At 40.3% G+C, this 576,716-nt stretch overlaps 5 protein-coding genes and 1 long non-coding RNA gene across 10 annotated transcripts; 1 reads left to right on the top strand and 5 right to left on the bottom strand.

Moving 5' to 3' along the window:
• Positions 1-69,985: 69,985 nt before the first annotated feature.
• LOC115591145 (zinc finger protein 862-like) lies at positions 69,986-70,867 on the bottom strand. The gene is made up of 3 exons (XM_030432869.1): positions 70,645-70,867; positions 70,371-70,509; positions 69,986-70,255 (listed from the first exon to the last, which is right to left on the bottom strand). The coding sequence occupies exons 2-3, from the start codon at positions 70,482-70,484 to the stop codon at positions 69,986-69,988; spliced, it is 384 nt and encodes a 127-aa protein (XP_030288729.1). The 5' UTR covers positions 70,485-70,509; positions 70,645-70,867.
• LOC115591120 (zinc finger protein 862-like) lies at positions 70,641-73,885 on the bottom strand. Its single transcript, XM_030432807.1, has 7 exons — positions 73,302-73,885; positions 73,004-73,193; positions 72,373-72,544; positions 72,075-72,245; positions 71,661-71,915; positions 70,970-70,989; positions 70,641-70,803 (listed from the first exon to the last, which is right to left on the bottom strand). The coding sequence occupies exons 1-7, from the start codon at positions 73,858-73,860 to the stop codon at positions 70,641-70,643; spliced, it is 1,530 nt and encodes a 509-aa protein (XP_030288667.1). The 5' UTR covers positions 73,861-73,885.
• Positions 73,886-78,710: 4,825 nt separating this feature from the next.
• LOC115579171 (CMRF35-like molecule 1) lies at positions 78,711-83,690 on the bottom strand. The gene is made up of 6 exons (XM_030412707.1): positions 83,595-83,690; positions 83,017-83,349; positions 82,730-82,906; positions 82,130-82,225; positions 82,006-82,028; positions 78,711-81,040 (listed from the first exon to the last, which is right to left on the bottom strand). Exons 1-6 carry the CDS (start codon positions 83,662-83,664, stop codon positions 80,726-80,728), a joined length of 1,014 nt encoding a protein of 337 aa, XP_030268567.1. The 5' UTR covers positions 83,665-83,690; the 3' UTR covers positions 78,711-80,725.
• A 21,925-nt stretch (positions 83,691-105,615) lies between these two features.
• Positions 105,616-482,941, bottom strand: LOC115581576 (zeta-sarcoglycan). Of its 5 annotated transcripts, none has more exons than XM_030416802.1 (9): positions 481,946-482,941; positions 322,824-322,895; positions 269,066-269,275; positions 217,214-217,315; positions 177,181-177,268; positions 151,763-151,885; positions 149,018-149,090; positions 125,665-125,788; positions 105,616-108,422 (listed from the first exon to the last, which is right to left on the bottom strand). In XM_030416802.1, exons 1-9 carry the CDS (start codon positions 481,982-481,984, stop codon positions 108,216-108,218), a joined length of 1,038 nt encoding a protein of 345 aa, XP_030272662.1. In that variant the 5' UTR covers positions 481,985-482,941; the 3' UTR covers positions 105,616-108,215. The 5 variants fall into 5 exon arrangements, with proteins under 5 accessions (XP_030272662.1, XP_030272645.1, XP_030272653.1 ...); XM_030416785.1 differs by lacking the exon at positions 481,946-482,941 and adding an exon at positions 392,315-392,640; XM_030416793.1 differs by lacking the exon at positions 481,946-482,941 and adding an exon at positions 325,612-325,739.
• On the bottom strand, positions 304,459-306,432 carry LOC115581597 (uncharacterized). The gene is made up of 2 exons (XR_003984048.1): positions 306,381-306,432; positions 304,459-305,184 (listed from the first exon to the last, which is right to left on the bottom strand). It is a non-coding gene; the product is annotated as an uncharacterized LOC115581597 (long non-coding RNA).
• A 6,171-nt stretch (positions 482,942-489,112) lies between the features above and the next one.
• On the top strand, positions 489,113-575,199 carry tusc3 (tumor suppressor candidate 3). The gene is made up of 10 exons (XM_030428401.1): positions 489,113-489,268; positions 526,588-526,757; positions 532,792-532,909; positions 537,834-537,974; positions 540,136-540,276; positions 540,716-540,805; positions 554,199-554,262; positions 562,449-562,523; positions 571,880-571,970; positions 573,286-575,199. The coding sequence occupies exons 1-10, from the start codon at positions 489,164-489,166 to the stop codon at positions 573,299-573,301; spliced, it is 1,011 nt and encodes a 336-aa protein (XP_030284261.1). The 5' UTR covers positions 489,113-489,163; the 3' UTR covers positions 573,302-575,199.
• Positions 575,200-576,716: the final 1,517 nt, after the last annotated feature.

Genomic DNA, 576,716 nt, shown 5'->3' with positions numbered 1-576,716 from the left:
ACTTGGACTGAATGAATAGTGCAATGTGGCATAAAACAGAACAATAAACGTGCCTATGTGGTAGTAAATCAGTTGGCGGTTATCTAGATAGTGCTTATGGGAGATTTAAAATTCCTAAATTTAAACAGATCAAACAAAGGATTGATTAGACAGTTGGTTGTTTTTCACTTGGGAGAGGACAATGCATTTTCATGATTGTATGGGTTCCGTTATAAGCCAATCATTCTGCTGCTGTCTGGCAGTATAGATGTATCCGCTGCCGTACCACCAGACTTAGGAGCAGCTTCTTATCTCAGACTTTGAGAGTTCTCAATTTATCCTCACAGCTCTGATTCTAATTCTCCAAATCTGACCAAGGAACTACATCCCTTTAAAGACAAAATTATAATATAATAAATAATGATTCTATAAGAAATGAAACCCAGTTATACTGACCACATTAGGATACATATACTGCATATTCTCAACAGCTACCTTATGTAAAACAAAAACTGCAACGTCATCTGCTATTCAACCACTGGAGAATGCCAACAACTTGTGTTATGAACACGTTTCAGGTTTTATCAAGAGTTGAGCAGAGAGGGGACCTGAAAAGATTATCTGCCATGTTTTGATATCTGACAACACACTGAAAGGAGCCGGTGCAGATTATCAGAGCCAGCTGTTAATGAGATTGCATGTTTTCATGCCTCAGTCTCCTGGACAATTCTGAACTACCTCAGGTTACTTATTCAGGTTTATCCTATTTTGACAGAAAGCATGTCTGGTTTACTTCAATAGAAGCAGAAAATACTGAATAATGAAATTGCCATTTGCCTGCAATTGTTGGTTTTCTTTGTTTGGCAGGTTTATAGATGCTGCTTTCTTCAAATGACTTGCTATTTCGAGATCACTGACACGTGTTGGGGCTGGAACTTGACTGACAATACACTCCCCACCTAAAGGCTGCACGTTGTTGCTTTGAATAATAGTGTGCATGTTTGCATGAGGACGGCCACTTTGCACAGAATTGTTACATGTCGGCGTCTGGAAACCCAATTATCTTGCTCCAGGCACTGATCTCTTGGATGAACTGCCTTGCTGAGAGGCTCTGTGCCCTAGCTGACACTTTTATTATAAGCCTTTTCTTCTCCTCGCACAGCTCCACTTGCTTCAAGGGAATCTCGCTGACCCTAACTTGACTTTTTACGTCTATCCAATGCAGGACTCTCACATATCCCTCTCCATCTCCTGCCTGCGTCTTGATAGAGTATAATTCTTGTGCCAGTATTACTGTGCGTTTTAATCATAATAGATGACATAGAATGTAACTCTACAAATGGAAGGGGGGTTGAGAATTAAGATGGAGCCAAAATTATGTGAAAGTGAAGCAAGAAAGTGTTCTCCTTTTGCTCATCCCCAAGTGCACTTGTTTTGGAAAAGTAATTTAAATTTTTGAGGCAGAAATGTAATGGGAATTCAAATGTGAGTGAATGATAAAGTGCAGCTGGGAATTGTCCTCACACAGGAGTCAAAGCTAATATGTTTTTTTCAGTTAAATGTGCTGTTTTTTTGCTTTCCACTTCAACTTTATATAATTAACAGGAGGATTTCTGGTCATCCAAGACTGACATGGCGTTTACCTTCCATGACTGGCCGAGTCAGATAAAGATAAAATCAAGTCAAATGTTTAGTTACTCCGCGTCTTCTTAAAATTCAGACCACATCACTGGTCACAGCGGTGGAAAACATAATGTAGATAAACAACACTAAATTTAGCATAATCATTTTCATATTCACACCCTGAGAATATAGTCTTTCTTTTATGTGCACAGTGCACATATGGCTGGAGAATACTCAAGCAGTTGGCGTATAGAGCAGATGAGTCTCCACAGTATAAATAAAAGACATGAGGAAACAGCCTCGTTATCATTAGGACTTTATATTTCGCCGTGTTCTATCCTTATTCCTTCAGCCTAAACTATCTATTTAGCTTCTTTTTGACTACACACATGTATTTGTTCACTTGTTTAGAAACAGAATAGATTAAGACCAGACAAAAAAACTCAGTGTCGTTATGAGAACAAACTTTGCTGGATGGCATCAAGAAGTATCACCTATTTCCTTTCACTGAACTGATGCCTGTGCACATCGCTGACACTAGAGACAGACATAAACCAGGTAAACAGCATAGAGGTCGGCTACAGTTCATTCAGCTTCGTTGTTCAGAGATACAAAGCATTAAGTGACTTGAAGAGGTTTTTAACAGCCAGAGGAAATTGATTCACATAGACTGAAGGGGAGAGATAGTCAAAAACATCACTAAGATAGTTCCTGCACATAACTGCTTTAAAACCCAACAAAAATAATCTATGTAATATAATGACCTTGTGCTATGACCTAACAGAAATTCCACACAAATGGGACACAAACTCATGATTTCTTTACACTGAGGAAACATAAAGAGTTGCTCCATTGAAATCTATCTATGTGATAAAGAATGACAGGATATTCATTCTACAGATCAGACCAGCAATTTTGTTGACTACTTTTAGCTGCCTCTATAATGAGGTCTGATATAACCTTTAGTTAGTTTTAAAATCAACGTAACGAATCCTAAAGAGTTAATACAGTTGCCATGGTTACTTGCAGTCAAATGTTATTCATGAGCGCCCTCTTATATAAGTGGTAAATCTGTGGCTCATAAATATGTTTAAGAAGTTCTGATGTGCAGTTTTAATGACTACCAGACAGGAGTTTTTATTGGCTATAGCTCTTCTTCCTATGCCTTAACAGAAAATAACAGTTTATGTAGGTATACTGTAACAAATCTTGCTCAAACTATTGGTATCTTGAGTGCGGCTTATTTCAAATTTGATACAAAAATCAATAGCTTGACTTTCAACTGTGTCTGGTTGTAGCAGCTTTTAAATGTGAATATCTCAACTGTCACAGTAATTTAAGTTACCAGCTATTGGAATTATTCAAAACACACAATATTTAAGTTCTGCCACTTGGGAGTCTTTATCAAAACAAAACAAAAGACATTTGGGAGAGCCGAGCCGAGCCGCGCCGAGCGGGAGAAATAGCCACTGCAGCTGCTCAGAGCCAGCCGACTGTGGAGGAAAGAGTCAGGTGAAGAGCCGACCTTCTGGAGGAATACACCCAGGGTAAAAATTTGTTTTACCAAGTTTATCAAGCTGACTGCAGCAGTGACCCATGCAGGTGACCTCCATTGTCAGGTGTTTATGTCCTGTAATGTTGACTGCTGACTGGAGGTGGAGGTGAAACATAAATTACTACATGAACAACAGAGGAGAGGGTAAAAGCAATGAGGGAACTGGAGTATCTGGTGAGTGCTGAAATTACCAGGAGTTGGCCTGAATTTAAACACATGGATACATCCTTGGCCAGCTATAACATATAAGAGCCTGACAATGGTCTATTGCTTCTGTATTTTCTGATAACGTACAACAGAAAATGTATGATTTTGTTGAGCAAATTCATAACATTTCCAAAAAGACAGCTGTCAGTTATTGTGACACATGTGTCAATTCTCCTCCACCTTTTTCTTGAACCATGACAGTAACAAGCATCTGGGTGTAGAGTTTGATACTAAGAGGGGAATTCCCAAACCTTGCGAGGACATTTTGTGCCTATAAAAAGGCACCATGGGAAGGCACACACACCGAACCACACACACACACAAGCACACACACACACACACACACACTTGCACCTAATCTATCTCAGTCTCTTAATTGTTTTTTACTCCCTCCCGTACTCGCTCTCCTTCCAATCACTCTCTCACGCTCTCCAACACTACATCTACTTTAGACAATTAGTGCTGACTGCAGCGCTGTTTAAGAGCAGTCCAGCAAAACTCTGTTAGCTTGCACACACACAGGCAGGCAAGCACACACACATATGCAGTGGGTGTTTGGTGGGGTGCTGTGGGGGGCACAAAAGCATCAGCTAACTGCCAACCACCCCCAGGGAGCCACAGAAAACTCCACCTTCCTTTCTGGACATTATGTGTAGGTAATTGCCACAGAGTGCAGGCAGTCTACGCCCCCGCCCCCACACACATTTTCCTCTCTTTCTCTTACCTCCTCATCCTCATCTATATGTTCCTTTTTACCCTCTGTGGTCCATCTCTATGGAATTAGATTTGTGCCAAAAGAAACAAGCAAAACTTCTTAAATGTCAAACAAAAACAGGAATTTGAGAGAACATAAATCTCATTTCAAAAATAAAACTTAGAACTTGCAATCAAATAATTTGTCAAATAGTGTAAAATATTGGTCTTTTACTCTTCTAATAATGCATTATTTTGTTTACGGTTCCCTCTGCTGGTCTCTCTCCGCTCAGGCTTTTGCGCTGACTCTCAGCTTTGCGCTGTCTCTGCAGCTCTGTCTTGTTTGCGCTCCCTGACTTTTTGTTTGCAGTTTTGGCACAAACCTCTCGGGTAGGCGGGCCTTTTCAGCAGAGCGTCCCCATTGGCTAATCAGATTTTGACTGACACAGCTCAGAACCTATGTGTAGGTAGCTAGCACACTAAGCCACCCCGGCTTTAAAACGGAGAGAAGAAGAAGATGACGACGACAATGAAGAACAACAGTAACAACCCACAACAAGAAAAACAAGTGAAATGTAAGTAGTTATGACATACATATATTGTTCTTCATTGTCGTTGTCGTCCTCGTCATCTCTTCTTCTCTCCGTTTTAAAGCCGGGGTCATTTAGTGCGCTAGCTATCTACACATAGGTACTGAGTGGTGTCAGTCATAATCTAATTAGCCAATGGGGATGCTCTGCTGAAAAGGCCCGCCTAACCGAGAGGTTTGTGCCAAAACTGCAAACAAAAAGTCAGGGAGCGCAAACGAGACAGAGCTGCAGAGAGACCGCAAAGCTGAGAGTCAGTGCAAAAGTCTGAGCGGAGAGAGACCAGCCGTGGGAACCGTAAACAAAATAATGCATTATTAGAAGAGTAAAAGACCAATATTTTACACTTTTTGACAAATTATTTGATTGCAAGTTCTAAGTTTTATTTTTGAAATGAGATTTATGTTCTCTCAAATTCCTGTTTTTGTTTGACATTTAAGAAGTTTTGCTTGTTTCTTTTGGCACAAATCTAATTCCATACATCTCTCCTTCATCTCTTTGCCCCTTTTCCTTTACACCATCTCACTTCTCCCCCCTCTTCTCCCTTCTCTCTCAGCTCCCCATTCATCTTCCCTCCCTCTTAATCTGTGTTCTCGCTGTACCCCAGCTCCTTTAAACGTATCTGCTCTGTTTTTCCTTTTGCTCACTTATCCTTCTTCTCACTTATTCCTTGCTTTTCTTCGTCTGAGTTCTACACTGTCCTGGTTCGCTGTCTCCATCTCTAGCAGTATATAATTTCAAGGGCCATTATTGAGCCAACCTACAGGGCTAATAGTCTCTGATTACAGTGATTGGTTGTCACTAAATTTTATGTATTGCTCACTCTTTCTGTGCCCGACTATGTCTAATTTAGACCATTCAGCAAATTAGAATGAATGAACACTTTATGGAATTGACTCCCAAAACGGACTTTGGTCTGTGGTTTGTCTTCTTTTTCATCTTTCTCGAGCCCTCCATCAAACAGTTGATAAATTATATATTTTACCACCCATTTTGTGGTGCTCTTTTTTCGTACAAGCCTCTGTCGGTGACAATGGGTGATTATGCTTTCATGTGACTGTTTTTTCACATGGTGTATGTTTTCACTCCCTGTGTAGCACTTTGTTAAGGCAGCTTATCAAGATTTTGACACTGAATCAAATGACATGTTATAAGACATGCTATTTATTAAGATAAAGAATTATCTCACAACTATACTGTACAGTTTCCCCTCAGCTCTACAGAGCATTTTAGAGTTTTTCAGCTCATTGTTTTTTTCCTTCATTGGTTCAGTCTTATTGCACAGCAATGCAATTTGTCTATTAATTCTCTTTAGAATTCGCTTCTGACAACGGATCTGTTAACTTCCACAAAGTTAGCAACTAGCTGGAGAACATTGTGGAACATTGAGCTGCTAAATGCCCAATTACATTACTTGTCGAAGTAAAGCTAATGCCAACCAATTATCACGGGGTGGAGTAGACTTAAGGTAGACCCAAATGCAGACTCACGAGAGGCAGGATAAGAAGGAACAAAAAAGCGAGCTTTAATTCCAAACAAAGCTAAACAAGTACAAAAACCAAGGAAACAAACGAAAAGAGCCCAAGGACCAAAAAACAAAGTAGCAACTAAAACAGCAAACAAAGTGCAAACGAAGAAAGGCAAAGTTCAAATCAAACCTAGAAAAAAAAAAACAGAAATCAAAATCTAAAACATATCAAAACAGGAGACTGGAGACACGAGAGGAAACACCAGGAACTCGAGGGGGAAATCACTCAAACACCAACAATGAACTGACAAAGAGTACATAGGGGAACAAAGGCTTAAATAGACTGACACACTGATGAGGGGATGAGGAACAGGTGGGGAGAGAGGAGGGAGGAGGACAGGTGAGATAATGAGGGAAAGACATGGAAGAAAAAGCATCAAGGAAACAATACTGACAGACAGAGGGAGACAAACAAGCAAGGAGGAAGGGGAAAAGGCAGAGGAGAGAACATGGAGGAAAGAGCACAGAGGAGAACACTGAAGTGAAAACAAAAAATGGACAAAATATCAAAACATAAGACACAAGACACAACACAAAGACATTGAATCATGAACCATGACACCAATCAGTGCTGGATGTGTTATCATAAAAGCTGTATGCAAACATATCAGCTGTTTAAGACCACAGTGGCAAAATACTGGCTGGGGCTGTTATTTACATCAACTACAGAGGGTACCAGGCCTTTATAAAAGACAAGCCTTTTTTTTTATTCCTTCTGTTTATCTAGTTTAGTAGTTCAAATTTCTATGTCATTGTTTTTTCGGCATAATGCTGATGGTGGGGCAGGTGGGGAAAAGACAGGCCTGCAATGGGAGAGGAGTGAGAGAGAGTCAGGCACCAGGTGTGTGCAAACATTTTCAAAATTCACCCAGTAAATTGAGGACTTATTTTGACTCAACCAGAGGTGGTTGAAAGAATAAACATGATTGTTTTGTTTCTATTTGAATTATGATGAGTTTGAATTAAGTGTGTTTGACACCGAAACAGCAATAAAACTCATCTTAGTGCAGATATAGAAAGAAACTTCAATTCAGACTGCGTGTGGTTGTATTGTTCGGGTTAGTAAGGAACATAGAAGTAAGAGTATTTCTTCTCTTGACAATTTGTGTTTTTATTTTGTCAATTTATTACACTAAAAGCTAACAGAGCCTGTGAAATTTAGCGGACTTGCCACTGAAATTTATCTCCCAGCTCACACTATCGGACTATTGTCTCTTGCCATTACAAAGTGGTATTATGGGACAGGAAGGGCCAGGGTAGCTGGTTAGCATAGTAGATATTATGTCACTGACACTGTTGTTTCTTCACACTTCATTTTTTGAATCTTTTGAACTGAAACCCAGGCCCTATCTTAAAGCTTGCTCCTTTAGATCTATGTGGTCTCACAGTTTACAAAAAGGCCTACAATCTCTCGATTATATTAACTACTCACTATCTACACTAAACACTGTATTTTCAATCTCTTTAACCCCCTAAAGCTTATGTTGTGTTAAACAGCTGATTGTGTATCATGTTCCTCAAGACAACTTCATCAAGGTGACATTGAGTTGAATGTGGCTCGGGGCCAATGTTAGAATTAGTGTTGTGTCCTGGATTTAATAATGTGTCCAAATAGTTAGTACAGGATCATTTATCTCAATAAAGACACTCCTCCAAAGCACCAAAGACATGCTCTTGCCCGGAGACATGAGAGGATATATTCTGTGTGTGAAATGTCAAATGACTATTGATATTTGATTAGATTGGTAATTTGGTTTTTAAATAACCAACGAGATGCAAAAGTTGGTTAAGTGGAACTTGGTGCTAAGTGGTTTGACACTGTCCAGGGAAAAAAGGGGAAATTTGATAAATGTGAGTGTGTGTGTGTGTGTGTGAGAGAAAGAGAGAGAGAGAGAGAGAGAGAGAGAGAGAGCACCTAAGTACTATGCGTGCTTGAAATGCCATGATATCCATAGGGAAGCCAGAACAAACGTCACTGTCCTACATTCAAGCACACACATACACACACACACACACACACACACACACACACACACACACACACACACTTCAGTCTATATCTGTACTTTGTGCTGAATCAGAACATCAGAGCCCTTTTCCAAAATATCCGACTGTCTGCTTGATGTGTTTCTATATAAAGAAACTGAAAATGAACTTTTTCCGCCAACAACTCGCACACAAACAGAGGCACACACAAACACAGTGTGACAAACACAGTGTGGAGGCAAACCTAATTATTCATAGCAGGCTGCAAACAGATTCACATGGAGAACACACAAACAGAGGGACATCACTTTGTGCTCACACAGAGGAACGTGTGTGTCTGTGTGTGTGTGCGGTGTCAGTGGCTGGTTGTGAAAAAAACGGCTCTAAATGAAAATATTGTACTTTGATTGCAAGTCCTGGAGTTTTTTGAATATCTCTTTCAAACACTCCAACGACAAAATGATTTCAAGCTCAGAAAGGTGGAGCATTTGAGGGGGCCTAGCAAATATTCATCACACACAGCTAACATTGATCACACTCAAGCAGCAGCTACATAAAGACCTTGTCAATTGTCAACCTTTGTATTTTGGGGCAAAAGCTGTCAATCATTGCAGACAGGCCCTTTGATTATTTCTCTACATCAATCAGCAGACTGTATATATTAACTACTTTCCCCCTGGCAAAAACAGCAAAGAGTTTAACCTTGATTGCAATATGAAAAGCAGGTTTTTCTCCTTGATCGCGTCCCTCATGAATGCTGTCCGTCACACCCCAGTTTTCAGCCGAGCTGTCAGACTTTTGACAGGGGCTTCTGAGGACTGACAGCTTGGGTCAACTCACAGACCACCCGACATGAAATACAGCATAAATGTAAATTCTTTCAGGACTTACTCATGCGTCATCTTTGTGTTTTCTTTGCTTTTTGTGAGGCTGTTGAATAGAGGTGTCTTGTGTAGAGATAAGAGGGAATCATTAAAAACACATTGAACAAGAAGCTGAATCAAATACAGAAAGGGTTCCTTTAAGGTTCTATTATCTCTGTCTCAACACTTTGCCTTCCAAACTTTCACAGGAGAGATTGAATCGGGAGGAGACAGAAGGACAAACACTTCATACTGCATGCACAAGGACGATGGCTTGGTGAGCCTGGGGTTCTTTAACAGTCACAAATCGCAGGTTTATGCAATAATTAAGGACTCAAAGGACATGGAGCACCTCAGAGTCTAACCCCACTTTGATGGTCTATCCATCCAGTTTGCTTGTTGTGTGTGTGTGTGTGTGTGTGTGTGTGCTATTTTCCTAACCACAGGGGCATTAGCTGTCCCACCTTTGAGCTAAAAGACTGTGACTCTCCATTTATTTTGTGCCTCTATGAGCCTTATCTTTAAGACAGCAAGGTGGAGTTTTAGTTCGACAAACATTTCTAGGAGGGAGGAGGTGTTCCACATGCAGAAATGGGCTCATTGGCTGAAGTTAAACCTCAATGGAATTTTTTCTGGCTATGTAACATAAAGCCACGGTGAGATAGGAAACATCAGAGGACGCATGTCTTTTGATGTGCAGCATATGAAGTCTGTGCTTCTCCGTAAGTATTACATATTACAAGGCAGACGGAGAACGTTTTTGCATGATTGAGAGAAGGTAAGTGTGGAACATTTGCAAGTGAAGCAGTGGGAAAGATAGAGTCAAAAGTGGAGCTTGAGTTAACATTATGCAAATTTCAGGCATCTGGATCAAATGTTCACAAATGAAGTGTCTGTTTGATTGACGTCTCCTTATATAGCATGCACATCCAACTTTCATCTGTTTCCTCAGAAAAAAAAGACATAATTGAGGAGAAACGGATCCTCTCAAGGTTTGCCAGACTTTCCCTTATTGCTGATGGATATTTTTGTAGAGTCTAACTGATGTCGCTGCGTTGGTGTTCCTGCAACATCAAAATTAATGATGAATGATGCTCCAGGACCATCATTTTAACTTACAAAAATGCAAAAACGTCCACAAATGGAGCACGGTGTTGTGGCTGAATGGGTGAAGTATATGACTGAGGAAAGTGGGGTTTGTATTTGGATTAGAACATTTTTTTTCGGCAACAACAAGACTTGGTTAGGTTTAGGAAAACATAGTTTGATTTGAAATAGTTTCACAATGTTGAACAAGTTAGAAAAGATAACTTCCCTATGTGCGGATCTGTCTGGTAACATATCTACTTCGAATGACTTCTGATTAAGAACACACTTGAGAGAATTTTATTTTTTTAATTGATACGTTGTTCATCCCTTTATTTTTGTTTGTTCACAGTGTAATTACAGTCTTCCCACATTAATTGGTCAAACCTGCCCCATTTAGTCATGATATTATAAGCCCTGTTCATTTGGAAGAAGAAATCAGTTGTCAACCAACTCACTGAATTGTGTTCTTTCATTTTCTAGAGGCAAAAGAAGTCATAGGATACATATACACTATATTGCCAAAAGTATTCGCTCACCTGCCTTGACTCGCATATGAATTTAAGTGACATCCCATTCCTAATCCAAAGGGTTTAATATGACGTTTGGTCCACCTTTGCAGCCGTAACAGCTTCAACTCTTCTGGGAAGGCCTTCCACAAGGTTTAGGAGTGTGTTTATGGGAATTTTTGACCATTCTTCCAGAAGAGCATTTGTGAGGTCACACACTGATGTTGGATGGGAAGGCCTGGCTCTCAGTCTCCGCTCTAATTCATCCCAAAGGTGTTCTATCGGGTTGAGGTCAGGACTCTGTGCAGGCCAGTCAAGTTCATCCTCAAAAACTCTCTCATCCATGTCTTTATGGACCTTGCTTTGTGCACTGGTGCACAGTCATGTTGGAACAAGAAGGGGCCATCCCCAAACTGTTCCCCAACACTTTGCATTGCACTTACTGATGTATGGCTTGGATGCAGCTGCTCGGTCATGGAAACCCATTACATGAAGCTCTCTACACACTGTTCTTGAGCTAATCTGAAGGCCACATGAAGTTTGGAGGTCAGTAACAACTGACTCTGCAGAAAGTTGGTGACCTCTGCGCACTATGCGCCTCAGCATCCGCTGACTCTGCTCCGTCATTTTACGTGGCCTACCACTTTGTGGCTGAGTTACTGTCTTTCCCAATCACTTCCACTTTGTTATAATACCACTGACAGTTGACTGTGGAATATTTAGGAGCGAGGAAATTTCACGACTGGACTTGTTGTACAGGTGGCATTCTATCACTGTACCATGCTGGCATTCACTGAGCTCCTGAGAGCGACCCATTCTGCATGCCTAGGTGCTTGCTTTTATACACCTGTTGCCATGGAAGTAATTAAAACGCCTGATTTTAATTATTTGGATAGGTAAGTGAATAATTTTGGAAATATAGTGTATGTTGGAGTGGGTTTAAGTGTGTTACTCCATGCATCTCCCAGAGAGTTCAGTACACCTCGCACCACAGTCTGGCACCAAAGCAAGATGCGGTGACATAATGACCCCTCCTTTTCAGGCTCCTCGACATTAGTGAAGTGTAATTAGTGTAATAGTGTTGGTATAAGCATGTAAGAATTAAAGACAGAGCGTACCGAGGAGAACATTTCTACAGTAGCTGTAATGCTGGCCAATGTGATTCAGTAAATGGCAGAACATTCCAAACCCACTCCACATCTTCGATGGGTCAAGAATGAGTCGGGGCGTTGTACTTTTAAATGGAAGGGTCCATCTTGAGTGATTTTTATTTAGCTTTTATTGAAGTTAGTCCTCCACACAAAAATATGTTTTTCTTCTACTAACTTCACTTGGATGGTTGACCTTCGCTATGCAGAATGAAGTATGTGAAGAGTTTGTTGACACATTGTTCTGCTGAAGGACGATCGTTTCTCTGTGATCATGTCAAATCTGAGTTAGAGGTGTGCATGTACGAGCATGATTTCCCAAAAAATAGTTTGGAAAGCCATTTTTCTGGTTGAATATGCAGCACACATAAGTGGCGTGAGGACGGTTGAAGCCTCAGTGAGAAGGGATTTTATTTTTGTTACGTAGGAGAAAAAGTTAAGATTTTCAGTATTAAAGATTTAATATTCACCTTATTATTATCCAACCAGGTTTGTACAACAAAATGAAGGTTAAAACATTTGATGATGATAGCTACTCACAAAAATATATAAATTGATAAATAAATAATAAGACAAAAAAAAAAAAAAAACTATTTACGGTTTTCAGCTGAGATGCAGAGGATGAATTCAGGAGTCTCACAGCCTGAGCAAAGAAACAAACACTATTTGCTTATTCAGAAATTATGGAGGAGAAGATGCGCTTATTAAAAGTTGTGAACTTGTTAATTGAACTCATAGCAAACAACACAACTTATTATTCAAAGCAAAGTAATTCTAAAAACCTCAAAAAAGTCTAGAGGGGATCTTTAATAAACTGAAACAGGTAAAAGGTTCAGTGAAACCTATTATATTTATTGATTTTTATCACAATGTTTTATGCTTTTGCACAGTTGACAGAAGCAGCAACTGCATACAACAGCAACTCTGCTCAGCTGCTCTTCAGCTCTTCTATGTTTAGGACAGGGATATTCCATGAGGAAGAGTCTATCACAGCTGTAAGAGTGAGTGTAATCATCTGGAGAATCTATCATTTCTGTATTTGGCATGCTTTTTCTGTAGATGATTTACATGGTGCGTTGCAGTCCGCTCTGCTACAGTAAACAGTACGGCAGAAAGCTTGACTTTGTGTTTGTCCATCCTGATGAAGACAATAAGTCGCAGACAGTCACATTTGTTCAAGATGTGAAACAGTTCTATTATTTTCTGTCCGCTGGTGGCTTTGCTGAGGTAGAACTGCTTTGAGTCTATTTTCAGTGAAAGCACAATTCACTGGGTACAGTTGGGCCAGTTCACCTTTGTCCAGCTGCAGCAACAGCAGTGCTTCTCTATCTGACTGCCTCCTAAGGTAATGAGTGACGAGAGCTCTTATTACTGTGCGTTGTGCTCTGAGCCCATTATTTTCTGCCCTCATTTCCACTCACAAATAGCCCAGATGCCTGACGCATATGTCTGGTTGTTTTACCCTCCAATGCCATTAGGTGGCAACACTAACCCAGATATCGAGCTCCACCACCCAACCTCCCCCTGTCCTCCCTTCTCCCTTTCTGCCTGTTACTAACTTATGATTAATTCTTATTTTAGCAATATCCAATCCACTGCATTGGCCTGTTTAGAATAACAACACGTTTTTATCATTGCAGCATCTGCATCACATTAGAATGCACATTATTAAAATCAAACAGACTCTAAATTCAGCAACGGAAATAAAATATGTCAGGGACGACCAAGGTTTATATGACAGAACGAAACTACACATTTACAAATTGTTAGTATTCATAAATGTATCTATCAACATTTTTCTTTATGATTAGACAAAACATGTACTTGACTTTTGTGGCATCAGAAACAACATCTACGGAGATTAAGACTGAAGAATATAAAATACTGCTTCTGGCCTCTACTGATGACAATGCTTTAATGTTAAGTTGCATTCAACCAAATGTACCTTTCTTTGGAGCCACTTGCTAAGATATCTTGCCCTCTCAGTATAGCAGCAGGGCGTCTGTGGCACTGAAACTTTCTGTGAGCTGCAGTGTCAGCACTGCACTCCATCTATTAGGCATCTGTTGAGCACCACCGACGACTAGCATGCACCATATGAAAACTGCACTGAAGACGTCTAAATCGCACAGACGTCTAAATCAACATCTTTTGTTTCATTAGAATATGTATTTTAAGTGCTTATTTTTCACTGCCTGCAGCTGTAATCTCAGTATGAAAATTTGAGGAATATTTTGATTGACAACTCTTTAGTGAATTACGCCTGCACAGTCCCACGCGTGATTTGCAAACACTCACACCTGACAAACCAAATCTGCATTATTCAGAGTCACACGCAGACTGAATAAAAGGTAACTTTCACCTCAGACAGCTTTTAATCATTAGGCAGATTTAACGTCTTGTATGACATAAAACTAACCTGGATATGAAAAAGGGATGTGCTTTACCAAACTAGACATGTTCTTGTATTCCATGGCAATGATAGAAGCCATTAAAGTTAATATCAAAATGACTTAATGAGATAATTCAACAGGAAAGGCAACTGCAAAAAACTGAAATGAAAGCAATGTTGAATTGCACGCTTTATCTGTGTTGACAAGGCTTCAGTAGTTATTGCTGGTAGGATATTGGGGGGAGGGATGGGAGCTGGAGTCGACTGCCTGAATGGATCTACTCAGCGTCAGTGGCATGTAGAGATTGAGGGTTGACAAAGGTTTAGGGCAAAGGATTTGTAATTGTTTTGAAATGTTTCACATAGTCTGACTCGCAGGATGTATGCGTTCCAGTCAAAGTTTGATAACAGAATTCTCAAACTGACATTTCCAACTTCTAACCTCCAAACGTTTCAGGTGCATGATGCCAAAAGTGAAAAAAACAAACAAAAAAAAAATTAGCTGACTGTTGCAAAAGTTTTGTTTTGGATCAGACATAGATTTGTTTCTCCCCATTGACTATTGTACATATGTCTTTTCGAAATAAGGTCCCATGTGGCCACACCAGAAGGGACAGGACTCCTCTTTTTGCTATCTCTGTATTACCGTTTTTGAAATCCCCTTTGCTCCGGGAAACGGCGTCAACAACAACTCTGAGCTAGCAACCCACTCTCTGAAAGTGTCAAGTTTCCCAAACACTGCGCTAACGGTATGAACCTAAAAAAGCTGCCTGCTGTTACACCTTGTCTTTTGTGGAGATTTAGCCATTTTAATGCCGGGGCTCAGCTCCCCACATGCAAAACAAGTTCCGCCCCTGCATTACTTTGCAGGTACAACCTCACTGGGCTTCGTGCCTCCCAAGATGATTGGGATTGCTTTAAAGAAATACAAACAAGCTAGAGCGTTTTCTTTCCTCTATACCAGAATGAATATAAGTGCAGCCAGACCTGACAAGGTGCAGTGTAGGGATGTATGGATATGCGAGACTATGATTTACAGTTAATAGATAGCTGCTGAATCAGAGTCAAAAGTCCACTAAGACTTGTTTCAGAGGGCACAAGCTCCAATCTCAGTAAAAGACACGACACAATGTGGCTGTAAACCACTAGCTTGTTCGATCTTTAATATTTGATTAAACGCTTACTTTGAGCATCCTTTGCTGTGGTTTTCCTTAATATTCAAGATGCTCTTGGGGACTCCACACTACCCTGCTCTGCTCCAACTGTACCTACAAACACATGATCACCCCCCACAGGTGTGTTCATTTCATTTGCCTGATTAATCTTCTCAGGACTGTCTCTCCCGGCACAGTTCTCCCCAACTTTAATTTGAGCACAGGTCTAATCAGCCAGAATAACTGTAAACACCTGTGTGGCTGTGCAGGGCCTGTAAAACCACACTTAACCAGTGCAGACATGTGTTCAGTGATACAGTGAAACAGACTTTAGTCATTGAGACATAACAAGGAAAGCACAGGTGTGACTGGTGGCGCTATTCCATTTGAGTGTGTCCCATTAAGCCAGTGTTTTTCAACCCCAGTCCCTGTGGCCAACCGCCGTGCGTGTTTTAGAAATTTCCCTGCCCGACGCACCTGACTCAGATGAACAGATCTTTACCAGGGTTCAGCAGAGCTTGATGACAATGATTTGAATCAGGTGTGTTGGAGCAGGGAACCATCTGGAACATGCATGGCAGAGGGCCACAGGGACCAGGACTGAAATACACTGCATTAAGACGTACATTGAGCCAGGATGCACCACAACAGGGCCCAAGAACTAGAACACTTACATGGACTTCAGCCATTATTCATGTTATTATATACACCTGCACTTTAACTGCTATGCTGCTGTGACAATTGTGTCTGGTGTTGAGCTGTTTATACAACAGATACAAACTACACAGATGAACTCCAGCAACACACAAACAAAAAAACAATACGTTTGTGTGGACAAACACATACCAAATGTCGACAATCATAATTCAAATTGGATCCCGGTATTGAGCCATGTACCGCACATTATACGAAAAGTTGTGAAACAGGAACATGACAGGAATGACAGGAACTCATGTCATTTAAAAAGAATTAGAGTAGTCAAAGTTTTCCTGCCTTAGCAGGAGAAACAAAACCAGCATGAGCTGTAAATGTCTGTCAATCAATCACAAGTACACATCGCTACTGTGGTACACATCCAGTACTCTGCCCTGAGGACTAATCAGTCCAAAAAAAGTCAAAACACCTGTGAAGGTACATGGTGGCCTGGACTTTACTGGTATGTAAGTAAAGCATATGCTGCAATCCATTGCAAGTTGGAAGTTGACATAACTGAGTCACTACTCCCGACTTCCAATTTAAATGCGTCCCAGTGCATTTGCTTTGGAAAACAAGGACACCCACAGCAAGCGGATGTCTGTGAACTTCACAAGCAACTACAGCAGCTGATTTAACAGATTGAGGCACTTACAAAAAGACAGGACGAGTAGGTTCGCACTGCAAGTTTGCAAAGACCTTCATCAAGTGTAAATCAATTAAATCAAAATGGCAGCCAACATGAGGTTAAAAGTGAAGAAAAGATAAAAGGCAATTATTTACTTTGTGCGCCGCGATACTGCTGTGATGTCATCTGTGAAGTCAGACTTGGAATTCCGACTTGGATGACTGAGTTTCATTGCACTTTTTTGTGTCAGTGAGTTCTTTTTCTTTTCTTTTCTTTTCTTTTCATTTTGTATTTCAAATTCTTACAGTGGATTGCAGCAATATTATTAGTCGGTGCTGTCATTCGGGATTATCATAACGCATAATAACTTTTAGTTCTTTATAGAATGAAAAACCAAGCTCTTTGATCAGCAAGGAAATGATGCATCTCCTACTATGCGGCTTCCAAGGCTGAACGCTTGTAATAATAAGTCTTAAAAAAAGAGGTCGCCCCTGTTTGAAATGTTTCATCTAACATTCAGACTAAAGGGGAGAAAAAAAACACCACAGGATGTGCGGGGGAGGAACAGTGATGAGGAAGTTTTTGTCGTGTGAAAAGTGTACATGCATACTGTGTAAAGTCGTGCGTCGCCTCTCCATGCCTTTGCATGGTAGGACAGGTAAGATATATTTTCACTTACATGTACCAGCACTTTTGGCATCCATCATGTATGCCAAACCCCGGCAGGGTGGCTTTTAATGAAGCCCACGGGTTCAGTGTTGTTACTTAACAAGCGCGCTAAAAGGCACATATTGAACTGTGCTGTGGGGAGGCATTCATAATGCTGTGGTTTTCACACTGTCAATAATATGGTCAATACACTGAAGCCCTATTATCACATTGCTTCCCCGGCTGTTTAATTAATCACTGAGACAAAAGAGCAGCCATGACTCTAGAGGTATAGAGACTGCAGTATACAGTATCATAGGTGTTTTCAGCTGATGCTAACAGAAGATGTCTAATGCTAATTATGACTCTGTGCTATTCGATGTCCCAGAAAGACTTAGCAGTATGACAGTGAGCCAGCGAACACAATACGAGGCAGTGGTTGAAGAAGTATTCAGATTGTGCTGTCAGACAAATGTACAGGAGTAAAGAGTATGATATTTCCCTCTGAGAAGTGGTGATGTATAATTATGAAGTTGCATAGAATTTAAATTCCACCACTGATGTGTCCCTGAAAACTGAAGCAGCTAAATGGGATTCATCTGTAACCCATTTTATTGTCTATGCCAGTGTCTAATGTGACATGTCAAAATGTCTCCTATAAAAATTTAAACTTTTGTCATAGGAAATTAAATTACATTTACTTTGCACTACAGTAAATCACCATTTTCAATTTACAGTACATTGTTTTCTCACGCTGAAATGCGTAGGCTATTTTTAATCAATTAATATAATCAGCATTCAACTTTAAAACCAAAAAGAAGCTAGGAGGACAAAACTAAATATCTATTCTGATAATTGTCCAGGCCAAAAATTGGTGGATCCATACTATACAGTACATACATACATGTAAATATATCTCTCATTTACATTTTCCAAAGTAATATTTCTTTTAATATCTTCACGTTTACTTAATGTTTGACATGTTGGTGTCTTTGATAACATTTTTTTTTACAACCAAAGTGTTGTACAGGTCAACATAACATCAGTTGTTGGATCCCAGTACAAAGTCTCTTGTTGGAAATTTTTCAAAAAAAGCTGCAAAAAAAAGCTGCAAAATGTATCAGCAGGGACAGTGTGGTCAGTACTTTAGCCAGAACAGCTTTTTATACCACACACTTTGTTTTTGTGTGTGTGTGTGTGTGTGTGCATGTGTACTTCTCTCTCTCTCTCGGTTAACAATATTCATATGCAGTAAGCGTGTGCTTACGTGCACCTGTTACAGTGCAAAAAGATTGTTCTGTTTTTACACCTCTGGGGGCTGTTTTCATATAAACGGGCTCTTCTTACCTCACCAAACTCTGAGGCTGACAAAATGAGTGAACATGGTATTACTCTGTTTGCCTGTGTGACTGTGTGTGATGTAGTCTCATTATTGCACTTTTGAAAAGAAAAACAAACTTTGAGACAATTGTGTGCGGTGGTTATTAAACTGAAAACAATCCCCTTTATAAGAACTCCTTGCTCTTGTGTTTGCACTTGTATTGCAACCATGTGAAAGCTTTCATATGTATACATTTATATTGTGTGTGTGCATGTGTGCAATTTTGAACCACTGTTACAAAGAGTCTAAATTTGTCAGTTTCTGTGAGCTGTAGCACTGTATGTGTCAGAATAAAGACAGGTTTATTTGTTTTTAGTCAGTGGATGGGGCACCAATTATTTCCATTTTGCATTGCAAGTGTGTTCTTAAGTGAATAATTTATGCTTGTTGTTTGTACTTTAAGTGAATACATGCTCGTGTGCTGTCATGCGAGTGTGCGCGAACAGAGCACAGGGAACAAGAGAGACGAATAGAAAATGGGAGAGTGAGATGCAGAGGGATAAAATGACAAGTGCCAAATGTCTTCATTAAATTCTCATTTCTGGATTGTTTCATTCTGTCAGCCTCTCTAAACTTAAAGTCTCTGTATCTCTTTCTCTGTGTCAGCCTCTCTCATTTTCCCCATCTGTGTCTCCACTCACTTTCCCGACTGCTTCTGAACTTTGTGTCTTTGCATTATGTTGTGGTCACACTGAAATGCAGCCAGTGATATTTTTCCACATTTGTTTTATTTTGTCACTTCAATAAAATAACCAAGCGGAAAACACCTTAGAGTTTGGATTGGGCAAAAAAAAAAATCTTTCAGTTACCAAGCAACCAACCCAAGGATGTTGGTTTAGTATTCAAAAAATAGCGGTGGAAGGCTAAACCTAAACACTATCATCTGAATAAAATTACAGTCTGCATATTCCTGTCCCATGGGTGTCTATGCACATAGGATCTGCCCAACACGTTCTCACTTCCAACTCCTCAAATATGACGACTTGGTCAGTGGCCTTAAGATTTAACCTATGACGCTCCACTTGCTGTGATACTCTACCTGACGCTATAGCTTCAGTTTTGGACGTGAAGGGCTCCATGGTCAAGTAAGCAGTAAATGCATAGTTAACATAGTTCACACATCGTGCTATATTATGACTTATGGACTTCTGGTCACAGTTTGATTAGGTTTAAGCGCAAAAAAATATTTTGTTAGGATTAGGAAAAGATCATTATTTGGGGCAAATTAACTATTTTCAGTCTCATAACTTTGAGTGACGTGACTCATGTCATGTAGCGCAATTTGCAGTCGATGTAATTTGATTGTAATAAATTGAACATTTGTGTGTGGCTGATGTGAAGACACAACATTTTAGGTAATATTCTGTTATCAAATACTTAGTCAGAGCTTACAAAAAACATTTTAGAAAAATCTAAATACAAGTCAAAACTTGGAAATACTTAACCTCCAACATGACCTAAATGTGAAACTAATTTGGAAGATTATTACGGAAATCCTGGATAGAGGGAATGGGAGTGCCACTGCCAGTTCAGAGTTGTTATTCCAACTTACAAAGACCACCATTTTGGCAAACTTCCCTATTCAGAATAAGATGCAGCTGCCACCTGACTGGCATTTACGCTAACTAGGACTGATGTGACAAACACAGGAATCAACTTGTGGCCAATCCAAGAACAGACTGACACCAGACACATGTCGGCATTTTCAAGAAAAAGCAACTCAACAAAAGTCAAAACATATGTGGTATATTTCACAAAATCCCATAACCAATGCATGAGCAAATGATCCCTGGCCTCAGCCCTGAGGCTTATTTAGGTTGTGACAGGATTCTGCTGACAGGCTGACAGACAAAGTAAACAACAGTGATGAGACATGAACTCTTTGACTACCATAACAAACGGGCCGTGTTTCTCCAAAACAGAACTAGATTTATTAAATAGGAATGTATATTACTGATCCAGATCCACGCTAACTGAGTTATCAAGTCCGAGCAGACTGTCAGAGGCTGTCAGTCACTTTATATCTGCAGCAGCTAAAAGCATAGCTAAATAGGGAAAGGCAGGCTGAGAGGGAAAAGAAAGCTAATGGGAAATATTCTTACCTCCCACCCATAGATCCAATCCAAGCATGTATTTTAAGACTGAGCAAAAAATCTAAGCATATATTTAAGCAGTATGCCACCCAACCTTGTGTTGCACAGTGATTTAAGAAGAGCTAAGACGTATTATTGAAGAGCACACAGAATAAAACTGTGAAAGCTTGGCTATGAATGGCTTATTGCTCTTTAAAAGGCAGTAAAACACCACGGTTTGAAAACAGAGAGAACATAAATTTTGAATACATGTTTTATTTTTTAATGAGTGATATCAAAAATGGTCACCAGGCAATACAGTCTGACATTGCCAGGATGATTCCAGAAAATTTGCGTCCCGATTCTTTTTTGCCCTTTTCTCTCTCTATTTTTCTTTGCTTCTTCGAAAAAATGTGAAAAATAAAACATCACACTCTGAAATACACCAGCGGTGATGCTCATTCTCAATTATTTTCAACTTTTAAGTTTTCCTTTTGAACTTGTCTTTCCCTGCAAGGGTGTTAGGTGCTCCAACTCACTGAATATCACAGATATCTGAAAAGTGTCTGATATCTTTGTGTCTACAGTCCTCTGGTTCAAGTGAATAAAGAGGCCGAGGAGAGAACTAGAAGCAGGAGCAGTTTTGATGTCAGCAAACACTACCACCAGAAAGGAAAGTTGGTGTTGAAAAACTCTGGGTTATACTCTGTGGGAATGATTATCTCATCATAAAATAGCAGTTTTTTTAATTCTCACTTTATTTGCTTGTGGCAACAACAGTGTGGTTGAGGTTAGGGAAATATCATGGTTAAATACAGGATGTTGAACGCATGGCTAGTGTTGGTTACGGTTGGGAAACGATTGCGGTTAAGGTTAAAAAGAATAAAATAAACATTACAGGACACAAACTCTGACCTCCACATCCTTTCTAGTAAATCTTGAGAAATGCAATATGAATAGAATATGTATATGTATATGTGTATATATGTATATATATATATATATATATATATATATATATATATATATATAATAGGGGTGACAGAATAATATCACAGTATTACAAACAAAGAGATTCTCTACTTACACATGATTGTACCTCTTTTCACTTAGGTCACTCAGGTCTTCATAGGTGTTTTTGGGTAGAGTCGCCTGCCTGATATTGTAGGTTAATTAGTAAATGTAATGTGATTCAGAGTTAGACAAGGGGTGGTATTATTTAACTTAACGGCAGAGAGAATCCAAAGTATATCTATTGAAGTGCAATAGTCAGCGTGCCACAGGGCTTGTTTATCATACATTTACATTCAGCAGCAACAGAGCCAGCTGAGCTGCGTTGTAGTATTACATTCTACAAATAGCAATGTGACAAAACATTTTCCCACATCTAGTCTACAATTTAGGTAAATTAATCGGCTTCCAACCAAGCTTAACATTCACAGTTTCTCAATAGTAAACAATAGAAGGAAAATTAATAAAACACACACCGCTGTGAGTATTAGTTTCAGGTTGGACGATGATGCTGCCGGAGCGAGAGTGGATGTTGCATTTACAACTACAGGGAACTCAGTAACAATCGATCCTTGAGATTCATTGAAGAAAATTAGTCAGCACACACATAAAAGAGTTTTCCTGTTGTTTAGGGGACATTTTCATCACAAATAAAAGAAATACTTTGGGTCTTCACTTCCTCAGATGATGGGAGTGGATAAAGATGTCGATGTTGGTTCGTGCAGAAGACAGTAGAGAAATTTGGGTGTTTTCTCTGCCTTCCACATGTTTGTAGTGGCTTCTGAAATCAGTATTAGCAAGGAAAGCAGTAGTTACTGAATGAAACTTTAGTTCTATGAGTACGTTTTTAGCCCTTTAACTGAGCGTTATGGCAGGCACATTATTCTTTAATAGCTACATTTAACTTTAGAGCATTAAAACGCTTCTGTCTAAAGCGATTGACAATAATACATACACTGATGGTGTTGGCTGCCATGGAAGGTGCAGACTGGCACATCAGGAGCAGTTTGGGGTTCAGTATCTTGCCCAAGGACACTTTAACATGCAGACCAGGGGAATCGAACCAGCGACCTTCTGAAAACAAGATGCTGGCTATTCCCTTGAGCCACAGCCACCCTAGCTAAAACATTAATGACGGCAATGCGTAATTGCAAGATCCATTTTGCAGTGGCATGTATATACTCCATTGCAAATCCACACAACCCCAAATTGATATCAACTGTTTGTATGTGTGTGTGTCTGATTGGGTGAATTAGAGGCGAACTGCAAAGCACTGTGGAAAAAAAAAAACACAATAAAAAGTCAGTCCGTTTAAGCAGCTCCTGAGTGAGTGATTTCTGTTTTCTGAGTTATATTTGCATCTTATTTCCAGTTTTTGCTGCAGTATGCAGTAAACCCACACTCACCTACACACGCATACACACGTATTAATGCAGACGCAATGAACTCACCGAACTATTTCCAGGGATTTCTGGGTCCCTGCATTGAAACTGCATCATCCATTCTATTTTTTTTTCCATTTTATGCAAGTCAAATGCGAGTTGCTTATTAGATGTCGCCCCTTCTGCATAGACAAACAGACAAAAAGCAAACACCTACACGCGCAGTCTCGCTGACTGACAGAAGCATAGTGACAGACACACACAACCGCCTCTGTCAACGATCAATACACTAAATTAAACAGCATTCCAGGGGATTAGATGCTGCATGTAGGAAGAGGGGGAGATGAGTAGGGGGCACAAACACACACACACACGCAGCGATGATTTCAACACAACAAAAAACCCTTTGAACAATTTCTAACTCCTACTCTCTCCTGCTCACACAGACACACACACATCTGCATACATGTGTGCATAATTAACACCATCAGTATTTGGTCGATCTAAGACGGAAGGTGATGCAACAACCAGGAGACACTATAAGGTTTTAAACCACACAGCTTTTTCTTTTACAGCTGCAAGCAGCACACACACGCAAGCACAAACGCACACAACCACAAGCACACAAAGATGGAATAAGATGCCTGTCTCTACAGACAGACACGGCTCTGTACAGTTTTGCTTCCCCTGTCTTTCAGGGGCTAACACACACACACACACACACACACACACACACACACACACACACACCCTAATGGCCTAGTTTCAAACTGCTGAATTAAGGACTTTGGTGACTTATGGTCTCTTTGTGTTTTCTGAGAGACAGCTCTGGTGGGAGAACAGACAATCATCATTCTTCACCTGATCTAGCTGGTATTATTCTCCTGCTGCATGAAGACTGTGGAAGGCAGTGGATATGGCATCCTCTTCGATTCTGTTCGTTCTGAATGTATACTGGTGAGGGTCTGGAGGGATGAGATGTTGTCTGAGTGCTGAAGGACCACTTTCTCAAAGCACTTCATCAGAATGGGGGTAAGTGCCACAGAGCAATTATTTTAGCATTGAAAAAAGGATTAAGAGCATCGTGTCTATACGATTGCCAGTTCTGCTGTACAGTCTCTGCGAATCGTCTTGTGTATCTCCAGCTTTGTTGTTTGTTTGCATGTGCCTTGTATTCCTGCAAGCCTTGAGGTAGTGGATTTTAAGGGAGTGAGTGCTTTTAAGGGGTAAATGATGCCATTATGGCTGGTCGTTTCTCTGAAAATTATCCATGACAGGTTGGGCATGCTGTTTTCCTGAGAGTAATATTTCTAAGGCTTCCTTCTCTTGTAGTGCGCCTAAGTGCTTTATTCAGATATGGGTGGTTCCCTCTGTCCGTGTAGTTTGTTTGTGCAGTTGCTACAGGTAAATGAGGCACCAAGTCAAAATACATAAAGGAAGATTTTCACACATACCATCCAGGAAATGGACCAAACCTAAAAGACTTAAATTTCATACCATTTTAACAGATTTGCTTTTTAGACAGAGCCCACTGCTGCCCCAGCAGGTGATTTTGGATAGCATGTCAGAATCGAGGAAGCAAAAGAAGCATGGCATGTAGCACAACAGCACGAGTAACACGCATCCTGTCCTGCTGTCTCATCCAACTTTCACAGATGGTGATTCGGCTCTGCATCCGCCATTATAGTCGGCTTAAAGGCAGAACAACGATGCCGCTCCTATTCCATTTTCCGAATTCCTTTTATACACAATGATGAGGTGGAATAACAAGGCATCATACATGCCTTGAACAGGCTATGTAAAAGGGGCTAAAGAGAAGATGTGATTTCATCCTATCATTTTGCAAACCGGCAGCCATCCTCTTCTCCGTTTCCCCCGTTTGAGGCATATTCTTTGATAGAGGGCAGCCAGCAGCAAACGACCCTCTCAGCCTTTCAAATGACACTCTACAGTGTAACCCTGAAGGAGGCAGAGCCATCAAAGACTGTGACTGATGATGGGAAAGAGCTCTCTGTGATGGATCTGGATCAGGATCTGTTGTGACACACTGTGCAGGGCAGCTGACACAGGAATCCCATTTCTTGACACGCACACATATGTGACATACACCCGCTTGTATACATGGATACACGCAACGAGGATGACAGAATCGTTTCATCGCTCTCTCTGTATCTGGCTGCGCTTTTTCAAGTGTGTCTGCAAGTGTGTGTGTGTGTGTTTCTCTACACATATATGTGCACACCTGCAAGCTTGCATGTGTCTCCTGTGTCCAATCTCACGCCATCAGGTTGTAACACCATCACCCACTTTAGGTAACACAACTGTCAGCTTCACAATAAAAGCCCCCTTCTGCCTTTTTGATTTGTTTGGATACCGTCTGAGCCTGTTATATAAATCTCTCCTGGCGTTCTTTCTTTTCAGCCTCTGTCTTTTCACACCCGCCTGCAGGTATTTCTGAAGGAGTTTCCTCAAACAGAGAACAATGCTGAATGTATAGGGAATAACCACATCAGAAAGCTTTTGTTTCTGTTTCTTTAAGCAAAAGAAAACGAAAAAGGAAAAGGAAGTGAAAGTAAAAAAAAAAAACAACTTTGGGGGAGGTTTGCTTGATCTACCTTGTCATCTACATTGGGGAGGAGTGGAACAACCCAAGGGTAACCCCTTCTCTTAGGTGAGAAGAATTAAGCACACCTCCAGTTATAGCTGAAAATCAGTAAAACGTGTTTCAAGCTGAGCTTTCTGAATGTGTCAGATTTTTTTTATTTATTTATTTTTTAATTTTCAGTATGAATGTTTGGAATGTCACATGAATGTTTTACAAAATAAGGCTGGAAATGATTGCTCATTGGTAATGAATCCAGAACAGGGACCAAAACCAACAATGAATCAGCCCTATCCAAAAGTGTCCGTGTAGCCGAAGCCTGAACCAGCATATTCCTCTGTTGCCATAGACCTTGATTGTTGTCTTAAAATGAAACAATTACATTTAATTAAAACATCAGTGAGCCACACTTTTGCATGGTTTGATGTGTCCATTGATTACCATGAGCTGTTGTTTATGTTGAGTCATTCCCACAGACACTAGAATACAAAATGGTGCTGCTCTGCCACCCAGAATAGTCTCAAATAAATGTACTATTTACCCCTGTTTGTGTAAAATGCAGCAGCTTTCTTGAATTATTGACAAAATAAAGAAACAAACAACCATCTATAAATCCTTTAAGAGATGTATTTTTCCAGTTGAAAGCAGTGTATTTGGGGCCGAGTGCTGCAGACATGGTGATGAAGTCAGAAAGTATTGAGAGATGGATGGCCTTGGAATTTGTTAACAACAACAAGAAAGATAAATAATGCCAGCTTTATTTGGACAGCTGAACCTCAGAGTAAAAACATGGTTACGTATTTTCCAGATATTTCATTTCCCGCCTACTGTAATGTCACTGGCCCCTGTAAACACACACAGAAAAATAGAGAAGAAATTATATAAAGAGAAAAGTATTTCCTCTAAGTATTATGTGTACAGTTTAGTCACATCGTTCTCTCTTATAGTACTCTTCATGTTCAAAAGCAATCTTTTGAGAGTCGCATATCGGAAAACAAAACCACAAGGCTGCGACTACAAGCAGTTTTCATCATAGCTGGGTTTTTCACTGGGTTTCTGAAAATATTCTGTATGAATCTACATCTTAACTCACTGCATGTGTCATGCTGCCAACTCCCTGTGAAGTAGGTGTTCCAAATGAAACAGTGGGAGCTTCGATATGAGATGAAACATTAATGATCCCCTCGGGCAAAGAACATGATACAGGCAAAAAACTGAGCAAATGGAGGGCTGCAGTTAAAGCAACAAGTTATTACAACACCAGGGTGTATCGATAATCAATAAAGACTGATTGTATTTGTTAACAGATTCAAAGGTCGACGTGGACTGACTGATGTACAGTTTGCAGCGTATATGCAGGTTTGGAAAGTGAGCAATGGTGCTTCACATATGAGGGAGAATATGGACAGAAATGTGTCTACGTGCAAATGTTTCTATCATCATCGGGCCATGTGCTGCCTCCTTGGTGGCCTCAAACAGGGTAAACCACGTTAGCTGAAAATGTGTTCTCAGAAAAAATGGTTTGAAAAATACCTCTGTACAAAATACCATGCAATAGTGTTGTCAAAATATTTTCTTTTCCCATCATTACACAGGCAAAATGTCTCAGCTCACACTACTTCTTTTAGAGTCATAAAAATTCCTTTCATCAAATAGATTTGCAAAAGGACTGCACAGAGAATGATCTTAACCTTGGTCTTACAAATGAAGAATCAGTCCCAGACAAAGTGATGTAATTTACAGGTGGTGTGCAACAAAATCACAAATTAACAAAGCAACAAAGACGAGCACATTGCAATGCCCGTTTTTTGTGAGACAAGTCAGAGATCTGCAAAAAGCAGCAAAATGGATAATGACATGGAAATCACGTCTTTTCTTAACTGAAAATTAACATTTTGCTGCAACCTTTGACCCATGATATTCATTGCCTTTCTCAACCTCAGCCAGACTTGCTAACTGCTCGTGTATTATTCCACAAAAACCTAAAAGATGTATGTTGTGCACACAGTGTGCAATATCTGGGACACGATATAATTAAAACAGATCAGAACAACGTATTGAACTCTTATTAGTGATTACAGCTTGCACCCTAGTAAATCTTTCTACCTGTTCTCAGCAGCAGCACTTGTGCTGTTCTGACAAGCTGTCACTCTGAGTGCAACGTTGAAGTTCACGGAGTTCAGGAAGTAGTGAGATTTTATACTATAATTCAACCCCGCCTTAAAAAAAAAAAAAAAAACTTACGTGTTTACATGCTTCTCATTTGCAAAAGCAAATACATTTTGGGAAAAAAATGAATGCTGCTCAGATTTATATTAACAGAATCAGGAAACATTTTTATTGGACATATACTGTGTTGCTAGTTGCAAAACTTTGATACTGAACTGTGGTAAATGTTCATTAATAACATGTTTCATTCATGTCCTTTACAGTTTATGCGTAACAACTGATGGTTACAGTATATGGTTATGTTTTGGCATTCACAGCACCTGGTTAATTATGTTACTTTTTTACCTAGAATTATACCTTGAAAATCATTGTTATGCTATGCCTACATGTTTATTGGCTTCTGTTTCAGCCACTTAATCTGGACAATTTTGGACAATGCAACTTTGGTGAGTGTTTAGGGTCAAAGACTTTGCAGCCGGATGTCACACAGCACAAACTGGCTCTGATTTTGGTGAACCTGGATCGTTATTGCTGAGAAAATATCTGTTTTTTCCTCTGATGACGCAACTATCTGTGAAGTTCCTGAAAGCAACTTCTGCAACCAGTAGTGCAAGTTAGCTCTCTTATCCATGCAGCTAGCTGACTCTGTTATCAAAGGAGTTTTGGACCACTGGGAGGAGGACATTTTCAGGCCAGAGGTGGAGGAGGAAAAGGTGCCAGAAAGGGCAGAGCTGGCCAAGTGGGTCACAGAACTGGGCAGCCTTTACCGATGTCATGACAAAGACACTAAAGAGGACGTTTGCGGAGGAAGCTAAGCATTAAAAAAGAGAGTGTGACCGAGCAAGAGGTAGGACAAAAAGTACATTTCAGTCTAGATTTAAGTCATTTATGACAGCATCGCTAAAGAAAAGTAAGTAAGCAAGTAGGCTAATACTAGCAGGCTTTCTAGATTATGAGTTGTGATGCTGTACTTGCTTGATCTATGGATATGTGCTGTCATTAGTTTTTGACCCAGAACAGACAAGCCAAACACTATGTTAAAGGGGCACTTTGTAGTTTTGGAGAAGAAATTCAAACTTGAGTAAAAAAGCTGTTCTCAGAGGAAAATAAAGTCCCCAGAACACTGTTTGAAGCTAGAAAGGTGGTGGGGTCTGCCAAATATAAACAAAGTAAAACAGAATGAAACTATGTTGTCCTTAAAGGTCAGTTTGCTTGTTATTTAGCCGATATGTCATGAAAATATGAGATGAGTCAATGAAGATCTTTCTCTTCTGATTAAATTCTTACTTCAAGATAAGAGGAAGATTGCTGTCTTGGTTAATTATTGAAAAGTGAATTGAAGCTCTACTGGCTTGGAGGAGGTTTAAATTAATAAGTGCTTAAATCCTGTATATTCTCTGGATTAATATCAGAGAGGGTAGGGAAAAAACTGTTCTTTCATAGACACATCTAACCTAAGATAACAATATGTGTGAGATGCTCCAATTGTGCCATGGTAAGACAAGTTCTGCTGTTACAGCCATAGGACCTAATGTTTTCTTCCGAGGATTACCAAAGGATCCGGAACAGTAAAGGTTTTAGAATCAAGGCGCAATTAGTGTCAAGAAATAGAGATAAGTGTCCTCAGCCATTGCATGTATTAATTTCTGCTCACTCTGTTATGAGAAATTCTTTTAAATAAACCAAGGGCATTTTACTCTCTAATCATATTACAGTGACAAAACTATTTGGCTTTCAGAGTAGAAGCAATGCTCATGGATTCGCTTTTTGTGTCTTCAATCAGTTTCAAGTACATAGAGCAACTTTAAAGAGTTAGTGCCATTAAAAGCTCGCCATGACCCATGGACAAGGACTATGCAGCAATGTATCTTTACTATTTATTATACACATGTATTACACACTCAGTCTGTTTGTGGATTCAAATGCCAAAATGTGTGTTTCTGTCCTTATGCATGTCTGGCCTCTCGTCTGTTCCTTTGCAAATACAGCCGAAAGTAGCTTTTCGTGTGTCTGTGTTTACTCCTGAGCAAACGGCAAGTGTGTGTTTGTTTCCTAATCCTAATCTATACTGTGTGCAAACAATGTTTAGTGTGTGTGTGTGTATGTGTGTGTGTATATGTGTGTGTGTACAAGGTTCTAATTAAATCCAAATCCACTGCATTACTGTTGGGAGGGATTCTTCTCCGCAAAGGAGCCGCTTACACCTCCTCCTTCAATCCCTTTTAATTTGAAAGATATGTTTATCCATTTTTTGTCATAAATTTCACATGATAGATCCCTGGTGCTGGCACTGTATTTGAAAAGGATGCAGCAGGTCGACTATTCAGGAAGCCATCCTTGTGCATTTTGTTTCTCATACACCACCTGAGTCATAGTTGACAAAATGGAGAAGAGAGGTCCTTAACACAAGTGAGATTCATCACAACAACTGTCTTACTTCAAAGTCTCTGACCTGTACGCATGCAGTGTTGGGTATAGTTACTTTGGAAAGTAGTTAATTAGGTTACGTTACCATCAATTAAAAGTAATCAGTTACGTTACAGCGTTACCTATGAATAAAAGTAACGTGTTAGAGTACTCATGCGTTACCAAAAATTAAAAGCTGTTTGCAGCGCCTCGCACATGCTGCAACTTAACTGACACACACACAGCCTCCTTTAAATGCACCGAGAAGTCGTGATTTTTTGCGGTCGACAGAAGCTTTTCACCAACACAGAGTGTGCATTTTACTGGTATGTTGTTCTTGTCCTTTTCGCTGGCGAATTGAAAATAATGTGCGTACTTACACGATGCCTTTCCTTATCAGGAGAAATTCTTAAAATAACGGATTACTTTTTAAAAAAAATAACGAAGTTACTGATCGCTTGACGTTACGTTATACGGAAAAAGTAATTAGAGTACTCTAACGCGTTACAAAGTAACGCGTTACCCACAACACTGTACGCATGTCACAGACAGATATCATATGTACCTTTAAATAGGTTGCAACAGTGACATACAGGTCGACACACTAATTTAAAAAAGTATCAGCAATAACAGTTACAAGTACTGCGCATAAAATGTAACAATGAAGTGAACAAGTCATCGCAGTCAGCAGGAGACAATCTCCATGATGTTTCAGTACTGATCAAATTACATTTCCGGTTATTAGATAATAAGGAAATATAGTTACAGTAACTAATTAAGATGCTTTTTTTTTTTTTTTTAATACCGTCCACTAAAACCATCCCCCTGTGACTCCCTGAGTTGATAGTGCTTCTTTCATTCAAAAGATGTTACATCTGAACCATGAAAATAAGTCTTAATCATGACAAACTTCATTTTCAACACATTCCTTCAATGCTTTAGAAATAGACGACAGGAGTTGATTCGTTGCCAAAACTACGAAAGAGCTCCACATGAAACAAAAAATAAAAAATAAATAAATAAAATACACTCCGCTGACAGCAACGATACATTTTCTCAGGCAGTAACACAACTATGAAGCACCTGAGGACATTTTTGTTACAGTTCAGCTGACACACTTGTTCTACACTCCAACACCAGCAAAACAAGTTGTTTACATCTACCAAACTTTTCCGAAACTTTCCACAGTGGGTCGTCTAGACGTGAGGACAAAGGTCATTATTGTTATTAGTAGTTTGAACAGTACTAAAAGTAGCAGTTTTAGTATAGGCTTGCTTCCTGTAACTCATCTCCATCATACTTATAGATAGCACGGTGGTATACTGCTGCTTATTGAATTTCACCATCTGCCTACATCCCCCCCATGGCAATGTATTTGTGAACACTGTGGTCCTCTGCCATAATCCATCTTTAAAACTGTTCTCATCCATCTTATTTACAGGGTGATGCAATGTCTCTTCTAAAAAATAAAAATACCCATACGGAGAAGAGAAAACAAAAACTGTGAAGTAAAAATGCATCTCTAACTCAGAGCACTGTTGAAACTGTTGTGTTTTCTGGAGTACATCTCTTATTATTCATCTGCGCTACTGCTGTAATCTATCCTTGTTATGTCTGCCTGTGGTACTATGAAAAACAATATGCCAGATGCTCCCGCTCTCTGGTTCAGTACTGAAATGTAAACCTTAAGCATTGCAACCAAAAGGGAAAAATGTGAAAAAAAGAAAAGAAAAAAACCCAGCAAAGAAATAATTTAGAAAACAGACAAGTTCCAAACCTTAATAATAAAGATTTCAGTGGCAGCAGCAAATGGAAGAGTTATCCTTCATTCACACTATTGATTATTGCTTTTTTTTCCCCTTCAAGGTGACAAAGTAACTCTAGTTTGCTTTTCTTGTGATATAAGGAGAGAAAAGACAGCAACATGAAGTACAGGTCAAGGCTGCATTATCATTTCAATTGAAATACAGACGTGACTGGAAACACTGACCTGTCAGAGTCCGCACAATGCAAAAGTCAAGGTGATGGAAAGAAATGTGTTATCAAAAATGCCTCTGCATGTGAGGATAAAGAGAGAAACGCCTACCTGGGGCTTGGTGGAGTCTGTTTGCCTTGCTGCTATTGCACACTGACGGCAGCCTGTAGTAACGCTATGTCCTCCATAATTTGTACTCTTGCTTGCCTTTAAATGGACAAGGCTGCCACCGTTGACATACACAGAAAGAATCTCAGGGAAGCGGGCAGTGTTTTGTCTGACTATCCGCAGAGGGAAACATTTTCATTTCAAAGCAGATGAGGTCAAGGAATGACTGAAAGATCGAGGAAAGAGCACCAGATTCAGATGACGAGTGGCAGCACAGACTACCGTGATGCGAAGGTCATTGGTATATTTAGAAAATGTTATTACTTTTAATGACACCCTCATGTCAAAATGATTTAATAGGTCGATCGCCAATGACTACCAAAAAACAAAAATACTTACAGTATATGACTGTTGCCAGACAGGCATACTGGACCTTTTGTCATACAGTGTAAGTTGGATTCTGTTTAGAAAAATACTGTGATTGGGATTAAATCACTACATCGTCTGTAACTCTAGTTACAAATGTACATGCGTTATGTATTGTAAGTAACTGAGTTTTCATTGTGTTACATCCCCAGAATGGCCAGGGGATGAGGGGAGTAGCAAATTACATTGTAATCAGGGTAAGAACAGAAGTTCTTCAAAATGAAGAGTGATGTCTGCCTTCAACTGTAAAAATAGACAGAGTTAACCAGGACTAAAGCCAATCTCAAAAACCAAAATTTAAACATCCGCAGATCAAGAATACGTATACCAACAAAGAAATTTAAGCCCTCACTCATCAGAACTCCTGCTGCTTGGCCCACTGGCACCTGTCTGACTTTCTACTTGGGCCTTAAAACGACCAGGCCTAAATAGTGTGTGATCCATCACTCAGACACATCCACAGAGCTCTGGCTGTAACAGACATGATGTAACTTCACTGCATTGGTGAGATAAAACAACACATCATTGACTTCTGTTTTTTCACATTGGACACAACCAACAGTTTCCCGAATTTAAGTCTGTGCTTGTCAAACCAGAACACCAACCCCCAGCCTGAATTTTCGTTCTTCATACTACCCTTCCTTTGCTTCCTCTTTTACCGCAATAATATTAACTATTGACATAAGCCCAATCCTTTTTCCCAAGATTTGTTTTGGCCTAGGTGAAAGAGAGGGGCACAGCATGCAACAAAGGTCACAAGTTCAAAAACACTGAAAGATATTGCTATCTCTCTATAAAAGCGAGAAATCTCTGTCTGTGTGTGTGTGTGTGTGTGTGTGTGTTCCTCAAATATCTCTGCGGATCAGGATCAGACTGACCTGAGACTTTCAACATGGCTGCTGCGTGGTTCAGTGGTGTGCAAATAAGCATTTGCTTGGACTGCAATGATAATGTGAATAAATTATTTCATAAATGCTTTACAAATTCTGCAGGCATTGTCCACCGGAGCCACCACAGTCACGTGCGCACCAAAGCCAACAACTGCACACCGTGGCCACGTGCGCACCAGAGCCAATCACTGCAGAGCTCAAGCCCACGACATACCTTAAAAAACAAGCGGATTTATACCTGCAGCGGCACGAGCTGGACCGGGATTTTGCCGGCGGTTCGGTTCCGTTCTGTGCATCTAAACTGACTGTTGTGGATTAATGAGATTAAACAAGTCCAAGTCTGTTCGGGTCTGAGGAGATCCAGAGACGCGCGGACAACAAAGTGGGATCGGAATCTGTGGATGTTGGTGTACACGACCCACCGCCCGAGTCGACGGAGCGGACGCACTGGCATGTCCAAAACCGGATTTAGGGTAAATAATGTCCAACACGCTTTTTCGCGAACATTGCCGTTACGTTTGCTCTATGTCTGGTGCAGGAAGAAACAGTAAAAATGCGCTTTTGTCACAAGCGATTTATACCTGCAGCAGCGCGAGCTGGGCCGGGATTTTGCCGGTGGTTCGGTCCCGTTCTGTTCTGTGCATCTAAACTGACTTTTGTGGATTATAATAAGATTAAACAAGTCCAGACTGAGTCTGTTCGGGTCTGAGGAGATCCGGAGACGCGCGGTCGACAAAGTGGGATCTGAATCTGTGGATGTTCGTGTGTAGCTAGCTGCTAGCTGCTAACCGACCCACACGGCCCACCTCCCGAGTTGACGGAGCGGATGCACCGGCACGTCCAAAACTGGACCTAGGGTGTTGAGGAACAGGAAGATGTGGGAGGGACATCGGCAGATGATTGACAGCAGCAGTGATGTGTTGGAGAAGGCGACAGAGATAGCGAGTTTTGAGAATTGAGAGATTTGTGACATATAGCGTGTTTGGAGTGTATAGTTAGTGTGTTATGTAGTATTTGGTGTGGTGTGTTTAGTGAGTAGTGGAGTCGTGTTGTGAGGCAAACCAAGCAGGAGACGGCTGAATGTGGAACAGGCAGGAATGAGCTGAGGAGCCAGAGGCATTGCCTGCATTTAAATGTAAATAGTTACACATAACTTTGTAAATTTCAAAAACTTATGCACCAATTAAGTAAACAACAATTTATATTTGCATTATAACTAATGCAATTGGTTCATTAAACATGTTTGTGGTTTTCACGGTAAAAAAACTAACTTTTTCTACTCTGATTGTATGTTATTTTGTGATTTTAGGTCCATAGTGTTAATATAGTACCTTAAAATGAAAAAATAACTGTACAGTCACACAAGTGAGGTTGTGCTAAAAGTAATTACACCAAGTAAGGCAAGGTAAATAGTTTTTAAGGTGAAATATAATGGTATAATCAAAAGTAGTCAAAAACAGCCAATTATATCCCTGACGTCCCACCTTCAAACACAGCCTCATTTGGCCATCCATGAAAAAGCTACTTAACCTCCCACTTTTCTATTGGAATACATGCTTCCTACGGGCAATGCACTAGTTAAAATAAATAATGGATCTGTGAGGTTCATATGTCATGGTTTGGATTATAGGTTTGGTCATTTCCTGTTTCATTTTGTAGTTATCTCATATGTATTCTCATGTGTTTTGTTTTACTTTCCACTTCCTGTCTTTGTCTGTTTTCCCTCCCTTTTTCTGTATACCCCTGTGTACCATTAGTTAATCATTCCTGTGTATTTAAGCCTGTGTTTCCCCTCACTCTTTGTTAGTTTGTCTGTGTGTCCTGTGTTTGATCCTCAGTCCCCTGTTTCTTTTATTTTTTTCTGGTTTGTCCTCAGTTTTTGTATTTCTCTTTCTATTTTTCTTTGGACTTTTCTTTGCCTGTCCTTTGTTACTTCTTTTTTGTTTTTTGACCTTGACTACCAGCATTAAACATAACTTTATTACAGCATTACAGCATTACTTTTACCTGCCTGCCACTGAGTGTCTAGCATTTGGGGTACCTTTTTGAGTAAACTGTGACACAGTATGGGATATTGCTTATCACACACGTTTCAGCAATAATCAGCCGACACCCATCTACAGAACCCACTACTTTGTGTTTGAAATGACAAATGCACACAGGTGAGACTTAAGATAAGATAAGGTTTACCTTTATTGATCCCCCTTGAGAGAAATTTAAAGATAACACACAGTGTGAGAAACACAAGTTAGTAATCTACCACACATGGAAAAATGGAGATAAAATCGTTGAAAATGATTTTGTGATTAAAGCTTATCTTTGACAAGATTTGAAATGATAAACCAAAACGCAACAGAATGACACTTAAGCTGTGGTGACATTGGTTCAATTATATGTCCAAACATATACATATGCTGTATCCTTTTATGAGAAACAGAACAAAACGTGCACCTTCATGTGGATTTCATACTTCCCGATTTCGTTCATGCCCCTCAAATGGATTTTCTATGAACCGGTCAAAGCGGAGGGCCCCCTACAGTCTGAGATCAAGGGCTCAAGTATCTGTTGGCAGTTTACAAAGAGAAAAAAAAAACAGTACAACAATTAGTCATAGAGTAAGGAGCAGGAGGGCTGAACGGATCAAACTGGAGATGAGCAAAGGAGCACATGTAATCCTGCAACCTCTCCTCCTGTGAATGAGCCAGAGGAACCAGGATTATGAAGCAACTGGCTGCCTGAAGCAATGAATCACGCTGAGCACAAGTCACATGTACAGTGTGTAGCACAAGGCTCAATGAACTAAAGGTACTCACTGAGGTTTGAGTTTTTTTGTCTTATATTCAACATGACTGTCAGTGACATTTCTTTCTATCATGTGTTTTGTGCATTTTCAGGTATAAAACCTGTGTGGAATGGTCAAAAAAAGTTCAATTGAAAATACTGGAATGGCACTAAAAAGAAAATTCAACCAAGGATAAGGGATGTTTTTTTTCTCCAAAATAAATACTGATTTTGCTTCTCCTGCCCTGCTTCTACTGCGGACAAATATCCCAATGTGTTGCAACCACTTGCCTTCTGCCCAGAAAACACACTCTATAAAAAGAGTTTAGGCATGAAAAAACACAAGGTTTTTAGGACGTATAGAGTGCATAACCACTATTTTCCGATTGCAGCCGAGGACCCTTGTCAGATATCAGTCCAGTCTTTATCCGCCCTGCAGCTGATAAAAACACCACACTGTATTCTTTCAATGTTTTACAACCGTGATAAACAACAACTGCCAGTGCTGGTGCAGCATTCCACGTATTTATCAGATCATGTACTACATGGCCGGTGTCTGTATGGCAAGAGAGGGGCGGTGAAGGAGAAAGAAAAAGCATGGACAGAAAAATGAAGACAGCGAGAAAGAGAGATGCTAAGAGTGAGAAGAGGGTCTTATCATTCTCTTCCAGCAGCTGACTGTCAATCATCTTCACTGATAATGAGTTCAGGTGTATACGCACACAAAATACACGCATCCTCAATACAGAGAGTGTCAATAAGAAAATTGTGTTATACCATACTTGCTGTATCTCTGCATATTCCCTTGCTGATGCTAGGTTCTGTTTTCAGTTCTTCACTTTTCGGACTTTCAGCAAAACTCAGATGAGAAGTGTTTTCCCACCCTGCAGGGATAGGGAGAGCTTTAAAGAAAGGATGAGACGGTAATTTGTGGAAATTTAGTAATTTCATTTAATTTAATGACTGTGAACATGTCACATTCTAAAAATACAGTACACAGTTATTAATATAGGCCACTATTGTCAGAGTTGTTGCGTTAGGAAAATGAATTAACTTTGTGAAACATTGTCTATGATGAATTCTTAATTACTCGGGCCATCCTGTAAAATCGGCATATATTATACTTTGAGTCATAATCTTTCTGTGTAAGAAAACAATGAGTCAGTTTTTTTTCCATATAGGTTTTTTATTTGCATATAGTGTGGGGAAGTGAGATCTGATCACAAGTGGTGACTTGAGGTGCATATCGAGTCACATTTTATTGAAACTTAATTGGCGAAGTTTCAGGAGCAGGACCACACCTCAACAGCGCCAACTTCCGCATTTCTATAAATAACCACCTGACCCTCTCATCTGCTTCGCTCTCGTATTCTGCGCTCTCGCACCCAGAAACGAGATCACGCGACATCGCCTCGCCCGAGCACATCCAAACTTTTGTTCGAGCAACATCAGGCTCTACTCACCTCATCATGGACTTCGTATCACTATTCCCGTCGGACAATCTTTCAGACGAGATGAGGATCACCATTCATCTGAAGCCGACTACTCTCCCGTCACCTCCGTACCCGAGGACCCGATTCCAGTGGCCCGAACAGCCGGCTAGGACGCGAGCGGGTCCGAAGAGCACCAACTTCGTCTCATCCATGGTTCGTCTCCCGCCTGGTTCATCTCTCCTCAACATCCAAGATTATCATAGTTCGCCGGCGACTCTCCCGTGTCTCCCAGCCCACCTCCTTCCGCAGCAAAGAGAGGACGAGGAATTTCCGGAACAGAAAGTCACCGTCGCTGCAGTTCGCCACAGTTCGCCGACTCCTTCACCTCCAAGAAGCGAAGCCTCCCGCCATCGTTCCGCCAACACCGGCCGAACAACTCGCCGGTCACAACGTCTCCACGCTCCGGTTAGTTCCCCCGACCGGCTTTCATCTTCTACAGTCACCGATTGGACAGTAGCCGCTCCCCAGAAAACTTTAAACGACAAATGAATTCTGTTTAACCGAATGGACTATAAAGCCAAACTTTCTCCACACGCATGTGTGCTTCTTCCGTCAACACCAGCTCTCTTCCGGGTGACGTCATCATGCGCACGCAACACACCGCGACGTCGACGCTCCTGTTAAAAGGGACAGTACAATTAAATACTACAGCCCAAAGACAGCAGAAAGCTCATAGACAACAGAAAGTGCAGCAGCAAAAGTGGGGACAGAGATCCTCAGCCAGATCAAATGACTCTAGAGTTTCTGCTACCACCACTCGTCATCACTCCACTCCAAAGGGAGTGCCCAGATGGATTTCAGGACCCTCCAATCCCCATCAGGATTTTCATCATCGACACTAGCAACCTACAACATCTAGGGCAACGTCATGGTGCCCACTGCCATCCAGTTCTAGCCACCACAACAGCCAATCTTCGAAAAATAAATAAATAAACTCATGGCTGTTCGTTCCGTTAACACCAGATCGCTTCCAGGCGACGTCATCACGCACAGCCCTACAGGCAGTGACGTCTACGCTCTTGTTAAAGGGACAGTACAATCAAATGACAAAGCCCAAAGAAAACACAGAGCAGCAGCAAAAGCAGAGACAGAGATCCTCTGCCAGATCAAACAACTCCAGAGTTTCCGCCACCACTTCTCGCATCACTACACTCCAGAGGGAGCGCCCAGATAGATTCCAGGACCCTCCAACTTCTATCAGGATTATCATCATTAGCTACAGCAACCTACAACCTCAAGGGCAAACGCCACAGTGCCCACCGCCATCCAGTTCCGGCCATCACCGCAGCTAAACTTTGCGGTGGCTCCTGGCACGGGGATGCCAGTGCCCCCTACAGCCCACTGCTAACAACCACAGCAGCCTGTTTCAGCGGAGGCTCTTGGCACCGGGATGCCAGCGCCCTCTGCTTCCTGTGTCCAGCAACCACAGCAGCTCGCTTCAACCGGGGCTCCTGGCACCGAGATGCCAGCGCCCCCTGCTTCCTGTTTCCAGCAACCACAGCAGCTCGCTTCAACCAGGGCTCCTGGCACCGAGATGCCAGCGCTCTTTGCTTCCTGTGTCCAGCAACCACAGCAGCTCGCTTCAACTGGGGCCCCTGGCACTGAGACGCCAGTGCCCTCTGCTTCCTGTTTCCAGCAACCACAGCAGCTCGCTTCAACCGGGGCTCCGGTCTGTATATAAAAATTACTGTCAATTCTTGCACTACATCATGTAAATATGTACTTCGATGCTATTTTCTCCCCCTTTTTAATTATAGTGTCTATTCTGTTGTCTATTTTGCTATTGCGCTGTTCTCGTAATATTCTGCCGCGACAACACATTTCCCCGTCTGCGGGACATTAAAGGATTCTGATTCAGATTTTGACCCTGGCACCGAGATGCCAGCGCCCTCTGCTCCTGTTTCGAGCAACCACAGCAGCTCGCTTCAACCGGGGCTCCTGGCACCGAGATGCCAGCGCCGTCTGCTTCCTGTTTCCAGCAACCACAGCAGCTCGCTTCAACCGTTCCAGTCTGTATATTAAAAAATTACTGTCCATTCTTGCACTACATCATGTAAATATGTATATACGTCGATTCGATTCGATTTTCTTCTCCTTTTTAATTATAGTGTCTATTCTATTATCTATTTTGCTATTGCTCTATTCTCGTAATATTCTGCTGCTGCGAGAAACAAATTCCCCCGTCTGCGGGACATTTAAGGATTCTGATTCTGATTCTGATCCTGGCACCGAGATGCCAGAGCCCTCTGCTTCCTGTTTCCAGCAACCACAGCAGCTCGCTTCAACCGGGGCTCCTGGCACCGAGATGCCAGCGCCCCCCTGCTTCCCGTTTCAAGCAACCACAGCAGCTTGATCAACCGGGGCTCCCAGCACCGAGATGACAGCACCCCCTGCTTCCCATTTCAAGCAACCACAGCAGCTTGATCAACCGGGGCTCCCAGCACCGAGATGTCAGCACCCCCTGCTTCCCGTTTCAAGCAACCACAGCTGCTCGCTTCAACCAGGGCTCCTGGCACCGAGATGCCAGCGCCCTCTGGCGCCTATTTCCAGCAACCACAGCAGATTGCTTCAACCAGGGCTCCTGGCACCGGGATGCCAGCGCCCTCTGCTTCCTGTTTCTATCAACAACAGCACCTCGCTTCAACCAAGTCTCCTGGCACCAAGATGCCAGTGCCCTCTGCCGCCTAATTCCAGCAACCACAGCACCTCGCTTCAACCGGGGCTCCTGGCACTGGGTGCCAGCACCCTATGCCGGGATGCAGGGAGCTTCCATCTCCCAGCTCCATCAGTCCCAGCAGCTCATGTCGGCTGGGGTCGTCAGCACCCGTTCTTCCCCCTCAACAGGCAACCACTAATTTCACTTTATACACAGCTACCCACACTGGGCCGCACAAAAAAAACCAAACGAGAGCTTCAGCCTTCTCTCGCCTGTTGTCGGCAGCTCCACCAGCACCCATACCTCCAGAACAGATGTCATCTACCCCTTCTGTCATCTTCCCGTAATCAACGGCGTATATAAGAAAGGCAGGTCCGTCATGCACCAAGGAGGTTGTTCGATTTGCAACGGCTTCAACAGTACCGGATGCACCGTGTCCCAGTGCCGCTTCCTCCACGTTTACTCCTTTTGCAGCGGGGGCCACGCCCACCCCGAATGCCCGTACAACCTACCTCGCCAAAGCTAGTTTCTCATAAAGGACTTGAAGAAGGTCTTCACCCCGGACTCCACACAATCATCTATCTCTTTTGAAATCAAAAATCTTCAGTCGACCATAACCGAGCCAGATTCAGTTGACCGCACGCTCGCTAAGGAAGTTAAGGAAGGTCCAGGAACAGACCAGTGCTCTTAAAGTCCTCCCTATTCACCCCGACTTCTGCCGTTTCTTCAGCATCCATTGGCGTGGTATATATTACTTCACCGTTAGGCTCACCTTCGGTCGCAAAGCAGCCTAAACTCTTCGACACCCCACCTGAAGCCCTCAGCTGGATCCAGTCTAACAATTTCCCCCCACCACATCGCCACCCGCTTCCGGCCTGATTACCCTGACTTCTGTCTTCTCCAACCTCGGGGTCCCATCGTCGCAGAGAAAACAGAGGGCCCCTCCACATCCCTTGAGTTTCTCGGAATCATTCTTGACACTAACAAGTTTTAGACTTCATTCCCGGTCGGAAAGCTCAGCCGAACCTCACGCCCAGCGCCGCACCAAACGTCAGCTTCTGTCCCTTCCGTCCCATCACTCTTGACCTCCATCTCCCTGGATAGCTCGAGCCTTGCTGAAATCTGTCCGTGACTCAACCCTATCACCAATTGGAACGGAATCACTTTCTTTTACGATGACCAACCAACTAACCCACATGACATCCATCTGTACAGCGATGCTGCTCCTTAGGCCGGTTTTGGGGGTTTCTACAAAGGAAGATGGCTTGTGGCAGAATCGCCCCCGAAGCTCGCTAATGAATGCCAGAAGTTCAGAAGCTTGGCACCTCACACAGATACCTTCCCTACGCCAGTTGGGCGTCGACATTCAACTCGTAAATCCTGCGCTTATACCCCTGATAAGCGACTACCAGAGCTCCACCATCAACAGCCTATCACCCTCGACCCTCTCTTCCTACTGGACAGCTTGGAAAGCTTCCATTACTTTCACGACCAATACAACACAACCTTTCCGTCATTCGATCTCATCACCACGACTTCTTTCAGTACTTACGCCCATTCCTCATGACAAATCACGCACCACCAAGCTTACCTTAGCGGTATCAGCTTCTTTCCAAGACAATAACCGGCTGTTCGTTAACAGTTCGTTAAGCCCTCGCCGTCTTCCTCTTAATGCCAACTCGCCGTTAATCTGCCTCCACACAATCCGTTCCGGGTACGGCACTCCTCAAGTCGCCCAAACCCTGGAAGCCATGTTCTTGCTTGCCTTTTGGCTTCCTCAGATGCTCCGAATTCACCTCCTCAACCATTCACTTCGACTCAAGCCTTCATGCTTGCATTTCTGACTTGTCTCGCTTTTCAGACGACACTATGGTGTTCCACTTAAAGCAAACCAAAACCAATCAATTTGGTCCGCCTACACCCGTCTTCTTCTTCAAGGTCCAATCACCACTGAATCCCTTCGAAACCCTCGCAAATTTCTTGCAATTCCGTAAATCTCACAACAACGACAGATCCTCTTTTCATTTCCGAATCCAGCCAAGTGGCTACTCGATTCTGGTTCCACCATCACTTTCGCCGGGTGCTCTCATTGTCTGGTATTTTGCCCGACAACTACTCTGGGCACTCCTTCAGAATCGGAGCTGCCACTTCAGCCTCCCGTAATGGCTTCCCAGAACACTTCATACATCTCATAGGCCGCTGGTCCTCCCAAACGTACCACCGTTACATCTGTTCAGATCTCAAAGATCTCAGATCCGCTCAATATCTTCTCAAGTAATTGGAGGTTTTTGGGGGTCCGTCGCTGCCCGGGAGCGGCGGCGGATTCTCTGCAAGAATCCCCACAACGCACTCGAAGAACTCAAAAGAACCAAGATCTTCGACACTTCGTTCTCCTTTGTCACTAATAAATCCTTAAACGCATGTCGTTGATGGTGTGGTCCTTGCTAGTGAATTGAAGCTTAATTGGCGAAGTTTCAGGAGCAGGACCACACCTCAACAGCGCCAACTTCCGCATTTCTATAAATAACCACCTGACCCTCTCATCTGCTTCGCTCTCGTATTCTGCACCCCTCCCCCCCCCCCCATTTCTCTCTGTCTGTTTCTTCTTTCTCTCCTCTCCTTCGTAGGTCCATGAGAGGGTCCATCGCTGCCCGGGAGCGGCGGCGGATTCTCTGCAAGAATCCCCACAACGCACTCGAAGAACTCAAAAGAACCAAGATCTTCGACACTTCGTTTTCCTTTGTCACTAATAAATCCTTAAACGCATGTCGTTGATGGTGTGGTCCTTGCTAGTGAAATACCAGGTATAAACATGTTCAAAGTGAATAGTGTAAATGTGTGTCTGAATATTTTTGGATTTGTTCCAGTTCCAGTCCCATACGTCGATTTCCATTTCATTCATGTCCTCCAGAGAGATATTAGGCCACCGTAATTGAAAGGCTCTTCGTCGGTCCTCCGTCGCTGTGTCTCCTCCATCGAGAATTTTTCCTCTTACCTCGTTTTCTCCTGCCACCAGTTCTTTTTCCTTCTCTTCCACTCCTTTGCTGTCTCTCACCTTACGTAACTACCTCAAAAGACAGAGGGAGATGTGTGAATAAATCATGCATACAAGTGAACCTCACTATCAGCATGGGTCTGATTACATTTTACATTATTTAACACTCACTGACTCTCTTTGCGTACTGTGTGAATGTGTGGATATATGTGTGTGTGTATGTGTGTGTGTGTGTGTGTGTCAATCACAGCCTGGTTCCCTGATGCAGAGATTGCTTCCATAGATTTAGAAGATGGTGACATTACATCCTTTATAACAAGACCTGTTTTGCGTGTCCTGCATTACAAAGTAGGAAAGTTGTATTTATCTGCTAAATGAAAGTATTTTTTGCCAAATTATACCCTTTAATCATGGTGACACATCTTATCTCTGAGGTATGCAGTGGTTAACACTTCTCAAGTTTGGTTGATATCGTACAAAGCATTGTGTTTTCCCCATTGGCACTCAACAAAGACCCACCCTTCTCTGCCTCTGGTTGGTTAATGTTCATTGCCTTTGTTGCCTTGGTTGGTTTGGGTTAGGGTTAGTCAATTAGTGGCAGAGTAGGGGTGGGTCAAGTATTACCACTCAGCAGTCATCTTGAGCGGGATATATGTCACTCAACCGCCGTTGCTGGTGCCACAGACGTTTCTGTTCAAAATGCATTAAGCGGTATGTATCTGTCTTATATTGTCTCTCATTTACACAGAACATGGGTTGGGAAAACAATTCGATGGATACTAGCTAGACAGCTCTTATTGAATATCTGACACTAACAAGCCAGCTGTTTATATCTACTGATCTAGAAAGCCAGAAAGAAACAACTCGGATTCCATGAAAGATGGGAGGCTGTGTTTTTACTCGCTTTGCATGTTGCAAGAGTGAAATTTAATGGGTATATATTTACACACAAAAAACAGTAAAGGTTTATCAGAGGTAGAAAAAGTTTATTGGTCAAACCTTAAAAAAAGATGACTGCACTAAATTGAAATAGCTAAATAAATAATATATTTAGGGATAAATGTACAAACTGCTGTGCTGTGTGACCATAGAAATCACAATAACTCACCGGATTTAAACCAATGCTTTCACAGCCCCTGCTGACAGTGTTAGGGAATGTTAACAGAGGATTATGGGAGTTCGAAGTGTACCGACATTGGGGAAATTGGTGCGTGACGAGGCCAAATTCTCTGCTGCCGGTGTTTGTTTGTGCCATTTGCCAACACATATAAAAAGATACGCTGGCACACACGCTTAGGCACACGATATACACTGTAATTCTTTCTCACACACACACACACACATACACACACATTAACACAATGACACGTATAAATGTGTACAAAAATGCCCTCTCACACTGACAAAACACACACTCAAAGACAAACCCAAAGAGAGTCAACTTAGCAAGGTAAACATACGCACATCATTGCACATGCAACTTGAAATGCACATGCACCCACAGCCACACATACAAAAACTCATATACACACACACACTGTCTCTCCACAACCCCAAATCCTCTCAGGCTTGTTTAGAAAAACCCACTGCTTTCCAGTAAATCCTGAATAAGCTAATCCCAGAACATCAACAAATGCAATTTTCAGCTTAGCATAGAACACATGCAAACTGAAGGCAACCTGTCTTCACCCCTTAATATGAGAATGTTTGTGAGCCTGTGGACGTGTGGGTTTAATAACTCTGCAGTTGCAGTCAGGTAGAAATGAAGGAGTGTAGATGAGGAGGTGGATGGGGTTAAGGAGGTCATTCATGTCAGTTTCAGAACTTGGTTAACAACCTTGGTGGAGAAAAACACAGTGCCAAGTTTAAATGGCAAATGGTGTTCTCACTGTGTGTTAAAGGGTCCACACTTCTCAAGCAGGTGGATGCTGAGGTGTGAATACAAAGAACATTTCCTTTTGAGGAAAATATCAAGAGGTAGTGTTACAAAAAGCCTTAACAGCCAATAACTAGGGGCTGAATTAGAAACACCAACAGGTTGTTTTCAGATGATTTGCTCACTGACTGCACTCCATACAAAAGAATGATATATAATTTCGTCTGGGCCCTCTAGTTTAACCTTTGTTGGAAATACCAGACTAAGCCCCTGATTCGATGCACCTCCATGCCATTCATTTATTAATTATCATCACACATGAATTCCTTTTCAAACTACCAAGGATATACTGGATCCCCTCCCAGCACACAGTATATTCATGAGAGGGAAGCCTTGACTCGCTGCCAGTCATCACATAACATAACAGTCGCAATCCCATTCCCAAGTACGGGCTAATTAGAGTCTCTTGTCCACCTCTTTAGTGTGTGTGAGGTGAAGGCAGGAACAAAAAGCAAACTCTGTACAGGAAACAAAGTGTGCCTGCTGGCTGTGGAGAATGTGATGAGGTGCCAGTACATAATGTGCAGGATAAACAAACTCCTGCAGTGGCTGCTGGTATAATCAAAGGTATTTCAAAATGTGGCGAATAACCCCTGACTTCTCCTTCGACAATGCGTTCTCGCCAACAGTGCATCAACAGAAGAATGGCTCAGTACGACAGTGTTTTTGCATTTTTGTCCCCACAGTTTGGAGTCAGCATTTCAAAAACTGAATGAAAGCACATTTCATGTGGACTCGCTCGACGCTGCAGGTGAAAGGGAATTCTTTGTGTATTTGTGTTCCTCAACACGTGCATGTTCCAGTCGGTGAGATTGCATGTCTGCTCGGGTTACATCTGCGTGTGCGTTCTTACTTGCTGTGTGTGATAAACATTAATCATTAGCCTCACCATATGGTGTCCACGTTGATCAAATTCCCCAGACGGGCAGGGTGCCTACTCAGGAAAGAGGACACACACATCCGGGTGAGAGTGTGCATGTACAAACACACACACACACACACACACACACACACACACACATTCACAGGTGAACTCACACAATCCTAGAGCCCAACAGGACAACTCAATCTGTAACACAAATTCCCCGTGCTGCCACCTTTGGGTTAGAGTTTGTCTGCAGATCTGCTGTTTCTGTTGCCAACACTTGTGAACAAGAAAAGGAAACAAATCAGAGTTGATTATTCTTTTCCTCACCGAGAACACTGTTTTTTTTTTTTTTTTTCTGCAGCACTCTCTCTCAGGGACTGATGCTAATAAAACAAAACAGTTTTCACATCCATCTGCTGAAAGTGTTAATTTTCTCCATGGTAATTGAAAATGAGGCAGGGTTATGTGCATGATTTGCGACATCTAAACAGTTTGGAAGCCAATCCTGGTCCACTGTTCCTCATACTCAGGTGAAATGTGGAAACTTGAAGCCTCCAGCACACATACACAGACACATCTTGTGTCCAGCTGTTTAACTTGTGAAGGAACAGATATTCACATAATCAATTATTCTGTAATTTTTAATGTCATCTAGGAGTAGGTGCCATTTTAAGACTAGGGGTGGTTAATCAGCCCAATTTCCCGATTCGATTCGATTTCGATTTCGATTATTGAAGTCTCGATATGATTACAAATCGATTTTCGATTATTAACGCTTATCGATTCGATTTTCGATTATTAACGATTATTGATGTTCCATTTAACATCAGTCAGCTTCTGAATTATTTCACTTCTCTTTTGAGTAACACCTCACAGCACCTTCAATATTGTATAGTGTAACTGTAATATCAAAATTATTATTTTTTACTTTGTTTTAAATGTAGTCTTTCACTGTTAAAAGAAAGTTGCCAAGCCCAGCAGCCGGACTCATGTTAGAAGCATTGTACGTGACGAGAACCAGGTCGTGTTTCTCTATTCCCCACTCGTCTGCCATTGGTTTGAGAAACTCACACATATTTGTGCTTGTGTGGCTCATCCATAGCTCTCATCTGAAGTACGTAGGACATTAGCTTCCATTAACTGCTGACATAATGAGCTGTAACGGTCACGTATTAGACTGTAGCTCTGGATGTCCAGGCGTCGCACGTTATTGCTACCCTGTGAGCAGAGTTGAGGGACTCTCGCACGGAAAGCTTTGTCATCTTGTAAAGATTTGGAATCGATTCAAGCGTGAAAAAGCTCCGGGATGGAATAACATATCTTTGCTCCAGACTGTGGACCATGTAGCGGAAGCCAGTAAGAGGAGGAATCCGGTTTGTATTACAATTAAAAAAAATAAAATAAATAATAATAATGATATATATATATTTTTTAATCTATCTGTGGAAATTTAATAATCGACTTATAATCGTCAATATTATAATCGCAATTAATCAATAATCGATTTTTTTCACCACCCCTATTTAGGACACACATTAGATAATTGTTATATGTGCTTTAATAAATGTGTGGAGGGGAGCTTTAGGCAGGACCATATAATTAATAATATGATATGATATAAATGGTAGAATCTATGATATAATACATTTTGGTACCGGCCCTAATGCAATTTATAATACTACTATAAATGTGTGCTACTGTATGCTGAAGTTCCAAATTGACAAGTTTTCCTTTGTTGCACACAAATTTCTCTGAATTTACAGCAGCAGCGTGGCTCCGATTGTTCCATCAGGCACACAGATTATACAAACTTTACCTTCAAGGCAACCCTTTCACATATTCAGCATGGAACAAACACATAAAAAACAACAATAGATGCCAGTCACTCTTGTTCAGCCACATCACTGAGAGCCAAGCCACAAAGTTGCAGCAGTATGTGAAAACCTCCCTCCTATTTTGGACTCAACAGCATCACAAAATATGTCATCCGGGAACATCAACCACCACTGACACTGATGTCTCTAAAGCCAGCTTTTATGTGTGTGTGTCTTTTGGTGTGTGTACTATTTTACACTGTGCTGAATGAATATGAGTTGATAGTCGATACTTTACATTTTTGTTTTCTTATACCGAAAAAGCCTACTTCCTGTGATACTCATCCGTTAGTTTTCTGTTGTTTTTCTCTCATGCGGTCAATAATAGCTTTGTGTATATGTAATACCTGTAAGTGTGATAAAAGTGTATTTCATGTCAGAAGCTCTTTCTGTGTGTCTTATTCAAAAGGCTGAAAATAAACTTGCTTTTAACAACACGTTTGGCTGCACATGACGGCTGGCTCACATATCCTGTGTCGTTTGTTCAAGTCCTCAGAAAATAATCAATTCTCTGCTATTTGCTTTATCATAATAAACACTTTAAGTCTCAGTCAACTATTGTGTCCGTCCCGTAAAGCCGGGTTACAACAGGCCAGGTTCACAGGCGACAGCAGGTACAACAACTGAAAAAAAAGCTAGTGGTATCCTCCATGTAGCATACAGGTAATTATGTGAACAAATATGATCACTGCGCAGCTTGTCCGTCTGCCTGAACGTGTGGCTCAACAGACCAGCCTCAGTCAGATATGGCAGACATGGGTGTTAAATGCAAATCTGCATATTATTGTCTCTGACATATTCATAACCCAGCACTGCCTGATAACTAAATTAATTAGTTTGTATTTATTTGACAAGACGTTTGGTTCACAAGGGTGAGTTTGTCCTCCTAACTAGTTTGAAAATAATACATTGCTTCATTAAGTAAATTAGACTTATGGGGAAGAAGGTATATTTTGTGTTGTACGTGACTGAGCGACTCAGCTGTAGCTGTTTGTTATGGCTACTCTTGCATACAAAAAAGGTCAAAAATCATCAGAGTAATTTTTGAGGAGGAGGTCTACGACTCACTAAATAATAAGCACTCGCTGAGATGTTTCCAGTTTCAACAAAAAGGTTTTTAGTGGGGCGGCTTAACAGCATAATTCCAAAGAATCGTGCACTTTGTGATAAAAGCGTGAAATTTGGTACACTTATAGCCAAACACAGCCCAAAAAAAATTAGATATCGGGCCATCTCAAATTTTCAATATGGCAGCCAATTTTTCAAAATGGCCGCCATTGACTACTATTTCCATGTGAATTTTCTTTTGTGTGTTGATTATAATATAATATTGATCATACATTTAGCTACATTTATTTACCTCTTTGGAGTTTGTAAATGAATGATACAAATACATTTCAAGATGGCTGTTATTTTTCAAGATGGCCACCATGACTGGTTTGAAAATCGTTACTGCTTCAAAGTTGCATGGATTCCTGTGATATGAATGATATTAAGATCAAATCACACATTGTTATGATTAGGAATTCAGGTGGCAACTTTAGTATTTAGCCTATTTGGAAGCTCACAATGCAAGATAGGCCTAACTGACAATAGTAACTGTCCAAACATGGAGTCAATCGTGCAAGACTATCAGTGTTTGAAAGGCCTGCTAAAGTCAGGTGTGCCAAGAACAGGAGCACTAGCCAACAGTGCTTTCAGGCTCTTAAATTTGAACTGACACATCTCTGTCCAAACAAAAGGAACCTTAGGATTAAGCAGATTAGTCAAAGGGGGACGCAACAGTGGCAAAATTCTTGCAGAAACTCGGTAATAACCTGCCATGCCACGAAAATGTTTCAAGTCACGCCTGGAACTGGGCACACCAAAATTCACAATGGCCTCCACTTTGGCCTCAATGGGACAAACCTTTCCATGACCAACCACTTTTCCCAAATATGTTACGGTGGCCTGTCCAAATTCACACTTGGCTAAGTTCACGGTCAAATTGGCAACAGCTAGCCTGTCGAACACCTCTTCCAGCTGAGCTACATGCCGAGACCAGGCAGAACTGTAAATCACCACATCATCAAGATAGGCTTCACAATCTGCAACTATCTTCAATAATCCCAAAAGGCATGACAGTATACTGACAGAAATCGTCTGGTGTCACAAAGCAGAGATTTCACGAGCTCTGTCAGTTAGAGGGACTTGCCAGTAACCTTTTAGAAGGTCTAGCTTGGTAACGAAAACTGCAGATCCCACCCTGTCAATACAATCATCCAGTCGGGGAAGAGGGTAATAATCAGGCTTGGTAACAGAATTAACCTTGCGAAGGTCAGTGCAGAAACGAAGTGTATGATCTGACTTCTCAACAAGCAGGCATGGGGAGCTCCATGAGCTAGCACTAGGTTCAGCAATACCATGTTGTATCATATAATCTAATTCCTTACGAAAAAGCTGTCGCTTAACAGGATTCACTCTGTAAGGATGCTTAATAGGAGCAGCATCACCTACATCGATGCTGAAGAACGTTTGTGCGTGTCGGCACATCAGAGAACAGGGCAGGATGCTTATCAATCAACTCAGCGCTGTCAGAACGTTTTGGAGAATCCAAATAAGAAAGATGGACATCCAAGTAAGTCAAAATTTTTGAATTTGGCAACCTACCCAGAGAAAATTCTGGACTAACAGTAACTTCAAGATCCACTGGAACAACATCACAGTCATCACTGTTCAAGCACAACAACAATTTTCACATCTGAGATCATGGGCTTGTTCCCCTCGCAGTAAGGTTTCAACAGGTTCACATGGCATAAGTGCGCCTTTCGTTTACGATCTGGAGTCTTAACCAAGTAGTCACACTCACCAACCTGGTTGTCAATCATTTATGGTCCACTATATTGATCCCCTTCACAGTAACAGGGAGGTGCAGTCTAAGGTAGCTTTTTTGCACTTACACTGCTTAACACAACCCTTCTTACATTTCAAGGAGATAAGTTCATAGTTGGACTGGCCTGCATCAGGCAGGCATGTCCAAAATGGTTCATAATGACCCTCAGATGCCCTTGACCAGCCCCATCTACAAGTAGAAGGAAGCTCTGGTGCTGACACCAGCATCTGACCCCATACATGGCCTCCTTGATAGACTGCCCTCTTAACATGCTCCTTCAGGGCAGCCTTTGTTGGAAGGATTGACAGCACATTGTGCCTCTTTGCAAAACACTTCCTCCTAGCTTGGTCTATGTCTGTGGATGTGCTGCTTCGAACATAGAACAGGATTATAAACCTTTCAATAGTTGCCATTACCTCCTGTAGAATGTCATGTGGGGCAGAGGAAAATTCTAATAGAGCATTTGTAAGCTATGGAAAGACAGCCCACACAGCCCATGCAGTCGTTTTCCCATGCCCAGCGAAGCTTGATACTGTGTCACAGCCAGTCAAAGCATGAAACACTGGAAGAGCATGTACCTTCTCAGGCCTAGGTGCAGCTGAGATTTCATGGGCTGCTAGGTATTATAAACTCTTTCCAGTACCAAATGCCAACCAAAGCTCATTCTCTGCCTTTAGAGCTTGAGAGGCTGCCACAGCTAGAACCACAACATCAGTATCAACAGTTTGGATCTGATGACCATTTTGTACTGCATGGGCCACATGTCACAACATACGAGGGTCAGCTTCCTCATGGGTGCATGGAGAAATTGAGGACAGATCAGCAAGGGGTGGCTTGCTGAGGACAGTAGTCCACCATTTGAAACGTGGTATTAGCACGTTAGCACGTTAATTATTTATGTGGAACAGGGTGTTAATGGGAAAATAATAATAAGGGTTATTCTAAAATAAGTTTCATTCATCTATTTTCAAGCCTAAATAAAGCAGACATGGTTCTGCGGTAACTTCCTACTAAGTAGTCTTATATTAACAGCAATCCACCATTTGAAACGTGGTATTAGCACATTAGCAAGTTAACTATTTATGCGGGTGTCAATGGGGGACAAATAAGGGTTTTTCTCAAATAAGTTTTATTTATCTAGTTGTGAGCTAATTGTGATAACAAAACAAGTTTTAAAATAAGTTTTATTAATCTAGTTGTAAGCCTACCTAGGGCTGAGCATATGACAAATATGAACTCGAGGCATGTTGCAATTGTCAAGTCACGTCTGATCTTTCCAATGACTTGAAGGACTTGAAGGTGACATCAACATGTCTCTATTTTTGAGGCTTAGGTATTTGTGAAGTTTAAGGAAAAAGACTGATATTAAACAAAATTCTCTTTAGCTAATTTTAACTAGCACCACTTACATTTGTGTGTTATATCTGCACGTAAATGGTGCCCATCTTGAATTGTGAGGACAAAGGAAGATTCTGGGCTTATTACACATTGCAGATTTTATTTCTGCATGATAAAATGTATAATTATTTATGGAGATCGACCATTTGATATGCAATATACAAAACTTTATTACAATTACAATGTTCATGCTGATCATGGCAATTATCTTGAATTTTTATTGGTTTATATGTATTCTTCATGTATAAACTTCCTTAAGCTAGGTATGGTAAATAAATGTAACTAACAAGATCATCAACATCATATTTTATACTATGCAAATAAGAAAATTGATCTAAATACTGTTGTCAGTGGTGGCCATTTTTAAAATGGCCACCACGGCCGCCATGTTGAAAATTCACGATGGCCCGATATCCAGTTTTTTTCAGACTGCCTTTGGCCTTAACTGTACCAAATTTCATGCTTTTATCACAAAGTGCACGATTTTTCAGCTAAGCCGCCCCACTATTTGAATTTATTTACGTAAACAGAAATATTCTCCGGGTTGACTTAAAACAATGAGCAAATAAAAAACGTAATTTAGCGGTTGATAAACTGTTTCACTCCTCACTCCTTCAACACAAAAAGCAGACAAAAGGCCAAACCAGCTGTACTCTCTCTCTAATCGCAGGAGGAGAATGGCCTGACTACAATCATAATAAATAACAGTTCAATATACATCCTGAATAGTCATCACTATCATTAGCATTATTGTATACCATTACCATGTACTCATTATTTTCTAAATAATTAATACAAAGAATTAATAGGCTCCAACATTCCGGCCCCTAATTGTTGGCTTTAGCAAAACAATTACATAAATAAGATTCTAAAGGAGCCAAAATAAAACAATTACATATTAGAAATCAATTATGCTCTTGAAATTAAAAGTCCATTCAGTTATTGATGACTATCTGTCTCATCGAAGTTTATAATAATGTCAGAATATCTGAAACAGTCCATAGTGAAGGCTGGAAAATCATGGCCTCCCTCCATTCATCCTGCTGCCTCCATTAGAATACAGAGCTTATCTATTGGTCGTTGAATCACACTGATATTGGTTTTTGCTGTTTGCTTATCCAGGCTCATTGATTGATGGAACACTGGTTTTCTCCTGAACATTTCCTGTTTTAAAGTTCTGAATAAGAGTGAATTTATTTCATTCGGATGAATGTTTCTTTATGCAAATACTTAAGTTAATACATTGTTAAAGTAGGTAGGAAATAATGGATAATCTGATGATGTAGAAGATGTCACATATTCACTCTAGCTGATAAATTAGATTAAATATCAGAAAATTAATTAATGACCCTTAACTTTTTCATTTTGAAAAATGTTTGCTTTGCCTTCAGCTTTTCTTATTCTTTTAAAGGATAAAAAATATATTAAATGCTCACTGTTAGCAGGTTGTTTTTATGTACATATGTGCCGATGCATTTGTGTGATATTAAATGTATCTTTATCTAAATAAGTATGCATGCGTGTGTGTGCGTGTGTGTTGGGCTTGTGCGTGTGTGTGTGAGGTTGACCCGGCCAGTGCCCGGACCTAGTTAAACAGAAATAGCTACAAGAGCAATAACATCCCCGGCTAAGCAGCAAGGGATTCAATTCCCAAGTCATTTTACAAAAGCGTGGTGTGATTGAGTCGGCCTGCCCATTGAATTCAGTATTTAATTTCCTCAAGGTCTCAAGAGCCGTGTCTCTGTTTCCAATTTGTCCTCCTCATGAGATCAGGATGGGGGACTGAATGAAGGGCTTTCTCTTTCTTTTCTTCCTTTTTTTCGGCCCATCGTTTTGCTTCATCGTAAAATGCTGAATGCTCAGACTTGGATCGGAGGGGACAGGTTAATGAGTGCTCTTGGTGTAGCAACGCTTTCCATTACCATCATTTCTCCATCACTTCCTGCCTCTGCTGCAGCTTTTACCACCTTGGATCCCTTTTTCTCTTTGTCCTGTCATCTTGTGCTGTCACACATCTCTCACACCTTTCCAATGAATCCTGATCTGCATTTATTTTTATATTGTCAGTTATATTTATATCAAAACAATACATTTAACTGTCAGTTGAAAGAAACTTAACTACCAGCTATTTGAAAAACTGATTTGCTCGGTTTAATTTATGCAGATTTTTAGAGTCATTGGGTTTTGGACTGAAGATTGGACAATGTGGCAGAACATCATCAAAATCAAAGACAGTACTTCAGGCTCTGGTAAAATGCTATGAGTTAAAATGTTTAACAAGTTACTGCCAAACAAATAATCGTGTGAATAGATGGCAGATTAATGATCACTAGTTGCAGCCCCAGTGAGCTTATTACAGGTATAATATGTTTGGGGGGTCTGCAGAAACAAGACAACATTGACCTTTTAAGATGATATGGCAAAAATGCATCCAATGGTTGCTCATTCACACATGCAGCAATCTGTCTACCTTGGAAACAATGACTCTCCTTTCCCTCTGTTTTGGGGCCCTGGCTATTTAGCAGCAAAATGCAACTCTTTTTTTTTTACGTTTTAGAGCTGTCTGTAGACAATAGCTGCTTTCTGCAGCCAAAAATGCTAAGAGAGTGGTAAAAGTGAACCAAAACACCCATGATGCAGGCCAGAAAGCTACAAACAAATGATAATGATGTAATGCATTCTTTCTCTTAAATATTCACAGTGGCAGTTTCAAAAAGGCCAGTGGATTTCCCCTCACACATCAAAACAAAAAAGAAAGAATAAGTGTAGGAAGAAAGGTGAGAGGCAGGTCGTCTATAGGTAAAACTTGAAATGATTATGAAACGATAGCAGTGCGATACATATGTAAGACCAAACACATTAAAAGGAAACTGCACCTTTAACTAACCACAGAATTAAAGTGATTCATCCAAACACCTGCAGCAGAATAAAAACATTTTTAATCACTCAATGAAAAGACTTTCGAGAGCAAGGAGAAGTGTTAAAACCTGAACAAGCAAGATTTCCCATCTACGTAATTAACCAAAACAGAAGATTAGCGCTCATAAAATTACTCAAGCACATCAAGTGCATCTGAAGAAAGCACTGGTACATTTGCTCAAATGCATTGCCCAAAGTAGCTGTGACTACCAGGAACTGTATCCCATTTTCTGGTTCAGGAATGTTGTGGCTGCCAAAAACGTAATCTGGATTTGAAATTCAGAGCAACAAATCTGAATGATTTAACACATTTTCAAGAATTTTTTCATGTATAAAATACAAACATTCACTCATTTATTGTCCAGCAGAGACAAACAATGCTGGTGGACACAGCAGCTTGCATTTAAAAAGATCCAACAGAGTTTTTTAATGATAAGGACTCTTTCGACTGAAGTCTGTCTTACAGGATTAAAGAGGCACACGGATAAAGGCAAACATTTTCGTCTTTATTGGAGAGGATGTTCTCTGTGTGCCTCAGGTCGATAGTATTGACCAAAAACAAGATGACTGCTAATGAAGCAAAGATGAAAACACAAATGGCTATTCAATCACCAGAGGATGTACTTGAAATGCCTCACAAACCCTTTTACATAGCCAACAAAATTGATTTAAACTCCACAGGATATACCTTAAAGTCATTACGCATCCATATGCGTGCACACATAATTGGTATTCAATTGCAATAGGTAGTAAGTGAGTTTCAAGTGCCACGGAGCCAATTATAACTGCATTAAAGCCCATGAACAGAGGAACAAACAAACCCCATGGAAGGTGAGTAATTGAATAAGAAGAAACTGTTTTAATATCACCTTTATTCTGCTGCTGTGATACCTCAGACAAAGAGATGAAACTCCCACTAAAAGCAGGCACCCTGGGTGCTGTTTGCTTAACCAACAATCCCTATTTTGTCTTTTATGTGACCTCCCGGCGAGAGAAATGATGAAAGGGGGAAAAGTGAAGGTTGGTGTCACAATTTAACTTGTGACCCCTGGTGTGAGTCACAGGGCGAGCCCAGCACCGAGTCTGCGGTTTGGAAAATGAAAGCGGCAGTACAGTGGAAGAGTGGACAGGTAATTCAATTTTCCAACCAAAATGACATTTTACCGGAGGGGTCAATGGTTTTAACTAGCTAAATTAGAAGAACGCAACAAAGAATCAAAGCAAAAGGAAGCAGAACACGGCCCCCATGAGCCATGTTGTGTTGTGTCTATTTATTTCTGTTTACCTTTTCGTATTTCCAGCAGGGAAATATCAGTTTTAATACAAAAGAGCATATAGATCCAGAACAACATCCATTATGTAGTTGACTTATGCTGGATAAAAAGAAGTTCGGTGTGAATTTTATCATTCGTTGCACAGACTACAACCAGTGTGACTAGTAACTGAGTAGATTAATCCAACAAATGTCAGGACATTACAGGACTTATTAATTCATTAAATAAGAATTAATGACAGGATCTTATGTGGCTTTTAACTTGAAGATATGGGGTAGATGGATACTAAGTGCTTATTAATGAGGTCTTCATCTGGCATGAGAGGTATGGATTCAGTGTAATCAATAGAACTGAACACCATACTGCAGGCTTCGAAAGTACAAAATTACATTATATTTCTTTATTTTTATTTTCAATCAAGGGAGACTTCCTTTTTATAATGAGAGACTTTGGCGATTAGGCCCCATCGTGGCATCCTTTACATTTTAAGAGGGAAGTGAAGGAGAGGGAGGTGATGGAGCCCGGATAAGTGGCACATTGAAAGTCACTTACGTAAATGTTCTTACTTAACCTTCTCTCCTTATTACCTGCATTCAAAGCCTCTCACTTCTGTGCCAGCAAAATTTCCTCATCTGGCAGAGGACTGTGGGCCTGCAAAATGAGACCAGATGTAGTAGGACGCTGTGGCATTTGTGGCATGCTGCATTTTGCATTATGCCATATTACATCTTTAACCTATTAAACAGTATTGTGGTGTGGGTATCATAATGCAACAAGTGAGACAGGAGACACGAGGAACATGGAAAACAGTGAGGAGCGTGGAAGGAATAACTGTAACTGCTACTGGTGGTCTACTCTCGCTCTTCATAGATGCCTCCACATCGTCATTGCCACTAGCTTCTGATAACACTTATTGACATCATTTGATGGTGAAATTATACATTTTTATCACGCTGTACTCTAAAGCAACCTTGGATAAAATGTATGAAGGTAAATACACCTCATGCTGTTTGAGCAATGTAAATTCGCCCCAGGTAATTTCAGGCGAAGGTTTCTTTGGCAGTTGAGGTGTTATTGGAGTGTAACAACAGCTGTACATACAAACATCTACATGGAGAACATCAGGCAGGATTTCATTTGTCAAAGTCTGGTAATGTCTTGGCTGATGTCGAATGTACTGAATGTTATATGCAAATGCACCTGAAGTTATCATATTAAAGCCGCCTTTATGTTTCTCTGTTGTTGTTGCATTAGTCCTTTATCTCAGCACAGCTTGTATTGCAGGGGATAATTCATTACTGCAAACAACACATACAATTAAGAGGCAACAGTCCAAGTCATTAAAATGTAACTAACGCTCCATGAGTCTCACATCCGTTATTGATCAATCCGTTCACAGTCACAGCAGGGTGCTGACAACATTGGCTGTTCACACAGTTTTTCTCACTTTTAGCATTCACAGACGGCTACTGAGCTTATTAGTTTTAGGGTTTGTGTTTTTCTGCCTTTACACTCGAGTCGTCGAGATATATGAATAGAAATATATGTAAAAGACAAACATCATTCACAAACACTCCAGCACTGCCTTCTCTCTCGAGTGCATTTATTTGGTATCCAAGCTTTAGAGGAACCCCTGCTGTTTCCTCTGATATCTCAGTACTTTTCTGTCAGCATTTTTTTATTTATTTTTTTATATAGCAGCTTTTTTGGGAGTCATCACTTCAGAAACAGCCACAGATGAGCTGAAGAGGTAACTAGTGACTTGTAAAAAAAAGTTCTGTTCTGACAGTGATAAAGTAAAACGCACTCATTTAGTAATAACAGTTGGTAAGTGCAGACTTTCCCTTGTCAGTAATCACCAAGCACCTGAAAGTACATACTTATATATCATCTAAGGTCGGAAAAAAGTCCATCACCAGCAATTATCCCTCCACACTGGACAAATCTCTGTCTCAGCCACTCCGCCCCCATATCACTTGTTTCTGCACTTAGTAAATTCAGTAGGAGGGTAGGATCACAGAGTTTGAAGAGTGAAGAAGAGTATTAGACTAAGACATTTTTTAACATGTAACATTGTTATGACATAATGAGTTTTGTATGTAGTTTATGTTACGTCTAACAAATTGTTATAGACCTGGCATTTTCGACAGCGGTGTTGCACTCAGAAACAAAATGCCAATTTCACCATATTTTAACCATAGTTTATCTGATATGACATCTGACATGAACTGATGTGTCTGCACATGTTCATTTTGTGTCTTCAATTTTTATTAGATACGTGTCATTTTCAAAGACTTTTGTGACCCATGCCTTTTGGTAACTGTCCCTGAAGTTCACTACGTCAATGATTAAAAGGTCCCTAATTTTTTGTTTTATCAATATAGTGAACCAAAGTTGCCATTTTACAAAATGGTACTTCTGGCTCCAGCAAAAGGACGTTGTTTGACTTTGAACGCTTGCAGTATTGTCCATTGAAAATAAACCTATTTGCATGCCTTTGTCTTTTTGATCTGCTGTGCTGAACTCGCACCAATCCATCAATCCTAAACTTTGGAACAAACCAAAAAGTGACTTCTCTGCACCACAACAACCCTAGTTTTAGGCATTTCACAGAGGTCATGAGATCACACAATTCATTTGATGGTGGGTCAATGGCTCCAACACAGACACGAGTAACCTCAGGCTCTGAAACTCTCCCCATTTCTAATCCAGACACCTGAAAGCTTATGCAGTGCTGTGAGCAGCCATCTCTAGGTTATCATTATCTTGCTCCAGTGAAGGTGAGTAAGTGCCATATTATCATGAGAGAATGCTGCACAGGGGCAGCTGTCGCCTCGGCTTGAGTTGGAGGGAACCACATTCAGGCTTTGATAGCTGCTAATAATAGGGTTTTGGACTTCTAAAAAAAAAGACTGAGGGAGTGACACGTTTTCATGATGTCGATTCACAGATCCTGGCATTGTGCTAGTGCGTGCCAGAGAAACCCATTGTGTGGGATGTATAATTGGCTAATGGGTCCACGGAATCCGGGGTGGCAAGGGAAGGTAATTGGATGATATAACTTTGAAAGTAGCTGTAATTGGCTAACATCAGAAGTGCAACCCAGGGCGACAGGATTGTAATTGTTAGCTTTGACTTTAGAGGCATGGGCAGGGGGTAAAAACTAATTAGCTTAAGGCACTTTAGAACCGTAGGTGTGCTCGTAACCTGGTCAATTTGATTTCAGAATAGAGATTGGAAAGGTTTTTAATTGGCTAAAGTCCTATTCCATTGAAAGTACGCCACAACAGTATTGAGTATTCCTTTGTGATGAATGTAGATAGGAACCTTTCTGGCCCGCTATTACCTCTATAGTGTGTCTCATTAGACTCAGCACAGTTGGCAATTCCACACAATCTTAGCTTCAGAGGAGGGTTTGCCTGTAATTTGCCCTAATTCTGTTACATGCAAATGTTGACTAAAGTACACAAATGACAGTATTATAGCTCAATGAATGATAACAGTAAAGATCTTACTGTACTCTCACTGATTAAAGGGAAAGTGTATCTCCTAAAGTTGACTGTAGAAAAGTCAGGTAGTCTGGCTTTGTCTCTTTTGAAAGCAAAATGTGTTGAGAAATAAAATTAGTCAGTCCTGCAGGTTATGATCTACACAATAATTTATTTACTGAGATTTTTAAATTGGACAACGTAGTGGCATTAAAGGTGAAATATGGAATATGAGCTGAATGCCGCCATCTAGTGTCTCAAGATCGTAGTCGCGACAACAAAAAAGTAATTCCAGCGGTCGGGTTGCCAGGTTTGTCTCTATTTTGAGACCTATGTAAATCGATTAGCTAGCTAGAATATTCTTTATTATAGCCACTGACCGCAATGGTGAAAGTGAACCAGCAATACTGGACAGGGCAGGAGGATTGAGCCGCCTCCGTTTCCTCCGTTTACTGGGTGTGGAGGTCGATGGGTCACGATCAGTATTCTCATATCTAGGATCAACGTGATATAATGAAAATAAGTATAGCAGAGGAGTTTGACCGACAGGTAACGTTAGCTAAGTTAGCAAGCAAGTTAGCTTACCGATCCAGGAGAAAGTTCGCCATTTCCGCGTGTGTTTTGATGCCGTGGAAATCCTTTACCTGAGTCCATCGAGCGTATGCTTCACCGATATTTACTCTGGTTTTTGCTCTTCTCCGGTCACTCAGCTGCTGGGACAGATAACGCACCGTTCGCTGGGGCTCTGAAGAGCTTGCAGACTTGCAGCATTGCCGAGGTTGCGAAATTGGCAACCCGCAATGCCGGCTGCTATTTGGCTGGTACGATGTAAACAGGAAGTCGTTGTCGAACCTGTCAAAATTTCTTAAATTATTTATTTCAGACTAAATATAATTTTTCAAGGAAACGCATTACTTTTAATCTGCGCCCCTCTAAACGCCCCGTGGATGTATTATTTTTAAAAGAATATAGCTTTTAATAAGCATATTACATATTCAACCTTTAAGTCCAAAGAAACACATGTAGTCAGAGGTGCAGGTTGTACGCAGATCTGAACAGTATATTTATCTAAACCACTTTAAATGGAAAGTGAGCACACATTTACATCAATTTAAATGAAGAATAATGGAAGTGGTCACTGCCAACTGCGGTTGCATCACACATGCCTAAATATTGTTGCCTCGTCTACGCACTGTATTACGAAATGTAATTTTGTACTTACTGCTGCTATGTTGATGTGATGTTGTTGCTGTCTTGTCATGTCCTCGATTTTGGCCCTGTCTTAGCTAGGTCTCAATTGTAAAAGAGATTTTAATCTCAAAGTCACTTCCTAGTTAAGTAAAGGTAATTTATAAGGACTCGTAATGTTTCCCAAATGCCATTATTGCACTGGAAGACAGTGAATGTGCACAAAGGGTCAGGGTTAAAGTATGCAGTTGAACCAGGCAGTGTGGCGGATTGCTACAATGGATAGATTTAAATTTATAAATTGGGTTGTTAGGCTGCTCAGTCACACATGTGTTGGAATATTTAACAACTGTGAGGACAATATTATCATGAGCAAAAGCGCAGATAGCTGGAGCAACCTAAAAATGTTTTTTTTCTTGAAGTGACATTTTAATGTATTCTGTGAGCTTTATTTTCTTCAGTTCAATAATTTGAAACAATAGAATTGGCAGTCGCATACAGTTTGTAGTGTGGTTATATTTAGTCACCTTTTTTTAGCATAGTAGCATATTTTAGTAGCATCTCATGAGAGAAGGATGATAAGAACTGTCTGCCTTTGGGATTGCCATTGACATTGACACACTCACGCACACACACCTCTACACACTACTGTTATAAAATCCTCACTCTGTCTTCTCATGGAAAGATGGAAAAAACTCAGTAACATTCAGTAGCAGCCATGAGGTGGGGCTAAAGAACATTTTATACCTACAGATATAGATTATGGATGAATCCAATCAATATTACTAGTTATGAGGTAATAAAATACAGAATAATGTCCTGCAAATGTCAAATGATTTTCTTCACCAGTGCTGTGCCTGTGAGCTTTAGGCCTACATTTGATGCCACTACCAGAGCTCAACACAAACACTGCAATTTCTTATCCAATCTGTAATTATCTTAATGAAGCCAGCATAAGTGCGTCTCTCAGAATTCTGTATGTAGCTTTCAACTTCAGGAGATTTTTTCATCTTGTCACCAGTAATTTATATTACAAAACAGTCAGAATTAAAGAGAGGAAAATGTTCACAGAAACACTTGGATTTTAAGGTGCTTTCAAAAAATACATGCTGACTTAAGACTGTGAGTTAAGCAGTTCCACGTTGAAGAGCAACGAGGGCAAAGTCAAGATCGCCCTTGGATTACAGCTTGGATCTTGGAGCAGCTAATAGTCTCTGCGGTGAGCACTGTGGAATAGTTGAGGTTGCAAATTAACAGAGAAAATCTTCTCCCGGTATATCCCTTATATCTCGGAGGTCTTTGAGTCCCCATTCCTGGAGGCCTAAGTAGCTAATGAACTGACATGTCAATCACACATCAAACGCACCACTCAGGGAAAAGCAATATTTCATTTAGAGTGTAGAAAAATTGACCACCTGCCACCAGCGTGCAGCTGTTAGACTTTAGAGCTGACTTTGAACCACAGTGTCAGCAAGTCTACCAATGCGGTAAGAAATTATGGTATGAAGCGTTGAAAATTTGAGACTATCCTCCATCCATCATCTGAAAAGGTTTAAGGGGTGCAAAAGCCATTAAAGCCTGCACACACCCATACAAGAGGTGTCACGTATGTTGCCTGATTAGACCCTCTCTGTCTGGGCATGGACACAATGTACTTCATAGCCACCTCTCACACTCAACAGTTAATTCTGTTGCACTCATTAGTGCAGAAAGCTTAAAACTTTAGGATTTAAATTAGATCCAGTTACTCCCAGCACATACATGATATGATATGATGAAAATGTGGAACTACCTGTGTGCAGCCTTTTGTGTGTGTGTGTCTGCGCATTCTGATCTGAGTCCAGTACGCAGTAATACTGTTTGTCCACAAGCTGTCTCCATCTCTCTCTGTCCATCATTTGTCAGCTTTCCCATGTACTTCATACTACCTCTACGCTTTCTAAAAACTTTCTGCAAAGCCAGTGCGCTGAAAGTATTTGTGTGTGTGTGTGTGTGTGTGTGTGTGCGCGCGTGTGTGAGAGAGAGAGGGGGTGAGAGCGAGTTGGCTAATCCTTTTCACTTAGCAGCAGTGTCATTGACTGTCATTGACAACAGAGCAGATACCCCAGGCCACTGCACTCTTCCCCTGGTGGCTGATGTACACAACAACAGTAACAACAATAACAACGGCATCAAGCTGCTCCCGCTCTCTGAGCCTGACGAGAACAGCGACTGGAGGGCATTCCCGCTGCCAAGGTGACTTCTGCTGGCTTTGTGTGTGTGTGTGTGTGTGTGTGTGTGCGTGCTTGTGCGCTTTTGTGTGTGAGAGAGACAAATTGAATAGAGAAAATGTGGAATGAGAAAGTTACCTCAGCATTCTCCTGTCTCTTGATTTGATTCATTACCTATACATTTATGACGTGTTAATCCTCCATACATCAAGCCATCAGTATAAGAACCATGCATGTATTTTGATAACGGTTGCAGTTTGCCCATTGAGCTAAATGTGTCAAACTACTTGTGTAGTCACACCACAATTACCCATGACTAATGTAATGACTAACAACACAGAGAGCCTTTTATTCTCTAAGTGAATGCTGGTGCTGTTACTCAGTAGAAATATATGATGAATATGTGATATTCTTATAAAAGAAAATCCTTATTTTGTGTCAAACTTCTGCTGTCTAACTACTTTTGTCACCTCTTAAGGCAAGAACACACCGGCCCAACCGTTGGACGTCTGAAGCGTTTGGGGAGACTCAGACGAGGTCGGGAACAGTGTTGGTCAAGTTACTTGGAAATAGTAATTAGTTACTGATTACTGATTACTTCTCCAAGAAAGTAATCCAGTTACTTAACTGATTACTTATTTTCAAAAGTAATTAGTTACTTTACTAGTTACTTTACTAAGTTACTTTTCAAAAACATGATGCACAACCTGAATACGCTATAAAGCAATAGACCTTTCGTGGCAGCGGGAAATAAATGGACAACAGTCAGACATGAGATAAACAAACCCAGTGTGAGCCAATATTACAGTAGCACCAGCTCCCAAAGGGCTTTGCATCACTACCCGTCTCTTCTAGTAGGGCTGGGTATTGTTAAGAACCTCACGATTTGATTTTGATTCTTCAAGTCGCAATTCGATTGAATATCGATTCGATTCAATATTGATTTAAATGCTTCGATATCGATTCAGTAATAAGCAGTAATAAACAAATAATTCATTAGAGTACCTGTTGATAATTTTCTAATTCAAAAAAGTAATCTTAAATTGTAAATCTTTCCTCTAGGAACCTCTAGTTGAAATGTAAACAAAGGCACACGATGTGTTAAGTTATAAAATAGTGCAACCATAGTTAAGCTGAGAAAGTGCCATTGTTTCTGGGACTGCATGGTACATTTTTGTCTGACATAAACAGACATAACCGCGTTCCCTCCGCCCTCTGGCTAGACGCAAGGGGGTAAACGTTGACACTGAGCCCCCTCTCTCCCCGGAGGAGAGTGCTACTCGCGGGCGCACAGTGCAGCGGCCAGAGTGAGACCGGCTGTGCTGGGAGTTTCCTGTCTTCAAAAGAGCGGTGCGTCAGACATCGGCTACCCGCCGCAGCTCCGACGGTGTTTCCACGGCGCATCACCCTCTGACCCTCAAGCGAGATCGCGGGCGAGGCACTTCCAGCTGGCCGCTGCTTGCCTGAATCGATTCAAAGGATTTTCTGAATTGTTACTGGTTTTCCATACTGCTCGTTGCCAGTATGGAAAGTCCAGATTCAACAGCGACTGCTTTCTGGATCAATCTGTTTGGCCAAGGCCTGCCCCCACCGTATTTCTGATTTGCTAGTAGTCCTATCGTTAGTGTGATTGAGTGAAAGTTGTGCCTCTGTTAGATCCAGAGAACTGTCTGGGCAAACCCGGCGCCGGAATGCAATCAGCCCTGCATACGTCATTGTCACTCACAAGACAGTCTCACAAAAAATCATGGTTAAGTAACGCAGCCTGCTTGCGGGAAAGTAACAGTAATCTAATTACTGTTTTTGCAATTGTAATCCCTTACTTTACTCGTTACTTGAAAAGAGTAATCGGATTACATCAGTGCCCTGCCCATCAGTGGTCGGGAACAAATCTGTCTGGTGTGTTCCGCTGTGTCGGAAGCTTTCGGAGCCGCGCAGACATTGACGGCTCCGATTCAGCATGCGAAGTCTGAGGAGGTTGGCTGTCGGACGTCTGAGCCATTGGATTCTCTGATTGGCGGTATGCTAGCGAATCAGCGCAGTGTGTTGGAGGGGCGGAGGTGACAATAGTGACGGCTTCGTATCATAACGAGCCCGAGAGCACACAACGCGAGTGTCAGCCTAACCATAGTCATCTTTCGCATACGCCAAATATTTAGTCCACAAACATCTTCTCGGATTGGGTGAACAATACTGTGTGCGCTTTGTTTTTCTATGCACTCCGTTCCTCAATTTGTTCCGTCATTTCCCGTTTTCGTGTTTTGGATTACTGGCATGAGACTAGCGCCACCCACTATTAAGGAGGCTTATTGCATCTTGTGCAGGCGCAGAACGTACACGCTACAGTGGAGTAGGCAGCACGTTGAAGCGGTGTTTTCAATGCAACTTTTCTGCCGAACGGGTCAGACAAGAGGCAACAGAGTGGTCGGAGAGTGGTCGGATAAGGCAGTTGGACGTCTGGGCGGTGTGTAGGGGCCTTTATCTGACCATCCCCTATTACATGTAACGCAATACAACACTATCAGTAGAGACTGAATTATTATTACTAACTTTAGCTTCTACTTTGATCAAATTTAACTGACACAAAATGAACTGAATGCAATATAAGAATTGTATATTAACAAAATAAAACAGCAGTTGGTTGGGTTCCTAGAGTTAAGATGTATTTGATTAAGTAATGTCACGTTTCATATACATCATCATTTATTTGCCAAGTCCGAGTCCTTTGCGCATTGTTGAATTTTCCTTTTGTCAATACACTAACTTTTCTACAACTGCCAGGCTCTGACAGAAATACATATTGAGACTTCCGGTGAGGCGCGGCGCCAACATGGCTGCTTAGCTCTCGGCTCTGCTCTACTCGGCTCCCCTACCCCCATGTTATAGCCTTCATATGTCACTAAACCTTGCCAGATAGTTTTGGAGAGGGCGACCAATAAATATGTCACAAGACCCGAGGCAAAACCCTCCTCGTTCATCGAAACAATCCAAAAAGAGTACGGTGGAGAACAAGATGGAGGCGCAAGACCTGAGACCGACCACACCTGACAACACGGCGTCCGAGCTTGCTGGCATCAAAAACCTACTGCACGGGATTGCAGCTGATGTGAGTAGTATGAAAACAGGCCTGGAGAAGCTACAAACCACCGTGGAACAGCTGGGGGCGCGAGTGACGGAGGCTGAAACTAGGATCTCTGATCTCGAGGACGCTAGCAACAGCCGAGGGGCTAGCATAGACTCCGCCATATCAAACTTAAAAAAGCTCCAGGATAAAGTTACGTACTTAGAAGATGCAAGCAGGCGGAATAATGTGCGTGTGACAGGCATACCTGAAAACGCAGAAAAGCAGGATTTAAGAGGCTTCATGCTTCATTTGTTGGCTGAAGGACTGGAGCTAGACGTGGATGCGGGATTTGAACTGGAGCAGGTCCATCGCGTCGGCCCGATGCGAGACGACAGTCGCAGCCGTCATGTCCTGGCTCGGTTTCTGAGATTCAGCGCAAGAGAAGCAGTTCTTCGAGCGGCCCGCGAGAGGAGAGTCGAGTGGCAAGGCAACAGGATCTCCTTTTTTCAGGATCTTTCTCGGGATGTGCTTCAGCAACGTAGGAGGTTCGACATGGTGAAGAAACAGCTTCAAGAGCGCGGGATGTCATACTCCATGCTGTATCCCGCGACTCTGAAAGTCTCTGCAAACAACAGGTCCCACACCTTCACCTCGCCAGATGCAGCAGCTGCCTTCCTCACAACGCAGGGCTGAACACCGGAATATAGGACTGTGTGTCGGGTTGAAATTCATGAAGACTAATATAGGTATGTTGTTTAGTTATCCTCCTGGGTGTTCATTACAAAAAACTGGACTTGTGGCTGTTATTTCCACATCTGTCTCCAGAAAAGGATACAAGGTCCTTTTTTTTTCTTGTTTTTGTTTTTTTTGTTTTTGTTTTGAGTAGCCTATATACACATATATGGGCAGAGTGTCTATAATGAATGTGCCCTTTGTGGCCTGATGATTTTTTTTTTTTTTTTTTTTTTTTGTTTTTGTTGTTTTTTATTTGATTTATTTTATTTGATTTAATTTATTTGATTTAATTTACCTCCTGGAAGACATAAAATGTTCAGCTGTGGCTAATAGTTATTATGGGTCATATATGAAAATACATCTATGTGATAAAGGGTTAAAAGATTGGGGGGTGGGGTGGGGGGGAGCCAGGGCAGGCCAGGTGCCCCTTTCATGCGGATGCACTATCGTAGTTTAGTTAGAGTTGGAGAGCCTCAAGTTCTGCTTTCACTCACTGTTGTCTTTTTTATATGTTGCGTTAGGGTGTTTTTTGTAAGTGTGGAGTTTTATGTACGTTCAGTCTTTTCAAGAGGGAGAGTTCTAACAGGACAGGAGACCTATAGGTATTCTTTGGTAATCAGTGGGTACATAAGATTAAGTATTAGTTTCATTATACATCTAACAACAAATTATGGGGGAACTGGTTAGACTGACATCACTGAATGTTAAGGGTGCAAACTCAGCCATCAAAAGGAGGAAGATTCTCTTGTATCTTAAACAGAAAAATCCAGATCTGGTCTTCCTACAGGAGACTCATTTGGAGAAGAAGGATTCGTTATTACTGCAAAGGGACTGGATTGGGAGAGTCCTTTACAGTGCCGGGTCTTCTAGTCAGAGGGGGGTCGCCATTTTAATTCGGAAGAATTTTAACATCAAAATATTTAAACAACAATCAGATGAAGAAGGGAGATGGATAGCTTTGGATGCTGAACTTTTTGGCATTAGGTGTACTTTGATGAACATATATGCTCCAACAGCAGACCTGCCAGGTTTCTTTGTAGATATTAGCAATGCAATTACACAGTTTGGAAATTCATATATAGTATTAGGCGGGGACTTTAACAAAGTTAGGGATCCTAAGGTTGATAAAACGTACAAATGGGGTGTCACTCGGCCCTCACAGGCACAAAAAGCAATTGATACAATGGAGGAGGAGCTAGATTTAGTAGATGCTTGGAGATTTTTCCACCCTTCAGACAAAGAATTTACCTTTTATTCCCATCCACATATCTCTTATTCAAGAATAGATTATTTTCTGATTTCAAGATCATTGCTTTCTATCACTGAACATACAACAATAGGTACTATCTTAATATCTGATCATGCACCGGTGGGGATGGCACTGCGTTTAGGCCAGTTACCCAAGTGTCGGTCCACTAGGTGGCGATTTAACTCATCCCTGCTCAGAGATGAGCATTCAGTAGAATTTATTAAAAGCGAGATACTGGATTATTGGGTGAATAATGAAGGCTCAGTGTCAAATCCAGTGGTGGAGTGGGATGCTTTTAAAGCTGTGATTAGAGGCCGACTCATCCAGCATTGTTCATATTTGAAGAAGAGATCGGTTCAACGTCTCCAGGAACTGGAGGTTGACATTAAAAAAATGGAAAATGTGCATTCCACTCAATCTGACCATTCCATTCTTCTTGAACTAAATAAATTAAAAGTGGAATACAACTCTATATTACAAAAGAAAGTCGTATATACATTATTCAGAACTAAACAAAAATATTATGAACAAGGGGAGAGAACAGGGAGATTTCTTGCGCAGAGAGCAAAGCAGCAGTATGCTCAATCAATTATATCTGGGGTGCAGAATCATGGCGGTGACTTGAAAACAGACGACATGGACATAAATGCTATATTTGCCACGTCTATCAAAGTCTTTATAAATCAGACAACCCTAATACTCAAGATATTAGTTCTTTTCTATCCACTGTAAATTGCCCAACTCTATCACAGGAGGAACAGGACCGAATTGGAGCAGACATTACATTGGAAGAAGTTAAAAAGGCTATACAGGACCTTCAGGGTGGGAAATCTCCTGGGGAGGATGGCCTCCCAGCTGAATTTTATAAAGTTTTTTCAGATATTCTTGCCCCAAAACTCCATCGAGTTTATAAGGACGCCTTAGAGAAAGGCTCTCTTCCAGATAGTATGCAGATGGCTTTAATAACTTTAATACATAAAAAAGACAGAGACCCACCAGGGCTTGACGCCAAGCTTTTTTCCAAGTAGCACTGTGCTACCAAGCTGAAAAATTTAGTAGCACACAGCATTTTTTTAGTAGCACAATGAAATTTCAGCAATTTTGGTCAAAACGTCATTTTCAAACAAATAAGTACTTATTTAGCCTAATCCTAACCCTGTAGACTAAGTTTTAATGTTATAACTGGCTCTTTGCCTTTACAAAAACCAGGAAAGACAAACAATCCAAATTTTTGTGTGAAAATATAACATTTATTATAACCAACTAGGAAAGTTCATTAATTCATCAAACTGGAAGAATGTCCCTGCTCCAGCAGTCAACATAGTCTGGTCTCCTGACCTGCTTGGAGCTAAGCCACCTCTCTACTGCTTGACTTGGGTCATAGCTCTCCAGTGGGGGCCCCTCGAGGCTGATTCGCATCAGGTCCTCTGTCGTGGACACGGCCAGGCTGCTTCGTGTAGATGTCTTAATGCGGTTTTGGGCCGAAAACCCCCTCTCGCACTGGGCTGCAGATATGGGCAGCACAAGCATGATCATCACCAACTCCAAGATGTTCTAGGGGGAAAACAATTTCCATGTTTTACCCTCACCTCTCAATATTCAAAACACAACACATACAAAAAAACAAAACAAATGAAAAGTATTCAAGTAAGGCTGAGTTTTGACTTACTCTGTAGTCTGTCTTGTAGGGGTCTTTCGTGAGGAGCAGTTCCCAAAGGTCAGAGTAGCTTTTGTCTGGAAAATTCTCGCTGATTAGCATCTTCAGGCTTTGCCACTCCTCCATGATTGAGGGGATGTCACAACCAGCTCTGAGGAATGAAGGAGAGCAAGTGAGTTAGCATGCAACTTGTATGTCACAGCTGTCCAAGCAGTGCCTTCAAATAATAGATACAGATTTTTGGACCTTTAAAAACATGTCTGGGGTTTGTCACATGCATTCTTACCCTCTTAAAGGCTTTTCGAATCGTGTTGCCAGCTCTGCAATGCTGTCATTGCCAAAAGTCAGCAGACTGGCTTGATCCTTCGGCCAGGCATCTGGGTTCAGGGCTTTGGAGGAGTCCAGCGGGGTCCTGGCACCATCATCAGAGACCAAACTACCAAACCTAAAATAGAGGATTTGTGGCAATTAGGGATGCACATGGTTAACCGTTAACCGATAACAGGAACTTTGACCGATTAATACTATCGGTTAAATTTTCTCTTAGCTACTTGTCAATCAACTCATGGGAGCGTGTCTACGTGTGCCACACGTGCAACATGTGCCTTTACTTGCTTTCCGCCACAGCCCACTTCACAGCAAAAATGAAATGAGCAAAAAGGAGTTCTGTGTGGGACAATTTCGACCGCAAAGGAGATGAGGTTATTTGCTAATTTTCAATCGGGAAAATAAGTCCCGACAGGGCGAACCGGTCTGATCCGTCCTGAAGGGACTTATTTTCCCGATAATGACCGCCGTTCTATAGATTATCCTGCTTATTACACGGCTACTTGCCAACACGAAAAAAAACATCACACAGTATGTCTTTTTACAATTTATTTGTTACCGTTCAGGCGTTAACAGTGTTTTTCAGCAGAGAAATAGTTTGCCAAACCGACGCCGTTTCGCTTCTCCCTCTTCGCTGCTTTCCTCTTCTTCTTTTCTTGACCTTTGATGACAACTCAGCCTTTTGCCAAGACTCGAAATCACCGTATTTACCAAAAATATTAAAGTTAATGTGAAACTCATCCATACTAGTGGCATAGGAGTAGTTTTTTCCCGTATGAAGTAGACTACAGATCAGCTGACGTCGCTTAGCAACGAAGACGCTACAATTATGGTTGTGACAATAATAGCAGTATTTAATCCTCCCTCATCATCAAACCCTTTCAACCTTGATAATCTTCAACATGATCAAATTTAAATCCATACATCATAAAATACTGACTTAACTAAACACTGACTGACTTATCCTAAACTGACCTGGAATCTCATTTCAGAGACATTTCCCTCAGCCTGTCTTTTGAAAGCCTGGAGTCTGTCGAGGTAGCCACCTGGCTTGGGGCTGGTCTTAAGTGCCTGCACTCTTGCTACAGTTTTCCTTAACTCTGAGGTGGCTGTGGGGAGGATGAGACTGTTCCTCTGCAGTGTAAAGCTGAGCTGCGCTAACTCTCCAAAAAGATCGCAAAGGAAGTGGCAGAACACACAGAAGAGAGTACTTTCCATTTCCTTCTTTATCTGTTGAGTGATTGAGTAAATGAGTAAAGTGAAATTGTTAGCTGCCTATTGAAAATTAACTACACGTGAACTAAATATACTGACAACTTGGAGATGTTTTAGTTATAAATCTGTGCTTAGTTGTTAATTTATGCATTGTGGCTTACACAAGAGACTTACCTTTTTGGCCCGTCCTTGGACTTCCACAGAACATGACTGTGAGGCGGCGAGATGCTCCATATGCTGGAGTACCACAGAATATTGGTCTGGGTCACTGGCCAGGTCCTTCCCCTCTCCGTGATGGAGGAACACCTTCAGCGCCCGGTGGATGTGAGGGATCCACCGAGTTCCCTTAATAATAATAATAATAATAATAATAATAATAATAATAATTACCATTAGTAATGATGTCTTTTACATGGTAAAAATCTGAAGAATGTCCATAAAACAATATTTAAGATGTGTATTAATGCAACACCTTGACACTGCTGGGATTGTGGACATCCACTCCAAGTTCCTGTCCAAGAGCATAGAGCTCTCGTTTTGATTTTCCACTGTAGTGGTACGTTTTCCAGATGAGATGCAGGAGATCATAGACTATGGCCACCTTTGGTTCCTTCTTCTGTAGTGTGAGTATGGCAAGCTCTAATCTGTGTGAGAAGCAGACATCCAACACAAAACACTCAAACAAATGTGTTGACAATTAAAAATGTAGGCGTAGTCATGGTGGATGTGAACAGTGCAACTTATGGCTGTGTGAGTATTTAAAGTGTATTTATTTATTCATAGCATGTGTAGGTATATAGTATTTATTTAGTGTACAGTTTAGTATTTATTTAGTATACAGTTTAGGGTATAGTATTTATTTAGTGTACAGTTTAGTATTTATTTAGTATACAGTTCAGGGTATAGTATTTATTGAGTGTACAGTTTAGTATTTATTTAGTGTACAGTTTATTGTATAGTATTTATTTAGTGTACAGTTTAGTATTTATTTAGTGTACAGTTTATTGTATAGTATTTATTTAGTGTACAGTTTAGGGTATAGTATTTAGTGTACAGCTTAGTGTGTAGTCTTTATAGTGTAGTGTTATAGTATTTACACTCACCTGTGTGGCATACAATGGATTGGTATGATGTAGAGGCCTGCCTCTCGTTGAAGATGGGCTACCACCCCCCCTTGCCTGCCCATGTTTACAGAGGCCCCATCAGCACCAAAGGAGACAAGCTTTTTCATCCTGGATTCTCCATCCCCTTCACAGACAGCTGCAAAGGCAGCCTTGGTGGCATTGAGAACCCCTAATAGAGCAGAAAATCACATTGAATTAAAAAAACACACACACACACCAAATAACAGCTACAACTTCAATCAATTGTATTTATTAAAACACACTAACTGTGACTTACCAAGGGCATGGGCATGTCCGAGGGCCTGTTGTCCCACCAGGATGTTGACAGGTTTTCCAGCTTCCACAAGACGGATGTATACAATTTCACATTCTGTATTGGATACATCTGTGTCCCCGTCTATGAGGACGGCGAGGTAGTGTGCTGATTCGATCTTCTCTCTCAGCTCTTCTCTCATGACATCTGCGATCTGGCCGATCATCTCTGCACAGCGTTTGTCGTTGTTATAAGTTGGGTTAATGTCGACGCCATTTTTCTTGTGGAGGGCGAATAGTATGGGGAATTTGGTGAAAGCAATTTCTTCTTTCGCTGCATAGTATGCGATATTGAATTTCATTTTCAGCTGTTTTATTGTCTCTTCATCCGAGCTGGCCTGCTGGCGCCCCACAGCTTTCTCGAGGACTTTGTTCTGACATGAGATGAAGGCGTCCCTGCATTGCTCATGTTTGCGAGACATGGCGTGCTTCTTCACCGTGTCTCTCTTCAGCTGCGCATCTCCGGTCACAAATGCGTTTTTCCCCGCTAACTTTGGGTGAGCGAGGCACCATTTACATAGCATTTTCCCCTCTTTAAAGATCAGCCACTTGAACAAATTTTCCCACTGAGGGTTGTACTTGTACAGCTTTACAGCTACAGTGCCCCGGCTGCCTCCTGCATCACCCTCTCCCTTTCTCTCCGACGGACCCGGCTCATCCACCTCGTTTAACGCCCCGTCTTCTTCGTCCTCTTCTTCTTCTTTGTCTCTCTCGTTTCTGTCTTCCTTCTTCTCCTCTCTTGTTTTCTTAAAATAATAATCTGTGAGGGGGTTCATTTTCATGACACTCTTTCGCTTCTCCATTTTGGGTTTTGATTTTAGATTTCGCGCTGCAGTCTTGTGTGTGCGCGTGTGGTCTGTTATGGAAGCACTGCATTAGTTAGATCAAATTACGTAGCTACAATGCTGCGCTTGCATTGGTTAGATCTGATTACGTAGCTACAATGCTGCGTTTGCATTGGAGGAGACGATTCGGTTGCCAAAAAAAAAAAAAAGAATACTGCTCAGTGCTCACGTAAGCTGCAAAGCGGTGCATGTACTACAGGTCCTGTCGGAGTCGCACTGATGCGACTGAATGTCATTTTCTATTCGCACTGGAAATAATTAACTCGCAAATGCGAGCAAAACAGTCGCACTGTCGAGCCCTGCCCACAGCAATGTGGCAACTACCGCCCTGTATCACTGATCAATGCCGATGCCAAGTTGCTTGCCAAGATTTTAGCATCTAGGTTGGAGGTTTTTTTACCAAAACTCATTCACCCAGACCAGGTCAGTTTTATTAAGAATAGGACTTCATCTGATAATTTACGCAGGTTGCTTCACCTCATGTGGCAAGCTGGAAATGAAACAGACATAACAGTAGCTTTTTCGCTGGATGCTGAAAAAGCACTCCATTCAAGGTGGAGTGGGCGTTCCTTTTTCAGTCTTTGGAAAAATTTGGTATTGGTTCTTCTTTTATTAACTGGGTTAGATTATTATATTACAATCCCAAGGCATCTGTAGTAACAAATGGCAGGAGGTCTCCCCCTTTTCAGCTTCATAGAGGGACAAGGCAGGGTTGCCCCCTGTCCCCCTTAATATTTGCTCTGGTTCTTGAGCCTTTAGCAATTGCTATTAGGCAAAATAATGATATAATGGGCATTAAGGCTGGCAGCAAGGAGCACAAACTGCTTCTGTACGCGGATGCTATTTTGTTACTGTGCAGGCGCCCATCAACAACTATACCTCATATCCTCACTCTGATCGACTCATTTTCAGGTCTCTGGTTATAAAATAAATTGGTCAAAGTCTGAAGCGATGCCCCTGTCGAGAGTCTGTCCACCTAGCATCAGGCAGGGATGGCAGTTTTCATGGCAGCCATCTGGCCTGACATACTTGGGTATAAAGATCACTCCACGGCTGGAAAATATTATGACAATCAATCTTCTCCCTTTAATTCAGAAAATAGAGCTTATATTACAAAATTGGACAAAATTGGGACTGTCACTTCTTGGTAAAATTAACATTTTAAAGATGATAATAGTTCCCAAAATTAATTACATAAGTAATATGCTACCGTTAAGCATGCCACACAATGCGCTATTGAAATATAATGAGGCCATATATAGCTTTTTATGGGCGGGCAAAAAACCATATATAAACCAGACAAAACTGTATGCCGCTATTGAGGATGGAGGACTTGGCCTCCCCCACATAGCTTGGTATCACTATGCTATCTGTCTCAAACAATTATCGAAATTATACATGTCAGCTGACCAAGCACCTGTGTGGGTATCTATAGAGAAGGAACTCACATACCCCTACCCAACCCAGGCCTTTATTACTCAAACTAACGATGTGATCCCCTATGATAACCCAATCCTTGCCTTCTCACAAGAGACATGGCAAGCCTTGCATAAAATCATGGGCTTAAATTCTAATTTTACAAACAAAACATCTCTGTGGCACAATAAAAGCCTCAGGATAGGTAAAAAACCATTCTCATGGGCTGGTTGGGTTAAGTTGGGAATTGTTTATATTGGGGATTTATTTGATAGAGACCAGTTTCTTTCGTTTGAACAATTAAGAGGAAAGTACAAAATCTCAAACAAGGATTTTTGGAAATATCTTCAATTACGGAGTTGTATCTTGTCATACCTTAAAGAATTACCGCTTATATCTAGAACTGAAATACAAACCAGATTGGAACTGGAGGGGCACTTCAAAAGGAAAACATCTTGCTTTTACAACCTTCTAAGGGGGTCTCAGTCACCCAGTTATAAAGGCCTTAAAAGATGCTGGGAGAGGGATATAGGGGAAGAGATATCAGGTGAAACATGGGTGCAAATTATTGAATCATGGTTTAAAGTATCAAGGGAAATGCAGACCCGTTTGATTAGCTATAAAATTCTCAACAGAACTTATTGGACTCCATGTAAAATGGCACGGTTAGGACTTAGAAATTCAGACCTGTGTTGGAGATGTGATGCTTCTTGTGGTACTTTTGTTCATATGTTGTATTCATGTCCCAGGATAGAATTACTATGGTCTAAGATTATCTCCTTCATTAACACTGTGATGTCTTCTACTCTGGTACAAAGTCCGCTGCTTTGTCTATTAGGCGCGTTACCGAAGGGAAGTGGACTAACTGTCCACCAGATAGTATGGTGTAGAACAGCACTTATTACTGGATGCAGGATAGTGTTGCAACACTGGAAGTCTAAAGAAGTTATATTAGTGAAGGAATGGTTCGATGAAATGGCCAAGATTGCTTCCTACGAACGACTTTGTTATAGGTTGCAAGATAAGGAAGAGTTATACATGAAAATATGGGGCCCTTATATTGCAGCATCTTGACACAGTGGTGGGTTGCACCCTACCTATGAACTCCTTTCACCAGTTTGCATTTACATGCATTTGTTTAGGTGTAAGTATGTTTACTGTCTCTGTCGGACTCCCTCTGTGTCTTCAATTGTTTCTGTTTTGTTTGTGTAGATGCTCTGTTGGGGCTTGAATTTGACTACGTACGTGGGTATGTATGTATGTATGTATATGTTTTCTTGATGAAAGCCAATAAAAAGTGAAAAAAAAAAGAAATCCATATTGAGTCCTTTTCAAAATTTCTGGAGTTCCAGTCAGGCATTTTGTATGTAAATTGAAAATGAGCATCAAGCATGTAGACAGAAATGAACCTAATGTCTTTGAATCTTGCTCTGACATTATACTTCTAATAATCCACTGGACACTTTTCACCCATTTTGAGACTTCCTAAACTTGAAATGACCGCAGGGTCTTGTTTCAATACCTAAATGAGTTGTTTTTAGGGTTGTGATTGTGCCGATGATGACAAAAAGCATCACAGAATACATCAGGGAAGGTAGCTTGGCATATAAGGCAAGTGCTGAACCTGTCTCCCACAAACAACTTTTTTTTTTACCAAGACAGTAATGTTTAGTAAATCATGACCAAAATATTTGCCCAACCCTAAGTACTAAAAATACATTTTTGCCGAAGGTTAACATGCTGGACATTTTCCAGAGCCTTCGTCCAGATTCCCTGGCCTTCACAGATGGCATATGCTCAGTTTTTATGGAAATCATTTCGTCGTTGCATCATCACAGTTGTAATCAGGTCATGTGAAACAGGTGGTCATTTTATTTAAATATCAACAGATGGCAACAAATAGAAACATTTTGGACTAAACTAAAGGCAGCTTATCTTGCCAAAAGTGTTAGTACTCAGTTTTCATGTCCGGAGCATAAACAACAATAAGATAGCAGCTTTTCTGTAGAATTATGATCACGTCACTGGCTGTGACGCTGAAGGCTGCAACAGCTTAAACGGCCACGACAGCACAGCAGGAGCATTCTGCTCCTCACCGAAGAGTTTGATTTATCCTGTCCAATGAGTATAAATGTAAATCTTCGAAGTCAATATCCAACTCCTCATTGAGTTAAATTCGGTTTGTCGCAAAGCCTGGAAACCATTAGCGTATAGTGCAAATGATGATATTAAATGCTAAAAGGTCACTGTGATTGGAATCACAGTTATACTTATCACTCTGTAGGGGTAATGTCCACTTAGGTGAAAATATGACCTAGTCAGACCTAAAAAAATAATCAAGTAGATGTCCTCTATCCACCGAGAGCTCAGAGTGGCAAATGCAGAGCTGCTCTTCTCCCTGCCACTACAGAATCTCCCTAAAAATATTTACAAAAATGAATTAATATGCACCAAATTCGCTGAAAACGTGGTTGTGTTGCCATGTTCTGTCTCCCGTGAGTCCATGATCCCCCATGTAAGTTTGAGTCTCCTGTTCTAGTTCTTGTCATCTCTCGGCTCTTAAACTCTTTTCACCCAAGAAAAATACTCTCAAGTAAACTGAGCTGGGCATGCTCTTTGATACTTTATACTACTACTACGACTACTGGCTGCTACTCAGGGCCTGTTTGTTTAGCATCTATGAGAGATGTAGAGCATCCCCATGAGAACAGACAAGAAGGAAACACAGTTACACTTAAATTCGACCAACTGTGGAAGTAAACTATATAAGGAACCAGAAGTGTGGCAAACCCACAAACCAGTAGAGATCAGTATGATCAACGAAGTGTGTTTCTGGAAGCTAGTTGCACTTTCAGTATTACTGTTATTGTTTCCTGTCAGAGCGGCATCAATGTTCTCATCCAACCCTCTACAAGAAGTGTAGAATGAATGCAGGGAATTTACATTTAGGTCAAGTTGTGATTGACATGATTGTGTGAGATCAAAGTACCCAACTCAGATCAGCTCTCAGATTTAATAAATGTATGACCCAAATCAAACTTATACATACAATACAAATATATACAAACTTAGATATAGATATGCATATATAAAACAACTTAAATATTCTCTGAAAAGGTTTGATACATTTATTTGTGTGGCACCTGTCATACAGAGATTCATACTACAGTGTTTCACAAACAGAGATTATAAAACAAAACATGCGAAGAATCAATTTTAGTTCCACATGTTTAAGAACAAGGGTAATAGGTCACATAATCTAAGTTTCAGCTCTCAGAGGATGCAAAAATAACTGTATCATGTGAACAAATAATGAAATAAAAAAACAACAACTTAAGAAAGGGCCAACCCTGTATGAATAATAGTTCAAAGCAATACACAAACGTTTAGATGTATGTTAGAACACCTCTTAGATATTGAAAACAGAAGTACAAGTAGCTCACATATGAACAGTAATAGATCTGCATTTAGCCGCTCGGTGTGACTTGTGAAAGTAGGACAGTTGTGGGCTGCACAGTGGCTCTTCGGGGAAGCAGGTCTGAGTGGTCTGATATGGAAGACGCTCAATCGCTGATCTACTTGATGCATGGTAGCAAAGGCAGACAAACCACAGATACTGACCTGAACGTGTGGTGTCAAGCTTTGTGTGTGTGTGTGTGTGTGTGTGTGTGTGCATGTATTACTTGAGTTGTGGGGACAAAATGCAGGTCCCCAACACGCTAAATCAGTCATCTTTAAGGTTAACACTTGGTTTGAATTTAGGCTAAGATATGGTTAGGTTAGGGTTACGGAAAGGGTTAGGGTAATGCTACTAGTGGTTATGGTTAGGCCGAGACTCCAGCAAATGAATATAAGTCTTTGTTTCTCAAGTACATATAATATAATAACATCTTAGGTTATCGACTTGGGTTAAGGTTAGGGTTCGGATTAGGGTCCAGTTGAGACTAAGGGTTGGGCAGTGGTAAATAGTAGTTAGGCTCCAGGAAATAAGTCTATGTAATGTGTGTGTGTGTGTGTGTGTGTGTGTGTGTGTGTGTGTGTGTGTGTGGGCAAGAAAAAGCAGCAGAAGACACATTTAAAAAAGGAAGTAGACAGAAGGATGTGGTGCTGTGTATAATTCGCTGAGGATGTAAAGTACTAGAAGGGTAAGACTTGGAAAATAATATTCCAAGGACAAGTGCATGAGATATTTCATTTTATAAAATACTATAAACCCCTGTATTTTTCTTCCAGCTTCATACTACAGCCTGTATCACCAGCAGGGTTAGGGGCAGATTTCAGTTTGTTAACTGAAATCATGGACAGTAAGAATGACTCTCTGTCAGCATGCCTGCAGCTAACGTGATGCTAGTTTCACAATGCCATAGTGTCACAAAGCAAGCAATGGAAATAGCTGACGTCCTTTTAATCTAATGCCTTGCCTTTGTCTTGCCCAAAGATACTTTCACAGAGTTCTGGGCCTCAGATCTTTACAGTAGCAAGATTTTCAATAAGAAGCTGAACAATAAAATTAACCATAGAGGATGCAAAAACATCCTATGTCCTTTTAGGGTTTCCTTGATAGAACAGCTTACAAGACAACAGGACACAGGGTGAGAAAGAGGGCAGATAAAACGTCCGCAAGGTTGGACTCGAACCCCCAGACTGGTGAGGCAAGGACAAAGCTTCTGTACATGGGTTGCATGCTCTACCAACTGAGCTACTGGAGAACGCAGACAGAGCTTGTTCCTAAGGTTCTAGTTCACTTGCAGTTAAGCGATGTCCACTGTAAAAAAAAGTATAATCAGTCGGAGGAAACTAAAGACATGACAGCAAGAGACCATGTTCAAATCCCGCCGTTAGAGGCTTCAAATAAAGACTGTTATCAAACTCTATCACTGAATATGACCGTGTTCAAAAATGACATAACAAATGGCTCTGTTATATGTTCTTTTAGCTTTACTACACTGGTTATAATACTGTGTACTCATTCTCAGCACTGTCCTCTATCAGTGAGCGAGTGAGAGGGACTGTTCAGTTCATAGAGAAAGCCATTTTATATTACATTGCATCTCTACATTTTTGTTAAAATGAAATCAGTATGATCAAGTAAGTTCCTTTTCATCCATTTTGATCACAGCAGCCACATTCAACTTGCCTGTGGTAGCTGTGCCATGGAATAGAGACAGTCATGTTCATTGCTTTGATTTGATTCAGATTGCCCAGTGGGTTCAATTTGCTCTTTGGGTAGTTGAGCAACAGAGTACACCAAGTCACACTGCAGATCTGTGACTCTGCTCTCTGCACATGCCCTGCGTACAGCTGATAACTCAGTGTCTTGATGGTAGAAACAATTAGCATAGAGACTTTCTGCGTCTACAGAGTCGTAGAGGGTAGAGACCACCGCAGGTCGGCTCAGGTCGGTTTGTTGGTGTTCAAGTCTGATTTCGTCATATTCAACATCCTGCAAACATTTTTTTTTTTTTAAACAGAGAGAGAAAAATTTAAGTTGAGAGTTAAACAGAATAGAAATAAAGCAACAAGGGACATTAAAAAGATTTAAACATTATTATATTTCATTTTGAGCATGTTTTTCAAAATTTTGTTCAATAAGTTATTGTTTGCTATGGTTACATGAATTTTTTCATATTTTGAATTTTTTTACATGCATGATTTCACATAAATTACATTTTCATTATTTTTGTGTTTGATTATTGCTGTGTTCTGTTATTGCTCATGGTTTTATGCAAGTTTTTTATCATATGCACAAGTGTGGTTTTACTTTTTGCCACAAGATCACAACAGATTAATCCCAAATTACCTGCAGCGGCGAAACCTTGCTTTCATTAACAACCATTGTGTTCAGCCAGTAAAAGAGGACCACAAGTGTCACGGAAATGTAAAGAATTCAACTACTTGTACAATAAATATAAGGATAATTCAAATTCAATTTATGAATTCATTAATGCATTTTTAAATGCTATACTTTACTTACTTCACTTTTTAATTTGAGCTATTTATTGATGGATTAATATTGCACTTTTGAATTATATTTATATTCATATTTAAAATTCCCTCCAACAAAATATCAAATAATGAATTACTTTATAACTTTACTAAATCAATTTATAAACTACTCTATTAATGCCTATTTTCATTGCACAATTAGTAAAATGCCTTACTAGTATTTCTGTATTTTCAAACACTAGGTGTTCTTTGTGTTTATTTATCCTGAGCTTGGCATTGTGAGGTGTCCTAAACAGTATTAAAATAAGAAACATGACATGAACAGCAGAGTGTGAGATTTAATGGCTGAATGTCACACAAGATACGGGAATGTTTTTGTTAGGTCTTCATGTTTGTGGTTGAGAGCCAACAGAAACCAAAACCCCTCCACGTGGTTTCAGACCTAAATAAAAGGCAACTCACCTCTTGTGCGTCTTCTTCTACTTCTAAAACATACAGTAGAAACAATTTTTAGTAGGTCAAGTGGAGACTATTGATGTTGCAATAGTAAATATATGCAATGTGTGTGTTGGCTTGTGTGTCTTACTCAGATGTTTCTTTATCATCTTCCTCATGAGCATCAGTAGGACCATCAGTATGGTTAGTGTAACAGTGGCACCGGCAATCAAATGTGGCACACTTCCTGGCATGAAAAAGAGAAAGACAGATGAAAAACGTGACATCACACTCGGTTGTGCTGCTCACATCCTCTTAGCTATAAATGTGTCTTTTAGCAATCTGAAACTTGCTTTTCACAGGAACTGCAAAGATTGACCTCATTGATGCTCATAATTGTCAGCCCTGTTCTTACATTTGCTATGCACTACAACTTAAATTACAATATATCGTTGCTGTCCAGTCAAAACCACTTCATTCCAAAATGTCAACTTTTCATGAGCTAAGAAAATGTTTTACGCTTTGTGGCAACGCATGTTTCTGGTGAATTAATGACTTTGTAAGTGGTTTGTTTTGCTTATGAAATAGGAGAATTGTCTTAACTCATAGAAAATATTCCCTTCCTCCATTTTATTAAAAAAATTCAAAAACACCAAATTTGGAGGTACATGGTTTTGACTGGACAGCGACAAAAATACTTCAACATATCAGCAAGAACTAGTATTAAAGTCAAGCTGAGTGCACATCATACCAGCTCCTTGTGTTGCTGATGTAGTAGTTGTAGTAGAATGGATGGTGTATGACACAGATGTATCAGTAATAACATCTGAGCCATCTGAAGACATAGTCGAGCTGTTTGTATCAGCAAATGAGGGCGTCGAGCGAATGATGATTGTTATTGCCGTTGTCTTAAAACTGGAAGACTCAGCTGAGAATAACAGACACAGTATTTACTAGTCCATCAACTTTATGAATTGTTTTTACTTTTGGAAATGGAATTGTATTTTAAATTTTTTTTAATGAAGAGCATTCACTCACCATCTGTAACTTTAAGAATCACCTTTATGTATGAATCAGGGCCAGTCCTCTCAGCACCACAATAATATGTACCAGAGTCTGACTTTTGGAGATTAGTGAAGGTCACAAATAGACCTGCTTCACTGTTATTTAACTGTATTCGACCCTTAGAAATATACTTTCTATATGCTTCTTTGATGATAATGTGTTTGTCTTCTGTGCATGGACTCTTACAAAAGTACTTCACATTATAGTTTACATTAGTCCAACTGTCCCAGTCTGAGCATTTGATTTCCACACTTTCACCAACTCGTCCATTTATGTTGAGAGGCTTCATCTCCACAATACTTAGAGCTGCAAGTGGAAATAAGGGAAACGTCGTTTGTCATTGTCAAAATTTAATAAGTGTGTAATATAATGCATAACCGAATACACAAATTAAAAAAATATATATCCTTTTTAATTTGTAACGTCAAGAAATCCCTTTTTTCAAAAAGTACAAGACTAAATGACTTAAAGAAACCTTCTAACAGCTACAGCATTCATAAACAAGCTACAGTTGGTAAAAATCCAGATAATTTTTGAAATGACAGACTTACCTGAGAGAAGAGAGGAGTACATGTAGATTTTAATCATGGTTACAATGTGAGGCAAAGGACAAGAATGCATGTGTAGAATTATCAGGTCAATCCAGCCACAGTTTTTACAGTCTATGTAACTTCCCCTTCCTCTCAATCTTTAAAGGCTGAAGCTCCTCCTTTACTTTGAACACACACACATACAAACCTGCGCGCGCACACACACACACACACACGTTACTTTTGGGGACTTATTATTCAGGCTTATTCAGAAATTATTTCCTGGAAACCTAACCTTTACCCTAGCCTGAACCACTGACCCTGAAATAAGTTTTTTTCAAGTTGGGGACACATTAAACCACTAACTGGTCTTGAGTGGGAAATTTTCCCCCTATGCCAATGCCACACACACACACACACACACACACATACACACAGCATACGGCATCATGTGCAAGTCAATATTGGTGCATACAAAATGACAAATCAAACACATTATATGGGAAGTGATTATCTAATGTTATTTCGGACAGATAACAAAGCAAACCCTGATATATGATCAGAGACGACTGTGTGTGGGCGTGAACTTGACACTTAGAAACCACAATGGTACAACAACCTTGTGTGCTTGACCACATGCAACTGAAATCTGACACTGTAGCTTGTCTAGCATGCACCACCTTTATAAAAAGTTGCAGCTGTGAGTTTCTCCGTGGTATTTAATTCAAATCCAAAGCAAAATCGAGTTTTTTGCTGGAATTTTTAGAAATATTACAGGATTATTAGAGCAACACTAAACACAAGCAAGGAATAGAATGAAATTAATCTGATTACTTTGTCAAAAATATCACAAAGCCTGTTCCAACCTTAACATTCAATACAGAGACAGCGCTGAGATGGACGGGAAACTGTCTCTAATTCACTTTAACAGCAGGAGTCAATATACCAACTTCGGCCACATCAAGGAATACCTAAATCACTTCAAAACCCCTTTCACCATCATTGCAGTGTCGGAAACATGGATTAATGAAGACAAAGGCACAGATTTTTTCCTGGATGGATATAATCTTGTAAAAAGTATGTACATTCAATCGTTGATCAGTACAGATCAATACAGGAGGGTTGATAAAGGTCAGAGGCACGAATCAACAGACACTGTGCAGACACTGTGTTGAGGCGGCATGTGAGCATAACAAATACCATTTGTACCCAAACAATAAGTTGAACCTGAGAAAATTGTATGGTCCAAGGCCAATGCCAGTTGTACATAGCAGGATGTTGTTATAATGTGTATCAACAATGTGAGATAACTTAGGTACGAACACTGTGACACTACTGTGAGTTATCACAAGTTCTTCTGAGCTGTGAAGAACTCAACTAGCCCTGTAAATCGGCACACAACAGTAGACACACATGTAATCTGTATGTACTGTCTAGAGCTTGAATTCAGCTCTGTTTGCTACTGCTGTAATATGTTTTGTCAAAGGTCATAACAAAAGAAGTTGAAAAAAAAAAAAAAAAAAAAAAAGAGAAAAGAAAATGTAAAATGCAAATGACAAGAAAAGATCAGGATGAAGATTTTATCCTGTGGGTAATGGGGGCGGGACTTGATAAGCTTTGGCTTCTCCCGCTTTTCCCTTTCGGCCATGTGTATTGTATTATTTGAACAATGATGAAATGTGATGTTTATGAATTGACATGCCCGAAATAAACAACATAAATAAATAAATAAAACAATATGCTTTTAATGTTAAAATTTAATCAATTACTTGTCTGACTTTTTGGCCCCAAACGTCAGATGAGCCCCATAATTCCACTGTTTTGAATGATTTTTGTCCTACAGCATGAATTCAAATACATGTAATGAATCCACATTTATGAGTCTCTGCTTATATCCACAGACATCGACTCCTTTTAATGTTATGGAATAGACAGAGAATATTATTTATAGGATAAACATTCAGTGGCGATCATCAGATCAATATTTAATCAAATATTATAGAACAGTTGAGACCAATCATTGTAATCAGATGAATCAATCAGAGCCTGGTCACAGCGCTGGAGATTGGGGGAAGTGTGTCATATAATCCTCCAGGACTTGCTCTGTTAGGGCAAAACATTTGCTATATTTTAACGGACAAGTATAGATCAGATAGATTTTTGTGTTTTTGCGTTTAGTTTTTGCCAAAATTGGTATTGGGGTTATTAGCTGCGGCCAGAGAGGAAAATAAATGATGATTTTCAATTTAGTAAAACAAAACAATAGCTTAAGTCATTATTCAATGTTGAATTTTTCAGAATTCTCCATTCTGATCGTGGTTCAATAGCTCCTGCTCCAGTGATCATTAGAAGTTGTGACATAGCTTGAGAGAGTGTCGTAAACTTGGTTGTCATCCTTTGTAAGTGGAGCGAGGGATTGGTAGACTCCATCAGGAACAGCACTCTGTGAGGACACTCTCTGTAAAAACACATGTACACAACATACTGCATATACAAAGTGGCCACAACTCTTTGTTAAGAGAACCAAAATAGTTTTAAGTTAAGTAGCTGCACACCACATCATACATTTGGTGCAATAAAGCAATAAGTTTAGGTCATCTTTTAATCATTCAAGGGTTATTTCACATGGTAGTGTTTCAGTTGCAGCAGTGATCATTTAAAGCTATAACAAAGCTGTGTGAAGTGATGTACCCTGCTGGTGGCTTCGAGAGTGCTGTAGACACGTTCTTCATCCATCCTCAATGGGTGGAGCGATTGGTAGACTCCATCGGGACCTGCAGGGTTCTGTGGGGACTTAACATGTTTGACTTAGGTTAATTTACTTGTACCAAATAAAACCGGGTAAAAGAAAATAAATTGAAAGACAGTGCAACAGTTCAACATATCTACAAAGGCCCCACATTTTCAAAGTGACCTGAATTGGCAGTAAGGCTTGTAGCTGGTGTGATGCAAAGGGAGACAAAGGCCAAGGCTGATAGAGAATGAAAAGTAAGTAAGCACTGACACAGGCCTAAGTTGTTTCCTCCAAAGTGGTTCAGTGCGAGCCAGAGTGTGAAAGCATCAGCGTCAACAGGAACACATGTGACTTTTTTTTCCCTCTGCAGAATTCAACATATTAGTGAATACAAAAACTTTATGCTGGTTAGAAACCCCCTATTCCTCCAGCCAGACTGGACAATTCAACTGTAATTTTTAAAAACCTAAATTATTTAGTCATTGAAGTTGTGCAGTGTGAATCTATATGAAGTTATGTGAATTTACAGATTTTATTGATTGCTTTGACCTGTTTAAACAAACTGGGATCCACTCGGTTTTCATCATCACTGTCTCAGCAGAGCACAAGACACCTCTTGCAAATGTGTTAACCCTTTCTCATTGAATTGACACATTTTCCTCAACCTTTTGCAGAACAGTTAACACGGATGTCATTCAAGCAGTCCAAACTCCATTGTTTTAGCTATGGTAACCAAACAGAAACCATCTGTTCCTAACTATTAGAAACTACCTACATCAGTATGAAATCACTAAAGCACCTGTTTGACACTCCTTAACACAAATCTTCAATGAGCAATCAGTCTGCAGGCCTTAAAAAGTGCAGCGGCTGTGTTGTTCTTTGCCAACATGGATTGAAGAGGTCTAAGGCAGATGAGAGTGAGAAATAGGTGCAGAGGAATGTCAAGGTTGGATGGCATGCAAGAAGATGTTTCCCTTGGTTCATTGCAAGAGAGGATAATGAATGTGATGTGGATGAGGCCATGTGGCCCCATTGTCAAGACAGAAGAGCCTGAGAATCAATAGTGGCTATTTCACATACTGTACAGTAATAGATTGTTATACTTTACTGTAATATTTTATATCTTTAACTTCTTTTCTATGTTCTATGTTAAAACAGGTCAGTTGTTCAGGAAAAAGCTTGCTTTGAAGCTGCAGAAATGTTTTGTGGACTATGAGACTACCAGCTTTCTTATTTTCTTATATTTTGTGTAATATTTACAGTATTTCAGTTTTCAGCCACAGTTCGAAAAAAAGAATCAATGGAATCAAAAAATGCATCAAATAATTTCTGATTCTGGATTCAATTCTTTGCAAGAAGGCAAATTTGACAACAAATGGCACTGGCATGAAAGCTACGTAGAGTAATAGGTCACAATGACAAGCAATGGTGCACCGATTTGCACTGAGTGCTGTATTTTGTATTTTGTTGTCCACTGTGTAATGGTTGATTGGAAGAGCTCATACACTTGTTTGGAAGTTGTGTTGTTTGAAGCAAAATGAGCTTTTGTTGCATATTTTAAATGTTTTGGCACAGTTAGAGCCTTTTGCAAACAAAATGAGTCATTTTGACCATGAGTGCCACTGTTTCGGCCTGTGTGTTAACTGTTTTGAAAATGTGGACTTTGAGTTGACTGCTGCATCAAAGCAATCAATAAAAACTGTAATCTGGGTACAAAGGGTTGTGATTTTCAATATAACACAAACACGCCACACTGTGCTTCACATTTAACAGTTAATAATGATGATTTTGTTTACTTGTTTTACTTGAGACCTTCTCAGATGCGACCAGGCACCAGAAAAGTCTGTGCTATAATAAAAGTGCTGTGTCAGGTCACAATTTATGCAGTTATAATTCAAAACTTTTTTAAAGTCCCAGTGTTCTTGGGGACGTCCACTTTCTGTCAGGATGACAGTTATGTCTGTAGGGGCGTACATAGCTACATAGATTTTCTGAGCATCATCTTCTTTCATTATCTCACAGACGGGGAACAGTGGTGTTGTTGTGCACTACAGTTTTTCTCGATTGTTTACACACATTACACAAATTGAGAATTTTTTGTAAAGTGTATGACCGAAATCCACAAATCCACAAATGTGTATACCCCTTCTCCAAGCTATGAAAGATGCATGTGGATATATAGCAGTTGGTGCTTTTCGTGGCTGGATTCACCATGCTAGGTGATGTGTCTTTTGCTGCTTGGCCGGGAAAACATTGCTTGTGATGTGGATGAGGTGCTGTGGCCAGACCGAAACAGAGGAGATCATGCTGCACAGTTTGTTTGTTTTTTATTGTTTTTTTTACTGTAACTGTGTACAGTAAATTCTTCTGTTGTTTTGTAGGTAGACCGTATATTGTTGTATATGCACTTTGTGTTGGTTGAGATGTACACTGTGTACATTGTTTTTGTGGGAAAAATAAAATATATCTGTTACCATGTATTTGTGTGTTCTGAGTATAAAAACAATATTCTCAAATATTTTACATCACACGTATGTATGTACTGACTGTAGTAAGTGTAACTGAACAAAAAAGGCCTAAGTCATTATGATGAATGAAGAAGAAGCGTTTTCCATTCATCATAGCGTTTTACACCGAGCACATCAGTGTTCAACTGGTTCTTATAAATGTCTATTCATTTGATGGTTTGTGTGTGTCATTTGAAAACAAAATACCATTTTGAGAAGAAATAACATTGTTTTGAATGTAAAGTTTAATTTTGCAGGAGAATTGAGGGGTTTTGCCCATTGTGTGTGTGATTTTTGATTTGTGTGTAGAGTTCTGAGAGCATGAGGCATGCTTTCAGAAAATGTGTGTAAACAATCGAGAAAAACTGTAATATTAACTAATTTACATGAACAATTTTTATATTCTTTCACTAAACTGATGTTACTGCAAGGCCCTTGACTCATTCATATGATGCACTGCAACTTCAATTACCATTGCAGTATATATTTGTACATTCAAGTAATATATGCCGTATTTAAATTAAGCTGAGTGCACATCATACCAGCTCCTTGTGTTGCTGATGTAGTAGTTGTAGTAGAATGGATGGTGTATGTCACAGACATATCAGTAATAACATCTGAGCCATCTGAAGACATAGTCAAGCTGTTTGTAACAGCAAATGAGGGCGTCAAGTGAATGATGATCATTTCTGTCGTTGTCTTGGGACTAGAAGACTCGGCTGAGAATAACAGACACAGTATTACAGTTTTTATTGATTGCTTTGATGCAGCAGTCAACTCAAAGTCCACATTTTCAAAACAGTTAACACACAGGCCGAAACAGCGGCACTCATGGTCAAAATGACTCATTTTGTTTGCAAAAGGCTCTAACCGTGCCAAAACATTTAAAATATGCAACAAAAGCTAATTTTGCCTTCAATCAACACAACTTGCAAACAAGTGTATGAGCTCTTCCAATCAACCATTACACAGTGGACAACAAAATTCAAAATACAGCACTCAGTGCGAATCGGTGCACCATTGCTTATCATTACTCTATGTAGCTTTCATGCCAGTGCCATTTGTTGTCAAATTTGCCTTCTTGCAAATAATTGAATCCAGAATCAGAAATTCTTTGATGCATTTTTTGATTCCATTGATTCTTTTTTTCGAACTGTGGCTGAAAACTGAAATACTGTTAATATTGCACAAAATACATGGAAACCAAAATAAAATCTATCTAGTACTGTAGTATACTGAGTATGAGAAATAGCCACTATTGATACTCAGTCCCTTCTGTCTTGACGATGGGGCCACATGGCCTCATCCACATCACATTCATTATCCTCTCTTGCAATGAACCAAGGGAAACATCTTCTTGCATGCCATCCAACCTTGACATTCCTCTGCACCTATTTCTCACTCTCATCCGCCTTAGACCTCTTCAATCCATGTTGGCAAAAAACAGCACAGCCGCTGCACTTTTTAAGGCCTGCAGACTGATTGCTCATTGAAGATTTGTGTTTAGGAGTGTCAAACAGGTGCTTTAGTGATTTCATACTGATGTAGGTAGTTTCTAATAGTTAGGAACAGATGGTTTCTGTTTGGTTACCATAGCTAAAACAATGGAGTTTGGACTGCTTGAATGACATCCGTGTTAACTGTTCTGCAAAAGGGTGGGGAAAATGTGTCAATTCAATGAGAAAGGGTTAACACATTTGCAAGAGGTGTCTTGTGCTCTGCTGAGACAGTGATGATGAAAACCAAGTTGATTCCAGTTTGTTTAAACAGGTCAAAGCAATCAATAAAAACTGTAATTAGTCCATCAACTTTATAGATACTTTTGGAAAGGGAATTGTATTTTATTTAAAAAAATTTATGAAAAGCATTTACTCACCATCTGTAACTTTAAGATTCACCTTTATGAATAAATCAGGGCCAGTCCTCTCAGCTCCACAATAATATGTACCAGAGTCTAACATTTGGAGATTAGTGAAGGTCACAAATAAACCCTCTTAGTCCATGAGCCAGGGCCCCAAATTTGGGCCATCGGTATCATCTGGGGGGACAAAGTCTCATAGTGATTTTTGGCAAGGTATACACCCCTAGTAATAGAAAAATCACGATAGCAGTGCAGGGGTGGTAGCGAAATCTTTTTTCAGCTCATGAAGTTACTAACCCCCTAAAATAAATTCTGTTTTTGAAATCTGGTGTATATCTGGTTTAGGCTCATGGTAGGGATATTGTCAATATTCTATAATATGGTGCTTGGTATCGTTGGAAAGGGGACCTTTTAGGCTTTTATTTAAGCCCAGTGCTGAATCTGTCAAACACAAACACAGACGTCACATGACTTCTTTAAACCAGAAATAACACACATTTTCTCACAATTTCCGCCAAAACTGTATGCTATCTTTTATCCCTGTGGCATGAAAGAACACCAGGGACACAAAACTCAACAACTTCAATACTCAAGGCACTCTGATGATTCAGAAAATGTATAATATACCCATACTATTTATTTGTTAGAGCCCTAAATTAGACTTGTGCAGCCAGCACAGTCTTTAAAATAGAATGGAGCCAATAGAATGGACAAATACAATACCCTATTAGTCCAGGGCCAAATGGCCTATTTATTCATGTACAGCTGTAATAAAAAGTAATTGTTTCAGTAGTGCTGTCAACATAATACTTGTAAGTGGTTTAACAAAATGTTTCTATCATGTATTTTGAAATTCACACACTTTCAGTTAGAATGTCAGAAAGTAGCTCATGCACAGAATGTTGATGGATTTTGACAGTTTGACAAGGTTTTTCTCAGTTTTGTGAAAAGATCGTTGGTTGAGTTGAGTGGTTATAACAACACTACCAACTATGCCATCTTTAATCAACTTCCAATGAGTTCCACAGGTATTAAATTTAAGTACAAAATGCTTTTTCTCTTGTGCTTGCGAATTGATGGGGAATAGACAGAGGGAGATTATACCTATAGCTGTACCTGTAACAGTAGCTAATGTTAGCTTGGTGTTTTTTGAAGGCTAGCTATCTACCAGGCTTGCTAACTTGCAGGTTAAACAGTGTAACTGTGCGTTCAGACCAAAAGCGTGCAAAGAGGGAAATCCGCCCTGTCTGCCTTGTCCACACCTCAGTCCCTTATGTCGCTTTTGTCACCTTGTTCATTCTTGCTTCTAAATGTAAAGGGCCCGCATGCCACTCGTGTTAAACACCACCACAAAACTACTGCTATGGCACAGCCCATCCATTTACTGACATTGTTGATCACAGAAAGTTACTTGTTTGAAAGTTACTTGATAAAATCATTAACTAGCATGCTAGCATGCTACGTTGCAATGCTAGTATGCCACAATTTCTCTCCTTTCTTACAAACATATTACACAATTAAAAGCTCTCCAGGCAAACCAACAATTAGACGCATCGGCCGTCTTTAATTGATCCCTATTAGAGTTAAGATTCTCTGCCAGAGCCCAAGATTTTCCTCCACTATCCTTGGGCCGTGCCGGGCCCTTGATCAAGCATTTGTGTGTTGTTTTTTTAATAACTCAAAATAATGAGTGTATTTCCAGCTAGAAAAAGCGCATCTATCTCCTCCCTTCATTTTTGTATGTGTTTGTGTTGCTGCATGGTGTACACGTGAGTTGACCTCATGTTGAAAAACGTGGCTTGTCACATACGTGACATCACTCCCCGAGACGCAAGTGAGCAAAAATATATATTTTTACTAAGGAAAATGACAAAAATAATAGTAACGCACAGTGACTTGAATAAGTACTTTAATCTGATTACTGGTTTGGAAATATTAACGCTTTCGATTACTCGTTACTGAAAAAAGTGGTCCGCACAAAATTAGTTAATGTGTCTTTGTCGAGTGTGTTAAGTGCGGCACTTGTTGCATTATTCCTTCAGATAATTCTAAACAGATTAGTTCAAACAACTCAGAATTGTATTTGAGAATGTCAGTTATAACAGCCCACGTATTAACAAATTGTCAGGTTTAAATTGGGCTGGGCTCATAATTACAGTTAATGTGTCGGGCTGGGCCGGGCTTGGACACAACTACACAGGGTCGGGTCGGGCTTGATTTTGTGGGTCTAAGGTCTAATCCCTATACACGAACAGGGTCAAATTTCTCTGGGACCAACCTGACCGAGGGATGACAGCCGAACGACACATTCCCATTGGTTTTTGCATGGCTTTTCCACCTAGACGCATCATAGCTCATTACATAAAGTTGGAGGATATGAATCCTGGAAAACATTGCTTGACGCAGCCAAAGTGAGAAACTATGCCAGTATTACAGATGTTGCTAAAGACCTTGGAGAAGAAGAAGTCCCAAGAATAACAGAAAATGCCAGAGCCTCCTCACAATGAAAAGAGGGTTAGAGACTCTGAAAAGGAAAGCCACAGAAAACATTACAGATGAAGCTGGACAGAATAGCTTCTCACAGTAACTAAAAACAAAATCACAAGGGTGGTGATGTAAACATTACAGGTTAATGACCAATTGTGTTGAAAAAAGAAAGAAAAGGTTTGTTACTTGACAATACTTAAACCCAACCCATCATAAGCTTAACCTGATGTCACCTACATCCTCTTAGAAATGTCGAAGGTGTCCAACTGATGTAGCTAGCTAGCCTGCACTGTAGCAGTTACTGTTACACTGTTTAACCCATAGACATATACATAGACACCTCATTGGGCGCTGGACTGTATGTCGATGTCGCCGCCATATTGGAGGAGGCAGCTTCGCCCTGTGAACTAATACGAGTGAATGGAGTGAACTTTATAATGTGCTTTCTACGAAGTGCCATAAGTTAATGCCCCTCATTTACACATTCACACACGTTCGGATATATTCAGGAAACAGAGAGGAACCAAAAACAACGTCTGTAACGTTCTCTGATGATTATGAACGTTAACTACTCCGTATATGTTCAGTATACAGGTCGGCACCAAACCACAGGATGGATTTTGATGTTTTTATGAGTGTTTACAGCTGCTGATGTATGTAATGCTGTTACTGTGATGATACATGAGTTAAATATTTAATCTGTTTCTATAATAACCACATCCTGACATGTAAATCTGACATCTGTGTAAATAAAAAACACCAACATCGTTTTTATAAAGACAGTGATTTTTGATGATCTAAGTACTAACAATAACAATCATGGCGACAAAAAATTAACAAAGTCTGCAAATCAAGGTCAGAAACTGCAACAGCCGTGAGCCTTTCTTTCTTTTCCAGCAGTGAAAAGATATACTCCATGACAGAACATTATAACATATGATAATGTATGCAATAACATTTAATGGTAAAAAAAAATAAAAGTAAAGTTGCAGCAGGCTACTATTATAGATATGCACCATATATATTCAATTCAATTCAATTCAATCTTTATTAGGGACACATCTCATGAGAGGTCCATAGCACCAACAAACACAACATATATATATACAACAATATAGTTTTCATTATTATTATTAGTATAGTAGTACTATAGTACTATTTTTCTGCATATTCTTGACTTTTTTAATGGGAGCATCTGTAATGCTGCAATATCCCGTCGGGCATCAATAAAGTATTTCTGCGTCTGATTCATATATTATGCAGTCAGTTGTCCTTATTGAAACTTAAATGTAATGAAACAAGTTGACAGTATGGTAGGAAGATGTCACATTTACATGTCAGGATGTGGTTATTATAGACACAGATTAAATATTTAACTGTCATGTATCATCACAGTTACAGCGTTACATACATCAGCAGCTGTAAACACTCATAAAATATTATACAATGGTTTGGTGCCGACCTGTATACTAAACATATAAGGTGTAGTTCAGAGGAGGCTCGTCCATAGAGGCAGAGGAGGTTGGTCCTCCTCTATTTTTGAGAGGCAAGAGGAAGATCAATTTTTTTTTTTAAGAAAGAGTAACTGGTTGAAATAAATCATTACCAAATCTCAGTATCATTTATAAAATATTATATATCAGGGGTACTCAAATACAAACCTTAAAGGGCCACAAAGATTTTTTTTAATGACTCAAAGGTCCATGTATTGAGGTCGGCCAGGCCACATGTAATAATACTGTAATATTCAAAACAAAATGTCCTTTTCATTCTAAACAACAAAATACGAACTAAAATAAAATGTAATTTCCATTTTAACATAAATCAAAATACATAGTTGAATATTTACTCTTTTTGTTTGCCTTCAAACATTGTGTCCATCAGTTCATCATGCATTATTTTATTTCATTGTGACATAGATGTGACAAGAATCCTGCTTGCAGCTTGATATGACGATTTCAGTGCATTTATTTGTGTTGTGCTCATCTCTGAATTTTGAGGAAATGTCTCTTCAAAATTCCTATGCTTGGTCTCATAATGCCGTTTCAAACTGGAAATCTTCATCACAGCTTCTCCTGGCATATTGTAACGCCCCTTGTGGACTGTGGCGCAATGACTCTTGGGTATTCTGTTGATGTTGGTGTAATTATGATTCGTGAATGTGTTTGTGAATAAGATGATATGTAAGATGGTTGTGGGTTAATTCACGTCATTTGTTCTGTGATTAAATGATGTTGAGTTTTAACAAGGATGATACAAATTTTGGCACCGTGAGTGAAAGGGTGTTTGCCGGGACGAACTCCCCGTCCGTTACGCCACAGGTGATAATGTATGATGAGACTTGCTAAAACATGTTAAACAACATAAGTGTGTGTCACTGCTGCACTGTCAGATCCGTGGGTTCTGTCCTGGTCGGAGGGAGAATGAATAGAAATTTCAAGTTCCTACTTCTATGAGTTGCCGTTTCTCACTGTCCACTTTATTATAGCAGTTTACTTGGAACACGCCATTTCAATCTCTTGCCACCGGCAAAATGTGAATACGCGAGCTGCTCCGAAAACGAAAGTGAAAGTTAAAAGTTGCGATCGCAGCGGTGAGTGACCCAGCTGTCTTTGTAACGTTGGCATGGAGACAAGTCCCGGTGTACACGTGCTGACCCAAACAAAACACATGGTGAAGGAATAACAGTATGGGGGCCACAAACAGGAGGCCGGTGGGCCGGATGCAGCCCGGGGGCCGCCTATTGAGGACCGCTGTTATGTATATTATATCATAAAAAAAAAAAAAAAGTTTCTTCTTTGGAAGAAAATCCACTTAAAACGGTTGAACAGCGACAGCTGCAGACGGAGGAGACGGAGCAGTCTGTGAGAGGAGCAGGGAGCAGGAAGGTGGGGGCTAGAGGAGGACGGAGGGCTTCTGTCCTCCGTGGGAGGGATCTCCTTCCATTCACTCAATGCATTTAGGATTTTTTCATGCTGATCTATGATTGGCTAAGACACGTAAAATGACACGCTAAGGGAGGACGTCCTCCCTTACCAATCAGCAACCAGAATACAAGATTGACAGCAGGTTGGTCCAATAACAGTTTCTAAATTTCATTCTCACATTTATACAACCGTAAACAAAAAATACTTCTATGTATTTTACAGCTTTCACTGCCAGCCATGCTCGGACAAGAAATATGGAGTTTTCAGCGATATTGGAATCGGTTTCAAAGGAAATATAAGCACATTTCTGAAAGAAAAAAAACTGTTCGGAGAAATCAGAGAGAAGCAGTCAGAAAGATAATTCATAGTTTTCGTTTAGTTCGTCCTGCTGGAGGACATAACGTTAGCGGCACGACCGGGACACAATTCAGAGCAGCAACACAGTTGTTTTGGCTGATTGTGATGAGTGATGAGTGTGATGTCCTGTGCTGTCGTGAAGTATGTACATTGACTACTGCAGTAGCACAGTGGGTAGAGCAGTTGCCTGCCACACAGGTGACTGGGGATCAAATCCCAGAAGGGGTACACATTGGTATTTTTTTTGTCTTGTATATTAGCCAACTGTACATTATTATTTGGCCGGGGACACACCGGCCCATGTTAACCGATTGTGTCGTTCACACACCAACAGCCAACAACAACAGCCTTTTGCCATTTAATAAAATGTTTTTTAAAGAAGTCTTGTAAGTCATTGTTTTATTGCTTATTTTTCATTGAATATAAGAAAGTAGGGATAAGCAGTTGACTTGTATAAAATAACATGACACCGTGGACTGGTTTTCCTCCTGTCCTCCCAAATTTTTTCAGTCACCAGCCGCCACTGGTGTAGTTAACGTTTATAATCATCAGAGAACGTTACAGACGTTTTTGGTTCCTCTCTGTTTCCTTAATATATCTGTACTTGTGTGAATGTGTAAATGAGACACATTAACTTATAGCACTTTGTACAAGGAGCTTTCTGAAGTTCACTCCAATGACTTGTATTAGTTCACAGGGCGGAGCTGCCTCCTCCAATATGGCGGCGACATCGACATACAGTCCAGCGCTCAATGAGGTGTCTATGTATATATGTCTATGGTTTAACCTGCAAGCTAGCAAGCCTGCTAGAAAGCTAGCCTTCAAAAAAACACCAAGCTAACATTAGCTACTGTTACAGGTACAGCTATAGGTATAATCTCCCTCTGTCTATTCCCCATCAATTCACAAGCACAAGAGAAAAAGCATTTTGTACTTAAATTTAATACCTGTGGAACTCATTGGAAGTTGATTGAAGATGGCATAGTTGGTAGTGTTGTTATAACCACTCAACTCAACCAACGATCTTTTCACAAAACTGAGAAAAACCTTGTCAAACTGTCAAAATCCATCAACATTCCGTGCATGAGCTACTTTCTGACATTCTAACTGAAAGTGTGTGATTATCAAAATACATGATAGAAACATTTTGTTAAACCACTTACAAGTATTACGTTGACAGCACTACTGAAACAATTACTTTTTATTACAGCTGTACATGAATAAATAGGCCATTTGGCCCTGGACTAATAGGGTATTGTATTTGTCCATTCTATTGGCTCCATTCTATTTTAAAGACTGTGTTGGCTGCACAAGTCTAATTTAGGGCTCTAACAAATAAATAGTATGGGTATATTATACATTTTCTGAATCATCAGAGTGCCTTGAGTATTGAAGTTGTTGAGTTTGTCCCTGGTGTTCTTTCATGCCACAGGGATAAAAGATAGCATACAGTGTTGGCGGAAATTGTGAGAAAATGTGTGTTATTTCTGGTTTAAAGAAGTCATGTGACGTCTGTGTTTGTCAGACAGATTCAGTACTGGGCTTAAATAAAAGCCTAAAAGGTCCCCTTTCCAACGATACCAAGCACCATATTATAGAATATTGACAATATCCCTACCATGAGCCCAAACCAGATATACACCAGATTTCAAAAACGGAATTTATCTTAGGGGGTTAGTAACTTCATGAGCTGAAAAAAGTGATTTCGCTACCACCCCTGCACTGCTATCGTGATTTTTCTAGTACTAGGGGTGTATACCTTGCCAAAAAACAACGTTAGCATTTGTCCCCCTGATGATACCGGTCAACCCCCCTGGCTCATCGACTATCTGCAATGTTATACAACTGTATTTGACCATTAGAATTACTCTTTCCAATTGCTGCTTTGATGATGATGTCTTTGTCTTTTTTGCATGGACTCTTACAAAAGTACTTCACATTATAGTTTGCATTAGTCCAACTGTCCCAGTCTGAGCATTTGATTTCCAGACTTTCCCCAACACGTCCATTTATGTTGAGATGCTTCATCTCCACAATACTCAGAGCTGCAAGTGGAGATAAGGGACACATCGTTTGTCATTGTCATAATGTAATAAGTGTGTAATGTAATGCATGAACACACATTAAAGAAAGTATTGATCTTTCTTATTTTGTGACGACAAAAAATCCCTTTTTTCACAAAGTACGAGACTAAATGACTCAAAGAAACTTTCTAACAGCAACGGCATTTGTAAACAAGCTACAGTAGGTAAAAATGCAGAGAATTTAAAAATGACAGACTTACCTGAGAGAAGAGAGGAGTACATGTAGATTTGAGTCATAGTTACAATGTGAGGCAAAGGACAAGAATGCATGTGTAGAATTATCAGGTCAATCCAGCCACAGTCTTTACTTCTTAGCTTCCCCTTCCTCTCATTCTTTTAAAGGCTGAAGCTCCTCCTCTACTTTGAACACACATACACACACACACACACACACACCCACACACACACACACACACACCTACACACACACACACACACACACACACACACACACAAACGCACAAACACACAAACACTTATTAGATTATCAGATTATTAAAAACAGTAATAAGATTTAATTGTGGATAATAGTATTAGTTTTTTGCAGCTTTATACAGATTAACATACCGTATAATGTATTTATTAGCAGAGTGTATGCCTTCACTGGAACTAAAGCAAAAACAATGCCTTTGAGAGGTTTACATATCTTTCACTGTGCATTCATCAACATTTAAATGCACTTAAAGCTACCAGATTCTAAGTTTTCCCGGGCAACAAGTAAACTAAGTTCAGCTCTTGTTCAAAGGGTGGTGGCAACTGTATCAAAACCGTATAAACTACTTTCTTTTCGAATTAGTGCAAATAAGTCGATATGAAAAACAGTTGCTTGTAACGGGCAGTGCCTTAAGATCTTTTCCTCAAAAACTTTCCTGACCAGATTCTTTCAACTATTTCATGAATTCTAAACAATGTGATCCTCTAAAGCCTCTGTGTGGTCCAGATCCTACCAGAAACCTGGAATTAGCAAGACATCAAACTCCATTTTACCATTGCTATATCTGTCAACATGACATATTCAACATATCTGGTGTCTGACTGTCCATCCAATCACTGAGTGTTACATGTGGTACAGATTGTCAAATAAAGGCTTTGATTTGTAATTTTGGGCAACAAAATGAGACTTGACTTTAAATTTACATGAACAACATCATGTCTGTTTTGAGACTAGCTTTAAGACTGATGATTAAAGACTGCGCTTTGAGTTGCTATTCAACACCTGAATTCTTTTGGACCACGTGCAGAACATGTGTGTTATCTTTAGATACCCTGCTGATGGTGAAGCAGCAACACATAAAAATGGAGAAGTAACACAAAGAATGACTTCACTGACTGTGTGTTCTTTATTTTCTTAGTCAGTGGGTACGAACAGATTTTCTACACAGTTTAGAGAGTTTATGGACTGCACATCAGCAGTGAGTACAAGACCAGCGCTGTAACATCCTGGGGATATAGTAATAGATCACACAGATCACCAGGCCATTTTAAACTTTTATTTCCTCTCCACATCACCGAACTTCCTCAGGATCGCCACACTTCACACTCTACTGTCTTCATCTATGAGTTCAAGTTTCTGAAGCCATGACTAGATTTGATTTTTCATAACTGAAAATCAGATTTCCATCATTTTCAAGATCCAATCCAATCATGTTAGCAGTGTTATTTTGGATTTTTTGGCAATCATAAACAGATTTTTACCTTTTCCTGTTTGCAACAATCCTGTAGTCTTATTGCATGCTTGCTTACATCAAACATCAAACTTAAACACATAATTACCATGAGCCGAAGCGTGACTAAGGCAGAGCAGCTGATGGATGAAGAGGACATGGCAGATAGGCTTTTGTAAACCCCCTGAAGAGTTTTCACTTTTAAAGGAACATAAGCAGGCCTACAACCTTGATCACATCGGAGCAATATTTCCTTTCCCTTTATATATTAAGTCAGCTGCTTTCAGTATGCTATGGCTATGGCAGAAACTGATTGAAGCGGCCGTGACTGACGCCAGCCCTCACAACACCAACAGATAATTCAGTCCTCCCACCTCAACCCATTTCACAATTGTGCCTCTGGTTATGAAATGACCAAAAATGTGTTGGCCATTCATGGGGACAGGGCGCCTTATCTCACTTCCACCTCTCCACCGTCATTCCACCTCTTTCCATTTCATCCCCCTCTCTCCCCTCCTTTCTTCCGTCGTGCATTGTGATTAACCGAACCATTCTGCTCTCCTCGGTAATGTGTCTCAACCTGCGACGAGGAAATGAGGGAATATTATCTCTGTCCTCTGCCGGCTTTGACAGTGCTTGTCGTTCAAATACACACTTTCATCATCCACTGACAATGCAGGGACCTCCTCTTTGTATTTGTGTGTGTGCAAGTGCAGTAGTGTCTTAGATAAAGCAAGGTTTGTCGGGGCAGCTCAGATTTACTGCTGCCACTTGACACAGCGACACAGTAAGTTAACCACTGTCACAATATCATAGTAAAGTGGACAACATGTCTAGTAATAGATAGTAATGTTAATTTTTTTTTGTATATATTGTTGTTCACACTAAGAAAAGTGAAGGTGGTAAGGCACCTGAAGGCCATATTTTCTGATAAGGCCCAGTGGCCAGGTAAACCCCTGGTCAGCCAATCAGAGCTCTTTGCTTCCTTGTTTATCTGCTGATGTAATTTCATGAGCGCTAATTTTACCTTGCAAATGGAAAATAGATGAGAACTTAATTATAAGCCCCTAAAATCGTTGTGTTTCCATCTTAATCACCACCCCCCTGATCTTAATTGTTGATTGTTTAATCTCAGGGGAAGAAATCCATTTTATAGTGATGGTTGGGGAAGGCTCATCTTTTAGCTCTCACTTACTTGTTATGCCAAAGTCTGTCCCTGACTGAGTGATGCAGTTACATCATTGGTCCATTGATTTTTGGAGTTTTAGGCACGGGCAGTCCTTAGTTATTTCCTCAGGAGGCTTTTCAGCTTTGTGTAAGCTGGAGCGGGACATCACTGTGCATAAACAAAGTTTTACAACAAGTTATGTAATTATGTTAATAATGTCCTCAGGAGCACATTGACCCATATACCAGGGTTCGTCTTTGTCTCCTACACCTATATATTACTATTGTAATATCTGATGGCTGTCAACATTATAGCATAATGCTCTTCATATGAGAATATTTTATTCAAAATATTTGTTTTCTCCTCTTCAAGACACAGTGTGTCGGATTTAGTTTCATCTATAAGTGAAGTAGCAGATTACAACCAACTGAATACCCCTCACCTTAACCTCTTCTTCCAAACATGTAGTAGAAGCAAAGCCCTTATAGGCAAGCCTTGCCATTGGGCAGCTTTCTTGGCAACCTTGACAAGATTAAAATCCCCCTTTTCCCACAAGCTGCTACTGAGCATGCACATGGTTGTCAAGACACCAACTTCTTTTTTACAGCGTCGCCACATGATGTTGTCAGCTCATCCCACCAGAGGTTTAAACAAATGGCCACTAAAAATATGAAAGGCCTTCTTTAAAGCCATTGTTGTGTTTGGCCATAAACAGAAACATGGCGGATGCTGTGGAAGACGATCTGCTCCCTGGGTTGATATAAAAGGCTCATTTTAAGGTAACTAAAGTTCTTATTTCAAGGTAATTATACATTAATGTAAACATAATCATGATCACTTTTTTACTAATGCTCTCCATTGTGCTGTCTCTCCATCCAGCTGTCCTATTTCAAATCAGATTTTGTGCTCAGGCTCAATTTCCTACATGATGTTCCTCTCCTGACACGTCCATCTCCTCCATACTACTATCTGTTTCACTATCTTGTATTATTCACTGGGAAGCTCTCTAAACCCACAGCCTGTTACTCACATTGCAGGATTCCACTGACAATATGAAAGTGAAGATGTTGATGGTGGCTGCAATATGTTCCAATCAGAAGACTTGAGAGGTGAGTGTGGTGTCAAGGTTTTATCATATTGCTGTTCTTTAGCACAACCAGTCTGTTTCCATCCTTTTGTAACACCTGAGTTAGTATTTCATTGTTGAAAAGTGTTTTTTACGAAAAATCAAGAATATGCTTCATGTTATAAATACATATAACATGGAAAACTGATCATTTTGACAGGTAGCATTCATGTATACAAATATCTTAACAGGCCATAGAATAAGAAAAAGGCAGATAGACTTACTGATCTGATATGGCTGTAAAGGTTATCAATTGTAATGTTATTTCTCCCAAATTATTATGTATAATGTTTCTCTTGTAACAGATACTTTAGGTTAACATTACTAGGTTTTAGTTCTCTGAGGTTTCTGCTTCCACCTCATTACAATCAGACACCCGGTCTTATACCCAGCATGGTCTGAGTGATAGGAAATAACTAACTTTTACCAATAAAAACTCAGGACAATACTATAAATACACAGCAATCCTTTCATGAGTCATCCCACTTTTTCTGCCATGCAGCTGAATTCTCATTAGCTACCTCTTTACCGTAAACCTTCCTGCCACTCAAGTGGCTCTTAAGGGTTTGGAGCCTGAGTTTTTCTCCTGCATGTTAATAAATCATTACGGCCTTATTGTCCACCTTGCTAACTAAGAAATGAGGTTGCATTGTTGCAAACTCATAAAAGAGGCTGAGTCTCATTTGTTCAAGCTGACGTGATAGATGAGCTCTCTATGGATTTTGCAGTAAAAACCTTTAAGATATTATAAATGGATGCTGTGTTTCTTATCCAATTTGCCAATTCATTGGTTTCAAAATTTGCAAGATTGAATGTGCAAATTAGAGAGTCCATAGATTCAATTAGTATTCTTTGTACAATTAGTATTATATGTGAGTAGAAGAGACTGACTTTTGGTTGGAGACCTACAAAGTCTGCTGCAAAACCTGAGAAACTAAGGGTGGGTTTTGCTCCACGTCCTCAGACCCCTTTCTTTCTGTGTGGATTTTAAGTCGTGGATTATTGCTGAAATCATATCTGAGTGACTGGACTGCTATTTTTCAGTATCAGCTCAACTTAAACTTTTACCAATAGGATGAGAAAGTGTGTATTCTTACATTAATGTTGGGGTTCAGGATAAAAAAAAAAACCCCTACTCTCTGACGGATGGTTTTCTATCTATTTGTACTGGATTGAAATAACCCAGTATTGTATCAATACTATATAGACCTCAGACTGGGTGAATTTTGTATCAGTGATGAGAGGTCTGAGACTTCAGCAGTCCATGATGCTGATAATGAGGTTGATCAAGAAAATACCTGAATGAGATCAGGTCAGTGTCAGAATGAACGTGGCAGGCTCACACCAGAGTTTTATTTAGGCTTATTCTCTCATACCTTTTGTGTTTGGACCACAAGGTGACCCTGGTGAAAAGTGATCAAACAAAACAAACATTAATGTATTGTTTACTTTGTCACGCAGAATGTCTTTACACATACAGACTGTAGCTGTGCATATTCTGTCGTTTGATGAACATTGCTCTATATCAGTCAAACTTTTTCATGGGTGCACCTCAAAAGTAAACTGTACTAAACTCTTTCTGTATGTAGATGAAGAGATCACTTTCGGCAAACTGCAGGAACTTGGAAGAAAAATGAGTCTGAACACTGTAAAATAAAACAATGTGAAATTAAATAAGGACAAGTGCTGAGCACAGAGAAAGTCTGCATGCTACAGTAAAGGGGTTGAAATACAGCTGGCGCTCACTTTCATAAAGTTATCCCATTACTGTCGACAGGCTTCTGGGTCAATGGGCACATTTGAAATGACATTAAATAAAGTGCTGGCTCCTGTGTGCTGCGCAGTACCCTTATGGGAAAGTATATGCACAGTGTGTATTTTTGGACTGTCCCTTTGTGTGTGTGTGTGTGTGTGTGAGTGTTTATAAAGATGTTCCATTTCATGGCTGATTACTGATTTTGCAAAACTTCAACAATTCATTTCAAAACTTGTAAGAGGGGAAAATGTAAGAGGTGAGAGGAGATGGAGAAGGGAAGAAATGGCAGCATTCGTCACAGAAGTAAAAGGAGTAAAAGATAAGCAGAAACAGAAAAACAGGAGAATGAAAAGTGGCTAAATCAACATAAACAGTGTTCAAAAGAGAGATGGATTAATACTGATCTAAACTCTTCCCCTAGAAGAAAATGTATTAACTGTAATACCAAATATATCAATGCATGGACTGAATATAGAGAGTGGAGAAATATGATGAAGATCCAAAGTCACAAGGAAGGAGAAACAGTGACAGGAAGACAGCCGGAGGATTTGTGATGTTGTGAATCATCACGTTTTCTTTTTCTATCAGGGCAAGTCTGCTGCAGACAACATAACCAGAGGCTGAGCTGAAACCTCTCATTAAGAATGCCTTGATGAGAGTAAAGCAGCTGATTCAGAGAGCGATAAAATAGGGGAGTTTCATAACCCTTGTATAATCCAAACAAAACTCTTGTACCACTCCTTCAGACTATTTTTTATTTGGTAAATACTTATGTGTGCTTGTCTTTAGTCATCCACCTACTAAAGTCAAAAATGTTTTATCTCTCCTTTCTATGGCCAGGAGCGATCTGTTAGCCATGGCAATCAATGCATGCATTCTGGGGTCTTTAGGGCAGATTTTTGTTAAGGTTAATAGTTGTTGCTGGCAGCGTTGCGATTACGGGGCAGCGCATAGCGCTGATGTAGTTGGGTACATTTCACTGAAACTTATACAGCAAGCAGTCACAGAGAAGCAAAGAAACATCAGGGGCTAGTAGTCACTGATAACTGTATCAAAGGGAACTTGAGGGACTGTCATGTCTGTCTCTGTCAACCACCCTGTCACCCTGAAGTCATGTTTTTCGATATCACTATTTTGAAACATGCACACTCCTTTATTTACCACTTACCAAAAGGCCTTTGACATCATATGCCATCAAAGGGGGTAATACAACACTGAAATATGTCTAAAATGCAAGACTGTAATGAACAAATCAGCAATACCAATGTAACTAGCTAGATAGCTAGTTAGCTACTGAGATGTCAGAAAACTAGTAATGATTGTGACATGCCGTTAGAAATATTAAAGTGATAGTTACAAAGACTCAAAAGATTCTGTTTAAAAACAATATTATTTTATTTTGTATTTGATAGGTATTGTTATATACATGGCATAATTTGTGCTTTTTTATTATCAAGAATAAAACCATACGGAACACATCAGAAAAATTAAACTTTAAACCAGGATTGAATTGTTCTTTTTTTTCAGCTGGATATACTGAGAGTTCTACAAAACCAGGAGAGAAGGGGAGGAAAAAGACAGGAAACTAAATAGATAGATAGGTAGATTGATAAATACATAGATTTTTCCAGAGACACTTGCAGATGGTCCACTGAGGGTAGTGTGAACGTTCAGACTGTGATGTGCTTTTACCAACAGCAGCAAAGGCACCTGTGTATCACTTTGTTTTAAAAAAGAAAGTACGCCTCAGGGCCTTTATCCAGTTGAGTCCATACACATACAACCAAAATCCATTCATCATTTTCCGCCAGGGGGATTTCTGCCACACAAATTTGCTGTTTTCCTATTATTTCCAGCCATGGCAGAGGTTGGGCGCTAGGTTAGCCAGGTGGAGGCCCTTCACACTGATCCCCCCATCTGAGACTGATTGAATACATAAAAGATAACCCCCCAAATAATATTCTGGACTCTTTACTTTTCTGATTTAGGTTCTATGACCTTTGAAAGGGGGCATAGTGTGAAGTCGGGGGGACATTTTTTCCTGATATTTCACTTTAGGATGGCCAAAGAAGATTAAAGAGTGAAGGAATAACAAATAGGATGTCAAGACAACAACAGCTTTTGGTGAGTGATGGGTATGAGTGTTGAGCAGGCTGAGTAATGAATGAAATTAAAAGTACTGCAGCAAAGACGGAAGAATAAGGAGAGTGAGAGCAAACAGCAGAATCTTCTCTCAATGACACACATGACCGAGAAAAGCAAGAAGTGCACAAAGGTCACACAAAAAGAGTGAAAAAGAATAGTGATGGACAAGGAACACAAGATAACATGTATAATACTCCATAAATATGACCACATTTGGTCTGGCCATCGTCTGAATGTGGCCTCTGCCTGGTTGAAGGTTTGGCTCCGTGCCAAAATATGTTCAATCTGCAACAGCACCCACCTGAGCCCTCACTTATCCAAAAGACTTCACTTTCTGTCCTCTTCTTTTTCTTATTTCACTTTTTTCCTGTCTTTGACAAAACAAAGGATCATATGCCGAGAAAGAATGAATCCTAAAAAAAAAGAAAAAAAGGTGGACACCAAAAGATGTGAGAACAGATAGTGAGAGATGCTGCATCTGGTGCAGCTGTATCGGTTAGAAAGAGAGATTTAAAAAAAAGAAAACAAAAGAAAACAAAAAAAACAGTCCAGTGGAAGAAAGCAGACAAAACAATATTTTCTGTTTTTGAAACCAGACTGGTGGAAAGAGTGGATAGGCAGAATAACGTTGCCGTTACCAGTCTGGTGTAAGGAGATGCGCACACAGACCAAAATAACTGAAGGGTAGAGAAAAGATAAAGCTGCAAAATATAGACAGATACAGATTTTCAGAGATGTTGAAAGGAAAAACAACAATATACTAAGAGATAACAAGCAAAACATTTGATCTGAACTAAAATAAAATAAATGCAGACGTAGAAAATAAATTGTGGAAAAAGCTTGTGAATGCAAGGTGTTAGCACAATTATTTGCATTAGTTATCCTATGAAAAGTGGGGTCAGAGAGCATTTTCACTAACAGGTGTAGATTAATGTGGGTCACATGTCAACGTTTGGGTTGAGAGACTAAAGGGGGAGGAGGGGGAAGGCCTTTCTGGTATAGATTGGTCCGTTAGCTAGCCTAAGCTTCCCATTAGACTAAACCATTGTCTGATTTTACTTGCTAGCGACCCAAAGGGCAAAACCAGGGTGCACACTGATGTCTGTTAGCCAACTGACAGGTTAACCAGGAGTTCTTGTCTGTCTCCTTGCTGGCGAGCCTGCAGTCCATCACCGCATCTGTTTATCCTAACAAAAGCAGAAGTGCATCTTCCAGGACATTACGCTCATACAGTGAATACACAACCCACTTTTTATTGTAAATGCGTTTGCTGTTCTCAGGACATCCCAAAATTAAATCCTTGTGACTTTCAGAAACCATCATGGCAGCAATTCAACAATGGCAAAGACAGCCAACGAGAGCCTCAGAGTGAGACTGTCCTTCGATGTTCATGAGCGGCCATAGCGTCGCACCCACCAGCTAACTTTGTCAGGTTTTTGCTTCCCACCGAGTCATTCATCCTTTTGACTAGCATTGGCTACTGACCAATCCATATTAATTTGGTTGGTGAGCTGGCAATACCTTTTCACCAAGCTCCTGTCCATATTGAGTCTGTCCTTTAGCTGGCATTAGCTTCACACCAAGCCACAGTCCATGTTGATTTGGTCCGTTAGCAAGCACTAGCTTCCTGCCAGGCTGTAATCCATATGATACGATTGGTTAACAGACAAGAACTTCGTGCCATGCTACAATCCATGTTGATTTGGTCTGTTAGCTGGCATTAGCTTTCCACAGAGCCATAATCGAAGTTGATTCAGTATGTTGGCTAGCATTAGCTTCAAACTCTAGTAGTCCATATGTCCTGGGTGTCTGTCAATCTCCCACTTTCAGCTCCAGAGACAAAAGTTACTGGTGGTTTGGCAGGTAGAGCCTTTCTCAGCCGGGGAAAGGTAGAGTTTGCCGTTAGCGCAGGCACAAAGCTCGTACACAGTCTGTTTGGTGTAGGTGGTGCCTGCTGGTGCACCCTCCAGGGGGTCCACAGCACTGCCAAAGGGAATGTTACCCAGCCTGATGGTGTTGGCGTCTAGAAAGATCTGTGAACATAAAAGAGAGATGATTTAGAAAACTTTGATTTGAGATCAATGGATGGAGAACAGAAGAGAGAACAAATAAGAGGAAAGGCAAGAACAAAGATAATAAAACAATACAATTTGACAGAAGACATGAAATTGGATACACAGCGAGTGGATGCTAAAGCTGTAGGGGACTGAGCTCATATGGATTGTCTTGGCGCCTAAAATAACAGAAAAACAAAAGGGGAGAAAGTTGTGTCTCGGAAAAATTAGAAGAAACTGGGGTTGTGGATACAAAGAAAAAGAGAGCACACTGCCGTAGGGGATGAATATACACTCTGTGGTCGTCTGGGGTTGTCATCAAGAAAGATCTACAGAGACAATGAGGGAATTTCTATTTAGAACGGCTCTCCTTTGATGAAGAGGCAGAGTGGGAGTGAACAAGGCAGAGGGCAAGATAGGTGAGGAGAGAAGCAAGGGAGTCAGTGGGAGAGAAGTGAGGGGAAGACGAAGAGGCAGGGAATGACAGACACAAGGGAAAGCAGACAGAAGAAGATTCACCGCAAACAAGACTTACTTTTACACCACCTAATTCAATGCAATATCATATTTATTATCATGTTCTCAAGCAACTGAAAAATCTGCCAACCAACTGAACTCACTCAACAAAGCTCTTACAAAGATTTTGGATAATTTCCTAGAAACAAGAGGCTATATTTAAGAAGAAGGCGAAAAGAAGACCTCATCCTCGAGCTACAATCAAGCAGCTCATTAAGATAAAATGAGTACAAAGATAGAAATAACCCTATTTATAAGACTTTATCTGCACATACAAGTCAAGTTATCGCTTCGGTAATTTTGCAGTGTTCTGACTTCAATGTATGAGTGTACTTTTCACTGACTCGATGTCAGAATATTGGAGAAAACCTTCTTACATGATTTCTGAAGCAACCTTTACGGCACTTAAACAGAGTCAGAATCAGTTTGGGTGGAAGGAGGGCCAAAGAGTTTGCTTTTTTATGGCCAATATATTTAATAGATCATCTGCCCAGTCAAGTTTATCACAAAAGCACCTGCAATGGACAAACAAAAAAAACAAATGTCATCCACTGAAGAAGATACAAAAAGCTACACTCATTACCTTTATAAGACAACAAGACATATTGGAGGGTGCAAGGCTGGATAAACAATGAGTGTGCAAAGTGAGAAACTTGATAGACCACAGGCCTACAGTGTATCAGTGGTTGTAGAACTTATTGCAAATAAGTGTGAGGACTGATGCCCAATGTCAACCTAGGACATTAATGTGGTGAGAGTTACCTGATCTGTGTCAAATAATGTTCTTAAAACATTTATAATTTCATTTAATACTGTTCTTAACAGTTTCTGTTCTTAATTTGCGTTTACATTACCACCAAATTAAGATAACTTGATAAGTTGCAAACCTGGGGCTGGAGAGTATTCCGTTATGGTGACAGCGGTCAATGCTGGGTTAAATATAACTGTGTGTATTGTACTTGATAGGCAAACAAAGGCAACTTGTCAAAAAGGTAATTATATTCATTAAAATGGCAAGTTGGGTTATTGCAGTCATGGGAAGATGGAAAGCATTTAGACAAGAGCAAATATGAGAGAAGCTGAAGCAGAAACAGTAGTGAACTACTATTTAATGAAAATCATTGACAATGAGGGAGTGTCCTGTAAAACATGGACAACTAAATTAAAGAGAGAGATGAGGAAAGATATGGACAGAAACCCTCTGAGACGGAAGTGATTTTCTTGTTCTTCAAAGACAGGCAACTTCTGTTTTCCTCTCACTCCCAATCCTCTCTCCTCCTTACCCTATATTGCTAACCCCCCCAATCCCTCCTGACACTAACAGTACTTCTCCATGCATTCCTTCAGTCCACCCATCTCATCTTCAGACTGATACAAGCTCAGTATCAAGTGAGAATCATTACACAATCTTGCTTTCTATTGACTGCTCCGCCTGCTTATTTATTTACTCCTCAGTCCTCAGTGTTCAAGAAAGCATTGCTCTCTTACTCTTCCTCTCTCCTCTCACACATACACTCACACACCCCAAGGCCAGATGATAATCTCAGCAGACATCTGGATCCCCATTATTCATGCTCTTCATTTTAGAAACGAGGAGAGGATGTGAAAAAGTGTGTGGAAAATAGCTATGAGTGCAAAAGACTGAGGAGAAAAAGAGGGAGTCAGATGAAAGGATAAGAGAAGGACGACAGAGAGAAAATGTCAAATCAGAAGTGGTTGGAGGAGATGTAAAGAGAGGGAGATAAGAAGAACGGAAGAAAAAAAGGAGAAGAGAGGAATGAGGGATTTATATACCCCAACAGCGAGGAACCAATTAGTATAACTAATGATATCACATTGGCTGACGGGGCACATCTCCATCTGTATAAACAATATCTACACACACACACACACACACACACACACACACCCACACACACACACACACTTTCTCTCTCTCTTTCTGCATGATGGAGCAGAGCAGAGGTGTGCTCATGTTACCTTTAAATATATGTGCAGTTAAAAGAAGTCCACCTTATAGCCATTAACCTGGAGGCAGAGAGGCAGGTAACCAGAGCAGTGAGAATTGACTGAGGTATCCTTAAAGATGGTGTCATCCCTAATAGCTCAGAGGTTTAGACACAGTGAGACACTCAAACTCTACAGCTGTCCTGTAGTATTATTTTCAATTCTCATATCAAGAGGTTCTTGACAGTTTTAAATATATTAGTGACCAGAGATTATGCCAAGCAATTAATTGGCTGATTGATGGAAATTCACTGATATAGTTTTGATGGTTTTGATGATTTTCATTTTTATTACATATACTGACCAGAGGGGATTAACGTCACCAGTGTTGAAATCACTGATTCTCTCCTCAGGAAATTGTTTGGATCCCAGTTTTTTATATTCTCTTGTTTCCTGTTTTATTTTGAAATCATGCCCTCATGTGTCGGGTCTTGCTCTGAGTTTATCCTTCCAGTGTTTTTCCAATCCTTTTACTCCGGCAACTATCACCTTATGTCTTAATTGATAATTTTGGTGAATATAACAGTATTTTCAACTACTGGACTGACAAAATATTATGGTGTACACTACTAGCGTTGATTTATGTAGTTTTTCTAGAATTTCAATAAAGAGATGTTACGTGACAAGTCAGCACAACCAAGAGTCAGTTTAGTCAGCCACACTTTAGAATATGACAAAGTTGAACAATACTAGAATGTTCCTTTAAGCAAATTATAATATATTCGTCTGCCATACCCTTCAAATTAATGATTTCTTCCAGACAAAAAAAAAAGAGATAATCCTTCAGTCCCTATAGGAATATTAGAACGATTATGGAGCTGCTCACTGATAAGTATAAATCCCACACAGCTCTTGTAAGTATAAATATAAAACAGCCTGTGCGTTATGTTCATAACTGTCCAGTTCCTACAGAAGACTCAGACACAAGAAGGTTTAGTTGAGGTTCTTCTGTTATCAAAAAATAAATAGATTAAATTATCCAAATAAAAACAACAACAACAAACAAGAGCATGGTGAGCCTCCTTGAAACTACTTGGCATGGCTATCTCATTAGCCCACCGTGCACATTGCTTTTTTAATAAGGCAGACAGAAGTAATATTGACAACAAGACACTTACAGAGGTGCTAAAAAAGGAATATGTCTCACTTCTCACCCCCATGTGCTGGCCGAAGGAAAATACCACACTACAACTCTAAATGTCAAGGTATGCCCTTAACAGGTCCCTGGTGCACACCTGTCATCTTCCCTTTGGCTCCCCAATAAAAGCTGCCAGGGCTCAGTTACAGCCTTACAGAGGAAGGACTCAGTCACGGTTGGCAACATATCCCCAATCTAATTCCAACAGCCGGCTTGCCATAGCAACGGAAAACCTAAAATGAACTTGGGCATGGCAATGGGATGGGAACATGAGGCGAGGTGAGAGCATGTTTATGTGAGGCAATGCCAATGAAATTACAGGTTTCTCTTCCACAACGCTGCAAACATCACTGCAGAGGGAGGAGGGGAGAGAATAACAATGGCGGCGGAGAGTTGGGATGGAGACAAACATGGAGGGAGGGAGAGGATGCTGATTATGAGATTAAAAAGAGCAGCAGGAGGAGATGGTGATTTAGAAGGAGGTATGGAGTGAGTAGGAGATTGATAGAAAGGAGCTGAGCGATGACAGGAAGGCGGATGAAAAGCGATAGAAATGGATGGAAGCTCGGCAGCAGGCAGGGTGAAGTAAGGGAAAGTAGAGGAGAGGTGGATGGACTGAGGGAAGGGAAATAGAGGAAAGGGAGTAGAAGTCATTTGTTGTAGCTTAAGGTCGGATTAGTGCTGACATTCATCCCAAATTAAAGTGTCTGTGAGTATTAGGTCGGCCTGTTGTTATCGGCATGTGAGGGTCTCCACACTTGTGAGTATGTTTTCAAGAGTGACTCTGTGTGAAATGACATGCGACTTGTGAATATATCATTGTTTGAGAGGAAGTGCATTTGTGAAGAAGTGAATTGTATCTACACTTACCCAGCAGCACGCCTGCATTGCATCTGTGTGTGTGTGTGTGTGTATGGATGTGTGTGTATGATTCCCCTGTGACATGTCTTCTCCTCACTGTGTTAGGTATATTTGTGTTAGGTTTATTCATGTTACGTTTAGTAAAGCTCACTGACTTCCTTCCCAACTCTGATATATCATGTGGTGTTTTCTGTGGGAAGGCAGGCGACAAAAGATGTTTGCTTATATTTTAAAAATCAGTTTCCATCTTTCCTCATATTGTAACTTGTAGCACTATCAAACAGCATTGTTAGCTAGGAAGTGGTTTAATGCTAATTTAGCTGCCATCTCAAGGTTAGTAAAGGGTCATCAAATATGTAGTTTTACCTTGAAATATGGCCCGATGGATTTTCACTAGCCATAATCTTTCCATTTGCTGATTAATGAGGAAGCAATTTTCTATGTTTACATCACTGCTTCCCACCCCGAGCCTGACATCACAGAAAAATGACAGCTGTGTGAATAAGATCTGTTGTATCTGTTATGATGTGATACGATATACTTTATTGACCACATAGGGAAATTGGTCTTTGACCCAAATGCTGTGCACATAAATGCCTCCAAGTTACAGTAAAATAAACTACAGAAAACAAACCAGCACCAGCTGTGTCAGTCAAAACGATAAATTGCACATCACAAATACTGCACCCACCCCCTGGTAAAACACATTGCATATAGCATATGTGGCACACAACCCCATCACACCATTAAACCATTGCACAAGCCCATCAGCCTCAAGCAGCTTTGTTTAAAAGTTTGATAGAGGTAGGCACAAATGAATTTTTAAAACAACTGAGTTTACAGTCAGGGACTGTATCTTCTGCAACTGGACAAGAGCTCATATTCTGTGTTCCTTCTTCCTGACAATATAATTATTGCAAACTCAAAAATGATTGTTCTGAATGAATTGATGAAATGAGTCCCAAAAGACTTGGATGTGTTCATATTGTTTTGACCAATCCCTGCATACATATGATGAGGATATCTGTGTGTCTGCCTGTGTCATATATGTCTGTCTCTGTGTGTCAATAATACATTTGTATAAACATTGTACAGTTCTGGGTGGGTGGCTGGGTGTGTGCATACAGTATGAGGGTATGTGTGTCCAGGCCCATCCCTACCTCACATCAATTTAGCAAGCACGTGGCTCAAGGTGATGGGAAACATGCGGGGAGGGGCAATTATGGAGGGTCAAAACATTTTTCATGGATGATTTCCTTTGGCACAGCTGAGGAACAGGCGAAAACGAGATGTGAGAGAGGAGGGGAAGGAAGATGGCGATGAAAGGACAACCTTTTCCTGGGATGAAAGGAGGAGGGAGGTGGAGGAAAAAAGACAGCAGAGGAGATAAGAGGGTTAAAGTGACTTTGGGGGGAGATCAAGAGGAAGAACAAGTGTTGTGGAGTGTGTTGAGAAGTAGTTTAGCAGGGGAAAGGAGTGGATGAATGTGTTTAGGAGGAGCCCGGGAGGAGGAGGGAGTGTAGTCTGGGAGGACATGAGAGGAAGAGAGGTGAGCATGAAGGATAAAGGGGGAGCAGAAATGCAGGTGGAAAAGTAAAAATGGTGCAGTTTAATTTTCAGCATTTTCACTGCAACATTAGTATGGGGATCAACATTTTTGGCCATATTCTATTAGTTAAAAAATGATCCAGCAGACACTTTAGCTGTAGCCTTAACATCGATTTACCACTACACTAGATAATAAATGACAATCACACATGCTGCACATGAGTACCAGCTACTGCCAAGGGGAAGGAGGTTTAGAGAACCATGCGTCTGCAACTGACTTATATTTGGTAATCGACTATTTTACAGTTGTAGAGCTTCATTGTACTATAGATTAAGAGCAGTTTAAAATATGTGTATTTTTCTTCTCTGTTTCTTTTTATTTACTTGTTTTTATTAGATTATGTTTTACCCGATCATTTACATATGTGGACTGTTTAATTGCCAAGAAGCAACCTCGGCTGAAAAATAAAGCCATTGCAGAAATACCAGAAACAAGTTCCTCTGATTTCCACTTGAGAAAGGCTCCAGGTAATCACCATGGGCGTTTTTCCACCAACCATTTTGGTCATGCCGAGTCAAACCAAGCCACGCTGAATTTGCCCAGTTTTACTGAGCCACGCCTGCTGTGGACCTGCTCCGAAGTAGGGCCAAGCTGCACCTGTCCCAACTCCAAGCGGGCTGCGGTGACATCTTGCGACTGCGGCCAACCAGTTACAACAACCCATCTCCCCCTCAAACAAATGTGTGTTGCAAATCGATACTCAATCATGTCTGTGTAGGAAATCTGAAAGAAAGATGTTTTTAAAGGTCTGTGCATTCAGCTCTCAGTGCTTTCGTACCCTTTGACTGAATCTCTTTAGTTTCTCTCGTGCTGTTTGTACTTTCACACATCTGCTGTGTTTTATTGTTTCATCTTGTTTCGCTTTCAGCTGTTGGTGGAAACAATGCATTTACTGTAAGGTTTTTATTGTGAAGAGTTGTGGTGGAAATGCAATTCCCTGCCTTGCTGCGCCATCGCGCTGAATCAAACTGAGTACGGCCAAGACAGTAAGTTAGGTTGAATGAGGTAGCTACTACCAAAGTGATGTCTTCTGGTACCACCTAATTTGAGCTTTGACCGACTGGTTTCATCAGGCTGGCTCTGTCAACAATTTTTTGAGTCAATGGGGGAAGGCCAATCCAAATGTCCTACAATGTGGGGCAATAAAGTTTCACTAAGGGACTAAAGGACTAACCATTCTGGTTGGTTTGCCAGGATTGCCTGACAAAGAATTCAGCCTGCGTTGGGTCCTGTTGGGTCCAATCAAACTTTTGCACAAACTCTCAGCAGCTGATCTGGAAACAAAGTGAACTAACGGCATGTCAACTTTAAAGTCTCTGACTGAGAAGAAGGAGGAGTAGCAGAGTGATGGGAGAGAGGCGAGAGAAAGGTTGAAAGGACAATAGCAGTACAATATCACTGGTGCATGTACACACACACTAACACAGAGCATTCTGCACACATGGACCACAGACACACACACAGTTCAACCTCATTGTTCACCCAGCTTTTGCTCACCTTGCCTCCCATTCCCCTTTTCTTTCCCTCTCTTGCTCCTCCTGCACACAGACACACAGACACACATACACACACACACACACACACACACACTCACTCAACAACAATAGGTGTGAGGTTGTGAAGCTATCTGAGTGTATTACACAGACCATTAGGCATGTTGAATGGACAGACGCTGGAATGGGAGCTGACAATGGACTAAATGACAGAGGCTGGAGAGAGACAGAGAGAGAGAGAGAGAGAGAGAGAGAGAAGAGTAGTAACCCAGATATACCAGGGACATAAAGCGATATCAGTCTGCTCTACTGTACCATAGATACACACACACACACATACACACACACGCACCCACACACGCACGCACACACACACACACACACACACCACACACAACTGCAGACACAGACAAATCCATTCACGCAAACATGCACAGGTAAACAGGAATAAATTCTCTTACAGCAACGCTCTCATACACACCAACAACACACGGACAGAATAACACAAACACATTCTGTGACAGCTGTAACACAAATAAGAAAGACAGACCAACAAACAAAACTCCCACACACATTGAAAGACTGAGAGAGAGTTACATCAGACTGACAGCATCGCAAAGACACACACACACACACACACACACACACAGATCTGTGATGATTGCCGGGGCAGTGTGAAGTGAAGGCTAATGAATTTTCAGACATTAATCATGCCTTTTGAAAGATATCCACTCAATCCAGCTATTGGCAGGTATCTGTTAAACTGTTATCTCTCATTTATAAACACACACACACACACACACACACACACACACACACATTGATGGAGTCTCTCAAAGAATGACATGATCTAGACAACGAGAGAGGAAGGGACAGTGAACTGATTGAATATACAAGTGTATTTTCATGTGTCTGTGTTTTGTTGTTGTTATTGTTTGACTGGTGTATGCATTTGGCTAGACGCTTCATGTGTGTCTTAACATCAATTGTGTGATGAGGTGAGTCAGTGCTGAAGTGTTGTATATATTTGAGAGTCTGTATCTTTATTACAGTACTTATTTACTTGTGTTTCCCTATATATGTGTGTGCGTGTGTGTGTCTATTTTATAGGCCTCCACAGCAGCAGTGTGTACGACAGGGAGTTACCCCCTGCCAGCATTCTAATTCACTCGCCATTCTGCATTACCTGCAGGTAAAACAACAAGCAGCGAAAAAAGAAGACAAAAAGCGGGTCCCAGTGTATCAGCCCAATAACACCTCCAGGCAACGGCGTCTTAATAAACCCCAGCATTGTGTCAACAAACAATAACACTCCATGGTAACCTAACTTTGTTAAAAGTTTCTGTATTTAACCTCGTTTCACCTCCCAGCACTCAGCAGCACAGTGAAGTGAACTGTCATTATTACTTTTGTGCATAGCATGAACAAATAGATTTGAAAGCACAATGTGTGGCACTCAAGACTTCTTTAAATGTCCGAAAAGCATGTTTGAAGTAAACATGACACTTTTTCCAGATAAGTTATAGGTTTTCTTCTTGATGCTATTTGTATTTTCAGCTCGTGATTTACTATTATTTACTTGCCAGATTTGCAACAAAGGCATTCCCTCGCACCAAGTTTAACATGTTTCCCTATTCGAAGCAAACTCCTTACTTACTTCTTAATATGATGTCTGTTGTCTGCTTTACTGTGAGTTGGCATACGTATGACTGTCTCCCTGGTTTTGACCCGTGCTTGTGACATCTCTAAACAAAGTTACTGTGTACTTCTACCTCGTCTTGTGTTGGGCTTTTGGGTTCTTGCTTGTCCATTTCTGAGCTTGTAGCTTATCCCCGATGTATGAGCATGAGAAACTCTGCCCAACATGCAAAGTTTTCTGTAAGTGATGATAATTCGTGAAACGTGACTCTGACAACATTTACAATCTGCACATAAGTAAGTGCTCACCATTTGCCTTTGTGAAACAATATCAACATGGTCAATGTAGGTTTCTGCAAAACATTTATATGTTGAAACTTTACATTTATTTATGTTGCAACTTTACGTTTAGTTTAGGTTCAGTTTTCTGTCCTTATGGTGTGGTAGGTTTAGGCACAAAAAACACTTGATTAGGGTTTTGAAAATGTATTTTGTACATAAAATATCAGTTTTTGTTGTCACAAACATGGCTGGGGATGTCCCTTGGTCCACACCCAAGTTTATATCCACCACCATCCCCTCCACCCCAAAATACAAAAGTCAGGACATAAACATGTAATGTCAACGTGACACTTGTTGAAGTATCAATATGGTATGTAACTAATGACACTTTCTAATGTCAAAGTACCAGTGGTTTGCCAAAATATCAGCTGCCAGAATGTTATCCTAGTAAATGGGCTTTTAAGTGAAAAAACAACACCATAGAGGGTTAAATCACATAAAAAACATGTACAGTGGGAGAACACACATGATAAAAGTAAATAAAACCCTGAAATGTTTTTTTGACTGGATGCAGCACCTCTAGTCTCAACTACAACATTTCAACAACTACTCTCCAGCCCTTTACTGTCATCACAAAAGGGAATGAATCATGTCTGGCCTGTATAAAAACTCTACAAACTACTATACATACTAACTTATGACTAACATGTCTCCTATTCAAGTGCATTCAGACAGTAGTATTTGCTTAATGTGTTGTAGTATTGCTTCCTGGAGAGAACTTCTGTGCTGTCTGCTTCTCAACAAACAGCAAACAAAGATAAAAACATAACCATTCGGCACACTAATTGGTGCTCTAGTGTGTCCCAGTGCACTGGACCTTTCCACTTGACTGCAAATGTAGCCTGTAAGTGTAATACGGAGGAGCATATTTGACCAGTAACTCTATGACAGGGATTCTGTTTAATATTAAGGCCGTAATCCAACACATAGTCTGAACTGTCAGTGCAAATAAAAGTTCACTTCAGTGATTTAGTCAGCCAACTTACAAAATTCTCTGTTTTGCTTTATCTGACAACTGGCGGTGAAAGAAAACTCGACCGAACTCAGCAAATGTAGGTTCCATGTTTCAGTTTGTGAAGAGTCTATTCTCTGAGGAGTTGTCTGTTAAAATGAGTGGAGAGTGAGGTGAAACAACTCCTCCAAGATGAAGACAGAAAGAGGATGAGAGTAAGTGATGCACAAAAGTTGCCGAAAAGAATGTTGGGTGCATAAAGTGTGTGAGATGAGACGAACAGAGGAAGAGATTGGTGAAAAGTTTAAGGGGAAAGAATCAACAAATACAGATAACCCGAACATTACAAACAGGAGACAATGGACAATAAAGAAAGAGTGAATGAATGTAGGATAGAAAGAGGGATGGAAAGTGGGAAAGAGAGAGATAGAGAAAGGTAGTCTATAAAAAAAGCCAGGAGGACTGCAGGAATCCTGAGAGGATCTGTCAGCTCTCGTTGGCTTTGATTTTAATGGAAGCCAGCGCTCCCCTACCTCTAACCCATTTGGCCCTAATTCCAGCACTGCTTTCCAAACTTTTTAAACTTTAATGGCCCCTTCTTAAGTGCCAGCTGCTGACAACATTGATTTGGCTTTAAGCCTCGCTGTCCTGCACGCCTTTATTTTCTCCTGCAAAATCGACAGAAACATCTATTTTCTGCCATCCTCCCCCACCTCCTACTCATCCGATCCTCCCTCTATCCCCCTTTCATCCGCTCTTCTCCGTTCATTTGACGGTGTCAGCGGTCAGGGAAAGCTCGCATGAGAATGGATGAAAAGCAATGCTATTTGGATAAGCTGTTCTTTTCGGTGAAGTATGTAGGTATTTATTTGGCTGGGTTGGCAGACAGAGAGGTGATACGTCCCTTGCAGACTGTGGGTGAGATGTTTTCAGTGATGTGCTGAACATAAATGTAATGACATCGTGCTGCGGTGTGCTGCCTGACATTCAACGTCAAGAGAATGTAAGAAAAGTTGTAAAGGAAGGAGCAGTATTGTTCCATCTGCATTCTGTCATGTCTTTAACTTCAGATTTCCCAATAGTTAACAACTATAAAATACAAAAAAAATACAAAGATACTTTGTTCAGAAGGTTTATTGAAGTGTTGAAGGGTAGGTATTTTGCACTTCTTAGTGATCTATGCAGCATCAGGGTATTTTCTTAAGACTGGAATAAGTCAGAACACACACAACCCTGCTCGCTGTGTCAGTAAACGGGGCGGTCCAGCGGTTCTGAAGGGAGGAGGCACTAACATGCACAACACAGAGAGAAGGTGTGACATCACTTCATGATCAGGACGTCTTTACTCTACTATATCTTTACATAGTAACACGCTATTTCCTGACATCTAGTGAGGCCAAATGTTGTATATACTGGATTTTCCCTTGTTGAGAATCTAATTCCTCAATATGTTTAGTTCCTTTAATGAACATGGCAGTAATTTAAAAATCAACAGAAACCATCAGATGTCCTAGGCAATAAATACATGTTCTGCAAATCGGCGAAAACAGCAATAGCTTCACAGTTAACAGCAGGATGCAGCTGATCGACAAAGACAAGCATCACTGGACAGCCCCTGGCGGCCCCAGGATCATCGTCTTGGACAACAGTCACACCAGACACTATAAATAATCCACTTGAGCTGTAAAGGTAAGCAGGAGGATACTCTACGCTGTATGATGATCAATCAAGCAGGAAAATTTATTTTGGATCAGAGATACCTGCTGCAAAAATATTGTCTTTGAAAATGTGAACACAGCTCTCAAACAGCTTGATACAGGATGAAAAACGTTTGTTTAATAGATTTGATTGTATTGTGCTTTAGAAAAGATAAACTCTTCAGTGAAATGTGCTGTGAAGTGAAAGTGACTAGCAAACTAAACTAACTACAGTGGGTTCATTTCTCCTGCTATTCAAGTTATAGTCAAGACAAATCTTTATATATGTCTAGGTCAGCTGAGCTGGACGGGTCTGACGGAGGGGACAGCTGCAGGAGGGGATGCAAAGCTTCCTTGAACTGTCTGCAATGATTCACCCATGCGTTATATCAAGCAGTGAGAGGGTATCAAAATTATATGTACAAATTTATATGGAAATGTCACAGATTATTATAATAATTTTCATAAATGTCAGAAGAGTTGCTGTGGAGTTGGATCTGTCAGCTCAGTGGCAATCAAATGTGTGCCTCTGAGCTCAAGGATAAAACATGTCCTCACATAAAATGGACCCTTATAAAATGGATTGCCTGGCCGTGCTGGACATTGCGTCATTGGGTACCACTGTCATAAAATGGTTTACGGATATAGTGTGATCTCTAGAAGAGGGGCCAGAACAGGACATGCAGATAAATGGGTGGAAACAATACAATAGTTGTGATGTCCCACAGTATATCTGGCCGTTGTGGGGACTCTTTTGACTATACAACAGTTTATATTTATTAAACTGATTTATATGCCCTTCATGTTACTTGCCTTTTTACCTGTCTGACTGTCTCTGTCCTCCAGTCTTCATACAGGATGTTTAAAAATGTTCCCTCTGATGGTTGAACTGTGTAGTTTTCTAACTATAAGGCAAACATTTTCAGGACAGATGTACACAGTACATAATTATTGATACACCTTTATTCCCATGAATATGTATGGTCACAAAATAAAAAAATCAATGGCAAATTCATTAACATTGCACATATAACATTATGTCTAAAAATAGGCTCATTTAAGTCAAATGGTGCACAAGTTTTGAATAGTGAGGTAACCAACTTCAGTGACTAACAACTAAAGTTTTCTAAATTGAACTTAAGTGGTGTCAAACAAAGCAACATTATGTATTTGAGAATGCTTGTTTTTTTATTGGATGTTGCAGTTTGACAGAGCGCACACTCTTCGGTGTGTAGAAGCCAGTTTCACACAAGCTTTAATTGAATTTGACATTTTGCATATATATATATATATATATATATTTAACTTATGTTAACTTGACATGTATCAAAAGCTGACACAGTATGTCTCTGTCTGTGCCAACCTGTCTGTCAATTCGTCTTAAGCTTACCCTGCATGCAGACACACATTTCTTTTGCTCCTCTCTACAGGAAGGTCAGAGATCAGGGTCACTGCTGAGCTGATAGGGCTTCATTATAATCAAAAATAATAGGTACAGAGCTCTGTTGAAAGATGGACATAGAATTGTTTTATTATCATTATTTATTTATTCATTCACTTGTTTTTTCTTCTTTAAAACTACAAGTGGAACAATATTCTCCTTTATTTTCTCGTGGGAAGTAAGTGACTTCACTAGGCACACGATGTAAAATATCTACATCTACAAACATGTACTCTGATTAGAAGGAATAGGAAAGGTTAATAGGGAACTTCCCTATCTTGGCGAAGTTGCAAATCAGCCTACAGACCTCATAAGTGAGCTACGCGAGGCTAGTTTTTGTCATTCATCATAATTTTGAAGTGGATGACAAAGAGTGATAAGCGAATGCCTGGGTTAGTCAAAGATAATTTTCTACTCAAATGAAGAATTCTCTGTTGGGGGCTCTGCATTTCACATGCTATTTTATTTGTTATCAGTGTCTGAATGACTAAGACATGTGATCAGTAATTATTCTCAGCTAAACGGATCTTTTACCCTCAACCCTTTCCCTCCACTTCAACATGACACACGCTTTTTCCTTAGGACACTGTAATCATTTGGTAAATTCATTTCTGAACACATGCTGATTGGGCTTAAGATGCTGTACCTGAGTGGACAGTGTTTTTTTTCATATGTCTGACAAACTGCTGGTGCAGTAAACGATGACAAGGTTGGTCTGTCATTTTTTTCAAGCCAAAGGCCCCAAACCGCGATTCTTGTTGCACACTTCTTCTCGCTATTGTTCAGCATCAAAAGGGAGACATCTATTTATGCAGGGATGACAGTGAGAGAGAGACAGAGACAGATAATGGATAAACAAAGAACGGAAAGAGACAAAAGAATACATGAAACAGAGAGAGAGGGAGGGAGAGAGAGAGAAAGAGATGACAGAAAAGAAGGTAAAAATTATAATCCCCCTCCCTTTCCCTGGAAAGTGACAGCCCCAGTGATGTATAACCCAGGCAGTGGAAAGTTAATTAGATAGGCTGGGTTACTTAGAGATGAAGGACTGAGAGGCTGAGAAGGAGAGGAGGGAGGAGGAGGAGGTGGAGGAGGAGGAGAGGCATAGAAGAGGAAAGGAAAAAAGAAAACAAAAAACAAAAGGGAATAATTGTGGGAGGACGGTGAGTGAGACAGGAGCAGGGGAGAGATATGTGACTGCGAAAAGACAAGAGGTAATAAGGAAACTGCGAGAGTAGGATGGAAGGGGTTGAGGAGAGGTTTAAATAATAGGGGAAAGGGCCTTGTTAAAATAATGTTTTGCTTTTACACTCAATTCAACTGTAAAATTATACGGCCATAAAACTATGATAGATGCAAGCTCCATGGTGTAAGAAGGGTACCGCAGGTACAATCAACAATTAATTATTGCAACAGCCTCAGTCTCTCTCTGGCTCTCTCTTGTGCTTGGCTCAAGGACACTTTAACATGTCATTTGCACTGCTGAGCAGCTGATTGGATGTCTGCCCTCCGTCAGAGAAGTGCATGACATAGATCACGAGAACAGGATAAACACAAATGGCATTAGACCTGGACACACCTGCAACTAAAATGTCCCCAAAATGTTACACTGCAAGACCTATTCTCTGGAAACAAGCTAGCCCTGGGAGTTCACTACTCCTGGACCTCCTCCCACTGCTGCCACAGAGCCTGGAGGTGTCAGGGGCAAATCTCCCCGAAAAAGTAATCTGTTCCTTTAAATTATAAAGTTGCAGTAGCCATGAGCAGGAGTCTATACCAGCATGCACGAGGTTAGAGGCAGGTCTTAAATCAATCACAGGGCAAATACAAATACTTACACGACACAGAGAACTCTGTAGACAAAGAACACAACATCATCCCTCAAATTACAAAGCTGTGTGCTCAAATAGTGAATAAATTATCTCCTATATGGATCTTCAATTAATATTTGCTCTCTTTGTCGCTGCCTTTGTCAACAGGTTTTGACAAACTGCTTGGGGTGCAGTTACATTTTGATCTTAAACTGAAAAATGCTCAAAACCTTTAACCTCTTGACAGTCTTTTAAGTAAGTGTTGAGGAGGTTTTTCGTCAGACATTAAGGTTGATCATAAGGTGCCTTTTGTAAATCCTCATTTGGATAAACATGTTTTTTGTGCAGGGGATCAACATGGTGAATTCCTCACCTGCACGTCTCAAACTGGATCCCGACGGTGATCATTTAAAATCAGCTGGAAAAGTTTAAAACCAACTGACCAGGCTGCTGTTTTTCACATATGGAGAGTGTAACTGTCAAACAATGATGTGTAATACTTTTATTTAGTATAACTACCTACACTGTATGCCACTCTGCTTGGCTAAGCATATTAATGATACATTTGAAAACCCCACCATCTATTGTAAAGCTGACAATCTCCCTTATTAATTTGTTGCAAATATGCCAAAGCTGTCTCAAGAGTCTGATGACCTCTGTGTGCTTAATTCAACTCAGACTTTCTAGTGTCTGGTCACATCGATAACGCTTCCCTTTACTCAAAAGTAAGTCCATAAAGAAGATAAGGAAATAACAGAGCGATGAAGGGAGGAGAAAAGAGAAGCAGAAAGAGTAGAGAAGGAAATGAGAAACCAGTTTAGAAGAAGAGCATCAAACTTTCACTGTTCTTTTCTCAGACTTCTGTTATCTGTTTGTGGATGTGTGTGTTTGTGTGGGATTGCTCGTGTATGGGAATGTAAGAGTGTGTGTATCTGTAAAGAAGACAGTGTGAAAGTGTGCGTGTTTGTGTGTGTGTGTGTGTGTTTGTGTGTATGAGACTGACAATGACAGTGAGTGCGACGAACAAGAGGGGGCCATTCTTCTGTTAATTACTGAGTTAATGACACACTATGCTCCAGCGGACATGTAGCATGGCAGGCTCTTGCAAACACACACACACACACACACACACACGCACAAACATGGATAATGGCTAAGTCTGCTTCGGTGCTCACGCATTGTGGCAGACTGCTATGCAAAGAGCTTGACAGTGAGATAGCAGGCTAACAATGATACACACACAGACAAAAACACACACATAGCAGCGGCAGCTGACAGGGAACATCATCAGACCAGCTTTAATGAAGTCACTTCTCTCAAATAGAAGAGGGGAAGAAAGGAGGGATGATAAGAGGAGGGGAGAAAAGGAGGACAAGGTCGCCTGGATTGATGACGCTCATTAGCCTAATAAGGTACTTTAATGAAGCGGGCCCAACACTATAGAGTGCCACAGCACAGAGTCTAACACACACACACACTTGCATTCACACATGAACTTAGCTATTTCTGTCAGTTTCTCTATTCTGTCTATTTTTCTCACAAACATATAACCTCAACACACACACACACACACACACACACACACACACACACACACACCCACACACACACACACTACGTAACACAGACACAAACACTCGTACATACTGATGCTTCATCCTCAATTACGTTTTCCCATACACACACAAACAAAGCATCAGATGGAAACACACTCACCTCTCCTTCTGAGGACTGCAGGAGGAGGTCTTTCCTACAGGATGCTGTAAAGTCTCCCACTCCAGCATTGACCTCCACCCCTCTGGGGGCCTCCAGTGTCAGGGTCCGTGTTGGCGACTCAAGCCTGAGAATCATACAGACAATTAAGTCACAAACATGGAGTGGAATCACACATCTGCAAAGACACTTAGTGTGGACTGACAGGGCAGTTTGAGCCTGATTCTTCAGCTCTTATTAGACAATTACTTCGGGATCAATAATGAGTTGACTGTGAACAAGGTTTTCAATCCCCCGCATGCTTGATCTAAAGCAGCGGAAGGCCGTGGTTGTACTGGTAAAGCTGATTTAACAAATGGAAACTCAGCAATCACTAATTTCATGTTTAGGCGTGACTAAAGACCTCCATGGAGTACAAGTCCCTAGAGTTACATAAAGTTGAGCATGCCATGAATACATAGCAGAAAAAAGAAGAATAAAAAGATGTTTTGACATGCTTTTAACAAAGTGTTGGTCTTTTTGTTGAACTTGCTGAAATTGAACGTATTCATATATGCCCAAATAATCAGATTCCTAAGGTTCTTAGTGACACCTATTTCTGTGATCTGGGAATTAATATATTGAACTACATGTCTAAGTATAAATTAATGGGATCATATAATTTGTAAGATAGTTGGTTGTTGAGTTTCATTCCCATGCCGTTAAACACCAACTTTTTGGGTTGGCCAGAGCTGTGAACCCAAAGCGTCAGTATTCAACGATCTGTGAATGAGACTCTATCATTAACTATCTACTTATCACCTATGCTATAACTATTTATTGTATCACTGGTTGTGTGATATCAATTTCTATGTGTTGTATCGATCGTTCTATAAATGAAAGGGTGTCATGAACTAGATTTGTTGGCAGTGATCCATGCAATGAACTTGTCCCTGTAAAAAAAGCATAATAAACTGTGATGGCTGCAGTATAGGACTGTGGTAGTAGAGTATAGTTCTGAGGCGTGCTTTGTTGGTTTTTGATGAAGCCATTTTTTGATAATACACACGAGGGATCAGTTGCCACGGAGTGACCAAAGACATTTCTCCACTTTTTTGAAGAGATACTGAGTGTTGGTGTCATTTGGACTCATTTTACTTTGCAATAACTCTTTCATTTGTCTTTCAGAGAACATATGAGAACGAATATGAAGAATGAAGAATTGTTATACAGCACCGCTCTAAAGTGCTCTGGCCATGGTTGGTGTCACTCCCCTTGGAGCATGAAGGGTCAGTAGCAAAATCTGTGACTCAAAGTTGAAAACAATATGAAATGATTAAACAGCTTGGTGGTGTTAGATAAGCCCAGTGCTTCGCTCAAGGGCATGTTGGCAAGTGAAATTAAATAAAGAGCGCTTTCGGCAAAGCTGACAGAATTACAATTTATGAAGTAGGAGTATAACAAATTAAACAACACACAACAAAGATCAAGTAAGAAATAAAATTATTCGCTATAAGGGCACCTCTCCGGACAGACTCTGCTCAAGGATACTTCAGAAGGTTTGTTTCCAAATCCCCACTGAGAGGTTGAAAGAATAAAGCATTCAAGCCAAAGGGTAGATTAACTGAACTCATGACGTGCGTCCAGTCTGTGGCCAAACACCAGAGAGGCGTAAACAAGCATCAGTGCCTTGGCCAAAGGCACTTTGGCTGGGTGTGATCGTACCGAGCTTCCTTTGTTAATGTCCTTTCCTTCAGTAGAGTACTCTGGATGGAGAAAATGTAGCTTCTCCTCACAGGCCTTTTGGTGAGGAATAATTCTGTTTCAGAGTTGCAATCTGAAGAACTAAACATTAGCAGACAGGGAAAAGCTCTCAGCAGTGGTTTTTCATGTTAGGTTGCACACGAGTAATGAACACGCACTTTAAAAGATATTTCTGTTTCAACATTGCTTCTCTTCTGCTGCTTTCACTTTCAGGGTATTTAAGCTTTATTATTTGGCCATTTAGTCTTTGTGGTCCACACTGAGTAAAATACGCCTTTTTAGACAAAATAAAAAGACCAACTAACTGAGTTAATTTCGACTTATTTCAAGTGGAGATTCAATGGATTCAGGCTTTTTTTCTTCATTAAGTTGCAATATGCTGAAGTAGAACGGATCAGTGGAGTCAAGATAATGTAACTTGATTCAAGAAAATGCTTAACGCTGACTGGTTTGCATCAGAGTTCAGTCATCTCGTCCCACTAAATTGATACTCTTGTTTTAATGGAAATTGGAGTTTATGAGTCTGTATCAGACTAAATGACTTGCTATGTGCTGTGTGCTTTGTTCGGTGAAAAGGAAAACTACATTAGAGGAACCTGTCTGTGTTTTAATGTTTCCCTTGTTGTTTCAGTTTGATCAGGCTGTAACTGGCACGTACAAAGTCTTTCAATGGGCTTCATAAAGAAGAACTCCAGCCTTTTATCTTTAACTTTGCATTTTTTAAAGACCTCTGCAAATCAAACCATTTCTTCTGTCATCATGTCGGATTATGCTGTTTGTCAGCGCTAACCGTGGTATTTATTCTGGGTTGAAGGTAAAAGGACTGGAGATGTAGAGGAGTCATGAGGTGGATTAAAGGCGAGGGAGGGTTTGCTGCTGTGCAGTGCTGAGCATCCAAGTGATATAATAAGTGTTGGAAGCAAACACTTCACATTGAGCCTGACTTATTGATCTGTAAAAACCAGAGAACATGCCGCAGTGCACAGAGGTTAAGAAGAAGAGAAACAAAGAGAGAGACTGACAGACATCTAAATATACAGGTGGGTAGGAGATTATAAGAGAGTTTGAGGGATTGGCAATGAAAAAGAATCATATCCTAAAGTTTTGCATGTGCAATGGAGAGAGAGAGACAGAGAGACAGAAAGCTCGCTGGTCTAGTCAACAGCAGTGACATGAGGATCTTTGGCTGGTTTGACAGTCGAGGCAATTACAGTGACGTTGCTGCAGGCCTAAACCAGCCCTGATGGGCAGGCACACACATACATACTGACTATCTATCACTCTTTGTCTCTGGACCCTGTCTCTCCGTCTCAACACAGCACTCACTGTTTGCCATCGAGTCTGTTTTAACTCACCTGCTCGTTTCCTTCACCAACATGCCATCTATCCTTTTCTTCACTTCATTTCCCCATTTTTAAATTCACAATAATGAGATGAAGAGTAGCATATCTGCACATTTTCCATGTGTAAAACTCATACCCTCCAGGATGTCAACTCCTCAGCTACACAATTTGACCAACCAAACCTTTAAAAGATTTCATTTGGCATTAAATGGCATAATGTTCACACTCAAGGGACAAGCAGCATGAGGAGCTTGAGGGAAATGGAGGAGTGTCCAAGTGGGAAATAATCTAACTTGTATGATAATGTCTTCAATTCCTAAACTGCCATCAGGAGTTGGCAACAAAAAAAAAATCCCAGAAAAAGCTGCTGTGTGATGCATCATCATGAGTATGCCCAGGATGGATGGGCTTCACAATAAAATTGCCATGAACATCAATTAAGAGCTAAAAAATTGGGTTTGAGGTTTCATACAAGTTTCAACTTGATTAACTTTGGTTAATTTATGTGTTAGACGATAGTCTGGAGGCCAGTGTTAGTGCTGTGTGTTTTATTGCTGTTCTCTGACTGATGATGTTCTTAATTTATGAATGTGTCTAGAGCTCATGTACTTGAGATTTCAGCAATCTCATATGAGCTTTGGAATTACTAGTTAAATTGGGAATTTGAGGGAAATAATGACTTAAAAACATTATGATAAAGAATGGATGGCCATTTTTTTCAGAAATTTGCCCCAGCTCCCCGTCCCTCTCTTCATTAAAGAATCAATAATGATGACAAGCCTGTGATGGAAATTTCTGTTCATACTACAGCAGATATAAAATTCAGCCTCTGCTGTACTTTCTGTTAAGTTTTAACAAGCACATATTGTAAGGCTAACGCACATACATCTAAGATGTGAACAAAGTAAAAATAATTCTGGCTAAACATTTGTCATTTTGAATATGTTAGCATGCTGACTCAAAGCATCACTGTGTCAAATTACAGCCTAACTTCAACACAGCTTTGTTACCACCAAAGTACTTTGGTATAATACCCTTTGAACCTGTACGTAATCTGTGGCAAAAATAGCTAAATGCAGGATTTGTTTTTGTTCTAGTGTGCACGGCCGAGCTTTGGAAGGACTAAACAGGGTAGACTAGTGTTGACCATTGAGAAGCTGCTTCAGACTGTTGGTGACACTGATTGTCCCGACTGACCGATCACTGTGGTGCAGTGTTTTAACAGGACTTTTATATTATTTACATTTAAATACATGACTGTTGCTATAGGTGGGGTGCAGACCAAATATGTCATTGAAAGTCCCCTCTCTTCCTCTGTCTACACCCAAATGAGTTTAATTGTACTGACATGCTCTTTTTACTCTCTTTTACTCAATGGTTTCCCCAGTAAATACCAGTGTTTATCCAAATAAATTCATTAGAATCAGAAACAACATAAGTTGTGTAGGCTTTTTCAATGAATGTCCCCTAAAGCAATTTTTCTTAGCTATGCTGGTGGCATGCCTCAAGGGAAAGTTGAGTCTACCACTTCAGTCCAGATTGAAATATAAGGGTTTTGGAAAAATTGTCACAGAAATGTATACATTAAAAAGAAATTACATCCATGGTCCATAGAGAATGAATCATGGTTAACCTGGTGATGCCTTGACTTTTTCAATCTGGGTCACACTTGTGTTTTCAGAATGCCAGTATATTGACAGTCTCCATCATTCATAGCACTGAACAGAGGATTATATCATGTTACTATCGACCATTAAAGAAACACACATGATTCATCGCTGAAATAAACAGTCTGACAAATACTCTGCAGTCTAAGGCACTCACACAGAAATCCACATAAAGTTTCTGGTCAGGCTGCTGTGAGGTTGTGTTTTTTCATGGTGCAGATAGCAGGAGTCTGCAGCCAAGCCGTTATCTTTGTAATTCATTATTATTAGAGAAAACTGTCGTCTCACCCTCTCTGCTTGCATTTTTTACATTATTCCCTCCTTTCTCTCTCGCTCACTCACGCCAACAATCCCCCCCCCCCCCCCGGTCTGTCTCATAGATCTGTTTTGACCTTCAGTTGCGACAAGGCCATATTATACAGCGTCCATATTTGTCCAACCTGACAAGATAGGCAGGACAGAAATACATCAACACGGAATGGTTTTTATCTTAATTCATTTCTAGGGAAAAACAGAGGAACAAAGGAAGGGGATGATCTAACATATTCAAAAAGTAACAGAAGAATAAAGGACAAAGACAAATGTTCATACATTTTTAAGACACATGATATAGAAGAATTCTCAGAAATATTAACAGAGAGTTTTATCGAACTGTCAGCAGACATATTTGTATATTTCCATTTTAACATTTTTTATAGTGGTTTGATCCTCACCATCTACGATTTTGTCCCTTTTGCTACTCCCTGTATTCGGAGCTCATTTTTAGCAACATCTTGAATCTTTTAGGTTTGAGCACACAATTAAGTTAATTGTCAAAAAACATTGGGTGAACACTGCGGCTAATCACCTTTGTATGGAAAGGACTCACAGGAATATCACAAAAATGGTTAGGTTTAGGAAAATATCATTCCTTAAACAGCCAACAGCCTTATTGACTATTTCACAGGGGATTCGGAACTATTCAATTTAAGTAATGCTAATGAGTTTGTGTCATTACCTCAATCATGATCAAAGCATGGCAGAGAACAGTGATTTGGGGCATAATTCATTTAATCTGGAGCAATCAAATTACAACCTATAGGTAAACATATCATTTGTGTGTGAAGGCTCACTACTGGCTACAAGCTTGGTCATCATGCTTTAGGATGAAGCTACATTCTTTCAAGAGAAATTGTTTCATTTGGTGTATTTTTGAAAGCAGTGTGGGAAGTTATGCAGAAAATCTTGCTGAAAAATGTTCAAATTGGGTCTTTTTAGTGTGATTTATATTTCTCAGAAGACTTGGCTGACATTCATTCTGCCCTTTCCCTCTTCAGAACCACTGAAAGCCACACCACCTTATCGCCACCTTGCCATTTGGGACGCAAACCTTTAACCTTTTCACGCTAAATGCTCCATCATCTGCCTCAGTGCCCCTGCCACCTGCACGGTCCAACCCCATCCAGGAAACGCTAAAAATGTTTTAAATTTTAAAAAGTGGTGCTGAGTGATGCACTGAGACAAGAAAAAAGTGACAGCCTTTGACTTTAAGAGAGTTAAATCGAGACAATGCAGAGATGTGGCATTTCTAAAGCCTCCTGACTTTTGCAGTGAGACTGTGTCTGGGTGAGGGCGGGTGGTGCAGCGTGTTTAATTTGCCTCATGAATCCTGCAGGTGTAAAAAAAAAGAAAAAAAAAAGGTGAAAAGAGAAAGCCTTGGGCTGTTTTAAAAAGTTGTAAAAGTCCCCACTGAGTTACTGAGGTGGGACAGGAGAGAGTCAAGGTACATTAGAGATTTGTCTTTGTGGAAAGAATGGGTGTGTATATTTGTGTGTGTCAGAAAGAGCAAAAGACAGAAATATTTGTGTTTGTGTGGTTTTGCGTGTGCGTGTATGGATATGCATGTGAGTGTGTGTGTGTGTGTGTGCGTGTCCATGCAGGTGTTGGCTGGCTGGAGAGTAAATGTTGTACTTTAGCAACTCTGGGTCCTGAAATTTGAATTTCAATGAAGCTTGTGTGTGTGTGTGTGTGTGTGTGTGTCTGTGTGTGTCTGTGATTTTCATGATGTTCAATGTCCTGTAGATCTGTCCACCTTTACACAACGCACTGCTTGACAAATCCTTAAGTTACCCCAAAACGACTTTCAGAGGCTCTCGCTGTCTTCCTCGCTGTGAAATGTAGCTGAGGAAATGGCTAATGGCAGAGTGCGTAAGGAGAAAAAATGTCAAGCAATTTCATGCCTTTGTGCCTCTGATGGGGCACCAAGCTGATAATTTAATCAGTAGTGAAAGACTAGCTTCACTCCTCCGCAAATTCAGCCATTCCATCCATTGTTCATTGACTTGTTTTTGCTGGAAAAGAAACAAAGTTGGAGACAGAAATTTAAATAGCAAAAATAAAAGTAAGAGAAAATGGAAGGCAGAGAATGGATGGGTGAGAGGAAAACAAGATAAGAAAATTGTGTCCAGTACGATGGTGAATAACTTCACCTCCATCTGACCAGCAGGTCCAATCACAAAGTAACCAGTTTGATCTGTTGTCTGTCACTCTTACATCAATATAACAGCCTGTTTTGACAACAACTTTTGATTCCTTTATTGCTCAGTAAAGATGTGACAGAAAATAGCATTTCAAGGGTACATCGCTAGAAGCAAAGACGAGTTTTGATAATGTCATTTCTGACTGGCTGATTTAATACCTCTGTATAAGTATCAACAACCCTGAGACCACAAAAATGTAATGCTACACAAAAGGGAAATAAATGTGATAATTTGATAATCTCAAGGAAATGATGTCATGAGCTATTGACTGAAATGTACTGAATGCACAACATTAGGGGCAAAATAAATAACAACTAAAGTGTCTCAATACAACTCTGTCTGTGCAGTGAAGTCCATCCAAAGTCCATCTCTCTCTGAAAAACTTTTAACAACTGAAGCTGGAAACGTACTTTCCTTGTGTAACTGTCGCAGGATATCTACATCTTTTGAAGGCCATAAAATAATTTGCTCCTTGTGGAAAAGCATTACTTACCACTGAACTGTTTCAACACCAAAACTCAGAGTCGCTTTCTACTTTCAAAGAGAAGAAAAAACAGACTAGGCGTCCGAAAAAAAGAAAAAAAAATCAAAACAAAATCTTGTTTTTCTTGATGCTTAAACACATGAATAAACACAGACAAACAAAAAAAGGTATATATGTGTATTTTCTTTGCCACCAATTGTAGATGCGGGTCAGAAAAACAGCGGGACAATCTATGCTTCAGTTCATTAGCACTGTCTCAGTACTCCATACAGCAGAGCCCGAAAGAAAACAGAGCCAAGGAGCATTAGAGCTCCCTCACAAAGGCAATGAAAGGACTCCAGTGCATTTATTCTGTGCAGTGTGTGCATTGTCTTTACCGTTTTCCATTCATGCCTTCTGTAATATAGCAGCTTTTGTGATGATGTGATAAGGTGTTAGCAGTGCCTCCGAAAGCTGAAAAAAAGATACTCATTTGATAGAAATAATATTTCAGCGAACGCAAAAGTACGCTCTTGAACAATTTCAGTTGCAATCAATCCTGTTGGCAGCAAAGACACCTTAAGAGGCAGTTACAGAGCCTTGTTGCATTCCTTGTTATTTAATATGCCTTGCAAATGGTGATATCTTGTATTTCTCTAAAGATTGGATGAAACTTTAATGATCCCTGTGGGGAAGTCGGGTGTTTGCCGCAGAATAGAGAAGGATATAGATAAGGAAAGCACAAATATACGGTACTGGAGATCGTTTGATAAGTAATTGCCACAGCAGAACATACTGGGATTAGAAAGAAGAAGAATTTAAATGTACAGGTTAGAGGCATATCTGCAAATGTGCAACGTTAGCTGCTCACATTATTGGTTATACAGATGGAAGAACATATGTTGGGAAATGAGATTGTGAATGTCACTCTGCTCCCATAAAAACTGATAAAGTGCCCCTGGCAAAGGCACCGTTTCACTTTAATGTACAGGATCCACTGCTTTGCATCATTTTGTGCTGATAATATGAAAAAAAGTGGCACAAAGTTCAAACAAAAATTAAATAAAACATCTACACACTGCAAATAAACAATACAAGATACCTTACATTCAGTGATTGTAAAAAAAACATGCAACCGAGATTTGTGTTGGAAACTAATCTTAAGTCTGTTAAGAGTTTTACTTTTTGAAGGGTGAATCATGCACATGAATAAATCTGTGATTTTTAGGGACAAGTGAGCACTGGCCCAAGTCTAATTAATGAGGAGAAAGTGTGTTTGAAGAAAGTGAAACTTCATCTTCAACTTCTTTCAAGAGGCGCAGAGAGACGTGACTATATATGTGACCGTAATTTTTAATTCTGAGCTTTGACTTCGGTGAATATGAGTGGAAAGATGGATCATTCTTTTAGGTTTTATTCAGACCTGATCAAAGAAAGATACTACATGTGATGAAGAAATTAATGGTTGCAAAAAAAAATAAAGCCGGAGAGGACGGAGACTGTAGTCAAAAGAAAGTTCTCAGAAGCGTGAGAAGGAAGAAAAACAATAGACACATAGACGTAGGTAGATAACACAGTGTAGGTCATACCCTCCCCCTAGTGGACAGAAAGAGAAGGGAAGAGAAAGAGCATGGCGAAGTGAAAAGTTAGGAAGCAGAATCAGGGTGTGAAAAGAAAGCCTGAGCTCTCGTTCTCTGCCTCATTGCCTTAGTCATCGTATCAGTGCTTCCTCCTCCTCCTCCTCGCCTCGAGGCAGGATTCTCTCTATCTTTACTCTCTCACTCTGTAATCTCATTCCTACAAAAATATGACCTTTGACAAGGTAACTTGGATCATTGAGTTGTAGAGATTTCTTACATGAACTTATAGAATTTGCCCCCCAAAAATGGAATATAAATTGATCGCAACTAAAATGAGCCTTTTCACACATTCTAAAAATGAAGGAATAATATTGAAATAGGCAATGGAAAAGATTTAGTAGGTCAGTAATTTTACTAAATTTCTGTGGTTGTACTTGGGTACTACTCTAGTCTGTTAATACAAGTTACTGTTGAGATTACATTTGCCCTGAAGTGCAATTCAATCAAATTAAATTAACAAAACAGAAAACAACTCATCCAGGGTGTACCCTGGCCTTCGCCCATTGAGTAAAACTGGATTTGGCCCCAATAACCTCGCAACCCCTTAGGGGGGAAAAAAGCGGCAACATCCCCGCAACCCTTACGGATAAGCGGAAAGAAAACGGAACGGAATGGAAAAAAGAAAACAGAAAACAAAACAACAAATACGATAGCAAACAGCAAATTATAAAACATGACAACAACTTACAGCACAACAGCAAACTGGAAATCAAATTAACAAAAGAACAAACACAAATTGGAAACTGTGATGATGGACAGCAAGAGAAGTCCACAATGTCATAAAGCAAGTTGAAAAATGTCATTAATTCCAATATTGATCTTAAGCCAGTGTCCGAAATATGGATGTTTTCCAATGAATCATTGTTATTTTAATCATTTTCATAATGAATCCACTGATTATGATTTTGAGTTCATTCACATCACTAAAAGGTATCCTTTTTTGTTCCAAATTGGTCCAGCAGGTCACACAGGTGTCTTTAACTTATTCTGTGTCATTTGTTGTTTTTCTGAAGATTTAACTCAAAGCTTGTTTGATAAAAAAAACAAAACAAACAAACAAACATAATTACATAGAGTAAAGCAAATGGACAAAAAACTAATTCAGTAGTTACAATGCACACTATTGCTCAAACTACAGAATTTCCCAGAGACAGCAGGTTTATATAGGTATATATACATGGCTCTGATGAACAACACCATGCCTTAATCATTATTAGACACACTAGCAACACAGAATATTAGAAATGTATTACCAATAACAAGTTTTATAGCATATTTGTACATTTGTACAGCTACCGGTCAGATGGAATTTACAGTCTGACTTTTTTGAGCAGAAAGCTAAAAGCTGTCCTTTATCAGTGTGCTCTACTGCATATTCTCTATCTTTTCACTTTCCTGCCTTAAATTTATCCCACAGAGTCAGATTTTCCGCAGCACAATACCGCTGCTTGTTGCTTTGTGTGGATTAGAAGCGAGTGTGTGGATGCATACAAGGTGTTTGAATATCAGCGAGCGTATGTGAGTGTGTGTATTCATGTGTATGCGAGTTCAGCGTTTTCTAACATTATTTATCTGCTGCGATTTCTGTGTCTAGCCAAAACAGCCTCCAGCCATTTGTAATAGTCTTTATCCACAGTGGAACATTTGGCTCTGTCGCAAAATCTGATATTAACAGCCGTCTATCTTTGCAACCCACACACGGAAATGCACAAGAGCTGAGCTTACGCGTGTACACACACACGCACAGACTCACACACACACACTGAAACCGACACAAGGAACAGATGCATGGCAATATGGTGAGACTGTTGAATATTTAGTGGGCGTTGTTGTTTTCACATATTCCCCCTCAAGATGTGTACAACAGCATCCGGAGATAAACAGTAGTTGACAAACAATAACCAACAAAGATAAACAACAATCAACAAAGACAAACAATGACAGAACAACAATGTCTACAGTTTACTGTGGCGCTGCTCCATAGCTCTGTCAACTAATTAAATAAACAAAAAATCACTCTAATAAGAAGCAATGACTTGTGGGAGCAGTTCGTTACATAGAAGAGGAGAGAGGAGACGTCCACAATCACATGATGAGTGTTGCACTACAGCACACTGACCTCAACTAAAGTTAATACATTTTAGACCTCTGGCTGACGTCAATCCTCAGATCAAATTACACCTGAGAGGAACATGCATTAGGATCCCAAGGAAAATGTAACTTGTCTGTTGATTCTCATCCCAAGATCTTCCAGTACTAACCCCCTTGTTCCCACTAACATCTTCGCGACCTCATGTGTGCAGCACTGTTTTGTTCCGTCCTCCATGTGGCTACCTGCCTGGCTCCATCTGCTCTGCGCAGCTCGACACGGCTGCCGTCCGCTTCTGTCAAAAATAGACTCAGCATGTATTCTCCGCGAGGCAGAGCACAGAGCTGCTTCTGGAACAAGAAGTTCAAGAAGTTGGCACGTCAGCATTGCGTTACGGCTAACGCCGCCGTCAGAGCCGACCGCAGCCGTAATGCGACGCAGACGTGCCCAGTGGAATCAGCTGGTGGTTCAGTCAACACCATAATCCATTCAAGATCTTAACTCAAGATGCAAATCCTGATCTCCAAGCAAGTGGCCAACAGCAGCTACCTCATTACACTTTTCATACAGATCTTGTCCAGATCATACGCTTTAATATAAGGAGAACAGAACTTCCCTCAGGAGCAAGCACTTGGCAACAAAGGCGAGGAAAGAGACGATCTACCATCAGCAGGTGAGTTGTAGAATCAATGCACTGTGCTTTGTAATCCACCTTAATCACCTACATGTGACTTCCTTGTGTGTACAAAAAAGGTAGCATTTCCTGAAAAAAATGACTGATTGATTACAAACCAAAACTGAACTCTCTAACTAAAGTGCTCATTGGTAGTAGCTAAAAGACATTTGTTCATGATATGATATCATTTTAGTCCTTGCTGGTTTCTGATGTGCTTTGTCTAAGATACAGTCAGTTTCATCCTTGCAATGTTTCAAACTGAACTCGCTACAAACCGTTCCTGACAATCAGCTATTAAATTAAAACTGAGAAGCAGGCAGTACTGTAGATATTAAATTGTCGGGGGTATCTAAACTTATTTGGATTGGATGTGATAATTTGTACCCTAGTATTTTGTAGAAAAATCTAGACATCATATTGGGATGCTCAGGACATCCCCACAAGTCACATCATTATCATATCAGCTTGTCTCCCTAAAATTCAAAGCACTTAATATCCAATGTCCACAGCTGGGAAAAAGCACTGCTTCCATTTGTAGAGCATGACACTCTAACAAATACACAAAACACACACAGAAAGTCAGATACATTATGGATCGTTCCCATAACTGTGCTCGCTTGTTATTCGGCTTGCCTTCCCTCTCTCTCTTTGTTCTCACTGATTTCCCTGTGTGTCTAATCAATAAGAGACAGAACAGAGCAGGGCAGGGCTGATTGTCCTTGTTGTACCAAGGAAAAGAGAGGTGTTGGATGCCTCCAAAAACCAATTGCAGGACAGCAAATTATAGGAAAGTGTATGAGCTTTGGTTTACCTGATGTCTGACAATTTCAACGTGTGATAGAAAATCACGGTAGACAAATAGCACTCTCCAAATTTTCTTTAAAGACGGCACTGCCTGTGGTGATCACTGCTCAAAACATGAAAGCGGTGAAGAGGAGAGGCACAGACGAGACAAAAACAGGTATTTATTCTGTCAAACTTGCAATCAATCCCTGTATCATTTCAAGTTGACCCTAAGCATAAAAACACAGGCATTGTTCAAAAACTATCATTCAACTGAACTGTGATTCTTTAATGGGAAATCTAGTGTGAAGACAAGCTCTTCCCGAAGGCACAGTTCAAAGAGATTGTGGCTCATTCTAAATTTTAATGATTTCCAATTACTTTGACACAAACCCCGACTTTTTAATCAAAAAACAGCTAGGGGTGGGCTCACTCTCTGCATTTTTTCTTCTTCTTTTTAGCTAATTAGGTGGTGTACTTTGCTATCCCACACCAGGGTCCTCAATCCGGCTGCTCGCACAAAAACCCAGTTAAATCAGCTCCGTTCTGAGACTCTAAATTTTGCGTAGGAAGTGGGCCTAATTCAGATCACATTGTTTTTTCTACGAGGCATTTGAGGATTGTAACCTCAATTAAAATGTAAGTGTCAAGTGTACTTCTCTAAAACGAGGTTCAAGACACTGTGAGTTATTTGTTATACCTCTGACTTTGGGTCATTAAGTATTCAAGATAATGAGCATACCATGTGCTTAGAATCACTTATTTTTTTTTTACTCGTCTTTGTCTGTACCCACTGGTTTTTAGTCTGTTCAAGCGGAAATGCTGTGAAAATATTTTTCCACGACAAGGAAATTAAGTAATTAAAGCTATTTTCTGACCTCAATGTCAACCTAAGTTGTTTCAAAAACTTGTTCATAGTTGAGCAAACTGTTGGATGTGTGGGTGACGGAGGGGTGGGAGACAGGGGCCACAGGGTGAATCATTTCCCCAATCCCTACTTCAAGGACTCGTAAAATTTTACACTCTGTAATTGGGTTAAATTGCAAGTACCCCAAGGACTAAGGGCCATTAAGTCCCATTAGTGCTCTTGTCATTTATAACCGTACTACAGAGAAACACGTAAAACAACCTTTGGTCCCAACTTAAAATCATAAAACTACAGCTGCTCATTCATTACAAAACAGGGCAGGAAGAAGAAGACAATGTACAGCAAGCTTGAAGAAATGGATTGATCGAAGGCCAAATAAGAGCACAGTTCTCTCGGGAAGCTTTAATTTACACATAGAGGTCAGTCTTTTACTTGTTAGTATAGAGAGATAAATAGTAGGAATGAGGGCAGAGCAGATTGCCCTTTATTTTGTTTAAAGAAGTGGATCTCTCTCAGTGTTGGCTCCATTCTGACAATTCAGTCAGTTGCTGTTTACACAGGAGACACCAGGTGAATGAGATTAATCAATTCATTACCTGCCCACTAAGAAAAACCAGTAGCCTCCCTGAGGATAGGATTAAAACCCAGCAGATTAGACAACTGTAAAGGGTGAGGCAGAGAAAGTACAAATTCAACTTTGACTTTGTGAGGTTTTGAACTGCCTATGCAAAAAGTCTTGAGCACAGACGATAAGAAAAAGCAATGGGAAAAAACTAAAATCAAAGCCATAAAAATGAAATAAAAACACATTCTCATTAACAGTAACACCTTTGGGGAGCAGTCGTTGGGGAGAGGGAGGGTTAAACACCTCTCAGTCTTATAAATTACTCTCATTGCTCTGCATTGGGTGTTTTCCACTTGGGAAAGGATGGATGGATAGAGCAGTTCTCCCTAGCCAGTTATGGGGTTTGATCTAGTGTTTCTGAGGTAAATTGAGTTTAGGGACCATCAGCTGAAGCACTCAGGGTCCCTTTACCCCAATTTCACTTATAACAAAACTAAAACAGGTTTGCTATAAAGTACCCTGCATAATACAATGTGTAGTTGGCAGGTTAAACAAGTCAGTATTTAATTAGACAAATCTTTTTTATGACTTCCTGTGGTCTACATCTTATGCAATGGCTGTGATGGGGAAATATATATAACTATATAAATATATAAATCTTGTATTTATCACACATCGCCATTCTAGGAGGAAGAGATAGGTCTGAGTTTGAAAATGTCCCACGTAACTTTAGACATATTTGTAATAATAAGAATAATAAGAATGATTGTTATTGTTATTATAATAACATCAAAGAAATGTCCCTGTACTAATTTTTGACAATAAAATCTATAGTTCCATATCTTACTGTCCTTACTGTTAACCCGAGCCCACTTTTTATCTGACTATATTCTACCCTTTCTAGATAAAATCCTTTCCCATGCCCCTGAGTCTGACAGGGCTCTGTGTTCCTCTGCAGTCCTCTTTAACTTTCTCGGATGGAAGGATAGATACATGGAAATAGACCAAGGGCTAGGGGGAAGGGGCACAGAGCACAAATCCCTCTCCGATGCCCTTGCCTGTGTTAGGGCTGACTATCCCCCGGGAGCCTTCTCATGACCCCAGGACTTGGATAGAGGAGAAGAAGTCACAGTGGGAGGGATAAAAGGATGAAAGAGTGGACTGAAACGGGGAGATATTGACCGTGCAGCAGCTTGTTTCTCTCTGCTGTCGAGCCAAACATCAGATGAAGTTAGAGACCCGAGGTAACCCAATGTCCACTAGCATCAGTGTAGTGTTGCTGTGTCAGACTCCTCAAACTTTTTTGGTCAGTTAATTGATGATTGATTTTTGTGACGCTGTCAAAATATTGCTTCCCCTTGCAGTTGTATTTGGTAGCAGCACTGCCCCTAAGGAGCAGACCACTTGCCTGCTGGATTATGCTGAATTATGCATGCCATGGTCAAGGTGACTGCTATACTTTAACAGAAAACAGTAATGTGGACACACATGACTTGTTAACCCTTTGACCTTTACGTTTTCTTCTGATGACCTAAGCATACAGTATGAGCATTTGCATGAGATGACCTTCAGTCATTCCTGTGTTGTCAATATTAAAGTTACCAACTCAAACAGGAAGGAAAAAAGGATATACACCTAGTGAATGGTCTATATATCTTGGGGTGTTTTTTTTTGAGCCCATGTAGTCATATCCTTTATACACCCATGTGTTTCTCAAAGTGTTAAACCTTCAAAAAAGGATGAGTAAATCATTACATTTGATTGTATTTATGTTTGACACAACAAACAACTTCATTGGGAGAAATATACTGCTCAATCGCTCAATTCTCAGCAAATACAGTGCCAAAACACTTATAAAACGGAAGAACCTTGGGGATTAAAACATTGACAGAACTGAAATGTGATTTAAATTAAAGAATGCAGATTGCTGCTCCATCAAGGCTGGTTCGCTGCTCTAACTTTCCCTTTTGCTGTCAGTTTTTACTGAGCGATTTCAAGATTCATGTCACAAATTTTTCCGCAAACATTGTAAATTCTAAACCATAACACATTCTCATTCCCTTCCCAAATCTCAAGTGTATTTCAGTATGACAATTTTTTTCCCCCTCCTCTCAACACTCTCGCTCTTTTCTCAAAATGTGGGGACAAATAAAGACGTCTACCTGAACAAAAATGATAATGTCAAACAGCAACAAAGAAAGTTTTACTTTATCATCTCCATGGAATAGTCACATCCAAGTGAGAATTCGTCAGAAAATCAAATCTAAGGATATGAAACCATCAAACAAATAATAAAGGTAGACGTGTAAGCAATTTAAACAAAATAATACTGTCAATCAAGGAGAAAATACAAGAAACAACTGAAATCAAAGTTTATACATAATAAACATTGAGTCATAAAACACACACATACACACATACATAATAATGGAAGCACTCAACGATCACAGGTTAGGATGTCTCAAAGACAACTGCCATCATTTCTGACAGTGTCTTTATGGCTCACTTTGTCTCTGATTTAGTCACAACATGCTCTTGATCTTCACTGATGTCACTCAGGTCTGAGTGATAGTTCGACTAAGTCTGAGATCAGACCAACAATAACACAGCATGGAAAAACACTGGCAGCTCATTTATTTCATACAGACAACTGCTTTGGCACAGCTCAAGTTTTACAATCCTATTTCATATGAGTAGAAACTACTGTTCAGTGTATTTATATCAGCAGACCTTAAAAACTGAAGCTCGCCGTTTAGTTCTGATTCTTCACCAGTATGCTGAAGACTGTTGTGTTGTTTTGCTGCCTATTTTTTGTCTACGTGCAAAATGGTTAGCTGGTAATGAAGTACAGATGTCACTGATGTGAGATACATGGTCAAGTGAAGAAGAAATGTGGCCCACTTCATTTACTTGTTTACCAACCGCTATAATTACATTTTGGACCAAGACACTGGTTAACAGGGCAGTTTACCACATAATCTGTGGTGCTGAGTTTTGCAGATATCTGCTGTAAAGATTTCTGTCCTCTCTGCAATAAAATGAAAGTTGATTGCACTTAGCCTGTGGTGCTCAAATCACCCCAAAATAAAATAGATATTCATTAATCAATAGATAGATAAACTAACAGAATGATGATGTCTAGGTTTTTGCCAGTGCACAGTCATATCGTCCAAACCTAACTGAGACTGAAAATGAGGTAAAGTAATCTTCTTGGACAATCTGTGTCCTGTTTTTGCATTTTATATGTCTGGTAAATACTGTGCTCCTTGCATTTCCCATCTACCTAATGCTGCCCTCAAACTCTTGTGGTTTTTGTATTTAAAATGCTGCCTCAGCTGCATCTTGTGCTGATAATAAAAAGGTGTTTTGTTATCATAGTGACTTGCTTCTTCTATCAGTAAACGGTACAAGCTACAACAACAACAAAAAAAAAAAGAAGAAACTCATGGCTTATGGGCTTCACAACCATCCACCACCAACTTTTCTACAGCTACTTCCTCCATTTTCCCTCTGTTTGTTGTGGTTGTTGTCGGCTGCCTATGTATCGTCAATCCTTTTTTCATGTGATTTTGTCAGTGACTGTCATGAATGCCTCTCTAAGATGTTGAACTGCGCCGTTCAAAAAGATGCCAGGCACAGCACTTTTTTTTTTCTCCAAAGCGACTGCTTTCTGTCTGCCTCCCGGCCGCTATCCGTACGCTTTAAAGTGGAAAAGCAGTTTGAAAACGGTAGAATAGTGTGAACACGGCTTACAGTGGCATCACACCAGCGGCTTTGAAAAGGCACGGTGTAACGTTCCTGGAGTGTTCTCTGGAAAGTAGACTGCTGAGCATTTTATTTCTGTGCTGCTAGCATAACCCAGATTTAGCACCGTGTGTTGTGCATTCATGTCTCTTTAGCTTCAGTCACGTCTGCTATCCAGGACGAGACTCGTGAAGAATATTAAACGATACTGATAGAAATCTCAGCTGCACCCCACTGTGGTCACTGTGACTGACACATTACATGACTTCAAGACTGCTTATAGTTACATCTACTATGGCCCAGCCGCACAGAGGGAATGCAAATACAGATGCTGCCATATTTAATTAGGCGGCAGTTGGTAGTGCAGTACTCTTATTTTGATGGAGCTGAACAACAGAAATGTTTGATCCTTAAACTTGTCAAGATTTTGTTCCCCACATTGTTCATTTATGTCCAAAGTAAAAAATGAAGCCAAATGACTTACAACTGACAATAAAATGTGAAGAAACAACTTTATTTTTCATTATATTATTTATATAATGTAGTGTATATGTAAGATGCAGATTGACCAGTGCAGTATCTTTTGTGACAAGAATCTCTTGACCTGTACTTTATCATGTAATGTGTGTACCATCCTTCTCTCTTTGTTTCCCTCTTTTCCTCTCTCCCTCGCTCACTGTTAAACTGTAAGATAGATCATTAGCTTTAAATGGACTTCAATCCGCTCATTACATGTCCCATTTACCTTCACTGCATAACGCTCTACTTTTCATAACGAGACGGAAAAAGAGGGGGGAGATAGGGGCAGGAGGAAGGAATGCACATGTGGGAAGGTCTAGACAGAATGAGAACGAGAAAAGACGAAAAGCACGAATGTGAATCGGAGCGTTAGTCAGCGAGAGAGAGTTGGAAAGTAGAGAGATGGGGACAAAGATATCATGAAAAAAGAAGACGATACAACGACTGAACTAGAAAGTAGATATAAATCTGGGGTGAAAAAAGTGCACAAGAACTTGCTTTTTTCTTTTGATTGTGATACAACCCCTACTAGCAACGTGAAATATATATTCATATTGAATATACCTCAATTGAAAACTGAAAAAAAAAAAAAATCATTCTGATGATGACTACGCTTCAATTTCTTTCCCTACCATTTAACAGCTAATGACTGATGACAGAGAGGGGGAAGTATTTCAAGCATGTAATCGCCTTTTTATCAGTGTTATTTTTCTATGGTTTTCATTAACCCTGCAGTCTGTGATGCAGTGGAGACATCAGTGCAATGTGTGTGAGGGCTCCACTTTATGTGTGTCTCCTCCTGTTTGTGATATATTCACACTGTTGCACCGACAATGTCGTGTGTGAGGATAAGTGGTCTCACTGCATGCCATAAATTTGTGTTTTAATGTGCATTTTAATACATAAGCTCTTTGTGTGTGTAATTGTGGGCACCTAAATGACTGAGTTTTACCTAATGAGTGCTTGAAGTGTCGGTAGATTTATGCTATGTTTCACAGCTATGTTTAATTGTACATGAATGCATGTGTCTATAGATGTATGATGTTGACGTGGATGTATTTTCTGATGGTTGTTTATATTATTGTGAATATCAATTCTCTCTGTATTTTCATGTCGTTAAGAGGTGAACGTCTTGTTCGTGTCAACAGGGTCAATTCAGATGAAGCGATGCATGAAGTGGTTTTTAAACAGCCATAATTTGTTTCATTCCACTCCACAAATGTGTGGTTAATGTTAAAATCTGTTAAAATGATGAACAAGTAATAAAACAGGCTAATTTGGATTTGCTGTGTTGAATTTTTTAACAGTCACTGAGGTGCTTTTTCTTGTTCTCCTTAGGCCTTCACCACAGGTTTCATCGCCCTTGCTTATCTGCACTGACCCATCCATTGACCCAATGTTCTTACTCCTCCTACTCTCCGTATCTCTTCTTCCCAACCTAACCCCACGCCTCCCTCTATCATTTTGCGATTTCCTTCAACTCTTTCCAGTTCACCCCACTCCTCAGTGTGCCTCCCCCCTCTTGTCTCCTTTGATCCCTCAGCATGCTATTCGTTTTCCCTATACTACTCCCCTAGTACTCATTTTTGCCTTGCCGTCTTTTGTCTCTCTGTGTCCAAGTTACTTCATTTTCTCTCAGTTTTCTTTTTATGTCTGACACTTTTTTTTCTCTTTTCGATTTCTTCAAAGGTGATTGCTTGGAATTATGAAGTCAGAAGAGAAAGGGATTATTGGGAAAGAGAGAATTGGACATTTGACAAAGACCCCAGACGGTATTCAAACCCAGTGTTTGGAGATCCATTTTTTGACAATCTAGGATCACTGAGCAACCGTGGCACCCCTCTGTCTTCCCCTTTTGAACTCATTGAGCTAGCCAAATATTTAAAAAAAACAAAAAAAACATGGGGGATAAAAAGATAAAGATAATGTGAACTCAAGCAAACTGACAAAAAAGGCCTGTTTTGAAGTAGAGAGCCTAGACAAAGGGCCACTTGAATGAGCTAAATTTCAGCATCAACTCCAGCAAGCAATTTACTCACTGCAACAAAATGAAAAGGATATTAGCTTCACAAGACTCTATTAAGGTGTCTGTGAATGCTTTAGAGCAAAAGAAGCCACTGATGGTGCAGCTGCCAAGCTTTAATGCAAAATGATTCAATTATTGAATGAAGAAATTAAAGGCTTAAGAAGAGCATTAAGCCCCCAGCATTGTTTTACAATGCCTCAGATTTAAAAAATCGATCATGGCTAGCATGCCATGAGGTGTCGTCAGCCTACCAAACATTATCTGACCACATTCACTGCTTCATTTTTAAGAAATAATGCAACTTTTTGAGTTAAAGAAGTTTTTTTCTCTGCTAGAAATAAGGCCCTTGGATAAAACTGGGTCTGTCTATGCTACAGAAAATAGAGAAAAAGGGCAGGGGTGTAGTTTTACAGTTTGATTGGAGTTTGACGAGGTGTTCATAACTCAATACTAGAGACACAGAGAGTGCTGACTCTGTCTCAATCTAACTATACTCTTTGTGTCCATGGATGCATGTTTATAAAATGAGAAACAACAATCTGCAGCTGATACAACAGCCCTAAAATCCGGCAGATGACACATTTTGTGACAGATGACGCGTCTCATGTCATCCGTCAGATGTGGGGAGGCTGTGTGTGCCGGCTAAATGAAGAGAAGTTTACCATTACCCATTTGCATATATATCAAAACTATAGTGATACGAAGCTGGTTGAAAATTGGTAAAGTTCCGCTTTAACAAATGGCCCTAAAGTTTTGTTGGATTTCTTGGACTTCATATTTTACAATTGCCTCAATAGAAAGGGACATTAGCTATTTTGCACACCCTGAGTGCATTCATATTTTTGCTGTATGCTATTACCTGCTGCTGCAACAACTCAATCTCCCTGTAGGAGCCATTTCGATTTAATCTATTCGTCTAAACACCAACTTCCGTCCCCTCCTCCTGAACATTTCCCCCCTGTCACCCTTATCTGCCCCCTGTCTTCTTTTTCTTCTGTCTTCTGATTGTCCTCATCATCACCCTTACCTCAGCCTTGCTTCTTCTTTCTCTATCCAGTCAGTTATATCAGTTTCTGTCTTCTCTACTTTTTCTCTTGTACAGAGCATTCCACACATCATGGTTTCCACCATGCCTCATCTCTTCTTCCACCCCCCCCGTTTCTCTCTCCAACTCCATCTCATCCCCGTCATTCCTCTCTGCTTGTGTGCTCCTCCCTGGCCAAATGCCACTTCAGCTAAACACTGTCTGATAATCCCCGAATGAGGCTGAGACATTAGTATGGCATATGTGCCTTCAGTAGAGGGGATGAGGAGAAGACATTTAGCTCGTGTGGTCCATCACTATCAGTGCCATTTATACATTGGTGTTTTCACTGCAAGAAATGTGTGCAGCTTGATGTTAGATGACATCATGTGTGAGAGGAGACTCTCTACATGTTCCAACATGAGTTTGGCTGTGGCTTGCAGGAAGGGACAGATTAAATATCCTCAATTTTTCAGCACAAAGCATAGTCACACCGCTTTTTCCATTAATTACATCAACTGTCCGGCTGTGCACGCACTCCACAGGCACACCAAGCGGTTTTGTCCAAGTAGCTTTATCGCGGGTAGAGTACATTTCTAGGATTACAGCTTCCAACCATAAACAGGGGATCTCTGATTATAACTTCGGCATGTCTTGTACCTGGAAACCGCCCTTTAAGACTGAACAAACTCTGCTGTGAATAATGCAGAATGACACCGCAGTAATATTGCATGAAAACAGACATTTTTTCTCCTCCCTTCTTATCCAGACACTTTGTAGCTGACTAAAGTACTCTCAGCACTTTTCTGTAGCTGCAGTAACGTGCTGGTACTTCTCCCGAAAACCTACTCCCCAACTTCCCACAACAACCTGCTTGACTACACGAGGCTATCTACAATGTTCAGCTTGTATTGCAAAAATTTAGAGCATCACCCTCTGTGCTTCAACATGAAATCTTAAATAAAGAATAATAATTAAGTATAATATATGCTTTAATAAGCTAAGCTCTATCCTGTCCTCTACAGAACAGCCACATTTTACCACAGTGTTTCAAGATGGGTGAGGTGTCAAACACAGTGACCCCCCCAGAGACTCTGCCAACGTCCATCCTAATGCAGTAACAGGAGAATCAGCAGCCTGTGTGGCCACTTGACCACTTGGTCTGATGCAAACTGTCTCCTAATAGAATTCAAGTACATGCAAATGTAAATAGGAGAAACTTAGCAAACCTCCTGCACTACATGTGTTCAAGTGCATGTGTCAGTGGTAACAGCGTGACCCTTGCACACTGTAGCTCGGAGGGGACTTGTTCCCTAAGTTAGGCTTGTCTGGCTGCGTACATCTGTCTGCAGTGAACTGCACACTGTACCACAGGCCAAGCTAGTTAGCAAAGTCAGCAGCTTAAACTTTTACATAACACATTTTCCCCAAAATTGTTATTTGTGGTGTTACTATTTTAGTAATTATTCACAAGAACACACACATCATAAATATTCTACCACAACTAAAATATTAACAAAAAAGGGGAAGTTTTCGGGTGACAGAGGGCCAGGCTGCTAGTTCAATACACACACACACACACAGACACACACACACACACACACACAGACACACACACACCCACACACACGCACACACACACACACACACACACACACACCAACACCAAATAATTTAGAGGACTTACTTTAGGTCCTGAAAAGGCTCTGCCCTCACATGTGAAGTCTCTACAGAATGGCTGAACACCACGCCTTCGTTCCCTGTAGAGTGGATTAAAAGTAAGAACAGAACACACATTTTGGGTGAAAGCCTGCACGGTATTGCATCATACCTCTGTTCTTGGAGCTGACACTTAAAATGTATAACACAGTGCTCAGATCTTCCATGTGTCATACAAATTATGTTCAAAATCAACATTATTTCCAGTAGCCATATACATTTACTGTAAACATGTTGGGAGTAGTAGGAAAACGGGGACGATAGGGAGCTGGGTGGTGTAAATGTTCAAAGGCGATATCTTCAAGTCGCTTCAAGTAGTTGTGCTGATTCCTTATGTCTGTTTCTGAAATGTTCATAAAAATGTCACCCAGGTGGCATTACATTGCCCCCTACGGCATATGTTACTAATGCAAAATAGTGGCATGGAATTTAGTGCATAACTGTGCTATAGATAATGCTGTCTTTAACCCCCTGTATACAGCAAGCACTTCCGCTTTAGCCTGCAGCCCCGAACAGATGCTTGGGGAAAGTGCTGGTCATGGCTCTAGCTGAGACTGAATAAAGCATGATGGAAGGTCAGAATTGCTGCAAATTTTATACTGCGCAAGGCAACTTTTCCCATTGGCAGACCCAAAGATAACAAACAGCCAATTAAATCGTTGGAAACTGAAGCAGCACATGCCAAGTATGGGATGACCTGGGGGAGGACGAAGACTGTCTCTCCAAAAACAACCCAATCTTCAGAATAAATGTTAGCTTTGTACGTTTCTACAGAAACACAGATGCACAAAAACTTGCTAAGGGGAAGGAAAACATCATGGTTTGGCTTAAAATACCCTGTTTTAGGGATTGAAATTGTTTGGTTTCCTTTGAAAAACTGCAAGTGGCTGGGAATTTCCACAGGTTTCATTATAAATAAGGCTCAAAATATCCCCAAGTGTCGTTATCAACTAATATCTACTGGTGTGACCTTGGTGGCATGTAGTACCGCCACTGCCCCGTTCACCTCCTGATGGGACAGCCAGCTATTTAGTATTTGATATGAACACAACACAATTGTTTCTTCAAAAAAACCTCAAAGTTCTGTCATCAGTGGTGAAGACAGCAGTGTTTGATTTCTACTCTATACAGTAATGTTCTCACTTTGTCAACCCATAGGCCATGTTTGCGCCAGCTTCTGACTACTTTTGGTTTTATCTCTATAATTACAGTGGTCTGTGTTAGTCTCATGAGTACTCTGCTGTGCATACTAAAAATGTTCATCAGCTTGTCAACTTGTTGGGTGGCACTTGTCGTGGTTCATAATACCCATGAAGTGTTTTCAAAACAGAGCCAGGACATTGGAACCAGCATAATTCACTCTGGGTTTATATTTTCAGACATGGAAATCAAGCCGACTAGTATCACCTCACTTGCTGCCATGACACCGCCTGCCATTGGCTGATTCTCATAAACAGCATGCTCGCATGCAAACTGCCACATTAGCCATGCAGTCTTTGCTGTACATGTCTCGCTACTGCAGAGGGCAGCAATGTGTGAAGAGACTGTTCATCTTAAATTAAAAAATAACCCTGAAAAATTGACAGAAGTGTAGCATGACTCCACTGGATCTCAGTGCATGAGCTGAAGCGATTATGTTGCATTCTTTGCGCTGTTCAGCCACTCGTCTGTCACCTCCGTCAAACACTAACTGATGGTAACATTGCCTCAGAGTGCCTCTAACGAGCACATCAATTATCCAGGCCTGTGTGTGTGTGTGTGTGTATTTTTTTTTTTGTGTGTTTTACCTGGAAAGTTGAAATTGTGTGTTTGTGTAAATACACATTTTGTGTGTTTCTAAAAAATAAAATATTAGAGCTACTGACTTATTTATACAAGCAAATAGGATGTACACACACGCAGACACATGCACGCACACACTTCCACTTGATTTCCTCACTCTCATTTAATGAGAGAGGATGAATAAATGCGAGGGAGAAAAACAGTTCACCAAAGGATAATTTTCCCATCTCGCGTCTTCGTTTTTCTTCTTATTTCTTTGAAATTGCTTTGTCTTTTTTTCTTTGCAATTATACTCACCTGGCTTTGCTCAGGCCGCTCATTGATCAGTGTCTTTTTGCCCTTTCTTTGATACTGCCCTTTTAATTACAATTCAGGCAGAAACAAGTCGGGATAATGTCCGTGTTATAATTATAGTATGTCAGATATATGGACGCAAAATTAATTTCAGTTTAGGACAGCATTCTGGGTATCAGACAATGAAGCTGTCACACTTTGTCTTATGGAGCTCCTGACAAATTAATCTGGAATGAAAAAAAATGGGAATTATTAAACTTACTTAACACTGAAGGAGTCTTGTGGAGTTTTCATGTGGACAAAGTTATATTTACATGCAATATTCCTCACCAAAACACATGAGCTGTCATAAATATGTTGCATGTGTACTTGTAAAACATCTGCAATTATTTAAAATACATTATTTTAAATTCAGGATTGTTAATAAAATACAGTTATCTTTTTGCCCTTCACCTGTAGATAAGTGGAACAGTGTAATATAAAGGATAAACAAAACAAGAACCCATTCATACAAAACCTGCCTCACAGAGGCTACTAAAGGTTTAAAACTCCCACACAACCTGTAAAAACAGTGAAAAAAGCCATATTGGTGATTTTGTGTTAGCATACAGTATGTGTTATACTGTGTGTGTTGTACCTGTGACTCTGAGTTTCTCGGTGCCAATGCTGATCTCCTCTTCATCTGCAGAAAACAGAACTCTTTCTCCATCCGCACTCCTCACTTCAAACCTCTGACACTGAGCCTCGACCATTTCTGAACCTGAGAGATTTTGTGTGAGAGAAAGAGAGAAAGAGAGAGAGAGAGAGAGAGAGAGAGAGACGCACACATGGTTACAAATTTTATCAGAACCTAAAAACGTCACATCTGGTAGATGTTTTTAACTAGAGCACCTTACAGCTTCATCACTGTATGGAGGTTTAGCTTGAACCAACAGTTAGATGTGAACTCTCAACCCCGACATCTGAACGCTTTGTCTTGTGGCACCATTGCAAAATCAGCACAGATATTTGAACAAGTAAGATGATGCACGCTAACATATCAGCAGTAGGAACACATGTCAATATGAAAACTGTTGACAATGGGCTCTGTGGATAAGCCAACATATGTGACTGTGACTGTTTCTGGAAAGAGATGATACTGTGACAATGTTCAAACAAAGTGCTTCTTAACACTTCATGTGGCACAAAATCCATTTGCTTCCTACATGTCAAAGGAAAGATCTAAAAAACTTTTGCACAAAACATATTCTGCAGGGCTGCATACTGCTAGCAGCGAGTGTTAACTAATCCTTTTGTAAAATAGTGTGTGGGTATGGTGTGAGCATGTGCCCACATCATCACAGTAAAGATGAATTGTAAGCAGGGACCTCTCAGGTAAAATGTTACAAACACAAGAAAACAGTCAGACAGGACTGGCTTGTGTTTGGAGTTTGTAAAGTCCCTCTGTGACTATGCCTCCAGGACAAAAATATCCATTGCAGAGAAATGTAGAGTGTGACAAAGCAAATATGGAACATGTTGAAGACAATACCTTAGATAACTGAGACACTTTCTATCTCATGTGGAAATAAAAATTCCCCAAATTCTCTTGTTAACACATTTCCATTGTATTTACACACACAACAGACTGAACAATCTGTGTGTAGAAGAACAATAGACAGGGGAGAGAAAATTACTATTTTAAACCCCTTCCTGCTTGAAAAAAGTTGAGATGAGCATCTTACAGTGACTGATGCATCAGTGTTACATTTCCACAAGGTGATCAAGTGTTCAGGTACCCTGTACTGTACTCAGTGTTGGGGAGTAACGAATTACATGTAAAGACGTTACGTAATTTAATTACAAAATTTACGTAATTGTAATCCGTTACATTACTGGGAGAAAATATGTAATTAAATTACAGTTGCTTTTGGAAATTTCAATGATTACAACTTAAGTTACATATGAAAAATCGTATCCCTGTATTACAAAGGTGGCTCTCTTTTAACCCGGCGAGATCACCATGGTAACTTATGGTTAGCTCATAACCTGGTCCCGACCAGGTTCTGTTAAGACTTTCAGCTTAAAATCGGCTGTAAAAGCGCCGCTGTTTCACTATTTAACTCATTTACAGCTGGCGTCACCTTTACTTTGAAAGTCCAGTGGAGCTGGATCAGAGCGGAGCATTTGTACGGAGGGAGAGATTGCGCTGATCCGCTGCTGTTTACTTTCTCTCTGAGTGTCTCCGCCTACAGATGTTCAGCTGAGGGGATACGCTGCTCAGCTGTTGATCCGACACGCGTCAGGAGGTCATTTATTAGGCTATAGCCTATTTACTTTATATACAGTCAGTCACCACTGAAAGAAGTTGTGCGCTCGCAGCAGGACAGATAATTTAACTTAATGTGGCCATGAATAAATTATTTGTTTCGCCTGTTATGTGTTGCCCAAACGCAAATCTTGAGTAGGTCTTCTCTGTTTTCTCACATTTAAAAAGGTCTTTGTACAGAGACAACATGAGATTTGCTTGTAGCTACAGCACCTAAAAAAACCCACTGTAACCTATTTTCATACGCACACCCAGCCTCGCTTTCAATAAAACACACACTGGCATTTTATAATTGCGATCAGTGAAATATATGAAAACAATATAAAACACAGTTTAAAACAACAGTTGTTGTTGCTCTAAAGCGTCATATTTAAAAGCAGCTCAATGTAGAGCTGTCAGAAATTAAAATCAGCCTCCTCTTGTCATATTTGCAGCAACACTGTTGCTTCAGGCTGTGATCAGGCTTTTTTTGTATCCTCATACTCTCTCCATTAAAACAACCTGCTCCTCTTGGCTGAAATCAGCCCGTTGTCGCTCCATTTAGTGAGGAAGTGAGCCTCCTTCGCAGGTCAGGCCGAAGGTCAGACTCATAATATATGGTTAAACCTTTGAACTGAAAGGTTTATCACACTATAGGTCTTAAAATGTGAAAATGGTTAGCAGTTGAGAGATTTCATTCAAAATTAAGAAAAGTAATCAAAATGTAATCAAATGTAATTAGTTACATTAAGGTAATTGAAATAGTTACACTACTATTACATTTTCAACAGGGTAACTTGTAATTGTAACCAACTACATTTCAAAAGTAATCTTCCCAACACTGACTGTACTGTAAAAAAAGAAAATGGAGGATCTATGATTGGAACATCTTTTTTGCCCTATTTAAAGGTGCAGTGGTTGATTTTGGAGAAAGACAATTGATTGAGTTTCATTCCCAGTCCAACCCAAAGCGTTAATATTTGACTACCTGGGAATGAGATTCACAATCATCCATCTCGTTTCCAGTATCACCTACTGCAGCTACCTCAGAATTTGTTCGATCTTTCTCTGGAACTATTGTGCCATCCAACTAGAGCTATGTTTCATGTTGTCCTCACTGCAACTACAACGAGCACATGTTAAAACACAATTTCTGGTCAACTGGTTGGTATTCCCATCCTTTTAGTGGAGATATGTGGCTATTGACTGTCAATTATCTGATGGCAAGCATGTGTCACCTAGTATTCAAAGTTAATAGTGGCAACACACAAGATTTGGAAAATCTCAGTAGATTTGTTGTAGACCTTTTCAAGAGAAGGTCTGCAGAGAGGTCTGAAAAGTTGATCAATCTACTGACAAACTTGACAAATTACCAGCAGTGTTTTCAATGTCAGTTTGCCCTCAGTTCATTCCGTTCAACAATGTTTCCCTTCATTTTGTCATTTGGACTGTGATGTGCTGCTATTCCAACCCTGCTAAAGAAAAGCCTCTCTCCCTCTCTTACTTCACTGTCTGGGCTCCCAGGCTATTACAAGTGTCAATTAGAAACCCAGAGTGCCTTGTCAGTAATAATCAAACTTTATTAGCAGCCATCAATCTGGGATTAAGTTCTTTTTCTCATCTCTCCTTCTCTGTCTTTATCCTGTCTATCTCTCCCTCCTTAAGCCTCTCAGTCCTCAACCAACTACGTGAAAAAGCAATTGAGATTTGTGTTGTGAAAGGCTCACCCTAAAGCAAGGTGTGTGTATGTGTGGCACAAATGCATGCAAAGACTTAAGAGACTGAGCGGAGGTGGGGTGGGAGGGTTGACAGAAACGGGAGAAGTATGGTGAGAGGATGATGAAAGAACAGAGAAGGAGAGGTTCACGCTTGGGAAGGAGGGATAAAGAGGAGGTGAAGCTTCTGTCTCAGACATCTAGCTAGTCCTTTTTGGCTGTTCAGGTCTCCTCCTATAATATAGCTCGTAGTGTGGATTTCCAACATGGGTGCAGGTCAGCATATTGCCAAAGATTTGTGTTTTATTCGCAGAGAAATGTCTTCTTGTCTTCGTGTACGAAAGATTCTGAAACAGCATGAGATCGGCGGATTCAATTCAACAGTGAGAACTATACAAAACTTAAGAGAAGTTCTTGTATAACAGACACATTTCAAACAAACTGGAGAAGAGCAGTAGAATCAGACAATGATGTAATCTGTTGTCTGTTTACAGCTATTGAGAAAAACCTCAACCAGTGTCAGGCTCGTCTGAAAATAACACAGAGGTATGATGGTTTATTTTGTAATGATCCGGTCTTTAGCTATCGTGTCACGACTCAGTCTTTTTTTTGCACTGCAGCTGTAAAATGTAATTTCCTAATAATTCTGCCTTAAAACAAAGCAATACGGTGCTCTACATGAGTGCAGCAAAACATGAGACAAAGTAGACATAAGTTATTAGTCTCAAATGATCGCTTGGAGAAAAGCACTGCCACATTGAGAGTGGAGTGATGGCCGGTGAAAAAATCTCTGCCGAGCTTTTTTACTTCATGCATATTAACCGTGGTGGGGTGTTGCAACAGGGAATTAAAGGTTTGATGTGTTCACTTTCTTTTTTTATGCTGTGAAACTTCTTTAGAGTTGCGTTCTAATTGATGTGTCAGTCAGTAATCCTCTAAACTGCGAAATGGAAGAAAGGCTTAATATAGCAATAGTCACTTGTGAAATGTTTGTTCTGGATGTCTGTTAATACCGACAGTCGTCAAAAGAATAAAGCTAAAAAAGCATGGAATATCAAGACTCTCCGCAGCGACGCTAATAGAATTTAGAAGCTTTGAAATTACATAACATCATTGTGCTAAATGTCTCTTGTCACTGTACACATTAGACACCGTTGGGTGTTGAGAATGTGAGGGGCAGTTTGTCCAATAATACAATTTTGGTCCTTTTGTTTTGTCTTGTTAGTGATCTACAGGTAGTTAATTTTAATTCTGATGTGTAAATTAAGTGCTTTGGGTCAATTAATTTGTGCCTGTAAATGTCTCTCCTACTGGTTACAACAAAGTAATTCAGCTGTCACCAATAACAACAGGACTCCTCGTTAGGCAGACATGTTAATTGATGCACTGACTTAAATAATCACTTCCTGACAGGATCTCCTCTGTTGTCACGAGTGAATCCCTCAGCAGGAAACTTCAGTAATAATGAAGCTTTTGAAATAACCCACTGATGATGAGAGGTGCTGGAGAAATAACTATGACAAAGAGAAGCACTACAGTACACTGCATGTGACTGAGATCCTGAGTCAGATCTGAACTTTTCAACATCCTCACATCAGCTTCAGTCTGCTGAGCCACCAGGGTGCCTTACAACCATTTTAATGTTTTAACCATGCTGCTAGAGCCCTGTGTTTAGTTTATTACCACTTTAAAACACTGCATTCAATTTAGGATAATGCATGCATGCTCAACTAAGTTTTGCCTATTCATGCCAGCCTGCTGTTACATGTTAATTTCTGGCTGTCACACAGAATCCCTGACGGCAAATGTAGTTCCACTCACATCCCTGCTCAACTAATGGGAAATTGGTATATGAACAAAATCCTTTCAGTATCACAGTTAATCGTGAATGAAAACTTCTCTTTCCCATTGTTTGTCCCTCTTTTAACTTTGCCCATGAAATTTCATGTGGTGGTTGTGATATTTAAGTCCCCTTCCTTTCCCTTAAATATACAAAGGGCCCTCAGAGATCCCAAAGCCTCCAACAGCATTGTTTAGTTATCCAACTTGCTGTTTCTAATAATAATTAAGTAATTAATGGTTTGTTAGGAAGTGTAATGTGGTGTGAGAAACACCTATCGGATACGGGGCTCTAAAAAAAGGCACTTTGTTAAGAAGCTGTAATCAATGACTCTGTGTAAGGTCACCCATAGTCATAGCGAACAGAGGTCTCACCCAACTCTGCATTTTCCTTCAGTGCCTCAGAAGCTTATTGTTTTGGTGTCATAGGCCACATCTTTACTATGTGATTGAGTGTCACTGCTTCCATCCACTTTGTTTCAGATGCAGGTGAAATCGGTTTACATTTACATTTAAGGCATTTCGCAGACGCCTTTGTCCGAAGCAACTTACAATAATTTAAAGATACATTTCTACACTGATGTGGTGGCTGCTATGCAGGGTGCCACCCAGCACATCAGGAGCAATTTGGGACTCAGTATCTTGCCCAACGTTACTTTAACATGCAGACCGAGGGACTCGGACCAGTGACCTTCTGATAAGAAGACACTGGCTTTACCCCTGATCCACTGCATACTACCTGCCCATTAAGCAGCAAAACAACATTTTCCGTCACATATTTGCCTCAATTGGTGGAAGTCAAAGCACATCTTTTTTGAGAGCGAACATTCTCGACATACATGTATACTGGTCAGTCCTTCGATGAGTTGACGGAAAAAAAATGACTTGATACTCGACTTTGACTTGTGACTTGTAACTTGACCTGCTACATTGTAACTCAAAAGACTTGTCTGTTTCAGTTTTGTTTAATAGGTTTTTAGGTCTGGCTGTCAGTATTTCACAGTTTAAAGGTGATGAGGAGATGACTGAGAAGAAAATAAGCTTTTATAAAGTTATTTGTCTTCTGTGTGATTCATTGTGACACTTTTTGAACAGGTTAGATAAACTTGGAGCTTGCTTGAGACCCGGACCGTATGACTTGGGTCATGTGGGAATGTGTAAACAGTTGATCTGGTGCATTCACACAGCAAAGGTTCAGCTATTACACTCTTCTGCTGTTGGGGCTGTCAAAGCTCAAAGTTGTCAAAACAACAGGGTTTTTTATCACCAGTTCAAAGGCACATCAACAACACTCTGGACACTAAGGCCAGAGAAGGTGCTAAGTGACTGACTGTTACACTACAGAAGCATGAATCCCTAAACTAGCTGGCGCCTGATGGTCAATTTTATGCATTTATAGGTTCCTTTAATCACAACTTTAAATTAACTCTGCCTCTGTTAAAGAGGTCCTCCTCTTTTCCCTGCAACTCGAGTTATGAACAGGGTAAAAACAAAATAAATAATTTATTAAACTTTCCACATACTTCAATGGAATTCTTAGTTCTCCAATTTGTATTCTGTAATTAATGAGAGGACATTAAAATGGTCCCTGTGTAACTTTTTTTAACTGCTGCACATTAAAGCATTGAGGCCATAATAAAGTTATATGGGTTGGCTATCCTGGATTTTTAATTCAAGGCTTTAAATTAGGGCTTCTAGCAATGATGGGATATGACGCAAGAGGACACTGTAAAAGGATTGCGGGATAGGTACAAAGGAGTGTGTGGAAAAGCCAAGTAAACACTCTATGCATGGTTGATTTTCCCAAACGGGTCAAGATGAATTTTTAATTAAAGTCAGCTTCAATGTGCTTTATGATTATGCCTCCCTACCACCCTCACCTTCCTTTCCCTCAGTATCCTTCTCTCATGCTCTTGAAGATTAGAGATAGCAGGAGTGCGTGAAACAGTATGTGACATTCATGTAATTATTTGTTCTCCAAGTGTGTGTCTGGTCTTGAATAGTTTTTGCATATATCCCTGTCAAAGCACATTTGCATACATGAATGCTAATACATTCTCCAGCCAAGGGAACACTTCTAAAATTAGGTAATATTTGTCCCTTGGCTTGTAGAGAATGTCTGGTCTTGTTTAAATGACACTATAGTTTTTCTTAGGTCAAAATTCTGGCAATATGCTAAATGCAGCATTATGGCTCTGAAGTAAAAGATGAGGTTATATAACTCAAGCTTTAGTGTCCTTGCACTGGTTCAATGTGGATTTTATGACTGTTTTTAAGATTCCTCTGGCTGCTTTCAGTGCTTGGCTGGGTCTGGCCATTGGCTAAATCATTTTTCACCTTTTATGAATTAAAGTACAATGGATCTCCAAGCAGGACCCATTCAACAGCTCCACAGACTAGACTCTAAAGTTAGGGGGACTTCAGGCCTCTTCCGCAGGAGTATCAGCAAAATTGACTTTCTGGAGACATAATAGCTGACCTGAAAGGATCTGTCCGATAATAGAAGGTGTAAGGGAATCTCTACAACTTCACTTTTACCTCTACAAAATCATTTGTGCCGGTGACATACTACACTGAATGTCCTCTGGTTGTGCACATTGTGTTGCTTGCCCAGTGTGTCCACAAATTAAAAATTAAAAGGCAGTCTTTTTACACTGTGTGTATACATGTTATCAATTTGTTAACAGATTGAAGTGTGTGTCTTGTTGTGCAGAGGTGAGAGCGTGTATATTGTTCTTTAGAATGTAACCTCTGTGAAACGACAGCATTTATTTATTTCAATCTTCTATTGCTTTGTTTTCATTAACTCTTCATTCAAACTCTAGCTGTTGTTCTCTCTCTCTCTGCTGGTGAGGAGCTACCCTCTTTGAATGCTGTGTTCACTAACAGCAACCGACAAATCCTACATAGTATATAGCCTTTAATTAGCAGTCAGATAAACAGACTGGTGATACAGGATCCAGAGGTGCAACCTGGGGTGCAAGTACATTGATGTCTGTGCATTTGTCTCCTGAAAAAAAACAAAAGAACAACACTTAACTTTACTGACAGTGTTTTGGACATTTTTGTCAACTCAACACAAGCAGCAAACTCGCCCTAAGATTACATTGGCATTAAGCCTCCCGTTGGATATGCTCCAATGATCATCAACCCATGCATACACATGCAAACACACTTGCTAAATTTACTCTCCCTCTAAGAGATGTGACCACAAGGCAGGTTTCTTATTCATGTATGCAAACTATTGTATGTGTATGTGCATATCTGTGTGTTTATTAATGATCATGCAAACAAAGAGCAATGAACCGAAGCAAACAGGTCTGTGTGCTGTACAAGATGCAGGGATTGACAGATAACAAGAGGCAATGCTGCATCCCTCTTGCATATAGTTGTATAAAGTAGTAAAAATAAATAGTGATACAACAACACGGACAGTGTGAACAGCAGAGACCCATTTTATCTTTTGTTCTATATCTCCAGTTAAAAGTTACCAACAACACAAAACAACTTTCTCTGTCAGGTGAATCATTTTGGCTTTGACTGGATTTTACCCACTAAACTTCCTGATTAGTTATTCAAACATTGCAACGCTTATCGGTGGATTAAGATGAGCATTCTGTTGAGTGAGTCGGGCTGATATGCTTGTCAGTTCCCCTCCTGTCTAGAATGTCAAATTTAATGAATATTCAAAAGCCCAATGGGCTCTTTTGTGTGTTCTGCGAGGGGAAATGTTCCTGAGGGGGGATTTGTGCAAACCACATTACGCAACGCATGGCACATATGTGGAAATACTTAATCAAATGTTGAGTGAAATGTTTCTCCATTTTCTTTGTGAAAATAATAACGCTTCGTTCCCACGAAGGAAATTACTTGATGCATTTGGTTCCACATTATCATATAAGCCCTCGTGGTTCTGAGCAAGGAGATCGACTGCATCTGCAGTTGAATGGCCATCAGAGCTGGCTAGGAAACACTCGCTCCATGTCAGGAAGGACCGTGTCCAGAAGCAAACACTTAACATGCTCAAGATTAATTTATTTCTGTTCTCTCTTTTGAAAGCTCTCCCTTTTTGCTCGATGCACAAATGCACTTTGTGACCTTTTGTGTTAGTGTTTTACTTGTTATGGGCCCCTAGTTGTAAGTAAACTATAAAAAAAATAAATAAAGAGAAATATATATTGTAATAGCTTCCAACCTCGGATGGTTCAGACAATAAAAGTCAGCAACTTTTATCTACTTCAAATTTCAGTTCTATAGATGTGGATTTTGGTTAAACATAAGACCTTTCCTATTCATCATTTCCCTGCTGACTAATAATGGAGGTTTTTACACTTATAATCCTGTCTGTGGGAATGTTGTGATGTGGGAAAAAAATGTTTTTTCACTGTTAAAGGCACTCTATGTAACAATTCGTAATATTTGACATATATTAAGTTTTCATAGGCCATATGCGAGCAGATGGTAACATGATCCATAAAATGAGACCTACCCCATCTCACTAACTTGCCTATATAAGCATGTGAAGGATATATTTAAGTGTATTGTTGCTGGATGGTGGATTTCATTGTGAAAGAAATTGGGCCGTATTTTCTGTGTCATTCCAAAGGATGTAGTGAATCAAGACCACAATAGCAGTCGACAGAATGTTGTATTGTTGATGATCATCTGCCTTTTTTGCCTTTATTTGATACAGCATAGCACAAAACCGTGAACACACAAAGCAGTCGCCCTGCACAACTACAGTACTCAACGCAAGATGATCTTCTATAAATGCTGGTATTAGTTTTCTGAGCTCTAGGACTCATTATATACACCAGAGATCACTTGATGAGCCATACTGCAGTTCCCATCAAGTGTCTTTGCTGGCATTTGTTGTGAGTTAAGTTGGTAGGAAACAGTTGTGAGGCAGTAGGTAGTAGTGGTGTTGTGCTGAATTGCATCATACAAAGAAGTGTTTCTATGATTCTTTGCCCGCCAATGTAATAATGTCCACAAAAATAAACCACAAACTTCATAAAAATCTGCAGCATTTAATGTAATAAACCCACAAATGTAATACATTTTCCACAAACGTAATAGCTGTTGCCTACTACAAACGTAACACGTGATTTGCCACAAATGTAATAACTATTAAGTTTGCAGGGATTTCTTACGTTTGTGGAGACGTGAAAATCTTTATTGTAATAACTTACTAACCTACTAATACTACTGACCCCCCCTCGAAAACATTTGTTTGCACAGAAACATACTGCAAGAATTACCATACATTTCAATCTGGCTGCATGAGTTCTCATATTTCATCAGATCACAGAGACCACCCACAGTCCTTAGCCACCAAAACTGCTTAAATGAAACACTACAAACACAGTCAGGAGCCAACTCGGTGCAAAATTAGTTGACTGAAGTTTATAAAGCGCTCTATACTGTAAGTTAAGTGCTACATTGCACCAAAGTGAGAGAATACAAGAAGGAAAGAAGAAGGGAACAGAGAAAGCAACTGTGTTATTTTGACCCTCGGAAAGTAAACATCATGCAACACGGTCATGATGCAACAGTGGGAAACAAGCTGGTCACCACATCATTGTGCTTCTAACACTCAAAGAGAGAGGCAGGCCCTCTGCTGCACCACAGCACACCTTTAATCTCTTCAAGGTGTCTCTCAACAGAAACAGACAAAGATAAATGAGGACAAAGATGAGGAAGGGAGTAGAGGGAAATACTGGGGTGAAAGGAAGAAACTGCATTGCAAAGCACTTTTTAATCCAACTTTTGAATTTTGCCACAGGTGGGAGGGAGAGATTCATGCACCGAGGGACACAAATTATTTATTTAGAGTTGATTACAGTCATTAATATAGTAAGGGAGGAGAGAAAGAGACAGAGGGAGAGATAAATGAGTGCCGTTTGTCATCTGCATTAATCAACCTGATCTCTGGAGTGGGGCTGTGGGATGGAGGGAAGATGAAATGGTTGAAGGTGCAGATGAAAAGACAGGCGAAGATTTTACCAAGCAGCTACATATTTCTATGGAATTAAGAGCCTCAAACACAACCCAGCAACTACTGTATCCGTTAACACAATTAATGATATTGCTAGCCTGGGGCCTATACTTGAAATGAAAACAGGAAACCTTATTCAGTAAACTAAATTTGATTTCATTTAATTATCTTTCCCTTCCCTCCACACTCAGCAGAGGATCAACTGAAGATTCTTCATAGAATAGTTGATGAATTAAATAAGTCCATTTTTGTGCACCCCATGTATAATTTTTCAGTAACTCTGACACCATTCTTTTTCTCTTCCTTGTCTTTTTGATGTATTCTTCCTTTGTCTAGACAACAGTGGTGTGATGTACCCACAATGGTGAGTATGTTTGCATGCAGACTACTGTTGGGGTTCTGATCAGGTTTTTGGAGTAATCTCTGTATATGTTTGCTCAAGTAAACATCATATCCTGATGACTGAAACCAGCTACATCCTTGACTATAGTTTTGAGACTATTTTGTGACAGGGTGTTTTATAAAGGAGGGTATGAAAAGCAGAGTTTAAATATTTTTCAATATTAACTTAAGCAGACTGAAGTTTTATCAGACAACTTAGAAGTGATTAGATCAAATTAAGTAACTATCTGATCTACCAATTCACAATAAGGTAGGCAGGAACATTAAGAGAGAGATAAGATGTTCATGAGTACAGTGCAGGACAAATTTAATATCTGGTATAGCAGTGGTGGCAGAAGTATTCAGATGCTTTACTTACTTGAAAGCACTGATACTCGACTCCAAGTATAATCAGCAAAATGTACATAAAGTATCAAAAGTTGAAGTACTCATTGTTCAGTAAAATGGTCCCAGACAGTGTTTTTGGCTTTGTGACGATGTGTTTCCTGGCTAATCCAGGAGGATTTTCAAAAAGTTCATTTGGAGATTTTATTTTCAATGCATAAACAACCGCTTCGTCATTCAGCATATCAAGATTAATAATTAACACATCTGCAAATACATGCACTTAAGTGAATGTACTCTTTCTGACACTGCAGCACAGAATGAAGTGCAAGTCAGCTAAACATAAGCTAAAGAGAAGCTTTGGCACATGTCTGTCTATAGGAAGGGGTGCTCGCCATGCTGCTAAACTAAGAGGGAAATAGCCGCAGCCAGTGTCACATTGATACATTTGGAATGAGTTGCAGTTGTGTACTTTGCAGTGAACAAATATGAAAGACTACTAAAAGGTAGGGCTGCCCCCAAATAGTCGACCAAGCACTGGTCGACCAAAAACTCATTAGCCGACCAGAATTTCATTCAGTCAATTGGTCGCAGGAAAAAGAAAAAAAAAATTGGAGCCGTGTCTTGTCAAAATTAAGTCAAAATCTATGTGACTGGCGGTTGGCCTGTATATAAAAGGCTGGAGGGCTTTAAATTTGAAGGGTCAGATACAGGAAGTGGTGACACTCACTCACTGCTTTCACAACCATGTCGGGAAAGACGTCTAAAATATGGGATCATTTTGAAAAGAAGAAGGATGACCCCAAGAAGGTGACATGGAAACTTTGCAAGAAAAACTTCGCCTATCACTCCTCCACGACAAACATCATGTACCACCTTAAACATGTAAGTAGCCTAGCTACCTGCCCATGGTGACCCAAACGTTTGAAAGCAGAGATAAATACATTTTATTATTGTTATATGCGCTAGTATTAGACTATTCGTGTGTACTGGGGAAGCTAAATTATCCAGCTCACTGTGTTTTACTTATTGTGTAAATCCCTCTACAGGCGCATCCACTTTATTGCGGAGATGACACAGTGCCCTCCACCTCCACATATATAGGGTTTTCCCCAGAAATTTTTTGTGTAGTGGAGAAGAGAAAGACGCTCGTTATCGTTAGCCGGGGGGGGGGGGGGGGAGATGCTCCTCGCCGTCAGCCAGGGGACGGACAGACGGAGAATACCGCGGCAGCCCACAAACGCCCGCTATAAAGCAGCTAACTTTGAAAATGAGTATAGTGGCGCTGAGCTAGCAGTATAGCGGCGCAGCATCGCTGTTCCACCATCTGGGGAGAACCCTGATATATATATATATATATATATATATTAGGGCTGTCAAAGTTAACGCATTAATAAGGCGTTAACGCAACATCCTCTTAACGCCGTTAATTTTTTAAACGCGTGATTAACGCTCGGTATAGAAAAAAAAAGAAACGCGCATTGTTTGATTTACGGCCGTCGGTGGCATCCGTAGTCTTGATCCAGAGGGTGGCAGAAGAATAAGAAAGGGAATCAGAAGAAGTAGAAGCACGGTACGGGAAAAACACGGTGGACTGAAAAGCAAAAGTGAAAGTAGATGGAGAAAGGACTTACGAACGGCAAATTCACTTTCAAAACACTGCCAGATGGTTCGGTTCATAGGACAAAACTTATCTGCATGTACTGTCGACATGAAATGAGTTACCACTGAAGTACGTTGAGTCTCAATTATCATTTGCAAGCCAAACACATGGCAGATGCAGAGAGCCCACCGCTCCCCCTCGCCAAAAGCTGATATCACCATGTTTTGATCCCATTTAGGGTGAGGGGATATTTGAATATTATATTTTTTAGCCTTTTATTTTAAGTGCATGATTTGAAGTGTTGAATAAACATTTTCATAAAGCAAGCATATTTGCCCTTTCTTATGTTGTTAAAAGTATTAAGAACATGAAAAAAATACATTAAGGTACATTTAGAACAGACAAAAATGTCTCAAAAAAAATTGCGATTAATTTGCGATTAATCGTGAGTTACCATGGACAAAATGCGATTAATCGCGATTAAAAAATTAATCGTTTGACAGACCTAATATATATATATATATATATATATATATATATATATATATATATATGTATATATATGCGTTGATTAGTCAACTAATCGCTCTAAATGACCACCACTGGTCGACCAAGAAAATCCTTGGTCGGGGGCAGCCCTACTAAAAGGAAACTTAGCAAAAATGTTGCATCATGTTGCCAGATTGTTACAGTGACAAGCTAAGTTTAAGGTGATGCTAAACCTGAAAACAAACCTGAGTAGCGTCAGGGTGGGGGGATGCATGGTAACTGCATGGTTAAACTCATGAAACATGCTTTATCTAAGAGACTATGAACGTTTTTGAGTGAGTAGAGAGAACTATTTAAAGATTTTCTTTTTTATTATAGATTTGAGGGAATACACCTCAGCCAGCTACCTATATCACAAATACAGGTATTGACACATTTGAATGGGAAAATAAACCTTATTTGCTCAATTCATTGTTAACTTATGTGCTATGTGCAAAGGTGTGTCTTTGCAGTAACACAGTAATTCTTCGGAAAAAAGGCAACAATCTGATGAAAAATATCATACACTATATGTATGTGTCGGGCTCAAACAACAACGTGCAAAAGTAGCTTTGCCACCTGTCACTTTTGTCATCCATTACTTCCAACAAAAATTAAATATCGTAATGGATAAATGAATGGGAACAGCTGCTGGGCTTCAAACTTTTTTTTAAAGTTTTCAGGCCAGGTTTGGATCTAACCAAAAACTTGGAGCAGGGTCAAATGTTTCTTGCTTTCTTTCCCTGTGAATGTGTGTGCCTTTCAAACCTCTAGACAAACCTCAGGCCCAGACCCAAACTTATCACAAGACCTCAGAACAAGACATACAAAAATACCAAAAGTTTCCTATTTGCACGCACAGTAGACGATCTGGAGTTAGTCCCCCTGTTGAAGTTGAAGAACTTGTGGCCCTGGGTAGATCTGATTTTACAGCTTCCTTCTGACTTAACATGCCTGTGTGAACATAATTACATTAATATCCTGATGTCATGGCAAATGCAAGCTGCAAGAGACAATAATCTTGCATTTAAATATGAGTTAGTGAGCCTTAACTGAGACATTTTATTAATTGACCTTTTAAATTTGCAATAAAAGCCTAGTGCCAACTTACAGTACCTGCTTTTAGGCAGCGTGGTGCTTACAATAAATGGTTTTTGCAGAGAGTAGATGGCATTTGACTTAATTCATATCAATGTTCTTTGCACACTTTTATTACTCTGCAACACACATTTAGAAAGATTTATTCAACATCTTCCAGTATTTGCAGTTATTAAAAGTCCACCTGGATAACAGTGCCAGTTTAGTGCTTAAAATGTAAACATGGCAATAGTGCCTAAGGGGATGTAGTGGTGTTCAAATCTGGTCTGGAAATCTGGAAGGCAGCTTGGACAATTTAGACTTTTATTCATAATAGGCAGTGTTATAAAATGTTTGCTTTCCAAACATGCCTAAAGGAATACGGAGTCATTGCTCTGACCTTGTGGCAGATTTTTCAACCATGGAGCATTCTGCATTATTCATGTTTGAACACAGACAATGCAGACAAAGACAATGCTGTTCCACATTATTAGTGTGTCCCACAGAGCACTTTTTGTCAGCTTGCACCATTGCTGGTTGTAAAACAAGCAGTTTTTGATTGGATGGTTGCAAATTTATGAATTACATGGAATTACATTGATGGTTTTACTGTCAGCGTTTCTACCTGACAAGGTGATTTTGTGCAGATGTGCAGCTGGATTACTAAGACAAACTGAAGGTACACTGTTGCTTTATGGCAATCCTTGCAGTTAACATTGCACGCTCATAAACACACATAAAGTCTTCTTTATTGCGCGAAGACGACAGAGTTCTTTCTTGACTTATGTCACGGAGCAGCATTTTTCTGATGTTTTAATTTCCTTTTAATAAACACAGAAAAAAGCAGATGGTTATTGTTCACGGATGTATAACTCTTTCCAGTGCATTAACAGTAAAATAATGTTGTAGCTTTTACAATGCTCCGTTCAATACTTTAACCACAGATTAAACATTTCCCAGGTCCTATTATGTGATGAAGCTGCAGACTCTAGAAAAAATAAACTATCACATCAAAAATTACTGCAAAATTGAATCAGTGCCTCTCAGACAAGGTCTAAAGACAAAACAAATCTTTACAAGCTTTCTGAAGGATTTATTCATACATATTAAATTGCACTCTATTGTCATACTGTTACTTTGTCTATGACTTCAGCCTGATTCATCAAGTGTATGAAAAAGAGTAATGGAGTGTGTGAGATATCATTAAGGCACTTTCAGTGATGGACATTTGTGAGCCAGTTTAGTGTGTTTTGATTAGTGAGCTGCTTTATTAAAAGTAAAAAGAAAAACAGTAACCACCTTATTATAATAAAAAACCTTCACGGCCTATTCTAAACATGCTTTTGCCATATATGCTCCCAATACCAGGGGCAAGGAGAGCACTCTCATGCTTGAAGCACTATATATCTATCATTTCATTATTGTGTCCAACCACCAGCAACAGTATGAAGCCTATAGTTCACTGGTGCAGAAGGATGACTTTGTATGGTCCATTAAATCGGTCCCTAACGGCAAACAAAGCCACACGTATGAACAAGTCATGAAACAATATTTGCCATATTGCAGCCAAAATAGCATGCGGACAATTAGCCTTTATGCAATTAAAGTGCAATCATAAGGATAAATGGCAACAGCGGCAATAAATCCATGTCTTTATTGAGTCCTTGATGGCACTTTAAGTGTATTCCAGTTTGTTAATGCTTAGATCTATGTATTTTTAATTGCCTCATTAGAACCATTGATTTGATCATAGAGAGGAAGTATAAAATGAGGTAGACGTGCTGTCTGAACTTGGCTGATTGGATGAGGGGGGGGGGATAAAATTAGACTAGTCAGTATCTCTGTGTTTCTCCGCCAGCAAAATCAAGCCGGAGAGATCTCACTGTAGCTGAAAATGTGATCACTGCGAAATATGATTGTTATGTACATCATTTGTTTCTCAGAGGGGGATTTGAAACGATGTAGATTCATAATTAGACTGTGTGTAATGGAACAATTGAATTTTATGCAAGGCTTTGCAAGTGCTCACTACGCACACTAATCAGAAACCAATTTCAACTGACTTTCAGCTTTTAAACTGCTCAAGCAATGGCATGTTTCTGAAAATAAGTGAAAACATAATCAATTGTATGAGTTCTTATATGACTACACTTAAAACTGTAGATCAAGTCATTATAGTCATAAGAAGAACAACACATGACAGAGTTCGGCAACACCTTCTATTAGAGTATCAATCATTAACGTGTTGTTTATTAGCCTGCATATTAGTAGATTTTTGGCTCTTCATGAGTCATCATAAAGTACTTCTTAATTACTTATTCTGCGTGACAATATTCTACAACTCCTCAGCCATTATCTAAAGCCCTATGACCAAGTTGTCAGGCTTTTTCATAGCTGGATACAATTTGTTGCATTTCAAAATATGAATGAGCATAGGGATAGTGAAAAGGTGTGTATGCAGCTTTTTGCGGCTTTTTGCGCAATAGAGCATGTAGAATCGGTGCACACTTGGTGAGAGATATCACTCTGAATGGCTGTTCATGTGCGCCCTCTACAACTTTTTATCAGACATATTCTCGAATTAGAAGTGGCTGTATTAGCAAGAGCGGTGTCAAAAAAATGCAACTTAATAAGAGCGACTGTTTGTAAATCCACACAGAGGCACTTTCACTCAGGCAGGGGCAGAATGTACTGTGTTCTTTGCAGTAGGGGTGGGAGGAATAATCGATTCTCAGATGCATCGCGATGCGGACAATTCTGAATCAATTCATAAATGTCAAAAATCTGTTTTCTAAATGATAATTGACAACATAATGTTGATGGAACGCAAGGGGTGGAACTTTTAAGTGCGGAAATGCAGCGCCCGGACAGTCGATGGCGTGCACACAACAAAAAACACAAGACGGCTGTGCGCAACATTCAGCTGGCACCCTCTGCTTTGAAAGCAGGCATGTGGAAGCATTTTGGCCTCTGTGATGTTGAAGGGAAAAAGAAACCTGGACAAGAGCCACACAAGATGCAAGTTGTGTCAAACTAAACTAAAATATTTTGGAAACATGGCAAAAATGAGAAACGACATAACACGTTTCCACCCAGAGGAGGAAGAAAAACAGTTGGTTGTAGTTGCTTCCAACCAGAGGACGATCGGTCAAGCGATATCAAATTTTCCACCCAACTCGGAAAGGGCGAAGCGAATTACAAACTCTATTGCAACTTTTATTGCCAAGGACTTGCATCAGTATTCAGTCGTCGAGGAACGAGGGTTTTCAAGCTATGTTTGCGCACTTTGGAGCCGAGATACAACGTCTCATCTTGAAGATATTTAACTGACACAGCGATCCCAACACTCTACAACGAGACCAAAACTGAAGTCATGGAATATTAATATTAATCAATACGATTTAATTGCGGCCTTTTTCATATTTTTTTGTATGAGAGCTGCTTTTTGTATTGTTTAGCAGTGACATCAATATGCTCTAAACAGATAAGCAGGTAAACTCTGAGTCTTCAGTAGGTTTGCTGTACTGCTCTCCACAGAGTCTATCAGTTTTGACTTTCCTTTCTGCTGATGTTTAAGTGCCTAAGACTTTTTTGTATGAAAACTGTTTTTGAATGTTTGCTTTTAGGTCTGAGTTATTCAATGCTCAGGACATTGTTTATAGTGAGAAGTCTCGGACTCTTTATTATTTATTTGTGAACAAGGGCAGCTTTTTATGTTGTTAGTTTCTCAGAAAATGCTGAAGTCCACAAACATTATTTTTGTATTAGAGCTGCTCGTACAGGATTCTATATTTTTGAATGAGAGCTGTGATTTGGATACAGCAAATTGTTTAGGGTTTTTTTGCCTGAAGAATGATATTGCTCATTGCACATACCAGGAGGATATGATGGTTAGAAGTCTATTATTTTTTATGTTAGTGATTCAGAATATGCTGAAGCTGTAATAATTCACTACATGTATGCTACTACAGGCACACTTTTCTTTTCCTGTTGGTGCTTTGCAAAGCTGGGATGTTTGCTGGCAAATGTAACCTTCCAGTTGACCTGCCACATTTATTTCATTTGTTTTATTAATTAAATATATTGGAAGTAAATTAAGTCTGGATCATTAGAAATACTTTGATTTGAAAGTACTAAATAGTCACACAGTGAGAAAAAAAAAAATCCTGTATAGCAAAAAAAAGATGCATCAAGATGCATCGATAATCGTTTTATCATCGCATCGCAGCCCTCAGAACCATAATCGAATCGAAGCCTGAGGTGCCTAGAGATTCCCACTCTAGAAAGTCATATCTATTTGTGACACAGAAAAGCCTTTTCTTTAATGAAATATTAGAGAAGGTAATTCAGCTGTTGATTTTCTTTAATTTTCTTTTTTGGTCACCACAAAAGCAGGAAGTGATGAGCAAACTCTGAGTAGCAAACTCAGATTTAATATATATTTTCATCTTTTTAAATTATGCATGGAAATGTACACAACATTTTTTTTTGCATCGAGATGCATCCAGTTGCATCAAGCTGCATCGATAATCGGTTTAGAGTCGAATCGTTGATGAATCTCTGAATCGGAATCGAATTGAATCAAATCGTGAGGTGCCTAGAGATTCCCACCCCTACTTTGCAGTGCAGCTTTTTGGCGGAAACACAAGAGACATAGGCAAAGCAAGAATTGGCCTTTGTTGCGACCAGTTCTTTGATGTCAGTTTGGTGTTATCTGTTTCACCGGCCAATCAGTGCCACATAGCAAAGACAGCTGGTTAAGTCAGCTACAAATTGTCCCCTGGTCAAAATGGCGGTTTTAGATGGAGGAAAGAGAAAATTACTTCATCAATTTATTAGAGTAACTTAATGTGGCAGACATTAAAGAGAGATGTTGCTATGGGAATGATACACTGTCCTGTCTTGTTGCATTGGTGTGGCAGGTTTTTAGAATGTTACAGGCCACACATTGCAAGATTTAACTTATCTTGTGCCGATCTTTGGTCTGAACAGGGCTTCAAATAATGGCCAAATAACGTTGCCCAAACGGAAAAGTGTTGCTCAGAGTTTGACTTTCTCTTGAGAAATTCACCCCACGTTTACCACAAATAATTAACCATCTTTTACTCTTTGTGGTCTTGGCCGTTCAGTCCTTCTTATCTAACTGCTTTGATAATCCACTTTTTAAGATACATCAGCGGAACGCCTAAGAATCGAGGTGTTCCCACCTAGATAAAAGAGAACATAATTAGTCTAAGAGGGTAAAGATAATGAAGAGATAAATGTAAGCCTGAGTTAAGGATAAGGTAACAAGGTCAGCAGGGAATTCATTTGTTTAATAAAAGATTAGGTCCATGCATGATTAAAAAAAGGATGGGTGTGAAAGGTAAAAGTGACAAAACAGAATAGATGAAAAGAGGATGAGAAAGGTTGCAAAGAGCAACGGAAGAAGGGCAGGAAAAAGACGAAGGGAAATGTGTGAGGCTGTAGAATGTAGGATGGAAAAGTGAGAGAGGGAAAACTTTAGTGCTGAAAGTCACTTTTAAAGTTTGTTTTTATGGCGGGCACTGTAAGAATGAATGACCGTCCCACTGTCCTAAGCGCAGTCACAAACACACACTCTCACATTGCAAATTGAACTTTCGGAAACACACATGCAGATGCACCCACAGACGTTTGTCCTTACTCCTCCAACGATACATTTGGCTTCCGTCACAGCACTTAAAAAAAAGAAAAAAATTCCCTGATAAAATCACACACCCAGACACACACACACACACACACACACACACAAGGGTAATGAGTGCTACCAAATAACTCTCCCGCTTGGGGAGAAAAAGCATTCATTATCAGCAGCATGCACTTAGAAAAATGAAAAGTCAATAAGACAGCCGGAACATAAACACACAGCTCACACAGGCTGTAAGGACTACAAGCTTTGCCAAAAGGCAGACACACAGGTAAAGAGACTGGATATGGAAAGTAAATAGTAAATAATAGTGGAGCTGACCAGCTGAAGTCTTTAAATAGTCTGTTATTAGCACTGTGCATTTGCTTCCTTTACTAGAAGGCATTTGAGGCTTTTCTCTGTGGAGTTCTTGTACACAGCCACTGGTGTGTGCTGGGGCTCAGAATATGTGATCCCGCGACTTCGGGCAAGGATAAATAATAGTTCTGCTTAGTCCCTTATTCCAACTTTTTCCATTCATTCTGTTCATTCCTATCACCACGAATGTGATGTTTAAATGGCCACAAGCAGGATTTTGATGGCACCGATTCCACTGGGGCCAAAAGTACACTGTTTCTGATATCAGCCCCAAACACCTAGAGGTATTTTTTTTTTGGGTACTGCTCCTGTGATTAAAAGATTCATGACATTTTATTTCAGTATTTTACATTCCGGAGATTCTTTCCGCTACTTACAACGATGACAGTCCCACCGCCTGCTGTACTTTCATTCAGTGGAGGCCGTTGCGACAAAACTGCACTGCCTCTAATGCTGAGACATCATCACCTAGGCGGTTGAAAGGGTATGGCTTCAAAACTCCCAAGTTCACTCATCATCTTTATGGCGGGCTATTCAGAAGACAAAGATGACAGGTTCTCACTCACATTAACGAGCTGACTGCGACGGGGAGGATGGAAGAGGAAGAGTCGTGATGGGGGGGTGACGGAAGGAGAGAGAGAGGGAGAGAGAGCAATAAAAACTGAGATGGGAAGCCCAAGGCCAACACATGTACTCAAACCCTCTCTATCGAAAGATGGGCTCTCAGGTGGGACACAAGGAAAATGTAGAGGAGTGTGTGTATGTCCGTCTTGGGATATTCAGTCGAGTATGGCGAGGTTTGAGGACTCCTTAAACAAGTCATTTTTATCATGACAATGGAGAGCAGAAGTTCTGGCAAATCAGCTATTCCTGATTCCTGAGCGGTTTCCTAACATTACCCTGCAGGATTTCTGGTGATCAAAAGACAAAAGACTCAACGTTCATCGGTTACCTCTTGTTGCTGCCATGCATATGAAATGTCAAGCATCTAACAAACTAGACGCCCAAGCTGATATTTTGGTGAAATAATTCTATTACTTGACCTTCTAATAAACTTTAACATAGTATCAATTCAGCTGTTTATTCATTTTGTCTCCAGATACAGTGATTTACACACAGAATTGGAGTATTTCTCTTCTTCCTCCATTCTATTTTTGTGCAGCTCAAATTAGTACCTATTTTACCATCCAGTATGTAATAAGGTGTCAGTACACCTGTGACTCCGTATTCGATGTTAATGTTCTAGTCCAAACGACTGTAGGCATTTCACCTTTCATACCACTGACCGTGATGATCCTGTCGCTTTTGTACAAGCTAAAGCGAGCTGTTCCTCTGTGAGTCTCAGTGATGAATACTAATGAGGAGTTTACTGAGGTGGAACTTTTCTGCTGCCACTGTTAAAGGGTCTGGCGAGGAGAAGTTACCATTGTACTTTCAGGATTTCTGGGTATCCCCGTGAGGATACTGAAGAAAGAGAGAGGGGAAGAGTGTGTGTGTGTTTTTGTTAATGTGTGCTAAATATTTTGCTGAGTCAGCACAGAGGCAACAGGAGGCAGTGGCAGGAGGAGACCAGAGGATTTCCGGAGCCCAATAGAAGAAGCTCCTTGAGGGGATTCATTCTGTCCCATTGCATCCGATCAGCCAGCCACTGAGGTCTTTAGCGTGTTTATGTGTGTGTGTGTGTGTGTGTGTGTGTGTATGTGTGTGTTTGTATGTGACAAAGTGGATATTGATGGAACTTGTACTTGCTTGGCACATTTCCCTGTGTCTGGGGAATCTTAGCCCAAAGTTGTGGCTGCTGCGTGGGTGAGTGAAAATGTGAGACCGAAAGTAAGAGTTTTCGTGTAATTTGTGTTTCTGTGTGCGTGAGTGTGACAGACAGAGCATATCCGCATGATAATTCATCATTTATGTGCAAATGTAAGTTCAACAACAGCACAAGTAAGGTTACACAGCAGTCTTTTTGTCACTCTGTAGCAGTTTGACGAAGTTAGCTTCAGTAGGCTGTCTGGCCGTCTAGTTTTAAAACAGACTGATTTCACTGACTGCAAAGATAGACACACTCACTCAGACACGCATAAGCATTAAAGTGCTTTTCTTGGTGAGGAAAGCAGCTTTAGGGAGTTTTAACGGCAGGGGGTGAGCTGTCAGGGATCTCAAACCTTCAAAGTGTCAGAAAAGAAAATCTGTGCGTGCGCGTAGAAAGACACCAGACGTTCCTGGCCAGCCTGCAGGAGATTAATATCTATACGCTGCGCTCACATCAAAGAAAAAGACAGTGCAGAGGAGCCTTCTACCTGGAAATATCATTCACCTCACCTGTCACACTGTAAATGCTACTCAGCAATTATCCGGTCTCTGAAACTTCCTAAATTCTGATATCAGCACCAAATACTTAGTCAGGTCTATGAGTTGGTACTTGTTGTATTCAAGGGGTTAGATGGGAAGCAGATAAACAAATAATTCTGAATGTGCAAATGTTTTCAGGGATAAAGCAGCAAAAGGATGAGATACACTGAGAGGGAATGTGACACACCTCATGTTTAATTTAGGCAACTGTATTTTTCACTACCCGGGCACACACTTTTAACATTTAATTTTTTGAACTCGTCAAAACACAACTGTAACAATTTTTATAGGCACAGAAGTGATTAAGTTGAGATAAGTGGCAATGTCAACTTGTTCAGAGAAAAAAATATTTTTTTTATTTTTTTATTTCAAAAGTTAATTTCCAGGGGGCATAAATGAGGACTTCTCAATTAATTAGTATTTAGAGGTGTTTTAGCAGTGTTGAATTCTTGAATATTTCTAAATCTCTAATTTATGTGATTTCATTAGTCATAACAGCACAAACTTTGTGGATTTTTACTTTGTGGTTAACATTACAGTGCTTGGTATGCTTGAAGACACAAAGTCTGATATTATTAATACTATTTATTTTTGCTCATCATCACCAGTAAAGGTGTATGTAACGACGTGACAGTGTTCCCATATCATGGACACAACAGCAAAAATCCATCGTTTAAACAACTTACATCTCTAGAGTACAAATCCAATACATGACACTCACACTTACTGCTATCACTCTGCCAAACGACACACAGGCTATGAGAAGTCCAGAAGTGTTAATTAAAGTGCAGCGTGACTACTACTCATTGTGATACTTGGAGCCTAAAAAAATCATTGCGTCTCTTTGTGCTCCAATTCTAAGGAAATGCTCACAGGGCCTTTTAGTGTCGCCTGGTGGCTTGTGAATTGTGAAAGAAGAGACGATGTTAAATCCCAACAAGACAGGAACAAAAGTTCAGAGCTAACTTTATTTCATATTTAACCTGCTCTGAACTCCAGTTAAAGCCATCATAATCTTCTGTCCTGAGTCCTTTGTCTCAGCGACTTAATTCACTGAGGGGCACCAATAATACTGCCCATCACTTTTGCCAATGATGCTACATACACACACTGATAAGAACCAGTTAGGAAGCAAACATAGTTGTCTGCATCACTATTTCCAAAAAAATCTCTGTTTCTACCTATTCAGACATAAACACAGAGTTTCTAAATGTCTCCACTCGGGAAGGATTTTTCCAAAGGGTCTATTTTCAGAAACCTAAAATGCTGTTCATGCCAGTACAGAAGGCCAAAATACACAAATATCTGTGCTCGTGTGGACAGGGCCGGAGTCTCATAATCAGCTAGACCATAAAGACTGCTCTTTACTACCTCTACACTATAACCAGGCCAGCCATTACTTACTTACTTACTTACTCTTTCCAAATTCCTAAAATTTTACACCCACTTACAGTTATTGCTACTATTGCTACTATGATCATAAACATAAAAAATGTGCCCACTGATTGTGGGTACACTGTAGCTTATTTATTAAAAACTGTTTCATTCATGCTCTTAGACTTTTCTTAAGTTATCGAGTCCCATGAGAATATGTCAGAAAACATGACATATGTCCTCTAAATAACATCCTCTGTAGGACACTGGGCCCTCACTAATCAAATAAGAGCAGGGGAAAATGATTTACTTGAGAAAACAGCACGGCTGTCAGCCTCAGTGAGATACACTAATGGAAACAGATAGCATTTAGTTTGGTAAACAGAAGGAGGTAAATTCATTTAGGAATTCAAGCACAAACAAAACAATAAAACTGCCTGTCTTAGAGAAATGATCCGGTTTGAAGGTTTTTTTTTTTTCGAGAAAGGACATGTTTACCACCAATGTAGTCTGTGTGGTATTTGTGTGTCTTACCCACGGTTAGCTGACCAGTCAGTTGTCCCTGATCATTTCGAGCATTGACCGTCACATTTCTGTCTGACTGGAGGATCAACGGACTGTCCTGAAGAGGAGGAGAGAGGGAGAAAGATGATTAAGACAACAGCAATTTGTATTTCCTGCAAACCAATCAATGCATACGGATATACCTTCAGTTTCCATACTCACACACTGTTCATCTCCCCAGTAGCCCTTGCCCTCACCCTTGTAGCTACCAGTCAATACTGCATTAACCTGTATAACCAATACTGCCTAAGCCTGTATCAACCATCTCTGTTCACACTTGATTGCCTCTCTTCTGCCAGTCTGACACACTGCATTCAATTTGCATAATGAAAACAGCATATTGTCTGTGAGTGTGTCTGCTTGTTTTCTATAGTGTATCTCTGTGCGGGGATACTCGCAAAAAGGCAATTATTTTCAACTTAAATGAGCTAAATGCAACCATGACCCTGACCTCTGCTCCCCTCTTCAGAGTCTGATTAAGCCACACACTACACACATATTAGTTTACTTTCAGTTGATGTGTGTTGCAATGAATGCTAAACTCCGTGTCTGCCATTTTGATTAAGTTCTAAACTCTCACGCTCTCTCTAACTCCCCTGGCCCCCCATCTTTCTCCTTTTTTCTACTGTGTACATCAGTCTGAGAAATCATCCTGTTCTAAAACAACCCTTTCTTCTGTTCGCCTTTATTCATTATATCTCTGCACTTAACATAATTTCCTTTTTTATTCTCATTCCCTTCACTTCTCTCCCTTTCTCTCCTTTAAATTGCTTATTTGTTTTGGCGGCGTGAAATGAATAGCTCACAGGTGACCCAATTTCTCTGTTGATTTCCCCAAATTAATATCTTGCTGCATTCCTGTCTGAATTCCAAATGAGAACTGTGTTAAAATTGGAAAGTCGTTGATCCGTTGAAATGGAAAAATCCTCTTTTTCCCCCCTCTCTTTCCTTCCTCTTCATTCTCAATCTCCCTCTCTCACCCCTCTACCTCTCTGTTTTGCCATTTGATATGGATGGATATTCATTGTTTTGTGGTCTGCTTATGCGAAATTTCTAATATGTCACACCTGTCTGTGCTCTATTTTGGAGCGGCCAGAGACTCCCAGGATGAGCTGATCACGAAGACAAACAACCGCACAAGTGTGAGGGACAAATACAAAGTTATGGAACAGACAAACCAAAAAAGTGCATTCACAAAGCAGTTGCAAACAGGACTGTGCGACAACATGTGGGTATGCACCATAGAGATTCTTGATGTGAACAGTGGCGCACACACTTACATCCATATAAATGCTCAGGTGCAAGTTTATACACAACCCACCTCCGTGCATGTACACACAGACACATACCACCCAATCATACAGAGTCAGGTAGCAAATTTGCCAAACAACAAATGAGTTATCCACACTGTTTATTGTGCATTGCTTCTCTCATCTGTTTCCCAACGCATGTGTGCTGGATTAATTATTTTCAACGGGGCGTGTGATAGGCTTCACTATATTATCTTTCCACTCTGTTTAAGGCAATGGGCGCTTTGTAAAGCATGACAGATGTAATGTGCTTTGAATCATTCCAGCTCAATGGGCAGTGTGCATGAACAGGCCTGATCCCATTCACTTAGTGCAGGACTCTGTCAGTTAGAAGTGCGACCACAGATGGAAAATCTTATTCGATGAAGCACTCATATGCAAATGCATGGAAATACAGGCAATAAATAATTGCTGCATATTAAACAGCTGCTGATGTCTATTTACACAACAGCTGATTGAAGCCAAACAATCTGATCGGCCATGCTTATGTGAAACGTAGGAGCAGGTAACAATAATGGCTAGTCCTTACCGTTAGCCTACCAACAATAACCACCATTCACAGCACCAATTGAGAAATCAAATGGTTATAATTACTTTTGTTACCACTCAAATAATATAATGTATTCAGAGAGTCATCACACAAAACGGTTGAATGGGCAGTTGCTGCACTTGTTAACACTCACGTTGCCATGTGATATGCTGAATCCAGTCAGATGTTGCTCATATTTTTGGTAACTCGGTTGTAAAATAAATATTTCTCAAGTGAGCAGTCTTCAAAACTATTGTGGTTAACATAGTGATGTGGAGTGTTTTTATGACACATTCTTTGGGCCAATTAACAGACACTGTGAAGAAATCACATAGCTGGGTGCTATGTGAATAATTCATGAAGTTCACTCAGTTTGCAAAATGCACATTTATCCCAACAGAAATGCTTTTTTATCTCTCTATAAAAGCGAGTAACCTCTGTCTGTGTGTGTGTGTGTGTGTGTGTATTCCTCAAATATCTCTGCGGATCAGGATCAGACTGACCTGAGAGTTTCAACATGGCTGCTGCATGGTTCAAGGGTGTGCTATTTCGCATTTGTTTGGATTGCAATGATACCGTTAATAAATTATTTCATAAATGCTTTACAAATTCGAGCATTGTCCACCGGAGCCACCACAGTCACGTGCGCACCAGAGCCAATCACTGCACACCGTAGCCACTCGCGCACCAGAGCCAATCACTGCAGAGCCCACCGCGACCCCCCACCACAAGCAGACTTATACCTGCAGCGGCGTGAGCTGGACTGGGATTTTGCGGGCGGTTCGGTCCCGTTCTGTTCTGTGCATCTAAACTGACTGTTGTGGATTAATGAGACTAAAAGAGTCCGGATCGAGTCTGTTCGGGTCTGAGGAGATCCGGAGACGCGCGGTCAACAAAGTGGAATCAGATCTTTGGATGTTCGTGTGTAGCTAGCTGCTAGCCGCTAGCTGCTATCCGCTAGCTACACAGCCCACCTCCCGATTGAGGTGATGGACCGGACTCACCGGCACGTCCAAAACCGGACTTAGGGTAAATAATGTCCGCCACGCTTTTTCGCGAACATTGCCGTCACGTTTGCTTTGTGTCTGGTGCAGAAGAAACAGTAAAAACGGGCTTTTGTCAAGAAAGTGTCCAAGCAGCAAGTTTGGTTGTTGAGGAACAGGAAGTTGTGGGAGGGACGTAAGCAGATGAATGACAGGCAACGACGGTCGGTGTAGAGACAGCGATACTGAGAGTTGAGAGATTTGTGACATTTAGCGTGTTTGGAGTGTATAGTTAGTGTGTTATGTAGTGTTTGGTGTAGTGTGTTTCGTGTGTAGTGGAGTCGTTTTTTTGTTTAATGAGTCAAAACAATTAGGAGACTGCTGAATGAGCATTGCCTGCATTTGAATGTAAATAGTTACATGTAACTTCGTACATTTTTAAAATTTATGCACATATAATGCAAATATAAATTGTTGTTTATATTTTAAGTAATAAAAAATGGTTTGTAAACATATTTGTGGTTTTCACAGTAAAAAAATCTAACTTTTTCTACTCGAATTTTATGTTTTTTTTGTGATTTTAGGTCCATTGTGTTAATACAGTATGTCAAAATAAAAAAATAACTCTACAGTCACATGTGAGGTTGTGCTAAAAAAATAATGACACCAAGTAAATAGTTTTTAATAGTCAAAAACGGCCAATTATACCCTGGAATATCGGATTTCACAACAAACCTGACGTCCCACCTTCAAACACAGCCTCATTTGGCCATCCATGAAAAAGCTACTTAACCTCCCACTTTTCTATAGGAATACATTTTTCTTACGGGCACTGCACTAGTTTAGTTTAATTAAATGTGGTTATATTGCTAAAAATGTTACATAAACAACATTGTTAAGGCACTGATTAACCACAATATACTGCTGTGTCCCTCCATATACAATGGGTTGAGAACACACAGTAGGGGCTGGGTGAGGCTGCGGATATATATGATGTTAATTTTATGATCAAGCCATCCGGAATATTCTGTGGATCTAACTGCGATGAACACATTGTTTTATATAATCAATAGTCTAGAGAAGTAAATTTAGGTAAGGCAAACCTTCATTACCTGCTGGCCCTGGTTGAGAACCACTTCAGCTAGCTTTCAGTGACATTAAAGGTTCACTTCTCTCAATGACATTCATTCTTCAAAGCTCTGATCTCAAGGGTTTCATGATGTTTGATGATGGTTTGATGTGTTGTTATTTTAATGTTAGTTTGATGTTGTTATAGTTATAATGAGAAAGATTGGTGCACTACAGAATTGCAATCTTTCCATTTCTTAGATATCAATCCATTGGGTGATGCATACATCATCTTCACATTGTTTGATGTTAGAAAACTAATCTGTGCTTGTATTACAGAAAACTTTGGGAGGTTTATACTTACATGTATGGGCAAAGTTTGTACAATGTGTCTAGTTTTCTTGCTACTTGCATTGAGATTTACATATTCTGCTGACAATAGCATGTGTGCATTTGAAGACAGCAGCTGTCTTACATGGCAAGATGAACTCCTACAGATACATATTCACAAACTTGCCAGCAAATCTTGTTGTGGCTAATATTTAGCGACCTCACAATGATTACAGATGAGTCAACCTCAGATAAGACTCAACACCATGCAAAACCACATTTACACACAATAATTATTCAAGCACACTGATTAAACAACACAATATCAAAGTGCCCTACAGAATTTGCACTTATAACACATCACACATTTCTAGATCAGCTACCCTGTGTTATATGCATTATAATAATATAATTCAAGTCTACAGAGAGAAGTTTCCTAGAGCAGTCACAGGGAAAAAAAAGTGTGCAGCATCACATATTTAAAACATGTCATTTTGAAAGAAAACAAAGTTCAATAATGACAAAATGGTGTGCAAGAGTAAGCTACATATAAAGTAGACATGGTACATATATACACACACACACAGACACACACACACACACACACACACACACATATATATATATATATATATATATATATATATATATATATATATATATATATATATATATATATTATATATATATATATATATATAATACACACGGTATATAGGTAAGAGTTAGCGATGCAATTAGATGTGAAAGCTTGTGAAGGCATGTTTTTCTTACCATGTCCCTCAAGAAGAATAGCCATTACATTTAACCGCTAATGGGGGTCCAAATTATCATTACATGATATTTCGACACACATGATGAAAAATGAAAACCCCTAGAATGTTAATATTTTAGATTTTCATTGATTTAATATATCATGATATCATTGATATAATATTTCCATTTCATAAGAATGGAAGGGGTATCGAGACAACGACAAATGTGTCTGCAACTGTTCTGAAAGGCCACACACACATAGCCGGGGTAAAAAGCTGGCTGTAATATACATGAAACTATTACCTATGAGGGTAACAGCGTACACTTTTGGACCTTCTACATACATAACATGTGACAGAAATAGCTATATAGATCTCAAGAAAGAAGTTGAAACCTTGACTCTTTAACTCAGCTCAGCTGTAACCAATCACCACACAGAAAAATCAATTATAAAAGCACAGGTAGCATTGTCTCATATGAACCGTACATCATTTGTGATGTTTGCTTTATGCTCAGTTCACTTCCCTGTTTATCTCCCTCTGCCGCTCTCTGCATTGTCCCTCTGGCTTTTGTGTTTAGCGTCTCGCTCATAAATCTCCCCTCATCGTGTGAAATGTGCACAGCAGCACAAATAAAGGGACACACATAACACTCTCTCTTGTGAGCTGACACAACATACACCACAGCGCCATTAATTCAGTTAATAGTTTAATTTCACTTTGATTATAAATACAGGCGGAGGGATGCCAGCCTGAGGTAGCCCATGTAATTAGTCAGGTAATAATAAGCTGTGGCTCGTCATCACAGCCTCCAGCCACCAGTAAAGATGGGTCCTAATAACAGCTTTCAGCCTGCCTGTCGCACTGACGGTCTCACTCCTATAACTGACTGCCTGTCTGACTGTCAGCCTAAACATGTCTGGACTGAAGGTTCATGAGTGATGTGATTGGTTATTTGTGTTGAATCATTGCTCTAACAGCTTTCAGCTCTCCTGTCTGTCTCTGAGGGTCTGTCTCACTGCCTTCATACAGCATCCAGTTTAACAGCAATGTACTCAAGCCTCATGGTAGATACATTTGTTTGATCCATCTTTGCCATCAGCCTAATAACAGCTTTTAGCTCTCCTGACTTTATCTCTGTGATTGTCTGTCTCACTGACTGTCTTGAAAAAAAAATATTTGTCAATCAAATAAAAAAGCTTTCAGCTCTTCCATCTCTGTCTGTCTGATTCTCTTCCCGTCTATCTGACTGTCAAAAATCTTGGCATCTCTTCAGCTAGTCAACCTGTCTGTTGGCCACTCAGTCGGACTCTGTGGGTACAGTTACATTTCTGGCAATTGTATAGGACAAAGCAGTTCAGAAGTAAAGTATGTCTCCATGTACAGTTATGGCAGTTGTGGCGGTAAGTACTGCCAAACTTTTGTACCTCCAAACCAATAGAATGTATTCTAAGTTATGTAATAAACACATTTTTTTTAAATTCTCTCAGGCACCTGAGTTTTCGAAATGCTCCTTGTTTTCAGGTCTATTATTTTTGCTGTATGTCTGAAAAATAAAGATAAATAATAAATAAAGGTGTTTAAAAGTTCTCAGTGATTGATAATTCAACTCTTTGTTCAAGTTTTGAACCTGTAATAATTTTCTTTGGCCACTTGGAGGTAGTCTCTTAAGTCGATATGCCAAACTTGCTGGCTCGTTTATTCACACATCCAGAAGTTAGAAGACATAGAAGAGTCCTATGTTCACTCTCTATTCATAACTAGACAAAATGTATGTTAAGTTTTAAGACCTGTTTCATTGAGAACAACTGCCTGCTATGGTCAAAAACGACACTATGGAAGAGGTGAAAGTGAACTGAAATGGTAAAGATACAAAGCTATGTAATGAGCAGAGACTTGCTATAAACTTGCTCTGAGTCTCTGACTCAACAGAGACATTTAAAACTGAAACAAGGCTGAGAGAGACGGGATTCAAATCACAGTTTAAGAACAGAAGACAGTTGGACACTTATAGTTTGTCCATTCATCTGTATTTCTGCATCAATCTATGAAGAGCCCACTGTTATTTACTTAATTAGCCCGCCATTAGCTCGAAGAACACAACAGAGCGATAGTTATCAAAGATGTTGCAGAGAAAGTGGTAAATGGAATAAAAAAGTCAAGGCAGACAGAGGCAGTAAATTGTTGAGCTGTTTAAATGTATCAGTAAAGACAAGTACAAAGTATATAATCAAAGCTAAACTAGACTACCAATCACACAGTGTGTGATAAAGTGCCTGCAGTGTCACCCCATTCCTCTTTCAACTTTAATTCAGCTAATTAGCAGGGACTATTAAATAAGTGATGTGTTTGTTGGTGTGCGGTGCTAATTTGTTGTTTTCAGTCCCCACGGCCATGTAACAACAAAAAATAAACCAGGGTTGCTCATAAGCTTTCGCTCTGGGTACTTGGGTTTAATATGTTCAAGGGTCGTCACGTGCAGTCAGGGGCCTGACCATCGGTTTACCATGTCATCAGTGTCCTGTACAAGCTTTGTGTCAACAGCTCTGACATCAGTTTAACTAACATCTCAATCTGGCAGCTAGCAAGAGAATGGGCCAGTCAAGACATGTTTGATCAGTGTGTCTGCATATGTGTGTGTGTGTGTGTCTGTGTGTGTGTGTGTGTTAACTTGCAAGATTTAAAGCAAAAATGTTGGATTGAAGAAACATTAAACACCACTCATGGTGATGCTTGATTAATTTTCTGACTACAGTCCATTCATAGACTCTTTACAAAATCATTTGAAATGGATTTGTAGGGCACTGTTAAATTATGTAATTAATATCCTGATTTGAAAGTGAGCTAAACAGCAAAACTACAATTAGTAGTCCATGATCAAAATGTCCAACATTGCTGTCTCCAAAGAATCACAGTGAGAATAAAACCTTATCTAAAATTGAATTAATAATCTATTTGAGCAACTGCACTGGCTCCTATTAGCTTATCTCAAGGCTTCTGCTGGAAACTGTGGTCACAACTCTGCAACTGAGGGCGGCTCTGGCTAGTTGATGGAAAAAAAGAACGAGCTGAGACTGCTAATTTGGAAGCCCTTGTACATCAGGGGCCCCTCCAGGACTACAGGGTTAAAGATTTCGGGTGCCTGTTGGCTTCTCATCCTCTTGCCTAATTATGAGTCTGTCTCTCACATGTCCTTTTCTGGTTCTGGTGGGGCTCTGTTGAGTTCATTTGGGGGTGCATGATAGATAGAACAGACCTGATTTCACCTTGAATCAGGCAGCTCGGTTGTGATGAAGGAATGAAAAGAAAAATGGACAAAAAAAAGTATGATAAAGCTGAAGACATGTTCATCGCTTTTCTGATAAACTTGTGTACAGGCATATTCAAGGTCAATTCAGTAGTTGCAGTTTTCAGTTATATAGGAAGGTAAATGTAACACAAGTACATCAAGCACATAATAATTACATACATTGCTTTTTATATGGAAAACAGCACAGCAGGCTATTACTTCACCACAACAGTCATAGAAGCATGCAAATCAACAGGCAATAACCTAAAACAATAGAAACTATTAATCCATGCTTAAATATAAATTGCTTTCTTTTCACAAGCTTCAGGCAATCGCTTCATAATTTAAGATTCATAGCCTTGGACTGTAGCATGGGTAAAATCCTGCCAAAACCTGCTATCTCAAATGTTTTGTTTTATTGTAATTGACAGCACTTTTTACCGAAGGAAACAGCAGACCACTTAAAGTATACAATGTTAAGTTTTGATGGCGATTGATAGGATAAAATAATGCTGTAGTTCCTAATCCTGAAAAATGTACTGAGTCAAGATGCAGGTTATTGGCTCGACACTGACAAATCTTTTAATGGGTGTTCTAGCAGAGTTTTTTGGGGTTACAGGCTCCACCGTGCCACCAAGCCCCATTGCTCTTTCTGCCGTCGCGATTCCAAAAGAATCAAATGTTCTTTACCAGAGGGGGAGGAAGGTGAAAATGGATACAGAAAGATAGAATGGATGAGAGAGATAGATAGGGTGAGAGAGATGGATGGGCTGGGAGTGGTGGGCTTGGGGTAAAAAGAGGCTGAGTGAGGGGAAGGATGTGGGGGGAAAAGGGGGCACAAAAAGAGGGAAGAGAGTTGGAGGGCAGGGAAGGAGAAGTCGGGGTAAACAGGGACCTCCCGGCTTCAGGCTTGCAGGGCGATAAATCTTGAAACGAGGAGAGAGAAAAAAAAGGAGGGAGAGCAAGATAGAGATGGAAGGCAGAGGAGGGTAAACCGTAGAGCATTTGTTTTAGAGATAGACACACCAAATAGATCTATAAACAGAAGGCGCTACGTCAGCCCTCTTCTTGCTGCCTTTCCACGATAATGTATGGAGCTTAAGGGACCAGTCAAAAAAGTTACACAGCTCGAGGAAAAAATGCCAGCTGGAGAGAAAACCTGGCGGAGAGGGAGGCTAGATGAGCCACCATTGTGTGATAAATATTTACAGTATATAGTATGTAGCAGTGTTAATTTTGACAGCAAATTCTGATTTAGTCTTAGTCTTAGTCTTTTGAATAACACACCATTTAGTTTTAGTCATATGTTAGTCATCTGAAATCTTTTAGTCAACTAAATATCATAAGAGTTTTAGTCTTAGTCTAGTCTTAAGTCTTTTAGTCTTAGTCTAGTCTTAGTGAGTGGTAAATCTCTCTCTCTCTCTCAATTCATTTCAATTCAAATGGCTTTATTGGCATGAGGTAACACTGTACATATTGCCAAAGCAAGGGTTTGGACATAATAAATAATAAAAATAAAGGAAAACTATATTTACAACAAATTACTTCTAATCTATACTGTTGGTAATACTGTAACTATGATTGACTCAATCATAGTTACAATCAATTAATCTCAGTCAATAAGTAATTGATAACAATGAATCAATCAGTTTGTGTCAACTGAAAATGTCTCTTTCTCTCTCTCTCTCTCTCTCTCTCTCTCTCTCTGTAAATGTCGCTTCAATTTGGTGGTGTTTTTGCTCCACACGGTTTGCAGACGGCTGGTTGTCATATGTGAGGTGTGCCCAGATATCAATTCTTTGTTTTCGTCCTGGACCTAGCTCTCACAGTCTTCATCATCATATCTGACTTTTTATTTAGTTTTCATTTAGTTTTCGTCCGTGAAAAAGGTTTGTTGACGAATATTTTTCATCATAGTCTTCGTCAAAGAAATTAACACTGGTATGTAGTAATTTTAATACAAGTATACATCATATTTATTTTAACAACTTGTAATTCCAACACATTCTCAACTCAGGTAGTCAACCACTGACGCACCTCTGCATCTTAGACAGACGCACAAGGTACTGTTCCCCTTAGCGTCTATGTAGCACGTGGTTAACATAAGACAGTGGCTGTTTGGTTAGGTTTAGGTGCCAAAATAACCTAGTCAGGTTTAGAAAAGATCATGGTCCTACAATCTTTGTCTCCTAGGTGACGATTGTGTGTGACTCACCAGGCACACCTGACCTCAGTAAATCTTGCGATCTCCTCCGTATTCTATATAGGCTGCAGCAGCTGATGCTCTGATGGTCCCATATTGCTGCGGGTGGGTTTAAAATGTTAGTTGGTTTAAAGCCTGGTGCATCTTATACAGAGACTGAAGGGTTTATTTCTGAATAAATCTATGGTACATAAATGAGTTATTCAAATACATTTATCTGTGGTAAAAGGCTTACTATGCTGCTTGGAGTTACCACCCATGTATTTCAAAATCCACAAATCTGCAAAAACTATCCCTCAAGCAAGGTTTCCAAAAGACACCTTCCAACCTGAGGGCTTCAAGATAGAACACATCTGAGGGACTTATACATATTATTTCAGATTAGAGCTGGAATACATTTTCATATAATGGGTCTTAAGCTCACAATGCAAGGATAGCGTTAGTCCTGTTGTGGCATTAGTCAAATATTTTTGTGAGTTTCGGTAGAGGCCGAACAAAACCTTTCAAGATATGATAGGAAAAAGTAACCAAAAAAGGAGAGCGAATGAACTTTGCTATGAACTGCATACAACTTTCTTTACTTCTCGGCTGGTTGCCATTTCTCCTGCAGTGTCTGATTCATTCATTAAATGATATCAACAATATAATCTTAAATGTTTAGCAATTTTAAAATAATAATGTTTTTTCTAAAAATGATATTACCAGATAAATATATTGTATATTACAAAACTTGACATAAATCCACCCATCCATTTATGTTCCATATCCTCTCACTCCATGCACAGGAGAAGGCCGTTATATACTGTAACCTTGACAAGTCGGCACTCCATCACAAGGTTAAAGCATAACACACTCACATTGAAAACTGTTAATGGCAGCTATGGACCCGGAAGACACCCACACAAACACTGCGATAAGGAGTCACACTTCGCACAGAAGGGATCCAGCCAGCAGGTTCAAACCTTTAGCACCGTTTTGGTGCTTACCACAGTGCCACTCACCCACCATCCTGAAAAAACAAATTCAGCCCAGTCAAGTGAAAGAAGTTATTAGTGTGAAACCATATGATATTTAAAGGAGATATGGGGCCACATTTGTAATGAAAAAAAAATAGATATTATTGATGGGAAGTTAGGAGAATCTCATGCTGAGCTTGTGGCAACCAAAGCAAATATTTGAAGCCAAAACACAATCTTTTCCTCACCCTCAACAAGTCATTATTTTCCTCAGCCTATCCAAACCAAGTTATAACATATCTGTGGTTTACAGACATTTACATTGCTAACATTCATTCTGGTGATTTGGTTGAAGCATTAAACTAAAACAAAGTAACGTCATTTTTTTCCCAGGCAGCCAAGACCAGCTTCAGTGCTTGTCTAAGGGGACTTCTCAGGCTTTGTTCGCATCCTTTGCTAAGGCCCATAATTTCTGTTCACACAGAGCAAATCCAGCAATGAAAAATGTCAACACATGTATGTGACTCACTGTGTACACAGTAAATGTACACCACGAGCATTACGTAGCTATGTGTTCTTTGTCTTTTTTCAACCTGCATAGAGGCAAATTGTTATAATTTATGTTGTCATGGCAGTGAGTTGTTCACTCATGATTCTGCTCTGTGGGACAACAGTACAAAGCAGCATGTTTAATATATAAAATAAAACATATGTTTACACTGATACACGGTATACCACATTCACTGGTGTGCATAGCAGTCATACTTACTCCAGGTCATTATACTCTACTTGAACATACATCATTATTAAGTATGCTGCTTGTGCTCAAAACCCACCTTCGGGAAGTGGATACAGAAGTCTCATTAAGCGAACGCACACAGAGCAACCAAATTAACATGGACAAATGTCTGTGGCAACACATTTGTCTCTATAGAAGCACATTTTCCCTCAAGCCCTGTGTCCTGTGGCATGCTGGAGGAGAGGAGAAGAGACAAGATAAGTGGAGAGGACGGAGGAGGAGAGCAGAGCGGAGCAGATAAAGTTGCAATGCTCCATTTGCCATGAAATATTCCCCTGTGGTACAAATACTTGAGGTGAAAGAGGAATAAGTTAACTTGGAAGAAGTTTGTGTGTGTGTGTGTGTGTGTGTGTGTGTGAAGAGATAGATGAGAGATGGAGTTTGCATGTGGAAAGAGACTGCAATTACTGTAATGGCTGTATGTGTGTGTGAAGATTGCTGCCCTTGTTCATCTGTGTGTCTAAATGCACATGTGCTTTAGCATGTCTGTATTAGTGTGTGTGTATGTGTGTGTGTGTGTATTTACACCTGCCCAAGCGCTCATGTCTTACTGCTAATAGATTATTGATCAGAGTCAGTTTCTGAGACCTGCACTGGCTGACACACCCACACACACATGCATAGGCATGCGCACATGCAAGCACACAAACACAGACTTGCAGCCTACTGAATACTATAATTGAAAAGAACTTGTGACAACTACTCCCAAAACTCTGTTTTTCTTTACATTCTCTCTAACATGACTGGTACTCTGTTGCCATCAGTGGCACACTGGTTCTCAGGTGCTGCCAAGTCATGGTTTCCAGATAGCCATCTTTGGAATGATATCAGGTATTTCAAAATTCTTTTAGCATCTGATACCATTCCTTAGATATGTGTTATTGCTCTGGTAGCACTCTTTTCTCACTGTAGTTCCCTTGCCGTCTGAGTTCCATTCAATTCCCCAGGGGATCATACAAGATCCTTTTTCATTTGTACCAAACCCATGGGTATATGGGTGCTTGTGTGTACGTGTGTGTTTAAAGCCCAGTTTTTTCGATTAATGGCTACACAGACTCTTCTCTTTAACCCTGTCACCTCTACAAATTCAGGACTATCCATTCCATTGAAGCCACACAGATCAGATAGCTATCATAGCTTGTAGATGTACTTACATTACTGGTCTGTTACTAGCCTAAAGGCTGCCGGTTCCAACACTAATCTGGATGGTCGGGGTAAACCGAGGTTATCGGTTTCAAGAATGATCTAGAACACAAACAGTGTAAGTTGTTCTTCAAAGAAGTGAAACAACAATCTAGCTTTTAACACAAGCAGTTTTTGTTTTACCAGTTATTGATGTACAGAAGCTAGCGAGTATGACATAAGAACCTAAATGCATCAACATGAGTTGTGTTCCTAGGTGTCAATTAAATCTCTCTCTCTCTCCTCTCGACACTTACTCATGTGTCTTTTATCCAGCTCAACCTCACCAGCTTGTTATCCCATAGTCATAGCTGTTGAATAATGCATGCCAGGCCCTCTCTCTTCCCCCAAAGGAGCACTGTTGGAAGGGATGTGGCTGCTTCAAACTGAATACTCTGATTCACTGGGGGCTTCAGGCTGACGGGAGTTTTCATGTTCTTATTTTTCTATAAAGACCCAATCCTGTTAAATAGTACAAGAAAAAAAGTGCTGTGCAATTCTTTGTCTGCTAAGAAACACTTTGAAGAGCGAATTGGGCAGATTTTTCAAAACTTGTAGACGGACTAAAAGTTTTAGAGTGATCGTCTAACTGGATTCTTGAGACTCTATGCCATGCCAAGAACCAATCAAGTGTAACAATTAGCTCTTTTGGAGACAAATTGTGACATTTGTGTCACTCTTTGCATCTGACAATCAAGGAAGGAAAAATTATTATTATTATTTCTTTTTACCTCATCTCTAACATTCCTTACTAGGGCAACCTTTGTGTTTGCATTTGCTTTCTGAATTGAGGCTTTAATCACAGCTCCTCGAGGCTTTTTGGCTCATTTTTGAGTTCAATATGTCTTGAGGTTTGTTAGTGTCTCATTGCTGTGACAAGGATTTCCTGATGTTGGCATCTCTGCAGAGCTCTCAGCCATGTGATGAAATCCCCAGCCGAGTAGCTGCTCCCATAATTACTGGGAATGGTTTACAAGGGTGGGACATGAGAGAGATGAAGTGGATTCTCTTGATGGCAAAACACTGCATAAAATGGGACATGGGAATGGTTGATGATGAGATGAGAGTCTAAGAGGGACAACTGGGAATTTGTCTGAAGGATAAGACATAACGAATACAAGGGACGGAGAACGGTTCCAACCCATAAAGCTAAATTAACCTGTTGGAATACAATCTTTCTCCATAATATGCAGTGAACATGGTGTCATTATTCGCCTGCATGAAAAGATCGGTTGTGACTTAATTTATTCTCTGCATCGAACATCAGCAACCAAGGGACCTGAGAGATGAGAGAGATGACTTTGTCACCATCAGTCCACAATGACAGGTCATTATGAATGATGAAATGATATATGAGTGGATCTGAGTGCACATAGACACATCACAAAATTGCAGTAGTGGGGATTTTCAAGACTTTCATTTTATCTTAAAAGACGAGGTAAAACCTAATACATTCTTTAAATAGTACATGAAACGTAGAAGACAAAAAGGGGGCAAGAGACAGAAGATTGAGGATGGATATCAGGGATAGGACAAAAGAGTAGGCCGACTTAAAGCATGAAAAAGAATACATCTTGGAAATCACTTTCAATAAAAAGAAGAAATAAACTGATGGTATCTGAGCGGTGAATAGCACACTGCAGACCAGAGCTACATACAATAGTTCACTTACTTATTCTCTTCCACTTTCTCCAAAGAACAATGCAAAGACTTTAAAACAGATCACACATGACCTTTAACCTGTCTTGGGCTGCATTTTTTTGGGTCATCTGGGAGCAGTGGAAACAAGTTGTGAACAGAACACTGAAATCTTACCATTATTTTCTTTGGTACGGTGAACTTATCGGCAAACATTTGCTTAGTACACAATCTAGCAGTCTTGGAGCAAGATTATTATTCATTAGGAGTCACATGTCAGTCGAACATTTACTCTCCTTTTAGCTTTGGTCTGTACCAACTCCTGAGAGAAATACCTGGCTCATTAGCTGGTAAATGCTCCACTACATTCACCAGCTAGTCGCAAACTATGCAATGAGCAATGAGAGGGAACAGACCAATAAAGTTAAAACAAAAAAAAGTATAGAAAAAACAAAACAATGAGCTTTCGTGGTGGGTCAGCCAAATTTAGGCTGTAATTCTGTGTAGGTTTATTGCTATGAGAGTCCCCTCTCACACCGTCACATTGTTTTCACATTGCAATGTGATACACTGTTATAATAAAATATTGATTCTGGCTGCCTTAAGGGGGCTTGAAACATAAATATGACAATGGCAAATTAAAAAGACAAAAATAGGTCATACATCAAGTTGTTAACTGACACAAACATCCAGATGTATCACATATGTTACCGTAAGGAGCACAGACAAATAAACAATAACAATGAACTGCAAGTACTGAAGCAGATAGCTGTTCACTAACTACACTGTTTCTCCAGTGTCAAATTGCTTTAACATAATATTTGAGCAGAGACTTCTTTCAGGCAGTGCTGAACGTGAAGGCATATTAAAACAATTACTGAATAGAGTGCACTATGGTATTAGCGACTGGTGCCCAGTGTTGGAACAAGGAAGAAATGGCTGCATTGATAAAAAAGAAGTAGAAGAAGAGCAGAAATATTTCTCAAGATGAGGCTGTAAAAAAAATGTAATACACCGGCTTTACAAGAAGTAAAGAATGGGAAAAAGGTGGAACAAGAAAAAGATTGTGGACACCAGACTTTTCAAAGGATAAATCACACTTCTTTCATCTCTCTTTTCTGTCTTTTTCCCCTTGATCTCTCATTCAACTGTCTCCTCTTCAATTAATTTTCAACGCTCAGTGTTCCAGGCAACTGAAGACCCCCAGCTTATTTACATTCTTGTTATATCTGGCTTTGATCTCCATCTAGTGCCTTGTCCTTAACCTTAGTTCCCTCTGCTGTTACTTACTTTCTTGCACCTTCTTGTACATATGAGTGCTCCCTCTGAAAGATCTGCGTGGGACAGACATTCAGTCATTTTTATACGATGATATCAAACAACTCTCATCTCAAAGCAATGTCTGGATAGTGAATATTTGTACAAATTTTGTATCATTTAGTACTTCTGAATGTGCCTTTCTGTTTCTGTGAGTTCTAACTCCTCTGCAACAGGTTGCATTAGCTGTTGATAGTTGGACTTTCTGTTTGGATTCCTCATTTTCTTTCTCTCTGTTTCTCACTTTTTCTGTTCTCAGTTTTGGTTTGTGGTCCCTGTCTGTGTTTCATCCACACCTCTTTGATCTGGGTCTTAATCCTCCTGGATACCAAGCTGGTGTGAGTTCTGTCATTGTTTCTCTGTCTTGTTTTTTGCAACGTTTGTTGTTAATGAGGAACTGTAGCACCCACACCCAGAATGATATATCACTGAGTTTGCCTCTTATATGTGCTGTATGTTTATCCTCCTGCCAGGCCTGTGTTATAGAGATGGTTTTGATGTCCTAGTCATAAAGACCTCCTCCAGCATATGATGCTGGTTGCTATTTTATTGAACCGGATTCTTCACTCCATTGACTTTTATACCTGCAGCTTAATATCCGTGACATTTTGCAGTAATAGGTATCTTACTTTCAATTTCTCAAAATTAAAATTTGCATTCAATCACTTTATAGTTTTTTATTTTATAAATGTAAAGTTTTTGGTTGTATCTTGTACTTCTTTGTCTTAAGATGAATACACTTCTGTTCATTGTTCTAGGTTTTTCAAATGTATTTGTTCTGACAGAGGGTCCTGTATTGTGACTTGTGATTTGGAGCTACATGAATGAACTTGATTGACTTGGCTAAGTTTGGATATCCCAGATCTACCTGGTATCTAATTATTAATACCAAGACCAGTTATCAGTCAATTTAAATGCTTGCCCTCTGGTTTTGACAGGACACATCAGGGATTGTCATATTTATGGCTTTAAAGTTTGAAGGAGTCACTTTTTAGTCTCACGTGTGTTGTGATTTCAGAGGATGGTATTTTTTTGTTGCAGCTGGCAAGACCAGTGAGTAAGGCAACATCTTTCCAGTTTCATCTCTTGGCTTAGATCAAAGCACCACAAAGGCTTCCCATTGTTATTTTATTTTATTTTTTTCATTTTTATGATAGCTGTCTTTTCTGTTCTACAGTTGTGCCAGGCTACAACATTTTAAGTGAGTAAAGGATCTTCAGTTATCACCTCAGCTGTGCCAAGGCTGTCATCTGAGTCCAGTGCAGGGATTCTCTCAGTGGCAGATCTATTGTTATGTCACTGTGCCGTCCCTGGTGACTGTGGACCTCTATGTCAGGGCAACCATAGTCCTTCATAATTTTACCTAGAAGAATACCATGTGACATCAAGAGGGAACGCATGTCAGAATGCTGCTGCTGTTGGCGCTTTACAGGAAGGAGGGAGAGGCTTTGCAAGTGCTAGAGGCGTTTTCCTTATATAGTAACTCCGTTCAAAGGATGCCCTACCTTGACAACAAGTGTTAAACTCCAGTCTGCCAAATTGTATCTTCGATTACCAGCCATCCATTATGAAGGGAAACTCACCCACTTCACTTGAATATAAAACCAAGTTAACTTAATTTTACACACTCAAAACCACCTAATCAGCAAACACTCCTTAAACATGTCCCGTAAAAATATTAAAGGTGTTATACTGGAATTAATAATAAATATTCACTACCATGCTTTGTGTTTATAATGAAGCAAAGCAGCTGGCAGGAAGGAAGAGGAAGACTGTAGCCACTCGAGAGATTGGCTCAGCCTCGCTCAAAATCAGACATGTCTGCTTGGCCCATCCTTTCCCTGTCCACCGCTCAGCTCACTTTTATTTTACTCCTTTTTTAAATTCTTCTGATAAAAGTAAAAAACTGTTATGGTTGAATTATTCAAGGCTTTAGGGTAGATTTGTGTCCACTCCCATCTGAAAGACTACGAGCTAGGTGAGCTGCTCACACCGCCTCATCTGCCAGCTGTTAGTGCAAAAATAAATTGGCTAAAACCAAACACTCACGACACCGCAGTTCTACTGTTTTGGCAGATTCAGTGGAAGAAGCCACATGTAAGCCAGAGTGGCAGAGTGTGCTACTTAATCAACAAATCTGTGTGCTACTTAATCTCCCTGATGTCACACTACTTTCCTCAAATTATTCACCAGACCTGGAGCACTTAACCAGGAGGTGTTGTCCCTTAAATTTACCTCAGGAGTTCTGCTGCATTTATAATGCAGATTATAAATGAGCGAGGATGCTTAACCTGAGGCTGTTTTCAGAGGAATTGTAGCCTGTAATTTAAACAAGGGCTTGGCAAAATATGTCAACCACCTCCTGTCTCAGTTCTTAGTCTTTGTAATAAAAGATTGGACCACTGATTTTTAACAACTAAAAATGTCTTTTGTTTGTTTTGGCACTGTGGTGTGACCATGTGTTTGTTTTCTATTTGACTCAATACAATCAGCTCAAACCACAATCTAACCCTTATGAATGTTAATTCAGATTAATTACATGTTTATTTTTTTAATTACCACATGTTATTACATTAGGTTATAGTTATACTGAAAGAAGGGTTGATTAGTTTTTATGTACATTTTAATTCTTGCCTTGCAGTGAAACTGGCTCTCAGCAGCCATGTATCAGAACTAATACTGTCCCCAGCAGTGGCGGTTCTAGACTAGTTTTGATAGGGGGGCCAGGTTGGGGCCGGCTTTTTTGTAAGGGGGCACATACAACCCGGAAAAAAGGATAAATCCCTCATTTGGACAAAGCAGTGTTTACAATTTCAGCCATTTTGATTGGGTAGTAAACTGCTGAAACAATTTATTTCTGCTTTTCCCTTCAGAACAAAATAATTGCAAGAAATCTGTCATTGTGTTATTGATGCAGAATGCCTGTCAGGGGGGCCACAGGGGGGTCCAGACTCAGAGTTACGGGGGCACTGGCCCCTGTTGGCCCCCCCTAGAACCGCCCCTGGTCCCCAGCAAAAAACAAGCTTTTCAGTGCCAGTCTACAGGGTGAGCATTTTAAACTCAAAATACAGGTGTTATGTAGAATTTGTGAGTGTCAGTAGAGACAAGTATTGCAACTGTGAAAGCTCTCCTTTCCAGCTGAGTTCGCATAAGATGTAATGTTTCACCCGAGCAGCAGAAAATGGAACGTGCTTACTTTGCACTCACATTCATGTAACTGAAATGCTTCTGATCTACTTACTATTTTTTCTCTTACCGGCAATTCCTCTCATACACACACACGCACACACAGAGAGGAAGAGTACAATATGTAATTAAGGCTGAACCACATTGTACCAATGATCTGCACACTGGTAATTAAATCTAATCTGTGTGTGTCTCCTCACGGCACGCATGTGTGTCTCTGCCAGCATGTGCGTATGAGCCAGAGTGTGTGTTTAATGTCATAAGGCCAGAGCAGTGTAATGCCATACTCCCGTCCAGTTAATTAATTCAAATGTCCACCCTTAATTAATTTCACACAGTGGATTGTGACCGTTCCCCTGGAAACAACCTGTGAATACATAATGCCAGCGGGGACAAGGTGTGTGCCAGGGTGGTTGTAAATGCACTGTCGATGTGTATTCTGGGGTGTAAGTGAGTGACTTTTCAGCATGAGTGAGTCAGAATTCAAATTTCTTGTATGGATGTCAAACAAATATCTAAAGCTTATTTGTTTACACAATATTTATGTGTATTTGTGTTTAAGACAGAGACAGAATCCACTGAATCAACTGGCTAGGGAGTTCAACGAATTGGCACCAAGCAAACTCAACAAAGAAGAGTTAAAATATGGTATGAGCACCAATCCTAGTTGGAAGAATAATAAACAATTTGATTTAAGTGTTTTAACAAGGTCATATTATTTGGGGTTTTTACCTGTCCTTTATTGTTTTAAATGACATTTCTGTGCATGTAAAAGGTCTGCAAAATGAAAAAGCTCAAAGGGCTTTGCAAAAGGGAATTACTCTGTCCCACAGAAAACACTGCTTCTGCAATGCCTGAAACACCTGGTTTGGAGTGGAACCTTTGCATTTGTAAATTATGTGCTTCACCATGTAACAGGTGTTATATAAATATAGATTTGTATATATTTACTATATAATTTATATACACTCCAGTCAGTCATACAATTGCTACTGCTGTAGCAGCACTATTTTAGATCACACTTCCTTGCTCAGCATGACCCGCCCTACTCTGCCTCCGAGTGGCTACATCCTGCCCATTAAGTAATGCGCAACTCTCAGCGAAGATTGAACCAAGGCAAAATTTCTCCATCTTTAGCTAAAACAAGCGTTCAAGACACAGTGTGAAAAGTATATTAACCTATTCTACTAGGACCCCCACATAAAAGTATAAACCTGAAAGACTGAAACTAGCATTAATATGACCTCTTTAAGAAAAGTTGTAATATTATGAGAATTTATATGTCATATTTTGAAAAAGAAGTTGAAAACATTGAAGAGGAAGTCATAATTGTTTCAGATTGAGATTTGAATTTTTTTACTTGTAGGAAACAGCAGACAAGCAGTCTGTCAGCTCCTCAGTGACTGGGTTTTACAAAAAGGAACATATCAGAGATCTATTGTATGGTTAGTTTATGTATATTGTGAAAATGAAAATGAGCAGTGCCATGATGTATAATTTATGAACAGTTATTTCGAACTGTGACAAAAGTGCAGTCATGACATTTGAATGTCATTAAAGCTCAATAGGCATATGAAAATAATATGAAAAGCCTGTCATATACAGTTGAAACCAGAAGCTTACATACACTATATAAAAAGACACATATGCTTTTTTTTCTCACTGTCTGACATGAAATCAGACAATCACTTTTCCTGTTTTAGGTCCGTTAGAATTACCAAAATTATTTCTATTAGCTAAATGCCAGAATAATGAGAGAAGGATTTTTTTAGACAATTTTTTATTACTTTCTTCAAAGTCAGAAGTTTACATACAGTAAGATCACTATGCCTTTAAACAATTTGGGAAAGCCCAGATGATGATGTCATGTCTTTGGAAGATTCTGATTTTATTGTTTATTGACAACATTTGAGTTAATTAGAGACACACCTGTGGATTTTAACGCACACCTGAAACACACTGCTTCTTTGTGTAACATCATGGGAAAGTCAAAAGAAATCAGCCAAGATATCAGGAAGAAAATTGTGGACTTGCACAAGTCTGGTTCATCCTTGGGTGCAATTTCCAGATGCCTGAAGGTGCCACGTTCATCTGTTCAAACAATTATATGCAAGTATAAACACCATGGGAATGTCCAGCCATCATACCGCTCAGGAAGGAGACGGGTTCTGTGTCCCAGAGATGAACGTGCTTTGGTCAGAAATGTGCATATCAACCCAAGAACAAAAGCAAAAGACCTTGTGAAGATGCTGGCTGAAGCTGGTAAGAGTGTGTCATTATCCACAGTGAAACGAGTACTGTATTGACATGGGCTGAAAGGCCACTCTGCCAGGAAGAAGCCATTACTCCAAAAGAAACATTAAAAAACCAGATTACAGTTTGCAAATGCACACAGGGACAAAGACCTTAATTTTTGGAAACATGTCCTGTGGTCTGACGAAACTAAAATCGAACTGTTTGGCCATAATGACCATTGTTACGTTTGGAGGAAAAAGGGGGAAGCTTGCAAGCCTGAGAACACCATCCCAACTGTGAAATACAGGGGTGGCAGCATCATGTTGTGGAGTTGTTTTGCTGCAGGAGGGACTGGTGCACTTCACAAAATAGATGGCATCATGAGGAAAGAACATTATGTGGAAATACTGAAGCAACATCTCAAGACATCAGCCAGGAAGTTAAAGCTTGGGCGCAAATGGGTCTTTCAAATGGACAATGACCCGAAGCATACTGCCAAACTGGTTACAAAGTGGCTTAAGGATAACAAAGTCAGTGTTTTGCAGTAGCCATCACAAACCCCTGATCTCAATCCTATTGAAAATTTATGGGCAGAGCTGAAAAGGCATGTGCGAGCAAGGCGGCCTACAAACTTGGCTCAGTTACACCAGTTCTGTCAGGAGGAATGGGACAAAATTCCTGCCAACTATTGTGAGAAGCTTGTGGAAAGATATCCAAAACGTTTGACCCAAGTCATACAGTTTAAAGGCAATGGTACCAAATACTAATGAAATGTATGTAAACTTCTGACTTTGAAGAAAGTAATAAAAAATTGTCTAAAAAAATCCTTCTCTCATTATTCTGGCATTTAGCTAATAGAAATAATTTTGGTAATCCTAACGGACCTAAAACAGGAAAAGTGATTGTCTGATTTCATGTCAGACGGTGAGAAAAAAAAGCATATGTGTCTTTTTATATAGTGTATGTAAACTTCTGGCTTCAACTGTATATACCTGTCATCTGACACTCACCTTGCCTGATCTGATCTTTTCAGAGGTGGAGAAGTTGATAATACATTTGACAAACCCACCACTATGCTCTCATCCTTGTAGCCTCTTGTCTCCTGAAACTATAACAAACATACAACATACATGTTGATATTGTTCATGCAATTATAACTGATAACTGGCCTTATGTGTTGTCTCGGTTAATGTCAAGACACCTTCATGTTCAAGACCGGTGTCATTTAATGATAATGCTGGATAATACCCCCCCCCCAACACACACACATGCACACACACATGCACACACACACAATAAAAATGTACTCAGTGTCAAATAAATCTCAATAAGATTACTAGAAAAGGCTGTATGGTACAATACTAAGGCAGTAGGAGGGGTGTTCCCAAATTAGGGTTTTTCTAGCCAGCATAGTTAACATGAATCCCTTTAATGTTAGAGCATACATTCTGCACACCTAATTTGACATGATGATTACACTGAACAAATGCTTTAACACACTTCAGTAAATGTATAGTTCTGGCTGTGGAATGAAACGTCTCTCTCTTGACTGTCCTATTACCTAATATAGGCCCCTCATTTTTCCACTGATGCTATCATTGAAACTAGCTGTGGGCTAAAAGATAAATTTGTCTGTACAAAGCTATCTGCTCGCCTGATCATTATGCCAATTACTGCACAGAAACCAGGATTGGAGGGGGGTTATTCAAACTTCAATATACAAAGGAATTTTAGCTCTATATGCCTTAAAGCGAAGCGTCACAATCCTTTTTGCTTTAAATTGTGGTGGTCATATCAGAGTTGAAGCCATGGTTGTTACAGAAGGAGAGGACAAACACAGTGCTATGTAGCACAAAAAGTATAAAGTAACTTTGAGTTTTGGTAATAAAGTCTAAAAATAAAATTGCACTCAAGAAGAAACCCAGCCAACTATCAATGACCCTGAGTGTGTGTGGTTCACTGAATCAAATGTTAAATGGAGTGCTGGCACACAGCTGATGGCCTTGTGCTCAATGGTTACTACTGTCTCTATGCCAGCAATGCAGCATTTATGGATGTGGAGGGATATGCTCCACAGAGCCAGGATTAATTACGAGAAAGGGAAATTCACAACACTATCACCTGACACGTGTGACTGGATGACTGAATGTATGCCTGTATAGTGTCTTATTTATTTGCTATTTATTTATATCTCTTTTGTTTTTACCCTTTTATCGTTGCACTGATAGGAGAAGCACTCCTAAATTTTGTTGTATACTCGATGTACAATGACAATAAAGGCTTTCTATTCTATTCTATTCTATTCCAAATCATTCAATTGCAGGCCATTTTTTTTTTTTTTTTTTACAATTAATTTATTAAAGAAGGCATGTCATCCCATTGGGGTGGTGTAAGAACATAGGAGAAAAGGTCTTAAAAATAAATCATTACACCTTTTTTTCTCTGAGCGCAAGTTTGAATAATACAAGCTGAATAGCGCAAAGCAAACTCATTATTAAAGTGTTACGTAATAAATCATGTCTTTTCTCTGACATGAAATTCATCCTGACAGCCTCTGTGGTTGAGAAAACAACCCCAGTACAACATATTACCTCCTGTTCGAAAAGAGAGCTGTGTGCTACACTGAGGAAACTTCTACGCTACGCTGCATCAACAACAAGGGGAATGAAGGGGTTTAATTTACTCTAATGATATGTTCTCATCACATCTGCCGTGCTCGTCAATGCAAGTAGTTTGTTCAGATACAACAGGGAATTTATATTGCTGTTTTGATATTTCTATATCTAAGAAACCCTAAGAAATCCCTTTCAGACCCCACAAACACCTGCCAACATCTGGTTTGAATTTTCAGTGAGCAAAGATACAATAAACATTCATACCCAGTCCCATTTTTTTGGCTCCAGCTTCGATTGCCTGCAATTGAAACATGACACATGGGTAGACATGAAAAATGTGCCCCTATGTTATGATGCTCACTGAAGTTCTTGAGGTTGGGACGTAACAGTTTTCATTCTGTCTCCATTTAAGCAACGCTTGGACATTATTCTGTCCGTGTTGAGTTTAGAAGAGAGACTGAAGTAAAAGATAAACAAACCAAGCCACTGTTAACATTTTCCTCCATACAGCTTTCCACTGTTCCCTCTTTTTCATTTCGTTTAAGATGTAAAAGAAAAAAAACATAAGACAAAAAGGCAAACTTCACTAGCAATGGAAAAAGGATGAATTGCCTATTTTAGCAGGTTTGTCTGCAATAAAGTATGTAAAGTATGGAGACACATTAAGAGGTTCTCTGTTCGCCAGTGATTAAATACTTGGACGGTCTTAAGTATGGTGCCTGAAACTCTCAAAGGCTCCATGCAATTTAGTTTGATAAGGAAGCATCAAGGAAGTACATTTTGATGGAATTTTGGTGGAGCAACACCCATTATAATGACAGCATCATCAAGATGCTTTACATGGTGCCTCATGATGTGCCCTGTTTCTCCAGTCAAGTTTTGTGATGAGGGGATTTGTTGTGGCTTTTTGATGACGCGACCTCTGGGACAGAAGCTGGAGGGACGAATGGAATGATCTTTTGGAGCAAGGGATTAATATTCCTATTCATTTTGTCTCGTTTCGTCTGTCCCCTCCGGTGCCAATGTGACTTTCATTCTCCTGACATTCTGAAAAATGCTGTTAAATGTTAATGGAGACTATTTTTACATGGGTCATGACCATGTCTGGCACACACGTACATGCAGGACAGTCACACTGGACACATGGGGATTTGGGACATTTGTCCATGCAGGTAGACACATTTGCAGACAGACGCACACCCGCATACACACTCAACTACACACCATCCTAAGTTTTGTCTTAAATAAAAAGAAAATTAACTATGGCTATACTCCTGCTTCTGGAAAAATGATCAAATGATCAAATGATCCCCACTCCCCCTGGAGACACTAACCTCTTCAAACCTCTCTCAGTCAAATTGTTCTTTCTTCTTTCTTCTATTATCTTTAATTTAACTTCAGTGGCAGCATGTATGTCTTATTTGATATCTTTTTTAATGTTGTGGGGGACGGAAAAAAAGCCTAGACATCTGACAAGAACTCTGCTGGTGGAGCTCTCATTTGGTGACGTCGACATTTGTTATCACAGACAAGTCAAGTAATTCCTCTTTTTGCAGGCTGAAGGCAGGTGAAATCCTCATGTAACTAGTGCCACCCGCTACAGGTGACACGCTGTGTAATTCAAAAACACTTTACATTTGTTTGACTTTGGAGACGCCACACATTGGGTGTTCTGTTATGATGGACTGGTTTGTTGACTTTTTACTAAAATATAGTGAAAGAATGCAGCAGCTCACTTTGTTGTAAAGCATTTAAAGCTGGTGAATAAACGCTGGGTGAGATCATGTACTATGCACCATAAGTTAAGGAATACTTTTTTGTAAAAATGAATCCAAATTTTAAAATGTCAGCACTTTAGATATTTTATCAGGTGCAGCTATGTCATGTTCTGGCAAAAAAAAAAAAAAAAGCTACATGGGCATTACTCATGACAAGTGTGTCTTTCTAATAGAGTAATGGATCACTATAGAGCAAGCTAAATATTCCCCCCTACCTTGCATCATTTGTAATTAGCACAGTGGTGGAAAGACCCATTGGATTACAGTACAAGCATCAGTAAAGTACAGTGCATGTAAAATTCCCTAAACCTTCAAAGCATTGTGTGAAATGTGTTACTGTCAGTGCTCTATCCTTGTTTGGAACAAACATTATTGATAATATCAATCAGGAAAAAAGCCACCAAATGTACTAAACATGCACCAGTCATCTCAGTAGCACAACATTGTTGTTCTCTCTTAACTCACCACCCAAACTGACATATTGACAGTATCTAATATCACTTAAACTGCACTCGAGACAGACACCAGGAGAGACTTGCATTCGTCATATCACACCAGCTTAGGATAACATGCAATTTAAATCAAATGTTCCTGGCAGCTGGACTTCCTATTGAGTGTCTGAATGATTGTTTGGGATTCAGTTTGTTTCTACATGAAAGGCATCACTTTCAAAAAAGACAAAGACTGCTGGGGACATAAAAAACATGCCACTCTATCCAAGACATAAGAAAGAATACAACAAAAGCTATTATATTGAGAAGAAACTCGCATCATGCACCCCAGGTGACACGCAATTAAAATCAAATGTGCTTGACGGTTGGACTCTGTGGCATCCTTTTCTTCGTCGCAAACACAAGGCATGAATAGACAGTCAAACAAACAAAAAAAGATTTGCTATTATTCTTTAGAAGAAGTTGCAGGCGCAGGCCACCCCCAGTTACATGCCATTAAAGTCAAACAAAATCACACTGTTACAGTTCCACTTGCCACGGCGCAACAGTTCCACAGCAATGGTCCTGGAATTATAGCCTATACCAAGGTCTGCATCCGTTCAGTTACATTTACCCCGAATTGTTTACAATGCTGCAAAGTCAAAATCAATAGGGCCTGCCAAGACGGGAACAGCCTAATGTTCCATTAGAAGTCTCTGCTATTCAATTACTGCTCCAGAGTTGGAGAAGTTTCAGCTAGCTCAGGTCCCCAGAGGAGAAGCACAGACAGAGTATGAGGCAGAGAGAAGGAGTAATAAATCTAAAACTGACAAACAGCAAAAATAAAGTTATGGCGTCCTCCCACCTTCACCCACCCCCATATTCTTCAGTCTTCCTTGAAGCTGCAGTACAGGATATGGATGAGAGAACCGCTTCAATAATTGTTGCTTTAAACTTTTTCATTTTATTTCATGCTATCATTATTGTTTCTCACTTTTTTTGCAGCTTTAATTATCGTTTCACTGGGATTCATTTCTTCTTTCATACTAACAGCCCTCCCTCTCTTTACCTGAATGCATATATACTAGCTCCACTGTCTGTGGAGTTTTTTGTTTTTATTTTCTCCCCAGGAAGCAAACCCCTTATCCAGGTGGTCTGCACATAACTAGGCCTGTCCCTGGAGAGCCAGTAGCACTACGGGGGTGGGAGAGGAAGACCGACATAAAAGAAAGCAATAGAGAGAGGGAAAGAAATGTCACAGACAGGGGGTAGGGGAAGAAAAGGCCTAATAACAGGGAAAAGAGCCACATTAGAGGAAAAGTCAAATCATAAAGATAGAGGGGGACAGCAAGAGAGCAGTATAAATGAAGTTTTCTTTGTATCTCCTGTGGTGGCGATAGGTCGTCATGGGGTCCCTATGGGGACAATTACAGGGCCTGGTGGCAAGCGTCAGTGTTTGTGTGTGTATGTGGGCATGTGTGTGACAAAAGACAGGCCTTTGTGAGGCTAGACTCAGAAGGAACACTGCATCTACTGTGTGCCTCTTAAAATACACCAACACACCCTGAAATACCCTACAAAACAGGCCGCTCTGTAGATAATCCCACTGCCACTGGCTAACACTGACGCCATCTTACAAGTCAAGGCTTACTTTTACATACAGTGCATTATCTATACTCTGTAAATACCCCATATATACAAATCAAGAAAATAATCTCGCAAACATGCCTTCCCACCAGGTGGCATTCAGTTCTCCCTTCTTAATGAAAATCGTCATCAACCATCTGATTGCAAATCTTATCTGCTGATTCTCCTGTAATATTTACTCTACAGATGTTGCCTTGCTGAGACCAATGCCAGCATCATCTTTCTGACAAACGCTATATGTATATGTTCTATGAAGTTATTTAAAGATGGACAATATGTGTCTGGTTCCTACCAACGTGCAAAAATGTCCCGGATAGCGAGTCTGCACGGCAGTAGGCAGAGCTCAGCTGTCAAGTTTTCTCCTTTTTCATTTCATTAAATAACTGATTTAAACAAATCAGAAAAAGTCTGGCTCATGTCCCATCTGCAAGCATAGAGGAGGAGGGGTTAAAATGACCTATACTGCAGTCTGCCACCAGGGGGAAATTGAGATGTTTCAAGTGAAAAAGTCCTCTGATGGCCATAGTCGACCAAAAAGACAGCTGCTCGATAGAGTATCATCTTTTTTTTTTTTTTTAACTTTGTAGATGATTAGCCCTCATTTTCACAACTCTACTACATTGGTTCATCTGATTCAGACCTGCCTGCCTATTTATTAACCAGCCTGTAAGATCAATCAGTAAAGTATCTTTGGACATCTGTGTCTACATCTTTCTGTTGATGTCCGCCACATTTGTTACACTGTGTTCTGTCCACAATGTGAACCCTGGATTTTCCATAGTGAATGTGGCTGATCTGTGCTGTGCCATACACGTATTGTCAGAACGCATACAGTGTGCTGTGTGTGGTGTCTTCCAAGCGCTGGCTTGTGATGTTGCTCCCAGGGCTGGCAGTGATTTTGGCTGCTTACCAGCTTTATTCTGTGGCCACACAATCACTGCTCCAGGTCCTGTGTCGCTCACAGATTCCCTGGTGCCTCCAAATTCCTGACAAGTACTTTTCTGTGCTTCTCCAGTGTCTTCCCATTCCTGCCTGCTGCCTTGCAGTATTTCCTTGCCAGACTGCGTGTGCTGTACTACTACCTGTTATGTGTTTGCTTTATGCATGCCTTAAACATGCCTTCCCATATCCAAATATGATCATATTCATTTTTGCACTAGTTTCTTTTGTTGCTTGGTTTTACTTGGTAGATCTGACAAGTAAGCAGGGAAATGTTCAATGCCTTTTATGAACACTGTGCTGGTCTGTGAATAGTGCCAGATTTGCTGTGATTGTTAAAGTACACATTTTATGAAAAAATATGGTATTTTTTGTACATTCTTCACTTTTTTATTTATTTTTTAATTTTTGTATGTATCCATCAGCTATGCCTTCTGAAAAAAGAAAGAGAACAATCAATTCTTTTGATTAAAATCTGCAAGCAACTATACACACAGTTAGGATGCATCGCCAAAAGAAAAAATCTCTGAGCACAGTATCAGAACTTGCTTAACAAAACAAAGGTTTATATGCAGCAGTTTGTTATGCAAGTACCAGCAACATTGAGGTATTTGAACTCACTCTTAAACTGCACAGTAATATCTATTATGATAAAACAAAACAAAACACTGACAGAATAAAACCATTTAATATTTCCAGCAAATATGGAAATGAAGGCCACAAAGGAACATTATACTGACTCTAAAAAAATAAACACACCATCATTTGCAGTATATGTTAGACTGTTAAATCTGCTGTTATTCCACCAATTAGTTTCTCTTTGTCTCTATCTACCATCCCTCTTTGGTATTTATACATTTTCTTCCACCCTCCTACATTTCTTTGCTTCCCTCTGAATGTTTACTTCCTTCTAACCTCCTTCCCCTTTTCTCTTCAGTTATCTTTTTCCCTCCCACCCAGCCAATCTCATTTCTCAGTGTCGCTGTTAATGTGTGGTTTGTATGCAGTGTTCTGTATTTAGCTCTCTCTGGGAGTCACAATGTTCCTGTTACCTTACCCACAATGCACTGCTGTGGGATGGCCTTGATTATGCAAAATGTGTGTATATGAGGTTTTGTACAAGGAATAATACAGCTGTGTGGGAGGGGTGCCATCTTCATCTTCATCTCTATCTAAATGTCTGTACATCCTAAAATATATTTTCTCAAGAAACTTCAAGGCATACTATGTAAAATTTGTCAATTGCTGTTTGTGAACATTTTAACAGGTTAACAGTGGTTGGTTGTTAAGTCTCATTCATTTGGGCTGGCGAAAGCATCAATATTTGACAAGCTGCTTTAGGACACAACATCCAGCTATCTTCCCCAAGAATCACCAGTGCCTAGAAATGTCTAAAAAAAAGCACAAAATACTAAGAAAATAAAAAAAAAACAATATATGCAGTGGGCAGGGTGTCTGCAGATAAAGACACTACCACACACTTCTGATGGGTCATTAGTGATGATTTAGAGAGATTGTCTTGTAAAATCCTGCATAGTATATCTTTGAATCTTTTCTACAACTCTGAGTTTTCCAGTTTAAATAAGTGCAAAAAACAAAGGCAAGAAAATAAGTCAGGCCCAAAGTGCTGTGCATGCCCATAATGATGCCTCTAATGTGCATTAACATAATGTCAGCTGCCATTCCTCTTCTCACTGTTCATTCATATTTTTTGTCTCTCACTTCCTCCTCTCCCTCATCTGTATTTCTACTTCAATATCACTCTCCATGCTCAAGTGCTCTTATTTCATCCAGTTACCCAAAGCCCAAGGGATCCTCTGTAGTTTGTGTCCCTCTTTTTTTAGCAACGTCTCGGCTTATGACATTGTATCATTTCGATGGGGGGTTCTTGGTGTGTGTGGCCATGAAACTATCCTATATTTACTATACAGCAGGACATCTCGGCCCCTAAACTCTTGGAGCAAACACAGCAAGCTGTTTTGTTTTCTCCTGCGATATCATGCCTCAGTGTGTGTACATCACTGTATGTGTTGTTTGAATAAGGGTGTTGGATGACTTCAAATTAATGGCAAGCATATGTACTGTAATGTGTAAAAACATGACTTGCACTAATGTTAATGGGTTGCTTAAATGAAACCTAATAGTAAGGGATGAGCGGGGACAACGTTTTCTGTAGCTGTAAATATTCAACAAAATAATCCATATCCACATCTGTGTTTGGGTGGGTGGGGCTTAACTCAAATGTGGATGGCGCTCAACCAGAAATGTTTGACAGACAGTTGTTAATTCAACTCTGACAATGCTAAAGGTTGATCAGAAGTTGCTTCATCTAGTTTATAAAAATGGATCAAACTTTTATAAACTTAAATCTTAGTCAGATTCCTAATGAGGATTTTTCTCACAAGTGCATATAATTAGGGATGTCCGGATCAGTCTATTTTTACTCTGATCCGAGTCCTTTAATATTCAGTATCTGCTGATACCGAGTCCCGATCCGATACTTAGCCTTAACTAATATTTTCCTAGATAATACAGATGCATTAAGAAAAAAAGGACCTGCATCCAAACTCTTCCTTAATAGTTTTTTATTTTGTTGAAACAAAGTATATACTTTCATATGGCTCTTTCTTATTCTGCATATGCTAGTGCAACATTGGCCTACAGCCTTCCTTGTGTTAGCAGGTGAGTCTGTGATGCTGCACTGTGACAGCAGACCTTTGTGTACAGCCAGCTGAAGTTGGTGCGAGACGCAGCCCACACTTGGTACCTCCATATCATCCATTGCTATTTTTCATATTCCTTACATTACGCGTTGCTTGTCTATTTCACACACGTTCAGCATCTCCTCGATTGTCTTTTTTAAATGCTCTGCTGTATGAGTAACGGCACATTGTAACTCAAAAGTGGAATCAATGTAATGTAATGCTGAGATGGCAGGGCATACTGGGGGCTCAAAAACTCCAGGGGTCCGTTTCACAAAGCAGGTTCAACAAACTCTGAGTCTAACCCTGAACTCTGAGTTGATCTACTCTGAGATAGGAAACTCTGAGTTTTCGGTTCCAGAACAGCTGATTTGAGTTAGTTTGATCAACTCGGAGTAGTTTAACCTGGAGTTAAGCACGTGCACCACAAGTATAAAAAGACAGCATCAATGGAGCCCCGATTCGACAAGTCACCATGGCAACGGGGAAGAGGAGGGCTACGTTTTTCACCCCACTGGAATAGGAAATATTAATGCGCTCATATGGTGAGTTTGAGCACGTTTTTAGAAGGAAGTGTAACACCGCTGCAGCAGCAAAAGAGAGGGAGAAGGCATGGGAGAACATTGGTGCTCGGGTCAATGCGTAAGTTTAAATGTAGTCCTTTGCAATCACAATAATATTACAGCGGGAAACTGCTTGAGTGGTAGCCTATTCATTTATTTCATTTAGGAGCAACCCCGCTGGGGAGAAGCGCACTTGGCTGCAGCTTAAGATGGAACATAAAAACATTAGACCTCGGCATAATCTCATGGTGTTACCTCATTTTGATCATGTTTTACATTGTAAAGTAAATATTAAGTGGCTGTTTGACTGTACAGTTGTTTTATCCCCAACATAATGCTGTTTTCACACACATAAATGTCTTCTCATCTATATCATGTTCTGTTAAATAATTTAGCCTATTTAAACTAACAGACTTCTACTCAGCCAACAGAAAGAAAGCAGATGCCCGTATAACGGGTGGTGGCCCAGCACTGCCACCTCTAATGGAGGCAGAGGAGCTGAAAATGATAAAGATGGGTAGTAGCTGTTTCAGGGCGAGGCACACTTTTCTGACCGCTCTGCATACAGTTGTCTTGCTCAAGTGCTCTGCATCTCCGACGTTGTATAGAAAAACCTCCCATTTGCAAAAAAACGCAGCGCAACACACAATATCTGCTGGGATGTGAGAGCATGACTTCGGCTGGTAATGTTGGAAATGTAAGGACGGATTAGGTTGTGTATGTAAATGATGGACTGTGACGTGAAACGGTACCGCTCAAAAAAATAATTGTCAGGAAATGCAAGAACATCTATGCGCGGTCTGATAATCATCTCCCGACGAATATTTAATTCTCTGCGCAGTAATGCTGCACCTTCATCCACGGGATCATTATCAAAAGGACATGCCATGGTAGTGAAAATAGTCGCCACCTAATATAACTTTTAATGTAGGCCTACTGACTGATTTTTGCAATGATCAATGAGAACTATACTATGCCAAAACTCGCCTGCTGACTGAATGAATGAGGAAATCAAATACCGTGTGCGGCTGAAAGAGGGCGGAGACAGAGAGAAACTCGAGGTTTGTTGAGAAAAACCTGGTCCCGACCAGGTTAGGTTCATAGAGTATGTTACCATGGTAACTGACCGAGAGCTTAAGTTACCTCTCTCTGTGAAACAGGCTAGAGTTACCCCTCTTTCTCTGGTTTCAGTTACCTCCCTTTGTGAAATGGAAAACTCAGAGTTTCCCTCATTTCAGGGTTAACAGACTCAGAGTTTTCACTAAACCTGCTTTGTGAAACAGACCCCTGGTGACAAAGAAAACCCTGATCATCTACCATGGAGATGAGCTGGTTATCCAGCGGTTAATTCAATTACCTTCTCTGTAATATTTCTGGCCATGTCGCTGTCCCGAGGATATTTCTCTTTCCTTTTGAGAGCGTCCACCAGTGTTTGCTGCTTCGGTGCCTTTGCCTGTATTGCTTGAGTGAACTCGTTAACTTTGAGTGTTTTTGTTTTTTATATGCCGTATCAAATGTGTAGTATTAAATGCAACTCTATTGTTGCCCTCCGCATAGCCCCCCTGTGATGTGACATGTCGCCGTTGGACTGCTTTCACTTTCTAAATTAAAGTCCGTGTAAACCAAAATCAGCCATTTTCTTCTAAACACATTAAACGGGTCATAAATGTGTTTACTTAACACATGTAAAAGCCATTCGGCCATGTAGAATTTAATTTTGGAGTTAGGCTCACAAACAGTTTTTCAACATTTCTGTGTTCAGGATTTAATGGGCGGGTCAGAAATCATGCAAATCATGGCCGCGTTACGTAACGCGGCCATATGATTTGCATAAACCCAGCCCTTCTGCGGAAGTGGTATAAATACGTTCAACGCATCGGCTTCAGCGGTTCTCCCACTCACTCTCCAGTTTCGGATTGCATTGCTTACAATAGTTTGCAGCTAGCTAACCAGCCAACCAGTCAGCTAACCAGTCATGTCTCCTCCACATCTCTGCATATTTCCTGGATGCCACAGTGTGCAGGGTGACTGCGCTGTTAGCTTATTTAAGTTTCCTTCGGATGAAACCTAAGGAAACGGGGGAGTCCATTGACGCTGGTCAACTCTGTCCCGGCTTGCATCCTCTCCTGGGCCAAGGAGGAGATGTGACCGCTGCTGACCTCCACTGACACTCTCCGTCCTGCTGACGGCGGGTCCCACCGGCATGATGTGGCCGCGCCGCAGGCGACCCTCTCCGTCCCGCTGGCGGCGGGTCCCACCGGCGGTATGTGGAGGTAGTATCAGGGTCGCATTATTGGTGAGGCGTCCCAGTGTGAACGGATAATCCGGAGGCGCGGAGCGAGGGCGTGTCGGTCTGACAGTCTAACTGCACAGGTCCTTCACTCAACTAAATACAGAGAAATGTCCCACAAAGCAACGTTACATGACCGAACAAAAGTAACGTAGTAACTATAACTGTCTTTAGCAACTTATATGAGGAAAACAAATCCCACAGCTGTATGTGGAGAAGCGTCTGTCCTCCTGTCCGTCCCCTCCCTGTCCTCCCGACTCTTCCTCACATTTCTGCTCACAAAACAGCGTCTGTCACGCTTGTCACAAGAGTGTTTAACTCACCGAGTGTTTGACGAAAATAAATCACCGCGATCGCCAGCCCTCCTGACCGAGACTTAAGGAAACTGTCCCCCCAGAAAACAGCCTCCGTCCCCGCGAGTGACAGAGTCAGACAGCGTCCTGTTTACTGATGATGATTATGTATAATTATGTAATTTAGCGCGAAAAACTTCACTCCGTCACTTTCCAGGATGTTTAGTGGGTCAGGATCTCAATCACTACACGTTATAACAGCATCTATATGATTATAAACTGTCCGCGGGTTTAGATAGACAAGGGGAACACCTGGGGAACACCTGGGGAGACACCTACGTCATTAACATGACGTGTAGCCCCCGCCGCATGGGAGTGGTTCCAGCGCCTCTAACTGACACGCCCCCAGCGTTTCACAGCAGAAAGAAGTGCTTGTTTTTCCATGATTTAGAGACCTAATTTTATATACTTAACAATTTTTTTAATCTTTCAAATTTGGCTCAGTGGTCAATGATACATGTTTCTTTGGTGTGACAAACTCATAACACAATTTTTTTGCCGCTTTACACAGACTTTAACCAATTTCCACACTACAGACATTTTATCCACAGGTTTGCCAAAGTAACATTACGTGCATGTCTGCGTTCTGCCACAAACTGTGCTCTGACATAAAAAAATAAAAATAAATACGGCCTTGGGTCCACGTTCAAAATTGCTGACCCCCGATCAGTGGAAACATGCCCATATCTGATCCTGCAGATCGGATCAGGACATCCCTACATATAATGACACATTTTCCTCAAGGATACTAATAAAATGTACATTATCTGTTCCATGTAATTCAGTCAACAACTTGCTTGACCCTATTACTAGAGCTAATTTGAAATCCAAGGAGGTTTGTTTGATTTGTGGTCTGGATTGTTAGGCAGCAGCTTTGCAGCAAAGGATCTCTGTCCTGAACTGTGAATGTTGCTCTCTCCTTCTGTCTTTTGTCTCCCCATCTCTCCACAGTATGCCTCTTCACAAAACCAGCAGTAGACTGTTGTGTCCCCACAGAGCTTAGTGGATACTTCTGATTCAACATGCTCCCCCAGTGCAACCACACTGTAAAAGCGTACTGACTGACAATACCAAAATAAGAGCGTGCCTGCTGTTTTGAAAATGTGAGGGCGACCTGCTGTTTGCTTTTATGTAAGAAGATAAGCTCAGCCTCAAACACACACTCAAATGCACACAGATAGTTGCACATACACAAATATGCACTGGCTTTCTCACGAAAGTAAAAAAAAAAAGAAAAAAGTTTTGAGTGTAAAAATATCAATAGATACTCAGAGGTGCATGCAACCTTCGCACACACATTATCACACAGGCTTGTAAATGCAATAGTTGACAATCATACACAGCTACAGGACAGAGAAAGACACACAGACACACACAGACAGGCTCTTATCACAGAGTGTAAAGCTTCAAAGGAAACAAAACCACAGTGTATGCACTCTCCCATTTCTTTATCTGTTTGTGTTGGCTCTCATATTTTTGTTTATTGGTGACATAGAGAGATCTAGTACTACCCTGATTCAAAACGTTGAGATGCTGTATAAAACAAAAAAGAATGTGATCAATTGTGAATCCTTTTATGACGTATACTCATTTGAAAACAGCACAAAAACAGTATATTTAATGATTTACCTCATCAACTTCACTGATTTTGTATATACGTCTGCTCCTTTTGATTTTATTCACATTTTACACAGCACATCCTTTTTGTTTTTACATAAATACAAAAAGGATGTGTCGTGTGGTCATTTGTAAATGTTACTAGAATTTATCAAAACAGCACCTTTCTATCAGCATATTTAAAAAGACGGCATCTTTAATTAATGTCTGATGTCACGTTCTCTTACTGTAATTGATTCAAGCATTGGTTTTGAAGTGCACAAAAGTTTTTGAAGACGGCGTGTGGTGGTCTGACCCAACATGCATGCACACAATCCCACCAATATGTCACATTCTTATCAATTAAATTATTCTGAGGTTCAAAGTCATGCAGCAGTATATTACTCACTGCCATCTTGGAAGCAATACACTGGGATGTAGCTGATTCATGTTGAATCACGTTGATGTGAGCGTGATTCTGCATTCATGTCCCATGGGAAATAACCTTTATAGTGAGAGCTGCTTCCCACATGAAAATGCCATTAATGTCAGCTTTCAGATAATGAAGAGTAGCACAAGAGGACAGACTCCAATTTTTACCATCTCTCATCTAAAAATATGTTCTGTCATGTCTTGAAGAGGTCTCCATGACTGGAAATAGAGTCAATGATTTTCATACCATTAACTTTTTTTTCAATCATCACTGTGCTAATTTTAAGTGCAATTAAAGGACTGGTCATTAGATTTAAATTCATGTATTCAAATTGTATTGGTTTAGGGTTGAGTGTGGTGTATGCGGCACAGATTATAAAAACCTTTGAGAAACAAATTGTGATTCGTGATTTTAAGTTGTATGATAAAAAACAGAAAAACAACAACAATTCAAATTAAACTACATATTGTAATTGCATTTCCACAAAACTTAAAACAGATTAACGGCATGAGTAGGATTGTCAATCAAATCCTTCAAATCAGACTTTCAAAACTAAAGCAACACATTTTACTTTTATTTCCCCTTACAGTTGTACCATTATTTACTTGTGATTACTGAAGCTGACTTGTATCTTCAATGTGAAGAAAATAACAAAGCTGAAGTACCAAAAATCTGATTCATGAAGCACTTGAAAAGCACTTATCGTATTTCTGCTCTGCAGAAGTGGTCTTGATAGACATCAGGGTTATCATGCCGTGTATTTGCAAGAGTCTTGGTAAAACGACTGCTAAAGACCCTCTGTGACATTCCGGCCTTTTCCTTTCTGTCCAGTTAAAAAGAGACCCATCGAATGAAAGCATCAGTTTCAGAGAGTTGGAAGCAGATTTTTTCTCCCATCTATTCCACTCATAACCATGTCAACACAAGCATTCGTTGATACTCATTTCATCTCTTAAAACCCTCTTCTCTTCCTCTCGCCTCTCTTCCCTTCCCTTATTACTTAGTCGTTTTTTCCCCTTCATTCGTTCTACAACACTTCTCGGTCTCAATTCATTCAATCTCCTCAGCATCATTCTTCACTTTTGATCATCTCCCTCCACTCTTGCCATTATTTCCCTAATTCTTTTTGCTTTCTTTTGACTTCTTTATCTTTAGCTTCAACATCTCCCTGTTCTTTACTTTAGTATATTCTGGCATCCTCTGTCGGTCACATGTAGATATTAGTACATCCTTCACCTGAGCACCTCTATTCATCCTGGAAGTGTGACTTTTTTTTGTTTTTTCACTATTTCTTCTAGTTTTTTGTAGCTTTCTGTGTTTCCCTGCCTACAGCCATAAACCACATATTATGTACAGCATACCCTAATTATTATAGTACATAATATAATTTTTTTTTTCTTAATTGAAGTGGAATACTTCATGGGACAACTATTTAGATAGTTGATTAATCAGATTGAGATTGTTTTTATTATTTAAAAAAGGTAAATACCCTGATTCCAACATCTTTATTGTTAATATTTGGTAGTATTTGTTAATATTTTGTGGTTTCTTTACACCTAATTGCAACGCTAAGTGAATATCTTTTGGGTTGTTGAGTCATTTGAGGGTGTCATCTTGTGCTTTGGATAAATACAGGCATTTTTGAAAATCACTGTCAAGATTTTTTACGCATCAAACAATTGATCAATTAACCAAAAAATAATCGACATAATACCCAATGATAAAAATGAGTTAACCCCCATTATGATAAAAAAAATGTTTACATGACATGCATTCCATCGTGTTAAAACAATTTACAAGATTACGTCAAAACTAAGCAACTTCAATTGGGAGAATACATGGTCCTTGACAAGTTAAATAAACATCCATTTCAAACTTACCTAAAGCCCTCAACATAGTTGTCAAGCTCAAAGTGCTTTTGTGCACACCTCACAAAGATCATCTGCTGTGAACACCATGTACACGGGTGTGAATGGTATTTCAGTAGAAGAGGCAACTATCTCGACAGCATCAGCCCAAGCACAGGAAATGTCATAAACATCATTAGAATTACTAACAGAATAGAACTGCTATAAGTTATGTTGGATTTTGGTATAAGACACATTTACCTTCACAAATGTTTAGCTTTACAGTAATGAAGAACACCACAACCATGTGGAGCATTACATTTTTCATACATTTCCTGCCTATCAATTGTCCTATATCTTTCTATCCGGCTCTATCACACCATAAATCACCTGCTCCACACACACACAAGTGTGTGCGCACAAATGCACGCACGCACACACACACACACACACACACACACACACACACACACACACACACACACACAAACACTCACATGTGTCTGTGACAGCATGCCACTATTAAAGTCAATCCCCCTGCTTACTATTCATATACATGAACACGCACACACGTTTGAGCACACATACACACAGTGTCACAATGATTGCCCTATATAGAGTGACATAGTGTTCATGTTGCCTCAGCTGATGGGATCGATGATGGTACTGTGTGTGATGAATGGAGATATTGGAAAAGTGCTGGATCATATACAGTGCTATAATATGTCAAATGCATGACAAATAGACCCAGACTGCTGGGAACAGCATCTGATTTCTGTTCATTATAGGGGTGGAATGTACGGGCGTACACACAAATATACACACACACGTACATCCCGACCACATAAATAAACATAGGACTGATACCATACACTGCAAAAAACATCAAACTAATTGAACCTGAAAATATATTTGACTACATTTACACCAAAACACATGACAGCGCACATACTCACAATCCAAAAATGCATAAAGTTTTGTCCTATAACTCGTATACACACATACGCTCACACAGAGATGCGGTCTTACCCTGCGAGACTGGATCTCTTTGACGTATAAAGGCAATAAGAATTCGGACACTCCCTCCAATCGGACACCTTCCTTGGTCACCCGCAGATTCCCCATACCATCCTAAAAACACAGAGACATATGCAGAGAGATAGAGAGAGAGGTTCAGTGGTTATTCAGAGAGCATGTGACACGTCAATTTAAAATAACCTCAGTTCATTTGCACAAAGTTTCCTCATATCCACAGAGTTGGAGTATCCAGTTACTCTGCTTAGCCACACTCTGATGAGTGTTCTGTTAGTCATATGTATAAATAATGCAGGAATTTATCACTTAAAAAGTCCCATTATGTTTTACACAGCAATACACAGGAACAAAGCAGAGAACAATGGAAAGACACATTTGTTAAGCCAATGAATTATTCAAACAAGTAAAATGCGATAATTGGACTGGGGATCTGTTATAGAAGAAGTTACATCTGTTATGTTTGGTTAAATATCTTGAGTTACAATTTCCAAATCTACTGTTGTGTCTCTGTGTTTAATGCCCAGACATCCCTATCAACTAGGATATAAAGTTATGTTTTAGGCACAGAAGACTTATTTAGAAGATTTATTTAACATCAAAGAGTATCATACAATTACATCGCAAAAAAACAGAAAGTAATGAGTTACATAGGATGTACATGTTGTTCTTACTTTGTTGTTCTCATCCAGCAACAACAGATCTCAATAGTCTAAGTCTGTGCTACAATGACAAAGCTTCATAAAAGCCACAGTTTTGAGCTAACACAATTGTTGTTTTATATTTGTCAAAATGACAAGGTGCAAAAGTTTAGATCACGATTTAGCTTACAGACACAAAAACCCCAGGAACATATTTCAGCATGTCAAAAAGACAGATGAAAGAAACCCCTGGTGGGAAAACCCATCGAGGTATGGAAGAGAGTGGAGGGGGAGAGGGAAGGATTTTGGCTCTCTATGGGAAGCCTCTTCAAAGGTCAATACACTAAACTCATAAATTACACATTTTGAGCTAAAGCTAAATCCTGCTTATACCAGACTGATGACTTTAGACCTTTATCTTTACTTTGCAATGACACTAAACAGTTAACAAATAACATGTATTTCCTTTAAAGAGATTCTAGACATCCCATTCTCATGTGTAATAAAATTATCATATTGAGATTGCTGCATATACAAATACAGGCTCCATTACTTTTTGTTGTTGTTGTTTTTAAACACATTAAAGTTGTATGCTTTTCACAGCATCATTCCTGATTAGCTGACTGTCTCTTTGTGATACAAATTGCTTTGTGCCGATTTATGATGAGTCGTGCTGCATTTTACAGACTCTACACATGTGAATGCTTAAAAGATTGTTGGATGAGACTTACATGGTAAGATTCAATTCCTTTCACAGAGTCGTGCAGGTTGTTAGGACAGCATGGGGCTGTTACAGAGCGAAAAGGCAGCTACTGTATCATGTCAAATCAGTGCAGAGCAGAGTGACAGTAGGGGAGTAGAGTGGTGCCATAGCAGTTTGGTCACGTGCTTCAGAGTTTGGTGAGACTTCTGGGTATTATAGTAGTTTTATAAAACATGTGTCCATAGACACTGCTTTGTTTTTACAAGACAAACTGGTAAGAAATGAGCTGTTATCACCAACAGAATGTAGCTGGAAGTAGCCACGACAGTATTCAAGAAATAGGTAATTCAATTCTAAACAAATTCTAAATGTTCCACATGCAGTGTTTTAATATATAGTTTTATTCTTTGCACATTAGTGTCAGTGCCAGTGTTATTTCCTCATCTTAGTTCATTCTTGAAAAAAAATATCAATAGAAACAAGTGATGTGTATAAGAGGTTATTCTGAATCAACGTTCAACAGGGAAACATTTCCAGGCTCAAAAAGTTGTTGTCAGTTTAAAATAAAGCTCTTTTAGGGTTAAAATCCAAACCAAACAACGCGACTGAACCAATTCCTCCTTTTCATGTTCACAAATATTGATGAAACTGACCTTGAACACGGGAACTCTGTTCGGAGTGATGGAGCAAATTATCATTAATTGTTAGGTGCAACAAACCAACAAAGCCTTTCAAATCAAAAATGTACTCGACAGAGGGAGATGAGACAGTGGGGGAGTAAATTAGGACGATAGATAATAAGGAAAACAGGAGAGGAAATGGAAGTACAGCAGGGGGAAAAAAAAACTTAAAGAGGAATCAATCACAAAGAAACAGAAGATATGGAATCAGTGTTGTTTTTTCATGGACTTACTGGCTGCATTGTAGTAAAATGCTGTCATTGTCTACACTTGCCAGACTGTTCTATTGTTCTACTTGCCTCTACCCACCTAGTCATTATATCCCTATTAATAATGATAATTCTCAGTGTCATTACATGTTAGTATTTCATGAAAGTATCAGTAGTAACCCCCCAAATATTGTTGCAAAAGTAGGTCGAAGTAGGGCATACTTGATCAAAAATGTTGTTGTTTGATTCTATCGCCCAGTCTTCATATTTATGATGTGCTTTTGAGAAGATTTAGAAATGTGTGGGCATATATCGTACTGTGTCATATGACCTAAAAATATTGTGCTATTATATTAAGGCCATACCTCCCAGTCATAGGTTATGGCATTAACAACAACAAGCGACACAAACTCTTGCCTTTGCTGGTAAAGTCTTTTATATGACCCGTCTAACCTTGTGCTAACTTGTACAGTTGGCGCTCTTTATACGTCTGCAACACAGGGACGCTTCCAGATGTAATGCTGGAGGGGCACAGCAACAGACCAAGCTGCTGTATCTGATATGTAGTGACAACAGGCTCAATACACATGTCTCCTCAACTCTTCTGCCTCCCCTCTAAGAAATTTTACCAGAAAACATATCATCTCGAGTGAACAGTTTAACACGAGAAAACATAAACAAGTTTAATACCATTCTAAAAAAATGAGGTCCTGCATTTTCCTTCTAATCTCTGTAGATATTGCACTGCACTTCACAATATGATTAGTGATGATTACACTTTTGTTTTTCTCCCCCTTTTATTGGAGAAAAACAAAACTCCACCACGTATATAATATATACTTTTTCCAGGTTTTCCAGGAATTTCCAGGTTTCTCAAACAAACAAGTCAAACAAACGTCATCCTTCCCAGTTGGATCTGTAATTTTCAACAAAAGATCACACACACATACATTCTTACAAATGGGAGAATAGAAAAACGATAAGATTGTGTCTGATCAATAAGGTAAACCAGCCAGAGGTTTTCAGTGTTGTTCTTAGATCTATAGTCATTATGCTGAATATACAGTGGAGCATGGAGCTTATTCAATAAGCTATAACACAACAGGCCTGGGGAATCACAAACCTACTCTCTGGAAAACACACACACACACACACACACACACACACGAGCGCACACACACACACACACACACAGAAGGAGATTGAACACACGTACAGAATTAGCTCAGTTTGAACAAATTCACACTAACTACATCCCCTGCATTGCCTCTCTAATCCTCCCTCTCTCTCAGTCACACTCGCTGTCTCTCAATTCCAAAAACATGAGGACGATGATGTTAAAATTAATCAGGTAGTTTTATTCCACCTCACCGCTCCACTGTCCAAGCCTCATCCTGATTGAACATGACAGCTCTCCCTCTTTCTCTGAATCTCACAAACTGCCCATTTTTGTTTCATTTTCAATCCAGTATGCATCGTTGGCATGAATGGTACATGAACAATATTGCCAAAGCCCTGAATACAATGGGAATTCATCAACAAACAGAAGAAAATGAATAAATCTCTCCATTCATTCATTGTTTAGCCCCCTCTCTCTTACCCAAATCTGTTTGTGGAGGCTTTTCTTTGTCCGACTACTCTCCACTCTTCTCTTCGTCTGTATCTCTGGTTCGTTGTTATGTTAATGTTAAATGGTTTTGGAAAACAGATCATGGGTTGTTGTTCACCTTTTAGCAGGGCTTTTTGAGTTAAAAGCAGACTCAAGTAATCATGTGGAAAGGTATTTATAATTGAGCAAAAATTAGTCATAATCCTTTTAACCGTTGCTAATTAAAAGTTACAAACTGACCATCTCAACCCCATGGTAATTAAGGAAAAAAAAAACAAACAAAAAAACACCTTGAATTAAAGTGTATTTTAAGTGAAAATACTTTCAATTTGCAGATGTGGTAACAACAGCCTTTTTAACACTATCTAACTATACGTTATTCTGCAAAAGACTTGACAAAGACGTTGACACAGATGCCTCTGTAGTTTTATGGGGTTAAAACATGTCCGTCCGTCCATCCATCCATCCATTAGCTATACTGCCTGTCTTTTGGAGTGTCACTGTAGGCACTGATGCCAATCCCAGCTGACATGGGTCGAGAGTCGATGTACACCCTGGATATCCAACCAGTCAATCACAGGGCTGACATATGACAGAGGATCATTCCTACTCACATTCACACCTACAGGCATTTCAGAGATGCCAATTAACCTGATGTGCAAGTCTTTGGACTGTGGGAGGACACTGTAGCACCTGAACTGAACCAGTGTAGGCAACTAACCCAATGTCAGTGTTAAAATATTGTCTTGTCTGATGCTTAACCCGTATGTTGTGCTCCGGTCAAATCTGTCCGATTTAAAAGTTTTATCTCTGAAAAATTTACTTAATTTGATCAGACTGACCTAAGAGTCCATGACTTTGTCCACAAAGAGGATTTCAACACACAAAATACATTGCACACAATTTTGTGTATTTTATTCAACTTTTGTACACTCTTGGTGTTCCCGGTCAAAAATGACCAGTCATTAGAAATGAATGGTGGAGACTACAATTAGTGTAAAAAACTGATCTCAGGTACATCCTCATTTGTCATATGGACACACACGCATGCACACACACACACACACACACACACACACACACACACACACACACACACACACACACACACACACGTGCACACACACACACACACACACACACCTTGGTTCCCAGGCAACCACCACAGGAACCTTAGCCCAGTAGAGTCTCTCTCCCACGGGAACAACACCTGTTGTCCCCTCAGAAAGTTGCAGCATTGTTTCAATAACATTGAACTTTTCTCGCAGCTTTGGTAGCCTATATAAATGCTTTTTTGAGGCCTTGCTCACAGTTCATTGTGTGGCAGCACCATGGCACGTCGATATACCATAAGTGAGGCTATTGATTACATATGTGATCCCCACACTGGTGAGGAGGAGAGAGGCCAGGAAACTGACAGTGAGGATGGATTAGAGGAGGAAGTGTCAGAAGATGAAGACGACACAGAATATAATCCAGACCAATAATTAACTGATGGGGAGGAATCCAGTGATGAAGAGGATGGCCATGCTGAGGCTGCTGTCACATTCAGGTCAAAGAATGGGAACTTATCCTGGTCTTCATCCCCACCTGAGACCCACCTAACCCTTTGACCTAGTGTTACTTTATGTGACTGTATAAAAAAATGTAATGGTTTCAAAACAAATGTCCTTGCTAACTTAGACCTCAAGTAGTCTGTGATAAACAATATACTGTGTTTCATCTGATTATTTTTTATAGTCAAAATAATCCAGAAATTATGCTTTTTAGAACTCAAATTCAAGACGTATATGTGCAGATCAGTGAGGTATACAGGCCATAAATAACAAATAGAAGTTCTGAAGTTGATAAAAAGATCTAACACAACAAGCAGTGATAATGTATGTATTATTGCAGTTTTTATGATGAGTTTAAATGGACCGGTCATTTTTGACTGGGAACACAAAATTGTTTAGCATGAAGATGTAAATATCTACTTCATGTTTTAATTATATGAATAGAATCTGGTCCATTTTCATATCTAATTTGAAGGTATTTAATTATATTGCTCATGTTTTTGCTGAGAGAGCAGATACCTTGACAGTATTTCTACTTTTGTCTATGCTTCTTAATATCTTTTTAATTTTGATTTTGGTTCTTAAATCATAGACTTACTGTCTCGCTCTCCATATGGACTTCTCACTTTAAAATGTCGGCAGATGTTTTATCTAACTACACTCACTAACACCTCTGTACATGACTATAGCCTATTGGCCTTGAGGTCAGTCCCCATCTGTGCTCACATAAGGCTAGGGCTACTTGGTTTGTTGCTATGACGAGCTGTCTCACCTCATCTCATTTCCCTTGCACACTGAACAAACATCTAACATCCTGTCCTCAGTGGGAAAAAAAGCAATTTTTGCTCCTTTACCGCAGCAATGCATTGACTTGAGTCTCAGTTATGGACGATGGTGAATCTCCTATCTTCATTCAAACAGTACTCTAACATGGACTCATCACAAATGAGTTTGAACAAGCAACTGAAGTAAAAGATATTTAGAAAAGTAACAATGATTACCACCGAGCTCAATGATGCTTTCTACTGTTTCCTGTTTTCATGCAAGTTTGCATGGTAGAATATTCTTTTGGGGAATGCTTGTTGTATATCTGGGGAGTATTGTATTGTAAATTTTTTTGCAAACGATGTCACATGTACACTCTCACTTTATCAAAAAGTTCCAAAATGAAACTAGAGCAGAAGATATCCTCAAAGTCTGTCAAATTATTTATAAACATACTGTAAAAAGTTCCTTGTTAAACCTTTTTGAGCATCACAACCATCAGCCACGATCCTCCATTGACATTAATGTAGCCTTTGATTTAGAAATGTTCACTGTCATAGAGGTATAGAATGTACTTTTATACACTGGTGATCTGGCAGCTCTTATAAAATCCAGAGCCTTATTTGTCAAATTAGCGTGTGATGCCATTGCACCTCCACTAATATTTTGTGTTTGATATTTCTTCAGTCTCCAATGACATCTGTCTTATCTGGAATTCTGTTTTTGTCCCATCTTTGCGGGTGACTCCAAATTGTAAAATCATAGTTGGCCTATTTCCAAATGTCATCCCTGTCTGAATTCTTGAATCCTTCTTATGTAAGCAAGTAAAAGCATTTTATGCTGTTGATACTCTTTATATCCTTTCCTTTCTCCTACATAAATGAAGGCTCTCTCCCGGCTTTAACACTTAACCAACAATTTACTTATTTGTTTAGTTGATTCCTCGTACTTCAAAAGTACATCTGTATTGAACATGACCACTTTCTTTATTTTCATCTTTGAATCAACTTTTTATTCAAGAAATATTGTGTGCACCACTATACCCCTTTACAGCATTAAACATGTGAAAAAAAACTCCACCAGAAGGAGACCCATACAAACAACGTGCTTTTTGGGGCCTTTCATTTTGCGTTACATAGCAGTAAAAGATGAAATACAAAAAGTAGAATACAGGAAGGCCACACACAGAGACCATCTTTCTCTTCTCCTGGGTCTTCACTATTTTAGTTTGGCTCTGTTGGCAATGATGACTTGCGTTGGCAATACAGAAATACCAACAAATACAAATAATCAACATGGTGGCATGGGCATCAGTCAGTCTGGCAACATTTACAGCAACTAATCAGAGAACAAACTATCCCCTGCTTGGCTCTGTTGGTATGTCTGTTTCTCTTTCTGGAGGCTTTATTGGTTTAAAATGTACAAGTGTTTGTTTGCCAAAGAAAAATCAACAACTCCCAGCACAATGATAATGACTGTAGACGCAATAGTTCCCTTATCAAACAATAAACTGCATTCCCTTACTTATTCTCTTTTCTCCTCTTGAATCAACTTAAATGTGTGGGTTTACATGCAGCACATTTTTGCCCATCTTAACCCGTCCATGTCAGGTCCTCATCATGCAAAAACCATGTGTCCTTTTATGCAATATTTTTCCACAAGAACTGAATTGCAAAAAACGTCACAAAACACAATGTTAAAAAAGTGAGAAAAATTTCCCACATTTGTCTCTTTATCCAGATCTCCAACAAAAGTCAATGGCGTCTCTTCTGGGCCGAGACACAACTTCTATCCAGCATTTGAGGAAATCTGGTCAGTAGCTATTGTATTATCTTGCTAACAAATTACAAACAGATAGACATGGTTGGAAAACATCACCTCCCTGGGAGATGTAATAATAGGGTTCATCTATACCACTCATGGAAACTACAAGACTGGTGTACAAGGTGCTCAATATGGGCTTGCACAAAAGTGCAACAAAGAAAACACTCTAATTCTGCACAGTAACATAATGAATTCCCATTTAAAGTGGAATGGTCCATCATACACATATACAAAACACCCACAGAGTCCTGTTTTAGATACTGCATATAGCTGTAGAAGGAAATTATTGACCAGAACTAATTCCATATGGTCTCAATTATAGACAATGTTCCTTGTTTCTTCGTACTTTAAGAGGCGGTCATTTTCTTGATTCCTAATTTTTTCCTTATCATTGTATTCTGTGTAACTCAATCGCATCTTTTGGCACATTCTCAAAAGAACCCAAGGTTAAGTTTGAGAACGGTGAAAGGATAGAGGGTAAAAGAAATATGACCACAAATAAAAACACTTTCTGATGGTTCAAATGTACACACACTCTTTCTTGACAGTGCATTAGCTGCGTAATAAAGTATCCTGTTGTGAAATGGAAACACTCATGGAAAACCAGTTGCCTGGTAGCAATAACATGGCCTTTAATAATGAAAAGACCATTTTGTTGGTCAGAAAAGAGAGTATGATTCCAATTTCTCATTATGGAAAAAAATTGTTAGTGAACAGCATTTGGTGTGTAGCGGTCAAAGCACTGAAAGTGTATTCAAATATTCCGGCCAATTTCCCCTGTGCTGCAAACTGCAAAGTGGTGAGTGAAATACCATTTAAGCCATGCCCACTGTAAAATGAACACAGCTCAATCATATCTAGATCTCAGCTATGACAAAGGGGCGAGTTATGTATGTGCAAGGTGAACAGAGTGCGTGAGTTTATGAGCGTCCTTTTAAATGCAGTAGATGTGAAGATAATGATAGATTCTCTCATCATGGAGAGGTTAACTGGCAAACTGTCCCATTAGGTGAAAGCATACCATATGCAAGGTTATACATACAGAACATCCACACCAATCATGCACAGCATGGATGGCAGGTTGATCGCCATGACTTTTAGGTGTCCATACACACATGCACACACACACACACACACACACACACACACGATAAACCAATGTGTCCCTGTGGTGATGGATCGGCTGGGAAAGTATTTTGCAGGCACTTCTAATATTCAGGACTGTTGTAATTTTTCATACAACCTTTAATGTCAGCCAGAGAGGGAGAGAGAGAGGGAGAGAGAGAGAGACACACACAGAGAGAGTCACCTTTGCTTAGGGAAAACAGCTGAGTAAATGGCTGCAGGGGTGAACAAATTAGGAAACTCAGAAAGTGGTTTGGTCATCCTTTTGCCCTTTTGATTATTTGGAGATGGTATCTGAGGGTCCTGGTTGAAAAAAAATGACTCTGTGTAGCTTTTTTGGTGATGTTTCCTCAAGCTCATGCAGTAAACCTGGTCCCTGAGAACATCTTGGATTATAAACTGATGATTTAAATGCAATTAAAAACACTATCAGATAAAAAAAAAAGTAAAAAAAAAAAAGTTTTAACTTGGAAAGGGTCCATGTAACCCAACCACACCTGCTGACATTAAAATGATTTGACAAAACATGAAATAATTTCAGAATGACTTTTAATTACAGGATATTTTTTTAAATAAAAAGATGTTAACTTCCCTATCTAAGTTCTGTATAGTAAGCAACTCCTCTTGTTTCAGTTTCCTGAAGTCGTTTCTCCTCTCATCCAAGAGGCTTCTGCAGTTCCAACTAACTAGAAAGGAGTTGGCTGGCTTTTAAACTATGTGTGGGAGTGTCCTTTCAGAGTCGTTAAGGTCATGTGTGAACTCTCAGTTTCAGAGTCATTAGGGACACTTGTAGGTCGTTGACCCAACTGGCCTTCATGTGGGTTGCTAAGCCTTAGCAACCCACATGAAGGCCAGTTGAAACAAGTCCAGTTGTCCTATGATACAGCACTTACTGCCAATTTCCACTGGATACGTGTCCGCTGCGTTCCGTCTCCGCCACGCCAGCGGAGCTGATAGGTTTCACTTTTGTGTTAATCCCCACCAGGTTCGGTGTGTTGCGTATCTGCTCCGTCCCAGCTCCGGCAGTCCGGAGCCCTCCGGAGCAGATATGCAGGACTTCTATTTCTGGCGGATGCCGGAGCACGACGCAGCAATTCAGCCAAATTTAGCACCGAGCAGACAGGAAGTCAAGCATGGAAACAACAATATAACATCCAGTTACTTTTCAAAATAAAACACTCCGTGTTGACACCAACACACAAATCTCAAAAAAGAGACAAACATAATTTCTTCTGCTAATCCTTCAGTCAGGAACACTTTGTGGTGTTGTTTTTATAACACAGACCGACAACTGACGGCGAATGGCGGAGCAAAACCATATCGGAGCCGTAACGCAGTGGACACGTATTCAGTGGAAATTCAGGGTTGGATTTTCCATGACCTGGATGACTGAAAACCTACATTAACATAACTTACTTAAAAAAATGGTGATATGTTATGACACATACACTACATTAAAATGTTTGCTGCATCCCTTTTATTCCAGGCATATGTAGGTTGGCCGAGTGACTCCAAGTACCACATTCATGAAATTTCAGCCCCATACTGCAAGTCCCCCGAAACTACCACCTTATTGACAGCTTCACAGGATGCAGAAAGTCAAGCTACCTTAACAGCTCCCTCAGGGCAGTGTGCCAGCAGCCAGTGCATGCATAGCATCTTTTTCTTTATCTTTCTCCTCTCCTCTTTACCTCTCTGCTTCTTCCACTACACTTCTTATCTTTCGTCCTTCTACTTTCCTCAAATTGCACAACTTTCTCGATCTCCCAGTGCTCTGGCATGCCACTAACGCTGCCAGAGTTGGATTAAGGGAAGGATTCAGACCCCGTTTAACCATGTTTAAAATTGAAACAGGCCTGGTATGCTGTGGCATGTCAGGTAGCCAAAGTCATTTCCCGTACTGTGAGTTTGAGGTGGGTTTAAAAAGTCGATTTCTGAGCTCAGATTAAGCAAGAGTAAAGCTGTTAACCTAAATTCTCAAATACCGCCCAAGAAGAGAATCAGGTCTTGTATTAAAGTTCTGCCGGTTTTAGAGGTAGGTGTTGTTGATCTGTTACCATATGCTGTCTTAATTTATGTTGCTGCCTTTTGCTGATAATGCAAATGAGCTCTTGCTCCATCTGTTTAACACTAGAACACTCCCAGTAGTTCAGGAGGGAGAATTCCTTCACCTGGCTAGAAGGTCTTTTTTTGTAAAACATCAAGAGGAAGTTTTCAGTTATATTAAAAGCAATGTGGAAGCAAAGGAAAACTAATACATCTGTTAAAAAAAAAAAAAAAAAAAAAAAAAGTACTGATAGATTTAGCACTGTAGAATTCACACAATGCTGTACCTTGTCTAGAATGTTCCGTTATAGCAATGACACTTTCTGTGATGTTACATTATTTTTCTATTAGCACAAAACTGTCTAACACTGTTGACATTTGCTTGCATAGTTGGTGACCAGCACTAAACATATTTCTGAGTAAGCTTAACTCATTTTGAGTTGGTAAACACTGACTGTTTTCTAAATCTTTTCTTCATTCATTTTGAAATTTTGAACAGTAAAAGTGAGAACAGCAATATACATTTTTCCCATTTAACACATGCACACACAATACAACCTCTGTGCTTTCTCTTACATTATAACAATTTTTGTTTTTGTTAAACTCTCAAATGACCTGCCTCCCTGACTTACATTTGTGTTTGATAACCACATCTGAGGGATCATTGCGAAAATGTGTGTATATCAGCCACTATATCTTCCTATTATTGGTATTGGTGTCAGCCTCAAAATAGGTGTATCAGTAGGGCTCCAACAGCTAGTAAAGAGCAGCAGGTGCCGGTTACTCTGGTGAAATGCTACGGCATATGTTTGTGTAGCTACCTTTGAATTCTGGCCGCATTTTACGCAATTAATCACCACAGTGTGTGCTGGTTTGTTACAACGTGAGGAACATAACTTACATAGGGTATAAGTATAACTGATGAGTTCAGCTGAACATATGAGAGAGTTTGAGAGGTGTGGGCAGGGTGTCTTTGAGGCTGAAGAATAGAATGCTGGACTGATAATGCAGTGGAAAAAAAAAAAAAACACTGACAACATACTTAATGTGAGAGCTACTGATCTTCTACCTACACAGTACGTGGAAGAGAAAGTTTAGCACTCCAGGCTCCAGATCAATACTCAGCGTTTAAACTAATAGTGCTTACATTTACAGGAGTAGGGCTGCACGATTCTGGAAAAAATGTGAATCACGATTTTTTTGCTTATTGAGATGACAATTCTCTGGCACGTTTTCTTTTCAATAAATGTTTACTGCACTGATGAACTTTAACAAAACAAAACAAAAAATAATATTGCTTTGGCAGAGGCATAGTAGTAGTTCTATCATTGGAAGAGAAATGATTTTCAAAAAAGTAAAGAAAAAAAAAATTAGATACCAAGATGAGAGGGCATCCTTTAATCCCTGGCCAGGGCAACGCCTGTATGGTTTTCAGGGAAAAAAAGCTGTCTGTGAAGCACCGGCTTTTGATATAGGCGCTATAAAATGAACCGTCGGACATTTAAGGTGATTGTAGAGATTTGTGGTGTTGCCTGCGGTGCTGCAACGAGGGCTGCGTTTGGGGGCGCTTCCAAAAATCCGGGAGGAAAAATAGGAGCATTTGTCGATGATGCAGCTCGAGATTAAAAATGCTTCAGAATCGCTGTGTGTAGAAATGAGATCACGTGTATGTGTGAATTGAGATCGCAATTTTTTAACGATTTTTTGTGCAGCCCTATTCAGGAGGCTTTGCAGATATGAAGAGCTCGAAAAAGCAAATGTACCTGAGTTGGTGTCAAAATCATAATAGAGCAAAAGCCAGCAATATGGGCTATATGTCAATTGATATGCTACATCTTTTGTGTCTATATTTCATTTAGGATTTTTGAGTATTTTAGCCATAAAGTGTTCATCCAACTTCTGCCTACAACTGAAATGGCAGGAAAATATTATTTCATTGATATCTCTATTTGTAAGTGAAGTTTCAGTGGAAGTGATGAAGCTACAGGGGAGACACTACATGATGTGTCAGCTATCCCAGGAGGGTGGATATTAACCTTTCTAAAGTACTGGGCTGCGCTTTGTGTTTGACCGCAGCTATACACGAACAGACAGCCGTTAGTGTCCACAAAAACGGAGCACTCACTTGTCTCCAATGTGCGAGCTAGCAGCTGTGTCCCGAATCACCTCTGACTGACAAATGACAGCAGAGCATTTCCTGCTGCTTCGCCCGCTCCTCACAAACCACTCACCCACACAAATCGCACACAAAATCACAAAGGAACGACTTGACAAGTGCAGTTAACATCACCTTGCTTTCACCAACAGCTGTGTCCCAGTTCACCTCTGCAGCCTCCGAGATGGTCTGAGTGACAAATGACAGCAAAGGTCTAATGCCTCTTCACACATGCGTTGGTCTGCCTGCCTCACCGCTGCTGCACCCGCTCACATGTTGTCGTATAGGAAATGAAAATAAATCTGAAATGTTAGGTCAATGGGGAGAGTATGGAAGTAATCCTGCAAGGCTCAGTGGTTCGATCAGGGCTTTTTTGAAACTCACTTGTACAAATAATTGACAAACTTTGCAATGACTTTTAATATGTTTTAAACTCAAGGTTGTAGTAAGGCCACATACATATTGTTTTGTCAAGTCTAGGAATGATGTTATCGTATTTTTAACCGTTGATATTTTTACCAGTGGTCTATATAGTATAATAAAAGTCCTCGACATGTCTCATACTATATATCAACATGTCATGACACATTCAGGTTTAATGCTGATTAGGATGTCTAAATTTGATTTTATCATCTAATGCGTTTTTTAAATTAGTGATCTTAATCCCGACCGTTTTACTAACTTAGAACTAAGAATGTGGATGTCCTCTGTGTATTTGTGTTGTAACTGAATGTAAGAGTGACATGACGGCTTTCAGGATATAGTGACAGGTTTTGTGTCAGTACCTCTCCGTGTACTCGCTTCAGTGCTTCCTTTTCAGCCCCTATGAGCTGCGAAATATGCTCTAAGACACAGTCAGAAACAGGTTGAAATGCTGGCGTCTGATGGAGAAACATTTTTTATGCCTGCTGGATCAAACTGTGCCCAGAAATACTTTGAAAAGGGGGTAGGTTATCCTCCTTGAACTGCTTATATAAGTAATAAAGACACAATGTTTGAAAATTGGCAAAGTTGTGGATGGTAAGAATTAAAGCTAAACAACTACGATGTTAAAATGAATGAAGTTTAGAACAAGTTGTGAAGAGGAAGAGTGCACTTTTCAATTAGAGATAATCATACTGTGAGACAGATTTGAGTTGCACAAAAGCTGAAAGCTGCCAAAATGAAAAGAATAAGCTTACTATGTGTTAGTTTGTATTAAAAGTAATGCCCTGATATTTGAAGCACTCGAGTCGAGGAGTGTATTGACAGCTGACTGACAGTGTCATTGATTTCTACCATCGTTTCAGCAGCGCTGTTTTGTTACCAAGTTGTTGCGAATTCAAATTTGAGTCAGTTTTATTCCCATTGATTTAGTTTCATAGTAGACACTTGGGGGGGCGTGGTCACAGTCTGGCAGTCTGAGAGATATAATATGCTGAAGAAGTGGCAGAAGCACGAAACGCTAGATGCCACAGAGAGTCTTCTACAGTTTCAAGGGTATACATTATGAAAGCAACACACAACTCTCAACACTAATTCAGCCCACACATTCATATTCTGCATTAGCTAAACAGTCTGAGTGGGGACACTTTAAGTGGTGACAAGTGAGAGTGCTAATATTGACATGCTGATATCCACTACAGCTGCACTCACTTATTTGCCCTCCCGACACAAAGATCACATGGAATCCATAATGCATTTGTGTTGCTGAGATTGTCTGCGTTTAATCTCACTCACATGAAACATATTTTTTTTTTGTTATAGTTTCACAATATAAAATTTGACTCAGGTCAAATGTTTCCACCACACAAATGTCAACCTTCAAATAACAAGATGAAATTATGTGTCCAATGGACTATCACTGCAACGCATATTTAAATGTATACCACATGATCCTGTGCAAAAACAATACATCAGTGACAAAATAATGTATAAATACATTTTTATTGAACAATTACTTTCTTCCTTGAACAATATATTGGCTGTGAACCAGTCCTAGCAGCGAGACATCTCAAACTTTTATTCAACAATCTTGAGGACCTAAATTAACTACAGTAACAGGTTTCTGGCACTGCCTACAAATAGCCCCTAAGTGATACATAAACCATTTTCAAACTGTGCTGAGAGAGCAAGGGTCGTTCTTTCTTGATTGCTTACTTTTTTTCCTCCCCTTTCTTAAAACCAAACAACTGGATACTTATCTCCTCTTAGTCTTAGTCAAGGGTGCAATCTACAATGATGGGGTCAGGCAGGGGTGACGTCTACTCCCAGAATCTGATGCCATGACCTCAATCCCTCACCACAATCACCTGCAGAGACTAATAATATTTTCAGCAAAATTTTCCTGGGAGAAAATGCCTTCGGGCCAAAACTCTGAAGGGAATACTTTTCAGAGAGCCAAAATGAACAACAGTAGGGCTTATGGTTTGAGCACATCATATTGCAGTGCAAACTACAGGCCTGTCTATAGCAGAGTAAATTCTCATGGAAAATCTTTTCTTTCAGACACTGTGTCGACATAAACTGTCACTAAAACTCTCAGCGGTGCAGATGAGTCAACCCTGTACACTACTGTGGATCAAGCTGTTTCATCTCATCTTATCTGTATAAACAACAATGACAACAACAACAACAACCCCATACTGAAAATGAATAAGCCACCTGTGTACAAATTAACAAAGCAAATTACTTCAGAACACCTAATTGTGGTCCTGTGCACATTCCCATCAGTGTTAACTGAACTGAACTCTAACTAAACAAGTAGGGACCGTCCACTATATGAGTTGTAAGGGAATACTCATGTTAAATTACAGTAGTGATCTGACATAGGGCAACAGATAACATGTAAAGGCAGGAACACACCGGCCTAACCGTTGGACGTATGAAGCGTTTCGGGAGACTTGGACGAGGTCGGGAACAAATCTCTTTGGTGTGTTCAGCTGCGTAGGAATCTTTCGGATCCGCGTGGACGTTGTCTGCACCGATTCAGCATGCAAAGTCTGAGGAGGTTGGCTGTCGGCCATCTGAGCCATTGGATTCTCTAATTGGCTGTGTGCCAGCTGTATGACCATTCTGATTGGCGGTGTGCTAGCGAATCAGCGCGGTGTGTGGGAGGGGTGGAATACTGTGTGTGCTTTGTTTTTCTATGCACTCCGTTCCGTCATTCCCTGTTTTCATGTTTTGGAGTACTGGCACGAGACTATGTCCGTTCAGGACGGATTAATCTGTGTTTGTTTGGTAATGCCTCGCTGCATGTTTAGTATGCAGCTGTTTTTGTCTGAAATAGTTAAGTTTTGCTTTGATCGAAAGTAAAGAGAGTTGCGTGAATAAAGCTCTCGTCCAGCGTCTTTTTTATACACAACACCAGTGACGCCCGCTTATTGCATTTCACGCAAGCGCAGAACATACACGCTATTGTGGAGCTGGCAGCACGTCAAAGCAGTGTGTTCAATGCAACTTTTCTGCCGAACGGGTCAGATGAGAGGCAACAGAGTGATCGGATAAAGGCAGTTGGCTGTTGGTTTGAATCTGGGCGGTGTGTGGGGGCCTTAACAGCTAATGACATTTCTCTTTTACAAACAACAAAAGTATGGCTTACATCTAGCCCATTCTCATTTGCAATGTGTCAAAGCATAGTATAGTATAGAGCAAGAAAAGTCAGTGTCTGGGGGTGGCTGGGTGGAACAGTGACAAGGCGTGACAGTGACAGGAGACCAGGGTTCAATGTTGACCAAGTGTCAACACTGAATTGAATTTAAATTAAGATGCACAAGTCCACTTATACAAATTACGTAACGTAAGTAAGGTAAGTAACATGACCGAATGGCTGTTATTTTAACACAAAGCAGGGTGTTTTCCTAAATCTAACCAAGTAGTTTTGTTGCCTAAACTGAACCAAATCTTGCAGTTTGACAACATCAGTAACAGTCTAAAAGGCATATGTCCTAATAGGTCAGAAAGCTTTATTTTGAAAGACTAAGTCCGCGTGCCATGTATGAATGTCTACAATTCGCTTTCACGTCTATTTTTGCCCAGAACCATGCATGTTTCCCAGTAAAAATAGGCAAAACTCAGAATCCCTAGATGATGTGCCGCTACAGCCTGACTTGACCAACCTGTCACGCAGTAAGAGTGTCTAGTCTGTTACCGGACGTTGTGTGTAGTTTTGGTGCCTAACCACAGAGCCCTTCACATGCGACAAACATATAACAGATCCTGAAACTACAATTATAAACCAGTGAGCAAAGTTGTTCATAAAACATCTAATTTGCCACTTTGTACTGGTGTAAGAAGTATGTTCCCCTAGTGGCTAAATCCTCAGATGCAGACTTTCCTGAGTCTTTGGGAAATGGCAAAAGTTCTCCTTTCACTACTCTATATATAACCATAGTCCATTCGTCCCTTCCATTGGTGCTGAAAAAGACATCCCCTACTCGAGGCTAACACTGAATCATACCCTCTCATATAATCACTATTGTGCAAGTTGATTGCCAGACTTAAATCACTTTGTATTTAGCTTACGTGGCTTTACAGCCTTCAAATGGTGAGAGGCATTGCTAGCACACGTCCACCACAGAGCAGACTAAAATGCAACAAAATATATTGTTGAACCTTGAACTCACAACATAACTTTAATCAATTCAACCAAATTGTATTGCAACTGTAGTACTATAACAAGCGCTGCATTATCTGCCCACCACCTTGAATGCATCATTAGAATCTGATGTGTCATATGATACTTATATATCTAGATCCAGTCTGTCTGCATGGCTCATGCACACAACAGAAAAAATAAACCAGGTGACCCAGCATTCCTGCTACCCGTTATGAGACTGCTATAATGGGTTGTGGGTGACAGATCATCATCGCTGGATCCTGTGGCCACTAGCTCCCCTGTCTGCCAATCACTTGCCTCTGAAGAGAAGCCACACAGAGAGTATGTATTCTTCCACTGTTGGGATTGTGTCTGAGTGACAAGCATAACAAAAATACATCTGCTTTCATCCATAGGGTCTTTATTGATCCATTGTTGGCAAACAGACAGAAATAAAAGGAACAAAGTTAACTTTTTGGAGGTATCTGTGAAGCTTCAGAATTTTGAGTGACACACTAAGTGAACATGTCTGGCTTCATCCGTCATGTATTTCATTCCTGTCCCTGATTTCTGCACACTGTCACTGTTCTCCCTGATGTTATAGGTGATTGAAAATTAGATGAAAAAGTGTGTGTGTTTGTCAGACAAATATTTAGTAGAAATACATCATAAAACGCGAAGTAATGCTCCTGCTCTTAACTTAAAACCAATACATGATAACACAAATAAAATGTGACAGTGGCTTTCTTGAGGGAAAAGTGAGTCCTTATGTGGTTTAAAATCCCATGACAACTACTTGGTCACTTGTCTGTCTGGAACTGATATGACCTGAATACCAAACAGAGTGGAAAATATCATGACTGGCTACACTGCTGACGGACAAGTTAAGGTTGATGTTTTTGCATGCCTGTCCATGTTAATATTAGCATGCATAATTTTTCTATGCACATGTCCTTCATCTTGTGTTATGGACAGATAAAGCCCACCTAAAGTGACAACATTTTGTGGATGCCCTTGGTCAGGGATAAAGATGTGGTCAAGATGGCCGATCCTGTCCCCAAGAAATTGCCCTCATATACAAAATGCAACAATAATTATGTTTTGAAGAAAACATAATCCTGTAAACATATGTATATGTATGATACATGTTTGTAGTTAATACAGCATTGTAAAACCTTTGTATGGTTATGTTAAAGCACTTGAGGAAAGATCAAGTCCCGCTGAATACAGAAAAGTCAGCAATTAACTGAAACCCAAATTGTCAACTGGCATCAAACGAAAGAAAAGAAAAATAAATCTCCTTCTTCCCCTCACCTTGGAAGGGTATTCCGGTATTCAAAACCTGGGCATGGGCAACCTTATATGTATTGGTGTGTAAATGATTCATACTTAGTAAAAGTTTCTAAATTAGGTGAGTAGATCACGTCATTTTAAGTTAAGTCCACTAAAAGTCCTTGTTTTCACCACTGACAGGCTGAGGCTGTTATTCTAAGTGTCTGCCTCCTAATTCAACAGTCAAACTCTTTCTAGGCAGCAAGTCCATTTGTCACCACTGCAGAACAAGCTTTAAGATGTCATTACTGTTAGTATGTGTAATTTCAATCCAAGGTATTTAATTATGCTCTGGATTATCCTAAATTCATCATCGTTCTTCTTGTAATGGCACTAACTAGCAACAAAAGACGAATGATGAAATTGCCATTGACACTTTAAAAATCTAACGGTAATCCTACAGTGATTAGGAGATATATTTAAATAAAACTCCAGAATGAATTTAAGCTTTAGAGTGTATAACTTCAGATTAGATCTTCTGGCCAACATGTATTGTATCACAGGTTGGTCGGGCTGTCGTTTTTGAATGAGCAATTTTCAGATATCTGGTGCCAGCAAAAAAAGAAAAAAAAGAAATAAATAGGATGACCCCGAAAGCAAGTTAAGCCTTGGAACAAGATAAGCTAAGTAGTTTGACATGCAGTACAAATGGTTAACAATGCGAGGCAGACAAGCAGCCAAAATGGAATTTCTCTACGACGTGTAATCTCTCTAAGTGTAATAAAGGAGTGTGTGTGTGTGTGTGTGTGTGTGTGTGTGTGTGTGTGTGTGCTTGCATGTTGAGCACTGAGTGACATCAGGTGATGAGGTTATCAGATCCATGTCTATCCATCAGCGCAAGTGTATGTGGCAGCCCTATGTGCAGATAGGAAAAGTGTGTGTTTGTGTGTGTACCTGTCTGAATACAAAGTGTTTATGTGACTTATTCATGAGTCTCTTTTAGGTGATACGTATTTTGTGGTCGTGTGTTTGTTTTTACATGCGTGTATGCCTCTGGCCAATCCATCAGCACACTGTGTCCATGGTAGCATACACACAAATGGGTAAATGTGTTTGTCTGTGTGTGGAAGAGCTTTTGGCAATGCAAAGCACTGATGTGGTGTACTCTGCATGTGAACATAAGTGTCTCTGTGTGCACGTTTCCTATATGACTTGAATAATCACTTATCATCATAAGTGAGACTGAGTGAGATTGTGTGTGTGTGTGTGTGTGTGTGTGTGTGTGTGTGTACGCCTCTGGCCTACAACCCAAGAGTCTTGTTTGTATGCTGTCAGTCACCACAGACGGCCATTGGCTAAACAACACAAGAGAGAGGAATTGAGAATGATGGAGAATGAAGTGGTAGGAAGGAAGAAGAGATGAAAGAAAATGGGGAGATGCACACATGGGACAGAGAGGGAAGAAAAAATTAGACAAAGGAAGTTGGAGACAGATAGAGAGAGCTTCGGGGAGAGAGAAAGAAAGGGCAACAATGGCAGAGAGCAAACTGAAAGAGAGGGAGGGAGAGAGAGAGGAAGAGACGGGGGGTGGAGTTCTCAGGGGTGCACGCTCCTTACATTATGAAGGATGAGTCGGACTATTGAAGGCGCATGCACATACAAACACATATATAAGGTCACCTTGGTGCTATAAGCCTCTTTCCCCAAGGTCTACTTGTCTCTTTACACGAGGTGTGCTGCAGTGTAAAGCTGTCACAAAAGCTGGTACAAGTCAGCCAGTAACTGAGAAAATAGAGCACCAAACTCAAGGCTTGTGCACCTATATAGTAGTCATGAAGTTTAATTGATTTCAGAGAGATTGAAATGCTCTTGAGTGTTTTCACTTCAAAACAAAAACGTCAAAGAAATTCATGGACCAAAGTGCAGAGCAAAGAGCACATTACTATCATGTGTACCGACTGATCTGGATGGATTTCATACTGATACTCGATCAGTAGAAGAAGTAGTCAATTCAACCACATTGGTGAAGTATGCTTGAATTGCATACGTACATCACATGCTCTACGTAACATTTAACAAAAAGTTAATACAACCCTCACATTCAAAATGTTTTCTCATGGGCCCAGGTTGGCCTGCTTTAGCTGTAAAGACACCGCTGCCTCACAGCCAAGGACAGCCATGCCTTTGTGGCCCGGTAAGGTAGGAGGGCAAAGAAACCATGTGTCTATGCAAAAGACTAGAGAGAAAGCTCTGTCTTGTAGCTTTTGCCCAATTCTCTGTGGTCTGGTTTTACTACTGTGTTCCTGTTTGTACTTTCATATATCAGTCTCATATTGCAATTAAATGAGAGTTTTCAGCTGTGTTGCGCCCGTGTTAAGTTACTGCTGATGCAAACTGAATCTTTTGGGGTGTGGATGCTTCCCATCAAAAGCTTCCCACAGCCAAAGTGGTGGGATGCTCTCAGTATAAAGCAGTTATAGGAAATGCAATGTGTTTGTCACCAGAGTTAGCAGAGCTTCATTAGCTGTGTAATTCTTCAATAAAAACATCTCTAATCAACCAGATATGAACATATCTTGCACCATTCGGTCAGCGGATCTGTTTTAAACATTGGAGGGCTAAATAGTACAATCAGAAAGAGCCACCACTGTTTGTGACTAGCACACCTCCAACATGTCATCGAGACAAACCCTGCTGTGCTGTGCAGTAGAAAACCAGTGTACCAGAGCAGCTTGACTGCTAGTGGTCTAATGGCATGACTGCACCCCTCACTATGGAAAAAGCTGTAAAGCGTCTAGAAACTATAGCAATTTTAGGGCAGATGAAGATTTCAGTGCATTTTAGTACTTTTCTGAATCCAACTGGCACATGGTGCCTTAAATGGACCTGAAACATGCCTAAGCCTTGCACTTTATGAGCACAGGCGGCAGAGATGTTAAAGAATTCTTGACCAAGGCGATATCACTGCCAGGCCATTGCTAATGCAGTTGCTCTTCCCTCAGTTTCCATGTTATCTCGCATGCCAGTTGCTGGCTTTATATTTGAAGTTGATATCTGAGACAGACCAACATTGGACATGTTTTTGTACTTCATTCTACTTCATTTAACTGAGATGCTTTAAATATTTCTCTGTATCATCAAAAAACACAGAAAGGGCATGTCAGACATAATATTACCTCCCTCAACAGCACTGATGTTGTTCTCCACGCCCATTTGCTGACACAAAAAATCAATTACATTACTTGTCACAGAGAAAACAAAAGTCATCTCTTCACCAGTAGACACAGATGGCAATAAAATGAATACTGTAGAATGAGTAAATCTATTGGAACAAACAGTCTTGTGGACAAAGAACTTCCTCTGACAGATGGAAAACAATTGGAGGATGGTATTACATTTCTAGCTGTATTTATTTTGTCCCTCAGTGTGATTGTAAAACAAAACAGCGGCGGCATGTAATTTTGCTTATGGAGGCGGTGGGTGGTGTAATCCAGCCTTGAGTCTTTTCCAGTGACAATGAACCAACAAAACAACCAGGAAGACCTTTACAGCAATAATGAGTAGGTTGTTCATGGAGGAAGCGAGATATGCCACATTATCTCTCTACATCTCTCTCATTCACACACATGCAAGCTTACATACACATGCAGATTGAGCGCTGGCTGTAATCAGCATGCTTTGATCACAGGTATGAGTTTCGTCTGACCTGAACATGTTCAATTAACTTGCAGTAATCCCTCTAGACTGATGGAACTGGCTGAAGGCCAGTTGTCTATTATTGTAAATGGAGAGGTTACCATGGCTGTCTGTCTATATTTTTTTGATTGGTGATTGTGATAGTGTTTTCATCCAGCCAGTGTTATTTTATGTACTTATACATTACTTCTTAGCAAAGCTTTTCTGACTGGAGCATACAATTTTAGCTGGCAAATCAGGTACCATTCACAGCTGTTACAATACTAAAATATATATTTCCAGAGCCCCATCTCTGATTTACCAAACTGATAACTCCATTAACTGAAACAATAAAAATGACTGCAGCTGTCAATTCAAGGTAATAATGTTGACATAATAATAATGTCACCTCCCGATAAGTCTGACGACTGCAAACAAGTATGAAATAAATCGATCGAAACAGAATCGATGCATTACTGGTTAAAATGCATGCTGTGTAAAAATGTGTAGCCTTGCAGGCCCAGCAGAATGTGCTGCCAGACTGAGCAAGATGGCTTTTTTTTCCAATTCAGCTGCAGTGTCTTCCCTAAAAGGCACATAATACAGATTGATGACACCAAAGTTTATAAAGCAGCTCATGGCTTCAGCAGCATAACATCCCTCCTCTCCTACTTTTCCTGTCACTCTTCAGTGGCTACTGAAGAATGGTTGTGAAAATAAAATGATACCAAGAAGATTCATATTCAAACCCAACATAAAGAACTATGTGTGGCCAATGGAGATATCTTGTCTCTCATTTTGTCGGCTGAAAAAGGGCTTTTGCTTTCTTTTTTCCATGGGAATTCCTGCCCTTTGTATTTAAATGAGAATCTACTGCTTGTTTTCTGAGGGGATTCTCTCCAAGGTACTGATGGTATTCAACTGTGACTGCCCACACAGGAAGACAACAGGTGTCTGACATATAAATACCAAACAGACGGTGTCAATAACGCAGGTGTTCAGAACACCAGCCACCATCAAGGGACACAGAAAATGGCAATATGCTGTGCACCTGAACAGATAGAAAAGTATCCAACTCATGCAGAGCAACAGCTGATCCTTTACCAAACTTTTTTGTACAGTGTTTTGTTTCCGTAACACTTAGAGTACATGCAGTTAACTTGATGTATTTAAGATACTGTGCAATAGATGTGTCGATAACTGTCTTTTCTTTCATCCATATCTTATACCAAACTCTCCCTATGTAGTCAGTATCCCGGTCTGACATAAAAGAAAGTAAATACGATGCCAGCTGGTGTCAAGAGGGATCATCCTTCCTCACTTTTTCTCTCGCTCTGTATGAAATGGTATGAAATTGGATGGCAAGTAGCTCCCTGCTGGGTGTCAAAGGGGAATATTTTTATCATCTGTATCCGTCAAGTGTACATGCCTGGTCTTCAAGGTCCTTTCCAAATGGTGAATATGCTGCTTACCCTATATTGTATTGTTTTGCAGCAAAGTCAGACCAGTAGAGGTCACTTTAAAAGCAGGAACAGCTCAGAATCCTGTCACAATGGGGCTGGGATGATGGGACATGAAAAGCTAAGGCCCATGTCCACATAAGTTTTGTTTTTTTTTCTTTTGTTTTGTTTTAAGTTTTCAAGATTGAGGACTGAGTGTATACGCCCTTGACGTAAGTCATAGCATCCAGTCTGCAACTGTAACAAAGACAGGAGAAAACAGGGGTAGGTAAGTTTTACTACACAAGCAAGATAAGCAGGCCTCTTTTCCAAGACAGACCTAAAGAGAACCTGGTCTCCATATCACACAAATTTAGCAAGATCCTTTCTTTTTTTACAGTGTTACTAAGTCCAGTTATATGCAATAACTGGGCGACAGAAATGTGTCTGTCCGATGTGTATAACAAGGCTGAAGCCAAAACAGCCAGGCAGGTGTCACTTGAGGACACAGCTAACAAACCCCAAAAGAACAAAAGAAGATGAAAAGACTAGCTCCGTTTCCATTAGGTAATCAAGAATGGCTAATCTTTTCCCAATACAGGACAAAACAAGAGCAGATTGGTCCCCAATATCAGATCAAAAATGAAGACTACTCATTAGGCCAGTTTATATTTCCCATTTCCATTTCAAAGAAGGCCATTTGGCCTCATTAGCCTGATTTTTTGGGTACTGACTCTAAAGTGCTTTAAAAGTCTGCTGTACAAAGTTTGCATTGTAATGGTTAGAGCGATTGTCCTTCTGAAATGTACCATCTAGCCTCTGTGACAATGTAAAACTGAGATAAATTAGAGACACAGAGACAGGGAGATAAATTCCCCAGTTGGTGATATGAGCAGCTCCCCTCTAAACTTGTGTTGTACTTGTGTTACACAACAGATAGTTCCACCTAAGCCATTTGATTAGTGATAGACATGCTCCAATAACACTTCATTCACAGGTTGCTGTTTGCTGCTTGCTATGCCATGGTACACATTAGATACTATATGTGCTATAATATGTCCAAACCCATAAACTCAGGTTGCAAAATACTCTCTGCTGCAGTGTGATTAAGCTCACCCAAGATGAGTAACAGAAATGTCATTGTGACTCATTAAATGACTGCAATGCTCTAGTTATGTAAGGAACTGTGTGGAACACGTCCTATTAAATCAAAAATTTGATATGAAGGATTGGAGACTGGGTATTACCTGAAATGGAATAAATAAGAAGGTTGGAAGACTGATGTGTTTGAATATGGTCCATGGGGCATAACCTCCTTGTCTCTTTATTTCTCAGCGACTGTGATTGAACACAGCTTCGCAACAAATGAAGGGAATCCCCATTAGATAGCAATACACAATAAAATGTCAACCTCCTATACAAAAAGACAAAAGAAGAAGAGAAATTCCCAATGATAACACCATCTATCATTGTCTATCATCAGTATCTAGACATCTTTGTCTTCTGCATTTACACTGCTATTCTTTTTTCATACTCTTGTGTTGTGAAACATTAACGTGGGAAAAACCTTATAACAGGCTTTATTAAAAGATGAAGTTTGTGCTTTTCTGATTGTCAATAATTTTTGGGGATTCTCTATGTTAGTGGGCCTTGTTCTAAATTCTTCAACTGAATAATTTTTAACTAAAATTTGAATGCCTGTGCAGTAGCAGCAGGGGTCGGTAATGACATGAGCAAAGGACCAACGCACTTAAAGGTACCCCTTGTCGAGAAGGGTGGCTAAGTTGGAAGGGTGGTTCATTCACAGGACATTCATCCAGGAGACCAGAATTTGTATGCGAAGCAGGTGATGGTGACTGCATGCAAGGTGCTACATGTAAGATTTTTACAGCAAAACAGTTTTGACATCATAAAATCTTTGTATTACGTTGAAGAGATACAGTGGGGCAAAAAAGTATTTAGTCAGCCACCAATTGTGCAAGTTCTCCCACTTAAAAAGATGAGAGAGGCCTGTAATTTTCATCATAGGTACACTTCAACTATGAGAGACAGAATGGGGGGAAAGAATCCAGGAAATCACATTGTAGGTTTTTTAATGAATTAATTGGTAAATTCCTCGGTAAAATAAATATTTGGTCACCTACAAACAAGCAAGATTTCTGGCTCTCACAGACCTGTAATTTCTTTAAGAGGCTCCTCTGTCCTCCACTCGTTACCTTTATTGATGGCACCTGCTGGAACTCGTTATCAGTATAAAAGACCCCTGTCCACAACCTCAAACAGTCACACTCCAAACTCCACTATGGCCAAGACCAAAGAGCTGTCCAAGGACACCAGAAACAAAATTGTAGACCTGCACCAGCCTGGGAAGGCTGAATCTGCAATAGGTAAGCAGCTTGGTGTGAATAAATCAACTGTGGGAGCAATTATTAGAAAATGGAAGACATACAAGACCACTGATAATCTCCCTCGATCTGGGGCTCCACACAAGATCTCTCCCCGTGGGGTCAAAATGATCACAAGTACGGTGAGAAAAAATCCCAGAACCACACGGGGGGAACTAGTGAATGACCTGCAGAGAGCTGGGACCAAAGTAACAAAGGCTACCATCAGTAACACACTACGCCGCCAGGGACTCAAATCCTGCAGTGCCAGACGTGTCCCCCTGCTTAAGCCAGTACATGTCCAGGCCTGTCTGAAGTTTGCTAGAAAGCATTTGGATGATCCAGAAGAGGATTGGGAGAATGTCATATAGTCAGATGAAACCAAAATAGAACTTTTTGGTAAAAACTTAACTTGTCGTGTTTGGAGGAGAAAGAATGCTGAGTTACATCCAAAGAACACCATACCTACTGTGAAGCATGGGGGTGGAAACATCATGCTTTGGGGCTGTTTTTCTGCAAAGGGACCAGGACGACTGATCCGTGTAAAGTAAAGAATGAATGGGGCCATGTATCGTGAAATTTTGAGTGAAAACCTCCTTCCATCAGCAAGGGCATTGAAGATGAAACGTGGCTGGGTCTTTCAGCATGACAATGATCCCAAACACGAAGGAGTGGCTTCGTAAGAAGCATTTCAAGGTCCTGGAGTGGCCTAGCCAGTCTCCAGATCTCAACCCCATAGAAAATCTTTGGAGGGAGTTGAAAGTCCATGTTGCCCAGCGACAGCACCAAAACATCACTGCTCTAGAAGAGATCTGCATGGAGGAATGGGCCAAAATACCAGCAACAGTGTGTGAAAACCTTGTGAAGACTTACAGAAAACGTTTGACCTCTGTCATTGCCAACAAAGGGTATATAACAAAGTATTGATGAACTTTTGTTATTGACCAAATACTTATTTTCCACCATAATTTGCAAATAAATTCTTTAAAAATCAGACAAAGTGATTTTCTGGATTTTTTTTTTTCTCATTTTGTCTCTCATAGTTGAGGTATCTATCTATAAATACACGGAACCTCTGTCTGTCTGTGTGTGTATGTGTGTGTTCCTCAAATATCTCTGCGGATCAGGATCAGACTGACCTGAGAGTTTCAACATGGCTGCTGCGTGGTTCAATGGTGTGATATTTCACATTTGTTTGGACTGAATGATACCGTTAATAAATTATTTCATAAATGCTTTACAAATTCCACGAGCATTGTCCACCGGAGCCACTACAGTCACGCGCGCACCAGAGCCAATCACTGCAGAGCCCACCGCGACCCCCCACCTTAAGAAACAAGCAGATGTATACCTGCAGCGGCGCGAGCTGGACCGGGATTTTGCCGGAGGTTCGGTCCCATTCTGTTCTGTTCTGTGCATCTGAACTGACTGTTGTGGATTAATGAGATTAAACGAGTCCGGACCGAGTCTGTTCGGGTCTGAGGAGATCCGGAGACGCGCGGACAACAAAGTGGAATTGGAATCTGTGGATGTTCGTGTGTAGCTAGCACACGGCTAGCGGCTAGCTACATGGCCCACCTCCCGAGGCGACGGACCGGAAGCATCGGCACGTCCAAAACCGGACCTAGGGTAAATAATGTCCGCCACGCTTTTTCATGAACATCTCCGTCACGTTTGCTTTGTTTCTGGTGCATGAAGAAACGGTAAAAACGGGCTTTTGTCACGAAAGTGTCCAAGCAGCAAGTTTAGTTGTTGAGGAACAGGAAGTTGTGGGAGGGACCTAGGCGGATGATTGACATGCAACGACGGTTGGTGTGTGTGAAAGTTGAGAGATTTGTGACATTTAGCGTGTTTGGAGTGTGTAGTTAGTGAGTAGTGGAGTCGTTTTTTTGTTTAATGAGGAGAAGCTGAATGTGGAGCAGGCAGTGCAGCTCTTCATTCAGCTGGAAGGAGCACAGGCAGACCTGAGCTTTGCCTGCATTTAAATGTAAATAGTTACATATAACTTTGTAAATTTTTTAAATGTATGCACACATTTAGATAAACAACAATTTATATTTGCATTATAAGTTAAAAAAATGGATTGTTAAACATATTTGTAGTTAAAAAAATCTAACTTTTTCTACTCGGATTTCATGTTTTTTTGTGATTTTAGGTCCATTGTGTTAATACAGTATGTCAAAATAAAAAAAATAACTGTACAGTCACACGTGAGGTTGTGCTGAAAATAATGACACCAAGTAAATAGCTTTTAAGATGAAATATAATGGCAAAATCAAAAATAGTCAAAAACAGCCAATTATACCCTGGAATATCAGATTTCACAACAAACCTAAATATCCCTGACGCCCCACCTTCAAACACAGCCTCATTTGGCCATCCATGAAAAAGCTCCTTAACCTCCCACTTTTTTATAGGAATACACTTTTCTTACGGGCACTGCACTAGTACCTATGATGAAAATTACAGGCCTCTCTCATTTTTTTAAGTGGGAGAACTTGCACAATTGGTGGCTGACTAAATACTTTTTTGCCCCACTGTATTTACTGAGGTTAGCATGTTGACCAGCTATCAACAGCTCCTTTGCTAGCAGTGTCCATCTCTCAGTGCTCCAAGATTACCGTTCAGACCGTGAACTAACTGAGCAAACTAGCTAATGACAGCTACAATTAGGAGCAATTAGTCTTATGATATGCTGCCTCATATTTTGTTTTGAGTGGGTTAGGAATGAGATGAGATGAATTCTACAAGTGGCCAATTCTTGAATGTCTTACACATCTTTAAGGTAGTAGTTATTTTAATTAGTTTTGTTAGTTTCTGTATTGTTTCCGTGGGCAGGTGAGGCCAAACGGAACAGTGACATGGTAGACTGGAGGGTCTATTACGCGGTTTGATGTAATACTGGATTATTACAAAACATAAAATCCTGACAGGAAAAGCCTTAGGCACAAGTCTCTGCACAACCTCTTCATCCTTCTTTAACTCTCTATACATTCCCCTCTCTCATATTTCTCTATGCTATCTCATATTGTTTTGCCTTGCTTAAACACAATAATGTGAGAGACTGTTTGCAATAGCCCCAATTATCAAAACTAGGGAAGGGTAAACAGGAGGGATTTAAAATAATGAAAATTAAAAATTAAAGTGCCAACATTTGAAGTGCAGGTCAGTGTTTGTGTCTGCATGGGCAAGTGTCTGTAAGCTTACGTGTCTGGACTTGTTCGCCAAGAACTCTCAGGTTTGATCATAGTAATTGCAGAAAAGTAATGTTCATACACTTCTATTCAATGTTTCAATGAGTAATCAATGATGAGAGCACAAGGAACATAGGAATAAACTGAATAAAGTAGAGGGCAATACCACAAATACTACTCATCTCAATATGTAAATTTGTTTCAGTTTAGGTCAAAATATCTAATTTCATACCTTGTATTCATTGCTTGTTTTGTTTCATTTTATTCTTTTATTTTTTGGGGGGATGACATTTTTCCCAGTGATCTTTTAGCCTTTTTTTCAAAGAGCTTTTGATTCTCTCCACCTTGAACAAAACCTTAAAAAGGCTCTGCATTGTGATCAATTATCTATTAGATTTACACAGTGGCCCACACAGAACAACTTCCTTGTTAAAATTACTGTCACACAATGTGAGAAATGCATAAAAGCAATAACATGGTGCTGATCAGCTCTGTGTGTGTGTGTGTGTGTGTGTGTGTGTGTGTGCGCGCGCGTGCGTGTGTGTATGTGTGTTGTGAACAAAACAAAGGAAGCACAGAGGAAATTGCCTACAGAGTCAGTTGAAATCAAATGCTTTGTTATCTTCTCACCAGGTTTGTTCCATTGATACAATAGATGCAATCAGATCATCACTTTTTATAACTTTTTTCCTCTTCCCTCATCAGTTCAGCTTATATGTCTCTCTCTTTCATCTCCTCATCCACCAATTATCATTTGTTCTGTTCACTTTCCTGATTATCTATTTTTTTCTGTATCACATTCCGCTGCCTTTAGTCCTCTCTTTCCTGTCTTTCTCATCTACCCTTCAATCATGTCATCTCTTGGATTCTTCATTTTCTGCCCTCACTCCTGTCATCATGGTTCTATAATACTGCTCCTTTCTCAGTCACTAATTTTCCCCTCATACATCTCCCCATCGCCTATACCCCCTCAGCATTCAGTCTTCTCCTCCACCAGAAGAGGGCATATCGCATGGAAACACTCCCCTCTTTCTGCATAGAGAACAGGGGATGGGGAAAAAAACAGGAGAAGGACCAGGAAATCAAACTGATCTATTTTGATCCCCCCTGTTTTCAGGCAGGAAGTCTGGCAATCTCCCCCTTCACAAACACACACACACACCTACACACACACACATACACACACACACACACCTACACACACACACACACACACACACACACACAGGGTTTCCACAGAGGATGGGTAGCCTCCAAAGACAAGAATTTTAGTGAAGAGAAAAAGAAGAGGGATGAGCGATAAAAGACAAGACAAAGATTAAGCATGAAAGCAGAGGAGGGGAATCTGCCATAGGGGCCCTGGAAGGATGGAGGAAGTAGGGGAAGAAGAGAAAGAGGGAAGACAAGGGGAGGAAGGAGAGGAGGAGCAAAGAGAGGAAGAAAAGGGGGTGAGATGAGGCATGAAGAACACAATGGGAGGATAAAAGATTCAACAGACTGTGAAAGAATACAATATAATCAAACTCAATATAAAATGACCATGACTGAAGTAGATGCTGTTGTCTTACACAAGGATGGGAAAAACATCTTGGTCTCAGTTCTTCACAGTGTTTTTGTATATACTTTCATGTAAATATAAATTAAACAATGGTTGCCATCCCACGCATGGCAACAGCCCATTTTCTTTCCAGTGTGATATGCCAGAACAGTAATGTCAAGGCTGACCTCCATTGTGCAGAGCTAGATCAACTATTGTGTGCACTGTATTTACAATCGGTACAGTGTATCTTTACATCCACGTCACCAACATTCATGCCTTTAATTATATTCTGTCAGCCACCGCTTCTTGAGAACACAAAGGTTTCGTGAGGGGAAAAAACAAAGTCTTTATTGTTGTTGACTATGGGCACTATCTTAACGATCTGAAACGCAAGTATCAAACACAAAGTGCAAGTAGCTTTGTGGGCGGATCTCAGGCGCTGTTGCTATTATGCCGGCCTTATGTGGCCTTGTATGGGGATAAGAGAAATCCATCCAAATTAGCTTTGGTTATACGGGCGTGGGAGGAAATTGACACAATTGTTTCTAAGGCTGGCATCCCCAGGACATCGCACCGGGCCTCGGGAGCAGTGCGCACGGGCCGAGCAGTGCGCAACGGCCAGCTGATGAGGGAGCAGCGCAAACACCAAGGTGCAGAGGATCCAGACCCACTACACGCCGTGGCAGCATTGTCAGACCGGACCGCACTGTCCGGGATGCGGCAAGGTATTAATGCCCGTCTTGACCGGGTGGCGATGTTGCTGCGGCCTCTCAGGCGCATCGCCTCAAGTCTCCAAACGCACCACCTGCTCCTGTTGTTCCCCTTCCTCCTCCTCCCCCAACTCTATCTCCGTCCACCCGCTCCACTAGGAGCACATCGCGCATTGCCACTCCCAGACCCTCAGGGCTACGGTGGGCGCGTCGCATATCAGAGGAAAAAAGAATGAGTTCTTCTGTTTAAATCTTTTCAACTTTTTTTTGTATGGTTTGCAAAAACGGGAACTGCTTCCTCGTAGATGAGAGAAGCAAAGTGTATGCACGTTAAGCACACGCTACATTATGGCCAAGCATGCGCCCTTAAAATAGCATCTGAATAAGCGCCACTGACTTTAGACTAGGTTTGTTTCTGGTCTGGCGCAAGTGTTTTCTGAAACGGCAAAATAGCACCAGTGAACGTTTGCGCCGGAACACGCCTCCTCTTTTCGCTGAACCGCCCCCGGGAGCGCAAAGTCATTCCCTAATTTAAGGACGTGCGTCTGTGGAGGGAAAATTCCAATGTGCGGCGAATGCAAAATAGGAATTACAAAAGCGCCAGTGTACAAAGTCAATTGCGCTGAGTGCAAGATAGAGCCCTGTGTGTTCCCTCAATTTGTTTTGTCTTCTGAGATATTAAACTTTAGAGTTCCTCAATGAAAAATATGACCATAGGGTGTATATATCTCTGTCTTATTCTTGAAGGACCCTGCCAAAAATGCTAAACAAGCTTTGTTAACATGGATGAGAACTGAATAGGTGAGGGTATGTAAACAAAACCTGTCCTCTTATTTATCTTAAATGTGAATGAAACTCTTATGATGTCCCTTCAAAGCAAAGATATTAACTTCTAAACAAACGTTTTTTCTGTTTGTTTTTTTATTGACACATTAGATGACTGAGTCCAAGATTAATTTTAAATAAATTTCACTGATGCACTAAATATTTATTATAATAGAAGACCAACATCCAATATTAAATTTGAGAAGCTGATACAGTCACTTTTAGCATTCATGAAAAACAACTTAACATGACATTATTAACAGTTTAGACATTATGTCAGCATTATATTATATCATTTTCTGTCTTGAGACCATTTCTCTGAAATTACTTTTTGGAAAATGCAATGACCCACCCGGATGAAATATAACAAAAACAATACATTAATATATTCTTAAAACACGTAAAGGTAGCTGAACTTAGGACATCATCTCTGCGACATGAGGAGCGGAGACTGTGCTACACACACACACACCTCGGTGGGCCATTTGTGTGTCTGCCAGAGATACACTTGATGGACATGCACTTACTACATACAAGCATGAGCACATTTATATACACTTCTTTGTGTTGTCTTCGAAACGGCACAAGTTAGTGTTCATGCATCCACACGCTCACAAACCCATCAACCTAATGCCCTCCCTTCACACACATTTCAGAGCAGTGACGCGTGACTCAACACCAGTTGAGATCATCAGGCCTGAGACTGAACTGGACCGACAGGCCATCGCTCATAAACACCACTGCTCTGTGGGTTTCACAAATATCAGTGTACTGTGAATGCCTGACGTCAATGGGTGACTTTGTCTCCCGAGCCTGTTGCTGTAGTATCCATGATTTTATCAATTTAGTGAGGTTTCTCCTAATAATTTGTCTTTGCCTCTTCACCAAGCCATTTAAAAAACTGTGCAAGTTGTGTAAAAAATGCTGCTTTTATCATATCAAGGGATTGTATATCGCAGGTCCTGAGTTTTCCAGTTTCTCTCTTGGAAATGGTGAATACAGACCACTGCTACCTAAATAATTCCTCCCCATACAGGCGCAAATCATACTAACAAGTTGGCCATCAGCTGTAGTCTTTGTGGTGTGTTCAAGTGAAAGTTCTCAGCCAAGACACCTGTAACGTAAAGCAACGTAACGGTAGTCCTTCAGCGCAGTTAGTTCTTTAAATTCGGTTTGGTCACATAGATGTGATGTTGACATTATTGTCATTATATGCGACTGTATCCTGGTGTTATCTCTTGATGTATTTTTAATATAATCTGTTAAAATAATTGTATTCTTATTCAAAATCTCTCTGCTTTGCTGTGACTTCATGGATGTGGTCATAGTGAATTTGTAATCATTATTCCGAGATAAGTGATGGAAAAGGGCCATACCAATAAGAAAACCAAAGTCCTGACTTCTAGGGATGTGAATCTTTGGGTGTCTCACGATTCGATTCGATTCGATTCCGATTCTTAGGGTCACGATTCAATTCAAAATCGATTCTCGATTCAACCGATTCTCGATTAAAAAATTCTATCTATCTATGGTCACATTATGCTATATGAGAAATGAGAACTTCTCTCATGAAATGCGCAACAGCACAACTTTAATAGCGCAATCTGCTGCAGAATGAAAAAAGCAAGCCCTTAAAGAGTGTGTTTTGACTAGATGAATATGGGTTTTGAAAAAGTTGCTGTCTCTCTGCTTGGAAGGAAGGTGCTGGCTACACTGTGTGTGGATGTTATGACCTGCACCCTCTTTTTGTGCACTTCTGTTTGACAGTGTGCCTGCAGTGCATGGCTGCCCTTGTTTGCATAGTTAATAGCTGCTTTTATACTGGGCAGCAAGCCGTACACTTTTATCCAACCCCATTGCGATCTAAATCCGAGATGTCGATATGCCGAAATTGCGTGAGATGGGCGGAGCTGTGGATGACGTGCACTGTAGTGCGACCCACAGCCGGGGAGTTCTAAAACCAGGAAACAGCTGATCACAACAGTCAGTCCATCACTTCATCTGCAGACGTCAAGATGATCAACTGGACAGCCGCTGAGATCCAGGAGATGCTAGCGTCTTCTCGGTCTCTGTAGATGTCTTCGCTGTTAGCTTGTTGTTGTAGTGGTAAGCTAGGAACAGTCGCTACTTTCAAATTAAAAGCCCCCCGCTAAGAACCCAGTTCTAAACTCCAAGGGGGTGCAATGTAAAGCTATTATTTGGAAGACAAATTCGTTGTCTTTCTTTCCCCAAGCTTGCTGCAACGCTGTGTACGGTAGCCCGTGGGGGCGCACAGAGAGACGGGGGAACGTTAATAAAAAATCGATTTTTGAAGTTTATGAGTCGATTCAGAATTGTGGATGATTAGAATCACGATTCTTATGTGAGTTGATATTTTTGGCTATTACAGATTTTGGGGGTATATATGGGATAATTATGAACAAATATGATCTAGTCTACCTCAATAGCACAACAATACAGTAGAAATATACAGTTTTTGCTTTAATAACCTCCAAAGTCATCATAAAACTTCACTGAAAGCTATAATGATTGCTTTTAAGTAAACGTGTCCTTTAAAAATACAGCAGAAGCATCTCAAAGGTGCACTATTACTATGACTAACAGCACTACTATATATCTGTTTATATCTATAAGCTGGCTCCACACATTTTCTACAGTTGGCCTTCATGTATCACAGCATTACAGTTTGACACCAGCCAATGTAAATAGGAGCCATCCTCTTCTTTTCCTTGAATAAAATCACAGAGACTGGGACACAAAAGAAATAGATAAGTACAGAAGCTAGAAAGTGCTACAACTCTTTCTTTAATTTTAGTAATCTCCAAATCTCAATGTTCTAACAATGCCAACAACCACAGACACTACAAATGCAAAAATCACATGCAAGTATATCAGAGTACATTAAATAGAACAAACAAGGTTTCCAGACTATATGACAGAATGTTAATCACTGATGACAATCCTCCCTCCGAGCACTGTTTACATGTTTTGCTTTTATGGGCTTCAGGGTGAACAAATAATTAATTCTATCAGCCCATTTTTAGTAACAAGCTTTTCAGCCTGTAAGTAAAACCCTTAACACATTACAAAGAGAAGTAGACTAATAACTCAACATGAATAGTGACGGACTAATGAAATTGATGCAATGCCCTACGATTTAATCCAAACATGGAAAATATTATGATATAAATTTGTGCCGAAAGTCGAAAGAAACCAACAAAACTTAAATGTCAAACAAAAATAAGAATTTGAGAGAACATAAAACTAATTTCAAAAATAAAATGTATAACTTGCAATCAAATAATTTGTCAAATAGTGTAATGTATAGGGATGGGCATTTCAAGCAAAACTACTATTCGATAATCACAGGGAACTAATCGATTATTTTTCGAATAACGGCACCTAACGTCAGCCCATCACACGGCGTATCAAATGCTACACTGCCCCCATGCGGACGGCGCCAGTAAAACAAAGGAATATCTTTTTTCAGACATGATTTACTAATCGAATATTTATGATTTAACGACTATTCGAATAATCGAAAATCATTGCCCATCCCTAGTAATGTATTGGTGTTTTACTCTTCTAATAATGCATAATTTTGTTGAAACGACCCTGGCCATATGATGATCTATATCTATATATGTATATATTCATATATCTTCATGACTGTTACAATATGCATAGGTGTGATTGGCAAAGAACAAAAAAGCAGGAAAATATACAGTGCATCTACCATGTTGCAGTGACGAACGGATTTGCATGGTTTACGAGAGCCTCATTTTCAGGTCGGAAAAGCCAGATTTCCAGATTTATCCGGAAGAATCACACCCCCGAATATTTACATATCTGCCTCAGCACAGATCTTCAGGATCAGCTCAGGACATTTCTATTCTGTATTAGCACATCTGATCTGAAAACATTAAAGAGTGCTCTCTCTCGTCCATACCAATAAATCAGCCATACAGGCACAGATTCAAACCTGCATAACGTAATCTCCATATTACTTAATGTCTTAGTGAGTCAGAAGTTAGTCAGATCTTTGACATACACCTATTCTTTCCTGGTAGTATGCAGCCTTAACATGTCATTTGAAACTGGTTTCATGTCGAGAGCTTTGCATATAAAAACAATTACACCACACTATGCAGGCATCAGTGTTTCTGCTGTAATGCACATTGAATAAGTGTGTAACATGACATCTGGAAGGGCCCATACACTACTTTGACACTACTATTAGAGGACATGCAATTTTTATAGTATAGCAGCAATTCAGTGTACCAGATGACGGCTGTTACAGTGAATGAGAACTGATTTGTAACATTTAAGCTTGGTCCATCAATTCTGAATGAATGAATTATTTCATCCGTTAACTCCTAAATTCACATTAAAATTACACTACAGAACATATAATTATTTTATTTTTTTCTGCAACTGTATAACTTTCACATACTTTAATATCATATTCATGTTACACTCACCCCAGCCATCCTGTTATTCATATATTACTATACATATGACTGCACTGAATATGCTGTAGTGTTATAATTGTCTGCTTTGTTATTGTTGAGATCACCTCATTTGCTCTGTTCTTATTTATAACCTGGTCTTTTCCATTGCTCTATCTTATTTGCCGCTGCAGCTATCCAATTTCCCCACAGGGATCATTAGAGTTTCATCTCCTTTAGAAATCATTTAATGCACAATGGAACAGAGAATGCATCTTTTAACTCTTCGTGGAATAGGCTATGTAGGATCTGTAAAAGACTTGAGCTGACTGTAGGTTTCAGCGGGCTTACTCTCAAGCCGTAGAGACTTAATATATTTATAGTGTTTATGTACTGCATATTTTTTTTAAAAAACAAAAGAATAAAGAACAATGTTGTAATGGACTAGAGTTTAAAGAACTTACTCAAGACAACCAGGGTGCCAGAGTATACTGAGGAGGAAGTGGTGCTTGGGTGAATAGAGTGAGAGGGCAAGAAGAGCAGACAGTGCAGGTACATCATCAGATCTGAAGCAGACTTACAGTTGAATGCTTTGAATTAAGGATCATCCCGAAGTGGCTATTAGAAAATGAGCTTTAGTCAGTGGGTCAACACAGAGTGAATGTATCTGTCTGTTCAGGCATGCCTGGCCTTTACTGCAATTATAATCGACAGAGAGAGAATAGAGAAAATCACCTAATCCCTCTTTCTGTTCTCCAACGCTCCAATGATTACAAAATAAGCACATAAATGTGATATGTTTTACATATTTACCATACATGTTTTATGTATAAAGAAGAGAGATGTATGCAAACATGTTAAAATGTACTGTAAATGTGACTAACCATGCAAGATGCCCACATAGCAGGGATTGCGCTGGAGTAATTTAACTTTCTTTAAGGCTTTTTTTTTCTAATGAAGCTTATAAGAAAACCAACACACACACACACACACACACACACACACACACACACACACACACACACACACGCACACACACAAGTAAGCATGTCAGCATAAAAGCAACAGCATGGCGCCACATGCCTCAAGACATTCACGTAAACAAATCTTCCATTTGATTGTCTAAACACACACAGTATATAGTCTCTCACCCAGCGGGTACACACACACACACACACACACACACACACACACACACACACACACACACACACACACACACACACACTCCCTCCATTAAGATGAGTGTGTACATTATTTATCATTGTTTATATCTTTGATAGAGTGCCAGCGGAGATAACAAGGCTAAAACTGCTGACTGATGGATATTTTGCCTTCACATATATAGATACACTTACACGCTAGATGGAACACCCCATGCTAGACACACACACACATACACACACACACCCCAGTGTGAACTTTTATAGCTGTACAGGCAGGCATGGGGTCAAATGTTTGTCAGTGTTTGTGTGTGTGTGTTCCTTATTTATCAATTAGTTTGACCACTGGAAATAATAGGACTAAAATGCTGACAGATTCAGAGTTAGTTGTCAAATATACACCCAGACCTTTCTTGGTTATCTCACTCACACACCAACACATACACAGGCAAGCACGCATTCACGCACACACACACACACACACACACACACACACACACACAAATACCCTTGGGTCGATGCATAGACAGAGAAGAGAGACACAATCTCAGAGGGAACATGATTCTCAGGCAAAGTAAAGTACGAACTACGTTAAAATCCTTTTCTTTATCGGTCAAAGGTGTTAAACAATGGAATGTGCTAGAAGAAGATGTCAAAAAATCAGCAACACTAAGTGGCTTCAAAAAAAAGTATGTACATTCAATCGTTGATCAGTACAGATCAATACTAGAGGGTTGATAAAGGTCAGAGGCACGAATCAACAGACACTGTGCAGACACTGTGTTGAGACGGCATGTGAGCATAACAAATACCATTCTGTACCCAAACAATAAGTTGAACCTGAGAAAATTGTATGGTCCAAGGCCAATGCCAGTTGTACATGGCAGGATGTTGTTATAATGTGCATCAACAATGTGAGATAACTTAGGTACGAACACTGTGCCACTATTGTGAGTTATCACAAGTTCTTCTGAGCTGTGAAGGACTCAACCCTGTAAATCGGCACACAAGAGTCATTCGATTGAGATTCGTCTAATATTGTCCAACTACGTTCTTAACCAATCAATCAATCGATCAATCCACGATGGAGTTGCTGAGCTGGTCAATGAATGCCATCGACAGAGTGTTCTCAACACGGCGTGCGGGTTCTGGTGAACCGACATGCCCGGACGGGACCTTTATGTCCGGCTACGTTATGGATGGTTGGGGAAAGTGGAGAGTCATCTGCCTTGCCGCACTGGATGTGGAAGATGTCGAGGACGTGTACATGTTCACGTTCATGACAATTGGAACGATCGCTTTGGGATTTGGAATCTTTATGCAATATTGGAAAATGAGAAAGATCGCTACTGAGCAGACCAGTGCGAGGGCGGACAACGCCAATACTCGGAGTGCTGTGGTCGGGATACGCTCTGACATCTCAACAATCCGCGACTTCGTGATACAGATGCGAGTTGATGTAGCCACCAATCGGGAGGACATGGCGAAGCTAGCAGCCATAAAAGCTGCAGAGGAGACTGATGAATAACATGAAAATGCATTAAAGGGCTCTTACACCATCCCAACACCATCTCAACAAATAATAAATACACTGGACTTTTGCTCTCTCTCAATTGGATATTCTGACTTTGTGGCAAGCCTGGCTATAAGATGAGGCCATAAGATGAGACTGTTGTTCACTCATGATGGACTAATATGGACACATGTGCAGACACACATGTAATCTGTATGTACTGTCTAGAGCTTGAATTCAGCTCTGTATGCTACTGCTGTAATATGTTTTGTCAAAGGTCATAACAAAAGAAAAAAAGAGAAGAAAAGAAAAAAGTAAATTGCAAAAGACAAGAAAAGATCAGAATGAAGATTTTATACTGTGGGTAATGGGGGCGGGACTTGATAAGCTTTGGCTTCTCCCGCTTTTCCCTTTCGGCCATGTGTGTTGTATTATTTGAACAATGATGAAATGTGATGCTTATGAATTGACATGTCCGAAACAAACAACATAAATAAAAATAAATAAATAAATAAATAAATAAATAGACATACATATCAAAGTGATTTAATGTTACAGTTCTTGCCTCTCTCGGTGAGTTTTAACTGAAAATGTTGCTGACCTGAGAAAAAGCCATCTTTTTTTTGTGCAGACATATATTCAAAGTGGTAATCGCAGAGACACCTTTTCATTTTTTCCCTCCTGTTTTAAAGGTCTTTTGTCATCGAGGACATACTGTACATTCATTGCCATGGCATTTTTGTATGGAAGCAAATTTGTACCATAATTCAAATTAAAATGCATTAACAGAAATGCTTTTTCATTTTCAGAATGTAGCTGCATTTTTTGACTCATAAATAAAATTAGTAATAAATCATCCAAATTGCATTTTCATTTTTTTCTTCAAGACTGCTCATTTTGTAACTTAATTCAAATAATAAAGAAAAGGACATATAAGATTTAATATTCAAAAGATGGCCCAGCAAACAGGTACCAAAATTCAATTTGAAATGTCAAATTTGAAAATTAAAATGCATTAGCAGAAATGCTTTTTCATTTCAAAGTCAGAGCTGCATTTTTTGACTCATAAATAAAATTAGTAATCCCAAGCGGCGCAGGAGAGTGACGTCAGCGGCCTCTCTTCTTCTTCAGCCCCCAGTCTGACCGACTGTGCTACGCATCTACGTTAGGGGGCAACGGTGTGCTTATTCGACACTGGAGCAAGAGAAGGGACAAGAGGAGAGTGTGAAGGCTGTGTTGGTAGCATAGACTGTGGTACATGTTTTCAGAAACAGCGGGGAAATCACCAACATGCTCAGTTCTGTACTGCGGTCAAGCCAGCCATGGTTCGCGTTTGCTTGGTTAAATCAGCCGCACATTTTTTTTCCCAGTGCGAAAATGCTCTAACATTTACGGTGATCATAATGAAGCCGCTCTGAAGAGCTGCTGGCAGTGACTGTGGGGCAGACTGCAGTCTCACAGTCAGACCCATGAAACACACACGGTACTTTAGAGTCAGTATTGCCGGTAATAAACTGAAGGTACCAGCGCGAACTTTATAAAGCTCCTTCTACAAAGTGCTATAAGCTAATGTCTCTCTATCTCCCACACTCACGCACCTGCATGGGGTCACAAAATCACCGGCCGCTTTATGGCCTGGAGCCTCGCGCCGCCCCGTTGCCAGATGATTTTGTGTACTACACGCGGTATTTGGCTCAGTCATAGTTTTGCCAAGACTAAAGCTTTTGTGCATTAACTTCTACCAGTGTTTCCCCCCTAACTCTGCTTTTCTCTGCCTCCAACGACCTCCCGTGCCGTGACCGAGCCGAGACCCTGCTCCAGCTCCCAGCACCTCTGCGTGCTCCACCCGCCCGGTGCTCCTCCGAGTGCCAACACGACTTCCAGTTCTCCGGCGCCCCAAAGCGTGGCTTCCCCGTGCACACCCCCTCCTACTCTGACTTTGTCCGTGTTACAATAAACACTCCTTGCATCCAGCTACAGCCTCCTGTCCACTTCTGGGTCTCACCTGTGCTAAAGACACCTAACATTAACAGATCAAAACAGAGTAAACGGCAGCTATCCGGTATCAAGTCCACAGAGTGAGTGGCCGCGGTGTCCACTCCTACCTGCCCCAGCCAGCCCCCACACACCGGCCCGTCGCCTGCGCAGCTGCGCGGGAGGGGAAAGAAGAGACCCCGGCGCTGCTGCAGAGGAGCCGTGGACTGCGATGACTCTGAGCAGCATGTGAATTACAATATAATCTATTTCTCGCCTTTCCCCCGATGATCTGAATAAGTCGCTAAATTTGTTGCTAGTCGCTTTTTAGAAATAATGTCGCTTAGAGGGTCTGAAAAGTCGCTAAGTCTAGCGAGACAGTCGCCAAGTTGGCAACACTGAAGAAGAGAGGCCAGTGACGTCACTCTCCTGCGCCGCTTGGGATTGCGAATTCAAATAGAATTTTGGACCTTTTTTTGCGGGGGGCTGGTTTCAAAGCGAAAAAGCAGTTTTCTTTTTCTTTGTGTAACAAAATGAGCAGTCTTGAAGAAGAAAATGAAAATGCAATCTGGATGATTTATTACTAATTTTATTTATGAGTAAAAAATGCAGCTCTGACTTTGAAATGAAAAAGCATTTCTACTAATGCATTTTAATTTTCAAATTTGACATTTCAAATTGAATTTTGGTACCTATTTGCTGGGCCATCTTTTGAAAATTAAATCTTAAATGTCCTTTTCCTTATCATTTGAATTAAGTTACTTAATGAGCAGTCTTGAAGAAGAAAATGAAAATTCAATTTGGATGATTTATTACTAATTTTATTTATGAGTCAAAAAATGCAGCTACATTCTGCAAATTTTAATTTGAATTATGGTACAAATTTGCTTCCATATTTTTGGCTTATATTCCTCCGAGATCCTCTGTCAGTCACAGTGTGGGTGGTGCTGTGATGTCTTGTTTACATTTTAAGTTTGAGTGACATCCTTCGACTGTTCAGCCTGGTAGCTGGCCATAACTGCTAATATAATCTCATCACCTGCATTTCACCAGTGCATATAGAAATCATTTTATAAATGTTGTGCTTCTTTTATTTGACAGGAGCTGGAGATTAGGACAAGAAAGCAGGGGAGGGGGGGACTGTATGCAGATAGGGGCTACGGGATTCACTGACATAACATAATAGATTTCTAATTTCATGATTGATTTAACTATCATAGAATTAAAAGGAAAACCTTACTGAATCCCGTATGCCTTGTATTTGTTCAGTGGAGTGTGGTGTGGCTAACATTTGACAGTCTCTAACAAAAAATTGCATTGCAAAAAAGGTGATTATTACAGCCACAGCAGGATATGAATTGAGGAAGCTATAGATTGAAACAGTCGCTCGAGCTTTCAAAAAAATTACATTATATACATAAATCCAGTATGAGGCAAATGAAACCTCACTGAGCTCAGTGGCTTACAGTAATGTGTGGAAAAAGGTACTTTAAGTAGAAATTCATTGCTCCCACGAGTATCATAAACCCTACTGTCTGTTCTTATCGGAACATCAATTACTGTACCATATTATAATAATAATCATATAATAATTATGAACTACATGACCATTTAGCATTAACTTATAACTGTGGCTTGGTATATAATAGATTATCTGTTCCGGACAATGATATAGTCAACCCCATTAGGGGATGGTTGACATTTAATTGAAATATAAGCTGCTTAAGATATCTGTTACATGTTGAATCATGAATAGACTGACACTTCTTATCATCTGTTAACATATAACATATGGATTAGCCTATTATAACAGGATCAAGGCATAAAAAAGGGCTACTTAATGAACAGAGTTTGGTGTTTTGTTGTGTTTTACAGCTCTTTATCAGTGATAAAATACAACGTAACCACTGAATGGCTTAAATATGAAACATGTCTGTTGTCGTTTTATTTTCTGTGAGAGTGTGTGTGTGTGTGTGTGTGTGTGTGTGTGTGTGTATGTACTGACCATTCAAGTGATTAACATCAGGCGTGTCAGTGCTCTAAGTCTGATGGATGCGTCACATTAACCCCTCTCAACTGTTTGTGCATAGTTGTGTGTGTGCGTGTGCAGTTCTGTGCGTGTGGATATGTGTGTTTGTGCGATTGTGTATGTGATACAGGAGGACAGAGTATTTCACGCTGGATTCTCCCATTACCTGAGGTCAGCACTGTTACTGACAAAGTGAGAAAAATGTGTGTGTGTGTGTGTGTGTGTGTGTGTGTGTGAGCGATAATTTACACAGTGCAGGTGTGAACAGCCATAATGATGGTGGCTGGTCTAGACGACGAGCTGAGTACAGCAGGTTTGGGAGCTTATACTGCCTTCAACAGAACTCTCTCTTTCTCTCTCTCTCTCTCTCTCTCTCTCTCTCTCTAACACACACACTCCTGACATAGGTCATGTGGACAAGCATAACAAATAGACATAGACACTCACAAACATTATGACACTCATGGCCTTTAACCTCATGCAGTGTAGTGTTAACATGTTTGGTTTTATGAAATCTGTTATGAAACGATTCCCTTGTCACACAGTCAGTGAGTAATGATTGTAATTATTATACTCGGTAAACCATTTAATGATACTTATATTACACTACGAACATTTAAATTACAACAGCTTTTTCTGGCACTATTGTTCTCATATTAATCATTGACCTCACATTAAGTACAATGTGATGTAGAATACATAACTCCCTGTAGTGTACATTAATTTAACATATGTTATCAAAACGAGACAAAATGCCAAATTTGTATTGCATGGGCTATATAGTTTCCACATTTTTATTAACTTTTGTCTTTTATGGTACTGATGACAAGACTTTCAAGTAAAGTTGCAGAAGTCAGACTCTTTATCTACCTGTGTAGTTTCTCCTGGTTGTTGTGTTATGGTTCAAAAATAAAGTGTGATCATTTAAACATTAATGAAGCCATGTAGACATACAACTACAGAATCCACTCACACACCTAAGGTGTAAAGGGGGCCCTGAACTAGAAGATAGTGATAGTGATACTAAATGGTGATAGTACCTTGATGAACCCAGTGTTGCTAACACACACAAACACACGTCAAACTCCTCACTCTGCCCGTTTCTGCTACCCCATCATCCACTCACTTCCACTCCATAAGGCAGTGAAACAGACTCCTCTCCAAGTCCCCAAGGACCCCAGATGCAGAGGACAGTAGGGAGAAGCTCAGCTTAGATGATGGGACACGCTATTTAAACAGCACACCTACACACACACACACACACACTTGCTGCCACCACTCTCTCTCCCTCCCTTTTTCCTATCTGTCTTCTTCCTTGCATCATTTGCCATCCTCCCCGCTCGCCTCCCTCACTCCAATCTCTCTGTTTTCTGTCTCTTTACCATCTGATCTCAGATTAGTTTATGTGTAAAGAAACGTAAAGCTACACTGGGCAAGGTGTTTATGGAAAAATACACAGATCTCTTCGACATAAATCACAAGAGCAGCTGTGACAGCGAGGAGCACTCCATCGGCTAATTGAGATCATGTACCTTTGTACCTTATTTGCCTGAAGGAAATGACAAATTCAAATCAACTGCTAAACAGCAGTGACTAAATGGGGTCTTTCTCCTCGCTGTCTTCCTTTTCATCTCGTGTGGCATCATGAAACATCTTAGTATTCTTGTTTTACAGTTCAGTGAAAGACTTTTCTTTCCATCAGGAAACACTAAAATAATAACAATTGCACTGCCTTGACATTTTTATTTGGTAACCGTAGGTTGCAGAGTAAAACATTTAATTCACATTATTTGTTTAGGTGTTCTCATCCTCACTAGCTGTTTGTCTATTTATGTGTAGTACACTGAGAGTCATAGAAACCAGGGTCGAATTTGTTGTATGTGTAATGTCATTGGCCAAGAAAGCAGATTGTGATTCTTATTGTTATGTTTGTTGTTACATTGTTACGCTCAGTCATGTTATTTTGCAATGTACTCACATAAGAGGCATTGTGTTGTGTTGTGCAATTCATATACTCATAAAATAATATGATATGTACATATATATATATATATATATATATATATATATCTATATATCTATATATATATATATATATATACATATATATATATATCTATGTATATAGCATACTATATATAACTATATACTATATATATAGATATATATCTATATATATATCTATATATAGAGAGAGATATATAGAGAAAAAATCATGTGGAAGAGCAACATTAAACTGTTGTTTATTTGTATGGGCAGGGCTTCACCTGAACCCTTGTTCTAGTGACACTGACCCACAGTATATTGTCATGAACACTGTGTCTGTCTCTCATGCCTCAGTTTTATGAGCTACTCATAAGCTAGACTTGTTTTTGCCTGCTTTATTCCTGCTGTATTTCCCTGTTGTAATCTTATTTTATGCAGCCATAACACCATTCCTAATTAATGTTGGCTATTTTATTGATTTTCAAATTGTTGTTCATCAGCTTTAAATCACCCTGTAACTCTGATCTGAAAAGTACCACAAGAATAAAGTTTTATTGTATGCCCCTACTGGTTGGCAGCAAATCAGCATTTTAAAATAAAATGGCACGCTTCACACACAGCCAGTAAATGTTTATCATCACCATCTATGTGTAAGAATGCTGAAAGGAATTGCAGACAACTGGCAGTTTTATTGTTATTCTTTGACCATTAATCACGTTGATGTGGTATTTATAAGTTTGACGATGTCAAGGATTAAAAGTGCACAAAGTTGCTGCACAAAGTTAAACACTTGAGCGACAGAGACTATACTATTTACTATAAGCACAGAGGAATGCTTGGCACCCAGATTGCATTAGTGGAGACAGAATTCATTAAAGCTTAATACAATTCTGAATATTGATGAATCACATTTGTTGGATGACACCAGTGTGAAAGAGGGGTAGAATATGCATGCAGATATTGTATGAGGTCAGCACACTACAAACTATGTTATGAAGAGACAAAACATTATGGATTGAGCAGGTATTGATATGACACACACACACACACACACACACACACACACACACACACACACACACACACACACACACACCAGAGTGCCGTCCAGACCAGGAATTAGGCAGGCTGATTGGTGAGTGACAACTGAAATTGAATTTCTCTGCAGTGAAAGCCCAAAGGACTCAGGGAAGGACATACAAACACATGCACACACACACACACAATTGTCTGTATAGATGCACACAAGCATGAAAAGACACACACACACCCACATCAGCATGAACTATTGCTGAATAATTGCTGGCACACACCTATACTCTCTCTCTCTCTCTCTCTCTCTCTCCCTCTCTCTCTCTCTCTCTCTCTCTCTCTCTCTCTCCCTCTCCCTCACACAGACGTGCACACACACACACACACACACACACACACACACACACACACACACACACACACACACACACACACACACACACACATACGTAAACTTTTTCATACAAGTCCCTCCTCTCCAATTTATTGCCAAACCTGTCTCTTCAAAAGCAAATCTCTTTTTCTCCCCAAACCATCACATCATGCATCTGGCAACTCCAAATAAAACAGAAACGTTTGAGAAAGGCCTCCATTATATGGCAGATTGTTAGAAGTGATTTGAATGGTGTCAGTGAAAATGACAATCATGAGCCATAGAAGCAGCGCCTCCCTATAGCCAGGTCTAAAATTAGAAATTATGACGAAAGGAAGTACATCTCTGAATTTGTGTGTTTGTGTGTATGATAGTTCTTTATGTTGGACGCATAATAACAATGAGCTCTTTGGAGTTTTCAAATATGTAACTGCACAGATTTGAAACTGTGAAGGTGCAAAGTGTCAGAAAACCTGGCAACAATGGTAAACTGAAAAAATAAAAATAAAACTGACTTTGAACTTTATGCAATGTTGCACAAGAGTAACACCTCAGATTAAACAATGGTGTTGTTATTTACATGTTGTTATGCTTCCAGGATAAATTGTGTTTAGATAACCTTGCTAGCATCAGAGCACACAGGTGGAACTAATAAAAATGAATGTTAGCTCTGTTCCAGCACTTCAATGCTGCAATTAATAATGTTTTTAAGCTATAATGTTTCACGGGTCAAAAATGTCTGCTCTATACACGGTCCACACAACTAGCTGCACACCACATTGCCCCTTCCTGGTCCTGCATGCCCCTTGCAATATGTTTAAGAGCTTTAAAATGTCTCTTCAAGCGGTAACATAACAGCTACCTGCAAACCTCTCAGATACCAAAATAAACAAATCTAGCAGCTGTGTAATATTTTTGGAATTTGTCAATTAACATAAATGTTATGTTTGTTATGTTTTCCCACAACCAAAACCCCTAATCATGTAAACTGCTGATTGATAATGAACACAACTATTTCACGAATGTACCTCTGGTGGAAACCGCAGTAAATATGGAGAAACTACTATTCGCACTTGTGATCTTCAATTTTTTAAGTCCATTTTACAGCTTAATGCAGTCAAACATTCTCTGAAATGCTAATTTGGTCTCTATGTGACATTTTTGATGAAACTTCACCCACAAACCAAGTGGGTGTAACGAGAATGTGCTACACAGTCGTGTTACAAGTGCAAATGCCAGTGTTGGGTCACAGTGGGTTCAAAAGACAACAACATCAATTTAAACTGGCAATTGATACATTATTTAACTTTAACATAATGGCTTAGAATTATTAAATAATTATCAGTGTTTTGATTGGTTCCCAATTTCTGTCTGGCTTCAAAATCTATTGGGAAAATGAAGGCTGACTGGCAATCCAGTCAGACTGGCAGCATGGCACCATTTCTATCTGCTTTCTCATCCCTATTATAGACTAAATTAATTAACAAACTCATGTTTTTTTCCTGAGTTGTTGGTAGCTGCTACTCTGAGGAAATGGGAAACGATCCAGTTGTCTTTGCCAAAGCAGTGTCAATAATAACACCTCTACCAAGGTTGTCTGTTTCCACTTTAAGCCTAAATAACCACTTGCCTCCATTTATCATTTGACACAATAGTTATACTACTGTTGCCCTCTCCAACAGTATTCAGGTTTTATGTAGAGTTATAGTTTAATATTTTTTGCTAATATGTATAAATTAACTACAAGTCATGGTTGAGTATAGGATTGGTCTCCAAGGATTCAGTGTCTGCCAGACAGAATAATCATGAACATCATGGCTCCCTTCTAAAATTAAACCAACCACCATTATAAGTCACTGTCTCTGTTAATCTTAAGTGATCAAATGCAAAACAGCTCATCCTCTGAGCTCTAACAGTTATTGTGGATGTTTCTCCAGACTGCCTCTGTCAGGTCATCATCCACTGACAACGTCTCCGTCAGGCAGTGGCACAGACAGCTCTGTAGGTCTTGAAGGACTCTGGTGGCACAGGACAGGAGAAGGGGCGTGGGTGTTCAGATACTATAGTTACTGTAAACCACATGTAGACAGACACTTGCTCAACCATATCATCCCTATGCGTATTTTCATCACTCTCTTCTTCCACCACATGTCCTTTCTTCCTCCAGGCCTCAATAATAATCCAATTGTTCTCTGCCCGTCTCACTACTTTCGTTGTCTGGTTTTGTTTTCCCCTACCTTGCCAGTCATTCTGATCTCTACTCTGAGAGCAACCCTCTGTCAAACTCCTCTCAATTTATAGTTGGGCAGCTGAAGGGGTGCTGATGCAGGATAACACACAGGACATTAATCTGCACAATATTTACCACAAGATCAGTCTAAAAACAGGACTCAAAAGAGAGGTCATGTGTGATTCTGAAATGTTTTTATTTCAGCTTCACTGTGTTTCCTACAGTATTGTTGTCTCTGAAAATAAAACAAAAAGCAATGTCTCTACTAAACTTCTATACTTCTCTTCCTGCACTTCTATCTATTTTTAACTCCCTCCCTACCTTTAAAACTCCTCCTGTCCTCCCTGGTCTCTTATACCATTTCTGTTTTTCACAAAACAGTATACTGTAGCATATGAAATATCTACTGCTCTTTCATGCTGCATGCTGGCTGCCTTGCCTCAGGCGTATGTAGCTGTATTTCCCCCCACCTTTCTTATATTTGAAGTTGTTTATTGAAACAAAAGGCATGATGTGGGCAGGCTTTGGCAGAGGTTTGCAGGGATCAAATTCTACCTCATTTACATATACTATCACAGTGAAGTTCCTTAAGCCTCAAGGCAATATGGGATATTAGATGTATGGGGGCTGTTACCCCTTGATGACATGTTCAAAAAGTCTAGGTTGAAATAAGATGAGAGGCAAGTTTTTTACTAGCGATGAATACATATTTAGTGTTTGGTACGTTTAAACTGAATAAGTTTCCAGATCAAAGCAAACAGTATTTACTACAGTGGATTTTGCTGCTTGAGTAAGTCCAAATGTACTTATTTTGAATTTGAAAAGCACAAACGTATTGTGTATCAAAGGGCTTTCCAGAACAGTGCTTGCAAAGAATAGTGAAACATCAACAGCAGTTACAAAAAATAACGGAAATAAGGACATAGTTATAATCAAAATAAGAGCCGTACAAAATAAAAAGCAGGTCAGCCACATGAAATCCAATAAATAAAAACAGGTTTTAAGACGTGTTCTGAACATGATTTCACTGTTTCAAAAGAGGGCTAATCGATAGGGAAGTGTGGCCATCGCCAAGGCCATGTAACCATCAGTCTGAACAAAGACCAGCAAACTAAACAACACATACTGTATGTCCTCTGTCATTGTCTGCTACAACAACACAGACTGCATGTTACATTTTTTTTACAAAAATATATATCATATGACAGTCAAGATCATTTTATACCACATCTGCCATATTTTCTTTAACATAACCAAGCAGTAGTGGAGCATAATATTTTCAGTAGAAAACAGTCAGGGACTTCTTCACTCCAAAATTTTGAGGCTGTACATCTGATTTTTTTTATTTTTGGCTTTTGTGAGTGATTACATTGTTTTCCTGTCTGTGATCAATGTGCTGTAAAGACAGGAGCAGGATGTGAGAGGAGGAGGGGAGAATGTCATGTTGCTTGAGGTGTCTGAAAGCCACAGGTGGGGCACATCCTCCACATGGGAGGATACAGAAATGTAGATAAGATGACATTTTACTGTCCCATCTAAAGCATCAAAGGGTCTCTGTCCTGGGTAAGACAGGATACACCCAAACATCAAAGGGTCATCGTTATGAAATGAAAATGATTTATGTCTCTTGTAAATAATGGTAACCTCCTCTCTGTTTCTGTACTTAAGTGGTAACATTTTAGAGGACGGAAGAAAACGTTTTTGCCTTCCCTCAATGCTGCATGTTATTAAAGAGATCTGATTCATACGCTGAAGTCTGAAGTTCTTTGGAGACTTAGTGACTCTCAAACCTCACAAGGAGAATTTCCACTACACTTTATTGATAGAACAGCTGAAGATATAATAGGAAACAGGATGAGAGAGAGGGGGAGTGACATGCAGCAAAAGGCCAGGACTCGAACCTGGGGCCGCTTACAGCAAGGACAAAGCCTCTATATACACACACACATACACACAAACACACACACACACACACACACACTCAATCAATCACTCACACCCACTCACTAACACACCCCTGTTGAATCCCCTTTGATTTTTATCATCCCTCTGATGTTGCGTTACATTACAGCAAAACCTTTTAAACCACAGCTTTCTCACATAAACTCCCACATAAACACAACACCATATAACACCCTGGCATTTTAATGACACCAACACATGCGGCTCTTACCGGAGTGAAGTTCATGACTTTGAGGATCCAGATGGTCAGCGCCAGGTTGACAATCATGGTGACGAGGAGGAGGAGGATGAAGAAGTACAAGCATCTCTTCCTCCAGCCGTAGATTCCCACTGCTGGGTAAACCTGTGCGCCACACACCGAAGCCCCCCGCTGATGGAGCGGGTTGGGCTGTGCTGCAAGAATATACTGCTCCTGGGTCATCTGAGAGGGACACAAATATGAAAAGTACATAAGAATAAAAATCACTTATCTTTATGAAACATTCTTTTAATGTATTTATAACTGAGGGAGGAAATATCTCTCTGTACTCTGCACTGTAGAGCGCTTATTTACATGACAAAGTTTTGAACCCAACACAGAGGCTGTCTGTTACTATGTGAAACATACCAAAAATATGTGTATGTACTTTTATAACCCTTATATCTATGTGAGTAAAACAATGCCTTTTCAACAGCAATCTTGTACATGTCTGTAATCAGGGTAAACAGACAAGCTGTAACTATGGTAACAATTGCATAATAGGGAAACACAAACTCAACGTTTCATCTAGCATTAACTGCTTCGGGTTGGGATTTAAAATAACAGAATGCCTGTTGAGTTTGGGTCAGGCTCACTTCTTAGTCTCTCCAACAGAAAAATGCATCCCAACCTGAGATTTCGAGGTAATACCTGAAAGTTTTTATCATTAATTCATGAGACAGAGGCTGATGTCACTAAAAATGCTGCCATTTGTCAGCTGAAGTTTCTAGTTTCATCAATTTAACATTTATTTTATTTATTTTTTTTCACTTAGTATTTTCATTTTTAAGTGACAAGCTGCACCTCCTCAGCTCTGCACAAAAGCTCGACAAACATCTTCAGGAAGGGAGAGTGAATTTGGGGGGTTTGGTTCCTCGTTGTGGGGAGGATGGAAATAGGAAAAAAATAAAGAGATAAAAGAGAACAACATAGGAAGGGAGAGAGAAAGATAGAGGCCCAGCATGATAAAAATGAGATAGAGGTGGAGCGGTGAAGTGGAGAGATAGAATGGCATCAAGTAGTAAGAGATAGAAGGTAGCGAGGGAAAGAAAGAGAGAGAGAGGGGCCAGATAAGACAGCAGAGGAGGACAGAGTCCATTAGTTGTAGTGCAGCAGGAGAAGTCATTGGTGGCAAGAGATATGGACACTGGCTGCAAGGCACTACTATCTCTGTCCATCTCTGACTCTCTAACTCTCTCTCATTCTCTTTACACTGCTCTCTCTACCTCAAATCCCCCCTCTCTCTCTCCCCTCTCGCTCCCTAATTCACTTCCTATCTCACTTCGGCACCTCTTTCTCCCTTTATCAGTCTCTCGCTCACACACACATTATGTCTTTATTTGCTGAGGCTGCATGACCTTAACACCTCGCCGACTTGATTTCCTTCCCCCCTGCAATGCTTTTTCTCCATATAGTCTCACACGATGATACCAACAAGCCTTGATGCGAAACAAAAAATGCTGACTTTTGCTTTGCCTGCAGGAAAAAAGAAAATGCAGACTTGGCCTGTTAAAGTTTTCTTGGGTTTTTGGTCAAAAAGTCTGAGAAGCAAATATCAACCTGTAATTGTGTCGCCACATAGGTCCTGGTTCTCAGATGCAACAAAGTAAAGTTAGATGTTTTACTGTTGTTTGTTCAATGAGTTATTGATGTTGCAACAATAAATAAACATCTTCTTAATATACAAAACTGAAGTTATGTTCAAAGTTTCAGAATGTCTTATGGATATTGTGGGACTATATCATCTGACCACAGGTGTGCATATGTTTTCCAATTCTGATAAATGATTAAAAAAATGTACTGATGGTGATCAGTTTATAAGTCTCCAATCTTTTTGAAAAGCTTCACTTCCTCTCCTTACGTTAGCAACATCTCAAAGAAAATTGTAATAGACAAAATAAGGGTAACTATCTCATTTCCATGTGAAAAGCCTGGGATGATAAACCAACAACACCAGTCTGACCAGTTTTGCACTGCGCTGTAGTGCTACAAAAATCTGATGTGTTTTCCTTTACACTGGAGGAGCCATTTTCCACCTGAATTAACAGAAATATACGAGGTGACTGAACTGTGATAAGACAGAGCAAAAACACATCAAATTCAGGCGGAAGTGTACCCGAGACGTGATGAAGACCCAATCAACCAAAACGTCTCAGGAGGTGCACAGAAATGTGTTTGGCTGCATTAACAATGAAGTCTGAGTCTATAAGTAACAACAACTGAAATGTAGGCAGACCAATATATATTTGCTTCATATCGAGAACAACAAACACAGCATTTAACATCAGATTTAAAGGAGGCAATGAGAAGAAAAAAATAAATAAATACAAGAAAATAAATAAAAATTTGCAAATAATTAGCAAATTTCAATATTAAGCTAATTTTAATGAGTGCACAAAATATTCATGTAATTGTTGGTCTTAATGCAATCCATTTAATCTATACAAAGGGAAAGATGGATATGAGACTTGCAAGTGGAAAGGGCTTGATGTTTGTCAAGTGGGCTAATGAATTAATGATGATTTCCCTTTTAAATGTGAAGAAATGATCCTGCAAAAATCTCAGCTGGTTCATCTGTTTTGCTCTTTGAGTGCATCTGTTCAGCCGGTGCAGACACAATGCATACAATCAGTTGTGGGGTATTGCTGTGGAATAAGGCATTGGAATGGGCTGCTGATCATTTCATCTCAGTATTCAGCATCCACACAGAATCAGTGGCATAGTGTGCATTTCTGTTTGCTCTTGTGTTTGCTGTGTGTGTGGCACCCTAGAATGCATATACATATATGTATGTATATATATATATATATATATATATATATATATATATATATATATATATATATATATATATATATATATATATATATATATTGCATGTATCAATAGCAGGAATCAGTAGGTTCACACATACTGTACATCTATGCGTGTGTGTTTGTGTCAGTTTATGCATGATTGTTTCTCAAGGGCAAGAATGTGAATCAGCCAATAAACTAATAAAACCAATGGAATATAATATAACCATATAGTTTCTTGCCCCTCTTTCCAAATTAACAAGTGATATTGAGTTACATAACTTGGTGTCACTTCTGGATTGTGTGTGGTCAGTTTTTGTGACTTACTTGTCCTCTGGGTGATTAGCTGGAAGCTTCTGCACTTATGCTCCGCCACTGACTCGTTCATTGTCTCATGTGTATTTCTGTCTCACTTCAGTCACAGCCATGCAGTAATCAATCCAACTCCTTTTCTCCTCCCCCATAGTTACCAAATTCTGATAATGATGTTTGTCCTACTTTTTCACACAGCCTTCAGTCACTCCCTGCCCTTTGCAATTTGTTCCTTCCCTTGGCCTTCTCTCTTTTTTTTTATTTGTTGTTCCCTACATTCTTCTTTTCCTCCATCTTTTCCTGTAATATCACAAACTTACCGTTTGTTTCCTTCCCTCTTAAACCTGAGATAAACCATCTTTCTCTCTCTATTTTACACCACTTCCTCCTCATGCCTTCAACACTCACTTTATTTCTTTTTTCCTTTCTCCTCTCTGTTCTTGACCAATCCATTTAGTTCTCATCCTTTTCCCCCTCTTCTTCTGTCCTAACCTTATACCTCCCTCCCTCCCCCCCCTCCCTCTTCCAGTGCATTTCTTAGATTGAACTGACAACAGAGTCATCAATCAATCCAATGGTGCACCAAAGCCCGGAGGCCCTGCACAGCATGACCTTACTTTATTAACATCATAATGGCCTGACAGCCATAAAAACAACACTTACTGGAGCCACATCACCATGGTTACCATAACAGCATACCATCAAACACATCTACCAGTGATCTCAGCAGAGCCAATACAGAGTCAATTAGATATGGACAGCAGGATTTTTTTTTCTTTAATTTCTGATGACGTGGTAGCTCAAACAGGTAGTAGCTCCACAAAAGCTAAAATCTTACACGCTTCCAAATATTTTGCAACATTTTTTATTTATATACCTCCCACTAAATTATTGGTTCTAGGTAACACATAACATGTCAACATGATGAGGTGGTAAAAGGTTCAGGCTGTCTACACACACCTGTATTAAAAACCAAGATAAGAAGACACTAAAACACATCCCGACACTCTATACCCACATGACACCAGAGTGAAGCTCAGCTCCTTACTTTTAAAACTACGAGCAGATGAAGAGACGGGACAACAGAGACAACATAACAACAGAATGTAGAGAAAAATATGATCATGTTCCATATATGTGACTTATTAAAACGACTTTCATCTTTCAAGCAACTCCAATTCACACAAAAGAAGACTCTCCAAATTCATTAGAACAAACAGGCAATCTCAATTTTTCCCTGATATGACAAGCCACAGGGGTTCTTTGCAGTGGATAAGAGCTCATGGTTTGGTTCACACTTGAAGCTATATGACTCAGGATATCATTATAACGATGGCATATATTTGTCAATGGAAAACTTGATCATAAATTTTGTCTCAGTCTCCTGCCGTGATTGTACTTCCATGGATATTTCCCTTTCTGATGTAAAACGGAGCTTCTCAGCATGTCCGGTAGGAGACACTTCTGATGAAAAAGGAAACTCATGCAGAGTGTCATCCTCTCTCATTATGTACCTAAATGAATGTTAATGCAAGTGGGATGTGAAGTATGTGTCAAGTCAGATTTAGCTTGGTGGACGATGCAAATGAAGGCGAAGAGTGGGAGCAGATTTCGTGTGCTGCCTGATAATGTATGTGAAAGCTAGATAAATTGGCAGATGGGTGGATGTGGATGGATTCGCCATGGACACACAGGTGGATAATGAATGGTAGATGGACTGAGGGACTTGTAGACAGACAGTCAGACAGCTCAGGATCTGCTTTCATAGCTTGAATCCATATCAAAGTGTAATTAGTATGCGTGCATGGCCGACTGGTGCTGTTGCTATACGTGAAGTGCTGAGGGCGATCCAATGTATCTGTCAGCCCGCATCACACGGCTCGACTCTCCTCTCATCTGCTTATACGCAATCAATACCGCTGCTTCAATATCACTCTACTTCTGATGGCCTTGACATTCTCTCTCTGTTTCTCTTTCTTCTAGTCTTTTTAATGCAAGCTTCCAAGGAGAGCATACTTAGGCGAGTGTTTTTTTTTAAGAGGGAACATGATATTTACTGGAATTTCTTTGATGACCAGTACTGTTTATTCAAATGTACCTTCTCTATCATATAGTAGTAAATGCAGGTACTGCTAAGCTGTAATAATAGAATCCTATATTATCCTATTCATTCCTACGATTATGTGACACTACTTCAACATATTGAAAGATTAGAGAAGAGAAAAGAGGTTTGTTTTGTTAGGGCAGAGAGAATGCAGGCAACTATTGGAAAATTATTGTCAAAATGAAGTGAGAAATGACTAAACCGGGTGTTCCTGGTTATTAATAGCAACAGCATCGCTTCTTTTCTGGATGTTTTAAGTCCTCAATTCTAAACTTATTAACTGGTTAGAAAATAGTTTAGGCGAGAAAAAAAAAATACGCAGGCTCTTCTTTCTTAAGAATGTTATTGTGTTGAAATATTATTTCATGATCAAGAATTTTCTCAGCTAGTTCAAGTTATCTGGTATCTTTCCTCTATTTCCAGGCAACTATTGCTTTGTTTTTGTACTCATTACTAATGATTTACGACTTTGAGCTAATCATTATGTTGTGCAACCATTTAATTTAACTCTCTGTGTGTGATGACTAAAGGGCCCAATAATAAAGCAATAAATAAATAAAGATGATTTAAAAGTTCACAAAACCTCATCAGTTTATCATTGATCCTTGGCGATCTTTAAAGATTGGTGAGAAAGGCCGGTGAAATAATTTCAAGGGAATAATGTTTTACTTCTTTAGATACACTTCCACTGATTGTTTGCTATGTTTATTTAAGCAGGTTTCCCTCTTGAATTGGAAATCCTATCAATCAAACAGTGGTTACCGTAATATGTAATATGTAATTTTTTCAATTCGACATTTTTTAGGTCACCCTGCTGGCGTTAGCTACAAATGCTAACAACAAGTTTTTTGTAGAATAATATTTGATTAAAGTGGTATCTATGTGGATTTGATGTTTCTGTCCTTAACACAAAATTAGAATGTGCTAAAGATGCTAAAAGGACTAACTCTGGAGGAAGTGAGCTGATTGCTGAGTCTTATTCCCTGGTTGCCAAATACTAGAACTTTAGGTTGGTAGGTCTGGCTGCCCACCAACCTAAAGAGTATTTTGGCAAGAAAGGACGGAGATTCAATAATCAACTATCTCACAAATGGTAACTTTGAAAGTCAACAGTTGTGTTTGAGCATGATGGAGATCACTTTAAATTCACCGAAGCTACAGGTTGTGTTTCTGTCTGTTTGTGTTGTGTTTGATAAATTATGTCAATCTCATCTGTGTCTCACACTTTCCATAGACGTGTTCATGTTTTTGCCTCAGTCTGGCTTGCTTTTGCTTTTTGTATCCTTTGCTTTCACAAATATCTCCCAGATAATTACACAGTCCATCATCACTGTCACTTATCTACCCCTTTAAATACTGATTGTTTTCATTGTCTTTGCAAAGACATTTGTAATAATTTTCTAACAATAATTTGGGAAATTCCACAATCGATCTAATATGTTTTCACATTTCTACATGTTGCAGCAGGTTCTCTGGAACTACTAAATGGTAAAATACGCTAATAAATACAGTTGCAACACGGTTGGGCTGCAGGTGTGTGAGCAGAAACGCAACAAGGGATTTCACGTCAAATACATATGCATGCAACAAACTGCTGTTTTCATGCATGTACATGTGTTTGTCATGTGTGTGTGTGTGTTTGAGCCAGTGTGATAAAACACTAAGCCAACGGAATTGGGAGTGCTCTGTGTTGGCTGTAGGTTGTTGGTTTGGACAGGCTGCCATTCCTCTCTGTCACTGGGGGCACTCAGGTGTTCAGCCAGTGGATGGATCACACACACTCTCACACACACAGACACACACACCCACACACACACACACACATAACCACACATAGCATACCCAAACTGAGAAAACTCGCACGCACACAAAAAGTCCACATGAACAACAAGCACACACACGTATAGACGGACAAAATCACACTGCAGCTGCATGCACCAGCAAACACACAGGAACATGGGCATACAAACCATGCGTACACACTTGAACACACACAGACGCACACACACAAACACAGCTCCTGTGCAGTGAGGCGTTCACTATTCCAACAGATTTACGAGGTTCTGCTGCAGGCCTAGTGTAAAAAGAGAAGACTTAAAAGGACAACTCTTGCTCTCTCTCTTTCTCCCTCTCACTCACATACACACAAACAAAAGATAGAACTGAGCCAAAAGCACAACAGCTTTTGCCATACAAACAGTCTGTGACAGACAGAGGACAAAGGTATTACAGCATTAGAGAGAAGGACAGAAACTAAAAACGAAAGGAGTAGAAAAAGTACAGGAAGGTTCGATACTGTAATAGATCTGTAGCAGATGGTAAAGTTCAGTTTATGACCTGGAGAGGGAATCACAAATAACTCACAATATCATACTATCACGGAATGCTGCCCGTGATAACTGTGGTATCATGATACAGATGTTCTGTTCTTGATCTGCTAGATACATTGCCAAACAAACATCTATGATACATTGTGATGTATAACTGAAGAGGTAGTACATATTCGGTTATGTTATACTAGGTTATGAAGAATCTGACAACTGACATGAAAGAATGTACAATAAACTGCACAGTCTCATAGCCTATTGCCTCTTTTACACAAACACACACACTGACTGCAACATGTCCATGTCCATGTGTGCCTTGTGCTATTATTCCAACGCAGAATAGCCGTGAACTGGCTGATCTGTTAGAAGGCAGAACAGCTCTGAAGTTGCCTCAATAAAATCTGAGAAAGTTCAGCCTACTGTAAGTGAATGAAGTTTCCAGAAGTTTACATCACAAGGAGTCATGAAGAAGGGACTCCGGCGGGTAAAATTGTGAATATAATTATAAGATATAATATAAGTATTATTGTATCATTAAAAATGAAAAGGAAAAAAACATATCCAACATCTGGAGATAGCAGATATGTATTGTTCTGTCCTTTGTGCTCAAAGCAAACAACATAAGCCTTTGAATTTGGATAAGAAAATGATCGTATCTGTTTACTTGGTTATGGTCAGAGTTATACTGCATTCATATTTCAGGAAACTGAGTTGACTGTGGGTCAGAGGCACGGTAGGACCCTCGGTCTCCTTCTCCTTCTCCCCCATGATATTAGTTCCACACTGTGGCACCACACTCAAACCTTGTTTTAAGCTGTTCAAACAAACAAGCTGCACTGTGTTTGTTCTGAAGACTACAGTCTCCTTCATCAGTGTGTTCTCTGCTTCATATGATGTTGCTATTTGTTGTAGCTTTCCTTTGGTGCTAAAGTGGCGGCTTTCTACTACCATCTCTATTTATAGAGGCTCCGGAGTGAAAAGTTGTTCTCATTTATCTCTGTCTGGATTTATCTCCATCCAATGATGTCTTTCGTTTTTTCTGGACCCATGAGACTAATTAGTGTATGATGGAAATCGAGAGGGAAAATGAGAGAGAGGCCATGTGAGGAGCGATACAGTATAAAGAGAGGGAGGAAAAAAAGGTAAAGGAAAGGAAAAGAGATGCTGATGTTGTTTGATTGGCAGGTTCACTGCACACACTGGTCCCCAGCCTGGTCAGTAGGAAAGTTTCCCTACTATGGACCAGCTGTCATTGCATGGAGATATCCAGTCACATCCTGCCTTTAAGGATATCTGGCTAGGCGGGTATACTGGCTATCAGAGGAAAAAGTTGAGCAACAACACAGTAGAGCAGTGTTTTAGATTCAATTCATTATACAGCTAGGCAAGAAAAGTGCAATCCCACCTGGCAAATCTATGTGAGATTTGCGATATGATGTTCCAAAAATCAAAGCTAACTGAAAAGATACAAATGACGTCATACTTAATGATATCATTACACCTACAGCCTCACAATCTGAGTTTATACAGTCGGTTCTACAGTATCTGCTGTCACCTGCCTGTGAATTACTAGGCAATGACAGTTTTGTAATGCTAGCAGGAACAAAGTGAGACTGATAGCTGGACTCAGCAGCTGCACTACCTGGACGGGCTGTGGCTATGAATTCTACTTTAGCAGGCTTGACATTCATCATGCTTGTCTCTTGTTCATTTGTGTCTGGTAAAGACTCTGTGGTATTCCTACATGCTCAAGGAGGCATATTCATCATGACATGCCATGACATTTCTACTTCTTCTCTTGAGTATTCATGAGAATATTTTTTCTGGTATCTCTTTCTATTTCTGTAACCACCTCACAGTATAGTGCAAGGAAGAAAGCCGTTACATGGTGGCGTATTTAAAAAACAAAAAAAAAAAAACACTAAAACGACAATGTCACATCTGAAAAGTTGAAATATTCATTGTGGTTACTCAGATTGCTTCTAAGAGTATTTATTTGTAGCACTTGTTTTTTAACAGTCCCAGAGATAAATGCTGCACAAAATAGCTGGTGCTGGTTAAAAGCAGTATTTCAGCACCATGGACAGCTCCACAGTGTACCAGTGTTGAACAAGAAGCTCTCCATAGTGCTGAAGCAGCATCTTCTGTTCTAACATTGTGAGGACCTGGTTGTTAACACCTTCCTGAAAGATTACAAATGGACAGGCCTGTGCAACATAACTTGTTTATATGTGTCTTTAACACTCAGGGCTGTATTGCACTTAGACCTATGTTGTATAGCATCTTTGTTGTTAACCATGATCAAACCAAGACTCCTGTTGCCGCTGAATGCTCTATTATAAATACTGATGGCTCTCTAAATCTCTCCTCCTGTCTCCTTCCAGTCTGCCTCTCCTGTCTGCCTTGTAAGAGTGCCAGCATGAAGGGGGCAGTTAGAGTTGGCTGGCTACACCTGCTACACACACTTACCACACACTCAACCAAGCATGAGCCTCACCAGTGATACCAAAAATTCTTAGAATTCATTGGTGTTGTGTTTGGTTTAATGAGTACTTGTCATCCCCTTTCAGGTATGTGTGGATTCTCTCATTTGAGCCAGGTTTGCAACAAATGGACAATCATCTTGGATCTGACCCAGGGACCTCTCTCAATACAAACTTGGCTAAAAGAATATAATAAATGAAAGTGCAAACATAACTGAAAGGGGACACAAAGTATTTATTAAACTAAACAACATGAAACAATTAAAAATTTAAAACAGGCATGGTTGAGTAAAGGTGTGTTGGTCAAAGTAGAAGAAACTAACCTAAAAACCAAACTAGCCTAAGGTGTAGGCCAAGACGGAGGCTGCTGTGAGCAGACCTAGGGATCACTTTTCACTAGCCAATCATTTTTGACCACACCTTCTCTAGGTTTAGTCAACCACCCATTATGGCGCTCTTCATGTGGGTACTCCTAGAGGAAAGACAGCTAAAAAGTGCCAGGACAGAGTGTTACATTCTGTAACGATAAGCATAACACACATAGAAACGAACACCGCATACTGTTGTATTGGCACAATATCCACAGAGTGACAGAGTGACATATGTTCCCTACCCATGCAGTGCAGTGTGATTCTGCAATATAAAAGCACATTATGAGGTTGCCATTCACTGCTGCCTCAAACAGATGTAGAACCTTCCTTGGGTTAGCATTTCTTTCTCTTTCTGTTTCTCCCACTGTCATTATGTTTGTCTGTCTCGCTTGCCTTGATTTCTCTTTCAGCCTCATTCTTGTTCTTCCAATATTGTTGACTTCTTTTTCTCAGCCTCCCTCCCTGCCTTTCCCTCTATCTGGCATGCTGCCTCCCGCTGAGTCAGTATCTGTCAATCAAACAAGCGCCACTGCTTAACAGCGGCAACAACAACAGGCTTAAGCTCTGGTTTTTCCTCCTCCTGAAGAGATAGATGGAAGGAGTCATGGGAAGAGAGTTTGCCTTTTGCTCCTCTTTGAAACTCCCAACAAAAGCTGATGAGTGACTGTGCCGTTTCCAGGTGTGGTGTGTCGGGAAATACCACATGAAATTAGACAACATAAAGCTGGAGGTTCTACAGAATAGAGTGTCAATTGTGTATACTATATATTACAATCTTATTATTCTATATAACTAAATTATGCTCAATTTCACAAATTTCAAACATGCTGGATTCATTAAACAATCAGAAGTGTGCATGTTCATGTTTCACTGAGCATGTGATTAGTCACAATTACTGTAAATGGGAAAATAGGAAGTGTTAATGTCATTATCACTGTGAGACCTCAGTTATCACTGATTAGCATAATTTTACCTCCTATCAAAGGCCATAACACTCAATATCATGATGCTGAAGACAAGGTACAGCTTTGAAGGAACTAATAAAACAACTACACATACATAAATACATGCATAAATCGTTTTGAATAATGAGGCATGCCACCATTTCTGCTGTTCTGCATTCAAAACATGTAACCTGCTCGGCAGTTTCCTTTAGAAATCCACAAAATACAGGCCTTTTTATTTCAGTTATGCAACCCATTTCCAACCAGAAAAACATGTCAACTCATGTCTCCACTGCCGCATACAGTCAACTCTTGTATTGAAAAGCCTATTACAAAACATTTGGCGCATAGAGGAAATCACTCCGTAAAATAAAGCTGGTGATGTGGTGACAGTGTTTTAACTAGAGCTGTCCCAAACGATTATTTTCTCAAACGATTAAGAGCAGAGGCGCCCCCAGAACATTTTCATAGGGGGGGCCAGATGGGGCCAGTGAAAATCTTAGGGTGGCACACCAAAATGGTCCTTCTTGTGGCAACTCAGATTCAGCTCCAGTCTGTGGCTGTGTATTGCATTCCCCTTGACTCTTTTTCATTAAAAAGACAATATGCATCCAACACATTTACCTCAAGTTTGAGAAACATTTCAGAAAAACTCAAAAATGTTGTTGTTTCTTATTCTGCTTCTTGCACTGACTTCCCGTCAGACTGCACGCCTTTCAGCACATTAGCACCCCCACAGGTGGAGATTTAAATTACAGTTCCCTATTGAGCCAGCGCCTCAGTCAGTCAGGGAAACCGGTGGGAGCACTGGGGGGGCCATTGATTAAGAGTCATGCAGCGATCTGTTTACTGATGGCGATTATGTAACAATGTAATTAAGCGCGAAAAACGTAACTCTTTCACCTTCCATGATGTTTAGAGGGCCGGGTTCTCAATCACTACACATTATAAACGGTCAGCGGGTTTAGATCGACAGGGGGGACACCTGGGAAACCCCCCGACGTCATCATCATGACGTGTACCGTCACGTCTCTTTAGGAGCGGCAGCGCAGCTTTCTGTGTGAATTACATGCCGGTTTGCTTCGCACTGTGTGAATGACCAACGGCGGAGAATTGACGAACCGCCGCTGCGGTGTTAATGCAGCATCTCTGTGTGAGAGGGGCTATTCTCAGCCTCTGCAGGTACTACCACTTCCTGTTTGGGACGACGCGTTGACGCAAATTATTCATGTCGATGAATTTATGTTGTTGACTATGTCGACGCATCGTCCCCGCCCTAGTTTTAACGTCATCCTTGAGTTACACTTTGGGAACATGATGATTGGCAGAAAGTGAGAGTGAAAACAGAAGTTGTACTGAGTATTTTGTGCGTGTGGTTTGTTACAGTAGTGAAGATAAGCGCCATGACTTTGAGAAAAGGACAAGAAAATAAGTATTTCTCTCTCCCACTGTTTTGTTTCTTAGGGGGTAGAACAATGGTATAGTCGGGTCCGTGTGTGTGTTTACGTGTGTGTTTGCGGTAGTGACACTTAAGACGGGGAACTACAGGGAGGAATCACGAGGAGAGGGGGGAACAGACAATTTCCAAGGGCAGGCACGCTGTGAGAGATGTGATGGACGCCTGATGTAAGTGCGTCACATGCTTGTGAGTGTGTGTATGTGTGTGTGTGAGTGCAAGTGTGAGTAAATCTTAACTGGTGACAGAATCAGCACACAGGCTTTATGACCCTGCTCAGTGAGCTGGACTCCTCCATCATCACCACCACCCCCCAGCACACCCACACACACACACACACACACACACACACACCCACGTTGTATGAGCCTTATTTTCCCTATTTTCATGCCTTCTCTCTTTCACTGTAAGTTTGAAGTAAATTCATGTGTGCTGTCAACTTCACTTTGTCCTTATTTTTAACACCAAATAGAACATGAATAGTGGTTATTTTATCCAAATTTCCAAACTATTACTTAACACTGACAGTTAAAATAAGTATCTAGGCATCCTGGTGGTACTGGTAGTGGTCAAGAAAATCATATAAATGCAGTGTCCCAGTTAGTGAATCTTGTTGTATGTCATGGTCTTCTCCCTCTTCCAAAGTAGTCTTTCCAAAAAATTAAAAAATCAATAAATCACGATGGAAAATGCCTGCATGTGTTAAAAATTCTTGCAGCTGCATGCTATAAATGATCAGTCACTAAAAAACAAACAAACACTCTGGACATCGGCGCACATGCCATTGTTGCTGCTGGTTCATTTCATTGTCTTTTTGTGCTTTAAGTGATTTCTGCCCCAAACTCCTCTAATTATCCTCTTGTTTCATCTGAGCCCCTTCTAAAGAGTTTAAAGAAATTAAACCACTAAAAGCCAAGTTGGTGTGAAATGCGTTCAATATGATGCCAGGCTGTTGACACTAAAATTTACACAAAGGTTTAAAATGTTCATACTGACCTAAGGCACTATTAAAATCAATGCAAAATGTGAGTGGATCAATTGTGAGCCACAGTCACTTAGCAAACATATCAATCACCACAGTGTATGCTTGAGTTAAATCAGGAATCATCATCCATCGAACCTTTTAGTTCTACTTTATCTTTGTCTTTAGCATTATCTACTCCCCTCCCCTTCCTCACACTCACTTTCCCCATCCCCTCCTCCATCCTCCTATCTCTGTTGCCATCGCTCACTCTCCTTACATTTCTTTCTGACTTCCATCCTAATTGAGTTGTGCGCTGTCAGTCCAGCAGCCACTCTCAAAGCTCCCTTTCATGGCTTTGACCAAAGAGTGTATGTGTGAGTGATGTGTGTGATGTATGTCCAGCAGTCACTCATGTCCAAGTCCCCCTATGGAGCATTCATATCTCAGCCACCAAGCCCTGCACAATGTAATTGAATAAGCAGAGAGACTGGCAGACAAAGTGAGGGTTGAAAGAAAGAGAAAAATGCTGGGAGATACCAACATTAGTAACACAGGGACGCATTCAATTGACCGCATGTGACTAAAGGTATTTACACCTCCCACTCTTATTTCTTTATCTTTCTGTCATTGTAATCTTCAATATTCCACTAAAAAAATTCCCTGTTCTCTCTGAAATGATGTTGCTTTAGCTTTGCTGTCCTTGATCTACTCTTCAGAATAATCTGAACTCTTTTATATCCCAATGAAATATCATATACTACTTCTCATTACTCATTCTCTTTTTTGACCCAGTGTCATTCTCTTTTTGAGAACTCTTCTGTTTCTTCATTCTGCAGTTACAGATAAACACAGTGAATACAAAAGAAGTTTCAGAGATTGTCTCAGTCACTTAAGACACATTATTCATTTTTGTTTTCTCAGGGAAAGACCTACACACAGTATAAACTTCAATTTATGTCTAACTCATATAACCTTAAGAATGATTTCCATCATTTAAAGGTGATACATATATGAAATGGCAAGAATTTGATCCATATCTGCTGTATCAACTAGCTGCTGTTAGCAAGTAGCTCAGTTAACCATTGAGCTAAGTGGCCAAACCAGCTGACGGGAGTCTGCCTGGTCAGCAATCGGGGATCACATGGGAGTAACTGCAGTCAAAGCCGCTCAGCTCAGCTGGGCTCAGTAGCCCCCCAGTGATAACAGCTGGACACCAGACTGTGAAATCAGCTTCTGCCAGTTTGAAGACAGGGGATTAACTACAGAGGTGATTTACAGCAGCTCTGATCAGGACTATGACTTTGGGAAAGAGAAAACATAGAAGGATGGGGCATGGGCACATGAATTGGCAGAGGAGCATACAGTTGGGTGAGTTACGATGAGTTTACGAAGCAATTCAGCTCATTTTAGTTTAGTAACAGAAAGACAGTTTTATTTTTGCAATAAAAAATATTTTGAAATATTTTGTGACACTTTGTATGTTTATTTTGTTTACTTAGTTGTCTTATTTGTGGAGTTGTTGTTTTTACATCCCCCAGCTGAAACTACGGAGGCTATCAAGGAGGTTACAAGACAAGACAGATTGGGGCTAGTTGACTAGCATGCTAGCTCCAGGAGACATCTCTGCAGTATAGTATATAGAGCTCTTTGACATAAAGTCAACACTCTCATTTCTTTTCACTTTGTTGATAATGATAGTTCATTTCTTTAAAATGTTTTTTTTAAATTCAAACATCTTGCCTGTTTAAGCCTGTACATTTGTATACACATCCAGTGCTGCCTGCATTTTGTTGGTGCTTATTCCCACTTTGTTGATTCCTGACACTTTGCCTGTTACAAATCCAAGTCCTTGAACTTGCTGTTAACAGTGATTTGCTTTTTAAAAGGGTTTTTCTCTCTCCCTTGCCAATATGCAGGATTCTAATTTACGTTTCAATGTTTTTCGTCATTTTTTAATGCCAGTTCATATATATTTAATGACTAGTTCACATCAAAATTAGCCTCAAACCAAGCACAGTGTTTAGTTATGCTTTCCAAATAAATATATTTGCTTTTAGCAGAGTAATGTACCAAACAAAATCAAAATACTGAAACTACTACTAAAATGCAACATTTCCCTTTACATAAACTTTGACATAACATAACAACCTTTGAGCAAAAGCCAATAAAGTTTAAGTGTAAATGCAGAAGTATTTAAATACATACATCTTTTAGAATGTCTGTGTTGTTACTCTCTCCACATCTCTCATTTCAATTTTCCATCTGCTCAGTTGGTGTTGAGAAGCTGAAAAACTACCAAATCTTCTATGATTTCTCTCTTCCTTCCTTTGTTTATTTGTTGGATTGTTGTTGTCAATAAGGAGAACAAACCGTTTTGCTGTGGCAGTGCTAGTGTGAAGCTCTGAGGATGTGTTTCATTGTGTTTTGGGTTTTTCCCGACAACATGTGTTTACACAGTGTGTCTGACATACACTATACAGTCTCCTTCAAGAACACCCTGGCTGTATTGGCTTTCAGCCAGTTTGACTTAAAGCTTTTTGCACTGGATCCTGCATACTGACAGTACATGGCAAGAGTACATCAGGTTGGAAGGACATAGATGTTAAATGCACATACACACACACACACACACACACACACACACACACACACACACACACTGATGAATGGCATTGCTGAAAACTGATGCACTCATTACATGGGTTGCTAGTGTGTGCGTGTCAGCAAAGCAGTCAGAGCTGAGTTGCTAGTTTAAAAGCTGACGTGGGGCTATTGCCAGATGGATGGAAATAAATTAGCTAAAACAGAGGTCAGGAGAAGCCGAGTGTGGAGGGAGGCTCGTTTACTGTACCATCACCTTCAAATACAAAGTTTTACACATGTAACCCCTTTTTCCCTTAGTGCTTAAAATCTGCACTGAGGTCACATCCAAATAAAAATAAAACAGGTCCTAGGTTCTCAGCTAAAGATGATGAATTCGCTTGGGGTTCTTAATTAAGCAAGGGACTTTATCACTTGAGTAAAAACAATGGGAAAATAATTAGCGCGGTGGCCTCCACTGAAAACTTGCTATGCTTTGTGTTAGCAAACTTATGCAAGTCCTCAGAACTCAAATACAGTTTTTAGTCTTAAAGAATATTAAACAACAATATGTAAAGGTAAGACACAAATATTTATTTTGTTAAACCTTTTAAGATCTTTGGAATAATACCCTTCAAAAGGAGAAATGCTCTAGAAATAGATAAGAAAAATAAAAACAAACAAAACACTTCCTGTACATTTAAATCAAGACAGTAATGCCTGAAGCATCAAAATGTTTTTCTTTGTACCCTTTCAAATCAATAGCACAGTTGTTTCCTTCAACCAACCAATAATGAAAGGTGTATGTGTGTATGTCTGATCTTTTAATCAAAAACTTAACCCTTTTTGTTCTCTCACATCAATGAAATGAATTTAACTTGAGCTCAAACTTAACCTTTTTAAATGAAAATAAACCTATGAAATTAGATTTTTAGCTTGTTTGTAACTTAATCAAATAGTGGCTCTCTTTTTATAAACCATTCACTCATGAAATTATGAGATGTGTTCTTAATATTTTAACTGTATTCACACCTATTAAATGTTCAGAATATGAATTCAATAACACAAATGCATAGAAATATCAAACCAAAATGCATTGAGTACTCAAAACACAATAACAGTACCCACACCTGTACCATTGTATTTTTCAGTCCACATAGAAACAAAAACAAATGATAATGACCATGAAAAGTCTAACCCAAGCGCTTGGATAATTTCCCTAACCGTTGGGGCCCATTTGAAGCGTTGGTGCACATGAAGTATTATCCAGTTAGAACAAGTTAAACTCTGAAACCAGGACAGTTCACACAGTCTCGTGTCTCTATCCTGCCCTCGGCTCCCTTCCAATGTCAAGTACTCACGCAACCTCTCGTTGTAGATGCAATATGGCGTTGCAGCCAGCAAAGCCGTAGAGTGATGTTCAGACAGCCCCGCGCCGACTCCTGTAGCACCGGCTACCTGCGACACGTCCTCGTTCTCTGCTGTCACCTCGTCCGCCGTCCGCTCCGTCTGTACCGTCCGTACGTATGTCGCGTGGAGGCTTTCTCGTGTCCGTGTGGTGAAACAGTCTGATTCTCTGCCACCCAGCTAACTCGCAGCGCTCTGCTGGCTAATGTCGGAGCTAGTGACGGAGACCACGCTGTGGCAGCTCGGAAGAAACTTCACCGTCGTGTAAACTACACACACTCGACTGAGATAAGTGAAAAGAGTTTCTTTCTGACCAAATAAGTCTCTCTGGGCAGGGCAATATCTGGGCCAACATTGAGTTCAAGTCTCCAAAATACTGACTTTCTCTTTTCTCTGCCGAGGGAAAAAAAAAACCACCGCCCGCTCGACACTGTCCCAAGGAACTCTGGGATACTTCCTCCCGCGGAAATAAAAAAAATAGTTTTTATCAAACAGGAAAAACTTAACCTTTACCATTTTCAAAGACCATAGAATACTTTCAAACAACATAAGACATGAATTTCAGAGTTAATATATTAACAGTATTAATTTTAACATGACTATGGCAAAAATAGGAAGAACCAGAGGATTTTGGGAAATGAAGTCCTACTCTACTCCGTCTTCTTGAAGCAATATAAAAGGGATAACCTGCATATTTTTACATCACTAAAATTATAGAAACACAGTAAAATAAATGTTTTTACACATTTTTAGAGAGCCCTACACACTCCCCCCACCAAATATCAGCATGCCCCCATGCTGTCCTATACCACCACTCAATGAGAAACAAAATGTATATTACATACAGTAATTTGGGGTTAGAGCATTTTAAGTGCAAGGCAAGAGTTTTGGTAAACTCACACAAATGTTACATAAAGCTTGAGATGTACACCACCACACATGTGAGCTATTGTAACGATCAGGAAACAGGATACTACCCACGTACACTGAATGTACACTAGAACTTTTAGGGGCAGTCACAACTTCTTTGGTGGGTTCTCCTAAAGTATCATAGGTAAACCTTTCTGCAGGTTTTCTATCTCTCTCTGACCTTCTGAGTACACACGGGGACTCAAGACCTACATTTGTTACCTCTGGGGACACATCATTCTGAACTCTTTCCGTGTCTTCTACAGGTTCAGTATGATTTACTTCAACATCAGATACTGCCGGTAGGTCAACAGGAGACTCAGACTCTCTTGGTACATCAGTATGTTCAGACAATATCACTGACAAATCAGCAACTGGCTCAGTCTCCACTACTGATAGGTCAACACCTGACTCCATGTTTGGCTCATCACGCTCTAAAGACACCAACTCTTGAGCAGTTTGTTTCTCTATCTCAATCATGTTCACATCTTCAAAATAGCATCCAAACTCAGAATCTGAGTCTGAAGAACACCACTCTCTCTGCGGTTCATCAGATGCAAGGTCTACAACTTGAGCAGAGGTTTTACTCTTTTCTTTAGCCTTCCTTCGCCTCATAGCTCTTGGAGAACAAGCAGGCTTTGGAATGTCTCCAGCATTCAGTCTAACATCTTGTCCTAAGGGCAGGATGTGATTTCGATGCATCACCTTGATTGGTCCATTGCCATCCACAGGTCTTAGTCGATACACTGGGAGATCTGACATCTGGCTATCAACCAGGTAAGGATTCGCACTCCAGCGATCAGCCAACTTTTGCTTTCCTTTTAGTCCAAGATTACGGATTAGCACTCTATCTTCAGGATTCAAACAGTGATATCTCACCTTTTGATCATACCTGTCTTTGTTTCCTTGGTTCATCCTGTCAGCACTGCTCTGGGCCAACTGATATGCTGCATGAAGCTCCTTTTTCATCTTGGATACATACTTGGTATGTGAGGCCGTTGATGTACCATCTGAAGACACACCAAAACAAACATCCACGGGCAGTCTTGCTTCTCTTCCAAACATAAGAAAGTATGGGGAGAACCCAGTGGCTTCGTTTGGAGTACAGTTATAAGAGTGCACAAGGTGGGCTACATGCTGACTCCACTTCTGCTTTTGACTCGGATCCAAGGTGCCTAACATATCCAAAAGTGTCCGGTTAAACCTTTCTGGTTGTGGATCACCTTGGGGATGGTAAGGAGAAGTTCGAGATTTCTTTACACCCAACATTGTCAACATTTCTTTTACCAGCTGACTTTCAAAATCCCTCCCCTGATCCGAATGTATGCGGGCAGGAAGACCATAATGGATGAAGTACCTCTCCCACAATGTTTTTGCTACGGTTATGGCTTTCTGATCACGTGTCGGGAAAGCTTGTGCATACCGGGTAAAGTGATCTGTTACAACTAAAACATTACACACATTCCTGCTGTCAGGTTCAATGGATAAAAAATCAATGCATACAAGATCAAGGGGACCTGAACTGTGCATGTGAGACAGTGGTGCAGCTTTTTGTGGCAAGGTCTTCCTCTTTATGCACCGCTCACATGTCTTACAGTGAGATTCTACGTCCACTTTCATGCGCGGCCAGAAAAATCTGTCGCGAACTAGAGCATATGTCTTATCACAACCTAAATGTCCAGTCTGATCATGCAAGGAGTTCAGAACAAAACTGTGAAACTGTTTAGGAAGTACAAGCTGCTTTCTGATACGTCCATCAGACAACTTCAACGTTCGGTACAGGAGCTCTTGCTCAACTGACAACTTATCCCATTCTCTTTTGAAAAGTCTGAGGTCAGGATGATCTAACTGAATGCTATCTGCAGTTCTACGCTGCTGTACAGCAAACAACACCTCTCGCATGCAAGGATCATTTTTCTGAGCAGCTAGCAGTTCACTTGGACTGAACTTTGGCAATTGATCTGTCACTACAGCTGCGGTCTGACAAAACGCTTTGGGCAAAGCGGAGACATGAGCACCTATCTGCTGAATGACACAAGGATAAGAGAGATCGCTTGCTCCTTTCTCTGTTGAGGCAGACTGACAAAGTGCTCGCACTCCAGGAACAGGTATCTCATGCCATTCACCAGCATCAGACAAGCTTGGATGGGGACGCCTGGATAGCGAGTCTGCATCGATGTTATTTCGCCCTGGCCTATATTTAAGACTGAAGTTGTAAGTGGACAAAGCCGATAACCATCTGTGTCCGGTGGCATCGAGTTTTGCTGACGTCAGAATATAGGTCAAGGGATTGTTGTCAGTTCTCACTTCAAACTCGACACCATACAAGTAGTCATGTAGTCTGTCCACCACGGCCCACTTTAGAGCTAAGAACTCTAGTTTATGCGCGGGATAGTTTTTCTCAGAGGGTGACAGGCTTCGGCTAATGAACGCAACCGGTCGTAGTCCTTCCTCATATTGCTGATACAACACACCACCAAGACCATCTGTACTAGCATCAACATGCAAAACGTATGATCTCTGAGGGTCGGCAAAAGCTAATACGGGTGCCTGTGTCAACCGGGTCTTAAGCTCTTGGAAAACACTTTCACAGCGCTCACTCCACCTGGCCCCGAAAGGTTCTGAGGGTTTGAAAAAGGACTTGTGACTGTCTGGCTGCCCAGCTTTCACATTCTTTGCTCGGTAACTAGGTGGATACCCTTGGAGCAACTCATTGAGAGGTCGACACAGTTTGGAAAAATCTCTCACGAAACGGCGATAGTAGCCACAAAACCCTAAAAAGGATCTGAGCTCTGTCACTGTCTTGGGTCTGGGCCAGGAAACAACGGCCTCTATCTTAGATGGATCAGTGGCAATTCCGTCTTTTGACACTATGTGCCCCACGTAAGTGACTGATGTTCTGCCGAACTGGCACTTATCCAACGACAGTTTTAGACCCTCTTCTTTCAGTCTGTCAAGGACTTTTAACAACCTCTCTTCATGTTCCTCAATGGTTTTACCAAAAACGATCAAATCATCCAGATACACTAGAACCTCCAGAAAGTTCATATCTCCGATGGTTCTTTCCATCACTCTCTGGAAGGTTGCAGGTGCTCCCGAGATTCCTTGAGGCATGCGTTCGAATTGATAAAAGCCAAGGGGACATATAAAGGCTGTCTTTTCCTTGTCGGCCTCACTCATTGGGATCTGGTAGTATCCGCTCCTCAAGTCTAAGACACTGAACCATTTGCTTCCAGACAATGAGTGGAGCGCATCTTCAACTCTGGGAACGGTATACTGGTCTGGGATAGTTCGCTGGTTCAAAGTTCGATAATCGACACACATTCTTACTTTCCCAGTCTTCTTGCGAACCACCACGATCGGGGACGCGTAGGGACTTCGGGACTCGGAGATGATGCCGTTTGCTTGAAGTTCCTGCAGATGTTTGCGTACATCCTCCAGATCAGCAAGTGGCAAGCGCCGAGATCTTTCTCTGAAGGGTCTTGTGTCTGTTAATCTAATGTCATGTTTTGTGTTCTTAGAACAGCCCACGTCCCACTCATGACATGAAAAAACATCTTTCCTCTCCAACATTTTATGGCAGAGACGATTTCTAGCATCTTCGGGCATCGGAGAATTGCCAAAATCGAACGAGGAAACGGTGAGTGCGTTAGGTGATTCCTTTTCTGCCCTGGTGGCCACTTGTGGAACCATCGCAACTGGAAAAACATGAGCCAGTGGAGTTCCCCGCTTCAGAACAATCTCCTCGGCTGAAGTGTTTTTGAGAGTCACTGTGATGCGTTTGTTGTACACAACGGATGCTGGGTGTACTTCAGGTCTCACCTGGAGCTTCCCATCTGACGATTCCTTAGGTTGCTCTACAAGTGCTAACTTGTCATTAAATTCACCAGGGAACTTGGCTATGCCTGTAACATGTAACTGTTTTCCTGGTTGAAGAGTCAATGGCCTATGCTGCATAAACCACACAGTTCCATGCTTTTCAGTCTCCTCAAGGGAAACATCTGTATTTGCAAGCGACTGATAAGCGTCTCTGATCAATGGATGAATGTGTAACGTGCTCATGAATCTGTCACCTGCTTCCTGTTTACAGGAGTCAAACAACTGTCTCACTAGACTGGTGTTGGTGCCTACAAGAAGGGCTATGCTTTCATCTTTTACAGGGTCTGGACACACCAAGGCCAATGTGTCAACAGTCTGGGGCACGCCAGCCACGCTTTCAGTAAACTCAAGCCTGATTGGTAGGTAACCATCGTAAGGGTATTTGTGAGAACTTAACCCCCATATCTCAAGATTCTCGACAGGCTGAACTGCTAAATGTTTCAAGTAAGTGTTATAAAAGCTCCTGTACAAAATAGTGACTTGTGACCCACTATCTAACAACGCTTTTGCATACACTCCCTCTATCAACACAGGTACAACAGAGGTGGGTCCTACCAAGCCTTGTGGCAGGTTGGAAGTTACAGCAGGTGAACAGTTTGTGGAACGAATTTCCTTTGGAGCCCCGTGCCGTTCCTTCACCGAGCTCCGGCAGAGTTTCCCTGTTTCTTATGCATTCTCAGCAGCTTCTGATTTACTTTTCTCAAGTCCTCGTAACCTTGGCATTCCCTCCTTGTATGCCCATCTTCACCGCACTTATAGCAAAAGATGTCTGATGTAGGGTACTTAGAGGTCTTGATTTTAGGTGAGGTACTCTGAGCAGCAACCTCTGACACATGCATATTAGACCCCGTCTTGGACACATCAGGGCTAGACGTCACAGTAGCTACACTCAGTAGTCTAGACACCTGTGAAGACAGCTCTTTGACTTCTTGTTTCAGACTGTCTAATCCAGAAACTGCAGATGTATCAGGAACAGTTGAAGTGTTAACTTTAGCTCTTGTTTTCACACTCTCTCGACCACTTATCCAGTTCTCCTCTTCTCTCACTTCTTTCATCAGTTGAGAAAAAGAAGGAGGGTTCTGTAGAGTGTGGCTCATTCTAACACGTAACGCAACCATGTCAGTGGTCAAAGCTCCTCTAATCAGCTGCTCCATTCTTGCTCTGTTCATGCCTACAGACTCAATGCCACCTTTCAGTAAGGCTCGATGGAGTAGCTTATCCAACCGATACAGGAAGACAGATAGTTTTTCTCCCTCTTCTTGATAAGTATGCCTGAACCTAGCCATGAGATCTGGCCCACTCTCTGTAGTGCCATAGGCTGTCTCGAGTGCAACTAAATAGTCTGTGGCGGTAGCAGAAGGATTGCTAACCTTCAGAAACCTTACAATATCAGCAGCAGGTCCCTTCAAACTTTCAACAATGCGCTGCTTCTTCGCTGCATCACTACACTGCCACTCACTAATCATTTGAGTGGCCTGCTCCATCCAGGCATCGTATTCTTCTTCGCCTGGTGGAACAGGTTTCAAACCAGAAAACAATCTCAGCTTTCTGTAACCCAGACCATCAGCCGGCCCCTGACAACACTTGTCTACCAGCCTACCAATAGCATTCACTAAATCTGTGTTCAGATCTGATTTTGGAGGTGGTCCTTCAGGCACAATGGACCTGATGTCCTCCAGGGTTTTACCTTCTTGGTGTAGTAGGGCCAGCAACTTCGACTGAAAGTCTGCATCAGGACCCTGAACAACAAGACTCTGGACTAAGTGCACAGTCCAAGGCCCAGCTTCTCCCTCAATGCCTATTTCAGGGGGTACACTATCAGGGTCTATGTCAGTTCTAGTCTCCACTAGTATGAACAGCTTGATACCGGTGGTGTCTCCACGGCGTCCACAAATCTTAGTGCGCCCGAAAACCTTCACTGTGTCCAACACTTTCACAATGGTATCATCCACTACATCTATGGGTACATTACTCAATACAATGGCGTGGGATAAGCTGATATTCACTTCCCTGCTCCACTCCACAGCCTTATTGAGCTCCATGTTTGAAACAATGCAAGCACTCGACAATAAGATCACACAAAAAAAAACTCCACCGTTATCAGTAAACTCACTGTTAAACACACTGTCCCTTGCGTAGTAAAAAAAATACCCGATCCCAGCGGTGCCTCCAAAATGTAACCCCTTTTTCCCTTAGTGCTTAAAATCTGCACTGAGGTCACATCCAAATAAAAATAAAACAGGTCCTAGGTTCTCAGCTAAAGATGATGAATTCGCTTGGGGTTCTTAATTAAGCAAGGGACTTTATCACTTGAGTAAAAACAATGGAAAATAATTAGCGCGGTGCCTCCACTGAAAACTTGCTATGCTTTGTGTTAGCAAACTTATGCAAGTCCTCAGAACTCAAATACAGTTTTTAGTCTTAAAGAATATTAAACAACAATATGTAAAGGTAAGACACAAATATTTATTTTGTTAAACCTTTTAAGATCTTTGGAATAATACCCTTCAAAAGGAGAAATGCTCTAGAAATAGATAAGAAAAATAAAAACAAACAAAACACTTCCTGTACATTTAAATCAAGACAGTAATGCCTGAAGCATCAAAATGTTTTTCTTTGTACCCTTTCAAATCAATAGCACAGTTGTTTCCTTCAACCAACCAATAATGAAAGGTGTATGTGTGTATGTCTGATCTTTTAATCAAAAACTTAACCCTTTTTGTTCTCTCACATCAATGAAATGAATTTAACTTGAGCTCAAACTTAACCTTTTTAAATGAAAATAAACCTATGAAATTAGATTTTTAGCTTGTTTGTAACTTAATCAAATAGTGGCTCTCTTTTTATAAACCATTCACTCATGAAATTATGAGATGTGTTCTTAATATTTTAACTGTATTCACACCTATTAAATGTTCAGAATATGAATTCAATAACACAAATGCATAGAAATATCAAACCAAAATGCATTTGAGTACTCAAAACACAATAACAGTACCCACACCTGTACCATTGTATTTTTCAGTCCACATAGAAACAAAAACAAATGATAATGACCATGAAAAGTCTAACCCAAGCGCTTGGATAATTTCCCTAACCGTTGGGGCCCATTTGAAGCGTTGGTGCACATGAAGTATTATCCAGTTAGAACAAGTTAAACTCTGAAACCAGGACAGTTCACACAGTCTCGTGTCTCTATCCTGCCCTCGGCTCCCTTCCAATGTCAAGTACTCACGCAACCTCTCGTTGTAGATGCAATATGGCGTTGCAGCCAGCAAAGCCGTAGAGTGATGTTCAGACAGCCCCGCGCCGACTCCTGTAGCACCGGCTACCTGCGACACGTCCTCGTTCTCTGCTGTCACCTCGTCCGCCGTCCGCTCCGTCTGTACCGTCCGTACGTATGTCGCGTGGAGGCTTTCTCGTGTCCGTGTGGTGAAACAGTCTGATTCTCTGCCACCCAGCTAACTCGCAGCGCTCTGCTGGCTAATGTCGGAGCTAGTGACGGAGACCACGCTGTGGCAGCTCGGAAAACTTCACCGTCGTGTAAACTACACACACTCGACTGAGATAAGTGAAAAGAGTTTCTTTTCTGACCAAATAAGTCTCTCTGGGCAGGGCAATATCTGGGCCAACATTGAGTTCAAGTCTCCAAAATACTGACTTTCTCTTTTCTCTGCCGAGGGAAAAAAAAACCACCGCCCGCTCGACACTGTCCCAAGGAACTCTGGGATACTTCCTCCCGCGGAAATAAAAAAAACAGTTTTTATCAAACAGGAAAAACTTAACCTTTACCATTTTCAAAGACCATAGAATACTTTCAAACAACATAAGACATGAATTTCAGAGTTAATATATTAACAGTATTAATTTTAACATGACTATGGCAAAAATAGGAAGAACCAGAGGATTTTGGGAAATGAAGTCCTACTCTACTCCGTCTTCTTGAAGCAATATAAAAGGGATAACCTGCATATTTTTACATCACTAAAATTATAGAAACACAGTAAAATAAATGTTTTTACACATTTTTAGAGAGCCCTACACACATACGGACATAACAAGACACACACCTGACTAAACCAAATGATTCAGAAATAATTTCACTTAAATCAACATTAAATGTTGTGATCACTGATCATCACGTAATTGACTGATAGATACTGTAAATCTTTATATTCTATGTCAATATTTTGTGTTATATAGGAACAAAGGGCTACAGAAAGCAACTAATTGAACGTTTATACTGTACTGTATACAGTTTCGATTTGGCAAAGCTGAAAACACAAAGAACTCATTAACTCAATGTAATGGATATAGCTAAACCAGATTTATGTAAGATGTACATCCACTTTGCAGCTTTATGCATCTGCTACTCAGTAATTAGCTGTGCTGACTCTCATCAACAGCTGCCCTTAAATAGGAAAATACTTTACTGTTAAGATTTAAAATTAATCACTTATCACTTAGCTTCAAGGCTGCAATGACTTTGAACAACGGCAGTGCTCACTGTAGTAAGAGCTGCAACAAACAATTGTTTTCATAATCCATTAATCTGACAATTATTTTACGATTATTCAATTTATCCAAACATCAGACACCATCCATCAGTTTCCCAGTGCCTAAGTTGATGTTATTAAGTGCTTAGCTTGCCAGGCCAACAGTTAAAAACCCAGAGATACTCAGTTTACATTGATGTTAAGATAACAGAAATAATGTATTAAAACTGTTGCTCATAATAAAGCACACTGTGATTTATCCAAGCTGGTATTATGAGCAGTTGGCTCGTAGCACCAGGCCCAATAATTGACACAGAAATTAGTTTGTTTTGATATGAAACAAAACTTCACCTAAACTAAAGAAAATATTCCCAGATATACACACACACCACACACACACACACACACACCTACACACACACACACCTGCACACGCACACACCACACACACACACACACACACACACACACACACACACACACCTGTATTTAAAAACAACAAACAGATGCTTCTTTCCCAGCATGCAGCATTGACCTGTACCTGCTGTTACTGTGGTGATATGATTTATTAATCAGTCTGCTGTTTGATTGGCTTGATAAAGGACAAATCTAATGAGGTACTTTTAGATAAGAGAGGTGGAAGTGATCTATCACTAACGCCGCTTGCACAAACACATGTGCCCGCAGACATAAACACACACACACACATACAGTCACACATGCAACACTGAGTTAAAATTCACACACACACACACACACGCACACACACACACACACACACACACACACACACACACACACACACAGTCAATTCCCATCCAACCATGCTGACCCTGAACATGGCCAAGGTTTTCCTGTTTCAGCTGTGAGGTCGCAGCAGGCGCCACAGGTGTGTATCTACAACATGATCTGGCCCAGCCAGGGCAACAGTTTAGAATTACTAAACAGCAATCCCTGACTGAGGAAGACAGTGACCTGCATGGTATCAAAACAATGAAACCCATTCATGACTTTCTTTCAAGCACTGCAGCCTGATTCTCTGTAGTTCTGAGATTTCAATGAACGACATGCTTTCCCGAGTCACAGCCACAGTGATTGGAAAAACTGCAATCTGTGTTTACAACTTTGAGAAAATTGATAGTTCAGATAATCCAGTGGGCTTTTGAATGGTTTGTTTTGTATAAAAAGTAGGGTATTCTTCTTAACCAATAAGGGAACACGTTAGTCCATCAAAAAAAATTGAATCCACACATTTTTGAACTACGGTTCTCACACTGTCAATCTGCAGTGAGGATAGTCGATTGGAATGACATTGTGACAGGCATCTGTCCTGCACGAATTAACTGAATTCTGTTCAAAACTGTTCCACTGCACTGGAAGTGATTCATTTTACTCCACATTTGCAATTTTTAATATTAAAATCAAGAATACTTTAATCCCATGAGTGTCACTTTAAAGAATGGGAAAATACATAATCAGCTCATTTCATTTTAGCAGAATCTGAGCTCATTCTCATAATAAGATCATATCATCTTTATGTGATATTCTACAAAAAGTGTAATAATAATAATAATAATAATAATAATAATAATAATACTGAATTATCAATATTGTTTACTGGATTTGTACACTGAGATAATAAGAGATTATGCAGAGATTGCAGATGAAAAATCTTTTCAATTTCTATTTCATTTGAGTGTTTGATTACAAAGTTTCAGGTCAATAAGGGTCAATGGTGACTTTCAAACCACATTACATTCTCCCTCATTGCCTTTTCTACTTGCCTCTTTGTAGTCAATCCACTTCTCCCTCTTTGAGATCACCAAACAGCAAAAAGAAAAAAAAAACCTCCATGCCTCTCCTCATTCTGCTTTCTCTTACTTCTTTCTCACGTACATAGAAGACATTCTCTCTGCCTCACACACATGCATAATACATACAGATACATTCACACACACAGCGGTACATAGATACACAAGCATACAAAGTGAATCCCCGTGCTGCCCTTTGAGTATCAAAAAGCCTGGGAAAGATGCTGATTTCAGCGAATGGCTGTTGAATCTTAATGTTTTGGGGGTTTTCATCTCTCTTCTCCAGCGGCCAGAGAGACATGTTGGGATTTGACACAAATAAAAATAAAAACTAACCCATGACATGGTTTTGTTCAACTCTCAGCCTCCCACTGTGGTTTGTGAGTGTGAATACTTTCTTCTTTATTCTTTGTGCTAGCCATTGACCAGCAGCACAAGCCCAGTGTTATGTGTGTATGTGTGCATCTCTATATCTGTGTGTATGTGAATTTTGGATGCATGTTTGTACACGCGCATCTCTCTATGTGTGTTTACTGTGGGAGGTAAACATGTATGCGTGTGTGTGTGTGTGTGTGTGTGTGTGTGTGTGTGTGTGTGAGCATCAGGTCTGTCTGGACTTTATTGTCAGTTCTTTTAATCAAACTGGTCCCCAATTGAGGGGAGAAACAGAGGAGGAGGAAGAGAGAAGACGAGAACAGCAGAGGATAAATGAAAGGGCAGAAAGGACACAGATACAAGGAAGAAAGAAAAGGAGGAAGACAAGGAAAAGGGCAAAAGGAAGCTGTGACATGCTGGAAAGTGAAAGACAGACAGGTAAAGAAAGGGAGGGAGAAGGCAAGTGGCAGGTAGGGGGAGAACTGAAAGGGGGCAAAGGAAAAAGATATATGGAGATGACAATAGAGGCGAGGAGAGAAGAGGAGAGGAGAGGAGAGGAAATGAAAAGAAAGGAAAAGAAAGGAAAGGAAAGGGAAGGAAAGTTTCAAGTTAAAAAGCTGGAAGAGTAAACAAAATGGGGAAGAGACAAAAAACAAGATTGAGGACTGGAAAACAGAGTGCAGGATGAAAGATGAGTACAAACTTCAGCTCTGCTCCAGCACTGTCAGGGCAGAAACTGTGCATGTGTGTGTGTATATGTGTGTGTGTGTGTGTGTGTTGGGGGGGTGTGGGCGTGTGTGTGTGCGTGACTGCCATGTGATCTAAGGTCTTCAATGTCACTACACTGCCTGTGCTGTGATAGCAACCGATTCATCATCTGAGCATCTGGTGCCCTTGCAACAACACACACACACCTGCACACTCGCACACAATCACGCATGTACGCACAGACACACACACAAACATCAAGTACATCCTCAATTTGTTATTTTTGCCTCTTTCATGGCCTCTATCCTCGCAACCTTTTTCTTAATCTATGTTTTTTTGTATTTTCTTTCTCTTCTTGTCTTTTCTTTTATTCTCTAATTTTTTATGCTGTCCACACTCTTTTTCTACATCAAGCTCAACCTGTCCAAAATTGCCCATCCAGCCTTTCTCTTCATCTCACCTGCACACCTTCACCACGTAAATGTTGCACATTGGGAATAAGGAAAACCATTCAGCACGTTTGTTAAGCTGCTGAGAAATTAAATATGTTTTGTTGAGAAACATAGAATGTAAACATTATCAAGCAAGATGGCCAAACCGCAAGTGAGCACGATACCAGAAGTGGAATTCAGCAAAGTCCACACTCTTACAGACCACTAACAACAATGTGTGCTCAACTAAACAGAGCACTAACTGACACATGCACCAATCTATGAATGAACTGAGAGGGAGATCTGTAAAGACATTGACCTTAGTGAGTGAGAGGCTGAACTCACTGTAAGGACAAGTTCCACTGGCTTTGTTCTGATACCTCTACTGAGAAATCCACTGAAAGTGACAGGCTGATTACTAAGTGTCAGCCCTCAGATGATGTAGCCACTTGCAGGAGGGCAAAACTGCATTCAGCCATTAACCAGCACGGCCTGATCCTATTATGGAAAGCATTGCTTTTTTATGGTTATTATTTATCTATAAAGCAATACAACTACATGACCAATACATATAATGTGGATTTTGAAATGATCATGTTGCATGGAATTACCCATTGTGTTGTAGGAATGCGCTGCAACACTCCTAAATATATGTAATAGTGAACAGTGTCCTGTTTTGTTAAACAGGTGTGAAACTTATTTGTCTTATTTAAAGATAAATATGAACACTGCAATATAAATATAGCATCTTTGCCTTTTCAGACTTGTTGGTGCTAGAATAAATAGGTTTTTAAGTAGATTCTCTGCTGTGTGTAGGTCACTGTAGTGCAGACCAAACACTCATTATACAATTCTAAGCATTCTTAATAAATCAGGGGTCACCACCTTTTAATTAAAATTGCGCCCTTTCAAAACATTTAAGGCAAGTAAAACACTGGAGTGAACTTCTGAACCCGATGAAACAACCATATAACACTTTTCTCATTCCTGCAAAATGTTTCTTCTTGAATTATAAAATGTGTAGGAGATTAATAATTGAAATTCATCGGTCTGTGTGTGATCAAGGATGCAGCAACCCTACAATTTTAAAGACCTTTGAGCACCACCAATCGAAATGGAATAATTACATGCTCCCAATGTGCCATGTGGATGGATATAGCAGCCACCTGTGTCCTTGTACAACCTGGTTTAATAGAAACAAACAATTCTATGAACACCTATAACAGTACTGTCAGCTGTAGTATTGGTTACATGGTTTTTACCACATTTTATTTATTCTGTTGTTTCACCCACTGATGATGATGCAAGCATACAAACATGGACAGTACTGTTTATCACACCATGATAACTGCATTTTTGAATACAGTTTTATGAATATTGGTATTATAGTAATTATACTCACTTCATGTTCTAATGAAAACCGAATGTTACAACTTTAATCACAAATGAAAAATCCAGTAGGTAGGTACGCTATCACATTTTAACTACACCATTAATTAAATGTCATTCATTTTTGAGTTGCAGTGAAAGAAGAATTTGTTGTGGTAACTTTAATGTTTCTTTTGGAGTTTAATTGTCTTTGAATCATGGCAGAAAACACAGAACACCAGAGAAAAAAGACATTCCAAGACATTCTACCTATCAATGGAAAGGGAGATAGAGAAGACGTAGGCTGTCTTTCTTAAAACCGCAGTTGTAAAAAAGAATGAAACCTCCTCAAAGATATATTTAGAAGGGTCCCTTCAGCCGGCAAGACACTGAAGGGTTCAGCCTGCTGAACGTGTTTGACTGACAGCTGAGCCAGCAGGGGTGTGGAGGTACAACATAAAGAAACTTGCTCCAGTAAGTGTGGTATACAAGACAAGCAACAGACTGTGTAATCTAAGTAGTACTAAAGAAAAGACCAAGCCATTTTGAATCGTATTTGTGTCATCTTGACATTTGCAGACGAGTTAAAGGGATATTCCGGTGTAAGTTTAATCCATGGTCTAAAACACCGTGAAACTGTGTTAGACTCCCTCTCGAGAGATAAAGTTTGCAGACCGCTAGCTAACGTAGTTTTAGCATCCTCAGAAACAACCGCACGACAACATTACATTGCAGTAAATGGTAAGCAGTAATTGCAGTAAACCGACATCAAAAAGCCACAAATAATGCTCAGAACAGCACCAAACTTCAGCAACATTATGAAATAGGGTCCCAGCACATATTTTGAGGCATCAAACAATTGATATCATTGCCGGATTTGTCGGAAAATATAAACGAAACTCACCACCCGAGAAGCCTTCCTCATTGTGGGGAAGCCCTGTGAGTCGATTACCGAGTGCAGTAGAGTTCCGCAGCTCAATGATGATCATTACTGCGGGACTCTACTGCACTCGGTAGTGAGGATGCTAAAACTACGTTAGCTAGCGGTCTGCAAACTTGATCTCTCGAGAGGGAATCTAACACAGTTTCATGGTGTGTTAGACCATGGATTAAATTTACACCGGAATATCCCTTTAAGCTCTTCACCACCACAGACTGTGTTGACTTGCAAACTGGCCTGGAACATGACATCAGCTTACCCTCTTAATTCAGTTCAATGTGCCACGACACAGGATATGTGTCGTGCTTACAGTTTTGTCCTTTATGTGTGTGTCTGCCTGTCAGACTGTCAGTATGCAAATAAGTTGCCACGTCAATGTTAAAACAGTAGCAGTTACAGCTTTATGCAAAGACAGAGGAAAAGTGTGTACATGCAAATCTCCCTCTCCAACTATGAAGCTGGATACCTGCGTTGCACCCACATTTGCATAAATGCAGACAGGGGGCACAGATCAAAGCAACGTTTTCTGCTTTTTGTTTACATATTGGAATCATTTTCCCAGCATGCATTGCATCTGGGTTAAACTCCACATTCAGCTCTCCCTCTTCTTGTCTGAATATCAAGGGGACTTGCCAAGTGAGTTTTCTTCTTATAAATTAATCTTAAGATGAGTCACAGTGATTTTCTCTGATGAAAAGAACGATGAAGGTTATAAGTTCAGTTCCATTATAATTTAAGTCAGCAGGGGTCCTTGTTATGCACTCATTTATTAGGGATATCGATGTTAAAGTGTCTGACACTTAGAGAAATATTAGAAGAATTATAGAAATATTCGGGAAGTTTGGGAGCTAAATGTAGCATGACAAGCTCCATGAGATACCTTTACTGAAGGGACAGGTTTACTTAAAAGTTTGTAATATGCATGGCCTGGAAGCCTTCAGCCAAAAGGCTATAATCATCCAATTGGCTTAATTAACATGGGTAAGATTGCGGTAATGAAAATCATTGTCTCTGCCAGTCCCTGGGATCAGTGAAGTACCGAACTAATTCTGAAGAGCGTCTGAGCGTGCAAGGCAATACCAAACAGTTTGCATTCATTGTATGAATCCTTATCATCAGTCACTGTCAACAGAGCATCTCTCTCTGGTGATTAAAGTCCTCGATCTGGGATTTTTCTTGCGCTGGAAGACAGGACTTTATAATCCCCAATATTAACAAACATGGTCGCATGAAAGAGGTTCTGCTTAGACAATCTGTACATGAGACAGAGCTAAGCATTTTTTTTTTCTTGAGCAGTATGTTTAAACTTAACATAATACAAACAGCTACAGGGTTGTGTTGCAATATTGTAAATAAGCCCTGCTTAGATACTTGACTAAACAGAAATATCCTCATTTAAATGATCAAACAAAAAGGTTTCTTGGCTGTAACAAAGATAATGTCCAGTCCCACTGCCCCAGTGCCCTGCTCCACATACACTTTGTAATTAATAAGGCCAAACATGGTGCCATTTTAACAGTTTCTTTCTGCCTTTGAAAAAACACCCTTTCTTTAAAACCCAAATGAATTATCGGTTTGGAGGAATAATGGCTGTATTCCAAACAAAGTGATATGCTGGAGGATGTGTGAGCAGGTTATAGCTGGTCTCTGGTCAGATACAAGCATGGCAGAGGGACGATGCTTTGAAATATGTAAGAATATAAAATGAAAGCAGCGAGGGGAAGGGATGAGGGCTGGCTCAGGACAGAGATGTAGAATGCATGGCGCACACACACACGCAGAGCAGTCCAATGTTCCAGCTCATTTCAGCACAACATCATCCGACAACAGAGAGGCTTCAGAAGTGTCTGGTCTCACACTGGTTTCACAGACATGGGAGACAACATCAAAAAGCCAATTTTCTTGCAACTCTGGCCCAAAACACAAACTTTTCTCTCTATGAGGGAGGCAAAGAGGCAGTCAGGCCGTAATCAAAGCCATGACCTTCTACCAGGTCAGCAGAGACATGCACAGTCCATCAGCTTTTTTTTGTGTATGTAATTTGGTACACATCATTTTATGGGTGCTTTTATACAAATAAATTCCATAGGGGCCTATTTTCAGTGAGGGTGGCTCCAGTAGGGACAGCATCTGCACCTCTGGCTGTGTTGTTAAAGCTACAACATTTTGGGTGCAGGGTGAGTTTGCTTGCTTACTTTGATAGTGTGCATTTTGGACACTTCAATGCACCTGGCATATGTGTGGCTGTTTAGTTTAGCTGCACATCTCTTAGTCTTTTCATTCTGGCTAGCCAACAGTCAGTCATCCCCTCCCTATCTCCCAGTATTAGTCTAATTTTTGTACCTTCCTCTCATCTGTCAGTTCCCAAATTTCATCAAACTAGTTTATGAAAGTGGCAGCTCAGAATCAAAAACTAGCTTCAGACCCCTTTCTTCAGTTAAAGATGTCTGTCTGGTCTGGTCCAGTCTTAGCTTATTTTTGAGAAGTAGGAGTGGATTGTCCTTAGGGCTGCGTAGTTTCTTGGTTTTGAAGGTCAAATATAGTTTCTGCAACATTGTACTGTCAGTGAACAATTATTCTGTGGTATTAAGCTATTGTTCAAAAGCTAAAACATGTTAATGCCAACATCTTTGAGAAAGTTAGATGCCACTGCCTGCAAGTGCAGCCTCCAGCTGTTACTGCTTCAGTAAACTCGCAAAAACAAAATTTTTGGTAAACATACATTTATTTATGAACACATTTGTTTTGCATGTGAGGAGGTCGGCTCTAGCATCAACATGACTAAAAGAAAAAAAAAAGAGGTAATAGCATCTTGCTTGCTAGGGTTTTTACCCTTAGTGACCAGCTTGAAGTTAGGGTAACTTCAGGGTTGATAGCTTGGAGGTTGTTGTCATCTCCCCATAGAGACAGGTAGCACGGTAACACACTGATAGCAGAAGGGGAATGCCAACTGAAACTGTGGCCCATTGGCAGGCTTATACCAACAGTCTTCATCCAGTGAGTCAGACTTTCTACAATGCAACACTGACAGTCTGGCAGACAGTCAGCTGGTGTCAATCACACACAGTTCGCCCCTCTGGGCAGCTGAGACCAAGTGGAAGATTTTTCTTTCTATTTAATAACAATATTTACAATACATTTAAAATATATGAGTCCTAAAAGGATGAATAAATCCATTGAAAATCTAAAAAAAAAGCAGGTATTCCAACTGCAGTACTGCTTGGTCCATCCAGTGTTCAGATATTGTCACAGAAGCATCCAGTGTCCCCAAATTGAAATGTGATCTCTGATTTATTTGCCTCCTCTCCCTTTTCAGCCATGCCTCATCGCTTCCTGCCCTTCCATCTCTCATTAGAAAAACAGAGCCAAAGCCTGGCAAAGAGGAGAGGAGGTAGGGCTGCAGGGGTCGCAGCTGGTATCCTGGATGAGGACCTGGCACAAGACAAAAAAAAGCGGAGAAAAGAGGAGATTGAGAAAGAACGGAAAATAGGAGATGGACAGATGGAGGGCAGAGTGAAATAGAGGGCTGGAGGGAGGGAGAGAAAGGGATAATGATGATGAGACTTCAGCTGGGCAGAATAGAGCTATTGGATGGATAGAAGTGAAACTGATTGGGCTGAGAGAGTTACGGAGGGTGAAAAGAGGTTGTGAGAAAGAGGGATGGATAAAGGGATGGGCAGCAGATGGGTACACCCCTGGTACTCTCTGCTGACCACTCGTTTTTCATCAAAGAAGGATTCTTAGGCACAAAAGAGGTGCGGGGCTCGACAAAGTAAGGTGGAGGTGGCAGGAGGCAAGAATCTTGCACCTTCCTTTGTTGTTTGTCTCTTTCTTCATTTTGCTGGAACCATTCAGGGAAGCCATCCAAACCTCTGCTATTCCTCATCGTTTCTGTATTCTCCTTTCTCTAGAGTTCAGTGCTCAGTAAACAATTACCAGTCATTTAAAAAAAACAGAATGCAATCATTTGAAAATGAACTTTGTGAACATTATAAATAAAGCGTCCCGATGCCCATGAAGTAATCCTTTGTATTATGGTGAACCTCTCCCCATCTGAAATTTTGAGAATGCTCATTTCATACAGGGTGTATGATTGCATATTTGCAGTGCAATCGTGTTGTTAGATTTCTACTGAAAATTGGAAGACTTCTGAAAGTCTTCTTTAGCTTTGTTAATGTTCTCTTCACCAAACAAACTCCAGGCATTAGGAGAACACAAGCAGCCAATCACAACCTCCAACACACACACACACACACACACACACACACACAAAACACACCCACACCCAAGGACTTACGCACACCCTCTCCTATCAGATGTACATAGTTGGCAGTCTTCCTGGACATCTGTCTTTCGTGGTCAAAATGTGCCAGACTGGACCAGCTCAGCCCAGTCCAGGGTCAGCAACATACAATACATCACAAACCTCTCTCGATCTCTCTCTCTCTGTGCTGTATCAGCCCTTACTCTCCCTCCATCTGTCTTTCCCAGCCGCTGTCTCCTCCTTTCTGTATCTCTGACTACAAATGCAGCCAAGCTCAGGGTCAGCTGTGCGCTCTACATCTCTGCCTCGATCTCTCTGACTCGCTCCGTTCACGCTCCCAATCTTTACTCTTTAGTTTTTCTACCTTGCACGATCATCTCTTTCGGTTTGCCATGTGTTTCTTGCCCTCTTGTTCTTTTCCTCACTCTACCTGAATTGGCTTCCCTCTCCCGTTCGCTTGCTTTGCTCCATCACTCTCTCTCCCTCTCCTTCTGTTCTGTCTACTCGCCAGCAGAGCCCCAGGGTTAAAACATGCTGGCATCCACTAGTCTGGCAGGTGTGTGTGTGTGTGTGTGTGTGTATGAGTGTGTGTGTCATGTGGAGGAGGTTGCTTCATTACACGGCCAACATCCGTAATATATGTGTGTGCAATTCTTGTGTCAATTTCATATAAAATGTCACGAGAGGTGCGAGCTAAGCAGCTGCATACTCTGTGCATGGTAAGAAAACTGTTTGTGTGTGTGTGTGTGTGTGTTTGTGTGTGTGTGTGTGTGTGTATTGACATAATGTACAGCGCTGTTAATGTTTTTTCGAGTGACAAAAAAAGTCATAACGTAGCAAAGCAGAAGAAGACTGACAGCAAACATGGATGTAACCAATTAAGGTAATAAATTCTTTCAAAAGTTTTCCGAAATATTTTTATTGGGAAGGATAAGCATTCAGTGCCCAAACAGGGCAGGTGATCTTCTCACTTAATTTTGTTAGGCATGTGGTTTAATTCCTACTCAACTTTTACAAACTCTATCTGAACAATTGCTTGGGAACACAAAACTTCACAATTGAATCAGGAGAGAAGCACGGAGACGAGGCATGGGAAATCGTCACATCCTTTGGACTGTCATGGAAAATCCGACCCAAGTCCTTCACAAAGAAATCCACAGTCCAGCAATTTCAAAACAACTTAAACTAACTGTCCACAGGCAAGTATAGGTAAGTGAGCAAGACAGGGAAGGCCTCTTTTTCTGTCATGATAAAATCCACTCATATACTGTATGGCCAATAAAAAAGTGATTATGTAAACTGTACAGTACAAGATGCACAAGCCGCGTTCAATTCCTGGGTCTGCATGAGTGTGTTTGTGGGCTTAAGTAAATAAAAGAGGCTTAAACCCAGTACTATGTGCGTGGTCTGTATGAGCAGAACTCACGGTAGCCTGGAAAGGGCTACAGCCTACTAGTGGTAGAGCAAGGTAAATGTGTAATTGGCTGGTAGTTTTACTTCACTCACCAGCCAGAAAACACAACTGTAATATATCGGTTGTGGCAGGTAATTTTGAGCATTGTGACTGAAGAATAAAGTCCATTTGCTACCTTGGTTCATTGTATGTAAGCAACAATGTGAGTAAATGTGTGCCTCAGTGTTTTTATGACCATCAATGGCCCATTTGTACAACATTCACTTGCACTCTGTCACTCTTCAGCCTGCATCTGATACAAAACTATGTGGCTTATTTAGCTTATTCTTCCAGGTCTTTCTGGGCTCTGCTGGTTTTCTAGCAATGACAATCATAATGGATCACACACACTCTCACTGTCAAGGGGGCCATAAAAGTCCAGACACAATCAAACACATGTTAAACTACTTATTGGATAATGGATTAGCTGTATTATATTAGACTCTAAACAATATAATACAGCTGTTAACACTGTCAATCTCACTGCAGGTTTGTTATCAGAATGACTGCCTGCTAAAATGCCATTTTATGGGTTTATGGTCAAAGGCAGACACACACGCAACCGCACAGACGTTTAAAAGGAGATATAAAGATCACATCTTTTACAATCGCCATCCCGCCCTCTTCAACTGAAAACAGCTCTGTTGGTGCGGTTACTGGTGAAAAGCGATTTGGTTATGTCTTAAATGAAAACAACATAAAACCAAATCGTACAAACAGATGCACTTAATTAGACTTTGTACCCAGGTAGACAGACACACATGCAAGCACACACACACACACACACACACACACACACACTCACACACATATACAAAGATGCTTTGGGCACACACTTGCACTTCTGACACAGTCTCACACTCACTCACTCACTCACACACACACACACACACACACACACACACACACACACACACACACACACACACACACCGTGATTAAAGACCAAGGCCATCTGGCACTGTAAAGAGAGCGAGGGGAAAGCACCCTCATGGATGCTGATGCAAGCCTTGAGACATGTCCTTTATACCCTCCTTTCCTTCCTTAGTTCTTTGCTTCCTGTTTGCTCATTCGCATCCTCTATTCTTTGCCTCCTTCCTCCCTCTCCTCTGTATCTGTCTTCCCTTGCTCGTCCTTCACCAATTAAATGGCATATTAAAAACCAAATTGTCCATATTTCCTCATCTTTTGAAATGGATGTGGGAGAGAACCTGTGTACCCACCAGGTTCCTCTTTTCAGCCAGCAGCACTAACAGATGCTGGGAGAGATTGCTGGTAGCAGCTCCTGCTGTTGCTATGAGACTAATGAAAATGTGTGTGAACCAGAACAGTCTCTCACTAAAAGTTAGAGTATTATTCATACAAAACACTAAACACTGTTGGGATGTTACATTTAAAACAGGATGGAAGAGAAAGTCAAGGAAGAAAAGACAGGTTCCCAGTAGGAAAATATAAGGGTGCGTAAGAATCAGTCTTTGCAGGCTTCCCAAATATACTAATATTAATTGTTATATTCAGTAATTGTCAGCATTTCAATGCTTTCAGCATTCAATTCACTATGTTTGGTAGGTTCCTCCACATCTTCTCTAGAAGTGTTTTTTAAAGGTCTGTGAATAGCTTTTTGCATTGCATTACATTCATAAAAACTACTTCAACTTTGGACCTTGAGTGCTGTGTGAGGAAAATCAATGACTAGCTGTGCCAAACTATCTCTTTCTACATTTAAACAAGACCAAGCTGAGAAACTGTTTTTGTTTGGAATAAAAAGGGGTTGAAAGTCATCCCTCAACTCAGTTCCCAAGGCCCAAGGAGATGAATAAAAATACCAACTTAAAATGTTGAAAATTAATTGTATATAGAATAAAAAGACAGACATTTAACTCAAAATAAATGCAAATAAATAAGTTGACATAAAGCTGTCAGTTAATTAAGGAAGCCGTCTGCAGTCTACTCAGTCAGTCATAAAGTTTAACTTGCTCATACTGTAAATTATCTGTTTTTTGGTGCAGAAGTATTGGAATTTACCAGCACTCCATGAGCGTACATCTTTTTTGTTACTTTTGTTACATACCCTAACCCTTTCAAGGTAAAAAAATCTGTGTTAGAGAGAAATGTCTCCCTATAACCAAATGGCCTTGATCCACTGTTCACACCGCTCTACATGTTTTCGGAAGGAAAATACAGTTCGAAGGCCATCTCAATACACAGTTTGTTGCTGACAAAGGTGATATGCACATGATAACCTCCCAACCAAATGTTTTAGTAAAGCATCAACACAATGAATGAAGAGGTAAAGAAAGCAAAATACCCAGCCACCTATAAATGTATAGTAGCTTTATTCTGTCATCATAGAAGAGGGACACAGACATTGTTACCAAATGCTCAGCAGGCAGAGTGAGGGTGGAAAATAATACCTCCTCCTCCAAAATGACAAATGTGATAACATATGTGGAGAAATGTTGCACAATATGAGTGCCTCGCACTGCATAATAGCAAAGCAACTGAATGGCAGAACCTCTCTTTAGTTGACAGTACAAAGTGCAAATTGTTGAGAGATTCCTTTGGTGAGCCTTTTTTCTGACGTTGTTCTTACAAAACTGATGACATGAAACCACATAAAAAATGCAGGCTAGACAATCAATATATCAAGTTAAATGAAAAGAAAGGTAAACGAAAAATCTGTCATTATGCATTACTAGGAGAGAAAAATAAATATGAATTGAAAAATAAAGGGAATCCTAATTATTATTATGTATTTAGGACCTTTTTACGGAGCCCTGGAGGTGACATGGACGTTTTTTTTTTTATCTCGTGAGTGCGACTTACTATCTCGCACGCGCGTCTTACTGTATCTCGCACGCGCGACTTAGTATCGAGATTAATTCAAGCGCATTTTGACGTAATTTAACAGTGCAGTCCGTTAAATGCAGGCTTATTATCATGGATCGAGACCATCTCATTATTTTAATTGATTAATTAATTAATTAAAGTTAATAAAGTGTCTTATTCTTATTGTGTAACGTGTCCAGGTGTTTTAATAGCTATTTTAATGGCTATTATGCTAGCCATGATGGAGGAGTTGTAAAGGTAATAGTAGTTTGGTTATAATTAATTTAGGAAATAACGTTGCAGCAGTCACAACTGGCAATCAGGACAAACGATTAACAATGGATGCAGGTGCATATAGTATTATATTCATGTGAAAGTTGTGACAGAAAACCTACATTTACTAAAATACCTTCAATTTTCCACGACATTCTCACACAGACCACATTCTCTCGGCTTTCACAGTACACTAAACACGTTTGTTGTCTTCTGTTATTATATAAAACAGATATACTATTGCTCTTTATACCACGAGTGGGCGCTGTTATATAAGACAGGTCATAGTTAACACGCTGCACGTAGAGAGGTCAGAGTGCAACAACATGGCGACTATGTACGATACGACGCTGCTACTGAGAACAATGTTACAGTATAAGTTGTTGAAGTAAATGGCACTTGTTCATGATTCCAGCGTCCAATCATTGTTGAGTCAACACCACAACGTTCACTTCATTCAATCATTTGAGCCAGAGTGCCACTGCATCTTACTTACTATCTCGCACGTGCAAGTTACTATCTCGTGCATGCGACTTACCATCTCGCGCGCACGAGATACAGCAAGTCGCACGTGCGTGATAGTAACTGGCGTGTGCGAGATAGTAAGTCGCGCGCGCGAGATAGTAACTGGCGCGTGCGAGATAGTAAGTCGCACTCGCGAGATAAAAAAAAAACTATCCATGTCACCTCAAGGGCTCCGTACCTTTTCACTCAACTTTGAAGAATTATGTTAAGTTGTTCAAAATGATATGCATTAAATCATTATGAAGGCAGTGTCTCCTTGCCATATGTTCTCTTCCATATGGTCACTTCAGTATGTTAACAGTTTGGACGGAAACTCACTGTAAGCCAGAAAAAAAATAAAAGTGTGCAGTCTAAACAGTTGGAACTTGGGCGTGTTTTTTTAGCAAAATTCTTGCTCATAACCAGCTTGTCATATGTTGCATAAAAAGTTGCATTTATATTTTTAAAAAGTGCATGTTGTGTAGTCTCGCTAATTAGTACTCTGCATGCAACCTTTGCGTCTCCAGTCCATGTCACCTTCCCGTATTGATACTCTTACTAGTCATACCTTTCTCGCCTGAAGTGAAAACACCATTGCAGAATTAAACCAACCTATTCTTGACTAATCTAGGGTACACTGTATTTTAATTTGCTGAGCTATATGCTAATCACAAGAAATGTGAGGCTGAACACCTTCTTAAATGCAAACATAGGACCCTCCATCTGTCCCTGGGGCGCGAGAGGAGGAGGTAATTTACATGATTAATTACCTATACCTAACAGCTCCGGCAGTGTTCAAGGCCTACAGGGCTACTCACATAGCATGTTGATGTGTGCGCGTGTGTGTGCTTGTGTAGTTCTATTGCAGACGTCACAGTCTAGTCAGGTAATGATCTATAATTAATGACGCAGTCTGATTTTGCAGTCTTATCATTCTTAGGTATAGCAAAAGTCAATTGCAATTTAATTTGAACACACTGACTGAACTCCGCAACTAAAACCGTACATGACAAACTAGAAGGCAACACATAATTAACTTTGATACAAATGTTTCTGAAATGTGTTTTGTTTGGGGCACTTGTATTTCATTTCCTGTAAACCTCAAACCATGTATTTTACCAGGTATTTAAAGTAAAAGAAAAAGTAGCACAGCCTCAGCAGAGCAGCAATAATGCTGCAGTGTAGCTCTCTTGCTCTCTGTTTATCTAACTCTCTCACTTTGAAACTGACTGGAGACATATGGACTGGTTCATTACCTGTAATATGGCATAATAGCAGCTTCCACATGAGGCATATGTGTGTGGGCAAGTGCAGGTCTGGGCAGGCTTGTCTGTGTCCAAGAGCATACAGCTGTGTATGAACGTGTGTGTCAGTGCCCATGTGTGCATTAGAGTGTGTTTCCATGTTTTGTCCATCAACATGTCTTGTGTGTGTGTGTGTGTGTGTTTGCGTGTGTGTGCGTGTATGTGTATGTAACAGGCCGAGCCACAATGCCAGTGTTGTGATTAAGCAGCAATCAGAAGCTAACAAGCTTTAGATAGCAGACATCAACACACACACACACACACACACAAGAGAGAGCGAGAGAGAGAGAAAGCTCCCTGTCACTCATCCTCATTGAGATGAAATAACATGTATGCACGTACGCATTGGATTCAATCTCAGTGTCCACAAAGTCATGCGAAATAATGACCAAATGCACACACATATTGGAAATGAACAGCAGTGTCTAGTCACTGAATGGAAATCAATTCCAACTAATTCATTCACTGAGGACTGTTGGGAAAGCAGAAACACCTTGATCCATGTTTAGAAGCATTAGAACAGCGGCAATGATAATTTGAGGATGTTTGGAAATGACTCAACCTGCACCAATGCTGCCTTAAAATGACAGATTTACATATTCAATGACTAGAACAAAGATACTTTAAATCAAACACGTCTCTGGTGAAATCAATGCCCGCTTTGATTTAGTTTAGGGGTGTCATGATATATTGATTTGGATGATAACCTTGATGTTCAAGAAATGAAATATTAATACTGTGTTAATAATATACATCGTAAGTAATCTTGAATGTTGTTTAAATGGCCTCTAAAGGAGGTTGTCATTTCATTCCTTTCATACCACTATTTGACACTAAGACACATACTGTACCAATGTGGATGTTCAACCATGAGTCTTTCTGAATCCTCAGGGTCTTTTACATGAGGAGGACACTTGAGCACTTCTAAATACTTCAGAGCATATGTTGAAAGCACAACCTTCAAATTGCCTGCATATACACTATATTGCCAAAAGTATTGACTCACCTGCCTTGACTCGCATATGAATTTAAGTGACATCCCATTCTTAATCCATTGGGTTTAGTATGACGTTGATCCAACCTTTGCAGCTATTACAGCTTCAACTCTTCTGGGAAGGCCTTCCACAAGGTTTAGGAGTGTGTTTATGGGAATTTTTGACCATTCTTCCAGAAGCGCATTTGTAAGGTCACACACTGATGTTGGACGGGAAGGCCTGGCTCTCAGTCTCCGCTCTAATTCATCCCAAAGGTGTTCTATCGGGTTGAGGTCAGGACTCTGTGCGGGCCAGTCAAGTTCATCCACAAAAAACTATCTCATCCATGTCTTTATGGACCTTGCTTTGTGCACTGGTGCACAGTCATGTTGCAACAAGAAGGGGCCATCCCCAAACTGTTTCCACAAAGTTGGGATTATGGAATTGTCCAACATCTCTTGGTATGCTGAAGCATTCAGAGTTCCTTTCACTGGAACTAAGGGGCCAAGCCCAGCTCCTGAAAAACAACCCCACACCATAACGACAATTCAACCTCCTACTCATTGTGCCATTTTAACAACCAGCATGATAATCGCTCAAGGGCCAAACAACAAATACAATGTGCCGTTGTCCAGCCACCTTCGGAGCTCGCGCCATGCCTATTTTCTCAATAATAATAAGAATACATTTTATTTATAAGCGCCTTTCAGGTCACTCAAGGACACTTTACAAAACAAACAGCAGTCAAGCAGCAAAGTGAAGTATACAAATGAAGTATACATAAAACAGATAAAAACATTACAAATCATCAGGGAAAGCAATTTTTAAAAGGTGAGTCTTCAGTTGTGATTTAAAAGTAGTAATAGATGGGCACTGGCGCAAACTGAGGGGGAGAGCATTCCACAGTGTGGGGCCAGCCACACTGAAGGCCCTGTCACCCATAGAGCGTAGTCTAGAGGGGGGAATGGAGAGGAGACGGGAATCAGAGGAACGTAGTGAACGGGGTGGCAAATAGGGATGGAGAAGACGGCATAGATAGGGAGGTGCCAGGCCATGAAGACATTTAAAAACCAGAAGAAGCGTTTTAAAAGAGATACGGTATTGGACTGGGAGCCAATGCAGGTGCTGAAGGGTGGGGGTGATGTGTTCCCAGGACTGTGTGTGAGTTAGGACTCTGGCAGCTGAGTTTTGGACATACTGAAGTTTTTTTAGTCTTTGGTTGGGCAATCCGAGGAGAAGGCTATTGCAGTAATCCAGTCTGGATGTAACGAAGGCATGAAATCATACATGACTGCTACTGTAATCAAGTCATCTCTCATTGTTTCACTACAATAAAAAGGCAAAGGCAGAGAGAGACAGCGAAAGAGAGAGAGAGAGAGAGAGAGAGAGAATAAATAGGAGACTCAAGTTGTTGTGTGGGACTGAGCGCAGAGGAGATTGGAGCCATACATCATAGAAAATGCACAGGTAAGACAAAGCTAATGCTGTCCCGATTCTACAAGGAGATTTATAGTCATTCTCTCTCATCTCAGTCTAACAGAATATACAAACAGGGACACCAACCAATAACTTGGGCATGGTGAAAATTTGGAATTAAAAGTGTGAACAATAAAGACGACATCATTTAAAATACAAAAACCACTAAGATTTAACCAGTAGTAAAGAAGTGGTGTGTGTGGGCACGGCTCTGCCAGTGCATGTGGATTTAAGAGCATGCACTTAGGTGTGTTTATGTTTGCAAGTGTGCATTTTAGAAAACAGGGCGAGAAATGGTGCACCAATGATAGCGTGTAAATCAGTGTGTATGTGTGTTCTTTAAGAGGATGGTGAGTGCTTGGTACAGATTTCTCGAGCCCTGCCAACTGTTAAACCTTGTTTTTCTGCCAGTGCCTGCTGTCAACTCCACCTGTGCCATGAAAAGACACACACAGCTTTGCAGCTGTCTCACCTCAGTGCAAACGGAGGGGGAAAGGACATGCTTAAGGAGATGAGATTCTTAAAGGACGACCAAGTTGAGCAAGTATAAGCTACGTAAGAAGGTAACTTTGAAGATAAAGAGACTGGGTATAAAATTAGAGTGTAGCTAAATGAATTGTTGGATGGTAGCTATTAGGATGTTCAGGAGGACGGCAGAAACTTTTAGATTAAGGTCTTTGAAGCAAACTCTCCAAGCTTGTTAGTGTTGTTGAAAAGGACAAAATAACTCATTTAAATCACTAAATCCACACTGCCCTCTCTTATCTCCCTCTGTCCTGCTTTCTGTCTTTTTCACCATCTGCCTTAGTATATTTCTCTTTCCCTGTAAGGAGCCCAGATATGCAGATATGTTTGAGTAACCGTGAAACCATAGCAAAGAAAATGTACAAGTCTGAACATTTTTCAGCACTATCTTTCCTTACTTAGTGACCTTCTGTCTCATTCCATGCCTCTTTATTTCTCTTGCAACCACCGCAGCACCTCTATTTGTCCTTAAATATTTCACCTCTTATTATCATGTAGGTATGAATGAAGGTGGGCTGGCATTGAATACAAATATCCAGCAGAACAAGTCATTAAATGGCACTGAATCTTAAAAGGATACATTGTTGCTGTTGTCCAGGAGTCATTTTGAAACCATCATGTCACAATCTACTTCTAAAAATAATTGGTCAACTAAATTAGTCTATAATGAATTGTAGGGAGAATTACTCTTACATTGCCTCTGCCCGGCTTTGTGGCTTGTTAGTTTCTCCTGGCAGTCAACAGTTAACAAAATGTTTAAAAGCCAGGTCGTCCTCACTAAACAAATGACCACATAGCAGCTGAAGTAATCATTATGGCAACAAAGGAGGAAGTCAGATGAGGTGGCATAAAAATCGACGATCGAAGTTCACATCAAGGAGAGAGCGGGATGGATAGCCATGTCGAACAAAGGAGTATCATCCTGATGACTGCTGTTCCTGACCCGTTAGCAACCAAAACTCAATAGTGAGTTGTTGTTTTTTTACTTAGTAATGTAGTTAACTTACATAACTTAACAGAAATTATCCAAGTAAAGAACATAAGCTACACAAGTTAGTGAAATTACAGAAGTAATGATGATGAAAGTTCTCAGTCATCCAGGTCATGGTAATTCTAAGTGCTGTATCATAGGCAACTGGACTTGTTTCAGTTTTTTAAAGACCTTTCACCTCTCATCCAAGAGGCTTTTTCAGTTCTAACTGTAGGGGAGCTGCAGGCTTTTACACTATGTGTGGGAGTGTCCTTACAGAGACTTTAAGGACATGTGAGATGTGAATTTCAGAGTTTTACGGGCCACTTGTGGGTCGTTGACCCAACCGGTTTTCATGTGGGTTGTTAGGGCTAGGTGAGCCCAGGTGTGAATGGTTATTAAGCTGCCTGGGAAGGGAACTCAGTAATGCAATGTAGGTGGGTGATAAGTCACGTCTCAGGCCACCTCCTCTGTTCAAAGACGGCCGTTCCAGTTTGATATAGATGGATTCCTTTACTCCGCTTTCAAACCATCTGTCTTCTCTGGCCAAGATGTTCAAAGTGTTGCCCAAAAAAGGAATATTGTTTTTCCTTCAGATGTAAGTGGACAGCGGAGTCTTGACCTGAGGAGCAGTAAGGCATTTATTTCAACAGTGATTTTTTTTCTAAACCTAACCAAGCAGCTTTAGTGCCTAAACCTAAACTAAACCTGAGCACAACTTGTAGAAATGCTTAAATTGGCCTGAGCCATGGAAAGCTTTACTGGTCACAAAAATCACTTCAACTGTGTGTGCACAAGGTTTGATTGAAAACCCAAATACACATGTATCTATGGCTTATGGATTCATAGAAATACGATTTGAGAGATGTAACTTGCACCGCAAAAAACAAATGCTTAACTTCTGGCAAGTTAACAACATACCTTTGACTTACAGGGAAAGTACTGTCACCTCAGATGCTCTTGAAATTATTAAAAGTGCCTCAAGTCACTTTTTTAAATTAAAGAAAACAGGAAGATTCACCAGAACCTGCACAGGCAGAAACTACAATTTACTGTGTCCATCTGTGTGCATGTAACTACATATTTCTAGCATAAGTTGACTCTTAGCTCTTGTGTGTGTGTGTGCATTCCCTCTTACTGTCTGTGCTGTTTTCAGAAAACTGTCTAAAAACATAAAAATAAAAACGGCACTCTTAGAAGTATCCTCTGTGATTGGTTGTTGTAAGGAAACTGCAATCAGATTCATTACCATGATGACTCATTAGCTGAATCAGGACTGTAGACCAAACAAGCTACAACAAAAGGTTATATTAAGAACTGTTTGGGAAGAACAACATGGAGGGACACAACCAAGGGAGACCGAGAGAGAAATACCATATGTCTTTACATGTGGGTGGGTGGGTATGTGTGTGCATGTGTGTGTAAGTAGGTGAGAATCTGGAACAGACTTGATGAATAATAGGGTCCATTCCCTGGAGATGTTGAGTCAAGATGGCTGACTACAGCTGACCTGTTTTGGGGTTCACAAGAGTTTAACATGCCAGCAGAGAGAGTAAATCCCTTGGGAGAGGGAGGGAATAAGCACTGGCCTGTCTTTCATTGTAATGTTATGACTGTAAGCAAACAAACAAAAGATAAAAATGTGCATTTCATCTGTGTGAATGACTTTTCTGACCAATGCTTGACTGCTGTTGTGACACGAGTTTCCTTAGGTTTGATACAAAATAATATACAGCGGTGTTCTTTGGTGTGTTAAATCCACTATGTTTGCTACAGTATATGCTTCTCCACCACAAAGCTACACAGTATTATAGGGAATCTTTGTTAAAGGGATTATGTCTATTAGATATAAGTTAGTACACGCTGTACTTCACCTTGGTAACAAGAAGATTTCTGCAATTACTTTTGTCAAGACAACAGAAACAAAAAATAGATCATCACTGCTCACGGCAGGAGATCGTTAAATCATCGTTTTAAATGTTTCTTGGCAACAAGCAGCTATTAAAAGAAAACTCTGGGGACGTCTTAGGCTGTGTTGAAGACAGGAGTTTGACTAGAAGTTTACCACAGTATGATTCCATTTTTGTCTTTTATGTTGTATGTTGTGGAGAGGCCAAAGCCAAGAAATTATTATAGCTCAGCCAAATCTGAATTTGTGATTACAATGTAGGGAGTTAAAGATATTAGCTCAGTTTGAGTTTTCTTCTACCATTATTTGAAGGCACCTCATTGATTTTGATTATTCAGTTTTGTCTCCACTGGTGCGGTAAAACTGAAACAAAAGTTGCAGTTAAACACTTGCAAAACTTCTAACTTGTATTTGCAAAAAAGTAACCAAACTACAGAACAGTATCAGGAAACTTTGTAAACGGAAACAGACATCCAGCTGTGCTATGTACCCCACAGGACAACATGAAAACATCAAATTGAAAAAGAAGTGGTTCACTGAGTTAGAGGAAAGGAATCAATAGCCTAGGCAGGAAGGTAAGGAGGGAGACAGAAAGAAGAAAAGAGGTAGCCAAGACAGCTGGTATTTGGCCACATGCTTCTTTGTACTTGATGCTGACTGTCAACATTATGAAGATCTATGCACACACTTAATGTGGCAGCAGGAGGTAAAGACGAATGAGAAAAGTTTTGAAGCATCTTGAAGATTGCTTTTCAAAGTTGCATAAACTTTCAGACAAGTTTCTGGAGGGAAGACTTTTGAGTTGGATCTGATTTTCATTTGTGAACATGTTCAAAACACCAACTGGCAAAAAAGCTGAACCCATTTTTCAATACACTGGAAGAGGCATTGTGTGAGAAGGAAGTGGTTTGTCCCAAGATACCCCTGCTGAAGACTGCTTTCAACAGACTCCATGTTTGAATTCTGACTGAGTTTTTATGCTTCCTAAGCGATTTAAGAAAATAAAGTTGCTAGTGCACAAAGCAGGGACGCTCTCTAATATCTCCACAGCTTTCCTGTGATATCACACCTGAGTCACACTGCTGTTTCCATACCAACAGTGTGGATGTATTTATTCACAGTTTATTGATGAAAACACAACAAATACTTCCCCTTGGCTGGGAGTGCAGCGTAAAAATACCTAGGCGGATGCTTTGATCTACTTGGCTCAGGCAATAAGGGGATTGATTTGATGGTCTGTGTGGTTAAAGCAAAAAACAACAAATATACTAAATAGGATTGGAGACAAACACTTTACTTACCACAGTTTTGGTTGCTGTATGGAAACAGCTAACTGCACACACTTGCATATTTACACTTTCAAAGTAATGTTAAGAAGTAGCATATTTGCTCCACACATGGCAGAGTCAGGCAGTTAATCTGTCTGATGCTGGCAACTAGTAGAGAGGCGGGAAACAAGTGAAGGTGCAGAGAAATCTGAAAAACCCAGTCCAAGCAAGGAATCCAACTAAAGTAACCATGAGACTGAGCTGAGCTTTTAAACTTTTAGAGTTAGAAAATCATCAGCGATCTTTTCTGAATTACTGCAGTGGTACAGAAACCCTGTGTTTACAAAGTCTGGTTATTTACCTCCAAATCCACCTGACCTGATGTGGTACATGCTGCTATCAGATACTGTTACACATGGACACTCATAAACATTAAGAAATAAATGAATTTTTGATATTATTTAGCTTTGCCTAGGACTTTGTCACCTAGCCTACACTACCACAATTGACTTAAAATGTTTAAAATGCTTGGTTGCATGTTTTGAAATCAATTCCGCTGAATCATTGATTGTCTCAACCGACCTCAAACATAGTCCAGGTTCTGCAAACTGCATCCAAATGACTGCATCCAAAACAAAAACTTTAAGGTTAAACTTGCCTTACACTGTCAACAAATTGTTCCTCATACAAGTTGAGAAAATAAGGGTGGATCATGGCTGAAATATAAAGCTGACCATTGAAACACACAACATTTGATAGTTTTCTGACTTTAACACATGCACTTCTATGCTTTCTCCCTAATATACATAACTACACATTTCTTACATGCCCATTCAGTAAAGCATGTTGTTGTTAACATTAGCCATTGGCAGCTCCATATATATTTGTACTAACTTCTTGTTCATCTTAAGAGTTCATTAAACTTGAAGGCACATTGAGATTCTTGATAACATTAAACAGAGGTAAAATGACTTCACTTATTTAATTGAGGCAAATGGGGTCATCTATGCCTCAGCATCATTGTTTACTTCCTGAATCCTGTGACCTTCAGGGAAAATTGTAAGAGAAGGTGGCAGCCTTTGGAAAACTAGACTAATAATAGAGTAAATTAAAATAAGTAAAACAAGTTAGAGTGAAGAGCAACTGATTTCATATTGGTGTCATCTCAAAATTCAAAACATATTATAATTAAAAGACTCCAAAGGATCCATTAATACCATATTTATAGAGTTAGAGCTCATTGTTAAGCTGCATAGCCCAGATCTTTACTATTTACATTCACACTCATCACTCTCGAAGTGTTATGCTTGGTCCTAGCAGGCAGCTATATTCAGCATAAAAGCCCTAAAAAACAACTGTAAACTACCTGTTCAGCGCCAAATGGCAGAGAAACACAGCTAGAGACTGCTTTGTGAACTGATTGGGGCATTGAGCAGTTGACCAGAGAGAGAAAATATTAGCATTACATTCATCATGGGCCACAAACAAAGACTCTAAATGGACAATATTTGTACTCCGTCACTGCTGGATGTGTAATTGAGATGTTTTCCATATACTTAAAACCAGTTTAACCTTAACATGGCCATTTTTATTTTCCTCACAATTCAGCATAGCATACCTTAGGTGGGAGACTATAAAACAAATTGAGTCACTTTTAGACCAGCAATATTAGATTTTGTGGAATGAACTGACAATGATCCATTTCATCATTAACTTCAGAGGCTTTTCCATACTGACAGAGAAGAAGTCTCATGCAGGAAAATGGATGATGTAGACATCATCATGACACTACAGAGAAATCATATGTCAGATGTTTCCTTTTCAAGAGCTTTTCTTCAGTTGTGCTCTATTCATTTTAAAGATGAATAGACAATCTTTTTAATGACTAAGTACAATTAAGGAGAGCAGCAAGGTCAAAGAAAAGGAAAAGAACTGTAATGTTTTATTCACAACATTATACACAGAACTTAAAGACACTCACATTGTGTACCATCTTTGCATGGGCGAGAGAAAGCTAGACTCCTATCACCATGGTAACTGCTGGCTGCTGTAGTTGCCATCCTCCATCCTTCCTCTGGCTAATTTCACACTAACACTGTGCTTTTAGGGGCATTTAATTTACAACTGAATGTACATTCATCTCTGTCACCCAATGTCTTACTCTACTTATCAGAAGCAAACAAAAAATCCAAGTAATTATTCTTGTTTCATAAAATTAAACATCCATAGAAAGGAATCTCTCTACAATTTCAGTTGTTTTATTCTGTTTTAGGAAATCACACAGTCCTGCAGTGATTGCCCTTCACTGTGATGTGATTTATATTTGCCAATGCAGCCTTGAATTTGGTGAGTTGCATACCCATGTCCAGTTAACATCAGCATGATTTTGAAGGTCTGTACATTTTATTCTCACATCAAACAGCATCTGGGGTTGGCATAAAGCAATTGGCTTTGCCTGGTTAACTGACATCACCTCAAATAATATCTTGGCAATGAAGTTAGCAAATCTCATTGACTTCATCGTTCACTGACATCTATGGCCACCAGTGTGCAAAAACTGCATAGAGCAGCTGTAATATTCGCCTTATTATGAGAGAAGGTGACAGTTCTTTGAATGTTGCAGTTGAATACCTCCAGTTATAAAAGACATTTCCAGTACTTATACTGTCTGCCTTTTTTTCAAGAACTGATTCACATACAAAGGGTCACTTCTACCACAGCACATGAATAGAAAAGAATACATCGATACAAAGACAGAACACAGTTTTTTATTTACTACTCTCATCAGTCTAATTTTACACTAAATGTCCTATTAATCTGAAGCCCCCACTTCTTTGTTATTATCCATGGCTGTTCCTGCCGATGCCAGATGCTAATACTCCCCTCTACAAAGTGCTGATTACAGTCAGGCACTTCACAGGACATCTCATCAACCATAAATGGAGGCCCTATTTTTAGGCTAATTTCATGCTTTTTTGTTGCCTTTTTTGTATTATTTAATTGTAGCCCTTTTGTTCAGGCAGTTTCTGACAATGAGGTAACCCAGCTTGGGGCGCAGGGTAATTAGATGGGAAGGGAGGAGGAAGACAGCAGGGTAGAAAGAGATAGGAGGGTCGGGATGAAAACATGCAGAGCTGAGAAGAAGAATACAAATAAATCTAACCCATGTGGAGGAAATGTTCAACATTTAGCTGGAAAGAATGGAGTCAAATAACCAATAAACACTCATGCGGCACTCACACAATCATAGGGTGTAATAATTGGGCACAAGTTCAACATGTAGAAAGGTAACACACTCACACTCACACACATAAAATCCCACCTGTGTCTCTGGCCTCAATCCACCACACCTATTTGTCAGATGATTATTGAAACCCCCTCGGTGAGAGTTAATCTGGTCAGAGAGAGGAAGAAAGATGGAGGGAGAGAAAACGAGCAAGAGAGGATTAATGGCAACTCTCTATTGCTAACTTGCTCTTTATCTCCTTCTATTGTTGCTTTGAGTGGCACTCAAGACACGCAGACACATAACACACACATACATATACTAGCTAACAAACATCCACTCACATACACACCTGTCAAAGGAGACGATTCAGAAGGTAAGTGAGCCGGCTGCTGCCAAAATGGCTGCCTTTTGTTTACAAATCTCATTATCCTCTTCAGTTCACGGTGAGCACGATGAGTAATTACTCCACCAGTGTACAAGTCACATGGCTGGTGCAAAATTCACACTCTAGTAGGGTGGGTAATAGCTCTTGGTAAATACACACCACTTGCTTCATGACTAGGCCATCGCTCACAACAGAAAGTAATATGGGTGTTGGGATCCATAATATTCAACTGAATGCATACAGTATGCTAAGAATGTGACAGCCACCATTCACGTCACTTTGTGATAACATCTTGCAATTAAACAAACTTAACACAGCAACGTTTAAAGTACAAGACATAATGAATACATATTTGGAATAATAAGTTACCAGGAAAGCCCTTAATCATACACACACTGTTACATACATCTATAGTGGACATTCAGTACACTCTTCAACAGCTGGTTGGATATAATTTCCAGCACCTGAGAAGATTAATTTAAACTCAATTTTTTTTTTTTTTTTCCCAGCTGGCCTAAAGACTCAAACTAGAAACCTTGTACAGCCGTAACCCCATCCATTTATTGGTCATTTGTATTCTAATAAATCATATGTTTCAATATAGGTGGCTCCCAGCGGAAACTGACCTGCTAACACAGGCAGTGCTAATACCTTGCTTTACTCAGAACAATCAATTTGCACAGAGAATATGAAATAGGATGTATTCACACTAGTTCATCTCCTGTTTGCAGAGTGGTGACTCATAATGGACGTGGAGCCCTCAGTAAACATACGCCAGCTGATGGAAATGCTCTAGCTTTAACCCTAACCTTTACAGCAAAGCATAATAAAGTGTGCGTGTCAATTACACAGTATCTGTTCCAGAAATAAATTACAATGAGTGTACAGCTGTGTCAGAAACATTAACCAAAGGCATGTGTCAGTGTTAGTCAATGTGACAGAATGAATGACTGCCTTGAGGTGTAACAACAGGGTGTCACAGGTTGTGTGGTGCGGATAACAAAGACAATGTGACAGCTTGTGTGGGATGTGTGTGTGTCATCAGAAAAGTATATCAGCATATGTTAGAATAATATTTACAGCACAATCAGCTCATCTTTATGCTCCAGTAGAAGCATAAAAGGACTTTTCTCGATTGATGTTTCAGTGTATAATGTGATGATTTCCTAATATGCTGAAACTTATGCATACAGTATCTTAGTTACATCTAAGCATATGCAGTTTTCATGACTTTTTTTAACTTCCCACAGTTGCCGTGTGCCTGTAATAGGTGAGAAAGGGTTTGTCAAGCTTTGAAGACATCAAACCTGTGCGTCTGAAAGAACCACTCTCAAATTATGCCTTTTCAAGTGAGCTGGCAGTATCTCATACATTAGAAAAGATGTTTGATGATCCTGAAAACCAAACCAGATTATTGATTGCCAATTCTACACTCTGCTGTGTATTGAACATACATAAATGGTTAATGTGACGTTCCAATCTCATAACTGCCTTGACACAAACAAGAAGACTTAAACTTTGACAACTTCAGAGACACACAGAGAGAGCACACAAAACAGGTTTCATCTGGAGGTGGTGTGAGGAAAAGTGAAAAGCAAAAGAAATGATTGACAGAATAAAGAGGCCTCTCTGGATTTTGATTCGGGGCACTTTCTCTACTATCAGATGGAAATCTCACTTCTCTAAAGAATCCTTTTGAGGGGAACAAGGAACAGCTCTCGTCTCAAGCCATGTAGCATGCATTTTTAATTAGCACAGTAAAGTTTTAATGGAGTGAAGTGGTCAGGGAAAGTATGATTTACACACAGAGAAGTGAGCATGAACAAATTTGTTTGACCTTAACATCACTTTCATTTTGTCTGATCCAAAACATCAGTAAAGCAAAGTCTACGTAGATCCAAATTTGAATAGTATTTTAGCCACACTGGTGGAGCTGAACTTGTGTTGGCTGGGCTCCCACGGAATTTTGCACAAATAATCACAGTGAAAGAGGATGATGGTGATCTTTTACTGTAGCGCTACCAGCAGGTCAATATGTTTATGTCTCCAATACTTTGGTTTACAAACAAATACCTGCAAACTCATGGTATTTCTGTTAGCCCTGTCTAAACACTGGGTTGAGCTCTATTCAGAAAATGTTAGTAAGCTAACATGCTAAACAGCAGTGGTTGACATTGTGACCATCACATGCTGTACATTAGTATTAGCATAGTAATATAGGTACCATGCTAATGTTAGCATCATCAGCAACATCAGAGTTATGAAAGAGGCATTAGACTCTTAAGTCTTACATGAGCACAGAGCATTTATGTTTTGTGAGTCTTGTGTACAGCCTGTGTGTACAAATGTCAATGTTGTGGACTTTCTTTTATTTTGTCCTTCATGTTTGCTCTGTACACCTATGTACAACATACAGTCATACAGTTGCACAGGGATCAAATACATTGTCCCCGGTATATATTCATCCGGATAACAATGAAGGTTTCTACCAACTACCTGGTTAGTTCCTGGTGAACATTCTGCCTCTTTCACTTGATTCTGGTCCATTCTTGTTAGTTAGCAGTTCTGACTATGGTCCAAAGACCAAAACATTCACTACTATTTTATGTTTTTCTAGGCTTGACTCAAATGCTACAAAGATTTCAAGCTTCCACTGTTGCCACGGTAATCAACATCCAAATTATTGTTTGAAAATAAGAAAAGTTACTTCGGCTGCAACCAAAAAAGAGAGAAATGGATGTCCTCTGTGGCGTTTGAGAAGAACCCCCACACATAAAAACCAGTGAGGGAGTATTTCTGCTTTGCTTGCACAAATGTGCTCCTGCAAGCAAAAGGCTTTGACTAGCTTGAGCTCGACCCTCCATGCTGAACACTCTTGAAAAACACTCTTGCTTTTCAAGTTGACCTTTGCGACTTTGGAGGCAGGGTCAGTGGCTGATGTACTTGTAATGACCACAAGTTTGACAGCTTAAAACAAGAAAACTGTGAATATGTTCCAACCGCCGATAAATAAGTAAATGAAGACATAATTGTAAGAAGCCAAGTGGGGAAATGAACTGAGGTGAATTTGTGATCGACGACAGTGAATATAAGAGGCAGCTGAGGCAAGTGATAGAATCTACATGTCGTATTGTCAAGCTGTCAGGGGAAGTAATTAAAAAAGTGGCTGCCATCGATTCGGAGATGAGCTGGAAGGAAGGGAGCAGAAGAAGAGGAGAGAAAAGAGTGAAAGATGGTATGGAAGACCAAAGTGACCGAGTTGAAGGGCATTTTTATGCATAAATGTATCTGAAACATGCATTAATGCGCTACACATACTAAGTAAGTGTGTGTATTTTAATCTCATTATGTTTTGTATACAGTGTGTGTATGTGTGTGTGCATGAATCTATCTGTGTAAGGCTGTGTGTGTTTGTGTGTGTGTCTCTGCATGTTCCCCATGGGTGCATTCACCAACTCCCTATACTGGGTTGCATTATTGTATTGATTAATTGTCATTGATAACTTATTGCTGCAATGACTTGTTTTCTTGTTCTGTGTAGCGAGTGGAGATCTACTAGAAAATGAAATATGCCTTCAGTAATTGGTTTTAAATGGAAACGCTGACTTGGGGGGTTTGAGAAGTTTACTGCATTAGTGTCGAGGTTATTGTGTGTGCAGATGTTCCTGTGTGTCTGTGATTTGTGTGTGTGTGTGTGTGTGTGTGTGTCTGCACTTGTTTGTGTGCATGTGTGTATGTGTGTGTTCTGTATTTCTCCATCTTAGGTGGAGTTAAGACACTCATTAATTGCCTGAGGACTCCATTAACCAGGCTGATTACCCCTGCATCAAACTGACAGGTTACGAGCATGCACGTAACCCGTCAGCACACGCACACATTCACACACAAACGCACACAAACACACACCCACACATGGCAATCCAATGGGTAAAAATAACATCACAGAAAGCTGCTTGAGTTCTGATTGAAAGCCAAATTAAATGCACTGGGATTCAACCATATGCACTGCACCTGGTGGTTCATACAAAAAAGCTAAATTAGTTCTGGGAGCTGCCAGAACTTGATACAATCAAAAAGTTCAACCTTTCCCACATGCACCCATAAAATGCTGAGAATGTCATTAATATAATTATTGTCTACATATGGACAGTGCCAGCTCAACTGAAAAAGAAAGATGTGAGGTAGAATCAGTTCAACACTTCAGCTCTCAGAAACTCTGCCAATAATTCGATCAATGTTTGCACTGTCCATCAGGACTACCTGAATCTCCCTTGTCTGTGCTTTTCCTTCCCTCCCACCTCCTCACCCACTATTCCCCCTGAGCTGGACTTCAGGGGTTCCTTTTCACTCCCCTCCTGCACCTTCCTCGCCTTAAGGAGGACACTTCTCTGTTCACAAAAAGACAGAAATGCATTTGGGGTTGGAATGTTGAGACAGATTGGTAGACTATGGCAGAAAATGATGGAGAAGTACACACAGAAGCAGAGGAGGATGGAGGCAGGGTTCAGAGACAGAGCAGACAGATAGAACCTAATAGATTTAAAGAGTAAGACATAGAGTGTTCTGCCAGTGAGATAAAAAGGATTGTCCTGGTCTTACTTTTTAAGGGGAGTAGCAGCAATTGTATGTGTTAGTGATCCGGTCAGAGGATCTTATGTCGAACAAGAATGATTCACGTCTTGGTCATTTCTTAATCACCACCTCTGTAAGGCCTTGTCTGTCTAGTTCTTTGATTTACTTTTTTTCCCTTTTTACACTTCTATTGTGGCATTATAGTCCACTCAGTTTTCAAAGAACACCTCATAATGTCCAGCAAATGGGACTAATTTAGTAAATAGTAATTTCAAGACCCAAACGTGTCTTTTACTCAGCTTATACTCATGAGAAAAACGACCACATAGGTAGGTTCTGCAAGCAGCCTGTTAGGACCCATATTTACAGTTACTTATAGGCAGCAACCTCTAGTGGTTGGTGTAATAATCACGGCAGCAGTGGAGGTCTTCATATGAAAAAGGACGCCAGGACAGAAAAAGAACACAAGAGGATTGGTGTTTGTGTACTTCATGAAACCAAAATTCAACACTGACTTATTTTTAACTTACTTATATAGATCACAAACATAGCATATAATGGTCATACGTACTTTAAGTTACATACGTTTCACCCAAACCGTAATCTTTTCTGAAACCTAATCAAGTAGTTTTGTTGCCTAACCAATCTGTGAAAGTATGCCAAAGGTTACGGTACACCTGTCAGTGGAACGCTACAACTGTCATTATGACAGCTATAAAATTACAAATAATGAGAAACCAGACTTTTGTGACCTCAATGTAGCATTACTTTGAGGAACATCAGTGGGTCAGGTTATGTAACTAGTAGGTTTATGATTGTCTGAACATGTTGCTATTGAGAGTCACTGTGAGTAGCTCACTTGCACACAAGTGATTGACAGCAGATTGATCGGTCACCTAGCAGCAGGATGCTTTGGGATGAGAGCTACAAGGAACATGAGCAGAGAATGTGTCTCGCTATTCCTTTAAGAGTGCATGCACTGTGCACTCAGCTCACCTGCCCTCACCAACTACTGCTACAGCATATCTATCTCTGAATGTCCTCCACATTCTAGCTTTACTATTCACATTGTAGCTACTAAGGTACTTTGTGAATAGTGAATAGTGACGTACAAAAATGTATTGAAGTCTAGGAATAAATGAGTCAAACTCATTGTTCAGCCTTGAAGGAGCAACTGCCTTGACATGACTTTTTTATAGCTATCATTAATAATTTAATTATAAAACAGCATCTATTTTTCTGCTACTAACGTGATGTTGTTTATTCAATAGTCAATGGAAAGATATAAGCCCAGAATTGACTCACAAATAGCCTGCTGCCTGTTTTTGAGAGGTCTGTCAATTACGTCTGCCGAGAAGCAGAGGGTCTACAAAGCATCAAACTCTGCTCCCTCTATAAGAGAATGAGTCATGAGAAATTGTATCAGCAGGTGTATAAGCAGTTCACTAAAAAAGTGAAACTGTGATTAGGAAAGCATAAACAGAAGCCAGGTGGAACATCTTTCCCAACAGTGCCAGTCGATCCATTCATCCCTCTACCTTCAAAGTAAAGTGAATTCAGAGCAGCTGCAATTTCCTTCTATCTTTGTTTACCCATCTGTTTCTGAAAGAAAGACGAAGTGGAAGTCTTGGTTAGCTTCCTGACCCCCTCCTGCCCTTTGGAGGAAACCCTCCCTCAGTCTTCTACAGAGGAGAGAAAGAAGAAAATACCGAGAGCTGAAGATCATTAACTGAATGCTAATTAGCCATTAGATAGAGCCTGAAAAATGACAGCCAATCAGCCTGAAACCGCACCGACACTAGCTGCGCATGTGTGATGTGTGTGTGCTAACATTATATACATATACCATATTTATAAATACAGTTTATTATACTAAATAGAAACAGAGACACATGAATGAATACATGAATGAATGAATGAATGAATGAATGTTGTAGTGTGTATGACTGTGAGGATGACAGACACATGAGGAGTGTGACAATCATCAGGAGTGTTCGTGTGTGTGTGCGTGTGTGTGTGTGTGTGTGTCCATCTGCCAGCTACTAGCTCTGGATGGCCCATCAGGGATCAGCATCAATCATTCAGATACAGAGCCAGAACCGTCTGCCTGTCTGTCTGTCTGTCTGTCTGCCTGTCTCTTTCTCTCTTCCTCCAGTGATTCCCTCCTGTGCTGCCTCTCTTTCTCTCTCTCCACAGGAGTTCATCAACTACTAATAGGCAGTGTCAGCGCGACTGCCAGTGTGTGTGCGCCTGGTGGCACTGACCCAAGAGACCAACTCACCTGTGGAGCTATTAAGCACTAGCCTGCGCACTTTACATGTGAGTATCTCTGTGTGTGGCACATTTATGCCGTTGTACTCTATGTAGTCGTGGCTTCTGTTTCTTTGTTATATGTGTCTACAGAGCGGTGACAAAGCAAGAACTTTATGTTCATGTGAAGATCTTTGAAGTAAGCTTTTAGGTTATACTGGAATACATATCTTGATATTTTCTCATCAAAAACACATGATAAATGTTACGACTGCGTGACAAAGAAAATGACAACTAAAATCTAAAGGCCCCCACACACCGCCCAGATTCAAACCAACAGCTAACTGCCTTAATCCGACCACTCTGTTGCCCCTTGTCTGACCCGTTCGGCAGAAAAGTTGCATTGAACACACTGCTTCGACATGCTGCCAGCTCCACAGAAGTGTGTACATTCTGCGCTTGCGCGAGATGCAACAAGCGGGTGGCGCTACATGAAAACAGGAAATGACGGAACGGAGTGTATAGAAAAACAAAGCACACACAGTATTCCGCCCCTCCTACACACTGCGCTGATTCGCTAGCACACCGCCAATCAGAATGGTCATACAGCTAACACACAACCAATCAGAGAACCCAATGGCTCAGGCGGCCGACAGCCAACCTCCTCAGACTTTGCATGTTGAATCGGAGCAGACAACGTCCGCACGGCTCCAAAAGCTTCCAACGCAGCTGAACACACCAAACATATTTGTTCCCGAGCTCTTCCGAGTCTCCTCAAACGCTTCAGACGTCCAATGGTTGGGCCGATGTGTTCCTGCCTTAAGATGTTAGGGGTGGGAGAAATAATCGATTCTCAGATGCATCGCGACGCGGACGTGGACGATTCTGAATCAATTTACAAAAAAAGTCAAAAATCGACTTTCTAAATGTTAATTGACAATGTAATTTTGACGGAACGCAAGAGGCGGAACTCGTAATTGCGGAAGTGCAGCGAGTGCAGTTGATGGTGCGCACACAACAAAAAAAACATGAGATGGCTCAGCGCAACATTCAACCGGCAGTCTCGCTTTAACAACAAGCGTGTAGAAGCAGGGTTGTAGTTGCTTCCAGCTAGAGGACCATTGAGCAAGCGATATCAAATTTTCCACCCAACTCGTAAAGAGCTAAGCGAATTACAAACTCTACCGCAATTTTGATTGCCGAGGACTTACGTCTTTATTCAGTCGCGCTTTGTTGCGTACCGCTTGGATTTCAACACTTTGTGCAAAAAGATGTTGCACAATGTGTTGAAATGCAAGCAGCATAGAGTAGCATAGCATTGGGATATGCCCCCTATCACCCATAACAGCAGGATTTTGTGATCGGAGAAGTCTTATTCTTATCTTTGACTAAGAGCAGCTTTTTCTTTAAAGACACATAGTGAAGAAAAATTACACTGTTTACTTTTTTATTATCAATGACCAAAAGTAGTCATGTTTTAGTATGAGGGTTGATACATAGGTCCATGATGTGTTAAAATGCAAGCTGCATTGATTATTGCATTGAAAGCTTTTGTACTTTTATACAGGCTACAGTACACTGTTTTTCTCTCAGGGATATGCTCATCGCCTGTAACAGGAGGATTCTGTGTTCAAGTCATCTATTTGTGACAAAGAAAAGCCTTTTCTTCAATACAATATTAAAATAATTAAATATGAATTAAATATTAAGTTAATCTGTTGATTTTCTTTATTGATCACAAAAGTAGGAAGTGATTAGCAAACTCAGATTTGATTATTATTATCATCATCATCATCATCATCATCATTGTTATTATTATTGTTGTTATTATTATTATTATTATTATTATTATTATTATTGTTGTTGTTGTTGTTGTTGTTATTGTTATTTCAAATCATGCATGGAAATGTAAAAAAAAAAAATTGTTGCAACAAGATGCATCGATAATCGGTTTAGAATCGAATCGTTGACCTCTGAGTCGTGAGGTGCCAAGAGATTCCCACCCCTATAAGATGTACAGTCTCATATCATGATTACAATATCATATTTATATATCAGCCAGCCCTAAGACAGTGTAGCCTAATGATATATTTGTCTTAAGAGGCTTTTACAAGCTGACACATTTACAACAGCCTACATTCCTCGATCCTCAGGAAATGCCTTCTCATGGAAGGACCTGCTTATAAATCAATTCAAGAAAACTCAATTTAAATAAGGGCTGTATGATATTGTCAAAACAAAAACAATCCGTCATTATCTTGAAAAGGTATCTTCAGGACCACTTTTTGCCATGATGCCACATACACAGACTCTCAAAGTGAAAACATCATCAGCCAATATTGTCACAGCTGGTACTGAAAGGACAAATGTGAGATGAAAGGGTGGTCAGTTCTCCTTTCAAGAAAATGCAAGTGCAAATGGAAGCACAGGATTTCACCTTAAATGGTGACATTGAGGGTCATGGACAGGGAATCTACAGAATCAACCTTTAACTGTAAAATCCATTTATCCTTCGACCTACTTACATACATGTGCTTACCATACGAAGAAAAGGCTGATTACGATCAAATGCGAACATAACGCAGATGATTGCAGAATACATTTGTGTTTCTATAACCAATGATGATACAAAGCTGAACTTTTCTTTTCTTTAAATTTTTTTTTCTCTGACTAGTGCATTGCCCGTAGGAAGCATGTATTCCTATAGAAAAGTGGGAGGTTAAGTAGCTTTTTCATGGATGGCCAAATGAGGCTGTGTTTGAAGGTGGGATGTCAGGGATATAATTGGCTGTTTTTGACTACTTTTGATTATACCATTATATTTCACCTTAAAAACTATTTACCTTGCCTTACTTGGTGTAATTATTTTAGCACAACCTCACATGTGTGACTGTACTGTTATTTTTTCATTTTAAGGTACTATATTAACACTATGGACCTAAAATCACAAAATAACATAAAATCAGAGTAGAAAAAGTTAGTTTTTTTACTGTGAAAACCACAAATATGTTTAATGAACCAATTGCATTAGTTATAATGCAAATATAAATTGTTGTTTACTAAATTGGTGCATACGTTTTTGAAATTTACAAAATTATGTGTAACTATTTACATTTAAATGCAGGCAATGCCTCAGGCCCCTTAGCTCATTCCTGCCTGTTCCACATTCAGCCGTCTCCTCCTTGGTTTGCCTCACAACACGACTCCACTACTCACTAAACACACCAAACCAAATACTACATAACACACTAACTATACACTCCAAACACGCTATATGTCACAAATTTCTCAACTCTCAAAACTCGCTATCTCTGTCGCCGTCTCCAACACATCACTGCTGCTGTCAATCATCCGCCGATGTCCCTCCCACATTTTCCTGTTACTCAATAACCAAACTTGCTACTTGGACACTTTCGTGACAAAAGCACATTTGAAAAAGCGTGTTGGACATTATTTACCCTAAATCCAGTTTTGGACGTGCCAGTGCATCCGCTCTGTCAACTCGGGAGGTGGGCCGTGTGGGTCGGTTAGCGGCTAGCAGCTAGCTACACACGAACATCCACAGATTCCGATCCCACTTTGTTGACGTCTCCGGGTCTCCGGGTCTCCTCAGACCCGAACAGACTCAGTCTGGACTTGTTTAATCTCATTACAATCCACAACAGTCAGTTTAGATGAACAGAACAGAATGGGACTGAACTGCCGGCAAAATCCCAGTCCAGCTTGCAACGCTGCAGGTATAAATCCGCTTGTGACAAAAGCACATTTTTACTGTTTCTTCCTGCACCAGACACAAAGCAAACGTAACGGCAATGTTCGCGAAAAAGCGTGTTGGACATTATTTACCCTCGGGAGGGTGGGCCGTGTGGGTCGGTGAGCGGCTAGCAGCTAGCTACACACGAACATCCACAGATTCCGATTCCACTTTGTTGACCACGCGTCTCCGGATCTCCTCAGACCCGAACAGACTCGGTCTGGACTTGTTTAATCACATTGCAATCCACAACAGTCAGTTTAGATGAATAGAAAAGGAAAGGAATGGGACCGAACCGCCAGCAAAATCCCGGTCCAGCTCACGCCGCTGCAGGTATAAATTGTATACATTAATCTTTTGTCACTTTGTGACAAAAACACATTTTTACTGTTTCTTCCTGCACCAGACATAAAGAAAACGTAACGGCAATGTTCGCGAAAAAGCGTGTTGGACATTATTTACCCTAAATCCGGTTTTGGACGTGCCAGTGCGTCCGCTCTGTCGACTCGGGCGGTGGGCCGTGTAGCTAGCAGCTAGCACTAGCTACACACGAACATCCACAGATTCCGATCCCACTTTGTTGTCCGCGCGTCTCCGGATCTCCTCAGACCCGAACAGACTTGGACTTGTTTAATCTCATTAATCCACAACAGTCAGTTTAGATGCACAGAACGGAAGCGAACCACCGGCAAAATCCCGGTCCAGCTCGCGCCGCTGCAGGTATAAATCCGCTTGTTTTTTAAAGTATGTCGTGGGCTTGAGCTCTGCAGTGATTGGCTCTGGTGTGCACGTGGCCACGGTGTGCAGTGGTTGGCTCTGGTGCGCACATAACTGTGGTGGCTCCGGTGGACAATGCTTGCAGAATTTGTAAAGCATTTATGAAATAATTTATTCACGCTATCATTGCAGTCCAAGCAAATGCTTAGTTGCACACCACTGAACCACGCAGCAGCCATGTTGAAGGTCTCAGGTCAGTCTGATCCTGATCCGCAGAGATATTTGAGGAACACACACACACACACACACACACACACACACACACACACAGAGACAGACAGAGATTTCTTGCTTATAGAGAGATGTCAGTGTTTGTTTGGGCTCAAGTTTTTCTAATTAACTACAACCTATTTAAAACCAAATCACAAACCAAATTTTATTTTATTTTATTTTATTTTTATTTTTTAATTTTTTTTCTCTTCAAGATATTCAGTGTTTTTTTTTTGTCTTTATGCTTAGTGTCTTGTTTGTTTGTTTTGTTCTTTGTATACGATTTTGTTATATATGTTATCACTTTGTAACAGCAGAAAGCTGTGGTCATATTTTGTCATTAATGAATGATGAATGACTTGTTCTGTTGTCACAAATAAAAAAAAAAAAAAAAAGATAGTTTAAAAAATAAAAAACAAATCACCAGACCACAAATGCCTTTTTCTAAATCTGACTATAATAATTACTCATAACAACACATTCTTATTAATTTCATTGGGTGTAATTTGAAATGTTTTTTTAAGGAGAAAAACAACAATCCTCTGGTGAGTAGTCAAATCCACTGCAAGACACACCTTGATCCTTGCTCAATCATTGCATCGTCTGAAAGTGCAAAGGCAATCAAAACACGCACAGACTCCAAATGCAATGAAAGCAGATAGATTGCATTGAGGTCATTTAAGCTACCCCACAGCTGCTGTAACTGCAACCTCAGACTGGGGATTTGTTGGAGCAACACAACTGCTTTTTTCGATTTTATTATCTCTGGACCTCGGCCACTCACCTCCTCTGAAATGAGGTGTATGAAGACCTGTTTTGTTACGCGAGGTGTAAGACAAGTCACCCGTTATATGAATATGAAGAGCAGCGGCATCTCATATCTTGTCCTTCAAAAGCAAACAGGCTCCATTCCACCCTTGTTCATCCAGTGTTTTTAAAGCACAGTTTACAAAGCAGCACTTTGTTGAGATGACGTCTTGTATCCGTCAGACTATTGAGAACATAACAAGACATCAATGCCCAAAACCTTGTAAAGCCATTTGTTTGGAGGCCAGAAACAGTGGGAGAACACACTGTAACACAACATCAGTGTAGCTGATAGATACAAAGGAGAGGAGTCAAGGAAAGGCAGCGAGGGCAGTAGAGAAAGTTGAAAGAACTGCAATTGCCTCAAGGCAAGGCTGCAATTAGTAGGTTAAGTTCTTCATTTTTTAATTTTGAGACCTGGCTCTAATTAACACACACACACACACACACACAGACACACATAAAGTATTCACAGAAATTTGCTCTTTCTCCCTCTGATACTGTAACACACCAGCACACAGGAGCATCCTGCTGCACTGCTGTCTCATTAATACCATCTTCAACCGGATACTGTACATGCTGATCTAGCTAACTACAATACGTGCGCAATAGATGAATTAATGTTTTATCAATCCTTCTGTGTGTGTGTGTGTGCCTACATACATGCACGCTTGTGTGCGTGTGTGTATTGAGTGTGTGTGTAGCGACGAGTATTATGTTTTATTCATCGATGCACAAGAGGTGCTGAAGAGCAGTGACATTCCCTCAGTCCCCCAGTTACTGCAATCTATCTAACAACCATCCATGTGTGCCAGCATGGATAACCAATGCATTTCTTTCTTATGCATATTCTATATATAGGTAATGTGTGTGTGGGTGTGCATGCATCTGTGATTGCATAAGTAGGTGAGCTTTGAAAAAAATGGATGAGGAAACATTTAGAATAATGTGAACTGTGAATTTAATAATTCACATTAGCAAAAGAGCATTATGTTAAAACATTAATCCCTCTTTAACTGCTGTGTGTGTACATACATATATGCATGTGGTTTTGAATTACTGTGATTGTCAGGATGTGTTTAAGCCTTCTCAGTGAAGGTTTTAATATAAGGTCTCTGATTTAAGATACGGGCATATTTTCATTAAAATTAAGTTTCAGATTTAGGGTTAGTGACATTACTGTAGGTCCAAGCTTCAGATGGGTTCAATTTGTCAGCAATATCATGTGATTTTCTAGCAAGATTTTTGGGGAGGTTTTTGTTTCAGTATAAACTTTTTCGATTATATTTAATAATTCAAAGGAAAGAACATGAGCCACTGCTCTCATTAGCTGGCTGTAGTGGGTGGTCCAGGGCCCTTATCTATAGCATTGTGAGTTCAGTGAGAGAGCAATCGTCTACATATTGGGTGGATTTCAGGGATGGACAAATGTACTGGAAAAGCTCCAGTCAGTTTGTTAACACTGAAACCAAAGTTAAATGACTGGTAGTTGTGGTGATTTGAGTGGGCAGTTAAGATTTAGCATTTGATTAGTAAATTAAAAGAATGAAATGATTGCCCCAGCAAATGTGTGCGCATTCATGCATTATGTACACATGTGTATCACAGAACTGTGCCATGGATGACTGTGGAAAACTGAATATTCTCGAAAGATGCACAAGTCATTAAAACAAAGTAGTTCCTCTGAGAAATCCCCCGCCAATTCTGTACCCAAGCCAAATCCCCAAAATACTTCAAACACTTACCAACTTTTTCTCTGTCTCTTTATGGCGCTGTTTCAGGCAATAGAGAAAATGTTTTGGAATATATTTATGCTAATTCCCCACAGCTGGAGTCACAAGAATTAGGATCAATAGGAATATGTGAGAAACCTGATGGAGAACAAGCGGGCTCATCCTGATTTTAGGCACCACTGCCAACTATCTTGCTAAAGAATTGAACTGACAAAGCACTGTGCCAAAGGGTCGGAAGAGGAAGTTTAACTGTGTGGACCCATACTGATGAGGACTGGTCATGGGGTGATTTGTTCCAGTTTAACAAGGATAAAGCTGTTTGCCCTTCTTGTTAAAGCAACGGCTTCAGCATAAGAAGCTCTCTGCCCTCTACAACAACTTATATCAGGCAGTTGTGTGCACTAAAGCTGGGCGATATAATAATATAATATCATTATTATCAAGTGTTGTCTTTTCCTGGTTTTAAAGGTTGCATTACAGTAAGGTGGTGTAATTTCCTTAACCTTCAGGACTGTTCCACTTATTCTAATACTTACCTTAGCCTATAGTGATTACTGACAGTTAATCATCAAAAATGTCATTGAGTTAATATTTCAACAAAGTACCTACAGTAATCCATACAATGTGGTCACAATATCAATATTTGAGGTATTCAGTCAAAAATGTCATGATATTTGATTTTGTGCCCGCTACTAGCACATATAAAGTGCCTCTGAGGAGATTTAATATATCGAGATGTACATTGTCAGTGTCTCCCCATATGCATTCTGCTGGATTTTCAGTGCCGCTGGAAAGAAACCAAAAAACCCCATGATTTTTGTAGGTTTAATATCACGGACGAATGGGGAATTTAAGTTACACACAAAGCACTACAGCCTAAGTTATCTTGAAATCAATTATTATTGTCATTACTGCTATTTGTATAATTTCTACAAGTCACTGTTTAAGTTGAGTGACTTAGTCACAGCCGCGACTTTACTGAGGTTCACCCAGTCTTAGCAGCAGAAGGACAGTTAGCTCACCTCCCAGAGCCGCGCTGAATCGCTTGAAACTAGTGTTGTGACGTTCACGAACGAACTGATCTGAACGGCTCGTTAACATGAACGATGGGAACCGAGTCGCAGCAGGGAACCGTTCTTCTTTTTTTTTTCTTTCTTTTTTTTTTTTAATATCACTGTGTGCTCCTCCTTTGCTTCTCTCCCTGAGTGGGACAGAGAAGTTACATGGGGAGGAGCGCAGCTTATTATATATGCAAATGTAGCCTGACGCCAGCTGAGTTGTGCACGCTGCCTTTGCCCCTGCCCCCCTGCACTAAAAGCTGTTTTGCACGGAAATTCATTGTAGCCTGCTTTGTTTTTTAATATTTATTTGTAAGTGTTAAGGTCACTGTGTTGCATGAATAACAGGTCATGGTAGCTTTACACACATAAAAACAATTTGCACAAAGGGTAAATCCAAAATAGTGATGTCACTGTCAATGCAGAGTGATATGGCGCAACCTTGTGGAATATTTACAATAAATCCAGATCAGACTTTAAAATCTAGTCCACACATGTCAAATGAGGTTATAATCAATATTTCAGAATAATTCAAAATCAGATTTTGGTGGGATATCTAATTTTGTACTTTGTTCCAAATCTCACCCCATCATACCTCCCATTTCCGAGATAAAATTAGTTACAACCAGGCTGGCTTCTTAAAATTTAAAAAAATTAAAATCAGTCAAATGAGCCAGTTTTATGAATGGCTCTTTGAAAGGAACGGCTCACCAAGATCCGGATCCCCTGAAAGAGCCATAAATCCCATCTCTACTTGAAACTGGTTTAGGAACCGTCATTAAACTACTTAGCATAAATATATTAATACGAAGTAATTGCAGTACTAAGTCAGTTGCCCACTGACGTGTGAAACAGATTCTGTTTACATAAAAAAAATATGATAATAAAGAAATTAATGGCAAAAAAGTTCTCTAATGCTCAAGAGGTTAACATATTTTCAAGCAGCAATGTCAGCTTCTACACTTTTTTGCATCATGTCTTTCTGAAAATGATTTTTTTTTCAAAAATCTCACCAGCAGTCACCATTTAAAGGGTTATTTTTCAAAATGTTCTTCCGGGTAGGCCTGCTCCAGGTCCCCCTAGTGTTGCTAGATTACCGACTCAGCTCACCACTGATATAAAAAAAATCTAGGGGAAAGACTGCATTGTGCATTGTGATGAACATTTTCACAATATTACCTTAAGATCAAATGGCCCAGGCCCACACTGGTTATGAGTGGGGGTTTAAATCAGTTTCATCATTATTCAACATAATGTGGATTCTTTCAAGATATCTGCTGATATCACAAGGTCTGCCCTAATATAATTTAAATTCTAATCAAATCAATTCAATTCAATTCAGGTGCCTGCAATCAATGTGAAACCATATCATCAGCCCATTTAACACTATTAGCCACAGAAATAACTGCCACGTGTTCATTTCTGCTTTTGGGCGTTAAAGGATAAAACAACAACATAAATAACTGTAAATAATTGTAACTGGCAGTTTACTTTAAACTCCACAAAATACAAAATAAATGGCTTAGCAACACTTATCTAAAGCATAAACTGCAGATAAAAAAACTTTTTGTTGCCCTGGAATTTTCAAGAAGCTGCCTTAAAGCTAGGGTCTGTAATGTTGTTCAGAAACACATTTTGTTATACTGGGTGAAATGATCCTGCTATCCTGAGAGTAGTCAATACATTATGTATTCAGAAAAAGGAACGAAAATAATTGGACCTCTGTGGCAGCTGTAGGATGAGAAAAATCTGACCAATCCTTGCCGTCCGGCCCGTACAGCACGGATTGGTCAGATGCACAGATTGGTCAGATGCCTTCATGTCTCGTCTTCTGTCCCTCTCTCCTCCGCGTATGCACACGTTACGTTTCACTGATGCCGGAAATATTCAGCACACTCCTCTGCAGAAATGCGAGTTGCAGGAGAAGATGTTCATTTGGTTACAATGGCAGAGAAAATGCAGCCAGCGTTACTTGTAACAGCTCACCCCGCTAAAAAGGCAAGGAAAAGAAAGCCTGAGGCAGAAAAGGCTGCGATGAAAAAGGCTCTGGATAAAGAAAGAAGTCGGACCAAGTCAACATTAGTGCGGCGTTTGAGCGGTGGAGACAACTGGGGCATGTGAAGGGCTTGAAAAGTGATGCAGAGGTTGCTCTCTTTCTGTTGGACAGGTAATTGTTTGTTTTGTTTCAGGGGGATTTGTTATTTTCATGCAATATGTGAGGTTTGCCAACTACGTTTGTAGCTTGTATTAGACAGCTGGCCTCACGATGTGTGCTAGTGTCTACATGGAGTGTTTTATTTTGAAAAGTAATCGGATGTAGTTTGTTATTTTAGCGCTTGACTTCCTGTCTGCTTTCTGCTAAATACAGCTGAATTGCTGCGTCTTGCTCCGGCATCTCCTTCTCCCTGCAAATCCAAATATCGATAGTATCGATACCAAGGTGAGTATTGTTATCGGATCGATACTAGCGTGATGAGATCGATATGTTTGTTGTAGTTTCTCTTCTATAAATTCAGCAAATCACTCGTATTTCTTCACAGAGTTTGTGTGAGCGCAGCGCTCCTCTTCACTTCTCTCCCTCCGCTCACTCAGGTTCACTGTAACTAGAACTCAAAAGTATATACTTATAATGATATAGAGCCTACCTCAAACCTGAAGTTTGAATATGGCAGAATATAATAACCCCTTTGTGTATCTGTTGAAGGAACATCAGTATTTCTATTTAGGCTACATGCAGATAGGTTATAGATTTGATTAAGTAACATATAATTTTCTTATTTGGCTAAAATCTTTGTCTTGTGTTTTATCGTTTTCATAATCATGGTCAACTAGTTAAAGGAAAAAGTACTAAATCACTCAATGATCAGGAATTTTTAAGTAAAAAGTATCAGTATCGGTATTGGTATCAGCAATACTGGCCCTGTAATTACTTGGTATCAGATCGATCCAAAATTTGCCCACCCCTACTCCCCGAGTCCCACTAACAGATGCGTGTTCAAGTTTGTGGGGGCGTGACTTTGGACGGAGCACTGACGGGATGGGGAAGGGGGCTAGAACTTAGAGGAGATGCCACTTTCAAATCTTGCTAGCTCTCTTGCTAGCTCTCCAGGATTGTAGACCCTAGCTTTAAAGATGACGATTAAGCAATATTAACCGAGAGGGTGTGCTTTAACGTCTTTAATGACGTGAGGGTAATACTGCGATTATACAACTAATATCAACCAAAATAAAATGTATAATCACAATATATCCATGTTGATGGACAATTTGCTCTCAAATTTTAAAGGTTTTTGCAAGACTGTGACAGCCCTCCTGCTCATATGGCCCTCATATGTGTAATGGAACGTAGTTAACCACTACAGCAAATAATCCAACCTTTAGAAACGACCTAGCAACAGAAAGGATTTTCTAGTCCCAGATGAGTGAACTCTAAGCTGACGTTAATGTTTTATCACAGTCTCGGAATTTTCAACAGAAAATGCTTATTTTTATCACCAAAGTTATAACAAAGATGTTGTCTTTTATTCTTTTATATTTTTTATAAAACGTCATGCTGATTTGAGTATGTTCTAAATCAGATTGCTTGGTCGGAACTACTTGTTGTATAATATGGATTTGATATTTTCACTCTGCATTAATGTATAGGATCATTGATCTTTGATCAATACTTTGAGTGTATGCATTGGTTTTAAATAGCAGCTCGTGGTAGCAATATCAGATGTGATATGCAGTAGTGTCATCCATGACTTCAGAAAACGGCTATGAAACTTTCGGAGATCTTATATTCATTATGATGCAGTAATGTATTTTTCTGCCAACTGGTTTTGGACTGGTTTAGTAGCTGGTGTCTGCTCTACTTCTCTGATGGGACTGTTGGTTCATGCCATCTTCTGTCCTCACAGGACTGAAACGGAATCCCGCTCCCAGGAAAGATAGAAAATGCGCAAAGAAAAATTATTTAAAAAGCACCAGAGCTCTGCAAATAACATTAGATCCTGGCAATGTTTACTTTGCAACAAGACTGACAATCACTTGCAGCCAAATATTGGTACGAGTTGACCGATAGGCTAACTTTGTTTTCTCCAATCACTAATTAAGAAAGACATCTGCTGTTTTGGAGGTGATCTCTGGGTTTACGAGTCATGATGCTCAGTTGCAGAGAAACAGACAGGCGCTAATTATTTTCAGGGGCATTACGTTGCCCTAAAGTTTTAGACTGATTGAATCAGAAACGACTGGACAAAAAGGAGTGATTGCCTATCCGGTTATCAGCCCAGTTTACCATAAAGACTTGCTGATAGCTTCGAGTGACATTCGGAGAAATTGTCAGAAAAGTGTGAGATGCCAGTGCAGACAGTTTGTAAAGGAGACTGGCATATTTCAGAGAGTTTAAACAGCTTCACAGCATGAGCTCTACAAGTAAAGCTAATATTTTACGCCTCGTAAAATGCCTCGTAGTGCTTGTGTGTGTGTGTGTGTGTGTGTGTGTGAGAGAGAGAAACTGTGTGTGGCTTATCAAATTGGCAAAGGAGGAGTTGTAAACATGTAAACACTACATTTGTTTATACACGTATGTCAGTAGGAAAATAGTACCATGTGGGATATACAGTATCACTCAGTAGTGTATCTGTGAACAGTGGTTTCAAGGTTACATGGTAAATAGTTGTATTATGAATGGTTAGAAAGCATGTTATTACTAACATTCTATCTATTTGGATTGTTTGTTTTCATTGTATTTCCCCTTGGCCTTGGTCAAACTGAGAAGCCTTGGTTTACCTTCAGCACCACAGAACTGTTCTCCTTTAAATGCATGGACTGCATGTCAAAGCCAGTTTAAGTGAATTTAAATGCATGAACTATTTAAATGCATATAACTACTCAACCGTAAGTATGTATATGCACAATCTTGAAAATCCAGCTGGGGATTTTCAACTGTAAAATAAGTAAACTGGGTTGTATACAAAAGCTGTGAAATACACACAGGGGACACTGGAGGGAATGGAAAATATATAAAAATACAAAAAGAAAAATTGACCTACAGAGATATCAAAATAACAACTATGTTCATATGCATGACTGTCTTTTAAGTGCTCTTCTTTGAATAATGTTTTTTTATTATCAGATATCTGGAAAGTGTAATAAAGAAATTAATCAGGTAGATGTTCCAATAAAGGAAGAAAAAAATGAATGTTTTCTTGAAGACCTAGACCCTATTTAGACGACCCTATTTCAACGTATAGTGGTAGTTAAACGGCAGATAATCTGGGTGCAAAGTGCAGCGCGCAGTGCAAATTTAATGTTATAATTCTATTTATCTAAATAAATTGTATTCATTTAGTCTCTGAATTAGTCATGGGCGTGTTTTGGGCAGAACATAAACGAAATCATTCCGAGTCTCGTCTCCCATTCCCTTTAAGAGCCAGAATAATGAGATAGCTTCGAGACTATGAGTTATTTTTCTTAGAATCATCATTGGTGCAGATTCTAAGATGTCGGTTTACACCTGAAATAATAATAATCTTATAATGTTTCCTTATATCCTTGTTATCTCATTATTATGTCAATCAATGCTCCCTCTCAACAACAGACAGATACACACTTCAAAAGCATTATGTACTTATGAAATATTATAACATGACAAGCATAACATGTACTGTAAAGGGAGACTTACAAATCTCAATGTTTTATCCACTACCATTTGGAGTTCAAAACTGGATAATGTTGGTAAAGGAATTCATCTGAGAACCCAACGAGACCTACAAATGAAATGCCTCAGGTTAAAGACGAGTAAGGCTTCTGCTGCGGCCACAGTTGAGGTGAAAGCCTACAAATAAATAAAGTGAATCCTGTGTCTCTCTCACTCTGTCTCTTAATCCTGTTGCAGCCAAATGAACATGTTTTGACTTATAACTGACAGCACAATTTCAAAAACAAATTACATCTCAAATAAAAACACATCCATTCATTCCCCTCCCCCTCCTTCCCCTCTTTTCCCATCAGCATCTCAACAATTGTAAAATCAATAACTTAAGGAATGAGAGCATGGCTTGGCTGCTTTCACTGCTGTGTTAAACTTATGATAGAGATATGTTTACAGGTGTGTAAAAACCTGTTCATTGATCCGTCTGTGTGCTCTCTTTATCAATCAGCTGTAAGTGAAGTAGTAAACAGAAACTGAACAGCACTTTGAGCTAATCCTTTTCAAAGTTGAGGTAGGAGGAGTCATGTTTCTTGCTGGTTAGCATATAAATTATCTATTTCTGTGTGTGTGTGTGTGTGTGTGTGTGTGTGTGTGTGTGTGTGCATGCGTGTGTGCATGTGTACCTCACTTACAAGGCTGGGTATCCAGCCTCGGAGACATGATACATTAATCTATTGTGCACTGTGCATCCTTTCATTTTATCACCCAAAGGATCAAAATCCTCCTTTTTTTATGTTTATTCATCTTTGTAACGTTCCTCTGTGTTTATTGCTTTCATACACTGTACCCTGCTGCAATGTTTCACTATGATTTAACAGCCTTTAAATTCATCTTTCCTTATTTCCTTTCCTTTTATTAATCTTTCACCTTGGTTCTCCATTAATTCTTCCCTTCCTTTCCTTCTTTTGTCTAAATGAATGTGGGAGCTGTTTGTAGACCCTTTCTCCCTTTTAATAACGATAAGATGACATTTCTGACATTTCTTATTATGACAGTACAAATACTGGTAATGGTATAACAACTATAGTATGGTAAACACCATCATCTTAATCAATATAACAACAATGCATTATCAACTGACCTCTGTTACATTAAAATAAGATTGAGCGTTTAAACTGCTGCTATTATTTTGTCCACCACCTGTAAACGGCACAGTGGATTCATTAAGTACCATCCATGCCATATTGGCTGAGACCTACTGCTGCGGCTGAGATTCATTTTCACATTTTCATTCTGACAGTCACACTGTATCACATCATGTCGACACTTTGATAACAAATACATCTGTGTTTTGACATTGCCGTCCCACTGTGCGGTTGCGCCTGCTTAAACGGGACAAATGCTGCTCTGTCTAGATTTTGCTGGTAGGAGTGGAGGTTCAACAAACAACTCAATATGTTCCCAGCCTCTTTTACAGTTACAATCCTATTCTGCAAACTGCCTGCTGCAATGTTGTCATGTTGCATAATCACTAATAAACCCACTGTGGGCTGCAGTCTTTCTAGTTCTTTGTATAGATCTGTGATGTTAAAATGCGTTGAGATTTTGAGATTATAGTGAATTTTCCTTTACTTCATTCATTCTTTACTTTCATGGACCTTTTTTTTAAGTTATTTATTCAAACCAGGGGGACGTTATTTAGTTCTAATTGTTCTGGAGTATGTTTAAACCACAGGACATCATATCATCCCTTTGTTTCAGAAAGGATACAGGGGTAATGTACGGATCCCCTCTAAAGGTTCAGCAGGAATATGAACCATTTTAACCCTTGTAGTGTGAAATACAGTTTTACTGCTGCTGCTGTTACTTTTAAAGTCATTTTCTTTTTTTAATTTAACCTTTATTTATCCAGTAAAAATCCCGTTGAGATTAAGAACCTCTTTTTCAAGGGTATTCCTGGCCTAGAGGCACGATCCCCTAAATCTTGGTGTGGAGTTGCAGTGAAAGATAGACAGTACAGTCGCATGCTTTGCACCTTTGCAGCACAACGATTGAAAAGCCCTGACTTTTTTCTTCTGTGAGTGAAATCCCATGGGCTTTTTCAGTGGTCTAACTGGCAAACTTAATATAGACATATATCACAAGATTACAATGCTTATTGCAACTTGGCTGCCTACTACTTGAATGTAGGTGACATGAATCAAATCAGATAGTGCTCTTGGCGGGACACTAAGTGAAAGTAGGGTTGGGTAGGTTTCCGGTTTGATTTTATGAAATTAGCTCAGTGCCACTCCCTATGTATGTTTGGATCTACTAGAGTTGAGAGTTGAGCACGCAGCACTGATAAACCACTCTCACCAACAACCACAAGAAAACTGATCAAGGGTGCTATTTCTGCTGTCTTACAATACCTTAGTATGAAGCCTTGTTTTGATCCGCTTATTTTTGCCCTGTTAATACTACTGCATGGCATTGTTACTGCAAGCTCAACCCTTCCTGTCGATTTCAAAGTAACAGTATAGTTGAATGGTTGTTAAAACCTCATTGTGTCACAGCTGTCCTGTCTCCCAGTCATGAGCTCATGTTATGTTTCAGGCAGGATTGGTTGAGGCATGTTAAACACCCACCGGTTAAATTCGGTATTACTGTCTAATCTTGTAATTGGCTTAATATAGCACCATTTTGAAATGTTTTAAATTGGCCAAACCCTACTACAGAGTTGTGACTACAATCAGAATGAGGCAGCTACTGCAGGGCCCAAGTGGTTTAATTTTTCCTTTATTTTCTTGAATCCTTGAATCAAAACCATAATACGATTCAAACCGCGATTTTTTTGTGATCCGTTGGACCTGTAATTCTACATCACTCTGATACCATTCCAAGCAATGCACTGAGCCATGCAGTGTCTTGTCCAGTCAAACGCTTGGATTTTATAACGTCTCAGCATTTTCCCAACTTCTCTCATGTCGAAGAGTCATAATATTCACTCTGTGCCTCCAGCAAGTTAATAATGTATGCTCCGTTTTTGGCAGCCACTGCTGTAGCTTTCATGCACCGACTGATTTTAAATGTACAGTACATTAAATAGTACAATCATCTGCCCCAGTGATGCTCATGCGGTTTTGTCAGTGTCTGTCGCTGGTATCTTATCACATGATTCTATACATGTTAACCAATGTCTGCCATCAAATACAATTAAAAAAACACAAGACAGCAAATCCAAAATTGTATTTTGTGTCAGGATACTGACAATGTACAAGGAATAAGCTGTCAAAAACGTATCATTACAAGTCAAATACACACACACACACACACACACACACACACACATATATATATATATATATATATATATATATATATATATATATATGTATAGTTACGCATAAATATATAGTTATTTATGCAGGGAAAGTGACATTTCAATGTTTGAGCAGCATTTGTAATTTAGTTCATCACTTCATAGTGGCTTCAAAAGAACATTCTCTGGCATTTCAGTGTGTTAGCACATCACTTTATATTACTGTCACTATATCTAGAGAAATCCCTCAACACAGATCTTTGGTTCCGCAGATCCGTCTATCTGCACAACTATCCGTCCTGTTCAAACAGACAACCCATCCAGATGAACAATTCAATATTTTATCACAACGCTGTCATATCAAGAATGTACTGTTTTGTGAAATTCTACAGAGAACTCGATGCATAAAAAAGTCAGCAGCTGCCCATAATTGTCAGTCCTCATGAAAAATAGATTTCAACATTTCATCACTTTGTTGTTCTCTGTAAAGTCGATGTAGATTTATCTTACTTTTTAAATAGCTCCTGTGACATTCTCCATACAGTAGTCATCCAAAAAGATATACAGTAGTAATTCAAAGGCATTATTTACAGTCTATTGGTTCAAGTGAAGGATATACAGAATTTATACTTTATCGTCATGCAGATTACTTGAAATGTATTCACACAGGCTTCAACTTACATGCTTTCAGTATACAAATCTGTAAAACAGACATCATAAATAGCCTTTATACATATTACGTTACAGGTCAGATATCATCGCAGCATCGCCTGTGTATATTCAGATGCGAATGTCTTTACTGATGTAGAGACATAAAGAGAAACTAATAGAAGAAGTACTGCTAGTGATGTTATCTGCTGTAAGTAAACTTTTTTAAACAATTTTCTGACAGTAGGTACTGTAGTAGTTGGGGTGGAGGACAATGTTCCTGCTAAACAAATGTTGTGTGCGCTAAGTTCAGCATTCCAGTGTCAGGATCAGGCTTGGGGAGTAACGGACTACATGTAACGGCGTTACGTAATTAGGATACAAAAAACAGTAACTGTATTCCGTTACAGTTACAGAAAAAAAAGACGTAATTAGACGATTACAGATACATGTGGAAAAAATTAGGATTATTAGTTTGATTACAATTAAAATATATGATGATGAATGATGAATGAATGTGAATGAATTAATTAATCTAACACTTGCCAATGCGGCAATGCCATATGCACGCGCGCACACTTTACTACAGTTCACGACAAGTCAGTCACAACGACGCTCTGCTCTCAAGTGAAGCCAGGCGGCTCATTATGGCCTCGAGCGCTAGAGAAAAAAATGCTTTCACTGCGTGGAAATTTCGCCATTACTTTGTTTCTAAAGAAGTAAGGGGGAACAACATCACTGTACAGTGCAAGCTATGCCTCCCAGCTTTGCACACACTGTCATCGTCCAAGGACTCCACATCTAATTTAAAGAAACATTTAATGGTAAGCGAATCTGCGAATGTTAGCTAGCTACACAGAAATTATGTTAGCTAAAGTTAACATTAGTTAGCCTGCTAACCAGGCTCGGGCTGTCATTGTTACTACTACTGCTACTACTACTTCTACTAAGTACTACTACTGGGGTCTGTGGGTGGTGCTGCTGGTGACCGGGATGGTACGTGTTTAGGTTTTTTGGTAGTTTTGAAGTTTGAGCACGATAAATGTGAATACCGTAATATCATTTAGCTAAATGATCACAGAAGTTTTTATTTCTGATATAATTTAACATGCTGTAGTGCGAAGGCTCGTTTTGGTTCGCTCCCGTTTGCCCTGTTAAAATGAAGACATTACTTTGTTAATACAAACTCAACACTTCCTGTGTCCGTCTCAAATTAAAAGTCCTCTAGCATAAATAGCTTAGTAGGCTTTTATTGTAAATTTGCACGGACTTCATCGTGGAAAACTCGTTGACTAACGAGGGCCCCATAGGCACTTGAAATGTAGCTACTGCCACCTTGTGGGGCTTGTACGTTACAAAATTGCCTGCAGTGACTGAAATGGGTCACTAACACTTTAGATCACAACAAGGTATTAAAATAGCAAGATTAACGTTATATTAGGAAATTGTATGGGTAATTTTGGGGGACATATAGGTGACACACATCCTATATGTGGGGGTGTTTTACAACTGCTATTACTAGAAATAGTAGTTACAATAACACTAATAATACTTGTTACCATATTATTATTATTATTATTATTATTATTATTATTATTATTATTATCATTATTATTATTATTATTATTGTAATATGTGATGTATGGATATGGTTTATGGATATTTCTTCTTTCTTGTCTTTATTTGCATTTGTATTGAGGTAATCCAAAAGTAACTTAAAGTAATCAAGTTACATTACTTTAATATTGTGGTACTTGGATTACGTTACTGACTACATTTTTTAACAGGTAATTAGTAACTGTATTGGACTACATTTTTAAAGTAACCCTCCCAACCCTGGTCAGGATGACCTAGCTGACTTCATGGACAGGACAGTTTACTTTACTGTGCCACTCGCAGTGAACAACGAGCCTTTCCTGTTAGTGATATTATCATAAACATGAATGCATTTGGACTGTAAATAGAATTAAACAAATGAGTGTGGGGACCAAAAGCCAACCTCTGGAATAAAAGGAATGGGGTAAAATTATGTTTATTATCTGGACTGATATGTTATGTTACAGAATGACTCTTAGCCAGTGCACCATTTTTGGCTTGCGAACCAGAGTGTCTGAAAACCATGGCTGTATAGTGTATGGCTGTATTGAACCTTTGGAGGATTGTGGAGGATACACTGTGTCTTTGTTTGTTTGTTATCTGCTGGAAAACAAAGCACCACCAGTGCTAATATAATTTATGTAACAGCAGAGTGAGAGAAAGACAAGACAGGTGAAAGCACACACAGAGACAGACAGGCACTGACTCTGAGGCAGAGCAACGTCCCATTAAAATTAAGTCACAGAAGCAAAAAATTAAAAGAGAACAGAGAAACAAAACAGTGCCCCCAGAAATCAAACGATAAACATGATAATTTTTGTCGCCTTCTCCATTTCTAAAGCATCATTAATAAATCTCATTAATTGGGTTGTTCATCTTACGCTGTCTTTTGAGCTCTTTTTTACATAATCTGTTGCCATTCCAGTGTGTATTTAAGATCAAAAAGGGAACAAGGCACCAGCACACATTATGCATATACGCCCACACAAACTGCAACTCCAGCTTTGGCAGCTTGTTGTTCTGTAGGATGAAGCTTTAACACAACTTATGTAACAACAGAATATGTTGTCCTGCATCATGACTTACTTATTAAGTTCAAACTATGAACTCGTTCCAGCAGATTTTCCAAACATACTGTACACAAAGTTGTTGATGCAATGCAAGACAGTCTGGAAAATGTGTGAGTGTACACCAATTCTTTCATACAGACAAATAAACAGAAACAAACCACTGCACCTTATAGCTGCAAAGTGAGAATGTGTATGAATGTGAAGCAGCAGCAAAAACTACTTGAAAAAGAAGTTCACCCAGTTGACTTTCCCTGGATAACCTTAAAGTTTAACAAGCATCACCTACTCCAACCTCAAAGGAATATTTCAAGAATATCAATTTTACATCACCTTACACAAACAAGAAAAGGATCCAAGACAAACCAAGTGAAGACCAGCAACGGATTCAGTACTCCAGCTTTATCATTAAAGCTCTCAGACCTCATACCGCAGCCCCATAAAGTATCCTGGGCAATTACAGGGAGCTATTATTTCACGCCTATGCAGTGTAAAGTGGCAAGTGCTTCATCTAGACTTTTTGGGACCCCCTCCAGCTTTTCATTACAGCCTCTCTCGCCACTAATGGCTACCCTGGGAGCGTTTCCCAGCTGAAGTCAAAAGTTAAGGAATTGGGACAGTGAGCTCAACTTCTTTGGTTGACTCACTAGGCTGTGCCTGTAACAAGTGAATATGAACAAGAACATGTTGAGTTATATATTGTCCTCTGTGTTGAGTGATGATACATACATCAACAGGGCACATAAACTTCACCTCACTGATCCCAGACATGCTATAAACTGGGAATACTCTAGTCTGCTGGATCAACACTGGAAATACAATGTCATTTGCATGATTTAAATGTAAGGAATGACAGAGTAACTTAAACAGTCTGGATCAGTTTCAAGGTTACAAACTGGGTGAAGCTCACCTCATCACGCACACACACACACACACACGCGCACGCACGCTGTATGTTCCGTGAAGGTAGGACAAGGGCTGGGTCCAGGGGAGACATATTTAAGTCGACACACGGCACTCTCCGGTTATCTTTAGTGTTTAATTAGTGCATGATTGAGAGAAGAGGAAATTTCATTATCTGCAGTCAAAGTAATCAGTTGCAGTAGGAGCCATTTTCACCCTCACCCACATGCAAAGTCATGCATTCATATATTGCAAACACACACATATACAGTTTATTATGATATACTGTAAATCTATATGTAGAAAATGGCACAAACACACAGAGAGAGGGAGAGAGAGTGAGAGGAAGAGAGAGAGAGAGAGAGTTTTTTTATGATGTGCCCTCTTCCTCCTGGCACTTAGATTAAAATTTGATATCGTATGTGTGTGTGTGTGTGTGTGTGTGTGTGTGTGTGTGTGCATGTGTTTGTACTGTAAGCACGTGTGTGTGTGTCTCCTAATCAGTGTAGCCCCATAAACCTCTCAGTGTCTCAGTGGGTGTATTCTAACACCAGATGTGCTTCCCTCTTCCATATCCCATCAACCATTCTGTCCCTCCCCCAGTGAACTCTGGGATATTACCCGTCGATCCTTTGTTGAAATTTAATAAGTAGGACAGGGAGGAGGTTAATTATCATTTCTGAACGCATTTTGGCTTAGACGGTCTAGAGTTAATAAGGAGCTGTAAGTCTTTTGTGGGGGGGTTATTTCTTTTACATTGAAAGGGATGCCATTCCCCACATGCTCTAAATCATTCACAGCAGGAGATAAAAGTTGTTTCCCTCCTCAAGTTCTTAATATTCATTCACGATGGCAATAACTCTCTTGGCTTGAAAATTAAAATCAAGTGCTGTTAACAGTTGAGGCTTTTCTGGAATACAGTACAGCAAAAGTCTCTTGAATGTTTTCAATTAACTGCCAGTAAGACCCAGGTATGCATATGTAGAGAGGTCACAAATCAAAGGAAAACGTGACGGGTTTCGAGTGGTCACTGAGTGGTTGGATGAAAATGACATGGATCCCATGCTGCGGGCTAAGAGATTAAAATGACATGTCTGACAGTGCTCGCCACCATCTTCAACACCAAATGACATAATATATGTTGTGAAATTGATGTTGTTGCCTCTAGTAGAGTATAAAACACCTTTTGCTCAACAGATGTAAGCTATTCTTGAGGCACCAAATCTCCGACTCTAAATCACTGACTAGAATTCTAATCTGTAACTCACCTACATCCAAATTATTATCAAACACAAACTCCTTATCCTCAAACTTCTTACTTATAGAAAAACTACTACAGTACCACTCAAGATTTACTATTGCAAGCCACTGCTGTTCTTACAACAAATAGTGGTGGGAAAGACTGGTGGGCTAGAACTCACACAATTGCTTTAAAGTCCAAGGGATCAACAGACACAGTTTCCCATAAATCCTGTTACATATCCTCATACCCCATACGCTTCAGGATTTTCTGTGTCTTAAAACAGGAAAATAAATATTTACAATTCACCACCACCATCTGTCATCAACATCATCTTAGAAAACCCAGATGATATTTTTCCTTTTTTGTGCCTTAAAATATTCTATTTTTACCGTAAAAAAACCTTACAAGGAAGTATTATTACTTATTATTACCATTACTGTTACTTACCGTTACTAACTTTTATCCATGCACAAACACAAATGTCCGAAACAAGGAATGGTTATTTTAATTCTCATTGCACGGCAGTTGGCCTTTAATGCTGAATCTAGTGGACTGGCAGCTGTTCTATCACTTCATCAACTTCATCAACAGTCTGTCGTCTGGATTTCACTTACTTGAATAGATTTCATGACTGAAAATACCAAGCTGCAAAAATACAAATCGACACATAAAAAAATAATACTAAAAGAACCAGTAGTAATTCATGAATTCAGTTTCTTTACTTAGTCAGGATACTAGGGATGTGAATCTTTGGGTGTCTCACGAGGGTCACGTTTCGATTCAAAATCGATTCTCGATTCAACCGATTCTCGATTCAACTGATTCTCGATTCAAAAATTGATACAATGCATAGTGTCTTAAGGCAAATTATGGCATCAAAACAATACAGTTTGTATAAGATAATGTGATTTTTAAATAAACTGATTCCAATGATGTAACCACACAAAGTCAAACTTAAGACAAAAGGTAACATTTATTCATGCTAAACAAATAAAAACTTACTCACTGTACAAGAAATAACTTGCGTAAATAAAATTGCCTAAATAAAAGCTTAGGCCAGCTGCCCCTTTCTTCCAGAAGTAAGTCTCAACTCTCAGTGACTACAAGAATAAGTTCAAGGTATACTAAAAAAAACTTCTGTTCATAAACAAAATCAGACCTGCAAACTCCTCAGAGTAAAAAAGGTGACAGTGTCGTGGGGGTGGGGGGTATCTATCTATGGTCACATTATGATATATAACAAATGAGAACTTCTCTCATGAAATGCGCAACAGCACAACTTTAATAGTGCAATCTGCTGCAGAATGAAAAAAGCAAGCCCTTAAAGAGTGTGTTTTGACTAGATGAATATGGGTTTTGAAAAAGTTGCTGTCTCTCTGCTTGGAAGGAAAGTGCTGGCTACACTGTGTGTGGATGTTATGACCTGCACCCTCTTTTTGTGCACTTCTGTTTGACAGTGTGCCTGCAGTGCATGGCTGCCCTTGTTTGCATAGTTAATAGCTGCTTTTATACTGGGCAGCAAGCCGCCAATTTGACCATCCTTTTTGCGACTCGGTCCGCGGATTTAGACAGAAGCCGGTAAATTGGGGGTCTGTCCTGGTCTGCCAATTTGCCACCTCGGAGGGTACACTTTTATCCAACTCCATTGCGATCTAAATCCGAGACGTCGATTGCCGGAAATTGCGTGAGATGGGCGGAGGTGTGGATGACCTGCACTGTTGTGCGCCCCACAGCCGGGGAGTTTTAAAACCAGGAAACAGCTGATCACAGCAGTCAGGCCATCACTTCATCCGCGGACATCAAGATGAGCAACTGGACAGCTGCTGAGATCCGGCAGATGCTAGCGTCTCCTCGGTCTCTGTGTCTTCGCTGTTCGCTTCTTGCTGTAGCGGCAAGCTTTAAAATTAAAAGCCCCCCGCTAAGAACCCAGTTCTAAACTCCAATGGGGTGCAATGTAAAGCTCTTATTTTGAAGACAAATTCGTTCTCTTTCTGACAGAGAATGCAACGTACTTTACGTTCATCCTCCAGTCAGTCGCCTCACCTCAGCATCATCCACACGTCTTGAAAATGAGTTGTAGAGATTTTAGAAAAGTTGTTTTTATCAAATTCAAGGCTCCCTTCAGACGCGCACATGTTCGCAGCGGCAGTTCACTGATAATCTCTGGTACACGTCCATGTCCCGTCCATGTCTCCCACCCCCCCTTGCAGAAAAGCGACAAGTTTGCAGGTATATAAAATTGCCTAAATAAAAGCTTAGGCTAGCTGCCTTTTCCTCTTCACAGTAGAGTTGTGAAGCGTCTTTTTTTTTTTTTTTTTTTTTCCCCAAGCTTGCTGCAACGCTGTGTACGGAAGCCCGTGGGGGTGCACAGAGAGACGGGGGAACGTTAATAAAAAATCGATTTTTTAAGTTTATGAATCGATTCAGAATTGTGGATGATTAGAATCACGATTCTTATGTGAATCGATTTTTTCCCCCAACCCTACAGGATACTAAGGATTGGGAGTGTATCCAAGCATGCACTGAGTAGAAAATGCTAAGCCACCCAGGAGGTGTCACCTGGCACCTGTCACTGCAAACAGAAATGGACAGAAAAGGGCTTACACTCCTGGTTCACCTATAGGCAATTCATTTCCTTCAATCCACCTGACTTTCATGTCTTTGGACAGTGTGAGGAATCTCGATCACCCACAGGAAACCACGTGAACATGGACAGAATATAGAAACTCACTGAATCACAAGCCTTGTAGCTACAATGGGAAGTGAGCCACAAGAGCCAAATTATTTTGTTAGAAAGCCAAATGTGGAGCCACTAGTGCACAAAACAAGATTAGCGATGAAACAGTCAGTTAAATTTGCTCAATATCCCAAGGAGCCACATTTTTCGTTGAATTGGGATCTGAATGCACACAGACTTCAAACAGATGGCAGCTATAACATTCAAACTAGACTCCCACCACTGAATTACTGGTCTGGAAGGACATAAGACACTGTATGTTGCCCAGGGCTGAGCTAATCCAGAGCCATATGTACAAGCACAGATGAGATGATGGCAAAAAAACCTCACACTCTCTGGACACTTATTCTTCATCCCTCTCTCCTGTCATCCTTTTCTTGCTCTTTTAACCACCAGTGATGAAGAGGGCTAAGTACAGTCATCAGGGCAGACAGAGGAGAGATTTGAGGCCATACAGTCGGTCCCAGATCTCTATTTGCACATTAAACGCACACAGGAGCCCATTTATATTAAGGTAAACTGAGAAATATAGGGTGTGTACTGAGGATATGGTGTGGCACGACTGTATCTTTATGCATTTGTATATTTGCATCAACTAAAATATGTTTATTATCTACATTTTGTGTCATTGCACCGTATCTGCCCGTGTGTTGCTGTGCTTTTTCATCTCCCATTATGGTTCCTATGCTGCTCTGAGCCCGGTGTTTATTACAGCTGAAAACCAAGTGTAATGGATTACTGCACTACTGTCAACTGTTTGTCTGGAGTCATGTATGCATTACGTCCCAAGGCTCATAAGTTCAAACAAACATCCATTTACGTGGAAAGCGGAGGCACACTTTCGCACTGTTGTGGGCACCAGCAAGGGCTGTGAAACAGCATGGGACCCGTGGACAAGCATGAACCCACACACACAACAGGAAAAAATTAACAATTTACATCACACTTGTTTCCAATAATGGACACAATGTTGTTTAGGCATTCAGCCACACACGAACAAACTTTGATTCCAGGAATAATTAATATACACATGCAAACAGACACATTGAACGACAACTTACACAAGGTAAACACATCAAACAGACAAACAAAAACACACAACAGGGCTCACATATGTGTTACTCTTCTCAGACACACACGCTCACACATTCACACACACACCATCTGTGTTCAGCCCCTAACCAGCTCTTAAGTATCCGTGTCTTTCGAGGAGCACAACCCATTAGTTTCCGGAGAGACACAGCTTTAGTGTGTAAAAGTGTGATAGAGTGTGTGTGTTGTGAGAATGTGAATAAGCAAGAGAGAGCATTAGCACTGTGTTACAGCGATAATGGCATTGTGTTACGGCCATAACGGTGCCTCAGTTGCATACAGTCATGCTATGTGCCAGCCACTGTTGGAAACTGTATTTAGTTCTGGGACATGAGGGGAGAAGCCATTACCAAATCCCCTTAGTCAAATATGGACAAGAAGCAGCACAGCAGAATGGCAGAAAATGCCCCCAAGCCTCAATTTATTGTCTCTGACACATTTAGGAATTGGTCGAAAATAAGTTGAAGCTTAAAAAACAGCTCAGAGAAATAGACTGAAATAGAGCGAGTCCATATATTTAAGAATGTACCTTGTGGCTTTGGATTAAAATGTGTAATGCAAGTGTTGAATTGGATTTCAATGATTTCTGGCTCTGAGGTGCAAAGGCTCCCAGTGCCAAAATTAAAATGTTAAAGTCGTAGTTCCATTTTTTATTTTATTTCTTTATTTTTCTCATCTGTTGCAAGCATCATATTGTTGTTTACTGCACTTAGGCAGACATCTCTGTCTGATCAAAGAAAAAATGTTGTATAAATGTGCATGTTATCTGGTTGTGTTAAATAATTTATTTAGGTCTACTTCGTTTTCAACCTGTCAGTCATTCACTCCATTCTCACCTATCTAATGAGGTATAATGACAGCCATCCTGTCAAACTGACTCAAATGCCATCCTCTTCGGACCTGTTATCAAATGTCAGTGAACTTTAATCTCACTCTTTCTCTGCCCTCAGACTTCTTCCAGCTGTCTCCTGTTGAACTCTTGCTGAGTCTGTTTGGCTGTCCGGGCTTGCTGCCTCCAGACACTCGCACTTTTCCTCCTGACATATAGAAAACGTCTAAAAGTGATTTCTCTTTCCATTATGTTGACATATGGACCTCAGACAATAGCGATGACAAAAAATGACACACAAAACTAAATTCCACATTTTCCACCTCACAAACTCTTTGGGGGATTTGGAGGTATTTGGAGAACCACAGAAAAAGAAATATGATACTGTTTGACAAAGATAGAGGTAACAGATGACAAATGTGTCCCAAGACTGGGGCCAGGGCAAAACATATAGGCTGCACAAAGGATGGGGACCACAAAGCTAATATTTCTTACTCACTGTTCCTGCATTGGCCTGTCTGTTGTCGTTTATTTAAGTGTGTGTGGCTGTGTTGATATGACAGAGAGACAAAGTGAAAGAGAATGAAATGTTAAACCCACTTCCCAACCACTTTTTGTGCTATGTCCAAATATGGGTTGGATGGCTTAAGGTGACCTAAGCAAGTTAGTCTGTCTGGCAGTCTGGCTAAAAGGTATGGCACAAAAAAATAATATATCTCCTGCCTGCTTTTCGATGTATATATTGTAGTGAAGTAGTTACAAAATGTGATACTTGCTGAAGGTTGACCGTTAGCTGCACTCAGCTATGCATGTACACACAAATTCTGGAATCATCTGATCTTGTATTAAACTTTTCAGCCTTGACTGTCCACAGCGTAATTGCTCAAAATGTGGCAATTAGCTCTAAGGTTTAAAGTAAAAGTGAGCTGGAAAGTGCGTTGGTGCCCGTCCTTTGCCTCTCTGATCTCTTCAATCACTATGAGATGTGAGGGACAGCTTGTCATATTTTTCTTTCTTCCACTCTTTGATTATGTTTCACCTTTTTTTCCCACTCCCTTCATCTTTTCTCTGTTTAGACAGGTCTTATGTGGCGGGTTTAATCAACTGGAGCTGATTTAACCCTTTGATGCAAAACATGGGTCAAAAGTGACCCGGCAGAGTTTTAATTTTCTATATCTTTGCAATGAATTACTTTCATCATTCAGTATTCAAGGTATTCCTCAATTAGCTTGTTTTTGATCATCATACATCTTTATTTTATTTGTTCCTTTCTTACTTTTAGAATAAAAACCCCTTTTGTATCAGTACCCCTCTAATGCACAACATGGGTAAAAAAATGACCCATATTCATTTTCTATGCTATTTCATCGATTGCTGAGTGTTTCTATGATATTTCTTTGAAAAAAAAAATAATTGTAGCATTTATTATTCCAAGTATGCAGTAAATATCTTGTTTGTGTTTCACACAAATCATATTTTTTCTTTTTTCTTTCTTACTTTATGAACAAGCACAGCTTTTGTATTTCTACATCAACTTCACACACATGGGTCAGAAACGACCCACATAAGTTTGCTATATAATTTGGTGTAAACTGTGCTTGTGAAATTTGCTCCCTGTGTAAGTGTTGTCAATATTTTTCAATTGTTCTAACATCACCTTTGAAAATATTTGATGACAACTGTGAAAGATAACTGTACGTAACATGTTTACCTTGAGAGTGGGTACATTACTTGACAGAAAGTTAAAAGTAATTACTATGAGCTAGTTAGCGAGCTGTTGACATATTCTATTTTAGTTAGCTAATTATACCATAGTTAATTACTATTGTAGTTAGTACAGCTAACTAGATGAATTTTCAGACACTTTGAGTCGAAATCGCTTGAAAAAGCAGTTCTCATTCAAATACAACTTACTGCACTGTAAGTGGTAGAAACAGGCTCCAATCGCTCTGAAAACCTCAAATTGACAAGCAAAGACTTCTGACTGAAAGTAATGACTAAAATCATGTTTGCAATGCTACAGTTAGTTCATACACTTTGAGTGGAATCCAACTTGAAAAAGTAGTTTGGAGTGAAATATTACTTAATCTGTCACAAAGGGCAAAAACATGCGTCTTTCGTTCTGAAAAGCTAAAAATTGCAAGAAAAGGCTCCTGACTGAAACTAATGACAGAACAACTAATTCTGATGATGATGACCCAGAATATTTGCCACAGGGTCAAGCTGGAGTTGTGGGTGTGTCTGGGGATCCAGCTCTCCTACATGAAGACTCCTCTGATGATAAAGATGACTCGTCTGATGAGTCCTCAGAGGACGGGTCTTACTAGAATGAGAATCCCCCCACCCAGAGGAAAATTTTACTGCTCAAAGCTTGCTCCTTTATGGCTATGGAGCCGTAAAGGAGCTCAATGAGAGTTCTCATTTCAGTCTCGTTGTAGTTTTTTTTGGTCTCAAACATTTCTCATTTGTTTCTCCTAAAATTCCTTAGGAGCAATAGGTGAGACTTGAGACTTTGCCGCTTAAACCTTGCTCCTTTCCAGCACTGGGGAGACATTCTGAAACTTCATTGAGAGCTTGATGAGATCTCCTTTGAAACTTACAGGGAGCCCAAGTTGAGCTTTTCTGCACCTGTTTCTTAGGAGAAACAATTGAGAAACAGGAGAAATCAGCCACAGCCTCACTTTGGTCTCACATAGATCTCATAGTTGTCTAGGAGAAATGAATGAGACGCTACTGAGATCTCTTTTCCAATTTTCGTTTCCTCTGGGTACTCATGGCAGAACAAGAAGCCATAATATTCTGAGGAGCTGCCCAGGCCCAGGTGGCAATTCTCGCTCTAGTTATGTGTTAAGTTGTATTTTATTTTGTTAGGTCACATTTCACCAGTTTACAGTTCAGTTCAATAGCTGTGTTATCTGTTATCAGAGGTATGTGTCATGGTTGTGTTATTTAGTTCCTGTTTTATTTTGTAGTAGTTTTTCTCTTGTGTTCTGTTTCTTATTTACTTCCTGTCTTTGTCTTTGCTCACACCTGTCATTTTGTGCCACACCTGTGTCTTGTTGTATCAATTGTTGATCCCTGCCTCCTAGTGTCCTACCCACCAATCTGTGTTCTCCTCATTCCTCCCCTTTTTTGGATTTTTCCTGTACTCTTTTTTTATTTATATAACCAATGCTTTGTTCAAACTGTCTCGGCTTATGGTCTCTGCATTTGGGTCCACCCACTTCACCACCCCCAAAACCTGACAGTGTGTGTATGTGTTACAAAATGACAATGTTGCAAATATTATGTACAGTAAGTAAGTAAATAGGTGTTTGGCCCCACTCACTGATAAAGTAATTACTTGAAACAAATTATTATTATTATTATAGTATTAAGTCTTTTAATTATAAATCACACTTGGATGAATGGGTCATTTTTGACCCATGTGTGTAAATTTGATGTAGTAATATAAAAACAATTTTTGTGCATAAAGTATGACAGGAAAAATTGAAAAAATGATTAGTGGTAATCAAAAACATGATATTTAAAGCATACTTGGAATATTAAATCATGATATTAATTAATTTCAAAAGATAGAACAAAGAAAAACTCAGGCAGCATGAAATAACCTGGAAAATGAATGCGGGTCATTTTTGACCCATGTTGTGCATTAGAAGGGGTGCGCATATGTTGCGCATCAAAGGGTTAAATAACGTGTGTGTGTGTGTGTGTTTGGTTTGTGTTGTGTGTATGTGTGTGCTGCTTCATTAAAAGAAAGTGCGTGACTGAATATATATTACCTTGATGAAACTCGAATATGTGTAAGGCTGAGTGATTTGTGTGATTCCTAATTTGTCTGCATGTGTATGTCTGTAAGAGTATTTCATTAGAATGACAGGAATGTGTTTGAGTTTTTGTGCATTTGTATCTCTTGATGCATACGTATGCAGCATGCGTGTGCTTGTGTTGATTTGTAAGCACAGGCGTGTGAGGTGTATGTGCAAGATATTTTCAGCTCAGCTGTTTGTCTAGTTTCAATCTATATAACAGCAAAAACACCACTGGTATTCATGTGGGTGCCGCTTGACTTTCACCACCCATCCCAATACTGTTGCAGACCAAGTACCATGCCACAACGGGTCAGAGCGGTTTTGGCTGCACAAGGGGAACCGGCACAATATTAGGCAGGTGGTTTTAAAGTTGTGGCTGATCCGTTTATGTAGATCTTTGGTTTGCAGATGATCAAACAAAAGAAAGTATTGAAACCTAGCTCATTCAACATAGAATTCCAAAAATGTCCCAGGCAATATTACTGTTTTTAGAAGTTGCAAGAAATAACTGGATTTCAAGCTGCTGAAATCCAGTTTGAACTCAAAAGTTATATTGGTTAAGTAACGTAAGTACTTATTCTGCTGTTGTGTGTCACAGTTATAAAAAATATCTGAAGGCTACAAGTCCATCTACAGAGAACCTGATGTTCCTGTGAATGCCCTCCATAATATAATCAAGAAGTTTAAGACCCTTGGTACTGTAGTCAACCTCCCTAAAAGAGGCAAAAGTTAACCCAAGACTGTACTGACGGATTCAACAGTGAAGAAAGGACCTTGCACAGGCAAAACAGACTAAAGCTGACCTTCAGTCTCACTAAAAGGGGGCTCTAGAGGGTAGCACTCTATGTTTACTGGAAAAGTAAACTGTATTGGAAATTGTATTGTATTGTAAGAGAATAGCACTGTACCAACGGTCACATGGAGGAGGTTAACTGTTGTTTTGGGGTTGCTTTGCTGCCTCTGGTTGTTTGTGCCTTAAAAATGTGCTTGGCCTTGAAATCAAAGATTGCCAAGTCCCTTTTTGGCCCAAGTGTCACAATCTCCATCAAAGATCATGGCCGTGACCTTCAACTCAATACACACATCATCAAGCACCCAGGATGGTTCAAAAGAAAACACTTGACTGAGTGGCCAGCAGTGAGCACAAATGTAAATCTCATTGAAAACCTGTGGAGTCTGAAGAGATCTGAAAACAGCAGTTGAAAAAAAGCACTCTCAAATCTGAGAGAACTGGAGCAGCATTCCAAAGAAGAGTGGACCAAAGAGCCAGTAAAGACGTGTGGGAATCTCATCAAGGACCTGACAGCAACTATTTTTCCAAAAGTTGTGCTTCCAATTATTATATCTGTAACTGTAATATTATCAGTGAAAAAAAAATCATGGAGACAGAAACACAATTGTGAATTTTGCTTTAAATATGCAAGGCGGACAATGTATTCGGCCACTACTGCAGATTTCCATTGTGTTTTTTGTGATGAGTTCTTCGTAACAAGGATAAGGACCGATTTTTTTCATCCCTAAAAATTTTAGCAACTTTAGCAATCCACGACTTTCAAATGATTTCTCAGTCTACAGGGCAATGCACTTTTTTGATGCTCTGATCCTATACGTCTGTTAAATGTAAGGGTAAACAACAAATATAAAAGCCTTCTCCTGTCCTTAAGTGATGATAGTATAGCTGCGGGCACATTTTGTCCCAAAAAAATTAAAACAAATAAAAAGCGTACAATGAATAGGACAAAGTCTGTGGATTTGTGTCTGTACATGGAGTTGTACTGTAGTTCAATATACAAAAGAAGACAACAATTTTCCCTCAATGTCTCGTCAACAAAACAATCCCAACAAACAGAACATTTCCACAATCCTCCAATATGGAGAATGAGAAAGAAATGGAGACAAAAGGGGGGGGGGGGACTATTCTATTGAACTATTTTGACAATTAATGTCTTATCTTGTTCCAGCTTCTCAAAGGTGAGAATTTGCTGCATTCCCTCGTTTTACACAACAGTACCATGAATACCTCTGGGTTTTGGACTTATTTTAAAACACAAACAAGACATTTTTTGGCATCACCTTTTGTCTGTGTTCTGACATATTATAGACTAATAATAATCAAGAAAATACCTAGCAGAAAAAAATACAAGTTGCAGCCGTAAAGATATGAGTTTATTTTAACATCATATTAAGTCCGACAGTGCATCAGAGTTTTTCCAAGAAGGGAGATAGTTTTGGTCAGTAAACTGCCCAAGGTGCTATTATGACAAGTTAAATTTAAAAATATTAAAACACACTCACACTAAATAGCACTAATGAGAAAATAGAATTATTGGTCAAAGGCCAAATTGGTCAAATCTATATACAAAACAAGTTTTGCCACCAGTCTCCCAACAGAAGATTAAGTCATTCTCCAGTCCATTGGGTGGTAATTGACGCATGACAAGAAAGTTATAACAACAATATTTATCTCTGTATTACTGGATAAAAGGTTTGTGTCGTGACTCATCTATAACGAGTTAAAAGTCAAAACAAAAAAATGTTTCACTTGAAGTTTCTACAGTTAAGTCAGTCACATAGGTGAGGAGACACAAAATAGAGCAACACCCTCCTAACATTCGAATGTATAGCCTGAAACAGAGAACAGAGACAAGGGGGCTAACAAAATCTGAATATTTTGGAGAGGTGGAGAAAATTCAAGGAAGGAAAGAATTCAAAACCTGACATTAACCTCACCTAACCAGCAGGTTGCCACACAGGTATGATATGTTACTGTCATATTAAAAATGCTATCTGTAGACTCTCCTCATTCATAAATCACTGTAAAAATGACGATGAGTGACACATTAAAGCACAGGAAAACTGTTTACAGCTCTAGCCCTGAAGATCCTTGGTGGATTCTTTAAGGCTCATTTGGGAATTTTTGGGGAAGTAGAATTTTCCATTTTCTTTCAGTGCCTGTTCAGTGAAGAAAATCTGCAAACACCATATTAAAAGCTTCCAGCAATTAAGTAATACATTGACCACAATACATTAGCTATGTATATAGAGAAAGGAGTCAGGGAAAAGAAAAAAGTACATGGATTAGCCAGAGGGTGTAGAGAAATAGACGTTAATCCTCATTGATAGATTCAAACCTGCACATAATCTTCCATATTGTAAGGGCGAGTAGCCACAACTATGAGAGTAGTATCCTGTCACATGAACACACAACAATTAGATGATGAGAGAGCATGAATAAGAAAGGAAAGGATGAAAATGTCAAACAGGAGAAAAGCAACAGCAGTGAAAGTGGAAGTTAATTCTAGGAGATGGAGCTAAAGCCATATATTAGCCTTTCTAGTGGAAGGGTGAGTGAGCAGTGACAGGCGATGAATAGGAATCACAATAATTGTGCAATTGTGTTAGTACATATGAACTGAGAGATGCACTCGGAGCAAGGATGAGTAATAGGAGGAAAAAAGAGATGGCTGGTGACTGTGTCAGAGGTTTAGTTATACAAACACTAATCTGAAGCAGAGTCGCTTCAAGGGCAACCAAAATCTTATTTGTTCCATCAGTGTTGGTAAAAGCAACGGCAGTTAGATGGGTTCATCCCAATTCAGACAGAGCAAAAGCTGTAGATCTTAGGGTTTTTGACTGCTTACCTGAGAAAACAAGCAATTTGGAAAAATCACCTTGTGCCCTGGGAATTTGTGACATTTTACAGACACTATCCACTTTGAGCCATTTTACTATTTTTTTATACAGGCTAAAATGTGATGCAGAAAATTGCTGCCCTTTTGTCATCATCTTAAGAGAGGGACACAGAGAGAAGAGAGTGCTGAGATGAAACGCTTTATTTCTAGTGGAGTTGTTGGAATAACCAGCAAACAGGAGGTCAAAAGGAGCTGCGGCGCTATGAATTATTTTGAATGCAGCTCATTTTCTGCATCAAGAGCCAATTTCACATTAGGATGTAGAGGAAGACTTCAGGCGGAGTAGTTTGCAAGATGGTAAGTTGTTTTCAAATGCAAACAAAAGGTCGGAGGGGAGGGCAGGTTTTTAATAAAAGTAACCGTGTCGACATCGATCATAACTTCACAAACAGGAACTGTCCATTCAGAGATATGGGAAAAAAATCAAAAGGGGAAGCAAACGACATAAAGTGCCATTGTTGTGTGAAACAGATAAAACACAGCAAATGATTTAGGCAGCAGAAAAGAGATAGAGAGTTGTGTGTGTGTGTGTGTGTGTGTGTGTGTGTGTGTGTGTGTGTGTGTGTGTGTGTGTGTGTGTGGATGAGGTGTAGGGTGTGTAGAAGGAATTTGAGCAAGATGAGGGGATCAAATAAATAGCTGGAGAGAAGATTTCTGGTCAGCTGCTGTGATGAGATGCAGTCTAAAAGGGATTATAGGAAGTTTGACAACAAAGTGTGCATGAAGACCAGAGTGTAGGAAACGAACAGAGGCGTTTAATTGGACAGACAGACAGCAAGCCAGGCAGAGAGAAACACACATTCATCTTAACTATACACTCTCACACACACACACACACACACGCACATGGCACCTTAGAATGCAGCTAATACTGCTGTTCAAGCCATTTTTTCTCCATTCATTTAAAAAAGAAACACATTAAGCTGACATCTAGCTGACTTTTCAGTAAAAGACACTGACAGGGGCTGTGAAATCACTAAGCACATTAATTCAGAAAACTAAACATCTAACTTAAAGGCGTTGCAGCAGCATATTAAGTATCAGTCACACAAGCACATTGCTTTCCTACCTACCTACCGAAATACATCTAGTCTAAAGATTCTTGAATATAAATAGTGACTCAGACACTCCATCAATCTATGAATAAAAACAATGGATTCTTAATAATGAAAGGAGGACAAGGTGTTCTTTGTGATTTGAAGTGATCAATAGTGTTCTCTTTCAGCCGACTGATAAAAGCAAAGACAATTCATTCTATCAAGTGATTGCTGCTTGTTGTGACACCATTTATTTCTTTCTTTGCTTTTTTTTCCACCTGTTCCCCCTCTACCTTCATATCGTCCCTCCTGCTGTCCAACAGCTTTTTCCTCCTTGTCCTTCTCCTCTTTGTATTTCATGTCTCCCTCTCTTCCACCTTTCTTTTTCTCCACTTCCAGCTGGCATTCTGCCTCTGTCCTCTAGTGTTCAAGTTTGGATGGGATCATATTTTCACATTTGTCTTCTTTCTCTCTACACTACTCTACCCTGTTCATTACCCCTGGACCCCCAATTGTCTTATAAATCATTCTTAACAATGTTGCATTGCTATTGCGTTTGTTGACGGTAGAAAAAGCAGGTTTACCTAATGTTGACTATTGGCAACAGTAGAACAGTGGAAAATCCATCAGTGTTACTGTACAGTGATACCTACTGTATCGGCAGATATATTGAAGACTTTTGTCTAATTTTTGCTTTCTTTTTTGGGGCAAAGACATGCAGCGCTCCTCAATTGCCCTGCCCACCTCAGTTACCATTGCTAGGTCAAACTAGCTTGACAGTAAGAAACATGGCGATGCTAGCTGCAGCAGTGTTTGATAGAAAGGTCCTGGGGGTGTGTTAATGAAGGTTCTCAGTCATCCAGGTCATTGTAGTTCTTAGTGCTATATTTCTGAAGAACTCAAGAAGCCTCTCGGATGAGAGGTAAAAAGGTCTTCAAGATACTGAAACAAGTCCAGTTGCCCAGGACATAGCACAAGGAAAAAGAGAAGCCCAACATACTGCTGTGGTGGCCGGGGTTTGGCGTGATTATCCGTCAACATCGCTCTTGCACTGTTGGCTATGTCCTGTTTTCACCATCATGAACATCAGGAATTCATTTATGCAATTAATAAAATACCCTAAGTATTTATATGTAAACATAGCTATTCAGTAACAATGATTACTACCATTTTGCTAACACTGGTTGACCTAAAGTGTGACTGTATACAATGTGATATGTCCTTGAAGATCTTGGCATCAGTGGACTGTGACTGCACATGTAATGTTGCCTTTGAACAAACAAGGGGTCTGAAACAAGCATCTGATCTAATGATTTAACATTGGGTTCTGTGTTCTGGTTTAATTGAGTTATTCCACATAATTGCGTTCTCCATAAATATAACCTGAAGTAGAAATGTTCAAATTAAACACTGAAGCCACACAGTGCTATCTAATAAAAGAGCATCTGTTATGTCTTTGTATAAATGACCCGATCAGTCCTCTTGTTTATCAGGTGATCAGTTTGTTATTACAGTCAAATGATATTCCAGCAGGATACTGCAGACATCCTCCCTTTGGACTTCTTATCTCATAACTCCTCATTTCTGTCTGATTATGCCTCTAATATTTCTGCCTCTCTTTGTCTCATATGTTCTTACCTTTTTCTCCTTATTTGTGAACATCTTCCCTCCATCTTCCCCAGCCACACATTCTGGCAGAGCAGTGCAGGGTTCTTAGATGTTTTAAGCTCTTATATAAGACTGCAGCTCAACCTGACTCATGCATAGTGTATATGTACTCATGTGTGCAACAGCTGATTTGATTATAGACACTAAAGCAACAACCCAACAGTAAACTGTATAATTCTGTCCTTTCAAGAACTAGGCCAGAAGACTTAGGTTCATAATGTATGATTAATATCTGTGGCAGACATTTTTCAACAGTGATTCAATGGATGTGCAATATGAAATTGCCTTTCTATATAATAGTTTTCATTGGTACTTTGCCTGCCTTTTTCAGTGTTTCACAGGAACTAATACATAACTAGACATAATGTATAAGACGATATGCAGTTCCAGGTATTGGAGAAGGGAAACATCACTGTTGCCATATGTCTCCTTTCCATAAGAAGTACTTGTATTGTGCTTATTTTCTATATGGTGTGTACTGAATTGTACTTGCTATTTAGGTGTGATTAAATGATACACCCAGTCTGTTTGTTTTCAGTTATGGAAAATACTGCCAAATAGACAGGTTGCTAAGTGCCAAGTTGAATTTCAGTTATTTAAACTGCCCGATTGTCTACAACTTTATCTGAGAGATAACATGAAAAAACAACTCTGAAATTACGCTCGGAGAACAGTTGCATCCTTCATTGGAGTTAATGATTAGCTTAAAGTCATAATCGTGACTACTGATACTACCACCTAAAGAGCAGTTTTCCTGTTTCTAATCCAACCTGGCAGCACATAGAATTCAAAGGATCCACCAACGGTGTGGTGCCAGACACCACGGGATACAGACAGATTCTGTCTGTATCCTGCCAAGTCCGATCCACTTTCTCCATGGATTGGACTTGTTCTGCCACGTTCCCCAAATGCTCAATCAGACTGAGATCAGGGGAATTTGGAGGCCTGATTGACATCATATTCATTAAGCCATAAGGGAAGTGCAGTTGCAATGATATTACTTGGTCTGCAATGGTGTGTCGTGTCAAGAGGCATCCACATGAATGCTTGGACCCAACGTTTTCTAGCAGAGCATTCCATTGTCACAAGATGATCAATGTTATTCACTTAACCTTTTAGACTTTTAATGTTGTGGCTGCTCTGTGTATGTCCAAGATTGCCACTTAATGGAGAACTAACAGGGAAATAAAATTATGGCGAACGCTGTGTCTGCTTGATCTAAAGTCCCATTCAGAGCTACCTCAAATTATTGCCAAAAAAAGAGTTTGCCCTTTTTCATCCTTTGCAAAGACATCAGCGTAGAGTAGTGTTGTATATAAATACACACACTGTATAGATCACCAGATAGCATCTGGGATCAGTATTATACTGCACAACTCTTGTGGCCAAGACTGAGCATTGAAATGAGAACAGAAGAGAGATTGTCTGATTGAAAAAGTCAGTTCAGAGAATGTGGGCTATCTATTGCATAATATGCTGCAGTAAAACCTGAAAATGGTTCACTTGAGGCAAGGCTTAAAGACACGCTCACAAAAACAGAAAAAATTTGAAGTTATGGTGTAGTTACTGTCAGACGGGCTTGTTAGGTGACTGAAGTGGTGAAGTCTTTGTATAAGCTCTAACAAAATACACATGAAATGATACTAAGCAATAATTTAGTAAAGAGACACATCAAGAAAAGTGTATGCAAGTACATCTACACATTTATGTCATTTTATGTTAATTCCAGCGCTTTAGTGAATATTTGATGATAAGCTGTGTTAGAAGTCAGGAGTTTGCTGCCTGAGTGCAGCAGCAAGTGGGAGATCAAGTGAACACAGTAAGAAGGAATAATCATTCTGAACGCAGCTCACATCCACACAGATCATGACATGGCACGCATTAATGATTCAGAGGGAGAGGGATGAAAAGAGTAAAGCAGACAGATAGAGAGAAAAGATGCCAGGTGGGAGGGAAAGGAGGAGACAATGATGGGGTGAAAAGAGAAATTGGGGTATAGATGGAGAGAGTGGAGGCAAGGAAGAGAAAGAAGAATAAGCAGAGGGAGAAGGGCTGATGGGGAATAAAGTAGCAGAGGAAAAGAGGAAGCCTCAGAGAATTTTTTTTCGTCTTCTTAGCTCAGAGCCATTTTGGTTGGTTGTGCTATATTTTAGGAAAGCGTGACAAGACAGAATGTGAGAGCAGAGAAAATGCAGTTTGACATTACCAGCTCCGGCATTTAACACATAATTTTCCAATCGTTTCTGCCGCTGTGCCTCTTTTTCTTTTTTTCTTTTTTAGGAATTCGGAGCAATTGTGGTCATTTCTACTGTACGAGTGCTAAAATCAGTCAAAGCAGATAAAAGGCTGCTCAATAATAAAGTAAACTGAGGTGTGCCTACAGACAGACAGGCCGATAGACAGACAGACAAGACTGATAAACTAGCACTCATATCAAGTTCAGATTCATCAAATGCAGCTTGAAAATAATACAGTGGAAAAGGCTGAACCACACTGGCATACAGACAAGATGGCAAGGGCCTGCTGCCAGCCCTGTCTACCCAATTACACACACACACGCTACACTTACTCACATAGGCACAGACAAACACACACACTTCTGATGTTTGCCTAGTCTAGAGGGCACACAAGCACACACACTGGCACAGCATCAAGGTGGCATGGCAAGGCACCGCTAGTGGCCTTGTCAACTCAAGTAACCTCCCGCAGGAAACACACAGACACGCAGCCCCAAAAGCGCAAATCATATGCAAGACGGAGAAAGGAAGGAGATGCAGAGTACATTTTTGGGAAAAGATAGAGAGAGGAAGTAAAAGAGGAGGAATAAAGGAGACAAGAGAGACAGAGACAACAAAGCGTGATGCTGAACAAGGGAGAAGGACAGCAAAAAGATTGGTAGAGTGAGCAATAAAGCAACAGATGGACAAAGAGAGGAATATGGAGAGGGAGAAAGACAAGAAAGAGATTGGTGGAGTGAGCAACAGAGAGACAGAGCGAGAGAGAGAGAGAGAGAGAGAGAGAGAGAGAGAGAGAGATGGTGGACCAAAAGACCATCTGCTATTATTGGGAGACTCCAGGCAAACCTTTGTATGATGCCATGGATGTGTGTGTGTGTAGGTGGGTGAATCAGTCTCTCACTGTCTCTGCATGTAGATGTGTGGGTGTACTGTGTGCTAACAATCATATGTTTGCCACTGTCTCTCTATGAGACACAAACACAAACCATGAATCCGGGCAGGCTCTTGACATTAGGGCTGCTCAATTATGCCAGAAATCACAATCATGATTATTCTGGTCAATATTAAGACCAGGATTATTTAAAACAATTATTCACCGACTTTGGGAACACTGTGCATTTATCAAAATTGTTTTATTATCAGTGGATTTTCTTGAATACATATATCATAATTATATTACAATAATGTTTAAACAAAATGTATATATGTATCTAATATATGATGTGTTACACTGTCATCTTATTTGGCACATATAATGTGAGAAAGGACTGCTGAACTGTGAATGCTATTGCTGTTTCTAGTCCAAGAAACAATGCTGTAACAGCATCAAAAATGGAAGAAAAGGAAAAGGAAATGCTGTAAAGGAAAGGGATGCATTAGATTTATAACACAAGGAAATAAGACAGCATCACTGCGAAACAGAGGGTGGCACAATAATGATAATCTTGTTCACATAATTGTTGAAAGCGAAAATCGTAATTCAAAATGAAATCTAATTAATCATCTAGCCCTACGTGACATACATCAATACTTGTATGATCAACATTTCCATTTGCTTCTCTCTAAACTATTAGACTGTGTGACCTTGATAATAATGAGCCTGACCTGTCTGACCCAATCTGTTTATTTTGACTGGCCGGAACCATCCCTTTCTGAACAGTATTTTAGTGAAGGCCAGTAAATGGGCTCATAATGTCTGGTATGGTGCATGGTAGAGATGTACCCAAATGCTTCCTAACCCTCTCTGTATTTATCATTGGTGAGACTGTGAGACTAACACTTTTCATCCTACAACTTGTTTAAAAATGACCTGTACTTCTATGGAATTTCAAAAATAAAGCAATTATTGCAAGATTAATTCTATGACATGTGTTTGAGAACTAGAGATGACAGGAGACCTTCATTGCTTTACAACACAACAAAGGAACAGAGTGCTTTCCTCAAGGCACAAGCAGTGCTACAGTTTGGACGTTTGTAAATGGCAGATGGTTGCATGAGTGCAAGATGCTGATGACATGAGACGCCTCCTAAATAAAGCCAAAGATAAAAGCAGAAAGACATACATTCATGAGAAAAGCCAAAAGAATGCAACATGGTTCGTGGAAATATCTCCCCTTACAAGAGAACATTACACTTTTTTTATTTTACATTATTTTTTGTCTCACTTCAATCTGTGGTGTTTTTGTTGGAGAACAGACTGTTGCTGGTTTTCCGGAGACCTAATAACAAAACATGTTACATGTACTATTCTGTGAAGAATGTAACTTCAATAAAAAATGTATCTAGATTTATGTTCACTTTGTCAGATTGCAACACTAAAGCAAGAGCTGATTTCACACTGAACAGAAATAAATGGAAACCAATTGATGCCTGCAACAGTATTAAATTTGTGATTTGTAAAAAATGTTGACAGATGCAAAACTATTGGTATGGTTCCTTAAATTTAAAGGATAAGACAAGGAGAATTTAATGATAGATATAATGTTCATGCTGATGAGCTTAAAAGGCTTTAAAGTGCAAACAACCTTACTGCATCCGTAGTTCTAATGCTCTAAAGATGCCTCAGAAGTGGATGACTGTATGTTACTAGAGAAAAGAGCAATGTCATCAGAATAAATCAATGTTTTTCATAATCATCATTGATCACAGTGATATGTTTATATCTTAAAGCATCTGGCAACTTTAGGTCCCATCCCTCGTTTTTAACATCATTGCTTCTTTAAATCTTCCCTGGACAGTAATAGGAACACTGAACTATGACCTTCCCAATGAGGGGTCATTGATTTTAACCAGTGGACTTTAATTGCCACAGTCATTACTTAACCACTTGCCAGGTAGATATCCTGCCTCCATGCTCATTGAATATAATCAATACAGTATAATCAGAAATAGTCAACGTTGTCAAGTTGCATTCTTGTAGTTGGTAGGAGTCCACCGTGGGCTGCATCCACTCAAACACTCGAGGTCCCTGAAGAGCTCATAAACTATATTGACCACAGTCATTACTGAACATCTGAACACTTCAACAGAAACGCACAACTAACATGCTCCTGCTTAAAACAGTCAAATGTCTGAATATTAATTCAACACCTTGACACTCTGAAGTTAGTCTGCAGGTTCAACTGACCAACTTACCAGTAAAAAACGAAAGCTTCTCAAGCTTTAATGTGCAGTCATGTTCTAAAAATAGGTACCCAAAGTTCTCACATTAATGATATGGACAAGACCTTTAGTGTGCTAGAGTGCTAGATTGCTCTGTAAGCTCCATTGATCTGGCTTTATTGGCTATTGATCAGCAGTGCTGCACCCACACAACTGAATTGTTGAAGAAACCATAATGGCTTACGCGGGAGGATCTTAAGTCATGCCCAGGGGAACAACTTAAGGGAGACTTTATCAATAAGGAATGCTGTCTAACCAGCGATTAAGAAGTCACTGCAGACCATCAGACCGTTTTTTGTCCCCTGAAAAAGATGCCTTATGATGTGCTTTTTGACACCACTGAACGACAAAATAAGAAGCTGGACTGGAGTTTTTTTTCCTTTCCAAAAGCACACTGCAGTTCAAAACATCATCGTCATCAAAACATTTTAAATTGCCTGCCTTGCCTCCCTCTGTTATCAAATTCAGCTTGTAGTTTCTCAGTGTATAAGAACCAAAATGAGCACAGGCTTTTTTTTCTGATGGGTACCCACTTGGGGACAAAGGTATTAGCATGATTTAAAGTGTGCGGGTCTCAGGAGAGGATTAATTTACTCAATTCCATTCCCCAGGCTGAAAAAATAGAAAGTTTTAAGCACTCCAGTTCAAATGTAGAATGAGATTAAATTCCTTGTGATGGTGACTTATTTGGTTTTTGTTATTTTTTTCTATGATATGAAGCAAGGGGTACTTTTCCAAAGAGGAAAATAAAGTAAAATTCTCTTGATCTGACTGTGTGTCAAGGAATTTGTGTTAATGTCTGAGGTCTGTAGCACAATACAGTATTAGGACTCGGAAGAACATTAACATAACCAAATAAAAAGAAAACTGGTTGAATTTGTGGTCATGGGATGTTTATTACCAGATTACAGGAAGTATGTTGTTTTCATTGGTCATTCTCTAAAGTTTCAAGAAAAATTAATTTATTTGAAAGGAGTTGCAGAACAAAAACAGCAGAGTCGGTCCACAACCAGCACTACGACGCCAGTTCAAGTTGTTTTGCAGAGTCATTGTGAGTGATCATAAGTAACATTTCAACCCAGAACGTTTCGTACCAGGTATGGATGCTCCTGCAACTAATTTATCTGATGCTTATACACAAATTTAAAAATAAATGAAAAAAAACACAAAAAAAAAAAACACCAAGAAAACGGTCAGAATTGAGCACAGTTTAACTGATAAGATGAAACACTGTAAAAAAACAACAGTGTACATAACATCATCAGTTAACTGCCATTGTTGATGCCAGTAAGGGATGCATGTTGTTTTTAAAGCAAAACTATTTGACTACAAAGACATTGTGGTGAAAGTTATGTCAATACATAATTTAATGGGCTCATAAAAAAATAGGTTTGACTAACTAGTATTTCTGGCGCAGACCACTGAAAGTAGCAAGATTTAAGTGACTAGTCAAATAACCATTAATTAGTCTCAGAAGCTATTATTCAAGAAAATAAAAGGTCACGTCAGCTTTTTTTTGTCAGTGTTTCCACCATGGGCTAAAGACATGTGAAGAAAACTGTGTTTTTACACATCATGAACAATAACAAACAGATTTGCTGCTGCAGATTTCTGAAAATTGTGGCTGAAGTAAAATGCTGCAGTTACTTGAGCAGTCAGAGATCTTAAATCAAAAAGTTGCTGTTATGTTGGAAAGTAACCCCATATCAGAGACTTTTTGGTCCCCAGACATCACAAATGCTAGTATAAATGTAGGCTATGTACGTTTCAACAAAGCACTGACAGTGTTAACACTTGACTTTTTTATGTTGCAATTTTACTTTTTGGCTTAATTTTAAATGTTATCTTGTTACAACACTCAAAGTATATTGATGTTGTTGATACTATTGTCTCGGATATTTAAAAAAAATTAGAGGGTTAAAGCAGAAGCAGATCAAAACTAAAAAAGTTTTGAGACAGAAAGAGAGAAAAACAGGCATTATGAAACATCAGCATTAGGAAAGCAAAAGCAAAACAGAAGCCATCTTACAGAACAAAAACACCAACAACAATATAAAACCAGTCAATCAAGTATATTCAATTATGTGACATACATACTGCAGAATACCTCTAACCCTTGATTTCTTAAATGCACTGCAGATGCTGAAAACAAAGGCAGAAATTCTGTAACCATAGAAACAATGTTCAGTATTAACTGCACTTAACTGTGGTAAATGAAAACGTAGCTGAGAGACTGGAGAAAAACAACTTGTTTTAACCAAGTTTGCACTGTAACACACCAAAGAGACACTTCTAGGTCCCACATTATGGTTACTCTCTGTTTAGAGATTAAATCAGGTATAGACAGGTTAAGAATTTTAGAAGTGATTTTGCTGTCATAGAAAAGTAGATATTACAGAGGAGCTGCAAAATACACAAATATAAGTGTTCATTTAGAGACCAAGATCTCTTTTAGTACAGAAGGTCAGAAGCACTAATGCTGTATCTGACACCAGGTGAGATGACAGGTCAATTGAGCAATTGTCACTTTTGAATAATGTGCAACATTATTGATCCTGTCAGAGTCTGCTTCACAGCAGCAGCCCCACAGTGTAAGGAATCAGTTTTTGGTCAAACACGCTTCAGGATTGTGGAAAAGTCTGTAAGCAAATGATCTAAGTCTTAAGGAAAATATGGGGGCTTCATCAAGTTGCCTCTCTTTATCTGTTGGCTAAATCATAATCTAACATAATTTGCTAGCATTACACTTAGTTTTAGGTTTATGTGAAATTCCATAATGGCCCAATTTATCTCTAGTCCATCAGTCATGAGCCCAACTTGCCTTTAACAAAAGATTTGTTAATTTGACTCACAACTTCCCTGCCTTTTCACCATTTTGGAAACATTTTGCCTAGCCTTATGTATATGGTAAACTATGTGTTTTTTCTCTCTTTTACATTTGGCCAAATTTTTTAGATTTTCCTCACATTTTATTTATTATTGGCCCGTGCAAATTGTACCTCCAGCTCAAGGCTTAATCTCATAGCTTTTTCTCTCTTTTCAAATGTCACATATTGGATAATAAAACCTCTGACATGCTTTCATTGCTTCCCACACCAATGTAGGAGAGAACTGTAGAAGCACTGATGTGCATTTAAAAATGTAAAAAATGTGTTCTCTTAACCGCAGGGGGAAATTATTTTTGCAAGGCCACAATTCGATCTCCATCTAGGCAATTCCTAAGCATAAATTGAGTCACGCCAACATGATTAGAAAAAATGTAATCCCTAATTGATGCAGAAATAGTGACTTTAAGTTTGTATATAAGGACCTAACAAATTCTACTCAAAACTTGAGCTGAACAAATCATGTAGTCTCGAACAGTGGGATTAAATAGTCTCCATACTTCAATATGACATCAGACCTAGGTCAATGCAAAAATCATTAATAACATGGACTGATCTCTTGGAATGACAAGAAGGCCAGCTTCTGTCTAATTTATTATCTGGCACCTGATTAAAATCTCCACTAGCAACTATAGGATAATTGCCAACATCTGCCACTTCCTGCAGTCTCACTCCAAATTCGCAAAAGAAAGATGAATCATCTATATGAGGTGCACTGTATATTAGCCAGGATTAAAAGAAATCCCTGAATCTCAGGACGAATAATTAACAATCTGCCACAGGGATCTTTAAATAGTTTATCAGCCTTGAATATTGCAAGTGCCAATGTACTAAGATGACAACATCGTATTACTAGAATATGAAGAAACAAAAACGTGACCTTTCCATGTCATGCCAAATTCAGAGACATCATTAACAGTGAGGGTGGTCTAGATATACCACATCTAATGTTTTTGAGCTGACCTCTTGGCAAGCAACAACCCCTCCACAAGATTTTTCCTATAAAAGTTCAGTGAATCTCCATCTTCCTGGCCTCATGTTACCTTAAACTATTTTACAAAAAGAGAAGAATAGAAAATCTGCATTCAGAGTACATTTCAAGTCAGTTATACGTTAATACGAATCCTGTGCAGTTACAGGAAGGAAGTAAATAGCATTTCTTCTCCATGAGGATTTTCAGAACAGCAGGATAACCCACAGAACACCGGATTCCCCATTTGTGAAGCTCGATGTTGCACTCTTTGAACTTTTGATGCTTCATCTCCATCGCCTTCTTAAATATATGTATATATGATGCTCTTTCAAAAGAAGCCCCGTCTTTTTTGTGGCTGCATCCAAAATGTGTCGAGCAACATAGAACTCAAGACAAGAGGTAATTATAGCTCTTGGAGGGAGCTCTTTCTCCTATCTAGGTCCAACCATGAAGTGCGCAATCTTGATGGCCGAGCATCCATGGAAAGTACGGCACGTTGCCTCCTAGCAGGGCCTCTGGGAATCCCCTGAAGCACAAGTTGTTTCTTTAGCTTCTTCCCTCCCCTGTACTCAGAATATATCCAGGATTCACATATAGCATGTTCAGCATTATGTTACAAAAAATTTTTACAAAAAACTTTTAGATCAGCAGAAGGAAGGAAAGTGAAAAGCCCTTTGAGAAAGAAAAGGAATGAAACCTGAAAGACCCTGAAAATAACACAGTCAGATCAAACAGGTGAACAGTTGCTGGCAGAGACCTTTTTCTTTTGTCTAATAAAATAGAAACTTTCTGTTTTATCACCACAATCTGTCCTAGAATGTCAGTGCCAAGTAAATTTTTTACCGGCCAAATAATAAATTGCCTCTTTTTGTTGCATATACATCTGTTTCAGTACTTTTCATGGAGATAACAGTATTATATACAAATACATGCTTAGAAAAGAGGCCAAAGTATTATTTAGAAATAAAATGTGCAAATTGAAAACTTGAACAGTGCGAAACTTTGACAAAGGAAACACTCATTAATTAACTATCAGGCTCTGTAATAGACTTGTCAGTGGCGACTGTACCATAATAATATACATAATTTACACTGGATTTGATAGACCCATGGTTTTACACGTTTTGTGACGTGACAACTGTTCTCATATTAAGCCACTTGATTATCATACTGAAACCTAATTGAAAGAAGTCGTTTAGAAATTATGCACAACTTAAGTACAACTTCCCTCAGCTCATGAGTTAGAGGTGTCGTCACTGCAGCTGCGCTCGAATCACAGTCACTGCGCCAAACTTATAAAGAGCGGTGACGCGCACGCTACGTTGCTTCTGAGGAGAACTATTTTCTACAGCGGTGACGTCGGGGGAGCTACTTCAGTGCAACACAAAACAAATAGCCGGGTTAGCACTAACGTTTGCTACCGTCATAATTTATCACTTTACAGCTACTACAATGTTTTGCCATATCATGCATAATTTATTGCAAGAGCACGACCATCGGGACAAACATTTACCCGCCCCGTGGCATGTATCCCTCCAAAATTAAGTCGCCAGGGGAATATTTTTGTCGCATTTGGCGAGTGGCGACCGCTAGTCTACAGCCCTGGTCAGTACATTTGACTTCTCTGAATTTTTCATTCTTCCATGTGTTATGCATTCCCAGGGGATTGAGCTCTATCTTATTCAAAGACGGAAACAACTGAGCCAACAAGCTGTGAGCCAGACGAATCAACCACCCTCCTCAGAAAAAATGAATTGTCTATTCAAACCACAAGCATTGGCTTTTCATTATAGAAACCACCAACGATTCTCACTTAATTTCTGCATAAATGTGAACATGTGGATGATGTTCACTTATTCCAACTTGTCCATGTTGCCTGTAGCCAGACAGAGATTTAAACAGAGAAAGGTGAGGTATTATTAACTTGACAATGATAATCATGTTTTCACACACCTCATTCACACACAAATACAGTACAGATGTTAAGCTGTGGATGCAGAATCTCATCTTATCTTTCTGTTTTTCCACTGAACATATTGCTCTTCCAGTTTCTTTCGCTCTCGCTCTCTCCTGATCAGCCTGTAGGTCTACAAACTCACTTGTGTGTGTTTAACCTATAGAAATAAAATAGAGCACGCACACAAATGCACCACATTTTAATCTTGTTTCACAACATTGGCATGCTAGTGATAAGGTAGCGGGGCATAACATTCAGAACTCTGACACACAATGTCTTGGTAACGCCTCTGCAACGTTTAAAGCAGCATTCGCAAACCCTCATACATATGCATTCTCTGATTACCACTTCTGCTTTAGGTAAACATGCAGCCCCACAGACTTAGACTGACACACTGCAGATGCAGATACACTCATCCATACACAAAAAACCTTGATGAAAAGAGAGGAAGTCGGGCATACACCTTTGCACATGCATTTTTAAATGGTGTTGAAAAGCTGCTTCTGTAAAAAGATAAGTTGCCTAAATGCTGCACGGCTCAGTGTAGTGAATCATAGTGATAAATGTTGTCTGATGAAGCATAAATTCGGTCCTCTATGAATGAATGCCTAAACAAATTAATAAATAAATCAATAATTAATGGTCCTGGTAGAGGAAATATGTCTTGTCAACATTTAACAAGTGTTAAATCTCTAGAACACCCAACTGACAAGAACACCTTTCTCCTTTGCCCTCCAGCCTCTGAACTCAATGTTGATTAAGGTCTCACATCATCAAGGATGTTCATATCTGCTAAATATATCTTACAGGACACAGAATGTTTGGAGTAAGACATAACTGTGCAGACGTCTTCCACAAAAAATACTGCAATAAAATATTTTTAAAATAAATAATATAATTTCAGAAAATCTTACTTTGTCAGTGTCATCAGATTTATACAGCTGGCACATTGAACCTAACTTTATGATTTTGTACAAGCTGGATTTAAGACCAACTACAAATTGATTATTATTCACCTAATTCTTTGCCGCTTTAGATCTATGGTGCACTGTTTATGCAACTGTTTTTAACAAAAATCTGCAACACCTTTGTTTTTACTCCCCTTATTCACAAGTCAAAATAAAACCTTTCAAACTTTGTGCACACAAAAACATATTTCTACACAATTTTGAGGACAAATTTGTTGAAATCTGTTAGTAAGTGCTTCTCCTTTGCCAAAATAATCCATCCACCTGACAGGTGTTGCATATCACAACTTAAAAACATTCCATTAACAGGCAATGGCTCCGGGGAATATTCCAGTAGTCAGCAGGCCTATTGCATGCCCCTTCAAAAGATGCAACTGTGCCTGGCACAGTGATAATCCTGCACCTTTTAGAGTGGCCTTTTATTGTGACCAGTGCTAAGCACACCTGTACACTAATCATGCTGTATAATCAGCATCCTGACATGCTGCACCTATCAGGTGGATAGGATAATTTACAGATAGGAGAGGTCCTTACTAACGTGGATTTCAACAAATGTGTCCTCTAATTTTGGTAGAGTGATGGTGTGCACAGAACAAGTTCTAAATCTTTTATTTCAACTTGTAAGAATTGGGAGCAAAAACACAATTGTTATGTTTATACTTTGTTTTGTTTATAATAAAAAAAAAAAACATGCATTATGTTCAAATCTTACTTTCTTCGTGAATTAGAACATGACTGAACCTGACTGCATTTGGAAAAAAACATGCTACTTGCTATCACTCCATTACTCTTACATCCAGGCGAAGTGAGGGAAGCAAATAAGTGGTTGCAGGGGTACAAACTTTACTGCTCCTGCTTCATGCTCATCTGCACACAGTCTTTTTATTTTAAAGTTTTGCAAAGCCACACACACACATTTATAAACAAAGATATAATCTTCGACACACACAACTGCACCTAACTGCCCAAACATACAAACAAATAAAGCCACCTTCTGTTTCCCATACACACAAAGAGCCTACCCTCCATTCATAATCAGACAGAAACCACCATCATCCCCCGCTGTTATTTTCGAGTAAGTTTACAGGGCTCATAAACAGGTTTTATATAGTCAATATGGCTGACTGCGTCTGGTACACTGTGTCCTCTACTCACAACTCCAGATTGTCAATATGACAGTAAAAATCTTTGTAAACACCCTCTCCTCATACCAATCTGAATCAAGTTTAACTGCTGACTACACTTTAGGAGTTTCTATCCAAGGTTAGGGTTTGGCAATGGCAGATACACAAGCTATGTCTTTAAAAATGCAGCAGATTATTTTTAGAATAATCCATGTTTGGATTTAGGCATTCATGTTGTGAATTTGTTGACTAAAAGAAAAATATTAAAAATCTCCACCCTTACCCTTTAATGCATACTAACTTCATCTCTCTTTCTCCTCCCAGACTTGATCTTAAACAATAGCCCTGAATGGGAACTTTTAACTTATAATTGCTTCAGCTGCCCCATCCAGATACTGCTTCAGACCAAGACCCACACAAACACTAACACACGCACAGCTCCCCATGCTGGTCTTCGAGTGGTCCCTAAGGAGAATCCACTGTTAGCAGATAATTGGTTTCCAACCTTCACAAATCTACTGTTCCTTCCCTCCCATTCTCATCTCTCTGGTAGTCTGGCAGTTTTAGCCTCCTTCTTATATCTTATGCTGCATTTAATAGCAGATACGCTAACTGTATGCGTTGGGGGTTTGTACGTGTGTAAACAGAGACATAAAACATCACTTTACCACAGTTTACAGCTATATAAGCCTACAGGTTATTCAGTTTTACAACTTCAAAAGTATTTACCGGCTTTGGCATTAGTGCTCATTCAACATTAATGCTAATAAAGGAGAGCGACTTGAGGAAAAGAGAGTGAGAGCCTTGACGGTCCATCTGTTCTGCCCCTGTAGCCCTGGCCCATTTTTTGGCATGAAAGCAGGAAAGGGAACTTCAGCAGAGCTACGGTTCATTCTTAGTTCTTTAGACCCAAAAAAGTGCATTGTGTTAAACTGATACCAAAATACAAAGAGGTCAATGAACTCAGGTGCATGTATGATTGAACACACACACACAACTAGGAGTTACTCAGCGCTCTCATCAATTACTCAGTCACCTGCTACAGCAGGCAAAAGTGTCTGGCTTGCACCTCTAAATATGGCATCTAGCTTCAAACATCCCATATGGGTCAGTTACCATGACAACCACTGCATGCCTGTCCAAGCAGCCTAATATTTACTCAGCAGACACATGTTTGCTGTCTGCCTCTGCAGTGGGCAGTGATCCAGGCCAACCTGGTGTTTTCTATATAACAGTTTCAATCTATAATATATGAACTAAATCCTCTCCTTCGCAGTATTCAGGTTGACTTTCACCTATGTTGTCATTAAACCCCTTATTCTTCAGGTAATTTACATTAATCAGTTAAATACTTTTAATTCCATCAAACACATTTGATGTGGAGCTCAGTGGAGCACAATCTTATTATCCATCTATGCAGTACACTGCATCTTAGCTGTTGTATGCCTCCTTGAAAATTAAACAAACTACTGTGCTATGGAGGCTCCAAGATGCCATTTTGGATCTACAAAAACTGGTCAGTTGGCTGCTTGTGAGGTTCACTTCCAGATCTTTATTTAGGTGATTATTACTTTGAGTTTGGTGTTCAGTGATTCAGATTCATTCAGTGATTTATCTGTTACTTGATTAAGATGATGGAACAAGGTAAATATGGCAGCTGAAGAGAATAATCCCATATTTAGAACTTAAACGTGTAGGACCACCCCACCTATGTAAACACATTGTTACTGCGAGGAATATAATAAAAGAATGATGGCCTGATAAAGTATGCTACAAATGTCTAGTGTTGTGGTGGGGCCACTTTGGTACAAGAACCTATCCTATGGGTACAATTTACAGAACAGAAACTAACCTTGTTCATTCACAATGACAGCAGTAAATGTATGAGAAGGAAAAGACAAACATGTTTTTCTCACAATAGTGCTCAATTAAAAGTCAGTGCCTGCCTTTAATTGGTGAAACAGAGGAGGAAGAACCCACAGAAAAGTGAGGAGGAGGAAGGACTGAGGGAGAATAGTTGGATGAAGGAGATGGGTGGACACGATCCAAGAAGGTATGAAGATAAAACTGTCTCCTTTTATAAGCACTAGATGGTACTATAAAATCTTACCTTGTTCTAAACAGACATGAAAAATGATACACACACCCAAGCAGACCAGTACATAAGGCCTTACAATTTCTTCAAACCATGTTCAAACCGTTTGGAATGTCTAGACTGTTTGCCGCGGAATGCAACAGGGGAGGCTGTTATCTGCTTCTCTCTCTGCCCCAGTCCAACGCCCCCGCCACAACCCACCATGTCCCAAGTGTGTGTTGGCCTATTGGCACTGTAGCATGAAGCAACTGAGAGCAACACAGGCTCTCTGTGTCTAACATTAGCCCCTGTTGCCAGCTCACTCTCTCGTTTGGGACAGCTCACCATGCTGGGCATTGTCTGTTTAGCCAACTGCGGCACACACACGCTGTATACAGGGATTCACACATAGACTGCACTAGCTAAATGCTGGTATAGTAGCACAGAAACAGGCAACAATGCACAAACAAGAGTACGCAGGCAATAATGAACTGACACATTAATTGATGGAAGGATGATACCCGAGCATAGCTAATAAACAATCTCATTTCACATTGTTCAGCAGTACCCCAGAGGGAGAGAATGAATGACCCTGGTCCTTTCTCATCTGTTGATATTGCTGTACCTCAGGCTGGCCGCTAGTATACAGTATGGTTAACTGAGTGACTAAATGATTGAATGATTGAATAATTGAATGAATAAATCAGTAAATGAATTAATATATTCTGTCATCGGCAGTTTGAACATTGTGTTGCTAGCCTTTTGTCACATCTGTGACCAAGCAAACATTGAAGAGCATCTTTTGTCTACTCCCCGAATTATCTCACTGAATAATGCATGGATCTTGATGGAGATGCTCGATCTGGTGATTTTAAATTATGAGTGATACAGGGCTATTGAGTTTAATATGGGATTAGGCTTCATTGAATTAAACATGACTGTTGGGCCTTGGTGAAGGTGAGCGCTCTGAGTGCCATTCTAGTTTTAAGTGTATTTCTATCCTTTCTAGATCCTCTATCAAATCTATAAAATGTTGAGCATAAGTAGGGCTGCAACTAACCATTACTTGTATTAAGGAATAATCTGCAGATCATTTTCACAATCTATTTACTTTTTCATCTACAAAAGCGAATTAAAATTCCCTCTTTTGTCTAACCAGCAGACCAAACCCAAAGACCCATTTACTATCATACATGACAAAGAAAAGCAGCAAATCCTAACATTTAAGAAGCTAGAACAACCATCAGTCTTTGTTAAGTCTTTTTTGATCGACTGATCGTCTGATTGTCTAATTGTTGCAGCTCTGAGCCTAATATGACAACAAGACATTTTGTTCCATTCCATGAACTAAAAAAGATGCACTGAGCACAAGCCCAGCTCTGATGAAACTGAATATTAAACCACTCAGCAACTGTGGCTGTAATTGAAATCCGAATTGTAAAGCGACTGAAATTGACACACTGACAATGTACAGAAACACAAAAGACACACAAGAGTAAGATCAAGAATCAGCACTGAATTGCTATAGTTACAGTTGACTGTATTGGATTACTGTAGTCACCATCTCCATCAAAGGTGTGTGTGTGTGTGTGTGTGTGTGTGTGTGTGTGTGTGTGTGTGTGTGTGTGTGTGTGTGTGTGTGTGTGTGTGTGTGTGTGTGTGTGTTGGTATTGGTATTGGTATTTGCTTTGGTCCCAGGCAGGTTGGTGGGTTAAGAAAGATACTGCTATCTGGCTGAAACAAAGAAAGAGGAAGATGGAAGTGAGAATGGATAGAAGCAGAGGGAGAGAGAGAGGGAGAGATATCAATAGATTGAGTGAGAGAGAGGAGGAGGACGGAGAGGGAGGAAAGAGAGTAAGAAGAGGAACATCTAGTCATTAAGAAGCAGCTATACCAAGAAGCTTGGGGTCAGTAGGTCAACACTTAGCTGCAAGTGTCAAGCAGTAGGCCATCACCACCTGCACCTTCACGGTAATTGTTTTGTGGTGTGTGTGTGTGTGTGTGTGTGTGTGTGTGAGTGTGTGAGTGAGTGAGTGTAAAATGAGGCGATTTAGCTAACATTGCAATTCATCCCTCCGCCATATGTTTTAAAGACCTGCTCAGGATATTTAGCTAGTGCACATCCAGCAGTTGATAAACACATACTTAATCACCTCGATTTTGAAAGTAAGATCAGGAAGGATGGAGACGGGGGAATGGAAAAGAAGAATGAGAGCAGGAGAAGAAAGAGTGTGGGGGCTGTCAACAAACTGCCACAGAATTACAAAATGTAACTTGACAGTGAATAAAAGGAGGATATGGGATGGTGAGAGTCATAAATCAAAGAGGCAGAGGACAAGGTGAGAGGGAGACATGGACAGGAAAGAGGGGAAGAAGGGTGAGAGAAGCAGGGATGGACAAATTGAGAGAGAGAGAGAGAACGTTTTGACGCTTTTAGAGCCCACATTTAAGTCCATCATATGACAACTATTGATTTTCCATTGACTCTAATGGACATTAGGATCCCTATTCATCTATAGCCATTATACCATTAGCTACTGGACAACCTACACACACGCAGCATATAAACTTAACTCAATAAGGAGTGGAGTAACTTGAAACTTACTTTTTGTAAAAGGAAAAAAAAGAAGATTTTATGTTGTTTATTTAGTGTGTGTTTGGTGTGTGTGTGTGTGTGTGTGTGTGTGTGTGCATGCGTGCGTGTGTCTGGAATTGAATATGTCTATGCCGTATCTCTGTCAGTGTGTATGTATTCTGAGTATGTACTTGCAGCTACAAGGACAGCAAACACTCACACCCTCTATGCTTTTTCCTCTTTCCCTATCACACACACTTACACACACAAGCAAATTCATTCTGCTCTTGTCAAGTGTAATAGAAGACATGGGGGAAAGACAACAGGATAATAGGATTATTATTCTCTACTAATCTCCATGAGTCAGCACCACACAATTTGTGTATGTATGAGCGGTGTGTATCGGTCCTTGTTGTGTGTGTGTCTATGTTTAACCAGTGTTAGTGTCTGTTTCTGTACAACACCCGCCGGTTTATTTAGTAATTATATATTTTTTTCACCTTGAAATAACTGAAACATTAAACAGAGAGAAAATAAATAATGAGAGTGTTGTTTGGTGAATAATAAACACTTATAATAAGGTAATATGCGTCAACAGGACACTGCAATGACTGATAATTGCATGGTCATTTTTAATGAATGGGTAAATTCAGTAGAATTTAAAAAAATTGTGTGAGATTAAACAGAGATCTACAGTAGTTGTATCACATCTTTCTCAAGTATTTAGTTGTTAAATTATTGATGAACTGGACGTTTCAAATGGTCCCTGTGCCAAAGACATTATCAATTATGACTTTGTTTATTCTATTGCTTGGCTTCAAGTTGTCAAAAATCAGTGCCCACTAGATTCAATGAAAAGACAGATCTCTTTAGGCTAAGGGACTACTGATATCTTAATGACAAAGTACCATTTTAGTTGAGGAAATAATATATATGGTTTTGGCCAGGGAAACACTCAAGTCTGAACAAATTAGTCCTATTTTATCATGAAGAAACTCCAGCTAGGGGACTATTGAAGTCCTAATGAGTTGCACTATTTCATCTCGAGAAGACCCAAGATTTATTTGACCAATGGACTGCTGAACACAAATTAGCACTGTTGTGAGAAAACCCAGGTTTACTTTACCTAGGGACTATTGACTTCCTGATTAATCAGTCTCAATTTAATTGGACAAAGCCCCACTATCCATAATCTGAGGGACAATTGCACAAGGTCAAAAGAAGTAACTAATACTTGAAAGTGAGAAACAACTTGTGCTGGTGGAGAATGATATGTATGAGTCAGCATTTCAGAGTTGGCGTTAGAATGACTCACAATGGGTAATACTTTTATTAATAGAGCGGGTGTAGGAGGCGGCTGGTCACATACATATTCACACACATGCATATACAGTGATGCATACACGATTCAGAAATATCCAATTGCCATATCACGCTCAGTGTTATTAGTAATTCTGTATATTTCACATAACTGGGTACTTCTATGAATTCCCCTACTGCATACAGAAGAGCACTGAGAGAACACTGCAGTGGCCATGATAACCTATTTAAACACTGCAAAGAGGACGAGAAGAGACACTGAAATTGATGTACAGATGTAATTCCAAGAAGTGTGCAACAGTGCCAACAACCTGCCATGATGTACATGACACGAACACTGAATGCTGCTTCTACTTTTTCCTCAAGGACAAATTGACATTTAACCAGGACATACTGTACTTCACACTAATGTGCTATCGTCAAGGTTGGAAAAAATCATGGCTATGGGATCTTTCGAGCAGTGATGAATAGAGCAGAAGGTAAGAAGCCAAGGGTTGTTCATGGCATTAGCCTGGAGAGGACATAGAGAGGACATATGTTATACACCTCCGAGGAACTGTTAATCTGTCTGTCTGTGGACAAATTACATTTCATCCTTGTGGAGTGGGGCAAGGTACAGTTTGACATTTTTTTCAATACTAGTGCTGTAACACCAACTAAGGTACAATATCTTAGGAGATACAAACATGTGTTTTCATTAATATAAGGTCCTATTTGTAGGAGAAGTTCATTTTGAGTCTTATTTCCAACTCGTCAAAAACTGACACTTCGACCTGACTAATCGTGTTTCACTAGTTGGGAATGAGACTTAAAAATCAACTTTTCATATATAGGACCTACAACAACAACAAAAAATCTATAATACAGGGCTCATCAAAATTGCCTGGGGCAAGTAAAATGCCGCATCAGGCTTTTGACTGCGACTCAGCTGAAAAGCAGTTGCCAGTTTTCAATTCTGGGCTAGTGAATAATGATGGCTGTCAGCAGGGCAGAGAGGATATTATTAAGATTTGTATTTAGATGGTTCCATTCGGTTTTTAGATGCAAAGAATCTGAGACAGCCTGTGCTTTCAATCACTCACTCACTCACAGTTAACTAGTCTATTGTTGGGGAGAATGAAGAGGGTTTTTTATATGATTTTTCAATAGGAAAACCTTGTTCTGATTCATTAAAATAAAGATTAAACATGACAAATAACTGTAGTCTTTCTTGTTATTTGATAATCACTGATAAGTAAAACAATTTGAGTAGGGGTAGGTAAAATTGGGGATGTAGTTTTTGAATAACTTGCCTGACTTGGCATGTGAAAACAAAAAAAAAAGAAAGAAAATGTCACACCCTGAATTGCAGTGTTGAATTATTTAAAGCTAAAATCAAAGCAGCAAAAACTTTCTTGTAAATTGTTTTTTGAATTGTGTGTAAGTATACTGAGAGTAACTTAAAACAGGAGTCAAATTGCCTGTGTGTGTCCATATACTTGGCCAATAAAGCCAAGTCTGATCATGACATCATGGTATATAAAGTCAGAAGAGGGCCCCTTTAAATTTGATCAGCCAAATAATAATTATGAATCAGACCAGTCTTTCAATACCAGTTTTTGATATTCGAAATTTTTTGATAGTAATTGCTATGGGCACTTTTCTGTTGGACACCTAGTCCTGCTACCTACGTTTCCCTTTTGATGTTCATGAGAGCTCCCCAGATCTCTCTATAAATGCAAGGAATCTCTGTCTGTCTGTCTGTCTGTCTGTGTGTGTGTTCCTCAAATATCTCTGCGGATCAGGATCAGACTGACCTGAGAGTTTCAACATGGCTGCTGCGTGGTTCAATGGTGTGCGACTTTGCATTTGTTTGGACTGCAATGATACCGTTAATAAATGTTTTCATAAATGCTTTACAAATTCGCAAGCATTGTCCACCGGAGCCACCACAGACACGTGCACACCAGAGCCAATCACTGCAGAGCTCAAGCCACGACATACCTTACAAGCGGATTTATATCTGCAACTGCGCGAGCTGGACCGGGATTTTGCCGGCGGTTTGGTCACGTTCTGTTCTGTGCATCTAAACTGACTGTTGTGGATTAATGAGACTAAACGAGTCCGGAACGAGTCTGTTCGGGTCTGAGGAGATCCGGAGACACGCGGACAACAAAGTGAAATCGGAATCTGTGGATGTTTGTGTGTAGCTAGCTACTAGCTGCTAGCCCACCCACACGGCCCACCTCCCGAGTCGACGGACCGGACCCACCGGCACGTCCAAATACGGACTTATGGTAAATAATGTCCGCCACGCTTTTTCGCGAACATTGCCGTCACGTTTGCTTTGTGTCTGGTGCAGGAAGAAACGGAAAAAACAGGCTTTTGTCACGGAAGTGTCCAAGCAGCAAGTTTGGTTGTTGAGGAACAGGAAGATGTGTGAGGGACGCCAGCGGTGATACAGACAGCGACAGAGATGGCGAGTTTTGAGAGTTGAGAGATTTGTGACATACAGCGTGTTTGGAGTGTATAGTTAGTGTGTAATGTAGTGTTTGGTGTAGTGTGTTAAGTGTGTAGTGTAGTCGTTTTTTAGTGTTGTGAGTCAAATCCAGGAGGAGACGGCTGAATATGGAACAGGCAGGAATGAGCTGAGGAGCCTGAGGCATTGCCTGCATTTTAATGTAAATAGTTACATATAACTTTGTAAATTTCAAAAACTTATGCACAAATTTAGCAAACAACAATTTATATTTGCATTATAACTAATGCAATTGGTTCATTAAACTGTTTGTGGTTTTCACAGTAAAAAATCTAACTTTTTCCTACTCTGATTTTATGTTATTTTGTGATTTTAGGTCCATAGTGTTAATATGATATGTCAAAATGAAAAAAATAACTGTACAGTCACACATGTGAGGTTGTGCTGAAAATAATGACACCAAACAAGGCAAGGTAAATAGTTTTTAAGGTGAAATATAATGGTATAATCAAAAGTAGTCAAAAACAGCCAATTATATCCCTGACGTCTCTCCTTCAAACACAACCTCATTTGGCCATTCATGAAAAAGCTACTTAACCTCCCACTTTTCTATAGGAATACATGCTTCCTACAGGCAATGCACTAGTACACTTAACAAACCGTACAAACATTACATTTCCATCTGTGCCTTTCCTTCAGCAAATGAACAAATGTAGGACACACTCAGCAGCACATCAGTTTGCCTGTCTCTCTAGCTATTATTTGGGTATCTTGTCTATTATTCAGACCTTCTCGGTTTCATTCCTCTATCTCTCATCCTCTCTCACACTCTAGCTACAACCTCACTCACTGCTCTCTCTTTATTTTTCTCTCACACACACACACACATTCCATATCTCTTTGTCTTTTTTTTCTATCGCTCTCTCCCATTCTCTCTCTTGTGTGCTCGCCGTTATCTTCTGTAAAGTAGATAAGCATCGGTTTCCAGCAGCGGGATGAGGGGGAGAATAATACACAACATGTTCATGAGAGGTGGAGGGTAGCAGCCAAAGTCAAGGTCGAACTGCGTGTGGTGTCAGTGTGTGTGTGTATATGTGCTAGTGTGTGGTTTGATTTACTACCCCATCTCCCCTGTCTTTATCTGTATCCTTATCCAAACCTTGGCACCATTTCCTCAGAGAGTAGACACAATATAAAGTGTTCGCACACTCTCACAAACACACACAAACACACACATACACACTCGTCTGAGGCAGTGGTAGATCATGAGCTGGTGAATACAGCATGATGCAGAGCAGCCTGACTGACATGAATCACAGTCACTCTTTTCTTAGCTATTCCCTCTCGTTTATCTTCCTTCTTCCACTCCTGTCTTCCTGCTTATCGCTGGCCTCCTCCCGTTCCCTTCTTCCTCTTCTTCTGTCCTCCCCTTTACTATACTCTGCTTTCCTATTCCGTTATTCCTCTCATTTCCACTCCCAAACCCCCTTCCATATTCTTTCCTTTTGATGTTTATCTTTCATCACTCTCCCCCATCTTCTGTTAATTGATCCCTTCGCTTTTATGGTTCCCCTCGTCCTCAGTACTGACTAATAACTTCCTTTTACCCATTTAATAATTTTTCCAAGCACACTTTAATTAATTCAATATAATCTTACGTGTTGGATCGTTTTACTTAATAACCAAGCAAAGGAATCTGACATACCCTCTACCTCAGAAACCACCGGAGAAGAGTGAGGATGACATACCTAACATAAGACATGCTACAACTGCTGCCAGCATGTTAATACATGGCAATATTATATAGGCTATCCTACAAGTTAATGTTGTCAACTTAACAGATGCATGCAACAGAATTGTATGGAGTCCCTGCTCCATCAGTCTATCTCAGGGGTCTCAGACTGCCACTTCCAGCCCCCGCTTCCTCTCCATCCGCCACGCTACCTGATGTCAAAACTATAATATAATCCGAACCCTAATTTTTTCTTCAGACTTATTAAAGGAAATATACAGCAATGTCTTGAGTTAGCACCACTGCCGTTCATCAAAAATGCTGTCATATTCTCCATTTGTTAACAGTGGATCAATTTAAAATATTTCAAGGGGAAGTTTTAAGTAATGTAATTGGTGTAACTAGTCATATACAGATGTATACAAACTGCTGTTTGCACTTTTGTATAATTACATTGACAATGGAAATAAAAAAAAAATACATTTTCTGAAATATTGCCAACAGTCACCCCACGATAACCTCAATGTCAGACCCCTGGTCAATCTGCTTATGTCCTTATGACCCCCCTGCCTTATAAAGCGTCTATACAACCTAAATGACAACAGTATGCAAGTGACACAAAATAACTGAAATTGTATACAATACAAATAATAAAAAATTACATTTAGCTGCCGTTTTGACATTTTTTTAAAAGTCTGCCTTTACTCACAATTGTAGCAAAGGTTAAGAAAACACACACACACACACACACACAGAGGAACACTCGGGTCACTCAGGCTATGTAACAGCCACTTCTTCAGTAGCATCAACCACAGATTAAGAACACCTGTTGTGTGCTAACACAACCTGGAGATCACACACAAAGCCTGTGTGAAATGCATGCTGTTGACATCAAGAAATAGAAAACACAAATACTGTATATCTAGACTGCTGCATGAAAGCACAAAGCTTTACTGATATCCCCTGTGCGTTCACCTGTATGTGCACCTGTATGCTAACCCGTTTCAGTTAGATTAGCTGTGGCATCAAAGCAGACCTGCTCTATTCTCATTCACAACACATGCGACTTTGTCAGATAACTCACGTCAACATACGGGTTGGTTTTGTCCGTCCAAAATCATCAGTTTACCACCTGCACTACACCAGAATTTGTTAGCTAGCACTGGCAGGTTGCAACACTTGTTAAACCACATCTCAGGCTATACAGAAATTCATGCAGCCCTTATTGTAACGTTACGTCTTCAAAACTAATTAAACGAGCTAAAACATTAACTATTTGGACAAAATAATACAGAGAGAGGTCTTACCTTAAATGAGGTGTTGCTCTGTAGTCTGTTGAGTTCCTCCATGCTGAAGAAGCTTTCATCCATATATTGGTTGCACAGGCATGTATAGCTAGCTAATTTTGAAGCTATCCTCTGAAGTTGTCCCCAAACACTGCATTTTAACCCTCCTCTTCATTGCTGTTGCTTTACTAGTCGGTTTCTTTATTTTTCTTCTGCTTTAAAATAAACTGCAGCTTGCTTCCACCAAACGCAAATTCAGTTAGCAAACAGTCATCTGTAATCTATAGCATACAGTAAGGGTGGTAGCTAGCTAACTGTTCCAATTACTGCACCTGTTAGAGCACAAGAAGTATCATGTGGCTCTAATGATAAAGTCACCAACAGTCAGTGTTGTTAAAAAAAAGGCTACCCTGAATACTACATGCTGTGTCTGTGATCAAATATTCCAATGATAAAAGTGAAAGTCACCCATACAAGATGTACTTGAGTTAAAGTAAAAGTGTCTGATATTGAATGCACTCAAGTATCAAGTAAAAGTAATACTGTATATCTGATAATTGGAATAAATAAATGGCTCTCATACAGCATGCAGTCTGAAAAGTAACCAGTAATGACAGAAAGCTATCAAATACATGTAGCCGAGTGGAAGTATAAAGGAGCAGAAAATCTAAATACTGAAGTAAAGTACAAATACCTCAAAATTGTTTTTCCATCGCTGCCTACGTACATAAAACAAATGTTTATGATTTTTTAAAAACTAATAATAAAGTGATGGCTCCTAAATGTGTCTGTAGCATTCTCCTTTATCACCCGTGTTTGTTTAACTTAAGCCTCCAACCTTTAATAAGACAAATGGAGGTTTTTTTGGGTTGGGCCCATATGGTATAGATTACGTCTAGATACTGTGAGCATTCTGTTGCCCTACTTGTGCATGCACTGTAGGGTACATGCAGAGCAACTAGGTGCAGAAGAAGGCTTCAATCTTAGGAAGGTAGAGGTACTAGCTCTCCATTGCTTATGTTTCTTCACCTTCATGGAAAAAGAAGAGGAATCTGTTTTTTGCCCTCATCTCGTACAATGTGGTGAAACTGGTACTCTCCATTTAACCCAGCCTGAGGCAGCAATGGGCAGTGTGTACGCACCCAGGGACCAACTCTAGATATTACCTCACTGCCTAATGTGCCCTAATGTCCCTGATGTGCATGTTTTGACCAACCAGAGTATCCGGTGTAGGTATCCCACGCAAGAATAGTGGAGAACATGCAAACTCTACACAGGAAGGTCCATTAGGAAGAAGGAGATATCCAGCAACTGTAGTTAAAGGACGCACATAAACTCATGGTACACCATGGCTGTGGCTAATACAAAACTCAAGCAATATTTGCTTTGCATGGTAATCTGACCTTACCCAACTATTCTTTCATGTCAATATATCATTTCTGTTAAATTGCTTTATAAGAGTGATCAGGTGATTACTTTATAATAGTGGACCATTTGTCTTAAAATTATTGTTTGGATTTCCAACCAGCCAATCATATCACATTCACGAGGTCGCATTTGAGTGTGTTTGAACAGAAAGATTGAATGTAAAAGCTTTTGGTTAAAACTCAGCCACCCAACATTATCTCATGATTACTCGTCTTTTATTCCGACCATGGAAATTCCAATAAATGTCACTCATAAAGCATTAATCCCCTCAAGTGTTTTATCTTATAGGTACTTGACTAGACAAATATACCGCACTTGTGACAGCGAGACTTCAAACTCTTAATATTCAGACAAATGTATCTATAAATGTCAGCCAACTGAGAGCAAACTGTACTGTGTTCTCCCTCTTTGCACTTCTGGCTCTGTTGCTCTGTTCATTACTTCTACCCACCAGGTTGCTCCGTGAAAGTGCTCTATTTGGTTTTATAGGGAAATCAGTGTACCAACATCACAATAGGTGAAAACAGGGGAGACACTTTTTATCTCTTTGTTGCAGGTGTACATTGTGGAGTTGATGACCCAAATCCAAGTCCCCACCGTTTAGAGGCATTGTGGTGCTTTTTTCACTCGTGTGCGTGTGTTTGTCAGGTGAACACAGCGCTTTAAAATTGAGGGGGAGAAAATAACGTTTTACACAAAGAGAAAAAAAGAAAAAAAGGTAATGAGTGTGCACATGTGTTTTGTGGACGTGCGCATGTGACTACAAACATCTGTGCTTGTATGTGTCAGTGTACCACGACAAACCACGCCACAAACCTGTGCGTGTGTGGGCATCTGTGGTTTGTGGAAACCTCCCTGCGTGTTTTTGTACTTTCTTATGCAGCTGTGTGACTTTGACCACACACACACGCACACACACACATTATCGCGGAACTACTTATTCAGTGATAAAAGGCAAGCCAGAGGGAACCCAGTAATTGAACTCCAGTAAGCGAAGCTTGGAAGCACCGTGCCGTATCCAGCGTAATAAGAAAAAAGTTATTATTCACCTCAAAGACACACACGTACAAATACACACAAGCACACACACACACACACTCACATGTACACACATGCATACAAAAAGACACAAGAACAACAACATACCATTCACACAACAAAACTCACGGGCCCACAGTCTGTAAGTTAATACTTTCTCACTTGCCAAGTTTGAAGTATGATGAAGATCAGAGTATGGAGCTGTTGCATAAGCAAATAAACTTTGAAATTATTGACTTTCACAGGCTCTACCTCCTGCTGTTCCGCTGAATAAATCGCTGCTCTCTCTCGCTCTCTTCGGAGGTATTCATATGTTCGCAGGAAGGAATCTACAATGTGTTCAGCTATCTGTTGGGCTGCAGTACTGCAGTGCACCCACACTCAAACACACACACTGGTGGGAACACACACACACAAAGTAAAACAGTGTATAAGGGCTTGCTCAGGCTCAGCATGTATAGAATGTAAAGATACTTAAATTCGAAATGTGCTGTAATTATTGATTTCTGTTTATACAGATGGAACATTCGTCTGTTACTTCTCTCCTGAAGGTCCGGATGCTGCCTTCACATTCCCATGCAAATATCTGTACTGACGTATGAGCACACTTGAATGGCCCTACAACGTCCCGACAACTGGTTGAACATCTTCCATTAAAACATTTTTTGGACTCCAAGTCAATGGTTTTTGAGCTGTGACATTCTTATACTATAATGAAATGAGTTGGACTTTGTGTATTCTTCTTTGTTAGTTATTTTTGTTTTTTCAAATTTACTTTCAAGCACCTAACAACTACTCCCCTCAAGAAAGAAAAATCAATTTCAGTTCCAGTCTGGAACATCTCATCGCCTCAATTTACAGTGGAATGCGAAAAATATGTCTTTGTAGCAATTTAAGCAAGACTTCAGAAACGTCAAGAGAGGAAAGTGGACAAAGAGAAAAGTAAGTGAAGGAGGAGAAAGAAGAGAGGAAGTTTGTTTTTTAATCTACAGCCTCTCAGCTCTCCTGCCTTCCCATGAGACCCTGTCGCAACTGTGACAAAGCGCCAAACCCAAGTGTGCACACATGCAGACACATGCACTTTAACACACACTGACATGTAACATGCCAATCGGGCAGAAATATAATCTTCTTCCCAAAATGCAATCACCCATAGACCTATTTAATCTCAGTCCGACCTCACACACCGATACATAACAACTTCAGCTGTGATTATCTGTAGACTTATCCACCGTCTGATACAGAAACCTCCAAGATCTATTCCCTAAGATTGGTTGTCTCTGTGTGTGTGTGTTTGTGGGTGTGTGTGTGTGTGTGTGTGTGTGTGTGTGCGTCTGTGTTTGTGTCTGTGTCTGTGTTTTTGTGTGTGCGCCAGCAAAATAATAAAAGCGAGGCAGGTATCTGTCCACACTCCCTGCTGTGTATGTTGACTTTCATCATGGAAGGCATCACAAACCTTCATCGATGCACTGTGGGCTGTCCTTATGAATCAAAGCATACTGCATAAAAGGTCAACAAGTACAGGCCCCAACCCCCACCCCCACCACCACCACCCCTGTCTCCCTCTCTCCATCCATTATGAGTCATGTCTCATGTCTGTTGGTTGCAGGACATGTATAGTTTCCGTGGTGATTTATCAACATGGACTGTTAAACGGCTTTCTAATCACACCGGATACCTGAACTCGCTCCCTCTCTCTCTCTCTCACACACACACACACACATCCATGAACACACACAAATTCACACACATAATCATGCACACACCTATTCATTCAGGTCAGGGAGGATACAGATGGCATGGTCATATATCAGTAGAAAACAAAGACTCTAATTAATTGTGGGTGTGTGTATAAGTTTATGTGTGTGTTTATGAGAGTGAGAGAATATCACTGAGTGAAGGCACTCTTGATTAGGATTCAAAGGGTAACAGGTTCTCAATCAATATGCAGTGGGACACTTGATACGGAGGGAGCTGGAGGTGTGACATCACTTGTTGCTTAAATGTCAGCAAAAGCAGCATCAAACAATCTAATTATCGGCTATGATAATGGTGTTGTGAGGCTCATCATGAGCTTAAGGGCAGAACCAACATTGGTGTGAAAGTGCTGAAGCAGAATGTGTTCAAACAATCATCTCCAGTTCCAATTATATTAAAGACTTGTTCCACATCCATCCGCCTCATCTGATAACCAAGACAACAAGAACGTGACAGATAATCCGTAGCCTCTAGCTCCTTCCTGTCACATCAAGGATGTTAGGAGATTGGCTTACCACTGAGTTATAATTAAGTCAATATTAGATTGCAATTTGAAATCAATTCTTAATAATTTTCAGTGTTATTTATAGGATGCAAAGTATATTTAACATGTCTTGAAATGCAATATAAGACACTGTGTTTTGACGAGCAGCCAGCTGACTTTGAACAGGATGTTCAAAATGTTGGATTTCGAGGGGCTAATGTTACCAAGCCAGGGTACCAGCATGCAAACAATACAACGTTGTTTCCAGGGTAAATGTGTATTTGTGCTCTTTTGGCAGGGACTAGCTCTCTAACCAATCGCCATCACCCATCTCCAGTCACCGCTCTTTGCACAAGATTGTATTTTGACATCAAAAGCGTATTACCTGTTCTGAGGTCATGGTTAGGAACTCTAAGTTGAGCTGTTGAAAAAAAGTGAGACAAAACAAAAGTGATACAAAATTTAAGTAAATGCTTTTGGCTCTGGAATGTCTACAAAATGCTTTTAAAATGTATTTCAGCATATGTTTTACCTTACAAATTCATGAATACCCTATCAGTGGATGGTTTAAATGTACTCTGTTCATAATACCATTAGCAAATTAAAGTCCTAGCATGTACTGCACAACGTACAGGTTTCCAGGTGTTTCATTAATTACAGTAATAAATATCTGGGAGTATATTTAAGAGGTAATGATTCACACTGAGATTGGATGAGCACATTGGATGTTTTAAATGGAACACCTGGAATAAAATTACTCTTATAAGGGAGTTGATATGCTTTCTTTCATTAAAGTGTAAAAGGTCAAAGTCCAGGGGTTGATGTCCTTGAACACGAATCGCACAGAAACAATCTCCCTAATCACTGGGCCCCCCGACGTCTTGTAGCAGAACAGGGAAATCAAATCCCATTTAACACTAAAGATCTAATTTAATTCTATTCAGATTTAATTAAAAGTGCTTAAAATTATATTTTCCTCAATTTCAGCCTTATCCATCAACCCTTTGTGTTTGCCGGCCCTCTTGGGTGATCCCACAGGGTTCTTTCCTCTCTATTTTTCTGTGACATTTCAGAGCAATTAAAAATTTGGCTTTCCTCAGAATTTTTTACGACTTACTATATTCACATCAGAAAAAGCATTCCATTTAAAAGTGGAAAGTCATCTAAGCTGGAGTGAAATGACTGCATATACCTGAATAGATTCAAATGGAGACTGAACTGACTTGTTATTGACTATGAGTTAAAGATTGAAATTTCATATGTATAGATGTGGATGTGTCCATCAGTGACAACACCAGAGAAAGGCTACACAAGTTACAGTGTCCATAGCCAAATCAATAGAAGAGAGCTTAATGCTGACAGCACAAAATGACTGAAACATTAAGAAGGCCAGGCATAAAAATGGATGAGCTGAAAATGAAATCAATGTTTAGATTTTTGGATGGGTGGCTGGATGATTGGAGGGATTCGCAAGCTGAGAGACAAACTGACGGAAAGATTGAACAGGACATCGCTGATGTGGGAAACATAACAAGATTGAGCTCTTTGTAGAAACAGGGATTTGGAAGTATTTATTGTGCTTGGATACTGATGGAAAATGCTACCAGCAGCCTTTTACTTGCTTTTTTACCGGATATAGATAGGATACATGTTCTGGATAAAGCCGTGATATCACCCAGGAGCTGATGGAGACAAATAGAGATGGATTAAATGATGGAAATATTACAGCCACATGTTGATACTTTGCTTTAGGTCTACTGTCAGTTGATGCAACCGGCTGGAGAATCCTACACATTAATCCATCCTGTTGCTTAACCAAGATCTGTTCTGTTAACTGACATCTTGATTCCAGGGGATACAATGTGATATGTTTAACTAGTCATGGCTGTTTGATGTGATATGTATGCCTATGAATAGTGTCCTGTATCTGTACGATTCACCTTTCAGGAATGGGATTGGCCAAAAATATAAAATTGTATATATATACTACCAATCAAAAGTTTGGACACACCTTCTCATTTAATGTTTTTTCTTTATTTTCATAACTATTTACATTGAAGATTCTCACTGAAGGCATCAAAACTATATATGAACACATAACTCTAAATATGTTTCATATTTCAGATTCCTTAAAGTAGCCACCCTTTGCTTTGTTGACAGTGCTGCAAACCCTTGGCCTTCTCTCAGTGAGCTTCATGATGAAGTCCCCTGAAATAGTTTTCACTTCACAGGTGTGCCTTGTCAGGGTTCAATTGTGGAATTTCTTGCCTTCTTAATGGGGTTGGGACCGTCAGTTATGTTGTGCAGGTTGGTACACATCTGATGGCCCTGTTTGACAACTGTTAGAATTCATATTATGGCAAGCACCAATCAACTAAGTAAAGAGAAACGACAGTCCATCATTACTTGTCTGGAAAATTGCTAAAACTTTGAATGTGTCCCTAAGTGCAGTCACAAAAACCATCAAGCGCTACGACGAAACTGGCTCACATGAGGACCGCCCCAGGAAAGGAAGACCAAGAATCACCCCTGCTGCTGAGGATAAGTTCATCCAAGTCACCGGCCTCAGAAATCGCAAGTTAACAGCACCTCAGATTAGAGCCCAGATGAATGCCACACAGAGTTCTAGTAGCAGACACATACACCAACTGTTCAGAGGAGACTGTGCGAATCAGGCCTTTATGGTCAAATAGCTGCTAAAAAAACACTACTAAGGAAAAGCAACAAGCAGAGGAGATTTGTTCGGGCCAAGAAACACAAGGAATGGACATTAGACCAGTGGAAATCTGTGCTTTGGTCTGATGACTCCAAATTTGAGATCCTTGGTTCCACCCGCCTTGTCTTTGTGCGACGCAGAAAAGGTGAACGGATGGTCTCTATATGATTGGTTCCCACTGTGAAGCATGGAGAAGGAGGTGTGATGGTGTGGGGCTGCTTTGCTGGTGACACTTTTGGGGATTATTCAAAATTGAAGGCACACTGAACCAGCATGGCTACCACAGCATCCTGCAGCACATGCCATCCCACCCAGTTTGTGTTTAGTTGGACCATCATTTATTTTTCAACAGGACAATGACCCCAGACACACCTCCAGGCTGTGTAAGGGCTATTTGATAAAGAAGGAGAGTGATGGAGTGCTGCGCCAGATGACCTGGCCTCCACAGTCACCTGACCTAAACCCAGTCGAGATGGTTTGAGATCAGATGGACCACAGAGTGAAGGCAAAAGGGCCAACAAGTGCTCAGCATCTCTGGGAACTCCTTCAAGACTGTTGGAAAACCAATTCAGGTGACTACCTCATGAAGCTCATTGAGAGAATGCCAAGAGTGTACCAAGCAATAATCAAAGCAAAGGGTGGCTATTTTGAGGAATCTAAGATATAAAACATGTTTTGAGTTATTTCACACTTTTTGTTTACTACATAATCCCATATGTGTTCATTCATAGTTTTGATGCCTTCATTGAGAATCTACAATGTAAAAAGTCATGTAAATAAAGAAAAACCATTAAATGAGAAGGTGTGCTAAAACTTTTGACTGGTAGTGTATGTATATTGCATCATCTTGTATCATATTATTTTGTATCATACCATATCCTACCTTATCATGTCCTACTGTCTTGTACAATGTTGTATTGTATCCTATCGTGTTGTCTTGTAGCATATCCTACTACACCATATCTTTTCTTCTCTTATCAGATTGTAAAGTATTGTGAACTGAAATGTATCGTATAGTTCCATATCGTTCCATATCATACTGTATCGTCTGGTATCGTACACTGGCCTCCCAAAATTGTATCCTATAGAGTCAAATGATATAGAATAAGTGCTCCATCACAATAACAAGACAAAATATTTAATCGCATTGAGGCAAAAACAATGTACAAAACCGGTATTGCCGAAAAACAACTCAGTACCCTGGATAACTTCATTCGGGGTACAGTCTGTCTCGCACTTCCTCAAGTTCTCTCATCTCGTCAACTTGGTTTGACTTTCCCCAAAAGCTGCCACATGCTGATAGTGCAAAAAGCACAGGCTTAATTCTTCTTTTCCTTTGTTCTTTACCTCCTCCACTTCTAGGCACTCATCCTCAGTGAAAGAAGTCTTAAGTAGTCATCTGGATACAAAGACTGTGGTTTCCACAGTGTAGCTCTGAGGTGTGACTCGTCATGTAACGTGGAGTAGGTTATACTTACATGAAAAAGGAGCAGTAATAGTCAACACAATTTGGATGAGAACAGCACAGATTACAAAGATGAAGACAAATTCCTGAAATTGTGCTCATACTTTACACAAAAGGCTCTGTGTGGCTGTCCACAACGATCCACTCTACCATCATCCTTTGATCTCTCTTCATCTCAGCGAGCTGAGTCAGAGAGGATACATGAATCTGTAACCACGGTGTACACAGAACAAAGACTGTGTGTCAGCTGAGGTCATATCTTATCTAAATGGTAAATGGCTCCATTTATATTTCTATATGTAGCTTTTGCTCAACTCCCTTAGTGATAAATAGGAATGCATCACATTCACCCATTCACACATTAACCCACAATAGGATCATTAGGACCAAGTTGTGGTTTAGTGTCTTGCCCAAAGTCACTTCAAGATGAGGAGGACTTCGAAACTTGTGACCACAGCGAGGTCAAGCAGTTAAAGAATTTTGCAGCTTTAGCAAAGGAAAGCTTTAGTTGCCATCCATCAGCAAGTAGAACTGACTGGTGCTGTCAGCACTGAGAAAGTGCAGAAAAAAAGATAGTCCATATGGTCAGTTTCAAAAAGCAGTGCTCCAAGCAAAATAAAATGGACTGTAAAGTCACCTTCGAAAAGTACTTCTAAAAGAAGTCAAGTGCATAATGTGAAAAGTACTGTGTGTGTGCGTATCTTGACATCTCTTGCTGTGTCAGGGGCCTCTGCTCTGATCCCTCTCCTCCTCCTTCAAGGGAGTGAGGGATGGATCACTCCTTCTTCAAAGTCCCTCTTTCATCTCTACCCCATCACACCATCCTCTGGGGGGAGGGCGAGGGGGAGCGGCACAAGGAGACAGGACTGGCTTTTTATACATCCATCTCCTCCCTTGTTCCTCTCTTCCTCCTCCTCATTCCCCTTTCCTCTGCATGTTTCCGGGGCACTGTTAGCCCTCTTTGACCTAAAACCTTTTTTTTATTTTACTCTAGTTTTCTGTGTTCTTCCCACACTTACATACATTTACATTAACTGTGTTCTCCTGTCATTACTTCCCTGGTGCTTTTTCTTTAATTTCCCTCTCATTTCATCTAATAGTCTTGTATAGAATAGACGCAGCCCTGTGCTTCAGGGACAAAAGGTACAATGTCTTTTACTTATGCGCTGTATCATTTTCAACGTGGCTGGTCACCATAATTACTTTCATTATCCTCAGCAGCCATTTAGCATTCCTACCAGGAACTCATTGCTTTTCATTATTTATCGCCTTCAACAGTATTTTAAGCAACACCTATTTCATTCATCATGTTGTGGACCAGAAGACAATTTTGCATTTAAAAGACATCAATTAGCCGTCTATACTGTATGTACAGTACACCTGACGTCAAACACTGATACCTTAGGGCTGTCAATGAAAGTTGTAGTAGATGTCTATCCATAGCACAGTTATAGTCAATCAATGGGCTGCAGAATGTATCTAATAGACACAGAAATGTATCTTATAGACACAGAAATGTCTTCATTTAAATGATCTATTTTGAGCGTCATTTCAAACCTATTCTAATTCTAACCATATTTTTAAACATATGCAGCGTTAAGCCTCAGTTTATTTTTTTCAGCTCTTTCACCTCACTGTACAAGATGCAGTTTGGAGAATTCAAAGCTCCTACAGCATGTGCATGTGTTCGACAGTAAACGTATAGGACTGCTCCCTTTACGATGTCCTCGTAGATTCTTGTTGGTGGCACACAGCCTCCGTAGTTGTATATTTGTTTATTTTTTTCGCCTACAATTTAAGAAATCATCAAAATGACTTCACGGATTTGTGTTTCATGATATGTTGAAGTTGTAACCGTATTATAGCTGGCTGAAAGGAAGAGGAAAACTAGTCTAAGATATTCTGTTTTCAGCTAGTGAATGAGCTATGGACAGTACAATTGGCTGTCCTGTCGACCTATCTATGATGTTGACATAAGCACCTATACTATATGTTTTCATGAATTCCCACTCCGGATGAAATTACAAGTATTTTACACCACTTCTGTCTCAGGCCAAAAGAGACGCTAAAGGCACCTTGTTTCTAAAATGGCACAGTTTGGACAACAAAGTGTGGGTGGCAGGCTATTTTCTAGTGTCTCCTCACTTCACAATTGAGCTATATGCTTTCAGAGGCTCACTAACCCCCTGCCACACGCTCCTCCCTCCCTCACTTTCATGCATCTCTATCCCTGGGGGCAGACTAAATTTACTGCTTTTGGTTCCCAGGAGTTTGTGAAACACTGTTCCAACAGACTAACACAACCTCTGGGATGGTTAACACTCAACTCTGGGATTTACATCCTGCATGATCACTTTGCCACTTTATTCCACACAGACACAGACACACGCACGCACGCGCACACACACACACACACACACACAGACACGGCTGTGTGATGGTGCCAGTCTCATTGCTTTCCAAAGGGATTAGTGTGTTAAAGCCAGTATCCACTTGATAATGGTATATGCTTGTTTATGGGTATAGTCTTCTTAGTGTGTGTGTGTGTGTGTGTGTGTGTATCAGAGAGTGTGTGTGTGCCTTTGTGTCCCTTTTTATTTTGGCCACTGGTCAAAGAGGGCACTTCATTATCTGCAAGCTGCCTTTCATCCCATAGCAATCTCATTTAAATCTCTCTTTGACTCACTCCACTCCAATATATTGATATTTCTTCCTTTCTTAGACAAACTAACTGTAGCATTTTCTCTCTATATGGTTCTCATTCAAACCCAGTCCTGGTTTCCCCTTCAGTGTCTCCACTGTAGGCTGAACACGCAGAAGACCATTAGATTCAAAAGGGTGAGACATTGCTCTTTCTTTGAAATAATTAAAGAGTAAGTCACATATTAAGTCAAATATTTTCTAAGATATTCCAGGTCAGTCAAAGTTGAATCAGAGTTAATTCACTTCTCCATAACTTACATTACTCGGAGCACTCGGAACACTTTTTGGACAAATCACCTCCAACATCAAACTAATTAAAGGCACTAAAAGTTGAGCGATTGAGGAATCTTAATTTTTACGTTTTCAAACCCTAACTGAAAAATTCACCCTCTCCAGCAATCCTCTAGCGGAATCTATTCAGAAAGAACTATAAACTGTCAACGTTAATGTAGCATGAGCAGAGTTTTTTGCTGGAGAGCCATTTGTCAGAGAGAGAAATTATGTCATTTTCAGAGTTATATCTCAATGGGTGGAACCATAGAAGACACATTTGTGTCTGCCCAACTCACTTACATTCTGGAACAAAATACAATCGTAGAAGAGAGTTGCTGATATTGTACATATTCACATTCTTGCCACTAACCACCCAGAAATAGACTACTGGCTTTGGCCATGCACATTATCTTGGCTGTCCGTTTAACCTGGGTGGACCTCGAGAAGAAAATCTTAGGCTCGGATTGACAGGTGACTGACTGTCATTGATGGGACAATAATTAGTTCAAAGGAGCTATTGGATGTGCGGCAGCCTCTTCATCTTCGGCTGCAGAGTATTTGTGCTGGAGGTTACTCGGGAGCTGATGAAAGCTGTAAAACAAACAGACCAGACTTTTCATCCTACTCATCTTATATTCTGGCGTCCCCTTTGAGCATCTCTCAGTGGCTTCCAAAAACGACAGACTGGTTGCACAGGTCTTAAGTATATTGGGTGAATAGTGAATGTGAAAACCACTCCTCGCAAGCAATTGCATCTCAGTAATGGCCTCCCTCTGCAGTAGCACGCAGCTTCATTAAGCTGCACCGATGCTCACTTGTTTGCCAAATATACACACATAGAGCTTTTATTACTTCAGTCCAATGCCCCCCAAAAACGTGTCTTTCCCCAAAGATGTGTTGGTTTAGATGCTATGAAGTGTCTGACAGACGCAATTACTTGAGTTCCAGTTGTTAGATACGAGGGAAGCCTGTGGTAGGAACGGCTTCTCATTGTTAATACGGTATGCTAGGACACAGCTGTTGTTAATAAACATGTCTTCTCAGTTTACAAACTTATCCTCTAAACCTCCCAGGAAAAATGCCAGGATGAGGTGTACATGGCTGTGGTATTTGCTTTGTTTGAGACATTCAGACGCAGCCAAAAAACGCACAACAGCACAACGATGACAAACCTGTACATCGCCAAACCGGATACAAGAGTCAATGCTCTCTATGAAAGTAAAATTAAACATAATTCTGCAAGTGCAACACAAGGGACACAAGGGAAACAAATACCGAATACAAGGTGAATTGAAAGCCTACAACTAGCTGTGATTGAAATTGCTGGTAAAGGCTGTGCAGTGTCACAGACCCCACGCAGCCACAATAATCATGAGAGCACATTAAATGATCTGTTAGTCTCTTCATTAACAGAACAAGTCACAGCGTGCTTTTTTTTCTCCCTTTGGCAACAAATTGGCCACTAAAATCAAGCCATGAATATAGAGATTTCCCTTCCATTCAACAAAACAGGGCTGCATATAACAGATATTTTCATCATCGATGTATCCTCCAATTATTTTCAGAATCATTTATTTACTGTAGAATTAAACAAAAATGTGATAAATCCAATTTATCATCATAAATGAAAAAAGCAGCAGATCCTTACATTTGAGAAAGGGGAGTTTCCCAGCACGAGGGCAAAACTTCAAAATAAAATAGGAAATAAAAGAACCACAATAAGGACTTTTGGCATTTTTGCTTAAAAAAACTAGTCAAACGCTTAAGTGGTTATCATAATAATTGCCATTTAACATTCTTCCAGTTGACTACTCAAATAATCAACTAACTATCGCAGCACATTTTGATAAATTCATTGCACTTTATTCTGCAGAGATTCTGCCTTACCAACGTGCCTCTACATCAGTCAAAAAATACAAAGACTTGTTCACTGTTGCCTTTCCTTGTGTGTTTGACAGATGATATTGTCTCACACATAAAGCCAGATCTCATTGTAAATTGTCAAAACACACACACACACACGCTGTTGATGCAGAAGTCAACCAGATATTGTGTATTCTAACCAAGCTGTCACTTTCCAAGATTCCAGGTTTCCGCAGGACGTCACTGAAAAGCAAATCTCATTCATTCCTCGGAGCACCTTGCAATGGAGAAAGGCTGCCTTTTATGAAACCTGCCAATTTACCCTCACACTACCACAAGTTATTTTCATTTCCGCTATGATGTCTTGCCAAGGCACATAGTGTCTGTCTGCCTCTTTCATCGTCTAGGGTTGTGCTTTCCACAGGTATGCCAAAGCCAAGGGCCGTGCTTTAAATTCATTATCAGCTGTCTTAAAGATGAGAAGCCAATCTGTCTGAGAGGTGTCTGGAAGGCTTCGTAACGCCGTCATGACAGAATGAGCTGTAGTGAAATGCCAACACACTCCCGAGAGTGTGCTCTGTTTGTGTGTGTCTGTGTGTGTGTGTGTTTGAGTAAGAGACAAGAGACAGCGGTATGAATAAGAGGGCAAGTGCTTATTGTGTGACAGTGCCTGTGTGTCTGTTTGTAAGATGGGGTTTTAATGCCAATGTTATGGCTTTAGCAATGCAGAGGAAAGCAATATTTTGGCTGCCAATAGACAATAAAATTGAATAAAACGAGGTAGCTAAGCACTAGATTACAGCAATTGTACTTCCTGTTATATACACACACTCGTTAATATGCAGGCTGGAAATGAAAAAGGCCTCCCCATTATGCTTTGGGAAAGTGTTTGCATTTGGAAAAAACCAAACCATAATAAGTGATTTATTGGAAATTGGATGTTAGCCCTTTACCTCTCATAGGATGGAGGCTCACTCGCTACATGTAGTGAGTGTTTGTTACACTATAGAGTGGCTATAATGAGTAGTTCCATGTGATGTTTCGTGATCTGGACTTCTAGTGTGGGGTTTTGGTTGTTTTGCTGCTGTTTTTCGTGTTCGTGCTGGCTGTGGTTCTCTCTGATGGCCGGAGCCGCTCCCTCTCACACACCTGCAGCGTGTTTGTCAATTGGCACTGGCTCAAATACTCTGGTCTTCTCCACTCGCTGCCAGATTATTGTGATGTGGTACATGGCATGACAGCTGAAAGCATTTCCTTGTGTTGTCAAGCTTTTCTTGCAACTCAAGTATCATGTTTTTCTTCGGCTTCTTCAGTGGTCGCCACCTTAGAGTCCAGCTCTATGGAGCTCTGGAAAAGTAGAGGGATAACGAGAGGCTGTGTGTAGAGAGAAGATCGCAGCCCCTTTCATTGAGGTTGGCGTTGGACGTGAGCGGCCTCCTTGATGTTCCTCTGGCCTTGTGCTGACTCCTTGATTTAATCAACTGAAACCTGTGATGTGCTTTGAAATTATGCTTGTCTGCTACTTTTCCATATTGATCTCAGCAGGAAATTGTGCATTCAGTACGTTAGCATGATCAGTTTTAGTAACTCCATATGAATGCTAATGTTCATTAATGCAAAATATTGTATACTGGCCAAGCCCCACCAATGCTTTGTGTCAAATTTTACCCATTGCTCTTTTTATTTTCACTCACTTTTTCACTTCAGGCACAACCCCACCTTCCTTTCCCTGCTCACAGCTCACCTCCGCTTACCCTCCTTCTCTCGTTTTAACCTTCCATCGCTCTGCATGCAGTCACTCATTAGTCCTTCAGCGGGGTAGCAACAAGAGAAAGAGGCTGAGGGAGGGAGGCAGAAGGCAAAATGACAACTGGCTGACAAAATGACATTCGCCAGGGACAAAGGGAGAGAGAGATAGAGGAGGACTGAGATGAGTAGAGAATGACAGGCAGGGTGTAATAAGAGATTGACAGGGCACAGAGGGTGGAGAGGAACATTCGTTAAAACAGTAAGTGTTCGAGAGAAAGAGGGAGAGAAACAGAGGCAGAGTCTTGTCACCTAAGTAGTGTTGTATTTTGCTGTGTGTGCAGGGATACAAACAGCATTATGACACAGTAACAGCGTCCTGACAAAGGCCCTGCACAGCATGATAGCTGTGTGTCTGCTTCATACTGTGCCTGTGTGTGTGTGTGTGTGTGTGTGTGTGTGTGTGTGTCAGGCTAGTTGTGTGATCCTGCTTCTCTCGCTTACATGCCTATTCACTGAAAAGACACTTTTAGTATCATAATTGTAATTTTTTTTTTGTGGAAGACGCCAGCCTGCAGGGTGCTTCTGTTCGTGTGTGTGCATCACAGTGTGCATCCACTTTCTACAGTATATTTTGAGGGAGAAGGAGAGACTGTTACTATGGGAGGGATGGGGAATTATGAACCGCTGTAGTCTGATTACTAAAATTAGAAGTACAAATCCCGACACCTTTAAACCGTCACCCTGTTTTCCATTAGCCTATTTCTCTGAAATTTTAATTAAGTGAGTGTACATCAATGTGCCCGTAAAATGAGGAGGGTACGCTAAAATTAGAATCCAGAAGACTGTAATCAGATTAGACAAATTTATTATAATAAGATTAGTCAAGAAGACTAATCTTGCCAATAGAGCTGCAAAGAGGGAGGAGCTATTTTGGGTGCCCCTGGTTTCAGAAGTTAAAGTCCTATTCATTTTTCCCATAGACAATGTGACTCACAGTTCACTTGTGTGCACTTGTACAGATTGAACCAGTATGAAACTCTACCATTTAAAGGAGACCTAATCTGCTTTTTGTTTTTTGTTTTTTCCTTTCCCTTTGCGTTTTATAGGTTCTTGTGCTTGTAAAAGATCTTGAACGTTAAAGGAGAACTTCGGTCGATTTAAACATGCAGCTTCATTGCTCAAGCTACCCTTGACTTGCCAGTACCGAAGACGCGAGCAAATTTGGTCCAACCATTACAGAGCTCCGTGAACGAAGACTTAGCAAATAGTGTGTTTGTGCAAGGAGCTACTTACCTGTTTGTTGACATCCGTGTGTTCCGGTAGCTAGACCAAACTAGCATATCCATCGAGTGTGCACTTAACAGGCTTAACAGGCTATTGTAAGGCTCATGGCTCATGACAGGCTGTAACATGGACATGTACATTATGAACATAAACACGAAAATGCTGGATTACGTTTCCGTCTCCGCCAGTGAGGGAGTAAGTGCACGCTCGACGGATTGACTAGTTTGGTTTAGCTACCGGAAGACACGGATTTCAACAAACAGGCAAGTAGCTCCTTGCACAAACACACTGTTTTAACTACTTTTTTATTCAGTTTGAGTCTTACACGCTACAGTGCTGTGTTGTAAGGTGTCTGCTGATGTTGCATAACTTTTGGTGTGAGATGTGGAGCATGTTAAGACGCTTAAAACACAGTGTAAAGTTCTGACCCCATGCTGACCCAATTTGTTCGCGTCTTCGGTACTGGCAAGTCAAGGGTAGCTTGAGCAATGAAGCTGCATGTTTAAATCGACCGAAGTTCTCCTTTAAAAAGGTTAATGTCCACACCAATAGAAGCTCCTCTCTCCCACAGAAAACACTGCTCCTGAAACGCTTATAATCCCGCCTTTAATTCTGTGACTTTATGACATCACACTACGCCACCATGTCACACATTTGCATCATTTATGCCTGCATCATTGATTTAGCACAGCTGCTCTGTTGTTGCCAACAGTGCTGGGTCAGGCATGTTTGGGCTGACCAATCAGAGGAGACAGCAATTCATTTTTTTGTTAAAAATATTAACAATGAGTGAGAACATATCAAGACAGAATTCTGGTAATAATCAACAGCAACAATCATTTTGCTTTAACTGGCAATAGGCACATTTTCTGCTTCAACCTATCATTATGAAGTAAACATTGATTGCACAGTGTAATGAATATAGAATAATAAAACCATCAGCGTTTACACTGGGTCCCTTTAAACCTTGCTGTCACTATAAATTCTTGCCTGCAACGAGGCATGTGGTCACCCAGGAAAGGGAAGGTTAACAAATTGATTAATTGATCAGTTTCTACTAGAGACTAAATAAAAGAATACATTCACACTTTGTCCTGTGTCACTGTTATTTGCAACCCTGAGGAACACGGAAATGATCCAGTTGTCTCTAGAACTGCACAGCCAATCTCCAAGAGACAATAATACCACCTAGGAATGCTAAATTTGCCACTTTATAAAGTTTGAATCTAGCCAGAAAGAACCCCAAGGGTTCTTTTAAATGAACCCTCTGAAATGGTTCTATATAGAACCATTTGAGGGTGCCAAATACGTACCAAGCCATAGAACCCTTAAAGGTTCAATATAGAACCACTTGTTCTTTGTGTATATGGCAAAAGTATGACAAATCTCAAATGTCAAAATGGTCAATTGTGATTACCATGGTGACTATTGTGCCCTGCTGCGATGATGAAGAGCTATGAATTTGCTGTCGTTCAGATCCCTGCGGTTTATAGGATGACAATTGTTTGATGATCATTAAAGCCCCAGTACAGACTTTTCATTTAGTGTTGATTTTGGCGGCCCCGCTGGACGAAAGCGGTAGTGTTTTGCCGGAATGGAGACTGCATTTCCCATGAGCTCTGGCGCCCACTGTCGTGAAGACGTTTGTCTGGCCGGCGCGTGTAGATTTGTTTTGGAAACGTCGGAAAGACGACGGGACTTGCTTTGAAAACTTTTTTTTTTAGCAGCTACCTGCAGCGTGCATATGGACGAGGTAATGTGTCTATTTGTATTTCTACTTAATATAATATGCCGCCGGTGAAACAAAGTAATGCTGCTGTTGCACTGCAATTTCCCAGCTATATATATTACCCACGGTGCTACAGAGCTAGCGTTACAGCAAAGTCACAGTGATTGTGATGGATGTTTTGTTCTAAGTAAGAAACTGAATCATTTATAATGACAGGGGATATTACCGATGCATCGTTGCAGGTCGGCTGGGCTGATCACAGAGCTGAAATGGATGCGTGATCTAAGACGTTTGTTGTCGTTTTCACGAGTGTAGTATCTAGAGCTAATCTAGTGGTAACGTTAGCCAGCTTTGTTGTAACAACATAAATTCATGTATTGCTGTAAACTACGTCCTGCATTACATTTAATAAATGAAATAAAATGTACAAACCTGTCTAGGAGGAATCGGGCAAATTCTGGATCCGACCCTCCCTTCAAGCCCCGCAACTCTCTCCATCTCTGGAAGGAATCGCCAATGTTTATCCGTGTTTTAGCCCTAGCTCGATCGGATTCCCTCTTGGCCTTTCGTTGGTCTTCGGTTCGAATTCTTTTTCTTTTCTTTGTCTCATTATCAGCCATGACAAAAGTTTTAGCTCGGTTAGCACTGGCTAGCGTAGCAACAAAACAGCTATGCCGTATCCTGAATGTCGTCAGTTCCGGTCTGACTGCCGTAAATCGTTTCGTCAGTGGTCCGGCCCGACCAAGGCCTTTCAGAGGTATAGAATTAGACTACTTAGAAATAGCGTATCTTCACGCTGATGGGCTCATTTGCTGTTGTAGGTAACAGAGACACATCAGCAGAAACCAGAGACTTTTCTATATCCAGTTAAAAACTCCGTACAGGGGCTTTAAATAAAATTATTTGACCGTAACAGTATCTGGGAGAGACCTGTGTTTCGGTAAAACTGAGGACATTGTTGAAAGAAACAAAAATCTAATAGTCATACAGAAGAGAGAAAATCACTTTTCAAACATATTTTTAAGACATATTTAAATAGATGTGTGTGAGCCTGATGAAATAACAATCCTACGAAACGTGCAACACTGAAACATGTGCTTATTACCTTAACAGGACTGGTCTCATCATACAACATGTAGCACAGGTCAACATTAGATAAAAAAATATCATTATTGGATTGGGATTTATCCCTGGCAGTTTATTAAATGGTCTCTGAATACTGTACATTTAAAGTGAAACTCTCACCAAAAAGCAACCGAGGCTTTATTTGCGATTGAATATGAGTCAAACCTTCATGTAAAAGCATATTTACGACGAAAGAGGCACTTTTAAGATTTACCGTAGTTAAACTCATGTTAGCAGTAGCACCACTGTCATGGCAGACAAAAAGTGCCGATCCCCGAGTGCGACCTAACAGGCAGGAGAGTAATGGTGGACCGCTCCTCAAGCCTTCCTGGTAGGTCGCACTCGGGGATCGACACCTTTTGTCTGCATGACGGCGGCGCGCCGGAGGTGTCCAAAAAACTTCTTTTTAGTAAACTGTGTACTCAAACAATGTTCTCAATGCTTGCCCAAAAACGAAACTACGATAAATCTCAAAAGTGCCTCTATCGTCGTACATATGCTTTTACACGAAGGTTTGACTCATATTCAATCGCAAATAATGCCTTGGTTGCTTTTTGGCGAGAGTTTCTGCAAGGCCAAAACCTGCAACTTTATACTCATTATATCTTTGATCAGTGGACTGGACACCACCTGCTGCCTGCTCATGCTGAGCATGGAACCCCCAGCTGGGTTTTGTTCGGTAACCAGGAAGTGTTATTTTGTGCAATTCTACGATGAAAAGAGACAAAGAAGAAAAAAGGAAAATATGGAGCCTGAGGTGGGTGGATGTGCAAAAAATATGGTGTCAGTTCTGCAGTAAAATTCTGTTTTACACCATCAGAAACCAGACAGTGGCCCTACTTAAACTGCAAGACAGCCAACTGTGCCAGAAATCCATCCTATTGTCCAAAAGCCCGATTGTTGATCATCCATGTAATTAATCAGGCATTGTGATCAAAAGACAGCTAATCTGACAGAAGCGTGTCATGATTATGAAATTTCAGGGGCTAAAATCAGGCTTAATCTTTTCTTTTGGCTTAACAGTCATACATAAATCCACATCTGACTCACTGTCCTTTATTTTGTGTCTACTGCGCCACACATGATATCCTGGGAGTGTTTTTGTTTTTGAATGATGAATAAACACTTTACCCAGCTTGTGCTTAATACCTAGCATAACAATATGCTTTAATGAAGGCCACCTCTGTATTCATACTGAGGCCCGTGTTTAACCTATACCCATATAAAATGACACTTAATTGCCTTGTAAGGAAATTCCTTTTACCTCGTCCGCAAGGAGGTCAGAGGTCAGTTTCATTTCCAGAGCAGCTGGCAGCGAGTCAATGTCATACTTAAGGACATTTAGGAAAGCTGGACAGACGCTGCCCTGGGGACTTGAAGCTGTCTTCTGTGGTGAAGAGGCGATTCCTTCATAACTACACCAAGAGACATTTCTCTAAAGGTTTCATATCAGGGACCTTTGATTTGTGAATCAAAACAAATATCCTCCTTAGCCACTGCTAATGAAGCACCACTGCGGCTGCACTTTCAGCTCTTCAGAGCAATTCTCTGTTCTGGTGCATATGCTGTCTTGTATTTATCTTGTCCAACTGATATAAAAGCCCCAGTGCACTGAGCAATTACTATAATAATGAGGAGCTGTTTACAAATGTCGGGTTCACTCTATTGTTAAGGAATTTCAAGGTTACTTTTTTTTTTAAGGTAGCGATTGCCTCTCATATGCTCTCAAGGTTAGGAGGCATTTTTTTCCAGTTAGTAACCTGAATTTCCTTGACTTTCAATGAGCCTATGCAGTCATGCAACCAGACAATCGGAGATGGAATAATAAAGTTACTGATAACACATATTTAGATGCGACGGCAACACTCACTGAACAGAACATCCACACGTATACACCAGACTTGCGCGTCCTCTACTTTTACAAATGCAGGGTGTGTTACTAAAGGAGGGAGTGTACACCTCACTCTCTTTCACCCTAAGGTGGAGGGGACACACTTATTCATCCCTCCGCTTAGCTTCTCGTTCGCTAACATACACACAAACACATGCACACACACGGGGTAGCCACACTTAAGGCTTAAAATGGAGCGAGAGGAGAGTCGAGAGAGACCCTGTAATGTCAGGTTTCTTTGCTGAGAAGATGAAAGAGGGAAGATCAAACAAGCGGTGGTACGTGATACAGGAAATGTCACCCCTCCCCAGACACACATGCACCACACACACACATACACACACACACACACACACACACACACACACACACACACACAAAATAAGAAAACGATGATGGTGAATGTGTGGATCCACTAGAGAGCAAACATGTGCAAGTGCCAGCATGTTTGTATGTTTGTATGTGTGTGTGTATGTGTTCAAGTGTGTAGTTTACACACCAGGTATAATGCCATCCATGTTGTCTTTGGCGTAATTAATCGCCAGCAGCTCAGAGCTGAAAAACAGCTCAGCATCAGCAGTCTCATCATTTTTTAATGTACATATCAACCACCAGTCTGCGCTGGGACTCAAAACAAGGTCACAACAATATTGAAATGAGTTCCTTCATTATAGAGAACATCCATAATGAAAGTGAAGCACTGCAACCTTTAGAAATTTGACCCACTCTAATGCATAGTCCAAATAAAAACAGCTGTAGTTTATTTTTAGATTCGATATGATCCTAATCGGCCCACTTTGCCTTTCAAATCATGGATCGACACAGTAGAAGCCACTCTTGACGTCACATGTCTCTGCGCACCAACTCTTTGCTGCTACAGACGGGCTCAAGTGCGAGCAGTTTCACACAGATGTTGAACTGGTGTAAATGCAACCGTCGCAATACACAGTGCAATTATGTAAGCAGTCTGTGGAACTAGCCACAGGCCAACAGGGTCTGTCCCATGTGATTACAGCTGCTCATATAGCAGTGACATTAGCCCTCAAATAATCCCTGTCTGTGTTGTGACCAAAAACAATTTGTATTCCTTCTTGTGTTGCAGGTGCATTACCACCTACCTATTAGGCTGGAGTGCCGTTTCACCCATCATGAAATCACTCAAATGTTTGAATAATTCATAAACATATCATAAACACAAACTGCTCCCACCAGGGACAGAAGAACAAGAATATTTAAGATCTTTGAAATGCAGATATATCGGAACAGAATTATCCTCATTTTTATGTTACTGTTGCTCCTCGTCAGCTGAGAGTTGTCATCCCCTGCACATCGGATGGTGGTCCGATCCTACTGCACTTTGCCTGAATGGCCATCGCATTCTCTTAGTTAATAGCAGCCTAATTTATTGCGGCGTACCGAGCTGGCAATCTCTGTCATCTAAGGGATGTCATTGAACAATCACTAATTGGGATAAACAAATGAAAATTTCCCTTGTGATTTAGAAAATGGTTGCTGGGACACCTGGCATTTTGATTTGGCCCATGGAACCATAACTTGAGTAGGTAGCTTGGGGTAACCAAGACAGATTGCATTCAGATTTGTATCGCTGAGACACACACAGTTTGCGAACCTGTAAACCTAAGCGCACTCTCATCAGCATCTTATATACTGGATACTTTAGACGACAAGTGTAAATAGGTTCTGTGGATGTTCCTGATAAACAACGTGCAGCCCCTGTTGTTTGGCTAACACGACACAACCTTCCTTTTTAAATAAGTGTAGCACACCTGTCTCATTTAGTGAATATAATCCGCCCATCCTGTTGCTGCATCATACCCAAAGGCTTTGTTAAGTGAATGTCACCCGCCTACTTTATTTGATGAGTGGATCGCATCTGCTTTGTTTCTCAAATGTTACCCGCCTGCTTTGTTTGGCAAATGTCTGAATCTAGACGGGCCCGTCACCATGTAATGTCCACTGGGTAATCACAAGATCACACTCAGGAATCTGTGATGAATGGCCCGGGTTGGGAGTGGGGGCAGGAGGGGAGTCCGGGTGCTACATTTGAGCCCCCGTAATCCCCTTTAATCTGATTCTGCACATCAACATAACTACTAAGGTAACACACAGACATCACTCAACAGAATCCAGGCACTCTCTCAAGGTCAGAGACACTCACTGCTCAATATAGATCTTCTATTCGGTGTCTGTCAGTTGTGTGTGTGTGTGTGTGCCAATGGGTTGATGTGTGTGTGCACAAATTGGATTGGCCTGACAGGACTCCATTTACAGGGTCAAGCAAACCCATTCAGCATATTCAATTTGTTTTCCCTGCTGACAGAGAGAAAGAGAGAGAGAGAGAGAGAGAGAGAGAGAGAGAGAGAGAAATATGGCAGTCAAGAGCTGGAGAGTCTAGACTTTATCTTTCATCTGGTATCGCTGTGGTGTGGCCAAGAATTGGTTCCAGTAGAGTTTTCCAATTTGCCGTGAGACTTTTTCTTTGGAACTGCATTCTACTGAAGAAATAGACCCTTTTAAAAACAGTGTATTTTGTGGGTGATAACAGAGTAACAGTGACACGTATAAGAAACGTGGTATTGTAAAGTTTGACTCAAAATAAACTCCATTGACCTCCATTGTATTGGGTTGAAGTCAGAAATCTTGGAGACACAAATCTCAATGAAAACCAAAACCATGGTTACACATCAATAGGGATACAGTCACAGCCTCCAGCACCTCTGCCACCAGCCTGATCATTCCTCTGTGTCTCCACCACCAGATCCCCAGCCAACGCCACGGCGAGTCTCCGCTGCCACGCCTGCTGGACCACCTGGGCCTGAGACCCCTTCCACAACCACCTGTCTGTGTTTTAATAATAAATTCCCTTATTTTGTCCCATCCAGTGGACAAAATTTGAAAAAGGCCCCCTAGGGTCCCTTTGCAGTTAAAAAAACTTCATAAAGTACCCTCTTAGGTGCCCTTCCAGTGGACAAATCTTGATAAAGTGCCCTCTAGGGTGCCCCATCCAGTGGACGCAACGTGATAAAGTGTTTTTTTAGGGTGCCCCATCCAGTGGATGCAACGTCATAAAGTGTTTTTTTAGGGAGCCATTCCAGTGGACAAAATGTGAAGTACAGGTCAACATTTCCATTTTCTTGGTGTCACTATATGTCCTTGGATCCAAAGAGCACCTGTGCCTTTCAGTAATTGTATCTGTGAAGTACTCTCCTTAGCCAATCTACTGGCATTTGCTCTTTATACAGTAATAGGCTAATAAGAAGTAAGTTAATAAAATAAAACAAGTCCTACAGATACAAAGTGTCTGAGAGCAGAGGAGTAAGACATTACAAATGTGAAACTCAGCGGTACCCTTTCCCCGGCCGATGCTGATCCGTGCCATTTCAAAGTAGAGTCAGCAAAGTATGACAAATGAGCATTCAATGGCAGTGGAGTCACAGCGGTTTGAAAAGGTTGCACCGTCTCTTCTACCTCAAGTACAGGGATCCGCTCTGCTCGTCTCCTGCTTGTGAATTCTGTCATTGAAATACCAAAGCCCCAACCATCTTCCATGACGTCTGCCCCAGATGAACAGACTTGCTGATTCGTTCGCTCTGAATTAACAAGGCCTGTTTGCTGTGTAGCCATGCAAAGCATTAAATGCAAGCTGTGGATGCTGCTGGCTCATTTGTTCAAATCATCAGCAGGTTGTGATGACCTTTGATTCTGGAGCTACGCTGATCGGCAGCGTTAGACTTGCTCACCTGTGTTTGCACGTGGATGTGTGAGAGATAGGTTGCTGGTATTACTTACAGTTAATTACTCTGTGGGCTACAGCTTAGCTCACCAGCATCGGAGCACACATGCAGAAACACAATCTCAGTCTTTTATTACAAGAGTATAGAGTGTCAACTGCTTCTGCTCGACATGCCTAATGTGTTGAAGAGCTGGGCACAGCACACACAGTTTTAGTACTGTAATGTTAAAGCAACTCAAACATTCACTATAAGTCAGGGAAGATTTTCTCATGATTATCTATTTAAGAGGGGTGAATGTTGACAGTTCTTATTCACAGTTTGGCGTGTTATTGATAATATTAAATGTGACTGCATTCAGTTTTGGGCTACTTTCAGGGTCCTGGTGTCTGGCATGCTGGCTCACTGTCATAGCTTACTGGGACACCTGATGGAACAGTGCCACCCTTAACAAAATCTCTTTTCACTGTGCTTTATCTGCTCTGACAAGTCAAGATCTGCCTGCAGGAGATGGGGCACAAACCTCTGTAACAAATACAACTGGACACTTCCCTTTGTTCCAAAGTAGAATGGTGTGATGCAGAATTGTTCAGACTCAGTACAACCTTGTCCCCCCTCTGATGCAGGTGTATTTATCGCACCTGCATCATGGAGGTCAAGGACAAACTGCACATATGTAACTTTCTATGTGACTGATTCTGTGACCAGAAAAACCCCTTAGCTGCACCACTGATTATCTAGGCGGGTGAATACATGCACATGTTTTAGTACAAAGAGTTTGGTTATGAAACTGTCAAGTTTTTCTAAAGCTTTTAGTTATTTTCAATGTCCGTCACCGTGACAGATTCTGATGTATCAGGATTGGATAAGTCATTAAACGATTTTTCATGGCGGAGTGCTGGGGATGAAACAAATGTGCCTGAGGACAGAAAGCCGCTCTATAGTGGTACTACCTATCATCCTATCACAGTTAATGATCTTATATAGACTTCAACAGATTCATTAACTCGTTGCCATGCACCTTGCACACAGCTGATTAAAAAAAAGAAAAAAACACAAAAAACTGTTGTCCACAAGGGCCGCCAAAATCAACAAACTGAAAGTTCCTTGTCGCTTCTTTAAAGGGTTAAACATAAAGGGATGTTGCGGGGTAGCACTGCATTTGTGAAAAAGTAGTATCAAGCCTTTTGTAGCTCCAGAGGTAGCTGCATGTAATGTGATAAATTGCCTCTAGTGATGTCACTCAGTGGCTAAGTTGCATTGTGGGTAATGTAGGCACCAACATTTTGAAAGGGAAGAAGATTGTGTGGAATAATAAAAAGGGGTATCTCTGTGTATTTTATATTTCTAATTCATTCGGATAACTTGTAAATCTGCAATAACTTTGAAATTACAGGGTCGTTTTCCATCTATCAGCGCCTCGAAAAACACATTAAATTGCCTCTGATTCAGTGTTGTAAGAAAACAAAACTGTATGTTCAGGGAAACAATAGCCCAGACTTTTATCACAGAAACGCTTCACAGTAGAGCAGAAAAAGCCTCAGCATAACATTGTGCCGCTGAAACACAAATCCGGTGTTGATGAAAAACTTTACGGGAGGCCGGGAAAATCCCAGCCTGTTTAGCAATTTGTTGTTTACTTCTCCTTCGACTACATTCACATTATTACATTGCTCTTTCATTATGCCCCTGTAGGAGACCGTAGAGCTGCATCTAATTAACTGTCATTTTTGATTACTTATTACAATCTCGCTCTTATTTTTGCTTTTTGTTGCCACCTTTCATTTGCTTTCATTTGTATTTATGCCTCTGAAGGAGCCCCACGTTGACAAATACTCTGATGGAGACCAGAGTTAAAGTAAGGACATAGCTGTAATGTCATTACATCACAGCTGGCACCCACTCGTAACAGCCATCCATCACTTGACATTGAGAGAGAGAGAGAGTGGGGGGGGTTGTTTTATTAATTCTTCAGGCTGGTAGCTAAAAGGATTGCAGTGGTTGAAAAAAAAAAGAAAAAAAGAAACAACTGAGAAGTGACCGTGTGATGAGGTAGATTTATTCCAATGTAAATAGGCAGGCTTGGCCCGGTGGCAAGGACTTCTGGTAAAGGAGGGATGGAGAGGGGAGGAGGGAGAGGGAGGAGACAGAGAAGAAGAAGCAGAAGTAAGGCGGGGGATAAATGAGGGGTAGACGTGGAAGATTAAGACGAGAGAGGGAGAGAGAGAGAGAGATGTGGGGGCGACAAGGGGAGAGGAAGACAGAAGGGCTGACATTGAGAGAATGAAGAAATCAATGGATGGAAAGAAGGGAAGGGGGACGGTGCAAGGAAAAGCGAGAGAGGACGAGGGAGGACACAGGTAGTGGGGGGAGGGAAGGAAGGAGGCCGACATTGTGGGGAAAACAAGAGGCACAAAGCTTTTAAACACTATGAGTTGGATGAATTTGGGCTGTAAAGAATGGTAAACCGTGTGAGATGGAGGGGAAGAAGGAAAACAATGAAAGAAGGACTAAGATGTAAAGCTTCAGCTGTCAAACATAATGAGCGGAAAAGATGGCTGCGGCAAAGGGGGGAACGATGGAGAAGAAGGGAGGAAGAAGAGGATGGAGAAATGGCACTGAACTTAGACTTTAAAGATAGAGGATGTAAGGCAAAAACACCAGCAGAAGTAGAAGGAGAAGGTGTGGCAGGAAAAGGATGGCGTATAAATGAAGAGGAGGAGAATGCAGGCAGGGAGGAGTCAACAGCGTCCAAACAAAGGAGGCGGAAGAGAGATGGACTACAACTGACAAACACACACCAGTTTACTTCTTACAGTGTGAAAACAGGCCTCATGTCCTCAGACACTAAATCCCAGTCTAGTAGAAAAGGGGATTATCATGATCATCATTAATAAGCAAAATGCCAGGAACCCTAAGCCTTCCTCTATCTAATAAATCCTCCCTGATCCACACAGGAGCATAATTAATATAGACAGCGGGGGGGTAGGAGGTTAGCGCCGACCGAGCACAAGTTAATAAGGAGGGAGTGAAGGAGGTGTGAAAACCTCCTTCACTCCAAAATCACGTATTTTCCATTTTTGGGGAAATTGAAAGTTTACAAGGCATTGAGTGAACATTGTAACTCTGTGAAAATTCATTAACTGTACGTACTGGATATTCAACTTTCTGGATTTTTTAAAGAAAATTTTTTCCCGAGGCTTAGTTTTAGGTGGCAGGAGAATTTCATCTCACACGAGGTCCAAGGGAATAGCGACTTGTCCCCAGCACAGCCGACTGGAATGAACCGGAGCGTGGAACAGGGCCATCTCCAAATGTTAATTGCATAAACAAAAGTGGTGGGGTAAAAAAAAAAAAAAAAAAAAAAGAATAGCACAGCTTGCAAATTATTCCTCCTGGCAACGTCGATGGAAAAATAATGTAATGTAATAATAATGTATTTGTGTATGTGTGTGCATATGTTTGGAGGGTTGTGTATGCCCAAGTGCATGAGAATTAGAAAAAAAAAGTAATTTGTGTTAACTGGCATTTGATGCCATTTAGAAGACCGTGCTGTTAATTTTGCATTCATAGCCTTTTGATTACTAATTGAATGTTCTGTACTTAAATCACTGCCAATCGTTACCATTTCCCGAAGCATTTATGTTTTCCAATTGATTCCAAACTTCTATAAACCACTTTGTTGAAGAGTGAATTACTAATTTAGCTGTCGATAGAGGTAAAGCAATGTTTAGGTTTATATATTGTTCTTTGTCAAAGCTTCATTGCTGTTTTGTGGGAAAGCAGTTGTAAGCAGAGACCGTTAAAGCTGCTGTTAGCGCTGTCATCGCTTTAGCTGACTTCCTGTGTACTTGCAGTTAGCAATCCCTTCCCTCTCTCGAAGTCACCACCCGAACACGCAGCGCTAATCATCAGACAAACAAGATGATCCTGCTCTATGTGCGCTCACAAGCAGACAGGCCCGCCTCTGTATGGAGTTCTCTGTCCTGATTGGATAAAGTGGGCAGGGATACTCTTTTACTGTATCAGCGGGGGGACCAGTAAATAAGTTTCAGGTTCCTTCCTTTGGACTCACCGGCTGTGTTTCTATTTACTTATTCTTTGAACGTATGTTGAAGCGTGGCGTTAGACGAGGTTCGTCAAAATGGCATAAATTAAACAAAACTTTGTCAGCTTTGCAAAAAGTTTTCTACCATCGCTTGATGTGGTTTCTGTCCTTTTTAAGAAAGTGAATAATTAATTAAAACACTTCCTCCGAGTTAGCTCTGACTTAGCAGAAATGTGGCTGACATGACTGATCATCTGTTGCTGCTCTGCTGCCGCAGGAGAAGAAGAAGAAGGAGCTCTGTCCGCTGTCAGCTTCTTCCCAGATATTCCCGGACGACTTCTTGTTTTCCACATTCCATCATAGATGGCCAAGATAGCATGCCAAAAATGTATCTAGATGCTGCTTTGCAACTTCTTCTAATCTGTTTATCAGAGTCATGTGTAATGTTGCCCATACCATCGTTTTCTGGAAAACTGCATTTTTCATCACTCTAGTTTATTCGGTCCAAAACAGTTATGCACAGAACTAACATTTTCTTTTTTGTTTACACTTTATAACAGGCATCATTATTAAAAGGTACATTTATTGTTACTTAAACTTGTTGTTATGGTTATTTCATTGTTAGCAAACAACAAAAGGCTTTATGAATCGTTTATTATGCAATCATAAATCATCAGTTGCAACTTTGTATTGGCCATCCAAATGATGTTTATAAATGAGATACTCAGCACTTATTAACTGTGTACTGAATATTATAAACATCAATTGTTTAATGAACTATAAATGTTATATTTATTAATGATGGTTACTATAAAGTGTTAACCTTTTTTTCTATTTTGCAATATTTCAGAAGTTTGCTTCGAAACCTCTTGACAGCTACCGCTGTAAATGGTAAGATGACTTGATGAGCACTCCACATTAAGACTTGAAGCCCTTCAGTAAAAGCACTTCTGTGCTCTACAACTCCCTGCAGGGAGATTTAAAAAGGCCTCAAATAAATCTTCTTAGTGTTGTTGACCTTGACACATTCTTTAATGATGACAGCAATGCTTTTTGGCTGAAATCTCTCCTTCTGTAAGTTGAAATCAGTTGAGAGTCAGATAAAAGATGCAACAGAGCACGGAGGTCAAGGTCAGCATCTTTATCGGAGCCGAACCGAGAGACACATGAAACACTAGGAAGTGCTCGCGGAGCTCCTGGATCCACACGAATAATGGTAGGAGGTCAAAGGCCAAGACATCTTTAAACATTCCAATACAGGATTTTGTAGTTAATCTTCATGCACGTTTTCACGAGTGCTGCAGGGGGTTTGTACATCAGTCAGAACACCATTTTCCATTTGCCTGCTTCCAGTTTTCTGTCTCCTCATGTAATTTGTATTACTCTTTGGACCAATAAGAGCCAAACTACTTTAGAAGTGTTGCTTTATGTTTGCTTGATAGTGGCTGTGAAGTTCTGAAGTATTCATAATGATATGCTGACCTGTGCAAGTCAATAATGTAGGAGTCAGAGCCAGTGTGCCCTGACAATATGTCTGTTAAACTGAGAGATTCTTAAGAAGGAGAATTAAAGGGTGAGTTAAAGAGATTTTTTTTTTTTTTTCGCTTAACCATGAGAGGTTTTTATCTCTAGGAAAGAATGAGTGTTCGGGAGAGCTCGTAAGACTAAAATTCGCTTGTGATCTACTGTGGTGGTCATGGCAGTAGTCCCCAAACATGCATATATCTTGTAACTATTAGTACTGAACCACAGCCACTGGAGTCTGTTTTTATTCCAACAAGACGTCACTCTAGGGGTCACACAGGACTATTTGCTTCTTTATCACTGGTTGGAGTAGTCTTAATGTTTCATCACAATACCCCCGACACAATATCTAATATACTTTTGCGCACCCGCATGCACAAACACACACACGCACATGCGCACAGCCCCCTCCTCCACCAGCCCACCGGGCTCGCTGAGAGCCTTGATTAAAATTTCCGCCATGTTCTGCTTCAGCTGGTGGCATGGTGAATGATGTGTGTCTGCTCACAGATGGAGCTCTCTCTCACACACACAAACGCACACACACACACACACACACACACACACACACACACACACACACACACACACATGCAAACATACACCTGTCAGAAATCTTCAGGTGTGTCAAATTCCTCATCTGCATGAGAAAATGGGAAAACACCCCCAATAAATATGCCTTCCCCGTTGTCCACTGGACTGTAGAGCGAGACTATGGAAATCAGCTTTTCTCTTCACAGGCCAGGTAAATGGATAAAAGAAAGGTGACTTTTGTCTCTTGCATGTATGGATGAGGTCAGGAAGGCTTCACGGTGCGGGCTGGGGAGCATGGCATGAAAAATATTTTTGTCCATTCCTGCTGAAAGTCGCTCTGAATAAAAGCATCACCAGAATATATGCACAGTATTTTGCACTGCATGCGCGCAATGGAAAAATATATGACATTGATTAAACGAGGCATTTTGCTGCTGCTGCGGAGTCAAACCTCAGCATGTCACTGATAAAAATTACCCTCCTACAGTAAACATTACTGGGTGAATGTCATTACTCAACACAACAGACAGTTCCCCCGAGGGCTATCGATACTACTGTATATGATACAGCAGCCTCTCTGCTATTTAGATCCTTAAAGGGTCATTTCAACAATCTTTACACATTAAAGTCTGTTTACGGGTTGTGGGGAGTTCTGCTGAATTTGTGAAAAGTAGAATCATGCTTTTTGTTGCTCCAGAGGAACAGCATGTGATCTGATAAACTGCCTCCAGTGATGTCATCCAGTGGGTATGTTGCATTCTGGGTAAAGTAAGCACCAGGTTTTGAAAAGAAAGAAGATTGCGTGGAATGATACAGGTGACATCTCTCATTCTGCAGTTGATTTAGTCCAACAGTGAGTGGACTGCTTTTTTAAAACCAGGCACCTACATTCCCCATAATGCAACTTAGCCACCGAATGATATCACTGGAGGCAGTCTATCAGATTACATGCAGCTTCTTATGGAGCCACAAAAAGCATATACTTCTTTTTTCACATCTGCAGCAGTACTCCCCAAAACCTGTTAACACACTTTTATGTGTGGATTTGGTGGGGCTACCCTTTAAACCGATTTAATTCAACAAGAATTTCTAGCCTGACCGAATAGAAAGCCCCAAAACTGCCACACTGAGTAGTTTGTGGTCAGACAAGAGAGTCTGCGGTGATGGACCGTGAAAATTACAGTGGCAGGGAGGGGAAACTGCTGATTATGAGTTCATTAAATGAAAATTTAACTAGTCAAATGAAATAACTATTTGAGAGCCACCAATCTCACTTTTTACAATTAATTATTGGTGCCCTTCACTCGAGACTTTGGTGGAAAACCGTCTAAAGGAGTGAAATCAGCAGATCACACACCCTGAGCTGGATTTTAATAGAATTTATTGACAATGAAAAAAAAAGAGGAAGAAAAAAAGAGAAAAGACATGAATGATTGGCTGAGAGGGAAGACTGTGAGGTTACGGATGAGTTTCTCTCCCTCCGTCTCTCTATCCGTCTCTGTCTACGTCCCCATCGGGAATGTTTCATTTGGAATTAATGGCAGCCGCTTCACTGCCCGTGTTGCAATTGCGTTGTACGACGTTAGGTGGGTTTCATTCATTTTTCTCAGCGCACAGCCACGCAGGATAGTGCAACATTTAAGTCTGAAGAATACTGGAAATGCACTTACAGTATATGATTAACACAGTCAAGTGAGACTGTAATATCCTCAACAGCTAGGAGATAAGGCAGATAATATTCACCGCAGTAGATTCAATACAACTCATAATGTGCAGGAGAAGAAACCGCAGTCATTAGATAACATTTCTATTAATGGATTTCCTCTACTAAGCCATCTTCTTCCTCTGCTGCTGTCTGTTGTTACTAAGGGCCCCATCCAACCTATCTCTCTGTCCCTTCACTCTGCTTTTTGTCTCTAGGAATATTACTATTCAAGTCACACCCAGTAGCTTCTGCATGCCTCTGATCTTCTCTCAGCTATTTCTTTCTACTTAATATATTTTTTCTGTATTGCTTGCTCTTGCCTTTTGTTCCTCCAAGTCGCAGTTTTAACGCGATCGCCCGTCCTTCTATCGGCGTTTGACCTTTAATAGTCTTAGTACAGTCATGTCCGTTTTTCAGCATGAAGGTGGTTTTCTATAAAGCTTACATTTAAAGATGGATTGACTTTGCTCAGCAAGACAGCAAATATTTTTTTTTAAACATACAGTATGTTCAGTTGTTTCATGTTTAATGACCCGTTTACTCACAAAATAGCTTCTAGGGAGGGAAAACAAGAGATGAGCACTGCAGATTATGCAACATAGCTTCAAGTGAATCACTGGTACACATTAAAAAACACTGGGTTAAGAATTGACCCGTCGTGGGGTCTTTATAGCATTGATGCAGCACTGGGTTGACTTGACCCAGTGCAGATGATGCGTTTTAATCCAGTGTCGGTGTTACTTTGCATCACAGCTGGATTCCTGGATCAAAATCAACATCTGTTTGGCCATTTTCTACCCATTGGTACAAGGTCAAATTCAGCCAATATTGTGTCTGTGCAGCCCAATGACCTGACTTTAATAGCTGGGGATGAATTGGATGGTGCTGGATGACAACCGAGAAGGCTTGCTAGCCAGTGACTGCAGTTCGAGACTGCGCTTTCAACATTTGTACGTGTGAAACCACTGGATATTTTTAATGAGATCTCCACTTCTGTTCCTGAAGATGAAAACCAGATACTTTTTTACTTTTTTTTGACAGGAAGTTGTGACATCTCCTGCCATCGTTGTGGCGATACAACCGGGTGTTTTTAATGTGACCCTAGGCCAAAACATAATCTATTCCTATCCCTAACAAAGTGCTTTTTGTGCCTAAACCTAACCACAGTATCCACAGTGTTTGTTATTAATTACCAATAGTTAAAATATATTTTACATTCTGTATTTTCCAAACTCTCCATAATGTTTACTGTAAAAAAAAAAAAAAAAAATGTCAGAAAAGGTCATCTGTGGAAACAGCTTAGTACGATCAATATTTATGTTTATTATTCGGTGGTGACCTCTAGTGGTTGTTATTGATGGGAGAAAAAGGGGGAAGTCAGGTGATGCAGTATGAGGAGGGACTACATTCACATTTGGAGGAGGCTGAGGTGGATGAATGGGTCAAACAAAAACAGCACTTTCAACCAGCAGACAACTGTCAGACCAAAAGTCCACTGTGAGTAGGTTGTGATGTAACTTTTACTTTTAACCACAACCATGAAGTTTTTTGTGAACCTAACCAAACTGTTACAATTCCACTCATATTCAAAATGGTCATATATGTCATTTTGAGAGTCACTGTCAATCAGCTTAATCGATTGTTAAGGTATGAGGAGATGAATGCAATTTTCATCCTTTCATCCAGTCTCTTTCTTACCTTTCTCTATTTCTGATTATGTGAGAAATCCTTCGAGGGCCAGACTTGCTTACAAGTCCTTAAAATTCACTTCATCACATTTTCCTTCCATTTCATTTATCCTGTCATTTCTTTATCCTGTCTTGTTGCTTTTTTTTCTCATGACAGTGCGTGGATTCTACTGAGGAAAGATGTGAAACTGGTAACACACTGCTGCAGTAAATGCTGTTTCTACCCTTTCATTCCTCATTCCACCCATTCCATTCTGTTACTCCGTCATCTCTCTGTCTCCTCCTCTCCTCTTTTGTCTGTTCATGTGGAGGTGGAGGTCAGGACCCTTTGTTCACATGGTTTATTTTTTGCTGGCGAGATAAAACTACAGTTTATTTCTGACCCTTTAAGTATGCGTGATGGTAACGTTCTGCAGCCCACGTATTGCACCGAACTTAGTGCACACAATAGTGCTTGATTTGCCTTCATTAATGCAAAAGTACGACAAAGTACACACACACACACACACACACACATACACGCACAAAAAAAAAAATCCTCATTAGCGTTGATGAAGACGGATAGTCGACAGTAGGAGATGAGCGAGCTTGTGTTTGGACGATATCCAGCTCAAAATCTCAACAGAGAAATAAGTGGCACCTGCTCCACCCTTATTAAAAAACTGTGTGGGTGCCCTTGAGCAAGACACTTACCTCCCCCCAGCTGTTTAGGGGCCAACGAGCAGAGGACTGCTGTTGTGTTGGGTTGCTTCAAGGTGAGTGGGTGTTAGGTTGTATAAATTCGAAGCAGCGCTGCTTAAAAAACTCTGGCATACTAAGTTGCTCTCTTGGCCTCCCTTGAGTTTAGAAACACAAGCATCCACATTATAAAAAGACTGTATTACCATCTTCCAAACCAATACGTGTCGATTAATTTGGTGTGTAAAATAAATACTATGCTGACAGTCTATGAGGGGCATATGCTCATGATGGATGCAAAATGTAAGAGGTGTCTGCCAGGTGGGATGACATGTGACCTTAATGAAGATGGAAGTTGACTGACTTCATTACTGTCATCGCTCCCCACTTTGTTACCCTCCAGTGAGCATTTAAGCACAAACACACACACAAACTGGTTTGTGATAAGTTTACCTTAACAGAGGCTGCCACTTATTGTTATCTCATGAAACACACACACACACACACACACACACAAAGTGTGAGTCACGGATTACAGCCTTACTGAGGCGTATAAAAACACATCTCTCTCCTCCCACCCAGCTAGCTGGCATACTGTTACACATCACAAGAGCCCCATGTCAAAACCACAGAAAGGCCTCGAGCTGCCTCACAGCTCGTGGATGTGTGTGTGTGTGTGTTCGCTGCTTGCTGATGCTTTAACTGTTTTTAACGGTGAGCACGACAGCTATCAGTGCTCATCTCAGTGTGCATCCTGTGCACCCTGTGTGCGAGACGGTAATTGCACTTGAACTGAATGCTCAGGTTGGACCACCCCGTCAGGAGCTCCAGCCACCAAACGTAAATAAAGTTCATGCGGATTGCATTTTTCTTGTTTTTGGCACGTTGTGGCTCAGGTGTTATTTTAGCATCAACCCCGCTGAGAGACACTTCGTTAATAAATAGCTCTGAGAGTTTGTGTTTTAGTGTGTGTGTGTGTGTGTGTGTGTGTGTGTGTGTGCGTTTGCATCATGCAGGTTCAAGAGTATCCAGATTCAAGCTCACGGGTTGGCACGAATCCACATAGATAAACTATCCTTGAGCAAAACACAGAGGCAGTTGCAGCTCCTGGGGGCTGCTCTGTGGTTGATCTTGACCTTTGACCTCCGTGCAGAGGAGTGTAAGAGAAAACAGAATGTGCTTAATATATCACCCGTGGGCTAAAATAAAGAATCTCGCTCATTACATAATCTAAATGTTGAATGGCGTCAGTGCAGAGTGGACCCTTAGGAAACGATGAAAACCTTCACAATCCCCCTCAGCAAATTAGACAGCAATAAAATATACACACATGTTATTCTGTGTGCGAACAGGTGCTGCCATTTTAGAGGTGAAACTTTTTACGGCACCCGGTGTGCACATCAGTAAATTTGGGCAGCATCTGAGGGTTTTTATTTCTTTTTTAACGGCCTCCTTTAAAATTCTTCAAGGGCACGTGTGGAACAGTTTAATAACCAGAGGGATGGAACACACGACATACACTTTTCAAAAAAGATGTGGCTCGGTTGTCGATAAAGTGAATGGCCACAGAACGGTCCAAGGTTATGGACGACAGAGACAGCACATTTCCTCCTGTTCCATTTTCCCGCTCCGTTTGTGGGGATGACACAGAGTATGTCTGAATCTGAGCAGGGGATTTTAAAGTTGGGAGAACAATTGCAGCCAGGGTGTTGCTTTTTATCTCTTTTTGTAAAGAAAGCATACATACATACATACATACATACATACAGAATGCCTGCGCTACAAAGTTAACAGTGATATCATACTGCAGATCTGATCAAGCTGTGATGCTGACAAAGGCTCTATGGACTGTGGCCAAAATGAGGTCCGAGTTAAAAAAACATCTGCGACAGCTTTTTCGAGATCATGGCAGTCAATGAGTCATGTAACTGACTTTCATTAAAAATATAACAGAATTTCATTTGATTGAAAGATTGTAAGCCGAAAGAAATGCTGCCAGACGGAGAAATCTTTTTGAACGTCCCTTTCAAGAAGACACACTCCTCTCTCAAAAGAGGAGTGTGTGAAGTGACCGAAAACCTAATAAAGGGATGCCCATTACCGGAGCTATTACCATGGTGAAAGCCCTGGAAAATGGCAATGAGCTGAATTTACTTCAGACTATCTTTGAGATTGTAATTGGTATCAGAAAGAAGACACTTTTAAAGGTGAGTATTTGTGTTACTTATTGTGTCTTGCAAATGCCACAAACACATTCTGTATGTCTGCCCAGTTGTTTCCTTCAAAGTTGTTCTTTTGTTCCGGAGGTCACAATCAATGTGGTCTTCTATCTGAACCGGTATGACAATCGATGGACTCTGTCCTTGACTGGCGTAAATGTGCCAGCTGACATCAATGCCTTTTTTGGTAAATATGAAATTAACTGACAGGGATCCTAAATGAGGCCCGAATCCAATCATGGCTCATCCTATAAGAGTCAACATGTAGCGCCTGCAAATGAAGATTCGGTTTAATAGTTCACAGACCTTTCGGCCCGCCCTGCTGAGAGTCTTGCTACCCGACAGCTTCCGAGTTGTCAGTGATTAGCACTGGCCGTGTTTGCTGCCAGCTTCGGTGGCTGGCTACTATGGAATCCAACAGAGAGAGACATCTGGAGCCAGGCCGTCAGGGCACCATAGCAGTACGGGTCAGGATTGTAGGGGTAATGGCCTTGATCGCAGACGTCCAAAGGAGGAGTGTGTTTGGCCGGTGTGATGATGCAACCCTTTTCTTTCACCACCACTGCCCACCCATAGATACCCAGCACCAGAACATAGGGGTCCATCATGTGGAGAATACTCATTAGTGTGTTCATCAAAACATCACTTGAGCTGAGTGAAGCTAATTGGTACTCAGGCCTTTAAATGGTGGAAAGTATCCTCTCGGCGTGTTTTAGGAAGAGAGAGAGGAAAACAGAGACGTGCAAGTGAGAGAATGAGCAGAGGAAGAGATAGAAAATGATAATGACAAATTCACTACACTTACTGCACAGAGGAACTGAACATTTACTGCCCACAAATGGCCCATCCACCATTTACACCTTACCACATTCACTTCAGGCGCCACATTAAGACATCTGAACTGGCTTCTGGGAAGCTATATCTTAGGCTCCCTTCCAGTAAGTCTTGATGCATTGAAAACCAACATGAACACTTTCTGGAAGGCAAACCTGGAGGACAGTCAGAGCATTACCCCCAAATTCCACTACAGCCACCGAGGAAATGCTCACTGTGAAATCCATAAAAGCTGCTGCGCTGCCCGTCGCAGCGTGTCCGATGGAAGCTCAGACGGTGCCAGGTTTAGATTCCCGGTGGTTGACACAGATGCTCTTCCTCGTGTAGTGCATTTAATTAGGCTGAAATTAGAAAGTGCTTAGAGAACACAAACCTCAGTAAACACTGAACAGGTCTCCAAGATGGTGTCGCACCGTAAGACATTATTCAAGAAATGTAGATTTTTGTAGGATGAACAGAATTATTTCAGTACATCTCTTTTAGATTTAGTATAAAGTCCTCGAAGTCGATGAGCATGACAATCTCAAATGTCAGAATTAAAGTCTAATCCAACGTGTCTCTGACCAAAAGCTGTTTGAGTTGCAGATTGTTTGGCAATCCATTTCTAGACCTCGTGCTGAGCCACAAAACATTAGCAAAGGTCGTGTGAAAACATAACCCCTTCCGCACGAATAATTAAGGTTATATTGGTTGCTCCCAAGCTTATTGGCTCATGTAATCAATATCAACCCACAGAGGATGTGTTGTTTAATTAATTGGAACATTTCCTTTCAACGTTATTAAGCATTTTCCAAAAAAATACATAATCACAGCAGACAACTCGGGTTTGTGTCTGTCTGAGTAGAGCTTTTTGCTTACATTTGCTCACAATGGGACAAATATCGGCTTATTAAACTGAGGAGGACACTCAGACTGCTGAAAAAGAAAAAAAGAAAAAAAACCCTAAAGGGGACCATATGGAATGATAAATTACAGGGCCGTTATTTTCTTAAAAGAGCCCCATAATGAAACACTCTGCTCTTTGTCCTGGGAACACCTATGGTAGTACTTAATAAATGAACCACTTGTGATGTACTTAAATTGGCTATCCAGACGCACAAAGGAGCCTCTAAGGAGGGCATACGTCTCTCAACACAGGATAAAGCCATCTCTGATACTTTGCATTTGACATCTGCAGGTCAAACAAGAAGACGGGAGCGTGGGGAGTGGAGAGAGCGAGGAGGACCAGGACAGGAAGGAGAGGAGGAGATTGAGAGTGAGGAGAGGAGGAGATTAGACAGCTTAAAGTCTTCAGACTGGAGTCTGGGGAGGTGAGGTCGTCTCGAGAGTCGCAGGGCGAGCGAGGAGAAGGGGGGGGGGGAGAGTTGAGGGGGAGGAGGAGGAGTGTGAACAGGAATCCATTATGGCATCCAGTAAGCTCACTCTCTTCTCTCCTGCCTCCTGGACTCAATACACAGACACACTCCCATAGTGTAACTTTCCCAGAGGATTCAGTAGACCAATTCTCTGTATTGATTTTGATGGAGACCTGAGCAGCTGCTGAGAAAGACTCACTTCAGACTGAGTGGACCTAAGCTTTAACACAGAGAGACATGCCGAGCCGTGCTGTGTGCGAGTGTAAGTGTCAAGAAGAAAAAAGAGAAATTGAGGCTATCTGTGGCTTCTGCTGTGTGTGTGTGTGTTTGTGTGAGTGTGCGTCAATACATTCGAGGGTGCGAAGACAATTGCACTAAAGTAGAAGTGGGACCAAGCGGTGCCTCTGTGTTAAGTGAAGTCAGTGCCATTTAAACAGGCAGATGTGACATTTGATACAGCGAAAGGAGGATGTGTGTGTGTGTGTGTGTGTGTGTGTGTGTGTGCATGTGGGGGGGGGGCAAGTAGGCAAATAGGCACACACTTGCACGCTGACTGCAGCTCGCACCGCAGACAGGAGTATTTGCACATTTACAAATGTGATATTTGAGCTGAGGCTGAGGAATAAATGGAACCACTTACACACTACAAGTGAGATGTTCCTACGCAAAGGCGGCGTAAAAATAACTGCCACACTATTCAGATTTGTAGTAGATTAGCTTCTATTTCTGGATGCTTAAAAGACGAGACAAAGGCGTTAACAGCTGAGGAGAGCGGCAAATTCATCCTGCACATTGCAAGGCTGTGATGTGCTCAGACATGGGAGGTTTCTGACTAATGGGCTGGTAAATAATGCAAATGCAGAGTGTGTTCTTCGCTTTCCACGACAACCACCCTGAATATGCGAGGTCAGGTTAAGTCACTGATTTTGTAAAACAAAGCATTTCCAGAGGGAGACAACACTGAGGGTTGACCACAAGTGCATTATGGGTAAATGTGGCCCAGGAGGTTGAGTCTATTCATTGCAGGGTTGGTTCCGTGTTTTAAAATCTCCTTGAGCAAGATATGGGAGCATTGTTGTGTGTGAAAGAGGTGAATTCAGGTAAAAAAAACTGACCCTTTAGAAGGATAGCGGTATTAAATATGTTAAATGATTCATTCTCAGAGTTGTTTTTTATTAACAAATAAATGCTTGTCAAGTGGATGGATGTTCCTTCTGTTGATTATCGAGAGCTAAATGTCTGTTTATTCTTACTGATTCTCCAAATTGCCATCACAGCTATTATGAACATCTCTCATTAAAGTTAAAAAAAATGTTTTTTCAAAAATTAGCAATTGCAGAGATTTCCTGATTATCTCTCCTTGGCTTGATTAATCACGTACTTGAAATGCAAAAACAAATTAATTTAGTTTTTTAAGCTTTTCTGCTCCCCATTTCAGATTACACATCTGATGTTTCCTTGACTTATTTCCATTGTCATGTTCAATTTAATCTTACCAATTTAAGTTTTTCAGTCTTTCAGCATTTCAATTCAAGCTTTATGCATTGAGAATTTACTTTTGCAATTCAACTTAACTTTTTAATTAAAGCCCTAGAAGTGTCATTTTCTATTTGGACTTTAAATTGTAATTATGACCAAAATTCATGCAGAGGTTTCTCTCTGGAGAAACAGGAGCTGCGAATTTCTGAACAAACACTTCTGACTGAATTGATGATTTATGAACGCACCCGCATTTCTAGCTGAATAACGAGCGACCCTAATGTATACTTTTAATCATCGTCTCATGTTTGTATAGTTAACTCAGTGTGAAATCTTTGCTGCTGCCATACGTGGCATACATACCTGAGGTGTATGAGGAAATGAGACATGAACTATGAGCTATGCAGTCTTTTCATTTCTGCAGCTGCAAGTATGTAAGGCGCTCCCCCTAGATCCTCGTGTTTCCGTCCTTACATGCAAAAGACTTGTTGCGCTAGTGGCAACGAGCATCTCCGTCATCAACTCTAGTGATGTAACCAGTTAACCAGACGTTTGATTGCATTGTCATCAGAGTGGGAGAGCTGCCCCGCCCAGGCTCGTGAGAAATACTGCTACCTAGAAGATCTCTCTTCTCCAAATCCAAATTTTACTACCACCCCTATTTCCACCTCTTATTACAATGACCTTAACATAAGGCTTTTATAGAAAACAGTCAAACAGAATTCATTTGAATCAAGGTTAAATTGTATTTCATCCAAAGATTTTGAAAAAAAAACGTCAACTCACTCAGCCTGGTGCAATTGCCAACATTAAGGCAGCATCCTAGACTGAAGAGGCGCGCTCGGGACTGCTCATTTAAAGAAGGACCAACAAACAAAGGCATTCCCTCGGTGTAGATGTTTTCAAGCTGCTGCGAGACAGAAGATAAAATCTGCATGGGTGCACTGGCCCTCTTACTTCCCCCCTCAGGGCCCGGCTGAGTCACACAGCACTAACCCTGAGATTTCAACAAATTTGCTGCTTGGCAAACCACTCCAGCTTACCTTCTCTCCGAGGGCAAGGCCGCCTCTTTACCTCATCTGCCAAAATGATAGTGAAGAAATGGATTTGTGTCTGCTTTTACACATTTCTTCACACATAAAAACACTCCCCTGACCTTTATTCCAGACTACACTGGACAATTGTTTTAACATTACACACTATACATATTAAGTGGAGGTCTCTCCATCTTTCCTGCATTCTGGTGATTTCTTTAGGCATCAACGTGTGCATTCCCAAAATCTATATATAGTGAAAAGGTCATTATGTGAAAGAAAAAATGATTTCAGTCGCAGGTGATTCAAAATAGTAAGGAATATATTGAAGGAAGTCTCTAAGGCAAGTGTTTCTTCTAAATAAAAGTCCCTAGCTACTTTGTCATTTTTATTGGGGGCTCAAATGCACCTCTTCTAAATATAGAGGGGCAAGTGTCCTCTCGCATTGGATGTTTGGTCACTTGTAACTTCAAACCGGAAAGATTTTTTCTTTTTGGGTGTTAATCACAAAAAAAAAGACATGACCCTTACCTAAACTTAACCAAGTAATCTTGACACCTAAAGATAACTACATGGTAAAAGTAATTTCTTTTGATACCTGAAAACAATAAGGAAAAGACAAAGTTTAAAAATCTAAATTTAGCTAAAACATTATGACCATACACGGGACAAAGACTCTCATCACCCTCATAAAAGTCCCCTGCAAGATCCATTCATCCAGCATGACTTGCTATGCACTTAGCCTTTATCACACAGTATATAACCTGGCTTCCCACAAGCGTTCCAGCTAAAAAATCTCTCATATAACCACTCAAATGGTCCTGCAGGGAAGTTTAATTACCTCCATACACATAGGTGTGAGACAAAGTACATGAATTAAAGGAAAGCAAGACATATTTAGTGAGACCCTGAAATCTATGACAAAGAGATGAAGACCAGGATACTACTTACTTTGATAATCATTACGTGACTCGTCTGCACTCATTTTGGTTTTGGCATAGGTGAAATTGCATTACGTCACTCCTGTGTGCGCACACACACACACACACACGCACACACACACACAGATACACACCTGAGCGCCATATGGAGGCGCAGTGGTTACAGTGAGTTACATCAGACAGGTAAGCCAAACCAGTGAGCCAGCTGGACTGCAAACAAACACTGACTTCATATCGTGGGCCTCTGCCAAACGATAAACTGAATTATACGATGAGTAATTTCAGCCCAGGAAGTGAATGCATTAAACAGCCGGCATTTAAGAAGCAGTGCAGACCAACATGAAGAGCTGTCGGTGCTGTGTTGAACTTAAAGCTATTGTGATTATCAGCTTAATCAAGTGCAGTGGGTTTCAAACACAGGTGCATAAAGGCAGCAGGTGAAGGGGGTAGGACACATCAGTGATCTGAAGTGCGTTAGAAAGGAAAATCTGTGTTTTGTTGTCTCACTGCGACATATGGCAGTCATTTGGTCTTTCAACACGCGAGGCTTGAATTGGAGGCATTAAAAGAAAATGGTGCGCCCTGAGCTTATTTTCCAACCCGAAATCTATCCAGTGACTTTATGTGACCCCTAAAGTGGTTCACTGACTTTTCAATGTCCTCTCCTGATATTCCTCGGCATGGTTCCATAATGATATCTATTTTCTTCTCTTTTCAACACCTGACCTGGCGGCGGCATTCCTGCACGGATCAAAACCCTCTCCATCTCCTCTCTTGTCTCTTCTCGCACATCGTAGGACATTTTACAGTAACCTTTACTTGTCCTGTCACACCGCCGAGCTCCCCGTCACAACAGAATGAGCGCAGTTCGCCCCTGTAACAAGAGTCTGGCAACAACAGTAATCCAGTCCAATAAACGTGCGATGTGAGGCCGTTGTTAAACATGACAAATGATAACAAGGGAAGCCGTCGTATTAATATAACATTAAAGACAATATGCCAGACTAAGATGGAGCTGACAGCAGCTGGCAGTCATTAGCCATTTTAATCCCTCCAAAAGACGGTTTGGTAAAAAAGAGTCTTATGTCGGTTTAAAATAATAACACACTCACCCATCAGCATTTCATGAAACAGCTCAGTGATCATAGAATGAATTTGGCAATCAAAGTGGTTATGTACTGCATGAGCAAGCACTGTAGACCAGTGGATCCCAAACTATTCAGAACCATGGCATGCCATCACAGGAATTTCTTTCCACTGTGCAGGCTGATTTTTTACTTCTTCTGGCAGGCAAAACGCAAAGCATGTTGTCACGATGTGGCAACCGTGAGCTGATATGTGGTTAGCCGGGTAAAAGCTGCATATTTAACAGGGTTTTAAACACTGCGCTTTTAAATGTGGGTTCACATGAAAGTCACCTTGTTGCTAGGAAAACAAGGCTGCTATCTAAATGAATGGGTAGAGAGCCAGAACTTCAACTTTGCCCTTTAAATAGGGTTTAAAAACATCTTTTCCCCCACGGGTTATACTTCTACTGCACATACGCACGGTTTCACAGCAGAAACTTCTTTTACGGCTCTATGCTGAGCGCCACCATCAGCTCGTCCTACCAGAGAACTTGAAAAAATGTGTGGTTAACATCTAATGTTTGAACAAACCTCTCCTTTCGTGTTAATCCTGTGCATTAGTGTGATGTCCTCCTATTCCAAGAGTCCTGCAACAAATTAAGTGAAACTGCCGTGAATCTCAACTGTGTACTCATGTCAGTGGAACGCCGCGATTGGCTGATAGCTTTCCCTGTTCGGCTGTGGTAAAGAACGCAGTTGGCTTCTGACGTCATACAACCACCACTTTGGGTGGCTTTGAGTGATTTGTCTCCTCTCTTACGATGTCCCTTCCACAGCACTCACTATGAGAATCACTGCTAAGACCAGAGGGACTTGGGGATTGTCACGGGGGAGGTTAGGATGGAGAGAAGTAAAGCAAGGATATTGTGAGAGTTTGCAAAAGAGCTAGCATGAAAGTCACAACATTTTCTTCAGTATCAATGTTATTTAGTGATAGTTGTCTGTGGAGCAATTTTTGGCTAAAACCAGGGTTTAAGGCGTTTTGCACAGCACAATTCATCAATGAATCCATAGCAACACTTCCTGTTTAAATCCCCCAAAGCATTATGGGTAGTTTCACAATTTAGAGCATACTCGTCTATCAAATAGAGGTAAAAAGTAGAATAGTTACAAGAGTAACAAAGTACATTGATATGGTTTGTCATATCGCACTATCAATCTTCTAAGGTTTTTTATCCTTGCTGACAAAATGATGGCACTGATGTCTCTCTGGAGAGGTTCTGTTGTTTAGATTAGATTAGATGGGCTTTACTTATCCCACAACGGGGAAATTCACTTGTTACAGCAGCTTAAGATGCAGTACAGGAAAAACAATCAGACAAATATGCATGAAGTTAAAAAGAAAATAAATAGAAAAATTAATAAAAAAAACAAACAAGAGAGTGGAAAGTGATTGTTCAGGTAGTGCTTGAGTTAAAAAGTCTGATGGCTGTGGGGATAAATGATCTGCGGTACTGCTCCTTCTTACTCGGAGGGTGTAAGAGCCTGCTGCTAAAAGAGCTGCTCAACGGTAAACACAACTAGACCAGAGCATTATACTGATCAATGATGTGGATTAAAAGCAAACAATATGGCTTCATGATCGTTGTTTCTAAGATTCAGAAATCCCAAACAGCTAGCTTTAAGTGACCCTACATTATCAGGTTTGTGCAGCTCACATCAATCATTCACTTATGTATGTCGGGTGGTGAAAAAACTGTTCAAAATAAACAACAACAAAGAAAAAAAGAAGTCTAATCTAAAGATTTTGGTGTTAAGAGGTAATTCCGGTTTCTGCCATTGGACCCAGCCCATGTGGCACGTTTTTAGCAAGCGCGCGGGAGTGATTTGACAGGTGAGGGCACTCGTTCATTTTCTGAGACATCCTGCATTGATCATGACAGCCAATGGATGTCCACCTTCACCTCTGGGACAACCAATCATATGTTCTCACCTGAGTCACAAAGGGGGGCCAATGGGCTTCTAAAGAGCCGGGCATCAATAAAGTCATGCGGGGGCCTCTGGGTAAATGAGTTTAGCGGTGATTAATGAGATAGCACTTTAATGGGATACTGACACACTATTGGCTGAACGTCAGACAGGGAAACACCAATCACATTGCAAGGAATGTGGGTACTCAGTCTCATCCCCTGCCCTGATAAGATGCGGGTGAGTCACAAAGATTGAGTGGGGGAAATAGAGAGAACAAAAGTGAGGCTTTTAGAGAGAAAATAAGAGGGGAGAGGAGGAAGTGGAAACAATGAGGGTTGGAGCTGTGAGTGTGGCACCGAGTTCCGTCGAGCAATGCAGGAAATCAAAGAATTGGAGTGCACCTGAACTGATGAGAGTCTTCCTCTCTATGGCTTCACTTTGTCTCTTAATCACACACATACACGCACACACACACACACACACACACACACACACACACACACACACTATTTTGAAACTCTAAAAATCTACACATTTCTTCGCATACACTTCCTTCTTAAGTTTTGCGTGTTTGTATTTGCACATAATTTCTTCATCTGATGTAAAAGGGAACACTGAGTTCATATGTGCAGCCTGTGTGTATTTCTGTGTGTGTGTGTGTGCGCATGTCTCAATTCATGTATGTACATAAATGTACATCTTTGAGTGTGCATACAGTATGTGTGTGTGTATGTGTGTGTAGTCCCAATGTAACTGACTGTGGTGTTTTATTCCATTTGAAGCTGTTTATGCTGCCTGGTTAAAGTTTGATGAGACCTCTGCTAGTAAATGAACACAGTTAGGAATTTGGAGAGACGCATTGCGGAAAATATATCAAGTCTGTGTGAGTGTGTGTGTGTGTGTGTGTGTGTGTCTGCCTCGCTGTCAAAATTTTGCTCCAACCAGAACAAAACTGAATACAGTTTGTTTGTTTGTTTGTTTGTTAGAGTGCAACGGGAAGCACACATGTAGCCCTGGCTGTCTGAGATACATGTGTCTATGCATGTGCTTGGTTGATGAACCTATAGGCTACATGGTGAGTTTGAGCATGTTTGTGTGCGTCCATGGCGGAAATGAGAGTGTGTGAGATTGGCATGTAATTATCAGAGTGTCAGCTCAGTGATACTCTGCTGGGTCATTCATCCTCTGACTGTCATCACTGCGCTCCCTCCAGGACTCCACTATCCTGAAGTTAGTATAAGTGTACGTGTGTGTGTGTTTCTGTGTGTGTGTCTGTGTGTGTATGTAGGCATCTATATGACTCCACTATAAAATTCCAAGTGCAGAAGTCCTTGAGGGAAAAAAATCGGAGGGTGATGTCCAGCTTTACATCAAAGCTGTCAGCGTCCTTGCTGGGGTAGGGGTGAACTGGGACAAAAAAAAAAAACGGCCCTGGACCAGTCCACCACAGCCAGCCCAAAGACACTCCTGTGCATAATCATAGTGGGCTGACAGCGCATCGCTCCGTTTTTTTTTTTTGTGTGTAATGGGCTGCTCAAGCGGCCCACAGAGGCCCGATGGTCAGTCTGAATACGTGCTGGAGAGAGGACTAACATCACATCACAACTCGCATTTGGACTTAAGTTTGACAGAGTTTGTAAAGTCACATCACACTGGATAATAATGGAACAGTGATTGTTTGGGGTTTAGCACGAGGTATCTTTCACCACCACCGATTGGTTAGTCGCCACCCGCAAGTAACGAGCCCCAACACTGCCTGTGAAGAGTAAAGACACATTGAGTTTTCATGGGTTTTATACATCCATGTGAAGTTCAAATCAGCATACATCTCCTTAAGATAAACTTTGTCCATAACTCCAGTCCCTTGCCGTGTTTATCATTGTCAGGAAATGGGGAGTTTTTAAGGAGTTTCAAGTCCACTCGCTAAGACAGTCCCCATAAATTGTGCAACTAAAGTGGATGAAACTGGATGTAACCCAAAACTCCCAACATTTTAGACAAATGAAACCAAAACTGGCTGCCAGAAAGAATACCATCTTATTTGATGCAGTGCTCCCACTTCCAAGAGGTTTCATTATTACTACTCTATTCCTAAAAGCAATCATTATTGTCATTATAATCAGGTCAAAAGGACACGCAGTCAGATTCAATAGGGATCAGTGTTAGTTATGTTGTTTCATTGCTGAGGTTTTTGAATGTTTCTCAGCATTTATAAATGCTTTAAGTGGATTGTCATAAGACACATGACCCTGCTATCGCTTCACTCATTCTCAGTCTCAATCTGTCCTTGCAGTCAGAGTGGAAGTATAATTGATTTATGGTGTGCTATAGTAGTCTTATTAATATAAAGGATAAGTTCAAGCGAAAACGAAAATTCTGTAATGCACTCAGCCTCATGCTGATGGAAGGTCGGGTAAAGCTTTATAGTCTACAAAACATTTCTGAAGCTTCCCAGCAAAACAGTGTTGAAGCATTTTCCTAAACAGCTGAAGTTCTGATCCAAGTCCTAGGAAGCCCTGAGATCCAAAATCGATTGGAAAAGACATCGTTTACACCTCGCAGTTGAACTTATAAAACCACTTCAGACTGGATAAGCGGCTACAGTGTAGATTTTCACTTAAAAAGGGTGTCTTCTCCAAATAATTTTGGGATCTCAGGGCTTTCAGAGACTTCGGTTGGCTTTCCCCATGTTAAAATGAGTCCCCCATCTGCTCCAGTTGTTCAGGAGAATGCTGCAATACTCCTTTGCTGTAAAGCTCCAGAAATGTTGTGTGGACTTCAAAACTTGACCCGTCTTTTCCATCTGCATCAGCGCGATTAAGATGATGCTGACTGAAATTGAATGTCTGTTAAACTCATCCTTAAATGTCTAATGTTGGAGTCTTTTCCCTTTAAGCATCTTCCTGGGCTGAGAAATCAACATATAATCCTTCCCACATGTTCAAAAAATTCAGAATATTTAATCGGTGGTCATAAAGAGTGAATTTAGTGTTGCCTGAAGCCCTGAAAGCGCCTGATCCTGCAGTCTGTCTCGTAATAAAAACCTGCGCTATTGCTGTTCAGCACAATGCTACATAAAGGGCCCCTCAGCAACTCAACCGTCTCTAATTGTCAATACCAAGAATGCGAGATTGTCATAGAGCTGCATTAATAATTAAAACATATGGGGAGCATTAGATGGAATCAGCTCTTCTGCTGCTGACAGATGTGCAATAATGACAAAGTAATCATGATGAGTATGACTGCTGAGTAACCATGTAGCAAACAATTACGATGATCAGCAAAAAATGCTGAGGAAGAAGACAGAGGAAGTTGTTGGTTGCCAGTCTTTTTTTTTAACACATTCCCAAATAAATCATTACTGTTTTGTTTTTCTACAAACAAATAGCTATCAATCATTTACAAAGAATGCAACACGCTGGAGCTCTAATCCACATGTATGAAGCAGCAGAGTAAGATCACCAGGATCGCTGTGCTCATTGCCGTGGACCTTTTATGCACCAAACAATCAACGAGCCTGTGTGCTATCAGGCTTTGTGAGCCATGAAGAATAAGTAATTACACAAAACTAAATAGAATCAGATCTTTATTGTTGACTCTGTAGCATCCCCGTGGTCACATTGGGAAGACGCATGTGTTTATTGACGTGTCAAACAAGTGTTATTAGATCAGTGGAAGCCCCATCAGGCATCATGAAAAATAAATACTGAGCAATTAAAGGCCCTCTCATGTCGACGTCACAGCAGCATGCTATATCTGGGACTCTACAGCAGCCAGCAAGGCTTGTGTTTGTCTTTAAATGAACGCACTGTCACGCTCTGTGACAACAATCAAGCAGAAATAATGTGAGATGTGAGAAAAAAATGTGTTCTTTGATAGAAAACAGTAGCACTATGGTATGGTGGCTTTGCTGAATATCTTCATTAGCATACAGGATGTTAAAAAAGAAAAAAAAGCATTTAATCAACAAATATACTACTGTAGTTGCTCAACAATAGTGCACAATTAGGCAAAAAAAAAACACAAAAAGCTTCCTTTCCTATTCATCATCATTTTTTCAAATGGTGTTGCTAACGTCTATTAGTCACACAGAGCCAGATTGCTATCATGCTTAATGAACAGTAAAGCAAGACTAAGCAGATTTGCAGCAAAGGAAAGAGTCAGTTATTTAACTTCATGGTCCTGCAGCCTGATTAGCCTTTGGCAGGGATTCTGTATTTCAAATATGGCAATAATGATAAATGAAACAAACATCGAGGGATGAACACAGGCAGCTGCTGGTGTCACATCAACTGACAATTTCCCCAAATGCATTCTGGCAACATTTTCGCCCCATTCACAAATTTGTAAACATAATAACACATTTTATCTGATTATATTTACGAGTTGGTCAAATGTAGACATGGGCGTGGCTTGATTGAACTGAAAATCATGTTTGTTCCATTTCCTGACCCTTAACCGTGTGCCTTTAAAGAAGCCTAATATTTCCTGATATCCTGCTCCAAAAATGTCAGACTATAAGTGGAAACTGCTGGGCTTCCTGTTTCCAACTGCGGGTCAACATTAAATCCATCCCCTAACCATAACAAAGTGGTTTACTAGGGCTGGGCAAAATATTGTGATATGACACTCTATGCTGTCTCAGATCTTGGATGTCATGATGGCATAAATGTTCAGCGATGTTAACTTACCAGACTTGCCGATGATTACTTATCAAATTCTCTCTGTGTTAATATTTTGTGAGGACACCAATATCATTCATACAATATTGTTGCAATATCAAAATCAAGGTTAAAATATTTAGTTACAGATTTAATTTATTTGAAGCACTATGAAGTGCTTTTGAAGAGATATTGAAATACTGAGAAATGACGCCACATTATTCTAAGGCCTTATTGCGCAGCCCTAATGAACTCAAACAACATTCCCTTGACCTTCAGAGTACTTGTGTTTAATTAAATCATGATGTCTCCATAGACCTAAGTGTCTAAACGTATCCAAACCTATAAGTTGTATTAAAGTTTCTAACAGTGATTTGTCACGGCTTTGAAAGCCTCTGTAAATGATCTACCTCTGACAAATCAGATCAGAAAGTACTTCTGTGTGTTCTTCTGGAGGACATGGACCATCTGCCTTTTGATGTTTTGCTCCAGATGCCTCAATCTCAGAAACATACACCCACTGAAGCAGAAATCACAGAATGGTGTTTAGATATAATTTGTCTGTTGCTGGCTATTCATCGGGCAACTAATATACAATATGTCTAAAAACTGGTCGAGCTCTTTTATTGCATTTTACAAAGGAGAGAGCCAGCTGGTCTTACCACAGAGGTCAAGGGTGGTCTAAGCCCCTCCGGCTTTTCATTTCGTACGAGGAATGATTGGAGATGGTGTAAGATTTTTCCCCTGACATTGATGCTTAAATGTGCTTGCAGGCAACCTTCCCTGTCATTCTTCGCTTCATTGCTATTGGTAACAACCTTCAGGTGTTTTCAGAAGCTGTACAGTTGATCCCTGACCAGCTGAAGAACTCTCCAGAGAAAAGGCACTCCCTGGCTAGTGTGTGCTGGAAATGTCCATTTTGAGAGAACTAGCAAATTGAACTATTTAACAGTTCCCCGCAGTAGCTATATGAACACCGCTGAATAAAGACAGATTGTCGACACCGTGGTGTGTCTCTTACATTTGGACACCACCGCATCTGAGTTAATCAGACGTTATATTCAGAAATGCTGTCGAAAGTCTGGTGAACGCTTCCTGTGGTGCTAAATTCCTGGCATCCATAAGACATTACCGAAGATTCAGCCTCCAAGGGTGCAGAGGCATTCTGCAGACGTGAGGCGTGATGCGCTTTACATGAAATACATCACACAAAATAAACAGACAGAAAATTGATCCATAATGGACTGTAACATTTCTCCAGCAGCAGCGTCATGAATTCACCCTGCACGCAATTTTGTCTGACTGCGCACTCACAGTCCTGTCGAGGGCCAGTGAGTGGGAGCGAGTGAATAATAAATAGATCCTGTGCATCCAGCGCTCTTCACACGCATACACTTAACACTTATATACACACAATGAGAAGTGGATATACACAAGTTTGTAGCGCTGTTAGTTCTGATCTTTGTGAATATACTTCATTCAGCGGCCACTTTAGTATGAAGACCTCAGAGAGAGGGGGGTGTGAGGAAGGACAAAGAAAACAAGACCAGACGGCAAGACTATGAACAACTAAATTGTTCCTTACTTGAATTTGAATTCATGCAGGACTAACAAGGCACACATTCAGTACAGTAATGCAATCTCTAAGTGCAATGTATTGAAAAGATGTCTTGGTTATAATCTTCACACAAAGCCTACCACAGCTGCATATAATCCAGTTAGGAATACACAACACTGGTGATTTACTGAGACACTGGAGATTATTGTAATCACTTTGTTTTCATTTTTAAATTTTAGTCAGCCACCATTAAATTTCAGCTACAGAATGAGAGCAGACATGGTCATAACTTAACCCTTTCAAAGGCTGACACTTGGTCCCCAGAGATTAAATCGAGACACCTCTGCCCCCACAGCCCACCACTAGATTAAAAACGTGTTTTTCACCTGTATGCATACTGCTTTTAATCGCACTGCAAATTTCTGTATATGAACTGGATAGGATTGAGAGAGTGCAGTGGCAGACTCAGGATGTTGCGGGTCAGGGGCAAAAAATTATAATAATAAGGGTACCAGCTGTATGCGGTGGGGCACCTGTTGGAAAGGCACTTCATTATGTCTTGTTTTTTTGTCACTGTAATTATTTTTCTTTTATTTCTTCTATTTTAGGGATAATCATGTTCGAAAGATAGTTGATTGTTGAGTCTCATCACCCAGATCTTCAAATTAAAATGCTTTGGGTTGATTGGTATTTGGCGATCTGGAAATTAGACTGCTGTCCCCAGCCACTTGCCCAATGTTACCTTGGATGGACTCCTGTCCCCCACGACCCTGCAAAGGCTAAGTGGTCACAGATGATGGATGAAAAGAATCTCAACAATCAAATGTATTTCTGCTGAAAGTTACACAATGTTGCTTTAACCTACAACTGGAGACCAATAATTTTATTTTTGTTTACATTTTGGAAAACTTGCATTATTGAAAATATGCCAAATATAATGTATGTGTTACCAGTTCACCATTTGAATTGTACTTATTGCTGTAAAGACAACTATCATTGTGATACTGAGCACAACTTACAAACATGATGATTTTCAGAGTCCAGAGGCAGGAAGCCTCCACCTTCTAATCCTATCTCCTCCTTTCTCTTGTGTTTGTCCCTTCACCACTTCTTCTCCGCTGTCCTCATTTACATTAATGAAAGGACAGTGTAAAAGGCGAAGTCCTGGATGACCTTTAATATACTTCATCAGGTCTGGCTTCCCCCTCCGAAAGTAAAAATAGAAGGGAAGGACAGGGATAGAGAACGAGAGGAAAGGACATTATTACTCTTCTGCATTTATTTTCAGAGAAGTCCTGCGATGAGCCTTGTCAGCCTCAAAATGTCCTCCTGTCTCTGTCTTTTTCTGTCTCCTGCTTCCCTCCATCCCTGCGCTTGTTCAGCAACCCTCTCATCCAGGCTGCAGAATCGATACAGGAGTTCTTACTGGACATCTTATTGATGTACCGAGACTCACTCCGCTCATCAATAGAAACAATGATCACTTGGAGAAAGGGAGATGGAGAAAGAGAAAACTGAGCAGATGCTCTCTACAATCAACATGTTTTCTTCAATACAGTCCACACTTGGTTTGGAGAAAATAAATTAATAAATGATACATAAAAGCTTGAATGCAATTTATTGCCTGCACTGCCCTGAGTTACATTGAATACACTACTGACTGACAGTGACACTGAGCCAAGATTGAAGGCTAGGATAGCATTTTCTAATTGGCTGCAACAGTCAGAAGAGGCAAATATAGTGTGCTCATTATGCGTCTCTGATGCTGGACTAATGGAGATGGTGTAGAAAGATGACCAAAGAGCTCTATAACATTAAGTGAGTGATAGAAACCAAATGGATAGAAATGTGACATAATATTAATTAAGCAGATTTATATTCGACATTATAGCCCAGATCCTGGAAGAACAGGCTGCATGAGCCTTAAAGGGACAGTGTGTATTTGCATTAAGCATGGCCATCATCTATTCATACCTCAATATTTTGGGCTGGCACACATCTCTGTGAAGGGTCTCAGCTATTTTACAAATGTACTTGTGTTGGCAGATGCCATGAAGTAGCACGTTTGGATGGCACATGGTGTTTATTATTGGATCAACAGGGAAATGGGTGTAAATGTCTGAGCTTGTTGTATTGTACTCTTATGCACTAGATGGCTGTGGCTCAGGAGGTATGGCGGTTTGATTCCCAGACCCTGCAGTCTACACGTTGTTTGACCTTGGGCAAGATACTGATACTGTATTGTGTGTGAATGGTTATTACTTAATGGGCAGGATGTAGCCAATCACAGGCAGAGTAGGGCGGGTCATGCCGAGCAAGGTAGTGTGATCTAAAATAACGCAGCTACAGCAGTAGCAACTGGATGTCTGCTGACACCTGCACCTACGTTACAAGACTGAATGTCTATTAAAAAGTTACTCTAACCCTTAACTAGTTTTGGTGTCTAACCCTAACCAAGTTTTCAACTAAACCGCAACAGTTTGACATGTTAATAACGTCCCAAAAGTCATGGTATGTAATATATAATATGTAATACTATGTGAAGTTGTGACTAACTGGACATTGAATACAACTTACGAGTGCTAACCCCTGAGCCCTTCATGTGTAAAACTGATGCTAGAAGTGTAGGTAGACCGTCACACTTCAAAGTGCTGGTGGGCACTGGCCAAGCTGCCGAATTTGTTGAGTTGGAAGTGAGAAAATCTAAAGTCATGATATAACAAAGGGGCTTTCAGAAACATTTCCATTAAAACTTCTATCATTTTGTCTTTGTGAGCTTCGACAAATGAAAAATGAACTTGAGATGCACAAAATAAATAAAAATAAAAACAAATAAAAACCAAAGAAATCGTTGCCATTTTCACAAGATGAGTGAGATACACTGTTCTCATTCAATGTTTGACAACTGAAATTAATTCAGTTGGAAATCCATTACCGCTCAAAGAGAAGTCAGATGCGCCCTCCTTAATTAATAACCACTGCATTGCTTCTGAACAAGTTGCTAGCCTTAAACATCTCCACTCTGGAGTTACTGTCATGAGTGGTTTAATACATTTCTATTATACTATCATTACGTGACATAGAGTGGGAAGACAGGGCTTCAAAGGGTAAAGAAAAACAAGAGAATTACATAAATTGAAGCCTCTTAAGTTGAGAAATGGATAAAAGTGCATACAGAGCAAAAGACAAACAGCAGCAAAAAATCTGCAAATGTGTTTGGGCAACCTGTTTCAAGCGTTTGTGGTGCAGCTTGAGGAGAAGCACTGTGCTTAGAAAATGTACCAGTTCTATTGGCTTCTCACTGTGTGTAAGCTGCAGCAAGTATTCTAATTTTCACAAGCTACATACTTCTAATGTCGTGAAATCCAATACTGTTTAGTCATAATCTTCAACAGGAATTCAACAGGTTTTACAACCACACGTATATGTATGCACAGCTCTGCATGTTTGTGAGGGGATGTTTAACCAAGAGCACTTTCCCCAGTCTCTTGTGTACAAGGAGATAGAAAGCCGACATCAATACTAAGAGCCTTGGTGCTGAGTGCCACATCACACACACACACACACACACACACACACACACAAGCTCCAGATCTGTATACAGTGTAGTGAGCTGTCACCAGCAGACTGTAAATAATAGGCCGAAGATGAAACCGTTTCTAAATAAAAACGGCGTAGCTCTGCATATGTATGTGTGTGTGTGCTCCCGTATGTTTGTGTACTCTACGTCAGAATACCCTGTAGAGGCCGAGGCATTTGCCCAGTCCACTGCTCTTTCTTCCAGTCTGGCAGGCATACAAGGGGAATTGAAAGAGATAAGTTGAAAGGAGAAGTTCCTGAAATCAGTGCGCAGGCAGGATATGGTCTGATTGAGATAGACACTGACTGATTGCTGTTTGGACCCCGCTTACATCATCGAGTCAGTGTCTGTCTCCACCAGGTCCGGGGTCAATTCCATCAATTTAAAACGAAAATCAATTTTAAAGTGCAACGAGGAGCTGATTACATTTGTAAATAGCGTGCCTTTATGCACTATTATACTGAGCATGAGTGTTGGAAAAGTGTGAGTTATGAAGTCATGTGTTGAGTTCAGTAAACCATCACTCCAGAGTGACTTAACAGAGTCTAAAACCAAAGCATTGACAACAAATTATCAGATTTCTTAAACAAAGAGGAATAACAATCTGTGGGATCATCATTCAGATGTTTACTACACTTTGTGTCTCTACGGCTCATTCTTCTTTCAGAATACAATGAGGTTTAATACATTTAGCTTACTGGAATTTTTTCACTTTTTGGCGTTTAAGCCAGCGACTCAGGTTATGTTTCAGGCACTACATTCATGCAATTTAATGGGAATTTGTTGAAGCATGAATAATTTACTGAATCATTTAAGCTGAAGTTACCACACAGAATCAGGTTTCTAGCTGCTTGTTGTGCCAGTTAAAAATTGCCGGGGATGATAATGATGGCCCCAAAAAAGAGCTTTGCTAATAATTGTACATACTTGACAGAAAGATGTCTTATTATTCATTTAACTGCAGTTCCTCGTCTGCAGCACAGTAGTGATGGTTATGCTGGCTTTTTCAGCGACATGAATTACTCTGGGGAGCCATGTCTCTTCATGCCTCTTCATGGCCTTCATGTTCTGAATGTTAAAACTTTCAAAGGTTTTGGAGATGAATTCAAACAAATTAGTCATCAGCAACTGGATTTTATTGTGATCTCATAATTGGATGAACAGCCTTTATCCTGCTTCAGAACTATCAAAAAACATTTTTCAATGCGTGTATAATCTGTGGTCTCTTGGCATTGAAACTGAAAGGTCTGATTTAACACTGGTATATTAGCCATATACAAGTTATAAAAAAAAAATTAAAAAAAAACTATTTGCAATACATGCTGCCAATACTAATGAAGAAGAGAAAAAAACAGTGACGAAAAGAAACCTAAAACGTGACTAGATTGACAGGCGATGTGAATCGCAAAACTGTACCGAGCTGTGCAGACACATAACACGAAAACTCTCCTTGTCCTTTATTTTAATTTCTTTCTTCTGCCTCCTCCTCCTCTTCTCTTTCTCCAAAAACATATGTGTGTGTGAAGGAGTGTGTAGGAGGATAGTCTTGTTACTATTTTCACAGAAAGAAGGTGAGCGGGACGGTGAGCCAGGCCAGAGAGTGGGATGGATGGAGAGATGGAAGATGATGATGGTAGTGGAGGGAGAAGAGGGGGAAAAAAAGTCTGGTGACTGATTTTAATTTAGCCAAGCTTTATTGCATGCCTCCCCTCACCCACAACTTCTAAGAAGACTACCTCCTTCCTTCCAATATAGAGAGACGTCGTTTTAACGAGAGGGGGACTCCCGCTATCATCGGGAGCCATATCCTTCTTCATTGTCCCTGAGAAAGCACCTTGCTGGCAGCGTCGAGTCAGTTTCCACAAACAAACTGATCCTTTTGTCATCAAATGCTAGAAAATTAGTTTGACAAAGGAGAATAAAACGTGTTAGGGTCTATGTTGCTGGCTTCCATTTTCTGTGACAAAACAGGACTTGATAAGATATAGCGTCCGGAAACAAAGGCATGCTGACACGCAGTTTGTACGGTTAATTAAAAAGAAAGCATTTCATTATAAATGTACTCACCTCCTCATGAACTACAGCTGAAGGAGTCTGAATTAATGTGTCTTCTAAAACTGCTTAGACCTTAGTCAGCAGCTGAGTAACAATGTTCCCCAGTGTCCCGTTTTACACCACAGACTCAGCTGTCCTAATCGGGCGAAGGCCAGAGAGGATGCAGCATCTGCCATGTCGACTCCCTAATGAACATGAAGTTGGACCACATTTCCATGTCGCTACTATGTAGTTCACCACATCAAAATGAATAATATCTTTCTTAGCGTTTTTTTCTAAATGTGCATGTCCCACTTTGGCATCAGCAGTGAGACACATTCTCAGTATGAGGCCCAGGTTGTTCTAGAAATGGTCCAATCGCATCTACCTGTGTGGGAAACTTGTTTTAAACTGGCTGCCTGCGTGTTACTCACATTCATTAACAATTAGACACTGTGTTCCCAAACTGTATGTAATGAAGATAAAATATGACAGTCATGCAGACCTAAATACAGATCTGTTCCAGGAGTGCGAAAAAGTGTAACTACAGAAATCATTAAGCATCCAGCTCATGGTTTTCACTTACTTTGTCATGACATAGATGATCATTTAACTTAACTAAATGTTGGAACACTGTTTACTGAGTTATTTTTTCTGTGCGGGTGATGTTCAGCAAAACATCGAGGACCAGGTCCTTTGTAGGTTCAATATTAACTTGACGGAGTGAGGTGAGTCGGATTTGAGTGGCTAGTTCAGTAATGGCGGAAACAGCAACTTAAAAGACAATGGGTAGTGATAACCTGCCGTTTTCCGTCAACCTGCACTGTCTGCATTTAGAGTGCAGCATTGCCAGGGACCGAGGATTCCCCGTGATAATTACAGAGTCATGCGCGACTGCGTTTATAGACAACAACAGACACAAGGTTAGTGTTCCCAACCAAAGGATTAGAAGAATTGCTTGGATTTGTCTAATTTTTTAGATGTTTGTGCTGGCGTCTATACGGAGTGTTTTATTGTGAAAATTAACCAGATGTTATCTTGTTGTTTCGGTGACTTCCTGTCTGCTCTGTGCTGAATTCAGCTAAATTGATGCGCTGTGCTCCGGCATCTGGCTGAAGTAAAAGACTGGAGTATCTGCTACAGAAGGGTCCGGACTGCTGCTGCCGTGGCGGATCGGAGACCGACCAAATATGGATCCGGTGGAATTAGGGGTAATGGTAGCTAATAGGTTGCCAAATGTATTGTTTTTCCTTTAAATATGGCATGATATCCCTCCAGAATTTCACTGACAACTCATCATGTCAGTTGTTGGTTGGACACCCTATGATGATAATGATATGGTCTATAGCAGGACACAGAGAGAAAAATTGTGCCATCAGACAGGAAGTGGTTTCAGGACCAGCTCTCTCAGTAGAAAGTTACAGGTTTCTCCCTAAAACATTTATCCTGACTTGTGCTTCATTGTGTTCAAACACATTTTTTTGCATTTTCTTTACTAGTTAGCTGCTAACCTGTGGTCAGAGAAGGAGCTTGTAATATCGCTCTCTCTAAATCAGCAGGCTAGTTGGGCTTGTTGGTGTTTGAAAAGTGTATATTGTGAGCGGAGGTTACTGGGTGTGTTTCTAGGCTGAAGTGAGCAGAATATTAATCAGAGCAGAGGAATGGAAACAAGATCGAGATGACGGATAGTCCTGGATTCATTACTTCAATGTTTCTGCTGGATATTTTTGTAGTTCTTGTAAAGAACCACTTCATATCCTAAAGCCCGAAGGCACAGAAAGACATACAAAAACCTGGAGGTATTTGTATATGAGACAGAAATATGATATTTAAAATGCAAACACCATGATGTATGTAGACTGCGCCTTTTCCATAGGGGCTCATCAGTGGTTGAATGATTGCCTAATAGAAATTATTATTATTTCTTAAATTGAAAACAAATTAAAAATACATCAATTGAACGTCTTTGAGAGACAATTTCTTCATGTTGCATGCATTACTAATAAATTGAGAAAATATTGCTTGGGGCTTATTGGAATAAAAAAAAAGCATAAGCAGGCTGTCCTTAAGGAACACAAGGAGAGACGAGCGACGGCATAGGAGGGAGATGAAAGGGTGTCAGGTGTGTGCATGTGTTTGTGAGCATGTGTATATTACAGAGATGTTTCTGTCAGATTCTCAGAGCATGGAGTGAAATAATCACTAGACTCATAGAGTCAGGGAGAGAGACAGGAAGAGAGAGAGGACCAGAGGGTGGGGGTGTTGAGGGAGAGAAAGTGCCTCGGGCGGATCTTTGAATCTTCCTCCGACAAAAAGAAAAGAGAGGATTTGAGACGTGAGAGTGTACAAGTGCATTATACTCGAACGTGTGTGTGTGTGTGTGTGTGTGTGTGCGTGCACCTACCAGCATGTGTGTATGCACCAGCCATCAGTGATTTGGGTTGTCATGTCTTATCCAAATAAATTCTTTGATCAAACATCTTTTTTTTTTCACTCTTTCCTCAAAAGCACTTTAAATGGAGGACAGCAACAAATGAGAGCAGAAGGAGGGACGGAGAGTGCGAATGAGGTGAACATAGAGGGAACAGCATGCAAGGTCTTCTACGAGGGTTGACAAGTGCTCTGCTGAAACGAGTATCTGGTACAGATAATGTTCTGTTTATGAGAATATGTAGCATACCAGTAAAATGTGTTAATATCTGTCCTCGTAAAAATCCTCACTGGATAAATGTTTAAGTTATTAATTCAAGTTTTTTTTTTTTTTTTTTTAAATGTCTCGTGAAGCTCAATTCTGATGCTGTTCCATGAATAGTTGTCTATTACATGATAAATATAGAAGCTTATCATCAACCCATATCAATTTCAGGCTTAAATGAACAACTTCAGGTATGCCTACATTAGATTTAAGCATCTCCATCGTCCTGTTTAAGCCCCACCCATTCCAAGCATGGATAAAGATAATGTAGTTGATTGACCAGATACATATTCACTCACCTCAATTTTCTATAATGTAAAGTCAATTGTGCATAAAAAAGAAAAACAATAACAAAATACATTTCTAAAAATATCAAGGTAAATGAAACATAACATAACTTAGGGATAAATATTAATGGCATATGTGTGATTATATATAATTTTATATTATTCTGAAATATATTATGCTGAACCTTGAAAAGAAAGAGGAACGGGTGTTCCATCTAGTTTGATGGATCAATTTTGATCATTTGCTTTTAAACTATACGTGCGGTGGTATAGGATTGCAATGCAGACCAGTGGGAGAGCTTTTCAAAACCTTGCACCCACATTACCCACAATGCAGTTTAGCCATTGAGTAGACATCGCTAGAGGTGATTTATCAGATTAAATGCAGCTTCCTCTGGAGCAACAAAAGGCTTAAAATTAACTTTTTTCACATCTGCAGTAGTTCTCTGGCCTGTTATGTGGTTGTTACATTCTGTGATACTTTATCCTCCTGCATTTATATCTTTTTTTTTCTTTTAATCAGTCTCTTCTGGGATTTTTTTGTTTGTTTGTTTTTTTAGTTTTTTTTCTGTTTGAGAGAACATGTTTATCCTTTTCATTGACATTTTTCATATTGTGTTTCTGTGAGAGGTCCACTCTACAGTCTGGTGGCTTCTCAGCCTGTCTGGTCACATCCTGTCCACAACAGTTCCATGCTGTTTGTATGATTGAAAAAGTAATTAAAAAAAAAAAAAAAACTGAGAAAGAGAAGGCCACAGACTTTGCTGGTGACCTCTTCTAACCCGACCTTGGTAGGCCTTAAGGCAGTAAGGGCTAAGACAGTGTCGCACTATGTTTGCCTTCCCTTCTGATGCACTGAAGTTATAACATCCGTGTTTATAGTCATTTGTAGTGGCAACTGATGCTATTGCTTTTTCCTGTCAAGGGAGGTCAGTCTTGAGGAAGAGCTAAGAAATGCCACGGCTATTATCTCTCACCATAAACACCTACGTGAGGACGACAGACACATCAGTCCCTATAGAAACGCTATGGGAATACATTAGCGACACTGTTGCACCATTTAATTAAGGAGCGAGAGAGGAGACAGGGAGAGAAACAGAACGTTTGTTTTTGTCCTTCCTACTAAATACCAGCTCTGCTAAACAGCCACGTGAATGAGGCGATAGAAATAAACTAAATGAAAGAAAGAGAGCGGGAGAAAAGCAGAATATGTCTTTTTGTTGGAGGACGGCAATGACAGATTGGTAATGCACAGAAATAGACTCCCGCCTTCGAAAGAGACAGAGAGAAAGTGAGAGAGAGAGGGGGGAGGAGGAGGAGGAGGAAAGACGGAGACTGGCTATCTCAGAAGAAGGAGGGAGAGATGCAGGATGGCGAGAAGTGATGAAGACAAAGATTTAGAGTGAGGAAAAATAGATTTACCGAATGGCAAGTGGCCATGGGAGGGGAATGTGGGGAAGGAAGCTGGCACCGAGGAAAGATAAGTAAAAGGGGGTGGAGGAAAAGCAGGAGAGGGGGGGATTGATTTACAGAGACGGAAGGCGGGATTTGAAATATGGATGGAGAGAGAGAGAGGGAGAGCAGAAAGAGAGAGGAGGGGAAGAAGAGAGAGAATTCAAATGAGGGGGATAGGTGGGACGTGGTGAAGGAAAGATGGCGGCGGAGAGAGAAAAAGGTGGGATGAGGCGGCGATGACGGAAGGAGAGAGAGAGAAAGACGGAGAACAACTGTGCACTGCTGACATATTGATCCGTATAGTGACCACCTTCCCACTCCATCCTCCAGCCCCCAGCATGGATTACTGCTACAGGCCTCAAACCACATAGGTCACTGGTCACACAACACAAACACACATATGCTCAAAAAAAGAAGGGGAAAAAAAACACCACGGCAATTCTAACTACCGCAGTGTTGACAGGAAATATGGTAGATATTCTTGTTTGGGGAGTACGATCCAAAGAAGCAAACACACACACACACACACACAGATTCCTTGGGGCTGTGTGGGACACCGTTCTTTGTGTTCATTGATCCAAAGCAAGAAAAGTCAGACCACTCAAGCTGTGACAGAATCTTGGCTGGCACACACTTCCACCTACAAACACACACACACACACACACACACACGCACACACACACACACACACACACACACACACACACACACACTCACTCACACAAACACGTGCTCTTGGCCTTTTCGTCACGTCTGTGCGCGTGCGTGCAGTTGGAGTGCAGGGTGGGTGGGGGGGGAGACAAATGGCGACAGGAAGGCAGAAAGGTGGTGGAAAGAGAAGACGAAGGAGAAGAGATTAGATTAAAAAAAAGAGGAAGGGGTTGAAGAGAAGGTGGAGACGCCATGGACCGAAAGGGTGGAGTAGTAGAAAAAACAACCCGACGAAGGATGAAGGTTGCTGGGGGTGGGGGGGGGGGCGGAGAGCTGGGATAGACAGAAAAGTAAATGAGAGAAAGGAAAGAGAGAGGGAGAAGCGCTGGCTGACATATTTACAGGACAAGACAAAATCGTCTGTCTCGTCTAAATGCAGGCTAGATTAAAGCGGGACCTTCTGTGTGTGTGTGTGTGTGTGTGTGTGTGTGTGTGTGTGTGTGTGTGTTTGCATGGACTAACCAGACAGCAATCCCTGCTCAAGGCCAATGCTATATAGATCATATCCCAATCATCATTTTATTGCCTTCAGCTGAAGATGGAAGAGAGAGGGAGATATGAACACAACAGTTTAAATGCAAACACACACACACACACAAACACACACACACGGACTCTCTCTCTCCCTCTCTTCCTTAAATCCTCGGATTCACTTCCCTTTTACTTCGATCCCTCCATCTTCCTCTCTCTCCTCCCTTCTCATCTTTTCTGGGCTTTTATATTTCTCTCTCCCTCTACTGCTTTCCTCTCTTTTTTATCGCCCACTTTTAATCTGGACTTTTTTTGTTGGGGGGGAGGGGTCAGTCCCTTCAAGAATTTGAACTCGAGATCAACCGGTCCCACTGAAGTACAGTAACAGCAGCCGATGACAGTGGGCCCTGACGGAGGCAGGCGCAGGCGTGATGCTTTCACAGTGGGTGGCACATGAGTGACAAGAACAAAGGAACTGAAAAAATATAAATAAATAAATACTTCAAAGGAAGATGCAGCTTTAGTTTCACAGGAATAGGGTCATGAAAACATTTATGGATTCTTTTACGCTCACTAATACTTTATAATACTTTATTGTAATTGGTGCTGATTAAGTCAAACCACAGTAATCTTCTTTATTGTAGATTATCCCAGTTTGTGATGTTGTGTATTTGTTCATTTCCTCCAGACACTCCTCTCTTCTCCTCGACATTAAAGGTGCTAATTTTGTGGTTCAATTTTTTTTAGTTTGGGTAACTACTAGTTTACATGCTTTAATGCTCAAAAAACACATCACTTTCCTCATACGGTCCTGTCTCTTCAAGGCCTCCCCTCCTGAATACCCAGTCTTCTCTGATTGGTCAGCTCACACATTCCTGAGCCAGTAATAGGCCATAGTACAAAGCATATACAGTACATGTCAGCATGTAAATGGTGTTGGCATACAGAAATAAACTGACAGTGACTTTAACAACAAAAAAAAGACGTTTGTGTCACAGTGCTGCAGCAAATGTCTAAGTTTTCAGTCAGCTGCTGAAAAGATCCTGTTTGTTCTCTGTATCTGACAGCCTCCCAGCACAATGCTTTAATCTCTGTGTTTACTCAGTGCTAACTGCTTAAAGTTAGCCTCAGAAGAACATCAGGCAGGGGGGCTCTGAAAGAGAACAACGCTGGTCCTGCCAACTCTCTCTCTCTTTCTCTTTCTCTTTCTCTCTCTTTCTCTCGCCTCCTCCGGTGAGACCAGCTGTCTCATAGCAACAGGATGACACTGTTCCTGCCGGACCACCTCCACACACACACACACACACACACACACACACACACACACACACACACATTCACTGATACATCAACATATACTTTATGTATATCCCAGAGGAATTTGTGACTGTTTCATGGTTTGCATACATCACTCCCTTGGTGCGTGCATTGCTTTCTCTTTCTATCTCCTTAACCTGTACTTACGTTTTTATACCTCTTCATCTCAGATTCTTCCCCTTCTGCTGAAATCTTGTTTTTTTTCACATTATTATCATTTTGAGAAAGCCTGCAGTTGTAGAGAAGTTCCGATTCTGTTTCAGGCGTTTTCACTGAAACGTTTCACTTTTTCAAACAGCTTTTGTGTCTCTAAAATTGTTGTAGTATATGCAAATAAACAAAGGTAAACTTCTCTCTATTTTGCCTACACCCAGAGCCCCACAAACGCATCAGGACCACCATATCAGCTTCAGATATTATTAGTGCTGTTGTTATTGTTCTGCATTTTGCTCGTATGTGCATCCTGAGACGCAAAGAGTATAGTTGAATTTTGGATCAAGTCAGGGGCGTCTCATATTTTAGTGGGACTGTTTAGCTAAGATACGATGTTGTTTGTTACTGCCTTGTCGTACTGTCTCTGGTTCAAGAGCCGATTGGTCTGGTGCAGCACAGTGCATTTTGGTTGTTGTAGGATTTCCACCTTTTGAGCAAATGGGAACACCACTGCCCCTTTTTCTGTTTTCTCTGGTCATGTAACACAAATGTTAAGATTTGTTCCTTTCAGTTTCAGTTTCATGCAAGGCAGTGAAATAAAGTTTAAATATAATTCCTTAAGTGCAGGGAATCTTGCTTCATCAATGTATTATATTCCCTACAGTTCTTGTACATGTGGATGTACTGTTTGCATATGTGTTTTGCACGTGTACACCCAACACGGGAGTCTGATTGCACAAGTCTAAGGTGCTATTAACCTTACTTGATTTTGTGACATCTATAAGAGTTTCCATGTATGTTTGATTGAGGTTTTAATGCACGTGTATGTCAGCTAGTGGGTATACTAACCTCCACATGTGCAGAATGTAGTGCCTAAGGTATATGTATATTCACATATGTGTTGTTTTTGTGTGCATGCTTTCTGCTGTAACAAAAACTGATCGATAAATACAGTAAAAACAAACACAAGTTCCTCCAGTACAAGCATGGCAGAGCAGTCCAGCGTTCTGCTTTTATTTTTTCCTACCCCCCCCCAGTGTTTTGTCCCCAGACATCAGCCCTCTGAGAGGCAAGTAAAGCTTACCTGTGGTGAAGGCCCCTTCATGACTGCAAAGGTTAAAAAATAATAATAATAAAAGAAACCTCTTTAGGTTCTTTTCAAAGGGGCCCCTTCCTTTCTTGTGGCATCACTTTCAAACGGAAGAGAGACGGTAAAGACAGCCTCTCCTTGGTAAAATTACGCAGGTTGTATGCATAATGTCCTTGAAAGGGATCTGGCAGAAGTGGAGGGATACAAACACACACACACACACACACACACACAGAGATGCAAACTAAAAGTCAATGGCACACACACATCAAACCCATCCAGTGCCGACGCTCTGTGCACTCTTTTTCATGTCTGAGGAAAAATCAATATGGACAAAAAGTATGCAAGGAGAGAGGGAGAGAAAAGAAGAGTGGAAAAGCGCAATTTCTGTGGAGGTGCCCCTCAAAAGGAATAAAAGAGTATCTATTACATATCAAAGCCATTTCACACACAGTTTTATTTTTATTTTATTTTTTTACTTCCCCACTTCGCTCTGTTTGCCTCCACTAAAGAGAATAGATTTGAAACTGGCAATGAGAGGAATAAAAAGTGAGGGGAGAACATGGCGGAAAGTCATGGTGGGAACACGCTGAGGCACTTACAACTCTGATACATTATTTCTCTGGCCTGTTAAGTCTGACAAGATTAGGCTCCAACATGTGTACTTTGTGGACGTCATTAACACACACACACACACACACAAGCACACACGCAAACCTCACATGCTATTGGCGTTTTACAAAACTTGGGAACTTTGCTTGATTGTAGATTCAAAATCATGGTATTGATGAAAATAACAGCTTCTCGAAGTATGTGGCACTGTTTGAAAAGAGCACCTTGACTGAGCCCCCATTTACTCGCACATTCTGTATTGAAAAAAAGCATACGCCATTGCCTCCAGCCAACAGTTATTTCTTTTCTTTTCTTTTCTTTTCTTTTCCTTTTTCAGGCCAGCCTTGCAGAAAATAGTCATCGTTAGACAGATTTGGGAAGCAACGTAATGAGGATGATGTGGAGATGGACGACCGACAATTTGCCTATGCGCAATCCATAAGCTCCATCCCACGCTCATTTCTGTGTGACGGTCGCTAATTGGAAGGAAGAAAAGTAGCAGAATATAATGCGCATGTATATATATATATTTCCTGCAATTGTGTCTGTATCCTGTGTCTTTCCCTCTTGAGTCAGCACAACCACTGTTCAGTCATTCTCAACTTGCAACAGGATGTATTGTTCAAATGTAAATCTTGATAGTGGCTTGTTATTCCAAGTGGCTGTCGTTTTGTTGCTGAGAGGGGAAAAAATCACCTTGTTAGGTTGCTTTGTAAGAGACGTCGGGGTGACTTTGGGACAAAGGCAGGCTGCAACGCTGCACGCTCAGAGATGACACCGGAGATTTCCATTTGAGAACGCCTGCAGTCTTTACAAGTTCACATTTGTTTGCGGCATGCTGGGAAGAGATGGGAGGGTAGAGAGGATAGAATACGCTCAACCGGTACAAACAGAACAAACAACTGACATCAAACCACTCAGATACAGGCATATGCCCACAAATCCGCGAACACACACACACTCCGACACACACACACACACACACACACACACACTGCGCACAAAGCATCAAAAGCAGGTATAAGGACAGGATCAAGAGAATCTCCACATGAAAAAAAAAGGAACAACATCAATAACACAATTTCAAAATAAGTTTCTTTCATGTCAGGAAGAAAAAGGAATAAGTTATTTTCCCACAACGTACTTTTCAAGAATGAAAGGTGTACACGCTGGCTATCTCCTTTTGTGGCCACAGACAATGTGTAGAGCTATTTCACCGCAAACAAGTGCAGAGGTATGAACCTGGAGGAACAGCGTATGGATCAGGCTCGTTTACCAAACATCTCACAGCACACTGGTGGTCCAGCGTGTGTGCCTCCCACTTTGTTTAATTGTTTTACGTCATACTTGATCTCTGAAGGGAAAATGAATCCTCCTGCTGTGCGCACACAGCACACAATGACAAAATGGGAGCAACTTAAAGGAATCGTCAGATACTGATTCTTTGAACTGACAGTCAGCCCGAGGTGCCAACCCAAAGCGTCATATACTTTCTTCACGAAGTTACAATTTGTTGCTTTAAGGAAATAATGTGATACTTTTGATGATCTGATCCGACTTTTTCCACTGCTGATTCTCACTCACTTCCACTGAACTTCACTGATGTCACATTGTTGAGGGATTACTTGCCCGTTCAAATGAGGCCGAGGATTAATCGTAGGAGTAGGACACAAAAATAAATATATATATTTTTAAAAAGCTAATCAATGTTGTTGTTTGCATTTCATGGGATGAGTGTGTGGGATAAAATGATATGTTTACAACCCCAAAACAAATGTAGGAGGAGATGACTAAAATGTTATTGCACCATATTTTATATCTTTTCATGTCATGTGCCATTTGCACACCCACGCCCTCCAAACACGCAAATCAAATGTCCAGAATGTGCGTGTGGTTATCTTAAATTGTAAAGGAAAACACATGTAGCACAAGGTGTCAACACACAGCTCCATTTACAATCAAAACGCAGAGGGATGTGATGCCAGACCACCTCTGTGGGTGGTCAGATCTCAGCCAGGAGTGTGTTTGCACTCAGTACTCTGTGTTCTCATTTGTGAGAGAGTCCTGCCTTCTGGGTAGAAGCCTCACTCTGAAGTTCGCCAGCCACTCGCTAAAGAACTCCTGCACAATCTGTTCCCCTCAGTCATCACTCCTTCCCCTCATCCTCAGTGAGGAAAATGTTGCTGTGTTCATTATTTTGCCTCCTTCAAAAGAGTGATGCAACTCGAGTCCATCCATTTCAAATAAAGACTTTATCCACGCTTCAATCTCCTGTCTCTGTGCCCTACACCTGCCATGTTGTTACGGCTGATAGTGCCTCCATTCAACCTGTTTCCTGCAAAACACACACACACACACACACACACACACACACACACACACACACACACACACAAATTAAGTCAGATCCCAGCAAAGGAAAAGTATAGATGCAATAAATACCAGCTGCCAAATGTAATGATCAGACTGATCATTATCCAAATAACATATGTAGCAACAGATTGGATTTTCATAAGCGTAATAAATAGGGCATCAAACAAGACACAAGACACATGCTTCTAGTCCGTTTACAATGTCAATTTGCCTGATAAAATCAGGACGAAATTTGGCGAGCAGCCCAGCGAGATTTTACAGATCTCCAGGGGTCAGGTCCAGGGATGATGATGATTACTGTCATTTTTGGGGCAATTTTACTTTCACTTCTCTTTTGGCCTACCTTGAACTCTCTTGTTGTCGGCCTCAACTCTGCCTCTCTATCTGCGTTATCTAAACCACTCCGTGCGCTGAGCTTTCCTCCTTCTCTCCTTCTCCTTCTCTCTCTGTCCTCTGTCTACTGCTGCATTACCATCACTCTCCATCTGTGGCTCTCTGAGGCGAAACAGAGTCCCCTGTCCTCTCCATCACTCCATCTCTCTCCATCTTTCTCGCTTCAGAGTGATGGGGACAGGCGGTCTTTTTTTTCTGCTTTATTTTTTCAGTTCCTTCACCTCTGTGTGGAATTCAGGTGAACACAATGCAAATAATAATGCTTCTAAAATCTAAGATCCAACTGTTCCGAACAACATCTGGAGGTATCACAGGTGCATCTGACCTCATTAAAAGCCAAGGCCATGTGTAGACAGCGTGATTAAATACCAGTCTTCCTGCGATGCTTTCAATCAATTCACCAGTGCAGTTCAGTCAGGCGTCAGGCGACTCCCTTGTCAGAATGGACCGTGGTGAGCATGCATGGTCACGATGAGCTGTGTTCATTGTCACTTCTACAGGGAGCTTATGTGACACAGGAAATGACATCTGCATTTTAGCACAGCAAAGCGAAATCCAATCTGAATGCGTGTACAAGAGGGATGTCATAGTGTGAGGTGTGAATGTAATCCAAGTGAATTAAAGAGGAAGTGTGACGTGGGAAGCATATTGATACGAGCTGAAAGAGGACCAACTCCACTTTCTGTGTCTCTCTGATTTTATTCACCATTTTCATTTTTCCGTCCTCTCTCTCTGTCTGAATTAAAGTCAATTATATTTTAGCCGGCATGGAATACTCACCACACCATAAATGTCACAAATTTCTGCCGAAGCAAAAACAGAGGCGAAAAAAAAATGACTGATGACTTAACCCGGCAGACAGCAACTATGACAGTGTCATATTATTAATAAAATAGTTAAAGAATGTCACGCTAAGTCATCATTTAATCAATTGCTGTTTACTGAAGGGCCTGCCTAATGCATCTTGCTCCATGTCCCCGTGTTATTATTAGCCAAGTTGATACTTTGGCCTGTATCAATACCGAGCACCTGCACACACACAATAATTAACTACCTGACAGCTGAGTTGATGTCTATCTTTCATAAGTACTTAATTAATTACATAATCTGAAAGTGCCTCTTTGGGTTGACCTCGCTAATTGCAAGTGTTACATGTTTGGTTTCAGTATTTTAAACAGACAGATCGCTAACTGCAACGCTGTTACGATACACGGCAGCGTTTTATATGAAGGTCCTTGCAATGAGAGTGAGTTAATAGATAATGAGGCCTTATACGTCCTGCAATAATATCATTATGTTTCAATTAGACTATATTACACTGGCCTCGAAGGTCCAAACACAAAAACATTACAGGAAACACAACAGCATTTCATAAAACACGATTTTGAAATAGTATTTACCTTTGTGGTAGTTCAGGGTACCCAAAAGTTGTCATTTTTTTCTCTGTTTTGTCCAATGTTGTGTTTCTGTGAAAAGTTATTATGTTTTCTAAACTGCTGTTTTCTGTTTGGAAAGGCGGCTGTGTTTTCTGTTATATTGTGTTTTGACTTTAAGGGCCACTGTACTTTATAGTGTTAATAATTGCATCATAAACATGTATAGGTATATTAGCTCATAAGACATTTAGAAGCCCTATAGAAAACTCATTAAAAAGTTATGACTACTTAAGACCGTTATTAAAAGCCTTGAGTTCCTTTGAATCGATTGAAAAAGCTTTTGAAACACATTTATTATGTTTAGTGTCTTAACCTTTTCAGTCAATGTTCAGCATTTTTTGTTACTTTATTAAGATTAATAATATATCAGTAACAAGTAATTGATCCTTTATAACACAGTTAACTATGGACTAATTGACAGTTAACTTGTCGCTACCATCTCTAAATTATTATTGGTGATCCCTTTATTAACACTTCTGTAGTCTCATAGGCTTAAGGGCTTTATTAAATATTGACTAACACTTAAGACGAAGACCTTTAAAAAAAGTTACCAAATATACCTGTAACATTCTTGTTATATATTTGAGAAAAGTTTTGTTTTGTTGTTTTTCATTTAGAATTTACAATAAGTTGTGTTTCATTCTTTACTTTTCATCACAACACACCCATCCCAACTCCCCACCCTCAACTTTATCTCCACCTCCCTGCCCGTCCCTCCATGTTTCCCAGAGCTTATTTCATGCCCTGAAATCTGGCGCCTAGCATCAGTCCTCCTCGCTGGCATATAGCTCCACTCATCCTCCTCCATATTGCTCTATCGTTCCGCTCCATCCATCCCTCTTTCCCCCCTCTTCTCCTCCTCCTCTCCTTGCCATTCTTGCTTCATTTGGCTCATGATGAGGTGTCACCGCTCTGCCCTTGAGTGGGCGAGAATCCCCTCTAACAAAAAGTGTTTGTCCGTACGTGCTGATGTCGGCGTGTGTGTAATGTGATTGCCTGTTCCTGTGTGGTGCTCTATATATGCGTGTTTAGTGTGTGTGGGGCCCGGCTTTGCCTGTAGAAGTGACAGACGTCAGGATTGTGCTGTCACAGCAGGAGAAGAGATGATTTACTTGTCAGGGGGCTGAGGGACAGGAAGGCAGATACAGTGCACAGATAAATGCACTGTGCTGCCTGTGGGATAATGTAAAGATGCTAGACTGCACTGCTGGGACATAAATAGTACAGTTTGACCAATGATGCAGAGTGAGCAAGGGCACATCAGCCTGGAACAGTGCATGTTTGTTTCAAATCAAGACTCACAGCATGTCATCCCCTGTCTCAGACTGTATTTCACTCTTCACCTGTACTCAATCATGTGATATGATACTGCTGAAAGTACACAGGCACCTTTAACCAAACACGCCTGGACTGTTGAATGACCTAAACTGGCCTGGCCTTAAGCAACCTTGACTAGACATTACAGAGATTTTACCAAACCAGAAGAAATGAGAATGAAACATGCTTAACTTAAGCATGTCTACAGTCGACTGAATCAATCTGAATTCTATACTACACTGAATAAAATAAGCAGAACTGGTCTAAACTAGAGTAAACTGGACTGGACTGGCTTGTCCACTTTGTTGACAGTGTAGATAAACAGTTAATTATCATCGCGGCAATACAATCCTCCCACCCTGACATCTCCTTTGACTGTGATGCCGAGATGAGTTCATATCGAGTGTCAGCAGAGGCGGTGGTTTGGGAGGTGACAGACAGGACAAGATGGCGGCTGAAAAGACGAATATTAGCCTGTCATTCCCGTGTCACTTCCTCAGTCTCTGTAAATGATAGCCAGGCTGGGGCACACGATAGCTGGCTTGCTGCAGGGAAATGACAGACTAAATGTTATCGGGGAATAAAGGTTACACCACATGTGTGCGCTGGAGGGCGAGGAGACGGGGAGTGAGAGTGGTGCAACTAGCCCCCTTTGTGCATTGACTTATGTATGTCTCACATGGCATTAAAGAAGAAATATTATGTTCATTTTCAGTTTCATAATGTACGGAACATGTTTCAATGCTCAACAAACACATCAGTTTTCTCACACTGTCCTGTGCTGCAGCTCTCTCTCTGAAAGCCCTGGTTGGTCAGCTCATACATCCCTGACCCATCACCACTAGCAACAACAGAGAAGTTTGATGAATACATTTTTAACTGCCAGACTAGCCGCTAGAGATTAATTATGGACAATATTATTATTTTGGACAATTTCCTTCTTTTCTTTCTTTGGTTGTACAAAATGAGTGAAATACAGTACACAGTCTGTATACAAGATTGTTCAATTAGCATATTTTTACTTGAAGCTCCCCAAACTAATCATTACTAACCTTAATTTTAAGTATGCATTGGAGACAGTACACATAAATGAACAGAAAGGCAATCGTGCCCATGCAGCAAAAAATAAATTAACCTTCTATTATAATCCAAAAAAAAACAATTGCTAAATCAACCTCTCTGTTTACACTACAGCAACAACAAAGAGGCATTGATTTGTGTAAGTGACATAAACACAGGTGATCATTAGCCTGTCATAGTAGGATCAGGTAACAATTACCAGATCATGATTACCTTGTCATCGTACCATAATTCAATAATAAAATTATAATGTTGTTGACAAATTGAGTCATATTGCAAAAATGATCATGGCAATTTGGGGAGAATTAAATGACTGAGATTAATAATGGATCTGAGTCCCCTTAGCCCCACGGTGCAGAGCAGTCTATTAACTTGTCATTGCTGGACAGGGGGACACAGCCTGCAGCAGTGCACGTAATGACAAATGTAAATGTCCCTTCATGATGGGATACACCTCATATTAAAGTCTAAAACTCTATATGTAGTTAGTGGACTTGTCGCAGGGATTTAAGCTGCAGATGAAATGAAACCAAATCATTTCAATCTTGTGGACAGGAACATAATCATCAGCTTGTCTCCAAAGGACTTAAGAGGCCATGGCAGGAAAGGCACATGCCGGTGACACTTGAAGCGATAAATTCAGCGCAGCTGAAATATTTAGCAAGTTATTGAAATTTTAAATAGAAGGTATGCACTGATTGTTAGTAAATGTGGCTTAAAGTTGCAATATTAACAATGATTTATGGAGCATGCCAGAGGCAGACCAGCTGTTTTGACTGTCAATGCCAGAGTCAGAGCAATAGATCATACAGTTGTTAAATCCGGGCCAAGCAATCAACCAATTTGACATATCGAGGATGACTGTTGCCATGAGCCTTGATCACTATGCTAATTTCTCTGCTAAAATCTCATTTATGCAGCATTCCAGTGTAGACTGCCTGCTTTAGCACACAAAAATAAAAAGCATAAAAATATCCCACTATCTATGATCAAAGAGGATTTTCTACTGTCACATCTGTCAGTGCATCAGTATCACCACATTTATAGATGTATTGAGTGTAGCAGATGAAGAGAAGGTTTGTTTTTAGTCATGCTCCCGGCATGACTCTACAATCATGTCAGTTGGTCGATCCAACACTTTGGTCCAGACTGAAATGTCTCAACCGGGGGGGAAATACACGGTTTTTCAAATGGAAAAGTTCAGAAGTTTATCAGTTAATAATTCTTCAGTATCATCAGTGTATCAGTTAGATGAATGAGTGATTGTGATCGATGTGGAGTGTTGTTGAGTGTAAAACTGAACTCAAAGCCAAGCCGAGGCAACACCCTGGTGCCTTGGGGATAATGGGGGACAGAGAGTGTGTTGTGAGCAGCGGCTCTTGAAAGCTCCCGAGACACAGGTCAGGTGCTCCAAGCTCAGTTAACTAAGCCTGCTGACCGGGGACCTGCAAGGCAAGAAAGATGCAAAAAAAAACATCACAACAGAGATTCATGATCCCCACGGGATGATTCCATGACAAGCATCATCATTTATTAAATACCATGCTTTGGTCATCCAGCCTTAGAACATTAGCCATCCTGATGAATTTTGGTTGACCAAAACATCAGATTTAGCAATTCTGATAAATAGCTCACCCAGTAAAGTGCGTGCCTCATGCAGGCTACTGAGGTTGAAGCTTGGGGTTTGAATCCACCCTGTAGCTTTGCTGCATGGAGTAAAATTTGTCATAAAAGCTTTATTTTTTATTACATAATTTTAAACAAAACTAAAGTGCTCCACTAATGACTATCCCATCTTGTGATGCCATGCTGGTGCTAGCATTTAGGTCACTACCAGTTGTGCCTTCTGCATTCTTAGTTGTGAGCTCTAATAAGCAGCACAGCACATGAAGCCAATACTGTTCTTCTTCTGTCAACATGATAACATGATTTGTAGTGAATAATAACAAAAATATGAATGATACCGTGTGTAAGCTGTCTCTGGATTTCAACTGATTAACTTTAAGCTGTTTGTTGGAGGTTCCAAATGGCAGCAAGGCTTGTGTAACTATGTGAATCTACCCTGGAGTACTGTTTGATCCCAGTAAACTGCACCTGACCCAGAACACCAAAGAATTGAGGGAATCAGACCAAGTGTTGCTGAGCCATGCTTTCTCTGTTTGGAGTGCTCACTCGCTGCTGTGAGCACGGTGGCAGTTTGTGTTTTACTTCAAGTTTTTATTCATTCAGCTATCCTCTGTTGCCGCACCACATTGTGATTTAGGCCAGTAAGAAGGCTGTAACTGTATATCAAATTATTGCCTACTGCAGCTTTAACCATAGGCCAGCTTCATCCACATCTCCTCAAAGTGCCAAGCTAAAATGGCAGATTTGGGTAACTGGTTTATTAAAGCGATGATGCACACACCTCCAGTCGGCATTCAGCAGACATTTCACCCGGGCCGTGGAGAGAAACTCTGAATCTTGTTAAAGTTATTTTGCTTCTACTTGGATAGGGAAAAATGAAATGGCTTTTAAACGGTTTGTGCTAAGCCCGGCCGCATAAACACACTGTCTGAACAGGAAATATTAACATACTGAGTGACAGCAGTGCAAGTCAAAACGGGGCAGAGTCGCAGATAACAAATAGAAAAGTCAACATGGGAAAATATGTCAAATGTAACAAGAGCCTCTAGTGCAACAGTCAACGCATTAAATTTGGCTTTAATTTGCTGCAGAGAAAGTGTAATGCTATATGATTTGCATTTGAATTACTGTACATCCGCAGAGACACACATTTTCTCACTCTCATGCACACACACACACACACACACACACAAGTGTCAAAATGCCTGCAGTCCAAGAGGGACTATAAGTACAACTACAGCAGTACGTTAGAACGTGAAGTGGACAAAGTATTTCCTCGCATCGGGGTCGACTAACACGGGAAACAAAAGTCATACATACATAGAAAACACACACACACTCACACACCCTGAGGCTTATAGAGGAAAAGTTGAGTGGCAGCTACTAAGGTGAAGCATAAGTCTCTGTTAGGACAAGGGACAAGTGTGTGTGTGTGTGTGTGTGTGTGTGTGTGCGTGATCACTGCTATTAGTGGCAATCTGGGGCCAAGGTGCACGGTAAATATGCCTGAGGCAAACATGTGTTTGTGTTTGTTTCTGTATCTGTATGTGAAAGCAGGAAGCCTATATGTTAATGCATCCACACACGCTGCTGCCCATAAGCGATTATTAGCAGTAAGAGATGGTTTGCAGGGCTGTGTGTGTGTGTGTGTGTGCGTGTGTGCCTGTGTGCCTGTGTGTGTGTGTGTAATTATTACAACCGTACAGTGATGTGGACCCCTGAGCCTCCCTAGGGCCAAGTTCAACACCATCATGTTTTCTCTCAGCTTACAAAACACCTCTGCAGTCCACTCTGCCTTCACCTCCCCAGGTACACATCTACTGTGGACCAGTGAATCTCCACTCACACCTTCCCTGTCTATAATTTCCTCCCTGAGGGTTTGAAAATGCCTCCGTATCAGTAATTGCGACTCTGAGGATGCTACCTGTGTCCCTGAAACATCTCGGATGCTTGAGTAAATTCTACTTGAATATAGCCAGTGTTCATCGTGTAATTTCATGCAAAGTGTGTTTAGCTTCCAAGACTATTTACTTGCAGGGCACACAGCTTCACTGGCAGCAATCTCTAGTCTCTGTATAATACTGACTTGGCGGTGCCAGGATTTCTTAAAAATAATTAAATTTGCCCCATTCAGCCCACAGCTCATTAACCTTCTGTTTGACCCCCAAAATCTTTTGGATGTTATACTAATAATGGTAATAGAGGAAGTGTAGGTTATTGGTCTGCACAGGCCTGTTTTTACAGCATCCTACTTTATGCGCCTATAGGACTTTCCCAGCACTGATCTGGTCCATAATCCACTCTACCAAGCAATTTTTCTTAGCTAGGAATCTAATTTCTGAGCCAGTCGCGATCAGATTTGACCATATACATTTTGACTGTCAGAATTTTTTTGGGCCCCAAATGCATTGACAAGGGATGATGAATGCTGTTATAGACTAAGCTAGTTGATGCTCATTAGGTATTTGTCTTGTGTGTGGTGGGATATGGCCCGCAAACTGGAGGCAATCTATTAGCCTTCCAACATCTAAGGTCCTAATTAAACACAGATACTATAAATAAAACATTAACTGCACCCCCAAACCCATACACTCAATGACTCACATTTAATGTAGTCTGTGGCCTCAGGTGAGATGTAAGAAATGGATCCCATGGTTACGCATGTCCCCAAAACAGAAAAATAATTGAAAATGCTCTTTCTAAGTTTGCACTAATTATTTCTAATGTGTTGCATGACAGATGGAAGGAAGTTTATGCATCAGTTTAACAATGAAATGCTTTAGATTTTTCTGCCAAGACTGACTCCATGCTGTCAGCACACAGTCTGCACAGCAGGTTCGGGCCATGTTTGGAATTAGAAATGGTGGAAAAGCTTTATTCCAACAGAGAAAATGTTTGAAAAAGTTTTATTGTTACATGATTATTGTGTTTGTTGGTAAGCTAGCCAAAAATGCATCGAATAATCACTAGGCCCATCCATCAGGCACTTACAATAACTGCTTATCAACACACTGTCCCATTTCTACTAATAATGGAACAAGAAGGACCTGTTGGATGTGAAGTTGCAGATGACAGGTTGCACACTTCCAACTTCTCATTGAAATAACCGACTCCTTTTCCCGAATTACATATGTCAGGTTTCCTATCAACATTGAGTTAGAATCTGAAATATTGCAAAATAGGCGCTTTTGATTTCGCTTTCGCTTTGACAACAAATCCTTTCACCATCACACTCCTGGGACTCTGCTGAGCCGATACCTTCAGTTTATAAATACAGCATCCTTGGTCCAACTAAATACCGAAAAAAAGACAGGTCGTTAGGCTAGCTGTTTTTCAACCGTTTCAAGTCTTGCTAAGCTAAACTAGACACCAAGAGGTTATTGATCTAAAATGTCTCCTCTAACTTCCATGAAGAAAGCGAATAAATGTACTTCCCAAAATGATGGTGGATATTCCTTAAATGAAGTTTACCCTCAGTTACTTTATGATGTGAAGTGGTGGGAAACTCACAGATGGACAGAAAGAATGTACAAGCAATACTGAGGTTGAGGGTTCCTCAGCATGAATTACTTTACTCTGCTGCTTAGGAAACATAACAAAATTGCTATCACGCACATTAATATGTGTGCACACAAACACACACACAGATTAAATACTGTAAGTTAACCTTTGGAACTCCAACAGTAGCCCGCTAGCTGTTAGACCTTTAAACAATGCAACTCATGCAGCAAATGTGCACACACATACGCACAGAACCATATTCTTTATTTTAATCAAATACAGGCACATAAATACACACACACACACACACACACACACTACTGAGTAATGGAAGGAACTTTCTTCGAGGAACAGCTAATTACCTGTAAAATGAACCGATGTGGACGAAAAAGGTGACTGACTATTGGAATTGGCAAATTACAAGTACTGTATGCTTGTGCTCTTCAGGCTGTGTGCGTGTATGTGTGAGTGTGTGTGCGTGTGTGTGTGTGTGTGTGTGTGTGTGGATAGAGTGAATGGATTGGTTGAGAGAGTATGGGAGAGTATAAGAAAGCCTTGAGGAAATTGAAAGGTGCCCTATTCAATCCCTTGCCCTCTTAGCATTGCGTCGGACTAGATTGTGCAAAAGTTTCAACATAACGTAATAATATGCTTCAAAACAATACTTAATCAATCCTTGACCTATTCACAATCAAGTTTAGAAGAAGAGTTTAGAGAATCCAAACCGCATAGCTGTCTAGACAACAGTGTTGGGAATAACGGCGTTAGAGTAAACAGCGTTACTAACGGCGTTACTTTTTTTCAGTAACGGGTAATCTAACTAATTACTATTTCCACCTTTACAACGCCGTTACAGTTACCGACTATTAAATGTGGCGCGTTACAAACTGAAGCTGCTCATTGAAGCTGTCACTGCATGAAAAGTGGGATTTTCGTCAGTATGCGGCACTGTAGATTGACGTGGTATTTCAGGTTTGCGGCTGCACACGGCAATTTGCAGGCAACACTGAAAACTGACGGAAATTGTCGGAAATTGACGTGGGCCTTGCTTGGCAGTTGTCACCCCATGACCCCCCTCCCCCTGATTCTAGGGGAGGCTTTAACATGTAAATGAAAATGCTGTGAGCTATACAAATGCAAATCAGGGTAGCAGGGGGACTTTTACCCCAGGTGACCTTTTTCTAAAAGGTGTTAACTTCATTTAAGAAAATCTCAGGCTCAGTATAGCCTAATTATAGACCCTTATATTTGAGCTTGAATGGATTTATTTAATGAAAGTATGCTAGATTAATTACTGTGTATGTCATTAGCAATGGCCAATGTTATGTAAAAAAGATTATTTATTCTTTCTCTCTCTCTCTCTCCTGGGAACAAGTTAAAGATAAAACACCAGTTGTTAAGAAGTTAAAATTTGCATGAAATATTTTGAGATAACCAAGATATTAAAATGTAAAAAAAAAAGTATTTCTATAATATCATGGGTTCTGAATGTTGTAAAAGCAGTTGAAAAGTAATTCTTATTGCGTGTGAGAGTTCATGACCTGTACGAGTTTTTACACTTCCGGGTAGACCGGAGCGTGAGTCACGAGGAAGAAGGAGCGGAGAGTTAATGGCGTCGAGCAGCTGACAGTGGACTGTGTGCGTCGTCATTGTCGTGTTTTATCACTAACAGACTGTGAGCTGTTGTCGACGTGCTGTGAGTGTGTGAGTTGGACTCTGCATCGCACTCGAAGTGTTTGTGTTTTAATGGACACGAAGCAAGTTCGGCTAAGCTAGCTAGCAGGAGCTAAGCTAGCTAGCAGGAGCTAGGCTAGCGGCCCGGCCATTGTCCAGAGGAGGCCTGCGCTGACGGGAGAAGCTTTGCCGGGTCGCCACGAAGAATGTCGCCGACGGACGGAGCTTCGCTGCCGCAGAGGGACACGGAGGTTTATCGCTGCGAGCATTTTGTTTCCACAGACTAACCTCGCCTCATAACAAGGCCGCGACCTCCTGTTAGCTCGGAGCCACGTCTGCAAGTCCAGATTTACACGATGCCGATAATGACGCCATTGTGTGTAAGTAACTGTTACTCTTTTCTCCCTCGCTTAATTTTACTGCGACTTACGTTTCTTTATTCATACCAGTCTTTTTAATTGTTTTCCAGCTGCCTGTGAGACATTGAGACAGTATGCAGGACAACAAACAACCAGATCTTGCATCGCAGGCTGACGCTGTGAGGAGTTCAGCTCAGAGTCGATCGAGGACAAAGAGGGTAAGATTTATTAGATTGGATCCGTCTGTGGTCAATGTGACTATTATTCTATTAAATAATAGATGTGTTGTATCCATACGCAGTGCATCGCGCAGTACTGATCGTCATTATTGATTATTTTTACAGCAGCTGGAAGCGAGACAGAGTGCTAGCTGAGGATGAGGTGGACCTTTGGAAGTGCGCCGCCATGGACCTGATGTCTGAGGAGGAAGACGGCACAAGATTGCGGGTGTCTGGATGAATTGTGCGACCTCCGTCCTTTCGCAGCCGGGAGCTCACCGAGCTCTGCGTCACACTGCTGTCACATGAGAGGCGATTCCGAAGTAGCAGCGCACCACAGACGTCTGCAAAAACAGACACTTCGCGGTGCTGCAGGATTTTGGGCCTCTTGTGAGCTTCCCGTTTGTTGTGTGGGCAGATTATGCTTTGCACATGCTGTGTGTTTGTGTTTGTGCTAATAAAACTCTTTCTTTGAATGAACAACACCTTCCTGGCAAATGTTCCTTTCCTCAGTAAATTCATTCATGTCATTGATGATATCATAAATATAAATGAATGAATAAATCATATAAATATAAATATATATACATTATACATTATATATATATATGTATGTATATATATATATATATATATATATATATATATATATATATATATATATATATATATATATATATATAGACCCAGGGTGACCAATCACGAGTGATTTTGCTTGTTTATGAGTAGTGGTTTCATCCAATACTGAGTGAGGATATTCAAGCCAGCCCACACATCCTCTGGCCACATAGACATATATACATAGACGCCGCATTGACTGCTGCCGCCCACTAGGGCAGCGTGCCTACAGGGCGGCCATCTTGGAACAGGCCCACTCGCTCCTACAGTGCATTACAGCTATGGAGGAATGGTGTTTCTACACAATAAAAGTGATAATAAATCGCTCAGTTGTCAAGCTATTTTAACGAGGTTTGTTTGTCAAACGTCATACATGACAGACAGACAGATACATATATATATATATATATATATATATATATATATCATTATGTTATTATATTATCATTATCTTATTTTGATACATATATATACACACACACACACATATATATACATGTATGTGTATATATATATATATATATATATATATATATATATATATATATATACATATACTATACGTATCATTATCATTGTTATTGTATTATCATTATATTATTTTAATTATTATTGCTATTATTATTATTGCTATTATTATCATATTATTTTCATTATTACTGGTATTATTATTATTGTTATTATTATTATTGCTATTATTATTATTATCATTATATTATGATTCTTGTTATTGCTTAATTATATTATTATTGTTGCTTTTGCTATTATTATTATATTCATATTATATTGTTATTATTATAATTATATCTCTATCATTATCATCATTATTATTATTATTATTATTATTATTATTGTAGACATAGGCTCTGCTGTCTCTACCCTTTTTGAATATCAGACCGTCAGAACAGCTTGCAGGAACTCACAGGATCACATTCTTTCCATTTTTTTGAGTGGCTCCCCTGAGGACTCAGACTTTGTTGCACGCTGCAGGACACAGAGGAGAACTTTGTTCCTCGTGGCTGTCCAGCTGTCCAAGAAACACCATATTCTTTTGGAAAATCTTATTTGTGTTATAAATCATCACCGTACAGACACGGTGAACAGACACTGCAGTCACAAGTTGATCTGGCCTCCTTTTGCGACCAGGAGGTGGCTGTGTGTCTGCTGTGAGGAGTGAAATAGGTGATACCGAGAGTCACCTGTGATCTGATTGGCATAGTGGAGTGACTGCCGCACTGGTATTTTTTTTTTCCCTCAGTGAATGTGAGCTCAAGTCCCGTAATTGTGTTTGTTCGAAAGGGCTCAATAGTTCCTCTATGTGATGCATGTTTACTCAGACAGGGAGAAGACAGAGTACGTGTTTTTAATAAAGGTTTATTAGAGATACACGTTCACAGGAAGAGCAACTCTCACCTTTCCTGTTTACAACGTCCTCCGTAACAACCAGCAACTCTGAAGATCTGACTTATTTCACTCATCAAATCCAACGTATTTTGAACACTATTTCTGTATTAAATGCACTGGCCTTAACAAAGGCACTGGTAAGTGAAATAAGTCAGCGACTGACACGTTTAATCAAACAGGACCCCAAACACGTATCAGGTATGTTTTTCACAGAAAAAACCTGAACAAAGAGGCAGATCAGAGGACAGCTACGTCTTCTCTTCCCGTTTTCAACATCTGTTGTAACTACGGTGACCACAGACGCATTCGGCTCACGGTCGCCAGTTAATGTAGTCCCGTGTTAAATCCGAAACACCGGCATCTTTTCATTCACAAATCTTCGGTCAGAAGCTCGTCTGCTGATAACATTAAGTTGAATTTGTATTTGGGTAGTAAAACCAGCATTTTAAAAATATCCAAGCACCCTGTATCATAGCTACATGTGTGACGTTTTTAACAAATCAATACGTTTGATAATCGGTCCAAAATTCAGCAAATAATTCTACTTTGAGATTAAGGAGTAACTCTTTCCTCCGTAGGTTGATGCACCGCTGCCTCTGCTAGCCCTGTTCCAAGATGGCGGCGCTGTAGGCACACCCCTCCACAGTCGATGAGGCGTCTATGTATATATGTCTATGTCTGGCCAGGCTTGGTTTCGCTGCTATTCATATGCAAATTAGAGGCGTTCGCACCTCCGGGAGCTCCACTGACGTCATGGTTCGTTTCCGACAATTTTCGGCACAGACAAACGCCACGTTCACAGCCTGTAAATTGTCGTTAACTGACGAAAATTAGGGAGATTTCCGGGCGTTTACGGGGCCGAAAATCCCACTTTTCATGCAGTGTGTTGTCATCCGACTCGGCTCTCAGCCACCGGAGCAGCAGAGCTGTTTTTCTTCCTCCGGTGAGGGAGGAGGGAGGGGCAAGACAACTGCATAATGATGATGATTGGCTCTCTAATGTTGAGTGACAGTTCTTAAGCCAATCAGTAGCAATGTTCGGTTGACACACAAGCGACATACGCACACAGCAGCCTCACACGCACAAACTAGCAGAGGTGAACTGTAGCAATGGCGAGTCCGGAGGGAAAGTTAACGTTTTCAAAGTGGAAGTACAGACACTACTTTAATCTATTTTGTCCACGTCCGTTGTAAGCAACTCTAATCTAATGAAGCATCTCTCAGCGGCACACGCTTCTACAAAACTAACACTGGCCAAAAACTCTGTTGCTGATGCTGTTGATGATGATAGCAGGCCAGGTGTGGCTAACGTGAGCTCTGCTAACAGCTTCACAAAAACTTGTGACACAGACTGAACTGAATGCAATGATAGACAGGTATGTTGTTGAGAACATGCTCCTGTTATCAACAGTTGACTCAGACTCCTTCAGAGCACTCACTGGCAAAATATCGGGGAGAGCAGGAGCCGGTCCACCATGCAGAAATACATTTTCTAAATACTAGATGCCGAGTACGCTAAAATGACTGCCGAGCTCAAAAGGGGGAAGAAATAAAAGGCAAAACGCAATAGTTACTTTTCCTGGTAACTAATTACTTTTATAGTGGAGTAATTCCATTACTGACTCAGTTACTTTTTGGGAGAAGTAACTAGTAACTATAACTAATTACTTTTTAAAAGTAACGTGCCCAACACTGCTAGACAATGATGTACTTCTGATTGTGTTACAGGGATTAAAATTTGCTGTCACCTCAACTGAAAACACGGAGCTATGTAATGATGTCATGTCACTGAATGTCATAAGACATGATCTTGGTTTTAGTGTGTACTAGTGATGTCTTGGTCTCAAGACCACTTTTTTAAGGTCTTGGTCTGATCTTGGACTCAACCATGTTTTTACTTCATCTTTCCTCAGTCTCAGATTTCAAGACAATTTATTTTATCTTATTTCAAGACCAGTCAAGACCATGACTTCAAGGATACAGTATACAGATTAAAAACCCAACGGATACACCATTTTTCGGGCCAATACCAGTGCCGATGGTTTGCAGGTGCCACATTTTATTGTGTGTCTTGCAGTGTGGGACTGGCACTGCACTTGGTCTTGACTCGATCTCAACCCCTCAAAGTCTTGGTCTTTTCTGGGTCTTGATTGACTAGGTCTCAGTTCAAGTGGTCTTAACTACAACATTAATTCTTGCTATACTGATTGCAAGTGCACTGAGGGTTGAATATATATGAGTACATCGGTTTTCTTCAGTCTATTTGCATATTAGATGATCCCATGTCCTTTGTTCATGACAAATGTTGAGAAAAAAACCAGGTTGAAGGTCATTTAGGCAACCTGGAGGCTTTGTTATAAATAACATGTCATCCTCAGTAAACGTATACATCATAGCCTATCTGCCATGGTTTTAAAAATGGAGCGAGCACGTGTGCAGATGTTCGGAATGGCTCCACTATATTGCAAATTAAGTCTGTTTGGCCTAGAATGAGGCACCCACTTTCCAATGCGTGCAGCTGTTACACTGGCAGCATCAACAAACTTGACTGTCACCAAAATATAATATAATATAATAATATATAATTTCACATGGCAGCCCATTAAGTCATTGGTTCACACCTGGTGTATCTTCGTGCTTGTAACATGGTGAAACTGAACCAGTGCTTGCAAATACACAGATGAGAAATTGTGCTTTCCTGAAGGTTAGAGAGGCAGGCTTGGGGCTGGCTGGCTTAAATGAATGAGTAATGTTCTCCCATCCCTCGGCAGCTACAGTTGAAGTGCCCTTGGAAGAGGCACTGAACCCCCAATTGCTCCAATTGAGTTGCTCAGTGGCCAGAAATGCAAAACTGTGGCTGCACTGGGTGCCTACCAAATGGGGTTGTGTGAAAGAGTGCGACCAGGGTGGGAAAGCAGCCACCATGCAAATGCTGGTTCATTCTGGCTGGCGATTGTACCATAAGTTGGTTTACTTTGCCATTCACTTTGGCAGGTAACTAACCATCATTTGGTTATTCAGTTCTATTCTGAAAATCTAGTTGGCTTGATTGTTAGTTTAAGTATCTGATAAGTATGTCGACACTAGCAGCCACATAGTCATCTAGCCGTCCATTAAAAAGTGGTCGTACTCTAAATTGAGGGCTTTCATTTCAGATGGATGGATGAAAGTGGCTCACATGTTGTGAGATGTCTTATCACAGTGACCACTGATCACACTTTTAACATTGGTGCCATTACAAATAGAATTATTCTTGCCCGGTTACACAAGGGTTAAACAATAATTTCGATCTGGCACTACCGAAAATAAAAACTATTCTATGGTCTTTGCAATACTTGTTCCTGTAACAAGTTGAGAGCCTCTGATCTAGAGGGTCAAATTCAATCTGACTGCCTTTATTATACTGCATATAATTTATGGTGCAGCTATTACTAAAGATCAATAGCACTTAAACTGCTCCATTGATATTGAAACCTGCACTGATTTACAAGCAGATCGGCCTTTGGTCAAATCAAGAAACACACACATACACACACACACACAAAAATACAAACACAAATGTAACCCACTTGTACATTTGATATAATACAGTGACTTCCCAGTGTCACAGTGTTGTCTTTGTCTGCCATTCATTTCCTGTGATTGCTCTTTGAGGTACACACTGACACTCACACACGCACACACAAACACACACACGCACACACACACACTTCAATGACAAAAAAAAACAACTGGCTTTTAGATTAGATTGGATTGCGTGTGTGTGTGTATGTGTGTCTGCAGTTTACTTTCGTTTGAACGGCCAGCTGGCCAGCAAACCTGTATGCACTCGCACACACACAGTTTTGCTACACCTGAGAGGACATTGTATTAATTTATATTAATTCCCAAAAATATTTTGAAGTATGGTGACAAACACGCACATGCACACATCTGGGACCTTCACACAAACACAGCAGAAGTGTGTCGGTGTGTCTGTTTGTGTGTGTGTGTGTGTGTGTGTGTGTGTGTGTGTGTGTGTGTGTGTATGCTTGAGTGCCAACTACCAATGCATGAGGACTCAGGGATTGTCAGCACTGCCAAGGATATGACACCAGCCCTGCAGAAAACAACCAGCAGATGGATGAGTAGATGGACTGGTGGAAGTTGATGGAAATCTTTTAAACTCAACGGGCAGAGTGCTGCATGAACACTGCCACGGATGAGATTTAATTGGTGGCCACCCAATGCTGTCACATGGGGGGGTGATAGGAACCCGTCTCTGTGCCAACAACAGGAGATTTCGCACAGACAGGATAATTACTTATTAAAAAGAAGTAGCTATGGTGATATTCTTTGAATCTGGAGCTACAACACTGATGCAAATGTCACGATACCCAATCGCTCATCAAACTGTGATGTGCGTTTATTACGAGTTAAAGGACAATTACGGCATTTTCTAACTTAGGTGTTATTCTTATAATTGAGGCTATTCTGACTATGGAGGATCTTGAGCTCACAAACACCACCTCTAATGCAGATATTCTGGAAAACAGGTTCTTAAGCAGTAAGCTCAGCTGAACGCACTCAAGAGACCTGAAAATATAGATTTTTTTTAAGTTTTGTAAAGGGTGCCTATGCATAACATATCAGAACACATCATATCATGATCTTGGAGTTTTCAGGTTTTGTATGGGAATGTCGCACTGAGATGATAAACATTAGAGATAAAGCATACTAGTTAGCAGAACTGTTGTATGTATTTTTTATGTTTAACCTATCAAGGTTTTGACTTTCCCCTCACATAACATAAAAAGCTTTCAAAGATGACAGATGGGTGAAAACAAGTCAGATAGAGCATAATTTAAAGCCCACAATACACTCTTCGTCAGGGGATAAATTAAGTTGCACTGCCTGTAAGACATTCACTCTCCTCAGACTCTCATTTCTGAGCAAGTTTCATGCTCTGACACAGTTTAGATTTCAGTCACCTGGAATAAATCTGATAAATGCCACTGACAGGTTGTGCCGAACTTGAGCTAACAGCCGAAACATGTGGCAACGAGGAAACCCCCACAACTGTGCAGCTCAAGTTCATTGGCCAACTGTTAAGGTCATTTTTGAATCAGAATGTCAATTTCCATCTTTGGAATCTGCGACCAGCCAGCTAAGTCAAAGTCAATTTGGAGCACTGCATCGGTGCAGTATGGAGGTCCCCTTCTCAGAAATGTGATCACATAAAATGCTACTTGAAATGTCAAACTCCTGGGGAATGTCATCGATTTACTGATTTAGCCAATCACTGCTATCAGAAACGGCAGCGGCACATGGAAAATGGACATTTCCACCTACAATTCCTTCCACTTTACATTCCTTGATGAGAAGTCTGACATTACAGCATGTGCATGTGGCATTTAATGTCTGATGCGACCGTGACCTGACTGAACTGTCTTATGACTCCCAGTGGTATCATTAAAATACTTCCATTTCTCCAACAACGAGCTTGTACTCCTTTGGGGACCAATAGCTTTGGCTATTGGAAACCGTTTTCCTCACTTGAATGTTAACTCTATCCAGGTTTTTGGATGCCTTTGGGTGAGCACACAAAACACCTCCACACCAAAACGTCCAAATGGTGTATAAAGATTTAATTTGGCAGTCAAATTCTGGGGGGGGGAGAATCGGCTATTGGTGCGGAGGGAGCAGTTGGTGAGTGCTCCCCTGGTGCACCTGCTTTCCAAGTGGGTTTTCTGTGATGTTTTTGCATGATGTACTAAGTGCAGGATAAACCCCACCATACGCACACAACCTAAAGATCTTTACCTTGACATCATCTAAATATGTGGTGAAATTTAAGTTCGAACAAACGTGCTGTCAAATTACCCACTCATCTTACATGGCATTCACGTGAACACGTCGAGGGGGGGCAACAACTTAGGGGAGAGGTGTTAGAGCGAGGTGAGAGGTGTTAGGGCAGAGACCCGTGTCGTGTCCCCCCCCCCCACACACACACATACACACACACACACGAGTCGACGGGCACTTGCGCGCAAAGCACACACTGTTTTCACTTTTAAGCAGATCTGCGTGAATTCCATGGAGGGATGATAGCGTGGCCATCCCTTCCTCCATCCCCCTCTCTCCCCTTCTAACCGTGCACGGACCCTCTGCACGGAGATGCCGCCCCGTCGGGCAAACCCGTCCCGTCTATCGAGCGTCCCACCGACGCCCACAGCAGCTCTCCGCAACTATCCTCAGTGCAAGCGAAGCATATTGAAATTCACCCCACGCACCCAACACTGACATGCTCTCTCCCCCTCTGTCTCTCTCTCTCTCTTTATTCCCTCGCCAACATAGAAAGAGTAAGGGTTTGTGCTTGTGTGTCAGAGCGGGTGTTGCAACAACCAGCGCTCCAACCCGCCACAATTTGTTTACTGCAGCTCAAGACATCCCCAGCGTCCTGGGTCACCCATCTAGCCCAAACACCCAGCCGTTCACCCTGCGCATCCGCTTCACCGTTCACCATCAGCCGCCCTCCCGCGGATTAATCCAACAAGCCACCTAGTGATAACAGCCACCCGACCGGCCACCCCACCATAGCCAGTCACCCTCCAAGCCACCCGGTCGACCATTCACCCACTCCACCCACCCAGCGGAGGATCGCAACTCTCCTCCGGGCGGACAAGCGCGCGCCGCCAGGCTGCGAGCGTCTTACCTTGAGCGCTTCTATATCCAAAGACGTCGACCGGTCCATGATAGAGAAGTGAAGTGCTGCAAATCAGTCACGAAAATAGAAGTCCCACGGGCGAGGAAGAGGAGAGGGAAAGAGATTAAAAACGCAGTTAAAAAAAAAAAAAAAAAAAAAAGTTTGAATGATCTCTAGAGTCCCAAACTCTGCTGCAACATCCTCTGGTTTTATTGTGAGGAGCAGGTTATCAGTATTCCACCACGGCGACGGATTTTCTCAGTTTCATTCCTCCTGGTGGGTCGCTTGGTAAAAATCAGGACTCCATGCCGTGGAAGTCCCCCCCCCCCCCCGCCCCAACCGCCGGTCCGCGGTTAGTCCGCGCTGGGGACGGAGGGAATAGAAGATAAAGAGAGAGATAGAATCAGACGAGCCGTGCGTAATGTTTCAAGATGCGGCTTTTGCGCACTTGACGATCCGGTGCGTCTTGTTTGGTTGTTGTTACATCTGAGTAAGAAATATCACCCCCCCCTCCTCCCCTCCCACTGCAGGAATGGAGACGGGATTCAGACTCTCCTGTCAGTAGCGGTCGGTCAGCGGATAGACGCCGTTATATCCCGTTGAATCCCGGGAAAATGTGAGTGTGATGTGGTGTCTGCTCGTGCAGTGGTCGGCGACTGGAGAGAAGGAGTCCGGATCAGACAGATGATATTCTGCTTTGCCTGGGCGACTTCCATGCGGCAAACCGCCAGAGATATCAGCTCTCCCTGAAAGAAAAGGGAGAGACAGGAGGAGAGAGAGACAGTGCGAGAGAGAGAGAGAGAGAGAGAGAGAGAGAGAGAGAGAGAGAGAGAGAGAGAGAGAGCCGGTAGGAGAAATGCTGAAGAGAGGAGATGAGGAGAGCTGCGAGAGTTGAGACGAGAGGAGAGAAGGAAGGAAGGTTTATGCTGTATATTATTCCAATGACTGGCGCACCGGTGTGTGTGTGTGTGTGTGTGTGTGTGTGTGTGTGACAGAAAGAGAGGGAGGAAGAGGAGGAGAGTGTAAAGGCTCGCTCTAATCAACTAGATGAGTCGAAAATGCTGCTTTGCCGCTGAAGACAAGGAAGAGATTTAAATGCAGAGGCTGTTGGAGGGCTGTTGCATAAAGTCTGTGGGGTGCTGCCTGTGTGTGTGTGTGTGTGTGTGTGTGTGTGTTTCTGTACACTAACATAATTTGGAGTCAATGAATTACAGCATTTCTCTCTATGAATATTAGAGAAATATAATTAGATTGTGCCTGTATGGACAAAACATATAGCCTATATATATTTGATCTAACTTTCTTTCTTTCTTTCTTTCCTTCCTTCCTGCCTTTCTTCCTTCCTTCCCATGGTGCAAATTGCCCTCATCCCTCTCCTGCATTATATGGTGTCGCCGCCTGCCGACCACCACAGCTTTTTATTATCTGTCAGACACCTTTTGAATAAGGAGAAGAGGAGTGCAGAGAAGGGTGTGAGAGGAGAGAAGGAGAAGGAGAAGAAGAAGAAGGAAAATGAGAAGCAAGGAGTAGAGGAGGCTCGGTGGCAAAAGAGGAGGGTGGAGGGGGTGAGGAAAAGAGAGGAGTTGTGGCGACCAAAGAAGGGGGGGTGAGGATATCGTGTCCATCTCGTGTCCATGGTAATACTGTACTGTGCAAATGTGTGATACAAGCCGCCAAAAGCAACAAAATACTGCATATCATGTGGAAAAACAAACTCGTTGAAGTTCCCTGATGGGGTTGGTATCGTTATTGTCCTCAAATCTTTGAGAAACACACCATTTGCAAGACAGAAAATAAGATTTTTTTCTTAAATGACCAACTGTGGTTTTTAAATCCGCAGACCTCTGCTTTCTCCGGCAGTAACATTTCACTCAAAGACATTTTCACTACCGTCCTCCCGACCTGTAGTATAGGATATGATGACTGCAGACAAGGCAAGACAGGCAGGATATGCTGAATAATGTTCTCTCGCAGACCCAGGCCTCTGCCGGCCAAGCGGAAAACACCTTGCCATGCTGTAACAAGAAGGGATATGATTATCATTTCACCCAATCATACTCTGCTGAGGATTTAAACCACAACAGTTATTGTCCATTTTTGTAATGTATCAATGTCCTGTGCGTCTGCAAAGCTCCAAAGATGTGTGTTTGGCTGCATCATCATCGCTGTTATTCAACTTTTTAAAGTCATTAATGTGGTGTAGCATCAGTTGTTCAACATCCAGCATTCACACTGCAATTGCTGTTGGCTAGATTTGGTTTATCTCTTTATCTTGCTTGTCCAGCAACGGTGCTAGAAAAATAAGAGAAGAAGAAACGTCACCTAGGTCAGAACACCGATGTTTAACTACATATCTTTAAATGTTAATGTTTTGGCTAACCACAAGCCACTTGCATGTCAGCCACCAGTTGCCTACCAGCAAGTGCTGCTATTAGCGCTGCGTCACAGTAATTTAACCAACGGGCTTAAAGGTGCAATATGCAAGAACTGTCCACTTGTTAAATTGATCCTCAAAACAAATAGGGAGGAATATACCACCAGAGTACACATTCTTACACATTGGTGACGTAGCCCAGGTAAAAGACGAGACCCCGAAACTAGAGGATGTAGAATGTCTGTGCGCGAGACAGAACAACATGTCGAAGCCAAACATACGGTTCCAGACTGTTTCTTTGGCTTTACCATTAGTTTGGTGAAGCCGAACGACTCCTTCAAAATGGCGTCACATGCATCAGATGCATTATCATTTCTGCTGCAACTTCAAAGCTTACATTTCGAGCACCATTTCACGACCTTCCACTTCACACTGTTGTGACTTCCTGTGAGCTTTGAGTGCGATAGGCAATTTAATAGACTTGCCTGAGAGAGCATAGGCACACGGCTGCATTCACACATTTGTGCTGTACAGAGCTCAGATACTTCATGAACGCATGCACACAGGGGAATACACACATACGCACGCGCGCGCACACACACACACACACACACACAGCTATGGGCCTATTGAATAGCACACTAGAGAACACAGAGGAACATTTGTTGAGGGAGTCGGTCAGAGATAACGAACATCATATTAATGAATGCCTCACTCATTCTCTCCGCTCCTCCCTCTCTGTTTGTCTGACTCTCTTCTTTGCTACTTTTTCCTTCCTCACTCTCTATACCCTCTCTCTCTCTCTCTCTCTCTCTCTCCATCCCTCTCTCTGCCTCTGCTTTGCCTCCAATCGCTCTCCACCCCAACACCTTTCTTGCTCACTCTCTCTCTCTGCCTCTCTTTTGATGTCGCTCTCCCTCTCAACCTCCCTCTCTCTCTCGCTCCTTTGCTATTTTCTGCTCCTCTGTAACTCGGGGACCCCCACCACCACCTCCACCTCCCCTCCACCATCTCTCTTTTTTTTTTTTTCTATAAACTTTGTGCTGTCGGGCAATTAATCATTTTGCCGAGGACTCGTTATTTTTTACAAGGGAGCGGCTGATATCGGGTACGGTCACCCGGTCCTGTGCCAGCTGGAAATGACATCACCCATCGCTCCCCCCTCTCCCTCTCCCTCCAGTTTCCCCCTTGCATTTCCGCTGCATTTTAACACCATAAACAGTTTTTCCTCTCCTTCCATGCTGTCTCTCGTATGCTTGGCTTTATATCTCTGCTGCTTGCCCAGAAATGCAAATATACAGAATCCCTCTGAGTAACTTCGGTGCTTACTTCAGTGACTTTATTGCCACAACTCAATCAAAACAAGGATGGCTATAAGCACTATACTAAATGTCTTTTCCCGTACAAGAGTACACTGATTTATCACGTGTGAATTTCCCTTGGGCAGTGGTTTTCACATTTTACATTTCACAATTGCTCTTCATTTTAGATGTATCTCTCCAACTCCCTTATTACAGTATAATGAAGTATCCATCCTGACTATGTAGTGCATAATTTTACCTGCCCCGCGACTCTAATGACCCATGATGCAGCTGTGAAGTGGCAGCGGCTGACTTTAACAGGCTTCTCTGTCTCTCTCACTGTCCCTCTGCTCTCTCTCCCTCTTACAGCACTCTGCGAGGCTGCGATCAGATAGGAGCTTTATTCTTCGGCTCGAAATGCAAAGTGCAGCCATTTGCTTTGCTAGCTGGCGGAGAGAGCAAACGCCTGCGGGAGAGTTGCATTATTATTGTTATTTCCATGCAGCACAAGGCAACTTGAAAGTTACCTGTTAACATTAGCTAACTAATGGGATACAGTGGAAACAGGAGCAAAGAACGATTGTGATTGCAAAAAATTACCATAAGAGAAAGTTCAGGGCCTCACATGGTTATTAACATGATTATTTCATTGGTATTTTGGAAGGAAGGTCAATTTGTGTATAAAATTGTTACCATCATAGGTCCTTACAAGTTCTTAAAAGCAACATTATGTAGAAATTGGCATTTTGTGTGACGCCCCCTTGCCTCTGCGTCACATTTTAACACAGATGTGCATTGAGTCAAATGGGTTAGGTAAATGCAGTGAAAGTAAATCTCAACATCACTACTTGAGGGGAAATACATGATGTCTTCATATTGATATCTCTCCATTACAGCAAATTTCATTTGAAACTATAAGTATATTGTGTGATTATCTGATTTGCAGTAAGTTAATCTGCAACAATTCTAAAAAATATGTTAATTTTTAAGTAATTTTTGTTGTTGTTGCTAAAACCAAATATTCACTGGATCCAGCTGCTTGATTATGAGACTTTCTCTGGTTTATTAGTACTCTACTATTATGAATATCACTGGGTTTTGGACAAAACAAGCAATTTGAATACATCATTTTGGACTTTGGGAAATGGTGATGGGCATTTTTAATTATTTCCTCACTTAGACCAAATACTCAACAGCAGATTATTCTCTCAGTCAGTTAATTGAGGAAGTAATCTGTAGATGAATCGATAAGGTTTTCATTAAAGATTATTTTCTCTCTGTCATTAGTTGTTGCTTGAATAAATGTCCCTCAGATAAAAGGTTTACCAGACACTATCTGCGGTACAGCTTATTAACTTCTTCGACCTTTCCGTTAAAAAGTTCAGAAACTTCAGTTCTAGTGTAATAACCACGGAGACAATTCCAAGGGAACCATTTGACAAATTTGGCAACCAAGCTCGGCAAGTCTGGGATTGTTTCCATGATTGAGCTGCTACAGAGCGAATGAGCTGTGGTTTAACAAGACTGCAACACGTAGTGATTGTTTCACGGTGCATTGGCTTTAATATTCCAACATGCGTTTCATCTCAGCTGTGTTTGTGTACGCGTGCTTGAAATACTCACTTCATTCATCCCATGTTAATTTATGAGTTTTGTGTTCATTTGGGTGCTTGTCTTATTAAAATGCCATTCAGTTTCATTTAAAAAATACTGCTCTTGCTACCACTTAGCAGAAGATTGCATTGGTTTCTTCCAGCAGGTCATTAGACCTTGCACAAGCCACTTACATGTCTATTACTGGGCCATTACCACCCCACCCCACTCATCCCTATGGTGGAGGGATGGGTTCTTTCTGACATATCAGCATATCAGTGCACATATTGCTATCTACCTCAATTTACCATTGCGTTGTGTCTCTTAACCAGCGTCTGTTTTTCTCAATTCTTTGGGTATACATTAACCCGCCTGCATTGGTGGGATTGTCCTGCAGGATTTTTTTGGTAATGCTTTTTGCATTGTTTTATTGTACTGCAACATTATTTATTCACAAAATAAGTACAGAGAAGATAAACAGGTCTGTCAGTGCATTTCCAACACGTTATACCTCCTGACAGTAATATTATGTTGCTAAGAGCTGAAGTGAGTCAATAGAGAGTGTACCACCTGAGGAGGCCTGCAATCTAAAAGACGGACAAAAAGCTTTTTTTGCACCACATTGAGTGAATGCAACAAAGTAAACTAGATTAGCCACTTCCTCTCTCTTGCCTCCGGGTCAGAGCCAGGGAAGTACACCAAGTGGCCGAAAAAAAGGAGAAAGCCATATCCACTTTAATACAACTAAGTACATTATCCTTTGTGATACTTACAGCCCTAATGGTATCTTTTTGCTGATAGAGTGTGGATGTATCTGAATACATATCAAATCTTAACAACCCTCTCAAAAAGTCAGCACTGCTCTGACTGTGAAAAGTTTTACACAGTGATTAAGTAAGTTATTACAAGACTAATGTACTGCGTTACATTAGTCACAAACTGCTTAGATGTAATTTCATAGGTAGAGAGGGACAAATGTCACCCCCTAGTGATTTCTCATAAATCATTTGCCCCCCTCAATTAACTCTGTCAAGTGGCCGCAACAATCTTACCCTTCTAAGAACATTTGAGAAAAGGAGCGAGGAACAGAGACAAATTCTGCAGTCCTTAGTTCAGACATCACATTCCCCTAATGTGACGTCTGACAAATAGCAGGCCCAGCTGCATACCAGTAAATCGAGGCCTTTTTTTTTACTCAGCCATCTGACTTTTTCAAGTGTTCTCAAACTGAAACACATTCTCAATGGATTCTTAACGATGAAGTCAACTAAAAAATGGCAGCATGTAAATCTTGTAAAGTGACTTATTGACATTCATATTTCTCTGTCTGACTGCTGATGCGGTTTGAAAAGCCATAAAAGACTATCAAAAAACAGATTTAGTCAACCCAATGTTGTGGATTCAAATTATATCTATCTGCCTGTCTATTGCAGCCTCTAACCTGTGACCTGTACAGATATAGATTTTTTTGCATTACAGTCCAACCTGAAAAAAAGACACTGTGGAATCTGTGCCTAATTTTTAATTTATGATGACATTTAGCAACTTTTGTATGATGTTCATTGCTTTTCTTTGTGATATTGTATCATACGTTTACATAAATCAAAGTGACATCTAGGGCACTATGGCCTACTAATTGAGGGACATCAAATGTGCTTCCAATAGGGACCCTTAAAGAAACATAAACAAACTATAATAGTATCTGCAGTGTATTAAAATTAAATAGCCTATTAATTATAATTCTAATTGCTTCAACCTCTCCAATAGTTGCCTACTCCCTAGCTGAAATGACATGTCTGACCTCTAGATATTAATATAAAATCAGTAAAGCTAGTTTAATCTAAAAAAAAACTACAAAACCCAGAGTCTACCGCTTTACAGGTACTTCCCGTTGATTGGTCGACGCAGAGTCCAATCACTTGTCGGAGACGTGTCTCGCTGTCAGAGCATCCTTCCGTCATGGCGTCTGTTTGGGTGAAATCCATCGCTAACCTGCCGGTCCTATCTGTTTTCCTACTGCTGGTGCTATGTCTGCCACCCGGAGGAGGACAAAAGAAGAAGGAGGTAACGCGTAGACCGCGTAAATGTATTTTTCAGCGAATATTGTTGTGTTTATCAATGGAAATTACGTGCAAACTGAGTCTGCCGGTGCGCGTTAAGCTAGGGACGTTCAGTTACGAAGGACAGGAAGTGTTTAAAAGAAAAGGAACAATAAACGCTTTTCGTATGATGTAAATGGAAGGGACACTACTTACGAGTTGTCTCTACGTTTTGTCGTTGATTCTCTCCCTTGTGATTGAGCTTTGCCATCATGCTGGATAATAAGACAAGCGTACAAGCTTGAGGCATAGGAAGCTAATGTAGCTAAGCTAATATGTATTGTACAGCATCCCGTGGAAGGTCGATTTGGTCGGGAAGCACTACTGAAATATCTTAAGTGTTTCTATTGTTTCACCTGTAATACTTTAATTTGATTGAATGCATTGCTGCATTGTCGACGGTGTGGTTTTTATTTTGAAAATCGTAAGTGCAGGACGTGCTATCTCTCACTTCTTGGTAGCTTAACCGTGACGTCTGATGCTGGCGAAAATGTCAAAGTAACCACAATAGATGACTGCAGGCTAGCTGCATTAAGTTGTTAAAATGCAACAGAACGGTCTTTTCAACTGCTGCTGGTTTAGTGCACAAGACTTTCATGTGGTTCTTCTACTGAAGTGAAGGCAGGTCTGTTTAACCTGAAACGGAAGTGAGCAGGAAGCTCTTGTGGATTCCTAGCTCGAACTGTCAGTTAACGCTGGAGTGGTCTGTTCACCTTTGTGTTGAATCGACTGACATAGCTTAAGAATATTCTGTTGGTAACATTAGATATATTGTACTTTAATAATAGTAATCGGGCTGTATGTACTGTATTGGCAATAGGATTGCTTTTTGTCGTTATACCGACATCATATTGAATAGTGTTTGGTGGGAGCTCCAAAAGAGAATGAAAGCGATAACCCGCCTCAAAGTGCAATCTGCTTCATGTAATCACTCAACAGGGTTAACCGTGATTATCACTCTGATTTGTTTATCTGTTTATGCTGAATGTTTAAAGCCACTATATACTTTATTGTAAAGTGGTACTTTATCATTTATGTGTATTTATTCCTGCCTTTTGTTATTTATATTGATTTCTTATTTAGTATGACTTCTTACCAAGAATTATGAGAAACACTATACTTTTCATTTGGGGGTGAAAGTCAAAGTTTGACCATGGGTGTAGGAGTTTAACTCTAACTCTAGATCCACAAGATATTAGCTTTTATCTCACATAGGGCTGGGTACCGAACATAGGTTCTTTTATGGCACCGACCGAAATGCTTCGGTAGTACCAAGTATCAAAATATGCCTCGTCTTTCGGTGCCAAGTTTCGGTCCCCAGAGGTTAATCAGGTGATCAAGATCTGATAATGCTGCCGGTGATTGGCTGTGACGTTACACGTGATTGCGGCATGCAAGAAAAATACACATGTGGTTACCAGAGACGTTTTGTGGTTACGCCCACAGACGTGGTTCTTGTGTGTGTCATTGGACTGGTTAAAAAATCACTGAGGTCAAAAGCGTGGCTCCATTTTAGCAAGATTGATGCCAATCGTGCGTGATGCAATATATGCAAAAAAGTCATTGTTGATAAAGCCAGCAACACAACTAATTTGATGAAGCACCTGACCGTGCACAGAATCATTTTAAGAGCAGAAAGTTGCTCTGTGTTTGACTGCAAGAAAAGCGGACCGGAGCCATCCTCCTCTTAGCATTCAAGTCCGCCTATGGACGTTACAGAGCCCGAGCAACCTGATTCAAAATCTCCAGCATCGGACTCCAGTGTGTAACGCTAACTTAAGATATTAGTGTGTAGCTTTATTTCATGGCTATGTAGCTAGCTAAATCAAAAGCTAACTAGAGATTGACAGTAACAGTAACATCAAGCCTGATGTTTTATCTGTGTGATTCATGTTTTGAGGCATTTACTGGCAACGTACATGAGAATCATGATTTTCATACAGTAAAAACGTAAATTAAAAAGTGTGTGTCTTAACAGAATATGGGGAACCTCTCCCCCATGGCTTGCGACAGCACTGTGAGCAGGGATTCAGATCAAAAACAGCTGTAATGGTGGGGGCATGTTGTTACATTAATGGTGAAACAGTTATATGTGTCAGGAAGTCCAATTGGAGTAAAAGAGTATTGAATTTAATAATGCGTTTACATACGTAATACTTCACATTTTTTGTCCAAGACAAAACTTTGCTTGGCTACATTTGGCTTCAATTTATGCTGGACAACCCTACATTGTTTTGAACCCATGCACTCAGGGCTTGAGTCTGTCTGAAAATGGCCTTGGCTGAAGTTGCCATTGGATCAGATGGCAATAGAGGAACACCTGGTTTTGGAGTAGTAAAGTCTAACTTACTATACTAGCATTCATAGAGCTGAGAGCGTCAGACCCCCCAGAGAAGAATGAAGAAACAATGTGTACATCTATTCTTCTCTTTCATCATCTTTCTCCATACGCGTTTGGAGGGTTGCAACTAATAATTATTTAAATAATTTAAATTCAAAATTACCCAGAGACCAAAGTGACGACTTCAAATTGTTTCTTTTGTCCGACCAACAGTCTAAAACACGAAACTCATTTACTGTCATAACTGCCAAAAAAAAGCAGCAAATCCTGACATTTAAAGGTCCACTATGTAATTTGGGGGAATACAATTTAATCAGAAGAGAAAGATTTTCATTGACTAATGCCTTGACAAAATAAACAAACATACGGTCTTTGTTTGCATGACTGAATAAACTAAATAAGCAAACTGACCTAAAGGGCAAATTTCATGCATTTTTATTTTGTTTATATTTTACAGACCCTGCCAACTTTTTAGCTTCAAACAGTGTTCTGGGGACCTTATTTACAGCTTGTTTTTTCACTTACGGAAACCATAAGAGTTTTCCTCATTGATATTGTAAATATTAAAATTCTGACTTTGAATGTCTTCTCCAAAACTACATAGTTCCCCTTTTAGAAAATGCAACTGGTACATTTTTTAGATTTTTGCATGTAAAATGGCTCAAACAATTAATCAGTTATCAAAAGCTAGATGACAGAAAAAATTGTCTTAAAGACAAATTGATTAATTGACTAAATAGTTACAGCTCAAACCATTTGTAAGTTTTGTAGGCTCCCATACTGCTTTCCATTGGTTTATCTAAAGAAACAACCCGATAGCTGTCAACATGAGATTCAAGTCTGTGACTGATATCAATCATCAATGTTTACTTTTATGAATATCAAGTCACTGCCTTTGTGACTCTACTCCCGCACCACCTCATCTGCACATTTCCTCTCAGCTGACTTAGCATATTTAGCATATGAATGGAAAACTGAGTGGACAAATTGCAGAATGCATGGACAAATACATGACAGGTGAACAAATATTTGAACAAATGAAAATATATATATATATATATATATATATATATATATATATGTATATATGTATATATATATATATATATATATATATATGTATATATGTATATGCCAACAAATTGACATAGAAAGAGCTGACTGAGTGGAAGAATCAACAGATGAATAAATGGACAGATTAGCCCCTGATGAAATAGCATTCGAATGAGGGAGACGGCGTGAATAAATAATTGAGTGTGACGTATTTGCTCTCCAGTTTCTACCACTCATGTTGATGGCTTGCAAGGTGTATGTGTAATAAATGTGTCACAAGCACAGGAGTTTTCGATGTGCAAAAAATAGTGCCTATTTCTCACTGTTTGTAATGTTTACATTTAGGAAAGGTGACTTTCTGAAACAGTAGCATCTTTAGCCACATTTCTTTTCGCAGTGACAGTTTAAGTGATTATTTTGAGTCATGTGGTCAAGTTAAGTGTTTTTTTTTTTTAGTATATTTGGTTATGTCTTGCAGTTTTAAACACAGCATGCTGATGGACGGTGATGCAGGTAGTGGCCATTATAGAGTATCTACAAGGTTAAATCAAGCAGCTTGATTAACTTGGTCTCTTGATCTGTCAGTACTTTTAGTCAATTTTTTTGAGCAAGATCTGTTCGTATTTACATGCTGAAGAATATCTCTGTCTCATTCATTTTTGGTCTATCAAAGCTTTGTGGGAAAAGCTTACAGTTATCTGTATAGTTCTGAGGAATAAATGAAACCAAATTGTAATATTGCTCACAGTTGTGATTAGCAGTTTGAAACTCCAATTTTACAGTTAATGACAAATGCTGTCTTAAACTGCTATTTTTACCTTTTTTACCCAGCAGCAGTCTACTGGCATCAGTGCTTATTTTCAGCGATGCCTTGCTTCACACTCACAAAATTACACTAAAAATCTGCCCATTATAGCCACAGTCTGCTGTTAGACTCTGACTGGCTCAAGGACACCTCTACATTACCTAATTAGTGACAGAAAAGCATTTCTCTATCACGTACCCACCTGAAATGTATCCACCTATCATTAGTTTGCTTCCTCGCATTGACATTGCCGCTATCTTTAACTATCCCTTGAGTTTAGTCCACAAGCATTTAACTTTGGTCCATTCTGTCTGGAAAATCTGAATGTGACTCTGCACCAGGTAGCAGTACCAGAGCTGGCCACACATACACACACATACACACCCAGACATGCAAACTTCCAATGAGCCACAGGAGAGATATTGAGGGGTTATAATGTGAGAAATGTTCTTTCCCAGTCGCCTGCCTGGGGCCATGGCAGAGAAGGTGGAGGAGGCAGAGGCGGAGGAAGATCTTATTTAGCTGGAAATGGACAAAATGGTGAAGCAGCATTGTGTATTCATCTCACCAACCTTTGTTCTCCCTCTCTGCCCTCTTTGCTGTCCTGGCCATCATAAGCTTTAACTCTAAATTGTAGGGCTGGGTAAGGTTAAGAGGAAATTAAAACTGTACTTAAGCATTCAAAAACGTTCATATTTTTTACATCGATATTTAAGTCTTTAGTCAGTATTCAATGCATTATTATTTGTTTGCTTGTCATTGTCTCTTTCCTGTGCTTGATTGTCTACTTACTCATTAGAATCACAGCTATATGACAGACTGTGTCATGATTGTCATGATCATTTCGCTGCACTCGATTTTTTTTTTTGCCAGTCTGCCTTTGCAGTGTGGAGAGAGAGAAAAGGGGAAAGGGCTGCAAAAGAAAACAGATTGATGTCAGGCTTTGGGTTCAACTTGGATATAATGTAGTTGCTGTTGTTTGGCATTTTAGCTAGCAAATAGGATGCCAACTGTGTTTTTATCTCTCTTCCTATTATCTACACTTTTTTGGAACAGAATTTAATACGGACTTCTATCAAGCAAATAGTTAGCCCTTGGTGGCTAATTCAACATTGTCAGCATGTGCTTCACAATAAGGGGTATTGTAGGGGTTACAATTGCTTTTATAAACCCTCTTGGTTGTGTAATGTAAATTGACTCCATAATGTTGATTCACAATTCCTTTGTTTTACAACAAAATCAAATGAGACCATAACACTGCAGGGAATCTTAATGAAACCAGCATAGTTATGAAGTAAGGAGGCACCACCATAAATTCACCGCAGCAAAAAGCAGTAGGAAATTTTGAGTTTGCATTTGCACAGTGTGAGGAAGTAAGTGGATCACAAACTTACTGCTTAGAGTATGATAATAGTTTGTTTCAGCCTGATCACTCATGATTAGGATTCAAATCAAATGCTGAACTATACATTTAAACCTACATCATAGTTATGTATGGTAGAAGTCTTTCCGTTAAGTGTAAATTTAACATCTGATGTCTGAAATATCTTCTTGTCTGCATGGATTCACTTCTGTGGCAAATCATTTGACTAGCAGTAAAGTTCAGTTGAGGATGGGCACAATCACACTTTTGCTGTGCTTCGAGGGCAGAGCAGGTCAGCTTGGTAATCTTGCTTTATGAGTTTGCTGTGAAATTTCCGATCGGCAGAGAGCAGCACACTTTGCAGGAAAAGTGTGCTGTATCATGCCAATGGAAAATGGCATTACAGTCAAAGCCAGACTCCAGAGCACTGATAGTATAGGCTTTTGGCCACTGATGTTTGTGCCTTAGAAAGTTTAATGTGTAAGAAAGGATCAGTAAGTATTCCTTTCTGTATTGTTTCCCTTATAGCAACTCAGGATAGATGAGTGAGTGGAAGATGAGGACAAAAGGTAAGGGCAAGTTAAGGAGAAATCAAGGAACACATATGGCATCAAAACAGTGACCGATATGGGGAAATAAATGAATAAATACAATAAAATAGAATAAAATAAAAGATGTTAGGGCAGCAGTGGTGGACCTCTTCCTTTTTAAATCCAGCTGTATACCCCTGAGGGAGTGGAAGAAATAGTCATGGAGAAAGAAAGAATATTTATATCCCTTCAATACCCCCTCGTTCATCACCCCAGCTCCGCTAGATATTATATCTAGCATGTGTTGTGTTTCTGTCTTAAGGCTGACTACAGCACAAAGAAAGAACCAATGTAAGCACTTCCTATACCTAGGCATATGGAGTCAGGGGATGTAAGGAGAGAAAAAAACGGTCCAGGGCAGCGAGTCTGAGGCAAGGAGAATTATATATCTGGAGAGTTATATATATATATCTACAGAGAGATAGAGATTGCAAAGTAGTGGGCCTGCCACTGCACCATGGGACCAGTCTAATAAGTGGATCGGAATAATAAGAGCCTGCTACCTCTGCACACAGAGGTGCAATAAACTACCAGGTAGGCCCTTCAGGGCATAACCTAAGCCACTTGCTGAGTTTAGACTGGGGCTTATGAAGCTTAACACTGTGTAAGCACTATCGACTCTTGGTTTCCTGTCTGACCTGCTCATCTGAGGAAAAAAATGGCTCACTGTTTACGCATTCTGCGCTGTGTCTTTCTGCCAGTGGATTTTACAGTAGAGAAAGGCACAGTGTCAGAAAGGATAGCTTTTCCCTCACAAATTATACATATAAAGTTCTTTTACATATAATGTTTAAATGTATGTGTTAGATTCAAACTCAAACCTGTTTTCCTTTTAGTTTTTAGAGGTTTCCCCTTGCTAGTGTTTTGGTTCTTTTCTGTGAAACTAAGAAAAAAAAAGGTCTAATGGATTCTTAAAATTGGAACACCAACAGTTTATAGTTGTACGATGTCACTTGCAAGTGCCTTCATCATTTGAAGTGTTGATTAAAAAAGAGAAGACATTTTTAGCAGCGAATCCTACCGCAGGAGAAAGAGTATTTACAGTTGTTCCTTCGACCCCGAAAGACACACCTCCAAGTTGGTAGAAGTGACAATCCCTGCCATGCTTGGCTGGCGTGCTGGGTCAAAAAGAGTCAAGCCTAGCCAGTGCATGTGGAATGAAAAGCCCCAAGAGTAAAGCAGTAATGATGCTGTCCTCAGTCCGTCCTCTGAGTTTGTGTTTAGACTGGTCGTCCAGACTGGAGCTAACATAGTGCGACTTTTTTAACTTTGTGATTATCAAACAATCTGTACTATACACTATAATACTATACTTGAGTTACTTTACTATAACTTTCATGTAAAGCCTGACATTAACGTCCGATTTAATAACAACAGTGTATGGATACCTGATATCAAATGGTGTGCGGGAAGTGGGTTGTAGTTTCAATATTGTCCCATGCTGTGCAGGTGCTGCTGGGAGACAAGGAGATGTTTACTTTGGGTGCCTGCGTGTGTGTACCATACTGGTACTAGTGTAGTTTGATTAAATTGTCTCAGTTTGTCTTTACATTTCTATATGTCTGCTGCACTCTAGCCTTTTTCACTGTAAAGGCTTCACAGAGACAACAAACTCCTCTCTTTTGGATCTACTTTATCAGTCTTTTTTATGTCTGCCTTTATTTTAATCTTTTGTCAAATGGATCTTTTCCTTTGATTTTAAACTTTTATGCATGCATGCCAATGCTCATTCTCGGTTGACTCCCCCTGTCCTCTTTTTCTCATGAAAATAAATGTGAACGTTTCAAGGGCTCAAGAGAGATGAATATTGTATCCAACCACTTTCCCTTGTGTGTTGCCAATACAGCCCAAACCACAGCTAAAAAGCAACCATAATGGTGCCATATTTTGTGCAGTGAAATGTTTCAATGTTCTCTCAGTGAATTCAGGGGTGATTTGTTTGGATCTCGCTCATTAACCGTAGTCATCTGAATTATTGATGCAGTAGTGTCAAGCCTGCTTTCCCAATGACTGATGGCCTGTGTTCCCAAGTCATTTTCTCCCTCTGTTATTCCTCCCTCTCCTCCTCCTCATTTTCCCTCCCCTTTCCAACACTTCTATAACAAATTTTATGAGTGGCAAAAGGATTTCCATCTCCAGCTTTCCATCCCCTTACACACCCCTTTCCCGTCCCCTGTCACCTCTCCTGTGTCTTTTTGCTTCAACCACCCATCTCTGTGCACCTCTTTGACATATCTATAATTATGTGGTGTCATGAAATGATTTCTCTCTTTTCTTATTCTTTGTTTCCCATTTTTCTCCTCTACCGGGCCCTTTCCCAGTCTCCTTTGCTGTCTTTATACCCATATGTTCCTCCTTTCCAACTCCTCTGACATTTCCAAGGCATATTCTGGGCCAGCCCTGTTCAATTTGGGGGAGTGTAGGGTGTGCCTTTTTGTTGTGAACATGAATTTCTCAATGCCATTCATCAGTGAGATAGACTTGCTCCTTTGAAAATGTCTTTCTATCTTTTGCTCAGTTAGCCTTCAGAGACACTCTATGTCTCCACACAGAGTCGCAGAAAGGTTCATATCTCTAATGGTGAATGCAGTTTTTTTAAGTCGGAGCACAATTTGTGGCAGAACTCAGATGCACGTGTGACGTTACTCTGGCAAACCTGTGGATAAAATGTCTGCAGTGTGGAAATATTTTGAATTAGAAAGCGAAAGCAGTCCAACGGCGACATGTTAGATCTGCAATACCACCGTAAACAAAAGCACTTAATACTACGAATTTGGTGCGATAAAATATTACAGAGAAGGTAATTGAATTCATTGCTCTGGATAACCAGCTCATCTCCGTGGTAGAGGATCTGTGGTTCTTCGTCACCTGGAGTTTTGGAATCCCTGGTATGCCCTACCATCTCAGTATTACATTACATTGACTCCAATTTTGAGTTACAACGTGCCAGTGTGCGAACTAGTTTTGTGGGTCTCATACAGCAGAGCATTTAAAACAGACAATCGAGGAGATGCTGAACGCGTGTGAAATAGGCAAGCAACACGTCCACGTCATTTTACGTGACAACGTAAGGAATATGAAAAAAGCAGTTGATGATATGGAGGTACCAAGCGTGCGCTGCTTGCTCACACACTTCAGCTGGCTGTACACAAAGGTCTGCTGTCACAGTGCAGCGTCACTGACTCATCTGCTAACACAACGAAGGTGGCAGGCCAATGTTGCGATAGCATATGAAGAATAAGAAAGAGCATAAATACTTTGTTTCAACAAAATAGGAAAAAAAAAAATTAAGGAACAGCTTGGATGCAGGTACTTTTCTTACTGCAGCTGTATTATTCAGGAAAATCTTAGTTAAGGCAAAGTATCAGATTGAGACTCGGTATCGGCATTTACTAAATATTAAAGGACTCGGATCGGGATTGTAAAAAAAAAACCTAACTGGGACATCCAGAATTGAGACCATGGATGTTTGTGTCGTGGCTTCAGTCTCTTTTCAGAAACAATTAGCCATTGAATCAGTCATTTACTAAACCTTACTAAACCTTAGGTAGGCAGTGACCCACTCACCCAACTAACCACTGCCTGCGTACGAGAGCTAAGTTAACACTCGTATGCAGGCGGTTGAACTAATTTGTTTAGACTTTATTTTCTTTCTACACTATATCTTGTCAAGGTGTTGTTCAGTATGTTTGAGTTAAATATGTTCATGTTCATAGTCTTGTGCAAACATAATTTTGGGAAAAAATAAAATGGTTGCTTTTGGTGCAGAAGGCTGTGTAGAACTACTTTTTTGCCACTCAATTAACTTCTAAGGAATCAATATGAGAACTGATAAGAAATTGAATCGATAGACAGAATCGACAATGGCATTGATATTGATAAAAACTTAGCAATTCCCACCCCTAGTTGCATGTAATTTCCTAGTCACTCATGTTAGTAAGCCAGCAGGTAGTATGCCTAAGACTTTATGCCTTTATCCATGTCATATTGAAGTTTCCAGGATTACCTGCTTTTGACTTAGAGCATTTGCATCAAGTTTCTATTCACTTTGAAGTTATGACTGGGGTACAATCCGGTGCTACCGGTGCCTGAAAATCTGATATAGATGCCTCAAGATATTCAGAGTTAGTCGTAATTAAGTAATTACACTCATATATACCACCATCACTTAAACAACCTTTTCAACCATCTTGAGTTGTCAACATGGTAAGCTTTTTAATTTCTATTATCCAGCTCATATGACACCAGCACATTGGTCTCTTCGTCAGTCATTTGACTCAATCATTGATTTCTGTATGGCTGCTTTTTTAAATGTTATTTTGCCCAGAGAACTCGTATAATTTGAAAAAGTTGATAAAAGTAAGCATAATATGTCAATTCCACTACGGAGTTAATCTATTCAGTAATGAGGTTAAAAAAAATGTGTTGAGATGTTGGTTTTGGCATTGACAATCGGCCAAAGTGAGGTGGAAAATATCAGTATACGGGATATCACCAAAAATCCAATATGGTGCATCCTTAGTTGAACTACGCTTTCTTTGGAGACTGATGAAGGTGGTGTGGCAGAAACATATGATACCAACAGCCTGGCGAAGAGCAGGAGGCATCCTAATCCCTAAGGAGAAGGACGCTGAGGACATCAGCCAGTTTCGCCACATCAGCCTCTTAAACGTTGAAGGCAAGATCTTTTTCAGTGTAGTAGCTCGCTGGCTGTCTACCTAGAGAGAAACAAGTACATCGACACAACAGTGCAGAAAGCAGGGATTCCAGGACCTCGGGTTGCTTAGAGCACACAAACATGATATGGCATCAGATCCAAGCCGCCAAAAAGGAGCAAGGAGATCTCCACGTCGTGTTCTTGGACCTCGCCAACGCCTTTGGTTCTGTTCCTCATAGTCTCTTGTGGACTGCGTTTGACTTCTTCTGCATCCCACAGGCTATCACCAGCCTAGACCAATCCTACTTCCAGGACGTCCAGCTATGCATCACCACTGAGAAGTACACCACAGCATGGCAGCGGTTGGAAATAGGGATCATGGCAGGCTGCACCACCTCCCCTCTGGCCTTCACCATGGCAATGGAGGTCATCATCCGAGCCTCCCGATGGGTGGTAGGAGGCCAGCAGTTCAAAGCGGGTCTTCGTCTCCCTCCCATCAGAGCGTGCATGGATGACATGACCACACTCACAACTACCATGCCATGCACTAGACTAGAGATGCACTGATCCATCGGCAACCGATCGCAATCGGCCGATAATGCCCCTATCGGTTTTGATTGGGGTTCTCAAAATAGATCACATCAGGCCGATCAGATGACGTTTAAGTATAAATACAGGGCATTAACTGCGTGCAGGGAGGGAATTTCATGGCCGCTGTTGCCCCGCACCACAGTGGCCTCTGTGCCCCTGGCCCGGTCAGCGTAGCGAGCTTGCCTTTAATTACAGCCACCTGAGTGCACAGTAGTCACTCACAGTTACTTCATTGAGTCCGCGGTTCGCGCAGGTGGAGTCTCATCATCACGATGATCTCACGTGAAAGCCTCTCAAACAGCAGCGTCTCAAAACAGAAGTACGAAACTTACAGCACAGCGAGCGAGCGCAGCTGGTTTTGACATGATACGTAACTGACTTATGTGGTAGGATTTAGTTTGGTAAAGTTGGAAATATATTCACAGATTCGAACTTCCCGGATCAATAACTCATAAGTACAACCTTGTTAAAACACAAACGACGGCTCTTTCCTACCGTACTACGATAGACAACGAGCTACAACCGTATTTTCATCTAAACGAGTGTCTGGACATTAACTCTGGTCTGTATGGTCAGCCGTCTGTGAGACGAGGGCGCAGGGACCGTCCACAAAGTGCAACACCGAAAAGAGAAACTACAAAAAATTCAATAACTTCACTTTTATTCAGAGTGTAGTGTCACCAAAATCACTCCACACATCAGTGGTCTCCTGCTGGTTATTCTACAATTTTTTGTTTGGAAAAAATGTGCTTTGCCATAATTTTGGGAGAAATATTCAATAACACTAATATTCAGTGTGGTGTCACAAAAATCACCTCACCCTAACCCTACTTAACAAAAACTACTTTCTAATGTAACTTTAACTTGATTTTGGTATTAAAAAATGTTTTAATACACAATCCATGTCTTATTATAAATAAGGATGTTATGGTATCAGTCTGAAAGGTAAATCAACACATTTTACCCAGTGGCCTTTGTGCCCTGTCATGTGACATTGTTTCGTTTCGTTTCGTTTTCTTCCGCTTTATCCATGGGGGTCGCGGGTGATGTTACCGCTTTTATACCAGGGTACTCCCTGGATGAGTCACCAGCTCATCGCAGGGCCCTTACTGATGGTAGTGGCTGCCACGAAGGTGCCAACTGCACATCAGGAGCAGTGTTGGGGTTGGGGTTCAGCATCTTGCTCAAGGATGCTTCGGCTTGTAACTCAGTCCCGCCCTGGGGAGCCAGGGATTCGAACCAGCGACCTTCCGTTCACTAGTCCTCAGCTCTACCAACTGAGCTACATTCCCACTAGTAAGCTACAGTTACTCTATGTAAGCTGAGTCCAAGTTGTCTCTAAGAGAGTCTCTAGAGTGTGAAATATTGTACATTGCCTCAGCCTGCAATAAAACGGTGGTCAATTCATGATACTTTCTCATGTCCTAATTTTTATACTTAATAATACAATGTCAATGTTGTATAAAAAGAATCATTAATTAAATATATGAAAGTTACACAAGACAACAATATAGAAAAATGTATGGATTTGACGCTGTGATCGGTGATCGGCAATAGCGGGATCGGCAGATACTGCTTTTGGTGATCGGTGATCGGCCCCAAAAATCGTGATCGGTGCATCTCTACACTAGACCAGGGGTCCCCCCCCCAGGGGAAGATGCCCCACCGGTTAAGAACCACTGCACTAGACGATTGCTGAAAAAGCTCCAGGAGAACATCCAGTGGGCCCAGATGAAGATAAAGCCGAGCAAATCCAGGAGCATATCAGTGGTCAAGGGCAAGCAAGGGCAAACCCATACCAACAGTGTCGGAGAAGCCAGTGAAGAGCCTAGGATGCTGGTATGATGCCAACCTCAGAGACAGGGATCAAGTGGACCAGATTAGGCAGGACACAATCTGCGGCCTTGAGAGCATCGACAAGTCCCTGCTCCCTGGCAGGTTAAACTCTGGTGCCTTCAATTTGGTCTTCTACCCCGGCTGATGTGGCCTCTCACCACCTATGAGGTCCCCACCTCAAAGGTTGAAAAACTGGAGAGGTTGCTCAGCTCATTTGCCAAGAAATGGTTGGGTCTTCCACGGTGCTTCAGCAGCATAGGGCTGTATGGAAGAGGCATTCTGGAGCTTCCTGTGTCCTCTTACAGAGGAATTAAAATGCTCCAAAGTAAGGCTGGAAATGACACCCACAGAATCCCGTGACCCATATGTAGCCCAAACAGCTTCTACACTGGCGACCGGAAGGAAGTGGACCCCAAGCGCAGCCACACAGCAGGCAAAGGCAGACCTAAGGCACTGTGACATCGTTGGCCTTGTGCAACAGGGGAGAGGAGGCTTTGGCCTTGGAGAGAGCAGACCAACATGGCACAAGGCAGCTCCATCTCAGCGCAGAGGCCTGGTCGTTGAGGAGGTGCGCCGGCAGGAGCAGGCAACAAGATGCGCAAAGGCTGTCTCCCAAGCAAAACAGGGACAGTGGATGAGATGGGAGGGGGTTGAGAGAAGGAAGGTCTCTTGGAAGGAGCTCTGGAGCATGGAAGCATTTCACACCAGCTTCATCTTACGAGCAACATACGATGTCCTGCCATCTCCCAGTAACCTGAAACAATGGTATGGAGAAGACCCAACATGCTCACTCTGTCCATCTTCAGCAAACCTAAAACACATCCTGGTTGGTTGCAAGACAAGCCTGACACAAGGCCTGTACACCTGGCGGCACAACCAAGTGCTGAAGTGCCTTGCAGCTACGCTGGAGACCAGACCGACATCCATCAATGCCCTACCTCCACCATCCCATCCTATATCTGCCAAAGGTTTTGTCCGTGAAAGTGCAAAGCCATCGAAGACCACGACCAGAACAACATCTGACCTTGGTCAGCTGGGAGCAGCACGAGACTGGAAGTTAGTGGCGGACCTGAATCAGAGGCTCTGCTTTCCTGCCCTTTCTTCATCACTCCTTATCTCCACAGGGAAATGTTGTCAGAACAGTACTGTCTCCTTTGCCCCCTTTCTCCTTATCTTTCTCTCTTCTGTCACTTCTCCCTCCTCATCCTTCTTTCCATCTTCTTTATTCCTCAACTTTCCCCCCTCGTTCTCCATGCCTCTACTGTTTTCCTTCCACACTCCCAGTTGCCCCCCCCCATGTGACAGGTCTTGCTGTATAGCTGATATGAGGTGGCGTATTATCCCACTGTGTGTGTGTCTTAGAATGTGTGTTTGGGTGTCTGTCTGGCTTGCGGCTGATAAGACGTCTCACTCTTATCCTCCCAGACAGACCTGTGTCGCTGTGACGGTTCGCGGGCCACACATAAGCTCACATACAACAGACAGCTGCACACAGAAATGCACAAGTATACTCCTTAACACATATGCACATACATACACACAGTCTTGACTATGCACTACGACGTTGTTGGATTGAAAACCTTATAGTGGAGGTTTTCACAATGCTGTGTATGTGTAACTATATGTGTGTCTGTCACAGATATCTGATGTTTGCCTCTTATTAAACTCTTAGTCTTTCTGCTTCACTGGCAGAAAGCCTGTTAACACTCTGCACAGGGCTAAAGACTGAGTGTGTGTGTGTTTGTGTGTGTGTGTGTGTGCACGCGTGCTTGTCTGTGTGCTCTTTTGTCTTTGTCTTTAAGGTAGAGAGACTGTCATAAGACTTCCTTATTGAAAACACTTGTCATGAGAGGGTAACTGCACATATGACAGGGGAACTGCACAAATGACAGGGGCAGATTTCCTAGAGATCTTTCTTACCCCGTTCGACCTGAGAACAGTGCTCATGTGGCCAGAGTGGGACCTTGTTAGGTAATGGTACACCTAGAAGTAATCGAATGAGTTATGAATTATTGATTTATGTTAACATAGCCTTTTGAAAGCATTTATTTGTCCAGGGAATGTCAAGTACTCACCATGGTCTCTCTGGCTCTTCTCCTGTTTCTCATTCGCTCAGTCAAACACAATAAAACCTGGGAGACCATGGAGCTGTATTACAGATCCAGTTGGAGGTGCGGTGGTGGTGAGGAGCTGGGATCTCAAACCTCTAGGCTCTGCTGATTATTAAGGTATAAAAACATCCCCTGAATGCAGAAGTTCTAGAAGGAGCTCATTAGGGATGCACCGATCCATATTTTTTCACTTCCGATTCGATCCCGATACCTGAATTTGGATATCTGCCGATACCAATACTCTTCTGATACCAGAGCTCTGTTTACTTTAATATTATTATTATCATTATTGTTGATTTTATATAAGGGCTGAAATAAACTCCTCTCTACAGGCAAGTATGACATCGGGCAGACATCTGAAGTCCAAATATCTCAAGTAAAGCCCAGGGCCGCAACTCCTTTTAACTTGTCAGCTAAAGTGGTTGACACTCGGTTCTATAGTTCAGGTAGCGCCGTCTCTAAAAAGTATCTCCTGGATGGTAAACTATACCGTGGCTGAAGTGTTCAATCAGGCTGCGAAATCCCATGTTTTCCACCACTGATAATGGTTGGTCATCAAGTACGATGAAGTTGAGCAACTTCTCGGTAATCCCTTGAGCTTTCACTTTGTCTGCCGCCTCCGTTTAGGAAATCCATTCCACAGTTTGCAGCCAGCTAGCAGACTAGCAGCAGGAATCACTTGTGGAGTCATTTCAGCAGAAGACGTTAAAGCACAGACATGGTTCATGGATTGGAAATCTCTGCAGGTTGGATTGGAAATTACCAGTCCGTGAATTACGTTGCTATCGAACCCAATACCGATACTGGATCGGATTGGCCCCATCCCTAGAGCTCATGCTCTTCCTGTTTGCATTCAGAATTGGTAGGAATTACAATTCTGTCGAATTGAGAAGTTATTTATAGCCCCAAAATAAGTTATTCAACACACATGCATACACACACACGGTGAATACGGTAATGTAACGTGATGAACTGAAGCTGTTTAGCATACAGCTGTAGTCAATATAAATGCTAAATGCCATCTCGTGTCAGACTTTGTCTGTTTCTCTCTCCGTCTCAATTCCTGACTTTGTCTCCCACTCTTTCTCTCAACTCTTCATTTCTTATTGAAAGTAACTTGATGTCATTGGAGTGACAGTAACCACAATTGAGAGGGCAGAATTAATATTTTTACACGGGCAATGTTTTGTCAGGCATCTCATTCAATGCAGACATCTTGTGACATTTTGGATTTCATGAACATATTGGGAAGCACAAACTGGACAAGATGCACGTTGTGTGTAAATTGGCTTCACAACAATTTTTAACCACATTGGCAGTTTTCAGGAAAAGAATACAGCAAACTCAACTAACTAGCCAGGAATTGAGGAGACCAACTTTGCCATCAAACTTTGAGATTGTGCATCAGTCATGTTTGTGATGTTTGCCGCCTCCAAAAGTGCCATATCTTACAATGGCATTTGTGTATTTTGTTTCATTCAAGATTAGAGTGAAGTTGTGTAACACTTGTGAAGTCGAGTGTGTACATGTGCATGGATACAGACTAGTATATTGTATTTTTATTTTTTGTTTTTAGGCCTTTATTGATAGGACAGCTTAAGAGATGACAAGAAAAAAGGGTGAGGGGCGGGGGTGACATGCAGCAAGGGGCCCCAGGCTGGGACTCGAGCCCGTGGTCGCTGTGGTGAGGACAAAGCCTCTGTACGTAGGATGCCCGCTAAGCTAATTAGTGCCCCATAGCATATCTTTCTTTATTTAAAAATGTAATCCTGTTAGTAATCCTTTTTCTTTACCAAATGTATTTGTAATCTAATTAGATATTTTTGCTGTAACTGTAATGTAATGTAGTTACATTATGTTTGTATCTTAATTACATAATCCTGATGCATGTGTTCTGTTACTCCCCAAACCTGACTACAGACAAATTTGTGTTCTTTTTCTAATTTTTATGTACTGAGATGGATCGCACAGATATTGGTAATATAAGATGCAGCTTTTTATATTGTAGGCTTTTGTAGTCTGATTTTCAGACTTTATAAATTAAAAGGGATTTTAGATTTAAAAGTAGTAAAAGTAGTGCATGCGGTAATACAAAATTAAGGATGCATCACAGAAGAATCATTTTACATGTGAAGATTCAGACCTCTTATCTGCGATCATGTTGGAATTGATCTACGCCAAGACTCCCCTTGTCTTTCTGACTTTGTTGTAATTAATCAGTAATTATGCACTTAAATTTTTCTGGCAAAAAAGGTGGTGCATCTTCAGGTGTCTTCACATGCTAGACCCCTCTGCTGCCTTTGCAATCACTGCCACCACAGGCTAATTAGAAGATTCTGTGATTGGACAAAATGACACTCATAATGTTTAAACTTAGTTTGATATACAGAGTGGTTAAATGGTAAATATTAAAACAGAAACAGAATTGCTAAAAACCATTGCTTTACCTGCAAACCAGAGTCTTTCTTTGTTTCTTTGAGCTCTTTAATGACTGAATGGCTGTGATTTCAGACTGAGTCCAGGGTTTTCCCTGCCATTATACGGCTTAGTCGCGGCGCCCAAGCGTTTTTGCCGCTGTGCCGCTATACCGCTAGGTCAGCGGCACTATACTCCGCGCGTGACGGTGACGAGCGTCAGTCCCCCGGTTGACGGCTAGGAGCTCCCGGCTGACGGCGATGCGCGTCCGTCCGTCCCCCGGCTGACGGAGTTGATGACCGTCTGTCCGTGTGTCCCCACCCCCCTACCCCGCACTTTGACGAGCGTTCGCGTAACCGCCCCCCCCCCCCCCCCCCCGACAGACGGTGCTCTTCAAACTCTTCAGCAACATCAACAGATAAACACTCACTCACCTCATTACCGCTGTAAGGAATCTTAAAGCATCAAATTAGGTGGCAAAATTGTTTCTCAACACCTTCAACAAGCCCATCATAATTTCACTTATCACTTAAGCAGAGGAGTGGGGCAAGTTAAGTCATGAAAGGAAGTGAGTATATGCAGGTATGCAGAGATGTAAATTTACTGTAAAAACATGGCAAGGCTTTTTTGAATCTGTCACTGATTTAAAAAGATGCTTTTCTCAGTTGATACCCCCACATGGTATGCAGTTAAATCTTCGCCTGATTCTGACTGTAGGTAGAAATAAACAAGCAGAGTGAGAGAAGGCTCTTGAACTAGGAGCATGATTTGCGATGATTGTTACAACCCTTGTTTCAACTGAGCAACCGTTGGTCACTCCCCTTCCCAGCTGTTCAGATTATTGACCTGCCAATTAGTCTCACCAGCCGAACTCAGAGCACAGTATGATTAGTGCAACCAGCTCACCATCTCCCCTGTGAGACTGACACCACTTTGCAGTTGGCGGTAAGACAGCTGTAGGTTTGCTGGGCTAGAAGAAGTGACATTGCTGTTATCATAGCCCATAAGGCTGCATTCAGAGGACTTGGACAGGGGGTAAAGCTTTAATGTATGCATTTCTTTCCAGGCAATAAAACAAGAAAGGTTTTGGACAGCAGCTTTTCTCTAGTGGCTTTATTGCCAGCTCATTCTGAAATGAGCTCTTTAGTCAGTGTGCCAGCCCATTCAAGTCTAACTGCTTATCAAACCAAGGTTGTGCTGTGATAAAATGTCAGTGCAAGTGTCTGGTTGTCATTGCATGAGGTGTTTACAGGATGTCATGTTGTAGAGTGTCTATGTATGAACAGAAATCCTAACAAAAGTGTGTGCAATGTGAATTTCATAGATCAGCCTTCACAAAGCAGCAGTATTCATATTATCCTCCTTATGTTAAATGTAGCTCATTATTGCTCATCAAATATAACTTTTATAACTCTTGTCAGCCCTTCTTTTTCCCAACAAATTGCACACCTCTCATAGATTTGGCAGCACATTTACCTGAGGTAAAATTCTAATTTAAGGCAACAGTATGAGTAATCAGTGTTTCCTTTGCATAAGTTAGTAATACCTTCTCTCTGTGGGGGAGAGAACACTCTACTGTGTGAGTCATTAAACTAATGTAGCACTTTGCATCAGACCAAAAGCTTAAGACTTAAACAGAAAGTTATAGTTGCAAACAAGGTATATGTTTAATGGAAGCTAAGTATATATCATGTATAAAAACGATGAAGTACAATTATTAGTCATGGTACTTGCCATGAAGTACCATTTAGACTTTAGATCCTGTGTTAAAGTTCCCATGACTATAAATGTAAAATGCTCTGTATTATTTACAACGCAGCTGTCCTCCTGTTTTTTCTTTAAACATTATAACATATTGTTTATAAGATATAGCTAATGCCACTAAACTCTGCTCATGGTTGTATGTATTATATTTACTTGGGTTGAATTTCTATTTTAACATAACCCATGTGGGTAATTAGTGTTTTCTTTGAATGATTAAGTCAGCTATATATGTTTTTTGAGATACTTATTAGAAGTGTCTTGAAAAGATTCTGTTCTTCTCCATGTAATAGGTCTAGTGAGACTGAATGCTCACCTAAGCAGAAGCGAATAACAAATGTGAATGGCTTATAAGGCTAATTAGGAGCACATTAAGCTCACAGTTATTAGGCACTAATACTAGTGTTAGCTTCCAAAGGCTAATGAGGTAGCATACTAGGCCAATTACACTTGTATTTCTAATATGCTTATATGCGCATTGTGCACTTGGCCCTGACTTTGACCATTAAAAATGATGACTGCAGACAGATCGGCTCAGTCTGCATGCCAGGCAGGTGTGTAAAGGTATAGGACTAAGGGGAGTAAATGGAGGGTTTAGAGCTAAAGGTCACTTAATAGTGACACGCAGCACACCTGGGAAGCAGAAAAGAAGAGGTCATCTGACCTGGTAGTCTGACAGGCTTGTGCATTCTTGACCTTGAGTGAGTCCAAACTAGAGTTGTCACGATACCAAAATGAGTAACCACGATACTATACCAGACAAAGTATCACGGTTCCGGGTATTATCGCGATACTGCAGCCTTTTTTTATTATCATTATTTTTATGAACTGCAATGTATTTATACAAGTTATAAATACTTATTAATTACTTATAATGTTGTTTGGTGCATGATAAACATAATACTAGTGAAGCATGAATTAGACTGAAACAAATACTTTTATGAATAACATTTATTAAAAAGTTAAAATAAAAAAAAAAAAAAAAGGTATGGTCTTGACCATGGGTTGCTTCCCTTTTGGGTTGGATGGCTCTCTCTAAAATAAGGAGTGGGAAATACATAACAAATCAGCCTAATGGTCCTAATGGTTTTACTTCATAACTGGGTCAATAAGAGTACATGAACAAAAGCATACGAGCAATAAAAAACAAATAAATGAAGTTAGAATTTATATGGTGAAATCATATAATCATTTAGTTTCCTTTGCACATTATTTATGTTTAACTAATATAAATAATCAACTTAGGATAACAAATCCTCTGTCTTTTAAAAATATCTATTTGACAATAATATAACATAATAAACCATAGAGGACAAAATACAATAAACAGGAACTGATTCCCTGTGAAAACTATATTTTTATGCATTTTCTAGGTGCTTTATACTTTGACATCCTTTAACTCTTCATTCCTCAGCCTGTACACGGAGCATATAGACTAATATTAGCCAATGAGAAAATAAACAGGGCATACTAACCTGGTATTCGACATATAAATCTGGGTGACGACCCTGCAGGTGTTTATGAGGTTGGATGTGTTCCCTCCTTTGGCTTCTATAGCTTGGTGGCAGCGCCTGCACAGCGGACGGCCATCGTCTATTGCTTTACCATCTGTGCCTTGTTTAAAGCTAAAATAGTTCCAAATGTGACTTTTGGAGTTTGGTTTTTGAGCAAAATTAGTGGTGCCACTGAGACGCCGCCGCGGCAGACTCGCCGCTCGGGCCTGGTGCTTCTGCCATGGTGAGTGTGTTGTCTCGTGTTAGTGACTGTAAGCTAGCATCTGGGTGAGACAGAACTTTAGCTTGTTGTTTGTTTTGAAGCGAATTTCTATCGAAGCGGAGCTGTGTTCACAGAGTTCGTTCTTGCCGGCAGAAACACACGAACAGCCAATCAGCTAACAGACGGGCGGATCCAGCGTGCGTAAACAGCCTATCATATCCCCGGACATCACCAGTAACAGGCAAACAGCCAATCATTCAGCAGCTGTGTAGTTCGGTTGCAGTAGTTAGCATGTGGGTTTGTTTACAAGGGAGTAGCATGCAGTGAGAAGCCGGGAGGAGAGTAGAGGCGGCCGCTATGTAGCGGAAACTGGCACCGGTAGTATAGTAATCCACGGTAGTATCGTCGTGTAGAATTTCTAGTATAGTAGGAACCGTTAGGATTTGGCACCGCGGGGTACCGTGGGTACCGCGGGTATCGTGCAACTCTAGTCCAAACCCATCACTTATATGTTCTCTTAATCATTTCATTTACACATAAGCTGTTGCCACCTTCGTGTCTCTTTGTTTCTTCTCACCTCAGACTTTTTTTTTACACCAAGTATTGTTGATGTTACAGTACTACAGGCAGAAGAAGTGAATTCAGGTCAGTACACCCTGTTCTCTGTACCCGGGAACAAGGATGTGACAATACAGGCTACTCTGAATTTAATTTTTGATTGGAGAGGGGTCCCCGGTGTTAATTATGTTAATTATGATTATTATTATCGTAAATGAGACAGTAGAGGTTTGGAAATGTGTTTGCTGTGACAAAATGTATTTTCTAAAGTGAGCCTCCCATATGTGAAATTCTTGTTACTTTTGGATACCTGCAACATAGCCTTCACGAAAGCAACTGTGATCGGACTCTGTGAAGCGGGAAAGGGCTTTTTCATAAAACGGGGATGATGGGTACATGATGTCACTGGCAATAAAAACCCCAGTTTTTGCTTAGAGTCTCTTGACTACCAAGTTGTTGGCATCGATTATTGGCTGTTTGGTTACAATCAGACGGGGAAGAAACACAAACTGCTAGTGTTCTAAGGGTAATAAGCTCAGTCAGGCAATATGTGTTGAATTACTGCAGTATTGAGGTAATGCTTGCCCGAGTCTAACCTCAAAACTCATATTTCATTCATCACTCGAGAGAGTGATTTTCAATTCTCTGTCATGTCTCAAGTTTCAACTCTCTCAAGTATCAAGTCTCTTGTAATTGTAAAATGGAAGAGGACAGCAGAGGATATTACTGGGAAATGACTGCAAGATGTATTATTATATTTAGGACAAAATATTCTTCATAGCATGATGGATTTATAGATGAAGCCCAGTGGAGGCCATCTTAGAGGGGTGTCTGCTTCTTCTTCTTTTCCCTCTTACTGGTTGCTTCTTCCACTTCCATTTTTACAATGTGGTCTTGGACTTGACTAAATGTGAACTTTGAACTTGTTAATGTGATTTTAACTTTCCTGCTTGTCATTGCCTTCACAGTGTTGGCCTTATTAATCTCTCCACCTTGTAGGCTACTTATTTCTAGGCCTGCACAATAACACATTTTTGTTGGATGATGAATTGTCCTAGAAATAATTGCAATAAATTATATTATCGTCATTTTATGACCAATTAATTACACTGATGATACCAGTTTACTCTTTATTTAGACTTTTGAACTGGCATGGAACAGTGTTGTCACGATACCAAAATTATGACTTCGGTACGATACCTGCCTAAAATATCATGATACTGATACTGAAACGATACCACGGGGGAAAACTAAAACATCATCAAAAGTAATGGAGTAAAATATTAGATGACAGAATGTGGAACTTCAAACGATTTATTTCTTTTTATCGAAACACTTAAACTTTAAACGTCAAAATAAAAATATATAGTAGACAAGTGTCTTCTTGTTTTGTTCATTTGTCTTGTTGCTCTCAGAGATTATTTGATAACCTGATTTTCCATCAAAGACTCAGTGCTTGTAGTAGAAAAAAAATAACAGTACATTAACTACAATTTTATTCATCATAAAAATTATAAACATAAATGACATTAACTGTAAGTCTGACAATTCATAAAATAAGATAATACTTTGTTCGCCCAAAAAGGCGAAATTTGGAATTGGCATTTCATGTTGATGAAGTTCAAACCTTGGATTATTAGCCTGAGAACTACATTAGTGCACTAAAGTACTACACAAATGACCCAGACCTGGCTGAGGTCTGTGCTCTAATTAGACCATTTTCTAATAACGTAAATTACAGTATATATTATAAATTATTGAGAAAAATGTACATGCTATGATTATATTACTAGCACTGATACTGGTGTTTTTGATCAGCATAATTGTGAAGACCAGCGCATGTTATGGTAAAGTTCATGTTACCAGTGTGAATGCTGTGTTTGCATACAGAGATGTGTGGAACCACATCGGACTGTTAAACAGTTGGCTTTACCCCTGAGTGCCTCGTGCAACTCTGATGGTGAAAAAAGTTTGCTTATCACAAAACATAAACTCGCCTGACTTACATCCGGGGGATATTAATGTTATCTATCACTAACCTGCAGCTCTTTGAACTCTTGAACAAGTCCACATGTCTGTCAGCTAGATGTTTTGCCAAGTTGGACGTGTTGGCTCCCTTGGTCATTACGGATTTAAAGCATCGTTTACAGACAGGCTTTGCGGTGTCTGTGGGCTTCATACTTCGCTCCGTGCGTCTGCTTTTTCAACAAGCCTAGGACGGTCGGCAGAAGCACTCATGCCACTTTCAGTCATGTCTTTCTTGCTCTGCTCTGTGACTCTCACCGTGAAACCTCGCCCACTATGGCTGCAGGCAGTGAGGAAGCAGAGAGAAGCTGCACACGCAAACACGCTGGCCAGCTGTAGCACAAAGTTCATAAGGTACCGATACTAATAAAATGTGAAAAAGTATTGTTTGTAACGGCTGGGAACCGCGGTACCTTTCTAGTATCGGTTTACCGTGCAACGCTAGCATGGAAAACAAACGTGAATACATCCTTAATATATAAAACACAGACAGTAAAAATAAATTGATTCATTAATCCATTGAGTTGTCACAGAGTTATTTGGGCATCATGTTGACCCAAGTATTTGTTACTTTTCTTGTGTAACAAACTTACATGCGAACAACAATATTGAGGTCAGCAAAAATTATCCAGGCCATGTACGGTACATACACTGCTGTTCAAAGTTTGGGGTCACTTAGAAATGTCCTTATTTTTGAAAGAAGAGCACTCTTTTTTTTCAATGAAGGTAACATTAAATTAATCAAAACTACAGTCTAGACATTGTTAATGTGGTAAATGGCTATTCTAGCTGGAAGTGGCTGATTTTTTATGGAATATCTACATAGAGTACAGAGGCCCATTTCCAGCAACCATCACTCCTGTGTTCTAATGGTACATTGTGTTAGCTAATCGAGTTAAAAGGCTAATTGATGATTACAAAACCCTTGTGCAATTATGTTAGCACAGCTGAAAACTGTTGAGGATCTATAAAACTGGCCTTCCTTTGAACTAGTTGAGTGTCTGGAGCATCAGCATTTGTGGGTTCGATTAGCTATACTCTCAAAATGGCCAGAAAAGTAGAACTTTCTTCTGAAACTCGACAGTCAATTCTTGTTCCAAGAAATGAAGGCTACTCATGCAAGAAATTGCCAAGACGCTGAAGATTTCCTACAATGGTGTGTACCACTCCCTTCAAAGAACAGAACAAACAGGCTCTAACCATACCATACCAAAATAGAAAGAGAAGTGGGAGGCCCTGATGCACAACTAAGCAAGAGGACAAGTACATTAGAGTCTCTAGTTTGAGAAATAGATGCCTCACAGGTCCTCAACTGGCAGCTTCATTAAATGGTACCTGCAAAACACCAGTCTCAATGTCCACTAGGAGTGTTCCAACAAGGGTACCTCACGATTTGATTCGCTTCGATTTCGATTTTGATTATGGGAGCTTCGATTCTTCGATTATAACGATTGTCGATTCGATTCGATTATTGGTGCCACGATTCTTCGATTATTGCGATTTTTAATGCTTTTTTTCCATACGAGATTGATTTTGTCTTCATCTGTGGCTATATTTGTAAATAAATAGCCTATCTATTAACTCAGTTCCTCTAAAACTACACTCATTAAATAAATAACAAGGTTTTTTGAACATTTGACTTGTATGTTTCAAAGACACAAAATATTTTTTTTTTTATGACTATGTAAACATTTGCACTTTGACCTACTTAACTTTGACCAGGGAAAGCTCCACTTGCACAAGAGCCCCCTCTATTGGCGGAAAACACTGAAAACAGCAAATTGCATAGGTCTTGTCAGTCGTCTTGTTTGCTCTCTCATAAAATCCAAAATGCTTCCACATGGTTGCAGTGAACCCCGGTGGCGAGAGAATTGGCCACTCTTTGTGGGCTGCTAAAGCTGTTGCCAATTTGCAAAGAAACTAACGTTACTGTTCCATTTGTTGTGGTCCCACTCACTAAACAGTCCGGGCGGCGCGCGCGCTAAGGTTCTGGTTACGTGTTTTTTGTTCCGGTCTTGCGGAAAAGCATCCACCTTAATTAATCGATGCCAAATCGTCACGTGACACATTGCGATGCATCGCCACATCGATGAATTGCACCCACCTCTAATGTCCACAGTGAAGAAGCAACTCTGGGATGCTGAACCTCTAGGCAGAGTGGCAAAGAAAAAGCCACATCTGAGACTGGCCAATGAAAGGAAAAGATTAAGATGGGGAAAAGAACATTGGACTGAGGAAGATTGGAAAAAAGTGTTATGGACAGACAGATCTAAGTTTGAGGTGTTCCCACAGAAGAACATTTGTGTGACACAGAACAAGTGAAAAGATGCTGGAGAAGCGCCTAACGCCATCTGTTAAGCATAGTGGAGGTAATGTGATGGTCTGGGGCTGCTTTGGTGCTAATAAAGTGGGAAATGTGTACAAGGTCAAAGGGATTTTGAATAAGGAAGACTATCACTCCATTTTGCAACACTATGCCATACACTGTTGTCAGCTCTTGATTGGAGCCAATTTCCTCCTACAACAGGAGAATGACTTAAAGCACACCTCCAAGCTATGTAAGAACTATTTAGGGAAGAAGCAGTCAGCTGGTATTCTGTCTGCAATGGAGTGGCCGGCACAGTCACCAGATCTCAACCCTATGGAGCTGTTGTGGGAGCAGCTTGACCGTATGGTACGTAAGAAGTGCCCATCAAGCCAAGCCAACTTGTGGTGTCAATTTTTTTCAGATTACCTCAACAAACTGACAGCTAGAATGCCAAAGGTCTGAAAGGCTGTAATTGCTGCAAATGGAGAATTCTTTGATGAAAGCAGAGTTTGAAGGACAAAATTATTATTTCAAATAAAAATAATTATTTCTAACCTCGTCAATGTCTTGACTATATTTTATATTCATCTCGCAACTCATTTGATGAATTAATGAAGTGAGTTTTCATGGAAAACATTAAATTGTCTGGGTGACCCCAAACTTTTTAACAGTAGTGTGCATTAGTAAGTCAGAAAGATATGTACAAAGAGTTGATAAAGTAAAATAAATATTTATTTCTTTATTAAATGTTGTCTTATGCTAATTATACCCTTTTTACAACACACACATGCACACGCACATATGCACGCATGCACATGCACGCACACACACACACACACACACACACACTAGCACACCTACTGAAATCCTTTGACTGAAGTCCTTGAGTACATTTCTTCTTCCTTATTTCATGTGAAATGGATTACAAAAATTGTGAAGACGCATGAGAAGCTGTTGCTGTACCACTTGTTCTGGTTTCACTACAGTGCATAATTAAACCTTGATACCACCCACCACTGACCCATGCTACCAAAACCACTAAGCAAGTGGAATCTAAAATTTGGACTCTTTATGCCTGAACCGTTTGATTACGCACACACACACACTTAGTGCAGGCAGATAAACACCCTGCGCACATCCACATTGAAGGTTTGACCCTAAACATGCAGAGTCTTGAATTTGCGTGATGACTCAAGCCGAGAGTGACAAGTTGATAAAAGTTTGTTCTTTTACTTAAGCCCTCTTCAGAGTAAGATGGATAGTGAGCTGAAATATAGATAATAAGGCACGGAAAGACTTGATAGTACCATGTCCCCTACATCATGATGAAGGGTTCAAATTCAAGAGAATGGCTCTTTGCTGCAACCGACTCATCTCCAGGGCTTCACTTATGTCCCTTTCTTTTTTTACAGATCCCCACTAGCTGTCTGATTGGTTCAAAATGCATTTTTCTTGATTTCTAAAGTTGGTTTCGACTGTTTTGTTCCATCCTTTTTCCAAGGACAGAAAAGTGTGATGCTGGTTATGCTGTGTGCGCTTTCTAAAGTGAGATTGTTAGTTTTGATCTGAATTAGAAAGGTTTCTCTTTATAGTCAGCTATCTTTCCACACATTTTGTATTATGTCCTTGTCTGGGGTTAAAGTCCATAAATCTCATAATTGTGTTCCCATTGCAAGAACCATGTGGAGTACTTTGAAGGCTTTTCTAGATTCTTGCTCCCTTTGAACTATAGATGGTCCTGTTTATGACAGAAAGAAGCCTGATTTACATTCCTACCATGCAAAGATTTTGCCCGGCGTCTTCAGTCTGAAATACTTTTTCTTTTAATTCCTGTGATGCAGTCCTTTTTTAAATGTTTTAATTTAAAACAAACAAATGTAAATCCTAGAGGAAACTAATTTACATACAGATTTGTTTAGCCAGATAATCATTTGATCCCTTTATAACCTGCCTTTGGTGACTAGAAAAAGTTAAGGAATCATTTTTTTGTTTGTTTTTTTTGGGGTTATTACAGAAATGTAATAGTGATGCTTGTCCAGTTGTTGGTGCCAAGGCAAACATTGGGAATGTGACAGCGCTGAGGCTGTAGACACACTGCACACTGTGTATTGTGCTAATCAGCCCTCACTACAACAGGCATAAAGACTTCTCCACATTTGTGCATTGATAAACGTCTTTGAAATGCTATATGGTATTGATTTTGAACTTGAATTAAATTATGGAAATTAAAGTCATAAACTGTCGCACACTAATGTAATCTTTGCCCGGTAGCCACTGGCAAAAGCATTAACCCTGTGTTGATATGATTTGAGATAAATTCGCAGCCATCATCAGGTTTAGTCGTGTACGATATTGCCTGCCTAAAATATTGTTTGGTTTGCTCACAATCCCCAGTCTGAAACAATAAGACTAGCTGCGTCTCAGTGTTGCATCACCAAATTCTGTCTTTGTCTGTCTCAATTGCTGCGTCTTCATTTATTATTAAACAACTGTTTTTTTTGTTTGTTTTTTGTACCCTTTTCCTTCTTTTGATACTCTGTATTGCCTCCGGTTTCTCTCTTGCTCTCTCTCTCTCTTACTTTTTACTTGCCCAGGTGATTTTCCTCCTTTCTTCATCCCTCCTCACCCCCTGTCATCCTCCTATTTTTTCATTTACTTTCCTCTCCTCCCTCCTTCCCTCCATCTCTTGGCTTTATTGCAGGGAGCAGTACAGTGACCATATGCTCCCTGAGTGCTTGCGTTGCCTCCCTATTGTTTTTACAGTAGGACTGGCCCCTTGCCCTGTGTCCACCCCCAGTTTTTATTGGGATGCTTTTATAACAAAATCAAACTGCACAGATGCCCCATAATCCCAATTGGAGCTTTCTGCTTCCCCTGAGAAATGATATCTGCAAGATCGGGAAAAGAAAAATAATAAAGGGGAAAGGGGGGTTAGTGGAGGTCAAGCAGAGTGACTAAACAATTAGCCTTGGCACTGTGCTTATGTTTTGTGACAGATATAAAGTGTAACTAGAATATGTTACAGTCCTGGTTCAAACATCTGGGATAACTGGTATGACAGTGCATTGTTAAAATATTCTACCATATAGTTGGCTGGAGAACGTCAATGTGCTCTTTATTTACGAAAAAAAAAAAAAAGTATCTTTCTCTGGCTCTCCAAGTAGGATTATTTTCCCAATCAACTTTTAAGTGTATTAAATGTAAAAAGAAAACAAAATGATATATTTAAACAAGAGCCCAAAGTGACATCTTCATCTTCTTGGAAAATTACTGAAATGATTTATCGATTTTAAAATAGTAGGTGACTTATCGTTGAAGCACTACTGTAGAACAAATCCACCAATTAAATAGAATTTGGATATCCCAGTTCAGGTTTAAGAGGTATCCCACTGAAAAAGGTAGTTTTACCTGATTTTTTGTTGGAGCTCAAAACCATCCTCAGTGTAGACAATTCTGTAGTCTTAATTCAGCCGTCATGGTCTTAATTGAGTTTTCCTACAGAATAATGTGATGTCATTGTCGTGAGGATGAAACCTAGCCACCCACAGCCACATGCATACGGTGTTTTTATCAATTTCACACATCATTTCAGCTTCAAAATTATCGCAAGAGGCCCTCCTAACTGTGTTAAAGCATCTGAAAAAGTTTAAAAGTTAACTTAATGAAACTTGCAGACATCCTGAACTTACAAACACAAAAGACTTAGACAGGCACCCTCGGGAAAGGAAATGACAGAAGATTTAAAATGTCACACCATGTGCCTGCAAGGTTTAGATAGAAGCCATAATCTGTGAGCAAAAGAAAAAAAAAAGCAAATCTTTAGATATTCTGCAAGCATCACTGAGAGAGACACAACCGCTAGCACTAATGGGGGGAAAGATATAAACTAAAATCAAATCGCTGGAGGTTGATGGATGTGAAGACACATGGACAAAGGCAGGGGAAAAATACATTTATTTCAGTAATTGTTATTAGACAGATAAGCTGACAAATCCTCCTCCCCCAACCCCGCTGCTGACAAGTCACGGTATTTTTGGGAATCGCAGATTATGGGCTGACAAATACGGAGCTGCAATATGAAAGTACATTGGTTTGATACAGCGGAGGTGAGAAACGAAAACAATGGCACTGACAGGCAAACTGACTCAAACAGATGCACTATCAAAATGTGTGGTGGTATATATATTCAACATCACACCGAATAGAGTGTTCTTTTACTTCCTTTATTCACAGGATTTGGGATATTTTCTCCAGTGGTCTGTGTGTATGTGTACTTACAAACAAACAAATGACAGCCAAAAGCATGTTTCTGTTACAGTAATTGGTGTGGAGGGCTCTGCGTTGCTCCTTGTGCTGCCCTGCTCACTTGTCCAACTTCTTTGCTGCTTCGTCACCTTTCGTGCCCCCTTCCTCTCATGAACCCCTTCTTCCCCCATGTATCGCTTCTCTTCTTCTGCCTCATTTGCTTTCTTCCTCATGGAGTCCTCAGTTCCTTCTCATCCTATTCATTGCCATATCTGGAACTGTTTTTGCTTCAACCAATACATTTATTTCTCCTCAATTCTAACCTCACAGTTACCCCCCCCCCCCCCTTTTAATTCTTCCCTTCTGTCCCTGTAATAATGATATTATTAATGATAATGATAATTAATTTAAAAGCATTGACTTATGAGGCATGTTGCTTCTCCTTTTCTTTCATTTGTTCTGCCCTCCTGAGTTCCCTTTGAGCATGTGTTCGTGTATGTAAGTATTTTCAATTTAACTTCACACAGGCAGTCCCAAAGTCATCATAAGGACGCTATGATTAGCATAAATTGACTTGCAATTTTTTGTTGCTTTTTACAAAGAGCAGTGTACTTCTTTGTGTCTGTGTGTGTGTGTGTGTGCGTGTGTGTGTGAGTTTGGGTGTGAGTGAACGTGTGTGAGAAAGTGGGTGAGACATGAGTCTTTGTTCGATGTTATACGAAGCCAATTTCCAGTAATCCCGCTTTCAATGGGCGAATTGGAGGAAGCTTGATGGCCAAAGCCTAGACCCATTCACTTACAATAGACCTGTGTTTAGACCGCTCAGAGCAAGGGATTGTGGATTGAACAAATGCTGTTGGCTTTTCATGAGGAAGGTTCACAGATCAAACCCCTCGCTGGCTGGCAAAATCATGGCTGTCCCCATCCAGTTACTACAAAACACTTGAAGGTACGATGTGGGGGGTTTCTACACTAATCTCACTGTAGAGCAATGTTACAATCAGTGCTCCAGGCTGATCCACGTTTTACCTACACGGAATGTAAACGTCCCAAAATCCAAATATTTTTTTCTTTACTTTCTTGTTATCAGTTATTTATTCAAAGCACTTTTGCCTCCAAACTGTACTCAGGTGAAGTACTTAGTGCATTTATTCTTTGTAAACTTGCTGTGTTTTCACAATTAACTGCAGTTCAGATTGTACAGCTCTCAGTCGTGCTTTGTGTATAGTTTTCAGCTTTATTGGCTCTGTAAGCTGTAGGCTATTAGCTCTGTTGCTGTGAGCTCCATGAGCCAAAGGAAACTGCTGTCCACCAACTGCTATGAGCTAACTGCTAATTAGCTGTCCTCCTGCCAATTTAGGCATGGATTTGAGTTTCACAATGCCGTGTTGTCAGGAAAAAAAATATATTGTGCGCCCCCTGTCAGTAAAGAGTTCACTGCATCTATTCAGACTTGAATGCATCATACTTTTGGGTAAGGTCGTGCGCTATGTAGCCAGCCACTTCCTGAAACTAACACTGTGGAGATGGACATCCATGATAACAGCATAAGACGACTCGCTCTGCTGCAGTCAGCGCTCGGTTGGGTTTGTCATTTTCAAAGCGACAGTTTTACACACTCATACTCCCAGAGGTGTCACAGTAAAGATCTTTGTTCATCACAAACACATTTTCTATCATCCACATGATATAAGAAGAAAGTTCTGAGCATATTATGTCACAATTAATTTTTTCGAAAAGGTCCTCTTGGACAGGGAGCACTGTGAACCTCCCCTCCTCTTGTTATGGCCTTATTATGGGAGGCCGTAACATGGAATGGTCACCAAATATTCATGAAACACTAACCTCAGCATTTCCTGTCAAAAACTTTTGAGACTGTTCTCAAAAAGAGAAAAATAAATGACCGTTTGCTCTTGAGTATACTTGAGATGACAGTTTCATTGGCAGTATTTTCTTTCATACAGACAGTGAAAATCAAATGGCACAATACAGATTTACACCCGGTAGTTTCTCTAAAGTGAAAATCACAGAGTTTGGACTGATAGGTCAAGCTCCCCCATTCAAAACATCTTGAAATTGGAGAGGTGATTTCACCAACTCGTGTCATGCTGCCTGGCTGCTGCAGACTAAATCACCTCGTCTCTGTTCGAATACTACAAGAAGTTTGTTAATTCCAAGCAGTCCTCTTCTTCCTTGCAGCACTTCTTTCATAGTTTAAAGGGTAATCTGGTTTTGGCCTTTCTTGCTCTGCGCTTTTATGCGGTCAATTTATTCTGTGTTTTGGACTAGTATCTGTAGTTTTACATACTGCTGAGTACATCTTTGTTTTTTTAGATTAGAAGTTAAACAGGATTAAGTTAGGGAGAGGAATGGGATGTATCAGGATTGGCCTCTTTTGTCTGCTGTGGCTGCAGGACTGGTCAGCTTTTAAAATACTAAATTACTCATTTGGTTGAGCAACTTACCTGAAAGATAAACCAGCTAACCACATGGCTTCCTGCTTAACTCACCAAGTGAGTCGTTGAGTGAGTGACTGGCAGGAACTCACCGATCTACCAATTAGCTAATTTGTTAGCTAAATAATTAATTAACTGACTGTCCGGTTAGCCAACTGGCTGAGTGCGTGATCATTAATCTGACGGTTTTCAGGCAGATTGATTGGCTGGCAGAGTAACGGTTTGATTAAAAAACTGTCTGGCTGATAAACTAACCGTCCTCTATCATGCCCTCCATAACCACTGACTGTGTGGCCATCAGTTGTTTTTCTTTTCTTCTCCTTCTTCTTGGAGAGTTGGTGTAAAAACTCTTAATATCAGTTTGTGGATGCTCTGCATGAGAAAGTTTTTCTTTCAGAGTCACTTAATTTATTTAGTCTTCTATTCTTTATTTAGCCACCTTATCCAGCTCTTAGCTCGCAGTAATGACTTGTCATTGCTACATGAAAGGGAGCTGGTGAAAAGAAGATAATAGGAAAATTAAAACAAAAACAGGAGAAACAACAAATGAAGATTAAGTAGAAAAATGGAAATAATGAAAAAATTGAATGAGGAAACGAGGGAACTAGATGAACATTTCAAATTTTAGTGCTACTGACCCTGCTGCTTACCCTGTGGCCTATTTTGTGTGTGTGTGTGTGTGTGTGTGTGTGTGTGTGTGTGTGTGAGAGAGAGAGAGAGAGGGGTTATGACATTCACAGAGAGAGTAACAGAAAATCAGATGGATAAAGCAGGATATCTGCAAACCATTTGTGCATTTTATTCTCACACACACATAAGTGCAGTCACACACCCTAGTTGTGATTCATTTTAATGCCCTCTGTGCTCAGTGGGGTAGAAAATAAATGTTTTTAATGGTCCCGGGCTGTTTGGAGTGCTTATGTGTTATACATGTTTGTGTGGTGGGTCAGGTAAAGTAGGGAGTCATAACGCTGATGTGTGGGAGTCACTTGAAGGTCTAACATAAGGCATTTAAATAGCTCTGTGCAGACAGTGCTCCTTAAAGAGTTTTTAGCTACTTTGTAGTTAAGAGGCATCATTTTGTCTGAATACAGACAGTAATGATTCCTGTGAACTCTCAAATAGTGGCTGTGTTTAGCACAACTGAAGCGTGAACAAGGCCTTTAATTTGAGGTGGTCTTTTATTATCATTGGCAGGTCTTTTATTTTGAATTCCCTGTTTTTTTTTCTTGTTTGTTTTTTTTTAAATCGAATTAAAAGAAGCCTTCTTTTCTTCATGTTTACCTGTTGTAATGGTAAAACCAGCATAATGTCTATAGTGTCTTGTGGCTAATTTAGTGGTCGTGACACATTATTTTATCATTGTTAATAGGACTTTCCATTTTGAGACCCCTCAAACGACAGCATGTACTTCATAATATACACTGCATAAAATCCAGTAGACTCTCCAGTTGCCCTTCTCTCCATTGCTTTTTCAGCACGTTGACATCATCTCTTACACTTTGCTCACAAGTAGTACTTTATGTTTGAAAACTGTGTGTGCGTGTGTGTGTGTGTGTGTGTGTGTGCGGAGCATGAGTAGGGCAGTGCATCATTACAGCCAGTATGATTGGCATCCAGGACTGACAGCTCTCCTTTTGAGGCTGACTGCACACGGGCAAAAAGTTGGTAAATAAATTAAAGACAAAAAAAAATCAAAGGTGTACAAATAGCTCTTTGTACCTGTGTGCACACCCTTCTCCGTCGGTTGTACCCTTTATGTTGTGTTGCTCAGTGAATCTCCAGCCTCATTATACATGGCCCATTAGTGTGGGAATGTGTGTTGTCAGAAGTGAACAAGCAACACAGCAGAACCACATGCCATTCCACAGTCTATCTTTCTCTGTCTGTCTCACTCTCATCTTCCGATTTTACCTTTTTGTCTCCTGAGATCTTGTCTGCAGCCTGTTTACTAGAGAGCTTTCATTTACAGCTCTTCTCTGTTTTTGCAGCCAAGCCCATGACCTAATATGTGTGTTTGTATGTGTGTGAGAGAGACATATTTTGTATCTGATTAGCAGTAGCAGAGAGACTCGGTGCTTAATTATTTAGCTACTGTCTATTCGATCCAGTACTCGCACACTACTGGGTAGAAAGAGGGATGGAGTGGGAGAGACAGAAAGTTACTGTTTACAATAAGAGGCCTTGGGTGCATGCTGTGTAAGCATGCGCTAACACATAGTTGATGTAAACTGACTGCAGATTTTTGAAAAAGTTCAACCACAAAAGCTTACCACTCTGCACTGCTACTCTTCAGCCCTGCATAAAATGCCCCTCTGCCCGGAGACCTGCAAGCATATGTGGGCTGAGAGAGAGAATGATATACCATAGTTGGGTAAGTCAGCAGGCTCAGCTGGCTATACATGGTGATAATACATTTAAAAATAAACAAAAAATGGGCACAGCTATGTTAGAGCGTGCTCAGCATCCAAGGCTTATTTTAAATATTTAATGTTGGATTTTGTGTTTCAAGTAAAAGACTTGCAGGACATGCACAGATAATTTGCTTTGACAAACCATTAGGCAAAGTTATTCCTATGACATTTTCTAAACTGTGTTTTTTTATGGGTACTCCGAACAGCAGTTGCAGGACTACTGCATTAATTCTGATTCAGCAAGGGGTGTATTTTTTTGTATAACCTGTTCCCATTCAGAGCTAGCTGTGGTTAAAAGAGGGCCATTAGAAAACTTTTATCAATTTTTATTTACATTTATGGGTTAAAGTGCAGACATGATGGACTAAAGGCCTTTAATGAAAAATGCATGACAAATCCTCAGCATAAATTTAATGCAGTCTATTTCACACACACACACACACACACACACACACACACACACACACACACACACACACAAAACAGTTTTATGGTGTAAACATGCTTCCATACAGATTTTTTGCTGTATAGAGGTTGGAAAACAAGAGTGTTTCTTCAGCAGTCTGAGTATTTCATCACTCATCAGTTCAGAGCTCAGGTTTGGCAGAGATGATGCTGGTAGAAACGAAGCAGTGTCCTGCTGAGAACTGAGACGAATACGGTCTTACAGTAGATTTACAGCCAAACACAACCACACATGGCACAAGGAGACTAATGCATACGCACACACACTTGCATAAAGCTACACTGAAACATTGTTGTACTCCATCATATGAGTTTGCTGATATAAGCATTTCAGCTTTATGAACCTTGCAAATGCACTAGCTCGTGTGTTTGTGTACACGTGTATGCTGTGTGTTGTTTATCTTTAGCGTTCCTACGCCAACTCTGTTGTGACCTTTACGCTAAGTCGGACCAGATTTAATCAACAGCAGACTCCTACAATTCACACTGGCTTTTCTGTGCATACACACACACCTCAACTGCCTAGTCAGGGCTAATATTCTGTAAATAATGGTTAGGTGCTGTATTCCAGATTCTTTGCATCCCTTTAGTCAAAGCAGGCCAGGAGTCAAACTATTAAAATTTAGATTTTTTTTTTTTTTGATTAGGACAATGCACATTAATTAACATATCAAAGAGCATCAATGTAAATATGCCGGAGTTGCATAATTGCTAAATTTCATCCGTCGTCCTAAGGCAGTTATTATGAAAACATACAGACAATACATCATGGCAAAAAAAGACAAAAAGAGAGAGAGAAAAAGAAAACATGTAGAAATTTTACACAAAAAAATAAGTCCTGATTCACATAAAGGTAAAATCCATACAAAAGGTAGAAAAGGTTTAGCAACTAGCATCCAGCAACACCTTGCTGTGTATCAACATCAGACTTTCAAATGGCCTATATACTGTAAGGCTCCTGACTGGTCAAGGAATTGCTTGAATGTCAGACAACTTTAGAGACTAAGACTTTTATGTATTCTGTATAAAAGCTGGATGATACCAGGGGATTGTACAAATAGATAATTTCATTCTGGAGTTGGTCAGAATGTCTTTGCAACTTTTCTATACTGTCACTTTACTCTTTATGCTTTCTTCCCCCCGAAGACATTAAAGCTGAATTTGTATGACTATTGTGATCTGTTTATTTGAAAGTAGTGTAAAGCCTTTTTGTGGTTCCAGAAGAAGCTCCATGTAGTCTGATACATGTCCTCCAGTGATGTTACAAATTTTTTCTTCCTTTTTCAAAACCTAGCACCTACATTACCTATAATGCAACCTAGCCACTTAGTGACATCACTAGAGGCACTTTTTTGAATATGCCGTAGTACTCCCCATGAACTGTAAACACACTTTAATAGGTGTGTGTTTAATTGGTGGAGTCAGCCTTTAAGTAAAAAACACAGTATGTAAATACTTTGTTACAAGTAAAAGACCTGCATTCAGAAGTAGAGATGAATGTTTCTGATTGAATGTAAATGTCCTAATGGGATGTATTGTCCTCTCTTTGCCCTTTTCCTTGTCTATGTGCTCAGAATCTGCTGTCAGAGAAGGTTGACCAGATGATGGAGTGGTCCTCTCGGCGTTCGGTCGTCCGGATGAACGGGGACAAGTTCCGTCGCTTTGTCAAGGCCCCACCCAGGAACTACTCTGTCATTGTCATGTTCACTGCCCTGCAGCCTCAAAGACAGTGTTCCGTCTGCAGGTATGTGCACACAATGACACACTCAAGACCAGTGCACCTGGTGTGCAATTTGGAATAACCCTGTTTTTTCCCTCTGTTGCCTGTAATTCTCATGTCCTCAAGTTAATGCGTTGCATGAAAATTCACCTACAGTGATAAAGTCTGTGAGCAGTCAAGTCGGATGCACAGGTCTAAATGTCCTCAACTGATATTTCACATAGCCTCCTTCCATATATAGACCTTCCCACGTTAAGAAACACAGAAAACAGCATTATATAACAAGAACCTGTGGGTCACATTGACATTTGTATCAATGGGACTCCAGCCAGAAATACTACCAAAGGGGAATGAATAAATTCCACAGTTAAGGACAACAAGACCTACTTACCCACTTGCAACCTAAAATCCATTATTGCACAAGGCCAAAAATCTCAAAAGTGAGCTTTAAATGGGATTTTTCTTTGACAAAATCTGAATCCTAGAAGCAATTGCATCGCATCAATGTCAAGCACTACACCAAAATGCTAATACAAGATCAGACGTTAATTTCTTAGTTCAGAATTGAAATGAATTTGCATTTGAATCTAATAATTTTAACTCCCTGACAACCATTGCTTCAGGACCATGGACAGCTCTCCACACTACACTGGCTTTCTAAATAGAGTGGACTCCTGGCACAGCCCATAGCTCTGAAAGCTGCTTTGGATCACTCAGTACAATCATAAGAAACAATGAAACATAACTATTCTGCTTTCTTTTTAATCTAAGTAATACCAACAAGGGTAAACATGGGTTTCCAACAAGGGAAAACTACTAAAAAGACTACTGCAGCATCATGAGCAGACATATGAATAGGAATACCTGCTAAAATGTACTGTTAGTAAAATGTACTTAAGTTTTTTTTGTGTTTACAATATGCACACTCCACATACTACACTTTTTTTAACAAATCAAATCATTTTTTATTAATAAATCAGTTCAAGTTCAAGTTACTTTATTAGTACCTAGAGGTAGATTTTGTTTGCAGTAGTAGAGTCCTCATACACACATATGGGAAAACATATACATAAACATAAACAACACAATCACACATCATCCAAATTAGGACAGTGGAAGTAAAAAAAAGTAAGAACTTTTAAAAAGTTTTTTAAAAAGTTTTTACAAGGTTCTTACAGGTCCAGATCATTCTGAGATGGTGAAATTGAACTGAACTGCTAATAATAATAAGAAAATATACAAAATGAATCAAAAAAATTATTTAGGTTATAAAAACAGACATAAAGAGTAAAATATAAATAGATAAGTAAAATAAAACAAGTACAGCAATGAGTAAATAGTAAAAGCAGCAATAATTAATCATTTGTGCAAAATAAGTTTATCGCTTATTTTTCAGTGTAATAGCTGCAGGGACAAAGCTGTTTTTGTGTCTTTTTGTTTTACACTTAGGGGTTGTAAACCTGAAAGCTGAAACTCATTGTGCAATGGGTGGGAACTGTCCTTTAAAACTGAACCACATATGCATTGTAGTTTTACATTATTAGTTTTGAAATGCTTTTTCTCAGGTTTATCTGAATTGCAGTCATTTTTTTTTTGTTCCATTTTCCTTGCTTTGCTTTGATTGTTTGTCCCTACATTTTTGCTGTTGATATGTTGATATCTAAATGTTTGTAAAGTACTCTGTAATCTTGAATGGTCGAAAGGAAGAAAAAAGAGGGTCTCAAATAGGCATTCTTCCTGGAGTTAGTGTTATCTAGCATAAATCTCACCAGACAGGACAGACAGACAATAGATATAGTAACTCATAGGATAACACAACACTTGCAGGGTTTGTTTAATCCTGTATCAAAAAAAAGGGGGAAAGCAGGCGTGTGACTCATTTGAAAAATTATGTCATGTTGCCTGATTGGCAGTCTAGTTTTGAGGAATTTATAATAACCTGATTTTGTCAGATACATCTGCACCTTTTGTCTGTGTGGTATAAACCTGGTGGTTGACTTATGTCCCTGTGTCTTAGGGGACATCCAGCGAGTTGATGAAATCAACATTGACCTTCTCCATCTTGACCCTGTAACTCTAATCAGCCACTATCCTACTTCATCAGTCACTTGATTAAATAACGTATTCATCACTCATATCAGCAGCCCTCATCATCCTCTCTCTCTGTCTCTGTGTATGTCTCTTTCTCTTGCTCTTTTTTCTTGTCTTTTCCTTTTATAAAATATCTTTTTCATTATGCTTTTAATAGTAACACAGCACACATACAAATATAGTTTTTTTGTCCCTTTTCATTGCTATGCTTTTAAATTCACATTCAAATGTTGCTTTATTTGTATAATTACATAAATAAATGACAAAGCAGTTTGTGTAAGGTTCCCTTATACACACTCTTACCTCCTCTCACCATTTGCTGTGTGCTGACCCTTGAAATATGTATACACACAAGAACAAAATCACAACGAAAAAACTAGACTTATTATTTCTATTAGATTGCCAGATGTGTGCATTGACGTTAATCAGCTCTCATTCACCCTTGCTTTAGTATCATTATAGCTTCTTCTCCTCTGTTTGTTTCTTTTGTTGCATTTCCCCAGGAATTTTCTTATTAACATTGGCGACAGCATCACATCATTAGAAAACTGATTGAGAGAGGGATTTAGAGTAAGAGTGGGTGACCTGAGCATCTGTGTCTAGAGGACTGTCAGACAGTGAAAAATACAGCTAATCACTCACTCACTCCCTACCACATACTATATAGTATTTTTAAGTAAGTAATCAGTGCTTTCACACTAGATAAGAGACACAATTAACTATTATCAAAGATGTCCGTCTTAGTACTTGGCCTATAGTCACTCAATTTTTAAGCCTGCCAATGGTCTGTATTTTCAAACAATGCACAAGGCACAAATGATAGTAAAGCAATGCAGGGCTGCAAGGAATGACTGACAGTAGCCCTTTATCGACCGCATTTTTTTTTTTAATACAAGTTGCCAGAGACACTACCAGTTACCAAATTATCGTTGTTTGGTCCTGTAACATTGCTTTGTGGGTTGAAGTGTGAGACATTTCTCTTTTATTCAATGACTATGGCACGCTGGCTCGCTTCTGCTGCGGCTCTGATACAAACTCTGGAGGCACGTCAGAGCTGCAGCGAAACTGTCCCCCCTCTCCGATGCGGAGAATCAGAGATTCCCACACTGAAAGGGCAGTGTGAATGGGACAAGGGATGCAACAGTTCATACACAGCTCAGGCTTTACTCCCTGAAGAAGAATACAGTTTTATGCTGAATGAAACTGTGGATGAAACTGGCTTCTCTTTTATAGGAATGATACATTCTCTACATATTTTTTAACTTAGGTTACACTTGGTAGATTTTCAGTGGCCATAACTGATAACTTTTTTTCATTTTGAAAGAATAAGGTTCAGGTCCAGCTTAACAATTCTTGTGTTTAGGTTTGCCAGCAAATATTTCAACTGCTGTAGCATTTCCATTGTTTATGTCAGATGTACAGATTCTGCTTTTCTTTGCTCACATTAAAGAAATAAATGAATCACATACAGGAGAATTTGCTAAACACATACCATCAGGTAAACTAAACGCTATTCATTCTGCTTAATTAGAGGGCACCGAAATAAGCTTCATCCCAAAATGCATACAATGATTTACACACACACAAGCAGAAAATCCTCAAACTTTTACAATCGTGTGCATATATACATAACGACAATCACACAGATACTGTTGGCAAATTAATTGAATTAACACTTCAGAGTAAACGCAATATCATTGATACTAGTCACAAAAAACTATCATGTCTAATTGTAAAATTGTGTACAATAAAACACAGAAAAAAAAACTCAGAAGGAAAGTTTAACAAACACAGCAGGGCACATTTTAACTACAGCAACATCTACTGCTAATATACAATATATGTATGACCAAAAATGTCGTGCTAGAATATGAAATATTGACCACAGTCTATAGCATGGTCACTACCAGACTTTGAAAAATAAATAATTAAAAAGGGTTTTCTGTAATTTTTTTATATTTTTAGTCCCTAGCTTGTTGTGCTGCTTAATTTATGTTACTGTGGTGAGACAGTGAGACATGTTAATATATTTAAAGAGTTAGTACTCGAATTAGATGGAACACAAAGAAACAGACTGAAAAATATTTTTGATATATATATCACATCATTGTTTAAGGTGTTTACTTATCACTCAAACCCTATGTATAACCTTAGTTATACAATGTAAACTTAAGTTTAAATGGTCCTTTTAAGACCTTCAAGATTATGTGTTACCTTACTGCTGTAAAGATCCCAGGTATATATGATTGAAGTGTCTTATGAAAAAAAGAATTATTTCACTAATTGGTTTAACATCTTAACATATTTTTTTTATTTTGTTTCATCAATTTATTGTTTTTGCAATATGATGATATTTCTTAATACAAGAAAAAATATAGTTATCATTTGGACAGCTGCCAGATGCTAAGTAAACAATAAATGAATAACAGAGACTATCAGGATAGTTATTACCACATCTCAGTGACACCTTGACAACTACAGCAAAGTGGTGTTCAAAACATAAATGAGCACCTCTGTAATCCCTGACAGTCTGCTGGCCTGAGTTTCAACTTCATCTGTGCTGACTGTTTGAAATGGTAGACACTTCAAAGGGACCATCCTAACATTAGCTGCAAAGATAACAATGTAACATCTCCGCACATAACACATCTTGACAGACAATTTACCATTAATTAAAGCCAACACAAGGAGCGGTTGATGTAAGACACAATGTCAAATTGAAGACGAGCAGCAGGAAATGACATTTAGCTAAAGTCAGAAACAATAGACAGAGAGGAGAGAAAATAGACTGCTTCTTGGCTTTAAGTGTTTATCTTGTCATGTAGGAGGGGGGATAAGGTGAGAGACTGGTTAAAATCACACCTTCATCAGGCTACGATTTAAGGAAATTGAAATAAAACAAATGAGGTTCTAAAAAGAGAAAAATTGAAATGCATCATCTTCTCATGTCATGGAGACCATTATGGAGACAGTGCTGAGGATCTAGAGTATTTTATTTTCTTCTGCCTTCATCTTCTTTCTTTCTCCCTTTTCTGACTCTGCATCCTTTTAGAGTCTGTTACCGTTTACAGTCTCTTTTACATTGGACCTTTGCATACTTCCTCTTTTTTTGTACCCTATCTTTGTCTCTACCTTCTGTTTTTGAGGTCACTGGCTGTTGTTCTCTTCCCCCCCCCCCCCCCCCCCCCTTTTTTTTTTTGTCTTCATGAATAAATTTATTGTTTTCATCCTTTGTGCTTCTCTCTACTCATAGCTTGTCAGAATCAAAATAATGCCTTCTAGGGGATAAGAGCAGATTAACAATTGGAGAAAAACTGAAAAGTCAAAGTAAACCAAGTATTTGTAATAACAGACTCAGAAGGAATTATTGACAACAAATTAAACAAGACATTGTGAATGCACAAAAAGTTTTCTCTTAGCTGTTCCCTTATGATAACAATACTTGTCACCAGCATTTAGGTTTGTAAAAAAAAAAAGACTACAAGATACAAAAAGAATTTGTGTGAATAAGGACTAAATACGATCTTAAAGAACCTTCTGCTAAAGTAATAAAACTTATATAGGGGAAAATCTGAAATTTCTCAGACGGCAGATCCGCTATTTTTATCGATCTATCAATTTTGCACTGAGCTATTGGTGATGCGGAACATGAAAATCCACATTCTTTCACTGATGAAGGAAACCAGTTTCAATTAGGGGAATTAAAAAAGTCGTTTATAATGTTTACACTTGTTCAGGTTATTGTCTTCTGTGAAAACAGTCGTCATTCACACAACTGCAGCAATATAGATCTGAAATTATGTTTAATTATTTGTGACCTCTCACTTGAGTGATATCTGCTGTACCTTGGGTACTTGAGTATGTGTATTTGAGACAAAGCAAGTGTTTCACAGTTTTCTACATGTTATATCTGACATTTTCTGTCTCAGGTTAATTCCTTAAAATCTTTTTCATTACCGTCTTACAGGCAGGCGAATGAGGAGTACCAGGTCCTGGCTAACTCGTGGCGTTACTCATCTGCATTTTCAAACAAGCTCTTCTTCACGGTAGTGGATTATGATGAGGGAGCCGATGTTTTCCAACAGGTACTATAACTCATTTCCTTTACTATCGATACTTAATGGATTCACCCTAGTGCAAGTCGCATCTTGTATTCTTTCCCTTTTCCTCCTCTGTCCCTTCCCCATCCCTCTGCTTGGATAGCACCCTCTTTTCTCTCTGGGATTATGTCCCTCATCATAACCCAAACCAAGACTGTAAGGAAACACACTACACACAATAACAAACTACACACAATAATATTAAACATACAGCAAAACACTACTGCACCTTGTTGCAAGTGCAGTAGCTTGATTTTAAAATCAGTGGGCTTCTAATTTCATAAATAATTCAGGTGTCACAAGGAAGGTTCATATGACATAAGACAGATTGATATGACAAAGTAAATAGCAACAGTTAATTGCTGATTTTTTCATTTTTTTTTCGCTGTTCCGCCTTTAGATAGTTAAACATACTATGTTGGTTGCTTTGGCTCAATAAAAATACAAAGAAAAACTTGATGTAAAATGAAGGTGCTATTGTGGGTCAAAGATTCTGAGTTAAATCAATCCTTGCAAATTCCTTCCTTTATACCTTATTCACCTTCAAACCTTACTCCTCCTGTTGCTCTTCTCTCTTCTACATCTATTCATTCTTTATTCTGTTCAATAGGCCCACCAGCTGATTTCTATTAGAAAGTGATGGCCTGGAACTTCAACAGTAGCTCAGCAGATAAATCTACTGAAAAACCTTACATGAAAAGTGCACAGAGAAATGCAGTGACGCAAAACATTCTGCAGTAGCACAAAAGCAAAAAAGGGCAGGTACAAAAACATGTACATATGTACATGGACACTTTTCCAAGGACAAACATGCAACCTTACAAGCAAAAAGGTAATAAAATGATCAAATGACTCATGCAAATGGTACGCAAGCTACCCACAAGCAGCAACACTCATCAGTCATGTAATGGGAAGAAAAGCCACAAGTACGTGAAATATCCACAGCACTCTTAAATGGTCGTTTAAACTTTCTAATATTCTTTACGGTTAACAGATTTGGTCAGGTACTTCATACTTCCTGCTTTATTTGATCATTATTTTCTCAGTTATTGGTTTAGTCTATAAATGTCTGAAAATGGTGAAAAATCAGAGCCAAAGTAATGTATTGTTTTGTCCGACCAACAGTCCAAAACCCCAAAAGAGTATACTACAATACAAGACAATAGAAATGACAAATATTCCTATTTGGGATTTTTTTTTGAGAAGTGTGATGTGTGAATTTTACTGTTAAAAATTGTTTAAACCATCATGTAGATTATCACAATTGTTGCCAAATAATTATCTTGAAAAAAATCTATCCATTTGGTTGTCATCAGACATAAAAAATGAAAGGCTACACAGGTGAACTTCAGTTTGGGCAATGTGAATTATTGTAAAGACATAGACGTCAACATGAGCAGCAACAACATAAACATGGATTTCAACATTAACATCTACCCGCCTGTCGCTGACTCCTTTTTGAAACTAAACCAGCCAAATTGATATGCAGTACATTATTATTCCCTTATACATCGCTAAATATCATAAAACCAGCATTTCATTGACTAGTGCATTGCCCGTAGGAAGCATGTATTCCTATAGAAAAGTGGGAGGTTAAGTAGCTTTTTCATGGATGGCCAAATGAGGCTGTGTTTGAAGGTGGGACATCAGGGATGTAATTGGCTGTTTTTGACTATAATCAAAAGTAGTCAAAAACAGCCAATTTTTTGGCACCTACATCAATGTTTGAATCAAACCCGTGCGCCCTTTCACCCCTAGCTGTTACCTTTCAAACAGATGTGAGGGACTGTGTGTGTTATTATAGACACAGTAAGGCAAGGTAAATAGTTTTTAAGGTGAAATATAATATATTTCACCTTAAAAACTATTTACCTTGCCTTACTTGGTGTAATTATTTTTAGCATTTTGCCCGCGCGTCTCTGGATCTCTTCAGACCCGAACAGACTTGGACTTGTTTAATCTCATTAATCCACAACAGTCAGTTTAGATGCAGAGAACGGAACCGAACCTCCGGCAAAATCCCGGTCCAGCTCGCACCGCTGCAGGTATAAATCCGCTTGTTTTTTAAGGTATGTCGTGGGCTTGAGCTCTGCAGTGATTGGCTCTGGTGCGCACGTGGCCACGGTGTGCAGTGGTTGGCTCTGGTGCGCACGTGACTGTGGTGGCTCCGGTGGACAATGCTTGCAGAATTTGTAAAGCATTTATGAAATAATTTATTCACATTATCATTGCAGTCCAAGCAAATGCTTAGTTGCACACCACTGAACCACGCAGCAGCTATGTTGAAAGTCTCAGGTCAGTCTGATCCTGATCCGCAGAGATATTTGAGGAACACACACACACACACAGAGACAGACAGACAGACAGAGATTTCTTGCTTTTATAGAGAGATTATCTACTTAAAGGAGAACTTCGGCATTTTTTAACCCATATCCCTGTTGATCGAGGTTACCGAGTGCTGTCATTATGAAAAATAAGAGAACGAGAATACGAGAACATTTGGCACAATATTTACCAAGTATCAGAACGGCAGCTAAAGCGAACCTATGGAGGCAGACATCCTTAAGTATCACTTTCGGTTATGTCTGCCCCCATAGGTTCGCTTTAGCTGCCGTCCTGATATCTGGTCAATATTGTGCAAAAAATGTTTCCTACTGACAGCACTCGGTAACCTCGATCAACAGGGATATGAGTTAAATACAGCTGAAGTTTTCCTTTAAGGTCAAATGACTTGTTTCTAATAGTGGTCAGGCAGACACAGATTACAGTAAAGTTAATGGTCTACAGGAGGTTTTTACTTGGAAGCACAGTGGTTGTGACTTTGTGACTATACATTTGTATTGTATCCTACCTGTGACATCAGAATTGGGACAATGGATGGACTCTCCAACAAACCAGAAACACAAACAAACACTCTTAAGAGAGTCTAATGTTCAACTCAGGTATTATAGCATAATTCACTTCAGATATGTTTTTATAACTAGAGAACCTTATTCCTTTTCTCTGATGTGGCTTCAATGACATCTGACTTACTTGATAAGTATACAACTTCCCAACTCAGGGCAACACCCACATCTCTCTGCTGTCTCCGTACCTTCCTGAATACAGAAAAAGATTCTAATACAGAGGTTGACTCCCTGTTGTCCTTTTTTAGTCTACATTTTATACTCTTAGAACTTTAAATAACTGTGCTCAGGCAGAAATAGCCTGGCTTTGCTTCTTTTTTCTTTATCTTAATTTCTTTTTGACTGATTAAATCCAGTAAAATGAAATTAACACATGCTCCTTTAATCTTTCATATTTCTTCTTTTCTTCCTCTTCTTACTGCAGTTTTGCCTGTCGTTGCTGCTGGCCATTATTTGTTTTTTCTTTTTTGATTTAATTGCAATGTCTTTGCCCTCCTGCCTGTGACTCTTTTTGTACTTTTCCTTCAGGCCTTTTGTTTTTCACAACTCTACCCACAGCTGTCATTGTCGTGAGAGAAAATAAGCTATTTAAGTTTAAATGAGAGTTAATTACATGCACATCTTTAGGCGTGTTTTTTTTTTTTTGTCTCTTTTATATAGATTCTAGATTTTATATGTGGGTTGCTTTGTCCATGCATGAATGCATAATTTTGTGTTGTTGTTAAAGGGTATTTATATATCTATGTATGTCCCGTGATTTGTATGCATATGTATGCATGCACACATGCATCTAATCCGTAATTCACCTTAATGACTTAAAGAAACAGGTTGCTGCATGTATAACATAGATAAATAATCTGCACAACTCTCCTCTCTTGTTTTCTTCCATCTCCTTTCCTCTGCTCTTTTCCTTCCACTTCCCCTTCCCTCCTCTTTATTTTTCCATGGGTCTTGGGAAAAACAAAAGAGAGCAAACTAGTTGACTTTATAGTTGTTGATAATTGTAGGGAGTCCTGGGATTTTGAGTTAAATAGGTATGAAACATGGAGGGAGGGAGAGAGGAAGGAATTAGAAAGTACCACCGATTTTCTTTATGTAGCTGTGGTGTGTGTGTGTGTGTGTGTGTGTGTGTGTGTGTGTGTGTGTGTGTGTGTGTGTGTGTGTGTGTGTGTGTGTGTGTGTAATGGAATATATTTACGCATGGACAGAATTATTGGAGATGTTCTCTCTATCCAATTATTAGCTGTGATAGCCAACACACACCCACTTATTGTCTTGTAATCAAATTGGCACACAAAAGCACAGACGCAGAGAGGTATATAACCTGATTTAATGCACTAATAGTGCATATGCCAACACTGCCATTACTGTATCCATATCGCCCAGCCCTATGCACTACAACATGCATGTCACAGTAATGATATACTTTCAGTTATCGGAGCATTTGCTGGCTGCTGAATGTTCAAACAAGTTATGAAAATGTAAAGAAGGCTGTGTTAGGTAGGCAGAAAGAGAATGACATTATGCCAAGCAAAAAAATATTAAAGGCCTTATTTACTGTCTTGAGTAAACCAGTTCTTTCATGCATTAATTAAAATGTAAATTAAAAATCCAGAAGAAAATTTAAATTCTTGCTGCATACATGGATAAACAGAGTCTAGAGTATTATATGAGGGATTTTTGATTAAAGGACATTTTAACCTTTCTCCATGTAATGTTTTGAATAAGTTAAGATACCTTATATTTGCAGTCAACAAATCAGAATCAGAATTCTGTTATTAGTCCAACAGAGGGATAAAAAAATACCAATTGAAAACAGGCCAGAAAGTATAGCAAGCAACTGAGTCTAAACCTGCGATACTAGTCCTAGCATCAGTCTGTTGATGACGACGTTATAATTGATGATGTAATTTATCTTTGGAATGGTTTATATATTCAGTGTGTATGACGAGTCAGAGATGACACATAACTTGACATCCCATCCTCTTTGCCTTTCTCTCTAGTTGAACATGAACAGCGCTCCAACCTTTATGCATTTCCCAGCGAAGGGGAAGCCAAAGAGAGCTGATACATTTGACCTGCAAAGAATCGGATTTGCTTCGGAACAGCTGGCTAAGTGGATCGCGGACCGCACGGATGTTCAGGTACTACATACAGAGATATTGCCATTCAACATACAAATTTGCAAGAGACACACACGGTTGCTGAAAGTATACAGCTTGGACATACAACCTTAGGGTGTATCTCACAAGTATCATTGAGGCACAATATTGCAGTTCTTTAGACAACTCTATAATGTTTGCCAATATCAAAAAGTGTGCCTCAATACAATTGATTCAGTTCAACTGAGGGATTCAAAGCTACGTTGGCCATTACATGCATAACACACCTGTATCTCTGTCTGAAGTTTTGCCATTCAGGTTGTATTTCGGTTAATGTAGGCATTAAATTTGGGGTCATGTAGGCATAGAAAAATAGAAAAGAGGATATCTCTTTTCCTGCTTCATCAATTTAGAAACATTTCTAAAAATTCCCATCGTCCAACAAAGTTCTAGAACTGCAAACCAATTTGGCACCATCAGCTCCGCAACAGTTTTGAAGGCACTTACAGCCTGTGATGGGGCAAATGCCATGTTGACAATGTCATGACCTCATAAACTTCCAGAGATCAGGATTATACAGGTGGGTGTTAGATGCCCTAGCTTGGAGGCACTTAAGGTGTTGGCTCCAGAGAGATCAAACCGTCGAATGTTGGACTACAATCTCATCTTTCCTGAAAAACCTGTCTGCCAAGTACCAGTAGATGTAGTCCAAGCATGCTGCTGACATCCTGTTGAAGGATCTGGATTCAAAAGGCTGCCTTTCAGAGAAGACGATTGGGAGCACTTACACTAAGTGCTAGCTTTCAGGCACTTCAATGTGACTTTACCCCATGAAATAAAGAACAGAAAAGGAAAAATGAAAGGATAGATATATGATCAGAAAATGGTGAGATGAATACATTTGTTTGATGGAGGAACTGGAATGAAAGTCGGCTGGAGAAGTCCTTGTTTGGATTAAGTGCCTACACTGTTCCAGAATGACAATAAGGGTTGATGGTGAATGTATTAGAGCTAGTAGTGCAAACAGCTATTACTCCTCCTTTTCTTCTCTGTTCTTTATTGCATAGTTCACAGCTTTACAAAAATGATACTAGAAATAATGTAATGGATCGTGATACACCATTTTTTTTTAGGTTAAAACATTACAATATGTGCATTGTGTTACACATTATTAGAGCTCACTGTATCTTTACATGTTTTCTGCAACTACAACTAATTACACAAAAGTAGAACATTCTGTTGTTGATTAATTAGAAAAAAAAGCTAATTTTTGTGTTGTCCAAAGTAATTTTACATTAAGTCAATAAAAAAAGGTAAGTTTATGCTGGAAGATTGTTGGAAGATGTCTCACAGTCATTCCTAAATTTTAATCTCATAACACATGGGTACACACGTTTCCACTGGTGAAAATGTGTGTTGGTCACACATGCTGTACATGGTCTTCCTTTTGGAACATTTCACTCTTGCACTTACTCATAGCATACAACATGTTTGGCTTCATGGCCACACACAAACAGAATTTTGCACAGCTATTCTTATTCTTATTAAAAATAGCTGCATCCATGCTTTTTATTGTATTTTAATTGAAATGACTGAAATGACCTTCAGAATAGTCATGATGAACTGTTTCAGGGTTCAATTTGTGCATAAACGCATGACCAAAATAAACCTTCATTTTTATTTATTGTACTTGTTTTATAACTGTGCAGTGGGATTTCACTACCTGACACTACGCTAAATACTCACAAAATGGTTTAGTACAAATTTGAATAATCTTTTCTTTTCTTTGAGGGAGAAGTTTTCATTTACTTGTTCACACATTCCTACATATTCATAATTTGACCCGCCATACATAACTACAACAAGGTTTTCGAAATGATTTTACAGGTTCAAGGTTGGTCCCATTGTTGATCCCCTAGTATTGTGAATTGGAATTTTGTAACCGGCTTCATTTTCATTCATTTTCCTTTTAAAACCACTGTAGGAGCTTCTTCAACAGTCAGTAAAGGAAATTTGAAACTAAACATTTGAAATGAAATAAATACTGACACCTAAACATATTCTCTTTTAAAAAAGGATCAATAGTGAGGCACTGTGGAAATCAGTCACTATATGAATACAATTATTCTAATGTAAGAATATATAATCAATAACTAAGTTATATGCGATTCATCCCCCTCTCTCTCTCTCTCCATGCCTACAGATCCGTGTTTTCCGTCCTCCTAATTATTCAGGGACTATTGCTTTGGCTCTGTTGGTGTCTCTGGTCGGAGGTCTGCTGTATCTGAGGAGGAACAACTTGGAATTCATATACAATAAGACTGGATGGGCCATGGCTGCACTAGTATGACACACACAAGGACACACACACACACACACACACACACTCTCTCTCACTCTTTGGGTTTAAGGTGTAAACCTTTTAATGGACGTTGAGAAGTCATACATGCTTGGCATAAAATATCCACACTCATGAGTCAGGGACATAAGTCAAGTGGAAGTGCACCAGAAACAAGTTGAGTTGACTAATCTCTCTTCCTTAGTACAATTTTCTGCCTGTTTAAACAAAATCTTAACTCTTTCTTTTTTTTTCAGAGTCACATGTTAAGTTGGATTCGTTTTACATTGTCTCAGTTAAAAAACAGAATAATACTATAATAAATATTTCTGCACTAATAATGTTTCATTAACATTCTCTCTCTCTCTCTCTCTCTCTCTCTCACTCTCTCTCTCTCTCTCTCTCTCTCTCTCTCTGTATCTTTGTATCTCTGTATCTGTGTTAGTGTGTAGTTTTTGCTATGACTTCTGGCCAAATGTGGAACCACATCAGAGGTCCTCCCTACGCCCACAAAAATCCCCAGAATGGACAAGTGGTATGAATAACATTATCTTTTCTTCTGTCTTTATACAGTACATCCATTCATTCATCCAATCATCCAATTTTTTACAAGTTTTATAATAATCAAATATAATATAATCATATAATCCTTGCACTTTTGTTCTGTCATCCAACTGTCCATCTCTTATTGGCCTCTTTTTATCCTCCATCTTTTACTTCTTCTCCTGCCTTTCTTCTCTTTGGTCCTTGGTTGCTGTCCTCCTACCTTCTTTCTTGCTATCTATCTTTTTTCACAAATGGTTTGTGTTTTAAGGAAAAACAGTATTTTGAGATTTTTTTTTATCGGGCGGTTAGGGGAAGTTGTATTTGATCAACATCGAAACATCTGCAAGGGATGTTTGTCCCGAGTAAGATGCACTAGTCTGTTTCAAAGTCAGTGCTGAGAAGGTATGTATGTTACTGGATAGCTGGGAGCAGCCATTTTGTGTTAATATCACTATGCTTGTATCATCTATTTATCCATTATCCCCCTCCTCTGTTTTTTGTTTTGGTTTGACTGTTGCCACTTATTACCAGCATGTGTGCAAACACAGACACAAGCAGCATTTGCAGTTGTAGTTTTGCTGGCCATCATTTAAGTTTGTTCATCCAAGTGTGAAATTAAAATAAAAATATGACACACTAAGAAAATGAGGGAGGCTGGAGAGAAGGGGGAAGTGATAGGGAGGCAGGAAAGGAGATAGAAAAGAGAGACAGAGAGAGAGAGAAACATGAATGGAAAGAAGAAAATCTACTTAAAAGCATGTTGTGTGATGCGTGCTATGTATGCATTTAACAAACATGAACAGAAACCTTTTCTACATGGTCATACATGAACTGTGGCACTGTGGATGTTGTTGGAAAAGTCAATTCCGCACATGAAGAGACTGAAGACTGACTCATACTGTAAAGTCAAAGAAAAAATATAAAAAAGCATCACATCTTCCATCTTGTCCCTTCCTGTGTCATGCAGTATGGCCCCTCTCACTTGTTCTGTGTAAAAGGCACTGTTAGTCTCGTTCTGTTAGCTCACAATCATTTTTTAGTCTGTTTGACAATAAGTAAGTTTACTCCCCATCCCATGTAGCTCTCAACTGTAGTCCCCAACCATCACCCCTTTTTATCATCTTGCCCTGTTATTTCCATCCACCCAGCTGTATCTGAACTGCTTTGATTCTGCCAGGACAGTGTGGTTATCAATATCACAACTTTAGCTTCAATGTTGACTCTTTTCATTGGTTATGTTCATTTTTAATCTCAAGTGCAGAGTAAAACATATCAAAATAATATTATCAGCCAAATAATGTGATGATGTATTTTAGATGTTAGGGTAGCCTGCTCTCTGGTTTTTACATTCGCTTATCACTTCACTTTTTCACTTTATTTGATTATTTTTCGGTCTCAGCTCCCTTTAATCCATGCAACCCTTCCTGCATTCATAACGACCCGTCTTCCACCCTTTAAAGTACTTCTACCCTTGCTCTGTACTTCTTCTCTCTTCATCAGTTCTTTCTCCCTTTCCACCCCTCTGCCTGCTTCCATTTCCTCTGCATGCCCTCTCTTCTCTTTCACATAACTGTCTGTCCTCCTACACATCCTGGTTTTCGTAAGAAAGAAGTACAGTCAGCTAGTTTGAAACACTCTCACCTGCATGCCGCCTTTGTCATCTGTCTTCCTCTCTTGTTCTTGGATTTGTATGAGCTGAGCAACATTAAGGCATTGACATAGTAAAGTGTTCCGTTCCGTTCCGTTTTCTTTCCGCTTTTCCGTCAGGGTCGCAGGGATGTTACCGCTTTATCGCCCCTTTTTCAAGGGGGTTGCGGGGTTAGTGGGGCCAAATCCAGTTACTCAATGGGCGAAGGCCAGGGTACACCCTGGATGAGTCGCCAGCTCATCGCAGGACCCTTACTGATGGCAGAGGCTGCCACACAGGGTGCCAACTGCACATCAGGAGAAATTTTGGGGTTCAGTATCTTGCTCAAGGATACTTCAACATCTAGCTCAGTTCTGCCCCAGGGAGCCGGGATTCGAACCAGCAACCTTCCAATCACTGGTCCACCAGCTCTACCCACTACAGCCACCCCCATATAGTAAAGTGTTGAAACAGCATTTCAGATACACAAATTAATTCTCTAACTATAGTGTGCAATAGCCATAGCCATCTGATTCAAATGCAGAGGTGAGCAGGTCATAAAAGATGTTGTACTGAGCATGCAGAAAACAGATTATACCAGTTTAGGGGCAGAAAGGCTGATGAGCTAGCACCAATGGTGTGCCCTGTAGAGTTGAAAAACTGCTACTTGCCCAGAAAGTTAAAGGAACAATCACGCAAAAAAGAAAATTCAGTCATATGCAGATGAAAAATCCGCTAAAATATTTATTGGAGCTTCAAGGTAAAACATGGTTGCAGCAAAGTACAATTCTTCACTGCCGCTGCTGAGCCAAAATTGCACCCGATCTGAAGTTAAAGCATTATCTCCATTGCTTGTTCATGATTTAATTTGCATCTTTTCAAATGAATTTGGGAGCTCCAGGCTTTGAGGGGAGCTCTTTGGTGCCATTTTTTTCTCTCTGTGTTCCAAATACTCTGCTACCAACATGTATGTAAATAATTTAGGACAAAATATATTCCCATTTTCTGCTGTTTTGTTGGATTGCATTCGATTGTATAGTTGTAGCCAATAAGGAGGCCGCTGAGAGTATGTGGACCTATTGTGCGAAATTATGTGTACCTATTGAGGTCTGCCTCTATTATGCTATAACTTGCTGTTAAGCCCCCTACAGGCTTAGCCTCCTAGGCCTCATAGCCTACCTTTAATCAGTCCTCTCCCTCTTCCATTTCCTCTAAAGCAGTAGCCTCATTGACCTACATGCTTTAACCCAACTAAATTTTCTTGAGCTTCCAGGCCAGATTGCTTTTTGTAGCCATTCAACCAAAATAGCAGCAGGGATAGCTACATTAGATCCTGTGTGAATGGCCCTCATCTCTTACTTATTTCCTCCTTCCCTTTACACCGTTTCCACCATCATCTGTATCCCTATGCTCTCTTTAAATCCCTCTTTTCCTCTCTCTGTCCTCTGACACTGAATAGCTTGAACTGGGCAGACAATATTGAAAGATACCTGTCTTATCTTTCCTGTTCTACTTTTGCCTCTTTCCATGTTACTTCCTCTCACCTCTCTCTCTAATCTCCCACTCTCCTCTCTCACCTGCTCTCCCCCAGACAGTGTAATTCCTTTAAAATGATGAGCGAGCGAGGCCAGGTAGACTATATTGAAAGGATTTGTCAACTGACGAATGGCACGACCAAGCAGATGAAATTGTAGTGAGCGTCTTACTGTGCAGCCAAGAAAATACTGCTAGCTCATTTTTGCTCAGACACACATGCACACACATACAACCGAAATGGGATGTGGAGGTTGTAAGGGTTGTGTAGTTCCAGTATAAAGAATATGGTAAATGAGTGACATCACTGGCCATAGCAAAAACCAACATATCTTAATTTTAGATATTCCAAACCTGACTAAAAATAAGCTTTTATGGAAATGGATCTAGTTGTGAGAGTTAGGCTTAAAGGCTCTTTGCCTGTAAATCCAGTGTTTTCTTATTCTGTTGACACAGTATCTCTGTGTCCACTTGTGCACACAGTGCACCAAATAATTCCCTATCAACCTGTGAATGTAAAGAGATGAAAAAATGATCCTCGCAGAAACATTTCAGATTCTGAGGACAGGCAGGACATTTATCGGAAACATGATGCGCCATTTATAACACCTTTAACAAAACACCAAAATAAGTGGTGATCTCCAGCATGTTATGGTTTTTGTCATTTAAGTTTTGCAGTTTTACTGAATCAGCAGCAGGATGTGGGTACTAGTTTACTTTGATGCATATTCCTGCATGCATGACACAGCCACTTAAAATACTACATACACATGTGCTTGTAAAAGAAACAAAACCAAATCCCGCACACAGCTGTGCAACTTCTGAGTCACGTGAGAGAGAAGATTAGAGAAGTTTAACTCGGATGTATTGAACATTACAAATTCAAATATTAACAAAGTGTAACCTTCCTTTCTCAGCCTGGAGGACTCTCAGAGAAGCCAAAGGTTTCTTTGTAAAGCATTTCAGCCATTGTTTCTCTCTTGGCTTCTACTCTGACCAACCACTTCCTTATCCTGATGACATTTCCATATTTCCAGCTGATTTCACATGATTGGTTGATGGCTTTTGGCAGCTGTTAGCGGGAGGCCTCCTACATTTACTGCTAACCTTTCATATTTTAAAGAAACACTGCTGTCACTTTAATTGGCTGTTCGCAAATATTTGACTATTGGCTTAGAGAGGACATCAGTGTGTAGTGTTTATTAGCGAGTGTGAGTGTTGCTTGAGTTTTCCCTGTACCTACGCACATCTTCACGTGTGTGTGTGCCTATGATTGAGTCAGGAAATGCTTGTGTGTTTTTCTGTGTTCTGGGCTGGTATGGACATTATTTCACAGTGTAGTTAAGCAGGGAAATAAATGGTTCTTTAGGCTGGCTATCCGTTTAGGCCAGTAGACATTGACCATCCCTCTCTGTCTCCTCACTTAGATGCTCCCACCCACAGATACTCACAGCTTCTCATAAAGGGATTGGAAGCATTGTTTTGAGGAGAAAACTGCAAGAATTATATATATTAAACATAAAACCTGTTGGCAAGACATAAATGGTGAAGAGATTGGTGTACAAAGAAAAGACAATAGAAGCAGTGACTCCTTTCTTGTCGGGCTAGTTGGTAGACTACTGGAGCTTTTAATTATTTGTATAGCATTTAACTACATCGAAGTTTTGCATGGTGCTCGATATGAAACAGAAATTATACATACAACAATAAAATAAGATACACACGAGGCAGTATACAGACACAATACAAGAATATGCACACAAATAAGATTAAAAAGGAGTAAAAGAAGAGAAGATAGATATTAGTTAAATTAGAATGAGAGACATAATTCACAGATATGTTTTTCAGAACTTAAATCTTCAATTGTTAATTCAAAGTCATGACTTTGTAATTGTCTAATATCGATGTTTAAATTATCACAACTACATCAATGTTTATGGCCAGGTTGTTGGGCTTTAACAATTGGAGATTGAAGCTGAGCTCTGCCGTTATAATTGTGGCAATTCCGATCATCAGTTTGTCCGATGTCCCTACTCAGTGCTTGTCAGGGTTCCTGCGGGGCCTAAAAAGTCTAAAATTTGCCAATCCCATTTACTACTTCCTGGTCATCTTTTGTTTTTTAGTTTTTTTTTAATGTAAGTGGCCAACAGCCCGGTCAGAATAGCGCCGTACACTTTGCGAGTTCCAGAAAGGCTTTGACTGTGGATTCTGCTACAACTATGGGAAAGTGTAAATTTAACAAGTGTTTGCTTGAACAACCAGAATTCAGTGGGTTAAAAGTACCTAATAATGAATTTGAAGTGCAGTGTGAGGTCTATAAGAGGATCCTCAAATTGGGAAAACTTGGTGTGAAAGCGCTGGTGTCACACACAAAATTGGAAAACACTGGTTAGCTTCTAAAAATCTCCAGCGAAGTCACACTAATACACACTTTTGTACACCTTTGTCACCAGTTACGGTGTCAAGCAATATTCAAACCATCAGCTCAACTCCGACATTGAAAGTGGAGGTGCTTTGAAATTTGAACACAGACACAAACACACACACACACACCAGGGTTATCATAGTTAAATTGAATTCCTAGATCTAAACTAAACTAAACTAAAACTACTTAATCACCTAATCACTTTAATCACCATTAAAACTAAACTGAAATAAGAAACAAACTGAAAAAGTAAATTAAGATAAAAACTAATGAAAACTATAATAACCCTGAACACACGCACTCACTCCATTTTTCATTGTTTAAGTTGCTCTGTGAATGGCAATTCATTTGGTAAGTAATTCTGGAACTGCGTTTTTCCTTACTTTTTCGTACTTTGTGTAGGTCTTAAATTTAGTTCAAAATAGTCTTAAAAAGATCTTAAAAAGTCTTAAATTTGACTTGTTCAAACCTGCAGAAACCCTGGCTTGTACATGTAGGGGACTATAATCACTTGGTGATCTTGTTACATAATCCTCTGTGTCGTCTGCATTATCTTTTATGAGATTTACTCTGCCGAGTGAATCTGCAAAACCGGGTACGTTGGAATTGATAGATTTCACTGTAAAAATTGGTTGTTTTAAATGCTGGAGTGATTCCAGCTTTAGACTGCAGAACATCTGAGTCACTGTCTCCCACTTACTCACATACCTAGTATAGACTTCAATATTTGTTCAAATGAAGGATTCAGTGAACGTGCCCATAGTCCCTCTGCTGTTCCAAATGAGTCACCCCACCCATATGCTCTCAGATAGTTAGACATTAAATCATTAATCGGTGCGGCATATTTCCCTTTTAACTGAGAAATACTTAAATTCTATTAATCTGTCAATCAAAAATAATGCGTTGCCATTTTAAACCCACTATGAGTATTTGCTAGATACTAGTTTCACCATTTTCAGTTGACTTTAAACTTAAACTCACATCACATCAGCGCTCGCATCAGTCCTTGTTGTGTCATGTTTATAGTAAACCGGTATCACAACCATCCTCTACCTTGGTTTTCTCTTTCATACTACTTCTATGTTATAGGTATTTAATTGACTCTTTTTACCCAGTGTACCTTGCAAGGTTCACATCCTTTCATTCCTGTCATTATACCCAGTCACGACAATACACACGGTCACACCTAAATTAAGCACATACTGTATTTCCACTCCATCTCGCTTCCGGTTACTTACTCTTTCTCCTCTCCGCTCTTTCTGCTTTGGTGACTTTTCATTTATCCCTCTTCCTGTCTGAGTGCCTCCTGACCTTTATAGAACAAAACACACAAACACACATTCACACTCACAACACACAAGCACATGATACAGGTTGGAAAAGGATGAATATAGCTATTTGTAAAGGTTATCTGGCCCACAGCTATTAACAGATTACAATACAATAGTCTGGTTTTAGAGCAAGAATACACAAGGGAAGGAAGGACAAAGTATATTCTTGGCTCATATACATACCTGTCTTGACATGACTTGCTATTGATTCCAAGTATTAATTCAATCTTACATTTCTGTAGTGTTTTCTGTGACAAATTCACTGACAGCCACTTTGTCAAGGCAGGTTTTCAACCTCATTTTTATACAGTAATAAACCTATTAGATGCCTATGATCTTCTTCCGTGTCTGTATGTAAATGCTTATTATACTCCTGCATTGGTGCAGACACCCAATTTGCCTCAAAGTCTGACAAATGGGCTGCTTCATGCAGCTCTTATATAAACAAGGCTTTTTAATGTCAATGTATTCAAATGAGTGCATGAACACAGACACTCAGTGCTGTTCACATCTTAGTTCTTGTATTAGAAAGAATGTAAACACGTACATTCCTGAGATCTTGATCCTAAGAGTATGCTAATGAAAAAATGGCATAGGAAACTATCCTCAGGGGAAGTGTTTGGTAAAGGTCTATACATATTTGAGAGTTTTAACGTTGATATTTGGATTTTAATTGAGCTAACCTTTTCCCATCTATTTTCTTGAGACACTCTAGGGTATAAGTTCATCACTGAGTTTATATTTTGTACCGACTTCTTTTTGTGTTAAAGTTATTCAGTGTATTTTAGATATTTATTACACCCAAGGATGTGGTAAATAAAAAGTGGATAGAATACTAACGGCTTTCTCAATTGCCCTAGACAACCCACTGTAAAACATCACTGCTTTTAAAAAGTGTTTGAACAATGATCAATGCTGAAAAATGCAAAGGACAATAATGTTATCCTTAACAAGAGGTTACATTTCTCATTACAATGTTGGGTTGACTGACTTTGCCCATTTTAGCTCAACTATAGTGGACAATTTTCTTTTGTTAATCTCAATGTCTCAACCTCATTCGTAGACGTGGATCTCTCAAAAAACTAATACATTACACTAATCAGAGTAGTAGCAGAATAAAGTTGTACTGGACAGCTCAACGGTGTTAACCTGCCAAAATTTATGAAGGTGAGCCAAGAAGAGGATATTTTAAAGTAGGGGGAAAAGGTATGTGTCAGTATAAAATTGCAGTTATATCTTTCTCCCACAAAAAGATCAAAACAATTAAATTATTTTAGCAGATTATCTTAGAATGACTATTGTTATTTTAGGTCTTATCATGATTGTAAAAAACAAACAGAATATCTCCAGTCTTATCCTTGAACCTTTTGTTTTTAATATAATTTCGGAATAATAAAGTTGATCACACTTTTTAACAGACTGGGTAAATACAACTGTTGAGCCTCAAGGTTTGTCAGATTGTTTTGCCTTTTATTTCCACCACAAGCAGCTTGTTTGATGCAGTGGTGCAGTGAAAGTTTTCTTTATAGTCTACCACCTTTTTTTTTAATTGAGTTATCTTAAAATGTTAAATGTTATGAGTATGTGGTGGTTATTTGGTGGTTGAAGCATTCGAAGCTTTCCTCATGTATATGTTATTTGGAAATCTCAAAAGATTCATTTGTCTCAGTCCATTGCCGTTTGAATAATTGTGTCAGTAATAAATAAAATGTGTCATTTTTTTTTTCATAGTATCGGCCATATTGGGCACCATTTCAGAGACTACATTGGTCTTTACACACATGCATAAATTGCACTGTATAATTAACAGAAATAAAAGGAGTTATAGAATGTTACTATTGAGTAAGCTCTTCTATTCATCTCCATGTTAGCTCAGCAAGCTGTGGCTTTTATCCCCAGACCAACTCAATGTCTTACATCTTTCTAATGAACAGACGTTTTTTTTCATACAGACAAATTCTCCTGAAACAGTCTCATTCACAAAGATGCATTTACGTTGAGAATACACATGCAGAGCTCCATACACTGAAATGCACACACTGGGCTCAGCGCACTAATGAATTGAACTCCTACATTCTAATCTATCAGATTAATTGGAAGTGCCTGGTCATGGATTGAGGAATTTTTTATCCTCCAAGCACCACTCTTGCTCATTGCCTCTATCTGCAGGTTCTGTTTATGTTGAGGAGGTAACATAAGGAAAGCGAGCTGTTTCTTGAAATATAGTGTGAAGTAATGTTCGTTTGGTTTTACTAATGACAGAAAAATTCTAACCTCTATTAATCTGCAAGTTACCCTTACTATTACCTGGTAGCAATTGGTACAGACCTAAACACACTGGCAGCTATTACCTTTTCTTTTGTGGAGATTTTGGCCATTTGAATGCAAGGGCTCACCTCACCCAAAACAAGTTCCCCCACCACTATCTTGTAGGGGTTTATGTCCTAGGATTTTGTGATTGGGTTTAAGAAATATAAACAAGCCAAAACATTTCTTCTCCTGTCCCAGAAAGAGAATTTGTGCAGCCAGACCTTTCTTCAGTACCAGCTGACTATGCTATGCTATACTAGGATGTTCAAGACATTTAAACATATAATCCTATCTCTAGTATCCTTGTGTAAAAAGTCACCATATGTTTTCTCCAAAATCTGAGAAAAGTGTATCATGAGAAATTGCACAAATGTGTTACCATTAATCAGTAGTTTAAAAATGTTGCCAATATATAAGTTGCACTCCGCTTATCTAGTCAAATTATGTACCTTTTATCATGCAATCGTATTGTCTTTATAGAGGAAAGTTGATTCAACTATTGTATTGTTTCACACTGTATTAAGGTTGCACTTGTGTTTATATATTTATTAATGACTGCTGTTTGTGTTGCTGTTGACTTGTACTGCATTATATTGAAGGGTGTTTCTAAGATTTTGTTCACCTCATAAAGGCAGGATTGATTGCTGAGCTGTTGTATTTGAATACATTGGCTTTGGCTTGGTGCACCTTATAAAGTAGTAACTCAGTGAATGCATAGGCTTAGATAAGGGTAGGAAAGGCTGCCAGAGGCTAAAGGGAGGACCTGACAAACACCTGGCAGTTTCCATTTTAAATATTTTCAACGGACATGGCAATCGTAATGCAAAACTACACCTCATTTCAATGAACAATTCTAGTTAATCAGCACCCGAGTCACTCCCCTAAATTTCATGTGCATGCTTGTACAAATGTCATGAAGAATGTTGTGCAAGCTAAGCCAAAACACAAGACGTTGCTTTGCTTTTAGTGTCCTAACACTTGTGTTCGTACCTTTTATCTTTTGAATAATCTGGAATATAATGAACTAAATATAGTTTAATATAATTCATGACACTACTGAGTTGTGCTTGGAGTCTCATATGTAGTGAATAAGAATGCAAAAGGCAATCTTTAACCAACCTTGAAATAAAAAAAATTTCCAAGTAGTTGTAATCAGCTAATACAGAGAAACAGGTTTGAGTTGAAGACAAAAGGATCTGTTTAAGTCTTTGTCGGCTTTCAAGTGCAAAAATTCTTCATTTCTCTCCACTGAAGCAAGAAAAAGCTGTCCACCCTTTACTCCTCCTCTTTTGTCATGTTCTATTCATCTTTCAGTCCTTATTCCTGTCTGATAGGGAAAGAAATGAACACTGGGGCAGTCAAGTGGAAAAGCAGACCCCAGATGTGGCGTAAACCTAGATGCTAATAATCTGTTGGGATTCAACAATGAGAAACACACTGAAACGCTTCCTTCTATTTGTCTCGTTTCCATAAGACTTCAACTTTATCTTCCTTTGTCTGTCTCTCTGCTTCTCCTCATAACAGACAGACAGATGCAATTCAAATAAGCCTTTTGACATCTTATCAGCTTGTGCAGAGTTTGAGTCTTAAACATTGTGCTGGGGTGGGAAACTTTCTTTCATAGTTGAGACGATAGGTTCTAAATGAAAAACAAAGCGGTCTACACAGAGAATAACTGACACATTAAAGTTACGTGGCAAACTGGTTGCGCTACTTGGAATGCATTTACAGACAAATATCTTGTAAGAGTCAAGCATCACTAGTGGACGTACAGATTTTACTTTGTTTTCATTACCCTAAGTGTTACCAGTCACTTATTCTAAGCAGAATCTTAACTCTCAAGCAACCCTCAAAAGAAATCGGAACTGGTCAAAATAGCCTCACTTTGCAAAGATTTATGAACACCTGACACCCTTGATTATATAAGTCAATACTTAGACAATCATTTAATGGTGAACTATATTATATGGCTAGAATAATGACTTTAAGGGTGCAATGTGTAGGATTTGGTGGCATCTAGCTATGTGGTTGCAGATTTGCAATCAACTGAATTGAACTCTCACCCTTCGCCTCTACAATGGCCATACGTATCATCACTACACCCAGGGACCATAATTATGGCTGCATTACCTCAACAAAGGCAACCTTAAAACATTGGGCCTCATTCATGAACCGTTCTTACGAACAAATTTGTTCTTAAGTCCTACTTACGAAGATTTTACGAAGATTGTGGCATTCATGATTTTTTTCTTATCTAGGATTTTTTCTTAGGCAAGAACAAATCCTAGGAACACTCAGGAGTACTCTTACGCACATTTCAGTGCCGAAATGTTGGCATGGTTGTGTTTTCTTCTCTTGTGTATTTCAATAAAATGCAATATTACAGTGATAATTCTGTCATATTATTTAAGTAAATTAAATGTGCCAATGATTTAAGATAAATCAAGTAAATTGGAAACATGCCATCAATTAGTAACCCCCCCACCCTATTTATACGTGGCATTTCTCCATCCAAGGCCCGCAAAACAATGGCATATATATTGCTCCTGCGGCTTTCATCAATGTAAGAACACAGCTGCGAACAATTCTGAGGCTTACGAACGAGTTGGTGAATCTGACGTAGGGTTTTCTTAAGGAACCTCTTAAGAACAACTTAAGAAAGAATCTAAGAAGATTCTTAAGAAGATATTGGTGAATGAGGCCCATTGTTATTTTCTAGGGCTAATAAATACATTCAACACTAGGATGACAGTGATGCACTTGCATCCAATTTGCTTGCATCAAGTCTATCTTGGACCCTCATCCTCCAATGAAAAGATGTTTTGGGTTGGTATTCGGCACAAAACTTTACCCCAAAACGCTGGTATTTTAAAACCCATTTGTTCAGCAGTGGCTTCACTCCTCTGAGTACTTCTTCAGTACTCTCCGACCGACTTATATTACAGAAGGCCCGCACTCTTGAGAATTGGAAACCAATCAGTAATGACTGAGGACAGCCTGTAACCTAGAGGTGGGACCCTTTTGACAACACTGACACAGAGGGCTACAGTGCAATTACAAAACAATTATCTATGCATCTTGATGCATCAAAATGTTTGATTTCTACACAATGAATTTTTTTTCACTATGTGACCATTTGCTTCTTTCAAAACAAAGTATGTTTTTAATGTTTTATGAATTAAATAAACAGATACATTTGTTTCTATCCTCACTAAAACTTAAATAAGTGGCCAAGCTTAGAGCATAGACACGACACATTGGTTATATTTCATCATCTAGTTGGTTAAGCCATATGAGATATACAGCCCAGTCTTAACTGTTTCAGGCAATCATAATGTTGAGTAATGGGGTTTACATTTCTTTTTTTAATTACATTTCTCTGTCAAGACAGTCTTTTGGTGATGCATCTAAGAATCAGTCCTCACCCCCATCCCCCAACCTTTTCTGTGACCACCCATACGGCTGCAAATTTAACAGAACGCGTCTCCATTTAGAAGGGAGTTAATGTTAGTGACTTCATACAGTCTTGCTTGTGTCTGAATGAATGACTGTTCTTGTTGGGTTAAATTGACCTCCCTGCCCACTCAGTAAAGAGGTAGCGCCTCTATACACCAATGCGCCACATGAGAGAAATCTTTACAACTCACAACAGGCAACACACACACACACACACACTTAACACACACACAAATGACATTTCAGCTTATATATTTGACAAACCGTGTGTGAAAATGAATGATGAAGCAAAAGATGTAGCTATGAACAGGATGCCATCTTGGCTCCAGCCATGACCAGGTTATCTTATATTGGGGAGATATCCACAAGCCATTTCTCTCTTGGGATGGTCCCAGATGTTTACTTTTTCTGTAACTTTATGTACAATAAAGATATTTTTTTCACTTATGGTTATGATCCCTTCATTTGTTGTTTTTCCAAATGCTTGCTGCCATCAGTGTTTACGACTTTAGTCCAGTCCTGTTCTTCATGGCTCATAACTAAACCCTCCATTTCCTTTTCTGTACAGTATATATTTCTTTATTTCTACAATTCATAAATTTCTTTGAGGATGTTGCGTAGAATGAACCTTTTGTCAGTTGGTATGAACAATGTTTAACCCTTTTATCTGTCTCTCTTCCTTTCTTTCCCTCCTCCACAGAGTTATATCCATGGCAGCAGTCAGGCTCAGTTTGTGGCCGAGTCTCACATCATCCTCCTGCTGAGTATCCTTTCACCAGTGTGTTTGTGACTGCAAGTTTCATATGTTGACATGAATTCAGACAAGGTGCTGAGAAATGCAAATATCCAGAGCAATGAACTCCAAAATCTGCAAATGCTTATCCTGCCAACAAATTCCTTTCATTCTCCATTTGCTTTCACAAAAGCAATCTTTTTATATGTCTGAAACAGCATCCAATTTTACTGTCTGCTACATTTATTTTCCCAACACGAAAGCTTTGTCATCTGTGTGCATTCTCCATAGGGGAGGCTGCCTGTTGGACTGAACAAACAGACATTATAAAGACAAGAGATTGTCCTCTTTTAACTCCACCTCCTTGCCTGATTTGTTCCAAATTCAACCCCTGATGATAGTGTGTGTGTGTGTGTGTGTGTGTGTGTGTGCGTGTGTGTGTGTGTGTTTACTTGTTTGGCAGGAGAGATGTTTCTGTTTGTGTTTGTCTGCTTCTCTGTCTGCTTGTGCGCCAGTGTGTACTTGCACTGGTGCTTTTAGATGTGTGTGGGTAATAATACCGTTCATTCCTAGCTGTTGTGTTTGTCCCCATGGGAAATAGCGGGTCCAAGGTCGCACCTGCTGCAGAGCAATATTTGTTTGTCCATGCTCACACAGTTTATTTTTTTATTTTCTGCCCATCTGATTACATCTAAATGAAACACACACACACACACACACACACACACATTCACACCTGCTGAAATGCAAACTCACCTACCCTTGTTGTCTGGGCAGGTGGTGTAAACACATTTTATGACTGTCATCGATGCAGTTTCCCCATGGATGTACCTTGTATAATTCCTTGTACACGTGTGCACACATTCATCATTGTTCCATGTGCAGTTGCATAACAAGACCATTTTTAGGATTCAATAGAAACACAGATATATGTATTTATCTCATTCTGACATATAGACAGACAAATATAGGCATATCCTAATAAGTTTTTAGCAAAATTGTTGTTTATCAACAATAGTGTGAATTTACTTACTGGCATAGGTTTTCCTTCCACTATTGCTCACACCGTCAGGTTTTCTTCACTTGTATGCAGAACATGTAGAAGAAAATAATCTGCAATTATAAGCCACCTGAGGCTTAGAGCGGACAACTCCATTCAACACTTGAATGGAGCAGTTCATCACTTCAACAACATCCAAGTGTTGATAATTAGATGTTTGTCTTTACCTTTACCTAAATTCTACAAGTACAGTTCCAGTTTGGAAAATTAAAAAATACTAGTGCAGTGCCCGTGAGAAAAAATTAAGTAATTAAGTAGCTTTTTCATGGATGGCCAAATGAGGTTGTGTTTGAAGGTGGGACGTCAGGGATATTTAGGTTTGTTGTGAAATCCAATAATCCAAGGTATAATTGGCCATTTTTGACTATTTTTGATTTTGCCATTATATTTCACCTAGAAACTATTTACTTGGTGTCATTATTTTCAGCACAACCTCACGTGTGACTGTACAGTTATTTTATTTATTCTGACAAACTGTATTAACACAATGGACCTAAAATCACAAAAAAAACATAAAAAGTAGAAAAAGTTAGATTTTTTTACTGTGAAAACCACAAATATGTTTAACAAACCATTTTTATTACTTATAATGCAAATATAAATTGTTGTTTGCTAAATAATTTTATAAATGTACAAAGTTATATGTAACTGTTTACATTTAAATGCAGGCAATGCTCATTCAGCAGTCTCCTCATTGTTTTGACTCATTAAACAAAAAAACGACTCCACTACTGTCATGACTGTAGATCTGTCTGTTGTGTTCTTGTCTGGTTTTGTCTTGTGTTTTCTTGTATTTGATTTCCATGTCTCTGTATCTTGTCTTGTGTCTTGTTTTTCCCATGCCCTCATGTGTCCTTTAAGTTCTCCTGTGTTTTTCCTATGTTCCCTCTGGCTCCCTCTGTCCATTGCCCTGGTCCCTTCATGTTCTCATGTGCTCCTCCCCTTCGTTATCTCACCTGTTGGTCCACCTCACCTGTTCCTCGTCTTGTCATCAGTGTTTGTGTACTTAGTCTGTGTGTTTCCCTTCACTCCCTGTCTGGTCATTGTTCTTGTCAGCGTCTGTCTCGTCCATGCTCCCGTCCATGTTCCTGCTCCTGCTCCTGCTCCTGTCTGTCCCTTGTTCCCCCGTCTCTGGTATGTGTTTTCGGATTTTGGATTTTGCCATTTTCATTCTTGATTTGAACTTTGCCTTTGATTTGTACTTTGTCTTGCTGTTTTTGTTGCTACTTTGCCTTGCTTTCTTTTGTTACTTTGACTTTTGACTCCCTTGGTTTTTTTGAAATTCAGCTTTTGTTAATAAAGCTCGCCTTTTGTTCCCCATATCCTTGCCTCTCGTTTGTAACTGCATTTGGGTCCACCTTCCCCTTTCCATAGTCCCCCCTTTAACCCCCCAAGCTTGACAGAATGACCAGACCTTATAAAATGGACCCAGCAGTTAATGGCTTAGCAATAATTCGATGGTACCAAGACTTCATGACTAATCCGGCTAGCAGGGCTCGTCAAATTGCTGCTAGCAACCTTTTTTTTCAAGCCACAGCCAAGCTACCAGCTGAAACCCATGCCACAGTCACAGCCAAGCTACCAGCCCCAGCCCCAGCCCATGCCGTAGCCGCAGCTCGGCTACCAGCCCAGGCCTCAGTCTCAACCACAGTGTCTGCCAATCCTGAAATGTCCCCTTTCTGGGGAACCCGGCTGGCTTACAAGGCCCCACCGAGAAAGCGACGAGCCCGTCCACGTCCTGGCTCCCTGAAGTCAGGCCCTCAGTCGGCGGCCCGGTCGACACCTGCCAGTGGCCTTCAGTCGGCGGCCCGGTCGACACCTGCCAGTGGCCTTCAGTCGGCGGCCCGGTCGCCACCTGCCAGTGGCCTTCAGTCGGCGGCCCGGTCGACACCTGCCAGTGGCCTTCAGTCGGCGGCCCGGTCGACACCTGCCAGTGGCCTTCAGTCGGCGGCCCGGTCGACACCTGCCAGTGGCCTTCAGTCGGCGGCCCGGTCGACACCTGCCAGTGGCCTTCAGTCGGCGGCCCGGTCGACACCTGCCAGTGGCCTTCAGTCGGCGGCCCGGTCGACACCTGCCAGTGGCCTCCAGTCGGCGGACCTGATGGCGCCTGTTCCTGCCTGTGGCCTTCAGTCGGCGGACCTGATGGCGCCTGTTCCTGCCTGTGGCCTTCAGTCGGCGGACCTGATGGCGCCTGTTCCTGCCTGTGGCCTTCAGTCGGCGGACCTGATGGCGCCTGTCCCTGCTCCTCAGTCGGAGGCCCGGCCGAGGCCCGTCCCGGCACCTCGGTCGGAGGCCCGGCCGAGGCCCGTCCCGGCACCTCGGTCGGTGGACCGGCCGAGGCCCATGCCAAGTCCCGTCCCTGCTCCTCGGTCGGAGGACCGGCCAAGGCCCATGCCAAGTCCCGTCCCTGCTCCTCGGTCGGAGGACCGGCCGAGGCCCGTCCCTGCTCCTCGGTCGGAGGACCGTCCGAGGCCCATGTCAAGTCCTGTCCCTGCACCTCGGTCGGTGGACCGGCCGAGGCCCATGCCAAGTCCCGTCCCTGCTCCTCGGTCGGAGGACCGGCCGAGGCCCATGCCAAGTCCCGTCCCTGCTCCTCGGTCGGAGGACCGGCCGAGGCCCGTCCCTGCTCCTCGGTCGGAGGACCGTCCGAGGCCCATGTCAAGTCCTGTCCCTGCACCTCGGTCGGTGGACCGGCCGAGGCCCATGCCAAGTCCCGTCCCTGCTCCTCGGTCGGAGGACCGGCCGAGGCCCATGCCAAGTCCCGTCCCTGCTCCTCGGTCGGAGGACCGGCCGAGGCCCGTCCCTGCTCCTCGGTCGGAGGACCGTCCGAGGCCCATGTCAAGTCCTGTCCCTGCACCTCGGTCGGTGGACCGGCCGAGGCCCATGCCAAGTCCCGTCCCTGCTCCTCGGTCGGAGGACCGGCCGAGGCCCATGCCAAGTCCCGTCCCTGCTCCTCGGTCGGAGGACCGTCCGAGGCCCATGTCAAGTCCTGTCCCAGCACCTCGGTCGGAGGACCGGCCGAGGCCCGTCCCAGCACCTCGGTCGGAGGTTCGGCCGAGGCCCGTCCCTGCACCTCGGTCGGAGGTTCGGCCGAGGCCCGTTCCTGCACCTCGGTCGGAGGTCCGGCCGAGGCCCGTTCCTGCACCTCGGTCGGAGGACCGGCCGAGGCCCACGCCAAGTTCAGACCCTGCACCTCGGTCGGAGGCCCGGCCGAGGCCCGTTCCTGCACCTCGGTCGGAGGACCGGCCGAGGCCTGTCCCTGCTCCTCGGTCAGAGGCCCGGACGAGTCCCACGCCAAGTCCAGCGCCTGCTCCTCGGTCGGAGGCCCGGCCGAGTCCCACGCCAAGTCCAGCGCCTGCTCCTCGGTCGGAGGCCCGGCCGAGTCCCACGCCAAGTCCAGCGCCTGCTCCTCGGTCGGAGGCCCGGCCGAGTCCCACGCCAAGTCCAGCGCCTGCTCCTCGGTCGGAGGCCCGGCCGAGTCCCACGCCAAGTCCAGCGCCTGCTCCTCGGTCGGAGGCCCGGCCGAGTCCCACGCCAAGTCCAGCGCCTGCTCCTCGGTCGGAGGCCCGGCCGAGGCCAGTACCAAGTCCCGTGCCAAGTCCAGTGCCAGCTCCTTGGTCGGAGGCCAGGCCGAGGTCGTCTGCCGCCAGCGACCCTTTATTGGCTCACAGGCCACCAGCTCCCTGCGAACCTCTGTTGGTGGTCCGGCCAAAGCCCAGGAGGGTTTCCCAGTCAGCGATCCGGCCTCAAGAGGGCTTCAGCCTTCGCCTCCGCCGCCGGCCTCCAGTGGGTCCCAGCCCACGTCTTCGCCGCCGGCCTCCAGTGGGTCCCAGCCCACGTCTTCGCCACCGGCCTCCAGTGGGTCCCAGCCCACGCCTTCGCCGCCGGCCTCCAGTGGGTGCCAGCCCACGCCTTCGCCTTCGCCGCCGGCCTCCAGTGGGTGCCAGCCCACGCCTTCGCCTTCGCCGCCGGCCTCCAGTGGGTGCCAGCCCACGCCTTCGCCTTCGCCGCCGGCCTCCAGTGGGTGCCAGCCCACGCCTTCGCCTTCGCCGCCGGCCTCCAGTGGGTGCCAGCCCACGCCTTCGCCTTCGCCGCCGGCCTCCAGTGGGTGCCAGCCCACGCCTTCGCCTTCGCCGCCGGCCTCCAGTGGGTGCCAGCCCACGCCTTCGCCTTCGCCGCCGGCCTCCAGTGGGTGCCAGCCCACGCCTTCGCCTTCGCCGCCGGCCTCCAGAACGCCTTCGTCTTCATCGCCGGCTTCCAGAGCACCTTCGCCTTCGTCGCCGGCCTCCAGAACGCCTACGCCTTCGTCTTCATCGCCGGCCTCTAGAGCGCCTTCGACTTCGTCGCCGGCCTCCAGAGCGCCTTCGCCTTCGACTTCGTCGCCGGCCTCCAGAACGCCTACGCCTTCGTCGCCGGCCTCTAGGGGGTCCCAGTCCACGTCCCCGGCCTCTAGGGGGTCCCAGTCCACGTCCCCGGCCTCTAGGGGGTCCCAGTCCACGTCCCCGGCCTCTAGAGGGTCCCAGTCCATGTCCCCGGCCTCCAGTGGGTTCCAGTCCTTGCCTCCATCCTCCTGTTTGTTTGGACCTTGGCCCTCCTCCAGACCCCCTCCACCCTCCCAGGCTCACTTGGACTTATGTTTTGAGGGACATCTTGAAGCTGTCCCTTGAGGGGGGGGTACTGTCATGACTGTAGATCTGTCTGTTGTGTTCTTGTCTGGTTTTGTCTTGTGTTTTCTTGTATTTGATTTCCATGTCTCTGTATCTTGTCTTGTGTCTTGTTTTTCCCATGCCCTCATGTGTCCTTTAAGTTCTCCTGTGTTTTTCCTATGTTCCCTCTGGCTCCCTCTGTCCATTGCCCTGGTCCCTTCATGTTCTCATGTGCTCCTCCCCTTCGTTATCTCACCTGTTGGTCCACCTCACCTGTTCCTCGTCTTGTCATCAGTGTTTGTGTACTTAGTCTGTGTGTTTCCCTTCACTCCCTGTCTGGTCATTGTTCTTGTCAGCGTCTGTCTCGTCCATGCTCCCGTCCATGTTCCTGCTCCTGCTCCTGCTCCTGTCTGTCCCTTGTTCCCCCGTCTCTGGTATGTGTTTTCGGATTTTGGATTTTGCCATTTTCATTCTTGATTTGAACTTTGCCTTTGATTTGTACTTTGTCTTGCTGTTTTTGTTGCTACTTTGCCTTGCTTTCTTTTGTTACTTTGACTTTTGACTCCCTTGGTTTTTTTGAAATTCAGCTTTTGTTAATAAAGCTCGCCTTTTGTTCCCCATATCCTTGCCTCTCGTTTGTAACTGCATTTGGGTCCACCTTCCCCTTTCCATAGTCCCCCCTTTAACCCCCCAAGCTTGACAACTACACACTAAACACACTACACCAAACACTACATAACACACTAACTATACACTCCAAACACGCAAAATGTCACAAATCTCTCAACTCTCAATATCGCTGTCTCTACACCGACCGTCATTGCCTGTCATTTATCCGCCTCCGTCCCTCCCACAACTTCCTGTTCCTCAACAACCTAACTTGCTGCTTGGACGCTTTCGTGACAAAAGCCCGTTTTTACTGTTTGTTCCTGCACCAGACACAAAGTAAACGTGACGTCAATGTTCGCGAAAAAGTGTGGCGGACCCTAAGTCCGGTTTTGGACGTGCCGGTGGGTCCGGTCCGTCGACTCGGGAGGTGGGCCGTGTGGGTGAGCTAGCAGCTAGCTACACACGAACATCCACAGTTTCCGATTTCACTTTGTTGTCCGCGCGTCTCCGGATCTCCTCAGACCCGAACAGACTCGGTCCGTACTCTTTTAGTCTCATTAATCCACAACAGTCAGTTTAGATGCACAGAACAGAACGGGACCGAACCGCCGGCAAAATCCTGGTCCAGCTTGCGTCGCTGCAGGTATAAATCCGCTTGTTTCTTAAGGTGGGGGGTCGCGGTGGGCTCTGCAGTGATTGGCTCTGGTGCGCACGTGACTGTGGTGGCTCCGGTGGACAATGCTCGTGGAATTTGTGAAGCATTTATGAAATAATTTATTAACGGTATCATTGCAGTCCAAACAAATGCGAAGTCGCACACACTTGAACCACGCAGCAGCCATGTTGAAAGTCTCAGGTCAGTCTGATCCTGATCCGCAGAGATATTTGAGGCACACACACACAGACAGACAGAGATTCCTTGCTTTTATAGAGAGATATATATCAGTGCTACCAATAATATAGAACATCTTAATTGGGTTTTCAGGTTCCCTACCAAGTCCCAAGCTTTACAAAAAGAAATAGATCATTTGTAATAATTGCCACAGATAGAGAAAAGAAAATACAAACATGTAGAATGCATTGGCAGGTAAAAGATGATTCAAAATTAGCAGATCAAAAAAAGATATCATCTGCACACTGCCACAGTGACTTTTTGTCATAGAATCCTGGCTGATTGGCACAACATTTTCAGCCTTGCAGCAATTACTTTCTCACCTTCTTGTTAACAAGATACACAATCAAGTTGTTGGGATTAAATTGTTTTACCTTTTTACAACTGTGTGCTTTTGTAATTCATCAAATGTAATACTACTTGAAAGCATACTTTGCAGAAGCCAAGGCTACAACTTTGAAATATGTACACTGTCCACTTGTTATTCTGTTTTATCTGCCGAGTTAACATCACTGTAATGTGTGGGCTTAAAAAACAAACAACACAAAAAAAAAAAACAACAGCTTTGTATTGGGAATCCATTTTGATGTTTTCCTTCCATGGCTATGGTGCTTTCACTTCAGATTTAATTTAATAGATAAACAAAAACGTTTTGTTTATTTTTGTTTAGCCACATGAATACTTACTTTCTCTCCAACATAAAATAGCAGTGCTTGTGATTCATTCGAACAAACCTTTTCTCTCATTTCAAACATTTGGGTGAGACTTTGCTGATGGGTCACTTTCCCCCTTCTGTTTGAATTTAAACATTTTTGTGCTGTTATTAAACATGTGACAGATTTTCTTGCAAGTCTGCATGAGTGCTTCAGTGCGCATGTATGTACTGACCATGTGCAAATCTGCAAGTGCATATGTGTGTCCAGCAGTTCTTCCTGGGGCAGTGTGTGCACTCCCATCTTCTTCCTCTCCTCTATTGCGAATGTGTTGTTTCCTTGACAACCTTGTCCCAGATGCTGCAATCACCATGGGGATGGTTTTGCTAAATGAAGCTGCCACCTCCAAGGGAGACGTTGGCAAGAGGAGAAGTAAGTAGACAAGATTGTTTTCATTTTTTTTATTAGTCCATTTTCTTTCCTTTTTCAAGCTTCTGTTCCTCAGTTTTGGAGTTTTGTGAGTTGAGCAGGTGTAAGCAAGGTATGTGTTTATACTGACTGGCATACTGTTAGAGCCACCTTGTAACAACCAGGTAGGTGAGTTATCCTAGCATCACTGTGTGTACAGGTGTTCGAGAGGTTAAAATGCTTGCAGACCAAATAAAACCTGTAAAGCATTTATTCTTGGTGCAGCAATCTTCACTTTGTCGAAAGTGATTGAAGAGACTTCTGCAGTGTTTCACTTTATTTTTAGCCGTTGGCCTTCATCAGAGCATACACGGTAAACAATGGACAGGCCTGGAAAAAACAGCCAATCCCTTTCTAGTCATTGGCAGGATGCAGTACCTATAAGCTTCACCTTTGAGGAATTCTAGTTTATACGTATTGAATAGAGTACTGTAAGGCAGACAAATCAAAGCCGTACCTTTTTATACGGACAACGGGGCTACAGTTTATAGTCATACGTATTTATTACCATTGCAACCACAGTGCAGTTCTCGCAAGATTAAAAACAATTGGATGGATTAGCAATAGCATCGATATTGGCAGAGATAGTCTTAGCTGTCACTCAAACAAAAGTTCTTCTTGTATATTTAGACACTGCAGAGTTTATTCATGGTCAAACTGTAACCTTTACTTTACATTAAAAGCCACTAGACTTTTCTACTAAACTTTCCCATCCGCTGTGGCCGCTATTGTAGGTATCTCACCTTGACTTGTTTGACCACTTGCTCACTACACACTGCCCTGTTTCGAAAAGGAGCTGCGCTGCTTTTTGTAACCCCTATTATAGAGTGACTGCTGGCTGCCTGATCTGTACTGTGCATATGCAACTCTCATCAGAGATAAGAAAGAAGACAAATGTCAGCTATGAAAAAAAAACCTGTCTAATTCAGATTGTTACTAAGACTTTCTAAAACAAGTTTTAACGTCTTCTGGATGCAATCTTCTGTGGTATTTGATCTACTGATTTCTACTGTTTCTTGTTTTCCGGTACATTTGTTAAGTGGATTGTGATTCACCAGACAGAAAAAAACTAAGAAAAAGCAAACAGGGTTGCCTGGGTCTCCCACCTATCTATTTAAGAACTTCAAGCAAGTCCAGTTTCCTTTCTCTTGCACTAGATATACCATGACCTGGATGACTGAGAACCTTCAGACTTATTGCTAACACATTAAAATTTCCAATCGTCAAATGCAGGTCATAGGTTCAGGTAATGACAATAAATTCTCCTGGCTGCATTTTACAGTTTGGTTTCCTAGATTTATTAAAAAGGCATCCTCTGACTGCAACATCAAGACTCTATTTCAGACAGACCCTGAGAGCTGAGAGGATTTCCCTTCTATAAGACTGGACTTGCACTCACCAACTTCATAAGCATGTATTTTAAATTTTTTTTCGAGGCCACCTGCTGCCACTCTCTATAACCAGAAAATAACATTTCATTACATGACTTCACAATCTCTTCAGGTTGCACTGAATAAGACAAGTGTCTTTTGAGTCTCCTCTTGTGCTTTGTGCTTGCAAGCCTATGTTTTTTTCAGAATAGGTGCTCTACCTTTTGAGTTTACTGTAATTTACACCTTCAAGAACATGTTGTATGAAGTTACAACATACAGTTTCTTTGTGCTTTGTGCTGCTCCTTACCGCTAGTAGAAGACAAAACTCAACAGGTTACCTTTGATTTTTTTAAAGCGCTTACTACTACATAAGCAGCAGATTAAACTTCAGAAGGCATTCAATCACAATATCAGGACTATATTCTCTTAAGGAAATAGTCGCTGTGAAAACGCTTTACAGGAAGATCAGATGTAGCAAACAAACTTCTGATACTTCTGATATATTTTAGAAAAGAAACCCATTTGTCAACTTTGAATCTTTATGACTGAAATCTTCACCAACTCATAAGACGAACAGCTTTGAGAGAGAGGTATCTGTCAGGCATCTTTTGTGCTGAATCATGCTCTTGATGAGGTTGATTGATTTCTCAAATATAAAACCTAGAGATAAACTGAATGTGTTCATATGTATCTATAGGTATGATGGATTAAAAACATATAAGAAATGGTTTTCAACAGAAAAGGACTGTATTAAAAAAGTACTGTATTAACAGCTAGCAGGGTTCGTACGGGTGCTTGAAATCCTTGAAAGTGCTTGAATTTCAATGTTGTGTTTTCAAGGTCTGAAAAGTGCTTGGATTTTAGTTTAAGTGCTTGAAAGTGCTTGACATTATAACTCTGTGTCTTTTACAAAATTGGGATCAGACTGGATAATTAATTTCTGAAGTTTTTGCTATTATAGAATATAATTTTAGATGTTTACAGCATAATACAATGTACATAATTGTGATAAAAAGTGAAGAAAAAAATCACAAGTATATATATTCCTTTAGATACGTATTTTACCCCAGCAGTAAGGTGCTGGAAAATCTTAAAAATGACCCTTAAAAGTGCTTGAAAAGTGCTTCAATTTGACCTTGAAAAATGTGTACGAACCCTGAGCTAGACATACAGACTTAGCTGTGAGACCTTTGTACACACATACTCACACGTAGACACAGATCATTATCACAGTACTTTAATTAGTGGGATGTGTAATTGCATAACTGTCAATTAGCTGGAGCAGCTATCTGAAAATGAGAAGCACTTGTTACACTTTACAGTTAATCAGTAAGATGACCCTTCACCTGGACGATAACTGCCTCTGAATACACACTTATAGTATTTGAATATATCTGGGGAATGCTTGATTTCTTACAAAGAACCCTTTTTTTGTACTTGATTTGTGGTTGATAAACCTTGACTAGCAGGTTGATTGATGTTGCATTATCAAAATGAACCTGGTTTGGTTCAACAAGAAAATTATTTAGTGTGTTATTAATTACTCAAATTGATCTTGAGACAATTAAAATTTAGTTATTGCTTGCTTTAAAATGTGTGTGCTTTCAAAGTACAGGCAGCTAGTTTAAAACTGAAAAAGAGCTATAATCTATTGGATAGGTTTTTATCTTAAAGTCCGCGTAAAGCAAATTCAGCCATTTTCTTCTAAACACATTAACAAGGTCATAAATGTATTTCCTTAAAAAATGTAAAAAGCCATTCAACCATTTAGAATTTAATTTTAGAGCTAGGCTCACAAACTGTTTCAAAATTTCTGTGTTCAGGATTTAATGGGCGGGTCAGAAATCATGGCCGCGTAACGTAAGGCGGCCATGATTTGCATAAACCCGGCCCTGCCGTGGAAGTGGTATAAATACATTCAGTGCATTAGCTTCGGTGGTCTTGGATAGCATCTCTTAGAATAGTTTGCAGCTAGCTAACCAGTCAACCAGTCAGCTAAACAGTCATGTCTCCTCCACATCGCTCGTGCATCTTTCCTGGATGCCACAGTGTGCAGGGTAACAGCGCTGTTAGCTTATTTAAGTTTCCTAAGGATGACAACGTAAGGAAACGGTGGATCGATTTTGTCAAGAGGAGCTACTGTGGAGAGTTTAAAATCACAACCACCATCCATCTCTGCAGTGTCCACTTTACCCCCGATAGTTACAGCAACCATTTGGGCAATTAAATGCATTTTGCTGAAGGTGCAAATCCTGATCGTGATTTTACATTGTGCATCCTGTCATGCCCATGTAATGTTAGCAAATGTTATTGCATTTAATCATGACATGATTTTGCCTCATTCCCTGAGCAGAGTCCATCTGACAGCACAATGATAATCTACAGGTAATATTTTATGTGTAAATAAAAGGAATGATACAAATCATCACTCGTAAAAAATTAAGATTAAGATTATGAATGCGCCTCTGAGTGACATTGTACTTTATACATCCAGCCTTAAAAACTCCAGGAACTGTTACTTTGATTAGCAAGGAGGATTATTGCATAGGTAGCCTTTGCCGTTTTTGAGGTTATGCTTTACTATAAGATCTTGGGAGGACCTCTGTCTAGCTTCAGGCAGTTGAAAAGATTTCCTCAAAAGTCTAAGCAAGTTGTACACAGTGTAAAAAACAGAAAAGAGTTCACAGAGGGTGTGATCAATTGATGTCAAAGATGTCATGTGGCGTTTCTGTGAAATCTCAAATTCTTAAACGTTCAAAAATCAAAACTCCATATTTTTCGATTGTAGTGGCCTCATGCTGTGTATTTTATTACATGAAATTACATTGTCGGAAATAGAAATTACAGCGACCATGTAGGACCACTGATATGCTGTCATTTTACATCAAAAGAAAACAGAAATTATTTTGTTCCAACAATAAAAAACAACGAAAGAAATTGACATTGATCTCTTGATTGAAGTGCAGATGGTCACCTGACACCTCCCGATGAGTCATGATTTGAAGTGTTTAGCGTGAAGCCGCTCCTGACCACGTGACCACACGAACAGTATACTGGCTTTCAGTTTTTCTCTTAATGTCCAATTTCTTTTAAGGAGCGTTAGATATCAGATGGCCCACACTGGTAATTATTAGACACAGTTACATACAAATTAAAGTCAGTGTGATGAAAAAGTAGCTTGAGAAGCCTTTCAGTTGCCTCTGTGAGGCCACTCCCCCCCCCCAAATAAATCGTGAAATGTAATATAGATGTAAAGGTTTGCAATTTAAATGATAATGACTGTATAACTACTTCAAGACTTGTTTTTCTGTATCAGACTGAACAAGGACACACTGACACAGTCTACTTGCATACACAGAACGATTACCTGTGATATGCTGACATATCACGTGTACAGCACAGACTCATTTATAACTTCTCCCTGTGCTCAATCACTTCCACCAGGTTAATTTCTTCATCCATCTTTTCATTGTCCATCCCACTCTTTCTCGCTGTTCCTCTTCTTTCCTTCTCTTATGTGCAGAAGCGTACATTTTATTACAGCGAAAGCATACTAATGCTTCCAGAAACCTGTTACATAAACCATGCAGAAGAACAAAACAAGCTTGTATAGAGTAAATAGTTTTATATTCCGCGCACAGCTGTCATTGAATTGAAACACATGTGGACACACAAATTAGATAAGTGCATTATAAAGCAGCGTAGAGAATAGTCGTCTGTCATTAATGGAGAGAAGATTTGGTTTGAATGGGAGTGTAATCAGTGGATGTGGGTGTTAAATCCCTGGCATATACCTTCGAAATTGCTGAGTCAGAAATCACAGCGCACACACCGTTTTTCAGCAAGTGAGGTGCAGAACATGTAAATGGATTTACAAAGTGAGATAGACAGAGAGAAGGTGAAAGTGAAGCAGCCTCAAGTGTGAAACATTAAGGATGGGTTAGGGGCGTTGAACAGTCAGGAAAAGTGAGACGGTCTGTGAAAGAACAAAACACAGTAGAGACAACTAAAAAGCCGGGCCCAACCTGAAAATTACCATAGCTCTTGGGTGAAATGCCAACATTCTGCATAGCAGTGCACATTCACAACAACAGAAACCTGACAGGCAGACATGACCCAAAAATACAAAGACTTATTTTCTATTTATATTAGATCCTAATTTTGTGAAAAAAAAAAAGAATAACGCTTGCAGACCGGTGAAGAGCCAAAGTATAAAAAAAATGTATAGTGACATATTTTTAGGCAATTAATAATGTTTTAACAAAAGAACCAAGGGAAAATCCCAGTTTGAGATCATGGTAACTTCTCCATTCTCTTTATAGAAAGAACTTAAGAGGGGATGATTTGTAAATGCTTCACCTTTAGAACGTAGAGATGTGGGCAGCAGCTAATGATTATTTTCATTATTGATTAATCTGCCAATGATTTCACAGTCAGCCTGTAAAATGTCAAAATGATTGTGAAAAATGCTCATCACAAATTCCGAGAGCCCATACAGACATCCTCACATTGTTTCTTTTGTCCAACCAACAATTCAAAAACCAAATAATCTTTATGTACTGTCATTAATGACAAAGACAGCATTAAATTCTTACATTTATGAGGCTGGAACCGGTAAAATCTTTGACATTTTTGCTTGAAAAATGACTGAATTGATTATTAAAATAGTTGGCAATTAACTTTCTTTCAAATGACTAGAGGTCCAATCGATGTCGCTCTACTACATTTGCACAAAAACGAGAGGCCACGTTTAGATTGCATACTTTGTTGGACATGGTTAGTATTTAAAGAATCATTTTGCTATTTGTACTTACTACCTGGAAGCCCTGCTTCACTTGTAATTGAGGTACGAGGACATTGACAAGCCAAACAAAGAATGGTAACAGCTTTTTTCTGCTACAGTTTGACATAAAAAACAAAACAATTGTCAGAGGTTATACCTGTGGTTGAGTCACTTAATGTCTCTTGAAGCCTGATACTAATCACAGAATAAATTATGAAGAAGCATTTAGCATCACAATATCCATTCATATTTGTCTTCCTAATGTGATGGGCTTAGCTTAATATGTTTATTGGCCTCCTCGTGCTTGGAAAACGTACATTTATTTTCCTATGCCAATATATCATGATTTGAACTGAGCCAAGTCATACAGTCAAAAGAGGGATTACCACCTTTGTCATTGAGGGAAATCATTCAGCTTAAACAACTTGTCATTTGGCCAAGGTCATAAATCACTCGGCGTATTAGCATGCTTAGTGCGTATATATACAGGAGTGTCATTATCCACGGAAGCATACTAAGATACCTCTCAGTCATAATTGATGAGCTATGGGAAATACATCCCACCATACTTAATGAAGATACACAGACGTTCTGTCGCTCACGCACTCGCAGGCACATACGTAGATGTGGCAGCCCAGGGAGCACCGGGGCATATGAGCCCTCCTTGGAGATGTACTCTCAAATATGCAGTGCTCTCAATCAAGAGACTCAGTCAATGTCACGCACACGCACACACACACACACACACACACAAACACACCACTTTGTATTACAATACTTCTCGGCATTTTCTTGAATTAGATATCAGTGTGACCTTTGTTTAAACTCAGATCTGTCCTTTCACCTGTCAAAAAATTTATTTTACGTAAAGCATGATAGATTGATTTAAAGAATGTACCCATGTGGCACACCCATGTGGCACACCCACACATATAATGAGGAGGTGTCCTGTGTATTGTAAGTGTGTGTGTGTGTGTGTGTGTGTGTGTGGGCCTGTGGTAGATGACTCGGATTTGAATGTCATATCAATTGTTCTCCCTCTCTCTCTCTCTCTCACGCACACACGCACACACACAGAGCACAATACAGCCCCCGAGGTTGGTTGTGTTTGTGTGTGCATGTGTGTGTATGTGCAGTGATTCTTATGTTGAATTGAAGTTGTACGATATGTGTGTAAACTGAAAGAAAGAACAGAGGTTTAGTTTTATTGGACCTGACACTGGGCAATAGCAGCAGGTCTAAGTTACAGAACACATACACACATACAGAACACACCAACCACTGGAGTCCAGAAGATGATTGACAGCACATCGACACAAATTGACACTTAAAAATAACTTGAAACATTTTCACAGCCAAGTCTTTTGTTCTGACTCGCTCTCCCTCTGTCATACACACATGACTATACACACACACGCACACACACGCACACACACACACACACACACAGTGAGAGCAGGCGTGTATCTCACTGTTTAGTCTCCAGGAGAGGTCCTCATCCTAATCCCTGATTAACAATATCAGTTGGTGGTGACAGTTTAATTTAATACAGTGCTTTTCAAGGATTAGCCTCTACATGAGGGTGTGTGCACACACTCATACACCCACCCGTGCAGACACACACAATTCCTCCTGCAGATTAAAGATCATGCTTATGTATATTACACTTTGTGTTTGCAGCTATTATCATCTTATTTCCTCAGTGGCTATTCAGTTTTGTGCAGCACAGCATGGTTGATGATGAGAAGGAGGAAGTAGCACAGACAAGTTGAAGGATTGCTTAAATAAAGGTAAATATTAAAAGGCTTTGGCTTGATGAGGAGCTGGTAATGGAGCTTGGTAATGTGTTAGATTCTCCTAGCAGTTTAGCAAATATCTTGTTTTTTGGTTTTTTTTTTCTCAGCAGCATTTGCTCCCAGTGTGCTGGCCTGTGTAGGTGCCTTCGTGTGTGTGTGTGTGTGTGTGTGTGTGTGTGTGTGTGTGTGTGTGTGTGTGTGTGTGTGTGTGTGTGTGTGTGTGTGTGTGTGTGTGTTTGTATGTGTGAGCCACCAACATGAAGAGAAGAGGATGCTTTCAGTGTGTACCATGTCTAAACCTTGCCAGCACATTCAATTTGAACAGAGATCAAACAGAGAGTTACATCAGCGGTTCTAATGTGCATGAAATGATTTTAAATGGTTGCCTTTAGCCAGGAATCAAATATCCTCACAGGCCATAGTGTAATTATTATTATGCATACATCAGGGTATCTGTAGGACCTGCAGAAAGTTGGGAAAATATGGAAACTCAAAGGCCTTTAGTAACTTTAGTAAGAGAGAAAAAGAGGATCCCCATGTACTTTTCTTTTTTTCTTTTTTGATACCATATGTTTAAAGTTGCTTACATTTCTTTGTCTTGGTCTTGAATTGTTGTATTGTGAGCCATCACCACTCCAGCCAATGTTGTTTCCTTTATCAAACAGATAGTAGTTAATAATGTAGTTCATAATCCCACACTATTCGCTGTCCTATTCGTTACTATCGCAACCAGACTGCCGTTCTATAAAGATCAATATTAGCAAGGTCAGCAATCAGAGTCACTCATACAGAAGTTGTTTTTGGAAAGGAGCTTTTATTTATAGGGAAACTGTAACCTGTACTCTACATTTACTGCCACTGGACAACTTTATTACTTAACTTTCCCTTTCCGAAACATGCACACCAGATTGATTCTCCAGTAAGTGGCCTTGACCAAGGCACTGGCTAAGATCTGGAGTTGGTCCCCACGTGGGAACGTTGCTCACTGCTTCCTCGGGATGGGTTAAATGCTGAGTACCAGTTTCAGTATCTTGTACATTGTATGTCACGTGATCAAATGGAGATTCTACCTCTTCTTCTTATATATATATATGGCAAACAATGTGGCTAATACTGTCAGCAAAGAACTGAAATACACTGTAAATGGGCTCTTAACCTTGAGAAGACATTTTGGCAGGTCCTTACAATTTTGCCTGTTTCAGGGTTAAAACTTGGTTTTGAGATATGAGGTTACAATTACTTTTATTTGAGAGAAAGGGTAAGAACTGGGGTTAACAATTTAGGCGTGATAGACTTTGGGTAAGAGGCCAGAGAATAAATTATGTCCCGTTCCTCACTGTGGGTGTGTGTTTCTTTCTCTCTTTCCAGTCATCTGCCTGGTTGGCCTTGGCCTGGTGGTGTTTTTCTTTAGCTTCCTGCTCTCCATTTTCAGGTCCAAGTACCATGGATACCCCTACAGGTAACTATAGCAACTGTACAGTGTCACAGCACAGATTCTTGCACAAGTTTCATCGAGCTTACTCAACAGTTATTCAAACACAATATACAAGTGTACAATGAATCTTAAAATCACTGAGGCTGACGTAAAATCACTGAAAAGTTATTGCAGACATAGTGCAAAAGTCCAGGCCAAAACAGGATCCATCCATTCCCATTATTTCATTGATCCTAAGACAGCTGTTCGATTGAAAACACTCCCTTCAAGAAAGCCACAGCGCCAAGCTTTTTGTCTCTGGAGGCCAATCTCACAGCGTAAACTTCAGTAGAGATTTGCAGTGTGACTTTGGTGACTCAAATGTTTCTTTGATGTTTTGCAGTACACTCAGTTCACAGTGTATTCCCACATCTTTCTTTCCCTCGATGTAAGACCTACAGAAAACATGGAAGTTGTCTGTAGATCGTCATATAGTGAATGTGTTTGGACACTAAAACCTTTCAGCTTAGTGAGCCAGAACAGCAGCGATTTGGACCCACTTCAAGCTAAAGGTCGCCACTACATAAAAGAGATTTAATGTGCGACAGACAACACTCCACATGTCTACGTTCACTTCTCTCCCACTGCAGCAGCTCTAGGATATTACAGCAACTACAAAACAAAATCTCCAGCTGCAGCAACTCCCCTCAGGAACAAGACAAGATTTCATTCAAATTATGGGTTATCTTGTTAGTATCGGCCGTTAGAAGCAGGTAATAATCAGTTATCAGTAACAGCTGAAAAAAAATCCATGTCATGCATCTCCACTGTTAAGCAACAAAGAACAACCAAGGATGCATTCAGAACCATCTCATAAGAGGCAGTGGCGAGAGCAGCTGCGTACTGTATTTAGTGTGACGAGCAGCTTTCACTTAACTGCTGTTTATGCTTGAGCTGCAAGAAATAGTATTTTAATTTGCTGTTACGTTTGACCTTGACTTACCATTAATTATTGAAGTGCATGTTTTGAATTTTTAATTGCGTATAGACATGTTTAAAGGCAGGCGACCACTAGCACTCCTCAATTTCCTTTCCTGTTTGACAGATTTATGCACCTTTTTTTCCCTGATTACATGTTTCGAGAAACAGTTTGAACCTGCTGTAAGCATTTTCAGAAAAAATAATCATGAAAAGGTGCAGGCTTTTAGTTTTATCTTTTTGCCTCAGCTAAAAATATGTGTTGTTGTTGTGCAACAACAAAACAATTTATTTATATCCCATCCTGTTTCTCTCTCCTTTCCCCTCTTTGTGTTTCTCTTTTCCCCTTCTCTACACTGTTTAATTCTCTGCTGTGTCTCAGCTTCCTTATTAAGTGAAAAGAGACAGAAGAGGAGGTCAGAGGACAGCGAAGAGGCAGTAGGTGAGAGGAAGAGGAGTTGAGAAGATACTTGAAGAGGAGGTGGCAGCATCTAGAGTGGATGGCAAGGTTTTTTTTTGGTGTGTTTTTTTTTATCGACTGCAGTCATAAACTGAAAAGAAAATAAATTAATCCTTCTTACACTGGAAAATAAAGGTGTTTGGCATGTCTCTGTATTTTTGTCATTTCTTTCCTGGAAATTTCTTTCCGTTGCCTTGTGTATTGAATAAAGTGGGTAGATGCACTGACCTGTGGATGCTCTGTTTTCCATCCATGTATTGTGTCCTATTCATGGAAACTGTGACACAGCAGGTTAGAAAGATGGTTCATGTGGCAAACGCTGAACACAGAAAGCACAGAGCTGAAGTTTTAAGTGTAAAATTAGTTTGAAAAACTCCACAGATTCAATCTTTTCAAGTGCTTGTCACGTCTTTGTTTCTTATGGTGACAGCACATGCAGCATTTCAGAGAAACATTGATAAAGATACTCATCTCTTCCTGGTACATTTCTGCTACAGCTTTAGATTTGAAACTCACTCAGACTCTGTTTCCTGGGGCGAACAGTTTTGAATTATTATAGCTGGAATATGAATGGCTCAAACAATGAACACTCTGCAGATTTATACAGACGCGTATGGAACAAATCCAGTCATTTATCACAGGCTGTAAGGCTTTCTCGCTCAGTAATTCAGTACCTAAGTAAGAACTTTGTGTCTAATGTTCAGGCTTAGACAGGGTTTACTCTGAATGCAAGTGTGGTTGCAATTGATTTTCTTGGACTAGGACCAAAATTTATTACTTTCCTGACTCAAACACTATAAGCTCACAGAGCGTTCAAGTTAAATGTGTCTGCAAAATGTACACTTCAAGAGTAACTTTTCATTCTGTATTTTAAACTGACAACTGTAGGAAACTAAATTAATGTTATGTTAAAGAAGACCTATTGTGCTTTCACAGTGTTATAAAGCTTCTTGTGCATGTAAAAGATCTTGAAAGTAAAAAAAAAGTCTGCAATAATTGAAGCTCCTCTCTCCCACAGAAAACACTGCTCCTGACACGCCTCGTCAGTAGTTCTGCCTTTAATTTTGTGACTTTGTGACATCACACTATGTCACAGAGTCACACATGTGTATCATGTATGCCTAGCAACTAGTTTGTCACGTATGAATTGAGATTGGACAGCTGCTTCTTTGTTATTAGCAGTGCTGGCTCAGGTGTGTGTGAGCTGACCAATCAGTGGACACTGGGTAATTTGGAGGATGGGGGGACCTTAAAGAGACAGGAGCTAAAACAGAGTGTTTCATACAGAGGGGGAATATAGTACTGCACCACTGGACAGTATGATAAATCTGATGATTTTTGAGCACTAAAGCATGTAAACCTATTATAGTAGCAGCACAAAATGAAAGTAAAGCATAATATGTCTCCTTCGAGCAAAGATTGGTGTTAAATTTTAATAATCATCTGTGAGACTGAAGAAATCCCAAGATGTGAGTGTTTATCGACAACACTTCAAATTCCCAGTCTTACTTTTCACTGCACTCCATTAGAATTCACTTCTCACTGCACCGGCACCAAACTTCAATCACTGATGCAAAATAGTAGCACATAAACTGAGTTCACAGAAGACTGGCTGCAAGTGCTGTAACTTTTTTCTAGCTGAATGTGAGAAGCATACGGAGGTCATTTGGAGAATACATACATTTCTAATTTGTTCACTTGTGGACTGCCCACTGAAACGCTTGAGTGGGCTGGAGCACTGAAACCATTTATGTAACCTGCTGTGTGTGGGCGGACAGAGGAACAGTACTGCACATACACCGGCTTTGACAAATGTAATAAAAATATTCCCTCTCAGACTTCCCATTCTTGTCTATTTCTGTTCCCAAACATTTGAAGAGTCAACCATTGTCCGCCTGTGCGTGCGTGCGTCCGTCCAAGCTGATCCCACCAAAACAGAAATATACATTGAGCTCAAGACTGTAAACTGAGTGACTCACTGTATTCTCAGCTTTTCCTTCCCTTTTTTTTATAGCCAAGAAGTGCAAAATATTTACCTTTGTGAAAATGATTCAGTTGGCTATTGACTTGTTGAATAGTGTATTTCAGTTTGCCAGTAAATGCTCTGACTCTACGTACTTGAAGCCTATTTCTTTTCACTGCAGGGAGATGGTATTCATAGAATAATTACTTTTAGCAAGATAGTAACATACATAGCCAACTTGTAAGAGATGAGAGATCATCATAACAAGTAACACTTGGTCATTTGTACTGGTACATAACTTCCTTCCCTACAGTGAGTATATTTATAGTAATAATCAACGGCATGCCATGACACAGTCGGCTGATTGTTGGACAGACACAGAGTAAGATTATTTCTGTGTTGAGGATGTATCAGTGGCAGGTAGGAGTAAAACAGAATTTAAATACATTTAAATGAACCAGCAGAACTGTGCTGATTGCCATCACCGAGAGCAGACATTCCCATCTGTTTCTCCTCAACTCTTGGCCTTTACGGTGTAGTAGAAATAAGCAGAACAAATGTCACCTTCGGGGGGGATAAGTATTGGCAAATGGAGTGAAATCATTGAGGACATTGGATAGAGGGCAGTTGTGGATCAAAAGACATAATTACATACAGAATCTCCCACTGATTCAAAAAGTCACACTTTACATGCTGACATTAGACACGAGTCTTTTGGAATTGGTGTGTTTCATTAAAAGATTGAGACACAGCAGGTTCTCTACTAATGTGAAAATTATATCCCAGCTAAAACGTGTTAAGTTGATGAAGATCTTGGAATCCACTTTAGGCTAGTGTTGTATAATAGGCTCTTTGTGTGTGTGTGTGTGTGTGTGTGTGTGTGTGTGTGTGTGTGTGTGTTAAAAAAAACACAAAGTATTAAGAAACACAACTATGCACATAAGTACATATATAATCCAAACATGGATATGATTAAAATAAAGAATTCTAACACACCAAAGACAGATACAATGACTAGTAATGTAAATGCAACCAGAAAAGCCTGCAACAGTAAATCCACAGTAACAAACACAATATATGCTAATTACAAACATACAAACATAAACATACATGTGCATGCACACAGCCAGAGGGTTCGGAATAGATCCAGTGTACAGCAAGATAAATAATACAATCTACATAAAGTCTTGAGTTTTTTTCCTAAATCAAAGCTAGTTAATGTTAATTGTACTAAAATATGCAATATATTTACACCAATCTGAGAAACCAGATTTCTCAATTTCATGGGGACCAATTCCAGTCACACTAACTTCACTTCAGCTTAAAGGGATAGTTCAACATTTTTGAAAATTGGCCCATTGCCATGATCCCTCTAGTCATAGCAGTAGGT

This window comes from Sparus aurata, chromosome 1, assembly GCF_900880675.1.
Source record: "Sparus aurata chromosome 1, fSpaAur1.1, whole genome shotgun sequence".
In the NCBI taxonomy this organism is placed as follows: Eukaryota; Metazoa; Chordata; class Actinopteri; order Spariformes; family Sparidae; genus Sparus; species Sparus aurata.
The sequence above is the reverse complement of the archived record's forward strand: the minus strand, read 5'-3'. Positions and strand labels throughout refer to the sequence as shown.

Coding starts and splice junctions, on each gene's coding strand:
- LOC115591145 (XM_030432869.1), bottom strand. CDS start 70,484: ATGGAGGAGTGGCAAAGCCTGAAGATGCTAATCAGCGAGAATTTTCCA. Junction 70,256..70,370: donor CCTACAAGACAGACTACAGA/GTAAGTCAAAAC, acceptor TTTTCCCCCTAG/AACATCTTGGAGTTGGTGAT.
- LOC115591120 (XM_030432807.1), bottom strand. CDS start 73,860: ATGCTATGTAAATGGTGCCTCGCTCACCCAAAGTTAGCGGGGAAAAAC. Junction 71,916..72,074: donor TCCAAGGACGGGCCAAAAAG/GTAAGTCTCTTG, acceptor ATCACTCAACAG/ATAAAGAAGGAAATGGAAAG. Junction 70,804..70,969: donor TGGGCTGTGGCGGAAAGCAA/GTAAAGGCACAT, acceptor CCTCTATTTTAG/GTTTGGTAGTTTGGTCTCTG.
- LOC115579171 (XM_030412707.1), bottom strand. CDS start 83,664: ATGCATTCTTGTCCTTTGCCTCACATTGTAACCATGATTAAAATCTAC. Junction 83,350..83,594: donor GTACTCCTCTCTTCTCTCAG/GTAAGTCTGTCA, acceptor TTCCACTTGCAG/CTCTAAGTATTGTGGAGATG. Junction 82,907..83,016: donor GATTCTTAAAGTTACAGATG/GTGAGTGAATGC, acceptor TGTTATTCTCAG/CTGAGTCTTCCAGTTTTAAG.
- LOC115581576 (XM_030416785.1), bottom strand. CDS start 392,377: ATGGATGAAAGCTTCTTCAGCATGGAGGAACTCAACAGACTACAGAGC. Junction 149,091..151,762: donor CGAGAAACTCAGAGTCACAG/GTACAACACACA, acceptor TCCACTCTACAG/GGAACGAAGGCGTGGTGTTC. Junction 125,789..149,017: donor GAGCCTTTTCAGGACCTAAA/GTAAGTCCTCTA, acceptor TATGATTCTCAG/GCTTGAGTCGCCAACACGGA.
- tusc3 (XM_030428401.1), top strand. CDS start 489,164: ATGGCGTCTGTTTGGGTGAAATCCATCGCTAACCTGCCGGTCCTATCT. Junction 540,277..540,715: donor GATGGGCCATGGCTGCACTA/GTATGACACACA, acceptor TATCTGTGTTAG/TGTGTAGTTTTTGCTATGAC. Junction 540,806..554,198: donor ATCCCCAGAATGGACAAGTG/GTATGAATAACA, acceptor CCTCCTCCACAG/AGTTATATCCATGGCAGCAG.